We start from the raw sequence: 576,716 nt of genomic DNA, 5'->3' as shown, positions 1-576,716 counted from the left end.
TTTATTCTAGAGGCATTTTTTCATGCTGGTATGGAAGTACCAATTATACTTGCAGTTATTCAAGGGACTTAAACATAAAACTTTACCCTTTTTTAAAATTAATTTTAATCATTGTGCAGGCCAGTAAAAATAGCTCAGTGTCCATATATAGGTCTCACGCTCAGGTATGTTGTATTGGGCAAAGGGTAATGGAATATGGATGGTTGGATGGATGACGGATGGATGGGTGGGTGGATGGATTATTTGGTAACACTTAAAGCTGTCATCTATAAGGCATTATGGATACCTTCATAATGCATTATAATGGTTGGTATAAGAATAAGGTGTCACATTCTCTATGAACAGTCATAAGGCATTATAATGTTGATTATAATACTTCATAAGCATCAACTAACTACGTAATTTCATTTAAAGCTGCTGTTGTTTTAGAGTCCAGGATCTAGAAGGAAAGATGTAATTGTATGGCATTGGTATAGCAGAGATTGGAAAGGCCAAGCCAAAAATTGACCAGTCCAAGCAGTAACAAGCTATGGGAAAAAGAACAGAGTCTCATGGGATGCCATGTTTGAATTTACAGTTATTGATTGAGATACATACTGTCTGTCTGTGAGATTTAAGTGAAGCAAGAAAAGGGCAGTGGTAGAAATACCAATATGATCATTGTTACATTGGAGGGGTGACGCATGACCCAGAATAGAGGCTGATGCTGAGAAATCCTAAGATTGGGGCGTTTATTGAATACTTCAGGCGTGAACAAAACCGGGGACAGCAAGACAATGACTAGGTACTACACAACTACGAGAAACCTAAATAGTAAAGTATTAGTAACTAGGGCTAACAGGATACAGCTAGGAGCAAAACGCATGGGGACTGGAACAAGAGGCAAGGCTCACAAGCATTGGGCAGGGCATGTTTGAGGCCACGCGAGGGAAACGGGAGGGTGGGATAGGTGAAGCGGGTCAGGACGTGACAATCATTGAGGAGCGGAACAAATAGGGGACGTCCCATGGTGTCACTCAAAGCTGAGAGACTGAGGAGGTAATTATATAACTACGCAAGCGTAAAAAATAATAAAACTACATTCATTAATAAAAACCGCAGTGCTTCTCACAAAATGAATAGAGATTAATTTTCATATGAATACTATGAAAAATGGAGGAATAACGTAATTTTAATGCGCTATATATAATTATGCAGTATTTGGTTTTATGAGTGAAAGAGCTATCTACTATCATAATTAAGAAGCATGGCAGAAAATGTGGCCAGGTCCAATTAAGCCATAAACATGAAGAAACATATTAACAAGTTATACTAGCACTCTAATGTAAGTCGGTACTCTATTAAACTCACACAGCATTGTAAGGGAACTGAACCACTGGCCCAGTGACAGATACCAACTAAGCAGCTGAAGGTATGTTATGCATGTGAGTCTCTTCTTGTGTGTCTAGGCAAAAATTCACTTTAAACTTTAAGGCCTAAATTAAAATAATTCTGATTCCTGACTACCTTTCTAGACTTCGTTCTGAATACTGAAGACGGCCAGAACTTGCTTTAGCTGATTAAGCAATATCCGCGGACATGACATGAAAACAGCTTGATCTTGGCTCTATGACTGCCAGGTAACTACAAACTGGCACAGTGTCAGCATGTTTGGTCATTTCTGCTCTGCATTTGATATCCTTTCATAGTGTTTGATTGATTCAACTCAGCGGCTGCATGGATGTTTAAATTTCGAAGCGGCTAACCTCCAGTTTAATAAACCGATGTTATTATTCCCGAAAGCTAAAGTCATCACCTTGCAGTGCCTCTGTGCTGATGCTGGTGCTTGAGTTTTAGCAATTACGGATGGGCATTTCAGCAAAATCATTACCAAGAAATCCACCACAGATAGTCGTTTCAAAAAGAAATGAATAATCCAAACAATGCATTTGCTGAACCTTAATATCTCAAATAAATTGCAATTTGAAACAAAGCTCAGCGATCTCTCTAAAGTGGCTACTTGACTATATAACTCCATCAAACATAGGAAATAATACAAAGCATCAGAATAATAAATGGCCAGCAGAAGATACACGCAGCGAGGGTCAGAGAAATTTGATTTCAGATGCTAAACACTCAATACGACGTGGCAGCTCTGACTATCTTGTGGATCCTCTTTAAATAACATACTAAGAGAGAGAGAGAAAGATATTAAATAGAGCAATAACCTGATCATTGACCAGGTGTAAAAACTAATTTCCTGGGGAAATGGCAATAGAACATTAAATAACCATTCATCAATCCCCCAGCAAGGTAGCCAGTTGGAAAATGAATGCTAGGCAGCCAAGGCTCTTTGTACACTAAGGTGGCAGGGCCTTCCAACAACACGAGCAGCTGAAGTTTATTTATGTATATATCATTATGTTGTTTTACAACTGAGGCCATTGGACCAGTCACACAAGCATGTGTTCCACTTACATTCACATGAAATAATCTTATCACATATAAGCACTCTGCATAAACCTGGGTCTAGGAAAAAAGGTGGTGAGGTCGGGACACGATTGACGATCAGAAGGTCTCCGAGAAGGACCTCGTGAGCTAAACCCCACTCTTTGCTAGTGTTGTTGGGTCGGATAGATGTGCCAGAGTGAATTTGTGAGTCCAGTCTCGTTGGCATCAACCTCTGTCTAGGGGTGATGAGGGTGCCAGGGTCTTGTTGGCGCTAGGAGCATCATGCCAACACACCTTGGGCTCTCTAATTCTCTTCCTATACCTGCCAACCTGTAAGAAATTATTTTTAAGGGCTTGTCATGCATAGTGGTTTTTTGAGTTAATCATCTGCATAGACAGAATTTTTTTTTTTGTTTACACATGTCAAATGTAAACGTCCAGTGCATAATGATATCCCTAATCCAGAAGTCTAATTATGGACTTTAAAGCATGAAACCTTTTCCAAAATGTAGGAAAAATCAGTTTGAAATCTGCCTTTTGCCTCTACTGTACGTCTGACATTTCCGTGCTCTGGTTTCTCGAATGAGAGTTGACCTGCAAACCTATTTTGTATTCTCAACAATTTACTGTTCAAGTGAAAATGGTTTTCACTCAGTGGAGTATAACTGTCGCGCATCCAGCTCTTCAAAATTTCAAAAGTTTTCCAGAGATTTCAAAAAAGAAAAAAAAAAACAGTTTGGTATAGTTTTGCCAGATCAGCTAGAAAAATATGCAGTTTGAGAGAACTGTGAAACTTTGAGTTTTGATTACTTATATACACAGTATGATGCATGAGCCTGAGGCAGACAAAGAGATGATGTTTAAATGATCTTCATGTTGGTGTAAAACCTAAATGACTATGTCTGTCAAAGTGCGTCAGCTCAGCCATTCCAGAGCCTCTCTTAAACTCACCAGTGTTCGCAGTAACCATCCAATGTATCCATACATTTATTGACTCAATCAGTAGCCTAACGTGTTTGGTTAATCAATACCTCATCAGTCATTCAAGTAATTTAACAAACAAATAAATTGTTCAGCTGGTCAAATTTACTGAATGCATGGAATGCCCAAGGTGCCCCTGAGGAGAGGTTTGGGAACTGAAGTGAGAAATCAGTAACTTTTTGGGGCAAGTATGAAGTTCTCTTAAGTTTTTCTTGTATTACTGTTAATTTGTATATTTTCTAATGTTAAATAGTTTTTTTTCTAAATTAATACACACTTACTACCCAAATTAAAAGCTTTAAACAGTTTCTTTGACTGCCTTTTGCAAAGTACTGTAAATGTTGTGTTTAAAAATCACACATAACAGTTTGTTTAGATAAACTACATATTATAAAATGAATACTTATCATTAGAACTTTACAAATGGAAACTTACTATACAGCAACATAGATAAAGTAAAAAATATATATCAGTCAAAGGAGAAGTGTGTATGCAGAATTATGAGGCATAACAACGTACCCACATATCAAGTCACTACTACACCACTGTTTGACACTGTAAGATTGCTTTGCAATACCACCACTGCCACACTGCATCACTGCCCCCACAAAAAAAACTTTCATTGGAATTTTCAGCCATTCAGATGAATAGAGGAAATGGATTTTGAGTAAAAATAACAAAACTAAACTAACATAATGAACATATCCTCATATTCTCTCCATTATACTACAGTGCCTTTCCATCCATCCATCCATCCATCCATTGTTTTCCTTTTTTGACTGGCATATATTTAGGCCATCACAGCTAGCATACAATATAGTAAACCCTGCACAGGACATGACCTTAAAGTAATGCTATATACAAATGTCGAACCCATATACTGCTGAAACTGTTGATGCAACTTTGAATGTGACTATGCAGTGCTGACAGTGACCATGTAGTGCTGAAAGTGACCGTCCAGTGCTGAAAGAGCACATGCAGTGCAGAAAGTACCCATGCAGTGCTGTTATGCTGGTGAACTGTTGGTGGGATGTCCGGATTAAATCGTTTATACAGTTACAGGTTTTGCCAGAAGTGGCCAGAAAAGTCTGCCATCCAGCAAGGAAATGTAAGAACTGAAGAGTGAAAGGAGACGGTAGCCTCCTTTGGAAGAATATGTGAAAGTTTAATTTTATTTTTAAAAGTGAAGTACAACATCCATCCACCATCCAACTGCTGATCCAGCACAGGGGGCAGGAGCTTATTCTAGGCAAAAACCAGCAGAAGGCAGGGCTACAGCCTGAAGAGAATGCCAACCTGTCACAGGGCGCACACACAGTACACAGGCTGTAGGCAGTCCCCTTATCTTTGGATAGAATGAAAAAACTCCAGCAGTAAAAACACAACGCAGGTTGCACTCGAAATCTTAAATGCATTTTGTTCTTTCTGCCTAAATAGTGCAGTTCCTTTTTAGTGGCATTGTGTGTCCCAGCAGGTTAGGACTCTATGAGCCTGCGTCCGATTGGACAGTTGCTGGTTCAGATCCCAGTATCATTAGTGTGATGTAATGGTTGGGCCCGTACACCCCAGCTGCTCCAGGGACTGCCTGACCACGCTTTCCGAAATGTTTGCCACTTCAGAATAAAAGCATCTGCTAGATAAATAAATGTAAATGTGGGAAACATGCAAAGCACAGACACAGAAGGCAGGGATAGGATTCAAACTCCCAGCCTGGGAGGGATGAGGCTCAGCAATACTAAATGAGCAGTTGCTACAATGGACAAATACAGATTATTTCAATATTTTAAACCGTTTTACAATTCTGTGAATGAGTTTTTCCCCTCTGATTCTGCACATTCTGACAATAAGTCATAGGTAGAAGTAAACCTGAGTGAACAAATAACATATTTTTAATTCTTATGCCATTTACTTAGGATCCAGTAACATTGTCCTCCTGTGAAAAGCAACTGTCTCCTTGCATCCAGTTACTGGTTAAATCATATTTAGCAGAAATGAGTGTAATCTATCACTTTCTGTGTTTATTGATCAGTCTCACGGTGATATCCTTTGGGGAGTGAAATCCTGCACACAGTGAATTTTCAGATTTGTTGGTGGCTCAGTTACACAGCTGGGGGTTTGAATCATACTTCTGCTCTGTGTGTGTAAAATCTTCATGTTCTTCCTCTGTTCTGTAGGTTCCCTTTGGGTAATCCAGTGACATATTGTCTGTCTGGAAAACTGGTGTCTCTAAATTGCAGATAGTATATGGTTTTCTGAGTGGGAACCCTGTGACAGACTGCCAGCCATTATAATGCATTATGAAGTATGACTATAGTGCGTTATAGGGAAGAGCTTCATAGAGCATTTACAATGCATAATACACATGGCTATAATGTGTTACGCTTTTCTATAAATAGTAATAGCCTTATAGCCATGTTTATAACACTATTTGAATGCATTATAATGCATTATGGAGGTATCTACAATGCATTATACATGAGTGCTTTAAGTTGAATGTTACAAAATGCACTTTAGGTAAGTTTTAGTCAACAACTTTCGTACCATCTTTTATAACAGGATCCATACTTAAGGGTTATTTAAAATAAACTATTGTTATATATACATATTACATGAATAAAAGAGAATCTGTCTTCATTGTACTTGAAAAGTATTGTAAATCAATTCTTCTCCCTGAGATTGCCTTCTGTCTTTTTAATTGGTTAAGATTAATTGCACCAGATTTGTTTACCTTGTATTATACACATTGATGCAAAGATCCTTTATTATTACAGGGATATTTCACAATACGGCACAACTGCATTAACATATAAATATGACTCCAGTTCATCAATACTACTGGAGCAGAAACCAACAAAACTGGAAAGGGAGCAGTTTATTTTTATTGTTAGTGAGAACCTATCCATCTTCTAAGCACTTATCTAATACAGGAAGGTCTGCAATCTACCTCAGGCAGCACAGGGCACAAAGCAGGGCAGCATGCTGGGCAGCACAGGGCACAAAGCAGGGCCGCATGCTGGCCAGCACAGGGCACAAAGCAGGGCCGCATGCTGGCCAGCACAGGGCACAAAGCAGGGCCGCATGCTGGCCAGCACAGGGTACAAAGCAGGGCCGCATGCTGGCCAGCACAGGGCACAAAGCAGGGCCGCATGCTGGCCAGCACAGGGCACAAAGCAGGGCCGCATGCTGGCCAGCACAGGGTACAAAGCAGGGCAGCATGCTGGGCAGCACAGGGCACAAAGCAGGGCCGCATACTGGCCAGCACAGGGCACAAAGCAGGGCAGCATGCTGGCCAGCACAGGGCACAAATTATATAGTATTATGCTATTACTTATGTATTAATTAACCACAAACTAGGTCTTAGTTACATACTGAGTTACATTAATAAATCATGATACATTTTTTATCTCAAGCAGTCATGAGTAACACGAGTCAAATACTGATCATGCGTTTCTTCATCATTAATGAATTATGATGAATCATTAATGCCAAACAGTTACTATAATCTTACTATATCTGTTCTTTCTGTAAACCTTTGTGAACTACTGAAGGAACCAGTCATGAATAACACAAGTGAAATACTGATCTCATGTTTATTCATCATTGTAACGTGACATCTTTTTATCTCAAGTATATTTGTTCATGATTTGTACTTCAGTAGTAGCTGAGCTATAACTAAGTATTTGTGCCCTGTAAAGTAAAATGTTACCAGGCATGTTAGACATGAGGAAAATCACACAACGTGGCAATATAATGAAAACTCTATAAATCCAAGGTAAGGATTTGATTTTATGGGGATATGGAGGGACACTGCAGCACTGTGCCAAGGAGTCTAATAAGAATGTTGTAATACTTCCCATTATAAAGTCAATAAAGTGCATTAAATTCAAGGTTAAGGGTTAATAATCTGCATTTTACTCCTGAAATAATAAAAATAACACTCATGCTTCAGTTAAGCTCGATAATTAATTCATTATTCAAATAACTAACTTTGATTTTCCTTTGATTTCTTCCTCCTCAAAACGAAGGGAAGTGTTTCACAATTTTGAGTTAGTTATTTGCATATCCCATTAACCATTGTATTGTTTGATCTTGATTATAATCTGGTTAATTATTACATTTTTGAAAAATTATGTGCATATTTGCAATCCATCTACCATCTCAGAACGAGCACACTAACTAATCTGAGGTCGACACAAAAATAACCAAAGTGAAATTGGGTACTGGCTCCCCAACACCGAGCCATAATTGGTGAGTTCCCAGGATGATGATAGCATGTGTGCTTGCCTAGTTAGTGTGGCCAATGGTTGTCAACTATAGCTTAATAAGGTCCCCTGTGAGCCACGACAGTCTGAGAAACCGCTGGCTGATTACGCTTGGAATGGCTGCTTAGACCGTAGGGTCTCTTCGTTCTCAAACAAGCCGCTGCTCTGTTACACCTTCCCCATTTCCTTTCGTAGCACACAGAGCAATAACATAATAAGAAAATGTGAACAGAGGCTCGCTCAGGTAGCTGGTCCTGTCCCCTCTGCTAGCAGTTCTAGTCTGTACTGTAGCACAGGTCATTAGTAGACAGGAGACAGCTGCATAATGAGCAAAGGAGCTGACAGCTGTCTGGGCGATTCAGCACTGGACAGCTCCCGCCTGGTTCTGCGCATGGGAGATTGTGCCACACTGTCAGTTGCAGCTGTCTCATGGCTGTCCAGCATGGAGCTACCTCCTGTCACACCGGCCCCTTTAAAAAAATAATGCTGGTGACACAGAGTAGCTCATCCTCTATTGTTTATTGCTTGCTACTGTAACAAAGGCGTGCTACAATTTGCTTAGTCAGTAGCAAAGAAAAATGTTGTTTATATTTTTGTGGCTACAATAGTGAATTGTACATTGTAGATAAATAATGTTAAAATTTTATATTATAAGCTCATTTAGTCGCTTGACTGAAGCAAGATTTGGCCTGATTGCACTGAATGTATTACTAATGACTATAGGTTCCAAAGACATTAACTACTGACTGCAGCTAAGAAAATAAAGACATTCTGTGGAAGTAGTTAAAATCACGATTTAAATAGTGATGAAAAGTCTGAGCTGTAGCTCTCATATAGATAGTTTATTTGCATTTTAAATGGTTTATTATTTGGAAAAATGTGCAATTGTTTTGTTCGACAATATTTGGGTATGTCTAGCTTCAATCATGGACCCTAAACAGCCTTTTTATTTTTCTGTGTAAAAAACAAACATTGTCTATCAAGGAATTTCTAAATGACAGATAGGAAAAAGATTTAAACGTACTGCCATTTGACTGAGGAAATTAGAAAACTACACTTTAGGCAATTCTTTGATTGTGGCTACTTAGAGCAAACAAAACACACCCAAATTAAAGACACATTATATACTGTATAAACTGGTGTTTCTAAAAATATAACTTAATGCATGTCTGCCCTGTGAAACAATGCAATCCGGTCAGGGTGCACCATGGATGGACAGTTATATATAATATTTCATTACTGAAGGTGTGCCCAATTGTCAACAATCGAAGCACATGTCATTTATTTGGCAGTAAGTCCAATATGTAGCAGAAGTTCATCAATAGGATATCGCTATAGGCAATAAAAATGAAATGTCTGATCAATAATAAACAGCCCTGGAGCATGACGGCACTGGCTTCATGTTTGTGAACTTATTCAAGATTTTTCCATCCCACATTCTTTTACTTGCCTGTTATAACCTACGGGGAAGAGTGAAGCTTTTAAAATTTTACTCACATGGTATAAATCCACTTGACCAAAGATGTGTCATAGTGAAGGTGAGATTTATCAGCTGCGCTGATCAATATCACTCATCTATTTATAAGCATTTTTATGACGATCATTAGAATTGTGCTGCTGGTACTATGCTCTGGGAATTGTGGTGCTCATAAATGTTCATGTATTGGCACCGTCGGAAGGAGCTTGTTTTCATTAAAAAATCGATACAGTTTTATACTGACATTCTGTAACACTGAGAGCATTTATGAAGCTGTAGTTGTTTTTGATTGCATTTAAATTATAATTTACAGTATTAGCTGCTCATAGAATATATGGGACAATTCCAGTGGGAGGGTCTTAATCAAAAATGTAAGCACACCAGAATATGTAAGGATTATATGTTAAGCGCACGGCTGTGGAGGCGAAGATGCACCCTGCAAAGAAGATGCGAACCAATGTGCTGTGGAGGAGACTTGCCTCCACGGAGAACTTTAGAAGGATATTTCACAGCTCCATTATAATCCACGTCGTATATGCGGCCCACTGTTGACTGAAACGTCGTTATGCGCCACATCACTGTATATCAGTAATTGTTTCGTTGATTAGAGAAGAAAATAGCATTTAGCATTTATCATACACGTGAAAATCCTTTTCAGATAGTTTTGTGTTTTGCGAAAACAACTATTAATGTAGGTGTTTTGTAAAAGCAAAGTGGTGTTATGAAGATTGGTAGAAGTGGAGGGCACATGTAATGCATTGCTTGGAGTGCATCGACGCGCTTTTATCATGGTTATCACACATTTGTGCCTAAAGACATTTTCACGTTTACAAGCCAAAAATGCATTTATTAGCAGAAGTAGGCCTGCTTTCTTCCGCCAATGCACTTCAGGTGGTTCTTAGCATCCACAGCCGTGCATTTAGAAACATACAAATACACAGGTTGTCATGCATTAACACGCTGAGCACGGAAAATGGCCAATCCAACACAGTCGAAAGATGCACCTGATCAGATGCAGCCCGTCGCACTGAACTCTGTTTCAGCCGTTTTTTACCGGTCGCTGGGCAACAGCATATTCACCATTAGTGACTTCGTCTGTCTGAGAGCAGGCACTTACTAAGATGTACTACCTGATTTAATTAGATCATATTATTTTGTCTAATAGGAGAGCTGTGTGAGGTACGAGGTCTGGGGCCCCAGTTGTCTCCTGAACCACCAGTAATGGGGATATTGTTGTTTTTTTTTTTTTCTAGGTTTAGTAGATGAAAACCACGTGACGACAGCTGGTCTTGGAACCTGAGACTGACGACACCCGACTGAATCGTCTCCAGGCCCTGAATAATAAGCCTTGTCATCCCTGTTAATTTGCGATTTAATGCTTCTAGGCAATAAAATCCTATGGATTAATAAACCTCATGCTCACTGAAACTATTTTGTACTGACTAAAAACAATAAAATCCTTTAATATGCACAAGCGGAATCACAACAGGTAAGGCAAGAAAGAATCTGCATAGTTACAAGTAATAAAACTGGGAAAACAAGAAAGGCACTAAAAATGAAGGTATTTCATGAATTTTAGGAGCTGCTATTGGGTTCTTCTATAAACATTAAAGTGCTAAACTGCTCATACAGATCACTGCAACTATGGGCAAAAAATATATGATTAAATCGTATTTAAATCGTTTTCTAAAGTATTGTGAGTTGAAATGTATTTTGTAAGGTTAATGGATCCATAAAATTTTTGCAGGAATTTGGAACTAAATATTGATCTGGAGGAAACCTTTACTACTGTAAGTAAGAATGAGGCAGGATCATTTTGTCTCATGTTACAGGAAGGCAGTGAACTTGAAAATGCTGACAAAGTCTAGAGGAAAATACCCGACATGTCCTCTAGCATCTTTCTAAGAAAAGCAAATAGATGTTACAATTATCTGTTTACAATAATTAGGACAGATGGGGCTAACCTATCAGATGCTCATACTGTATGTCATGTTTCTATATTAGATCAGATGTTAAGTGAGAAATATCAGTCCAATTTCAAAATGGAATGGTATTTCATTAAGGTATAGGGATGACATCTTCACTTTGGGTTTAAGTGCAAGAGCAACCAAAACCTTTGTTGTGCCACAAAGGAAAAAAGGGAAAAGAATCAATCAAAGGCGTAACATTGCATGTGGGGGCTCGGGCCTCCGCAACAAAATATCACAGCAGGGATACAACGTGGCACAGTTTATAATGATTTTAGATGAATGTTTCACCAAGACTTCATCAGGAATAGTTCCAATTACATCCATCTGGTTGGAGGAGGAAACTGATCTAAATGTCTGTTTCTTGGCTTCGTGAAGTGTAAAATCATCGCATTGTAATTCAGAAGCTTGTAGGGTAAATATTTTAACAAAAATTGTTAAGTACAAACCCATGCCCGTTGCATTATCAAATTATGCACATGCAAATAAATTTGTACAATTATGTGATTTTATTGTACATACTGTAATCAAAAAAGATGACTTAGTGAGGGACAATCTGTAATGCCAGCTTGAAGCGGAGTGGTGTGTCTGTATGTAGCTATGCATTTCCTATACACACAGGTGCTTTAATAAGGCATATATTCATGTTTACTTTATTAAGAGGTATACATTAATATATAGATGAAGTGTAATATCAATACTAATATAATACAGTGCCTAATATTGTGTTAGTCCTCTGAAAGTGTCCTGTGGTATCTGGCACTAAGGGGATAGCAGCAACTCCTTTACGTCCTGTAGGTTGTCAGGTGGAGCATCCATACATAGGACTTGTTTGTTGAGCACATTCCACAGATGCTCCATCGGATTGGGATCTGGGGAATTCGGAGGCCAAGTCAACATCTTGAACTCTTCATTTTCCTTGAGCCATTCCTGAACTTTCGTGGTGTGGCAGGCCGCATAATCCTGTTGAAAGGGACCACTGCTATCAAGGCATACCATGAAGGTGTGTGCGTGTGAGTGTGTAAATCCATCATCCTACAGCCTTGAATAAGGTTTTTTGTCATTCTCACTGGTGTTTTCTTTAATCATTCCAATTTTTTATGAATTTGTCAATCAGTTTATTTCACATTATGTCACATCATTGTTTTCTATTTCTGCTTTGATTAGTGCTTTTTAAATAATACACATTTCCACGTATGCTGTTTTAATAAACGGAACTCTTTATTAAATTAATGTTTTCCATGGTCCTAATTTAAAGTATCGCACAGAATAAAAGACTCAATTTGAAGAAGACACAGATGCGGCAGCCGCAGGTTTCCACATGTGCTCTGTCAACAACTTGAGACACTGCTGTTCCTACGGTAAGATGATGTTCAAAGTCAGAAACGTGGACTGTCTGCGAGGGAGACGGCAAAAACATGGACTGGCTGTGGCATAGGGCACGCCAAGGCACACAGTCAAGGCAATTTGGAGACACAAATTTACCTAAATACACCTCTTTCAATCTTGGGAGCAAAACAGAGGATCCAGAGAAAATTCATATAATACTAGGAGAACATGCAAACCTCACACACAGAGCAAAAGTGATCTTTGACCCCCATCCCCCAAAGGTGTGATGTAACTTCTGCGTCCTGAGCCTCTGTGCCGTCTGTTTGTCCTGGGCAGAGTCAAGCAGGGATGAGCTTCAAAGCCCCAAACCCACTGGCAACAGACAACAGGGCCACCAGCTAAGCCTCCATGACACCCTACTTTCAAGTAAACACATATTTAAAAGTCTTGAAGTTTAAATGATATCATTTCAATTATAGTATATTGGGGTCAAAATGACCCCCATATTCGTTTCATCATATTAACACAATTAATGTTTATTGGAAGTTACTGAAAACTGTCAGAATTAAAGGATGTCAAACAAGCTTTTAAGTAATAATGTGGTTTGTATCGGTAGGATAAGGAATAACACACACACACAGGTATTTTTTGTTAAATGATGATTTAATGTTATTTTTTAAACCAATCAGCATACCCTATACTTGTATAAACAATGAAATGACAGATGCCTTATATGGAAGGCCTGCGATGTCAAAACAGAATAGAATTCCCGAACCGGTCAGTGATGTCATTGAAGGAAGATTTTGAGAGCAGCGCACTGGTCAAGGCTGGTTCAGACGTGGAAAAGACGCAGAATCATCAGAAGCAGACTGGCCAGGGGCACCCAGTCAAAGTCCGACAACATGCCCGCTGAGTGGCTGAGGTCTGACCTGGAATGGAGACAAAGCCAATCACAAAGTGATTTGGGGAAAGCCCCCAAGAAGCAGAAGAGAAGGCCTATGAGGAGATGAACCGTCCCAAACTGCACCAAGTCAGACACAGAACCGGTGAGACCGACCACAGTCCAGCCATGAAAGAATTGTAAAGTGGACTAGGAGAGGCACGTGGAGGACAGGGGCAACCAATACAGCAGCCTCATGTATGTTTAGAATATAAGATAAACAAAAAATTAAGTGTACAGTTGACTGTACAGTATGTGAAGAGCTTTATAGGCGATACTTATTACTTTGTGTTCTTTTGAAAGTAACTGGCAACCAATTTAAATTTACTGAAGAGTAGTAATATAGGTGGATTATTTAGTACAAGTTAGCGAAAAGGCAGCGGGATTTTGAAAATATAGTTCTGTAATCTGTGGAGGCCAATAAGTAAAGCATTACAATAAGCAAGGCAAGTAGATGAAAGCGTGAATTAATGTTTCAGTATCAGTAACACTGAGGAAAAGATGGAGGCAAGTGATGCTATAGAGATGGGAAAATTCTGTCTGAACCAGAGAGTTAATACGGGGCTGAAAGGTAAGAGATTGATCAAAGGTAACACCTAAATTATGGACCGTTGATAAGGGCTCTACCAGGACCCCATTCACATTGACTTCCAAGGTAGGCAGCACAGAAAGGAATGAATTTGAAATGGAGGGGTGGATGGATGGATGAATATTAAATGTAAAAAAGTTTCATTTTGTTGCATGTTCAGCTTTCTGGAAACTGCAATATTATGCTTAGCCATGTAGAGACGCTTGACTTCGTACAGTACTCCAGATCATGCAGAGAAAATGCAATTAAGAGCACTTAAGTCAACGGCAGAATGTACATAAGGATCGTTTACATGCAAAACACACATATTTTGGTGTGTCATTGCCCAAAGTACATATCTGTCTAAGAACATATTTTATAATTTTGACCAATGAGCAAAGAGCTGCGGTATGTGACTAGAGTAATACGCAGTATTGACAACAAAATAAATTATTAGGGCAAAAGCCAACTTTAACCATGAAAGCATGCGTGTGGATATGTCAGCCATGTACTTCATTTCTTATCTGTCATTTATTGTTATTTGCCATTTTAACATGTAGTCAGTAATTAAAACACAGCTCTGCTGATTTATTGATGATTGAGAAACGTTTTGACATTCCATCATGCCTTACACGATTTACACCTTACATCCACTGATCACTCTTTGGTTTTCGCTCTTATTTCAGGACAGCAACAAGTTGCTGGTTTCATTTACTTGATTTTTAATTTAACTAACAGGCAAGTACGAGTCATATTAAAAAGAGCTTCGAGGGAATTAACGTTCTTGTGGTTTGGGAAAACTGTCTCATACAAAAGCAGAGAAGGGTTTATATCAGGCAACGTGCTACAGCTCTTCTAGCTGTTCATACCTAGATATCAAAACTATCTATAGGCCACTTTATTTACAATAAAAGCATAAATATGTAGCTAACACTCACTACCCCAAAAAACAGGAAGGCATAACCTAATCACTAATAACCAGATGTTGGGCAAAGGGTTAACAATAAACTTTTTTTTCAGACTTACAAAAACTATGGAGAGACGGAGAGCTGGGAAATAGGAGGAGCTGCTGTTACGCTGGTCCACCAGGGAGCCATCCTAGTTCACTCCAACTTTGCTTAATATGGCGCTCGGCCAGAAGGGTCACTCAAAGTAGCGGCACGGCCCCATAATATGATGAAACGGTGAGAAACATTTCAGATGCTTTTTTTGCCCGTTATAATTTGCAAATATGAGCATGTACACTAGTTAAGAGCCTGAGTGCTTTCCTAGCCTCATTAGCCACTCAGCTTGCCAAACAGGTTTTGCAGATTTTTTTTATTATTATTAAAATTTCATTCCCATTTCAGTCCTGTTTCAGTAATACTTCATTTTTAAACCTAATCACTGTTATTGGAGAATTACTTTGAAACCTGCTGCTTTTTAATGATTTCAGTTATGCTTTTGACACTACAGGGGGGCAAAATAAGGAGAATTAAGTTCTTTGATCAGACTCCAACAACCTGGGAATGACACATAAGGACATAGTTACATGTGCCTCATCCTTCATTCACAATGCACTCAACTATACAAATAGGTTCTCTCAATTTAATTAACCAATGCAGGTTCAAACTACACATGACAACATAACACGTAACAACCTCAGACCATGCAATTAGCCTGTACTGAATGGAAAGGTGAAAGGAAAGTCCACCTGTGACTAAGGCACAGCTTAAAAAGAGCAGCATGTGCTTCACTAACATAACCGGGGAAATCACCCTATACCGAGCTCAGTATAGAAAACAATGAGCTGAGACCAATTAAAAGGAAAGTATGCAAAATTAACAGATTACTGAACAAATAACCCGAGCACAAGGCACTGAACTCTGCACAGCTGAAATGCCACTATATACTGTAAGTGCTAAGATATTATGTATTTGTATGCAACCCTCTCATACAAAAGACCACACACAAGGCAGGGACAATGGAGAAGGTGCGACTGTGAGTCTTTTACATTGCTCAGAATACAATAAATGCTGATTAATTACAAGGGAGGGGGAGGCAGTGACGTATGTTTTTTGGAAAACTGAGCAGGGAAAACCAGCGTGTCATTCATCTGGCAATGGATAACAACAAATATAGAGAAAAAATACATTTGTGACTGATGCTGTCATCAATTAATCCTTTGTGTTTACGTGTGCCATCTTTGTTTGAAGTCTCAGTAATTAAGTGTGGTAAGTATTACACATATGAAAACAATGCAAACCGAAGCACCTAATTTTGTACTTTTCTTGAGACGGACGGGTTGTCTTCTCTGGGACCTGCAGGCTGACACATCTGATCAGGATTTGTCTACCACCCTAACCTGATAGTATCCAAAGACTGTGCCGGTTCACTTCTAAAATGTACATAATGGACATGTTGCTATAATTTTAATGATCTTATTGTCTTAAATGCGTGAACGTAACTTCCAGTAAATCGGTCTTCATGGGGCCCCTAGTTCTCAGGGCCCATGGGCAGCACCCTTCACTTGCCTTATGGTAGGTCCATCTCTGCAGTATCTTAGACACACACACTGTATGTGAGCAAAACAAATACCGTTGAAAAAACAGCATCTCTATATTAAAAAATCTCCCAACGCAGTCTTAGGAATACATGCAGAACACCAACGTAAGTCCCTTAATAAATATATTTGTAAAGCAATGGTGAGAAAAGCCAAATCATGTTTATTTTCAAATTCAAATCACAATCCGAAAATTGCCGTCAAAACAGAGAAAACAAAGGGAAAAAAATGAATCCAACATATTAGAAAAAGACAAAAAACCCAATAGATTAAGTCATACACAAGAGCAGAACAGACAGACCTTAGTTACCTCACTAAGAAGTGACAGAGCTCAGACTTAATATATTCAGCCAGCTACACGAGCTCATGAGCTGCAGGTGAGCTTATAATCCAGGCAGAACGGGGCCTGGCTGGGCTTCATGCAAGAGAAACTTGGTCAGATGCAGGTGAGGCCAGGGACCAGTGTGGTACAAGTTATGGAGAATTAGTAATTAATTGCTAGTTACTTCATTGAAAAGTAATTCAATTTACCAATTACTGCACGTAAAGGAAATTAGTTACTAGAGAAAATAACTTGTGCATTACTTCAATTCCCTTATTAATGCATACTTACCCAGACCACACACATATGTTGCTGGGACGCTGGTTTAAGATCGGAACCTTGTTAAATGATCTTGTTCCATTTAGTCCTATTTACAATATTTAAATGACTGTATACGCTAATATGCCGAATGCTTTTTTTAAAAATTAATTTTGCTCTAAGCAGTGCAGCATAACTGTTAGGTCTATTGATACTGGTTCTGACATCTCAATATTTAAAATAATAAATTTAACTTTTATTCAGGGAAATTGTTTGGAATGTGGTTTTACACTGTATGCCTACATTCAGGGTAAAACCAATGAATCTACCCTATAGTTTCTAAATATTAGTATAACCCTGTTGTGCATTATATAGCCGAGCCAGAACAAATAACAGTAGGCTAAGCGTCGCACAGTCATCTTATTACGATTGTGTTGCTGTTGAAATACATCACGCAGACATCAGGAGGATGACAAATCAGTATTCGGTAGTGAAATTGCTGTGACATCGTGCTACTGAGCAAACGAGCTCATAGAGGTGCTTTGCCGATGGATGTTAAAGCATCACAGTGACATCGTACGTATGCATGTGTGCCGTCTGGCTAGTTATTTTATTTTAGCGTTGCTGACAATACATGGTCACTAATATATCTTAACGCCAGATGCAAGCAACGAGTAACGAGCCCATTGACATTTCAGAACCTTTAACTGCATTGTGTAATTTGATAAGGTAATTAGTTACATTACTCGTTACCACCGAAAGTAGTACCGACCCATTACTAGCAGGGACACAGCTGATATTCCGGACCTCCTATTAAAATGTCACCTTGGCAGTCCTTGTCACATTGTGCAATTTTACATATAATTTTATATTTTTAAGTGCCCCTCTCAAGTGCTGGGTTCCCTGAATCTGCCAGGGTGGCCATGCCCCTTCGATGCCCGTGGGTATGACAATCGTATATAGGTGTTTTTATTTCCCTGTATCCTTAATTTATGTACACAATAAAAAGCTGTGCTGTATGTCATTTGTAGTTCATTAAATTAATTGCTTGTTAATACGTTGCCACATATTATCTTATTTTATTTATAGCAAAATTAGATTTGACTTGCAGTTCCTTTTGCATAAACATGGCTTGAAAGAGTGGCACGGGTCTGCATTCATGTTCATTAATAAAGAAATACAATGGCAATAAACAGTTATTATGCTTTTTTTTAAACAAATTATGAACATCATAGGGAATTATATAGCTGTAATTCCTAAAAATCCAGTGAAAAGCAGCCTCCAGTAGAGAGGCAGACGAGGGTTTGATAAACCACTCTCCTCTATAAAATTTGGCAACATAATTATTGTGTCATTGTTCAGCATGGGTAAACATGCAAAAAAGAGTGGCACAGAAGAGAGGAGGTGAGGGATTGGGGGAGACTCAGGACAAAAAGAAGCCAGTATAAATGCGCAGGCTACCATCATTAACTACAGCTTCTCAGATAAGCTGTGAAGAAGAGGGACAGAAGTTTTCCACCCTACCTGGTCTCTGATGAACCTTACCTGCTCTCAGGCAGACGGTAACTCATCAGGTAGGATAGAAAACCTGCTGGATACCAGCACTCCAGGATCAGGGCTGCCTGCCTCTGGTCTACAAAAACCCTGACCATCTGTTAGATTCTTCCAAAAAAAATAATCTACATTTCTTTGTGAAATACAGGCAGGAAGTACATGTGTCTGGGGTGGGATGAGGCTGGGGGACAAACCCCTCAAGAGACCACTGTTGAGAGAGGGGTATAGCTCAGGTCCAGAAAGCAAAAATCCAGACCAAGATTTTGTTTCAACCGACCAGTAGAGCATAAAGAGTCAACAATCACAGAGTACTCAACCGGTTGGCTGAAACAAAACCATGGTCTGGATTTTTACTTTCTAGACCAGAACTACCTACCCCTGACTTTTTCATATGGAACAGATGGTTGCATGTTTAGATGGGGAGAGAGACTGGAACAATGCCCCATCCCTCATGGCTTAGCGTGTCATTTAAGTCAAAGAATGAAAACTGTTTTGTGAGCTCCTCAGTTCACTGTGCTGGAAGATCCTGAAGATACCAGTGGTGGTTTACACCCCCCAGTTTCTGTGTCCTGTCTGTCTGCTTTACAAAAAAAAAAAAAAAAAAAAAAGGTTTTTCATGGTTTCCTTCCCTTATTGTTCATAGTTATGATCCAAGAAAAATGCTTGAATAGATTATCCTTCGTTTCCAGGGGCCTTTCTTCATGCAGAATTCAGTTAATCTCTTAGCTTTTAGGAGCCTTAAGGAGACAGAAAGTCAATGACATTGCTATTTATTTCTATTGAAAAATATATGTGTAAAACGTTCATTTTGTGTTGAAATTTCTTGGATAAATTAACATTTAGAGCTGCACAATATTGCAACAGACCTTCACTAGGTTCTTGTTCACTTGTTGCAGTCCACACTGATTAACCTTCTATATATTACAAAAGCCTACAGTGCCTGCCTGTCATGGCTTTTAGACAGACATGTTCATCTCAGTCAGACTTCACTTGTATTTTTTGATATTATATCAATGGTTCAGCAAAAATGAACTGCTTGTCCTGACACACGTGAAAGTGAAATAGTACCATGAAATTGAAAATTTAATAAATATTCATTATAAAATATAATTTCTGACATGAACCATATTGGAGAATGGAGAGAAAATCATGGTTTCTAGGTCTATTAGCAAATTATACTAATTGATGTATCTAAATAACGAACAAATAAGATACATGTACCAGAATGCATTCCTTTACTATTCTATTTATTTACAAGCCAAATATCAGTTAATGTGGCCCTCCATTACAAGAGCAAAATTACAAAGAGCTTTGAGAAATTTGTACTTTTGTACATTAATTTTTAATTTCTCTTGGTGAATAGGGAAATGTTGTGATCTGTATTTGTTTATTAATACAATTATTTTATTTCTAAGAATGCTTATCCAATACTCTTTGATCCTTCATTATTAAAAATCAGACATTTCTGTCAGTAATTCAATGATACCACTGGGGGGAAAAACAGGAAATCCTTCAGTTATTTATCAGGAAAAGATGCATGGCACTGAATCAGTTCAGAAATGCGTCTTATCCCCATGTTTTTTCTATTCTGGAACTTGATAAGCATAAATAAAATATGTAACACAACGATCAATATGAATTTGTCACTCTCCCTGTCGGAAAACTGCTGCACACATACTGGGTGTCAAAATGCTCAGCAAGCATGACTCCTGTAATCTGTATGTGGCAGAACTAGTCCCTGCTGTCACCTTAAACTTCTACATTTCAATTGAATGCAAATGGAGCCTTTGTGAATATTACGGCTGATGTAACCAGGTATGGCAACAACAGCTGTTGGCATGAATACACTAAACGACCGAATGGCTCCAGTTTCAACACCATAGTAAAATATGGACATTTATGTCTTTCAATCAATCAACAAACATGAAGAAATCAAATAATTTGTATTCTTAACTAACATTTTACTCAGGGGGTTCTTGGACTAGCTGAAATACACTTTCGGCTGAACAGGACCTTATACTGGATGCATTACATGTACAATGGACAGTTTGTGTCTTTCTTGACATTGCACTTTACATCTTCCATATTTAATCAGATACATTTATTCAAATGGATAAAAACTGAGAAGTGGGTTCAGTCAATCAGAGATTGACATAAAACAATGATATTGTCCCCCTGAATTTTGAAACCCTCAGTTTTCTCATCACGAAGTGCAATAGACCGTACTGCGGTACAGCAGGACATGGCAAAAAGACAGACAATCTGTGGCGTGGCTCTCAGACAAAGGGGTTTTAATTTAGAAACTGAACTCAAAACGGAAACCAGAAATAAAGGGACACGAGGGTCGAAACAAAGTAGGTGGGCAACCAAAACAGTAACTTAATTGGGAAGGGGGTTTCACTGAGGAGCATAAACAACAAAAGGCAAACAAGACACACAGGACCCAGAAGTAAGGCACACATCGAAAACATTAACTAAGACAAACACAATGACCGAATGAACAACAGAGCAAGGGCAGGCACATAAATACACACATAGCAAGGATTAACAAGAGTGTGGGGCAATTAACACTAAGAATAAGGAAACTGAAGAACTGGTGTGGGCAATACAGGGGATACAGAAAGATCAGATTCCAGGGCATACTAGATAACAAGGGATACTGAACATTACTACAAAGAGGGAAACCTAAAGATGCAAAAAGGAGCCATACAGCAATACACAGCTAACCAGGGACAGAAAGAATTACAAATGTTAAATCACAAACATAGTTGAGGTGTGCCGCAAAGCCATAACACAGATAACAGATAGACAACAGAGTAACTCACTTAGCCCAGTTAACTCATGAGAACCTGGAGGGTGGGCCAAATGAAGAGCTGACATGGAACGGAGCAAGACAGGGCCACTACTGACAATTCTATATACAGATATATCAATATAGATACCTTAATATAGATGCATGATGCATTATAATGGTCAGTATAAGTCACTATAATGCATTTTGATGGTATTTATAGTACATTATAGATGAGAGCTTCATAGAGCATTCATAATGCATCATAAACATTGTTATGAATTCAGGGCATGGTGCAGGCGGGAAAAAGGTGACGACCCACAGCTCTAAGACAAAGGGGTTTATTAAGCAAAACAGAACAACTGAGGAAATCACAAACTGAGCAACACAGGAGGGAGAAGGATGAGGAAATTAAGCAGAACTACAAAACACAGTAACATGACACAATGGCCGACTGGGGAAATGAACAAAAGACAGGCACTTAAATACATGGGTAACAAAGGTGTGAATCATAACAACAACCAATCAACAAGGACACAGGGCAACAGGCGCCGGTGAAGTAACTTACACTAATGGACACAGAAGCAGGGAACTCTAACAATCAGAAAACCAACGGCACTAATCAATCCTAACAAATAGATGAGGTTAACACTGGAACGGGTGCAGGAACCAACACAGAAGCGGAATACGATAAAAAAAAGAAAGAAGTGGGGCGAACCAAAGAAGTAGAAAAGCAAAGACGCTGAGCCACATGACCTGGGAAGCAGAAACAACACACAAGGGGAACAGGGAGGCCAGCAGGAACTGCTGAGCATGATGGGGAAAAGGCACAGGGGGGCACTGACCCTGACAAACATGGCTATAAGGTGCTATGCCTTTTTACATATAGATATAGCCGTGTGTATAATGCTTTATGAATGAATTATCCTGCATTATGAAGGTATCTATAATGCATTATACAAGGGTGCTTTAAGTGTTACAGTACCTTTAATATATCTAAATTAAATAATATCACTTGTTTTACACAAAAAATAACTACCGTATTTCATTGTGACTTTTTCTTTTAAAAAATCAGAGATGTAAATAACAAAAATAAACAAACGTTACACAAAAGTTTATATCTTATCGTACAAATTGTTGGTTTACTGTGGGTGACATGCAATTAAGGTCAAAGTTTTAAATGTATTTTATCTTGTTTTGCGTTCTTTGATTGGCTACCTATCTAGGGAAAATGGTAAAAATTTCAGCAAATCAGAGTAGCCATAATAATTTTATATCTATTGAATAATGACATAATTTTAGTATACCTAAAATGTTTAAGTAATGTCAGTTACTGTACACACACAAAAAAAATAATTCTGTATTTCATTATAACTTCTTTTCCCCAGGAAATTCTCAAGATAAAAATGACTCGTATATCAATATCTGTTTAATGGTGTAACTTAAACCTGTGATGTACAGATTGTTTCTGTCCAACAAAAGTACAAGCCAAATTTCGATGTTTTCAAAGCGGCTAGATGCAGAGATGGCAATAAGTCGAGAGATATATATATATATATATATATATATATATATATATATATATATATATATATATATATATTGAATTATATATAGGGCTGTTAAACGATTATCATTCTTTAATTGCATACAGTACCTTGGATGGAGTGCTGGCTCTATTTCCATGCGTAACAGCATTCGTATACTATATAATTGTGTAACATAAAAAAATCTTATGACTTTAAGGCATAAGCATTCAATTAAAATAAAAGGAATGTTTCAAATTCAATATCTTTTATCCTATGTACGTCAAATTTTCTTAAAATAGATCTGGTAACATCAGCTTTACTGTTAGTCACTAATTGAATATTTCAGTGTTCACTTTGAATTCTGGAATTCTGTGCAATGTCATGACATGAACTCTTGCATTGTTTACCACCAGAAAGGAATATTGTTTTTATTAAAAATCTTTGCTCATACTATTTTCCCATTTGGGGTTCAAAATAATGCAAACACAACAGAATTAATAATAACACTACGAAATAAATAAAAACACATCATGACTTATGTCACGCGACGTGGGCGCGGGTAAGGCTCACGGACAGGCAGGCAGGCAGGCAAGGAAGCAGGCAAGACAGGCAAGGTACAGAAAAAACGGGGATTTAATAATAATACGGGGAGCAGGAAACATCAGACGCCAACTAACATCAATGACGGACAAGGGAAACCGGGGAGACCAGGACTTAAATACACAGGACTAATCAAAGTAACTAGACACAACTGGGTACAATCGGGAAAGAACACGTGGGTAATCAGGGGGGCGTGGCACACATGAGGAGCGGACGGGCCGGGCATCACAACTTAAATTGACTATAATACACCTTATGTGTTAATGTGCTAAATTTCCCAGCCCTAATTTATATATATTATATTGATTACATTGATGCTGAAGTTTAATGTGGTATTTTACCTACCATGTGTTTCAATTCTGTCAAAAATGGTGTGAATTTCCTTCTGTTCCCACACCAGTTTTATGTCCTTTTAAATATTTCCCATGAATTATTCTGCAGCTTAGCGGCTTTCTTCAGTTAATGTTTCCTTGTAAACAATTACAAGGAAACGCAAACATTTCTTATCCATATTTTTCAATTGCTTTATTTTTATTGCCTATATTGTTCAGTAGCGCTTGCTATCTCAATATCTTTCTTGCTTGCTCAGTGTTGTTCACTTTCTTTTTTTCAATGCCCATTTCTTTGATAGTGTTTCTCAACAATCTCACAAGACATAAGGTCAATGATGTCCGACACAACCAAGTGAGCCTTCAACTCTTGTTAAAGCAGCTTTGTATAGTGTAAGTGGATTTGTTTGTGTGTGGAGCAGTGTAAGAAAGAAGAAAGAGTGAGATGAAAAGCCAGGGCTACAGGAACAGGATGTACTTTATTGCAATTATATATATATATATATATATATATATATATATATATATATATATATAATAAAGAAAAAAAAGAAACAGGAAACCATTTCACAATCCCACTTTGGAAGGATGCACTTTCCTGATGTCTTATTGTTGACAAAGGACGAGAAGAAGAAAACCCTAGGGAAGAAAATGTATCGTACTCTCCAAGGGTGATAATGTCTAACAGGAATGCCGCAGGAGAAACAGCACTTCCTGTACCATCTTTTTCTTTCCAAGCTGCTGAACAGGAGAGAAGTTTCAATTGTCTCCTTAGAACTCATCCCATTTCTGATGGAGTCACGCCACACCCAGTTCTCTAGGGAGCTGCTTATCGATCAAGGTGCCGTCCTTGTGTTTGCCTTTGGCATTGTCCTGCATGTTCTGGACTTCCCTGTGGTGGTCAATAACGGCTGCAAATCCAAAAAATTCTGAAAACAAGTGCAAAAAACGCTGCAAATCGGGCTCACAACGCAGTCAAAGTGAGCTACATCACAACGGAAGATTCTGTGGGACAATGATTGATATATTCTCAAAACGAGATATAAGATAACACAACACTGTCTATATCAACATACAGTGTATGTGCAGACGACAGTGCAATCTCATGCCCTTCTATGGAGATTGGCAAGGTGTTTATCTATGTTAATTAGGAACAACTAGCACGCACTTTAAAGGACAGATTCATCATAAGAACACATTTGTGAATAATTTTGTGGTCCAACAACATGTCATAGAACTGTGTGACGTGTGATTTCTTAGGACCGTTCTCAAGAACAAATGAAGGAAAAACTTAGGATGTTATTAGTGAATGAGGCCCATTGTTACTAGGTTAATTACTTTTAAATCTTTGCCTGTCTCATATGTTAAAATCATCATAATTTGCTTAAAATGAGGATTGTTCCAGATATTAAAGGTATGATCATTTTCTTTCATTGTCCCCCGGTAATTTCCATTGTCTTCTGGCATGCGTTTTCTGAATTTGCAGCTCGTTCACACTTATTAGCCACCGAATATCCCTAATCTATATCAGGCTGTGTTTGCTCACTGCATACATATATTTTTAGATATTTCATGTTATAGGAAGACACCCTTTATTTCGCAAACGAAATAATGCATTCTGGATATATGAATATAAAGAATGGAGAATAAAATGCTACACATACACAGAATCGTTTTAAAAAATACAAAGTATACATAAGACAAATAAGGAAAAACATTGTCAGTGCACGGACGTATTTTCAAGGTAATGTGGCATGTATATTGCGTATAAAGCCATGCAGACAGCAACCTGGAAAGCATCACTGGCAATGTTATCTAGAGTAAGCCAGACTAAAATAGTCAGTCTAGATTTATATGCTGAGACCCTGGAATATCAATCACATTGACTGACAAAATATTGTATAATTTAAGAGCTGTATAAATAAAAGGTTTTTCACCTATAGTTGCCGTTTTATTTTCCTTGGAATTCAGCGACCTTGAAAAACCTGCATCTTGCCTCAAACTTTTGGTTTAACAGCATTGCCACGTCATTCGTCAAAAAGAAACAAAAAATAATAGCACTGCTAGCAGACATTTAAATGTCACCTAGGTTATATAGTAATGATAGTTAATACATTAACTCCATGGTTCTCAACTCGGCTTCTGACAGGCCAAAAAAATGAGTAGGTTTTTAGCCTACCAGATGACCTGCAGACTGGAATTCATTTATTATTATGCCAATTTAACAAATTTAACCTTCTCTCCCAGTACGAAAAGTGGACAGAGAAGAGCTGGAAAGCCCGCACGAATTATAGCTGGGCAAGGACAGGGTAGAGAAGCACTATATTAGTCAGATCGTCATCCGCTGCTTATGAGACTCCATCAACGGCTGTCATCTTATGCTAGTCTTAAGTTGACCATAGTGTATATAAGATGGAGACCGTCGCCTGCCCATCAATGTGCAGTATCTGAAGATTCGGGCTGCAGCACATCTTACACCATTGTTTGTACAAGGCCAAAAGATGAATAACAGCAAAAACAAAACAAAAGAGATGAACTGGCGAACGGAAATTAAACAAATAATGCAAAACAAAGTCAAGTGAGATTTTAGGGAAGTTAGGGCAAGTCCAGAATATTGTTTTTATCAAGGAAACATGATAAGTGTGTGAGCACATAACTGTAGATACAAGAATATGGATGCATGTATAAATCCATCATCCAGAAAACGCAGCGTCTCAAACAAAGGGACTGAAATATCCTGATCTTGTGCTCTTTTATCATATAAAACCTGTGAAATCTGACATCCTCGTTTCTGACTTTGTAGAATTTTTCTACAGAATCTGAATGGTGCTTAAGGGCTTTTAGATCACTGCCTAAAGCTGCTAATATATCATTTGTCATGCACATTTGCGGTTACATCAATTTTTACTTATTCTTGAGAAATAGCATAGACTGCTGAGCCTGCATCTCGGCAATGAGCTATTGAAAATATTAAAGAAGCAACTGCTTTCCTGATAAGAAGAGTTGCCATGCAAAACGACCAACCAGCCAATATGCGGGGAAAGGTTCACCTGAGCGCATTGTCTTAAACACTATCAGTGAGCATCTTGTAATGTATGCATGGAGGGACAAAAAAGAAATGAAACAAAGATATTCTTTATCTCTACAGGGCGGGTGATGACAAAAATGGGGAATTTTACTTAATGTATGACAAACCATTCAGTATAGGTGTCAGGCATAGCACAGATCTAGATATCAGTGTCATAACATTTTATTCATTTCCACATTTAAATGAGATTTTTGCTTATTTAGTGAATTTAAATTTCAATGTGCCAAAATTTGGCGCTCACAACTTGGATTATTTCAACAATCTGTTCAGGCACCATTGACTGTGATAAACTCCTGTGGGCTGTAACTTTTGTAGATACTGTATATGAACAAAAAAGAACCACCAACCTAATGTTACAGCATTTCTGTGACGCAGAACTACATGTAACTCAAATTTGGAAGGTAGCATGAAGCAGGATTCAACCGTTCAAAGAATCAAGATGAAGACAGAAATGCTATTAATCAGACTGTGATTGGTAGTAGCAGTATTACCAAGGTCATTGCCATCACAGAGGTTATCGTCACACAATCAATGTAATTAAGAACATTCAGTGCACCAAGGTTGTTGAAATTACGCTGCACGATGAACATTGTAGATGTTTCCTTCAGCAGTGCTTATAAGATTTGTATCTGTATATATATATATATATATATATATATATATATATATATATATATATATATATATATATATATATATATACAGACGCTCCTTTACTTACGAACGAGTCACGTTCCGAACAGCCGTTCATAACCTGAAATGTTATTTAACATCATTTTAAGATTATACGGAAGTACAGAGAACTAGGATGCTGTGAGTACGCACGCTACACTGCTGCTAGGCGGGAGTCGCGGGCAGAAGTTATATTAGGAGGAATTACCGCGCAGAAAAAAAAAATATGTTTCGGACGGGAAACAGGAGCCTAACAAAGACAATTAGGACTTACAGTCCCCTTCGTTCGTATGTCTGAAAGTTCGTAAGTTGAAAGTTCGTAAGTAGAGGAGCGTATATATATATATATGTTTTGGATCAAGGTGTCCTGTTTTGCAATAGGCTTTAGAGTATTTACAGACCTACATGACATCATATTGACGCCTCTCTCTAACATGTTAACACACATGAGTACTGGCTTAATATTAGGTTCAGCACTGACTTCAGAGTTCCCCATCTTACATAAAAGGCACCTGCCTACCTGGCAGAACTGATCCATATTTACCATATCGTACACTCTTATCAGAGAATGCAGGTTTCCTTGTCATCCGACATATAAATAAGGTAACAGCAGGCAGTAAAGCCTTCCAGTACAGGGTCCCTATTTTGTGGAACAGTCTGGCAGCTCATGTTCAGTATGCCAAATCGGTCTCTGTCTTTAAATCTCATCAAGACTTAATATTTCAATCTAGCTTATTAGCACCCCAACACGTAACACACCGTAACTATAGCTGTTGGTGCTGCTATACGCGTCCTTTTCGTCTACTATGCTTGTTGACCCCCAGTTGCCCCCGAGGGGTTTTTTTGTACCTACTTGAGAGTTTTTTTCGTTTCCCTCCCCCATTGTCATCTGGTTATCCTTCCTTCATTCATTTTTTCTGTTGCCCCCCTTTTCCCTATTTCATGTATTATTCTGAATAAATGGTGTAATAATATACCGTGACACACCCATGTGAAGTGTCTGGCGTCGACTCTGTTGTGAAAGCTGCTATATAAAAATAAATATAATTTAATATGAGACGACCCACTGCGAAGGCACTTTTTCAATTTATATGGAAGGATACGAACAATTCTCGCAGCATACAGGCTCGTCACCGGGAAATGAAACCCAGGCTACTGGAAATTCTGTGTAGTGTGCAGTTGGAAGTCAAATTTTATCTGTCAGGTCAACTGACACTGCCGCCATACAGCATGATGGAACAGCAGTCAACAAGCTAGATGCAGAAAGAGACGATGTATTGCAAGAAAAAGACAATCTTTTACAAACAAGGAGCATGTGTTCGATCTTGTTTGAATTGCATCCCGAGAAAAGAAAAATTGTGTCCCACACTGTACTAGCAGAAAAACATGCCAACTAGTCAGCAGAAAGTTGTTAGTTAGCTAACAAAGTTACGCAGACAAAAAATGAAGGATGAGAATAATTTCCAACATAACTGAAGTACAGTTGTGCAACAATGGATACTTTATTATTCATGACATATAGAAATTACTTTACTTGACAAGCTTGTAGGAATTCTATATTATTACTTGTCTTAGTAGTAGTGAATTTATTAATAACACTAAGACGAGAGATGTAATAAAGACAGTGTGGAGTAGTAGGAATAATATAGCAAAAAATATATAACCAGAAGCGGGCATATAAAATGAGAAATTCACATTTTGAAAAGTGCAGTTAATAGTAATAATAATCAGTGGAGTAGCTATTCTGGGCCCTCTGGAAAAATATAATTTCGCCCCCCCCTGCATATCTTATGTTACATAATTTTATGATTTTATTGAATTCAAGGGCCCCTGAAAAGTGTTGGGCCCCCTCAGTCTATCAGGGTATCCATGCCATGGATAATGACACTAAAAAAATAGACAGTCAGATTTCATCAAGCATGTAGATGAATTGTTGGTTCTGTCACATTCCAAGAACAAGGAGAGTAAGGGCAGGCATAAGTGTGAACAAAATAGGGTCCTTTGGAAGGAGCAGAGAAACAGGGTAAAACAGCAGATCAAGATGGGTCACATTGGCAGGGTACTTTATATTTCTGTTTCCTGCATGGATTACCTTACATTTGTCTGTTAACCAGTGTCAATCCAAGCTGCTACAGTTCCTAAAATCCCTGCTGCTTTGAGCTATAGCAGGAGCCATTTGTGTGGAACAACATCAAAGGCCTTCTGGAAATCTAAGTAGATCACATCGTAGGCCTTTTTGAGATTAATTTCTCTTGTAGCTTCCTCAAAGAACTCAAGTAAATTAGTTAAACAGGATCTACCTGTAGCACGGGACTAGAAAGCACTCTTATCTTAGATGGATGAGTGAGCAAAAGAGAGGCAGCTGGAGTGATCCACATGAGGACTGAAACGAGAGGTTACACAATTCAAACAATAGTTGTGGTAATTAACCATGTTTCCAGATATTGTATTTTCTGCATCTTGAGTTGTTAGGTTTCTTAAACATGAATCTGCTTACATTACTCAATTAAAATGCCACTTAATAGCACGCTACTGAAACATCAGGATGCAGGATGCACTTTGAGAAATGATATTCTCCATTTTTTGGCCCATTTAAACTGGAAGTTGGCCTCCCTTTATCCTGTTTCCTCGATGCACTGGGGCAGTATCTCTATGTTTACTGGAATGTTGTGTGCCATAACAATGCAAACTGGCAGCATAGACTGTGCCACAGCTAATAACAAGGATTTCAGTCCAGTTGGGACCAATCAACAAATAGAGAATTATAAATGGTCAACTTATGGGGAAACTTTATGGAGTGTAAACTGTGCCATGTGCATTTAAACAGTTTTATTTAATATAATTTTGTTTATTGTGAAACATACAGTATGTAGTATTTAAATACATTTATATTGATCTTTGCAACATCTATCATTGATGCAGACTGAAATTCCCTTACTGTAAATGACATTTAATCAAACTCTAACTGGGCAACGTTAACCTTTAAGGTCAATGCTGAGAGGCTACTGCCTTCGTATAGAAAACGCTATTTATGTTTCTCCCCAGGGTTATTTAAGATTACCATGCCATGCCTTCACTAACAAATGGAGTATTATGTCTAATGTGTCTTTAAAATGTTTTATGTTTGCTAATGGATTAATATCACCAATATGTTTGATCTATCTGAACCCTTGATTTTATGTATCAGTTCAGCGCATATTGTAAATTGAAACATTAATACTTGAATGTAAATTCAGCCTGGGCAACAGCCATTCTGCAGGTCATATTCAGCCTGTGGAGCTGCATTTACTGCCCCATGCAATAATTACAACAGAATTAAATGAAATACAACAGCATAGGTATAGCTTTCTGTTCAAGTGAGTGAAGATGAACATATTTTTGCTCACAAATTTTGCTTTAATAATTAATAATTAATACAGTGCTCACAGAAAGTCTTGAGACACATGCTTAATTTAGAAAGAAATATTGCAAATTTATTGGTTTTTATAACAAAAATCATTACTGATTACTTCTGAGTTCATTGAGTAGTTCATTGACAAGCAGACTCACTGGGAGCTTTTAACATCTTTGCAATAACAACATTTGTGACCCGTGCTGGCAAAATGAGTCGGAATGAGGAAAATTTCAAAATAATTTCAAAATTTATTATTAGTTTTAGATTCTCCTTTTTAAAACCTTCAAAATGATGTATGGTTTGTTGGAATCGGACAAAAAATGACCGAGTTACATCCGTTAGAAGTTGTTTATATCAACAGGGCTTCTATTGGCGAGTTCTATTGGTTCAGAGTGATGTCATTGGAAATTCTATGCAAACGTTTAGAAAGTAGGTTAGCTTCACTTCACCATGATACCAAACAAGCGGTGGGGGAGATTCCCAGTCATGCCGTGAGTGAGTGGAGAAAAACACGGATTTTCAAAGAAAATTTAAGATAAAGGACTAATTTCTGAAGACAAAGCCCATACAAAACATTCAAATTATGATGGTTCAAGGTATTTATTTGCTATTTTTATTATTGGGATCGATAGATGATGAATTAATGGACTCATTTTTGGGAAAATCTCAATTTCACCGAAAATTAACTTTCTTTGACATTTTTGACTCTAGCTCATAATTAGCCTGTGCACATTCTGACTCATTTTGCCAGCACGGGTTACATTTGTCAAAAAATATGAAACAATAAAAAGGAAATGTATGTGCAGAAGATGTGTGCAGATATGTTAAGTGTTACATTTCAATGGACTAACAAATCTATTATTGTAGCTTTAGTAGTACATGAAAATAATGGCCCCTGCTGTCATTGTGAAGCTCAGATTTGGCCATGCACAGAAAATAATTACATTTTTATTAATATTGTCACCATCGTTATCATCACCATAATCACCATCATCATCCTCTTCATTATTATTATCATTGTTATTGGTGACCCTTCCTCTTAGAGTCCCCTAATTGGTAAGTAATTACCCGCTAAATACATGGTAAATTATAGTTTATTATTGGTTAATTGCCACAGGTAGTAAGTAGGTATAGAAAAACTGCAGCTGAAATACTAAGAAAAAATTTCCACCATTACCCTTTTCCTTAACTGAGTACTGTGTAATTGTGACTGGTTTGTGTTGGTACTAAGTCAGATATAATTACGTACTTCCTAGGAAAGTAGGCAACCAATTCTTAGAAACACTTCCTCAGTTACTCATCAATTCCAATTACAATTGTAGATATCCAAGGTTTATGTTGGTCACAGCCCAGGTAGAACGTAATTCAATCTAGAATTGAAGAATACTTTCCAATGCATTACTTTTCCTTACATAGCAAGTGTTCATGGACACCAATTTATAAAGGGTTTATTAAATTTTACCTGGTAACAGCTTTTTGTATTTCAGCTGCAGTTCCTCTCTATTTACCTATATTCAGATGTGGTAGTTAACCAGTAATATACTACAATATAATGTGCTGTGTATTTACCAGGTAATTATTAAGTAATTAGGAGACTGTAAAAGGGAAGGATTATTATTATTATTATTATTATTGTTATTGTGATAGTAATTAATATTGTTATTATTGTTGTTGTGATAGTTATTGTGGGGACCCTGAGCAGAATAGGCTTTGAGGAGATGGATGGATTAGTACTATTATCCTTATTTGTAAGTATGTTTTCAAATGATGTTTCAAATCTCCAACTGTACCTGATGCTAAATAAGGATCTTAACCATATACTCTTCTTATTTGGCTCTCTTGTACATGTCAACCTTTGCGTTCCGGAGGGATGCAATTAAGAAGGGCTCTGAATTTAAGAAAAGGCAGCACTTGCAGGTCACTCTCAACTTGCAGTGTTTTGCCTGTGAGAATTACATGTAATAGCTACATTTTATATTAATTTGATTATGTAGTTCCATATTTGCTGTAAAATTTGAGGAGGCAAACAACCATTGTTTCTCATACAGTATTGCTACAAATGCAAAAGCTTTCTCTTTGTTCATAACATGGTAATCATAAATGAATCATAAAGGGATTAATTCATTTCATTCAATAAAATATTATTGAGCACTAAAAGTAAATTAGCACTAACGTAATGTTAAGTCTGTTTCACGTTTCTGAAGGGAAGGAACGACCTACAGTACTTATTTTTGGATAAAACATTTGCATAGTTTAAACAGAAGCATGTATCAAAATTTGGGCCCTGTCTTTTAGGAATTTACAGAGACTGTGGCTAGTCTTTTCCAATTGCAATTCATTCATTGTGATTGTTGTAAAATGTTTAGCTACAAAGAGATGCATACATTGTAGATAAGTAATCCAGGTGTCTTATTGGCTTATTAAAGGGTACTCTGAATTGGGATGCATATGATTTTGGGACCAGTCCACTGCTACTGCCCCAGACACTTTCCTGTTAGTACAATAAAGTATTAGAGTGTTTTTGAACATTAGTACATGCAGTACATCCCATTGGAGAAAATCTGGAATTATTCCAATTTTGAGACAAATCACACAAAAATTAAAACAGTGCCACACAGTGAAAGCAAAGAGAGGGACAGTTTCAGACACTTCATGTTATTACCAGTATAACTCAAAAAGTATTTGATAGACCTTTTTCAACCTTTACAAACACATTGTAAGGTGGGAGATCTTTAACTTTTTCAAATTTTGAGACAGATTGCACCAAAATTGAAGCAGCAGTCTAAGATACCATTTTGTGGATGGACAAGGAGGCTGCAGAAGACATCTTGTGAACACATGTAAAAGGATTTTGTAGATCCCCAACGCAAAGGCCTAGGTACAGTAAGTGGTTCTGAAACTGTAGGGTGCAAAATGATTTTTTGATTCGTAGCAGCCCAGTCTGATCGGTAGTATTCCAGTAGCCAGTCAATGGAAGTTATTGTGGGGAACTTTATGGCTAAGCAAATTTTATCAATAGCAGTGAAACGTATCATAGGGACCTCCCACATACACACACACACAATAGGACATTTAATTCATGCTTAATTTTGCTGTATGCAGTTACAGTTCATGCAGAAGATGACTAGCGCACATTTCATTTTAATGGGTGTCTGCACGGACTGCACGCATGCGGCGCAGATTTTGGGTCTGGTGGACTACTTATGCTTTGGTATGCAACAACTGCACATGTGCAAGGAAATTGACTGGGTATTTCCAGCAGGAGACAGGAGAATACTTTTGATAAGCCACTATATCAGGAGGTACCGATGCATATATATCACCCATCTCTGAAGGAGCACAAGAAGATATTCCAGTGCTTAAATTCCTACAAAGAAATCGCTCAAACACTGAACAAAGAAGAGAATTTCTGCAGGCAAAGATAGAAATATATTATTTGATATGGTCTGCACTGCAAGAACGTTACATTGTACTTTACACTTCTGTGTTTTATGTACAGTAAAGTTCATTTTATCACATTACTGTAGTTTGACTGCAGCAGTTTAAAAGTTGTTCAAGGTTTTACCTGTTTCGCTACACTGTTTGTAAATGTGTTGTGTAATACAACAGCCCTCTGCTTACCTAGTGAAATATCATCACTGTACAAGTACAGTATACTGTCTGCGAACAGTGTGTGGCTGGATCGGTATGCCTTATGTATGCAGACAAAATATGGTATGTATATAAGAGTCCACTCACAGAACTATGCATCGGCCATAACAATACGCAAAAATATGAATTAGGTATTAGCCCTATTGCATGGGACACACTGCTGTCCTTCTGTAGAGGTTGGGGGTGTGGGAGGAGTAGGGTTAAGGTGGGGGAGGCATCCAGGGGACACACTGCTGTCCTTCTGACAGCTTCTGTTCTGATTAATACTGTGTGCAATATTTGCATTTATTTACATAAAAATAAGGCACAGTGTAGTTTTGTACAGAAATATACTTATTACAATTATAAACTGTAGTTGCAGTATTCCCTGAGTAATATAAATTCCCTGTTTTTTTTTTCATTATGTAACATTTCACTTTTGCATATATCTTTGTGCTATGAGTGATGATTAAATACAGAGGAAGATAAAACTTTAGTACGCGTAGCATTAAATATATATTCTTTAAAGCACTATTACCAAGTGAACCGATAAAATCGGCAAACAAAAACATATTTGTGACCTGTGCTGGCAAAATGAGTTGGAATGAGAAAATTTTCAAAATGGAGTTATTACGGTTATTAGATTCTCCTTTTTAAAACCTTCAAAATAATGTATGGTTTGTTGGAATCGGACAAAAAATTATAGAGTTACATCCGTTATAAGTTGTTTACATCAACAGGGCTTCTTTTGGCGAGTTCTATTGGTTCAGAGTGATGTCATTGGAAATTCTATGCAAACTTTTAGAAAGTAGGTGAGCCACGCTTCACGGTGATACCAAACAAGCAGTGGGGGAGATTCCCATTCATGCCGCGAGTGAGTGGAGAAAACCACGGATTTTCTAAGAAAATTTAAGATAAAGGACTAATTTCTGAAGACAAAGCCCATACAAAACATTCAAATTATGATGGTTCAAGGTATTTATTTGCTATTTTGATTATTGGGAACGATAGATGACTTAATGGACTCATTTTTGGGAAAATCTCAATTTTGACAAAAATTTACTTTGACATTTTTGACTCTAGCTCATAATTAGCCTGTTCGATTCCAACTCATTTTGCCAGCACGGGTCACATTTATTTAATATATTTATTTTCAACTTCCCCTCTCCTTTTTTTTTTTTTAACTAACACTCACTGTATTTCATATTGTCAAGCTGCCGAGCCATTGCTTTTGTTTTGCAATTTAAATTTGCCTCATTAAAAACAGAAAGAAGATATACAATTCCACACATAAATCAAACTCGGTTTGCAGTTTGTATCTAATGGAGGGGTAATTGCTCCATGGTGAAACCTCTCAGCCGAAATCTCAGATGACTAACCCTAAGCCTATATTCTTTGATATACTGTATAAAAGTGTATAAACAAGATGAAAAACACAAGGATCGACATGCAGAACACAGCAGTACAGAAGAGTTAATGCAACATGCTGATGGCTGGTTATAATAGTAATACTGGTGAACAAAAAATAATAGTAAAAAGCTGGTGAATAATATTTAATACCAGTTAATGAATGCGGATGATGCTTAGCATTCAGTATAATTTTCAAGTGTTCTAAATAGAGGTTTCGATCAACTTCTGTCTGGGTTCCATCCCAGAAATGAGGACATAGACCATTCTGGAGGTATCTCAATCATTATCAGTAGAGGAGAGGTCAAATTTACAATATAACATAAGATACAGTATCAGATGCATCTAGCTAAATCTCTATAGTGCAAAATGGGTTTGTTTTGGTTTTTGCCACATGCCACACATGGTGAAATACATCTGCTAACATCCACTAAGTCTGCTGATAAATTTTATTAAGGCTGTTATTGGATGCAAGTACAATTAGACATCACTCAATACATAAGTCGATGGATGACTATAGTGTACAATTTAATCACTATGGATTACTGAGGGAGATAAACATATGAACTGGTTAATTCATTTTTAAATTCTAAATGTTTAGCTATTAATTAGTGACCTCACTCATAAACACTGATGTTTTAAAAAGAGTAGAGAGGTCTTGCTTGTATGTGTTAAGACCCCGTTGAGTTTAGGAAAAAGCAGACAGGAGACCACCATGGACTTGCACTGGGAACGGCAAGGCTGTTGTCCTCTTGGTAATCAGTCTCTTTCCTCAGCAGTGACTGCTGCTATAACCTCAGTTATGGATTCACAGGATAAGGCTGCGGTCTGATAGGAGCTTGGTTGGCGACATCTATGTCATGCTCCAAGACAGGGGTTCAAGAGGGGGTATCCCTGAATAGAACAGGGAATTTCTTTGTAAGGGAGCAAACATCTACTTGAGCAACTAGTGGTAAGTGACCAAGTTTAGTTTGGGAAGCAACAACAACGTAAGCAGTGTCTTCCGATACACAGGTTCTCAACTTTCAGGGAGTTTTCGCAGGCGGGGACACTAGCTACCCTGGCCGGTAGCAAGACTCGGGGTAACGAGGGGTCTGAGAGGGCCGAGGGCCGATCAAGGTACAGTTTTAATATATTTACATGATTTATATTTGTTTTGTTTTTTTTGCATATTTAAATGATTTACATTTGGGTTTTTTGCTTACAGTCAAGGGTGTTAAGGTAATCAGGGGGGCTCAACTTTTCCTGTATTTCATAGGGACCGAAGAACCTAAGATAGAGAAGCTCATGGCCCTAGAAACACTCATGTGCATCAACGCAGCACATGACAGTAATTGTATGAATTGCAAAAAATAACTCATCACTTCACATTAGGACTTCAGCCCTGGTCACATCTCCTTTAAACAGTTTCTGCACCCAGAATTAATTTTAGGTTGGTACTTTATGTTGGTAATTTCCAACAGTGGTAGCAATTACAAATATGTAAACAGGGAAAAAATATCCAGGAAAAAGCAATACAGAGGATATGGTATCACACACATCTGCTCCTAAATGATCTAATTTTGTCATTTACTGACAATGTATGTAATCAGTCTACAGCTGAGAGTTTTGAAATTCACAAAAGCACAGATGCTTCCTTTTATTTTTGAGCCAGATGGGTAAATGGCTATGGCAGTTGTCCTAATCTCAAGTAGAATAAGTCGCCATCTATCTATCTGAAATGGTATACATTTCCCATTGGGTGAACATTTTTGTTTAGTTTACTTGTTGCTAGGAAATGTTTTGATAAGTTGCTAGAATGGCTGGAACCCTGAAAGGGAATGCTTCTTCTCCATTGTCTCGGTATTGAAGGTCAGAGACTGTTTTAACCTCAAATCAAGGCCGGTCTTTGGAGGACTCCATTAGAGCTTTGCAAGTGCGCTTTACTTTGTGTGGGGACATTGTGGCTAAGGCATTATGCTTTCAGAAAATGTGCTGAAGCTCCCAATGAGTTTATCGCCAGCTTGGATGAAATGGTAAGGGACCAGTTAGCTGAGCAAGAGACCAATTAATTGAGCAAGGAAAAAGTATTGTGGGTGAGCGACTGGTACCTATACAGGCAGTGTCAGTGAAACCTGCAGCTGAACACCACTGCTGAAAGCCCCGCGGTCAAACAAGCACCAAGTAGCGCTGATCAGATACACCTTTAGTGCTCAAGTTGGCTCACCCTTGCACTCTGTGCAAGGTATTGTTGTTCCTATGTGACTTACTGAATCTGTTATCTGACTGTCTGTCCGACTTGCCCTGTACTTCCCTGCCTTCTTCGTTCCAGCCCTCTGAAGACCCTTGTGTTCTCATCTGCTATTTCTGATGTTCTCGTTGGACTAAGTCATGTGGCTTCTGGTTTCTGTGGACCAGTGACCCCAGCCACGAGCTAGCCTGCCAACTTCACTTCTGTTTACCTGATTGCTTAGCCTTGGTCTTCTGAACTTGGGTCCTTTTGGTTTCTACCTGTAACAACCAATGTGGATCTAACACACATCTTGCTAAAGTCGCTGTGCTGTTTTTGCTACTTACAAGAATTGTTGGGATTTTTTGCTCGGGTGAGCCGTTCACTTCAAACACATTCTGTGCCTTAAAATGACATGTCAAGTGCACACATAGTACTTTTATGCTTGGGCACGCATCAGCTGGTAAAATTCACTTCACTGTTACAGTTCACATCTGCTTTTGTGCCTATGGAGCTGACTGGACTTGGGTTCTCTGTGTCCATCCTACCAAAAAACGTGTAAGAGTCAGACTTCCATGGAGAATCTTTATGCTCTCCAGCTGTGCAGCAAGTACCATACTCCCGTGCCCTGTTTCAGTACTTAGCTGTTTACTTGTCATTGTATCTTGAAATGACGTTTCATATTCCACTGTGCTCTTCATTGTGGCACTGGGTACTGCTTTGCTTGGCACGGATTTTACAAAAGGGGTAATTCAGTGCGTCAATGGCACCACTGTCCAGCCAGATACTGCAGTGGCCTCCACTTTAGTGATGTCCACTTCCCCATCATCTCCAATGTCCCTAAGGGCTGCGTACATAAAGTCAAAATATCTTAGTTTGCATCAGAAACATTTACCTTTGTCCATTCAAAGTGGTTGAATTCTTGAAGCTGAAATAATTGCTTCAATCTGGGTCTCCCCTGGTCCTTCAAAAGAAGTCAGGTGGGATTCACTTATGTGCAGACTGACATGAGCCTACTGTAATACGGCTGTCATTGTAGACAACTGCCCGCCACCACACATTGACAAAATGCTGTCTCTGTTGCAAGGGCCGATTGTATTTTCCACCATTGACTTGGAGAGTGCTTACTTCCAGCTACTTCTCCATTAAGAAAGCCATGATCCTACAGCCTTCATTCCCTTTTAGAGGGTTTTCAGATTATCCCGGGTACATTGCGGGTTGGCATCGGCTCCATCCAGCTTTCAGAAAATGATGGCTACTGTCCTGAAAAATCTCCCGAATGTTGTTAAGTATCTGGGAAATATCATCCTTAAATGCATGCAAGACATATGGCCACCCAAATGCCATTTCTTTAGGTCTAGCTTGCATTTTGTCGGACACATAGATCTGCGATCACACGTGCTCCACGTCTGGTGCACCCAAGTAGTAAATTCATCCCAGATTTTGCCACAGTGGAGGAGGCACTGCACGGTGGTTTCATCTCAAAATCCAGTTCACTCCTGACCTTCAAACAGTGGACTCAAATGACGCATCTGTTTACAGTTTTGGTGCTGTTCTTGCTTTTGTGGCATTTGCACATAGGGCCGTAACCCCCACTGAACCCAGGTACTCTACAGTTGAGAAAGAGACCCTTAATTGTGTATGAGCTGTTGAAAAATGGAGGTCATACATGTGGGGAAGCTAATTTGTTCTTCGTACCAATCACTAGGCACTAACCATCCTCCTCACCCCTAAAAAGTTCTCGTCTAGGTATTGAGCACATGGTGGTGTGAGTGCACTGCATTAGTTATGAGGTAGTATCTTCTCCTGCCTTCTTCTGCCTGATGGTGCTGACCCCGAACCACAGTTTGTGGCTATGTTGTCAGCTAAATTGACCTTGTCCCTGGTTGAGTGTGCGTCTTCTTCTGCTTCCTGCCCTGCACTATGTGCAGTGCATTCACAGATCACTGATGACTGGTCTCTTTCTCCTGCCACTGTTAATGAAGTTATATGACCATACTTTAAAATTCAATATGAATTAGCAATGCAAGATGATTATGGGTTCAGAGGCTCGTGGCTCAGTGCTCCAGTTTCACTGTGAAGCACCTTGGTAGGACTTGCTCACGAAGACTATTAACGTCTTGTGAGTGCAAAGCAACACGTCAGGGAACTTTGCTGTGTGTCAGGTATGGAGGAAGGCCCAGTTTAGTGACTGCCTTTTGTGCTAATCATCTAAAAAAACTGCAAACCTTTCTGCTGCGTTACTAAAACCTGTGGCATTTCCTTCTGAATGATAGGAAAAGTTGGTGATATATGTAGTAGGTCTATTTGAAACAGTTGCACGGAACTGCCCCTGTACCCTGACAACCACTACGTTGACATGCACAGTTAAGTCGAGCTACATTCATAGCTCGACTACACCATTTAATTGGACTTCATGCATGGGAGATGAATTGATTTATTGACTGAAGTGTAGGTCAATAAGTACAAGTATAGCTACAATAGGTCCCTTTCAGCTTGTTAGTATTGGGCATTTTCTGGTTGACCTATTACCTCACAGATGTAAAAATAATAAAATGAATAATAATGGTGCATGTACAAATGAAATGACGCAAGATTTAATTGAAATCTGGTAGGAAGTAAAGATACAACAAGATCAGGGTAGCATAACAAGAAATAAAGATTTCTTATTTTGTACAGTATAATATACCATGACAACAAGGTATTGGGAATTTTTTAAATATTACAATGTGATTTTTTAATAAATGTTGGGATATTTATGTAACAAAACGGGAGTTCCAGCTTAAATTTGTCACACACCCGTCTAAGAGTGATTTAAACAGCAAGGATGAAAATGATTTCGATTGTCTCAGAGAATGCATCCAGCGCTCCTGCAAATGCAGCAGGTACACATTAAGCTGGTTTTTAGACATATACCATATAATTTTGGAAAAACAAAAAACATTAAAAGTGCAAAACATGCTAGGTTTCTTTTATTCCTATGACAGAGTAAAAATGTTTTAGCTAGACCTAAACTCCCTGAGGTACAAATTCTGTATGAAATTCAAGAAAAAAAAGCCTGATCTTAATCTCGCTGACTAGTGATGTAGGAAGTGGATGTCCATAATATGATGCTGGTATTAATATTGCACATTGTCTAGTCCTACTACAGCCAATTTTCAAACTCAGTACAAAATACCCCACCTCATGTTGTGATGTCATGTGGCACCGGCACCGGTTTTTATGCCAGAGGTGAACCAACACCTCGAAGTACCTTCTTGAAGTACCAAAAATATGGTACCTGGTGTGATGGAGAAGTGCCCTTTAGTTGAATGGAGAACTGGATAGCTTTACAGCACTGTACACCTCATAAATGCTGTGCGTCCCTTTGCTATGCTCCAAGCTTCCTCTGCAACTTCTGGGTGAAATTCCAGGGGGAAACTGTGGAGCATGCGGCGAGCACCTAGGCCCGTTTGAGTCCGATTGAACGTAAACATGCACATAGAAATCGGCTCCCAATAGCAGTATCTGGGTCTCTTATTCCGACTTCGAGATATTAAATTTAGTACAATTTCAGTCAGACTACTATACTGTTTACATGTATTTTAAAAGTCTGGTTTTAGTCGAACTAATACAATAATTGGATTTTCTTAGTGTGTATGTAAACGTACTGACCGAATGATTACTAGAGTAAGTGGCCAGAAGTGGCCCTCACACTCTCTGTCATTGCGGCAAACATCATCCATTTTTTCATTTCAATTTTCAGAAGATTTGGCAATCCACATATGATTGAATCAGATAAAGTGCCTCAGCTCATGTCTGCAGAATGTTCCACATTCCTGGACTCATGGGACAAAAAACACGTACATATCTCATTGTGCCGCCCAGCAGCCAATGGTGCCAGAGATTGTTTTCATTGTGCACTTACAGTAAGTCATGCATCCAGTCTGCTGACTTGCAAGGGACACCTTGGAAGAGCTCTGTCACAGACGTTCTCCAGGTGTATGTTAAGACTCTACATTCAACTACTGAATTAACAAAATTCGAGCTGTTCCATGGTATAAAAATGTGCACACGCCTGAATGTTCTCTCCCCACCATTGTCAACCATGGACTCTGAGGCACTTTGTCAGAGAATGTCCACCCAACAGGAGAAAATGAATAGGTGTACTGATTCCTGACATGGAGCTCAACAGCCTGGATTCAAAAACGGGGGCAGGGTACACTTTTTGAAGTCTATGTGTTCCAAATTCACATCCGCAGTTTTCACAACCACTGGAGATCAAGCAGAAAATTGGACCCTGCACTGACCTGTTAAGTGACGGCAAGAAATGGCACGCAAGTCAGCTAACCGAGTCCTATTCTCCAACTTCATCTGATGCTTCCAACAGTTCATCAATGGACTTATGTCTTCATCATCCTTGGTTCCTGAATGTGACAGCCGAAACAGCCAATTGTGTAGCTATAATCGAGATTAAACAGAAATTGTGAAAGGACTTCAATCAAAAAAACAATCAGTGTGCATCACTGTTTGTGTACTGGACACCAAGAATCTGTGATCAAGAACTGTTTGGCTTGCTTTCCTTAAAAGACATCACAGATGGAAAACTGAATTTTGCATTAGGCTGACATCATCATGGTGTAACACCACTGAAGTAGAATTTTATGAGCTGTGTTCACTGCTCTCTGTTCACATAAGGGTGCTGAATACCTTGATAATCTAGTGCACGCAATATAATTCCTTGTATACTCATGTATTGTGCACATAAATTATATTTATATCGTGCACATAAACTAATGTATTGTTTGCTCAAGATAATATCTTGTGTGCACAATATAAGATCTTGTGCGCACAAGGTAATTATATTTTGTACTCAAAATAATTAAATTGTGTGCACAAGTAAATTTATTGTGCACACAAGATAATATCTTATAATGCAATATCATCTTGTTATGGATAGTATCTTGTGCAATTATGGAATGAAAAACAATAGCATTCCTTTTGGTGATACTACTTGAGGGGATACAAATAATACAGTACTATGCTATTACTTATGTATAAATGAACCACAATCTAAGTCTTTGTTACGTACTGATCTCATGTTAATTCATCGTTAATGAATCGTGATGCATGTTTTATCTTGAGCAGTTACTATGTTTGTTACTATATCTCAGTGAACTACTGAAAGAACTATTTAAGAAGCAATAATGAGTAACACAAGTGAAATACTGATGTAACGTTTGTCCATCATTAACGAATCACGACTCATCTTTCATCTTAAGTAGCGACTACATTTGTCCGTGGATTTGTTCATGATTCATATTTCAGTACTAACTAAGTTACTTGGTATTTCTGTCCCCTCAAATAACGTGTTACCTTACTTTTTTTTTTTTGCTATTGAACAACCTAATGTTTTTATTTAACAACCTTAATTTTCCCTGAAACGGTACATTGTGTCTTGGCTTAATTTTAATCCTTTTTAAATTACCCACTACCCTCTGGTCCTCAGGGCCACAAATAGAGAGAAACAGCAGAAATCAAGGTATTGCTAATCACTGTAAAGCTCTGTCATCCCAGCTGCACCATTCACTCAACATAAGTGACATCCGGATATTGAGTGCATTACATCTGCTCTTTTTACTGTTGTACTTTGTAGAACCTAGGATGATTTTATGATTATAATTACCATGAATAAACAACAACAGCAGCAGCAACAATAATAATAATAATAATAATAATAAATAATAATAATAATAATAATAAGCTTTAAATTACTGTAATGATAGTTTTACCACTATATTACCTATCACATCACGCATGGTTAGTAAGTTAAGTAAGATTACTGTATGCACGCATATCGAAGGAATTAAAAAGGATTTGGGACCCTACTACTTTATCTACTGTAACCTTATGATATAACGCAAGGAATAAAATCCTCAAATGTGCACGTAGCTGCACCAATAATAATTGAATCTGTAGGGGATTCTAGATACAGTTATTGATTTTAACAACAACATCAATTAAGTGTCATGATAATATTATGTTCTTTTCTGCTGTAATGTGCTATTTTATTCCTTTCAAATTACAATATCAATGTCCACTTTTTTGAATTTGTCTACAAAATAAATTCTAGACAGAGGACCCAATTAACATTCTTAGTATGGTTGAATGAATGTTTTTAATAATGAAAACGCAAGTTCCAGATGTATTTCGGTAAAAGTGATGGCACAACCCCATGAAACAAGAATACACTGAGGACTTCTTGCCAGAACTGTAATGAAATTTCTGTTAAAAACCATTTTCCATTTTCATGAACATAAATACAGTAGTTCTAATTAGTGGCATAAGCTTTTACCACAAAGGCTTTTCTCAATAATGTTTCCCTCCTAGCCAGGTGAGGTACAGTATGTTGAACACTATTACAAGGACAAAATATCACTTAAAACAAATTAGTGTTGAACTGACAGATCCACCTTTGCAGTGATTCTTTTAAATAATTTAAAATTCTTGCCTGGGCTAATTTTATTTTTGATCCCTTTAACTTTCAGTGCTGATATGTGATAACTTTGGCCTGATCTATTGATGATCAGATATCGATTTAACCAGTCTCTCTGAAAGTCAGCTTACATGTGCATAGATAACAAGCATTTACGTATATCATAACATATGGCAGAATGAGCTTGCGTGATACTGTAAGATAGAAGCTAACAGGCATGGAGTACAACAACTTAGGTATGTGTTTGCTTTCTGATTTATTTTGGTTTTCAGTAAGTTAGCTTTTATATATTTGACTGTTTGACTCTGATCTTATAGAGTTTGTAATCAAACACAGATTTGTGGAATCAGTACTGTAAAGAAAAGGCATAGTAAGGTGACTAACCCATGTAGTCATCTGTGCTTAATTATTGTCATTTAAAATGAAATGAAACTTCTCTCTTACCTTACTACAGTACATCACATGCAGTTGGTTTGGCTGATTCCATTAGAACAATGGTGGCAATTGTAAGCACTGCATTTCCGACCATTCCCTTAGATTTCCAACAATGAATTTACAGCATGTTTTTTATTCTTTACAGTATATTCAGATTAACTACTCATGATGAAGTTCTATGAAACCTCCAACTTTGCACTAACGATGCAAATAAGTCCATTTAAAAGCAATATTAGTGTTTTCCCAATGTCAGCCTTCATGAGTTCATAGATGAAAAAAGCACAAGTATGAATACGTCAAAAGAAAGTTGCTTGGAAATGATCCAGTTTTACACTCTGATAAATGTTTTTGCCGTTCCTGTCAGAAGAGAGAAGGGGGATCCACAAGGGAGGAACCTTAAATGAGAATCCATCCATCCATCCATCCATCCATTTTCCAAACCGCTTATCCAACTGGGTCGCGGGGGGTCCGGAGCCTATCCTGGAAGCAATGGGCACGAGGCAGGGAACTACCCAGGACGGGGGTCCAGCCCATCACAGGGCACACTCACACACCATTCACTCACGCATGCACACCTACGGGAAATTTAGCAACTCCAATTAGCCTCAGCATGTTTTTTGACTGTGGGGGGAAACCGGAGTACCCGGAGGAAACCCCACGATGACATGGGGAGAACATGCAAACTCCGCACACATGTGACCCAGGCGGAGACTCAAACCCGGGACCCAGAGATGTTAGGCAACACTGCTTATCACTGCACCACCATGCCACCCCCTAATTCAGAATCTTGAGAATAAAATATACCAAAAGCAGTTCTCAAAGGTCTTATGTGGGACTAAAAAAAGAGCTCAATCATGAGACCCAACTTTAGTCTTGGAATCATTTAATACACTGGAAGGATAACATTGTCACCTTATTCAGAGCTTTTCCGCTCAGTCAATTATAACAATATATACAAGATCACCTGTATTTTCTTATTATTTTGTTGTAAAATAAAAATACTAACACTTTCTATGAATGCCATGTCTGTAACAATCTATGAACACATTCATACCACAACATAATACATTCATAAAGCATTATAAACATGACTATTAATAATTAATGTTTATTATGCACTATGAATGCTTTATGAAGCTGTCATCTATAATACACTATAGTTACCTTCATAATGCAGTGCAAAGGATGATAACACTTCAGGCCATGTTTTTAATAATTTACAAACACATTCATAACAAATAATAATGCATTAATAAAGTATTAGAAACATGACTATACCTTTTTATAAAAAGGCATAACACATTATAGACATGTTTATTATGCATTATGACTGTCTTATGAAGCTCTCATCTGTAATTCACAGTCCACATGCAATACAAAGCATTTTTACTGCTTATGATGACCACTATAATGCATTGTGGATGTATCTATAGTGCATTTTATATGAGAGCTAATGTGTTACGTTTTTTGATACATATTTATAGTATTTATATGTTTATGATGCTTTATGAATGCATTATTGTTTGTTATGAATGTTTTTATAAATTAGTAAAAATATGGCCTTAACTAAAGTGTTCCACAAAGCATCCTTAATTCTTATACCAAGCAATATAATGCATTATAAAGGTATCTATAGTTTATTATAAATGACAGCTTCACTGAAGCTTATGAAGTGTTATAATCAACACTACAATGCCTTAAGACTGTCAATAGAAGATGATGAAATCCATAACAAATGATACATTCATAAAGCATTATAAACATCGCTGTATAGCTATTTATGAAAATGCATAATGCATTATAGGCATTAATTCTCATACAGACCATTATAATGCATTATGAAAGTATTGGACATTAACATTTATCCATTACGATATGTATATTATATGACTTATTATGTGATTAGAATTTTGATTAATATTACGTGTTGTTATGTATATTGTATTTTGATTGTTTGATGCTATTTTCTTTTAAGCATTACTTTTTAGCCAAGTATCTTTTCTTTGATGACCTGGTAGACCTTCAAAATGATTTCGAGATTTGAAATCGTAGATGTGATGTATGTGTGATTGCACAATTGCATCTCCCATTTATGATTTCTATAACAGCGTATTGTCAAAGAATGTTAGGCGAAATTTTAGAATTGTAAGATAATTTTGAATACTTCTATAGTGTTTTTGCTTTCTATATATTCTTGCATATGTATTTTCCTGAACTGATAGGTTTTGGTTGAGTTTTAAGTCATTTTGTAAAGACTTTGTAGACAATGCTAATTAAATGCATTTTTCGAAAATGTCAGCTTGCTATTAGCAGTGCTATCGAAAGCGGCACAGTGGTGCTTTCTGCAGTGACTTTGCCTTCAGCAGGCCCCTGACAAGGTACTGTGAGCCTGCTGGCTGTGATGGCAGAGAAGCCCTTTGCTTCTGTGACAGCAAGGCAGCACATCATTATCTAAGGAGCTTAAAGGCAGCACCAGTGGACCCAAGTATGTATATTTATTTAAATATTACTGTCTGTGAAACGTTACCGAAGAGAAACATCAGATTATCAGTGCCACATTTGCTACTCTGTGAAACACTATTACAATTAAAATTAAATCAATGTGATAAAGGAAGTAATTTGCATTTTACTGCAAATGTACTTTTTCATAGTTCCTTTCATCTTTCAACCACTTTTTCTGGTTGGGGTCCCTAGGAGTCAAAACCTAACAACAAAGAATAGAACTCTGACAAGATGTCAGTGTTTTTCTGGCCACATACTGTACATATACCCACTCACACACTACAGGCAAGTTAGACATGCCAGTTCACCTAACTGCATGTCTTTGTTAGTTTGACCAATACACTTCTCTCTTAGTCTTCTGTGTAATAACTGTCTTGTATGACTTTATAACACAACATGAAAGCCAGGCTGTGGCCGGTACTTTGACCTAATGGTTGTCTACCAGGTGGCATGTGTTGGTAGGGAACCACCCACTTGGCCAATGATGGAATCCAATTGAGCAGCCAAAGACATGGACTGCGCTTCTGAACAGTTACTCGCACATCAAATCAGACCAAAATAAAGCTGACTCCATTTTAGTAATGGTGCTCTGTTGGCTGTAAATGTTCAGCAGTGAGAGTATTTTATAGGGGCACATTGGTAATAGGGCCTAGTTAATGCAGTGCTGACCTGGCTGTATATCACTGAGAGCTGCAGTATATTTCCATGGCCATACTGTAGATGTATTTTCACGAAACACTTTCATATAAAGGGGACAAATCTGTATGATTATAACATAATTTTGTGCGGTGGGTATTTCTTCTTATTATTATTATTGATAATAATAATAATGCATGCATGTAAATATCACTAACGTAAAACATTTTGTGCAATGTGAAAGTATAAAAGAGCTCAACAAGCAGGCTGCACACTATGTCATTATTAAAAGAAATTCTCAAAGAGATGGGAAAGAAAGTTATTGAAATATATCTGCCTGAAATGGGGTTATGGGGGCATTTGTAAGACCCCTTTAAGCTTAGGGGATGGACTGTGTGGGTGTAAATGATAGATATTTCACAAAAAGTGAAGTGGGAGATTTGAATTCGGTTGGGCCAATGTCAGAAAGGGAGAGTATGGTTATATGTGATTTTTTGAACACCCTAAGTTCATGTTGTATTGTTTTGACTGATCGTTTTGAAATTTTTGTTTTGTTGACAAAGATCGGTTACATAGCTTCATTCATGGTTTTGTTTAGAACAATAAAATAAGTTTTATATAAATGAAAAGGCCGATACAATATTCATCGGAGTGTTGCAAGGTGAAAACCACGGTAACCAAGAGGAACATAAAGACTCAAAAAATCACTCTAATGACCCTCAAGCCTTTTAGGATATTGGTCTGTGAACAGAGCTGAAAGTGGAAGACGTGGGGCATAAAGTTGACATAGCGTTTTAGAAAAGGAACATACCAACAGTCAAATATTGGCCTAGTGGGTGGTTTCATACCAACACATGCCACCTGGTAGACAATCATTAGGTCAAAGCACAGCCTGGCTTTCATGTTGTGTTCTGAAGTCATATAAGGTAGACAGTGGAGGGATATTGTAGTTGCTTCAGGGCCTGAGCAACATTCCATAACTGACAGACCCATGAATTCTACTCCCTACTAGGAAATCTACTAGGAGAATGTTTGATCTTTAATCTGTGATCTGAAACTCAAGCTCAGCTAGGTTATGCAGCAAGGCAACAATTCTAAGCACAAGAACATATCCATCTCTGAATGGCTCAAAAGAAACAACATTAGGGTTTTGGAGGAGATGCTGTGGCAGGGCCTTAAATGAGTAGTTAAATGCTTAAAAACCCTCCACTCTGTGATTTTGAAATGAGGAGTGGGCCACAATTTCTCCACAGCGTTGTGAAAGACTGACTCCAGTTATCGGAAGTATTTGGCTCCAGTTGTTGCTGCCGCTAAAGGTGGTATGAACGAGGCAGGGTACTTTTTTTTTTTTTTTTTACTGAAGCCATATATTTTCTTTATCATATTTTTTTTGCATTTGCTTTAGTCCCATAAGAGACAAACATTTCCAAATGAAATTTGTCCCATAGTAGAGTGATTGTCTTTTCTAATTTCCTGGCAATTTTCACAACGTCGTGTTGCATCCTGTACTGCCTTCACCGTGTAAAGGTCATCTTTCCGTTCCATCATAGCTAGATAATAAAGTTGACAGCCTATTACAAAGTTCTGCTCTCTTAGCCTGAGTACCTATAAATGATAACTTCCTTTGTGTGAAGCCCTGGTTCTTAAGGCATTTGGGTGCCTAAAATTACCAAATAGACCAGCTATCCTCGACGGATTTTAGTTTGCAGGGTAATTATTCCTTTTATAGAATTTGTACTGATGTTAACAGTAATGCAGAACTGTATTACTACATAAAATGCGAAACATTAAAACAATGCTAGAAACCAAATAACTGCAGGTGGTCACAAAAGAGGGAAAAAGTGATTTGAGAGAATGTAATGCTTGATACCGAGTATTAAACTCTATAATTTAAGTTTAAATTATTCTGCAATGATTAAGTTGGCAATTTGACGAGATAAATGGGGATTAAAGATTTAAGTAATCTTTTGCTTTTTGAACATGCTGTGGGCAAAGGAGCACGGTTTTCATTCAAGCGCGGACTTCATACAGAGATCCAATTCCTTAGCTGCTGACACCCTGGGTAGTTTATCATGCACTGTCTACTGTCTAGATATTATTATTATTACTTGTTTGTTTTTTTTATTTATGTATTTATTTGTGTAACCTTAACAGCGACCACTTCTCTCCCTTACTGATTGTCTCCTATCACTTTCATTATACTTTCATTATATGCACAAGTACAGTACCATACAAACCTACTGAAAATCACACCTACTGAAAATTCTTTGTTTTCAACAGAATAAGGAACCTAAGCACACCTTGAGGTTATGTACATATATAGTGCATCATCTTGTGAACAAGGAAAGAGATGGATTACTGCAACATATGACCTGGTCCCCACAATCTCCCAATGTAAACCAGACAGAGGTTGTTTGAGATGAGCTGAAGACCAGATCAAGGAAGCCAACTTGTGCCTAGAACCTCTGGAGGCTTCCTCTGGACTTCCAAGTGGCTACATCTGTAAGCTGGTTGAACAAATACATTCATTAAGTGTTCATAAGACTCTGTAATGCTGCCATAAAAACAAAAGCGGGATACTGTAAAGAGTCAAAAATGTTGAGAATGGTGAACACTTCTCTTGGTCATTACAATATTTGATAAGTAGTACTTTATTGTCTCAAGGCCTTTTATTATAAGGTGAAGAACAGGTAAAATAAAGACAAATGCATTAAAAGCAGGTGCATCTAAACTTTTGACTGGTACTGTACGTCCCCATCCCCATTTTAGTTGAAAATATTCTTTGTAGGGAATTATTTGTTTTGTTCCCATTCCACTTCTTGTTAGCCTGACCAGACCTCAGCATTCACCCTGTCCCTTACCCTCCCCACCCACGGCAATGCAAGAGTTTAGAGTTATATTTTGAGTTTTTTCCCCAATGAAATGTTTTCCTGCCCTGCTTTTTTAAACACCATGTTTGTCCCGTCCCCAAAACTGTCTAAAAATACAAGATGATAATAATGCAGAAATACATAGTATCACTGAAACCTTTGCAAGACATTTTAATCATATAGTCTAAGTTTGATGTTCACAAAGAACTGTTGAATGAAGTATGGAAATTAGTTTCTTTTCCATTTCTTGTTCTTATGTTACAGTGAAATGCAGCAGACATCAAAACAAGGGGGATATCAAGATTGGAAGCAACGCGATCAATCAGTGTACTGTTGTGATGTTATCAACCACAGGCTGTTTGTCAAACTGCCATAATACTGTGCAGGCTTACATCAGACAAGATTAGTTCACCAGTGAGTAATCAGCCATTCATTATGATGATTGACTTAAATTTCCATTATCTTTCTTTTTTAAACTGTTCCTGTTTTTGATAAATTTAGCCTGCCTTTTATTTAACTGACATGTTTACCAGAACTTCTCCTCAATTAATGTTTCTGCTTCAAGAATAAGAGCTGCACTTACTTGTATGTTTGTTTTTATTTCTTTGTTTATTTGTGCATTGAGTCATTCATTTACTGTTTGTTTGTTTCCTTATTTGGTAACCCTTTACATTAATTGCGCCTTCGTAATGCATTCATTGTGTATTCATAGCACGTTCAGTGCACCTTCATAATGCATTCATTGTGTTCATAAAACATTCATAAACATCATGTATGTATACCTTAATATCCTATGCTTAACAGCTGTAATATACATTAATAACAAACATGATTGTATAATCATGTAATGTTTGTTATTAATGTATGTTTAAGGTGTTAAGGGATGTTAGGATGTTAAGGTGTACAGTACTTACATGGTGCTTATGAATGTTCTATGAATGCAGTATGAATGCATTAAGAAGGTGCAGTTAATGTAAAGTGCTACCGCTTATTTTCTTATTACTACATGTCAGTCTTATATTATGTAATTTCCATACATTACAGAAAAGGATAAAGAAACAATCTGCAACTTGCACTATAGATACCGTCATAACGAATTATACTGTAATAGTCAGTATATGAATTAAAGATGCTTTGTGTTGCATTTTGAAGGTATCTATAGTGTATTATGGATGAGAGCTTCGTAAAGCATTTATAATGCATAATAAAATGGCTATTATGTGTTATGCCTTTTAATAAATATTTATATCCGTGTTTATAACGCTTTGTGAGTGCCTTTTAATGTGTTATGAATATGTACATTGATTCTTATACGCATGCCATTCATGGATAGTGTCATCAAAGATTAATTTGGAATGATATAAATTTGAAAATAATGAATACATACCTTTCATTTAATTTACAGTAAGAAAACAAAGTCAACAGGAGAATTGAATGTAGACTGAAGAGGATGGACTGCAGATTTCATAAATCTCTATGATAAGCTTCCTGTAATAGAAATCCACCAATGGACGCTTTGCACATTCAACTGAAACTGCATTTCCAAGCACAGAATTGAGAAAAATCCCAGCCAATCCACCTGGCACATGCCCTGTTTTTTAATTTGACAGAAAGAACCACTTGCCAAAGTCAATTAACATAACTGTGACATTGACCAATAGGGTGGGGGCAACAAACAATGGATTTAAATTTAGGGACTTGCTGGAACACAGTCAAAGTGCATGGTTGCGGTAGCATAAAAATATTAGTAACACTTTACATTAACTGCACCTTCATAATGCTTTTATATTTCATTCATAAAACGTTCAGTACACCTTCATAATGTATTCATTACGTATTCATATAACATTCATAAAAATCATGTATGTATACCTTAACATCCTAACATCACTTAACAGCTGTAATATACATTAATATCAATATTATATATAATAATAACAAACATTATAATTGTATAATCATGTAATTTTTGTTATTAATGTATAGTAAAGCTGTTAAGGGATGTTAGGATCTTAAGGTGTACTTGCATGCTGCTTATGAATGTTCTATGAATGTATTATGAATGCATTATGAAGGTGCACTGAATGTTCTATGAATGCATTATGAAGGTGCACTTAATGTAAAGTGCTACCCAATAATCTTCATAACCACTACCCAAATGCACTTTGAAGTTGAATATCTATTGAATTGTAACTGTAAAAAAAATTGAACTCATGTTCATTTGAGAATTATTCACCTCAGAATAACTACAGCCTGTTGTATGCATACATTGATGAAGAGTACTTGAACCTCGGCTCTCCTACGTTTCGATTTGCCTGAAGATTTGCAAACTCTTCCTCGATTTCTAAGAACTTAGCCAAGGAGTCCCTTACGAGGCATATTAATGCACTGGCTCTTTTAATTGATTCTTCTAAGTGGCTGTGACAATGGACACCTTCTAATAGACTCTAGAGTGCTTTTCAGACCTCACATAGGTTTTCTAAAGAGAGAAAGGCCTTGACGCAGATTCGCAATATTTTGCCATTACAAATTTATACCTTGGGCATTCATGGTGGGAATGAATGAGCGTTGCATTTATATAGCACTTTTCACTACACCCAAAGCACTTTACAGAAGCAATGGGGAGCCACTTCAACCACCTCCACTGTGTAGCCCCCACCTGGATGATGTGTCAGCAGCCATTCTGCACCAGTACACTCACCCCACAGTAGGGAAGGTGGTGAAGGGGCAGGAGAGAATTCATCAGGTAGACATAAAGGAGGGTTGGGAGACCAGATTTGATAGGGACACAATGGGAAATTTAGCCAGGGCATCAGAGTACCACCCCTGAAGGATACCCAGGGATCTTTTATGACCTCAGAGAGTCAAGACCTGGGTTTGACATCTCATGCAAAGGATGGCACCATTCTTACATCACTCTACTGGGTCATTGGGATCCACACAGAACACAGGATGGGCTAACCTGTTGGCCGTAGTGTCCCTGTCATTGAACTGGGTTATTGGGATCCAGACAGAACACAGGATGGGCTAACCTGTTGGCCATAGTGTCCCTGTCATTGAACTGGGTTATTGGGATCCAGACAGAACACAGGATGGGCTAACCTGTTGGCCATAGTGTCCCTGTCATTGCACTGGGTCATTGGGATCCACACAGAACACAGGATGGGCTAACCTGTTGGCCATAGTGTCCCTGTCATTGCACTGGGTTATTGGGAACCAGACAGAACACAGGATGGACTAACCTGTTGGCCATAGTGTCCCTGTCATTGAACTGGGTTATTGGGATCCAGACAGAACACAGGATGGGCTAACCTGTTGGCCATAGTGTCCCTGTCATTGCACTGGGTCATTGGGATCCACACAGAACACAGGATGGGCTAACCTGTTGGCCATAGTGTCCCTGTCATTGAACTGGGTTATTGGGATCCAGACAGAACACAGGATGGACTAACCTGTTGACTGTACCAGCACCTCTTCCAGCAGCAACCCAGCCTTCCAAGTTTGTCTCCCACCTCTTGGCCAGGCCCAAACCTGCTTATCTTCAGGTGGGTTATCTAGTCTGAACTGCAGGTTGTATGGCTGCTGACGATGTACTTTGCTTATTCAAATAATAAGAAATTGCACAATTTGTTTTTGAATTAAAACAAGAAATCAGGAAAATGATAAAAAAAAGTAACATACAGTAACTCCAATCTATAAACAATCCTACATCTACTTACATGAAGTCAGGGTCATGCAGAGGTCTAGAGGCTACAGGCAGTGTCCAGGTTACAAACAAGATCCGTTCTGTCTGACGTCAAGTTGCATTTCTAGGGAAGTCGGAACAATGATAATAAGTATGGAATGATAGTAGTAATAATAATACAGTAATAATAAGCTACAGACTTTTCACGAGTGCCACAGAATTGTGTAGACTCCAAATGGAAACACATAGACCGCACACGGGAGGGGAGATGGGTTTGAACCCCCAGCTCTGAAGATACATAGCAAAGGTGTTAAATGCTGAGAAACTGTACAGTCATGAAAATTCAGCTTGGGAATATTCTGTATTAAACTTTTTGCAAAAGATAAAAACATAAAACTTTCTCTAGTGCTTTATAGAAATCAAGCCAGGACATCCGGCTTGCAAAAAGATCTAGAAAAAGAATCTGTATGATGGTAAGATTGCATTGATCACTAAATTAGCCCTAATTCAGTCTCTGTCTCCATCAGGTAGGTCACCCATAATCAAGCCTTATTTTCTCCTCATGGTACTGATTTTACTTACACATCTTTGGAGCACTACTGGGTCACATTCATTGGTACAGACAGGAAGCAATTTCAATTTTTCAAAAAAAAATAAAAGATCTGGCCCATTTTGAGTTTTATCCTGTTATTGAATCCCAATAAAAATACTGTGTCACTTTAATGTTCCGCAACTTCTTCCAAAAAAACATGGTACACCAAATAAAATTTAATTGATTGATCATCATAGTGATCGATTTAAGGTTCCAGTGACAGTGGACACAGAGTTGGTTTCAGAGGAGATAAAAACGCCTCATAAAAGCATGACCAAAAGTGCTGATGTGTTCAGAACACACCTTAGTGCAATCAAATCAGGTTATAGACATGAGGTTTTTCAGTTTAATTAAAGTCAGCTAATTTCCATAATTAGAGTATTTCATTGGCAAGTCATTAAAATGGTCATAATCACTCTGTATTCTGATGAAGGTACATTGTCAAGGTTGGCGAAAGTCATCCCTTCTTATCTAACGCTGCTTTCTATTCTTGGAGCTCGTCTATTTTTACATTTTACATCCCACTATTTTACTTAATATTATGAAATGGTCACCTCAGTGTTTTAAATGGCTCAATTTAACACGAAACGGCATAAACTGGAAAGGAAATTTTTGGGGAAAATCTCTCTCTTCACTGTCGTTTTTAAGCTAACATTCCTCGAAAGTCTACATGAAAGTTGTACATTCCATGGAAAGCTAAATCCTGTCCTTTGCAGGCAAGGAGCCCAATGAGACATGAGAAGAATCAGTAGAATTAAAAATAATGTCCTTATTCCTAAGCAGGATGCCAGTGTCAGCAGCAAAACATTTCCTTGCCAGTGAAATATGAGACATGAAGGGCTGCTCTGGCAGTGGCACTGTTTACTCAAAGTAATGGCATATATATAAAAGAGATTGCATACCACAGACAGCGACAAATTAATATCTAAAATGTAACCTATTAGATGCCATGGAAATGCTTACCGGATCTTTGAAGTTCTGTATTGCTGTCTCTGAAGTAGTGCTAAAGAAATAAAAAGATGCTGTAAGATATGCTGGGAAAGCACTGGAACTTCACTATCTCAAGAAATGTAAAACTCAGCTGAGACGCATATTAACCCACATATTTTGTCAAATGTTTTGTGAAGTCATCTTCCCACTGTGGACAAGGTCAAAGGTCAAAAAACCCAGATGACTGAATTGCTTATCTACTGAGGCACCAAGCCCTCTACTTATTGTTCATTTATAATTCAAAGTCTTGCAGCTCAGCAAAATTTCATTTTCCAAAAAATGTTTGGCCCAATTTGAATGTTATCCCGTTGTTAAGTCCCAATAAAAATACTGCAAATCACTTTAACGTTCTCTAGGATCTTCCAGAGAAACATCGTACACCACATAAAACTTAATTGGTTCATCATCATAGTGATTGAATTATTACTAAAAGCTTGCGTTTTTAAAGCCAATAGAGTTAAGACCATGTCAGGTTTACAGTTTCACCGAATACCTAAACCCAAAGCTCTGTATAAGCTCTGCTCAGGGTCGCAGGCAGGCCAAGCTTATCAGCACAAGGCAGGGAACAACCCAGGACGGGGCGCCGTCCCATCACAGAGAACACTCACACCATTCACACCTACAGGCAGTTTGCTAACTCCAGTTAACCTCAGTATGTTTTTGGACTGTGGGGGGAAACCAGAGAAAATCCCACAATGACACGGGGAGAACATGCAAACTCCACACACACGGAGTCATGGGGGAGACTCGAACCCTGATCTCAGAATTGTGAGGCGGCAGTGCACCAAAATTAAAGTTAAATTAAAGCTTAAAGTTTTAGCATAGATTCCACTGATCATTTGAGATTAACCTGTTTGCCTACAGTAATTTAAGAAGAAGAAACAAAGCATAGGCTTGCAGGTATTCTTTGTGTGTGTGTGTGTGTGTGTGTGTGTGTGTGTGTGCGTGTGTGTGTGTGTGTGCGCGCGCGTGTGACTGGAAGCAAGTGACCTGAACTTTAAAGTGATGAATCTAGAGCCCAAAGGAATAAACTTCCCATAAAAGCAGTGTGACCCATTTTTGGCGCAAATACCATTTCCTTTCTTAGCAGGGAAAGTTTATTGGGCAGAGGATTCCATCCGTAATGCCTTTCTCAGTGCTACTCATAAGCATGGATTTAGACATTTCAATATGTAAAACTCTGCCGAAGTCTGCAGTAACATGCTAATTATCTACACTAATGCAATGCATAATTTACATAGAACATTTGAGATGTTTACTAAGTTTTAACAGAAATAAACATGTAGCAATATAACGCTTTTTTATTTTTTAAAATGTCACTTATTCATAAAATGAGATTTCCAATCATTAAAAAAAAACATATTCCAATCCTCAATATGTGATTTCAAGTATAAAATAATTTAAAAGAAAAATACTGTATTCCTTTATGTTATTCCCTTTTAGCATTCAATTGCTCAGCCCATAATAATTAACTGCATATCTCGTGCACCATATGTCGATACTGTAATATAACTAATAGCTGCCATCTCAGGAATTTTGACTATCCTGCTTTACATTTTAGATTCCTCATTCAGTGAGCTGTTTCTAATTAATTCTATTTTCTCAAGGAGCTCACTGCATATCCTCTGAGTTATTGTTATATTTACCATTTCTGACAATCGTCACCTGCTGAACACGCAGGATTGTGCAAAGGGTTTTCCTGTGGAGATATATATTTCAAGGCTATTCTGTCAAACCCGCCTTACGTAATTTTGATGCCCTGTGATTTATTTGTTATATATTTGGATGTCTACGATGTTTCAGTCTGACTCAAGTTATGTAGATGACGGGTTTTCTGGACATCTTAGAAAATTGAAAAAGTGGGACCGAAAAACTGATTCAAAATGTAAATCCGTGTCACAGATCTGAACGCTACTTCTTTTGTTCTTCCGTACTAGAATAATATTCAGATGTCAATCAATTTGCCGCGCCTTAAACAGGTTACTGTCAGTTAACACTCAGTTGCAGGCAGTGGCATCGGATGGAGCTGGGTCGAATATGCCCCAGTGGTGGGGGGGATGGGGGGGGGGGGGGGTGCAATGTATATTTTGACGAAGGTGAGCCCCAAATCCCTCACTCTCCTAAAGACACGATACTCCCACAGCATTGGTAATGACATGTCCCTACCATCCATTCCAAAATCTACACGCTTGATGTGATGCAAGAACAAATTTTAAATAATTTTAACACAATGAAGCTATTCAACACAATTCTTCATAATACACTGATAAGTAATGCACAAAGGAAGTCTATTGTCTATTGAAGGGTATTGTTTGTGTTACGGAATCTAAGTTAAAATGCTAATACAAGTACTTTAATGGAAAGATTCTGGAAATAAGATCCATATTAAAACTACTCTTTCTATGCAAATATATTAAGATTTAAAACAGTCTTCAGAAGCTCAGTTTGGTTTATTATATACAATCCCAACCCTTCCCAAATTGAAGTGTGGATCTGCATTATTGATCCAGGTCATTTTGGTTTGGATAATGCTGTAAACAAGCAAACAGACAGAGAAACAAACAAACAAAAAGAATTATGAATGGGGTCTTTTAAATCATTAAAACGATGTAATTGCCTATTGCGTCATCAAAAGATCGAAACTGGGAAGTGGCATTGCCAGAAGCACTACAGACAGATATCAACAAGTCAGATTTTACGCAACAAGCCTTGGATTTCTGAAAATCCGAGAAAATGATCATATCTGGTGTTGTTTTTTTACGAGGTTGTCAGACCCCATCAAAGGAGTAGCACATCAAAATAATCGACACTCTGTCCGTGCTTTGTACAAAACCATAGCTTTCGTCCCTGGCCATTTTATCACAATCACGGCGTGGACATGCTGCTGCCCATCTACCCTTTCATATTCCTTGAGATCACAAAAGCATAACTGCAGTGCTTATATTTGGCTGCTGCAGCTTCAGGAGTTACGACTCAGGCTTCCGACGGCCTGGCCTCCTCGACCCCATAAACTGCGCGTTGTTCTGCATGCGTGCCTGATAAGCGGCTAAGTCGGAAAGTGCAGCCATGGAGGACGAGCACTGCACAGTCGTGGCTGCAATGCTAATGAAGTGGTAAAAGACACATTACTCTTCAGATGTTTCATTAATAATTATAAATAAAATGTGAGCATATAGAAAATGTGTTAAATCAGCAACGTGTCTAATTGCAGCATTGCTGTTAATAAAATTGAAACAATAAAAATAACTGGCATGTTATGACCTTGCAGTCATATGTTTTAATGGTTTAAATGGGAATATAAAATTAAATTAATAAATTGAGGTACAAAGCATAATACTTCAGAGGGGCAGAGGTAATAATACAGATCATAAACTAGAACGACACTTAAACTCTCTCTCATTCTATCTCTTTACCTTTCTGTATCCCTGGCTCCTCTGTTTCCAAACTATAACAAAATTCTTTGCTGAAATATACATTGTGGAAATATTACTGAAAGGGAAATGTTTTGGTGCAAAACACGAAGAAGAGCAATGACAGAAAAACCGAGTCAGTTATACCCAATTTGTGCATAACGGTTTTGAAGAGCACCACTGTGAAGCCACATCCATTTACATGAAGATGGGTGTGTATATTATTTTCTTCCATAAACGCAGTGGAAGAGCAACAACGCGTCTTCGCTGCCATGTTATGCTCGGCAGACAAAAGGAAGGATGCGTTTATATTTATTTTTTGCTGAAATGAGTCTTCCAGGTTGCCTTTGCAGCTTGCATGAGGACGAGGAAACATGGATGGCGGTAATTGAAACTGACAGTGGGTTGAGCACAAAGACTATGTGGACAGCAACAATCATAACCCTATAATCATCTCAGCATGCCATACGTAACTTCCTAGGTAAACAAAATTACCCAGCTGACACCTCCCATCTCACTTCCTTCTTCCTCATTGATCATCTGATTGCACATGGCACCCCACAATCAGCCATAAGCTGTGACAGCAAGCGGGATCCGTGGTTAGTGTCATCTCAGAGGAATTATAGAAGGGAGTTTGTGTTTTTTGGCTGCACACATCTGCACACGCAGATGCCAGCTGCATTCAGCTTGACAGTTTTCCAGTTCGGCTTTTGTCTAAGGGATCTCATCAGCCTTGTATCTTCTGAGGAATGTCATCATACTCATTTCTGCTCATGTGCTATGAACTATTTTTAGACTGGACCCTGCGCTTGTTGCCTATTGGACGTGTTCAATTCCTTCATTTTAACTAGTAGAACTCAATGTTTTTCATCTCTCGGTCACTGCGTTTTAAAAATAAAATGGGTGATGAAATGTGCAGTGAATGAGTATTCTCAGCCTTTGCAAACAAAAGTCAACAACTGGAGAAAAATATTCACAATCACATGAAACACTGGCAATTGCAAAAAAAATAAAAAATAATAAAATAAAGAAATACCGGCCATGCAAAACATAGAACACCAATAATTACGGTACATTTATTGAGTTTTGGAGAGCATTTAAATTTTATCCAGCCTTATTAATATCAAAAAATCATTTTGCTGGCCAACCTCTCCTTTGAAATCATTACTATTATCCACCCATCTTGTAACTGCTTTCCCTGGTCAGGTCAAGAAGTCCTGGAGCCCGTCCCAGACAGCCTAAAGCACAGTGCTGGCCTACAAGCTGGGCAGGACTCCTATTAATCACAGGGCACATTCACACATATCCTGGGGGCCATTTAGAGATGCCAAGTAGCCTAACTGTCGGTGGACTGCTGGAGTAAACTGGAAGGACCTGGGGAGACCCACAAAGAAGGTATGCAAGCTTCACACAGAGAGTGCAGAGCTACCACCCCCCCCCCCCCCACACACACACACACAGTAGCTGGACAGCAGCACCATCTATCCATTCATCCCAGTATCCATCTATCCATCTTCCCAACTGTTGTCCTGGGACAGCTGAAGCCTTATACCCTTATACACATTGCTGATATTTTGCTTGGGGAGATTTGTGATTATGTGTTTGATAGAGATTCCTCTGACAGACTGGCTTCCCAGCCACAATGTCCACTGCACCATACCCTTCACTATCTTGTACAGTGTTCTGGTTCAGCATGACCCTGTGATAAAAAAATGTGCTTATGGAAGATAGATGGATGGTAATATAGCTATTCTTAGAGTTTAAGAAAACTGTTTTAGAAATAAGGCCTGATAGATGAAATGGCTGTGATTGCCTAGACAATCTTGTATTGATTAAGCAGACAGTTTCAGCAATGGGCAAGCAGTGTAATTAGTTAAGGGCTGATGCAGCTACCACAATGGGCTTCTAACCTCTTTCTTGATTGCAATCAATAATGATTGTTAGGATTAGCAAAAAGACTTGGTTCTACTGACCTTGGAAAATACAGATTAGCCATAATGTTCTGTTGTTTAAGTAAAGTATTATTAGAAATGCAATGTCAGAGAAACAAAATGCATGCCAAAGCAACACAGGACGAGAATTGCGCGGATTTGGATCAAGTACCCTTATGTGCTGGAAGAGAAGATAAAAAGGGGGTTTGGCATGAATTCAGTGCTGCCAGTTGTTCATGACTGCCAGGGATTCAGGGGCGACTTGCTGGCTGCTGTCATCCGCATCAGTTACTTTCTTACAGATCGCAGAAACGGCAAGCTGACCTTTCCCAGCATTCCCCAGACGACAGTGGGAGGTCACATGATTGTTGCCATTTTCTTCTCCGCTGGGGGAGCTCATGGGAGAACCTGGGGTGACCCTTCTTACCCTGCCAGAGCAGGGAGTACCCCCCCCCCCTCAGGAGCTTCTTATGACCCAGAACATGTCTATCCCTCTGGCTGTCAGTGTGACCCTCCATTATTTGAATGCAGGAGGACAAATATTTAGATATCTTCACAGTTAACTACAGCACCTGACCTTATGCAAAGAACAAAATTCACAGACTGAATTTGTGCACAACTGACTGATAAATTCAAGCATTTTCCTTTGTTATGTCTACCAGTTCAGCTACAAACGTTTACCTTACAATCAGTGTTTTGTTTAATATTCAGTACCAGCTGAGTTTTTAGGCAATTACAAAAAATGATAGCACTTCACTTGATGGGTTATAAATACTTAGTAATAACCCAGTTACTACTGAAATGCAAATCATGAAAAAAAACATAGTCACTACTTGAGATGCGTGATGATTCAATAATGATGAACAAACATTGCATCAGTATTTCACTTGTGTTCTTCATTACTCATTCCTTCAGTAGTTCCTACAGAAGTTCACAATGCTTTACAGAATTACCATAGAGTAACAAATATAGTGACTGCCTGGCATAAAGGATACATCATGATTCAATAATGATGAACAAACGTACGATCAGTATTTGACTCGTGTTACTCATGAGTTTTTCCTTCAGTAGTTCCTTCAGTAGTTCACAAAGGTTTATAGAATTAGCAGATATAGTAACTGCTTGAGAAAAAACATGCGTCACGATTAATTAATGATGAATTATATGATATGTATGAAACTTAGTTTGTGTTTAATTGATAAGTAATAACCTAATAGTATATTATTTGTGCACCTTCAAGTAAAGTGCTAGCAAAAAATACTAAGTGCTGACATTAAGCAGACCTGGTGTTGCGTAGCCGTATATCAACAGTCTTTGCTTTACTTTTAGAGTGAACTTTGGGATATTGAAAAGAACTGGAAACCTTCCTATTTTTCTGGATTTCTGCTCCTATTGTTTGCCTGTATTTTACAACTTAGTACAATAAAATAACATAAAAATTATAAGACTCTGACAGTGGTACACGAACATCTAGATTTGAACCTTTGCCCTCTTTGGAAAACAGGAATAGCTTGCAGACTTCGCCCAGTTTAATAAAATAATGGTGGTGTTTTTGTGCATAGGTTCACCAGCCATGTGTCAACAGTTTGCACCATCCTGTTTGACTTAATAATCACAGGACATTTTATAATGAGGCAAGAGTTCTACAGCTGCTCTATCACCCTGCTGGTCTTGGAGAGCTGATAACGGCTCACAAATCAGTGTAAAAAGACCCAGAGCATGAGAGGTCCTGATGAATCCCCTTCGTGAAAAACTACTGTTGACAAAATTAATATCTTACAGTGCTCTTCCGGGAATGGGCAGAAAACAAGCAAGAATCAGAAAACCATAAACTCAATAGTAAAACAAAACAGCTTTGTATGCAGTTCCACAGAGAGCAAGCTCAGTACCTCACAAAGAGTTCTTAAATACACATTGGATAATTGGGTTCAATTGGTTCAATATTCTGATGAGGTAGAGGATGGTATGGCAGGGAGTGAATGCAAGGAGTGCTGACTGGCAGAAGGTGTCGCACATAAAGATGTTTCAGCGTATACTCAGGATTTTCATCTCTAACAAACGATGCATTTTAAGGCCCTAAAAATGCTTGTTTGATATATTTCTAGTTCAGACTTGTTAAATACGATAATGTCGCAGTAATGTTTCTGTTATTAGATATGATTAGAATTTTTGCTGATTGAGTTAAAAATATATTCTGAGATTTCAAGATTCTGTATCAGTTTATGATCTGTTTGCACTTGGTATAATGAGAAAGTCAAAATAAGTTAAAAAACGATAAGGGGGAATAGGATTAGATAAGATATGTAATTGTGGTTTAATGTGTCAAAATCAATCAGTATATTACAGTTGACTTTATATCATGCAGTAAAATCTTAAGATAAAAATCGAATTAAGAAACTGGGCAAACCTGCACCTTATTCAAAGTAATTTAATTAAATTTGCTAACGTAGGTTAGACACTTCAGATTTCTGTTTATTTGTTCCATTAGCTGTCTATTTTTTTTAACACTTCGAGGCACAAATAATCATAAACTAACTCTTACTTAATATATTAATTGACCAAAAACTATATTTGTTCATGATATTTGCTTGAGTAGTAAATGAGTTACTACAAAGTTACTAAGGATTTGTAATGTACAGTTACCTATGTGCCCCCTTGAGTAAAGTGTTTCCATTTCTTTTTCTTCCACAATCCTCTACATAATGCATAAAAATGTAATTCAATAACCACTAATATACTAATATACTTTAATAAATCTTCAGGCTGAAGACGCATAAATGTTTGACATTTTTATGCATTTTTATGTAGAGGTTCGCAACTTCTGATCAGGCAGTTCTTGACAAATCAGTTATTAACCAATTGCAGCACACAGGATGTTGAATTAGTATTTAAATATATTGCATGCAAATGCAGTTTATAATTTACAGATTCCATTGGGCCATTTTATTAAGATGATATATGATGTTTTTGCCTTAGGACTAGAAAAAAAGACATTCAAATCTGAGTGGAGATCGCCATGATTTTACCTCAGAGAGTAAAAGATCATAGTTGCCATTAGACTGCTAATTTGAATATGTGTCCACGTCATGCCTCATTAAGCATCATTACAGACAATATACTGCATATTTACACATTAGAACAGACTTCATAGTAACTGGTAGCTGTTTAACTCTTAAATAAGTAGACCGTTGTCTGAATTATAACACAAATTAATTAATCTGACCATTTGCAAGCACATAAGTAACATTCAAGTTGCAAAATAACATGTTTGTGGTTTGTCAGAAGAGGAAAGGTGAACAAAGAAAATGGCACGAGCTGTACCGGTTATGGTCATGGACTAATGACTGGCTTTGGTTCTCACTCTCATCTATTAGTCAACAAAACAGCAGACGAGAAATGTAAATGTTTTTACCATCATCGCTAAAATGTGACCCATCACCACTAAATGAGTCTTATGGGTGCAGTTCTACCAGTGCGACTTAAGACTCATTTCGTGGCGACGGGTCACAAATTTGAAGCGCTTGCCTGGATTTGGTGCTGTCAGAAATGCTGCCATTATATTCCCTGTGCAACCCTGTCCTTTGGTCCAGCTATCTAAGCCATACTCGTTCCACAAGTGAAGTACAATTTCTAAAATGACTGGATGGATCACCTGCAAATATAAAAGTTAATAATTGTGTTTTTACTGTACGTGAAAGCTGTGATTTCTTGAAACGTAGGTCTGAAAGTACATATTCATTTACTGCACATTCCACTTATATGACAATTTGTCGGTTGCTTGTATTTCTTAATGTACGTTTTAATGTCCATATTCCATTTTTTTCTTTTATATTATTTATGTTTTTTGTATGTTTAAATACTTATATGCCATTGACATCTCTTTTGCAAGATGACCAAATTTTCTATGACATAAAAGTAAGAACTGTAAGATACAATGATGGTAGGGTGGATATTGGTGAACTGGGACAATTTTTGAAATTTGACTTTCTCTTTAAAAAATATCATCCTAATTTTAAATATTACATTAAAGTATTAGTGAAATCTCAAGCACTGAGTTCAAATTAAAAGACCCCACAGGTGTAAAGATATAGAGTATCAAACACAGTGTCCCACCTGATCTTCCATACATTTTCTGTAACCGCTTGTTCTATCCAGGGTTGTGGGGGGTCTGGAGCCTATGGGCACAAGGCAAGGAACAACCCAGGATGGGGTGCCGACCCATTGCAGGACATACACACACACACACACACACACACACGCCATTCACTCACACAGGCACACCTTTGATTTTTGTGCAGAGCAATTGACATTACCTGAACCTTTCAGGCATTATTTAAATTAGCCGTCTATAATTTACAACTATGATTTACAGTGATAATCATCTGACAGGTATCGGTGGGCCAGGCGGAATGCAGCTTTGGCCGTGGCTGAAGCAAGACCTCCCATGTGGGGGGACTTTGGAGAGGCCATGGAGAAGGTCTTTCGGTCGGCCTCAAAGATTCTGGCAAACGGTCATGCAACTCAGGAGGGGGAAGCAGAGCTTCACCCATGCTGTTTACAGCAGGGATGGAGAACTCTTGACCTCAAATACGGATATAGTCAGGCATGGGACGAAGTACTTCAAGGACCTTCTGAATTCCACTGAGCTGAGGATGTATTCCAACTTCAGGGGGATCACACTCCATACCCACACAGGGAAGGTCTATACCGGGGTACTGGGGAACAGGGTTAATCTGTTGGTCAGACCTCAGATCTAGGAGAACCAATGCCGGTTCCGTCTTGGTCACGGAACACTGGACCAGCTCTTCACCCTCACTAGGCTTCTGGAGGCTTCATGGCCCAACTGGTCTACATGTGTTTTGTGGACTTGGAAGAAGCATACGATCATGTCCCTCTGGGGGTCCAGCTGGGGGTTCTTCTGGAGTATGGGGTCCATTGTTATGGGCCATTAGGTCCCTGTATAATTGCGAGAGCGAGAGTTTGGTTTACATTGCCAGCAGTAAGTCAAACTTGGTGGGTTTTGGACTCTACTAGGGCTGTCCTTTGTCAGTGATTCTAGGCATAACCAAGTGGTGCAGGGGGTCCAGTTTGGTACTCTCAGGATTGTGTCTTGCTTTTTTACAGATGATGAGGCCTGCAGCATGCACTGGGTGTGAAGCGGGCAGGATCAGCACCTCCAAGTCTGTGGTTATAGTTCTTGAATAGAAAAGGGTATATTGCCCTGCCCAGGTATGGGATCAGTTACTACCTCAGGTGGAGGAATTTAAAGGGAGCAGGAGACAGACAGGTTGATCAGTGTAGTTTAGGCAGTAATGCGGAAGGTATACTGTTCTGTCGTGGTAATGCGAGAGCTGAGCTGAAACGCAAAGCTACCAATTTACTGGTCCCCACCCTCACTTATGGTCACAAGCTTTGGGTAGTGACCGAAAGGATGAGACGGTGGGTATAAGTGAAAGAAATGAACTACTTCCAGAAATGGACGTTCGGGAGGAATGCAATGTCACAGTGCCCCTACATCAAAAGGAGCCAGTTGAGGTGGTATGGGCATGTATCTCCTCCTGGACGCCTGTTCTGGACCCCAAGGCAGGCTCAGAACATGCTGGAGAGATTATATCTCTTAGCTGGTCTGGGAACGTCTTGGTATTCTCATGGTGGAGCTGGAGGAGGTGACTGGGGAGAGGGAGGTCTGGGCTTTCCTGCTTAGACTGCTGCCTCCGCAATCTGACCCCAAAAAGAGGCCAGATAATGGATGGATGGTTGGACGGATGGATGGAAATTTATATGTATATTCATATATTTATGTTATTGGTACATGTCGTAACTGTGTAATGTTTGCCATGGAACGCGTGTGTTAGCGTGTAACCATGGGTGTGATATAAATTGCTGGATTGTTTGGTTTCCTGTCCGGCTGTTAATACAGAGAGTAACTTTGAATTTTAAAAGCGTTGTCATCCCGTTTATTAAATTGACTCAACCACTTGCCACAGTGTTTTTTTCACCCTCTTTTTGTGGGTCTGCTGCATCAAAAACATTCTACCACCTATTTGATTGTGGACTTTGTAATATTGAATATCTGAGCTATTCCCCCATATAATACATTTGTTTATTGGAATATGTGCTGTTTATTGTAATGCCATTGCCTGTGGTTGCTCTTTAACAGTGATAAGGTTAACTTCTTATTTGACCATCAAAAACGATTTATTTTTATAAAGAACATTTGGTATTCAAAAACCTTTTTTCCAAAATTAGTTCCTGAAAAAGTGTGTGTGTGTGTGTGTGTGTGTGTGTGTGTGTGTGTGTGAGTGGGGGGGGGAGTCATCTTAATAATCGGGGTTTTCTCACATTCAGACCGACAACTGCAATAATGAATATCGTTTTCATAGAATATTCTGATCATCATGCACCCAACAGATTTAAAAAAAATCCACAGAATAAGGTTGATGGCACGTCTCTGTGTATAAGATGGTGACCACAGGCTCTGTTTTTGCTCAGCTTCATCTGTCCTCTGCTGCTTCCAGTTTTCTGCTCACTGTGTCACGACTTGGGACTTAAGCATTCAGGTTAAAAAAAAACATTTATTGGCCTTCATAACACTAGATCTATGACAGAACATCTCACCCCAGGGTGCCCATCCAACATGCCAGGTCTTCTGCCTCCTGGCCTCCGAGACTAACAGCCCCAGCACTGCTGGAAAACGGGGAACTAGGTGGACTTGGGCCGCTGACTAGCTGGACAGCCCCAGGATGAGTTGAAACAGAAGGCTGACTCACCTGCAGAGGACTCGAGAACCCAAACTAGGAATCTAAAAGCACAAGAATTCAAAACCCAAGACAAACCCCCCAGAGACAGGATTTCAGAAGCCCAGCACACCAGCTGTGGAATGTGGGCCACCAGGAATCATGGAACCTTAACACTGAAACTGGCTAACTTGAAACCTAGAGGCAAATGCCAACCAAGGACCATGAGCCCAAGTCTCCCCAAAACACCAAGGCAATATCTGCTGGCCACTGTAAGGCACGGAGAAAACAGACCTACCCAGATAAGCCCTGCAAACCAAAACACACAAAAAACTCCAACTACCAAGACTGCTACTGAGACCACTGCCCCAAGAGCAGTGCTCGCTGCTCTGCTTGGATAAGTTAGGGCCCTATTTCAGCCCAACCTGGAGCAGATTTAGTTTCCTGATTTATTAAGCAGAGGCAGGTACAACACTCTGCCCACCCAGTTACAATTTTGGACCTGGTCAATGATTATTTTTAGGTGTAGATCTTTATCCATATAATGCTTTTGTGAACTGGCAATAAAATCCATCAAAGATCAAAAAGGGTAAACAGAGGAAATAATGACCAATAGTCTGATTCTGTTCACAAGGATAAGCCTCTAATCACTTCATCTTTCTCCTTGCTACGATTAACTTCAATTTTGGTGTGATTTTTTTCCATCAGGTTCAAATATTCAACCATACAACATGTGTGCAAACCCCTGCAGTGTGCATGGAAAGTTTGAAAAAGATCTGTATAATGTTTTTAGATGTAGATGTTCATCCGTCTAATGTTTTTATGATGCAATAATAAGATGCATCCAAGCCTTTTTGACATCACATTCATAAGGTCAAATGTCATCCGCTTTCACTCTTCCCCTTGCTGCCATTAAGTGGGGTTGTTTCAATTGTGGGGTGATTTATTTCAAAATTTAAGCAGTTCCAGTTCAGCACCCGTACGGCACCTCTGCAAAGTTTGAAAAGGATCAATCAAAAACTTTTTTTTTTTTCAATTATTATCTTAACTGGATCGAGTGTCAGAACTGCCATTCTTTTTTACTATGTGGTGCTGCATCTATTCTGGGGTTATCTATCTCAGAATTTCAGCAGTTTTAGTTCTTCACTCTTTCAATGCCTGTGCAAAATTTGAAAAAGAATTTCAATTCCAGAGAATTTATATATAGCTTCATTCTAGGGCTGATGGCTGGATGGGCAGCAAAACAAATCTCCCGTGGATTTTTGGTTTATTCAGCAAGATGCTGGATTGTGGAAATAGCAAATACACCATGGTATGGTTGAATAAATAGCTGAGATCTGAACCCCGGCACTGTGGCAGTGTAACAAAGGCTCTAATGGAACACAGATGCTTATCAGCCACTCCTTTCAGCGTGTAAAGGAAACTTTTTTGCCAGATGATGATTTCATTTTCTTCAAGGGCCTCACATGGCAGATGGAACGTCATGGTGCAGAGTGAAGGCATAAAGCATGTTCTGCTAAGTCAGGAGGGAATCTACATAGTCATACAACTTCTGGCTGAAAGGCCAGAATATAACAATAGTTTATGTGACAGGCAAAGCAAAGCAAGACGTCGCGTTATAATATGAGAAAGATAGAACACCGAGGTTCTGCATAACTTTAGTAAATGCAAATTTGAGAATCAATAAATAATGTATTGGTATCGTACTTACTTTAAATATTAAACGGGTTTTAGTAATTCTAAATGGAAAAAAATACAATATAGTAGATTCTTAAAAACACACAATAAAATATATTCTCACACGCGGCTACGTTTCACAAAAATAGCTCCTCAATTATACAGAAACAGAATGAGATTAGAACAAGAATTTGTACAGTGCTTGTCTTTTGCCTGATATCCTTGGCGCAGAGAGCCTCTGATAGGAGACAGTGAGTCTGCAGAAGCGTATGAAGCAATACATTTAAGGCGTCACTTGCGTTTAAAAGCCATGTGCTGAGTTGTTGTCCACGACACGAATCCCTCTGCTCTTCCCTTCTGGGACACACTGTGTCTGCACTGCTCATATGCATTAAGCAAACTTTAAATCACAGAGCTGAATGCAGGAGACAGGCCTGCATGCTGTCTCTTCATGCTTCTATCCAATTATAATATTGAATACTCATCTATTTTTTAAAATGACCTTATTTTTAAAAGTAATATGTAAACTTTGGTTATTTATCTTTAAGGCCCTGTCGAATTAATCTAAATGTTTTACATGATTTAATATGCTTCATTGTATATAGCATTTTACTGTAACTAACAACAATTATTTTACAAAAATACAGAAAAAAGCATTGATATAAATCAAAAAGGTAGCAGACTCAAAAATTCCGTTCTACTTCAAGCAATCAAGACCCACAAGGTTTACTGGGTCATTTTTTAGGATCCTCTTATTAAATTCCTCTGAGGGGAACATATGCTTTCCCTCATCACATTCACTGTAGCTAAGAGACAGACCTGTACCATAAAGACTTGAAGAGTGCTTCTGAATCTCAGCTATGTCCTCTCTAAGTGCTCTCTCCTCAGGCACACAGGAGGCTATGAGGGCATCAGTGAGTTAAACTATCTGCAAAGTGATTGTTACAGAGTTCTGTTTGGAGGATTCAGTGGGAACTGCATGCCTTAAAAACAACAGCTGAACTGTAAGAGAAATTGTAGGGCAGACATGATCGTGGTTACAGCATCAGAAGGGTACAAGAGAATCCACTTTTTTTCCCTTTGGATTCCTGACAAACCAACATGCTGCATGTAATAACAATACCAACAACAACAATAATAATAATAATAATAATAATAATAATAATAATAATATATTTTGTTTCTGATGAGAGCATCAACTGAAAACATAACTTAATACTCTGGTAAGGAATGAAACTGGAAATCTGGATTGTGCGACTCTTCAGTGATGCATGTCCTGAACATACAATTGGTTTTGTCCAGTTATTACCTCATACAGTTTTTTGGTTACAAACTAAACGCTGCAATGTGCTTTGCAGAAAATACACAAGTACTTGATCAGTCTCGGAAAAGAGCAGAGGCGTTTATATTTGTATAAAACTTAAGTGAATATTTTGGTAGGAGCTTTCATGTTAGAAAGTAATCTTATTACCTCACTAAAATAATGTTCTTCAAGAAAATAATTATCAATGGCAATGATGAAATATACTATGAAAACTGTGAATTGAAAAACTAGCAAGAAAATCTTCATACAAGATGTACTTTGCTGTGAAGATATTGGCTATCTCCCTCGTGTCTTTGTTTTAATTAATATTTAATTAATCAGTAACTAATAAACATGCTGTTAAACAATCAGTCCAGCTGTTCAACATGGTTAACCTTTACACCGTCAGTCGCAATTATAATGAAAAAGTCAGATGTTTAACTACTTCAGCCTTGGGGGGTTGACTCCTCAGCTCTTCTGGAGCAGTCAGGTGACCAGTTAAATCCAACTCATCCCAATCTAGGGTTTAGGTACAGTAGGGAGATTGTGGGGGGCAGGTCATCCATCACAGCACTCCATCTCCTTGTCCACAAAATAATACTTACTATAAATAACCGTGAGGTGTGCTTGATGTCACTACTTTCCTGAAAAACAATCAGTAGGTGTGTCCAGACAAAATAATATACATCAATGTACAAACTGTGCGTTGAAATACTGAAATTAAGACAGAAAAGTTCAAATGAAAACGAAATACAATTTACAGAAGAGGTCACACAGGGATAAGAGTCAGATTGTCATAAATATTTAATTTATATTTTAAGATTACTAACGAACCTTGTATGTCATTCTCCCAATATTAGTAAATACCTCCTGGGGGAATAATTGTCTAAGCTTTATTAAATGTTTTGCTACCCGGGGTGATTCGGTTTCCATTTGGTTGTGAATCGATAGAGGCCATGGAGAGTGAATGGGAGTATCCAGCTGTCTGCCTGCTGACCCATACACCCCGTCTCCACAAGAACATTAATTGTCTTTTGATTGAGCCTTTGTTGCATGAATTACAAGAGAAGATTAAGGACCGTGATGTGCCATTTCTTCCCCCGATGGCTGCACTTACATACCTCTGCTAGCTTTTTTTTTTGTCGATAGTGCCTTCAAGCATCTTTTGTCATTGCAATTGTTTATCTTTTTCTGCCAAGTTAAATATATAATTGCTCAAAGCCGAATGTTACTTTTTAATTTTCTGATTCTGCTCTCGCATTATAAATTTAATTGCCAATTAATTTCCTGTTTCATGAAGTACACATTGACTGAAAAATCCAGTTCAAACATATATACTCACAATTTTCATTGGACTGTTTGACACATAATCAGGGACACAAAACCTTATGCTATCAGACTTTCAAACTCTCAATGCTGTTCCATCCTATATATGGTTGGTATCTCTATAGCTTAGCAGAATAGTTTATCAACAGCCATCCATGGATTAGTTTCCCTCTCTGCTATCTCCTTTTATTCTCCTCCACAGTCTCTCTGATTATCAAGAAGCAGATTCTCTGCAGGGAGCCTCTCTGTCAGATTTATATGACAAAATTAAAAAAAAAAAAAAAAACAGAGTGTAGAAAATTAAACAACTATTAATCTCAAAAGAAACGGCATGTTTGCCTTCATGCACATAAATAGCACCGCCTAGATGTGAAAGACCCTACAAATGAAACTAATTAACATTTCACCCTGACGAGTGTATTTTCAAAGAAGGGCTTATGCTGTCAAGAGGCTTCAATGCACACAGCTTGATCGCAACCCAATTTTCCTCAGGGACTCTGTAGCCATATCTGTGGTCATCAGTGCTTTTAGATGTTTGTGTCCTCTGATCCTGCCAGCTTCTCCTCACACTCCATCAGATTCACTCTGTCCACTTCCTGGGCCACCTAACGAGAGGAATAATTGAAAGGACACATGCCACAATTTGAATTAATGGGCTTTCAAGATTGCTAAGGATAGAGGTAACCGATGTCAACTTCACATTCACGAGACAACATTACAAGAAGGAATAGTTTACAAAACGAGGCATCAGAAAGTATAGTTCTGAAAACCCTAAATAAAAAGATGATTTTGCAAAATATAACAAAAATTCAATGCTGAAAAGATGTGTAATGATGCATAGAAGCATAAGTACAATGCTGATGTACACAATCAATGCTGACTTACGGCCACAGATATTAGCCCAGAGTATATTCTTCATACACTGTACTGTATATGTAGCACTGTAACTTTGATTACTCAAGGAAAATTTCGCTCTCCAACATGGGTACTTCACATGTAAAGTATACTGACTGATAACCTAAAAGAACAAGCAAACTTTGCAGCCTGGATCAACCGTACGTGTCAATTTGATTGCCTAATCCGGAACTTAATATACTTCGAACGAGAATTTGTGATGCTGCTGGATTGCATATGTAACTTGATAAATCAATTGAGACGTAAGTCGAAAAAGGAATCGTCTGCAGTTAATGAAAATTACTCAGCACAACGTTCACGCACTGCAACTTTTCATTTGTTGGAACAAAGAAGCAGCCTATTTCGAGTTTTCTAAGTAAAATCGAATGTTGCCTGTAACTTACTTATACACAAATAACTTTGTTACATGCTGTTATCCCTAATACTGATATGAGGGACTGCTAGAGTATGTTACAAGTTGCAAACATATGATATAGTTACTGATTTCAAACATGAGCTGTATCATTTGGCAAAGATGCATAAGGGGTACTTTGAAATCGGACATACTCTAGAATGATTAGTAATTGTGGACATCTTATGGATTGAGGAAAACTGGCGGAACACCAAGCTTGTGCACAGTATCAGTCGGGAGCTGGCCAACATGAGGTAAAATTATGAACGTTTAGATCAAGAGGACTTGATTGGCGAGCACATACAGTAGAACGCCTCTTGTCCAATCAGATTTTTTGGTCAGAACTAGCTGTTGTATAATAATATATGACACACTCATACCCCCTCCCCGTACCTCACAAAAATGTCCTCCCTCTCACAAAGAGCCTTAGTTGAGGCCGCTGGACCAGTCCATCCCAGTGTTATCCCACTCCAGCTCTAATAGCAGCTGGGCGGAAATTAACGGACTAATTTCAATCCCAAACCCAGAGATTTTCTGCTTGTCAGTTTAAAAACAGTGTCAGTGGTAAAGCAACTTGGCAGCTTTATGCCTGGTGGCTAACAGCTGTATATCCGAGAACCTGAATTGAGACAAGCCCTCCCATACGAAATGCCAGGCGTTTCTGTCAAACATTTATTATTGGGTGTTAAAAATGGGACTGAATAGCCAAGCATGACAGCAGCTTCGCAGGATCGGGATTGCAAACCCTCATGACCTCCCCTGGGTGCCTGCTGTTGATGCCTTGCATCTTGCAGGAGTACCGTCTGATATAATTTTGGAAGTAGAGCTTTTAAGTGGTTCAACACCACCTGTGTGCTATGTGAATTCCCTAGCAGCTGCTCGGTATTTGGGAGAGACAGCTATCAATGCCGTGGACAATAACTGGTTAAGTCGGTTGTTTGTATGGATGACATAATACACTAAGGATCAAGTGTAGACAGCATTAAACAGCTTTGCGAAAACTGCTTGGTATCAAGTCACTTGGCTTGTAATCATTGTTAACACTGGAACTGCTGTTTCCCACGTTGTTGGACGTCAAACTCCTTTAACTCCAAGCAAGACGTACTTCGTTGTATGCAGCCCTTTTGTTTGCGCTAATGTGCAAATATGGTTAATAACGGCAGTGAATCTAACCTCCTCAATCATAATGTTTCTTATAGGGTTACCGCTCTGCTGTAAAACTGTAAAGCTGAAGAGTTTTCAAGCGCCGTATGCGTTTTATTAAATGTTGATTAAATAGATGTAATTTACTGGTGATTTCGTGTTTGCTGAAGTTTCTACTTTTTAACAGTGTTTTTTTAAACACTTTTTATATCTTTTCAAAATAAAAATTAAGCTCGCGTATACACAACTGTAATGCCGAATAAAGTGGTCAGTTCTTTCGGTATTTACGTTAAAGCGAGACTTTAATTTTATTACTGGTGTGAGATTAAGATTCATTTCACAAGATTAATCTATTGAAACCAATACTTGAATCAATGACCAAAAAAACATCTGGGTTTTATGGATTTTTTTGGGGGACAACTGTGTTGTGAGGATTACTGACTGCCCCGTTGTTTTCCTGCCGGGTGAACGGTATGCTAACGCGATGATCCTTTAGTGAAAACAAAAGGCGTGATACGCTGAAGAACATTGCTGCTGGCAGTTAAAGGAGGTCAAAAAAACACCAGCGGTTCCAGTATTAATCAGAGCGAAATGATTCAATGCGCAAACATCACTTAATGCCACTACTGCATCCACGGTCCTCTGTGCATGAGTATTCATGGTCACAGCTGACGATGTTAAACCTCTTCTCGAGCAGCAACCTGGTGGCTTCCCTGTAACCGTACTCCTTGCTGATGACCTTCCCAGAGACGACATGCTGCTCAAATGAGCTAATGACGAGCATATGATTCATGAGGTTTACGAGTTGATAGGAGAAGCAATGATTGACCTCCCTCACTGATTATGACTTGCTGAGTTCTTACATGGAAGATCTCCTCCAAGAGCAGAGCAGATAGTTAACGGTGTAACATGCAGTCCTTTCGAATACTGGATTGAAGATTCGCGATGTGCTATGTTGATCTGGGTGTAAATGAGAATTACGTCAGATAAATGAATCCCACAAAGAGAGTTGCATCACCGCCACATGGTAGGTAAGAGCCAGAAATAAATGAATTTCGGAGAATAAGCAATTGTGAATATTGTTCTCTAACTAAATAAATAGAAACATTCAGTAGGTTTTCGCTGCTGCAAAACCCAAGTTTATAAATGACATCTAGTTATCATTTCTAACAAAGTGACAAAATTGAATATGGATTTCAGCTGCCCTAATGTAAAATGCCAATGGATACAGGAATTGAGATTCAGGAAAAAGGAATCCAGCTAAATACCAAACTGCAACCAAAACCAAGCCCTATGCAAAGCTTACTACACTAGTTATAAATTGCCAGGACCTGGAGTATGTTTCCCCAGTCTGGTCATTGTTGTCTATCCTTCATATTGCCTCGTGTTCTGTACTGTTCGGCCAATAAATCCCTCGTTGCCCAATTCTTCAGCTCCTTCTCCTGCTTTCCTGGTCCGTACTTCCCCTGTGTTCTAACAATTGAGTGTATTTTTAGTAAATGTTACTTGAGTGACATGCAAATGTAGAAAATGTCAGTGTGTGCAAAAACTTTTGACTGGTAGTATATGTCACTAAGCCTGCGGTGGAGGTATCAAATTATTAAATTATGACACCACAGGAAATTTACTTTTGCCATCAAACTGAAAAATTCTTAATCTGGACTCAAATGCCAACAGCTGGGGCTGATGCGTTGGAATAATCAGAGTCGTAAGATACATGGTCATGCTGGCAGATTTATTTAAGCGCCACGGTCATACATAAGTTTCAGGACAACGTACCGCAGTCAGCAGTCACTGCTGGTACAAATATTCATGCTGTCTTTTTTTTTAAGAGCTACTCACTACATCCCCAGTTACCTAGATAGACAAAAACACATATATTATACAGTTTGCTTTACTCCATTTAATGTTATATAGTCATAATTCAACATTATTCATATATTACATTAATCTATAATATATTAATATTATAAAGTATACAAAATGAATTAATATTATAAAGATTCGTAATTTTGCATATTATTTAAGCATACATGTCAAAAGGACACCATTCATTACTATGTTTTAAAGGCTATGAAAAGGAAAACTAAAATATATGCTCATTCTCTAAGAATTCATGATTATATATCTCATGAATTCTTAGAGAAATCCACGAAATGCCAACCCATCACTGGCACTTCGCAAGCATTTTTTCAGCATACCCAGCTAACATTTAACGTTGGCCCAACGTTGGTAGAACGTCGGACATAACGTTGGCCCAACGTCATTAGCAGATGTTGGCCGGACATGCATCTGCACACCGGGTTTACGTCAACTCAACGTCTGCAGCGAATGTCAAATGCACGTTGTCCCAGCGTGCAGTAAACCAAGTAGTGATAAGCAAATGTGTGCAATTCCCTGTGGCCAACATAAACCAACATCCCACGGACATTATGGGGACCATGTGCCAACCTACTTTCAATGTCTGGGTTACGTCAACTCAACATCTGCAGCTGACGTAAAATGCACGACGTTGTCAGGACATGAAGCCAACGAAGAAAAGGGATTGTTATGGAATCCTTTAAACTTTTTATGTGGAGGTATAGGTTGTACAGTTCATCTTGATCTGAAAAGAAATCTGTATAAATTCGATCTTGGACATAGAGTAAAGGTCTATGAGATGTCTGCCAGACGTTACGCCGACGAAAAATTTGGACGACATCAAGTGTATTTCATCGATTCAGAAAGAAAGGAAATTAGCCTATTAAAAGGCAGTTAGTGTATCTAACAAACAATAATATCCAAAAATCTTATTTTCATTATGTAGACCATTTTGTTGGCCAGACGTTGTGTCGACGTCCGCTTTTGACCATCGACATAACGACCAACAGCCGATGTCGGCCCAACGAACCAATGCTAGCTGGGTATATATACCTTGACAGGTATTTGTATATCCATCCATCCATACATTTTCTGTAATTGCTTATCCTATTTTGGGTGTGGGGAGTCCGGAGCCAGTCTTGGAGGCTATGGGTGCAGGGCGGAGAACAACCCAGGATGGGGCGTCAACCTATGGCAGGGTTCTGACCGTATATGTCAGCGATAATTCATTCCAACTGTCAAATGTTTGAGTGTATGAAGATCTGCCCAACTCATAACAATTATATGTTTGTCATTTAATTATTAGCAAGCAAGATAATCATATTGTGAATTTTATTTTGCAATTACATTTTAAACATCATTTAGTACTTAATTGCTTTATGTCCCAGTGGTGTGTACCTATGCTTGTATTAAGGATTAATTATATATGGGCGTGAGATTCCAGGCCTTCTACTTTGTTGTGTTTTGTGTTTATATATTTATTTGCTGTTTTATTACCTTAAAAATAAATATTTTTTTATCAGTTTTATATTGGCTTTTATGTTTGTCTTAGCCCTATAAAAATATGCCTGCAGTACAGCCAGCATTTGGGAGTGGTGTTTTGAAGAAGGGATTGTCCAAGTTGCATTTCGGAGCTGATAACTGCCCTTGCTGGCTCCAGCAGCAAGTTCTAAGGAAGAATAAGACTGATGGACTGTATCAGAGATGCACAAGAGGCTCACAGAATAAAGCAGGGGATGAACTGTGCCCTGGAAACAGAGGTGAGCCCTCCTTCCTATTTCTGAATGTGGGGGGGAGGTTGTTGACAAGGTCCCTCATGGCAAAGCAGATATAGAGGTGATGTGCGTCGTCTGTGGTCACAGAAACTGCACAGATTTGGGCCAGGAGGTATGCTGAAGGTGCCAATTCCGAATGTCTCCTGCTGGAGACACTGCGTGAAAAGTGGAAGAAAAAAAAATCATCCTTATCCAAAGGCTGGAGGCTGACATTGTCTAAAAGCACTGCACAGAGTATTTGGATATTTTGATGCCTACACATTTATGTGCTGAAAGGAAGGAAGAAAAGTCAAGGATCACAATTCTACCACCACATTTCCTGTTTCTTGCACTTTATTTATAGGAACCCAAGTCACGTGTTATTGCACTGGTTTAACCGGGACGCAGATTGTCTGTTTAATGCCATTCTATCAGTTACTTTGGAAACAGCAGTTAATCACATTCCTGCACCTACATTAAGGATTAAATGAATACAGGTGTGCTCATTTAATGTCAGTCAGGCGTATAAAAAGGGCTCCAGATGTATGACTTTTGTTTTTGTAACACTTACTAATGTAACAACTGAATGGCCAACTTCTTCACTGAGCCACATCTAAATTAAAAACTACTGATTCAGTACCGCCTGTTTGTAGAAGTTTAAAGGCGACTATGCACATATAGATTATGTGTCTCTCTCCAGCTTTATTGTACATTATAAGGAAATAGTTGACTGATTGCTTTAACGAGATGCTTTTGGTCATGGAGAAAGCACTGGTTTTATAGAGAGCAGTGATCGGGTTTAATCACATGGATAGACTACAGACTTTAATAAAAAGGCGTCTGAGGTGTTTCTTTCGGAAATGCTCCGATATCCCCTAGAGTCCCGCTTTTCTTTCCCTGTCAAGGCCAATAGGTTTTTCCCTTCCCTTTATTTGTATTGTCCTACATTAAAGTTTTTGAGTGCTTATTTAATAACAACCCCAGTGGGATCAGAGAGGTGAGTTTAAACTGTGGCCTGTGATTCAATTACACGGAGCAGCCACAGCACTGGTGGGGTGGCTCAGGTTGAGGATCTTTGTATTTTTTTTCATTGGGTTTTGATTGAATTTCTGCTTCGGTGCTTAAATAGAGGACACTAGGTCACCTGCTGGGAGTGCAGGAACTGATTTTTGATAAATTTATGTCCATTTTTATTCTGATTGTCTTGCTCCCCGTTTGTTAAACAGAACTCCTCGATTTATCAGTTTATAAGAACTATTGTTTTTGTTTTCATGTTCGGCCCCAACACTCAGGTTTAATAATTTTGGCTTCTGAGGTTGAATTGTCTGTGGAAGCACAGCATTGATCCACACCGACAGCAGACTGCACTTATCACATCACTGGAGTCATCTAGCACATTCATGCCTTCATGTTTGCTTCCTTTTATAGCATGTGAACCATATTTCTGCAGTGAAAACCCTCTCATTAGTGGCTAATGAGGGCATTTGTTAGAACATGATCTCAGAAACACTGCAGTTCGCAGAAATCGGTGTCGAACAACCCTGCAATATATGGTAAGTAATGTCAGCCAACGCAGACCAAGCATGGCGTGAGTTACCTTCTCTCCTTGCAGGAAAGACACTGCAACATCAGCAAAATAAAGAGATATGTTGCTCTCAATGTGATGATGGAACAAGGCCATGGTTCTCTCGAGCAGCAGAAAATATTTGTTCTTTTTCACCACAAGGACTGACAGTCAATAAATATCATGATTAATAATAAATTCCTACACACCTCCAACTGAGCCACTGCGGAAGAACAAAATTAATGTGAATTTAAAAATGTTATTAAAGTTATTAAATTATTAGCAATGATCTTCACTGTCGCCTGTAAAAATAGTTTTTGTTCATTATCAAGCCCAGGTATCTTGCAATTGCTCTTTGTGTGCGTGTGTGTGTATGTGTGTGTGGTGACAGACTCATCCAAAATAATATTTTATACATAATTTTATCTAGCAGATGCTTTTCCAAAGCAATGCACATTTTTTGTGAAAGCGGGGTTAAACAGTCCTTGGAGCAATTGGGGGTTAGGGGCCATGCGCAAGAGCCCAACAGCGCAATCACTCTGCCATCCTCGGATTTCAACCAGGAGCAACCTTCTGATTAGAGGCACAACCCCCTAACTCACTCAGCCACAGACCTCCCCCTTCGCAGAATCCCATCTTGTGTCCTGTATTGCCCAGCACAGCTTCCTGCTGCGACTGGATAACTGCTCGGAGAAAGGGTGGATGGATGGATGGATGGATGACAATATGTTGGTACATTAATTCTAAAAAAATGCTTTTTTAAAAATTAAAACCTGTAATAAGCTAGCAATTTTGTTTCCATTTACCAAATATTTCAGGCATAAAATGTCAATGACCAAATTCCCCAAGGAATATTTCCACAAAATTTCTCAGCCCATGCCTCAGTGAATTTAGGCCAGGGTTCCCCAGTTCCAGTTCCCCAGTTCTCCCCAGTCCTGGAGGGCCAGTTTGCAAATTTCCTTAGTCAAGCGCACTAAACCCAGTAACTGATTAATTGGTTACTGATTATGGTGCATTTGAGCAAGGAATTGTATTGAATTCTGGCTCTCCATGACCGCAATTGGCTGAGGAAAATCCCACCAAATACTAGCTAGGCAGGGCTGGTCAACCCACTAGGCGACAAAGGCAACTGCCTAGGTACCAGCCTCTAAGTTTGCTGGCTTAGAAACTTCCGAGGGGGGGGCAACTTAGCCAGCCGATTTCAATCTGTTTTGGACGATGAATGCCACACTGTTCCAAGTATTTGAGTTACGCAAAGCCAATCACTCATCTTTTTGGAATTCGTATGTACCAAGTTTAAACACATTATGTATTTTTACTTTATCTCTTCAGTACAGTCCGGCTGAAGGGTGTTTAATGCATCTTTAGGGCTTATCTTTGTGTTCTCTTATCAAAGTGACTTTCCTCACTGCAGAATTTGTTCTGTTTAACTTTGATAGACTTTAATATTTCAAAGAATAAATTAGCTCCATTGATAAAATTTTTGATCGACAAAGTGCTGCAAAGTCATTTTCTCGGACTATTTCATGACAGCTTATTCTATGCGTAGAGTGCCAAAGGAAAGAATGTCACTCAGCACATATGGCAGTTAAGTCCAAATGCACGTATTCCCCGAGAGCCTCGTCACGTCATTAATCCTGACTCCAAACACTCCACTCCCATCACATTCTCGATTAGTCAACTGATCTAACAACTCATTTGTTGAGTAATGTAATGAAAAAAAAATATTACTCCATTGAAAAATCTAACAATTAAATATAAAAACTAAGCATACAGTATACCATCATAATGCTGACGTTTTATTGTCTAAGGCATGCAAACTAAAAATATTTCCAAACAAATTAAGATGCTCAATTCCCGTTCAGTGATAAAAGGTGATAAATTTTAAATACAGCGCAATTTAACAAAAACAATGCCGTTCTCACAGCACTGGAGATAACCTAAATGTGTACAGCTACGGTTGAATGAATGAATGTTACATTTATACAGTGCTGCAGGATACCTACAGTACTTTACAGAACCAATGGGGAGCCATTTCAACCACAACTGCTGTGTAGGACCCATCTGGGAGATGCAACGGCGGCCATCCTCTGCCAGCATGCACACTGCAACAGTAGCTAAGGTGGTGAAGGGGCAGGAGTGTATTCATCAATTAGATATAGAGGATGATTAAGAGGGAAGATTTCACAGGGCCACAGTGGACAATTTTGTCCAGGACATCACAGTACCACTCTTATTCTTTAAAAATATGCTGATCTTTTATGACCTCAGAGAGTCAAGACCTCCAGTATACGTCTCATACAAAGGATGGTGCCATTTTTACCGCACAGTGTCCCCATCACTGCACTGGGGCATTGTGATCCACACAGAACAGTGTCTTGATGGGCTCCCCACTTGGCCACAACAGCACCTCGTCTAGCAGCAACCCAGCTTCCCTAGTCGGTATCCTAACCAAGTACTGGCCAGACCCAAACCTGCTTAGGTTCAGATGGATTACTGAGTCTGAACTGCTGGTGGTATGGCTGCTGATAATTGGATATCAGTACAGTCAGATCAGATTTCAAGTTTTAGTAACATTAGAGATATAACAGACTAGTGCAGTTTGAATTTGATATTAATAACACTCCGATTAGATCTGTTTAGTGGTCTGACATTAGTGCAAAGATCGGTTTAAGTAACACTTGAACTTACAATATATTGTTATTGGCCGATTTTTGTTTGAACGGTCCGATGTGTCAATCTTGGCTGATATTACCAGCCAATATGAAAGTTTTCAGCACCAGAAGATAATGCAGGATGAGGAATTTTTTCGACTCATTCACTACTTACTGTATAAGAAGTGTCAAAGTACCAGCCCGTCACGTATATAATTCAGTATTAAATCTGGACTGGGTACTGGATCGATCTTTTGTTTTCTACAGAATAAAAAAAGTGATGTAATGTTTTTCCACTAATCTGCAGCCCCCCAAGTGAGTCGGTTTTTTACTCAGTTACACTGGTTTGTTCGTTTTGTTTAATAATAACAATAAAAAGAAAAAAACAAAAAATTATAATTAAAAAAAAATTTTTTATTGTAAAAATTAAAATAACCATTAACTTTCCTTGCATGTGTAATAATGTGTAATAAAAGTACATGGTCATATTTGTGATTTTTTTTAAGTGAAGTTGAAAAAGTTTTGAATTTAGTTTATCAAATATAATGGCAAAATCGAATCGTGATAGAAAATTCGTATGCATTGAATTATTCCCTCAATAACTGCAATAGAATCGAATCGCAATAATTTACATCCATTGCACACTGTAAAAATAAATATATAAAATACATCGAAAATGACAAAAATTTATTAAATCACATGTTTTTTACTACCAAATATGGTTGCATATTTGCAGCAAAAAACACCCCTATAGCCGTAATATTTTTTAGCCTAGTCTGAACTTCCTGCCAATGGTGCCTTAGATGCCAAAAGCGTTTTGTGTATACGCAGTCAAACACACACTCAGATGTTGTCGTCTCAAATGAGTTAGCGCATTGGCTGTGTTTCAAGCAACACATTTGAGTTTGGTATAACAGAAAGACAGACAGTCTTGGTTTTATCAACTGCTCCCTCTTGGTGTATATTACGGGGAAACCAAAATATTCCCTAAATACTGATTTACATGATGTGGGCAGGTCTTTGGGCTTATATTGAGATTAGGGGCTACCTAGGGGCTATTTTGTTGTTTGAACTATATCCAACCATCTTTAATCCACTTATTCTGGACTGGGTCATGTGTGTTTGATGTAGATAGAAATTTGACTTGATATTTCATATTTAGTTGGGGAAAAAAAAATTTAACTGAAATAAAAAAAAATGCTATTAAATTAACTTGTTGACTTTTAACAAACATAATTCATTCATATCAATATTTGTTTCAATCTTTTGATATACCCAATATGTTGTTTTTGTGACCGAAGCTAATTAGCAACTGCATGCTGTAATAGATTTTTCACTTTCTAAAAGAATCTTCAGTATTCTATACACCCGGCTGAGTACTATATCTATAGATAATGGCGTGAGTGTTGTTGCACATGACAATCTATTATCGGTTAGCAGGAATCCTCTGACATGCTGACACCATTTCACTGCAAGCAGTAACATAGGTCCCTGTAAAAAAGATGCTCTAAACATAGAGCATATCATGTCTTAAACCCACTGCAGAATGTCCAATACAAAATGTACAGTCTTCTCTATGCAATGGTGGGAGAGCACAACAATCCCCGTGGAATTGCAACTGGGGATATCAATTCAGAAGCTGAATGTCATGCTTCCCTGAAAGGGTTGAAGACATACAATCAATCTTGCTGTTTGCAGATATAGCTCTTGTGTTCAGTGATTCTTAAAACAAAAGTGGAAAATCTGTTGAGAGGGCTCTGACTGATACTGTTCGATTTCTTCATTTTCCATTTTTTATAATACTTTAAAATAACCCTACAAAATGCAACATGCTTAGCTGTAGGAAGATTCGAAAAGCTGAAGAGAATAAAACAAAAAATGTCTGCATTACCTACCCTCATTGCTATATTAGGAAGCACCCTCTACTTATCTGATGCTTCCAAAACGTTTTGTAATCATATAATAATCAGACCAACACATAATTTATTTGATTGCACAATTTCACCAAAAACTTTTTTATATTCCCTAAACAATCTTACAGTATGAGCAAATCTGATCTATCACAAAATTCGGTCGTCCAAATGATAGATGCAATGCTCTTGGTTAAATTAATTCAATTCTGATGCAGTATCGTCCAGGGACAGTATTAATCAATCAACATTTTTCTGAGATTTAGACAGAATCACATAAAGGCCAATAGTGAGGATAAAAATGATTACAAGTCATATGCAGACATAAATCCTGACTCAGGATTATAATTAAATTCTTAGTTACTCCTACATTTAGACCGACTGTGCTGTATATCGCAGTTAGACGGGATCCTTCTCATCTATCACACCCTTCCAGTCTCTGTGTACACTCCCCCTTTTAGATGACGGCTCGCACACACCCACATTCTGAAACCCCGTAACATTTGTCTCCTTCGCACTGCAGCATCTCTTTCATTTTCCCCATGTGTCCTTGTGTTTCCTGCATCCACCCTTGTGTACACCAGTGCCTGCTTGTGGCCTTTCAGCATGTATCAGAGTGACATTTCCAAGCTGAAGAACAAGAGTCAAAAACGAGACAAAGGATTGGGCAGAACCCCCACCCCACCACACACACACACACACACACACCCCACCCCGGAGGTGCTCAAGTGTGAAGTGCCGACCTCTGGACTTAAAACTGACAACAGGGTTATCTGAAGAGGTCATTGTGCCTTGGAGTAAGAAAAGAGACTTTGCAAGAGTGTGACGGCATTCAGCATCCATCCACTTAGTGTCTGATGAAGGAACATGAAAGGCAATTAACAGAAATTTGGTTATCAAAGAATTCGGTCAAAAAGATCTCATCTAGGTCTCGGGTGGCGTGGAGACTCAGTGGGCAGCCTGTCACGGTTACTGCTTTTGTTGGATGATGTAAATAATTGTGATAAATGATATTATTGTCATTTTAAGACCATTTATGCTACTGGTATAATGATAATATAACAGCATAATAATGCAAATACACCATTTCAAAGAGCAATGAACTAAAATATTCAGGCACTGGAATTTGAATGTCAAGAAAAAATGTCGTAAATAAGTAAAACGTAATAAAATTATGCAACCAAAAACAGATCAAATTGGACTCTCGGGCTTTGTTAACACTAAATATTAAACATTTGGCAGAGGAGGATAAAGAATCAGTAATTCCATAACAGACAATATATTGTCAACCCATTTTACGGAGGTTCCACTCATGACAGAAACACACCTCAGTCATTCATTGTCCAGGTAGCAGGAAGTCAGAAAGTAGTCTGACTGGAGATTCTATATGGATAAATTTTATACCCTCTAGGATCAGAATGATAACAAAAAATGGATAGTGGTTTTGAAGAACGGTCACTTGAGAAAATCTAGAAACACCAGCATTTATGTGATTTCTTGCTAAAGGATTATAAAGGCTCCCAGATGGCTACAAACTAAAATAAAATACTTTTGGACTGCAGTGTCATAGCCTGTCTATGTTTTTGCATCAGTGTTATTATTGTTTTATAATTGTTTTTTATTTGGTTTATTTAGTTTATTTACGTATGTGTATATACATGCCCTACAGCGCCACCTTAAGCCTGATATCAAAGGTCAGCTGGCGCGTTGGCTCCAGAAGTATAAACATTCAGGATCCCAGAAGGTGTGACACTACATCACGTGCGGCCATGAAATGTACAAGCCAAATGGAAGCAGTAACTGCGACAGAGTGAGCAGGCAAGAGGGCAGAAGCAGTGTGATTGGATAAAACGTCGGTGGCATTCATTGTTATGTAAACACAATTTGCCAGTATTGACGTCAGAAAAAATTATTCAGGTTATTCCCATATATTGTGTCGATACTGCAAAAAATTTGATAATGTACTTATCATGACAGGCATATTCCTGATTTGAGTTTGAGTTTGCACCTGTAATGGATAAGCAGTTGCATGATAGATGGGTAGATGGATGACCCTGTGCGGGATAACCGGTTGGAAAATGGTTGGATGTCACTCTATGAGTCTTAAAAACACCGGACAAAAATATATAGCATGTGGAAGAAACGTACGGTACATGAACATCTATGTTGTGGTTATGGTGGCTTATGGTGGCCATTCTGCATAAATAAAGATTCAATATTAAACTTGACTTTCATGTTTCAAATTCTTTAATGTTGCAAAGCTTGGTTATTTCAATAGTCATTGTTTAAAGAAAAAACCTAAATTCAGAATATACTGCTGAAAGGTTAATTAAGCATTGGACAGAGGTGTCTTAATGGTTAGGGAAGCGCACTTTTAATTGAAAGATTGCTGGTTCGAATCCCCGACCAGCAAGGCACCACTGAGGTACCCTGAGTAAGGTCCCGCCCCCAAGCACTGCTCCCCGGGCGCTGAATTAGCTGCCCCCTGCTATGTCACGACGTCACATATGGGTTAAATGCAGAGGACACATTTCGTTCTGTGCTGTGTGCTGTAGTGTGTCAACAATGACCAATGATCACTAAAATATATACAAAATGTACAGAAAACCTTTGAAAGAATATATGTAAATCAATGCCTCTGTGAAATATTGACATTTGTTATGCTTGGCAAAACAGAGGCAGATTACTAGCGATTGGGTAAAATTATAAATAAGGTTTAGGAGGTTCAAGGAAAAAATTAAGTTTAAAGGAAAAAAAGAAGTCAGGAAAGAGAGGGATGGGAGCCCATACTGGCTTTCTCAGTGTCACAGAAATACCTACAGTACATGTCCAGCTCTTGTCCCAGATCTATGTAAAGATTCAGTGTTCCATTGCAGAACAGTGCATCTCAAATAAAGAATTCACAAAGTCAAAAATCATGCAACAAACCCAGTGAAGAGGTCAAAAACATTCAGACAGTACAAAATACATATATCATGCATAAAAATTAAATATTTAAACACATGTCCACTGTCATCTCTTTAATAAAACTAAACAATCGATTTACTCATTCTCAGAGGTCTATTGAGCAATCGGTTGAATTGAAATGAGAAAAAAACGATAACAATCATTGTCAAAAGCAATATTACTCTTAAATTTCTAACCATTGTTCATATACTGTACGGACGACTGTGTCAGTCTTCAGAACTCCACTGATGAAAGATCCCTGTATATTTTAATTTGTCTTTTATCGCACAATGATTCAGGTTAGTTAAAGGCAAAAAAGTGACTTAATAAATTACAAGCATTGTTAGGCTTGTATCCATGTAAATCATACGCAGAGGAAATATGATGATAGTCTTTGTTAATGAATCATATCAAGTGCAATGAGTAAAGACTTGCATATAATGCAATTTTAATTAAACTACACTAGATGCATAATTTAAAACTGCTTAAGATGTTTATAAAAGCCATTAATGTGCAAATGTAATCAACTGCAATCAAAGTGAAAATGCAAAGGGCTTCTAACTCTTATTTCTCTATCACAAGGAGACATTAGTCATTGTGTGTTCTCGTATGACATTGCAGTGATGACGTGTGCGTGCAGTGCAGTGGTGCTTACACTGGCATTGGCTGCAATTTGCCAACTTCTTTAATGACTAAGATTATTCATTTCTTCATTAGCAGACAATGTATTCCTTCTAGTCTTTTCTATGCTTTTATATTCAAAGATCAATTATTATTTTAGATGAAATTTTCATTTAGTCTCTCCAACATATAACAAGGGGTTATACCGCTTACATGATTCCCTGCACAAATTGAAAGATTATGCAAAGAAGACTGATTAATAAATTTGTCATGTGTGAGATGGGATCAAAATTTAAATAGCCAAATTAAGGCAGTTTGTAAACATCGTACAGTCTGTAATGTCAGTTCAATTACTCAGCTGAAAAACTAAAGAAAGGCAGTTATCAGTTGTAGGCCAGCTAATGATGCCATTTGTGTTCAGTTTACATACTATTTATAAAAACCAAGTTATTTATTTGTGTGTTTGTTTGTTTGGCTGACTGGAGCAGTAAGAATAATTTATGACACTGCTAATCATGCACAAACAGAAGGACAAAATAGCCCATTTACGAGACTTTACATGATCACAGAGAATAAAAGGGACACTCTTTTAGTGTGAGCATGATTTTTTTAAAGAGCTTCTTTTAAAATCCTCTGTACATTAAACTGAAATATAGAGGTATAATCACTTAAGGTATAGCCACTAAAAATAAACATGAGTGAAGAGGAGGACCAAGATGTAAACATTACTTGACATACAGTATGGTTTTCCAGGACTGTTGCTAAGAAGAATGCAACATGTCTGTTTTCGTGACAGGAACATGCTTGAGTGGGGGTGTCCTCTAATTAAGATGTACAGCTGAGAAGCTTCAACAAATCCTTTAATAATTGTATTCCTAGTCCTGAACTGTATTCCGGGTTCTTTACTGCTGAGACAAATCCATCATACGTATTTTTCAGACGTGTTATTTTTAGAACCGAGTGACTCATTGGGAGAGAAATACTGCTCTAACATCAGGAAGATCCACATGACAAACATTAAAATAAAATAAATGCTAAGTGAGAGACAAATGACCATGATTACTGTCCAGCATTAAGAAAACATTATTATGCACGTGGTTCCATGCGATTCCAAATTTTACAGTGTGTATATTTTTACATAACTAGGTTTGATGTTTTACTACTGGTAATTCCTTTAAATATTCACAAATAATTAATTCCCACGGAAACATTTTTTTTTGGCAGTCTACTTTTCACAATTCCAGTACAGTACAGCAATATCAGTTGACGGAAATCTGCAATAGTTAATGTGTTCATTTTGCTATATATAATTTTATTGGTAAAACAGCGACAGACACCAAGTACACCTACGGTCAATGATATTTTAAATAACTGAGTTTTGTTTGGATACTGGAATATTTTACCAGGCTATTTATTTATACCTTGAAAGCGTTTATATATTGTATTTATTATGCATGTACAGTAATTTTGTACAATCTGGGGCAAAAAAGGGGGCCAAGCCATAAATTGTAAGAAATACAGTTTATATAGTTTAACAACAAGTGAGTGGTTAGAAAATTTGCAAAAATAAACAAATTGGTAAAGTAACTTTGTATTTGAAGAGCTTTCCTTAGATTTCCTCAAACATTGAATCCTTATAGGTAAACTTGCTGATGCATTTTTTACAGAAAGCAGAATCAATATTGTTCCTAACAGTTCTGATGACTTCAAACCATTGATCAGTCGTGGAAAATCACTTTCCAGCTAGTTTGTGTTTTTGTGAGGTCAGACATGATGCCGATGGAGTTGCTCTCAGACTTCCTAGTGTGGGCAGGAACATTGTCTTGTTGAAAAATACCTTTTGATTTTCCCATTCCATCTCTCAAAACAGCTTCTCTACCGGGACGCCTTACTGCAATATTCTCCTGTAGATAGCAGTATTAATCGACTTTACACAGTGAACCAACTCACATGTGCTGTTACAACCCCTTTTAGAAACGGAAGGTAACATAAAAAGAGACACTATTTGTATATGTGTATTGCTGGAACGGGAGAAAAATAAAACAACAGGCACAGACAGATACTGTTTAGAAAGCAATATGCTATTTACCAACTACATAGAGAGATAACCGAAACAGAATAGCCCAACCAAGGCGGCAGCCTAAGCGAAATGATTTGGTCCGAAGTCAACATGCAAAAGTCCCCTCAGCATTGCAGGATGCCATCTCTCTCTATCTCTTTACCCCTGTCATTCTGGATCCGGGCGTCTTTAAATCTGTTGTGCCATTCTCCAGCTGGGGCAGGCACTAAGAGGCGGGGCCTTGAAGCGGTCCGGAGGTGTGAGGGCTAGTGGGTTGGAGGAAAATGGGAAGAGGCACATGTATGCAGTAGGCTGCCTCTAGCGGTTAACAAATACCAACAGCTGAAAAGGCTCCATACACCAGAATACATCTCCCTTCATGCCAAACGCTGGCTGAGATGTTATTCAACTCAAATCGTACGACAGCACTGCACACAGCTCAGCTAAAAGCACTGAGCATCATTCTCTCCTAGATGTTTTTTTCCCCTCAGATACTTTTTAACATCTCCTAGTCACAATACCAGCACAAGACAAATTTCTTCTGATTGTATTTCTAGGAGTCATGTTATCTTGTTTGCTTCTTCTGACACTTTTGCAGGTTTTGTCGGCCTTTTAGCACCATGAAATTCAGGTGGCTTTGAACCTTCTGCATATTTTCACCATCGCCTGTTGTTTCAAAATGTTTTTATCTTAAAATCCAGATTTTACTAGTGTGTGCAAGGAAAATAGAAACGTGTGTGCAGTGTTTTTTTTCAAAAACAAAATTCACTGTTCACCAGAATTACTGGCAAATGATGGTATAGGGATTTGGCTCTCAAAAATGTAGAAATTTTTACAAATAAATAACTAATGCTTATGTTTAAAATGGCGAATGGATTCCTAATACGGTCATGCATCGCTAAGCAACAGGGACACCATCTGAGAATTGTGTCTTTAGGTGATTTTATGGTTGTGTGAATGTGATAGACACTACTACACAAACATAGACTGACCAGCCTGCTACACACATGGTATATGTGCATAGCCTATAGAATAACCTATATAACGATAAGAAGTACAGTAGAGTAAATATGTAAATCAGTAACATAGTTGAATATTATCATTATCAAGTATCTACTGCACATAATTATATGTGCTATACTTTTATACGACTGGCAGCGTAGTGGGTTGGTTTACACTAGTAGCACCACAAACGTGAGAATGCGGTGCCCTACGATGTTACTATGCGCATGATTTCTCTACTGTAGTAATAATACTTTAGTTCGACATTGTTATAAGCTTATGAGGCCACCATTGTATGTAGCGCTTGACTGTAAACCAATTTATTAATTGCTGTACAGGCAACTGCATTTACCCACAGCACACAGAAAGTGACTATGGAAAGGTTTTATGATAAAATGAGACGGCATGCTTTGGACATAAACGGCGCTTTCACTGCAACTTATTTATAACAGTATGTAATGAGCAATTTAGACCCATCAAATTTACACAGAACTTATGAAGATATACAGTCTTCCACCAGTTCAGCAGTAATGTTGGTCTATTATGCAGTTAAGACGTCGCTTCCTGTTTTGACCTCCGCTGGTGCCATAGGGTTAGCTGCAGGGTGGTCAGCTGGGGACCGCTGTTCACAGATATTTCGCCCCCTATTCCAGTATATCTCCCAGAGGGGAGGCAGAGGCACATTGGGGTCGTCTCCCCCATTGGGAATGCCTCCCCCACTACCCCTCGTAGCTGCCCTTACAGTGTTGTTATTCCCTAAAGACTATCTCTCCTCTGAAGCTACAGTCAGTATCTGACCTTCTCTGCCTCTTCTTCTCTCATAGCTCTTTCACTGCTCTCCATAGGTTTGACCCCCATCATGCCAACGCCATGGAGAAGCTGAACTACTGCTTTACTGATAAAACCCCAGAACGCAACTGCTACGGGGTCGGCACTAGTTATCTAGCCAGTGTTTTGATACTCCGCTGCCAGCTTGGTATAGTTAAGATGTTTCCTCTCTTTGGCTGCAGTCATGCTGTCACGTTCTAAGCCGGACGGAACGGCGATCGTGCGGGCAGGCGTGTAAGGAGCAGGCAGACAGGTCGAGATCGTGGTAAACTCGGGGTTTAATAAGGGGATCGGGAACAGGGAACATCCAACTGGGAAACAGATCAAATGCACAACAGATCCACACAATGACGGACAGGGAAAACAGGTCAGACCAGGGCTTAAGTACAACACGATTAAGCAAAGCAATCAGACAAAGCGGGAGACAATCAGGGAAGCACACGTGGGTAATCAGGGGGCGTGGTACACACGAGGAACGTACGAGCCGGGCATGACACATGCCTTGTTCCCATGGGATGGTTAGTTGTATGATGAAGACCCTTATATCTCCTGCAGACCTGCAGGATGCCTGGTTGAAGAGGACTAACTACTATCTCTCTCAGAAAGATCAACTGCTTTCTGAGGTCCACTTGCATCTGCCACTCTTTACTTGTGGCAAATTGGTTCTCTTGTACTTGCCTGGTGCTGCTTTGCCTTGATGAACATTCCGTAGGTGGGTTTTGCTGTTTCTGAGTTGCTATTTAATGCTACCCTGCATCTCTATCATGCCTTGACCAACTTCGACAGAACTTGATCGCGGCGCCACCCAAAGTGTCCTTGAGATTAGGTTTGTCTTGATGTTACCTCTGAACCTGTGTCATTTTGGAACCACTGAGTGTGACTCTGGAGACATGGCAGAGTCTCGTAGGCAGCCCATATCAGTAAGCTCTTAGATAAATTTATTTGTTTGCAATGGTGTCAGATTAGCATCATCCAATGATATTTGTTCTTTCTTGTTGACAGTACTGTACCTTTAGTTAAGCCAGTGGTTCTCAAACTCGGTCCTCAGGACCTACTGCCCTGCTTGTTTTCCAGCTATCCCTGCCCTACACACTGCTGATTACCTGGATCAGGTGTGTTCAGTCAATCAGATGCTGAAAGACAGCTGGGACTTGTGTGTGCAGTGGGGACCGAGGACCGAGTTTGAGAACCACTGAGTTAAGCTAAGCTGTTTCTTTTCAGTAGGGATGGAAACGCAGTCATCTAGCAGTAGGTAAAAGTGTTGCTATTATACCATTAATAACAATGTGTCAGAACTTCTGAAAGAATTCTGTTCTTCAACCCATGTATAAAAGGAAGTAGGTGCAGAAGTAAGCATTTTACATCTGCATTTTAATTATTTGTTATACAAATTGTTGCAGAGTAATTATTCTCAATTTCAATATATTTTCATATAGCTCATTTACACAATATTACATTGTTTCAACGTACTTTACATTGTCCCTTCGAGGAAACTCCCTAGAAGGAAGAAACCTTGGGAGAAACCAAACCAAAGGGGGAGCCCAATCTCCAGGGGGCAGCAGAGGAAGCCCTAACCCTAACCAGACTCAAAGGGGGAGCCCATCCTCTAGGGGCTGGCAGAGGAAGTCCAAAAGAGATTAAACTCGTTTATAAAAATAGAAACTCCCATCATTGTTTAATGCACTTTAGCAGAGAATCCTCTAGATAGTTTTCTAAGTATGGAAAAATTTTGGGAATACGTAGCTTAAAAATATAATCATCTTTTTTTTTCCATTTGAGTGTGAAATACATTATGACGGTCTCTATGCATTTAATAATGCTGAGAAGTGACTCTAGAATATTGGGAGCTAAATAGACCAAGATGATTTGAATAATTCCTTATAAGACGTGAGATAAGAAAATAAGGTTTCAACACTTTTCAGGCTTCATTGGGTACTTTTATTTGAACTGATGATAGGTGATTAATTTTGGGGTTATGCGTGAAAAAGAAACACTAACTGTTGATTGCTATTATTGTTCACAAGCAAATATGAAGCCCTTAGGTTTTGATTTGTTGGATGTAAGGGGTTTGCAGTATTATTTGAACATCATCAAATCTGACAAACTCTCCTTGATTACAATTTACTGCTATAGTGGACTTGAAATAAATACTTTGGTATATATACTCTCCGAAAAAACAGTAAAAGTCTGTACCTTTGCTTGTCGCTGGAGCTCTCCATTTCTGTACAATAACAAGGGTGCAATTGGAGGAACATCCCAAAGGTACAAACAGCATTAACATACCATCAAAGGTACAGAAATAGATGTAGATGTTCCTTACAGGGGTTTTCATTTCTGTACCTTAAGGTCCAATTACCTACAACTAAGGGTACAACTGGCAGACCCCTGAGAGTACAGCTCCAGTGACAAGCAAAGGTACAAACTTTTACTGTTTTTTCTGATAGTGTATACAGTACTTGGTAGCTGAAAAGTAGGTTTAACCTTAGATAGGTATAAATATACAGTGTTTATGCAAGCATCATACGTTTGTGCTGTGCTCATATGCTTCCCATTTTAGTTAATTTTGTAAAGCACCAATATGGTGGGAAATATGAGCATTTTGGATGGATGGATGCATCAGATGCAGGACCCCCCCCAAAAGCAGGCACAAGTGCAGCCAGGACAGGGACAGAAACCCAATGGGGCTGTAATGTACAGGATTCACTAGGCCATGCAGGAGATGCAAGCCTTCCAGCAACCGGCCGAACCCGGCAGTATTACTTCATTGCAATGGAATGACTTCAGTTTGACTTCACCCCACAAGTCTTTATCTGTGTATTTTCTTCCATTGTGTTGGCAAAGAAATATCAGGAATTAACAGATATTCAAGAAAACAAGAAAAGTACACAGTTCCATAAATTAAAAAGTTATACAACCATTAAACCCATTGACACTTTCAAATAAGAAGAAAACTGCAGCAGTTCTCAGTTCAGTTCACTTGTACTCCATGCTGATAATTAGTGGCAGCAAACAAGCTGCATGTGCACTAAATTTGCGTCGCCATGACAACACTGAATACAAATGTACGGGGATGGAAATATGTTTATATAAGTATATGTGCTGGAAATTTAATTTACTAAAGGATGCACAACTCAAATACTAACCAAAGGCAAAGTGCATATGAATCTAATTGTCAATGCATTCTGTTGAAGGGTCATTAAATAGATATTTTTCAAATTATTAAGTAACATAAAGCATTTTAATACATTATTCCATATAAACACAAGACTTCCTGACTGTTTATTTGTGTTAATGCTATTTGTTGCCTAATGCATTCACCTGTATGTTCCTTCAGAGAAATCCCTCAGCCAAAAGAATACATGTAAGTGTCATTTTAAATGTTATATATTGTTTTACATGTCTATCATGTGACTCAGTACCTAAATAATTCTTTACTTCAAAATGCCTAAGAGGATTTAAAATTTTGCCCTAGAGTTTGTAGTATCTATACACACTTTTACAAATTACTTTTCAGGCAATTTCATCTGAATTTCTATTAGTGTCTAAGAATTTCAGGGGGATTTACTTCTAGATGTAGGATTGTCATTAAAAAAACAAAATCGCCTACACCAGAAAACATCAACAGACACCAACAGTTCACAAAATCCCTCTGGTTTTGATGTAATGCATCCTAGCAGTAATAAGGAATTTAGCCAGACAGTATTTGTGCCGTGAATTGCTATACAGGAACTACATCACAAAAAACAAGAAATATACCGTATATAATTTAGGCAATGATGCAATTTTGTTTGCCCGTGAGGTTTGGAATCACTTTGGAATCAAACTGCATAAGAACATAAAAAAATCATATTGCATATGAGTGAAATGTAATCTTTCAACATTCAATAGTAGACTATTTAATTATGCCATGTCTCATTTAACAGTCAATGACAATATATAAATACATGTGATTAATAATTAAACATTTATTATTCAGTGAAATGACTCCCCAGTGCCCATTTAGGTAATATAAAGTGGTCAAAAGCTACACTTGCTATGCAGGTTTCATGAAGAGCCTTCATAAAAAATTCCACTTAATATTTCCCAATCTCCAGGTGTCCTGCAGTCTCAGAAAAACATGCAGTGATTCAAAGACGTCTCAGCCCCACTAGCAGTTTATCTGGTAGTGCTCATATTACCTGATAAATGAATCAGAAACATATCGATAATTATTGTCTTCTTTTGCTATATTATGCTTTAATATTGCAAGGCAACTGTCAAAATAATGGAAACATGACAATACAGCATATTCAACTGGTTCTCAGCCAGCATGAGTCCACATAACAGTATCTGTTTATTAGTACAGATGTTACAAGCATCTAGGACATGTTAATGTTGCTGGTGTTCAGTTTGTGCTGATGGAAAACACTGTTTTGGACACCAGTTCAGAATCGTCCATGTGTGTTTAATCAGGATGTGAAGAGATAACTGGAAAGGCCGTGGACTGTGGTCTGCATTCTACGCTCATACAAACAGACTCATACATAGTGGATGAGGCCACGTGACGCTGGAAGATTGGACCGGCATTATTCACAATGGCTTTGCGTTTATTAGGACTCACTGTGCCCTGATGTACGCAGAGTTGGGCTAAACCAAGAAAATGCACCACACACCACGACCAAAGCAGCAAGCTTCACCTGGCAAAAAGCACTGAAGCACTCGCCGAAGGATGACTGCTGTACATGATTATATGGTTTTTTTTACACTGCTCTGTAAATCACTACCTGTGTTCTTTGCCCCATTTTCCCTGCATTTTTAGCTGCAGAGAGGATTTCTATGGGAAACCAGTTATTGGATCCCTGTCTGATCTTTTTTAGAAACTACTCTTGGTGAAAACACTCTGTCAGTCACATCCAGCCTGCTCAGCCTGTCTGATCCCTGTGTTTCTCTTCGGGTGTGGCTCCAAACTAGCCACGCCCACGGCATGGCAGCCTTCCCTATTGGTCCTGCCCTCCAATTACCCTCACACAGCTGTTACATCCCTGTTAGTGGAGTATATAAACTCATCTCAGTCCTGTGATCCCTGTCTGATCATTGTTCCCTGTCAACCTGAGCAATCCTGCCTGTTCCATTTAATAAACACCCCTGCGAGGGGTTTGCCCACCTGCAGCTTCCGTTTGCGTCGTCCTTCTCCCGCTGCTAAAAGTGACACTGTCATACATTTGACCTATAATAAGTAACTACATAAAAATACAGTTGCACTATACAAGTCTAAAATATGACACCATATATATTTTTCATATGGTAAATAAATATATATATATATTTTTTTAATTATATATTTAATTAACATTTTTTAAAAATGTTCAGATCCTCTGGTCATTGCACTCATTTCAGAGGCATTTGAGAGACCAAACCAAAAAAAATTAAAAATAAAAAAGATACACCCCCATGCCACGTTGAAGAGGGGAAAAAACTGTGGGATTCAAAGCCCCCCCAGTGCTGCCCACTGAGCCACCAACTATTTGGTGTAACCTTTTTTAAAAAATAAGCTATTAATTACCCGTAGCGAGTGATTCATTTTAATCATTATAATTGCATCTGACTAAGCTAAAACAGCTTGCATCCTAATCATATTTTATAAAACCATACAAAAGAATCACAAAAGAATAAAACAGGTTGCAGCCTTCTCCACCTCCCTGAAGAAGGTGGTGTGCATATTCTCATTAAAGTAAGGCTTTGTCTTCTTTAGGTCAGTCTGGGTATTTACAGTATAGAATTAGTTATTGCTTGTGACTCTGTAGTGATAATAGTGGGTGGTAGTACAGGCTCATTATGCTGTAGTACATTTTATTAAAAAGTCAATTTCATTGTTATTCAAAAGGAAATGAAGGCTTGTTCACTTTTATTCAATAGAATTGTAATATTCAATATAAATCTAACAGGGAACTACCTGAAAATGGTTTTGGTTGCAATACCTGCTTTTGACCACACACTGTAATTGAGCTCAAGCACAATGGGCGAGTTCTTTCTTTACTCACAGTTAATCACAATTTGAAATGTTTGACAAAGGAATTTGAAGTAGTTTTAAAGTAATGCTCTTCACTATAGATGAAGACCAAAAGGAGGCCCCCATAAAGACCCGACAATCCGGACCAAAAGGTGACTTTCCGGGGGGGGGATTTAATTAATCTTAAGGCAGACTTTGGTGTCAGAAATGGCACTGCACAACGGACTGCATCAGCGAAGCTAAGCAACGCATCCTCTGGTTGGCCATTATCTGCAAAACTTTTCGTCTTGCTTGTACCCTGGAAGGTTTTGTGAGAAGGCCTTCATTTTTTCATAATCCTCTTGGCCTTATCCATATTTCATGACATGAGCTAGAGGAATGAAAGCATCTGAGACTAATCCACTGCTGGATATTTAGTCCCAGATTAAAATCACTCGCTTCACTGCTTCCTAATTCTGTTCCTATTGAGCATGCAGGTACAAAGTGCACATAAAGGATGTAACATGTATACATGTCTTGTACTGTATTGCACCATTATTCCCACCGTTATTTACTCAACTTCCATAATCATAAGCAGCAATACAGCATCCTTTGCTCATGCATTGGACACTCAGCAGTGGATAACTAATGTCTCTTTGACACATCAGCACAAAATGTTTCATATAAACAGATGCAACAATAACATGCAAATTCATTTTAACTGAATCCTGAGTAAAGCACTGACTAATAATATGTAAAAAGAAATGCAGACTCCTCATAATTGGTGTCAATATGTATAATTTTGCTGGCAAATTATGGAAACTAAATGGCAAAAAGCAGATATTAAGCAAGCACAATATGTGAAATTAAAACAATAATTTCCGTTTGCATTGTAAGATTTACAAATTTCCTACGCTAATAAGCAACTTTTGTATTCAGTAAGCTTGCTTTCATTCCTCATTTGAAAAAAAAAAAAACACATATTTTTGGAAAGTTTGTTTCGTAAGATGTTCTTGCCTTGTAGAGAGTGACCTGAGATCAAAATCCACAGTTAGCAAGTCTAAGGAATCCAGGTTAACAGGTGCTCACTGAAATCTAAGAATTATAGGTAAAAATACAAAGAGAGTTTAGAAAGAACCCAGAGCACGACTCATACTAAACACAAATCATCCATAAGGTGGCTGAGAAGACAGGCAACATTCCACAATACAGTGGTAGTTAAAACAGAAGAAAAGCACTTTGACAAGTAGCAATCGAAATGATGCATAAAGGTTTTATATAGGCAGGGAGGCATGATCTCCTCTGGTGCGGCTGCCGGGAATGTGGACCGTAGGCTGCTGTGTCACAAAGCCACACCATCAAAAACTGAATTAAAAAGCTGGATTAAAATATACTATTTTAATACTGAAATATAATATACCTTATATTAAGGATCCCATTGGGGATCTTGACATCTTGATGTAAGCTGTGGATGACTTTAAAATTTCCTGGCATGAAATAAAAATTCTGAAGGCAAATATACTGGTAAGTTCCAGGTGCCTTCCAGCTAATCTCCTACTGACAGGTAAAAAGTATTCTGAATCCTATATGGGCAAGAGCTATGACATTTGGGGTCACCTGTTCAGCTGCTGTTCAGTTAAGTTATCGACATTATATTTATGACATATAAATGCATTGTATTTAATGACCCTTCACGTACATCGTCAGGGTGTGAATAACTTCGATCTGGCTGAGAGGGGGAGGCTGCCAGCCTCCGCATTAGACATTGCCCATTTAAAAATATTTTTAAATTTGGGGGGACCTTAGTGCTGTACATGGAACCAATAATAACAGGTGCTTTTTCTACCTTACACTGGGTACAAAGAGAAAAACAAACTTCATATACGTAAGTACAGTGATATCATTCATTCACAAAGACACCATATATACTTAGGATCAGATATCTACCTGGAACTGGCTTTATTTACATATTTAAATAATGAATTTTGTTATTTCCAAATGGGCTCTGATTCCTGTATTAATTATTTGATGTTGCCATAAAAATCCATTCTTAAATTTTGCATCATTTCCTTCGCATTCGAACAGTCCTGCAACTGCCAAGATAAGGCACGTTTGCAAAATAGAATTATTTATACGTTCTTGGAAATCAATAAAAAGAAAACAGCTTGGAATAATAATTTTTGCCCTCTTGCAGTACAAAATCAGACCTTTTATGTAATGTTACTATAAGAAGTAGGCATGCAATCATTTATTAATACATATATGTGCATAATTTTTAATAAGTTTATATATCTCAATAGTTTCTCAAACTTTACAGTCTTTTGCTTTGATGGAAGCATTGCAACCAGCTACAGTATGTAGCCATGCTTCATCAACAGTATGAAGTACAACAAGTTCTGGGTACTAGTTGGCTTGCTTGGTCTATTTCTTTGATCTAGCTCATCCCAAACGAGCTCTGTAGGGTTTAGGTGGGGAGATTGTGTGGGCCAGGTCAACTGTCACAGCACCTCATGTCTTTCTTTGTTCACAAGGTAATACATACTACATAACTTCAAGGTCCGCTTATGGTTGTTACCTTGTTGAAAAGCGAAGTGCTTTCAGTATGTGCCTTCAGACTTTTGCCTTTTAATGTATATAGATTCAATTTATACAGCAAACATGGGTGTACTTAAGTATGATAAAAGTAGAGTTTGAGTCATTCAGAGGTTTCTCACCAAACCTTCAAATAAACATTGATCCTTGGTTTCTCTAGTGGGCTTTAAGTTATGACGCTTATAATAATATGTTTTACCTCTCAGTAATGAACTGACATTTCTGACAGAAGCATATAGGGCTAAACCTTATTTATAGCTGTCTTGATATTCCCCCCATGGTTGAAAGAGCATGGTAAAAAAAATGCATTATTAACCTACTGAAAGTATGGAAATTCATCAGTTTCGTTTAATCTAGTCCTAATCCTGAGTCACATTGCTTTTAGTTCTTTTGGGCACTGTGTTCTTTTGTATGGCTTTCGACAGGAAATGTCTTCTGCGAGAAATATTTGTAGCCATTGTTACAAGTAGCAATTTTGAGGCTTACCCAACAGAACACAACAACTGAAATACAACTGACCATCTCATTGCCAATATTAAGCTTCATTTAGAAGGCAATGGCCAATTTGTGCAATTTAATATATGTGCTGCTGCAAATTGTATATAACTTATTAAAACATATGTTGTTCCGTACCCTTGCTTGCCATGGCTTTCTGCAAAGTCGGTGCATCAGATGAAAAGGCTGATGAAAAGAAGACGAAATGTTCTTCTAGAATAGAGTATTTTGTAGGCAATATCATAAAAAGGTTCCACTGCTGATTAAGGCAGGCTGATTCATGGAGTATCTTATGATTTTCATCATACTAATTTAGTTTTCATCATATGTTTCTGCAATTCTTTGAAATTTTATGTGCTCAGTGGATGTCATATAGCTTTGTTTTGATGACATTGCTAATGACCTGATATTGTGAATGCTGTCCTCACAGGCGATAAGTAGCTGAATGTAAAACAATTATAACTTGAATACCGGTTATAATCAAATTTAACCCATCAATCAGCAGGCGCAATTCCAGCATTGGTTCAGCAGTGGCCAATCATATACGCTCCTGCCTCAAGAGAAATAAAATATTTATATTGTGCACAGTATCCTTGAACATTAAAATATAAATATTAAATTAAAAAAATAAATGAACTCGTCACAGCTATAATTAACTTGATAACTGTCCATCTGTTTCTTAGGGCATTGATAATAATATTACATAAACTGATTTATTTTTTGTTTGCCAGGGTGCACCGATTACTGAACCCTAAAGGGATTAATGGCTGAATGTGACATTGACTGGAACATGTGACCCTTTCATAGATAACTGATTTACACACGTTGGAGTATCCATCCATCCATCCATCCATCCATCTATCCATCCATCCATCCATCCATCTTCATTCACGTTGAACAGGTTTGCAAAAGGGCCCGGAGTGGAGGAATGCCCTGGATTTGCTGCCAGTCCACCTCTGAGCACATGCACGCATATATGCCAAGGGAAATATACAGTAAAGCAAAGATGTTTTGAAAGGAATATGGACATGTTTGGAGGCTCAGTGTTTCCCTGGGTAGCAGTACCACCTTATAAGTCCTGGTCTTTCTCAGTATGTGTACTTGACTGTAGTGCTGTTCTTGCATACCTGTGTTACATCATCTACCATTGCTGAAGATCAGTTCCAGCATTAAGAGCAGAAGTACGAAGGATGGTAAAAATCCTTAGATGTCACTCTTGCCTCACCCCTAATATCAAGGATGCTTCGGTTGCATCCTGGCCAAATGAGATCAATGGCATGATTCATTGTGCCCCAAGTCCATTCTTTGGGGTCATATTAGCATGACCGGTCTTGCCAAGGCCACAAGGAAGATATTTGCATTGTTGTAATTGAGAATCACCCTCTGTTTTTGAGGGTTGGAACCCATCCCCACTCTGTATGTGGTAGTTCTCCTTTAGCTTTGTGGATTTTCTCTCTCTATATATATTCATTTGTAGTAAAAATTGGCATATCCAATTTGGGAGCAATGTGAGCATGTGCCCTGTGATGGACTGGCAACCAATTCAGAGTGTTAGCCTGCCCTGTGCCCTGGGATTCTAGCTACGAGATTACACACTATGACCCTGTACTGGATGTTTGCTGATGACAAAATTAAGATAAGATCCATATTAATCTTTGTGACTTGAAATAGGCTTAGCCAGCCCATTGAAAAGATCAGATCAATCATAAATAGACAGGCAAAGACATAGAAGAGCAGATGGATGAAAAAAAAATTAAGAAAACATCTTAATCTTGTCAATAAATTCTTGGTTGATGTTCTCCATGTGCATTCACCAAAAACAAAGGCGCTGTCTCCGACCTCCATGCAATGTTGAAGAGGCATATCAGCCAAGACATGTGAACAACAGCAAGAACTTCCAGGAACTCAGGTCAAATCCCATCTACCACCAGAGCCTTACCACGGAAGTTTTTTGAATACTTGTTTTTCTAATACAGTGACCTCTCTGATGTGTAAGTCCTCGTGTGAGTCTTCCAGCTCCTCCAAGGAAGGGGTATTAATGAGATTCAGGGGGTCCTTAGAATACTCCTCCTACCACCTGATTAAATCCCCGTTTGAGGTCAACAGTTCTCCATCTCTGCTGTAAGCATTATGGGTAATGCCTTGATTCCCACTCCAGAATCACCTGACGGTTTGCCAGAATGTTTTCAAGGCCAACTGAAAGACCTTCTCCATGGCTTCACCAAACTTCTCCCACACCTGAATTTTTGTCTCACCGAACCATATTGCTGAACCATTGCTAACCTTTTACCCCCAAGCAGGGGCGCCGCTAGCAATTTTGGGCCCTATGACAAAATATGAGGTTGGGCCCCCCTACCACACCCATTCAGATCTCTGGGGGCCCCTAAATGGCGTGGGCCCTTAGAATTGTCCCAACTTTCCCCCCCTTAGCGGCGCCCCTGCCCCGAAGTATCGTGCCTCCTGTATGTGTAACCAGATGACGGGCATAACGTTACAGGTCTGTGTCCCCTAGTCTTATATACATTCTTACCAACCTGAAGGGAGAGTATATTCTGTTTATAAAACTCCTTAGCAACGTCCAATAGTAACGTATCCTGATGGAGTTTTCCTCACTACAAAGATGTCATGGGAGAACATGAGGTCCCAGTTGCCCTTTTCTTTGTCCACCACCTGTCACACAGGTGTAAGGGGCTGCAGAAACGGAGGCAGAGATTCACAAGTTAGTGTGGACCAGAAAAGGGTTTTAATAAAAGCAGATTCGGAGCACAGCACACGATAACTGGGACACAGAGCAGCCAGACTAAAATAAAACTAAGGCAACAAGGAATATTGCATGGCAAACACGGAGAGCGAGGACTAGCGCAGGTAGAGAAGGCTGGTGGTTAAATGTTCTCCTGTCTCCCATACGGCAGAAAGCACATACAGAATTATGAGGTCCCAGTAATGCACATCCTCATTCACCACCTTCAAAAGCCTTTCCATCAAGGTCTGGTTGGCCTGCTCACCCAGCTCATCAGTTTGAATGCTGCACCAAGATCTGGGATTGCATTATAGAGCGTGGAATAAAGTGGTAGGCCATGAACCTGGAGACAAACGAGGTTTCCTGGTTATTATTTCTTTAGGGATGCACACCTTGGTACCCAAGAGGACGATTTCCTGGGCAAAAAAGGTGAGGTGACTTTATGGAGAGAGACAGTGCATTACATAGTTCACCAGCACCAGGACATACAGTATTTATGTCCCTTGGTGGATTCTGGCAGTAGCCCTAAGTGTCAAGGCCGGCATCTGTCCGATATGCTTCATTTTGACCAGCAGGTAGCTGGCCATATTATTCTCTCTTCCATCTTAGCCTAGCATGTATAGCCTAGCGTGTTTAGCCTAGCATGTTTAGCCTAGCGTGTTTAGCCTAGCATGTTTAGCCTAGCATGTTTAGCCTAGTGTGTTTAGCCTAGCATGTTTAGCCTAGCGTGTTTAGCGCAATGGGTTGAGCATGTGGCTCCCAAACCCTTAACTCAGTGGCCAAGGGCCAGTCTCACCTCTTTTTTCAAATTTATTGTTTTTGTTTCCCCAATGTTTGTTTTATTGTTTCCTGGTTATATGTTTGCCCTCCTTTAGTCCTGTTCACTTCTATGTCTGTTTTGGTTCCATGCTACTTATCCTACTGTAGTAATTCCCAGTGTGTGATTATTGTTTCTAGCTTTCAGTGTCTGTTGGAGTTTCCATAGTCTTGCGTTCAAGTTACTGTGTGTTGTTGCTGCTCTGTATGGTTTTATCTAGTTCTGCTCGCAGTGTTGCTCCTTTCCCCTAGTTGTTAGCTTTTGATATTTTTGTAGTTCTTGTTTTCCCCATTTGGTTTTGACCCCACGTGGTCCCATTGTTTTGTAGTTTACCCAGTGTGTTCAGCTTCCCCAATAAATCCCTTTGTCTTGGTGCTTTTAAGTGGATCGTCACCTTTTTTCCCGCCTATGCCAGGCCTCACTACAACACCTAAAATATTAACCCCAAGACATTCAAAGGGCATCTCAATGATGGGAACCAGGATTAATAGCCCAGGGGGAGGTAGTCAGGACCCCGTAGACAGAAGCATCCATGCCTAACCAATGGAACTGGTCTCTAATGTATTTCTTTCTCCTTGATGCCATCTCTGGGGGATGGATATGAGCAAGGTGCATAACCGCAGCCATTTTGGCCCTTGAAACCACCAGCATGTTGGTTGCCTCCTTCGATCAAGTGATCACAAACTACAGGAGTTTATTGTCGACAATAAAAGTCTTCTGCAGAAGCCTCCTGTGGGTTAACCCATCAATCACTGCTATCTGTTCCCAGCAGTGCCGGAGGTGGTTCTGCTCCTCAGCCTTCACAAAGGAGGACTCCTCTGTATTGTACCTGTTGATATTGATGAGCTCATTTGTTGATGGTGCTCCAAGAAACAAGTACCTCCACAGCATATTCTCTCTGGAGTTTGACCTTGAAGACTAAAGGGTTCCAGGTGGTCTTCTCAAGTACAATATACCCCACCATCCAGGCCATGGATCCAATACATCATGTTCTGTTCTCACAAAACAGTTGTGAACTCCAGTATGAAGGCTTATGAAGCTTGATGCTCCACATCTGGCTCCTGTATTTGATCCCTCTTCCCCAGAGAGGACCTGGTTTTCTCATGCCTGTCCCTTCATGGGATGTGGTGGGGGGCATTAGCCTGATGATTGTCAGTGGGGCATCTGGTATGGCCCAGACATAGCCATCCATAGGCACCAATTCCACAATCTGTGCAGCTGTATGTTTCCCTGGCTTCAATCATCAGCAGGTGTTGTGGAGGAGATGCTGATGGGACATCATTGAGGTATATTTATATTCATTGAACCTCTGTGCTGCCTGGACTGAGGCTAAGAATCCAGCACAGAATCTCCCACTTTAGTAGGAGATTCTAACCTGCTTCTAGATGTTGGAGCCTATAATAAGTTCGGTGAGCCTCTCCTGTAAAGAAGGGAGCAAAATTGTTGTATGGAGGTATGCCTCAGCTTTGTTAGAATACCCAGTGCACTCCATTGTCCCTCCGGGACAGGGATCCTCATGCCCACCAACTGCGGTTGCCAGGTAATGTGCTCTATCAGCACAATCACATGTCACATGCAAGGTAGCAGTCCTTCATCCAGTCAGGATCCTAGATTAGAGAGAGAAAAAAATCAAGCACAAGGGACAGAGAAGAAGAGATCACCAAAGAAGCTGAATGTGAGGTATGGCATATGCCGGTATCCTCCACCGGTGCAGAGATCCCCAGAAAACACAGGCACGTAAGCAGGTGGGTTCGGCATGCCCCCCCCAGAAATGCAGTATTTATTATTAACTGGGAGTACAAGGATGGAGGGAAAAGGGAGCGTGCTGAAGGATCGCATGGGTCCGGCAGACTCAGGCAAGCAGATGGATCCTGCTGGGGTTTGGCTTCATCCATGCCAGTGTGAGCGTTGCAAAGCTATGCCTGGGTATGAAGCAGTAACCAGACACTTGCCAACCAGCTTCTGAGGGAGCCTTGCTTTTAACTCCTGAGGAAGCCTTTCCAAATGTGAGCCAGGTGGGATCATTTAGGGGAGGAAGATTAGACTTGGGACGCCTTTTGACAGCTGGTCCAAAACAAAGGTGCTAAAGTTTACACAGGTGTCTGCTGTCCGTGGCAGTGACCAAGGTTGGCCGCCATTCCTACTGAGTCAGTTCCAGCTGTTGTGCCCATAAGTTTATTGTCAATAATTCTTTGTAGATGGATGCATTTGGATGGGTGGTTCAGTTACTTGTGGAATGTACAAAAAATAATACTGTATTAATGGAGTTACATGCTAAATCTTTTTGAATGTTATGAAATAGAGGGTAACAAATGAATAGTATTAAACTGATCACCATAAATATTATTTACATAAAATAATTTCTCAGCATTTCAGGAAAAAAAATGTATCGACTGAATTAGGCAGAAAATGAACGATTTTTGTGCTCAGACAGAATTGTGTAGAACTTGGCAAAGAATTGTAATTTATAATAGCAATGAATAATATTCACATAGCCTACAGTAACTGTTTCATTGCTGTAAATTAAGACTAACGATCATTTCTAGAACTGTGCTTGTGCTATCAGTTTTTTTTTTGTTTTTACATTATTATGGTCTGTATTATCACAGTAAACAATGAGAGCGATGACTGACAGAACAAACATGCATTTGTTTAGCATTGTAATCCAGCCACTGCATACTGACACCTTTTCGCAGTTGGGGGTAAAGTGCTGTACAGAGTTTAAACAAATGATTGGAGTAATAGCTAATTAGTATAGATACAGCTTGTCAAAATAAGTAAGAGGCATTTCATGGTTATATTGGAAGATATATATATATATATATATATATATATATATATATAATAGATTTTGCACTTACCTTCAGTAAATCTTTGGCTATTAGTCTTTTGCAAAAGTGCTATTTGGACTCAATGAAACCAAGAGAAATGTGAGAAACGTTTGGGGTCTGCTTGGGGCCGGCTGATATGGTAAGATATTTTATCATAATAATTTATTTTTTCACATCAGTCAATATTGTTATTTTGTTATTTCAAGGCTCCATTGTTGCTTAAAAGTCCCTTAGGATTCAGTGTTATTATATATTATTTTTTATTTAGCTTTAATTTTTCAATTTTCATTTGAATTTTCATTTGAAATCCAGTTCGGTTTTAGTTAGCTGTCAGAGTGGCCTCATAATCTTTTCAGATATATTCCTTTTAATTTTTAGTAATTTGAATTCCATGGATAGGTTGAAAATTATACAGCTATTTAACTTGAATGTATACAGCACATTATGTACTCAAAATGGGTAAAGCATGTTCTACTTATCATTAATAGATATCAAAGGATATTATACTGGGTTACATTTCCTTGAATAATTTCCATCAAGTTGGGAACATATTCAAATAATTATTTTAGCTTGCTCAATATCTCCAAAGATGCCACTAATACATTCGCTCTTATTAACTGTCAACTGACAACTGTGGCCTTCGGTCAGGAGCTCATGTTATCAGACGAGGCCCAACCTTCACTGGCTGTTTCGACCCCTAACTGCGGCTGGTGGGTCAGCAGTCGGTTCAGCCCATGAGCTCCAGGCCTCCAGCTTCTCTCCTCCCCTTTATGCCAGAGCAAGCAAAAGGCTCTTTCTACTGCCTCCCCAGTCCTGCACACAGGTGTTTTTCACTCATTCCCCTGCACCCAACTTCGACAGGAAACAGCCATGTCTGCTACTCTTTCTCTCTGCACTCCTGGACGAGAGCTTGGTACTTCAAGATCTTCCTCTCATGGGCCTTGTCACAGCCTTCTTGCCATGGGACAGTCGATTCCACAAGGATGACCTTCCTCGTCTGCTCTGAGATAGATAACGATATTAGGCCTCAGCGATGTTTGGACGATAGGGGGGAAATTCAACTTCCTTCCCAAGTCTATTCTCATCTCCCACCCTTGTGCCTTCTGGAGGAAGTTGGCTGTGATCCTCCTTGCAGTACATGGCCGGTCCCCTGCCCCCGGATAAACTACAAAGATGTTGCTTGCGGTCTGTGTGACTGTCGTGGTCTCTCCCTTGCCTGCTCCAAGATTTCTGCCAGAACCATGAGCACCTTATCGTGCTGCCACCTGTACCTGCCCTGGGTGAGAGCCATGTGGCACCCAGCCAGGGTATGGGCAAGTGTGTCTTTCTTCCCACACAGTTTGCAAATTGGGTCCTCCCTCTGTGCCCCCTATTGCCAAATTTGCGGGTGATGGCTGAGTGTCGTACACTGTCCTCAAGAGGAAGCATATACGGAATGGCTCCATTCTTGGCCCATGAGACTTTCCTTTCTGGAAGATCCCATTTAGTCCAGATTCCCTGGGTTGCTAATTCCATAGCCTTTGCCTTCTATGCTTCTCCCTCCTGATGCTGTACTTCAACCCAGACCATTTCCCTCCTCTCCTCTATGCTTGCCGTACGCCACTGATGGAAGTGAGTAGCTCCCAGTCACTGCCGGCCAGTGCATGGGTTCCCAATGACGTCCTTCAGCTTCAGAGAGCTTTTGTTCTGTCTTTGACCTGCGGCCTGTTCTCACTGTTACTCCAGCACCGCTGACCAGCTCGTCTCTGGAGTATCTGAGCATTGTTGTGGCTCTGCACTTTGTAACCTAGTAAATAGTATTCAAAAATGTTAATGGAAAATATTTCACATGTGTTTTTATTTTTGGTTAGTTTTGGAAGCAATACTTGTAGCTTTTGTTCAGTTGTACTTTTTCTATTTTATTTTCATATCTTTTCTTGGTTAATGTGATTTTATGAAATTGTTTAGGATGTAGGATGTAACACCAGAGAACACAGACAGTACAGATTATTGCTGGAATGCTGCATTTTGAACTACTTTCGTATCTTTGTGGAGACTCTGCACAAAAAACTTTCTGTGAGCAGCAGTTCTGTGGATGGAAATCCCTGTTTGATAAGGGGAGAATGGTCAGACTGGTTCGGGCTGATAAGAAGGCTATAGTACCTGAAATTACCATTCAGTACATCGGTGGTGAGCAGAAAAGCATCTCTAAAGGTACAAGACTTCGAACCCTGAGCAGAACAGACTACAACAGAACACACCAGGTTGCAATCCTGTCACCTAAAAACCAGAAACTAAAGCTACAGTGAGTTCAAGCTCACCGAAAAATGTATAGTTGAAGATTGAAAAAGCATCACTTGGTCTGATGAATCTAAATTTCTGCTGCTACGTGCAGAAGTTCGGCCTTGGAGTCCAATCTTGGAATTTGGCCTGAACAGCAAGAATCCATGGACCCAACCAGCCTTGTGCACTGATGCTAATCATGTGAGGGATATTTTCCTGACATACATTTTGCCCCCTAATACCAATCAAGCATCATTTAAATGTTACAGCATATTTGAGTATTACTGCTGACCAGACGCATCCTTTTATGATTAGAATTTGCCCATCTTCTTATGGATATTTCTAGCAGCATAATGCACCATGTCACAAAGTATCAATCATCTCAGACAGTTTCCATGAATGTGACATGAGTTCATTGCACTTCACAGGCCTCTCCAGTCACCAGATCTGAATCCAATAGAGTACCTTCATGATACCGTGGAACGGGAAATTTGCAGTATGGATGTGCTACTGACAAATATGCAGCATATAAGGGCTGTAAGCATGTCATCCTGGACCAGAATGCTTAAGGAGCTTTTCCAGAACCAGACTGAAGGGGGCGGGGGGTCCTAGCCAGTATGGGAGTGGTGTTCTTAGTAATGATGATTATACTGTATATCTACTATGCACAAATACACAAACGTGTGTGTGTGTGTGCTTCAGTTAAATCCACTACATATCCATACATTGTCCTTACCAAAATGGCATTATGAAGCTTATACACAAATTAACTATAGTCTAACAATAACAATAATGCAGTCATACAGTCTATCATATGGAGAGAATAATAATGAAGCACAACTGGAAAGGAACTGTTCAAATTTTAGATCTAATTTAAGTTTTCTGTGTGTGTTGTCAAGGCAACTGCAGCAGCATGGTACATGGTACTCAGTCCCAAATTTGACAATGTCTTTGTTTTCTAAATCAGTGCCCTGTCAAATATGGAAGCATCTGCCTTCATCCCATTGGCTAGTTTTTCTCTTTGCAATATTTTGCTGCAGATAATGTGTGAGTGCTGTGCAACAACGAAATGCAACAAGATAAGGCTTTGGCAGTCGCCTGCTTGGTCAGCTGATGGCTACTGTATGCTGTCAACAATCGTAATCTGGAGCAAGGCCGACTTCATAGGCTTAAATAACTCATCTTTCATGTGTTGAGAATAAGACAGTGCTCAGTATAGTGGATAAGGCAGAGAAAAGGATGGGACTTATAAAATATGTAGTATAGAGGTAAAGGTAACATGTACAGGTAAACATTCAAAAGACATCTTGTTACAGTGGGGCATGATGAAGGAGAGATGATTCGCGCAGCAACTCTGACAAAACAGGATTTTATTAACGTACAGAACACAAAGGGAGAATTATAAACCAATGGGACCATGAGGGGTCAAAACAAAACTGATAAAACAGAAACTAAAGAAGGGAGCAATGCTGGAACACAGCCATACCAAAGCTAGAGAGGAACACAAGAAACTGCAATAACTGACTACACTTAACAGTGACACAGCTAACACAGGCCAACAGCCACAATGACCGACTAGGGAACAGAACAAAAGCAGGCACTTAAATACACTAATAACATGACTAGACTAAGGACAGGTAAGAACCACGACCAATTAATCAATCACGAGGGACTCAGAGGAACAAGGAACAGGTGGAGGCAGTCAAATGCAAACAAAAAAGGGCAAACAAACACCTCGAGTAACTAAAACAAGGAAAACCACACAATAAATGTTAGATATCAAGTAGTTGAGGCCGCTGGCCAGCCTCAAACCCCAAGAAAAGGGGAAGGGTGATGGTAGACAACCACTTACCCCATTAAGCCACACAGGAGCCCTGGGAGTCGGTAAACATAGTAGGGTAATACTAAATGCGGCAGTGCCTGATGGGCACCAACCTCAACACATCAGTACAGTACTAACCTATATGGCAGGTCAACAGCATGGACAGAAAAGTAAGTCAAATTACTTGCCTACAGTAAAGTCTAAAATATTGAGACCAATGGGGCATCCCTCAACTTGCTCGTATTTTTGCCAATTCACAGTAAGTGCTACTATCAACAATTCTTCTTGTTTGGTTGTTAATAAATATTTATCAGCCTTCACTAAAAAGCTTTGCCCAAAGATGTGTCAGGTTTGGATACTGGAGCTGTGAATCCCAAGGGCTGATACCAGGGCTTGGGTCGAACTAAGCAGCAGATTGTGTGACCTGAAAAAGGCATACAGTACAATGCGACTTCTCTGGTGAATTGGGATGGCACTTCATAGAAAGAACATATTCTTCCACAGAAGAGTTCTTTTAAAGTAGTGAAAGCATAGGTAGACATTCACTTTGCCTTCAGAGAAATTCACATATTTACATATATGGTGCTCTTCCAACAATGCTAGAGTTGTATAATATACGGTCGGTGAATACTGTGGGCTGGTGATCTATGTTCTACACATGCTTCTTGTAAGGCAATATTGATTTTCTGTTGCATTTGATTCACAACTGGATGTGAAAGAAGAAGCATAAATTCAAAAGAAAATCAAGTTTGGTTTGCCTTCGATCAGATATGCCTTTCTTTAAATTATGCAAAATATGAACTACTAAAAAGAGAGAACTAAATCCACCCATCCATACTCCACCTTCCTGATCATGGCTGGGGTGAGGTGGGGTTGGGGGGGCGAGGGGTTTTCCCAAGCTGCTCTGACTGGGACACGCCATGGAAAAGAGGAAAAGAAATCTCTCCTTCCTAAAGATGAAAGTTGCAGGACTTGTAATATCAATAGTATCTTGCTTGCTCATCATTTAACGTTAACAGTATATTAGCTGAAGTATTAAGTCAGTTTTGTTAGCAGACCATCATGCTTTTACTGCCATAAAGGAATATATAACTGCTCTTGCATAGTTTGAATGAAGCAACAGCAGTTCTTGAAGTTTTCCATAAACTCCATCGTTTTGCAAGTCCTTTCTTTAAGTGATTTTTTTTTTTTTAAAAGACTCAGATGTAGCTGTGTGCCAATATGCAGAGTGTTGCGGATATAGTCTGTGGGATATGGGAAAGCCGGGAAAGCTGCACTCCTGAGATAAACGGAGTACTGTGGGGCTTCACTGCCAGCCAGTCTGATCCAGATCCCAGCACCGGCTCTTTCTTTGACCTGCTGCATACCCAGCAGGCCCAATCCCCTCACATACAAAGATGATGTTGAAGAAGAAAACATCGCATACTTCTCTTTGATTTTCCTTTAAACAATATTTATTTGTTTTAGAGCGGTACGATCTATTTGCTTTCTGTATACATAAAATTAATTCTTCTGCACAGTCCATTTGCTTCCCGATTACGTTCTCCAAGGTCACTGGAAATCACGCTAAAATGCAATGTTGATAAACTGAAATCATTGTCCAGAAAAAGAACAATAATTGGCAGCATTCCATAATTATGAGTCAAATATACATTAGTGTTTGTTTTTTTATTTGCTTCGTCTGCACATGAGGGTTCTGAAGCTCAAATAAATATCAAAGGTTCTGTCATGATTTATCTGTAGTGCTGCTGTCTAGCAGCCGCGTTTCTACAGAATTACAGCTAATGTATTTTTTTCCTTTTAGTATGGGGTGAGTAATGAGGGGAGGTGGGGGTAACAAAGAATAGGGCGATTCGATAGAGTGTTGGGATGGGGTAGGGATTAATAGGTAAGTACATAGTTCCTCCTACTCCATTTCGGACTTGACGATTTATTTTTTCATTTTATGTTATTAAGATTTTGTTTGTTTTGTCTGCGGCACAAACGTGTGTGTACCTATATAGGCAGGTATGCGTGTATATATTGATTTGTTGTATATGTTTGAAATTAAAGCTTGTCATCGTCAAAAATTAGTTTTACTGCCGCAAGGTCTTATATTTTTGTGGCAAATGTAAACTGTAAATTGAAAGTAAACACTCATGAAAAAAATCCCTTGAGTCATGTCTTATGCATAAAGGGAGATTTGGCTCAGGAACAGCTACACCCTGGTCCTAGTGGAGCTGCTCTTCAGCGGCACTGTGCTGTCTTGTGGTGTAAATCCCCAGGTGTTCCCTTCTCGCATCTCCTTGGCATATTAATTCTGACGTTAGTGTCATTATCTGTTTGACTGTTCTTCCTGCAGATCCATCATGGATAACAGGATGACCATGTGGGACAAATGCACTTATCATGGCAAAGACAATTTCCAAAGTTACTAAAGAAAACTGTTAAGTATTGCCTTTAAATTGCAGTTTATTTTATTTTATTTTCAAAATATTAACTTTGAAAGGTAAGCAAGTAAGGTCCCTGAAATGCCGTTCCAGTTTGAAGTTTAATTATAGTTTAAAAATGTGGTCGTATTTTTCATCGTAATGGGATATAAATGATAAGTTTATAAGTTTATCACTAGATTCTGGGTCATTGTTCGGTGTGTTGAGTTGCATTTCAGTTATTGATTTCAGTATAAATTTCCTTACGTTTTTTTTTCTTCTTCAAAACATAGGAAACAAATCGCATGCTTGACTGCCTACACAACCACAGGGCAGCATGCTGAGCAGTAAGACAGGCAATTTGTTCACAGTGCTTTGTGAAAAAAACTAATCATTCCCTTGTCTGTCCCTCTGACAAGAACCAAGCGTTTCCCAGAATTTTTTGCTCATGTAAGCTATGTTTTTGGAGGAATTTGACATCTCTAGGCGTCATTTCAGGCAGTAAAAACTAATATTGGGTCAAAGCACTCTGTGTCACATTAATAAATGAGGGAAATCAACATGCATTTTTTTCTTCTTATACTGTTGGTATGAAATATAATTAGCACCAGTGTGGACAAGCTTGGTGGGTAATTTGTTACTAGTGATGGTAGAAATAAGGCTTGAGAACCCTAAGGGGATGAGTGTTCATTGTCATTCATTGCTTGATTTAGCCCAGTGGGAGTCAAATGTAACCAATGGGAAGTAAGTTAAAGCATTTGGTGATTGACAGGGTAAAACATTTACAGCCACCATGATGGACTGCCTCATATTTTCTCCCATCACCATTAATTTCAGGCTTTCTTGGGATTGCTCTGCAGTGAGACAATTAGGAGATGTAAAATTCCTAGCTATCAAGTCAACAGTAACGGGGACCTTGTCAAAATCAAAAGATGTAATGTTGAAGGCTAAGAATCTATTGTGAAACAGTCTTGATGAGCGGCCTTATCTGACTACAACTCAGGAATCCCAATGCGAGGAAGTTTTGCTGGTGGAAAAAAGTTTGCTGGTGGAAGCCTATCACTGGGACAGTGGGACCAGAATGGCTTACAGCGAAATCAGAAATAGATAAATTATATAGTAAGCTGACCAGGTTGATCCAGTTTCTGGTCCAGTTACAATTTAGTAGAGTTAAAGTAGCAGGGTGTTTGATGTCGGATATAATCCTAACATGTCCCTCCAGGTTGAGAATCACATCCTTTGACTATAAATTAAGTAACCATTTGCCACACTTGACATATACTTCTCGGAATATCCGGAATATCCGTTTTCGACATGGACTCCTCCATAAAAATCCTTGTTTGGGGTTTAGGAGGCAGGGATGATAGACGTTTATACAGATTTTTTTTGTTTCCTCCCTCATTATAAACTGCCAGTTCAGCAACACGGTAACTGGTTGGCCTGAACTGACAGAGGCACCTGCTGATAGCTTACAGTGTTATACAAAAGTTTGGACACCCCTGATAATTTTCATGCTTTTCCTTTATGAATCACTGGTGGTTTGGATCAGCAATTTCAGCTCAATAGATGATATAGCAGACGGACACAGTGATATTTGAGAAGTGAAATTAAGTTGATAGGATTTATAAAGGAAAAGCATGAAAAATCAGGGGTGCCCAGACTTTTGCATAACACTGTATAGCTGTATACAGTGTTCTGCTGAAGATCAAAAATCTCTGCCTGCCACACATGTATAGATTTGTGTTTTTATCCATGCCATGCTGTCTGCATGCTGTTCTGTGATCTTCATTCAGATTTTACTCACATTTCACTCGTAGTGCTACATCTCAGATGCACCTATATGTTGTTCCCCACGGCAGTAATATGCCAGTTCAGATGAATAATGGCGTTCGAAAGCTGTTTGTATGGGCTGGTCGAAACATCTGCTGCCAAGTACTGTCTGCAACAAGAAAAAATAAGAACAATACTATATTTACTGAGATATAGTTTTTCAGTATTTTTTCAATACTTTTCAGAGGACTAAAGTTTAAATCATTCTTAAAAATCAGTCTGGCTGGATATTGATTTGTAATGCACACTGTGCTGGGATGTATCGGCTACACCTGAAATACCATCAGCTCTTCATAGGACCTGCAATGGTATAATAAATAATGCCTGCGAGTTTCGAAGGGGCATACAATCCCAGATGGATGGAAGTTTCTTTGAAAAATATGCTGATTCTGGGCAGACAGCTCATTTAAAATTCTTTAAAATATTAAGCGAATGTATTCATTGGCTTACAAGGTTTTAGTTTAGTTTATTACTTTTGGTGTGCCAGGCAGATTTTGTGATGCCACAAAATCACAGAATCACATAAATAACGTAACATAAATGTTGACGTCACATACGGTTTTTGAGACACGTCCTTTTTTTTAATAATTATTGTAAAAGGCTTAAAACGGGGCTATTTCACATAACACTGGTCGGCAAAGACTTTTTTCACAGAATGACTAAGAAATTGTTGACCAGGGTTATTTCATATGAATGTAACTGCTGATTTTAGACCAGGAAATTTATGTTTATGTACTTTTAATTTCATCTGTCATATCACGGACTAGATGACATAAATCACTGATACAGCTACTACAGCTGTTCAGTAATTTTTTTATTTTATTGATTAGAAAAATTCTTTGTTTGAAATTTTGCTTCCTAACATATTTGATTTGTAATTTGATATTTTGCATGACAAATATATACGTTTTTAAAAACATTTATAATATATATCCATTTACTGCTGCAGTGAGTATGTGGCATAATGGTTTACTCTGCCGAGCAACTGAAACATTGCATTGCATTCAGACACTAAGGGAAATTTCCATCCATCCATCCATTTTCCAAACCGCTTATCCTACTGGGTCGCGGGGGGTCCGGAGCCTATCCCGGAAGCAATGGGCACGAGGCAGGGAACAACCCAGGATGGGGGGCCAGCCCATCGCAGGGCACACTCACACACCATCCACTCACACATGCACACCTACGGACAATTAGCCTCAGCATGTTTTTGGACTGTGGGGGGAAACCGGAGTACCCGGAGGAAACCCCACGACGACATGGGGAGAACATGCAAACTCCGCACACATGTGACCCAGGCGGAGACTCAAACCCGGGACCCAGAGATGTGAGGCAACAGTGCTAACCACTGCACCACCATGCCGCCCCTACTAAGGGAAATTTAGATCCTGAAATTCTTTTGAACAGTACCATGTGAGCGAGGGAGAGCCAGGCCTTCTGTAAATCTCAGCAAGGTTTGGGTTTATTTATATTCATATGTTCCCTTTGCTCCTCTTCACAATGCATATGCGTTGGGATGTTCTCTTTTATTTTGGCCTCCATAATAGATCTCCCCAGGATTGATGCCAATCTCGAAACCAGTAATTGCCACATATGTGTTTGATTCCCTGTTTGGCCTCCAATAAGCTGCTTGTTGAATTATGAATTTTGTACTTATTAGTATCGCACTGGGCCCATTTCTGCTCATCCAGGGATTGTGCACTCTGTCCGCCACCCCGATCCACACACGCTCATGGACTGTGAGAGAAAACTCAACACAATAAGCAAATCATAGCTTTGCACATGCAGAGCTGGGCCAGATTCAATTTGCCACTGCAGAGCTGCAGGGACGCAATGCACAACACCAGTGCTGCATTTCTGTATCATGTAATATGAATGCTGTCTTTATCATTTGACTTAGACATTCTGTTCTGAGTGGTACTGCAATTTTAATGCAATTCCAGCAATTTCACTCTGCTCATGAAAATTAACAGGTCGTGTTTTATTTATATATTATGTATAATGCATGATGAATGCTGTTAATCAAGTGGATAAGATCCTGATCGCAAAATTCAGTTACTGCCCATTGTATTTTATATCTGGTTGACATTGAATGGTAATATTTCACATCTGTCATAAATACTATTATTCATAGCTGAATCATTATGGGGGCAGTGTGTGGCTCAGGGGGCGAAGGAAGATCGGAAGGTCATGGGTTTGAATACCACGGCTGGCAGACTGATGCTGCCTTTGGGTACTTGAGCATGGTCCTTAACCCCCTATTACTCTAGCGCTGCTGGATAAATAACTAACCCTGTGAACAGACCCCAAACTTCGCTCAAACGGAGAGCAAGATGGGGATATGGGGAATGAGAAGCATTCCAATGTATTTGTGCAAATGGCAAATACAGACGCTCCTCTACTTACAGTACGAACTTTCAACTTACGAACTTTCAACTTACGAACTTTGAGACATACGAACGAAGAGAACTGTAAGTCCAAATTGTGTTCCTTGGCCTCACGTTTCCTGTCGGCAACATCAATTTTTGTTTTCTGCACACCAATTCCGCCTAGTACGACTTCTGGCCGCTACTCCTGCCGCGTAGGAGCGTAGCATGCGTACTCTCAGCATCCTAGTTCTTTGTACTTGCGTATACCCTTAAAATGATGTTGAATGACGACTTACGAACATTTCAAGTTACGAATGACCGTTCGGAACATATCTCATTCGTAAGTAGAGGAACGTCTGTAAAGCTTTTTTTCCATTTGGTAGAAAAGCAATAAGTCATTAAGGAGTATTGTCAAGGTTTTATAGCAATGGCAAAAAATACAATATTGTCTGTGCATTTTCTTTGGCTTTTACTTGATAAGATTTATCTCACTGCACAAAAAATGAATTCTAACTTCTTTGGGATGCTTAGATCTTTTTATGCTGTCAAAAACTCACTTTGCAGTAACTTTAGTACCTTTATGATAGACTATGCACCTTGGAAAATTAATTAATTAACAACATAATTTAGAAGCTTATACAATGCATGGCCTTATGACCCTATTCAGGAGAAGTGCTTAGAAGATGTATTATACAAGGAATGAACCTGTGTCATGATACTTGCTAGCAGCTATAATATTTTAAGAAATGTGAAGAAAATACCATTCACTTAACACTCACTTACGTACTGCATTTTAATAGGGTTTTCAATTGAAATGAAGCAGAAAAGTAATGCAAATGAACAATCCTGCTTCACGGGAGTAATTGTTAAGGAAAATATTGCAAACCAGTTTATATACAATGAGATCGCACCATCACTGGTAGTCTGCCATATGCCCTCGGCAAAAACTTGGCTGGCGTTACTTAACTCAGTAGATGTTACCCTGTGTTTACAGTCTCTCTGGCCCACTTAATGCATCTTTTCTTATGCGAGAGCTGCTGACTCACTCGCTCATCTTTAACCGGCTACATTTTCTGTCTCATTATGGTTGCCTTGCAGAAGTAATCCATCCTATCTTAATTCTCACATGCTAAAAGTTCATTCTTGAAGGCACCAAGGCTTACTTCTGGTCTTGTGGAACCGTTAATGTTGCTGTGTAACAGGTTGTCACGTAATTATTCAAGTCTGATTGAGCTGTTAAGACAAAACATTTTTAATTTGATATTGCCCAGGAGTCACTGGGTGTTATGTGGAATGTCCTTTGTGATGCTTGACTACAAGGGTGAAAAATAAAGGATTTAGCTTATGTTGGTATTTCTAAGCAAAATGTCATCACCACAAATAATTAAAACCTTAGCCTACGTGAATTAATAATTTAAATAGACTTCCCATATTTGTCTATATTCCTCATTTTCCCTAGTCATCCCCCAGTATAGCCGATTGCCATTCCAACTCCAACAGTCTGCCGTGTCCTATGTAAATTCTAGGAATAGACCTGCAGTTGGCATATGGTGCTCCGATTCATACCCTCACTTGGTTGTTTGTGCGCTCCCACGCCGCAGGGCACATGGCACCGTGCAGGACAGCTAGTGCTGATTAGCGGAGTGGCGAATTTCGCACTGTGGGCAATCAGCAGCCTGCCGGCGCATAAAATAGCTTGCAGGAGATTCTTATACTGTACAGTGGTCAGGTGAGATACCCAGAGCGCCTTAAAACCCTCCAACCAGTGGTTGATCAATGCCAAATACATTCTGCCACTATGGAACTCTGGACCACTGGGTTTGAATGGAATAGTTCCGCTCCATTCTTTACGGGCTGTATAGCTTAACACTCAGGAAGATTGACTTACAGTAGCCTGCTGAGCTGCTCCCAGGCCAGTTTCCATCTTCTCAAAATTAACTTCATTACAGAACCACTTGTCTGTTTACAGTATTATACAGGTACCACAAAACTGCACTGGATAAGTGGGTGAGTCAGGTAAGTTAGAGAACATGGATAGATGGACGTCGTATAGAAAAATCATAAATATGTGGTTATTTTAATGAATATTTTACCATCCATCCATCTTCCATCCATCCATCTTCCATCCACTTATTCTTTGCAGGGTTACAAGGGTCCCAAGAGCCCACGGGGTGCAAGGCTGGAGATCATTCTGGATGGGATTCTGCTCCATTGCAGTCACTGCTGCCTTGTTGCTGTGACAGATAATTTATATCTTCAAATCTATAAGAAATCCATTTCTGCCTGTGCAGCATTATAACAAAGTACAATTTCATTTGTCATTTTTTAAAATTGAATATTATCAGACCTTCAGTTAACAAAAGAAAGTTATCAAACACCCTCTGCTCCCTTTCTGGTCACTTTTTACTAAAGAAAGTTATCTATCACTCTCCTTCAGTAGCAATGACTGCTAATCGATCCTTCCCGTGATTGATGATCAGTGTTGCATGGACAAAAATTATAAACATGAATGGCTCATTTCAGGTCTTGGCAGCTTATTTGTATGTGTGTTTCTTTGGTTTTTGTTTGTTTGTGTGTTTTTCTTAGACTGTGTAGATTTTGCTGTAACTGGAATCCTTTCAACACGTTTTTTAGAAAACAGTGTTCAAAGACCTTGGGGCACATATTACTAGTTTTACAGCAGTGCTCACTTTATTGTTGCAACCTGCAGTGATGTCTGCCTCGCTGCTGGGTAACCTGATTTAACTCATTTTTTTTCATTATAGTGGCATCATAAGCACTAAATGAAGTCAAAGCAAGAGCGACATGTGGCTTGCTGAATACTGTTCTGGGTGAAACGGGTATCCGGTATGAATAATGCGTTTGTTCTGAAGGCGATTTTCCGATAATTATTGACAAATATCCATGTCTGTCTTCAGCATTTCTTCCTGTTTTCTCATTGGATTTCAATAGCACTAATTGGCCTGCTACCCATGCTCTGCCTCCCACATAATGATATTCTCTTTGCCTAACACCAGTCACTCGTGTATTTGAGAAGGAGAGAGTGTTCTTTGTCGTTTCTAATGTGGTAACTGAAAAAGTATTTGACAGATGTTTTACGACCCTTGCAGACACATTGAATGGGTGAAGAACTGGACCGGTGCACATTGTGAGACGAATCACGGCAAATTTGCAGCAGCCCCACTTAGTGACTGCAAAAGCAAAGGCAACTACAGAAGAGGCTTGATCTAACAAACAGGATAACTCCATTTGATCTTTGACAGATCTTATTACTTATCACAAAGTCATTATATTGATGAAAATGTATTCCTAAGACAAATCACCCCCATATTCAGGCAGCAGCATATAGGTGGCAGCAGAGGGCAGAACGAGGGTCTGCAGCAGCCATCTTGTGACCACTAAATTCTGCGGATGATATTCAGACTTCTCAGAACATGGTTCTGAAAAAAGAACATTATGATGCTTATGCTATATAGCATGTACAGTTATGACCCCTTTCATAGAAGTTTCATACATTATGATATATGATTTTACAACACTGGCGGTCACATTTATATATGGCCATGCATAGATTATACATGTAACATATTAACTGTACATAAAAAAGAAAATTGAAAGGAGTACATGTATTCTTCCAAGTGTTTTTCGTAATGGAATAGCCACAAAATTGCACGCTGACACTGAGCCCCGCCCATTCCAGATACCGATAATTTTGTTGACTGAATGGATACAGACATTCGCTCACCCCAAGTTGTTACAAAATGGCCTTCGAGACACTTTGGCAGCATTACTGTTCTTGAGAGGAACCACACTTTCTTCATTTGGACAGCATATCTTCGCCTGTGAGACAATTTAGCCCCAAATAGCTAAATAACGGTCCATGTACAACGCCCTCCACAATTATTGGCACCCCTTGTAAAGATTTGTAAAAAGGGTTAGAAAAAAATCCACCTTTTGGTGAAGCAGCTTCACTGAAAACCCAACTGTAAAACTGACAAAAATCCAACCTTTCATTAACATAAATTTATTCCAAGAAAAAGCAAATCCTTCATCAAGAAATAATTATCTTTAGCAAAAATACGTGCCACGATTATTAGCACCCCTGAAAATTATAGTGCACACAATGTAACTGAAGCATGTCTCCCCAGTAAATTGTACATCTTTGAGTTGAGTGGAGTGAATAGGAACCTTCAAGCTGTAATCCATGACTTCCTGGTTAACAGGGATACGAACATGAGGTGACTCAGAGCCCAAATTCCCTTAGTCATCCATCAACATGGAAAAGATAAGAGAAAGAGAACATATGAACCAAATGAGGAAGAAGTGTGTTGACCTTCATAAGTCAGGGAATGGGTATTAAAAAATGGCTACTCACCTTAAAATAACCATTTCAACTGTTAGGGCAATAATAAAAAAGTGGACAACTGGAACTGTTACAAACCCACCTGGAAGAGGACCCAAGTTTATTTTTCCCCCCACATGCAGTGAGTAGGATCATAAGAGAGACAAAAAAAATCCCCAAAGATGACTGATGGTGAAGACGAAGTAAAGTCTTGGGGTTACCATGTCTCTGAAAAAAACTATCAGACGCCCCGTTCGTGCTAACAGATTATTTGGAAAGTAAAGCAGAAAAGGCCTTTTTTGTCGGTTAACCACAAACATAAGCACAAGGAGTTTGGAAACACTAAAACAAAAATTGAGCTTTTTGGCAATAAACACAAGGTGGGTTTGGCGTAAAAAGAAGGATGGCTATAATGAAATGAACCTCATCCCAAATGCAAAATATGGTGGAGGTTCTGTGGTGTTGTGGAGCTGTTTTTCCTCCAGAGGCCCTAGAAACCTTGTCAGGGCACATGGCGTTATGGACGCCATGAAATACCAGGACATTTTAAATTAAAATTTGGCTGCTGCTGCCAGGAAACAAAAACTGGTCCTCACTGGATCTTCCAGCCGGACAGTGATCCTGAGCACATGTCCAAATCAACAGAAAAACGGTTAGCTGACCGCATAATCAAGCTTCTGCCGTGGTCATCTCAGTCCCCTGACTGGAACCCCACTGAAAACCTGTGGAGTGAGAGTACACAAGAGATGGCCTAGAACCATGGATGATCTCAGGAATGGACTCAGATGTCCTGTTCTGTATTCTCCAACGTTATAAAATGTTATGCTGTAGGAGAAGACCCATTGCTGTTATACGGGGAAAGGGAGGGTTGTACAAAGTAATAAAAGCAGGGCTGCAAGTAATTGTAGCACATGTGTATTTGATAAAGATAATTATTTCTTGATGAAGGATTTGTTATTCTTTCAATAAATTTATTTTAAGGAAAGGTTGGATTTTTCTCAATGGATGGATTTTCTCAATGGATTTTTCTTCACCAAAAGGTGTATTTTTTTCTAACCCTTTTTTATAAATCTTTGCCAATAATTGTGGAGAGCACTGTATGTGATTCGCTTTCTGATTTTAGATGGAAAAAAATAATAACAAGAAATTGGTCATTTTACATAGACCAGAAACCCTTATTTGAAGCAATTAATTTTGATCGTAATATGACGTGTACTGAGAATTTCACTCTGATGGTAAAACTATGGCAAAGAAAAATGCATTCAAATAACTGAGTTTATTTCTCCTTTTATTAGTTTTCTGTTACATGGAGTTTGTTTAGAGAAATGGTATTTCTGTACCTGAAGATTGCAAGATTTGATTATCTTACTGTACAAATTAAACATACAACAAAAGCAGCAAATAATTTTTGGGTTTTAATTTATTACTACTTGAACTTTTTAATACTCACCACACAATAAGATCTGATCATATTAAATACCAAAATGTTGAAAATCAAATGAGCCACATATTTTTCATTGTACTGTGTGGATTATTTTCAGAAGATGTTTCACTTCAGATTTACCATAATTTTTTTTCCCCATCAGTGGCTGCCTCTAATAGGCAACTTCAAATACACGAAGATGAAGCCTCTTTACCTCCCAGCGAATCTGCGCTTCCATTCACAGTGTCTCTTAAGGCTGGGACGATTTCTTTTGTGCTGTTACTGCAACCCGTCTAGATATCCTCCTCAAATAATGCTCACATCAGAGTGACGGCAGCTTGTCACTGCGGGTCACCAGTGGGCAGTGAGGCCGATGAGATTCAAACAGTGATCTTAGCCATGGTCTTTAGTCTCAACATATCACGACAGGAATCTTTTACACTGATCCACTCAGTGACACCATTCTTCTTAAAAAGTCAATAGATGCATGATTTCGGAGACAAGTCATATTAAAAAGATAAATAAAACCTGAAGTGACGATCCTTTTAAGGAAATATCTGAATGTACAGCCAAATGCAATATGCATCCCCATTTCCAATATTATTAAGATATATACTTACCTTTCCTCCATCTGATATAAATGTACAGTTTTAACTTATTCAGTTAAGAGCAGCCCTGTGCAATTACTGCCTCAGTACCTCTGCATAAATTGGACATTTGCCTGACATATATACTGTGTATTTATACTGTTGATACTGGTCTAGTAGTGAACAGGAAAATAGATTACTATACAGATATATTCCCTTGTAGAGATTAGGGGAGCCAGTTGAGCTTTCAGGTTGTGTCCTCTCTTGGGTCATATCATATTTATGATACAGATATCAGTTTATAATAAAGACACATTTCGCCATTCTACCGTAGAACCATTTTACCTTTAAGTAGAAACTCCCCAAAGATTAAGTCTCAACCTGATTTTTCTTTATGTCTGCTGTCATTTAGGTATAATATCGATAAGAATGGGGTTAAATAATTTTGTTGTTGCTGCATTCATGATGCTCGCTATATGAGTCCATCCAACCAGCTTGGCCTTTATTATATCATTCAATACTATCACCAGACATGTCCGTGATAGTCCCTAGAATTACTGTCATTTATGACTTCTTCCATCCATCCATCCATCCATCCATCTTCTATTCACTTATGTTGGTCGGGGTCACAGGGACTTGTATCCAGACACATACAAAATTCTAATATGTTTTTTTTTTCACGAAAGACTAATGACAAAATACCAGTTACAAATAAATGCAAAAAAAATCCATGATTTTTTAAATGAATATCGCAGTTAGTTTTTTATAAAGCAATATATCCATCCATCCATCCATCCATCCATCCATCCTATCATCCGTCCATTTTCTATAACCGTTTATCCTCTTCAGAGTCACGGGGGGTCTGGAGCCTATCCTAGAGTCTACAGGGGCAAGCAAACAATGCAGGACGTGGCATAATGCAATGCAACTTTATTAAATATAAAAATATTCAATATGAAATCACATGAGAGAGTTTATTCTAAAAATATAAATGTGTACATTGTAATGCATAAATCTCAGGGATCGGGGATCCAGGTTCAGAGCAACTGAAGTTTGCTTGGTAAACACACACTGGAACAGTGGGTTGTGTGATTAGACTAGTTATATTGGCAAGATGATCCATAGGAATTGGTATGGAAATGAACTACAGCTAGTGGTATTCCTGGGAGTGAGCTCAGGAACAGGGATGCGGTATAATGAGCTTTACATATGGCACTCACGGGAAGCCCAGAGACGTTTGCGTAATTCTGTAAAAATGTTACAGATTCATTGATTTCATAACAAAAGTACACTGACAAGCCATGTTTAACATATCTGCACATATCTTCCACACATATTTTCTTTATATTAAGTGCCATAACTTTTTGATGACCTATTCAGTTTTGTTCTTGCCATTTTGCTATTAATCGCGATTGTAACCATTGGCTCCCAAAGGGATACTAAACACAAATGTTTGGTGTTTTATGTTACTGCAAAGATGTTACTAATTAAAATACCGCCCAATGAGACTCGGCAATGAACTTTATAACTCAGAACAGCACTTTTAGAACTATAATTTGGGTTTTAATTTATTACTACTTGAAATGAATGTTTTTCATAGAACTACTGTTTGTCTCTAATGTGGTGAATATTTTTTTGTAAACGAATGACAAATGTAATGAAATAATGCCCCAGCATACTGATTTTTGATCCCTTTTTTTAATGTCGAGATGAGAAATCCTCTTCATTGACTGTCTGCCTCTCACTCCTGTATTATGTTGGATGCACTTTATCCTTATTTACAGGGGAGTCAGAAGCATTTTGAATGTGGAGTGGGGGGACCACTGGCATAAAACTAATATTTTATGTTATATGTGGGGGAGGGATCTAAACCAATAATTATGAAATGTGAGGGGGACACGCCCCCCTCACATTTAATGACGGCAACGCCCATACTTATATACCTGATTCATAATGCACTCACTACCGGCCTGTGATGAATATATTCCAGCCTGTAATATTTCCGCCCTTCCCTTTCAACTACCGATTCCCACTTCTAGAGAAGCAAGCTTCTGACAAGGTGTGGAAGCCGAGGCATTTCTCAGACTGGCCGAGACCAGCAGGCGTTCCTGCTTCCAACCATCAGCAGATGGCCGGGCTCTATATACCACCACCTGAGAACACAAAGAGGAAATTCTAGTGACCGGCCTTCGTAAAACAATGTGACACCTGCAGTCATCCACTCCTGCTCATTTTCCTGCCTTGGATATAATATTTCATAAGAAACAATATTTTGGATTACCACCACTGCTTTGCTCCCACAGAGAGCCTCTTTTCAGAAGCGAAGAAATTGCAAATTAATTGTGTGACAAGTATGAAGAAGAGGGGATTATGCTAGTATGCAGGTGTAACAGGTGAATGCTCAATGCTGCAGTGTTTACCACAACAATAATCTACATCCTTTCTGACTGCTTCACATTTAGATTATATATGTCAATCTAGGCAAATGGATACTAGGGCATGGATACAAAATGAGAAAATCAACGACACTTTATTATATTTCACAGAATATAGACTAATCAATAATAAATGAATAAAGTGAATATTTACCTTATATACAGTATGATGCAGCATCAATGCTATTTGCTTACTAATTAAGCATTGTATGGCTTCTGCTGTGACTTGCCCCATGCACTTAATTCAGCAATGCCCTGCCAGCAGCTGTACTATGACAGACTTCATTTCCCATCCGTCTTGCCTGGCTTCCTTTGGTATGAATTCCATCTGCAGATGTTAAACTGCTTAAGTTGCATAAATTCTGTGAAAATACAGTTTTCCTGTGCACACAAAAACTGTACTATTAAATAGTTTTCTGATCTTTTCTCAAGAGCAGAGTAGAGAAAAAAAACAAGTTTCACTGTTTCATACTTCTAACAAAAATTATCAAACCAAATTATGATTTTGTACCATGAATGACTGGCATCCCTTCCAGGGAACACCCCTACCTAACGGCTTTTTCTGTGGGGGCTTGCCAGAGGCCTCCCTGACCAAGGGAAGGATGGACAGATGTAATCTTGTTAAAATGCATAGTATAAGCAGACACAGGTAATAATTTAAATCAGCGAAAAAAAGTACAATTTACAAAACAAAGTGTGCAAGTAGTTCAGCCCAGACGGTTTGACAGTAAGAGGTCAGGAGGAGATTTCCTCATTGCAGAGTCTGATGGCATCTGGCAAAATGACCTGAAGCAGTGCTCCCGGGATCACAGTCGCTGTGTGAGTCTACCGCTGAAGGCAGAATGTTAGGCAGCAGGTGTGAGGCATTGTCCAGGACGCCAACTATTTTGTTGAGTGTTCCTTCCTGTATGCCTGCTTCCAACGAGTCTAGGTCAGCTCAAAAGAAAAAAAAATAAAATAGAGAAGTGCCCATTTTATTGATTTTGTTGGCATCACTTGTAATAACGCTGTTACCCAGCAAACACCAGCAAAAAGAAAAAAACAATGTTGTAGAATCACCAAAACAGGAACCTGCATGTTTCTTATCCTTCAGTAATTTTCACTATGAAGAATCTTTCTAATAAAACCTTTACGGTAAACAATTATAATACAGTCACTCTGTAAAAAAGTCAAAACTGTTATTCATTATGTATGAAAATTAATCTTCAATATTTATTCGTTAAAAGAAACAGAATCACCTGTAATAATGCTGTTACCCAGCAAATATGGTATAAAAAAAATGGGGTAGAATCACTGTAACAGAGATTTGCATATTCCATAGGACCACAGCCTCCTCATGAAGACTTTCTTGTATTGGGTGTCTGGGTTAGCATCCCACTTCCTCTTATTGTCTCAAAAACTGTGGACTGCAAGTCAAGTGGTCAATAAAATCCAGGATACAATGTTCACCGGCATCAAAACAAAGCTTCTTCTCCAACAACACATGATGCATGTTTTTTACCAGCATAAAAATCATCCAACCATGCGTCCAGTACAGTGCCATCCAGGAAGCATAAGGCACAGATACTGGACGAGATGGCTACCCTGTAAGTCACCATTCTGCTTGTACAGGGGAATACAAATGCTTTTGAGATTAGTCTGCCACAGGCACATAATACGCGTAATAATTCAAAAGTATTTGATGGATAATCAAGTTTTGAGATTAATCACACCAAAAATGAAGCAACGCCGCTTAGTGACAGCAAAGGGAAGCATAACCGCAGAAGACACTTGACCTTGTGAATGCAGTAAGTCAAAAGATATTTGAAGGATGTTATTCCTACTTCACAGAAACATTATAAGGGTGAAGATCTAAAAATATTGCTTCAAAATTGAAGTAGCAGTGCTATATGGCAGCAAAGAAGGAAAAGGGCAGCTGCAGAAGATACATTTCAAACTTTGCAGACACATTGTATGGGTGCAGATAGGGAAATACAGTATTAAAATTCAAAACTCAAATTAAAGCAGTTTCCGCTAAAGCAAGGGCACCCTCAGACACACGATCCGGGGACCGTGATAACTCAAAAAGTATTTGTCGGATGTTTTCCAAGCTCTAATATTTATTACTGTAAGGGAGATACAGAGGTTAGGGGTGTGGGAAAAGAAGGAATTAGATGGGAGGGAGTTGACAGGGCCCGGGCCAATGGGGGGAATACATTGTTGTCATTCCAACAGTATCACCTAGTTTATTTAGTCACTTACAGATTTGTTTTTTCCCCTGGTTTTGATCTGCATTATTAATGTCTTGCAGGGGAGGTTATTTCATCAACACTGTCTTATTGTCACTATATGCAATAACAATTTAAATTATTAATTATGGCATTTTCTTGATTGCCTGTTTTTTGATTATCTTTTTGTATATTTGTTAAAGATGCTTTTCCATATACAACAAAGACTAATAGCTATCAATGATTTTTTTTAATTCTCTAGGTTTTGGAATAAATGGGGTTTAAAATGATTCAATTTACAGAAAAATGCACACAGTTGGTGAAAGGCCTGACATTTCTAAATTATTACAACCCAAGAGAGTCTGCATTGTGTCCACAGGGAAAAGTAGTATCCTGCACAGCATTGCATAATTTAATCTGTTTTACAAGATATCTGATGCACAATTCAAAGTGAATAAGGAGAGGTATCAACAATGTGCTTTATGTTTAAAAACACAACATGTTTGGAATAAAACCTCCGAAGTTTACAGTCACAATCGGTTCACAATCGGTAAAAGTCATAACTGCTATTCATTATATTTGAAACTTTATAAATTAATTTATTCACAAAACAAGCCAATCAAACTATTCACAGTAGTTGTAGGTATTTCAAAAAGTCAACATGGCACCTAAGGATTTGAAATAGTACTAAAAACATTTTGTATATTATTCTATGATTTATCATGCTGCTAAAATGAAAACCAGGTTTCTAATGTAAGTAAAGAGTGCAATTCATGCAATGGTACCTGAATGTCAGCTATCTGCTTATGTTTGATGGCATCTTTTGTTATCTTTATTAATGGCCACCCATTAGTGCTGGCCTCGTCTGCAGCCTGCTTCTCACCTCATCCACCTGGCCTCTCTCCAGTTCAGCAGCAGAGAGAGCAGCCGAAGCTTCCATCACACAGAGCTCCCATTCGAAAACACGAGCAAGGAAAGAGCAGGAGTCTTCGCAGCTGCTACTTTTCCACCTCATCAAGGCTGGGATGAAAGGCAGCCTCCCAGAGCTCTGCCAGGTCAGCCAGGTAATATCTCTGGCCCTGAGCATGGCTTCTTGCCTTCCAGGAGAATTCGGATGACCTGGATAGCTTCATGCCCTTGGACTGCACTAGTGCTTCTGGGGAAGCCCAAGCCGTCTTCCTCTCAACAGGGCTTTGACCCCCACCTGCTCGTCTCTGGTCATCCCTCTCTATTCTAGCACCCTGTAGCCAGTCCAGAGTCCCTTTCATCCCATTTAATTCATCCTGCTCCACCCTCCATTGTTTTGACAAAAAAATCTACAGGTAGTGTGTTTGTGTACACACATTGAAAATTCCTTTTTATAAATTATTTCTACTATTTCTCCTTTTAGAAGTTTTATACAGAGACACACACAAAATGTTTATATTATTACAAATCCATGTGTGCAGCCTCATGCAGTGTTCACTTATTCTGACACCTGCAAAAACTGTGATATATACGCTCATTCAGTGTAGTCACTATTGATAAAAATAATAATAAATAACAATAGTTTATAAGTAACAATAGTCTGAAAGAACCAACAAAACTGCACTCAAAAATAAAGGGAAAAGCCCTTTACGGTTAATGCAAAGCAAAAAGAATTGTGCCACTTCTAAACCGATTCATTCAACATATGTACATACTTGAAATGAAAAACATATACATGTTTTTCAGTGAAAAAAAAGATTATTTGTTCTGCATCTGAAACATTGATTCAATTCATCCCAGCAGCCTCTGTGGCTTGCATAATTCTGATTATTGTTCAGTTTTCTTCTTTGTCATGTTTATTTGTTAATAGGGCCCTCACTGCAGCCTTGCGGAGAAACTTTAGTGAGTGAAGCTCCACTGACAGTTCACCATTCCGTGCCCACAAGAAGGCAAAAGATTGGGCTCATTTGCAGCTGATCTGCTGTGCTATTCCCAGCATGGCTACCCACAGTTTGATATATCTATTCAGGAAGAGCTTTTCAGTAGCCCTGACAAAAGCGAAGACAGTAGAATGTGTGCTAGTGCTGAGGTATTTAGCAGCTCTGCCCCAGACCCCATGACACTGTGTTCATAAAGTGGACATGGGCAAAAGGACTGACGAGGGCCAGAGATGTAGAGGCAGAGGTCCTATGCTTCTGCTTTGAGGAAGCAGAGCACATAGCATGCAACTGCCCAGCTCCAGCACCACGATGCAGCGGTACGCAGTCCATGGGAAATGGGGTCCAGGCAGTGCAGACCATCAGTAATGATCTCTGTGAATGGCATATCTATAATAATCTATCTAATACATTCATAACACATTATAATGCATTCATAAAGAATTACGAACATGGCTATACATATTTTTACAAAGGCATAATACATTATAACCATGTTTATTATGCATTATGATTGCTTTATGAAGTTCTCTTCTAGACTATAGATACCTTCATAATGCAGTACAAAGCATCCTTTTGTCTTACACCAATAATTATAATGCATCTGTAGTGGGTCATAGATAAAAAATTATTTTAATTATAAAGTGTTACCAGAACATCTTCAGGGGAACGGTCTACCCCTCAAACATAACATATCCAGGTGGGTTACTTTGGGCACACCAGCTGATTAACTCCAATATAGGTTTAACGAATACAGAATATACCATCTCCCTCATCCAACCAGGCAAACCTTCTACTGTAGCACTGCTGGCTACCATCAACCCGACTGAACAGCCACCACAGTAGAGATGAGGACAGTGACTGATACAGGGGCAAAGGTAAATGTGGAAGTGGGTCTCGCAGGTGGATATCAGTGACAATGAGGTCACACAAGAATTCTAGCTAGACACTTGCACTGTGGATCTAGACTTGCTGGTGTGGATGTGTCCGTGGTCACAATCCCCCTTGACTCTCAAACAGTACATCTCCAGTGTGGTCTCCAGGGAGTACAAGGATGGCAAGGAGAGGTCATGAGTACACAGACTGTGCTTTTGACTGCTATTCCAGCCAACTACCATGACAGAAATTATTGCAGTGAACACCTTGGGGGGTAGGGCCACCCCTGGCTCTTCTGCAGAAACTGCACAGGCTGTCAAGCATCTGTGACAGCATAGCTCCCTGTTACTGCAAGCAGCTCCTTCATGACATATCCCTTGAACTTTTTGTGACACAGGACGAGCACTGCAGACACACTGGGCTGGGTCAGTCCACCTTTAACACTGGCAATGCACAGGCCATCCACAAGCAGCCTTCCTGGCTGGCTCTCATGAAATGTCACACAGCAGACCTGAAGTTACAAGAGGTGGCCAGGGTTGGTGTCACTGAATCTTCAAACAGACCAGGTCATGGTGGTTCTGAGTAGACGATTGACGTTTCAATGCAGTAAGCTGACACCCTTAGTTAGACTGCTGCAACAAGCTGGTTTAGCTCCCTTGATCCCTGCAGTGGGTATTAGCAGGTGGAATTGGCAGACAAAGCTTAGACAACCTTTTGGCGAGGGGCATTAGGAGTTTCAAATAATGCCATTTGGACTCTATAATTCACCTACAACATTCGAGCGCCTCATGGAGAGGGTGTGAGCCCCAGTTCCACAGACTTGCTGTGTAGCACCTCTTTCCTGCTATTAGCCAGCCCAGCATGTACCTCAACCCTTAAAAGTAAGCCTACAGTACCAGCCTACCAGTTTGTAGAATGATCTCTACATCTCTACGAGATCCGTGCATCAATATCATATCAACATTGTGTATAGATCAGTGTTAATTGTGTTGCCAAAATTTTTTTGTCATAGTTATTGTCAACGACCCGTATTTTCAGACTAAAACGAGACAATAACTAAATAAAAATTATTTTGCGAGGCCTAAGACTATGACGAAGTGTATTGACAATTTCGTCAACAAATAAAAACGAGACGAAAATGTTTGCCAGAGACGGGATACAATCAGACTTAATTTAATTAGCGTAAGTCAGGGAATTTCTTGATGCAAAGGTCTGGAAGATCATAATGTACAAATTTTTAGTGTGATATATATTTAAGTCCTATTAGTTGTATTAACATTGCGTGCAATCAATACCTAACTGTCAAATCAAATTACTTGACATGTTTTTCCTCATATTAGCTTTATATTTGTCGGAATAACAACACAAACGGAATGACAAGCCGTTTTAGCACATTTTACTTTTCATTTCTAATATAACGCGGGGTTACCAACTTCAGCCAGCTGGCTGGAGTGAGATTTTCAGTGCGGGTTGTCTGCACACAAATGTAACAGTTCTTACCTTGTAAAGAGTCTGCTTTTGTATTTAACCATTTAAATATACTTTTGATATAGCTAATAATGGAATAATATAGATTTGCCGTAAGATTTGTCCGTGGATGCTTATTTGTCCTTTTTTTTTAACCATTAGTGTCGTCTGTAAGCCATGACACATGGCTACTCAACAAATAAATAATTGTGACATGCTACAATAAATTAAAATGATATTGTTATTATTAATTACAAAGCTTATGCTGAAAAACAGTCCAGTTGCCGTTATAGCAACAAAAATGAATGAACACGAGGTGACCGGTCCATTATCAAGTCCAGCGGGCAAATAATAAGTCCTGTTGACTCAGAGATGCCCCTGTCAAAAAAAAAATTATCTTGTGTTTCAATGGTAAATAACACATCGCCTCCGGACTCACTGTTGAAAAGGTTAATTAATTAATGATTGAGCCCTTCTCTCTGATGATTTTACAGTACCTGCAGCGGATGCTCGCATTGAAAATACCTAAACGAAAAACTTCAGAGTGGTTCACATTAATTTCAAAGAACAGGAAAGACTAATTCCATGGCTTCTGCACCAGTGTGAAAAGATGTATAACAGCAATGGAAAGGGTTCAAATATCATTAGAAGGCATGAATGTGTGTTAATTACAGTATCTTATCTAGCTATATAATTTTCACCATAAAATGTTCTGTTTGGTAACTTCATTTTTTAAAATTTTTTGGTGCTGTGTATTATGGGATTGTCCCATATTGAAAAATATAAAGCTGTGTTTTGAACCAACATTGTTTCATACCCCCTCGAATTTCTAGGTTAGTGTTTCCCAGCCAAGTCCTCGGGGAACCCTGAACAGTCCACATTTTTGCTTCCTCTCAGCTCCCAGTGCACCTGTGCCAGGTATTCGATGATCTTGATTGACTGGGAGCTGGGAGGGAGAAAAAATGTTGACTGTCCCGGGTTCCCTGAGGACTCGGTTGAGAAACACTGGTCTAGGTTGATCTGGCTTAGACCCGGCCTAAAAAAGACTCCTAATCTGGCCCTACGTTCTTTTGGTAGCACAACACATTGTTTCTGGGCCATATGGTAAGCACCAAAAAAACATGGGGATTGACCCAGCAAAGATAGTCACTGTCTGAGATGTGGGGGAGACTTCTTCACTGTCTGGTGCAGAACTATCGTGGCACTGGTCTACCAGATGTGGTCCATGTCTGAAATCACTTCCATCCCTTCCTGGATGGCAGGCACTTCCTCCTGCTGACTATGCAACCTTTATATGGCTGTTCAGCCTCATGGGACTTGAATGACAGCTGGCTCAGTAGATTGAGATACTCCATAGCTATGATTCCATGCGGCACTGGACTGACCGGCTCCACTGAAACGCCTATGCATCGCCTCAGCACTCTTTTGCTGCTGTGGAACGCCGTCAATGTCACCATCAGAAGAACTGGATCTGAATGGCTGCCGCAGTGGCAGCACTGAAGGTGGAGGATGCTGGGGAAGATTTTCTGTCGACTCTCAACCCACAACAGCTGCAACAGGAGAAGGAAAAGGACCTCACCCCCTGATTCCATGAACAGTTATCTAAAACAGTTGTGTTGAGGAATTCAGTCTCAAAATTGAATCCCAAGTACCAGGACTAAAAAACAAGAATGTGGGAAACGTGAAAGACATTACCGTAACTGTGGATTTCTGTACAGCATTTCCCTACAAGTAAGGGGGTAATAAACCACAATTACCGTCCTGTTTCACCAATTGTTTAATACTTGCTGTTGTTGGTCATACGCCTTAGAAGAAACACTTGTAACTGCACCTTAATTGCTCCCACCAGACAGAGAGGTCAACGAGACAGAATTCCGCCAAACTCCCCCTTATATAGTTTCCCTCCCTAGGTAGCCCTAACCCCTAGCTGCAGGCTCTTATAGTCCCCCACAATCACACTCTACCCCCTAGGGAACCCCCTCCTACAAACAACAACAGGGGTTTATTTACAATAAAAGTAGAACATCTATCTGGGATTGGGACGCTATACTATTACGCGTATCATGGCACATAAAATGCAAAGTGAAATGAAGAGTATTGTGGACTTGATTTAAAGGGGAAACAATTGTTTTCTTTCTGTACTTGCACAAATGGTAAATGAAAGTATCTTGTCATAAAAGAAAGAAATATGCCTCCCCCTCAAGGGGGAGACATACACAGAGTATCTTTACAGTATATATTACTGTATATTTTCCAGCGGCAGGGGTAATGTAAGCCCCTCTATTGATTCCCGCTCCGTCTTTTGTGTTTGCGGTAGCTTAGAGTTGATAGGGAAGTGGAATAAATGGCGACACATTTCTACACCTGAGGGATTTCACCTTGCACAGCTGCAGATGTTTGGCATTTTTTTTCCACCTGAACGGAACGTGTCTGCATGGCATTGAACACTGCGGCTAAATGACAGCATCTGTTATACATCAGCAGAAGATGAACGTGTGACGTCCTTCACAATGGTATTAGCATACACAGCTACGACTACAAATGTGCTACAACTTCTGTTGTCTGAGGATGCAAAAAAGTACACAAAAGGTCGCTTCATGAAAAATAATTAGACCACAGTACAGCTACCCTTACAAAAAAGAACAATGTTATAAATAAATATCATGATAATCTTAATTAAATAATGCTACAGGAATTCCTATAAGAATCCTACGGTAAATTGGGTCAGTTATGGAATATTACACATAAATGTCAGACTCAGGCAGATCCCTGGATATGAATTAGATCTGTTCCCTAAGTCTTTCTTTAAGATGAATTTGTAGGTAAGTCGGAACAGGTACATACAGGTCTTATTTAGTATCAGTCAGTGAAATATTTGTCTTAGTATTTTGTATATATTTATTAAGTCAGAACAGGTACATGGTTATTTAATGTACCATACTTTAAGTCAACTAACAGCCAGAGTCGTGCATTGTTTTTATGCAAAGTAGTGAGTGTGTTCATTATTATGTACTCAATGTATTTAACTCAAATGTTTACTATAATAAGCTTCATGTTAGTCTGTTCATAAGGAAGCATTGTCTATAAGTCAGACATTTTTAACCCAGGGACTGTCTGTAAGAGACCTGTAATATTCTATTGTTTTCTGCAGTATAGTATAGTACACATTTTCTGTAGAATTCTTACAACATTCAGTGCAATCACAATTCCTATAAAGGCATTAAGTGTGCAATAGCCTAGTATAACTATCCATCCATCCATTTTCCAAAGAGCTTATCCTACTGGGTCGCGGGGGGTCCGGAGCCTATCCTGGAAGCAATGGGCATGAGGCAGGTGACATCCCAGGGTGGGGTGCCAGCCCATCACAGGGCACACTCACACACCATTCACTCACACACGCACACCTACAGGCAATTTAGTAACTCCAATTAGCCTCAGCATGTTTTTGGACTGTGCTGGGAAACCGGAGTACCCGGAGGGAACCCCACGACGACATGGGGAGAACATGCAAACTCCACACACATGTGACCCACGCGGAGACTCAAACCCGGGTCCCAGAGGTGTGAGGCAACAGTGCTAACCACTGCACCACCATGCCGCCCCTATCCGCCATTAATCGAATAGAGTAATTCTATTTTTTTAGGGATTGTCTCCGAATCAGAGTCAGTCGCACTGCCGCTGTCTGTCACGTGTATGCAAATTAGTAGCAGGATTCTGTTGACACCACAAGGAACAACAGATGCCAAGCTGTAGTTTATATAACAGGGACAGGAACATGTAAAAATCTTCAGTCACAAGGGTCTATCTTAGACTGAAGGGTGTACATTATATAAAAAATACATAAATAAAAAGTGAGTTTGGCTCCCCTTAACAGTGTAAACTGTGACATAACAAGGTACGAAAATCATAAGCAGAGCTCTACTTTTCAGCTGCACAACTACAAACCCCATAATGTTCTGAACAGCAAAACGCCACACTTGAAACAGCAGGAGCATCAGTTACTTCAACAAAAGCTCAGTTGCAGCCTGTTGTTCTGAAATATTTAGTGCGGCTGAAACTAACCATCATAAATGCTTTGTATTAACACTACAATAGTCTCTATGCCTCAGTACATACTTGTGTGCTTAGTGCAGGCAAAATTAATATTTTTTAATTTTTTTGATGCTCTTTGGTGTATTTTTGATTAAGAAAACTTCAGGGTAACATACTGATAATAAATGTTTGTCAGGGGAAAAAATGTCAGAAGGGTATATATATTTTTTTTTTTACTTTTTTGCCTGAGGCACAGTTTCTACAGCTATCTCGCTATTCGGAAATGTCAGTTGTCAAAATCTGCTAGGATACCAACATAGAACGTCTTGGAATATAGAGTCCAAAACTATGGTCTTGTTTCACCGATTCCCTGTATAGTTACGTATTTCCCCATATAACGATCCTTTCTCAAACCGCTCAAAACCTTAGGAAAATCAGTCTAAAAACTTTACTCCATCAATGAAAGTTTCTATGGAAGAGCTCATCCAGGTCCCTGTATTTCAAATATGTCGTTACATGTGTGGTTCATGTGAAAGAACACACTGAATACTACCAAAAAGAGTTAAAAGGACAGTACACATAAAACACGGAATGAGTATTGGCAGGCCCGTCTCTGATGGGCGGGCGGAGGCAGGCAGCCTGACTGATTCAGGACCCCACCTGAAACCAACCAAGTAATGAAAGTCATTGTGCTTGCTACAGGTTGGTCATTGTAATACGATATTGGCACATCATCCGCAGTAAAAGCTTAATCATTCATCAAAGGCATTGGCAGACATGAAAATTTCTGCCGATGAGCCAAGCCGATAAGGTGACATGTTAACATTTAACACTTCGAATTTAATGATACATCTTAAGAATCGTCATCCCGAACAATATGAATGCAGTCATCTTCGACAAAGCTAAGAACCCAAGAGTGTGTATTTATGTAGATACCTGTATCAGCATCGACCAAAAATAATTACTGTAAGTGTATTTCCATTGTATATTTTAATAGGGGAGTAAAAATACAGAAAATTCACAATTTGGTACAATCCTTGGGTTTGCGTTCACAGTTCGGTGCAAGTTTGGTACAGCAGGGAAAACAGAATTTATTTTGAAATTATTTATTATTAAAACTATAAAAACAATTAAGAACAGTTGCAAACCAAAGGCAATGTGTCCGTTGATGTGTCTGAATAACAAAACCTTAGAGACACAAAAAGAAAAAAGGAAAAATATAATATCATAATGAATTAAATACTGTATTACACTACGTCCAAGTGTGGCCAATTTTCTGCTGTAAAAACGCTCCTATTTTACATCAGGGCAGGCACAGTCCGCAATGTGGCTTACAGACAGAGGAAACTTTATTACAAACAAAACACCAAACACTCAGAATTAAAAATCTCCAGTGCTGGTGTGCTTTACTGGGAAATGAAAATAGTTCACACGCCGCTGAATATGACTGACTGTAACTGGCATCAGTTGTAACCAACTCACCCAATTAGCATAATGTTTTCTGTGTTATACAACTATTTGTGAATTTAGGTTATGCCCTTGTCGATTGTGCGTACCATACTGAAAATGATGTACCAAACGTATGCGATGAATATGTGTACTATTACAGCCCTTATCTTTAGCAAGAATGATGTACTGTATTCAGATGAATTGTGGCTGGATCCAGTGAATGAAAACAAAATTTAATAACATTGTTATTTAGCCTGTCATTATCTACTCAAGTTTCCCTTTTGAACGGCGCCACCTAAAGGGTGGACCTCTGTAGGGCCGTTATGGTTGCACTACCCTAAGAATGGCTCAGTTTACAGTATGGACAATTGTTATATTTTTTCATTTCCAAACCCAGCGGTATGCACCAGTATCACTGCACCTATGTTGAAACAATAGTACTTGTGCAATTATTTTCACAAAAATCTAAACTAAAAGTCTGTTAATAGAGACATGTTATAAAAAAAGAAACTCTAAGTTTGGATGTCATGACAAAAAAACTGTATGTAAGTGGAAGGATGGTTTCACTATCAAATAATTAACAAGTGTGAGTTTACACAAAAATATTGATAAACTGCCACAGTTTGCTCATCAAAAACTAGTCAGAACAATATACATTATAGTACAGTACATATAAGCTGTGTATACAGAAACAACAAACGGCAGCATAGTTTAGCCCAAGAGTGGCAAACCTGATCCCTGGAGAGCCGGTGCAGGTTTTTGGGATGACCTCTCAATCAGCCAATAATAAAGCAATAATTCTCAACTCCAGTCTTGGGGACCCACTATTATTGGCTGATTGAGAGGTCATCCCAAAAACCCGCACCGGCCTCCCAGGGATCAGGTATGCTTCCCTTAGTTTAGCCTATCGGGAAAGAACTATAGCTTGTGTTTACAAAAAAATTCAAAAATATAGCGCTACTTAAAACTGCTAAAATAGCCCCTTGTTATGAAATGTCATTAAAGGTCAGTGACTATGAAAACTGTGCCAAGATTAGCCAGATTTTCAACACTAGCCATGGACCCATCTCTTCATACAAGTGAATTCTATTATGTCTTTATTAAATTATGCCTGTGTCATTTGGTCTGTATTTTTCATCTAAGATGATTGTTGATATGTGATTTTACATTTGTGTAGTTTGTATAATTTTGAATGCAGGATCATACTATTGAATGCCATAAGGTATTAGAACTGCTATGTAGTATATAAACCTAAAATAAATATTGACACTAAATCTTATACTGTAATAGTACTATAACATATTATGGCTATTATACTGTACAAGTATTATAGGATACTGTAAGACAATACTACAAGAATATTAGATGGAAGTGAAAGAATATTGTCTTAGCATTCAACTTTTATACAGCACTACAGAAATCTTACAATTTCTTATAGTATTAATACATTTGATTTTGTGTGAAGTTATTAATGAAAGTGTTTTGATATAGATTATTTTCATGGGAAAATTTCATACATTGGGGTGGCATGGTGGTGCAGTGGTTAGCACTGTTGCCTCACACCTTTTGGACCCGGGTTTGAGTCTCCACCTGGGCCACATGTGTGTGGAGTTTGCAGGTTCTCCCCATGTCATCGTGGGGTTTCCTCCGGGTACTCCAGTTTCCCCCCACAGTCCAAGAACATGCTGAGGCTAATAGGAGTTGCTAAATGGCCTGTAGGAGTGCATGTGTGAGTGGATGGTGTGTGAGTGTGCCCTGCGATGGGCTGGCCCCCCATTCTGGGTTGTTCCCTGCCTTGTGCCCATAGCTTCTGGGATAGGCTCCAGGCGTCTCGCGACCCAGGAGGATAAGCAGTTTGCACAATGGATAGATGGAATTCCATACAGTGAAATTTATAATTGTGTCACACTAAATGTAGTACTGTAAAGGCAAGGTTATAAGTAACATTATTGACCTTGGTGACATCATGGTGTTTCAGTGGATAGCACTGGTATTGCTCACATTCTAGGTTAAAAGAAAAATCCTCTGTTGTGTGTGTGTGTGTGTGTGTGTGTGTGTGTGTGTGTGTGTGTGTGTGTGCATGTCTGTGAGAGACCATTTTTTTTAATTCCCACAAAGGGAAATTTAATTTTATAAAAATCTGTGCAATCAAAATACTAAACTTGTATTTTATTTGGTTATTTATACTTACGGTTAAGGCTGGGTAAGGGTTAAGGTCATCGTTGTTGAGAGTAGGGTTTTGCCAATAGAAATCATTGGACTGTCTCAACAAAGTATAAGTACAGATCTATGTGTGCGTGGGTGGGTTTGTGTCTGTGAGTTGTGTGGTGGCCTGGCATCCCATCCAGGGAACAGCCTTGCCTTCTGCCTTGTGCTGTCTGGGAAAGGCTTTGGGTTCCCCTACAGCGGTACAAGAGAATGCTAGATCCTATGTATCTCATTTTATTGATCGTAGATTCATTTAATAGATCATAATAATTGCTACATTCATTTTACACATGCACCACCCTTTTGCACTACGGTATGTTCTGTCTGTGTACTGTCCAGAGATGGAGATTTCAGGTCCAGAAAGTACAAATCCAGACCAGGATTTTGTTTCAACCAACCAGCTGAGCATAAAGAGTCTCAACTGGTTGTTTATTTTTTATAAATTTCTTATAAATTCTTTATTTTTTGTGCTATATGCTTATCTATACATTGCCCATGTACCTTGCTGTTTCTCCCTAAGATAAATATCATATATCTTATATCTCTGTATATCATGTGTATACAGAGCAGAAACACATTATAATGTCACATACATATTAGGCCAGTGTCTTCAGTCTGGTGACTCTCATTTGGTAATGAAAAGGCAAAGTCAGAGGTTCTAGCTCAAATCCAAGATCTATACATTGAGATGATTTAAGACCTTAACAGAGTGTAAGAGTAAGATAAGCATAGCAAAATGATGGTAGTTAGCAAAGAAAACAAACTGCAAGACATTTTCCTGTGAGAGTATGTGTAGCCATGCCAATCCAATGCCTCAGAGACAGCTCGCTAGGTAAATAAGACACGGGAGAGCCAATAGGGTAGATCTACAGAGAAATGCATTCTGTACAGGCCCAGAGAGTCATCTGACCTCTAAATGGAAATTTTACTGTTTTGTTCCTTGGCTGCAACAACAACTGCAGCATTTAATATACAACATCAACAGATAATGCTGAATTGTAGCACAGCTATGAGCTATTCATATATGTACACTTCCAACAAGTACTGTATGCTAAATCTCATATGGATAAGCAATGAATATTTTCAATTTTGTTGATGTATTTACTGACCCAAGATGCTGTACAAAAAAACCGCAATGTCAATTTTGGTCATGAACTACAGACCTTGTCAATAGGGGCTGTTTTTCTTTTTGGCGAATCCTCAAAATTCTGAGACTATTTGGTTAATTCCTATGCATTGGTTTGTTACGCTGTAATATCCAAAACTGAATTAGTACTACAATCTCTCACTTGTTGCACATCTTTACCCTCATTAAAATTATATTTTGAGCAAAATATCCTGTTGATAAAGTCGTGCTGTCCCTCAGTTACTGTAGGTCTTTGAAACGGTTAACCTCGACTGTGCTGTGTTTCCCAGCACCGGTGACTGACTCAGCATCTTCCCCGTGTCACTGATAACCTTCAAGTGCGACATGTCACTGGCTCCAAGACAGTGACAGCTGGTTACGCACCTGCTGCTCCGACAAGAGCAGGGTGAAGACGTCGGCACTGGTGATCTTCAGGTCATGCCACTGGCAAATGGATGTGGGTGGACAGCACACCGATTTTTACTGACCTCCATGCTCTTCAGTTCATACACATACGCAAATTCTCTTTTCATTCTGTCTACCCATGTTGAATTGAGTAGGATGCTTAATCAGGTAATACTGCTGTATGTCCTTTTAATAAATTATAGTCATTTGCTAATTAATTATTAGGCATTGTCAAATCGCTGTCAACTCCTGGCAACTATGCACACACAGACACACACACATATATACTGTAGGTGTGTGTGTGTGTGTGTGTGTGTGTGTGTGTGTGTGTGTGTGTGTGTGTGTGTGGCATTCCTCCCATCTTCTGTTTGGTTCATCCTCCACTCTGCCCGCATCCCAATGCCATATTCATTATTGGGATATGAATTAATTAAGGTAAAATAAATTATTCAAATGTTTCACAAGTGTACCAGCTCAGAGGTACATAATCATTTGTAATACATGAGACGTGCTATTTAAGATAATACTACTAAAACTAATACTACTAAAGCAAAACCACAATACTAACAATAAGAAAATTTTTTAGAAATGAATAGGAAAAATGCAACAATGTTTGCCTCATACTGGGAAGTTAGTGCGAAGTAAGAACGGACATAACAAAACTCTTATTTTATTACAAATAGTATTGTCACTGTTTCTTTTTATTACTGACATATCTGTATACAGTATACAGTAATGATACTGTTTATTATAGCACAGGACACAAGGCTGGGGTCCTCCCTACGGTATATAGCATGCCAGTCCATTGCAGGGCAAACACGATGGCAATTTGAAACACCAATTAGAGGATCCAGACGGAGAACACAAAATACAGTCAGAGTGCAGAGGCGGGATTGTGAGGCAGCAAAGCTACGCGCTGAGCCTCTGCCTTGCCAAATGATGCTGGTTAATGGCTGACTCTAACTCAGGACTCTAGTCATTCAAACACTGAGCACAACACTAAGTGTGGTACCAGAAGGGGAACTATAGTTTAATTTTAATACTTTTAACCTCCAATGCTACTGAAGTAAATACTCACTTTCTCTTTTCCTCATGTACTGTACGGGGAATTATTACGTTATTAAGGATTGTGTATAATCTGATCCCTCCAGGATATCACCTGGCTAGCACCCTATGCTAACTCGAACAGGCTTAAGGCTGATTGTGACCCTGTCCTGAAATAGCACGCATGGATGGATAACACACAGTGTAATTATTTCAAACATTTCTGTACAGTTGTGTGGATTGCATGAACAGAAGGCTGATATTAAAGTAATGGGGCACGTTGGTGCTTTCCAGTGCGTAACTGTTTGAACTGCGTTTCATGAACATCTGCCCCATGGCATCTCATTAAGGAAAACTGATAATCCGTTCTTTACGAGTGGGTTTTTAGCTTCTGTCAGTACAATAATGATTTAAGAAAGTGCTAAAAAGTGTATTTCTCATCCAGGCAAGACTCTCACTATTTAGCTGCTGATAACGCGTGACGCATGAGGAATGCAGGTGCACGTCCTGCTTTCGACCTGCCACATTCACGTTTCACCTCCTCTGATCTTTGTGCGCTGCCCATTGCTTAAGGGGTTGTGCTCAAGACCTTAATTCAAGATCTTGGTCCAGGCAGGGATGGCCGCCAAAGACAGAAAAGCATCTTACCTAATTTTAAACCCAGAACTCAATCTAGGTCATATTCACATCATCAGGCTGCCTGACAAGGCCTAGTCTAAATGGCCGGAAATAACAGGCTATATTCTCTATAGAATTAACCACATAGTGATAGACTGCACTTTCTAGAACTGCACTCTAGAACTTCTAATGTGTATTTAATGCTTATATAAGCAGCCCCAAACTATTCCTTTATATACTGAACAAAAATATAAACGCAACACTCTTGTTTCTGCTCCCATTTTTCATGAGATGGACTTAAAGACCTACAATTCATTCCAGATACACAATATTACCATTTCTCTCAAACATTTCTCACAAATCAGTCTAAATGTGTGATAGTGAGCACTTCTGCTTTGCTGAGATAATCCATCCCACCTCACAGGTGTGCCACATCAAGATGCTGATCTGACATCATGGGTAGTGCACAGGTGTACCTTATACTGCCCACAATAAAAGGCCACCCTGGAATGTGCAGTTTTTTGCTTTATTGGGGGTCTGGGGACTCAGAACCGGTCAGTATCTGGTGTGACCACCATTTGCCTCATGCAATGCAACACATCTTCTTCGCATAGAGTTTATCAGATTGTCAATTGTGGCCTGTGGAATGTTGGTCCACTCCTCTTCAATGGCTGTGCGAAGTTGTTGGATATTAGTGGGAACTGGTACACGCTGTCGTATACGCTGGTCAAGCACATCCCAAACATGCTCAACGGGTGACATGTCCGGTGAGTATGCTGGCCATACAAGAACTGGGACATTTTCAGCTTCCAAGAACTGTGTACAGATCCTTGCAACATGGGGCCGTGCATTATCTGTCTGAGTGGCTGGTCTCAGACGATCTTGGAGGTGAACCTGCTGGATGTGGAGGTCCTGGGCTGGTGTGGTTACACGTGGTCTGCGGTTGTGAGGCCGGTTGGATGTACTGCCATATTCTCTGAAACGCCTTTGGAGACGGCTTATGGTTGAGAAATGAACATTCAATGCACGAGCAACAGATCTGGTTGACATTCCTGCTGTCAGCATGCCAATTGCACGCTCCCTCAATGCTTGTGGCATCTGTGGCATTTTGCTGTGAGACAAAACTGCACATTCCAGGGTGGCCTTTTATTGTGGGCAGTATAAGGTACACCTGTGCACTACCCATGATGTCAGATCAGCATCTTGATGTGGCACACCTGTGAGGTGGGATGGATTATCTCAGCAAAGCAGAAGTGCTCACTATCACACATTTAGACTGATTTGTGAGAAATGTTTGAGAGAAATGGTAATATTGTGTATCTGGAATGAATTGTAGATCTTTAAGTCCATCTCATGAAAAATGGGAGCAAAAACAAAAGTGTTGCGTTTATATTTTTGTTCAGTGTAAGTACAAAGCATAGTGGTAATATGCACTGACTTATAAAACATCATGGATTAAATCTTATACCAAATAACTGATCAGATAAAAAGACGTCTATGTGAATTAATCAATATTTAATGCCCATGTGCACCTTTATTTTGGATTTTTGGAACGATCAAGGAATTACGATACTAAACTGCAAATGCGGGATGATTATTTACAAATTTTATCTACTTATTTAGCAGATGCTTTTACGTAAATCAATGTATGTTTGAGAATGAAGGGTCGGCCAGTTCCTGGAGCAGCTAGGGTTAGAGGGCTTACTCGAAGGCCCAATGGTAACATCACATCACATGGAATATGAACTGGCGACTTAACGATCAAGGGCACCGAGAGCCAGACACTGTCCCGAAACGACAGGACAACTCCAAGCTCGAGTCCATTGGCTGTTTCTTTCTGTTGAGAAATTTGATGTGTTTGATCTGACTCATAAATGTTTAATCATGACAAATTTTAAATCAACAATATACTCGTCTTAATTCAGAAGTGTAGTCAAATTAATCTGTCAAACCAGTTAGGGTTTGTGTTGTGTGCTTCGGCAGGATGACTTATTTTGCATATACTGTAGTTCATAAATGTACATGCACTGTATTGATATTTGAAGTGAACCAAACAAAGAATAATACAACTTAATGAGTTTTAACACTGTGCAGTTTACACTCATATAGCATTGTCTTCATATCAGTATGCTGATATACAGTATTTAATAGAATAATTCAGCACATGCCAGATCCTATGGCACAGTGTCTCAGTGGGAGGCAGGTTGGAGGTGCAAATAGCGCCTGGAGATGTTTTCCTGCCGTCATGACATTAGAATCTTTTTGTTTGAACAATATTTCAAATTTGTGCCGTATCAAACTACTTTATATGTTGAGCTCAACTTATTTACGCGTTCTTAAGTCTACAGTATGTAATTATTTCACTGTCAAAATACAGCTGTAACTGACACGTGCAACCGACTGATACGGCACTCAAAATTACTGAAACGGGATGGCTACACTATGTGAGATCCTAATAGATTAGCCAGTTTTAGAATTATTCTGTCTTCACATGCACTTTGTCTTTGCACTGTACTATATGCTTGTTTGTCTGTTTATGTAACTTGCTGCTGTATGCATGAGGATGACTCCATTGAGTTCCTTTTCATCTCATCTTCATCTTCATGACACATCTGAAATATAACTTTCCTGTTGGATCGTGTTCTAAATGTTTCTTTACAGGCAATATCTGCTAATTAGTCATAGAACCTGGATTAGTTAATGAACTTGGTACACTTTTTTACACTTGTTTTACGTGAAACTGCACGCCTCATTTAGAGAAAAGCTACAACATCTGGCTACTTCTGAAAACCTTGAACATGCCGTTGTTTATGTAAGTATCGTACAAATCATTGTATTTCTCACGTTCTTTTTCTTTTTTACTGGTATTGCTACTGTATGCATCTACTAGTTGGCAAATTCACTCAGCTTTCAATAGATATTAAGATTAAGATGGACTCTATTGATCCCAGGGGGAATTCTAGTGCATTCAGCAGCAAGAACGTAGTGCACAGACAAACACATGCAGTGCCGAACAAACAAGGTGGAAAAACAGTACACATAGTGTAAAGTAAAGGAAATGTCAGCAGATTTTAAAAGTGCATTCAGTACACAAATGAATTAAATATTCTGAAAAACCGAATGTGATAAAAATAAATATGTAAACATAAGAATAATAATTGCATGCAAATAATTTACATTCAGTTAGAGGATGAAGCACCAGATTGTTCTGTAACAAGACAGGATGCTTACTGACGTGTTATGGCTGTGGACGGGGAGTAGCATATCAGCAGGAGGCGCTGTGGTAACTGATGGCAGCAGGCAGGAATGTACTCCAGGATAGCGCCCCCTGATGACAATGTGCAGAATTGTTGATAATATCGAATTTTGCTCTTCTCTTCTCTGCTACTCCATGCAGTGGGTCCAGGGTCAGTCCTGTAATGGAGATGGCCTTCCGGATGAGTTTGTTCAGGGTCAGTCCTGTGGTGGAGTCGGCCTTCCGGATGAGTTTGTTCAGGGTCAGTTCTGTGACGGAGCCGGCCTTCCGGATGAGTTTGTTCAGGGTCAGTCCTGTGGTGGAGTCGGCCTTCCGGATGAGTTTGTTCAGGGTCAGTTCTGTGGTGGAGTCGGCCTTCCGGATGAGTTTGTTCAGGGTCAGTTCTGTGACGGAGCCGGCCTTCCGGATGAGTTTGTTCAGGGTCAGTCCTGTGGTGGAGCTGGCCTTCCTGATGAGTTTGTTCAGGGTCAGTCCTGTGGTGGAGCTGGCCTTCCTGATGAGTTTGTTCAGGGTCAGTCCTGTGACGGAGATGACCTTCCTGATGAGTTTGTTCAGGGTCAGTCCTGTGATGGAGATGACCTTCCTGATGAGTTTGTTCAGGGTCAGTCCTGTGATGGAGATGACCTTCCTGATGAGTTTGTTCAGGGTCAGTCCTGTGATGGAGATGACCTTCCTGATGAGTTTGTTCAGGGTCAGTCCTGTGATGGAGATGACCTTCCTGATGAGTTTGTTCAGGGTCAGTCCTGTGACGGAGATGACCTTCCTGATGAGTTTGATCAGGGTCAGTCCTGTGATGGAGCCGGCCTTCCTGATGAGTTTGATCAGGGTCAGTCCTGTGGTGGAGCTGGCCTTCCTGATGAGTTTGTTCAGGGTCAGTCCTGTGGTGGAGCTGGCCTTCCTGATGAGTTTGTTCAGGGTCAGTCCTGTGACGGAGATGACCTTCCTGATGAGTTTGTTCAGGGTCAGTCCTGTGATGGAGATGACCTTCCTGATGAGTTTGTTCAGGGTCAGTCCTGTGGTGGAGCTGGCCTTCCTGATGAGTTTGTTCAGGGTCAGTCCTGTGACGGAGATGACCTTCCTGATGAGTTTGTTCAGGGTCAGTTCTGTGACGGAGATGACCTTCCTGATGAGTTTGATCAGGGTCAGTCCTGTGACGGAGATGACCTTCCTGATGAGTTTGTTCAGGGTCAGTCTTATGACGGCGCCACCCTTCCTGATGAGTTTGATCAGGCGTTTGGCATTGCCTGAACTGATGGCACTTCCCCAGCAAGCATAGAAAAGCATGCTGACCACTAAAGACTAAACGTTACACGTTACAACTAGAGGAGACAGGACTAAGGCATTTGATTGGTTGATCTCACCTCCTCAAGTTGCTTGGACTCACCTCCTCTACAGTCTGATTGGTTATCTGAACCAATTACTTTTCCTTCTGGCCTCAGAACATTTTTGTGTAAGTCAAACTCCCATGAGGTAGGTAGGTAGGTAGGTAGATAGGTAGGTAGGTAGGTAGGTAGATAGATAGATAGATAGATAGATAGATAGATAGATAGATAGATAGATAGATAGATAGATAGATAGATAGATGTCAGAAGAATGGCAGAATTTACTAGGATAAGCACACCAGGAATTATGAACAGATGGAATGAATCAATGCAAACAACCATTGAGGACAATGGCTTTACTCCATGTATCTATGGCTTGATGATTATTGCTGTACATTTCTCCTGAAAGAGCAGAAACTCTCTAACCAAAACTTAAAAACAGGCTATCACTGTGTTATACAGTTCCAGTCAAAAGTCTGTACACACCTACTGAAAATCATTTGTTTTTCAACAATATGATGACCCTAAGTAAACTTCATGTTATGTAGTAAGTATTATCGTTTGAACAAGGAAAGAAATTGAGTGCTGTGACAGATGACCTGGCCCCCGCAATCCCTTGACCTAAACCCTAAAGAGCTGGTTTGGGATGAGTTGGATCAAAGAGAAAGAGCGAGGTAGCCAACTTGTGCCAGATCTTGTGGAAACTCCTTGGAGAAGCATTCCGGGTGACTACATCGGGAAGCCGGTTGAAAGAAAGCCAAGCATCTGCAATGCTGTCATTAAAGCAAAAGGAGGCTATTTAAAAAAATGTTAATATTTGGGAAAATTCTGAGAAGTTGAACCCTCTTGGTCATTGTCATATTTGATATGTACGATTACCTTGGGACCTTTTAACTATAACAGCTAAAATACAGACAAATACATTAAAAGCAGGTTTATGTATTTATATATGTTTTATGTGTAAAATTGCACCATTATGAAAATTTGTAATCATGCCAGTTTTAAGCATGTATATTGTTTAGTACACTAGTTAAACAGAATGATAAAATGTCACTGAAAATGAAAATACAGCAGAATGTTTTTGTACTGCTGGGTTTGTATAATTCCAGGCTCAGGCTGAATCATCCATCCACGCAAAATCAAATCAGCTGGACTAATGAAAAACAAGCAGAAACAACGTACATTTAATTTAAGACAAAGAAACCTTTACCTAATGGTGTGTTGTCTTATGTCCCAGCCGTGTTCTCACCAGGCAAAGGAAGCGTGCTATTTTCACTAAAACACTGTTTACGGCAGTTTTATTGTGTTCTAACATTAAGCTTCTTTTTCGTCTTCATTTCAGATCATTTTTCATGGGTGTTTCCACAGCATATAACACAGGCAATATAACACAGGCAATATTGTTCTTATAACTAACGAAGAATATCCCAAAAAAATACCTTCTTTCAAGTCATAAGAAAGGGTATATTACATCCCATATACAGTATGCTGTGTAGGTTTTAAACAGCCAAAGAATGTGATACGCATAATTCCCATTTCTCCCAGGCCTCAAAGCTGCAAACTGAATGACAGCAGGGATCGGAGGTTGCTCTTTGAAGAAACACTTCTCTTTACCAGCAGTCACTATATGCTTTCAGCACTGTGGGGCTGTATTACAGCAAACATCATCTGTCAATGACCCCAAATCAAACTAAACCAGTTCATTTTCAGAATTCCATTACCATGGATTCTCATGTGATGTCAAGCATAATTGTATTAACCCTATTAACCTTTAAATATCAAAATTAGCATCTAATGAAGGAGAGTTCCTTTTTGGTATAATCTGCAGTTCGATGTATTTGGTCCATGTATATTTACACATGGATAAGATATTTTACATGCATTTCTTTAAAGGAAAGGGGCATGTAGATAAGGGAAGTAATGGCAGTTGCTGTTGTGATAATGAGTGTACTGCTTAAATTTCCATCTTAATGTTATAGACAAATGATGTGATTTATGAGGGCTCAATCTAATGGTTGCGACATAAATGGATCACAGATGGGGTGTAAATTGGATGCTAAGTGGCACATATTGGTTGTAATAGACAGAGAACTGTCCTTAGCTACCAAGCAATAGATTTATTTTCTCGCTTTCTTTTTCATTCTCAGGTGTTCCCTTATTGGCTGACTGCAGCCATTGGTAGAAAAATAATAAAGGAAACATTAAATGCCTTTTTCCACTGGCAGTCATCTGCATATCGCACTCTGGCCATCACTGACTGCAGGTAAAGGGCAATGTGCTTTTGCAGCAACATTTTAATTCCACATCGCTACTGTATCTTTATTCTAGCTACTGCGTGGAATAATGTGCGAGGTGTTGGCGACGTAAGGACATACTTACAGTGTGCAAAGACGTCTCATTTATTTCAACATCTTTCAGTCAAAAGAAAATAAAGAATATTCTAAAAATGGGAATTGAGGTCATTCATCAGCAGATAAAGATAATATTTTATACAAGGCAATGAGCCTTGGGTTTTGAGGAGCTAGTCATGCTGGGAGACAAGTCCACCTTTCTGCTTCTCTTTGCCCTGTTAGAGAGTGCTACTGGAGGGAGCAGGGAGGAAGACAGGCCTGCACCACTGCCCCCTCGTGTAACCTCAGTCCCCTGTGCAAAGCTCCGAGTTAAATTTAGAGCTGGCCCCTGACTCACCCATGTTGTACGCTGGCAAAGCAGAGATGTCAGAGGATAAAACACTGAATTAGGATTAACTTGCCTAAAATCAAGTAAATGTGTAAAAGCTCGGGTCTCTTGAGGACAATTTCCTGTCTTCAAAAGTAAGCCCCAAAGCTGTGAGCCTTAGCCTTGAATTTAAGGCACATTTAACATATGCAGTCAGACGATGAAAATGTTACAAATCTTAGATTAGACCTGGAGAATTTAGTTGACTTTGGGGAATACTATCAAGTCTTTCCTCGAATGGACACCACAACACATTGAGAAATACATAGCCCTGTTGTATTTATCGATGTATTTACTTATTTGTTTGTTTGCTGATTTAGTCATTCATCTATTATAAGTTTTTAGATAAAATTTCAATAAACCATATGTATGTCTGGCTTTCAAGAACATCTTCCTTATAGCATCTGGCTGTAGGCATAACTAAGCTTCAAATTCGTTAGGACATTATTCTTGAAAACATTAGTACACAAAGGAGAAGAATCCACCACACTATGAAGATTTTTTTCTTTAATTTTTTTTCCAGTATGCAAGTCAGTAAGTATAGAGTTCCAAGTGTAACTCAGCAGTTTAAATGTCAGACAATTAGTTTCAGTAATTTATTGCATGCAACCAAATTCATTATGCAACTTATTGTACCCTATGTTCCTTCCCCAGAATGCGAAAACCACAAATAAATCAAAAAATATGGAACAGCTTTAGTATACATTACATTATGCCATATACAATACCACTTACACCCTTGTGTGTATTGCAGGCAATACAACAGACAGCTCCGCTAACATTTCTATCCGAATAAATTGTCTTTTAACCCACTTCTGCTACCCTGCTGTGACATCTTCAGTACTTCTTACCATGACAAACTGTTCCTACAAAATTAAAACCACTTGCGGTACTAGCATCCCAAAGGGGAAAAGTATTAGCCTACTTAGGATACATTAGAAAAAGGCTGAGCACTCACGACAGAATTTGTCCCTCAAACTATGGAAAGTTCAGTGCGTTATCCTGTTTCAGGCAATCATTTCTGCCTCCCAGGCTTCTTTTAAAATCAAGCACATTCATCACAAACCTGACATTAATAATTACTTTTCTGCATCCCCACTGACCTCTATAAATAACAGAATGTTATTTTTATGAAGGTAAGATAAAACCATACAGGCTCTGCTTTACGCGCATTTCCTGCTGAAACGTCAACACAGAGCATTAACAACAGGTCTTTTTCCCTCAGTCCTACCTGTAGCAAAGCATCACCTATACTTTGCTCCAGTCAGTTTGTCAAAGCAAATGGGATTTAATAATAAATCTCCAGCACTAATAACAACTTGATTTCCCTGCATCATTTGCTCTCGCTTGAAAATTTTAAATATCTTTATTGTCTGGAAATAAAACAAATATTGCTATGCTGAATCATTTCTTCTAGTCAGAGCAGGTCTGTGTGTTACCATCGCGGCCCATTTCCGTACATTTCCACGGAGTGCATTAACACTGCTTCTGCCAGCATTTTTCTTATTCACGGTGCTTGTCTGTCTTTTCCACAGGTGACAATTTCTTCTGCCTGTCCCTGACACATCAGGCACCAGCAAATGTTATGATTTGAAAATCAATGGGTCATCTGAATATTGCCTACACTGGAAAGGAAGGTTTCATTTACTCACTGAAACCTCAGCACATTTTCTCTTAGTTTGTTTATATTCGGGGTCTGTCTCAGCTAAAAGTCTTAAATGTTATGGAACTCTTCATTGATCTGAATAACAATAATGCAGAGTCTGTTTTCCATTATAGCCTTGAAAAGGGTTATTCTGAATGACTGGTATTGTTTTCCTACACAAATATCACCTGAAAAATATGCCAGTTCAGGTTATCTTTCGATTATTTAATATTTGCATGGCACCTGTCTCACACAGCTGTCCCATTGTGCTTAATATAAGATGCAATTAAAGTAAAAGCATTACTGATACATTCAAATGCAATTGATATGGTACAATAGTATTACTCACTGTGAAAACGCCTAGAGGTAGCATAAGAGGGAAAACAGAAACTCCCAAGGAGGACAGGGGGAAAACAAGAGAAAAACCTTGGAAATTTGAGGCCAGCTGGCTAAACTCCTCCATTGTCGAATGATCAGAAGGATGTGGTAGCTGAGTGAGCTTAATTCGGAGCGAGGTCCTTCGCTGGGTCAGCCAGGGACGTACAGCATAGCCCCATGGCTGCATTTCTGCACTGCACCTAATTACGGAGGCTTGCAGAAGACATTTGGACAGCAGCTTGATGTTTGCATCAGCAGCGCTGACTGCGATAGACTAAGCTGAACCTTCCAGTCTAAATTTAAATGCCGAGAACAGAGACAGACCCCATGTAACAGCTCGCCGGCTAATTTGTTAATCTGCTATGTTGTAACTGATGGCTTCACTGTGTTCATTCTTTTTTTCATTATTATTGGCAAATTACAACAAACTTCCTGCAAGTGGAATCCACTTCAACTTTTATGTGCTAATGAGACCCGGCTTTCAGTGCTACAGTATGTAAGTAAGAAAGACAAGTAACAATAAATCCATGCAAACCCTAAGCAGGAGCTCCAGGGGACGTGAGAACTGCTTTATGGTGATAATATTTTTGAAGTTCTAATTACAGTTTTTTTGCCAGAGCATTTAGAATTCACCATGGAGCAAAAAGAAATGAAAAACAATAAAACAAACTTTTCTAGTTGTTTAGTATGCTACAGAGAAGCATACAGCATATATTCATTATTCTGTAACTTAAATGGTAAACTGTTTCAGCACTGGTATATTTAATGTATAACAGGCTGCATAAAGTGTATCTGAATTTTCTGAACATTATACTAACTGAGTGTAGGAAGGATACTTAGCAATAAGAAAATGACAAATGACAATATCGTGCAATGGATGAACAGTTATCAGCTAATGATTTCATGAAACATCGGCATAATGTAAAATTTTATATCATAGTTGGTGCCTCTGTTATTCATTTTATTAACTAAAACAAGGAAACTGTGGTTTTAGGGAAGTGGAAGTGATGATATAAGCATTATAAAGCCCGGATTATAAATAATATGCATAAGAATTATTGAATTTGGAAAAGACAAGATGTCAGAATTGTGTCTTTGTTTTGTTTGGATTATATTTACGAATTTAAGGAATTCTTAGGGGCTTTTTTTTTAGTTCCTTATTTGCGCAAGAATATGCTGAATTCAGTGATGATTTAATACAAGCTATTCAGAAGAAAATTTAATAAATTAAAATGTTTTGAAACTAAAAATGATACAACTGGTGATGAACCAGTTTCTAAATCTGAAAGTGGTCTGTAGAACTAAATGAGTCTGCGGGAAATGAAGGGCTTATGGGAAATCCATCCATCCATTTTCCAAACCGCTTATCCTACTACTGGCTCGTGGAGGGTCTGGAGCCTATCCTGGAAGCAATGGGCACGAGGCAGGGAACAACCCTGCATGGTGGGCCAGCCCATCGCAGGTCACACTCAGACACCATTCACTCACACAGGCAATTTAGCAACTCCAATTAGCCTCAGCATGTTTTTGGACTGGGGGGGGAAACTGGAGTACCCGGAGGAAACCCCACAATGACATGGGGAGAACATGCAAACTCCACACACATGTGACCATGGCGGAGACTTTGAACCAGGGTCCCAGAGGTGTGAGGCAACAGTGCTAACCACTGCACCACCACGCCGCCCCCTTATAGGAAATGAAAAATGATAATGCCGATATATACACTATATTACCGATATATACAATATAATACCGATATGTGTATTTTAATGCATATTTATCTATGTTTATGGGAGTGGTGTAGTGGTTAGCTTAGGGTCTGGTTCTCCAGCCCAGCTCCACATATGTTCTACCCGTGTCACTGTCGACTTCCTTCCTGGATGTGCAATCCCAAACCCCCCCCCCCCCCCCCCCCCAGTCCAAAAACATGCTAAGATGAATTGCGAGTCGCCCAATTGCCCATGGATGTGAACAGTCGCCCTCAACCAGTGCAGTGTGTGTGTCTGTGTGTCTCTGTGTGTAGAAAATGTGTTGTTGATATGTGTATTTCATTTATTATCTATTGTTTTGTCATCTTTTGTTTTTCTGTTTTGTATTATTTGGAGTGAACAAAATGAGAGTTTCATTGTGTACCGCACATTTAACAATAAATTGCTTGAATCTTAAATACATTTCAACGAAACATAAATCATTTTCTAGTTTGTGAACATCTTCTAAATGATGGTCAAGGAACTTGCAAAAATATTCAGCAGAAATGTTTAGGTTGGGGAGGGAATGTTAGAGGTTTTTACAAGTAAATAATGCTTCATTACTGCTGGATGTCTGTGGCCCATATTGATTACTGTGAACCACAAGCACAAAACATCCCCACATTTTAGCAAATAAGGAGTCTGTTAGCCCTGGATGACCAAATGCTGTCCTTCTATACATAGACATAGTTTGAAAATTCAGTCTTTTTCCTCCCTTTATGCATAACTAGTCCAGTACCCATAAAATGCATTAAGAAGGCCTGCATTTTACACCGGGATGTCTCACAGATGGCAGCCTCAAAAAATTATGATGCAACCAACCATGTAAAAATATCGAAATTTACTTTCATGATGGAGTTCATGACTCCTCATCTACAACAGAAGGGATGAGTTAGCTGTCAGCTCAATTTAATTAAAACAATTTGTTGCACTTATGTGTAACTATGCATACGTAACATAATTACCACTCCACAGGATCTGATGAATCTCGGAAAAGGGAAACGGAACTGGAGAGGAACTAGTCAGAGGAATAGTGAATGGTGATCCTGCCGTCCCGCATGGGGCATCAAGGAAAATGCTGGAACAGAATACTGTAATGTCTGGCAGACTGAGGTGTCACGGCAGCGGTGAGAGACAAGGAGATTTGCTTTAGGGGGAAAAGAATGGCATTTTATTCAGTCCTTTAAAGCACTAAACAAGCCAAATAAGGACTGGAACCAGACATACGGAAAAACAGGGAGGTCTGATGCCGGATTGTAAGGTACACACACAGTGGGTAATTTATACAACGGCTAAAGAGTGCAAGGATCAAATAGGGTTCGTAATCGCCGAGGACTGGTGGCAGCTGCCAGTGCTCCCTCTCCAGGGACAGCTTACACGTGGAGTAGCTGGAGACCACTGGCAATGCTGGGCTACTATTGGGCTCTGGGCAGCCAGCGGGCTCTGGCAGTGCATGCCCCCTCAGGCCTCGGCCCTTCATCCTCCATGGCTTTGTGGGGACCTGTTGCTGACCGTCAGTCTGGTTTCTCAGCCGGCCTGCTCTGTGCCTAGGACGGCCTCGCCCAACTGCTCCAATTCCCCCGGCCACTCCTGCAGCTTCTCTAAGCTCCGCCATCCCTGCTTCAGGGACTCGTACAGCCACTGCTGGTCCTGCTCACCCTGCTCCCTTTGCTCTGCCAGCGTGCTGCGCTCCTGGGAAAGCTGGGTCTCCAAAGTGCCCCCCCCCATTTCGGCCAAGCAGCACCGTCTGCCAGCTGAGTAATGCCACCTCTGCTGCCTTAGCCAGGTGCTTCTGACGGTAAGACTTGCAACCCCAGCTGGCCAGCTTCTCTCACAGCACCACTGCGAATCGACCTGGTGCTGCTCCTTAGCTAGCCGAGCCTCAAACATGCGGCATGCCTCCTCATGGCTGGTTGGTAAGTTACGAGCCTCCCGGAGCTCCCTCCTTCCCTGGACGCTTACACTGACTCAGACGGGGTGTTGGCAGCACAGCAGGTGTGGCTTCAGGGCACGCTGCATGGGTCCGGGGTTTCTCACATGGACGGGACAGTGCCACCCTCCCTCTCTCTGTCTTCCCCTGCTTGTCTGCCAGCAGTTATAGTGCCGGCCTCCGGGCAGTAGCACGCCTCGTGTCCTTTCTTCCCGCAGCACCAGCAGACCCACATCCTGTCCCTCCTCGACAGAGAATCGCTGCCGCTTCTCTGGTGCCACCGTGTTAGTGCTGCTTGTAGGTCTGCAAAGCTGGAACGGGCTGCCTGAAGTAGAGTGCAGAGAGCCCTCTTCTGTGCCACTAGTGAGGTCGCTTCTGGTAACGCACTTCTGACACCAGCGTAACACCTGGCAGACTGAGACATTACGGTGGCAGTAAAAAATGAAGAGACTCACTTTAAGGGGAAACGAATGCCCCTTCATTCAACCCTTAGAAGCACTAACTCAAGCAGCAAACATGCACTAGAACCACACCAGACCAGGGAGAAGCAGGGAGGTCTGATGCCAGACTGTAGGGTACACACGGTGGGTCATTTATACAACGGCTAAAGACAGGGTTCATACAAGACTCAGACAAAGGCACAGACTACGACTGTGAACACAATAATTATTAACAGTAACAAATAAAAGGGCTATGTACGATGCTTGGCATGCTTGCTGGGCTCTGCCATGCAGCACCATCTCGCCGGTGCTACGGTATGCATGTATGTTATGGAATGTATTAATAGCTAAACCAAAATAAAAAAGCAGATGCATTTTCTAAATTTAATTTTCCACTACAAATCCCATGATGCTTATACTGTACCAAAGTACCAAAGTCATTGTCATAATCAAAACACACCAGCACACCTACTGGGCAAAGATGCAGTGATTGTAAGACCTAAAAATGCACATTTGCCAAAAAAAATCTGCATTTTTTTAAAAGAATATACTAACAGTGGATAGTGTTTTTATACACTTGCTTTAAGATATTATGGTGGTGTGTTTATATCTATAATCTAATTATGTGATGTTATTCTTAATGTGAATATCTCTAACCATTTCTTAGGGTCCTTTCATTAAATTCACTTGGAATGAAAATTACATCTCTGCTAGTTTAATTACTTCTTTTTAGTGAATTTGAATTCTTCAGTCAGTTTCTAAACTGCCTGCAGCTGAATTGCAGCCACACTTCAGCAAGATCTAGATGGAAAGCCAGTCCATTTTAGCATTTGTAGTATTACTGGCTTAATGACTGCAGTGATTAATCCTCATCTGCAAATGATTATTTTAATGCCACAGATTAGTGTGTTTTATTTCTCTGTTTTCCATATCAGCATATATGACGATGATCATGTGAAGGACGTCGTACAAAAAACATACACCTGCGACATTTTCCAAGGTGTCACTGGTTTATTTAACTTAAAGTTTAAAGTCTCTTTATTCATCATATGCTTTTATGCAAAGCAGTTTACAGATGGGAAAGCAGGGTCAGTCAGTCCCTGGACCAACTGTTGACCATGGGATTTGAGCCAGTGACCTTCCAATCACAGATACAGCATCCTAATATGAGGTATATACTATGTTGAACTTGTGAACATGAAAACTCAAAATCCATTTTATGAATCTTTTTCAAACTTTGCAGATGCAATGTTCTGTGTGAAAATCTGGAACTGATCGAATTTGATACAAATCGCAGCAAAATTGAAGTGGTGCGACTTAGTGGCAGCAAAGGAGAGGGTGACTGCACAAGACATTTAACTTTGTGAATGTGATAACTCAAAAAGTATCTGATGGACCATATGATCGGTTCACATAAACAATATATGGATGAAGATCTATATGGTGTTATTTCCCTACCTGTCAAGAGTGCCACTTTTTAATCTGAGGGCAGGATTTTACATTCACTCATACAAAATGTGTCTCACTCAAATTTGCTTCGCTTCAGCATAAATCTGTCAAAGCATTCATTCAAATATGCTGCTTATGTACAAAATTGATGCTTCTCTTGCTTGTGAAAGGTGCATGTGCTCAACTTGTGCTCTCGCAAATCTAGCAGTGTTGTTTGCTTTCAGGCTTTCATCTGCTCGTTCTCAAAAGGTACATACCCCACATTTACTACCATATGTCTGTAAACACGGCTGATTGGTCAAAAGCAGCAAAGATTTGTACACTGAATTACTTTGCTTTTGCGAAAAACTAGATGCGTCACAAATTACACACGTTTGTGAATGCTGTTGATCTCTTGTGCTTGGATTTCTCCTTTTTGCTCTCAGATTTTGTCTTTTTTGATCGCAGACGTCAGACATGTTTTGTGCAAGTGAATGTGAAATCCTGCTCTCAGATTTAACAGTGGCGCTCTTGAAATTAGGCAGGAAAATAACGTCATAGATCTACAACTGATTTCACTGTAGACAAATCACACCAAAACTGAAACAGCAGTGCTTGGTAGCAGTAAACAATGGAAATAGTGGCTGCAGGGACACTTGAGCTTGTGAACACAGTAACTATAAAAGTATTTTATGTTTTTTTTTTTCAAACCTCCCAAGAATATTATGTATCTGGGGCCTATTTTATTTTGAGAAAATCACATCAAAATTGAAGTAGTGGTGGTACTGTAGCACATGAAAAGACAGACAGCGATATACATTTCATCCATTTTTTCATCTAGTTATACTATGCAAAAGCAGGAGTACACTTCTGCTAGTCCATAATTTGGCATGCATAATTAAAGGCGCCAGTTATCAACACTATGTCTTTGTACTGCAAAAGGAGACCAAAGTACCCACACAAAATCCACATCGTACACAAAAACACGGGAAAACATGCAGAATCCCCAAACAAAATTGGAGATGTTTGGCAACCCTACTACGTACAATCAAGCTTATTTATTTGAGGGAGAAAAAAATAGAACTGTAAGCTGGGACCAGAATGAGCATCTGGAAGATTATACATATCTAGCTAGTACCAGGTAGGACCCATTTTTTTCTCCATAATGTCAGAAAGTAGTAATTTGTACCTTTGACGATACAATTATTTGTCACTGGGGCTGTACCTTCAAAGATCTGCCAATTGCACCCCAGCCGTAGGTACAGAAATGGATTTTTTATACCATTGGGGGTGCATTAGGGGTATATTATTATTGCTTGTACCTTGGGAAACCAAATTGCAGTAGGGCTGTATGCTGTTTTCTGACAGTGCAATTCTTCAGTGCTAGACAAGGTTAGTCAGAGAAGCCTTGCTGTAGATGTCTGCTGTATGTCTCTCATGTCTGGCCATTCTCCGCTGCCGTCTCTCATTAACGAGGTGTTCGCATCAACACAGCTGCATCTGGCTGAATGTTTTTCTTTTGTTTATCGTACCATCATCTGTAAACGTTAGACACTGTACACTGTCAGAAAAGGGGTACAGTCCTGGTACAGCTTTGTTCCCCAATGTACAAACGAAATGTATGTACCCCCAATGGTACAAAAATGTTCCTTCATTTCTGTACCTTAAGAGGCACATTTACCTACAGCTAGGGTATAATTAGCATACTCTTGAGGGTACAACTGCAGTGACAATTGTAGCCTCAAAGGTACAAATTGGTCATTTTCCTGACAGTGAAGTGCTTCCAAATCGTAGGAAGGTAGCTGCTTCTGAAATGCTGAAACCACCAAGTCCTTCACCAACAATCACACCACCCTCTAAATTGCCTTGACTGTGCATTCCTCTTGACCCTCTCTCTATGTTGCATATATTCAGTTGCAGCCACGTGATCCACTGTTTATAGGACCAGACTTTGCATTAAAATGCTAAAGCCTCATAAGTGAATATCTTTCTATTAGCCTCCGAAACACATCTGAAATTTGTTCCGAATGTATATACTGTACAGAAGAAAATCTGATTAAAAAAATTCTATGTTAAAGCAACTACACTTAGTGTCCAGTTTATTGAGTATACCTGCTTCTTAAGGTGACAATTGTCTGTATACAGTCCATCAACTTGATCGTGAAGATCATGCCATGTCAAAGATAGAGAATATAGCAAAGCGCATCCCTCCACATGAAAGGCTTTGAACTGAATTTGGCCTTTACTAATAAAATTCTGGGCTCATTTGCATGCTTTATTTTTTTCCCATTTTGTCAATAGCAGGTGTACATGAATTGAACACTGATGCCCACAAAATGATTGCAGATACACTGGCGAAGCTGATTTTATTTTCTTTAACTAGCCGTGCAGCTTAGTTAAATTGAGCTGAATTTAGTGCAGGAATTTGCGTTATATTGCCATTTGTTTACCAGGGGAAAATTGATGTCTTCCATTTGGCTTCAGCCATGATTTCTTCCATTTGGCTTCAGCCATGATTTCTTCCATTTGGCTTCAGCCATGATTTCTTCCATGGTGACTTTCATCTATCAGTGTATCAGAATGCAGGAAATAAAAATGAACTCCTCCAGGAAGCTAGATAAAATTTCTATCTGACACACATCCTACTGCTACAGTGAGTGTATCTATGTCTACTGCTGACATGTGATCCCCTAAATCTATTTGGGGGATCTCGTCTCAGCAAACTTCAGTCACGTCCTTTCAAGACATGTCGTTCATCAATTTCCGCTCGGTTTGCTGGTAACTGATAATGCCCGTTGCTCTCTCACTGAAGCATAGCTCTACACGCAGTCCAGAATACTTCACTACAGCACAGACTTATAGAAAAGATGACAATCCACAAAATATTCGCTTACAGCTAAGATTAGATAGAAATCTGCTATCATGTGAATACTATGATTTCTGTTATGATCTGCCAAGGTAACTACGTGGTGACTGCTACATTCATAAGATTGATAATAATGATAACATTACATTACATCCCCATAATGGACAATAGCAATAATGTTACACTCTAAAGTAACTCAATTGCTCCCTAGTGTTTAGTTAGGATAATGAATAGATGAATATTCGTGTGCATTGTCCATAAACATCCTTCCTTTACATCTTGGTGCAATCACAGTTGTTTAGCATGTAATTATAGGTGAATTTTCTCCTTTTTATAAAAGATCAGGGTAGCTTTTGAATACACCCAGTACTTATCTAGAAGTGCTATTTATATTGACTTAAATTGCTATCATTCCCAAGCTTTAATTGCTTTCTGTCACTGACATTATGACAGCATAATTCTTTTAACTTTTGTAAAAAATTTAATTTGATTTTTATGTTAGGATCATATTATGATAGAAGACAAATTTGTTTTACTAGGTAAGATACTGAATTATTTCTGTGAAATTGACAATTAATTACCTATCAGTAGTAACAAAACCTGCAGAACTGAACAAATTCAGGTATGACAGAAATAACCACAATTTGACCAGTGATTCTTCATACATACATTCTGTGGCATTAAATGCTGTCAGCTTTACACAATATCCGTACTTGCCTATTGATTGTCATATTTCATGGGATTCTGTGTGTAAAACAATTTGCTTAATGTAGAACATAACTTGCAGCTCAGGGTGTGTCAGCAGCATCTACATTTTATTAATCTCTTTTTAATATTTAGTCTAATCAAGTGATAAACTGATACAATTTGTTAATACATTTTGAATTCTCATAAAAAAAAACATGAAATTAGTGACAATATTTTGTCAGTCTGAAATGGATGCCTTTCAGTATGTGAGAACATCACACATTTGGGCAGATTTTAAATAATTTGTTAAGTGCCATGAGAAAGTACAGTCTTGGAAAAACGTCTTTTTCAACATACCTGGACAGAAAAATGTTTTTTCAACAATACTGATACTATAAAATTGAAAAACACTTGAGCATAACATTAATACCATTTAAATAAACACACATTCCAAATTCCTGTGCGGAAAAAGTAATATAATAAATATACATTTATCACTAGTTATGTTAAAACTAGAAATTCTAATGAAATGTACCAAGTCAAGTATAAATGATTAGGCCATTACTGGACAGTATCTGTGACAGTCACAGCTTTAATAAACAGCTGGTCGAGTTTGGTAATAACCATTAAGGTACATGGTACCATCATGTCAGGACCCAAAGCAGCCCACAGAAAGGTTGTTGATGCTTATACTGCAAGTCTGAGAAGGCATTATAGGAATGAATTATCTTCAGGCTATAGGAAAACATCCTCTCCACTGTTCCTAAAACAATCTTCAAATGGAGAAGTAGTCAGAGCAATGGCAATCTGTCTGGGCCAGGTCATCCCACCAAATTCAGGAGGAGCCAAAGGACGAGTGAAAGAGGACTCAGGAGGAGTCAAAGGACGAGTGAAAGAGGACTCAGGAGGAGTCAAAGAACCCCTGGGTGTCATCAAGGCAGCTCTTGCCGTAGTATATGTGAAAATGCCTGAATCAAACATAAGAAAGAGGCTGCACACATTTAAACTACATGGGAGGTCAGCAGGAAAGAAGCATCTGCTCTCAGAAAAGAACATCAACTGAAGATTGGAGTTTGACATTAAACAGCAGCATGAGGAACGACGCTGTTGGAACAATGTGATGAGTCAAAGGTGGAGTTGTTCAGGCACAGTTCCAGATACCATGTTTGAAAAAGAAAAACAAAAGAAAACCGCTTACCAGCTGTGAAGCTTAGTTGTGGCTTTGCAAGCTTCAGTGCCCAGCCAACTTGCCTTCATAGCAACTACAATGAATTCAGTATTCAATATTCATCGTTCAACATCTTTTAACATAAGAACAACCAGAAAGATACAAACCAAGGAAATCTACGTCTTAATACAACTGAAAAAGAGAATTAAGCCAGAATGCAAGAATTCTCCCCAAAATCGCAGAGTTAAATGAATTCTGCATGGAGAAATTGCAAAAAAAAAATTCTCTCAGTTTAAATAAGAAAGTAGGGGGCGGCATGGTGGTGCAGTGGTTAGCACTGTCGCCTCACACTTCTGGGACCCGGGTTCGAGTCTCCGCCTGGGTCACATGTGTGTGGAGTTTGCATGTTCTCCCCGTGTCGTCGTGGGGTTTCCTCCGGGTACTCCGGTTTCCCCCCACAGTCCAAAAACATGCTGAGGCTAATTGGAGTTGCTGAATTGCCCATAGGTGTGCATGTGTGAGTGAATAGTGTGTGAGTGTGCCCTGCGATGGGCTGGCCCCCCATCCTGGGTTGTTCCCTGCCTCGTGCCCATTGATTCCGGGATAGGCTCCAGACCCCCCGCGACCCAATAGGATAAGCGGTTTGGAAAATGGATGGATGGATGGATAAATAAGAAAGTGATATTTACAGGAAACCCCTTCAAGGGCCTGTTTCTAGCAAAGGGGGGAATACCAGGCCCGACTGTTCATATATGTTCAAAAAGACATAGTGTTGTATACAGATTTATAGTGACAAATCAATAATACAACATAAATTTACATATTTATACATCACTTTGTATCTGTCCACACAAGTCATTTAGTTCAGTGTTTCCCAACCTTTTTTGAATTGTGTACCCCCTGAGAGATTTTCTCATACCACAAGTACCCCCTTTGTCAAATGTGTTGATGATTCAATAGTTTATGTCTTTTTTTGCTCTTTTCATTGATAAAAGCTGGGTTTGTTATTCATTAAGCAACACATCCCAGATAGATTTTCTTTCTATACCAGGGCACAGCTAATGGAATGGCTGATAATATTTACCCATCATCAGGGAAATTAAATATAAAATTTTTTTCCACGTACCCCCTGTAATGTGCTCGCGTACCACTAGGGGTACGCGTACCCCCGGTTGGGAATCACTGATTTAGTTCATCAGTGGTTATGCATGTTGACATTGAACATGTTATAGATCCTGAACTTCTCCAAAACTTTTCCATCCATCCATCCATCCATCCATCCATCCATCCATCCTTCTGGTAACTGCCTATCTTGGTCTGACCTACAGTGTAGCCTGAAACCTGTTCCACAAGGTTGGGGTACACCTTGGACAGGATGCCAGTGCACGCATGCACACACACACATACACACGCACACACAATACACACACACGCAAATACACAGACACAATAATACTCTATGGGAAATTTATAGACAAACATTTTTCAGTTCAATCACAATAAGTAATTGAGTATACAGCAGTACAAATCTGGTAAAACATTAAAAATAATAAGTGATTTATGAAAACAAGTGAGTTAATTTATTCCTGTTAGAACATACGGAAAGATTCATGAGAGTCATACGTTGACATTTTGTGGTGGTGCTGTACAGTATGGTCTCCAGTGGCCAGCTGAGTTATTTGCAGTAAATGTGGCTTAGCAGCCTGTTTCCTGGAAAGAAAAGCTGGATGTACACTTAACTCTGCATTTGCATCCTTTGCCGCTTTACCTCCCTGCTTCATAAATCCATCACGGAAAATGTGTAGATGGATGGACTTTACCTAAGGCAAATTTAGGAGTAATTCTGTATTTTAGGCAACCAAACAAATAGCAAACAAAGAAATATCTGTAAGAATGAAAAGTACTGCCCAGCTCCATAAAAAAAAAACATACATCTGTAACACTCACCCCCAGCCCAGCCCAGCCCCCTACCGTAATTCTTGTCTTTGTGTTCTGTTCTTTAATACTGTGAATGTCAGAGGGAAATGGAAATAAAACAAATTACCCTTCTGACTTACTCAGCTGACCAAATTGTTTCACACATTTCCGTCTGCCAGCAAACTCCTGCCAAACCTTTGAATGAATGAATGAATGAATGAATGAATGAATGAATGAATGAATGAATGCCTTTATTGTCACTGCAGAAGGTACAGTGAAACTGGAAGACTATTCTTGTTGGAAATACAGGAAGGATACAAAATACAAAAAAAAATAAGGTGAATGGGACATAAAATAAACAGAATATAAAACATAAATAAAATACAGTGTGAAACTAAATATGACATAAAGTTGGTGTTTAAATAAATGAGCTGCTACTTTACAGCTATTCCTCTCCCTACCATTCAGTTTCGAAATAAATATGAAAATATTGCACGTTTCAGCAATATAATTAAGAAAATATTACACACGCTAAGAGGTGCAGTAGCGATAGAAAAAAAGCGATGCTTTATGAACCGTCCGCTGTACATGCGAGTCCTTTGCAGGCCACACGCAGCACAGCAAGAGCATGTGAACTCCGCCAGAGATAACAACAAAGCCCCCTGTCTTGGATGCGGGCGGGTCACAGCATCACCCACTGAACCACCACGTCACCTGAAACACACTACGGCAAACTGCAACATAATTGCAAAGGTGCAATGGTGAAAGGAAAGCACAAGGGGTATCGACACAGTTTGTTTCTAGCCAGCAACCATCTACAGAGGGAGGCACTGGGAATAGGGTGCCGGGGCTTTGATGAATAATCAAACACCTGTCAATCAAACTGATGCCCACAAATCTCAAGAGAAAATGCATAAGGAATAGAAAAGAGTTTTACTTCCCTGGGCAAAATATATCTGAGCTGAACTTCAGATCTTCTGAACGTAGAAATATAACAAACTAATGTAGAATTACCTAATGTTATCCTTGAAACAGTTTTGTAACAAGTACGAGTGTAATTGATTTTCTCCTAAAATCAGTCTCTTTGAAAATCTGTCATGACCGAACATTATAAATATTTTGAAAGGGCAGCATATGTTTCATTATGAGACTTTAGTTCCAGTTTCACTTCTTGACAAACATCTGAAACTCTTTTCTCGTTGTACACGTTTCTAACGTATGTCTCCATATTCGTACCAGCACCAGTCTCACACTGTTTGCATACTTTTAAGATGCACCAAAATCTCAGTTGCATATTTGAAGCACTTGCTGATTTTCATTGACACCACCATAAACGAACAGTTATAATATTGTCTCTGACAAGAGCGTATACCATGTCAATTTTTCTTCATAATATATCGGCTACTCTACAGGATACTTTTAAAATGTATTAATTGAAAAAAAAAAATAAAGTGAGATTTTCTGCTTTTATTGTATCGGACTTCTAAGCATCGTTAAATACTTTTCTGTATAGACAGCTGATTCTTCAAGTAAGTATATTTATTCTTAGCCTGCTTTTTGTTTTGAAATCAGTGCAGAGCAGCAGAGTGAACTTCTGCTTAACTGGCTCAGAGCATGAATTGAACAAAGGGTAACACAGAACCACAGTCATAAAACATTCAGCGCACTGCAAGCTCTGCCCCTACTTTTACACAAATTGACAGTCGCACAACAAAGACGTCTCTAAGAACAGGAAGCCTGCTTTTTTACGACAATCGCTGCTGCTGGTAGTCCACAGTTTTTTTCTTATTCCTTAGTCACATTCCATTGACTTCCAGTACAGTTTCAACTACAATATTAAATATATACAGTACTGTGTACATTTGTGCATATTGTGCACGGGCAGGCAAGCGGGCAGGAAGCAGGCAAGGAGGCAAAAGTTGGGGTAAACGGGGATTTAATCAAGGGAAGAAGGCTAGAGGGAGACCGGGACATCGACTGACAATACCTAACATCAATGACGGACAAGAAACCAGGGCAAGACACGGACTGAAATAGACAAGACTGGGCAAAAATAATCAGACACAGCTGGGTACGATCAGGGAAGCACACGTGGATAATCAGGGGGCGTGGCACACACGAGGATCGGAAAAGACGGGCGTGACACACACACACAGTATGGTATCTATACCGTGTTCATCAGGTCATACTTTCACTGGCAAATGGATGTGGGTGGACAGCACACCGATTTTTACTGACCTCCATGCTCTTCAGTTCATACACATACACAAATTCTCTTTCATCCTGTCTACCCATGTTGAATTGAGAATGATGCCTAATCGGGTAATACTGTTCAATAAGAGTCACTTACGTATTAATTATTAGGCACCGTCAGTTGGAGGTCAACTCCTGGCAAATAAACAGTTTTTTTTCATATACTTCTTCTGTTTCATTGTTCTCCAATATGTCTGTAAAGGTTTTTGGTCTTCTTACAAAATCTGCTCCACAAGCACAGTCAGCCTGTATAAAATATGTATAATGTACCCGGTCCCAAACTTGTGTAAACTAAAGATAGCAAAAAAAACACAAAGTTTAAATATTTGCAAAAATATGAGTACTTTCTTTTAAAATAGGAATAAACCGTACAGCTAGAAAAGATATGCAGTTAACATACAGTATGGTGACTGAAGAAAGCAGAAGATATATAGTTAACATACAGTATGGTGACTGAAGAAAGCAGAAGATATGTAGTTAACTTACAGTATGGTGACTGAAGAAAGCAGAAGATATGTAGTTAACTTACAGTATGGTGACTGAAGAAAGCAGAAGATATGTAGTTAACATACAGTATGGTGACTGAAGAAAGCAGAAGATATGTAGTTAACATACAGTATGGTGACTGAAGAAAGCCTTTGGTTGCTGATTCTTACTTCCGCAATAAGAAACACATCATGGAGGCACATATGATTTAATCATCTATGTCTTAAAAGAACCTCAAGCAAACAACCAAGGAAAACAATTAATCAGCTATAAACTTCTGAACAACAGCTCTGACATGCAACAAATTGTTTGCAAAAACTTGCCTCGTGTGCAACTTTGTACTTAAACTGTAAGACGGATGGAATGTTCCTTAGATGAATGCATTGGATCAATGTGCAGAGAGATGAACTGTTAGACATGAAAATGACTCCTGTGGAGGAGCATGAAAGAAACAGGTATGGGTTTTTGAAATATCAATTTTTGTGCAAATCTGAAGTTTAAAGGGATTGGCATTTTTGGTATTAATGCAAATTTATGGACGCGACACAGACTCATTAAAGGGATTGATATATACCAACCTCAATAGAAACACAAAACAGAAAAATTTATTCTGAGCATCTCTGTTTAAATTAGAGAATAATAAAGAGATACAAGATAAATAGTTCATTTGCACAATTACAAGATGCAATGTAATGCTTTGATTACATTTCAGCATTGCATCTGTTCCGTCTTGCAGGACCCCATCCATCTTTCAAGTGATTCGATTTTCTGCTGTGGTATATAATGTCATGAGAATTAAGAAGAATTAAAACATCTGACTTTAGAGAGGTGCAAAGTAATAAGCAGTGCTCTCTTCGGAGACTTTAAAAAACGAACTTGTTAAAGTGGAATTACTACAAGGACACCCGACTGCACATCCACAGTGTTACAGCAGAACAACCAGCTTGTACACACATACACACAGACACAGAGAGAGATTTGTAATTATATCTTTGTGGGGACTCTCCATTAATTTATAAGGGGAAAACTCAGATTCCACCATGATGACCTTAACCCCTACCCAGGGACGGATTATGGGTTGTGTGGGCCCCTGGGCAAAACGTTCGCGAGGGCCCCCCCCCCCACCACCACCAGCACCACCACCACAACCACCACAATTCAAGGACCCTTGGCAGCCAAACGCCCTCCCTATAGGGTCAGGGGCCCTTGTAGGCAGAGGATCAAAGAATGTAGGCCCTCTAAAATAGACAAACGAAAATACATTGTTGATAAGTGTTGCAAATTGTTTTGTGCTAGGGGCCCCACGGGCCCCTTGCACCTCAAGGGCCCCTGGGCAGCGGCCCCGCTGGCCCGGTCCGTAATCTGTCCCTGCCCCTACCCAGCCTTAACCATAACCGTAAGTAACCAAAGAGATTATGTGACTTTTGGCATTTCTAGTTTTTTTTATAGCATTTACAGATTTTTAGAAAATTGATGTTAACCAAATGGGGACCTGAAAAATGTCTCAAAAAGGAAGGAAGTTTCAGCTTTTACCGTACTTTTGGGACATGTTGGTACCCAAATGTGATTTATGCATTGATTTATCAGATTGATGTTTATTTTATTAGATGCTTTTATCCAAAGCAACATTAATCTTTTTTGTGAAAGCGGGTTCAGACAGTCCTTGGAGCAATTGCGGGGTTAGGGCCCACGCTCAGGGCCACAACAGTGATTTCATTCAGCCAACTACAGAATTTGAACCCTTAATCTTCCACTCATGGGCACAAGAGCCATACATACATAGACGTAAAGGAACCATAAAAAGTGAGTCACTAAAAAGTGAGTGATTGTGACATCAACTAAGGAATACTTAATTACTCATTGTGTGGGATAAACTGTTATTGGTGACAGAATCAAAGAGACCCATATTGTTTGTTGCTTGACTATTACATCATCAATTAATGTGCTGATTTTATGGAGGGAGGGCTCTGGTGTCAAAGATAAGGACAATTAGGCCCCAATCTCCCCTCATTCTTTACACCTCTCCAATGTTTGGTGTTTGTTGGATAATAACTGCAGGAACAAAAGTGATGGAATTTGCAAAAATAAGCCAACAAAGTGACTGATGGAGCAGCTGTTATGATGGCATTATGATACGGCTTTAATAGGACCTTTTTTTTCGCTAAAATCAAGCGAACCAGGGAAGCCATTTGCAGCTTTTCTGAAATATGGGGTGCTTGCTATTAAAGTCGGAGTCCTGCCCAGCTGGGCGTCCTGTTTGGAGTGCCCACAATCACTTTCTAAATGAGTTCACGTTTCATTATGCTCAGGCATTCTGCTAATTTTGCCTCTATGTACAATTGCGTGGATTCTTTACATTGGAGCAATGCATCAAAAAGCCTTTATTTTAGCAGCCTGTGTGATTCAATTCAGCTTCTTAAAGATAATAACAGACAGAGAGCCCAGACTCGTAAAGTTGTAACGTTCTCACTTCTCTTTCTTCTTTCTAATAGACTCAGACAACATTGGTATTTGAATAATAACACCAACAAAAACAATCCATTTAGGTAATGGGTTTCTATCTCAAAACAAATTTCTTCAATCTTAAAGGCTGTGGGAGTGTTTTAAAATATATGCTGATTTAATTTTATCCAAGTATAAAGTATCAAAAATATATATGCATGGGTGCCAGTGGAATAGACTATTGGTTGAATAATTTTCCAGCTTGCACAAGAACTGGTTCAACACAAGGTTAAAGCGTCAGGGGGTATATCGCTGTTCCCAGTATTTTTTCTCATTCAAAACCATATAGCAATGCTTGGAAAAGCAGACATTAAAGGTGGCAAGTGCATTACGTTAAATGGGAGACAAAATCAAGCAGGTGCACAGCTTATATCAAATCATATCCTTCTCAGCGTGTGCTGAATTTGCACCCTCCTACGGGAGATTTATTTTGAAAAGTTGAGATATGTGGTGCTCTCAGCCTGAAATTTATACTCTATTCAAGAATATAAGTATTAATACAACATGTCCTTTCTATATATTTCAAATCCACCCATCTCCTGGCCACTTATCCAGGACTGGGTCAAACGGTGGCCTGGAGTCTATGCCAGGCAGCACAGAGAGTAAGGAACGGGTAAATCCCGAACAGGATGCCAGTCTGTCACAGAATACACAGTCACACACAATCACACGCTAACAGAACCTTCCTGCATGAGAAGCTTTTCAGCTTTTTTTTCGAGGCTTCTCATTAGGAGGAAAAAGGATGTGCCTCAGATCCCTTTGGGCCTAATGTTCTGTGTTCAGTAAACATTATTTCTGCTTCCTCTGTTGATAGATCATTTAAATAACTGACAAAGTTTCTATTGTTAAAAACACACCAAAATATTTTTTCTTTTCCTTATTATTCAGCTATTTCATATGTATGCGGAAATAGGAAGCATGCCAATGTCTACCAAAGAATGAAAACCAAAAATAGGATCACTATACTACACACTACAGAGTGCTTTACGTCGTGCGATAAAACACCAATGAACCATTTGTTTTCAACCTGACTTTTAAGAAAGAATATGTCACCTTGGAGTTCAATTTGGAAAATAATTTCCACTTTATGACGCAAGCCTGCCATGCTTCTGTGAGTGAATATTATTATGGTAATGTCAACCAATTCGCTGGCTGGGGGCAGCATACTCACTTTCACTACGTGACCCTGAGGTTTAAGAAGAACTGTGATAATCCATTCTAACAGCATAATTCAGCAGCACGATGGCCCTGCTGTAGTATATATTAACACAGTAAACTGTGTGGAAAAGCAGCACCAGCAGTACTAATCCGCTTAAGTCATAGTGAATTTTACACACCTTGCATACTTGCTCTGAAAGTTTGTTGACTTTACAAAAAAATGTCTTTGCATCCACATAAGACTCAGTAAAATAAACCTTTCTGCAATTTTACTGACGCACATTCATGAGAAATATAATGTGTATTTTCAATGATTTTAATGAGTATATTCCTTTAAACTAAGAAGTGCCAAACGTGTAAAACGTCTAGTAAAATGACAAGGAAAACAGCGAGCTTATGGTGAAAATAAAGTGTGACAGGCTGATACTATTACGAGTGCCATTACACAGCCATTGAGAATGAAGATCAGTCTTCTCTACCCCCTTCATCATCGTCGTTTGGTACATTCCATACATTACATTAAGAACAGGTCCCATTCGAACTACTTATCAAATTCACTGAGATGAATCTTACAATGGTCTGCCTGCAAAAACTACTTTTTTTGTGATGGATCCAATTTAACAATGAAGAAGCGCCACTGAGCTACATTTCATCTACTTCAGCCAAAACTATGGTTCATAAACGAAATATTTGCCTCTCTTTATATAAACCACATAAATCATTATTGTGGTCATGTATACCCAGTCAGGCAGTACTTTTTGCTACTTTAACTATTATTATTATTATTATTATTATTATTATTATTATTATTATACTCATGCCCCCCTGCATAGATGGATGGATGGATGCTTTTGCTATTTACTTTAAAGATTTAAGGTAATTAAAAGGATGTCCCAAAAAGGCTCATTCTTTCACCGCCAAAAGACTAACTCAAACCTAAACACTCACTCATGCTTCTGTTTCCAGAGAAATCTCTCATCCTTGGCCTCTTGATCTCCAGAAGTTCCGTCCATAAAAAACAGTTACGTCAAATTACATAAAGGATTGTTTTTCGGGTTGGTTGTAGGTTCACTGGCTTGTCAGCCCATCAAATCCAGGGGTTACCAACATTCTTCTTTAATCACATTTGCATTTATATAGATTTGAAAATGACAATATTTTTTTAAAAAAGCATTTAAAACATGTTTATTATACATGAAGTTTCATAAAATCATAAACATAAACATCAGTGTCTTCACATAGATGAATATCATTAATCATTAATAATAATATATAACTAAAGGTAAAGTGAGCAAATTTGTTATTTAAGAAAAGTGTATCAAACTGGTAGCCTTTTGTATGGCTCAGTACCCATGAAGTAGCTCTCAGTTTCAAAAAGGGTGGTGACCCCTGATCTAATAGAACCTTGCGGTTCCACTTTCATTTAACTTCCTCCCTTTCTCCAAAATTATAAATATAATATAAATATTATGCACTGTTCATTATGAAAGATGGAACATGTCAACCTTCAAAATAAGTCAATACAATATGATTATACTTACTAATACATTACTTTAGATGTTAAAGGCCGCATTGTATTTTAAAAAGTGTGAAATTTGTGTAGCACATATTTGTCAATGCCAATTATAGCACAAGAGACGTCTTCATGCAGTGACCTTCTGAACCATATTTTTTTTTGATGAAAAAGAAATTATTTGAAAAGCAGTCGGACATGAGGTACAATGTAGTTCTTGTTCTTTGAAAGCGAAATTCTTTTTTTCTGCCTATCCTTGTTGATTAGTGAAAATAATACAACAGAGAGAGAGAGAGAGAGAGAGAGAGAGAGAGAGAGAGAGAGATTTGTAATCTTTGTGGGGACTCTCCATTCATTTCTATGGAATAACTCTAATCCCAACACGCCGACCTTAACCCCTTCCCAGCCCTAACCTTAACCATAAGTCACCAAACAAAACCATTTCAGATTGCATTCGCAGTTTTCTTTAGTGGGGAATGAAAAAATATGTCCGAATAATAGTTTTTGTCACATCATTTAGACACACACAAGAGTGTAAATTAAGTATGTTTCTGATAAACCAGTAAGGTTTATTTTTATCCAAGCAAAACCTATTTACATTTCTCCTCATCAGTTACATAGTACAACTGTTACACTTCTGCAACGTATATATTTTATTCTCTTCAGTTCTAATTTTGTCTAGATTTACAAGATAAAACATAATTTATATTTGCATTGGAAAAAATCTCTAGAAACATTTATATTTTCAACTAAAATGAGCCATTCGGTCATCCCCAAACCCTTCTTCAGTGCCTGCGATCTTGAGAACAGTCCACTCCGCTGCTAGGCGCACAATCCACGCCGGGTTTTACTCCTCCGCTAGCTTCACCTCTCCTCCTAGGTCTCCAGTCCTGCATTGCTGTGCAAGCAGATGTTCCTTTACTACAATTTGTTCGCAAGAAATTTGTATCGGGGAAGGTGGTGTATCACAACCAGGACGATACTGAAGACATCGGGAGAATCAGACTACTATCCTTCCTCCGTGGGCGAAGAGGAAAACCAGTCTAAATAAATATAAATAGATCGAATAAATAAATATATATGTATAGAGAGAGAGAGAGAATCAAGCAGTTAGGGCAGCAACCATTATTTACCACACCTGTGATGCGCTGTTTCTGAGCAACGAAGACGCACAGCGGGGATACCGATGGGCAAAGTACCGGACGGGGGTGTTTATTGAAAGATCACATTGACGGGGAGGCGCTGGCAGGAGAAGCCAGAGCTGCGCTTCGGACATACGAAACAAACAGGCTAGTTTAAAATTTGTTGACCTCCTCCTTTGTTGAAACTTCAGCTTGATGATTACCATGCTGTTACATCTGGCCCCCTTTGTCGTCGTGAGGTCCGGAGTAATGCTGGTGGGCAGCCTGCTTCTTTTCGCAAGATTTACCTGCATTGGTAAGTTATTCGTTTTCTTTATGTCAGCGGATCAGATTCGTAGTAGGCGGCGGATTCCTGTTTTATTGAATGTATATGTTTCAATAATATACGGCAAGGTGTCTGAGATGCTGGTGTTTACCCCCCCTTATGTTTCCCAGGCACTGAGAGTCGCGTTTATGAAAGTGGCGTTAGTTTTATAAATGATTTGATGAGAATAATTTCATTGATGCAGCCGAGCACCACCTGATATTGACAGTCTCAGTTAAATGTGCAATATTCTCTATTTGTTTTGCATACAGTCTTTATATAAAAATAAGATTTAAGTAGAGACGACAAGAGCTGTTGAGTCTTTAATGCTAAGCGGTGGTTGACTGCATTTTTTACAGAAAATCCTTGTGCATTTGCTTGCATGGATTAAAAGAGGATTTTCCCAGCGTGCATGTTTAATATATACAGCCGTGTCGCTAAAGTTCTCACAAGAAAACAAAATACTTGTTATGCCTTAGAAGAAAATACCTGATAAGTGTAGGAAATAAAACTCACATATTTAAAGACAATGTCTTTGAGACTGTGGTGTCACGTCTAACTCACCCTGTAGATGCAAATTGTTTACGCGAGGGGGTGAAAACGTGCGAAACGTCCGCGTCTATTGCGCACCAGTGAGTTGATGCGCCTTTGGAGAAATTGGCTGTTTGTGAAGGACGGAAAGCGAAGGCATGTAACGTCAAGCCGCCCTGCTGCATTTGCAGTATTTTTGACAGGTGCACCAGGCGTTTTCTGAAGTAGCAGCAGAGCTTCTTTCCAGGGCATAAGATTACAAGCTCGTGTGCGCAGAAGTGATTCCATGCATAAGCAATCAAAGTGTCTAAAACGAGTTAAAAGGACCGTGGCTGTATGGCAAGCCCCTGTGTTTGATTGTATGATTGTTTTCCTCGCTAAACTATAACTGATTGCTCGCGTATTTTCCGTACACAGGTCAGCTATAAGACACATGCGTCGCATGTGTAAAACGCATGTGTAAAAAAGAAATGTAATTGAGACAGTGCTATTCCTACCATACTTAATGTGTGGTGAATAACCAGTCACACAGCTAAATAAACATCAAAACGGCTGGACTTTCTCGTTTGCTTCTGTATTTGTAATTAAGAGCGAAAAGCAGAGCGTAAAGTAAACTTTTTAAATGAAGGAAATATCGGGTGTTTTCTATTTGTTAAACAAGCCTCTTTTGGAAACCGTTTTAATTAATTACTCCCGGCAATGACGGCTTTATCAGCTAAATTCAACACTGTGCTAAAATGTTGCAGAACTACCATTCCCTTTGTTTTGAAGCTTACATTACCTCTGCAGAAATGCCGGAGAATGGACCATTTGTATGTCTTTATAACAAAAAAAAAAGCACAGAAACGGTAATGTACAAAGTAGCGCTAGTTTCCTCAACAAAAATCACCTCCTAGAAGTATATTTTCACAAAAGCTTTTGTTATTATTAGTATAATAAAATAATAATAAATATATAATAATAGGAATAATAGTTATTATTGTTGTTATTATTTAGACCTTATCTTGTGCGATAGCTTGGATTTGCAAGTGTTTTTATAAGGGAACAAAAAAACAGCTTTTGTTCTGTTAATTTGAAATCACACAGATAAGTCCATTCACAATGAGAGGCTGTGAATCTATAAAGAGGAAGTGATGTGTGAATGGTATCATAGCCTTCATATAGAGTATTTCTACATACATTCCAGTCCTTTTCTGATCTTGTTAATATACCACAGACAGCACATTATTGTGATGAGCTTATCAATGTTATGCCTTGTAAAAATGATTATTTACTATTTTAGCATTCAGTGTTATTTTCACATCAATACCATAAAGACATCAGCTAGAACCCTGCCATGGACTTCAGACTGTCAAATGGTTATATATATTGCTGGGAATTCTGCTGTGGACAGTCCCAGCCTGTGTTTTTGTCAAGCAAAGAAACCGAATGTTGCTCCTATCTTGCTAAACCGAGCTGAACAAAACAGGCAGAATTATTCTTAAAATGTGAGTGAGTTGCCTGATGGAATACTGAAAAGTGTAGAGGGGAAACCACACTGGGAGCCTGCTGGCCAATAGCCAGTCAGATTTATTATTGCATAAAGGCTGCATTGCTCTGCATTATGTTAGTGTATATGCATGTCTTTTATATTTTTAAACTGTTTGTTATTATGGACACACTAACTAGGTAAGGTAATTGATAATTACGAGTGCTACAGGACTTGAAGCAGGTACTGCTGGGGGTACAAAGGCTTTTGTGATTATTTATTAATGAATATTACATTGTTATGATAAAGTAAACAGCCTTGCTCCAGGAATGCTGTCTTTCAATGAATTCCTGTTACTTTTATATGGCATGTTGCAGTGTTTCACAAAAGGTGAATCTCAACTGTAAGATGAGGAACTTAAAAAAACCTTTCAGTGCAACAATCCGCCTCTGAAAACATTGGAAGTACAAGCAAACAGCAGTAATTAATCTATTAAATATGGGTTGGTTTTAGTTTTTCATAAAATCGATTGATTTTACCATTCCCCCTCGGCGATAAATGAAGCCGTATCCATTGATTAAATATAAATATATAGCAGTTTTGTTTTTGCAGTCATATCCTTGTTTTGTTTTTTTATAATTTTTTTTGGAATTACAAATGTCAGATTAACAGTAGTTGGTATAATGGCCAGTGTCAGTATATTCACTGTGAGATATAATGCAAGAAATTAGTTCCACTCCCTGAATACATAGGGTCTAAATGTATATTAGGATAAGATTTAAGAAGTATTTCCTTTCTGTATGAGGATGGGACCAACTAAACTGGAAGCATAATCCTTATCCCACGCATAAGGAAAATTGCTGACAAAGCATCCATAAACATCAAAGCCTCTGCACATGATGCTGGATAGCAACTCGGTAGAAAAATGAAGACTTAAGATAATCCTGTCATTGTACATTACAGCATATGGCAGCTGTGTCGAAACATTGGGAAATTTTCCTTTCCTCCATATTTTGGGAATTACCGAGGACTGAACATGAAGAGGCTTTTTCCTTCAGACGGAAATAAAGACCGTAGAGTGTTTCTATATCTGTGCCTGCGTGTGTGCGTCTCAAGAATGCACCTTTTTTTATCTGTGTAAAATAATTAATATCATGGACCGAAAGGACAGCCTCGAATCATCTGGGTGCTAGATAATTATAGCGCCTGTAAATGCTGCTTTTGTTTTTAAACAATTTTTGGGGATTGATTAAGAGTTTGGAGATGAAAAACACTGGAAAGCAGATGGGGTAGAAGCGGATCGGCAAGAGTAAACTCTCTACATGCAACCTCAGTGTGAGCTGCAAATGGGGGAAAAGAGGTTTAGTTATGTTCAGAAAAGAAGGTATATAGAAGAATGGTACATTGTGCCTGGAGCTTTGGCACACGATTTTTCTGAGATTTACTTCTGATTATTACACCCTGGGACCAAACTGATTTTTTTTGTCTTTTTTTTTGCACCAGTGAATCGTGAAAGATTAGTATAGGCAAAAGAGAAGTCTGAATTAGCATAAATTATTGGTATGAAACGAAACTGAAATTTGTCTCCCAGGTGAAAGAATTTGCTGTAGATGTTTTATAACTAACGTACACAAGAGAGACAGAAGCAACATGGTGGCTCGCTGCCTCACACCTCCAGGGCTGGGATTTGCATGCTGTCGCTCTGTGTGTGTGCGGAGTTTGTATGTTCTCCCCGTGTCACACAGATTTCCTTGGGGTAACTGTGTGTGAATGTATGTGCCCTGTGATGCAGCCAGATGTCTGTCCTGCGTGCACCCCAACGCTGTGCCCTGTGTTCCCTGCGTGCACCCCAACCCTGTGCCCTGTGTTCCCTGCGTGCACCCCCCCCCACACATCCCTGACCAGGATAAGTGGTTGGAAGATGGGTCACTGGATTTGCAAATCAAGTAAACCCCCCCCCCCCCCAACATAAAAGAAATGAATTTAGTTCCTCCTGTTGTAAGCAATGGCTTCATATGCTGCATGCAGGGAGAAGATTTCTGTGTTACAGGAATCAAATTTTACATAAAATTATTTCCTTTTCTTACCATCAGTCACAACTTAGTGAATTTGCATGATATATAAAGCAGGAAAAACCAGTAAGTGATGGGGAATTGCATATCAGGGTAAAGATGGGAAAAATGGCATATTTCTCTGGCGATCAAGCTGTGATTTTGGGTTTTGTTGTGCATTTTGAATCGGAATGGCAGACTGATGGAGATCGGTGATTACCACTTTCAGGCATGTAATTTACCATTTTCGTGCATTAGGGTCTTATTGTCTTTGCGTGAATTACTTACAAATATACATTCTTTCCAAAGAAGTTTTTTTCACCTGCATGAAATACTACATAATGAATTAGGAAAGGGTAACTCATGGTGCAGGTCAGGTTATAAACAATGCAAAAATGCATTCCTCAGTACTTCCTATGCCTGTTTGCTTCCTTGTCAGAGTAATGGTACTGGGCAAGAGGGGGCAGAGAAGTGGCTGAGAGGATCAGCTGGCTGTCTGGTTTTCCTCAGCAGGCCAAAAAGAGCTTTGCTACACGCAGAGTCTGTTACAAAGTCCACCTTCTTTCCCCCGCATGTCTGCCTTGAGAGCGCTGAACGCCTCTAGTATTAATTTTTCCTATTCGGAGGAAAACGCTGCCGATTATTGGGGCAGCGTGCCTAAAGGCGGCATAGTGGGACCTGCACTGAAGTCCTGCGGCTTGCCGCCATGGAGAAGCTGCACTTTTTTTAATAGCTGCCCCTACTTTGACGCTATATTCATGACATTCCTTGCGGCAATGGGTCTGTCAACTTGAGGCGCAAAATAGGATTTTTTTGGATTCCAAAAGTATGAGAGACTAGAATTTCCTTGAAATGGGATGATGGGACATGGATGGGTATTTATGGGTTATGTGTTTTCTGCGTCTCCTACTACAGCAGCTGCCACTGATCTGGATGTATATTTAACTACCACTAGGGGGAACTATTCTGTATCTAACTACAAGGTCTTGATTCCTGATTAGAATTTTGGACAGACGAAAATATCTGGAATTACACTGAGAAAACAGATCATGTACAAAACATTTTTAATTTCGTGGAATCAAGAAATATAGCCACATGGTGAACCGATTCACAGGATTATTTGTCCAAGCTTTGTGTGTGTATGTGTGTGTGTGTGTGTGACAGCCTGGCACAACAAATGACTACTAATTACTAAGAATAGTTTGCATTTCATCTGGGTATATAAAAAAACCCATCCCACAGCAGACTAAATGGCACAAGTTAAGTCAGGTGCTGATAAGGCTGAATGTGTAATGTTGAAACAAAGGTTGTAATGGTCCTCTTCAAGGGATGTTGTTGACAGGAAGAGGGTGAGGCACGCTGACCTTCACTCATTATGTTTGTGCACCCGATCCCTAAAGCTCAAGGCAAGCAATTCAATCAAGTCAACATGCTTTGGCATTTAGTGACTACCCACCCCAGACAATGGCAAGCAGATGAGAGGAATGCAAAACGGACTCTCAGCTTTGGGAAAGAAAAAAAAATCCTCTTGCTACTATTTAAGGCTTCATCAGTTGGCACTCAGATATTGGGGAGACTGAACACAAAACAGTTCTTTTGTGTTGATCTTCATTGCAGCGTGATTTACATAAAGACACTGAATGTGGTACAACCTCTGCAAAATCTGTCACTGATAGGCAGAATCCCATCTTATATTTTCAGTCATGATTACTATAGAAGAATTACTTTGTACCACTCTTTGTTATTTTTATAAAGGCCTGAGATGGGATCGTCTGCATGTTGAGCAGTGCATATACACATTATTTAATAGTTTCAATCAGAGGAAAAGCAGATTTTTTAATTAAAGGCTATTTTAATGAAATGTCAAACAATTCAACTTTTGTTTAAAAAAGTTCAGTGGTAATTTGTTTGGCCAATTTGTTGCTTCAGCAGCGCTTATTTGGAAGTCAAGGCCATTGTGCATTTCTGGTACTGGCATGGAATAAGAATCTGAGAAAATTCATTGTAAGAAGCTGTTTCCGCTTGGGCATGTGCCCGTGGCATGCAGTGCATGGCACTGCTATGCCTGGGTGTCTGTATGAATATTAATGCCAATAGCAGCCCTAAATGGTTTTAGGTTGATGAAATTGTGTTATGTAACACTTGTATTCACTTTGCTTTATATACTTTTTTTCAAATATGAGTTTATAGTGCTTCATTATATAAAAAAGTTATAAAAAAAACAATAAAATGTAATACTTATATGTAATCATACTTAAAAAGTGTAAAATATGTAATCATACATGTACAATTATTTTTTAAAAATTGCATTATGTCTTACATATAGGATCCTTTTTTGACTTTGTTGGCATTTATGATTTTATAATAAACATCATTTTAAGCGATGTAATTCAATCCACTTCATTTTTCCAAATATAATTTCCCCGATGTCTAACAAATATTTGACAAGAAACACATCACAGGATGACTTAATGGAAATGAAAGATACTGGGAAATTAAGGGAAACAGCCTTGAGGCAAAAAAGGGGGAAAACAACTCCTGTGTTTCTCTGTGTGTGCGTGTGTGTGTGTGTTTAGGACAAAAGTTTAGATGCTAATGATGGTCTTTGGTTCTGCCCTCTGTGAGCCAGTGATGGATGGCAGGTTGGCTGCAGTGCTGCTGTGTATCTGATTTGACTTGGGCCTTGCAGCTTGAAATCAAATTTTGCATGGAAGTGAAGAAAGCAGCAAAGCGGCCTTGTGCTGCTACTGAGCTACTTGGGTAATATGTAAAGGGATATAGCAAGAAGCAACTCATTATCCAAGGTAGGACAGATTAAAATAATAGTTCTTCAGTCTAAGTGCAAATACTGAGAGAGCGGCCTTCCTACAGTATATTGCCATCCAGTCTTTTATTTATTCCAGAATTGCATGGAAGATGGCATCCTGAGATCTCGGAGTGTGAACAAGATTCTACTCATTAATCATCTCAGTTGTATAAGCAGGAGTCATGACCTTTTATTCCCTTACAAGTTTGGAGAATTTTGAATTCTGTCCTGGACTTAACTGGAAGCAAATGAAGAGACATGAGAACAGCGTAATGTGGCGACATTTCCTGCTTATTTCAGCATTTTTTAATTTGCAGTGCGTATGATTCATGCTCCCTGAAAGACACTGCAGTCTAAAGTCCAGTAGACTAATGCGTGCATTAATTTTTCTGCATCTTGAACAGTCAGAAATCACCAGAGTTTTGTAATATTACAGGGCTGTCGGAAGCCTGAACTTGAACAAAGAGCTAACATGACAACCAGGGAATCTTTAAGTAATAAATTAAATTTTTTCCAGTTTTATTCCAGCTATAAAAAATTATCTGTGGCGTTTTTAATAACTCTAGAATGTCAATACTGTTATTATTACTGCTGCTGCAGCTTATAAATTAAGTGTCATGTTCGTTGGGTTAGCGATAGTTTTTTACTTGTTTAGAAAATAAGGCATGGTGAACAATATAAAGGGTAGGGGCGTAACGTAGCAGGATAAAATTCACTGGCCCAACACAAACTTCAGTTTTGGGCTGAAAACCCGTTGATCTGTGAGATTCTCAATAGGGTCACATGATGCATTAACCAATCATTGTGTCCGTTATTCATTATGCAAAGTAAATGCGCAAGAAGGCAGATTTGGAAACAAATAAAAAAATGCATGCATTTTTTCATAGATATGCTTCCTCAATATGTTTCAAGTTTGACCATATAAAAGTAACTAGGGCCTCAGCTCCACTGGCCCTACCGGGTTCTGTGGCATATGGTCCCATCTGTGTAGAGATAACCACCCTTATAGACATCAGAATTTCCTAGCCAAAGTCCCTTAGCTGTCCAGGGGAGATACTTGCAGAGACAGTAGTACACACAGTCAGATGATGTCATCTTAAATGAGCTAATATGTTGGATGCATTTTCAGCAACATATCCAAGTTCCATGTACTGAGTTAACTCCTTTCTCTTCATTCAGACTACTTTCTCTTCATTCATTTTGAAACTAAAATGTTACTAAATACTAGTCGTATTTACCATAATATTTTCAGTCAATTTGTCAGTTTCACTCATGTCAAGAAATGTATTCATTCATTTCATTGTGAGTACCGAATGGACAAAGATGTACAAATGATTAATACGTGTAACGTTATAGCTGTAATAAAGAGATTCATTTCTATGACAGTGTCCTTCCCGATCGACTGGATGACCTAAAGTTTACTTTTGTTTTTTGCACTCAAGTGTGTTGCACTGCAGCGTAAAAATGTTTGAGTGTATGACCATTTAATCCAGGTCCCATCTGACCACCTTGTTTTGGTTTTGTGGGATTGCAAGGTTGCCAACTTTGGTCAGATTGCTGGGGTGATATTTTCAATTTTAAACAAGTCTGCACACAAATGCACATGATCGTCATGGCTGTAACAGTTGTATTATACTTGTAATACGTACATTGTACTTGTAAACAGTCTGTAGGGTTTGTAAATGCTTTTAATGTAGCTAATTTTAGATTTATAATGGAATAATTTAGATGTGCCGTAAGATTGCTTGCATGAGTCTGAAAGCGTGAGTGTCATGCCAGATGCGTGAGCTGGTAGCCCTGGGATTGCATCAGTATGACTACCGTAGGTGAAATATACATTGTTCCAGCTATTGATGATTTCAAATGCCACCATTGCTACAATGAGTGTGTTGGGCCAGTAACATGGGGGAACGGAAATATTTGCCGAGTGTCCTTCTTAATATCAGTAAATGTAATTAAAATGATCTGTTATTACAGCTTTGTCTAAATTATCAGGTACGTCGGAAAAGTAGGTCACTAAATTCAGCTAGATGATGACTATGGCCCTAGGGATGGATAAACTAAAAGGCGGGATATGGGCAATTCAGATTCTGTATTACATAGTTGTGATGTGTAAGGTTTCAATAAGGATGGCTGCTCAGATCCCTTCATGCCCTGAGCCGCAACTTTCTGTTAAAAAAAAAAGTAAATCCATTGCTAGACACACTGTTTTCGTGGCTTTAAGCCAAGTTTCTTTGAGCAGACAAAGGTCAGAATCTTTAGTCAATGCTATATTATTAAGCAGAACAGCTTTGTTTTCTAATGGATAGACATTCAGTAGTTTGCATTTTACAGTAACCTAAGAAGCAGGTATTTAATTTGGTCTTGAAGGTCTAATGGAAATCAAATGATACAGGGGGCATCTGAGTTTTAGTCTAGAAACAGCTTAGTTGCTATTTTGTAATGCAATTCAGAAGTGCTGAAATCTTGGCAATTATGGATTTTATGGAGTATCACAGAGACAATAGGTTGATGCCAGAAATTAACCTGAAGTGAGAAGATATTTAGGATGGATGAGCAAGTTTGTGGACTGTGTTGTGTGATTAAACTGGTTCCTCTGCTTAAGATTTAGACTTATTATCATGAAAGTTCACTTCTTTTACTGCGACTTTATCATTAGGGCCAGCATGGACAAAATAGGTGGATATTTCATTGAGGTGAAGGAATCTAATATTCAATAGTGACTCTGTCAGTAAGGTTCCATAATTTATGTAGAATTTCAGAGAATCAGCTGTGTTAGGACCGTCTGGAACTGTAACGTTGCTAAATATCAAGTTTTCCATGATGAGCATCACATGAGCCGTTCCGGTCAAAGCAGGAGACCTTTTTGTAGTTTTAATTGGAGAACGGTGTGCAGGGGATGTAATCTTTGAGCTCTTAAACCCCCATCTGACTGTGACCCGGGACTCACGGCTGAGTGCTGCTGCTGCTGGCGCCGAACTGGAGACAGTCAGGCCTAGAGGGCTTATAGCCAAGTCAGAAATAGCTGCATAATCTGAATGGACTAAGAATGGACTAGTCCTCAGCTAAGTCTTAATGCATCCTACCAGCACAGAAATACCATCCCCCAAGACAACGACCATAAAACATTTTCGGAACCTAATATTTTATATGATGCTATGACAGGTGTAGGATGCTCATAATGCAGGACTTGCAGCTGTGTAGTCGTGTGTAGGTTTGTGTGTCCAGTGCTTGACCTGTTCATGTTTATTTGAGTTTGACTCAGGGTGTAGCTTGTGTAGGATATGTGCTGTTTTTGGTGGTGTGTCATGATCAGAGGTGGAGATTTCCATCCATCCATCCATCCATTTTCCAAACCGCTTATCCTACTGGGTCGCGGGGGGTCCGGAGCCTATCCTGGATGCAATGGGCACGAGGCAGGGCACAACCCAGGATGGGGGACCAGCCCATCGCAGGGCACACTCACACACCATTCACTCACGCATGCACACCTACAGCCAATTTAGCAACTCCAATTAGCCTCAGCATGTCTTTGGACTGTGGGGGGAAACCGGAGTACCTGGAGGAAACCCCACGACGACATGGGGAGAACATGCAAACTCCACACACATGTGAGAGGCGGAGACTCGAACCTGGGTCCCAGAGGTGTGAGGCAACAGTACTAACCACTGCACCACCATGCCACCCCAGGTGGAGATTTCAGGTCCAGAAAGTACAAATCCAGACTAGGATTTTGTTTCAACCAATCAGTTGAGCATAAAGAGTCACAAGTCACAGAGTCCTCAACTGGTTGGTTGAAACAAAATCCTGGTCTGGATTTGTACTTTCTGGACCTGAAATCTCCACCTCTGGTCATGATTATACCTCTATTATAACACTGGAAAACATGGAAAACCAGAGAGAAGACAGGACATTCTTGAGAAATGTGGTTGATATGGTCGCCAGGAGTTAACCTTGACTCTAAATTGATGGGTATATTTCATAGAAGAGGGAAGGATACAGCATTTCAATTTGGGTGGCACTTTGTTGTCTAATCAGTTGTTATGTCAGGGTTGTAACGGTGCATGTATGCTTGCCATTCAGTTACATCATTTTTGGTTGGGAATGCACAATGAAATGAATAAATACATTTCTTGACACAGTTGGAACATTAATTCACAAGTAGAAAACATTTTGCTAATTGTGGCTGTGAGTTGATTACAGCTACTTAAAGTTAGTCATAATTGGCAGCTTGAGAACATTTTGGTGTCTTAATAAACTACACGAACACTGGGGAGAGAGTAGTTGATAATACTGACTGTCTGTCAGGTCTGTTATATAGCGATCTTGGATATCTTGCTGGAACATGCTAACTCATCTGAGTGACATCATTTGAGTTTGTGTACAGAAACAGTCCCTGCAAGTTATTGGTCTGCTCTGTGTGGCAATTAAGGTGTTTTGCCAGGAAATTCAGACTACGCTAAAAATAACTGTGCTTATAGGGGTGTAACTCGCTACCGATATACAGCCATACCTGGCAGTAGAGAACATATGATTTACTTAATTATTATTGTCATGACGTAGTCTTATTTCTTAACTTTTATTTATTTTACGTATTTATTTTCACATTGTGAATATAAGCGTCCCTTAGAGTTTGTTATTCAGAAACATTTACAAACACATTGCTTTTGGTTTACAGTTGTTCATACTGTAATTATCTTTTTAATTTTAATACTAAATAATTTAGAAAAAGGTGTTCGCTGCTGTGTTAAAATTGCATTATACAGTGAATCCAAAACCAAGATCTGTACTGAACTCTGAATTTTTCGTACCATCACACTCAGAAGATGCAAATAATGCATGCAGTTATTAAAGGAAGAATAGAGTAATAGAGCTTTCTTTCTAAATATTCACCAATAAATGATATTTTGGCTTTTATTACTTAAATGTGCTGTTCTGAACTTCTCACACATATGGGTGAAATCTTCCAGGTATTGTAATTTCTAAAGTCATGTGAAGATACAAAGTATATAGTTCTACTAAAGATTTTAAACATATTATTACAGAAATTAGGCTGATCAAAATGTGCATATATACGTAAGTGTTGTCCTTATGCAGCAGATTTAATACCAGCTTGTACAGTTAGCTGTACATGAATGAAGATGAAGGCCGTCTGGTCTGCAGAGGGCAGAATTCTGGACAGGCTTGCACAGAATCAGCATGCAGAGGTGTGCTTGACTGTTTATCCCATAACAGCATGCAAAGAAAACAGTGAGAATTGCATTATTGTAGGAACTAAGTGATACAACTTAAAAGACCTCTAAAATAGGGAAGGCCGACATAGTATCAACTCTTTGGAATTAGCGTTTTAGACAAATCCCCTTCTTGTCAGATGTGCAAATATTATACTTTAACAAGATTTCTTCCTATTTAGCACAAATGTATCGCTAGCATAGAATTAAAAAATGTTACTGATATCAGATTTTTATACTGATTAAATTTTAACGACACGACCTATACAAAAAATCTGTGTTAAAAATTGATTTAGCTAGTCTTACGATGGGGGCTGAAATATACATTTTCTTCAGTACTTCTGACTGTCGGATTCTAATGACAGTTCTGGATACTTATTAAATAAGAATTATTACATGAGAACAATGGAGTTTTGGATCCTCCTAATCGTTCAGTGTGGATTTTGAATATCTTCATATTGACATTCCCATAATTTAAAAACGCAAAGTTAGGCTAAATGGTGTCTTTTCCTGTAGTGTATGATTGCATGTGTGCATGAATGCATATATGCGTCTTACGATGGACGGAATCCAGCCATCCATCACGGATAAGCGGTTAGATGATGGATAGATAATGTTGACTAATTACAACTTTGTACACATAAGCCATGATCTGTTGTTTTTTTCAGATGCGTTTTGCATTGTATGAGTGCTATATGAGCTTTTTTTCTATGGTACATAAATGTATCATAGTAGAAATTACAGTAATTTACCGAACGCTAAAACTGGATTAGCATGTCCTTGGGTAGCCATTTAACAAGTATAACTCCTGTGTCTGTTTTGTAAAAGTATAATCCCAGGTTTTATTTCCAGTCCATATCAAATTCCGGCTCATTTATTCTTTCGTAACTGCATCACTGTTTTGTTGATTGACTCCCATGTTAGCATGATAGTCTCAAAACTGATAGAGAGAAAACGTTAACTGTTTTTGCAGAAACCTGATATGAAACTGTCGCAAATATATGTACTAATGGGCACAATGCTTGTATTTTAATCTGCATTTATTCCCTCGACTCTATGTCGAAACAGCAGTCTTTATGCACATATTTGGCCAGTTGATTTGACCTATTTGACAACCTAATACATCATGCTTTATGATCGTGACCCAGAAGTAGACGACCCTTGCTCTGCATAACAAATATACACCCAGTGCTAGTGAATGGTGAGAATTCATGGAAAACTGGGCTACAAAGGACAGACGCTGGACTACTACAGATTCTGAAGCTAGTGTTATATAGCAAATGATATGTTTGACTTACAAATAAACCTGAATCGGCTGGAAAAATTTTGTTCTGTAAGGAAATGTCTGTGTGGTCTTTCTGTGTCTTCAGCTTGACAGACAATGTGTCAAGTCTGCTGTTCCAGAAATAGCAAAGTAACATTAAAACTCACTAGTGACATGACCCATAAAGGATACCATCTGGGGTTAACTGAACTCTTCAGTGGATGTTGTTGCAAGCACATACAAACAAGCCCACCTTCACTTTGTAAGGAATCCAGTTTTAGGAAGCAATTTTTTTGTGAAGTTGTACTTTATATGAGATGAACAATGCAGTTAGAAGGGTTGGTATGTTGTTTGAACAGTTCCTGATGCAAGGCGGGAACAGTGTGTACAAAAACATTCACCCATTGTACAGCTTTGTCACCTTAATTTACATTCATTAAACTGGGGGTGGAGCTAATCTAAGACAGCATGGGGGAAAAGGCAGGCAGGGGTGACCTTTGGACAGGAACCAAACACCAGAGAATCACACAGTACTCACACAATTTAAAGGTGCCACTTAACTGAACTGTATTTCTTTGGACTGTGGGAGGAAACCTGTGAAAAACAGGGAGTTGTCCGCGGTACAAAAAGAAAGAAAATGAAGAACTCAAGCAAATGTACAGACAGACAACAATTTTCTGTTGCGTTTTTAGAACCAAAGAAAAGTACATTTGCGCATACTGTTGTGTAGCAGATGATTCCTTAGTCTAAACAGGGGATTGCAGATCTGATAACGGCCAAAAACCAAGAAAAAGCAATGCAGTACTACAGTATTAGAGCTAAGAGAGAATTTTCATTCTATACAGTGAGAATATATAACATGATAGCTTAGTTAGCAGATAATCCAATATTAATGTGTCACTTGCTGTAGGTTCCTTTTACACGGCCTGTCGATTTATCAATGTCCTCAGCTTGCATGATGTGTAGGCTAAAGGTCATCCTTTTGCAGCCCCACTGTTTATACTGGTGTGAAAAGATCGTGGCGTTTGTGTGCAAAAAAAAGTCGTGCATACAAGGCCTAGGCGGGTTTGATATGTCAGGGCCGGGCAATTTTAGAAGATCATTTGTAACGTCGCTTTGTCCCTCATTGATCTTCAAAGCGAAAAATTCAGTCTCCAGATTTATAGAAATTTATGGGGATTTGTTCCGCTCTTTCATTTCAAGAATTTCACAGAAAGATGAAGATATAAACCAGTCACATGCAACAAGGAAACAGTTCCCGCATTCACTGGGTGACTGTTCCTTGATCCCCCAAAGGCCCTGATCTTGCCTCTGCCAGCATTAGAGTTCTTTGAACAAGCAGGCCTTAACATCAAAATCCTATTACTTTAATCAATAGCACACATTAAAGGTAACCAGCAGGCATTAGGTGAAAATGTCTCAGGAAAAAAATAACATAAAAATTTTGAAAAACACGGGTATGTCTCCGTTTTTATGTATGTGCCTCTTAAGCAAATGTTTCAGAATCACAGATGAAGAGAACACTGCAACATTATTGCAAATAATCAAAAATAACCCTGTTTGTCACTGCTTTTAAAAATTGATTTTTATCTACAAAGTCAGAAGAACCATCAGTCTCACTCTGATTGATGGTCCATCTTGTTTTACATGGGAAAGGGGTTTTTGAAATCTGATTTTGTGAGCTGAATGTTTGAGCACCATTAAGCCGACGGTGATGCCTGTCAATGATTGTGTTACCTTTCCAGGTCAATTTTCAGGACAGGCATTTGGAAATTTGAGAAGAAACAGGGGATTATTTATATATATATATATATATATATATATATATATATATATATATATATATATATATATATATATATATATATATATATACATACTGCGTTTAAAGTATTTAAAAATTATTGCGCTGTAATGTATGCAATCAACAGTTTCAAAAGGCACATGAATGACACCAGGTCCTTATTTGTGTACAGTTTGTATTTATTACTAACCAAATGTATTTATTAATCAACATTAATATTATTGAAACATGCTAGGCTTCAGTCCAGAGCAGGAGGTGAAGACAATAATAAATGTTGATTTATAAGATGTAAAAGGACTTCAATTAGTTTGTGACTTTTATTCAAAATGGATTTTCCATTGACTTTCCCATAGTGTTTTGTGATTTATCCTGTGGTGATTTTTATCAGCAGTTGTGATTCCTGTTGTTTTGCAGAGGTTAGTTATATTGCCGCTCCCTGCTCTCCACCAGAGAAACCCTTTTTTGGCTTACATAAAAGATACAATTGAAATTTGAATCACATCCAGTTGTTTTGAGTGAATTTTTATTATAACTGCTTCAGTGGCTCTAAAATAATGTTTTAAAATATAATTATGTAATTAACGTGTCAAGTAGCTATCATGCTGGATACAAAGATTTCATATTTTTCATCAGGGAATTCAGATCCCCATGAAAGATGGTTGACAATTTCTTTAATTACTTTGTGACTCATTGTTCATCTAGTAGTATGATACATGATGTGCTGAAAGAACAAAAGACAGCGAAGACTTCTATCTTTCTTACACGGCCCTATTGTTGTACCATCCTCCCATGATTACTTACTGGTATGTCTCCTGCCTAACATCAATTTCTGTGACAATAGCACAAAACCTGCGGCTGTCAGCAGAAGAGGAAGCGACTGGCTAATATAGGTCACGTTCTGCAGTGTCTTTGATACGTGAAGCTGGCATTATGGACGCAGGATTGCACAGTCGACTCAGACCTCTCTTAGGCCTCAACATGTCCATTTCCCCTCAACTCGGCCCATTATCTGTTCCCTGCTTTCAGATGATTGAACAAAGGTGAGGCCTTGGAGCACGGAGCCACGTCCAGTGACATTCATACGGCTGAAGGCGGTTTTATCTTGACCAATGTCGCCATAGCCTGTCACAACCCATCAGCGCTGATAACTTGACTAATGGCAAATCCAAGTTGTGCAAAGTGGTAGAAAGGTTGATTAAAGAGGAGGATAAATCCCTCACTACCCCCAGCTCCATTAGGCTTAGGGCAGGCTTAGTATTTTATTTTGGTTTTTGGGTGGAGGCGTGAATTCAGGCATATTGAAGGTCAGATCAAGGACACAGGCAGGGCAGTACAGCTCTTGTGGCTGTTGTCCCCCATTTAATTCTTCTCAACAAGATAAAACAAAAGTATAATCTGAAGATGGCTCAAATAAAACTCGGTTAATAAAAGGGATATCATTAGTAATGAGTCCATTATCGCTAAAATATGACACCTATTGGTGACTTTAATAACGTGACATAGACCGACAGAGATGTTTTAACTGGAGTATTTGCAGCTATTGTTGCAGTTCAGATTGTAAATCTATTGTTTTATGTTCAGTCATGCCTCGCTTAATGATGGGGATACATTTTGAGAAATGCATCAGTAGGCGATTTTCATCGTTTTGCCGACATCTTGGAGTGTATGTACACAAATCACGATGGTACACTATATTACACACCTAGGCTACAATGTAACTAGGGGATAGGAGTTTTTCAGCTCCATTGTACTATAATCTTACAGGACCACCATCATATATGTGCTCCATCACTGCCCGAAATGTCGTTATGTGGCGTGTAACAATAATTGACCTAGATAATGTTATACAACAACAAATATAACATGAAACATCGCTCAACATAAAATGAACCACTGTGAATCTTTATAAAGTATTTGCCATTTATGCTAGCTCCAACTAATGATATATTTGTAGCTTAATTTGCAGTAGGCCTATATTTGGCACTCCAAGCATATCGGAGGAAATGACCTCAGTGTCCAAAGTTATGCTTTATTTCCAGTGTCAGTCATTAGCATGTCTGTATATTTGAGATTGTTGTGGAAATTGAAATGGCTTAATTGTTTTAAAGACCATTACACATTTTTTTTTAGAAATGTAAAGGAGGAAGAGGAAACATCCCGTGAACGGTCTGATTTCCTTGAAGAGTAGTTTGCATGGCGTTCAGCAAAGTTGTTGTGATAATCTATTTAGGGGAAGCTTTCAGCGCCCAGGAGGCCGGCTCAAGGGACTGTTGGCTCCGGGGCAGCGTCCTAAGTGCAGTTGTGCAAAGATTTGTGAGTCTGCTGTGTGCCAGGGGTGTCAAATTACATCTGTTTAAGTGTGACAGGACTGTGTTGCGACATTGGTGCCTGGAAGGGCACAAAAACTAGAGAGGCAAGGGTAGGCAATGTCAGCTTGGATATGCCTTGTCCTCTTTTTCTTAGGCTCACTGGGTTTTGTGTGGATGTTTGGGCCCCGTGTCTTGCTTCATAAGGCATAGACCTGAGAGAGAGAATGGATCACGCTGTTCCCCAGAGGTCATAAGACACATTCGGCTGCACAGGATCTTGCTTTTTTTTTTTTCCTGCTGGTTTCAGTCCATTGCAACGTTTTCCGAAACAGGGACGCCATCTACATTTTCTTCTCTCCCATCTGTCTTCAGATGTAGCTGGTCATTTGCATTACATATTTGTTTTTACTGTAGCAAAGAGAACATACTGTGTGGCAAGTGTTGGTTGTCTGTTAAAAGATTTTCGCCTGCATTAATACTTCGTGTGAACTCGATATGTAAATCAGAAAATTGCCCAGGCTCCTACTCATGCAAATCCTAAGCTTTTTATAAACAGCGTCTTATTCTTGGTCGTGGATTTGAACATAATGTACAACAGCTCTGCATCTCCCACTCAGCTTCAATATTCTAGTTAGCGATGAATGGGCAGATTGGAATATATTACTGTGGGATATTGAACAAGCTAAGATAACACTCCTGTTCACATACTGCTATTAAACGATGTGTGAAATCTGTAATTTGATATAATTGCATCAAAATTGTATCTAAGTATTTCTGCAATTCTCAGGTCCTCCCTATTACTTGAGTTAATTGTTCAAGTACATTAACTTCATTAGGTAACAGTACATTATGTACGCATTTTAAGAGAAATTTTGTGTGTCAAGAATAAGATTTCTGTTTCATATAAAGATCTCAGATGACTAATTTGTTGTTGCTGTACTCTTCTGCACGTAGGCATTTAAAAAGAAAAAAGTAGCTTTTCCCTTTTGCGTTATACCTTTGACTCTCTTATATAGGCTTCTTATGTCATTAATTGACTGGTAAGATGGAGGTGGAAAGGCATAAAATGCATGCAAAGTGAGCTCTGATGCAAATTATTCTCCTGACGATAAACAAAAATACCTTTTACAGCTGACACATTAAGTGTTCCCAGTAGAACCTTTACATCCTCTTAGATCACGGTAAGAGTTCCTGGGACTTCTCCTGTTGTCTCCTAAGTTAAATTTAGAGTATTTAACCTTAATTATTGACAAAAAAATAATAAATAGTGACTTTTTAAAGTCCTTTGAGGATCCGATTTGTATTGTGAGATTTATTTTTCTTATTTCTGATTTATTTTTCATTTTTTTGAAAAATAAAAATGAGAACAAATCCATGGAGGATTCTTCTCCCCTAAAGCTATGTCTTTTTTTTATATGAGACGTATAAGTTGTGCTTTTTATATGAGACGTGTAAGCTGTGCTTTTTATATGAGACGTGTAAGCTGTGCTTTTTATATGAGACGTATAAGCTGTACTTTTTATATGAGACGTGTAAGCTGTGCTTTTTATATGAGACGTGTAAGCTGTGCTTTTTATATGAGACGTGTAAGCTGTGCTTTTTATATGAGACGTATAAGCTGTGCTTTTTACATGAGACGTGTAAGCTGTGCTTTTTACATGAGACGTGTAAGCTGTGCTTTTTACATGAGACGTGTAAGCTGTGCTTTTTACATGAGACGTGTAAGCTGTGCTTTTTATATGAGACGTGTCAGCTGTGCTTTTTACATGAGACGTGTAAGCTGTGCTTTTTATATGAGACGTGTAAGCTGTGCTTTTTATATGAGACGTGTAAGCTGTGCTTCTCCCTCCTCAACGCGTCCACTGCTCTAGGATGGCAATTTTAATCGTAACCTTTATCACGGCCAACCCTGCATCACCTAAAAAAGCTGCAAACTAAAAAAATATGAAGTTGTAGTTTGTGAAGCGAAATACAAGATAAAATCAGATAAGGACAAGGAATATCTATTTCCAGCTTGTTGTTGTGGAGCACCTTTCACATAAAAACATTGTGCCGAGTGCTGTCTTCAAAATGAAAATGCGGAGGAGCTGCTGATAATTAAAATACGGTGGGAAAATAACCCCTGACCCCCCTGAGGCAACGCTGAATGATTGGATGATAAATTTCCCCTAATTCCCATTACTCAGCTGTAGCGGCAGATTCCTCTCACTCCATCTGTAATTAAAAAGAAAAAAGACTATGGTGACTTCTGTTGTCTCAAAGATGTTGCTATTGTTTCAAGATGTTGATCCTTTGATAAGGACATAAAGTATTGTCTCGAATCTGGCACAAAGACATTTATCAGTCTTTGTTTTTTTTTTTTGTATAGACATGTTGGTCTCTTTCTTCTCATGGCCTTTCAACAGATTGCATTATACCTCTTTAATCTCCCGAACACACTGTTGTGTTTTTTTCCCCCCTTTGATGGGAAGGTTTCGCAATATGAAGCACAACATCATAAATACTTCGGACTGTTTGCTTTCATTTCATAGAGAAGGACGTAATGAGGCATCCTTATTAACAGCATCAATAAATATCAATAGGCTACAGATTTGAAACTATAAAATTGTTTATTCTGGGGATATATAAGTCTTGGTGTAATGGATTATTCTAAGATTAGAATATAAATTCTTACTAAGGACCTACAATGCTTCTAGTTAAATAAGATGGGGGAAAAGGATGGCAGTCATGTTTTTTTACAGTAGTTATGGCGATTATATCAGTATTTAAGGGACATAAATCAGTACCCGTTGCCTCTCAATAGTACTATTTAATGGCCTGTTGAGGATTCCTCACAGTCCCAAATAATGGTAGCTAGTTACTGTTTCACTGTCTTAACTGAACTGAAGTGTTTTCCTAAGGAAAGAAGAATGTCATATTTTTTAAAAGGAAGTGATGGCGATCAATAGGATTTTCATCACAGTTACTTTTTCATATTTCAGATGGAGGAGATCATGGGCAGGGCAGCGAATAAATGATACATTAGCATGCCTGTCCTTTCCCCTTATGTCAGTCCCTGACTTGAGAGTTGTTATTCTGGAGATTGAGAACAAGATGAGCAGTGTGCAGGCCAAGTGGAAACCTTTCTCTGTGACTCAAATTAGCTAGCTGTCATTTACCATATAGTTCATTGTAGCCACCCCCTCATTCTGTACATCAAAACACATCAATATGCACAATTTGATACATTTATTTCTGTCCTATAGAATAACGAATGCTATCTGTTCCGATTCATCCAAAGTCAGGAGATTTTTCCTCCCATACTCAAATAATCACTTTGTGTTTCATTTTCCCTGTTTTCGTATTATTGTGTCTTAATGACGTTGTAATGTATCACAACACACATGTAAAGCAACTTTGTTGTGGATATAAAAATAAACTGAATTGAATATAATTGAATGTGTAACATATTCATTTGAAATTCTATAAACGTATGGAATGGTCGGTAAGGATTTGGTAGGCATGATAGCAGCCTGTTAAATTTGAGTGTCATTCTGTGATATATTGTAATAGATGCACAACAACAATAGATATCATGGTATAATGCACCTCAGTATGTTACTCTGAACAGTAACAGATCAACCAGACACAACTACCCACAACTAACACGGAAGGTTTTCTTTTTATTTTTTCATGCAACCCTGTGTAGTTGATTTTATCAAATATACACTCTTTTCAGATACAGTAAGTGTCTTTTAAATGGGAAATGAGTTTTTAAATACTTCAAATATTTTAAACAGGAACATTTTAAATTATAAATGACTGAATGCGACAAAGTGAATGAATTCTGCTTGTCTAGAGAAATGAAATGTGCAAAACAAAGTTTCACCATAGAATGACTTATCGTTTTAATTAATTCAGCAAGGTCAAAAGTCACGTATTTGTCTATGTGTTTCAAAGAGAAAAATGAGCTTTGGCTTTAATGATTCCACAGGACCACAGTAATTACTGAGAAATATCTTAAAAAATATCAGCAGAAAAACAAGGAGAATTATCTATCCGTCCATTCATCCATGCAGCCATGCATCCATCCACATATACATAATATTTGCAAAATATTTATATAACCCATGCATAATATTTTCTTAATAGCTCCCAATTCTCAGTTTTGAAACTGTTTGCAATCATTTATGACTGTTCAGCCTTATAAACCAAAAGTATGTTTTTTTCACATATTTGGGTACATTAAATGCTATTCCAACTGTTGTATTTCTCTATTCACTTTGAATACATGTTCAGTCATGGGCAAGATTTAAGGTCGTGCTTATTCTATGGTTTGTCACAGAATTCCCTTAAAGTGATGGCTGTTAGTAGGTTGTTTTTTTGCCCTACATAGTATTAAGCTGCCTGTCTCGTGTTAAATTATCATAATGATTAAATTTGCATCTTATCCACTTGTGAGGGAAGGCAAATTGATTACATCTCCGCACATGCGATGTGTGTGACTGGGTGACTTTGTCTACAGAAAGAGAATGCATCTAATATGAGTAAATTAAGCAATGAATGATATCAAATTAGATTTACCTGAGAGATTACATGCATATGCACACAACAGGTTTAATCCTTTTCTTGTAAGGGTGTTTTTTTTTGTTCATAAAAACAACAGCTGCATCCTTGTATTAAAAATCTGGAATGTATTCATATATTCATATATTCCTCTTTTGAAAAAGAGCATCGCATGCAAACTTTACAGCACTAGCTGGTCCATCTGCAGCACAGTTAGTGCTAAAGGTTCCATGTGCTCCTGTTTGTCTGTCGCTGATGTTTTTATGGCCTCAGCTACTGGGACAAAATAAAAGGCAACACGTTTCCTAGGATTTCATTAAGACACATTAGCAAGAAGACCTGGTGCTTGGGACTTTAGCATCGCAAAATGCTGTAAGCGTTATACGCACCCAAATTTTCATGACATGGTTTCAAACATTTAATAATGTTTATCAGAGATTACAGCAAGAGAGGCTGCTTTGGATCTTACTTAATGCTCCTGATAAAGGGACGTACTTTGTATATGTTGGTTTTCATCCATTGCTACTGCTTTTCGTGAGCAGGATCTAATGCATTTATATTTTTGTTAAAAATTAACCATGATTGTTGGTTAAATATGGAGCCTTACCTTTCTCCAGTGCTACTAGATGATCCAGTGTAAATAACAGTGCAGTGGTTCTCTGTGATTTTTGACATGCCAATTCAGGAAGGACAGAAATGCAGCTATGACTGAGAAGGAAGGTTCAGATAGAGTTCAGTTGCAGTTTAGGCAAATGGCATATCGGTTATCATCTGATATGCAAAGAAACTAGGCTATCCGTGACCAGACACGATTTGAATTAATTGAACATTTTAAGAAGCTAGTGTTGAAATTATGCTGCAGACATGTCTTGCCTGAGGGGATCTTACAGACTCCTGTTTATGTCCGGACTAATCCATTCTGCTTACTAGTACGGTTCATAGTTAAACATATGACAATCATTTGCTCTCAGGGATTAAAAATGGCCATTTTAAATATCTGTTTTGTTCTTTAGGACTCCTGTATATACATAACAGCCCCCCCCCCCCCCCCCCCCCCCCGATGCCATTTTCCCTTCTTACTATAGGGTAACACTGTAACGATGTCTTGGTAATATCAGAGGAGAAGGCAAAGAAAGGCTTAATTCTGAACACATTCTCCCTCCGAGATGTAATTCCTGGGTGTGAGTCGGCTATTTTGAAAATAACTTCTACACCTTGCACAGCTGCCACGATCCCTATTAAAGACACATGGCATGGTACAGGAGTGACTTTTAGTCACGCTGTCGATGGAATGGACCGTAACCTGCTATGATTAACATGATTAACAGTGGCAAGTACCAAATATGGTTCCCAATTAAAGGCACACACTGCCTGAGTACAAAAGCAGTATATTATCGACAGCCTGCAGAAAATCAATGCGGTCGCTGGATTTCCTTTGGTCTTCTCTTGTGTCTGTATGAGGCACAGAGGAGCCGTAACTGCCGGCCCTCCAGGGGCCCCCGATAGACCCAATGTGTCTTCAGTTGCCCAGCAGGTCACTTACCTTACACTGCGAAATCATTATATTGCTCCTTTATCCCCGGGGGCTCATGGTCTCACAGACTGTTCAGTCATTTTCTCTGTACGCCTCAATTATAATTGACAAGATGGTTTGTTTATTTATTTATTTATTTAAATATGCACTATTGATTTTGGAATTTACAGGAAGTCTCATCATTTGATATGTGCCATTGAATAGGACCTTAGAACACCGAAATTACATTTTTATGAAAATATCCTCACGTTTTTGATGAGGGAAAATCAGCATGCAAAGAAGATAAATGGAAAGAGAGGAACATTTTGATGGCATTAACAGTTAAATTCATAATTATTGTTCATTTATTTTCACTCAGGTCATCCTTTTCCCAGAAGCTTTCCTTATCATCAAACCTAGCATAAACTCATTCTCTTCTGTGTCGGATAAGTTAAGTCTGACATTTTCTCTTTTTATTTCTGTTTTAGTTATGCATTATTGTGTAGTAATTTATTCCATCTATGTTGTAACTTAATAGCATTGATATTATGAAGTAAATCTTGAATCATATTACAGATATTCTGAGGTTTTTTTTTTTGGGGGGGGGTGGGGGTAACTTTGTTGTTTTTCTTGTTTGCCCCTTATCAATGAACTGCAAGACACATTTCTCTTTTGACCTTATTTGAATTCAAAGATAAGCCTCCCCAGGAAAAATGGTAGCAAATTGCTCCTTTATCTGGTGGAAAGGGCCACTCTGTCATTGTGTCTGTATGTTGAATCGAAACCATATTAAATACACAAAGTGCTTGGGTACAGGAGACACAGCCATGTTTTATATGTATCTATTACAGGTATACATTGAATATTTTGTTAAGATACATAAGATTCTTCTGTTTTTCTTTAAGATGTCCTACCATCAAACCAAATGCTTCTCAAGGAGAACCAGAGAAACTTCCTTCCAGAACAGAGAGCCTCTGTCTTTTCACTATTTCCCCCAAACCATTTCCTGTTAAAATCGTTCAGTTCATTTGCTAGAAGCACTTTTCTTTCGGACATGCGAATAACCTATTAATTCACCGTTTTAAAACTAAATAATGCCAGACATATCGTCTGTTTAAGCACTACTGTATTTCTCAAAGGTCTTCATGAGGTTTTCATATGTTACTTTAAAAGTTTACTTTTTATTTTTTTTGATACATTTTTCTTTATTTTTCACCTTGTCAAGCCTGTACCTCTTGAATGATGAGGAAGCCAAATTAGTGTCTAATATTATAAGAGTTTCACCTTTAAAAAGTTTTAAAGTAAAGCACAAGTATCAAAAAACATGAAGTTAATTGGATGAAGATATTTGAATAGAAGCAGATCGGGAGCATAAAGGCTGATAAGCTATTTTTCAATAAAGAGTGAATCTGCATCTGATGGGAGTTAGCATCTGTGTTTGACATTCTGACAGATGACTTTAATAAACATTTCTTTTCATAAGATTTCTTTTTTTGTGTGAAATAGAAATATTACTAATTTATATAAAATATTCCATGACCCAATGTGACATCATTTGCGGGGGGGGGGGGGGGGGAGTAAAGACTGAAAACTAAAAAGACGGATGATTCTGAATCAGGTTTATTAACATTTCTCATCGTTAAAAGGTGAACGTGTTCTGAAGCTGTGCATTTCAGTTGGACTGTTTAAGGCTCCATTGTGTAGTGTGGGCACAGCCTTGTCTCTGCAAAGCACCATTAACTGTCTGAGCCCCTCTGTGCATGCTGCTTATTTATGTTTGAGGCACTGCAACTCAGGTAGGAGGGTCTGCTTGGGGGCCGATTTATTAGGTACACATGCTCGTTAACAGAAATTGTCTGCTTCTACTAATAGTGAGTCGTGTGGCTGCAACTGGTTATGCAGATGATGTAAACAAGGTATGAAGGTTGAGTTATTGTGTGGCTAACTATTTTAATAGCTAAGGTGCATGATCGAAGAGATTTTAAATGTCGCATCATTGTTGGCGTCAGACATGGTGGTTCTAGCATCTGAGAAACAGCCCCCCTCCTGGGATCTCCACGTATTTCACTGTCTAGTGTTTACAAAGAATGGTAAAGCAAAAAACATTCAGCCAGCAGCAATTCTGTGGCTCAAAACACCTTGTTAATGAAAGAGGTCAGAGAAGAAACACCAGACTTGTTAAAGCTAACAGGAAGGCCACAAGTGCAGTGCAAAAATAACAGCTCCGCGGAACAATGGTGAGCAGAAAGGCATCCTCCAATGTAGGCCTACAACTCATCAGCCCTTGAAGTGGTTCAGGAGAAAAAAGACGCTACCTGCTTCTTAATAAAGTGGCTGCTGAGCATAGTTCCCTCCTTGTCAGGGTCACAGGCCTGAAATCTGCCCCAGGCAGCAGGGCACAAGGTTGGGGTTCGCGTTGGGCAGGAAACTGCTCTTTTGCAGATAACACACATATATTGGCCAATTTAGAGATACCAGTTTGCTTAACTGCATGTTTTTACCGTGTGAGGAAACCTACTCAGAGAACAAGCAAACTCCACATACACAGAGCAAAGGTGGGATTCGAACCCACGAACCTAGAGGTGTCAGAAAACAGTGCAACACTGTGGGTAGTTTCCCATTCAAATATAAAAATGTTATTGGGGTGCCTATTCAATGGTAGTGTCGTGTATATATATAGTATAGTAACTACCCACATAGTTTTTATACATATATATAACATAGTATATATATGTATAGTAACAATATTTTCACTTTCCTAAATAAAGAGACTAGTTTTGTGAAAGATAAAGAACTCCATCATGACATCTGAACCTCTTGTGTGAAGGTGGCCAACAGTCGTGACCCTATGACTGTTCAGCCTTGGTCTATTTCTCCATTGAAGTGAAGTTATTAACTGTCAGCATTGACACTCCGTAGCACACAACAATGAAATGTGTTCTCTGCACTTAACCTATACGTCACATAGCAGCGGGCTGCTATTATTTAGTGCCTGGGGATGGTATCTTGCTCAGGGAACCTCAGTGGTATCTTCTTGGTTGGGGATTTGAACCAACAACCTTCTAATCACAACAACGCCTCCATAATCATTAGGCCATTGCTGCACTGCTGGATATGATTGCTTGGGGCTGTTGCATGTTTTCCAGTATTCCAGTACTTAAGTACTAACACGAATAGCTTTAGAATATAAGAGATAGCATTTTATGGAATTAACCAGGGGTATCATGAGACATGGCTTCAAATGTCACCCCTGCTCTCTGAGTATAGATTGTGTATGTTACCCCTATTCTGTGGGTTTGTTTTTGGAGCTGTTTTCCTGAACTAGACTGATATAAGATCCATCACAGACCACACATCACAAAACACAGAATGTTACTGACTCAGACATGCGCATGTGCTGCATTCCGAACATCATTACCAGCGACTTCCATGCTTTCAGGACATGGTTTCCACGTTACCAGCCTTAACTTGATGTCACCAGTAAGCCATTACATCTTTTGGGGTTCAGCATTTCAGCATCTCCATCTTTGGGCTCACTAGGAGACACATCAGTAATACTATAGATTATTTAACTTTAATTATTGCCAAGAAAAATTACCTGGAAAACCAGAGAACATCTCTCTGTCACATAAAGGCTGAAAATGCAAAGAAAAAATACTCGGTCTCACTATATAATCACAATAAACTCTTTTTTGAAACCTTGCCATCCCTAAAATCCAAATGATCATTATACAGGTAATAGTAGCATTATGTGATGTGTACAAACCCTCATCGGGAAATGGCCTTTCTGGCCATATTATCAATTTATAGCGGAAAAGGCAGTCTAATGAAGTAAATAAAGATATCTGCTGCCTTCACTGTAAAAAATGTCACATTGCCTACTAGAACATGGTACAAATTGTCAACAATGCATGTCGGGTAGATTAGGAGCAGTCACCAGGCTGTATCAATTTTGGCATCCCTATAGTAAATATTGTTTGTGTATGAAAGCATGAGGAGTTATACCATAAAATTATCTAGCATTGCATATGGAGAGTTTTAAGGGGTTTCCTATTAACTAAAACACCGCCTTGAATTTTCGACTTTTGATCCAATTTGTTATATAAATGTATAACACAAATTGGCTAACTTGTTCAGTTCTATTGACAATTAAAAAAATCCATAGTGCTTAAAATGCAAAATTAGCGGTATGCTAAATACAATATATTGCATTCTAGCTCTGCTTTCTGTTGTTTAAAGCAATAGCAAAAGCTCAAATCAACTGAATATGAATATTTTTAACATTTACATAATAAGTACCCTTACATTCCAATGGGCTAATTTTCTCTGACCTGTGCATGCATATGAAACTGGTGTCTTGCACAATGAAGTCTGAATTCTGATTTACTAACAAGGTTGGGTGGGATGTATGCTCTCAAGCCAAAGTGGAGTGGGGAACGTGGGCACTTATGCACTTGCAAAGCTTACTGAACAAGGGGCATTCCAGGGAGAACTGATAAAATTCAAAGACAATAAGTAAATGCATAGCACATATAACAGTGAATTATCAGTGTAGTTAATGTCAGGGTGTGGAACATGTGGTGAAAGACAATTTGTGGCCAGATTTGGAGAATGCGGTCAAACAATTCATGGTGTCTAAATGTAAGCATTGCTCACTGAAAATGTAAGGTTTTTAAACATTTGAACAAATACTCATTCAAATACTCCAAACATCCATCTTCTAATCACTTAATTCTAGTCAGGGCAGTAAGCTGGAGTACTCTCAGGTGCCGGTTCATCACAGGGAATATTTACCTTTCATCTGAATCCTTTAACTGTGTCTGCCCCCATAAAAATGCAGAATCCTTTGTGGCCACTCAACAGAATATTGCTGATATAATCATCATGTCCTACATGTGTTGTAAACTAGCTCTTGATTATGGATTACTGGATGAGACAGAGGTGGAGATGTAGATCTATATAAAACTAGACTGTAGCAGTCCGACACTTGATATTGTCCATGCTCACACAATTACACAAAATTGATCTTTATAACCAAGTTCATGTCATTAGCAGTTTGTGATCTTTACATAATCACCTTCAGTAAATCCCTCGCTTAACAGAGCACATCCGTTGGGGTATGTTTGTGCGTGTGTGTGCGTTTTTAATCACACAAGCACATTTGTCGCCCTTCTGTTCTTATTAAATATAACCCCCTTCGTGGATAATCTGCCATAAGCTGTTCTGTGTTTGAAGCTAAACTATTTGTTTATGCTCTGTTTTCTGACACAAAAATTAGCTTCAAAGTAAAGTTGACTTTTGTGCTTTAGACTTTAAGCTTTCATTTAATAGAATCGCATGTACTAATCAAAAGAGTGAAATATATTGGCAAGGTATGATGACATGGCATGAAGCATGACACCACTCATATAGCCTGTGTCATCTTTAATCTAAAGCTGCAACTTTTAAGATTGTGCATGCATTTCAGAACGAAATGGGGAAAATAGGCAGAATCATATTAAGCGAGATTAAGGCACCTGAAAAACAATAATTGTGAGAATTAAATATGAGCAGTAATTAATAGAATACATTACAAAAAGACCCACAAATACACTCAGACATAAATATATATTTTATAAGACAGGGGGAGTGGGTCTCTTCTCCAGAGGTCACATACCTGACATAAATCTCACCTCTCTGTTTATTTTATAGTAATGCGTTTGACCTCCTGAAACCTTCAGTCACATTGTACTTCTTCGTCTTCTTAAACTATCTCTTCTGTCCACTATGGACCTGCAGGAGGCAGACTAATGGTCTAAGGTGGACTTTGAGTGATCTTATATATTGCTGCGGCAAGTGATCAGTAGCCCGAGGTCTGCAGGTAATGAAAGTCAGCTAACCCTCGTTAGCCTCAATGTCTCGTTAGAGTTATATGAGGGGGTCAGTTAGGCAGAGGGAGGAGGGATGGCCGTGTTAAAAAAGAAAAATGAGCAAGGACAAGAAGAAGGATTCTCTAAGGATTTAATGTGTATGTTTAGCTGTTGTTACTTGTTGAACTTGCTGTTCTTAAACAGCTGTGCCCCTATTTTGTTTTCTCATTGTAATCTGTTTAATTCCTTTGTCCTGCAGCAGGGGGATTAGTACTGTAGGTAGATGCCAACAGTCCTCTACACTACGAATGAATCATAAAATATTGCAATATATTGTATAGGTTAAAAAATAAGCTGTGAAATTTTGAATGTGAAACAAAATATTTAGTACAGTTCGGACAAGTCAGGGGTTCGTTTTCCAAAAGCTCCCATTGGGACTTACATAGTTGGAACCCTTTAATTGTATGGTTTATTAACATTGGTACAACTGTGCTTTTGGGAACGTCGCCCTGGTGGATAAAACGTGTCAATTTTCAAAGACACCACTTTGCAGATCTGTTTGAATTGATAAAAAGATGCTAAACACCCTGTTCATGTAACAGCGATTGAATTCTGCCCAATCTCTATAGTCGTCTGAGTGATAGTGCATTCTATATGATTATCTGGAACTGAAAATACATAAAATAAGTAATTTTTTATAATGAGGCATGAATAAAGGGTGTGAGCACGATAGTAAGTAACACTGGCATCTTCAGTGTTGTTTCTAATCAAACACAGCTCATAATTGTTCTCTCAGGCACTTGTAATCAGCAGAGAAAAACAGTTTCCTGTTTAATTTGCAGAAAACAAACAGAACACCGTTGTCAAAGTAATGTTAGATGTTTGTGAGACCTACTAGTCGAATGGAGGAATGAATGAAGAAATAAAATTAAGATAGTTAAGTAATGTTAAATGCAAATTTGCTTTAGCACTGTTGGAATTGTTTTGACTGCATAAGAGACTGATGCCATTTGTGTTGTGACATCATTGTTTTTGACACCATTTCAGCTGGGTTACATAGAGTTTGTCGTCAAGTGATTCATTGTTCTCCATTCATACCCAGGCGGAAATATACACCTTTTAATATACTAACATTTAAAAGTAATGTTAGGATTTATTCATTTAGCAGCTTCAAATTATCAAATTTAATGATTTGTTGTTTCTGTGTGGTATCATCCTTGTTAGATTTACAGCATGAATGCAAAATGCAGAAGTATGGATGGTAACGTGTGCAGCAAACTGTACAGCCTGATCTGCTGGAATGTGTTTATGCAGCATATATTTACGCATATGCCATAGGTAAATAGGGGAATAATGTCTTGTCGGCTGACATGCGGTTTTGCTTTGCTCCGCTGTACAGGGCAATTATGTCTATAGAATGAAATTCATGCTTTGGCTCATATGCAATTTCATTCCCGCCGCCTTTACATTTTTCTTTATGGAATAACAGGCCCGAGTAGAGAATTTCACAGGGGGAAACAACTGATACTCAGATCGGTTCGTTTTTGTGCTTTGTTTTCTGAGCGCTAATTGTTTACAAAATGGACTCATTGCTGTATGAGTAAAAAATGGCTACAGGAAAGTGTCTAAGCAGCATACTGGTGAAATTTCAGAGAAAACATAAAAGTATTTTAAGTGTAATAAATCATTAATGGTTTGACTGGACTTTGAGTACTGCCCCAGCCCTATTTTCTTGATAAGCTCTGTAATTTTCATGTGTCACATTATAGCAGAAATTGCTGCACTTTAATCTGGTCTTATTCTCGAAACACTCCAGTACTGGACATTGGCAGTTAAGCAGAAAATGTTGATTTGATGTTCTCTGGCAAACTGCTCAGTAATTAAACCTTAGAGCATTCACCCTCTTGCTTTGTTTATTAGTTCTGGGTCTCATTTTCAGGATGAAATTAGATTTGAGGCACTGGAGGTAATGCATTTTCCTCCTGTTTTTCCATTTGCACAGATCCCACTCTTGTCTAAAACAGGACTGTTCGGAAGGCTTGTTTGCATGTCCTCCAGCACTGTATAATTTCACTCCATACGTAGTTGATGCCACGTCATAAATCAAGGCCCAGCCTCTGAAAACCATGGAAACAAACATTTGCCAGTTCCTGCCTGTAGTGCATCTGTCACAGTGAGCAAAGCTAAGTGTCCAGACTCATGCTGAGGGAGCCACAAGCTCCTGGACCTGCTTCTGCAAATTGACACAATCTGCAGGCTCGTTGCCCTGTAATAATCGTCCCTTGGCCCCAAATTAACCATAAAATTGGTTATTAGCTAGCAATAACCTGTCAGTGAGAGACCAGAACTTTCTCTAATTATCTGCTTGCCATTTTACTTTCTCTAGATGTGAACGATTGACCGAATATTTGTTAATGATATTGATTGTAGACTCATTTTTACTGACTGTCATCATCAGTTTCTGAACCTTCATATTTATGGGTTTCACAACAGGTATAATACTCCAGGCGTTTTAAAGTATTTTTCGTTCATCTCAGTCCTGATTGGTTGACTTACCCGCTGCTTATTTCTGCGAAACACAGCAGTTGCTGGGTTTTTAAACAATTCTCCAACAATACACAGTTACCCCAGGCTTTTCTAAATTCCATTAGGATTAAATTTACATTTTTTTCCCATAGTTTTCCTCAACATTCAGAACACTGGCATAGAAAGTGAATTTACATGTAAATGAAGACACGCGTAGACTAACTTTCTCAGAAAGGTCTAGTTTCTGACATAAAACTTGTACGCACAATTGTGCATAGTTAGTAAATAACCGAGTTCCTTCAGAAAGTATTCAGACCCTTCTAGTTTCATAATGACAAAGAGAAAACGTATTTTTAGATATTTTTTCTGTAAATTTAGTTTGTCTTTATTTGATATTGTATATGAACCTTAAAATGCATCATCCCATCACAGGGCGCAGAGTCACTCACACATGCGGTCGATTTATATCATATCACGTATGTCGCATGTTTTTGGTTGGTAAGAGAAAACCAAAGGATCTGGCAAAACCATGCACACATGGGGGGGGGGGGAGAGGGCAGTGGTGCGGAGTGACATCAGTGGTGCATGGCGAGAGCGATACCCACTGTGGAACCATGCTGAATGTGTGATGTGCGATGTTAATATCAACAGTGCATGTAATGCACGTGTTATTGCCAAATCATAAGAACCACGACAGTCAGCTATAGGCTGAAAACATCAATATATTGATATAATATTGAGCAAAAGCAAGTGATTTGTCAGAGCTGCCTTGTGTCTATTGACACAATTTGTAGCCAGCAACGTATTTGACAGACTGTATTTGTAGATAAGACCAACTTCTATGTTACTATATTTTTAGTTTCTAAATATCATAATATCACAAAAATTTCACAATGTGAAAATCTCTCTAATCCTTCATTTTAGCTGTCATTATCATGAGATCCAAAACTGGCAGAAGTTCCAAGAGGCCAAATGCGCGTAGCTTATTGTCATCTATGACTAACCTTGTATTACTGGGCGGCTTCATCAAGTCTGCCTTCTTTTAAGATGTTGCCTTGCAGTCATGCCATTGTGATGCGTAAATTCTGCTTTGCTGTACTGGCAGATGACTGCATTTTCATTCACCTTTAAAGTGAAGTGTTTCAGCTCAGCTGACGCTTTCTCCGGCTTTTTATCCGGACCCTCCTCCGCTCCGCCATCTCTTTCTTCTGCCATATTGCCAAACAGTGGAGAAGGGAAATTTTAATAAATGCTTTTTAAAAATTGAGTACTCTGGTTCAGTCAGTTCATCGCGACGGTGCTGCATGGCACAGGCAGCAGACAGACTACCCAAGCACTGGGTGTGGGGACTTCCCCACCTCCAGCCCTAGAGGAGTGAAGCAACTACGTTGCCCTTTGAGCCCCCACTGCTCATTATGGCGTTATGAATTTATGTAATCAGGTGTGGACAGGCTAATTTTTATTATCTCCCCAGGCCCTCTCGAATTAAAACATTAATTTAGATAAAGCGATGGTTATGTGATCATCTGATGTTATATTTTATATCATTCTCCCAAACACAATCCAAGCCTATCTCTAAATGCCCTTGCTCTCTCCATTTTGCTGGTCTTCATTTATTTTGTGAAGTAGGCATTCCTTCCGTTGGGAAGCAGGGCTTCATTCAGGTGGAGAAATTATTTAAAAAAAAATTAAAAAGATGTGAATCTGTTCAAGCTATGCCTTCCTTTTCCATCTGACTGTCACAACGGAGATGGGAACCACACAGATTTCTGGTACTAATGGTTTCTGACTTTGACTTATTTTCCTTGCCATATGTTCACTGTTTCCAAGCTGGTATTTCAACATCTGCAAAAGCGTAACTACAGTGTAAATTAAAATCTGTACTATAAAATTCCAAAACAAGATAATTACAAGACAATAAAACAATATATTTGCATAACAAAACAATATTTCTCTTCAGACAATCAGCATAATTTGTTTTACTTTTTTAACTGTTATTTTGCTGTTTCATAGATACAATAATGTAAATCAATTAATTCATTGATTAACGATTAATTCATTGATTAACGATTAAAACTATAGTTGATACCAGGTTTATATCGTACATTATATTTTGTATCTTGTTACAATATAATAATTCCTAGTTTGCATTTGTGTCACATATGTATACATATATTTACCAGTAAATATTTGAAAGGTTAAGTATTCAGTCCATCGAATTACATAAACTGTAAACTGAACGGTGCTCTCGCATCTGCTAATGAAACATTCGCGGATGTAATGGTATGATTCTCGGGGTACGGCTTTGTCAAAGCAAAGTGCAAATGAAACGGCACTGATGCACACTGTGATCTCCCTGTCTGCAGGGCCTCATTTGCGGTCTCTGCCGGAGTTTATGAAGGGCAGTTGTATTTTCTCAAGGAATGTATCACTTTAGTCATTCATAAAATACCCATCCATTTTACAATACGTACAACAGCAGTTCTTTCCAGCTCCTTTGGTTTAGGGATTACAGCTATGCCTTTGTCATTTTAATCCGCCAGCTGGAATGAATTTAACCTTTTCAAAGCTCTCAGAACTTCTTTTCTGAACTAATGGCCTGTAATTCATAATGAAGAACAAAAGTAACCAATTGAGAGTTTCTGTGTGACCCCTTAATTAAAGCATTGCCTGCATGTGCTCTTTTCATTGCTTGCTGATGTAAAGTTATTATGGCTGAATAATATTATATTAAGTCGTTAGACACTGGCAGATCTAATTGCTTCCTCGATAAACATTCCAGACTAGAAAGAGAAGAAAGAGGTTGTCTGACTGCATCAAAATCTCTCTGCTGCCCTTAAGTAATGCTAGCATTTTTTTCCATTTTTATTGATGGAGAATAACTGTACGGTTACATTAGGTTGGATGTTGAATGGCTCTGAAAATTGGCTTTCAGTAATAAACCTTATTAAGAGACCAGCATAATTTTAGATATACATTTATGCAGGCTAATTATTATTTAAATGAAGTTGAACGTTAATAAACAATATACATTGCACGTTAAAACAAATGAACATTCATTCATTTAGTCACAGAGGTTTGTTTGTTGTCAGAGTAATTAGTTTGCGCCGAAGGCAGCTGGGAGCTGCCCGTGTTCAGGTGGAAATGCCTGCTGGCCTTATTCTTAATAGCAAAATATCAGATGGGTGGGGCTGGTATGGTTTCATTTTGTTATTCCACAAAATGCGTTGAATGAAATGATACATCTACTATTTATCCACGTAACCGTTCTGCAGTTGTGGATATCGAGATCCCAGTACGTATATCCAGGCAGCCCCAGAATGTTCTGTCTCCAGATTTCTTTTCCCAGGTCCAGTTTGAAGTAACTGCAGCTCTCTTTTTCAACGTGTACGACGGTACGCCTCCTTGCGAGATTTCATACAGTTCTCTTTGGATGATTGCCCACCATCTGTAAATCTTCCGCCCACCATCTGTAAATCTTCTGCCAGACATGTTTTATCACTTGTTGGTGTCCTTTTCTGGTCACCATTTTAGTGGGAACCAGTCCAGAAAGCCATTGCATTCCTAACTGACGAGTTTCTCTTCGTGTCAGCCAATACCATGGTAACTGTCCTACGAAGGCACCTGCCAAGCTTTCTGAATGATTCCAATCCTCCAGTACAATATGTCCTCAAAATCCCTCAATTTCCGTAGCAGTGAGTAACAAAGATAATTTGGTTGCTTACCTTTGTTGCTGTTAACTTAGAGTGTTTGTGTGTGTGGCTTTGTATATATTAAATTGTGGAGACCAAATGTCCCCACGATGTAATACTGTATGGTCCCAACAAAGGAAAACTTAATTTTATAAAAAATCTGTCATTGCATTGTTTGGTTACTTATGGTTAAGATTAGGACTGGATAGGGCTGTCATTCTTGTGATTAGGGTTATTCCCTTAGAAATGAATGGACTGTCCCCACATACTGTAGATATAGGTACCTAATCATAAGTACCTGTGCATGTGGGTTCATGCTTTTTCTCTCTGTTCCTGTATTTGTTCTCAGTAAAATCCTCTCCTTTTTGTTTGCATTAGCTGCTATGTTGTTACTCCCGTTCCTGTCCACTAAGAATGAAAAACCTGTCCATCCAAAGCAGGCATCATCCACCTAATGCTTGCGTCACATAACTTGCTTCCTTGTCCATGATGTTCTCGTGATGTTCATTCTTTTCCAAATCGAAGTGAACCGATTTGCATGCTTATTTTTTTAAGTATGCTTTTTGTAATAGTATTTAAAGTATTCTTAAAAGTGTGCCAATAATGTAGTTATGTTTTATTTTGTATTACTTTCATCAGCTGTCTGTTTCTTCACCTTTGTTTACATTTAAAAACAGTAATAGCCTGCTTTCAAGGACCTGAGGCCTTGCCTGATATGTAGCTCCAGAATACCCTTCCCCTGTGTTTCCCCAAAGAATAATACATATAACCTTTGTCTTTACTTTGAATCACCCACTTGAATACTGCTCCTTACATTCAAAAGCAAGAATAATCCTGCAGACAGGCAGTGTTCTTTAAAATGACCGTCTGCTTCCTTGAATTGCATTACTGAAACTGCGAATAATGGAAAGCAATCTTTTTGTGAAACTGTCAGGGAAATCTGCCCCCATACACCCGGCTCCTCTGGTTCCCAGATCTGCGATGTCTCTCCCCAAACCTGTGTATCGATCCCAGCCCATGTCTTGTGGGGATAAAAGGTCAGTGGTTGTTTGTTATTTCTTAAAGGAACAAATCTTGGCTTTCTTGGCCTTTTCTAGAAGCGGGGAAGATGGCGGATGACACCTGGGTAAATTGAACACACAGTATAAGAGAAAGGGTCTGTTCTGGGTCAGTTACTTTCTGTGTGACAAATCTTTTGATAAGGCTGCAGATACTGTAGAAACATTTTTGTTCCTCTTGGCCAAGCTTTGTAATAATAATAATTATTATTATTATTACCATATTTTTTTTACTCCTACATTCCTTTCCTGTTTCACTTCCTTCTCAGATGGTAATGATGTAGTGCAATACGGTATAAATAGCTACATTAAGCTGATGCAGCATATTTTTAATTCTCACTGCATGCTTACCATGAACTAAATAGCCCAAATGTAGCATTTTTAAAATTTTTTAAATGTTCATGTTATGGGAGCAGCCAGTACCTGGAATGCAATATTAGAAATCCACCCATAAACCTTTGCACTACTTATCTTGCTAATGGGAGAACTTGGACCCTCCTTGAGTATGTGTCCAGTTTCACACACTTTGTGATTAATTTAGAGATGCCAGAAGTGGATAGTTTAGGTCCAGAAAGTACAAATCCAGACCAAGATTTTGTTGCAGTACTCTGTGACTATGGCTCTTAACACTTAACTGGTTGGTTGAACCAAAATTTTGGTCTGGAATGTTACTTTCCTGACCTAAACTATCCATCTCGTAGAGATGCTAATTAGTATAATTGCACGTCTTCCGAGAAAACATATGCACTGCTCAGAGTGGAGGACCTTGGAGGTGTGAGGTAAAAATTCTAATTTTATTAATTGCATTCTCTAGATAGGGAATACATATGGTTTTGAGACCAGTAGCACAATAACTCCAAAAGTTTTTGATGGATTTTTTTTCTAACTCTGCAGATCCATTACATGGGGAAAGATCTGAAACATGATAAATAAAAAGCATTTGATGGCTGTATGGTCTATATGGATCTACACCTGGATAGATCTATACTTGATTTGATTTTGAGACAAATCTCCACAAAATTGGAGCAGCAGTGGTAGGTGGCAGCAAAGAAAGAAATGGTGACTGCAAGAGACACTTGATCTTGTGAACACAGTAAATCTAAAAGTATCCCATGGATCTTTTCAAACTTCACAGGAATATATCGCAGGTCAGTGGCTCTCAAACTATGGGGTACCAAATAATTGGGAGGGGTGGTGAGATGATTTCCTGAATATGCTTTAAAAAAAGTTTGCACCCATAACCATGTAGTGTGGAATCATATAAATGCTGATACTTCCAGATTTTCAGACAACCTTTATTCTAAACTGCTGTACACATCATTTTCAGCCGGATCATAGGGTTTAGTAAAGGTGTTTTAAATACAATATTTGATTTGATCGCTGATCCGACTACCTGCTGCATTTATCCTGGCCAATAAATGAACGAGACACATTGTCTCAGATAACAGATCAACATTGTTTAAATTTTCAAGTGGTATGCACGCTCACGCGTTGCCCTCAAACGCAGTCTCCATGGCTGACCTCTGTGATGGTAAGGTAAGACTCTGCTGAAATTCATCGTGGGCAACTCGGTGAAATCCCCCTCCCCCAATCACATACAGCAAATTTTATTGTGCTGGAAGTTAATCATGTCTTATCTCTACTCAGTGATGGCACCTATAAGAACGGCTGCAGGCGCATATCTGGTGAGTCAAAGTTGAGCTTTTAATAAGGATATTTTGAAGAGGTGGGCAGAGTGTGTAGGGCAGTATTACAATCGTATTTTCTGTGTACTGTGGTATTTTCTTTCGGCGAACTCCCCCCTCACCGAGATTTCAAAATACGGGAAAATACTGTTGAAATACCGTATACCGTGGTATAAAGTATGGACAGAAAACCCAAACCTAGGGTAGAGGCGGGCTAGAGATGGAGGTTAGGGGCGTGGGAGGAGTAGGGATTAGACGGGGGGATAGAGTGATGAGGCTGTCCGTGGAAGACGTTGTTCCAACAGTATCTAGTTTTTTGTGGTGACTTGGCAGTCTTTAGGAAATTAGACTGGATATGAATTCAGCTGAAAGGAAAAAAAATACTGTGAGGGAATATTGTCTTTTTTGCAACCCTGATCTTGCTAATTATTTCTTTCTTGATCAGAGATGACCTCCGAGGATAAAAAACAATCTGTCGCACAAGAGCATTGTTCTGTTGGGAATTTTCATTTCTCACCTCACAGGAGTGTCCCATTGAGCCCTGCTACAGCGTGGGATAAATCTTGCCTCATCTGTGCTAAATGCTGTGAATAGGGCATGCAGTGCCATTTCTGGAGTCTGTTTTTTATGCAGAACAAAAAAAATGGGAATATGTGCTGAGCTGTCGAATGCCAGCAGAAGAGCAATAACGTGTTTAAGTGTGGAAATAGGAAGAAGACTGAATTCTGTCCATTGCAGATAGATCTTGTCAATAGAAGCAATCTGTTTCCTTCCAGATGGTCTGTATTGGTATGGTACTGAAGAATGTACTGTAGAAGGCATAATTAATCGATGCAGTGCAGGAAATGGAAGCAAACACACATAATATCCAGGGCACGCTCAGGCACCCTGTACATGTGCTCTCTGAAATAATCTCTGATTTTGTAAGTGCCTCATGTGAAGTGAAGCACACAATGTGCACCATCCGAAAGGCAAGAAACGGAGAGCAGAAGAGATAACATGGATGCATTCATTAGGAAGACAGACCGCACTGTACTAATGAAGTAGCTTTTCCTGCTTATTGCCTTCACAGCTTCGGGTTATCCCAAATGATAATTCTGGTTTGTGGCGAGCAGTAATCGGAAAGAACAATCCAGACAATGGAAGTTTACATTCATGTGGCTGCGGTTGTGGTGAAACTGGAAATCACTTAATGGCTCATAATTGTGAACGATAGAAACAGTAACCTGGCCAGACAGGGAGGACGTGTGATTGATGAAGAGCATCTGGTGTTAATAGCAATAAAACTGCATCGTTTTCAGGTAATGGATTTTCAGAATGTCAGTAATAATCCGTAATTGAGTCTGAGCACATTTGGACTGTGGTTTGTATCACATGACAAGTAAGAATTTTAGGATGGGCCTACACATTTGATTTTTGTAAAGATAGAGAATTGCATATTAATGTGATGGGGGGAAAATCTGACCACACAGGTGGATCTCAGCTGTTGTAAGCACTGATAAATTGGCAGAAGTGACCTGCTTCCAACCACAGGAACTCTGATTAACTGAATTGCAATTTATCCTATTTATTTATGTATGGGGCACGCGAAAACATAGCAGTAAAATAGTAGTTTGTAACTCGGGGCCTTCCTCTCTCAGTATACCTTCACCAGAAAGGCAAAAGAAAGGCAGCTGTTCAATTCCATTCCCCAGCAGCTCAGCTGATTTTTGTTTATCCATTTGCCGATTTTCAGATATTCCACCATTTTACTTTTCATCAAATTTTCTTTTCTTTTACAGTCCTACTAGTGCTGATGAAATTTGGTGAAAGCATAAATTAAAATTGTTGCCATCAGTTTTTTACATCGATTTATTTATTTTATTCTTCATCAAATGAAAATTTAAACAGAAAAAAAAACTGAAAGTACAATAACGAAGTGCAGATAATTAAGCATGATTATTTTAATAGCAAGTTCAAAAAGAAAACTAAACTGTTTAAATGATTCAGTCATTGATCTGTCCACTCCACCTATTCATCTTGGAACCACTTATCTTGGTCGGGGTTGGGGAGTGAATTCAATCAGAATGTTAAAAGGGAATAATTACAGCAAATCATAGTTTCTCTGTGTCGCGTGTCAGCTGGTTCTCACTGGCAGAAATTTTGGGACGTGAGCAAGAAAATAAAGGAATTCAAGAACATTCCAGCTTCTAAGAAGCAATGTTTCTTGTAAGTACAGACTGGCTGGTCAGGTGGTTCTAAATGGTTAATTGATAATGATGCATATTTTCCAAAAATATGATCTGTATTGTGGATCGTAATTATAGCCAAAAGTATCGTGATATAGGCCCTCGGTAATATCGCCCACCCCTACTTCCAACTCAGATTCCATCTACAGTCGTGCCCCCCACCCCTCACCTTCCCTCCTCCCAATAATGTTGCATGATATAGGATAAAATAATTATGGGAAATATCTGTTATTTGGAGATTCTTTACGTTGTGGTATGAAGACACTGAATTTGCAGTGTGCAAGACGTGAAGGAAAAAAAAATTGCCTGTGGAGAGGCAACCGCAGTGACATTTGGCACAACCGATTTAATTTGGTGCTTGTGGAGCCATTTTTATTTGAAAAGGTTATTATAGATATTTCACTTGCAGAAGGTTAACTTAATTAAAGTGTTAATAATTTAGTCTGATAATTATTATTAAAAAGAAAATTGTATTGGCCGGGATCAATATGGGCAGTTTGGGCAGTTAAAAATAAATCAGTAATTGCGAGCAGGCAAGGGAAATTCAACCAGTGCATTGCTAATTGTTGGTGTTATAAATGTAAGCTAGGACAAATAAACAGAATAGCGAAAGGAAGAAATAGCACAACAGCAGGAGATTTTCTTGCGGAGCAGCAGAATGCAGGAACAGGCAAAGGACTGGGTGAAAAATCACTAGCAGGAAAACTGTCACGAACAAGACAAGCTCTCGGTACTCGAGAGAAGTTTAGCCACACAAACTGGTTTGACGGTGACAACCTTGTCAGAAAGATGCTGGGAAATATCTCCACTGCTTTACCAATGTGACATCTCAAAGAGATTTTTAAGATGATTTGTGCTTTTTATCACCACCTAGTAGTGAAGACTCTTTGTGCTTATTGAACTGCTCTTTTGATAAATGGGATGCATCTTTTCTTTGCTAAAAGCTACTTTTCTGATATCGTTAGCACTGCAGTACTGTCCTCTCCTTCTTTATTGAAGTGGCTGGTTTTCCACTGTCATAATTCACTACATTTCATCGTCAGCTTACACCAATCAGCCATAACATTAAAACCGCTGGCATTGTATGTAAGATAACTGAACAGTAAGCTCTTGAAGCTGATGTTTCGGGAGCAGGAGAAATGGGCAAGTGTAAGGATCTGAGTGAGTTTTTCATGGGCCACACTATGATGGCTGGATGACTGGGTCAGTGCCTCTCCAAAACGCCAGGGTTTGTAATATGTTTCCCAGTATGCAGCACCTATCAAAAGTGGTGCAAGGAAGGCCAAAGAGTGAACCAACCATGGGAGCATAAGGCTGATTGATGTATGTGGGGAGCGAAGGCAAGCCGGTCTGGTACAGTCTCACAGGATAGCTACTGTACTGTAGCACAAATTGCTGAAAAAGCTAATACTGGCTATGATGGGAAGGAGTCCGAACACAGCTTGTGGTGCATGGGGCTGCGTAGCCGCAGACTGGTCAGAGTGGTCATGCTGATTCCTGTCCACTGCTGAATGGGTATGTGAGCATCAGAACTGGGCCATGCAGCAATGGAAGGAGGTGGCCTGGTCTGATGAGTCACATTTTCTGTTACTGTACATCATGTGGACGGCTGGGTGCGTGTGCATCGTTTACCTGGGGAAGAGATGACACCAGGATGCACTTTGGGAGGAAGGCAAGCTGGTGGAGGAAGTGTGATACTCTGAGCAATGTTCTGCTGGGGGCATTCATGTGGATGTTACCACTTAAACATCACTGCAGACCAAGCACACCCCTTCATGGCAATGATATTCCCAGATAGCGGTGGTCTCTTTCAGCAGGATAAAGTACCCTGCCATATTGCAGAAATTGTTCAGGAGTGGTTTCAGGAACATGGAAAAAAGTTCAAGGTGTTGACTTGCCCTACAAATTCCCCAGATCTCAATCCGATTAAGCATCTGTGGGATGTGCTGGACAAACAAGTCCAATCCATGGAGGCCTCACCTTGCAACTTACAGGACTAAAAGGATCTGCTGCTGATGTCTTGGTGCGAGACGGGTCAGACCTATTTTGATGGCATGAGGGGGCCAGACACAATATTAGGCTGGTGGTTTTAATGTTATGGCTGATCAGTGATGTATGTCTGTGTATGTGGGTCATGTATATATTACACTGTGGAATACAAGCGTTTATGAGGTATTTGCAGTTCAATTTGAATATCTTCCAAAAGACTACATGCAAGTGGCGGACGCTTAAAATGTCCCACAGTGTTTCTCCCACTGGCAACAGCGTCACTTACACTGCGCTGTGACAGCCGCCCCTCCTGCATCACAAGCTGCGCAAACAGCCCCAGCCAGTGACTCCCAAATCATCCACTGCTCTTTTCATATTACTCACGTTGTCTTGCACAATCGCCGGCACTTTGTTTAGCGGGATTTTTCACTAGGCACGACTCCAACCAATCAAAACTTTGTTTTTACAAAGACTGCAAATCGCTGTGCTACTAGTTGCTGTTAATGATGTCACAGCAGGCATAAGTCGCTGCGCCTACAGCCATCGAGTGGCAGTGTTAGCATTCAGTTCGAATGCCGCAAAAAACACATCTACAATGGGAAAGACCTGTCATGCAATTGATTGTACAAATAGATTTAACAAGAAATAGAAGCTATCATTTTAGAGACTGCCAAAACATAAATGAGTAAGTATCGGATGTGAATTAGTCACGTATGACCGATAGCCAATCCGACAAATAGGTCTGGATTGGTGCTGATACCCATCTGAATATCAGATCAGTACATCTCTGACCTCAGTTTTTTGGATTCATTGTTTGTAAAATTTTAGCACAGCAAGGAAAATATAATCTGTTATTGAAATTGCAAACAAACTTAGGAACAGCTGTAATCCAAAGGTAATGTGTCTGAATAACTTAACGTAAGAGACAATTACAGTATTTGTATATTGTAAACATAAGTACTTATAATAGTACTTAAAAATTTTAAAAATAAGAAACAACATCATAACAATTCCATAACTAAATCCAGTTTAAATTCTGTGTTCTCTTGTTAGGAATGGGCATGGAAAGGCATGATCCATGGCGTAGCTTTGTAGCGAAGGGGATTTTATTATAAACTGGACTCAGCAGAACCAGGAACAAAAAGGGATTACAAAATAGAATAGAATAGCTACTTTTATTGTCATTCAGAACATACACCAGTTAGTGCACATCAGAACAAAATTACATTTCATTGACTTACCATCGGCCTAGCAGAGTATATTAATATTAAAAATCTTAAACTTAAAAATATGAATTTAAATGGGAAATAAATAGAAAATACAATATGAAGTGGAATTAGCATAGAATATACATTAAAATGTATTAACCGCAGTTAATTAACCGCAGGGGGAGAAAACCAGGGTACATCACTGTTTCGGATATACCAGGGCTCAAAACAAAAGTCAGGAAGGCTAAACAAGAATTAACAAAAACTAAACTAAGCAAAGGGAAAAGCCAAGGGGAACTGAAACAAGAACCACAAACAAGAACCACAAACAAGAACCACAAACAAGAACCACAAACAAGAACCACAAACAAGAACCACAAACAACACCTACACATTCACCTACATGCAGAAAACAAACACAATGACCGACAGAGGGACACGGCATGGGCAGGCACATATATACAGAGATGATGAGGTATAAACAAGGGACAGGTGTTAGCTGTAACAATTAACCAAACACTGAGGACTAGGGGCAACAAGGAACAGGTGACGGTCATCAACAATCATAAGGCACTAAAGACACAAATACCAGGAGATGGTAACACAGGACGAGCAGGGGCATAGCTACAAGAACAGGCAGGGAATACCAGGAACTAAAAATCAAGACAAGGACCAACTCTGAAAGACATGAACAGAAGATACATGCGGTGAGCCAGGGAATAGGAGAAACCATAAGGACCAAGAAGGATTGTAAATCTTCGAGAACCATCAAGGAAAGAATGAGATGGACAGCGCCACCTGCTGGCCAAATTGGGAAATGACAGATTGAACTGGGCAAGACAGGAATCAATGCTGACATCTCTACTGCCGAGCATGGTCACTGTAGCAATAAACGCCCCTATATTTATTTTTTTAGCCCTTTCTGAATTTCCTGGTAGTAGCATCACGCCACAGGGAGGCTAACTTCATTCTGCATTGCTCTGGTCGTACACACACTCAGACGATGATGTCTCAAATGAGTTACCGCATTGGATGTGTTTCCAGTAACGTAGCCAAGTTCAGCATAACAGAGGCGACAGACAGTCTTGGTCGTAACCATTCTCTTTCTAGTGCTGGTGTTCTTTATTGGGAAATGAAAATGTTCTCAAACATGACTGACTGTAACCAGCAACAATCATAACCAACTCACAGCCACAATTAGCATAATATTTTCCATCTTGAACGTCTAATTATGAATTTAGGTTCTGCCCATGGCAGTAAATGTATTCATTTGTTTCGTAGCACATGCCAAATGAAAAATGATGTACGGAATGATACATGATAAATACATTTAACGTTACTGCTTTAAGCTGTTTAAGCAGTTCTTATAACCCATCCTTGTAAAGCTGCCCTGGATGGCTGTGGTTGGTGAGGATTGAAGCATACCCATGGCAGCATAGTACAGCTGAAGTACACCAGAGATGGGATGCTCGAGTTTATTTCCAAAAATCAAATTACTTTTCCAATATCAGACTCAAGGCAGAGGAAGTTCAAGTGCTACCAGGATGTTTGGGGATTCCAGACTACTAGAATGAGGAAATAAGTATAACGTTATATGCAGCAGCATCCAAAATGAAAACAAACACCATAACTCAAGGGAGAAAGATACGACAATGAGGTGAGAGTCTCACTGCTTTAAATATCATAAGTCCAGTCAGAATTCAGGTGAGGGAGACTGTTGGCAATTTTGCGTGGGTGAAACCACAGCCTACAAGAGCATGACACACACACACACAATCATACTCTATGAGCAATTTTTAGAGCCACCAGTTAGCTTAACTACATCTCCGCACACAGTGCAGTGGTGAAATAATAATAATTTAGCCAAATAATTGCATGGTATTTAATTTAAAAGCAAAGGCAGTAGCTATGTAATATGATGTAGCTGGGTATTGTTATAAAACAAGGTTAATTTTAAATTATCATTCGTGGTGTTTTATTATTACTTTGGGTTTGGGTCGCATCGTAAATACAATAGTGCTCAATATTAATATGTTAAAACAGCCTGAACCTGTGATCTTTCTCTAGTCTAATTATTAGTCGGTTACAATCCCAAGCTAAGTTTAGCAGGCAGCAAATTATCCCACTTTTACATCCCTGATCTGGTTAACAATTCTATAATCACCGTGTTCCTAGTCCTCTCAGATCAATTAAATAATTTTTGAGTCTTTTTGTACTATACACCATTGTTCATGTTATTTTTAAGGTTATTTCAGTCAATACAATTCATGAGAGAGGACCGAGAATTTTGTGCCAAGCATTGGTTTGGTTTTGGAGACTCATTCACTGAAGATATATGTAATTTGCAATATTCTTCCCCAACCATTAAACATTTTGGAGTGGAAAAAGGTTAGAAATATACTGCAACAGGTACAATGGATGCCAACTCTTGCAGTACTCGCAATGTCTTACTTGATCCAATTAAAGTTAACGATATAATTGCCTACCAGGGATTTCAGTATCTAAGACAGAATGACAGATTTTAAAGAGATGTTCCCTCAAATTCTGTTCTCAGTATATCTGTTATTAATATTCTATCTGTTCCTTTAAGGGGGAATATATTCCTTGGCTGATGTTTGCTGCTCGACTCTTTGTCGTATGTATAGCTCCGCCGTCACGTATCCTAGCATCATTGTTTTGATGGGTGTTGAGCTTTATGCATATCAGAGATTGTTTTTTTAGAAATAATTACAGGGTGAACGTTTCCAGTGCGGCCGAGGTGTGGCACATGATTTGTTCTTTTCACTTGTTCCTGGCATGAGTGGTGCGTATGGCTAAAGGTCAGACGCGATTGTATGTGGTTCATCAGGCTGCGTAATGAGTGGAATGGGAAGTGGCACTGAGAAGAGTTACACGGCGTCCATGCTGCGGGGGGACAAAGAGACCTGCGAGAGGGGGGGCAGCTGTGGGTTTGAAGTTTTTGTTTTGTTTTAAACTGGTGACCCATTCTCACTTGAACGAGAAAAAACACATTGGATTTATTTTACACTCCGAATTGTCAGCTGTTTGTAATTAAATAATGCAATTTATCGTAATCTTGGTTTGTTCAGTGAGTGCTACTTGTGTGCTAATCTACCCAAAAGAATAATCGCTTTTACTATAGAAAGGAAATAAAAGTCACAAAACGCTGGAACTTACTCTAAGTTATGCAATTTGAAACATCGCAGACCTTTGTGCTGTATAAGGAAGGGCTGTTGTTTTGTGCCTTTTGGATCTTAATATTAATGTAGCAATGTATTTCTTTAAAATGTCACCGTATGTTTGATAGTATGTATCGCCTGCTCTTGGGTGTTATATATGTGGGAGGAGACCTGTGGGTGGGTGGAGGTTAGGTGTCAAGGAAATCAGTCTGCTGGTGTGTGTAATGTTAGCACCCACCATTAGAGTCAGCAGAGCGTCATTTTGTCATTATCAGACAGAAGTTTGTTTTTTTCAAATTTAAACAAATTAAATTACTTAGTGACCTTTCTCTCCATTTTTTTCTTGCCCAAATCCTTAGAAATTCCAGCCTTTATTTTCTTACTCTGAGGACTTTAGTTACCATTTAACTAGACAATTTTTACCTAGTGTTGTTATCTAATTGCCAAACATTTATTCATTCATTCATTTTCCATACCCGCTTGTCTTGTGCAGAGTTGTATGGGTGCAGATCCTACACCAGAAGCAATCGCAGGGAATAGTCCAAGACGGGGTGCTACCTCATCACAGGTCTAGCTATTTAGGCATAAGTTGTTAATGCGTTTTACAATATAGCTAGCTATATTAGATACTGGATATCCATTATACGATATTGGTACATATTCAACTACCACAATGTGATTTTGCAGAACAAATATAATCTGCTATTTGCAATAAATATTGTAAAATATTCAACCAAAATGAATTATAGCCAAATAGTATTTATTACCTACAGTACCAAGACAGGTCAGATAAATCAGTGGTGTTCCCACGAACAGACACAAAGCAGAGCCGACAAATCAGTTGTAGTAGTATATAGTATTTAGTACTACTAAAATATAGTATTTAATACTATATTTTACAGTATAGTATTTATGGAATCTAAGGTTTTTCTATACAGATACAGAAGTAGACTTCTATACAAATACCTTTTGGTAACCAGTTCTTGTTTACTTTTCTCTTCCTTTTTGTTGAATTTCTCACAAATGAGCCACACTGTCTATGAGTGAATCCAACTGCAAAGAAGAAAATTATTATGACTGGCTCACAGAGTATATCAGGACTCATGCAGAGCAATGGCCAACTTTTCACTTTTTTTTTGTTTAATATATCAGGGGTTTTTAACAGGTCAGGGGTCCTGCTATTCGGTAGGTTTTCTGTCCCACTTGGCTTCTGATGAGTCACACCTGTACCTGGTATTTACCTGAGAGCAGATGTGGCTCATCAGAAGCCGGGTAGGATAGAAAACCTACTGGACGGTAGCTCTCCAGGACTGGAGTTGGAGACCCCTGTACTTGGTAATCTTCAAAATGGAACAATCAATAAAATTGCAGAGCTTGCTGTGTTTTGTTTCATATGACAGAGTAAAATTGTTTTGGCGAAATTCATTAATAAACACCAACTGATGAATCTTATCGTGCCTCTCTGAATTTTATCACTGCGATTTCTAAGATAATGTCAAAATACCATATACCATGGTATGATGTCCGGGCAGTAAGAAAAATTTGATGCCGCCCAAGCCTGATCTCAACCTAACTGACTAACATAGTAGTTACGATGTAACAATTGCATGTACATAGCATAAAATGACAATATTCACATCAGACATCGTCCAGGCCTACTAGCTATCCATTATTTAATCTGTTGGCTTTTTTCTGTATTTTCATAAACTTGTACAATGTGCCCCAGAGTAGGATGGCAGTTGCTTAATGTTGATGAAATGTTGGACAACTATACAGAATGGATGCAGATCTGTACAGCACAAAAGCATGACTGAGTTTGTCAGATTAGACTTCACATGAAGTGACACCATTTTTTTTTTCAGAAAATACGTAATTTGTTTTTCGTCTAAGGTTGGGGAGCTAGGTGATGAAATTACTGATGACAGACTGTAACTCTCTTCGCTCAGAACTCTTTATTGCCAGTATGTACAAGTATATCAGAATTGGATGTTGTTTGTTACCAAACATGAGATACAAGACAATGTTACAAGACACTTAGAAGAAACACTTCACAGGGCATGCACACACACATTCACCACTACAGATAATGTGGCGACTCCAATGCAACTTAACGTATTTTTGGACTGTGGGGGGGGGGGAAACCGGAGAATCAAAGAAAACTCCACTACGACACGGGGAGAACATGCAAACTCCACTAACATGGAGTATGGCGGAGACTCGTACCTTGATCTTTGTAGATGTGAGGTAACAGTGCTAACCACTTCATGGTACAATATACGCAAAAATAAAGATTGTATTAGAAATTACAAACTTACAGAAAACACCTGGTATGTTTACTGGCTATTTTTTATGAATTTCTATATAACGTTACCTCACTTCTATTTGCTGTGCTATATAGCAACAGGACCTGCAATTTTTTCTGCTTGAAATTCATTTCTTGCCCATTTCAACCTGCTTATTTCTAAGCTCATCCCTCTAGCGACCGGTCCCTGTGGGTTTAACGTCTGTCCTGTCCCAAAGGAGGAGGTCAATTTTCTTTCCTTCTCCTACAGGAACCCGTGGGACTGGTGAGTCACATGCATTTCCTGGCTACATATGGCACCCCCACTTTCATACTCAAACCATGAAATCCTATAAAGGATCCCTCTACAGACTTTTCATTTAATTATTCTTTTGAGAAATTCATTATTTATAATATATGTTAAATATAATGATATTAATATGAACGTGTGATTGGATGCATAAAAGGTGAACAGAACAGGCAACCAAAGAATTAATTGAAATATAGTCAAGTGGTATTGGAGGGGCGCAATGATTGAAACATCTGGGATAAATGTAATGAAACTACCCCCCAAGCCTTTTTAAATGATTTGATAAGCACTGAATAATAAATGTTGCACCTTTATTTCTTTTTTCAAATGTTTTTTTTCAAAGTCCTCTTTGTGTTCTTGTTAATTAACAAGGATAGAAGTTAAACTGATACATACACACACACACACACACACACACACAAAGATAAACTATGGTATTAGTTTTTTTTTTGGTTATCGTTGGTTCTTTATTGAAATTAATTTCTTCATGAAGCAAAGTATAAAGGCCGAACATTACTTTTATTATGATGCATTGTGAGATCATAAAATGGCTTCCAAACCTTTTGTGAAGGACATTTCTGCATAATCCATCTAATCACATGCATTCTAATGCATTTAGAAGATAATGCTTCATACGCAACAAAGTGCTCGAGCACATGAACAGGTCCTTGAACACTGAGTGAAAGCTGCTATTCTTTATGAGGTAATGAGTGAGTGCGAACGAGGAAGTGATCTTATGTGGTAGGTGGGCTTTGCAGATGAAAGGAAAACAGAATGCTGAATTACCTCCGTTTCAGGTACAGTATGCCAGTTCCTAATGAGCTATATGGAAAACTAAATGCTGTGCGAAAGCTCCAGGAGTACAGGAAAGCTGTGGCTGGCCTGTTACTGTAATGAGGTGACGTTCTCTGCCTCCTAATTGCCTCCCGGGTACCTCTATAGGTTGTGAGGGAGGTCTAATTGGCAATCACGGTCCAGGCCAGCATGGGGCTTCACGAGAACGCCTTTCCCGTACCTACTGGAAAAAAAACATTAAAAAAACAAGCCACTAGACCAATCAGTGTATTTATTGGAACTAGTAATGAACCCAGACCCATGAAATATGACATAAATCCAGTGCTATGAAACCCTTGTTTGAGGTGGCCTATTGTCACGTTTCCAGTGTTCCTACTTTTGTTGCTACAGGTTACTTTAGTACTGTACATCTGCATTAATTACTATTAAATTACTTCCACCTGACAGACTTCTTTATCAATATAATATTCCTGAGATACTCATTGTTTATTGTATTTCCAGTTAAACTCCCCAGAATTTTTGCCAACACAAAACTCTTGTCACATCCTGGATTGCAAATAAATGAACTCTTTCCTTTGGCAAACCAGGAAAGTTCAGTCGAGCATGTTCCATATGGGGATGCATGCAGAGCAGAAAAAGGCTGAAGGTTTAGCAGCTGTGTTCCTACCCAGTTTATCGTAAAGCAACAGAACACCAACCTCAGATGTAAGTTTGTCTTTTATGTTTCATGCCTCTTTTAAGATGCCTTAGCGGTGCACACTCTCATTTAATTATACTTCCTGTTATGACTTTTGTGGTATGTGTGAAATTACAGGGTGAACGGGGGGTTTAACCCCCCCCCCAATAAATCCAAACCATCTAATACAACGCCCTTCCCCCCTCCAATAACCATGTTTCATCAGTTGGGTGAAGACCTCCCCCTCCCCAATGTTCAAACCAAAATTATGCCATTGTGTTGTGGGCATGGTTCCAGGGATTTAAACATCTTGCTCAGTTCTGCCATGTCTAGTCACTTTCTTGGTTCTCACCTTCTCACTACTATACATCAGAATGAAAGAGGGCAGATGTCATGTGGCATTCTCGATTAAAACAGTATCTCAATCCCAGGAACCCACATGATGCAATACAGACTGGTACTTACAGTGGTGTTATACTGGCCTTGTCTGATAAGCCCCTTTAACAATCAGATTAGAGCTTTTAGCATGATCGACAGAAAGAGGTTTCAAAGCCTCAAAGTAGCATCTGCACATAAAGAAGTATCACTCCTTGCATGTACGCAACAGCACAGTACAATATACAAAATCAGCTTTTAACACAGTCCGTCTTTCACTGAGTTGCCTAAAAGTAACAGTTGTCATGACACAGTTGTGTAAGAGAATGACTGATATAGATGATCCATTTTGCAAAGATCATCTTGGTTTCTTGTTATTCACTTCTTTAGTTTTGTTTTACTTTCCAAACCGTTGTATCTGTACTAGTAGACCTCCAGAAAATCTTATTCCATGATCGTGTTTTTTTCTGTTTTCTGAGAGTCAAAGAACCTTGCTTTCACAATTTTACGCAAATTATAGTAAAAGTGATGGTAAAGGCTTAATATCCATGATACAGATGTCTTGTGCATTTTTATAAATGTAGAGGAAAGACTAAAAAATTGTGGGAACTGCTGTAAAAAGTTTGGCCTGTAGCAAGAATAAATTGAAGCAGGGGAATAAATGGCACTGTCAGCTTCTTGCCTAAGAAGCAGTAATATGTAAAACTTGGAGATAAGAGAAAACGAACAGCATGAAAATAGCTTTTGCTTGTCACATCTGTAACCATGAGGTGGCAGTGGGGGTGGTACAGCCGCATTTATTTCTGTACTGTCTCCTCGTCGTGTCCAGCAGTTACAGGTCATGACTGGTCTCTGTGGTGCGCATGACCTTGCCTCAAAGTCCATTCACACGGCACCATTCATAGCCAACGGAGGAGCACTCTTAGTAAAAGGCATTTCACCGTACACCTTAGTTTATATGACGGAGTTTTTCCATTTTCTATTTGTGGATAGAAGGAACCTCAGGGTTAATTATTGAGTTTTACAAAAGGTTATTCTCATTCTGTTACTATGGAATCTGGTGCAACAAATCATGACACACAAAGAATGAAGCAGAAAGATTTTGAAATAGGGTTCTGGCCCAGGCACCGAAGACGTGAGCAGGGCAAAGAGAGATAAGCTAAGCTTTTCTTTGAGGCTCAGAGAGCATTTTGGTGACCTACACCTGAGAGAGCTGCTCACAGATTATCCCCAATGGTCTTCTCCAAGAGCATTGCCATAGCTCTTGGCTCTTCTCCCCAAGCGGCCCTCATCTTCCTGGACGCCACTTTCCGCACCATCATTCTCTCAGTACCAGCAAGCTCTCACCTCACCCATCCTGTCTCATGAGGGAAGTGCTCCCACAATCCTCTGCTTCCTCAGAGCTGGTGACCTTTTCTGAAGCGCAGGGTCCTTTCTGCGTTGACTGTTTTGACAATAATTTGCTTTATTGAGCAGCCTAGGTTGAGGATGACTGCAATTACTTATGCGATATTTTAATATTTCTCTTTTCTGGGAGAAGATTTTGCATTTCAATTGCTTTGTGTTCAGACAAATATTTGAAATTGAGAATAAATTGCATGTTTTAATAAAACATTATATTAGTCTTTGAGAGAATGTTTAAATGTTACATTATGTATGAAGTATACAGCATGCCTGTTTTCTGATTCTGCCAAGCAGAAATGCAAACACGATGTCAGTCTGTCCTTCAAGCTCATTCATGAATATTAATTAAATTAATGAATGCTATAGGAAGCTTGAATGAAAGGACATCGATTCACCTTGAAAAAACAGCAGTAGGTGTCACAAACACTTACTGCATTATGATATTGGGACTGGTCCATATATCTCTTTTAAAATGAGTGTCAGTGTATGACTGTCATAAAAATCAGGAGGAAACAATTCAAAATTATGATAAGAATTTTTATAACATGACTACAGCCTTCTTTACCAGACATCTACTTGACAAACTCGGTTTCTCTGTTTATATATCTTATAAACCTACGGTTGGAAATGAATGTTTTTTGGAGGAAAGTGTCTTCAGATGGATTCATTTAATGATGAGTATTCTTATCATCAAAAATACATTGAAACCAGTCCTTTATCCTCCAGTGTATATTGTCATCTCTTAAGAGGAGTTGAGCAAAAAATGGCCATTATAGAAATGATCTGTGTCTTCCTTTAGCAAAATAACAGACAGTCTGGATAGTAACACTCCACTGGCATATTTCTTAAATTATTTTTGTCTTCTTTTTTCTTCACAAAAGATATGAAATAATAAAAATCAAACTTCTATATTTAAGGGATGATGATCTCTGTGTTTTTTCAGAATGTGTCAGAATTAAAGCATCAGAGAGATTGGAAGGCAGGATTTAAAGAGAATTTAATTCAGCTTTTTCCAGCATTGTGGGATGGAACTGAGCCATAATAATACAGCCTCTGTCAAATGGGCCTAATTATACAAATACAGGAAAAATATAACTGTTTGCAGAATGACTATAATTATATTCATTATGACTAACTCTGCCAGATCTGTTATTGTGGTTTCTCTTATGAGAATAAACGAATGAAATACCCTCTAGTCTGTGGAAGCTATGTGAGACGGCGACACATGCCAGCACGGATTTCAAGGGAGATCTCTTTGCTCAGCCATGAGTGATAGGAGAGTGGGATGCTGGTGACAGCCACGCGGAGGCAGAATATCCAGCGGAGGGTGACATTTTAGGGTTGTCCATGGGTGATGCAATTATTACTGATTTTACATCGGTGCCCAGACATGCCCAGTGTCAGAAATAGCGTGCAGTAGAGTGAAACACATCACAGCCTTACCGTGTTCCTGCTCGTTTAACTTTCACTTTAACAAGAAGAAAACAACAGCAATGGTGGCGATATGTATGTATTTTTTGGTTCTCCGAGGAAAAATGGAACGTCTCGACGGAATTATTACTGGAAGTGCTGGCAACTTAAACACAACAGGCCATTGTCATAGGAAGAATCTAAGTAAATAAATGGGAGGAAGGGACTGTTTAGTAGGCAGTGATGTTAGCCATTAAAAATGAATAATGACAACTGGTAATGAAAAATGTCCCAAAGGGCATATTAGGGCCAGACATTTTGCTGGAGAAGTATCTTGGGTAAATACGCACACTGCACTCGTGCTTCAGACACTATCAGTTGTTACGTTGTTTCTTTTATCATTTGCATAAATATGGCCCCCAACACATGTCAAACCATGAACACATCTGTAACTGAGGTGTAAGAATTTCTGGCTTATAACTGACACTGACCCAATGGAGCGAAGGCAAAAGGTTCAGGAGCAGCAACGGCTCTCGGTTTATGTAGGACCGAGAATTGACAGAGAACAACCAAATCAGTATTAAGCAAAGTAGATGCAGAATATATAAATCATGATGGTAATTGTAGCTTTGAGTTGGTTATGTCGAACACGGACCACCGTGACAAACTCATGCATGTGAGTCTCTTAAAATCAGGCTGTGTGAAACTGGGCAGCTATTTTAGAAGCAACAAATGTAGCTAACAAAATTACAGTGACCTATGGTAAAATTGATATTTAAAAATGAGATTCTTCACTCTATTTGCGATATATGAATCGGCGCTTCAAAGAATCGTCATTTGTAACTGAATCAATCCCCCCCCCACCCCAGAATCATGCATTATTCTTTTGACAACTGTCACACGTTATAAAACATGAACTCTTGCCTCTCTTCACAGTTATTAAATCATTCTCATCAGTCTATACGATTAATGAAGGTTTAGTTAAGGTAAGTCCCTTTCTCGTTTATGTGTTTAACCAATCACTGGTTGGTTAGGGGACCCAAATCAGGGGACCCAAAATATTGAGAGTATTCTCCAAGTGTCTGCAGGTGGTATTGCAAAAACCATTAAGCTGTTCGATGGAACCAGCTTTGCTGAGATCCAACAAAGGACTTACCTCTGCTTCAGAGTTACCTCTGCTTCAGATGACAAGTTCATCAGAGTCACCAGCATCAGTGTCCAAATAAATGTCTCCCAAAGCTTAACCAGAAAGCACATCTCAACATCTACTGTGCAGAGAAGACTTCATGTGTATTTTATGGTAAAATTGCTGGCAAGAATCTACTCCTCAAGGCCATGCAATGGACGCCAGACCAGGGTGATATCTGTACTTTGGTCAGATGAGTCCAAATTGTAGATCTATGGTTCCAACTGCCGTGTTTCAGAGACGAAAGCAGGAGAATGACTGACCTCTATTGATGTTGTTCCCACTATTAAGCATGAGGGAGGTAGTGAAATGATGTGGGGTTGTTTTGCAAGTGACAAAGTTAGAGATTTGTTTAAAACTGAAGGCACATTTAACCAGTATGACTACCACAGTATCATACAGTGGTACACCATCCCATCAGGTTTGCTCTTACACTACATGGACAAAATAGACTATATGGACAAAAGTATTGGGACATCTGGCCATCCACAGGCATCAATATGGAGTTGGTCCCCCAGTGTGTATGCATACCAAAACATTTTGGACACCTCTATAGTTGCAACTTTGTGGGAACAGTTTAGGGACGTTCCTTATCTGACCCAGCAGGACTATGCTACAGTGCTCAAAGCAAGGTCCACAAAGACATGGTTGGGCAAGTTTGGTGTGGAAGACCTTGAGTAGCCCCTACAGAGCCCTGACCTCAACCCCACTGAATACCCTTGGGATGAACTAGAACGGAGATTGCGAGCCAGACCTTCACCTCCAACATCGGTGTCCCAATACTTTTGACCATTTAGTGTATGTATTTGGGTGTTTGTTATGACCCTAAGCACACCTCCAGGCTGTGTAAAAGCTACTCATCAAGACGCAGAGTGACTGTGTGTTACAGAAAATGACATCGTCATTTTCCTCAACACATGCATACCGTAACATGTGTAAATCAGTGAAGTCTTTTAGGAAAAGCAAACTAAAAAAAAAAAACAAAAAATAAAATTGTTATTGAGAGCATTATGGGTAAAATTTGGGGTGTGGGATTTGTACAGCTCTTTGATTGGTTATATAACAAAGTGTGATGTGAAAATTGGCAAAACAAATTCCCGCGTTTTCTCTGCACTCACACATCAGTGAGAAGCTAATTTCATGGCCAGACGACTCCCTGAAGTTAGGCAACTGTTCAGGCTATGTAATACATATCATACAGAAGACATCCCATTGATCAGAAAGATGAATTTTTTGACAAACTGGTATACTGATGATATTCAGTTTTGAAATGCTGTACCAGAAGCATTCCCATACTGCATTATTTTTGAAAAATTCTGTTTTCATATGGCTTCAAGCAGTATTTGTATGCTTAAAGCTGGCAAATCTCTCAAGTCAAGTTATGAAAGAAAATTTAGTAACGTATGTAATCAAACTCCAAATCATTTGGAATGGCTTATTCGGCGAACTCATCATCCAGACCGTGATCCGGGGCAGGGGTGGAGACCCTGTTCCATGGAGGGCCGTTGTGGGTTTTTGGGATGACCTCTCAATCAGCCAATAATACAGTGGCCTCCATGGAACAGCTTCCCCACCCCTGATCTAGAGGAAGCAAGGCATACTGTATAAGGTACATTTAGAAACTGGATGGCATGCTAATCTGGTCCAACATATTCCATTTACAATGCTTGGAAGTGCCTCCACAAAGTAGAGAAAAATCAGTTCTCAGCACAGATGGGGCTGTGGCCAGTCCTGCTGCCAAGCTGGCCATATACATCTGGTACCACCAATTTGCTGACCTTCATACATTTGTGTAAATAAAAAAAAATACAGTAGATAAGCCAAAGGAATTAACACAACAAAATGTTGGTCCCATAAAGTCATGTAGTGAAGGAATCGGTGCGGCGCTGTCGTTAAGGGAGTGTGACTTTCTTTGAGCTGCTCACCCCTGGGAGTGAGGCAGGGTTATTACGAGTGTCTTCCTGAGTGATTACAGCTGGGGTTGGAGCTCTAGACTGAATCGCCTGCTGCGCAAAAAGATTAATCCAAATGGACCCATAAGGGTTCCAACAGGAAAAGGGTGCCATATTTGCCCTCGGAGAATAGCAGTTTTATTACATGAAAGAGGAGGGAAAATGCAATGGATGCACACCTCATGCTTCACAGTTTTAAGTGGGATTCAGGTCTATTTATGTTTGCCCCAGAGGTTTTTTAATGCTTAGACCCCATTTAATCCTAAATAAGTACATAGCCAGTGGACGATACTTACTGAGTTGTTCCAATTTATTTTCGATAAAATAACAACGTAGCCTTGTGTTTTGATTCACTGCTGCGAACACTCTTAGCCGCGGCCCCAGCCATCTTATTTTTGCGAACGCAAGGTTTCCTGAAATGACTGAGTCTTTAATATCAAATAACACACCTGGTGTAGCTTCAATTGTCTTAGAAAGTGGAAGAATGGCTTTTCTCTGCGTAGTCAAAGTGAACATTTGCACTGTCTAAAGCAAATCCTATTGTGTCTTCGACTTAGAGCAAATGTCCTAAAATTTTTATCATTATAGAACGGCAAAAAAAATAATTAACGTTAAAATGTATGTTTCAACAGCAACATGTTAGCTTGTGCAATTTTCTCAAAAATGAGTGAAACGAATAATGATGTATTGATGTGTACACAATCGGCTATAATTTTGCTTAGCAAAAGTTTCTAACAGCTGTAATTTTTTGAAGGCGCCATAATTGACAAATAATTGCATGCAGACACAAATAATATAATTATGGATTAAAAGAAACATTTTTCTTTTTATCTCCCTAACTGAGGGTTTAGCATATAAAGTACCAGAAGAAAACCTTAAAACTCTCCCTCACCTGAAAAAAGTGCAGCGATAAATACAATATTAATATTAGAGAACTTTGATGAACAGTGACTATTAGATTATATGTCTATTGTCTGTGGAAGCAGCACCCCCTGCTCTCAAGATGATGTTTGCGTCACTCAATAGACACAATGCATAGAGAGCTAATAAGACGTTACACCATTAGGACTCAAGCATCTTCTTGGTTTGATTTCCGCTTTTCCCCTGTCTAAATATGACAACTCTATTCTTATTCCAAGCAGCGTGTCTACAAATGATTGGTTTTATCAAACCATTCCTCTCCTGTCAATGCTTCTTGTTTTTCCTTTATACTATTTGTCAGATGGCACTAGCATTTAGTTTTTTCTTCCTCAATTTTTGCATTTTAATCAGATATTTGCAATTAATGCTTAGCTGGAAAAGCGAGATAGGTTGGATGGATGGATAGTTCGGGCTTTGAGAATGTAGTCTTAGAACGCATTATTATCGGGAGTTGCAAGCAGTAAGATGTATGCATGAATGATGAATAATACATGCACAGTGATAATTACCTCAAACCCATAGTTTTCATATTTAGTATGATAGGAAGGAGCCATAGCATGACATTCGGAGTATTTTAACCTGTGGTTCAACTGTGAAAAATATTCAGTAGTTGTTGTAGGTATTAAGCGTGCACGGCCAGTCTGCGATGCACAGAGAACAAAGTACATTCATCAAATGATCGTCATCAAAAGATGTGCTGTTTTGTTTCACTCTTTAATTCATTTCATATTCGTACGTGTGAAAACACGGTTTGATTGACTCTTTGGATATTAATTGGTCGTGAAAATTCCTAACCGGGGTTCCTAACTTACAGGTTCTGTTGACGCTGAAGATGTAGGCATGTACCCCGTTACCGTCACAACAGTTACAGCTTCTGAGTGAAGCTAATCCAGCAGTTAGCCGTACAGGCAGTCACATGCTGGAAAGATTGTTTTCGCTGTTCCTTTTCCTTGTCCTTTTGTTTAAATTGCTCGGCGCATTACTTACCTAAGCCTTTTTCCTTCTGTCACCATCTGGACTCTACCATATGGATTCCTATGATTCTGCAAGTAGGCAAGCAGATATTGGTGTAACACAGGGTAATAATGAAGCAGTTAGCGAAACATCCATCGAATTCTCTATAAGACCAATGCAGGTTTTTGCTTCTAGAACACTCTGTTGTGTGTATGATATAGGTAAAATGCGTTGATGCTTATAAACAAGACATGCATTCATATTTTATATAGGAAATGGGTAATATTTCTGTTTCAAGTTTAAGAATATTTATTTGGTTAATATTTTTGCAGTACAATGTGAATCATTTGTAAATTTATATTCATACCATATTCCTAGACCTATTTTATAATTCTGCATATGTTTTGTTGTACAGCTAAAGGACGTGACAGTAGTAGGACATAATATTAAGATTCATTTAATAGGTCCTCTGAAGTCTCTGAGCCACATGGGCCAGATGTCATTGGTTGAGTCTGGGCTACATTATTAGCCAAGTGTGACCCAGAGTGTGGTACTTGTGGTCCATGATTTGCATCGTGGACTGGGGTACTAGCACCTCCTAGAGGGCTTTTGGGTGTCAGCTGGTTCCCAACTGCAGTTTTGTCAGAGGTGTGTCATCCTTGTACTTAGTGCTGTAGAACACCCTTTGAGCCTCAGAAATCAATATTATTTCTCTTTCATTGTAAGTCTTCATGAAACTATTTATCCTCACCGTAATCTAAAGTATAGTTAGGTATTTAAACACCCAAAGTCAACCATATACATGACAATTTGTTGTAATTGTGTCAGCCTTCACTGTTCAGTCACAGCTTTCCCTCATCTATTAAGAAATAACAGGGTCAACATGATATTGTGCATCTTTTTGTTTTCATTTGGTTTTAAATTGGCACAAAACATTCTGTGACATTTGTGACAAAAAGTTCTAATATCCAACAATCAGGTTCTGTGACAGTGTGGCAGCATGTACAACCCAGCAGGCCAATATTTCAGTTACCTTTGTTTTACTTTACATACATAAGCAATGAATATTTAATTTCAATGTCATCAAAAATAGTTGTGGTGACTTTCAATTCAGCTAAAATCACTTTATGCCCGGTACTATTTATCAATCTTCACAACTGCTTGTGCAGTACTTGGTGTCAGTGCAGTAATATTAGTTTTAAGAACTCATATTTTCTGTATAAGTGTGACAGAAATTTCAGTGATGTTTTATTCATTATATGAAGCCATTTGGTTGATAAACATGAAAGGATAGAAGAAGAATGTTTAGTTGGAATTAGTGGCATGTAACTAGGTAGAAATGATGTGGAAATCATAGAAATACATTATTCATAATGTTAATTTTGTGGATATCTTACTCATTTAAAACTTCACGTTCTTTGGATTACTATGCTATAAACCTGTATAAGACTCTTTTTTATTTATCAAGCAGAAATTAACTGCGCTATTATGTAAATATGGGGTGTGCCGTGGTGGGTGTAGCTTTGTTACCTCACTGTTTGCTCGTACCTCCAGGGACGTGTGCTCGGTGGGAATCTCGCCTCTGCTCAGTCCGTGTGAAGTTCTGCCCTTGTCGTGTGCATTTCCCTCCAGTTTCCTTCAGCAGTCAGTTTGTGACAGACTGATATCCCATCCAGGGTTTATCAGCCTTGTGGCCTGTATTGCTGGGACTCTCAGCCCCACTACAGCCATGCAGCAGATAAGCAGGTATAAGGTAGATGAAAGGGTTAAAATGGCGGCATCTCATCTTTTGTCTGAAATATAAAAAAATGCAATTATAATCGGCCAAAGTACAAGATAACATTTTTTTTTACACAATTCTTACCTAAACATGAATATTTGCCAATATTAGCTGAATTTCAGTTGATAGATTTAATAACCATGGTGAAATCATTCTTAAATGCAGTGTGCCTCCCATTCTGTTTATCTTGTATTGAGTAGCATTCGCAGTATCAGAATTGGTCATCGTTTTCATTTTCTCAACCTTTCAAATACAAGTACTAACTGGTACACTGTTATTTTTAACTGGTTACCTCCACAGTTAACATAACTCATCCAGTGATGCTTAATTACAGACACCTACTGAAATACTTTCAGAACTAGACAAACAGAGGAAGCTGGTAGAAATGTGAATTTCTAAGTTTTATTTTGTCCTGAGAGAAATACACGTCAGTTGCACATATTTACAGATGCCGACTTTAATTAGTATAGCTGATTTTTGCTCTAGTCTTGATTAAATTTAGAGGTTCTGGCTGCTCACTATTCATTTATTCCTAATCCCTTCCCCTAAAATGGCATGTTATGTGACTATAAGAGTTATTAATTGGGAATATAAGTCAACAATCTCTGATTACTGAAATAGTGCAGAAAATCCTGTGTATAAGCTTCAAATGGCCACCAACACAAAGACAATTTTGTATGTATTGACTGTAAATAATCCTTTGGAAAAGGACACTGCATTGTTTCTTCATGGTCATATAATGTGTTTGTTCATTTTAGGGCCGATCTGACACCCATCGTGACATCAGAGCTAAATTGCTTCACTTGACATTTTTTCTGCTCCACATCCCTGGAAATATAGCCGTACTGTGCCTGGCTATCTGAACATGTGGTCACACTGCCCTCAGCTAAAAAGTCCGCCTTTATCTTTAATCATTACAACACTTTTCCCCAATGCACCTGGATTACTTTCCAATCTAGTAAGACTTCCAGCGGTGCTTGGGGACTGAATTCCGATATGGTTTATTTCAATCTAAATAGAAAATCTCTGCCTTGACATAAACCACAGAACTGCTCAGGTATTTATTTTATATTTGGTAGCTTCAGCTCTCGGGTAAAATGCTGCACTAGTGGAGGTGATTTTGGGCAATCTCTTTCTTTTGAGCCAATAGGAAAATGAAGGAATACGTACATAAAACAATCTGTTTATATTATGCTGTAAAGTGTGATGTTATAAAAATATGATTGATCTAGGTTTTGGGGCTATAATGTAGTCTATGTCTTGAGACACCATCAAAGCGATTGTGCTTGAATAGCAAATGTTTTCTTTGTCTTGTTCAGGCCCACAGCCTTATGTAGGTGAAGACAATAGAAGCATTGAAATACACGGTTTCTGAAATATAATCATAAGACTTATGTAAGATTCAGAGTGTCATGCATGTTTCTGGGCGCAGCATTAAAGGCCCTGAATATGTGTGATAAGTGTAGCCCTGAGTGACCATTCATGGATGCGTTTACAATTGCTGCTATTGTTCCGCCAGGCATACATCATCCTGTGCATCAGAACAGGGCATTAACACAGCCAAGCAGTGATTTAGCATTCACAGCGCGGACTCATTTCCCAGCTGCAGCCCCCACTGGAACTTTAAACCCGCTCTTTTTTTTTAATCAAATCCCCCGTGCTTTTACATTTAGAATCAAAAATAAAATGTGATGTGGACTCCCAAAATCAAGTCTGCAGAATACTACACTAAAAAGCAATATATCTTTAATTTTGCTGTGATTAAATGAATAGCGAATGGCAAAAAATGGTTATAAAACATGTGCTTTTGGCAGATGTAACACTTCTTACGCTTTTTACGCATTTGTCTTGATATTTTTAGTGTAAAATACATTAATAGCAACCTTGTCATCCAACTATAGCTGTATATATAGTGTAGGGACCATTTTGCCGCCTCTGCAGATGCTTGAGGCGTCTCAGGTACATGATCCCGTGAGTGAGATATCTCAGAAAGTGTTTGAAAAATCTTTTCCAGCTTTGCAGATACTATTTATTGGTGCAAATTGCACCAAAATTGAAGCCATGCCACTTAGTTGCAGCATTGAGAAGAATGAATACAGAAGACGCTGCACACAAAAATTATATGAATTAAGATCTGCACCTTAGTTTATTTCAAGCCTAATTGTACCAGAATTGAAGCAGCAGCACTGGGTGGCAGCAAAGGAAGGAAATGGCAGTTGCAGAAGACATTTGATCTTGTGAACACAGTAACTTTGAAAGCATTTGATGGATCTTTTTCAAATTTCCCATGCATGATGTATACAGTAGGTGACTATTTGGGATATGTTACATTTTGGGACAAATTGCACCAAAACTGATGCAGCACCGCACAGTTACACCAAAAGAGAAAAGCAATCTCAGACATAAAATCTCATTAGTGCATCAACTCAAAAAGTAATTGATGGATCTTTTTTTAAACTTTACTGACACATTGTATAGGTGATGTTCTGGCACTGTTATCTTATTCATTTTGAATCCTGCAAAAATCAACAGCTAAGGGAAGAGTCACTGCTGGGGAGAGTGTATAGGAGACCTACAGGAGAGCAAGATGGGATAGATGAAGAAAAGCATTCCAACGTATCTGTACTTATACTTGTGCAAATAGCAAATAAAAGAATTTGAAAGATTTACAGGTTGTAGAGGTTGGGGGTGTGAGTGGAGTAGGGATTAGATAACTATTTCATTTTCATGGAGAGAATTTCTAGCATGTGTTTATTGTATTGAAAAGAAATCAGACTATGTTGTTCCCCACCAACATGCCATCCTCATTAAAACTTTCTTGATAAATAGTGTGTAAAGCCATATGAAAACGTGGACATAATTTATGATATTGAGGTAATATAGTTTTCTTTCATCGTAAAATTGTATTTTGCTTATGAAGAATTGTATTGCATAACTATACACATTCACTTGTTGAGTATGTCTAGGTCAGCTGAAGAATAGTGAATCAGGCATAAAGCTTAAAATACTTTTAGTCCATGCATGCATGTCAGTGGACACATTTTTTTGATGTTCTCTGGAACATTACTGTTAATCACCATAAAGGGCTAAAATGCTGGAGTAACTGATTCTACAGTGTATAATTTTATGAACATACATATGAACATAGTGAATATATAGTGTACATGCAGCGTAGCGTGTGAATACAAATCCGCAAACAGTTTACTTAAATATCAGTGCTTTCCAAAAAAAGCTATTTGCTATGGGGAGAACGTCAGATATACCCACTGTCAGTAAAACTGCAAAGTAATATAATCTATAGTTATTGTGTGTGTTTTTGAATATGGAACATTGCACTAATTTAATGTGCAGCCCGACAAAGAAACCTACCACATTCTTCCCGAGTTTTGAGTCCATGGAAGTTTAGAAGATGACACAGATTTACTTCTGTATTTATTTATTTGTTAGATTACTTGTTGGACAAAGTATAGCTTTCATGCTAATTAAGTAATTTACCCTTGACCTCCCTGAAACTGAGCTGCCCCGTAGATGCCAGGAAGTGTTCAGGGCCATGACAATGGGGTGAGCAAGGCATCCAGGCCTGTTAGCTAATGGTTGTTTGTCACAGTACGTTACACTACACAGAACAGCTAGTGCCAGGCTCGCACATTTCTCGCAAATCAACCATCAATTCATAAGCTTCTTACTGTACACATACAGTAAGAGCTGCATTTGTTGCCATCACTTAGGCCTAACATATCCTGGCCCATTTACCTACAGTAACCCACGGGGGAACTTGACAGTTACATTCCACTGTTGTGACACCACCCAGACTGAAACTGTGGTTTTAATGTGCTTTTAGTACCAGCCATCCAACTCAGAGGCCACTTTTTTTAAACGCTGACCTTTAATCAAAATGCAGCGATGGCAGATACTCTTTGCTGTCGATATGATTGTGTTGTGGAAATGTCTGAAAGAGTCCTGCACGCGGACGGCCAGACTGCAGTTATTCATGTTTCTTGTCCCCCAGCACCTGGCACTTTCCGGGCATGGTGACTAACGCCTTGTGTTCCTCCTTATTGCTGAAGATTACTTATCTATTGATTTAGGCCAACACTACACAGATGGATGCATTTGTGCTGTGACACAAGCTATAACGACCCCGAAACTCAGAGCTCCTTAATGTCACTCTGAACCTGTGTTAAATAATGTCCTATCTCTATGTCACCTGGCTTCCCCAGTGGTCAATCTCAAGGGAGTAAAAAAGATCCATCTTGATTTGTTGACTGCAAACCAAGATCAATGGCCGCAATTACACATAGCCACCCCGGCCTCTGCTTGGTAAATGTAATAAATAGCATTAAGGCTTCTGGAATCCTTTAAATACACTTTCGTTTTCTCTTCCTCTCTGACAGCTAGAAGAGCTATGTATTCCCTCATGGCTAGTGAAGGCACTCTTCTCATCACTTTCATTTGAGCTTTACTTAAGAAAGAGCTATTTAGACCTTATAGATAAAATCAAGCAAATTTCTGGAATTGTCTCTGCCAGCCCAATACTGTATATGGAGAACTTGAGCATAAACTTTAAAGGAATGTAGACTTGGTAGTTAAATGTGGGAACAAGTACTTATCATAATTACAGTTAAGCACCAGTTCAGCACCACTTATTAAATATATCACATAAAACAATGAAATTTGTCCAGGGGCAGATTGCCGTACCTAAGGGCCTTAGGCTCTCACATCAGCATGGTCACTCTTGTGTTGCTGATTTAACTAACCGTTTGATTTCTCCCCAAGCAGACTGGGGCCCATGGTGCGTCCTGCGGCCTTAGCCTAGGATAGACGGTGCATTAATCCACCAATGCTTTTGTCAAAAGCAACGTACATGTAATGATCAGACAGTAGGGTGAGAAAGCATCCCTTGGGCAATTGGGGTAAAAAGCCTCGCCCAAGGGTGGTATGATTACTCTGCTGGATTTGAACCCGTGACCTTCGGGACACGAGCACAAATCCCAGACTAGCTGACCTTGCTACTACCCCAGCACTGGCCTTTTCGGTGCTGTAGCCGGATCTGATAAATAACTTCTCTTTTCAGGATATTTTTGTTAATTACCCGTATTTATAAATTTATCATTGCAAAATGTTACAATTTTAGTTGATTGACTATTTTAGAGGGGTGTCATGGTGGTGCAGTGATTAGCACTGTTGCCTCACACCTCTGGGACCCAGGTTCGAATCTCCACCTGGGTCACATGTGTGTGGAGTTTGCATGTTCTCCCCATGTCATCGTGGGGTTTCCTCCGGGTACTCCGGTTTCCCCCCACAGTCCAAAAGCATGCTGAGGCTAATTGGTGTTGCTAAATTGCTCATAGGTGTGTGAGTGAATGGTGTGTGAATGTGCCCTGCGATGGGCTGGCCCCCCATCCTAGGTTGTTCCCTGCCTCATGCCCGTTGCTTCCGGGATAGGTTCCGGACACCCTGCGACCCAGTAGGATAAGCGGTTTGGAAAATGGATGGATGGATGACTATTTAAAATTTTTGGTAACACTTTACATTAACTGCACCTTCATTACGCATTAATAGAACATTCATGTTTGTTTTTAGTGTGTATTATGACTGTAAAGGTATGTTAAGTTATACTTACATGCTTCTTATGAATGCTCTATAAATGCATTATGTAGGGGCACTGAATGTTCTGTGAATGCATTATAAAGGCATCACGAAGGTGCAGTTAATGTAAAGCGTTACCAGATTTTTAATGCTCTGTTTGCCATTTGCACAAATACAGGTACGTTGGGACGCTTCTTTTCACCAACCCTATCTTGTTCTCCATAGCTTGGGGGGTCACAGCACAGGGTCAGTCAATGTGCAGCACCCCTGGAGCTGGGGGTTAAGGGTCTTGCTCAAGGGCCCACAGACATATGACTATTCTGCTGATGCCAGGGCTCAAGCGGGTGATCTTCTGATCACAGATACAGAGGCTTAGCCCACTAAGCTACAGCCTCTCAACACAATCGTAAAGTCTTTCGGAGAATTCAAAACTTAGAGCAGTGTGCTTCATTTTCATATCAAAAACACATATAAAGTTATGCTTTTTCCAGTGCTTGTTGGGCTCTACATTAATAGCATACTTTTGGGTAAATACGAACATTTGTTGATTCAGCTTAAATGATTTTTCACTGAAAACCGATCTCTCAGAAAAATGTATTGAATTTTATTGATTTTAGTTTTTAACTAGCAGGTAGTGAACAGCAGAGCATGTAATAACAATGTGTGTTCCCATTGAAAGGATTGCAAACAGTCCTTTCTTTCATTTCTTGTTCTGTGCAAATTAGCTCGTAATATAAGCATTACTAAATGAATGTCAGAGAATTTGGCCAAGCAAGACAGCTGTAATGGCACTATCACAAGGACAATGGACGAGGGAAAAAAAAAAACTAAATTAATATCTGTTCTTCAAATATTAAGTGAATATGAATTTAGGATTCCTGCATAGAGAAGGTGTAATTATTCCTCAAGCAATTACTCTGTTCACAGTTGATGAGATTACATACAAAAAATTAATTCAGGTATTGGTATGCAAGGAAGACATTCTTGCACTTTTAAATGATTTTCCCACAGAAATGTGGTGTTTGGGAAAATGGAAAACATTTTGGTGTTCCATGTAATGTGGCCAATACACGATATACTCGCTTTGCAAATACTGTAACATTACATGACAAATTTTATATATGGGTGTGTATGTGTGTGTTTGGTGGTGGGGGGGGGGGGTTGTAATTTACCTGGGCCTAATATAAAATTATGCAATGTTGTTCTTTTTCCAAAGTAAAATACATATTTTCATTAAAAATGGATATATCATCGGTTTGTTACAACATGAGTTGTATTCCTTACCTGACTGTAAAATTTTTTTATTTTATAATAGCTGGTATGCTGACCCATATGGCTTTTAAACTGTGCATTATATATCTACTTTTCATAACTATTTGTCCTGTACAGTCTGATGTCTATCTCCATGCACACAGGGAACAAGTTAGACACCATACAAAGTCTACACAGTCAGTCCAGTAACTGCTTTAAAGTGTGAGGCCACTATGTTACCCACTGGACCACCAAACCACTCTGTGTTACATCAGCCAGTATCGGTTCAGATCGCCAGGGTTTTGTACTGTATATCTGCCATTCATAAAAAGAGTTATGTGTTAATATCAACATTGTATGTTACAGTATGCACATGCATCTGTCATATCGCATAGTCAGCAGGGTTGAGATCAGAAATGAGTTACACTAAATGTTTTATACTCTGTCATAGGAGATTTAGCAAGCCGGGCGATTTTAATGACTTTTCCTTTTCAAATTTAACTAGTATTTGTTAAAAAAAAAAAACAGCGTAAAGATGGCCGCTGCTCTTGCATGAGTCTTGAATATACTCCGTGAGCCAATCATAATAATTTTCTTCTTTGCGCTTGGATTCACTTGTAGACTTACTGTATAATGTGGCTCGTTTGTGAGAAATTTAACAAAAAATGGTGAGGAGAAGAAAAGTAAACAAGAACTGACTGACTGAACCTTTACAAAATTTTTTAGTCTATGTTTAAAAAAATCGAATCTAAAGTTTACTGCTGCAGCTTTTATAGGAGCTCCGCCTACACCGTCTCAGACATAATCATAATCACTTCTGTTCTTGCTGTTGGAGTCATTCATAGACAGTGTGGTGTGTTTGTGAGAAATTTTTTTTTAAAATGATCGAGGGTGAGAAAAGCAAACAAGAATTGATCACCCAAAGACATTTGTCTTTTGCTGTAAGGAAACATCCTGGATCCCATAGAGTTTATGTTCAGTAAAAGCAAGTAATTTGTTGTCACGTATTTGTGTCTGTTGGCACAAGTCGCAGCAACACAAGAAACTTACAGACTGTGTTGGTTCCAATAGCCAACAAACTCTATTGGTTTTCAACTCCTTTTTGTTTCATAAATACCACAATATTCCTCACAATTTTTTTTCAAAATCGCAATATGGTTATTTGTTTTCCAATACTGTTCAGCCCTAGAATGTACCAAGATTAAAAGGCATAAGTGATATGCTTTTAATAAAGTTCTCCTGAATTGTTTCTATGGCTGTTTTAATCCATGGAATTATTTATCATGTGTAATGTTACTCTAGACTGCTGACTCTGATACATTACAGTTAAGCAAGTACTACAAATGTTATGGTTTTCTTTCATTAGTATCTATACATTAAATCATACATGTAGCGTCAAAGCAGACTGTCGATGCCATAGATACTTTTAAAAAGACGCAAAAGAGAACAGTAATCCTGTCAGTGAAATAACTAAAGGGCTGTTCTGCAGTCTGTGGTAGGGACAGTGTGATTTGTTATTCTTGTCTTTCTTTATAATAACATATGTGGGTTTGGATATACGAGTGGCTTGATGTAAACATTTCTCCTCTATTACTACAAACTAACACATTACATCGTATTTAGTTGGTCTTTATGTTAGGGGCGGCATATGGCTCAGTGGATTAGGATCTCGGTTCAAATCCCGATGTTGGCAGAGTGATGTCACAGTCGGGCCCCTAAGCGAGGCCCTTAACCCCCACAAAGTGATGTCACTGTCGGGCCCCTAAACAAGGCCCTTAACCCCCACAGAGTGATGTCACCGTCGGGCCCCTAAGCGAGGCCCTTAACCCCCACAAAGTGATGTCACTGTCGGGCCCCTAAACAAGGCCCTTAACCCCCACAGAGTGATGTCACCGCCGGGCCCCTAAGCGAGGCCCTTAACCCCCACAGAGTGATGTCACTGTCGGGTCGCTAAGAGAGGCCCTTAACCCCCACAGAGTAATGTCACCGCCGGGCCCCTAAGCGAGGCCCTTAACCTCTACAGAGTGATGCCACTGTCTGGCCCCTAACCGAGGCCCTTAAGGTCTACAGAGTGATGTCACCGCCAGGCCCCTAAGCGAGGCCTTTAACCTCTACAGAGTGATGTCACCGTCGGGCCCCTAAGCGAGGCCCTTAACCTCTACAGAGTGATGTCACCGTCGGGCCCCTAAGCGAGGCCCTTAACCTCTACAGAATGATGTCACTATCTGGCCCCTAAACGAGGCCCTTAACCCCCACAGAGTGATGTCACCGTCGGGCCCCTAAGCGATGCTCTTAACCCCAAGTTGCTGGCCCTGCTTCCTATAAAAATGAACATCACTTTTGATAAAACTGTCCACTGAATGGTATGTATGTGAGTTTATATTAGTTGAGAATGCACGGTGGGAAGGTTTTGGTTTTTGCCACATTTGGCTCAAAAATGCTTAGTGTCTGATGTTATAGCCCACAGAAATTCCCTTTTACTTTCTCTCTGTTGCTGTGGGTTTGCCTTATTAAATCTCTTTTTTTTCCTGGTATTTTCTACTGTTTCTTGCCACTGTTTCCCTGCCTGTATTACCCTCTTCACATATGTTTGTTGAAAATGTGTATTACTGCTAACAGTAACTCAGAATGACCACCATTCTCTTTGTCTGCTTCCAGTAATTGGTTTGCTTTGAATTTCCCCAACATATACCTTTGAGTATTTCAGTTTACCACAGTGATTTATATGCTACATCAGTCTTTGAGGACGCTACGTCTAACTGTAATGTACGTCCCCTGCAAAATATCTTTGGGTTATTTACACCCACAGGCTCCAGCCAACCTGCTAAAATATGGGCTCATTGTTATTTTTCCTGTTTTAATTTGTACAAATTAAGGTTAGTGCTTCTAAATAGAATATTTACCAAAACTTGGTTGGAAGATTTGGATTTATTTAATCCCTTCAATCCCTAGCCTCTGACAGAGAGGTACTTGCAATCGGAGCCATTTAGCTAGTTATTACCATACAGACTGCTTTCATAAAGATACTGCAGAAACAGAGCCTATTGTGATTGAGAAGCACTGGCCACACAGCACCAGTCCACTGCAGTACATCACTCCTTTGCACATTTCCATTCAGTTGTCTAGCCGATGCTTTTATCCAAGTGGCTTTTACTTATACACATTGTGCTTATTTAACCTATTAGGGTCAGTGTATGTCCACGATGTACAATGGAAACCACTTAGAGTGATCACAGTTATAGTGATCGACTGCTTGTATGGACCTAAAACCTTGGGACAGAATCGTTCCTCTACAGATACTGTTTAAATATTTTGCTTATAGCAATAAAGTAGTCAGTTTACAGTGTTCATTTTAGGGATTTTATACATGGTCTCAATGAGAAATATAGACTCAACAAAGCTTATATTAAACTGCCAAAAAAGAGCCACTGAGATGCAGCAGCGAAACCACAATAAGCTTTATTGCATACAATGTGCAATATTATAGCGTATTTGAGTTATACAGTTCAGTGATTTAATTTGTACAGTACTGTACTGTAATTTGAAAGTCGTTTTAAACAGCTGTACTTTATTTTGAAAGAGTCAATAAAGTTAAGTAAATAGCAACGCTGTCTGTTTTATTACCTTATATTCATGTAATAAATATCCAAATGTCATTTCAATGGAAATCTGCTCGAGGCAATGAAAAAAAATCAGCTATAATGATCACCCACGTATAGTGATCAATTTCATGCAGACAAACCTGATCACTATAACTGATATCACTATATCACTTTCCACTGTATTTACAAATTTACAAGAAACCTTCAGAGTGTTAAGTGGGAGTTTCTCCCCATGGCGTATACTGACCCCAGCATGAAGGCGGAGACGAGACAATGCAGTAAGGGTGCTTCCCTAAGTCCTGCTTAGGTTGTTTGTTTAATTGGTTGAGGATGAAAACCTCACAAAAAGCTGATAAAAGTGCTAAAGTTGGACCGAAAACTTTTCCAGTAACAAGAAAAGCTACATCCACTTCGTACGCGTCAGGCTCCACAATAAATGAAAGGGCTGAATTGGGACTCGTCTGTATGGGAGCTGAGGAGGAGTGTTTCTTCAGTTGCTGCAATGCTGACTGTGCTGCCGTCGTCTACTAGATGCCAGTAGGGCAACACTTTGTGAATGAGGCACAGAAATAGTACTGAAGTTATGAATAATGCATCTATCGGAATTAGCAAACTCAAGAAATCTTTGGCTGTTTGAGAATATTAGGCTGGGGCCAATTAATAAATGCTTTGACATCCCAAGGGTCCTTCTCCACCGTTTCGGGAGAAATTACATAACCAAAGAAGGAGACTGGAGAAGAATGAAATTCACGTTTGACAAAGAGCTGCTTCAGCTTGTAGAAGAACTGCAGGAATTGCTGGATGTGCTTCTGCAAAGTTTTGGTGAAGATGAGAATACCGTCCAAATAGAAAAGAAACACAGTAGTTCAGCATCACAAGAAAAACATGGAAAAACCTGAAAAAATGCAGGGCCATTTACAAGCAAAAAAGGCATCACCTAGTACTTGTGATAATTTGTGGTATTAAAAATCTACATTTCACTCATATTCTTCTCTTACATGTGTCAAGTTGCAGACATTTCAGTGCAAACTTTGCAAAGATGGTGGCACTGTGTAAGTTTTCAAATAGAGTTTTTATCAAGACCACAGTAACTGCTGGAGACCCACATCTTTCTTACCTACAAAGGAAAATCCAGCAGTAAGGTAGTGAGCTTTACCACTTCAGAGACACCATGATTCATGATAGTGAGAAATGTCTCCATACTCCATCTACTCTCAGCTGCCAAAGTTCAGAATTTTATAGCATACTCCACAACCACTCTGGAGCCCTGGCACAAAACCAATCTGTGCTCACAGGAGACTGCTGATTTCAAACCTCTGTGTCCCAGTCCAGAGCACAGAGAGCAAAGCAATTGTATAAGCAATTCTGGACATTTCTGATAGAAAAACTGCAGTTTAAAAAAGATCAGGAATCTACCTTCCTACCTTCCACGAACATAAATGTAAGTTATTTATATATTTTATTATTACTTTCTTTTTGAAATATATTGTCATTATATGATGACAAAGGAATATCTAATTACAGAACACTTAAGTAACAAACTACAGATGGTTAGGCTCAAGTTACAATGGAAGAAGGCAAGCAATCTGTTACAGTGGGGAAATAAGGGCGTTTTTTTATATATATATGTAACCTGTGGTGACTGGATGTTAGCATACAAGGATTCAAGTTGTGCTGAGCAATAAACATTAAAAAAAAACAGATTTCAGGTAATTCACGAGGTGGTCGATCCTTACAAAATGAAATAAAAACAGAGTAACATTTAAAGCAGACAACAGTTAGGACGTCTGCCCCATTTGTTTTGCTCCTGACATAAGCTTTGATGCCTATAAATGCGAAAACTCTTACGGCATGTGCCCATTTCCACCTTTGTAAGTATAATGCATTTTCCGTGTTCAGAGAGATCGATTGGCCTTGAGAAATGAACCCTGTTTAAAGGCTCACTCATCATTTTAATCCAATAGTTTGCCTTGAGCCATTTCTCCATTGTTTGGAATGCAGCAGAGTGATGCCTCACATTGATTCCTTGTCATTTTCATCGTATGAGATGATTATGCTCTCTCAAGATCGTATTGCTAATGTTTTCTTTTATTCTTGCCATTCTCCATCTTCCTAAGAGTAACAAACAGCGAATAATATATACAAATAATTTTCATGTCTCACTATTTGTTAAACTTCAAAGCACACGTTTTATTTTAATAGAAGGCAAACTATTTATGAATAAAAACGATTTAAAATTTTAGAATTAATTAAGTCAGGTACGAATTGGACGGTGGTGCACAGTAACTCAGGTAGGGATTTTTGTTTTCTCCAGGTCTGTCTTGATTTTTTAAATAATTTTTAAATGATACGGAAATTTACTGTGGAAATGAAATGCGCTGTGTCGGCCTTTTGAAATGACAGGAGGCTTGTTTACTTACACGAGCTTACATCCACACTAATGTGGTTGCGGATAGGGACAGGCAATGCCATTCAGTTGTGCCAGGGGGTGAATCAGGTCAGGTTGAACTCCGTCAGAGACTTCAGTCACTGTGCACGCAGTTGGCCATGTCAGCAAACAGGAACACTAAGCCAGACAAGGCAGCGGGTGTCAGGCCCAAGCACCCTCGAAAACAAATGGGCAATTAGTTTGAGCGCCTCAGCCTCTGTGGTATGTAGAGAGGGTCAAAGGTTCAGTGGCGATGGTCTCCCATCTGTGAAAGAGGAATCATCGTCTTTGCATCATGAAGGCTCTATCATGTATATAAATAGTGTGTGTGTGTGCGCGTGTGTGTGTGTGTGTGTGTGCCTAGGTTACAAAACAGTTTGCTTTTACAGTATTTAAATAATGTGTAATATGAGTCACACACACAGTACTCACAGAAAGTTTCGGGACACATGCTTAATTCTGTAAAATCGTAAATTTGTTAGTGTCATAACATAAGTTCATTGACGAGCAATATTTAGTATATCTGCGCGTATCTTTCATTTTCTTTTTATTAAGTGTCATAATTTTTTTGACTGATTCATTCACTTCTGTTCTTGCCATTTTGCTATTAATTGCAAGTCATGGGCTCCCAAAGGGATAGTAAACACAAATATTTGGTGTTTTATGTTATTGCAAATTGTTACTAATGAGAAAGCACCCAATGAAACTGCTTGACACTGAACTTTATAACTCAGAACAGGTTTTTTAGAACTATAATTTGGGTTTCAGTTTATTGCTACTTGAAATGAATGTTTTACTTATAAACTACTGCATGTTTCTAATGTGCTACATATTTTTATAAACATATGAATGAAATAATTATAGTAATGATTTTTGTTATAAAACAGATACATTTGCAATAGTTTTATTGAATGAAGCATCGAGACTTTCTGTGATCGCTGTGTATGACTCATTTAATGTTCAGACAAGTTCATCCGTACACCTTTATTCTAACCATGAAATGAAATGACTGCATGGATGAAAGAGTGGAAAACTCAACCCGCATGATGTTAATGCTGCTATGCTGCAGTGCTGCAGTGCTGCGTTGAAATGTCATGCAATAAATGACTTTTCTTGAGCACAGCCTAGCAGCTTGTGCCCAGCTGAGAAGAGGAGCATGGACCACTGAGAATTATACAGCTGACAGACAAGATGACAAGTTTCCTGGTGGCAGAGCCAGTTTAACGCATCAAAAGCCTGATCCTCTTTTCCCTGTATTTTTTGTAGGGTACCAGAATTGGGCTGAAATAGTGGCATTTGGAACATTTACAAAGTAACTACTTACAGTATTGACACTAATCACTACTTGTTATCAAAACTTCTTTTAGCGATTTGTGTGGCATTTGTTACCTGTGACTTATTTTCTGTAGACATTGCTATGACAAGCAGATCAACCAATGATAACATAGCTGAGAAAATCAAGCAATATGAATTTATGAGGGGCATGTATACTGAAGTGAAGTGAACAAGTTTTAAAGAGCACGTATTGACAGTTTATTTTAGAACATTCCTGGAGAATTGTTTTATTCACTTGTATTATTGTTTTTATGTTTGTACAATTTTCTTTTTTTTTTTTTTCATTATTGATCAGACTGCGGGGGCGGCATGGTGGTGCAGTGGTTAGCACTGTTGCCTCACACCTCTGGGACCCGGGTTCGAGTCTCCGCCTGGGTTACATGTGTGTGGAGTTTGCATGTTCTCCCCATGTCGTCGTGGGGTTTCCTTCGGGTTCTCCGGTTTCCCCCCACAGTCCAAAAACATGCTGAGGCTGATTGGACTTGCTAAATTGGCCGTTGGTGTGCATGTGTGAGTGAATGGTGTGTGAGTGTGCCCTGCGATGGGCTGGCCCCCCATCCTGGGTTGTTCCCTGCCTCGTGCCCATTGATTCCGGGATAGGCTCCGGACCCCCCGCGACCCAATAGGATAAGCGGTTTGGAAAATGGATGGATGGATGGATGTTTGTACAATTTTCTTTTTTTTTTTTTTCATTATTGATCAGACTGCGGGGGCGGCATGGTGGTGCAGTGGTTAGCACTGTTGCCTCACACCTCTGGGACCCGGGTTCGAGTCTCCGCCTGGGTTACATGTGTGTGGAGTTTGCATGTTCTCCCCATGTCGTCGTGGGGTTTCCTTCGGGTTCTCCGGTTTCCCCCCACAGTCCAAAAACATGCTGAGGCTGATTGGACTTGCTAAATTGGCCGTTGGTGTGCATGTGTAAGTGAATGGTGTGTGAGTGTGCCCTGTGATGGGCTGGCCCCCCATCCTGGGTAGTTCCCTGCCCCGTGCCCATTGCTTCCGGGATAGGCTCCGGACCCCCCGCGACCCAGTAGGATAAGCGGTTTGGAAAATGGATGGATGGATGATCAGATTGCTGGGTGGTGTGGTGGTTAGCACTCTTGCCTCCCACCTCTGGGATCGGGGTTCCATATGTGGAGTTTGCATGTTCTCCCTGTGTCACTGTGGGGTTTCTTCTGCTCCAGTTCATGCCCCTCACAGTCCCAAAACATGTTGAGGTTCACTGGAATTACCAACTTGCCCATAGGTATGTGTGTGAGTGAGCCTTGCGATGGGATGCTGCCCCATCCTGGGTTGTTGCCCACCTTGTGCATGTATCCAGGATAGGCTCTGGATTCCCTGCAGCCCTGAATAGGATAGGCCATGTTAGAAAATGGATGGATCAGAATGATTTGGTTGTTAGTTATTGCAGCTGATGTGCAGTATATATACACAGAGTGTTTGGGTGCATGGTCGTCACAGTATTATCTATGCAGGATTCTCATCGGCTTGAAAGTTACTGATTGGGGATGCATTGGGGTTTGTTGGGATCTGAAGGTTGGATTTCTCAGGATGCTAGACTGTATCATGTAAATAGTTCGCCTTTGTCAGTGAATGAAAACGAATTGCAGGAAAGTATAAATCAATAATCTGGCTTTAATAACAAGCCCCCTCTCTATGTTGCAACCCCAATATCTATCCTGCAGACAGAGTTCCTTAAACTTGAGGTTGGCTTTCAGTGCTTGGGAAAGCTGTCATATTGTTTTTGCTCAAACATAAGAAACGACGCGGGTGCTGTTCCCGAGTGTCCCGTCATTGCCAGATTCTCTGAGTGAGGAATCTGTCAGCAGCCGCAATCACAACTCTGAATCTGCCACAGTGACACATTTCACTAAGCCCATGATTTGGGGCAAAGGTGTTTGAAAAGCAAATCTGCATTAGCTAAAGGATCACAATACAGTCTTTCTTTTTCATGGCTATTTCAATGGAAAGCTCTACTCTTGAATTTGTGCTTATTGTGGTAGCCAAGAACCGTAACTTGCTAGGGTGGGAAGCAACCCTCTGTGCTGAAAAGTGATCAAAAAACTGTACAATATTAGTGAGTGACAACCCTTGAATCCTGTGCTATTAGGGTACTATCTTTTATTATTATTATTATTATTATTATTATTATTATTTATTATTATTATTATTATTATTGTGGGAGCATATTTATAAGGTGGGGGTGGCATGGTGGTGCAGTGGTTAGCACTGTTGCCTCACACCTCTGGGACCCGGGTTCGAGTCTCCACCTGGGTCACATGTGTGTGGAGTTTGCATGGTCTCCCCATGTTGTCGTGGGGTTTCCTCCAGGTACTCCGGTTTCCCCCCACAGTCCAAAAACATGCTGAGGCTAATTGGAGTTACTAAATGGCCCATAGGTGTGTATGTGTGAGTGAATGATGTGGGAGTGTGCCCTGCGATGGGCTGGCCCTCCATCCTGGGTTGTTCCCTGCCTCGTGCCCATTGCTTCCGGGATAGGCTCTGGACCCCCCACGACCCAGTAGGATAAGCGGTTTGGAAAATGGATGGATATTTATAAGGTTAAAATTTCAATCTGCAAAATTATGATAATGAAAATAAATACATATTTTTTTTCCAAATACTACAACTGTATCACTTTAGTTACCGAAAAAACAAAACATTTCTGCAGTACAACGTGATGCGTGGATTTGTCACTTTGCATCGTAGGAGACACTGAAAGTCATACCTTATTATTTTCTCCATCGTTTGGGCAGCTGTGATTTCAGAAATACTGCCACATGTCTCTCTGGGTTGTGTGTTATTTACTGGCAAAATGACTGACATTTTAATTGTCTATTGCTTGGAAGGTGCTGATTAAACTTCCTCCCACATCTTTGCATACATGATGCATAAAACTAGTGTCTCTATAATTTTTAACCTTGTCACATACTGAGTAAAGTTAAGTATAATATTACTGTTTGTGTAATAAAACAAGCTCATTGTGGTTGGATGAACCTACATGCTGTTGTCAGGTGTTAAGTGACTATTTTCTGTTACTGTGTTATATATCCTTTATTTATATAAAATCCAGTAACGTCTGGAGATGTAATATTGTTTGTTGAGGTTATTTCCAGTGTTTTGTTTGCTTTGAAATGTAAAAATGAACATTATAGAAATGATCTGAAAAGCAAAAAGTCACAGCATGGTATTCAAATCACTAATAATTATTATTCAACTGCAGGATTGCAAAACACGCCGTGTACAGTTGGCCAAGCCTGATTAAAAATACCAGTGTTTGTGTGAAGCCAGGGTGTAGCGCTGTCTTGAGCCCTGTGCTATTTTAGATAGGCTACAGGCCCCTTGCGACTCTGACCTGGATTAGTGTGTGTAACATGGATGGATAGAAGACCTTAAAACAGCACTTGGCTTTCTTTCCGCTGTGTGAATGCTGCTGAATGGTCTCAGCACTTTATTTTGGGTTTTGTCTATTCTGCTGTTGTATTCTTAGCCCATACCTTCTATTCCTGGATCACTCCTTGCAAAATAATTTCTATTCATTTAAGCAAAGTGCATAGCATGAAACAAACGTGAACATCCCAGGTACTCTGGGAAATAAGCAGAATGCAAATTAATTAAAGGTGAACTTATAATTGATGAAATAAGATTAGATGAATGCTTTACTGTTACACTAGAGAATTTTGCTATGGGCTTTTGGCACAGGAGTGCTGCTGAAGGAAATCTGCCAATAATTGAACCAGCAACTTTCAGGATACAAGTCAAGGGAACCTGCTCATCACATGAGTTTTCAGATAAAATTTGTGAAATGTCAATTTTACATGTAACATTCTAATCCATAATGTTCATTCCAGAAGGGCAAGATATATAAATCTTATTTTCATCAATTTTATTGATACACTCTACAATTGAACTGCTCATTTTAATGGGACAAAAAGACTATAAAACTGAACTGATGTAGTTTAGCTAATGCACACAATATATATATATATATATATATATATATATATATATATATATATATATATATATATATATATATCTTTTTTGGCCTGATTTAGAGTTTGCATTATGAACAGTTTAACGCTCAATCTTTACTTTTGATCTCAGAATACTACAGGAGAGTATTTAATTCTCCATTATTTTTCTAAACTATTTTAGTGAACATTCATTTCCCAAAATTTCTTCTCCAAAATATACTGGCTGAGTTTAGCTACTGCGGCTGCCATAAATTACCTGTCATTGATGTGGCAGCTAAGTGGGAAAAAAAATAAATTGAGTTCCGGTACCAAAAGCATCTCTGTCTGTGAAGAGTGCCAAGATAAACATGTTACTGGGGATTTGAAGGATACAAAAAGGGCGTATAGAGAGAAACAGATCTGAAGGAAATGAAGTTGCAGCCGTCCTCCACAAAGCAGCTTTAGCGTCTGTCTTATCAGCTGGACATGTCTCCAGCCCTGCATTATTGTGACATTGATTTAGGCAGCATGACTTATCTGCCGCACCTTGTCTTGTCTTCTGTCAGTATATGATCAGACCCAGTACTGATAAACCAGTGTACCAGTTTGGAGTCCATGACCATCCTGTCCAGGCACCTGTCTGTCCTGGACAGTCTGGCTCTTTGCTTTTACAAATTTTCTTTCCATAAATTTGTCAGTGCAAACATTGATTAAAATTTATGGCATCTTGGATATGTTGCACTGTAAAGTTAAACATTTTATTGTTTTTATTCATCAGAAGTACTTATTGTACTTATTCCTTGTAATTACTGAAACTTCTTTTTAATAAAAGAAATAGTACAAGCTAACACAAATTAGAATACTTTGTGTCTAGTGATTTTTTTTTTTTTTAAGGTAACCGTATGAAAAGACTCCATTGTGTAGATTTACAGGACATTACTGACTGCAATGTACCTATACTGGTTACTTTATTCTGCATATTTACAGTATGTTCCTGTAACTGAAAATAGTGTTATACTGTACATTTTCTAATTTGCTGTATTGTAGCGAGAGCATACTCACCAGCATTTTTCTGTATAACTATATTAAGATTCACAGTATTATCTATCATGTTTTATTTTTGTTTCAATTATGTATTGTGAGGAAATGTGAACTGTAAATGCAGATTATCCTTCCTTAACACACATTTTCTTGTAAATAAAGACATAATAACAGAGGTTCAACTGAATTTCTAGTTTTCATTAACGTTGTGCAGCAGGGTGATAATTATCAATGTAGTCTGTGCACAGCTTTAGTATCTGTTGGTGTCAGTTCACTATTGTCACTTATTGAACAAAAAATAAATAGCCTTAAGTGACACATTTCCGAAGTGGATAAAGAAAACTTCTGTAAACATTTAATAGACAGATTCTTTGTATACCCTAAACTTTCTGAAAGTCGTGCTATAATTTGTGCGATGACTGCAAAATCCGGAAAGGAAACACAACACAGCATATTCAACATAATTATATACTAAACAAATTAGATTTGCAACTGAATGTAGAGAAGCATTTTTTTTTTTAAAGTAACAGAAAGCGCCTCCTAAGTGTGTAAGTTTTCAGCTGACGCACGCGGATGCAATAGTACCACTTTCTTATAGACTGATGTCCCACGCTTCTTGCTTGGTATTTTCCGGAAACTTGTTTTTGATCCTCCTTTTGTAGATTCTGTAACGTGAATCTCAGTTCGGAAGCCAACTGATCATCAATTTAAATACTTACTGTAAATACTGAGACTTTCTAACAAAGGAAAAAAAGAAAATAATCAATTCAAGAATCAGTTGTGAACGTTGCAGGACATATACTCATATATAATGAGCTTTAAATTACTTTTTCTGTTGGTGGGAGCACTAAGCAGGCCCATAATGTCAGCTCCTAATGGAACACAGTGCCCATTGAGATTGAAAAGTATAAAATGTTACGGTTTCAGGAATCGACTCAGCTCAGGTATGCTAACCCTCTCCGAAGCCTGTTATATAAAAGCAGAAACACAGCTCCACACCCTGCTGCGTCTCTAAGTAGCCAGTAGAAGCTTTTCCCCTAAGAGAGCTCGTAGTGACCAGCAGTAAAGATCAGTATGGATTCCAAAGACATTGATATGTCCTCTCTGTCACCGTTGAGTTGGGGTCTGTGCACTGTGCTCTCACTTATAAGAGTATCTCCATTTGCCGAGGTACATGCCAGCGTAAATAAATACAGCGTACTGTATGCATGCAAATGGTTAAACTAATTAATTAACTAATTAATATACCCATCCATCCATCTTCCAAACCGCTTATCCTACTGGGTCGAGGGGGGTCCGGAGCCTGTCCTGGAAGCAATGGGCACGAGGCAGGGAACAACCCAGGATGGGGGGCCAGCCCATCGCAGGGCGCACTCACACACCATTCACTCACGCATGCACACATACGGGCAATTTAGTAACTCCAATTATCCTCAGCATGTTTTTGGACTGTAGGGGGAAACTGGAGTACCCGGAGGAAACCCCACGACGACATGGGGAGAACATGCAAACTCCGCACACATGTGACCCAGGCGGAGACTCGAACCCGGGTCCCAGAGGTGTGAGGCAACAGTGCTAACCACTGCACCACCATGCCACCCCCACCTTATAAATATGCTCCCACAATAATAATAATAATAATAATAATAATAATAATAATAATAATAATAATAATAATAATAATAAAAGATAGTACCCTAATAGCACAGGATTCAAGGGTTGTCACTCACTAATATTGTACAGTTTTTTGATCACTTTTCAGCACAGAGGGTTGCTTCCCACCCTAGCAAGTTACGGTTCTTGGCTACCACAATAAGCACAAATTCAAGAGTAGAGCTTTCCATTGAAATAGCCATGAAAAAGAAAGACTGTATTGTGATATGTATGGTTTATATATGTATTTATAAATGGTTTCATTTAAAGACTTTCTTCCAAAAAGAATTGGAATATGTCATCGTCTTGAATTCTTGATTTCGAGTTTATCATACTATGCCTGTATCGTGAAAGTGACACAAGTCATATATGGTAAAATTTATTTCAAAGAAGGCATCGTGAAAATGACCAAAAGCATAAAATCAAGTTGGAGGTTCATCAACTCTGTATACTCAACATTCCACCCATCCATCCATCCATCCATCCATCCAGTAACATTGAACAAATTTAAAAACACTGAATACATAACATAAATAGTTTTTATAGCTTTTATTCAGAATTGCAGGTAAAATACCTCCACATAGATCAACTGGGTCAACTGGCCAATAAACCCCCAATGTTACAAGTAATGTGAACATAATGCATAAATGTAATATGATGAGACAAATGTTTTGATGAAAATGATTCTTTGAAAGATTAGTGTCACGATCGCTGGTTAAGCGGGTGAGTGTACAGGCAGGCAGGCGAGCGAACAGGAAGCAGGCAAGGAGCTGCAAGTCGGGGGAAACTGGGGATCTATTAAGGTATGGGCAGGGCAGGGCAGAACGGAACACTAGCACTAAGACTCAGCAACATCACACGGGTACTGACATCGACTAACATCAATGACGGACAAAGAACTTATGCAAGACATGGACTGAAATAGACAAGACAGAGCAAAATAACTAGACACAGCTGGGCACGATCGGGGAAGCACACGTGGATAATCAGGGGGGCGTGGCACACACGAGGATCTGACAAGCCGGGCGTGACAATTAGAAGTTCTGAAAACATTTTAGTGCAGTATAGCCATGACAGACAGTCATTTTTAAAATATAACTTTGTTAAAACCATCTTGGGACAGTGATTAAAGTCAAATCCGTATTTTCAGTGAATATTTTATTGTTTGCACTTCATTTGTTAATAAATAAATAGACAAAACAAATCATAGTTTATTATTTAAATTGTTCAAGCATCATGAGTATACAACACATGCAGTAATTGCCATCTAAACTCGATTAATAGTAAATAAGCAAGAAATCAAGAAGTGTGTAATTCAGTGATTCGCATAATTTACATATTGCTGTGTAATTCGCAATAATAAATGTCATTTATATTAAATGAATAGGTATTAAATTATAAAATCTCATCAGGTTGGAAAAATTAAATAAACATTTCCCTTTTACTAAGGCTTAGCTGGTATTAATATTTGATTCTGAAACCAACTATGTATGTTGCAATTTGCAATATTACTTTTACTTACTTGATTTATTTTCCAAATTACAAATAATTATACTGCTAAGTCATGGCAGAGTACTTTATAACAAATGGCAATATGCATGTTTATTTTCTAATGTTAATACAAATGTGCATATATATTCGACATTATAATGGTACCAACTCTGGGTCTTTCGAAAAGTGGCATTTTTCAGGATGTTTGGGGCAATCACCATAAATTCAGGGCTGAATTATTCTTTTCAGACGGATGCGTTAAAATAATAAAAAATACTTTATTTGTTTTGAGAGCCAAAATTAATTCAAACAGAAGTGTACTGAAAACACAAACCTGGCACACAACCTGGGTCAAAAATTTTAAAGTAAATAACATAAAGTTCCCCGAATTCATGTAATCCTTAACCAGTGTCATAGGCAAGTCTGAGTCCGAGCCGTTATGTACAAAACTAAATATACAAACACAAAGACAAATCGTATTAATTTACTGCAGTAGTGTGTGATGTATGGTTGTATTGAACAAATGTAATTATTCTTGACCTGTGCTGAATTGTTCTTTGAATAGGTAGAAACAAAGTTGCTAAATGACATATTGTGGTTGTTATAATGGTTTTTGCCATGTGCTGTAGCTCTTGAAATGAATAAGCATATTGAAACTTTCACAGAAATGCTTTTCCATCCATCTTCAAACCATGTCTTGGTTAGGGTTGTAGGAGGGCTTGAAGTTTATGCCTGGCAGTGTAGGGCAGAAGGCTGGGGTACACCTTGGACTGCAAACCAAAATGCAAAATAAAACACATTTTGAACATTCTGACTCGGGAAGCAATTACCCTTGGGCAGGGACGTTGCTAGAGATTTTGGGCCTCATGAAGGCATATATTGGGCCCCCCAGTCCAGACCAATCCAGCTATTTCCCAAATCATGTAAGCCCCCTGTCACTCAGGGACCCTTGGAGTCATCCTAACTTTCCCTGACCTTGGGCAATATCATATTATTATTACAATACTTACAGCCTTAACACACAATTTTGTTTGTAGTTTAATTGCACATCATCAAAAATCCAACCATGTGTGCTTGAGAATTGTAGCCTCCCAGCCCAGACAAGCACAGTTTCACTTCACTAAGTAGTTCCACAACTAGTCTAACAATTTTTACAGCAAAGGCGATTGACCTGGTTTGGAAGAAGGCTGCTGCATTTAAGTGCCAGTTTTTTGGTTTCAAGCCAAACGAAAAAGGGCGGCCAGCAAATTTAAATGAAGTCACTTACTGCATCTGTTAAAAATGACATAACTTAAGACAGCAAATCCACAAATCTTTACTGTCATCCCAGTTCATCCGCCCGCTGAATAAGCTGGGCCACCATCGTGTTTAACTGCAGACGTTTCAAGTGAGTGGTCCAAGTCGCATTCATATACATCTGACCCTTATTGCAGCTTTTGAGCGTTACAAGTGGAACAGTTGCACAAATGCAACCACTAGATATATTGCAAACACAGGTTTGTTTACACACAGTACAGAAAGTTTCACTAACTGTAAATATATGCTGAACATTTTCGAATCAATATCAGGTTCCAAGCTACAAATACTCTGTAAAGACTTCCATCTCATGTTAGTACCACAAAATTAGCTTAGAGATAGAAGCAGCTACACTAAGAAATCTCTGTCATGACTTTAAATCAGATCAATTCATGAACCCCAGTTGGACACATCATGCCTTTTTCAATAAGAATCACACGGAGGGGAATTTGGCTCATGTATTACTGTTTGTTTAGTCGAATGGGGTTAATTTAATTTAGTTTTACCTATTTTAATGTTATTGCTAATTGTGCTTTTAGGATGTTAATATTACAACCTTGATACATGTTTTTTGATACGTCTTTGAACATTAAATTGTGTTGTACTTTCTACCTGTACATCCATCCATCCATTCATCCATCCATTTTCCAAACCGCTTATCCTACGGGGTCGCGGGGGGTCCAGAGCCTATCCCAGAAGCAATGGGCACGAGGCAGGGAACAACCCAAGATGGGGGGTCAGCCCATCACAGGGCACACTCACACACCATTCACTCACACATGCACACCTACGGGCAATTTAGCAACTCCAATTAGCCTCAGCATGTTTTTGGACTGTGGGGAAACTGGAGTACCCGGAGTTCCTCATTCAAAACAAGTTTAATCAGTCAATCACTAACCTTAATAAATTAAGCAATAATGCAACTTGACAGTGGACTGTGTACCAGACTAAGTGGAATAAAGTCTACCTACTTCTAATTCAGTAAATATGAGAACTGCAAGCCTTTATGATGTAGATAACGCTTTACTCAGATTGCCTTAAAGGAGTGGTGAAGATTCTTTTGAACCACTTTCAGTGAAATTTTATTTTATAAAAGGGTACGATGCGCATGAGGAGCATAGCAATGGCTATTTAAAAAGAATGCTTTAAGGTTTGCATTATGAAAAAATGCGTGAGGATCCGAATGCAGCATTGTTTTTATCACAACATACAACTAAATAAGCAGTATGTAATAATATGTAATTTTCCCATCTTCCAACACTGTGCAATAATTATATGTTACTCTCTTCACATGAAACTGCTCTGCCTTTTAATTGACTAGAATTGGCTGTTTGGTGCAAGACTTTTCACTCTACTGAATTTGAGGCACAGTTTTGTTGGATGCTAAACTGAATTTTGTATTATATATTGCACTTGCATTTTCCAATAGATATAAATTCAACACAGCAGTAACGGGTGTGCAGAACTGGAAAGGGCACCACAGATTTCTGGTCACCATGTGATTGGTTGGCCATTCCCCATTGCGATCTCAATTGGCTGGGGAGGGTTAAGTTTGTATTTAACTACTCCTGCGCATAATTACTCAAGAATACCCAAGACTTATTGTTGTTGCCCAATTGTTCCCTGTTCGAACACGACCTCAATAAGTACTTCAAAGGCATACTTTAAGCTATGAAAATCAAGCTACCTTCTGCATGTTATGTGAGAAAGAAGATGAATTAGAACATTATGCTGGTAGAGCTGATCTCCATTGTATGTTGCTGCCTGTTATGTACATAATTCTCACAGGTTACTGGGAGGAGTGGTTGTCATATTCCACAGCGGAAGGAATGACCCAGAATGCAGGCTGTGTGGGGAAATCCCACATGGGGGGTTATTGGGACAACAATGACCAGACAAGGATTCTAATATACCCGGCTAATGGGGAGTAAACACAAGGCAGCTGTAAATGATCGACAGGAGGGAAGGAGCCATAAGTAAGACTGACAGGCCATAGGTGTGGTTGGTTTGGAGCCACACCCAAGGGGAACAGGGGGCTCGGACAGGTGGAGCAGGCTGGACGTGACAGGGCTAGACAGTAGTGATCATCTTAACTGGGGACTGTAGTCACTGCAGATGTTAAATAACACTGCAGATATTAAATAATTTTTAATTATTGGACATAACTTTAGAGTTTTTTAATTTATCATTTTCTTTCTTACAGTTGTAATTTACAAGTGACTGTAAATCATTAAGTAACGCTATTCAGACGAGTAAAATTTCATGCACATGAAGCAAATTAACAATTTTCCCATATACACACACACACACACACACACACACACAATTATATATATATATATATATATATATATATATATCTGTTCATTATAGTATATAATGATCTACTTATCTTTTAGAATTCACAGTCTAAATTATCTTTGACACAGCATGGATTAAGCATAGATTAGGCTTAGAGATTGGGAGCTGGTATCTGTCAGATGATTAGCAACAAAAGTAAAGTGCAGCGGCAACTTTTAATCTGTAGGAAGACGGACAAGATGGTTACAAGTATTGACTGAGATAAAAACCATTTCTGTGTATGTCTGAGACATAGGGGCAGATAAAGAAAAGGAGAGAAAGGAACAGAAAAGACCAAAGGCACCAAGATGGGAATAACCTCTATCAAGGAAGAAAGACCTCTTTTTATGTCTCTTACTCTTCGATGCACTCTGCGGACCCCTCCGGCAAGGGGGACACACATCTATGTTGGCTAATTACATTTTCAATTTACTGCTCTAGCCAAGTGTAAGGGAAGAGCATGACAATAAAGTCAGAGCGGGGTCAGGAGGTCGCACGACAACATCTGTGCTTTCACGATTTTTTTTAAGGACACCAGCTTCGTAATAAAGTCTTATCCTTCTCAGTATTCTGATTTGCGGAATATTTCATCTGACAGGTCTGCGCTAGGTCATTTCAGGGATACCTAATAATTAGATAAATGATTAGCATGTTAATCTAAATAGCTTCTGTTCCCTCTAATATTTTTCTCCTTACCATATCAGTTGCATTCGTTTTTACTTTTCTGCTGTTCTCTTGCTAGTTCCAGTCATTCCTGTTATGAGTGTATGTACCCATATATGTGTGACGGATATTCTTTAACCACATACTGCATATTTCAGCAGTCGATGAGCATATTTCCAAAACTCAATTCACGGGATGCATTTTTAAGAAAATCTCTGTGGACTTAATGAGTTTTTTCGAGCAAAATTTCTTTGTTGGAGTACATGAGGACAGGAGTTCAGGTGCCCTGTACTACAACATATGATGAGGAAGCCTGAATTTAGTCGTTGGTGGTCTTATCTCAGAAACAACCAAAACAGTTTTGGAAATTAGTTGTTTAATTCTGATATATGTATATCATTGAAAGAAGGAGGAGATATGATTCATCCTCGATTCTGTATTTTTATGGTAGTTTTCAATACTTGACACTTAACTAGTAGCTGCTAAAGCTGTGTGTTATAGATCTTATTATGTTTTATTGTTAACTAACCAATTTTAACCATTATTTAACTAGGAAGTCCCCCTGTACTGTAAAAATCTATCTTGAAAGACCTGATTAAAAACTTCATGTCAGAAGGAATGGAGGTCATTATGGATGCAGCTGAGCTGGTTGAAGGATGTATCATGCAAAATCGACATGAGCGCTATATCCCACGAGTTCCATGTTATACGAAATTAAATCAGAAAGGACTGCATGACTTGAGAGTTCTTTAAACTAATTTGAAGCACTTCTGCCTCTAATTAAAATTTTATTTTACTCCTCTTGTGAGTTGGGGACCTTTTTCCGACACGCACTGTGATCTTGTAATATTTGGTACTTTATTTTCTTTTTTTCTTATAGTCATTGCCACCAGAATGGTTTGAAAATACACCTGCACGTGTTTGCTATGTTCTGTCATTTTCTAAGCTTGCCACATAATATTGAAAATAAAATATGTATCATAAAGGAAAGCGGTCAAAAGATTTAAAAAAAAAAATAGAACTCAATGTATTTTCATTTTTAGCCATTTGTTTTTCCCAAGTAAAATGTTTTATCCTTCTAATTTATACAATTGGATTTTGTTCAGTCAGTTATATTTTATACAGCTTTCTTGGCGTCTTCTTTGGGCAAAACATTTTGGAGACCTTTGCTTTCATGGTTACTGCTGCTGCGTCAGTGGTGTAAAAATGCAAATGAAATGTGATACTCTGCTTGACTTCTTACTTATAGCCTTTATTTACCATTTAGAATAGTAGATGCTCAGACGTTGCTAACATCAATATGTTTTTTTCCATCAGTGAACAATAGTAAATCATAATAGAACAATGGCAGGTCTCGTATATAAACATTTATGCAAGGATTTGTTTCACATCTCGGCATTTACTTTGGCACCACTTACTGTGAAGCAAGATCACAGAATGTGATGATAAAAGAGCAGATGAAATAAAATGCTAATAAAATATGTAGACATCTGTTGAACAGCAGTGAGATCCTCATTTAACTTTCACACCTTTCATGCTCCTTGCTCAGCCTACCAACAGAGGCAAAAATAGTTTGACATCAGCTTGATTTTAAGCCGTTTGTTCCCGTCTTTATTTGAAAAGGGTCATATCTACTGCTGTGACCTGTTCATACTGTATGTCACCCCTGTGCGTTTGGCTATATGGGGTTTGGCTGAATAAGGATTTAATTAAAATCACAGTGGAGACAAAGGTGGATCCACATACAAATACTGGCAGTTTAGGAAGTTTCGCTAAGTATTGAATATTATTCTTATATTGTATTATTTATGTTTTTACCTAGTTAAAGATGCTATTTTTGTCTTGTTTTTGGTCAGAAAGGAAAATAAATCAAGTTCTTCAATTCTGAACTGCAAACGTTTGCAAATACTTTTCTGCTTGTTAACAGTTAATCATATATAATGAGGCTCAGTTGGGGAGTTCTACACTACAAGAAACGGAATACTTCTTATTTTCTTTGGAAGGTTTACAGACTGCATGCAGAATTGAAATAACGACATGGATACAACTGCGGAATTCCAGTCTTTAATCGATTAATGAAATGTTAGAATCTCCCAAAATCCAGTTTAATTTAATTGGTTTTAATTAAAAATTACCAAACCGTCTACTGTATTTGTCTTAACAAATCCTATAACCTGTCAGCATATTTACATAACAAACGTCCATGATTGTTTTAATATTGGTTTTCATTGGTTCTTTGAAGTTTCTTCCTTTTCCTGTTTAGAATTCATGCTGCGTCTGTTTCGCCCTGAGAGGTGTTGTCAGAGTATAATTTGGAGTCGTTTCGACCTGCTCGGTTATTTACACCTTTGATAGCTGCAGTCATCCTGTGATTGTTTACTGTACCATGACTATTTAGAGAAAGCACTTGTCGGTCTGCTAGTTGTTGATTATTAAAACATGCCAACCTTTGAAACTTGAAAATATCTTGTAATATATGTGATGGTGAAATGCAAAGTGTCAAACAGGCTCTGCTCTTTGTGCAAAATGGCAAGTTCATTAAAAAGAAAAAAAGTACCTTGAATTATAATTTGAGACTAAAATTGCCCTGGTCAGGTTTCGCTAATTAGTTTTTGGTGGCAAAAGCTTAAGACATATTTATAAAGCTCATTCTTAGCTTAATCATGTGAGAGATTCAGTTGCTTTAAATTCCTGCATTTTCATGGTGAGAGATTAAGAGCTAAATTCAAGATGACAATAGATTGCTTAAGGTACTGAAATTTCACCACCTAATAATTCAAGTAAAATTCAATAAAAAAAACACTTACTGAAAATGTGTTTCACATTAACCCACAATTAAGATTAATGGTGGGAAATGCGGGCAGGGGGTCTTGGGTATTAATCATTAATATTTTTCTTCACACATATTTTGAGGCATCTACTTTTTGAAAATTAACTGTTTTGAGCTACCTTAATACTATCTCTCTTTGTTATATAAATCAAAGATATTTGTTGACATACTGAAATAAATATATACATATTTTTTGAAGTGGGGGCTGAAATAATTTGGGGAAAAAAATCACACTTAATCTGATTATTATAAAGAGAATGCTGTGATGCAGGAGGCAGCAGGAAAAAGAATGAGAGGAAGTGAAAGTGAATCATTATTTCTGCCAACCTGCCTTGTCTTGTGGGTGTTTTATGAATGGGAGAGAAGAATGGATGAGAGAAGCGTCGCTGTAATTTATCATGTTTATTAAATGCTGGAGAAAATGTTGCACGCAATGATTTTTGGTGCATGAAGAATTGTAAACACCTTTCTTGTTCCTGGTTAAACGTGGATTGTGGGAGTTGTGTAACCTGTAAGATGTCACGGCGGGGCATGGTGTAGGAGGGAAAACCGCCGACAAGCCACTTATGGTTCCAAGACAGAAAGGGGATTAATAAGGAAACAATACACTGGGTAAAAGTACAAACAAAAGGACCATGAGGGGTCCAACAAAAGCAAAACGGGGAAAACAACGACTAACTACAGTACAAGAAACCACTAGGAAACAAGGTCCAGGAACAAGGCAACTCTGGAGGCAAGAGAACAGGCAAACCCATCCCACAGGAACAAAGCACAAACTCAACGACTCACCAAGGAAGTGAATACAGGCAGACACTTAAATACTGAGGAACACCAGGGCAAACAGGAAACAGGTGCAAAGTATCATAAAATTAACAAATCAAAAAGTACTCGGGACAACAAGGAACAGGTGGGGCAGATTACAGTTAAACGAGCATGAAACTAAGGACCCTTAACACACAGCAAAACCAGAATCCAGGAGGCATAACACAGAGGGCTGAATACACTAGACAAAAACCTAAATAACACAGGACACAAACAGGGCAAACCAAACAGAGAAGCAAAATAACTACAACAGACACTAAGAACAAAAATCAATTATTTAACAGGCTGGTTTTATACCCATGACTGTCAGGCTATAGCCTCTGTGCTGCACACTCAACCCCCTGAGCCTTGCAGCAGTCCAAGGAGCAGGGGAACACACAGGGGTTAGACAGGGAGTGAAAAAGCGGGATGGCCAGTGACACCTGCTGGCCAAACAGGGTAGAGTCACCAAGGGTAGGGTGAGACAGGTGCTGACCCTGACAGTAAGATTCTGCTCTTTAATGTTCAGATGTTGTCTGTTGTGATGTTTGATAAAAGACTGTATTTGGACCGAGACTGTGTTTGGACAGAGACTGCCTTAAACAATCCCTCCCATTATTTAATAGAATATTATCTGCCTGCTGAACTTATACAAAAGGGAATATTAAACACTCATAAACTGTAACACTCCCATATGAAATAGACAAATTGGGAGGTAGATCATTTAAAGCTGGAGAGGAAATACATTAATTCCGTATTCTCCGAAGCTGCAAAAATAAAATTGAGTATTATTTTAACTTTAGAAACATGCCGTGACACAGTGGTACAATAGATATCACTGTTGCCTCTTACCTCTGGGACTAGGAATCGAGTCTCCGCCAGGCTCTGTGTGTGTGTGTGGAGTTTGCATGTTCACCCTGTGTTCTTAGGGGGTTTCTTCACAGTTAGGTTTTCCTCTACAGTCCAAAAACATTCTAAGATGAATTGCAGTTACCAAGTTGCCTGTAGGGGTTTGCGTGTACGTACGTGTGCCCACAACGGGTTGCCGCCCCCATCTTAAGTTGTTCCTCACCTTGTGCCCATAGCTTCTGGGCTAGGCTCTGGACCCCCTGTGACTCTGCATAAGACAAGCAAGTATAGAAAATGGATGGATGGTTTTGAAAGCTAATCAAATTCTAACTTTAGGCCAGTCAAACCTCATATAGATTATGTTCTAGCAGGCAAATTTGTGTTGTTCTCTGGTGTTTCTGAAAGCCAAAATATATGACATGCCCCGAGCTCCACCTTATTTTTCACGTTCTGTGCAAAACTATACAATTCCACCCTCTTCATAACCGGGAGAGTTGCAGAAAACAATAGGATGATATAGATTCTCTTAAAGTAAAATTGATGAGTGCGTTTTTTTTTCTAATAGTGGTCTGGTAATGTAGTTAATTCTCTGGAACATGAAATGATTTAATATTCTGGACAGGCTTTTTAATTAAATTAATTGCTGAAGACATTGTAAAATGCTGATGGTATAATAAAACACATGTTATAACCATCATTTATCATTGTGATGCAAATTATATCCAATGATTGCTCAATGACTCCTTCCTTCAGGGACAGAACAAAAATAAAGATAAAAAAAATAAATTGGCTCAAAAAGGGCAAGGCATTAGGTAAGGCCATTTATGAATTATGATGTCCATTGTCTTTGTTCCTTCTTCTTGCATCCATATTCTACCTGAATAATGGCTCTACAGTACAAACCTTCCTATTTTTGAATAGCGTTCTAACTCAATAGTCTTTGGTGTATTAGCTCATCTGCTGAGATGGTTGGATATTACGGTGTTGCACAAACCCTGCTTTCAGTATTTCGTAAGATTGGAAGACCTGCACTGCAGTGTGGACTGGAATGATCAGTGGAAATTAGCACCAATTAGCCCAAACTCTCAAATGAGAGATGGAAACCGAGCATGATTCTGAAAAATGGCCTTAAGTTTCAACATATTCTGAATACTAATAATTATGGAAGGAATTTTAGCTCAGACTGTGGCTGTTTAAAATTATCCAGCTATTTCAGTGATGGGGATGTCAGGAAAAGTTAAGCAGAAAACGGGATAATTAGCCAAAGCAAACTCACTACTCTGAGACACCTAAAGGAAAGGTAACCTTTTGATCTGGAACATAAATACATTTTACAAATTAAGTCTCAGAAATCGATGAGCAGCTTCTTTGGTGGTTTAGTCACTTTCATTCTATATGAATTTAGGGATGTTAAGGAGGGACTAAGACTCCTGAGGCTCCTGTTTACTGCATTTATATCAATAGTACATTGCATGCACATTTTTAGAGATTTAATCCATTCATGCATCTTCCGGGTGAGGCTGGACGGGGGTGTTGGGGGAGGGTATTAACTAATTAATATTATAGTTTGTTGCAGGAATGTGACTTTACTGTACATCTTTACTCTGTGACTGAATATTGCAGGGCACAATGGTAGACATTCATAAGATTTTTAGTGCTACAGCAAAAATCTCCTTAAACACCTTCTTACTTATGATAGTCGTGCCTTTGGGATGAATATATTGAATGTAAATTGAATTAGATGTAAAATAGTTCAGATAAAGGAAAAATAAATGGATTTTGATCATAATAATTTTAAAGCAGAAAAGGAAGGTTATAATGTACAAGAATCTAGAACACTGAGTATAAATTTAACTTCATGTTCTATAAGAAAAAAATAAAATGTAATTTGATTCAAGTATGGAAAAGAAGGCTTTCGACTGACTGGCCATTTGATTTTGGGTCTGTTTCAGCTGTAGTCAGATGCTCTGGGCATTTGCCTGAAGCCCTGAGTGAATCCAAACAAGCCCTGAATGATTTGTTTTGTTCGGATGTGTTAACAACCATGCTCTCGGTTTGAGAATTCCATACGTGACAGCAGTCCTAGCCCAGGGCTGCATTTCCCAAACCCCTTTTAGTGCTGTGACCATCGTAACTTCAGAGGGGTTGGGGCAGTGTAGGAGAACCCTCGGACAGATGAAACCACCAAGCCCCTGCTGTCTTAAGGTCCCAGGAATGCCGCTGGCTATAGGCATGATGTGGGGCCTTCAATTATTCATACTTTTGCATTTCGTTCAACATTCAGATGTGTGAAACATATTTGGAGCGTATAACACAGATTCACCAAATGTTATGACAGATTGACATGTCACCAAGTGTTCAGCAGGCTGATGAGGTGCACGTCACCAGTGTTTCTTAACCTGGTATTCGGGCACTCTCAGACAGGCCACGTTTTTGCTCCCTCCCAGCTGCTGGTAGGACACAGCAAAGACGAGGCCCATTTAGCCTTCCCCGGGGAGCGGGTTGGGAAACATCGCTCTACGCTGCTGGTGAATGGCTGAAGGCTGAAATGGCTTTATGTATCTATCCAGATTAAAAAATTGTAAATAATAACAAAATGTGCCCAAAAGCGTGAAAAGGAGAGCAAGCTGTCTGAAAAAATATAGATGATATTTTTGTTTTCGTTACTGTTTTTCCAGTTTTTAAATCTCTGCGGTGTTAGTCCCCCATGCTGTGAAAAGTGAACTTGTGGGGGCGTGGGGTTGTTTTCATCTGCTATTTTTTGAGAGCTAATTCACTACATGTTTAAACAAGGCCAAAGTTCACCGCGCAATTCTGGTGCAGGATGATCTGAAAACCATAACGACGCTGTTTAAATAATCATTTTAATAGCCATTCAACCGTAACTTTCACACTTCAGCTTTTGTTTGCTTTTGCCTGCCACAAAGCAAACAACACATTAAGCCCGGGCATGTCATTTCGGTTGAACAAGCATGTCTTCTCTGTGTGATGTGTTGTGTCCCCAGATTTTACTCTAGCGTCGGACCCGTGGTAATTGGTGTAATTATATGACAGGTCAGTGATACGTGATAGATTTCCTTTACTGGGGTCAGAATATTTCATTTTCATTAAGAGTTAAACATGATACAGGGCTTCAGTGCCCACCAGGGAGGTCTGCTGTATTTCACTCTGATGAATTACTGACCCCGCATGCTGGCGAGGAGACGAGAGAGTGAGCCGGAAGGCTGACATGGATGTGACATGCATTGTGGCAGTCGGGTAATGTCTTTGTGACGACAGTGTTTTAGAGGCGGTTAATATCGTCCCTGACCCAGGCTATGCTCCCAGAATGAGCATTGGGGAACAGAAAAGGTCAGCGCCAGCGTCACCAATTCATTATGAGGGCATATGGCCTCGCTTTCCATGGCGTCATGGTACTGGGAGTGATGGAGGACCCCATAAATGTAAAGTCTGTCAGCAGTATTGGATTCCTCGGCAGTAAATTAATATTTTTTGCCACCGAAAGGGGATTATATTTTCAGCTTTGGCCCTTTCATGTCTGACTAATGGAGATTTTCGTTTTGTCGTCTCTCACAAACAGGCCCTTCTTCATTCAGCGCTCTTGTTGATTTTCCTCATTTTACTCTCAATCATTTTCCCTCATTTATATCTGTATTGCGTCTGTTGTTGGTGCTATTTTTGGTAACATTTGAAAGAAATTACAGATTTTGAGTTAGTCAAACCGCCTTTACTGCATACATCTTAATGGGAGTTCAAGGGAAAGTTGCACTTTATGAATTTATACTATTAGAAAACATCATACGATATGATGTCATAAAATATGATATGATAATATGATAAAACATGCTCACACACATCAAATTCATATTCATATAAAAAAATACATTAAGATACATTACATACAGTATATCTAAGAGCAACATAGGTTTGCTTTTAGTTAAAATCCTTTCCTTGATTGGCTTTTATCATTTCCTCTTTCCAGCAATGTTGTGTTGTCATGCCAACATAAAAATATATATAAACTAAACTCTTAGAATTTCTACATTGTCTGCTGCTGTTGCTGCAAGGAGTTCCGTTAAACGGTGCTTGACCTCATACGCCTGGAACAAAATTATGTAGAACAAATGAGAGCACACAGTGACCCACACTGACCAGAGGACTGATTGCAATGCCCTTTTGGGTCAAAGAAAGCCTGACATATCCAGACTGTAGAACCTCCAAAACACACAGAGCGGCGGCCATATGGCATCTGTAGTGGAGAATAACTGACAATAAAAGCCCATGGAAATCAAAGTCGCCGTGTATGAGAGGCTGTGAGGGTTCGGTCCTTGCTGGAGCTTTTACTTTGAGCCGGATAGCTGCAAAAGTGGGCAGGACAGACAGAGTAAAAGGTAAATAGGAATCCACTCAACCTGGGTCCTCAAAGTATAGCAAATATCAATGTGCTTCACGGGGAGCAGTACAGGTAGGCATGCCCCCCCCCATAGGTAGCCGTCGCCTCAACTGGGAGAAAAGCGAAACTGAGATTGCTGCCCAGGAGTGAGGCCCTTGTGGACTGTCACTGCTTGCTATACTCAGGTCACTCTCCGGTGTGGTTCTCAGTGCTTCTCTGTCATTCACCCTGTGGTCATTATCAGGTGATGTCCCTCAGCCTCTAATCCATACAGTTCAGACCTCCGTGTTTCCTGTGAGCTGCACGGGATGCTATTCTGCATCCCTGGGGACATAGTGGGTGGGTGGGATCAGTGCTGCCTTGACAACAGCCATCTGAATCACCCCTAACTGCTGCTCCTGACATGGCACTCAGGGAAGATGATAAGTGGAAATTGTTGAACAAATTGCGCGCTAAAGTATGATCTGCAGGGATGACGTCCGGTGGAGCTTAAGGCTGGCCTCTCTCCAGCTTTGAAATATACAGAAAAGCTTTCCCAGCCTGAACAGAAATGAACGCAATTTACTTTTGTGTATAGGGTTCTAGGGAAAAATATCATCACAATCATGTTTTCTGAAGATATCTTTACCGTTAAGTCATTTTGTCTTCTTAAGAACACAATGCAGAAACGTTACATGACGGTGGTATTTCTATTCATTAGTATTCATTAGTAATTTAATTTTAGTGGAATTGTATAATTCCGTTTGATCTTTTTCTAATTAGGTTTCATTGTCTTAATTGAAAGCATGTGGGCAGATATAAAACCCCCAACACAACTTTAGTGTGGTCTGTCATATTCTTGGTTTCATCTTCATTAGCAAAGTAAATCCCCAAAGCTAAGACTAATTGCCAGGGATAACTTCAGACTTTATCTTCAAATACTCGGATTCTTTATTTTTGTCTCACCTATTAAATATTTTTATTTTTTTGTGATTTTCTTGTAACAAGAAGAATAACATAGGTCTCAGATCTGTTCTTCTTCATCAGATGTCTTGAAAACATTCTTTTCTGTCTTTTAATCTGCACGTAGATTAAGAAACATTTATCAAATTGTCAAGTTTATTATTTTCTCTTTTTCATGCAATGTTTTTGATTTGTGCTTTATGAAGAGAAGGTCGGCCACAAACTAGGGGACCAGTTTCCCCTTGATGAGTTAGCTAATAATAAATGAAAACAAGAGGAATCCGTGCCATTAGATTGAGTGGAGCCATTCCTCAAAGCCTCTGACTTGATGATAAGCGCTCCACCACATGCCTCTTTCGAGCTTCTCATTTAATGAGAGCAGAGTTAAAGTCCTGGAAACGAGACTCGTATAACATTTTGTGAAGTACTGCAGCCATTCAAGGCTAAGAATTTATGGTCTCTAGTGACACAGCTCTGATCTTTAAATAGTGTGATTAACAGTATTGAGAAGACTGGGTTTGCAGGGTCTACAGACTGAGCCAGATAAGGTCCGAGGCTTTGTCTTCTGGGGGGGGGGGGGACTGAACTTTCCATGAAAACAGTCTATTAGCTTGGAGACTACAGGGTTTCGTATTTATAATACTACCAAGCATTACAAAAACCACAACACAACATTCTGTAAACTGTAAAACTGTAGTGGACATAAAAGCTAAAATGTTAATTTCTGAGGCTACCTCTCTGTCGCGTAGCTGACAGACCTTGGGTGCCCGTGGCACAATCACACATTTATCACATGTTATCTTTCATTTTTGTCAGCATTCTGCTAGCACAGTGCAGATATTCCCTTCACTACACATGGTTCAACGCACAAAATGAAATTCTAACAATCTGCATTCACTTTATCATTTATCCATCTTTTACAAAAGAGAGATGATCACATAGCCATTAAAAAAACTGCAGAAGTCATTCTCATACTATCATACTTCCTAACATACTAAGTTATGAAGATCCTCTTCTTTTACTTGTCCTTTTCATTGACGTCTCCTGTCAGCATCCATTTCTGAGCACCATCTGCTTTTCCTTCCTTGGCAGGTTCACAGCATGTCGCCACGGTGACAAACCCCCTCCCCGCGGCATTCTCGGACCTCTTGCCTCACTTCCTGGTCGAGCCGGATGATGTATACATAGTGAAGAACAAGCCTGTCACTCTCACCTGCCGCTCTACTCCAGCCACACAGATATACTTCAAGTGCAACGGGGAGTGGGTGCATCAAGACGACCATCTGATTGAGCGCACAGTGGACCCTGCCACAGGTACTCCACCTTGCGTTTGTGCTGTGTCCTCTGGGAGTTGTTTTTTGTCTATGTCATCTATGCCGTACATTATTTTCAATATATTCGATTCAATATTTCATCTCCACTCACACATTTTACTGTTCTGCTTATATACTGGAATGCAACTTTTGTAAGGGCGTGATTGTGCGATTTATCCCAAGGGTCAGCCACTCTGGGAGGGGGGGGCAAGGGATACTGACCTAAAATAAATACGTGTTTGCTGAACTTTTTGTGCACTGGGAAACAGATGGAACACAAAATTAAACCCATTATCTAATCAGACTCTTTAGGTGGGTATATGAGTCACTTCGGTTGGTAAAAAGCAAAGTTACATCAGAAAAACAGCAAGGAACACCGAAGCGTGATGGCCAAAAAAAGAATTACAGCTGGGTGAATTTTTAATACTACCGTCTTTATTACTTTACTTTTATAGCTCATTTTAATGAGTTTCTTGTTATTTAGAGCGTTTTCTCTCCAAAGCTAGTTAGATGGCTAATGCTGTAATAGTAGAATGCAATTCATGTAACAAACAGAAAATGCTATAAAATATATATTAATAAACATCTTAAGTGCCTTATTGAGTTGAGGGCAAAATCATTGTATATAAATAATATGGTGGTGGATAATATGGTTTACAGAATAAAAAGTTAAACTTTTTTAAATCTAACTGAAAATGTAACTGAAATAAACATAGCAAAATATTCATTGGTTTTCAAGATTGTCTTTTGCATGACACTCAAGCATAATGTGCAATGTCCTTGAAATCTGGAAATTCAGCAGAGATGCCCCCGCAGAGTTGACAAGTAATTCATTTTGTAGTCGGTCCCTAAGGTTAAATTCATCTGGCCCCCATAGCAGAACAACTGCCCCCACTTCGGTCCCCACTTGAAACAGTCTAGAACCGCCAATGATGTGCTGGATCTCATTGGAAATAAGTGCAGAATTAATTTAACTTGATTGCAATGTAATAAATTATTCCCGTTTAATATTCAAGCTCATTATATATGAACTGATGTTATTATTAAAGTGGAAAATAGAAAAACTTTAAAACATTCAATTCCCTGACATTTACCAAAAATATAGCATCTCATCAAAATGAAGTGCTGCATGAATTGCATGAATGCAATTAAACTTCTTAAATATAACTAACTGACAACTCAGTTGAAATGTTCAGCTTTGCGTTACACAAAGGCAGGAGTTATACAATCCTACTTGCACTGACCAGCATAATAATGCTTGTAGATCTATACAGTATGAAGCATGTACATCTATATGAAATTACACTGAAAATAAGGCTGTAAAGACAAATAGAAATCTTGTGCCAAAGAGAAACATGAAACTTGACTGATGGGACAGACGTGCTGCAAATCCTCAGCCAAAGAGCCCATCCCCTGTTAAGTTTCTGGGAGATTCATTCCCAAACAGAACCCTCTTTGGTAGCTTTCAGTCTCAAAGAAACCACCAGGTCAAAGATAAAGTCCAGCTGACAGTCCTACACTAATCTACTGTGCCTGATGGAAATGCAGTAAAGCATTCCTGTTCAGTCTCATGTCTCAAAACACATGGACAAATTCCAAAGGATATTTGGCCTGTCAACCTCCATCTTGCCAAGGAAGAGCCTGACAGAGGTCTAATGGCACTTTTCACATGTAGGAACAGAGCTGTACCCAAGCCGTACCGTGAAGAGAGACTAGTTACAGTGCGGTAACATCTCGCTTCATTTTTCCACTGCAGAAGGGTCAGCTCAGTGAAGGCGTTGCCAGTTTGTGAGAGCGATAGTGACATGGAAACTAAAGAGACGCTTATTTATTGTTCACAGGATGTATATCGTGATTTACTGCGTGCTAATTTGCTAATTTTCTAACACATCTGTGAGAATTACTGTGTTTTATTAGTATCACATGCTAGCAGAAATAGTATATGCATTACGATGGTGGTGGCATCACCAGCTCTGTTTGGTCACGCTTTTAGCCCTGCTGGTACGCAGGGCCAGGTCAGCACAGTTACAGCTCAGGTCTGTCTGGGGTTCGGCTCACATTTGCAGTGGAAAACTGCCAGTTTGCGCTGCGGCTCTGGCATGGCTTGGTTCTTGGTGGCAGTGGAAAAGGTCCATAAGAGGGCTGCCAGATGGACGATGCTCGGTGTCAGAAAACCAGCAGTCTTCGACCAGAAATATATGAAAGACGTCATGCGATGTGATGTGATATGACGTGATGTGACATGATGTGATGTGATGTGACATGATGTGACGTGATTTGACGTGACGTGATGTGACGTGATGTGACATGATGTGATGTGATTTGACGTGATGTGACATGATGTGACGTGATGTGATGTGACGTGATACAAACAAAAGTTGTGGTCATGTGAGTTCCGCTCCACACATCATGTATCTAAATAATGCGATTGACCTTAATACAGGTGAAAATAAATCCATGTAGCATTCCACGGAAAAACAGAACACGTAAATAGTCATGGAATACACAAAAAATTCAGCTCTGTCAAAAATATTGAATAGGAAGTTGATGCAGGAAGAATTGAAGACTAAGCCTCTGCATTATATATCCGAATAACTCTTGGGCACAGAACTTCCCAGCTAGTGTGGCAACAGTGAAAATAAGGGGACGCCATTTCTCAAATGGTAGTAATTGATTCACTCAAGCAAGGAAGGTAGAACACCCAGGGAAAACAGCCATAAATGTGACCACAGAGCTACTCAAAATTGTGGAAAAACTGCAATCTATGCACAGCAAGAAGCTTAGGTAGGCTGCCATAGTTCAACTCAGCAAACTGTGCTCTATGGAGGGTAGCAATGATTAAGTGCATGCAATTGTGGCTCACAGAAATAACTTCACATATGTGGCTGCAGAATCAACTTTATATCCATGGGCTATCAATCCTTTGAGTGCATTGCCGCTTTTCAAGAAGAAGTAAACAGCTTTAGATCGTGGAGTAGAATGAAATTAAGTAATTCCCAAAAACAGATAGGAATGGAAAAGCTAACCAGAACACATATTGAATGAAAAGCAAAGAAACATGAAACAAAATTAAGCCTCTCAGAAACAGATATCACTAGAAAAGTTAGCTGCACTGTAAGGACGGGCCCAAAGCCGGAGGCACAACTGGAGATTTTCGGGTCCCATGAAAGCATGTCATGTTTGGCCCCCAAACCAGCTCAATCCAGTTATGTTCCTAATTTTTTAAGGTCTCTGTTACTCAGGGGTCCTTGGAGTCTTCCTAACCCTTCTCCCTTTACAGCACCCCTGCCAGATGCAACCATGTCAATTAAGAAGACATTGGTCTGCCGAGCTCCATCTCGTCCCTCACAGGGCAAATGTTCACAGCTGTAACAACGGCGCACCTCTCCTGGGTTATTATCGACGCAAGTCGCAGAGGGGAACGGAAGCAAGCGCCGCAGACACGTTCATTTACAAAACCACACTTAGCAAAGTAAACACAGAGTCATTTTCCACACCGAAGAAACTGATCAGTTGCCTCCAGAAAATTGCTTGTTAATTAAGCTGCTCTGTCGCTGAATTGGTCTTACAGGTATTGCATGTTCTCCCGTGTTGTTGGGGGAGATTCCTCCTGCAGTAAGTATGCTGAGCTCAATTGGAGTCGCCACATTGTCCGTAGGTGCGAATAACATGTGTATCTGATAGTTATTCCCTGGGATTCTGCATTGGACAAGCAGGTATGAATTGTCATTGTTATTATTATTATTATTACTACTACTATTATGCAGCTCTGGCATACAAGAATGAATTTAACCCCTAATACTTTTCAGACTTGCATAATTATGCTTCATAATAAAAGGGATTTGCCCAGAATTTGTCTAAAATGAGAACAGTCTATATAACGATGTAATAACACATCATTGCTATATGTACCATTGTATGGCTATAGGATTGCCTGCTGTCCTTAAGGAGACTCTCTGATGTGTTGAGAGTACATCAAGATGGGAATTGTAGCTTAGTGCTCTGGAATCGAACAAAATAAAACTCAAAACCTTGCCGTTCTTAGTGTATTTCAGACCGTTTATCATTGACGATAATGGTTTTATCATGACACAAAGAAAAATGGTTTTGTTCCCATATCGGGTCTGTTATGTTTATGTTTGTTATTTGCTTCAGGCAGGATTTCCTGCTTTTAAAGGCTCTATATTATGTAATTGAAACAGCTGGTGATGAACAAATCGCTTTGCTTGTGGATGGTGATTGATTGGTCTGACAAGCCCTCATCTTGGCAACTTGCTGCTGATGGTTGCTGTCATTATAATAAGGTGCTTTTACTTTCTTCCAGGGACGCATGTCTTCAGAATCCACCTCTGCATTGTTTGTGTAACAATTCGCTATGGGAGTCTTCTGTTGCACTTTTCTTTAAGCGCATGTCACAAGTCATCTATATCTTTCGGTTGATCTTGCAACCCTCTATTCAAGATCTCTGTCATCTAATTTGATTGTGAAAATAACTAGCTGACTGCTTATACAGACGGCTCAGCTAAAAAGCACGTTTCATCCCCCCTGTCAATAGAAGGGAAAACAAACTTTAAAGCAAGCAATGTATAAAATGTCTTAATTCTGGATAACATTTCAGTAGATTTATTCTTTGTAATTTTTTTGTGTACAGACTTTTTTGTTTGGGGAAAATAGTAAATTCTTAATGGCTAAAATTGACGTGCTATAATTTAAATTCATTCCCTCACTTTTTTCTGAAATAACTATTCACTTAAATGAGACTGTATGCTATTATATAATCAAAAAATATATTAATTTAGTTTTCAGTCAAAGTATGTGACAGGAAACTGATTATCTTAAAACATATATTTTTTAATTGATTTCATTTTTTTTTCTAGAAAATTCTGTACACATGATGCTACAACATTGTCACAAATTATTTTAAATTTCTGTATGCGGTATATATATCTCACCAAGATGGATGAACATGTACTTCGAGTGGGTGGTATTCCCAAATGCTTTTGCATCTTAAGTGTGCCACTGAAAGTCTGCCCATAGTACATGTATCACATGAGGACCTTGGAGAAACCGAGCTGTGAGAAATGCTGAGCAGTGCTGCTCTGATGGTTTCTGAGCTACTCCCATCCATCTCCCATGGCTCTTAAACTGAATTCTTTCATCACTGCCTGGAGATGTTCACTTCCAGTAATCCACTTTCTTTTTTGTCAAAAACTAGGCATGTCTGCTTAAAATATCTCTTTTGTTCCCAAATTAGACTCTCCAATGTCACCTACTGACCGTGTGAACAGTAGGTATTCATAGTCACTTAAGAGTAAATATTTAAACATTGTTAATAAAATAACAGATGTATCTATAGCCTTACTGTGTTTCTAAGATTTTTCACAACACATGATTGAATATGCCCTTAATTCAGATGATTACATTGATTACATGTGCTTTTGCTGTAATGGATTTACTATGCACTTCAGTAGTAATGATATGGAGATTTTGTCTAAACTAATTCTGATTGAACCTAAATATTTTCGGTATGTCAAAGTGACACAGAATTACCATAACAGACATACCGTAGTATTTTTCCATATATGCAAGTGACATAATCCCTGTCGGAAGTTCAAACAATCAGAGCCACGAATACAGATCTAGATGTTTTTAATAGTGGTGAGCTCAGTGCAGGCACAGTTCAACCTGTTTGCAATTGTGCGGATATTCCATGTTCAAAGGTATTTAGAAAAACTATTTCTAAGCTGGGACAGGGTTTGTAAACTACCATTTCAATTAAAAGGACCTGGATTTCATTTTAGCACCGAGTTCTTGCTGTGTGCTGATTGGTCAGTCTCTGAGTTCTTGCTGTGTGCTGATTGGTCAGTCTCTGAGTTCTTGCTGTGTGCTGATTGGTCAGTCTCCTATAATCATGCATGTGTCACTAAGATTAATGTGAAACAGCTGGATGAGTCTTTTAATCAAGGAAAAAAAAACTGTAAAAGTACAAGATGAAAAGAAATATTATAGTAGTTTGTAAAACCTGGAGTAGCTCATAGTGTCCCCCCTGACATGGAGTATGTGGTCATCCTAACCATATACCACGTAATAATATCTGGGTGGTATGACAAATTAGATAGCATCGCTGTCTGCTTAGACAGCTCCTTTACATCGTGCTGTTCACATTGCATTTCCTCGTTTTCCCTGTGTGTGCATTTTAAATGCTAAATCATGGCGTCCCCGTGGTAGATATCGCTGCCCCAAAAATATACAAATAATATCACCCAAACCTGCAACTAAGCACAAACGATAAACTGTAAAATGCGTACAATACAGCATGCAACAGAACCGAGTTTACGCAAGTAATGCAGCGTTTCTGCATGTACAGTAATGGAGGTCAGACACTCAGGGACGCCTGGAGACTTTTACTGCACCTTCTCACACACAAGTGACTGAAACTGAAACCTCTTTCAATGTGAATGTTTCATTTTGACAATCAGTTCTAATGTTACAATATCATTTTTTTCTGTACCTAAGAGGGGAAGACACTAGTGCCCCCCTCCCCCCCCCAAGCCCTAGCTTGGCAAACTTTACCATTACGGTTGGACAAGCCCCGAATATCAGTATCAGAATCGATATCAGGGATTCCAACCTTGGTATTGGATTGAATCGAATCACAAAGAATATCAGTGGTTTCGCCCATCCCTGGTGACCGGTGTCGACCCAGGAGCATATTGTGTAGTTAATGGTAATCTGGGAGAGACAATATGTGTAGCAAACCAAAGAGCATCATTGCTTCCAATGAGTCCAATGAGAAAACAGAATAACACGGAAGACAGACATGGATTTTTGTCAGTAATGATTGGATGACAGTTGGCTTCAGAAAGAACACATTATTCATACCAGACATTCATTTTAACCAGATATTCACACCTAGTCTTTAATATAGTGGTTTCACAGATTTCAAATTTAAATTCAAATTCAAAACACTTTATTTGTCCCCGAGGGGTAATTTAAAAGACATAGAGGAGCAGCGCACATACATTACAGTTGTAAGATTTGACACAACAGATGACACACAATAGACACATAATGAACTATGAACAATAATAAATGACTTTAAATACAGAGGCAATAAGGTGGATGATGTTGAAAGTGAAAAAATGAGAAGTGAGAAGTGAGAGAGACTCAGATCTGTGGAGGTCTGGATTGTAGGGGGAGGGGGAGGTGGGAGTGTGAGAGGTGATAATGGTTCAAAGATTTAATCAAAAATTAAAGACAATGAAGAAGATGAAAGGATCTCAGTTCATAATTGTAGGTAACATTGCAGATGCATCTAAAATACACGTCTGAGCAGCTCCTGCTTTTCAGTAACGCTTTATTGTTTGCAGCAAATCATGTACTGTACTAAAAATGTCAAAGACCATCATATGCTGGGTTGGTAGAAAGGGAAATAAATCAGTTGTGAGCGCCCTCGTAAAAATAATCTAATTGAACAAAGTAAGAAAGTCACTAGTTTTGTCTTCAAAATGCGGTTGAGATGTTTGCTATTTTAGATTCTGCATTCATAAATATACAGTATACTTAATGTATACTTCTTATGCAATATTTCTGGGTGGGATCATAGCACACATTTTTAGGTATTTTTATCATTTTATACTGCTAAAATAATCATTTTAGTCCAGTATATTTTTAGTCTAGTCCGGTTTTACACATACATTTAAGATACTGCTACGTACAGTATGCTACTGAAGAATATATATATATATATATATATATATATATATTTTTTTTTTTTTTAAATAAGGTGAGGGAGACAAGATCAGACAAAGTTTGGCTTATATAAGGGACCCCACGCTGTTTTACTACCACAGCCAAACTGTTGATGATGGACAAACTGCTCACGACACAGAGCTAATGAATGACACATAAAAAGGGGCCCACAAGGTAAGTGAATGGCTCATTGGGCTAGATAGTTAAATAGAACCCTTCAGCTGCGAAAACTGATAAAACTAGGCTGTGTAAAGTTTGCAAGATGACAGTCCACACTAAGATTTATTTGCTTTGGCCTGGATCAAATCAAACGAAGGCAACGGAAAACAGAAGGATTTCTTACCCACCAAAAGGCATTAGCTGCTATTACTAAAGCAGTGATGGATTCCATTAGTTCTAAAGGTAGTTAGGGATAGTTGTTATGCACTTATATTATCTAGGACAGTCTGTCAAAAGGCCCGTGACAGGCAGCGGATCCCCACTTTAAATTACTCAGATAATTGGTGGAATTGCCATCAGGCCTCATTCGCCCAAAAAAGAATGGATACATGATTCAGTATCAACCCTTGATATTTACTTGACATTGACCCCCCCCCCCCCCAAGACTTAATTGAAAATGACTACCATACTGTACATATCAAGACATGCCCTGAAAAGGCTTCATATAATAATGAGGAAAAAATGCAAAATGGGGCAAATATCTAAATTGCTCTCAAATTAAAAAATGTTACAACGGTGTAGCCATGAGTCACACTACAATGTGAGCTGCTGTGCAATACGGAGAGACAGTGATGAGCCTGATGTCCTCGAGAGCCCTGTGTCTTCACCGCGTGGCCCATTACAGTAATGGCAAAGTTCTGAAATTTAGCCTGGAGACACATCATCTCATCAGCCCAAAAGGCAACTAACCTTTGTGGGGGCGGGGGGGGGGGGGGGTAGGTCTGTGTTGTTCCAGGATACTCATCGGAAAATGGCTTGTGACCTTAAAATAAACAAGAAACGTTATGCAATTATGAGAAAGGGTATGACGACTAGGGTTTGCACATTAAATAAAAATGTCTGTGCATAAACAGTCCTGCTCAGATCGGTGCTGATGTGGCAATACGAGGGTGTACATTAAAGTAAGAGTTCACAGTGCCATTGATACTCCCTGTAATTCTGATCAAAACTGTCGCATCATTGAGTCGCCGTCATCAACCCTATGAGCACCTGTAAAAGTGAAGAAGAATTCAAAGAAAAATAAATTGGCGCCGGCATTAGCTGCTTGAAATGACTAAGGCGATGATTCACACCCCCTGTCCCCAGTGAAAGCAGACAGGAAGAGGCAGGCTGAGGTACGCATTTCACATACAGCTACTATGCAAATAGCATCCACATTAGCAGCAACACTGCTTGTTTGACTCACTTGCCGTAGGGATTCTCACACTGACATGCAAACAGCTTTAAGCAAACAGAATGTTGAGCGTGGAAGCATTTGCTGTACGGCGGAACTTTGTGTTTATTGAGCGCGATGCTGGTGGCTGTGAGAGGAAGCTGCATCTGCTTAAGATGGGAAAAGTGCTACTTTTTCACCAGTGGAAACTCACTAATTACAGATTTATTGGCGCCTGATGTGTGCCACACAAAGGCCAAGCTCACTTCACTCCAGAGGGAGAAAAACATGGATAATGTATGGAAGTGAGGCGGTCATGGATTACGAAAGGTTAAGTAACAGCTGTGCTGACATTGTAACCTTTAGACTGGACAGACTGCTTGCCACTGAAAAACAACATGAACTTTATAGTGCAGTATATATGTTTGTCTGTAATGAGCTCTTTACATAGGCAATTTCTTTTGTCTGTGTGTGTGGGGTATGTATAAGAACTCAGTTTTATAAAAATCCGTGACTACAATCAAAAACTAAAAATGTCCAAAGTCTTGCATTCCATTTGGTTACTTATGGTAAAGGTTAGGGCTGGGTAGGGGTTATGGTTGTCAGTGTTGGGATTAGGGTATTTCCCATAGAGATGAATGGACACTCCCTACCAAGATATGAGTACGGGTCTGTGTGTGTGTGTGTGTGTGTGTGTGTGTGTGTGTGTGTGTGTGTGAGCGGGTATACCTACCTTTATGGGGACACAATGTCCCCATAATGTGATAAATATATATTTTTTTTCCCTCATGGGGACTGGTTTCCTGGTCCCCATAAGGGAAAACTTTATTTTATAAAAATCAGTGACTGCTATGAAAAAACTAAAAATGCAAAAACTCTTGTGTTTTGCTTGGTTACTTATGGTTATGGTTAGGGCAGGGTGGGGGTTAAGGTTGTCATAGTTAGTGTTAGCATTTTTCCCATAGAAGTGAATGAGCGGGCCCCATAAGGATAGGTATACCCTATGTGTGTGTGTGTGTGTGTCTGCGTGTATGTGTGTGTGTTTGATCTTTAAGGAAATATGTTTTACTGGCAGAAGACTCGAAATCATATCTAGATTCAGTTCACCTAGTTCAGGATGGAAGATGTTATAATATCCTGCAAGTCTGACACAATATCCTGTAAGTTTAAAGGTGTTAGCAGTTTCACTGATGCCCTCCAACGCCTTATCACAAAATATTACTTCAACAGTACTATACATTCTCAAGAATCTTATGACATTCCCAAATTTATCATTTACTTTGAAGTCTAATATGTAATTTCCCCTTAATTGTAAATATAGACATGAACAGAACATATGGCATTGTGTCTGCTGCCCTGTTCATTGCTACCTGGGTAAAACGGGTATATAATATGTAGCATAATCTAACCTAAAACATAGTATTCTTGTGTAAGTAAAAATCAGTTCAGGTCCATTACTACCATATTCACTAATAACTTGATATTTTGGCTTTTATACAGATGATGATGTCACTGAACTCATACCTTCCAAAAACATAAAGCGAATATTTTACCCAGGTTTCCTCGTCAGTCCTCACCTTGCCTACACAGACCTATTGCTTTTGGTTTTCACCAAACTAAAAAGAGAATTTTCCTTTTTTAATACACAAAACTGATATGTTACGAAGCCTCATATAAAGAGCCGTCTTGTTGGAAATCCACACTCTCCTTGGCAACATTTGTGATCTTAAGCATTGTTAAAATTTATTTAAATATTAAGAATCAAATCAGCAATATATCCTTAATAAATCCATATGCCAAAATGATAAACCAGGAAAGTACAGTAGGTCAGTTGTGTGTGTGTGTTTTTTTATTTATCATTAGGCGCCATCATGTTGGTGTCGGCGTATGGTAACCATGCAGACAGCATTCCTCCAGAATATTCTATGCATTTTCTTCATTCTTCAGTCTACTCGGTGGCATAGTCATTCCTGTGTAGGCTCATATATCTTGCTTCTTGTCTTCCTCTTTGTCTTTTACCTTCAACTTATCTAAGAACCACGGTCATCTCTAATGCACTGGATTTTCTAATAATCTTCTCAGAAGACGATAGCTTTGATCCGGTTACTTCTGCTTCAAGGGGAAATTCGGCTTGACTTGATAGAGATTTCAGTCACTCGTTTTCCTTGCAGTCCATGGTTTTACTCTTCCTCACCTGCTTCTTCATTGTCAGATATCCATATTGAAAAAGAGTCACTGGAAATATCACATTCTCAGCAATATCTCAGTTCTTAACGTCACATGGGTACATTTAAAGATCTCCTCTAGGTCATTCATCACAGAGGTGCCAAGTACCAGCCAGTCTTACCAGCATAAGCTTTCATTGTTGATAAAGTTCTGTTTTAACAGTCCTGTTATGTAATGTATGGTAAATGAACAAACAGTAAAGTTTTAGAATTGACTCAGAGATATGGTAAATGGCTGTTTAAATGCAAATAGGTCAGCTTTGTTATTTTACTGTTTCTGATAATTCTTACACAATGTCATAGAGGTTAAACAAAGAAATGTGGTATTACAATAGTAGGCATAAATCAACTTGTTTTTATAATGCAGCAAACAAAATTATTTGCTGTATCATTTAAAAGCAAGTATATATTTGAATCTGTTAAATTTGTTGTTTAAAATCACATGAAGGTATCAATTTTTTTTAAACAATACTGAATTTCTTCTTAATAAAGTCAATATTATTGATTATCACAGAAGTCTACATGCCGTAACTTTAAGATTGGTGCACTTATTTAAATTTAACGTCTGTTAAATTTAATATCTCCACACTGTGATCTAAATGAAAGCTACTAAACATATAAATGAACCACCTATTTCCAAGTAAATTTAATTTGCTAACCAAGGCCCGAAACAGAGTGAGCGGTGACAGAGGACAAATGTAATTCATTTACGTAAAAGCTTTCTTGAAAGCACCTGAGACAGACTGTGACAAAACAAACACAGTATCTATATGTGCAACATCAAATGCCAAAATGAGCCAGCGAATAAGATATAATATAATATAATATAATATAATATAATATAATATAATATAATATAATATATAGATGTGAATGTTTGTGTGAATGGTGTGGTAACCCTAACCCTAACCCTCCTAGGTTATTCCTTGCATTGCACCCATAGCTTGTAGAATAGGCTCTGGAGCCCTATGACTCTGTATTGGACAAGCAAGTATAAAAAATGGATGGATGGGTGGGTGGGTGGATGGATGGATGGATGGATGAATGCATGGATGGATGCATGGATGGATGCATGGATGGATAATATAATGGCTATCACGTTATCTTATGTTACGTTACGTTACTTCGCATCATGTTACGTTATAATCCAGGAGGGTCATTTGGAACTTCGCTACAAAACATGCACTCAAAAAAATTGATTATCGTTATCTTGGTAATATAAAGCTGTCAAAAATGTCAGCCTGTCAACCTTATCATAGTATATGAGAAGTAATAATAGTATATTAACCTTATAATGTCATTGGTAAACTCTTATTAAATATTAATTTAATACTGTAAATGATGCACCACCTTTAATAGCAGACTGCTTTCTAAGCTTTACAGAAGGGAAAACCTGATATATGTATAGCCATTGACATTGACAGTGCTGTACTGTTATCTTAAGAATTTTGCTTTTTAACTATTGAAATTGAATAAGAAAGGAAGAGGTTCAGTAGTGATTAAAGATGATCTTTACTAGATATTGAAGAACAATCAAGCTACAATTTAAGTAAAAGCCAATACGTCTATGAACTGGAGTTTAATGAACAAGTGGAAACAGGAGAACAGGAAGGACAATAGAGTTCTAAATGACGGTAATGGGCTGGTACTACCTGCTATGCATTGATCAATAACAAAGGGGCTAATTGATAATGCATTATTAGCTAGATCCCTATAATGGGAATTGTATTTCACCCTGTCCGTGCAGTTAATGGGGAAAAGATCAGGCAATAAAACCCTGAAACAGATGGTAAGGTCAATTGTTTTAGCAACACATCTGCCTCTGTGCTCCATTCAGTAGCTTTCACAGGTCAAAAAGAATTCATGATTTTCCCCGGCACTGCATCAGTGCGGATGGCAACAGGCACAAACTATTGCTCACGCTCCAGTTTCCTGGTGAACAAAAGGAATCTGATCGAAATCACTCACAATTCTTCATGTTAAAAGTGATTTTTTTTTTCTGACAAGTTTGACAGCTTCTGATTTAATTAATTCACAACAATTAAAAAAAAGCATTAAATATGCCGCTCAGGTTTAACTGTTCAGTGGTTTCTGGTGGCATGTGGAATGCTGACATCGCATCTGCAAAAACAGACTCATACTATTTAAAGAAAATGAATACGAACCCGTCTATTACATAAATTATGGGTGAGGGATTTGTAGCTTTCATTTCTGTAATTGCTATCATGGAAATGAAAAGCTATCCTAACACTGTGACAAAGGATGGCTAATGCTTCATCGGCACGTTACGGTTACAGGTATACGAGGATATTGTTTTACAATAACAACATTTTAAATTCTTGTCCCTGCTCCAGAGAAAAATGTGTCTGGTAATTGGGGCGGCTTATATTAAAAAGCATTCGTACTAATAGTAGATATTGTCTAAAGCATGAAGTACATTTTTCACTTAGACGTAATAAATCATGCATGCCCAATGGCAGATATATATTTTGTCAAGAATATGCCTCGGCAGAGCAACTCCACTGATGCAAAATACTTACTGAGTGTCAGGAAAATATGAAAATAGCTGCTTAGGTAAGGGAGGGGCACTGAGGAAGCTGTCAGCCGATGGTTTGCGGGGCACAGGATGGCGAATGTGGGGGCAGAAAGCTTGCTTCTTAGCAAACGGCGTGCCTCTAGTTGACAGTGAAATGCTCTGTGATTTGATATTTGTTTGAACACTGTGTGAACGCGTCTCCTCAAAATGCACCATGGGGCCAAAACACAAAGCATCAGCTGTCACCCACTGAGTGCTTCTGCCTGTCCAAAATCTCCATAGACTATTTAATAGTCACACAGCCTCCCCTCCCAGCTTGACTATTTTAAAATCAGTTAGAGCAGGTGTTGAGGGGTAGGTATTATCAACAGAGAGCAAAGCGTCAGGCACATTGCATATGCAAAGGAAACACATTTCAATGCAAAGGTTGAAATAACCTGGCACTGCTTTGCTTGAGGCGTGCCAAGCGGCATGCATCTGGACATTTACACCTGCACTACCATGCATTTACTTACATCGACTCATTAAAAAAAAGCCATTCCATGGACGATATACGGCCCTTAACAAGAATCATGAGAATAACTTGGCTTTGTCTGTATATTGTCTGAAATTAATACACACGTTAATTCGGTTTTTAATTTACTACAGCTTCACATAAACATACTTAACTGCTGAAAGGGATTTGATCATTTGCTAAGATAAGAAATAGTACACTTGATTTGATCTCATCTAGACATATTTCACATGATTTGTAACCATTGATTAAATGGTTTTATAGAACTTTTATAGGTTTGAATGAAACTATTCAAAATAGAAGATAGATACATGGATGGGTGGGTGGATGGATAGATGGATGGATACATATAAGCATTTCACTTCATATCGTACTGTGTACGACTGTGTATGTGACAAATAAAATTTGAATTTGAATTTGAATTTTGAATTTGATATACCACCCAACTCACAATCATTATCCAAAAAACATTTGACAGAGACATATTGTGGTTTTCTGACTGATGTGAAAGAAATTGTCCGTATAGTTATACAGAATTATACAGTATGCACTGGCAGGTTTACATGCTAAGGTTTACAAAGACTAAACAGCATAGGGCAGGCAATAGCAAGACTTACTTAAGGGCATTGAGCATTTTGCAGATTAGCGATGTATTCCATGTTGCTTCAACAGATTATCCTGGTCTAGGTCATGGGTTAATAAGTTATTTGGCTTAAGTATTTAAGACCGTGTATGTGCCAGTTTTAGGAAAAAGCTATCTACAGTTTGGTGTGCATATCATTATTATATTCCTAGATTATATAGGTATATAATAGAAAAGGCAGGGTATTGTAGGACATGAATAGGAGATTCACAAGATTCTACAATATGAAAGATCAAATCTGTCCCTTTCTTTCCAACAGACATGTCTTATATTAGCACTTTCATCTAAATGTGTAGCCAGAGGGCTGGAATGGAAAAGTTAGCTGTTTTCATCAATTATTTTGGTTTCCACCCTTTATTGGCACCTTGAAGAGTGTGGTTGCACTCGATGATGAAATACTGCAGCTTTGTTATTTACCTGAACTCGCAGACAGGTACACAGCAGTGGTGGGACTCAGGAACAGATACTCTGCCGTTCACAAGTTTTAATTGAGTGGTAATTGATTCATACACCTTTAGAAATAACTGTACAAATAAGCAGCACAAAGATGAAAAATCCTGATGAAAATTTCATTGTTTGTTGAGTGAGAAAGTAAGTGTTGCCTTGGTACTGTAGTACACCATTTCAGTTCAAGTATCTCTTACTAAAAATTTCCTCTATGTGGTGTTTTACAGATAATATTCTTGGGAATTTAAATGTAAAATTGAATCTGAATTTTAATATTAAACATCCTGATGTCCATAGGAATTTTCCATAGGATAGAATCATGTGATATAAAATATATCTGGGAGGAGCTGAAGTGTAAGAATGAATGTGGTGGGTGAATGACCAAGCACATTTTCAGCTGCTGGAGCCTGATTGACATGCAGCACTTATTAGGCCATGTGCCGATACCCCAAGATTAACCTTTATTAGTAGAAGCACCTCATGTAGTTTAAAGAACCAGGTAGCCACGAGATGAGAAAATTACTTTGAGAGAGGGAGCCCTCCACCACTATACATGGATACTATTCTGTTCCATATCCTGTTTTGTTCTGTTATACCATGTGTCTATGCATGGACAGCTGACCCTTCTGCATTGCCACTTTTCCCATTGTGGTTTTGATATATATAGCGGAGTCGGCATGAGAAGTTATATGGGAGTTTTTTGGGAGATTTTGCAAATGCTGCAGACAGCAGAAAAAGTCCACAAAAAATGAATAAAATTAAGTACAGTGCTGGTTTGAGGGACAGCCAATGTGTTTATGGAAGCCCCCTCACATGGTAGTTCTCAGAGATCTTGCAGGGATCTTTAAATCTTGTGTTTCTTATATCTTTCCACTTTGCTCCACGCAAAAGCTAGTTTTGCTCGCCAAGGGGACTAAAAGATTTTACGTGGTTTTTCCAGTGACCCCAGCCCTGCAATGTGGATAATGTGGACCAACTATATAACTTGTTTAACTGCATTTTTTTCTGTTACCGTGCACATTAACGTACTGCATGCTGTCTTTCTTTAGGTTTATTGTTTTTAAGGGCCGTATCTATTTCTGTTCCTGCTTAATATCAGTAAAATGGCTTTTGTTTAAATCCAGGGGTATTGTGCCCCCACTGCAAAGGCTACCTTGAAAAATGGCCAGTTTCCCCTGTTTTTATATTCCCACTATTGTTAGGCTCAATTTAAAGATGTCCCTTTGGACAAATTAAAAAGCAGAACAGTGTTTATTCTTAGTGTGCATGTCTGGGAAAACACCGTGTTAAAAATGTAAGAAGCCAAAGTCATGAGAACCGTGAACCTGACGGAGGCGCTCTGGGCCGCGGCCCCCACTGCCCCACTCCACCCGCCCCCCCCCCCCTCGCCCCCCGAGCCCCGAGGCCCAAAAGGAAAGACTCACAAAGTCGTGAAGTTTTGTCATTGACTTAGGCCATGAAATTATAGCTTTGTGGTTTAAAAAAATCTCACAAGTGTATTTTGATTTGAATCAAGTAAAATGGCTAAAATTCATGTCTGTATGACAAGTAACGTAATATATAATTTTTTTACTATTCACCAATTGTTAAAACTGGACTTGAGTACCATGCCATTTAGACAGGTTACTCAGATTGGTAAAGTATGACTGGACTACAGGTGCATGACAGCTGTAAATCATTTTGCTATTTAATCACTGACCACAATAGTCTGCTTTCTCACCCTGCAGCACTGTCGTTGTCTAAAGGAGCTGTAGCAATTACTTAGCTTTTATAATATCCATATATATAATTGTGCATTGATTTGATTTAATTGTTATATGCCTGTCTGGCACTATGTGTGCAGGTAGAGAAAATTCATCAAAACCCTTCGGATCAATCTGATTCAAGAATTCAACAGTGCCATCGCCTAAATATGAATGATTGCAGAGGTTACCAAACACTATCTGTTTTCTCCTAGTTGCACATGTAATGTACTCAGATGTATCAAGTTCTGCCAAAGGAGTTTATTGTATTGTTCTGTATCGGGTATAGAGTTAGTCTCAATCAAGAAATGTACTGTTTCTCACCTTGATTTTGCACACAATTTTAAGTTAAAATGAAATCATGCACCAAACACGGGAAGTGAATCTACTGTACATGGCATATACCAAACAGATCTTAAAGTATCGTTATAATAATAAAAATACTTACTTTACATATCTGACCTCATCTGAAAGACTAGTCTGCTTTTAGCATTTATTGATCATTGTAATTAATTACATTTATGAAATGTTTTCTTGGCCCGAACAGTAATTCTTTTTTTAAAGGAGTTTTCTTAATGAGATGCCAAATCCCCAAACAAGTTGGAATGTTAACTTCCCTTTTTTCTTCATCTCCATCGCATACTCAGAGAATGTCTGTCATCTCCATTATAATCACTAGATAAAGGACTACATAGAATTTAGCAAATATCAGAGTATCAGTACCCTGCAGCTTTTTGTCCTACAAACTCCATTCCTTGAATTATATATAACCCACAAATATTGGCTTACAGTGGAATATTATCAATCCATCCATCCATCCATCCATCCATCCATCCATCTATCCATCCATTTTCCATACCCGCCTGTCCTCATGGAAGCAGAAGTTTCATTGTGCATTTCGGCCTAATTGCAAAATTCGGCAGAAGTAGCATAATATTCATTCATTCCTCAACTGACTAACCATTACACACTCCATATATGGCAGTTGACATTTTCTTTTATACTGATTACTTATTGAAAGATTTTATACAGTCTCTTTATGGCCCTACATAATGTATCCTCACACGATTTCATAACAGCTTGTTACAAAGGGGAACGAGCTAGACAAAGAACAAGTAGACGAATGAGAGAGATCAGCTATATCACAATGGCTAATTTGGCAGTTTCTGTGATGTCAGTCATTCGAAATCTGGACTGACGTTCGTCTTGCGGCGTCTTTGGATTCATGTGTGCATGCCTGTGTGGGGGAGGTGGGGGGATGGATTGTTCCATCACTGAAGCAGTCAGTCATAACCGAAGGTGAATTGTGACCCAAAAAGAAATCCCACGGACTGAGCTTGACCCGGTAGAGTTAGGCGGCGTCATGGCAGCTCCTCTGAAGTGACTGTCTTCACTGCAGCTTTTCGAGTCTAACAGGACAGTGCTGCTGTGAGTGGGCTTAGGTACGCTGATTTAAAACAAAAAACAAAAAGGAAAAACAATTCTCAGTTGGCAGTCTGTCTCTGTTTATTGCCAGGCCAAGTAACAAGGTTGTCATATATTATTTGCAAAACCACTTCTGACTTTTATCCTCTTCTCCTAAGTGGCATACAGAGCACCTCTGGCTATCCTGCACATAATATTTCCCTGTTCTGACCATGAAATATTTGACATAATGTTTATTTATTATTATGAGTCTTAGTCATTCATTCATTCGTTCGTCCCTTTATTTATTTATTTGTTTGTGAAATGTGAACAGTATCAGTCTATAACTCCTTTATGTTAGTAATTGAAATGTATTAATTAATAATTATTCATATTAAGGAGTATGAAGCACTAAATAATTATTTTTATCATTGATTTGAAGGACTTCTGCCTTTGGATCTACTTACTATAGTTATTTTTGAGTGGAAAGGTTAAATCGCACACCTTTTCACAAGACGGTTCTAGACTGGCACTTGAATGCTTTGTGTCTCCCGAGATTAAGTCACATGATCTTCATCACAGGAACCAATGGAGCCCCCCCCCCCCCCCCCCATTGGACCTAGTCTAATTGAATCTGCCCAGACACAATGAAAACGTATCCAAAGCTGCTATTTCCAGCCCCCACCTATGATAAGCAAATGACCCCATGGAATTGAGGTCACAATGTGTGAAAACAAGAGTGAGAGAGCAAAATAAAGTATCTTCTAGACAAAACTGATATATACTCCCACAGAAGAATGCTTCAATGCTGATTCCCCTCTACCTGAAAAGATTCACTCTTCAATCCTTTTTTGAGCAGATTAACAAAAAAAAAAGGTTACCAGAACACATTCTTGTAAAACGTGTTCTGGGATATGGGTGAACAAGACTAGAGAAATATAAATACAGTCCAATAAATGCAAACGTTCCCATAACAAAAGAAGTATTTCTAGTTTCCTGGGAGGTTCCTGGCTCTATTACTCCAGAAAAACAGTAGGGGTCAGACGAGTTCCCTCAGCGAAGGTTCTTTCACATGTAGGTGTAGGTTCCTTATGGTGATTCAAAGTTGTAAAAAAAGTTGAAAAAAATGTTTCTACTTTATTATTTTTTTGCCTTAAAATGTAAGTATGCGAGTGTATTTGTTCATTTGCTGTGAGGATGATTTCACTTTTGTTTGAGCATGCTCAACAGGGTTGTTCACACTCATGCATCTGCCATCAGAAGGGAAGTTTGATGAAGATATAAATGCAATCACAGATGGCCATCCGATTGTATGCAAGAGGAGTTTTGTAAGGCTGTGGTACTTTGGTTGGCATGGTAACACTTCTTACCATTATTTAAGTATTGTTCAGGAATGCTGAAAAGACCTGGGCGTTTTCTGCAGTTCCTGCTGAAGCCTGCTTGAATAGACAATAGCTGTGCAACTGACAAGGGTCTGGATGCTGGGAGGAATTGCTGGGAAGCCCCTGTTAATTGCCATTTTAGTACATGGAGTAGAAGAGGGCTCTGATGAGGTCATCTCAGTTATTTCTGCAATGAATTATTGAACATCCCAGTGTGCCATTTGAAACGTGGGCTGCATTTGAAGTTCTACTGACCTGTGGGAATCACAAAAAAGGGAAATGCGACCGCGATTGAAAAATGTAATTTAGGAATTTATGGAAATACCTTTGCATTTTCCCTACTATACCAGCACATTCTTTGGTTTATGTACTAGATGCAGTCTATGTTCTCCTTCAATATCATTTCCACCCTACAGTACATGATTATGTATGGGTTAGCTGTAAAATATACGTGTGACGTCTTCAAAAGGTGTTAAAACGTAATCATTCTTTAGCATCTCTGAACTCTGGATGCTGTCACACCCCTGTCCGTCCTTCTCATGGCCCTTAGAAACCGATCCAGTCCCTCATGTCTTGCCTCTCGTTCCTAACCCCTTGTATGGAAATCACTCCAAGCTGTCTCTTGTTAGTTCCCTCGTTATTCCCATATATTTAGATATTAATTTGTTAAAATTTTAAAATACTTCTTTTTTATCATCTATTTATTACTAACTATCATTGTACACTTTGTAACTCCAATAACTTACTTCATACACTTTTCTGTATCTCATTCAGAATTTTCTCAGAATTAATTTCACCCCAGAATGCTACTATGTACTGTTCTCTTTATCAAAAACCCTTTTTAGCATAAGGTCTTTGGCAAATAACCCCAACTTCAATATCCATACTATTACAGCCTCAGAATGCCCTTGTTGGTTTTTGGTTCAACCTCAAAAAATATCCACATGACTCCTACCATATGGTGCTCCAGTATATTGCTGCTTAAGGGTGACCAATTCAAAGGATTTTTTGTGAATACAACCTCATTACTTTGCATTTATTGCATTTTGCATTCCATGTTTTTGCGTATTGAAGATTAGATAGATAGATAGATAGATAGATAGATAGATAGATAGATAGATAGATAGATAGATAGATAGATAGATTAACTGCACTCCTCACTGTACGACGTACAGGCATTTCACTTGATGGCAAACAGCATTTAACAATATATCCAAGCATATCTGGTGTTCTGTCAGCCCCTGAGATCGTTTGCTTATAATCTGGTTCTTTGGATTATATCTGACCAGCTCTCTGGCATTTCACTAGCACTGATCACCTGCCCATTGGCCCTTACACGTGACCCTGCCACCAGAACTGTGGTTGCATATGAGGCACCCACTCTCTTCCATGCGTATAACCTTGAATCTCCAGTCAGGCCAGTAAACCGGAATCTTACAAGCTGTTTATCTGAGTCCTGCTGCTCCAAATCGGCACTGGTAGCAGATGACCTAAAAGAGATGCACTAAAACCCAACAGAATCGAAGATTGCTGCTTTTTACAGCCCCCAACTGACTGTTCCTTGCGAGTTTGTCTTCTCAGCCGTGTAAGAGCTGTTTTCTTCATGTCCTCTTGAGCTTAGCAAATACACTATGAGTGGGGCGAGCACCAGATGCCTGACCACCTGCTGCAAGACCTTCCTACGCACCTCCACAAAGGCAGTTGGATAGAGTGGCAAGCTACGCCGAAAGGGCACAGGGGTGGAGGAAGACAGCTGACAGCTGAACTAAGCAGGAAATTAGGAACAGAATGAATAGCTAATGTGAAGGTGAAGAGCGTTCCTATTATCAAAGTACAAGAAGTGCGAGAAGACAAAGCCTGCACACGTTCAAATGAATGTCACTGTATGCTAAGGTAATAGTAGATTTCAGTGTTTCATATATATATATATATATATATATATATATATATATATATATATATATATATATATATATATATATATAGTGACAGAGGAGCATCAACTGTTTTTAAACTCTATTTAGATTATCGAAGACACCATAACCACAGAAACAATTTGAATTGATTTGCATAGGATGATGAACTTCCGTCTCCATTTTAAGATCCTCAATGTTCCAAAGAACATTAATGTCTGAATAAATGGACAAATCGTTGATAAAGTGCAGACGGATTACATGGGTAGAGCATAAAAGGTCCAGTTTAAATTACACGCTACTTTTTTAGCATTTGCCCTTCATCTGTGTGCATATGGTGTTAGTAGAATAAATAATTAGCATGATAATTCATCGTTATTCTTAAGTGGACTGCATGGCATAACTGTAATAATCACTTAATTGGATATAATTCAAATGAGTAAACATCAGAAAACATGCTTCTATATTTAAATGACAAGCTCTAAAATGTCATCTGTAATGTTCCACAAGATGTTGAGAGGATTTGGGTGAATTTATCAAATTATTGTGGCTAAGTAGTATGAATAATTAGCTCCAAGTGTCATTGAAGAAGAAGAAAATGCATATTTATACTAAGAATATTTCAATACTTGACAAAACATCACAAAAAGTAAATACAAAGTATATATTATAACTAAACTTTACATTTTTAGCTATAGCAAATTATTTGTGAGAACAATACATAAAGATATTAATTAGGACTCTATAATGTTACCTGTGGTAAATTGTCCCTTTCACAAATTGAACCACTAGATTCCATCTCTCTAGAGTTGCATATCTGAACGTTCAGACTGGAATGTATACTTCAGTCATTATTTACAGCAGTTTATATTGGAAATCGCAGTTTAACACTGAATAAGAGTGAAAGTCCATTTCTAACAGTAAACCAAACTGATACTTAGATCAACATTTTACTTCAGTGGGTCAGTAAGTCTCAGACTTGTGACTTTTCACTCCCCTGGATAAGGGGTCTTGTAATGTATATATTTATAAAATTTTGCCTCTGTACTCTGCAACTATAGCAGTATATTGCTGTTGTTTTTTTCTCACTGCCTTCCTTTTTAAAGATCAAATGCTTTTCCAGTCTTTGCCAATGGTAATTTGCAATCAATGTTCCTTTGCAGACAATCACTTCTGTCTGTTCTAATTAGAATAGAAGGCTGTCACAGCAAATTATAACCTTGGAACAAACAACAAAAAATGACAGATAGCACTTAATAATAGGGTATGTCTGATGGAAGAACTGAAGTAGCAGATAAATAGAGATGCAATAATTTCCATACACATCTATCCATACAGGGAGACAATTGCATGTGTCAAGGCATATTGTCACAGAGGACCATGGATTTTTCTGTACTTTTAATTCCTCCATGTAGGAATCAATTTTGTTTATTACTATGATTATTAATATATTGCTGTTGCTTTGTTGTGTTATGGAATTAATTGTAATCATACAATCATATAAAATATATAATTTTATAACAATCCACAATACCATCTATGCTATTGGCAGTTTTATGATACCTGATTATTTTGCCTAAAGAAAAAAAAAAGACAATAAATACTGAGCAAATGTTATTTTTGCTCATCCTAGTATATATTTAGAGTGATTTATTCTGTACTGTAGTAGTCTGGATGTGCTGCATGTATACACCCTGTACATATAGTTCAATGGATTAAAAACGCGAAAAAAAACAAACAAAATAAAACCTTAGAATCTGACTGGTACGACTGACAGGTGTGAAGCTGAAGACAGCAACTTGATCTTCTAAGCCCTGAGTATGAAAGGAGCAGGCAGTTACAGTTCGAACTGCGTATATATATTCCTCCTGGATAATTAGCTCCCTTCACACATAATATGGACTTCTGCTACATTCCTGCCAACAGCTCAGCAAGGGCACTTCCTTTAAGATAGCAAGAATCTGTTTTCAGACAGAGGGAAGGAAACTAATTCAGGAACCAGTTATCCATTTTCTTACAGAAATGAATTTCGCAACATCCTTCTCTACCTGGCATATTTTTATGATTGGCAGTGCGTCGTGAATGCTATACCTTGAATTCAAAAGTAGTAGGCCAGCTGGAGATAGAGGCAACGGAAGTGGAAGGATTATTGTCAATTGTTTGCAACTTTACCGAAGTTAAGAGGGCTGGTGTTTTTGGTTTTGATTGTTGTAATGTTGAAATGTTGTTAAAAAGGCACAAGCAGTTGATGAAAAAACCTTGTCAAATCAAATCTGGGTCTGTTACTGATTCTGTGCAGCCTGCTAATCTTTGTACACTATTGAGTTGTTGATTACATTGACTGTTGATTGAAATCTATCCCAGATTTTCACTAACCAACATATCTTTTTGTCTTTAGATGTATTTGTGATTTCTAGCCTGTTCACACAAGGTTTTTTAAATTGTGATTTAGAATTAAAAAGAAACCATTGGTGTCTGCTCTACAAAAAACTGATTTCCAACTTACATCCCAATTTAAAGAAGTTAATTTGACTTTTGGCATTTTTACTTTTCATTGCATTCACAGATTTTTATAAAATTGAGGTTATCCAAATGACATTATGATTCCTAATTGTGATCTATGCAACACACCCCACCCACACTCACACACACACACACACATGTGTCTGTGACCAGCGCCTCCATGACAACAGGACCGGATGGCTGTCTGTCTATGCTGGACTACCTCCACATCCCCATTTCCCTCACCTGTTGCAAGTCGTGCCTTTTTATGTTGTGTGTATATGTATGGTCGGGTTGATGGCCAGTTTTTTTCGCTGGTACTTGTGACTAGTGATTGCAACAGCATCATCATCATCATCATCATCATCATCATCATCATCACATACGTAGGGTATACCTATCCTTATGGGGCCCACTCATTTACTTCTATGGGAAAAATGCTAACGCTAACTATGACAACCTTAACCCCCACCCTGTCCTAACCATAACCACAAGTAACCAAGCAAAATACAAGTGTTTTTGCATTTTTAGTTTTTTCATAGCAGTCACTGATTTTTATCAAATAGAGTTTTCCCTTATGGGGACCAGGAAACCGGTCCCCATAAGGGAAAAAAACGGATATTTATCACGTTATGGGTGCATTGTGTCCCCATAAGGATAGTATACCCGCTCACACACACACACACACATTTGTACTCAAATGTCTGTGGGGACCTTCCATTCATTTTTATGCACAAAATCCTAACACTAACAATGACAAACTTAACCCCTACCTTTTTATGAAAAGATTTATTCCCCTTGTGGTGACCGAAATTTGGTCTCTGTACCACCCAGTACAGTATAGCCAACACTCAGCAAGCTAATATTATGAGGCGTTAGAAAGAGCTTGGAAATACAGATGCTGTTGGAATACTGTAGGTGCCACCTTCCGATAAAATGATATTCAGAAGATTACATGGGTATTGAGGAATATTTTAAGAACTCTGAGGGTAGCTGGTGGCTGAAAGACTAGGATGAGAGTTGTGATGGGCGGGGGTGCATGGCCAGGTGGGGGCAGGGAAGGTGAGTTCGGTATGTGATGGGGTGGACATGTGAGCAGTGTAGGATGGCTGCCCCCCCCCCCCCACAAGGGAATTACAGCAGTCAAGTCTAGACAAAATCAGTGCTTGGAGCAGCAGTAGAGAGGCTCTAAAGGTGATGAAGGGCTTGACATTGTGGATGATGCTGTGAAAGTTCGCAGCAGCAAGAGCAGGTAACAGAGGAAATGTTGGGGGGGGGAGGGGACAGGGAGGGGTCAGAGACACATCTGGGAGATTATCATACTGTCTACAGTGAGGTGAACGCAGAGGTAAGTGGTAAAAAGGAATAAAAATGCAGCATTTATGTCCATGCCAAAACACCCAGCTCCCTGACTGTTTGTCTTCTGTTTGTTACCATAATTACCACATTGGGGGGGGGGGGGGGGGGGGGAGTGGAAAAGTCAGTTCTTAGCCTTCATTTTAAGCCAGGGTTGCTAAGCAAGCAGCACTATAAGCATATTACAGTAAGTCATGCTTTCTCCAATGCCCCCATCTCATGTTTAACAACCTTGCTTAGCTGTTTTGTCGATGTACCAGGATGCTGAATTGATGATGAGTCTCTGGGAAACCTTTAGCTGGCTTATCATAGTAACTGTCTGAATGTTAAGGCCCTGCTTGTCATGTTATCTTCCCTTCCGCAAAAGAACCACACATAAGCACATCACTTTGCCCTCTGTCTCCCTAAATCTGCCAGTCTGTCAACAATTTTGTTGGAGCAGATTTGCCCAAAGGGATTGCCGGGTGAGAGAACCTCATCTAAAGTTGATCCAGCCTGTTTCAAATAACAGAGATTTATAGAGAGAAACTTGGAACAGTGGTTTTTGTCCAAAGTACATGTAATGGCTTTCAATACTGAGGCCGAGCTTTTCAAAACAGGGATGACGTTAGATAAGCAAATGAATCAGACAGTTATCCACATGGATGAATGAGTCCAGAAAATCCAGTGGTTTGTGATAAACAACATATCCTAACCAGCTACAAAACAGAGACAAAACATATCTTCAAGTGACTTTAAGCCAAGTAAATTTATTAGTTAGTAAGTTGTAGCCTGGACTATGCACGGTAGTTTCCATCATGTATACTGTTCAGAAAACATATATTGTCAATTGTTATTATTTCAGACACACTTCACTCTTTCTGTACAGATTTCGCTTCAGTGAGCCAAACCTGCAGCAAATAGAGCATGATCTGAATGTCCAATGGATGCTTAAGTCCACTGGGCTGTTAATACTTTTGTGCAATAGGGATGACATGTTTGTTTGAGTTTCCCTTGGTTTCCTTCCTATCTGGGATGGCTGCCTCAAAGTTTTTAAAGGTGCACATTTGCTGAAATGCCAAACGCATGGTACTTCATGCACGATGGCCCTCAGCGCTAACATACCTAAATCGGTTGCTCAGCAGTGGCAGAAACTGAAATGCGTTCAGAACAAGAACCCAGTTCCTTAGAAATATCAAAACATAAATGATTAGTCTGGGTAAAAAAAAATACTCAATGTGACATTGTTATGTTCCACAGCTGCTGTGATATTTAAGACAATGTTTTAAAAATCTTTATGTTCTATATACCTAACTTTACCCATCTCATTTTGGTCTAGGTCTGCCAGTGATGCAGGTGAAGATTGATATCTCTAGGCAACAAGTGGAGAAAATCTTTGGTCTGGAGGACTACTGGTGCCAGTGTGTTGCTTGGAGCACTACAGGAACTCAGAAGAGCCAAAAGGCATATGTGCGGATCGCCTGTGAGTCTCACTGTCCAACACAACTGTATGTCGAGCTGCATAAATTGATCAGTTCTATACTTTGTAGGTCACTTTGGATGAAAGCATCTGACAGCAAAAATACCAAAACATACATACCCTTTTCAATATAATAAATAAAATATTGAAAAATATACAGAGATACATTTTTCTGATTTGAAATGATATTACTGAATCCATCTCGCAATTACTTTGCACCAGTATGTTTTTAACCCAGGGACTCTGTAATCTCTGCATTAATATAGTTGAATATCCACCTCGGCAAGTTTAAAATGTATTTTAAATTAATTGAGAGGTGATACAAGTAAGAAAAATGTATTGATGCCTAATAATCTGGTATATTATACTGGATTAAGAACATCTGACCTATGGAGCACTCATAATTACGAACAGAAAGCCATAAAGCCTATTAAATTAACAATATGGGTTAAATGGAGTTGTTTGTAATAAGAAACACATGCAGTACTTTTTGATGCTCATTAAAATATTATGCAACCTCAGTGGTCTGTTGGCTTACAGTACCATACGTGGCTACGTTTATTATCGCTGTATTATTATCATCCATCCATCCATCCATTTTCCAAACCGCTTATCCTACTGGGTCGCGGGGGGTCCAGAGCCTATCCTGGAAGCAATGGGCATGAGGCAGGGAACAACCCAGAATGGGAACAGACCTTGATCGTAACTGGTAAACTGCCTGTATTCTACTAGAATTGTAATTGTGATTCAGGTTTACTTAAGACAATGCAAAAGGAGGTAAAGTAGGCAGAGTAAAGGAGACATAGTAAAGAAGGCAGAGAAAGCAGGCACTTAGATTTTTTTCCAGCAAAATTGATGTCCCCCTCAAAGGTTGTTACTTGACAAGTTGACAAAACGTTTTTTGTTTTGCATAGAATGTAATATTTTTTAGTGGATGACAGTGATTAAATTGTGCATCTAAGTAAATTGCTTGTACACCAGAATGACAAAAAATACAGCACAGGTTTCCTTAGGACGCCAGTCTCCATACACAGCAGGCAGGACAGTGATTAAAGATTTGCACTCTGCCCTTCACCAAGGTACTGAACCTTAATTGCTTTCAGTAAATATGTTCAGCTGTTTAAATGGGTAAATTGGGTTAGAAGGTTTAGATAAAAGCATATGCCAAGCAAACAGCAACAGAAGGTAGTATAATGCTTAAGGACATGGAGTTACAATCTAAAGTTGCTGGTTTAGCTCTCAGGAGGGACCTTGCTCCAATACCCTTTAGTAAAATGGGTAAAATTACAAGTCCGTGTTGATAAAAGATTCTGCCAAGCAGATAAACTAGTAATAGTTGTAAAATAACCTAAGCTGGCCTGCTTTTTTCCATTTCTCTCAAAAACCTGTCTCTGACTGTAGCTTGGACTAGGAGCCTGTGTAATTCATAGAGGCACACCAATATTATGCAACACCAAAGGGCATATTAATCATAATCTTTCATTTTTCGCTTTATCTATTCCTTTCATTTTTCATTATATGTGAGAAAATCTGAGATTTTAGGGGTCTTTTTCAATTTACGCTAAATGCATAAGTAACCATGACCTTATCAATATATGTCCCCAAAGCATATGGCAGGATTATGAATATTAATGCATGGAAAATATGTAATTCTACTGATCAAAGATGACAGCAACTGTGGAAGGTATCATCGTGCAATCATTTATGATTACCACAAGCAATGCATTAACTGCTGTCTTTTGCCACTATATATTTGATGATAATATAATTTAATAATGCATCCAGCCTTCACCGACTTGCAGTAATGGGTTAAGGGTGGAGCGTTTAGCCTGTGCCAGGTGTCAGAGTTAAGATCCATCTGAAACAGGGCATATACCCACGCTGTCGGTAATTTAGATACATCAGTTACCCCAATGACACATAACACAGGGAGATAATGGAAACACATTTTAGACACACAGAACACTGTTTGGATTTGGACCCACAACCCCACTGAGCCACCGTATTGCCCTTTTGTAATGCTCTTATATTAATTAATTTCCACTTTATTATCAAGTAGCTTTTGGAAGTAACTGAATACTGAATTTTTTTAGTTGCGACCTGCAGCTTGTTAAATTGCTGCACTTGATTTATATGTAAATTGGAATAAACTGGAAGTAGGATGTGAGAGATATTACCCAAAGGTTTATGGCTTTCACCATATGCTTCTGCTAAGCAGAAAATTTTCATCTTCCAGTGACTGATTACTTAGACTTTGTTGTTAGGAAAATTACGCAACTTTTTTTTTGGAGAAATCAATGAAAAGATCAGTCGCTTCCGAAAGGCTGAACCTGTGTATATTAAATATATAATTATGACTGTTATTCCAAGAGTAATGCGTAGTGCACAGAGAGGCACTAAGCGGCTCTCCGAGGGTAGTGGCTGTGCTGGGAATGGTGGTAAAAATGAAAAGAAATAAAAACAGATTGAAAATTTATGACGGTGTAAGCCTCATAAATCGGCCATGCGAACGTGAAAGATATCCTCAGCCTTTACCCCTAATGCATTATTATGGGCTGCTGTTTATTACCTGACTTTATATTTTACACTGTCTTACAGTTAAACTGTACATAAATTTACATTGTGTTATGGAGAGTGAATGTCTAGTGTTGTATTAAATATTCGGAGAAACTCTCCAGAGTCTCTGCACCCTTTGACTGCCCATGATCTAGTCTTGTGCCTGTTCTCCAACGTCAGTAGGAACTGACATGAGGACAGATCCATAAAAAAGATTCATAATTTCTTCAGGGTCCTCAGTCAGCACCTCTTACTCTTTGTATAAACAGCTCTCTCAAGGATGGGATTGCAAGCGGCATTAGTGCATTAAGTGCTTGGCATGTAGCAGCAACATTGCAGTTTGCTTGAAGACCAAATCTGAAATTTGGCTACAGCATGTAACAATTTGTGGAAGGAGATTCAGCTACAGTGAAACAACTTCACAACATACGCTGTGATCAATTAGTTCAGGTTCTGAGCAGCTCCGTGATCCACCTGCTGAGAAATGCGATTCATAATTTGAAAAGACTGGCTGTCATTCTAACAGGAAAATCACTAACCAGTAACCATTGGAAAAGTAATTTGTTCTACAGCATTAAGCTTAAGAACATTGTCAGCTGTACACCAATAACTGCTATACTACATACAGTGTGTACGACACACGGCCATGACAATTATTGTCTGTTCAGAGCTGAGGAACAATGTAAACAAAGACCAGATTTACACACACTCCGGCTAAGACAAGCACCTGATGCTACACCTCAGGGCTTCTTTAATATCAGGACCTCTGCTAAGCCATAATGTGGGGGAAATTAACACAGTCACCTTGTAGTGGAACATAGCCCCCTGGCTGCAGATAACCAGCTGTAAACGAGATGAGTTACAGGTAAGCAGTAGTACTCTGGTCAGCGATATGGATTCTTCTACCCCAAAAATGTCAAAAACAGCAGACTGAGCAAAAAGCAATGTTGTGACAGCAAAAGAGTGAAGCCGCATGACTTCATATGAGGAAGCCACTTACTAGACACACACACACACACACATGTAGGGTATACTGTACCCCTTATGGAGCCCGCTCATTCACTTCTATGGGAAAAATGCTAACACTAACTGTGACAACCTTTACCCCCACCCTGCCATAACCATAACCATATGTAACCAAGCAAAATAATATTTTTTGCATTTTTAGTTTTCTCATAGCAGTCACTGATTTTTATCAAATAGAGTTTTCCCTTATGGGGACCAGGAAACCGGTCCTCAGGGGGGGAAAAAAATTGATATTTACCACGTTATGGGGACATTGTGTCCCCATAAGGATAGGTATACCCGCTCACACATACACACACACACACACACGCACACACACCAAAAAGGTGCTCCCCACAAGGTCAAAAAAACAGGTTTTTTTATTACATTGTGGGGACATTTGGTTACATGACACGCATACATACAATTGCACACTTAAAAGAAAGGACTCACTGCTAGACAGTGCAGGAATTTTTATGTTTAATCTGTCATTATTAGATTCCACCCAAAAGAGTTGCCTGAAGGTAACAGTAGTCAGCAAGAGCTTCTCTTATTTTTATTCTAGACACTTCTAACACATCCCCATTCCTAAGCAGGGCTCATTGTGTCTCTGTGTACAGATCTGAGGAAGAATTTTGAGGAGGAGCCACTGGGTAAAGAGGTAGCGCTGGACCAGGAGGTGCTGTTACGCTGCCAGCCCCCAGAGGGCGTGCCCACCGCTGAGGTGAAGAAAGGGCAACAGACCCGTTCCGAATTACTCCACACCCAGTCTTATATCAGTTGTTGAGTTACCCATTGGTTTTGCTTGTGGCGACATCTCGTGAGAATTTCTATTACATCTTAACACATCGAGCAGAATCAGATCTGGAGTTCAAATCTGTCTGCATACAGATGTTAAGGACATCAGCCATTTATTATTGCTGTTTGCACTGACTATTCTAAGCTGTTTGGCTTCCTTTTAGGTTTAAAGATTAATGACGAGCAGTATTAACAGACACACTATCTGTGTTTTATTTATCTGCCTTTAAAATATTTTATCTTGCAAATGATGTTGCGTATTCCAATGTCTGATGTCAAACTGGACTCAGGCTATTAATATACAAACATATTTACTGTACTCTAACTACAGAAGTGCTCAAATAATACAGTTATGCAATACAGAATAATGATGTCACATTTCAAATAAAAAAATCATGGTAAATCCAGCAGTCTTTAGGTGTGTTTTTAATTATCTTAATGACATGTAATCTCCAAAAGTATTGCTGTAATATCTATTGTTTTAACTTGCACTGTAAAAAATGATTTTCTTAATTCTCCTACTTCATCATTATAATTACTATTTTTGACATTATTGTTGCCAGATATACATCTTTCCCTGCAGATTGTCTTAATAATCTCCTGTAATCCATTTCCAGGTGGAGTGGCTAAGGAATGAGGAATTGATTGAACCCACAAATGACCCCAATTACTTCATCACCGTGGACCACAACCTGATCATCAAACAAGCTCGGCTAGCAGATACAGGGAACTATACCTGCGTGGCCAAAAACATCGTGGCCAGACGCAAGAGCTCCTCAGCCACCATCACTGTTTATGGTAAGTGCTTCTGAAGCTCGGATTTCCACAAGAGTTCGTCATAAAGTGTTTGCGTTAAGTACAACGTGATGGCACATAATCACATGTGAAGCGAGCTTTCAAGACAGAAATATTACACTGACACACTTCACATAAGTAATACTGCTTACTGGCCCAATTCCAAATCCAATCCCAAATGCAATGAGTTCTTAATGACACCCATTTGTTATTATGTAATCTTCTCCATGGTGACAAATAAATGTTACAAAATAAAGGCTCGATGGATAAGAAGCTAAGAATCCTACTCAACAGCTGGTACAGAAAAAGAATAATTAATTAATTGAATTGATAGAAGACTGACCTTTATCAAAATGCGCAGAAAAAGCACATGGCGTATTAGTGACAGTCCCAGGGAACAGAATATATTGTGTACATATCGGGAGTATGCAAATTAGAGACGGTAATTACAAACAACAGAGTCGTGAAAGCACCTTTTCCACAACAGGTGAGAGGCAACAACTGGTGTTTTTGTTGTCAAGACTTACATTTGTTTGAAAACAAGCTAATACCTTTTCAGAAATGTTTAATTAAAGAATTTAATATAACAGCACCAGGAGGTTTATATCTTTAGCTAAATTTTAGGTACATATTCACTGGGGTGGTGACATGCAAGCTGGTGCCCGTGGCCATGAATTCAGTGCTATGTATAGTAGCAACACACATAACGCTCAGCTTAGTTTGAAAGCTACGTTAGTCAAATGCAAATATGACACATCACATTGTTTTAAGCTGCTGCATCGCACCTCAGGGGTTTGGGGTTTGAGTCTTTGCCCCGGCTCTACGTGTTTGAATCTTGCATGTTCTTCTCGGGTTAACCTGGGATTTCCTCCTGTGTCCCCCGCCCACCCCCCCAAGTTCAAAACCATGCTAAAATAAATTATAATGGCCAAAGTGTGAGTGTCTGTAGCTTGCTATAGGTTAGCACCCTCTGTTGGGTTATTCCTTGCCTCGTACCTGTAGGTTCTGCACCCCAGCGACTCTGCATCAGGCAAGTGGAATTGAATGGATGGATGGATGGATGGATGGATGGATGGATGGATGGATGGATGGATGGATGGATGGGTGTGTGTGTGAGTTCATTATTTTGTGTTATTTATTTTAAACATATTCAGTCCATGAAGTTGCCTCCAGAACTCGATAATATTGCCTGTGAGTTGCCCATTACTGTATTCTCTCTGCAGGCATTGGCTGAGCTGTCTCGATTTAGTAACTCAGATTTAGTTTTAAAAACCATAAAATGTATGAAATTATGTCTAATTTATGACTATTGTAAAAATGAATTGTAGCCAGATTGTTCCGAATAAAAAGAATTGCTGTTACTCTTCCCTGAAGAATAATTAGCCCTTTTTGTAATAGCACTGCTGTTGAAATTGTGATTTGTTAATGAAACCTTTGCAAAGTCCTGTGCTACCTGACTGTCCTGTGTGAGGTTTGTTTTGATTGCTTTGCTTTTTAGGGTCGATCGAAAGTGCCCAGATATGAATTTTAACGAGACCCAATTGATGTGGCCCTCTGTGGTGGTAAGGAGTAATCAGGGGCAAAGGAGCAGAGCGATTTAACTCGCAAAGGTGGGCAATCAGTTACAAAAGGGACAAGGAAATGATTGAGGGAGACCATAGGGAGATCTCGGAGGAAATTAGCAAAGCACTTCGCAAAAATACAGAGTAAACCAGACTAGTGATCAGGGCTCCGTGGCTACTAATCTACTTGCTGATGAGTGGAGTCTTGTTACAGGGTGCTGCTTAACGGGGAGGGTTTAATTGTTCTATGCAATTTTCTAATGATTGCTTCCCAGTAATTAAGCACTATGTGTCTGATTTCAAGTCCTGCACAAAATAATTTGGGTGGAAAAAGAAAAGAGAGCTTCTGCAGAGTTTACAAATGTCAGCCTCGAATGTGAGAGAAATTCCGCATGGATTCTAAACCAAGATTCTGCTGATTTTGGGTCTTGGCCTAAAAACAAGTAGATTAATTGGATCTTTTTTGCAACCAGCATTTTCCTTCTGTAAGTACTAGCAAGCATCATGACAATGAACACGTGTGTGTATGTGTGTCCAAAGAGGTGACTATAGGCCCATCAGTAATGTTCAGAAAACCTATCCTTTTCCCTCCTCATCTTAATCACCCCCATTTCTTCACTGTGTACCTTATTTGCTATGACTTATATTATCACTATGCAGATATAAAATAATGATGTACACAGTAGTAACTATTTTATGACAATATTTTTTTCATATTTGTCTAAATCAGTAATTATCACGACATACTTTAAGCCATTATTTTACTTAAACATTTAATGGCTAATTTTTTGCTTAATAAACCCATATAATCACCTTTAAATAAATTCAGAACATTAAAAATACAAGCTGGGCTGCAAACTGAAATCTAATCTGACGTCTAAATGAACAAATCATGCAATAATACAACAATAAAACATCATAGCGTATGTTAGTTGCAATGTTGTTTTCTCTGCCTCGCTGCACCCTTCCAGGGAACGGGTTTGACGTTTGTGGTAGAGCTGTCACCCATCCCGTTGTGAAACATAAAATGCTGTGTCCCATTTTTAACCAATATGGGATGTTGTTTGTCCTGCTGTTTGTCCTGTGTTTCTTCAGCTTGAAATTGGGAACCTTAATTGCTGGTGTTCATGATTGTAAAAACTCACATTCTGTATGTTCTACTGGATGCCAGTGCTTCAAGTAGTGAAATAAGTTTGCAGTCTTTCCAATTTTAGTTTTTGGTGTAGTTCACAGTAGAGGTCTGTATTCCCACAGGGTCAGTGGCAGCGGAGTACAGCACGGGACAAATTTTCATTTTTGAATGCAAGACGGGGGCGGGAAGTGACTGATATGCCTGAGAGAGCGGGAGAATAGAAGTGACTTGCAGGGTCCTGCAACAAGAATTCAAATGTATTTTTTGTTATCATATGAAACTGTTATTCATATTCGTGAGTGAACAGAAAAAATGTCTCAGAACAAAGGAGAAATACGCTGCCTTGCCTAATTTGGTTTTTGCACAGCCTGTCTATCCTGGAACGTTCTGAAGGACGATAGCATTTAGCAAGTTCCACATCACTCTGATGCTAATGGTGGCAGAGCAGTACGGAAATATTTAACGCCTGAAGACGTAAGTGTCTGCTTAAGGAAAGGTGAATACAAAACTGTCAAACTAAGTAAGGGGAAATTAGATATTTGGCAGTCCTTTTCCATTGTAACCACAATGGGATCTTCATGCTTTTTTCCCCTTGAGTGAAATACAACAAAGTGTGATCAGACACTGGGCACAAATTTGGCAATTTAGCACTAAAATGCAATGTAATTTTGAAGGGCCAGACTGCACTGACATTCACTGCAAGTACGAGTGTAAAGGGTGTGTACGCCAGCCAGTATGCCTGTGTCTGCTGTCGACTGCTGTCACTGCATTTGCATTTGACACCTGCACCAATTTATTCTGCGTCGTCTTTTTTTCCTTCTTCTCTTCGCTGGCGACTGATGAATAAGGATGAGGTAGCACTGTAGCTGGTTGCCGGAGTTTATTTCTGTTTTCTCAATAACAAAAAAACTGAAATTAATATACCTTTTTTTTTTCTTTGCGCAACACCATATGGACAAAAGTCTTGGGACACACCACTTAATCATTGAATTCAGGTGGTATAAAATCAAGCACCTAGGTATGCAGTCAGATTTGCAAACATTTGTGAAGGAATGGGTCGCTCTGAAGAGGTCAGTGAATTCAGGCGTGATATTGCACGCCACCGTTGTAATAAATCAGTTCGTGATGTTTCCTCCCTTCTAGATGTTCCGCAGTCAGCTGTTAGTGATATTATTGCGAAGTCGAAGCTTCTAGGAACAACAGAAACTCAGCCACAATGTGGCCGACCACAGAAAGTAACTGAGAGGGGTCGCCAAGAGCTGAGGCATAAAGTGCATACAAGTCGCCAGTGCTCTGTTGACTCAATAACTGCAGAGTTCCAGATGTCCTCTGGCATTAACTCCAGCACAAAAACTGCTTCATGGAATGGACTTCCGTGGCTGAGCAGCTGTATGGCAAGCGTCCGATAGAGCGATGTAAAGCACGCCACCACTGGGCTCTGGGGCAGTGGAAACATGTTCTGTGGAGCGACGAATCACACTTCTCTGTCTGGCAGTCTGATGGATGAGTCTGGGTTTGTTGGATACCAGGAGAATGTTACCTGCCTGAAAGCATTGTGTCATTAGTGCTAAGTTTGGTAGAGGAGGGATAATGGTATGGGGTTGTTTCTCAGGGGTTGTGCTGGGCACTTTGTTGCACTGAAGGGAGCTCTTAACACTTCAGCATACCAAGACATTTTGGACAAGTGTACGCTTCCAACATTGTGGGAACAGTTTGGGGAAGGGCCTTTATGTTCCAGTATGACTGTGCCACGGAGCCCAAAGCAAGGATCCATAGAAACATGGTTTTGTGAGTTTGGTGTGGAAGAACTTGACTGGTCCACAAAGAGCCCTGACCTCAACCCCATCAGAGACCTTTGGGATGAACGGTAATTGCAAGCCAGGCCTTCAAGTCCAACATCAGTGCTTTACCTCACAAATGCTCTTCTGGATGAATCAGCAAAAATTCCCACAGACACACTCCAAAATCTTGCGGAATGTTTTCCCAGAGTGGCAGCTGTTATAGCTGCAATGAGGGGACCAGCTCCATATTGATGAATATGGATTTAGAATGTGATGTCATGAAAGTTACTGTAGATGTTATGAGCAGGGTGTCCCAGTATTTCTGTCTATATAGTGTATATAGTCTGCCCGCTCCCTGTCAATGGCTCTCTGTCAGCTGAGAAAAGCACATATACAACATAAAACCCACAGAAAAACCTTAACCAGAAGCACATATTAACTCACAGTCACATGATCACACACTCAGAATAATAATTTATTAATAATAATTTACACTATACAAATTTTACATACTTTGTAAGAACAAAAAATACATTTTCGACTCAACTGCCAAAACATTACTTACCAGCTCTTAAGCTGCGCCACGTCACTGACAGTCTTGCTGCCATGACGATATCTAACAAAACCATATTAACCTTAATAACATTCACAGGTTTACAAGAAATTTTCTTCTGTACCAATCAGGATTCGGTGAAGTTATGAGAACCATTTCACAATGGTCACGTGTGCAAATCAAAAGTAAGAACTGCGTTAAAAATGGATTTTGTTTGTGCAGACCTACAGCCTGTTGTTGGAAACATTGTTGCAGGTGAAATATGCCTATATGTATTCCTAGCCTACTATTATGTGAAAAAACGTAGCCTGTTTTATCTGTTAAACATTGAATGTAGCCTGTTTGTTGAGGCTTCATGTTTGTCTTTATTATTAATGTAAAAATAAGCATAAAGCAAAAAATATTTTTCCTTTGTGGGTGGTAGCGAGACATTAAAGGTAAGAGTGGGACAAACTATGACAAGCTTTAGCGGGAGCTACACAGAATCTTGCAGGAGTGGGACTTAAAATTCTGTCCTGCGCAGACCTCTAGTTTACAGTACACAGCATCTGCCTGTTGCTTGAACGTAAACTGCAAAAAAGTACTGCAATTCCACCAAACATCTTTTTACCTTATCCACAATAACAATTTTTTTTATCATGATCTTACCAAAACAGTAACATATGAACACTGCTGTGTTTTGTTGAGTTATAGATTGTTTGGTCTTGAAAGACTACCATATGATTGGTTGGAACTGCATTCATTTCAGTGATGTGCTATCATGCCAAGTTCCTTAATGACAGTTTATCAAAGTTTCAGTTTTTTTTGTCGTTTATATTACGATAAGTCGATATATCATTTATATGGGCCAGCCCTAGTATACAGTTCATCTTTACTAGCGATTATACTAGTATTATAATTAAAGAATAGTATGCTTTTACAGCACAGGACTTACATAGTTACAATGTACTGGCATCCTGAATAAGGTGTATATTTTTCAATGTTGCCGTTGTCCTCACCTTGACGCAGGATATTTATCTGTTTCTGTATGATTCTGCATGGGTGTTTTTTTGTGGTTCAAATGACTGCGATACTGTTCTGCTAAAACTGAGGAAGGTTAATCTCCAGAAAAGCCGATGAAAGTCTGAGTTGAAAACCAGGTATTTCGTCAAAGGTAGCCTTCTTCAAATAATAGTTTAAAATGAATCCATGTCGTTGATATGTCTTATGTATGCAAAAATAATGAAATCCTTCTGATGTTACTGATCCCAGCAACACGCTTGAGGAATTATTTCCTTATTAAAAGTTTTGTGATCATAGCCCATTCTTCCAAAGGTAAAAGCAGACTGACGTTTTGAAAAGTTTGCATTTATTGAACAGAAAATAAATAAATAAATAGATATTTTAAGAAGAATTTTGCATTCAAATTTCTATTCTATTAAAAAACAGTTACAAAATAAAACTGCCCAAAATAACATCCCAGCTTTCAGTCCAGGCTTTCCATGCTGCTGGTGAATGCAGCTTAGGAATATGTACACGGTGTAACTTCTACATGCTGTATGGATATCTACAGCCAATGTTTATAAGAACTGGACTGCAAATTTGTGCTCCTTGTGTATTATACAGCATCCCCAGTAATTATTTCAATGGTAAGACCAAAATTAGACCAGAATTCTATAGGCGGTAAAATAAAACATAAAATGAAAAATGAATTCACCAAATCAACCCACAGAAGAGTAATGTTAACCCGTAACTCTGTTTAGCACAATTAGTCATGTGTTTGCTGACCCTATTGTGTCTATAATAGGCTTGGGCGGTAATCTTTTTCTTTTTTGTCTTACCTTCTAGACATTCCACCCTAGTACATGGTCTGTGACAGTATTATGATTTCTTTTTTTTTTTATAGAAGGAATGAACGTAAATTATGTAGGCTACTGTAAACTCCGGAATCAGAGATAGTCTAAACGGGCTCGTCAGTGAGGAAGCTGGGAGTTAGAGTTAGGGTTAGGGAAAGGTGGGTTAGGGTTAGGGTTAGGGAAAGGAGGAGACACCTCCTTGTTAAACAGTTAAACGATCAGATTTACTTATTAACACCACAGTCACTGCCCAATCCGTGGCCACATGCACACTAGGTTTCACGCATGTTGCGCATGCTGCAACAGTTCACAGCGCATTCACTGCCCGTTTTGTTTTTGTGGCAATACCCTACACATGCTGGATAATCTTTAATATATTTGTTTCAGTTCCAGTCATTGCTAACACTGTGCAGTATAATACACTGCATCAATCCAGCATCTTAGCATATCAGCTTCTTAGAAAGAGGAGCGTCTGTATTTCTTACGGCATTAAAAATAATACCTTCATCATACTGCCCAAGCCTAATCACTAACCCTTCTGGATAGAGGCTCCTGCAGGATTCAGTGCATATTTTGCAGAACATTTCTGCCCTTTTGTTTTTTAGACACTAGTGTTGCTTTTACCTGAAAACAGCTGGTAGATATTCCAGGGTTGCTGTTGCAAAGTTTTCTGGAAGGGACACAGGAGAAGCCTCCCCCGTCCTCCAGTGACCGTCAGGTAATCCTGGCCGCTCTGTTCATTTCCCTCCCCCGCATACTTATGGACAGTCAACGGCGGCTGGTCCACGTGGACAGGGTGGTCGGCTTGCAGCGCTACCTGTGGCCGAGGTTGGCAGAAGAGGAGCCGAAGCTGCACCAACCCTACCCCCCTGAACGGAGGGACCTCCTGCGAGGGGCAGAATGTCCAGAAAACCAGCTGCACTGCACTATGCCCAGGTAACCAGCAGGCATGCAGTCATGCCCCTAATGGCGCCGTTAGTCTGAATAACTGCGGGGGCAAAGGCATTCTTATTCTGTACCAAAGACAAAATACAAGGGAGGAGAAATTTGCTGTGGAGACCATATGCGCAGAAGAGAAACAAACCGTTAACTTTAAACTCATTTCCCTTGATTTTGAAACGATCCTCTCCTACAGAAATGATTACATTTTTAATAAATAAAAGCCTTGGGCAACGCTAATGACATGTTGAGCTAAGTCAGGGCTCTCCATCAAAAACAATTAACACAGGAGTCTCCAACGCCTGTCCTGGAGAGCTACTATACATTTGATTTTCTTTCCTACCTAGCTTCTGATTAACCGCATACAGGTGTGGCTTATCAAAAGACAAGTAGGACAGAAAACCTACTGGACAATAGCTCTCCAGGACAGGAGTTGGAGACCAGGCCCTGTTTGAAGGAGAAGACAAATGTCACTTCTTGATGTGATAATTTAAATCTGCACTGAATCTGCATCCCCTAAACATCGTAAATTGTGAAGTGACTGATATTAGCTTTTCTGCTGTAGGATGGACATAACTGGAACTTGCTGAAAAACATGGAGTTGAAAATGTTTAGTCATACAAAAGCTTTGCTGACCAGTAGGTAAGAATGTTCAGTAAACAGGCAAGGAAATTGAAACCTTTGTTGGTCTTAGTCCCAAGTGAGAAGATTTATCCACTTAAGCCCATCTCGGCTTTCATTACAGAAGTGATGGAGCACATCTAAGACAGGTTCAGCCTGTGTAATTTAATAAGAACCTGACCTAACATCACTCTTTAAGTAAAAAGACTCAAAATTACAATGCTTGGTGAATAAAAATAACAGAATTTGAAGAGAGCTTGACATGCTACCACTGGGATTTCTTGCATGGATAGATTTTGGAGGATTAGGGCAAGATTTTCACACATTGAGGTGACTATTAGGGGTAAATTTAGTGGTACATGTGGAGAATAGAAGGTCTGGGATGCTGGCCGTACCATGCTGTACTGGGAGCAGACTGGCCGTACTGTTCCATGCTGTACTGGGAGCAGACTGGCCGTATCATGCTGTATTGGCCGCAGACTGGCCGTACCATGCTATACTGAAAGCAGACTGGCCGTACCATGCTGTATTGGGAGCAGACTGGCCGTACCATGCTGTACTGGGAGCAGACTGGCCGTACTGTACCATGCTGTACTGGGAGCAGACTGGCCGCACCATGCTGTACTGGGAGCAGACTGGCCGCACCATGCTGTACTGGGAGCAGACTGGCCGCACCATGCTGTACTGCGAGCAGATTGGCCGTACCATGCTGTACTGGGAGCAGACTGGCCGTACCATGCTGTACTGGGAGCAGACTGGCCGCACCATGCTGTACTGCGAGCAGATTGGCCGTACCATGCTGTACTGGGAGCAGACTGGCCGCACCATGCTGTACTGGGAGCAGACTGGCCGCACCATGCTGTACTGCGAGCAGATTGGCCGTACCATGCTGTACTGGGAGCAGATTGGCCGTACCATGCTGTACTGGGAGCAGACATTCTTATAAGTTTGCACTTTGTGACACATCTCCCCAAATTTGTTTGAGGAAGGGAATCCCTGTAATAAGATTCTACCATAGAGGTCTCAGCCTTGGCCGCAGCGCTGAATCCGGCTCTTTCTGTGGAACTGGCCAGGTTGTGCACCTAATAAGAAAGCACCTTACTGCTGCTGCTGGGATACTGTACCCCCCCAGGAATCTGACCCTCCCCTCATTTGTCATTGCCCAGAGACATGGTCCGACAGCTGCAGCACCTAAAAATTACCTCCGAGAGTTCTTCCCAATTTATCAAAACACACTTCCTGCCCTGTGTTGATATAAATCATTATTTACAGACTAGAGGCGGGTTAGTGGGCAGGAATCAGGCTCACAGAATGAATAGGTAGGTGGGGAGGAATGCTCTTCCCCGAGACAGAAAAGCTGTCCTTTGAGAAATTGCTTAACTTTACTTAGATATTGCTTCCATTAGAAATAAATATAAATGCTGACTGTCATGTGAAAGGTGCTGAATGTAAGAAAGATCATCCACCTTGAAGCATTAAATAAACAATTGTTCATAAATATCGCAGGAATCATGCAGTGCAGTTAAGAACCCTATATTTTGTGATTTCTGTAAATGAATCAAACATACATGCATTACTGTTCAGGGTTCCTTTGTATAATAGCAGCTTTGTGGACTTGCTTATCCATTGTTCCTGTGTCTCCTTTTCTTCATCACTATTGCAGTTTAAACATAAACACAGAAGCCGCCCTTGTTCATTGAAATTGGCCCTAGACTGAAATGGGGTTGCATTCTTTGGAAAGTGGTAGATTGTTATCAGCATTTTGATTCTGTGTCTTGTTAAATATGCAGTGCTTTTCCATATCGTCAGCACTGCAGTGATACTCCTCCACTTTTATTTATGTTTGTAAAAATGGTTTCAGCAATTTTGACTGGAAAAAAAGCATTGGAGAAATTCCAGCTTTTATGTAGTGTTTTCCCTAATTTACACTCTTAGATGCCTGTTACAGTGTGCAATGATCCGTAACAGTTTTCTTCTATACTGTTGTCTGAATAACGATAAACTATCATATTTTTGACACATGATTTAATTGGATGAAAAGGCCATGTTTTGAAATAAATAGCTGGTTGTGGACTCTGAACGTGATTTATAGACAAATATTGAATTAAAGTTTACATATGTGTGTTTGTATTTGTGTGTATGTACGCTCATATACATGCACATCTATCAAAGGAAGAAAGGGATTGCTGCATTGCCGATTAAAGGTTTCATTCAAACATATTTTTCTTCCTTGCAGAGCCTGATTGTATATTTTTAAGTTGGTACATTGTTATCTTACCTAGAGCTGTATGTTTAAGAAACCTTTGAACGTGTATTATTTTTAAATTAGATCCTATTAAAATTCATTATATCAGATAATTCATAAAGAATCTGAACCAGCAGAGATTTAACATTTACTTGATTGATTATGATGAATCACGTTGATTTGGCATCTTGTCCAGAGTGTACCTCAGCATTGTGGCCTATGTTACCTGAGATAAGTTTTAAGAATTGTTTATTTAATATTTCTAATACTTTGAATAATGATAATATTTTATTTCAAGGGTGCCACATTTCAATAAGGCTACTCATATAAGGAGTTTATGAACGGTTTATAAACTGGTTATTAATTAGGTTGTAACACTTTGTAAATTATTAATAGACAGTTTTAAACAAGTTGTAGCACAATTTCCTTTTTATTAATGAGTTACTACCATTTACAAGTGGCAGAAGGGAGCCCTGTTGTAAAGTGGTACCATTTTAAATATTGGCCAACAATATTTTCATTATATGCCAATATGGCCAAGACTGACACATTGGGCTGATGCCAGTATTTAGATTATTTACATTAGATTTTTAATGTATATCAGTTGTTAACTGTATCACATATCTCTACATAATGTTTTTTCCATCTACATAATGACAACATCAACAAGCACAACAAATACAACAATAATAATAATAATAATAATAATAATAAGGAGAAGAATTGTGAGAGAAAATTTATAAATCTATATTCTGAGTGGAAAATAGTCGGGATTCATATTTCACCCCAAAATCGTGCAGCCCCAGTCAATATTGTATTGTGGTGAGAAAAGATCAATTTATTGTTCATAAAAATGCATTGATGAAGCTGACTAGGTAGCTAATTACCAGTCTGGTCCTGCCACCTCACGTACATGCCAGCCAGTCTTTTCAGGTCATGCTGAGGATAAAATGGTGAATCGGATGCCAATGCACTTTGCAAGACCCACTAAAGCACAATTAGCTTCGTGTTAAACTTAGCAAGACGGACTCAAGGACACTGTGTGTCTTTATGCAGATGTACAAATTTGTCCTGCATACATGTGAATGTTTGCAGGCAGTACATGTCCTCTTATATTGTTTATGTCGCAGATTTTGCCAGATTTTTCTGCAGAAAACTGAGTACTGTGTCATGTCACTGTCTATCCTGTAGCGTAAAATTTAAAGATCATGGGGCACCAGCTCATTTAGAGGACAGTTGTTTCCCAGTTCCTGAAAAAGATGTATTGCTGTTATAATGGGACCCAGCTGGGGAAAAGAAGGGAGTGGAGCCTACGACAACCAACAGAGGTTCAGGCCTGGATTTAGAGTTTGTTAGTCCTGCCATGGAGGTAATTATGCTCCTGTAGCCCATCTGTTTCCTAGACTTTGCCTTGATGGATGTAGGAGTTTATCATGCCTGTTTCATCCCGCCTGTCCTGAGCAGGTGGGGGGTACACAACTATTCATCTATTTGCCTGAGCTGATCAAAGGCATGTTCTCGCTGCAATCTTGTGGCGCACGATACATAAGGTGCTGTCCTGGTGGGCTAACTAGTGAGACTAAAGCGGTAGCCATTATCTGGGAGAATGATGACCTTGGGCTATGTTAGAATGCGAATGGCTGGAATATAGGTATGTGGGGGGTCTGTATAAGGTGTCAAAGGTTTAACACTAATATACAATGGGAGATGGGAGACTTTAAATCTGCAGCTTTGGCACTTTTACAATGTTCCATGTCCTAAGTCATGGACCATGATAGAACTCGTTCTACTCCATAAAGTATGCACAATTAAGGAACCTTTTTTTCCAACAGTCCTCATTCACTTGGCTCCTAGTTAATAGCTTTTATGGGACCCCTGTTGATTGTATGTTGAAATTAATTGCTGAAAGCTAGAGGTTAGTCTCTGCTGAGCTTTTAAACTCCATGTGGATGGAGACGCATCCGGCATGTTGAGAGAAATGGGAATGCAATGTAGTAATGGGGGGCGGCATGGTGGTGCAGTGGTTAGCACTGTTGCCTCACACCTCTAGGACCCGGGTTCGAATCTCCGCCTGGGTCACATGTGTGTGGAGTTTGCATGTTCTCCCCATGTCGTCATGGGGTTTCTTCCGGGTAATCCGGTTTCCCCCCACAGTCCAAAAACATGCTGAGGCTAATTGGACTTGCTAAATTGCCCGTAGGAATGCATGTGTGAGTGAATGGTGTGTGAGTGTGCCCTGCGATGGGCTGGCCCCCCATCCTGGGTTGTTCCCTGCCTCGTGCCCATTGCTTCCGGGATAGGCTCCGGACCCCCCGCGACCCAGTAGGATAAGCGGTTTGGAAAATGGATGGATGTAGTAATGGTACTGCGCATGGAAGAAGCAATTGTAGGGTGTCACGGAATATAAACCAGCACCAAAAATACAGGAAGCTTTCTTAAAAATGACATCAAGTGAAAGTGAGGTTATGTATGTATATAATTATAAGGAAGTGTCCATCAAAGGGATTTACAGGACAGCTTCCCGAGACTTGATTCTCTGCTTATAGATTCCCTCTTCTTGGCGATCACCACATGCAGCCATTCTGGATTAGAAACTATAGCTCAGAATATCATAACCCCAGCAGCTGGATTTCCTTCAATCTTTCCTCCTTAGGAGAGACTCCACATATACAATAATACAGCCTTAAGTAAATATCATCAAAACAGATGAACTGGATTCAGACAGTGCCCACAGCCGCACAGCATTGCTCCCGCACCTTAGGCACGTCGAGGTAGGCATTCGCAGCTCTGTCACTGGCCTCGGGAGGTATTCATCAGCACCGGGGCAGATTTGGGAGAACAATATACAGTTAGCAAATTGCCGTTCATCCTTACGTATGCAAAAAAAAGGGAAGAAAATAAGATTTGCTGTGCTGCACAGAAATCAGTGAAGTGGAAGCTTTTTTTTCCCGGCAAACCGCATGTCATATAAGATAAATCTGGGTTGCAAAGGGTTGGCAAACATCTGAAGACTGCTGTTATATTCAAATTACTGGAATCATTCATTGTATTAAAAATGCTGCCAGTTACATGAAGTATTGCAGTGCTTTAACAAGATGCAATGGAAATATGACAGACTAGTCAATACTGACATCTTGGTAGAATCTTATTTATGAAGAGACTGATAATTCTTCTGTAGGGTGGCATTTAAGACTACTCTGCTCCAGCATCTTATGTGGTCAGCTGTTTCCACAACCCACCGTGATACTCCAAACCTTCATACGTTCTAAACCCTTACATACGTATATAAAATGACCTCTTTACTTTGCATATACAGCAATGTCTAACCTGTCCTATATTTTAAGTCGTGCTTAGATTACAGAACTGTGCCTAAACAATGCAAATTGTATGTAAAACAATAGAGTTGTTGTTATAATGCATTGTTTAGGGGGGAAAAAATCACAAAAGGCATTGTACATGCACAGTACAGTACATTTTTTTATATTTTCGAACTGTGATCGTGATCGTCACTGCTTCATGTCCATGGCAGATGGAGGGGATTATTTTTCCTTATGGACTGTTTGAATAAATCATCCTTACATCCATCCATCTTCCGACGTCTTATCCTGAGCCGTAGAAAAGACTTGAAGCATGTCCCAGGCGACATAGTGCGCAAGACTGAGGTACATCCCAGATGGGATGCTGGAATAAATATTATCACATCGATAATATCATATAGAGTGTGTAGAGTTTTTTTGTTTCTTTGATTTTTGTGTGCTTCTTTTCCTTTTGAAATATAATGCGAGATTGTTATTCTTTTCCATGTTGTTGATTTCAAGATATAAAGGGATGTGATTGCGAATGAGCCTTTTAGGCAGGGGGCTTGCATTCTGACGCTGGTAGTAATCACTCCCTCCCTTCATCTTCCAGCAAACAACTTGAAGCAGTGCTTACAGGCCCCGTGATTGGAAGCACATGGGAATCAAATAGTTCTCCCTGCCAGTCAATGAAAAACAGCTGGGTGCCCTTTAGTTTTGCCCTTGACAACATGTCAAAAAGGAATTGCTTCTTTGTTATTGTATTACAGTACAGTTTCATAGGAATGTCTCTCCCCCAGAATACCTGTTGTGCTGCATAATTGAAAATCAGCAATGAGCCAAACTTTTTATCCAAGGGTAAATTACCCAAAATGAATTCAGATATTGTAAGTGTTTATTACATTTATGTAATGTGCTGCCTGTTGATGTGGCTGGAGCCCCTGTGTACACGCGCAAATTCTGACTCTGGCCCAGTGAGAAGGAGGTTGTTGAAGATGGAGGGGTTAGGGTGGCTGCTGATTTGTGATCTGTTCTAGAATCTGTGTGGAATTGGGGCAGGCACTTGCCTAATTTGTAAGCAGAGATAGGGGCAATCCAGCAGTAGATGAATTTGTTCTAGTAATTAAACTCAGCAGTGTAAAGAATTATTAACAGCAAACAATTGAGGATGCATACATCGAGCTGATAATTCTCAGCGATTGAAGTAGGATTCCCATCTCTGACTCTGTGTGTTGGTGTGTATGGCCTCCATATCTTTATGTGAGTAACGTGAATTGGTGCCTCTCAATTGTCCATAGCGTGTGAATGAATGCATGTGAATGTAACTGCCTTGTGGTGGACTGGCAGCCTGTCTAGGGTGCCCCCTGTCACATACCCCATGATTCGTAACATGGGCTCTTATCTTATCGTGACCCTGTATGCCCACTGGATAACTGCACCTATCTGCACTTAAGTCACTGTAAACTGGTCTGAGATTGCAGTCTGCTGGCTTGCTGATGGATGTGATTTTCGCTTGAAGAACCACAGTGTGAAACTATGCCCTCTGTATGTGTTTTGTATAGGCAAACCTCTGATGGGTAAATATGTAAAAATTCCTAACTGTTGGACAGCAGTTTGGGAGCAACTAGTTTGTAAGAAACAGGGTTAATGAGTTATATGTATATTTACACACACCCATCTCACCCACCTCACCCACCTTACCCACCTCACCCATCTCACCCACCTCACCCACCTTACCCATCTCACCCACCTCACCCACCTTACCCATCTCATTCATCTTACCCACCTCACCCATCTCACCCACCTTACCCACCTCACCCACCTTACCCATCTCATCCACCTCACCCACCTTACCCATCTCACCCACCTCACCCACCTTACCCATCTCATTCATCTCACCCACCTCACCCATCTCACCCACCTCACCCATCTCACCCACCTTACCCATCTCATTCATCTCACCCACCTCACCCATCTCACCCACCTCACCCATCTCACCCACCTTACCCACCTCACCCACCTCACCCACCTCACCCATCTCACCCACCTCACCCATCTCACCCACCTTACCCACCTTACCCACCTCACCCACCTCACCCATCTCACCCACCTCACCCACCTCACCCATCTCATTTATCTTACCCACCTCACCCATCTCACCCACCTTACCCATCTCACCCACCTCACCCATCTCACCCACCTCACCCATCTCACCCACCTCACCCATCTCACCCATCTCATTCATCTTACCCACCTCACCCATCTCACCCATCTCACCCACCTTACCCATCTCACCCACCTCACCCACCTCACCCATCTCACCCACCTCACCCACCTCACCCACCTCACCCATCTCACCCACCTCACCCATCTCACCCACCTCACCCACCTCACCCATCTCACCCACCTCACCCATCTCACCCATCTCATGCTCATCCACCCCAACTATTTTTTTTGTTCTTCTCCTGTTACATGCTAGTTGCATCACAATCTCAGTGTGTCTTGACCCTCAGTCTCCAATATATGAATCTATATTCATTTTGTTTTGTATTGAAATCAGGGTGTTGTCAGTAAATCAGTTTTCTAGCTTCCTGCTTTACGAAGAGGAATTCCTAATCCTTAATGTGAGGTGCATCAAAATGTGTAGATAATTTAAAAAAAATGAACTCCTGTACCTTTTCAGACAGAAATATTCGGTAACGCTTTACACTAACTGCACCTTCATAATGCATTCATTGAACATTCATAGAACATTCATTGCACATTCATATTGCATCAATAGAACATTCATAAGCAGAACAGAAGTATACTTTAACATCCCAATATACTTTAACAGCTTCAATACACATTAATAACAAACATTATATGTTGTTATAACAATATAATTATATAAGCCTAATGATATAATGTTTGTGATAAATGTACATTAAAGCTGTTAAGGTACACCCCCCCCCCCATGTTGCTTATGAATGTTCTACGAATGCATTATAAAGGCATTTTGAAAGTGCAGTTAATGTAAATTGTATCCAAATATTCTTTCCCAAAGTCAGACATTCCACATCCCCCGGATGCTTCCGGAAGTCTCCTGCAAAGTGACAGTAGCTGTGATACTTTATGTCCCAATTATTTTTTCTTTCTTTCTTTCTTTCTTTCTTTCTTTCTTTCTTTCTTTCTTTCTTTCTTTCTTTCTTTCTTTCTCTTCCGCATAACCTACACACATTACCTCTTTCCATTCATTACCTGGATGGGCTGTCCTTTCTTGTCCACCTCCCTGAACTCAATTTGTCTAAGGTGGGATGTGTGCAATATTTTTTTTCCCAGAAGGATGATGTTAGTGATTTGAAAGACTACAGCAGTGTGCATTATGATGTATTCATTAAAAACGTATTTTTAACTCATTTCGCTTCATGTCCTGGGCAGCTGGCTGAAGAACAGCACCTTCCCACCCATGTGTTTGTGCATCAAACAAGCATAATAACATGATTAGCAAAGGTCCTTCAACCAGTGCTAATCATTAAGATAAAGCTCATGGTCAGATCGTCATCATGACCCAATCTATGTGTATGACTAGGTATGCTCACTGATCGTATAATTATAAAATTCCCTTTCATGATTCAAAGAGCATGACTAGATCACTGTATTATTCATTACAACCTTGGTTAATAGACTGCATTTCCACATCGCTATTTATTTACCAAAGATAGGTTATTAGAGAACTAAGGCAGAGAGTTTCCATTAGAGCCCTGCTTTTTGCCCTGTAAATTAGTCACAACGACCGCTAAGTTAATGATAAGCAAAGCACTATACTCACTTCTGATTGGTAGTGGTCTTCTGTAACTCTGCTTTTGCTCTATTTTCAATTCATGGAAGACCAATTGCCCCCAAGAGAGCTCATTACTGACTGTGTTCACATTAGCCCACCAGTAACCTCCCAGGAACTGGAGTGACATCAGTCTGAATATCACTCCCTATATGACCTCCAGTGGAGCTTCCAAATAACTCTCATTGTGAAAATGACTTCTCTTTGTTAGTCGGGATCAATGTAACCCTCTGAGCTTCATGGCGTTGCCTTCTCCTGGTCAGGTGCTTACATTCTTCCCTCCCTGTCTGGTCCGCCATTTTGAGTGTGCCTCATTTGCTGGTTTTTCCCTTCTTCTAGAACAGGGGTGTCAAAATGATCAGTCCCGGGGGGCCGGAGCCCTGCACATTTTTTGGTTTCCCCTCATTTAACACACCTGATTCACCTCCTTGCACCTCCTTGTGCTAATTACCACACAGCTCTTGAGTAGAATCATTTGTGGTGGAACAGGGAAAGAACTAAGTTACACAGTGCTCCAGCCCCCCAGGAATGGAGTCTAACACTCCTGCTCTAGAAGATATGCTCACTTCATATTTTTTACTGTTCTATGTACAATTTCCAGAGGAGGGGCATTTCAGCTGTAGCGCTGTAGTTTTCCTGACCAAGGTTCATTGGTGAGGCCATTGATATAAATTCACACGCTAATGATCCGCGCCTGTGCTAATTGCCCAGGGAAAGCTTAAATTTTGGGGGGCGGTAGCATTTGTTCCACACTTTAATGCAATGTGAAGATACAGCAGGGCGATGCAGAAGTTGCATTTTGACAAAATTGTCATTATCCGTTGTGTCGTTTTCACATAACAGCGGCAAATAGCATGGTTTTTGAAAGATTGTCTTTGCACATCAGTCACAGCCTCAGAATTGGCCAAGAGGGGTTATTAGTACATAGTGATTCTGCCCAAAAAAAAGAACAACTTCTCAACACATAGATTCGATGCCATATCACTACAGCCACATGACAGATCTTGTGAGTGCAGTGTCAGTGATTGGCCAATAATGTCAGGACGATGTTATGATGTGATGTATTTACCAATGGCAGAAGAAGCGTTTGTTTGACCCTGGAGTCTATGTCTGTGACCAGTAGATGGAGGCTGGAGCGAGTGGAGCAAGTGGTCGGCCTGCGGAGCAGACTGCACGATGTGGAGGAGCCGTGAGTGCAGCCAGCCCACACCCGGGACCGGCGGCAAGGACTGCCAGGGCGTAGACCTCCAGTCGCAGAACTGCACCAGTGAGCTCTGTCCACAGAGTGAGTAAGGCCGCTGCCGGGCACCCCCCTTTATGAGAACAAAGGAACACGACAGTCTTAAATAAACTATATACCCAAACAGGAAATTCACAAAGAAACATTAGTACTGTTCATAGCAATATAGCCTTCTGTAGCCCTTGAATGTTTCATTTTGCCGCACCATTAATACTCCCAGAATGAAATTTTAAGGCTGAAAATGTCAATCAACATACAACATCCTGCCAATGCTCTGCCAATGAGGTTCTCTGTATAGACACTAATTGCCAAATGTGTGAAACTTTTGGTAAATGTATAAACAGGGATGTAGCTTTCTTTGCATTTCATTTATATACATGTCTGTGTGTAGACACACACACACATACACGCACGGAATAGGCATCGAAATCTTTGTGAGGACTCTCCATTCATGTCTATGGGAATTAGCCCAGCCCCACCTAAAACAAGCTTAACCCTAACCCAGCCTTCACCTTAACCACAAGTAACCAAACAAAACGCAAGAACTGTGGCATTTTTAGTTCTTTAATGGCTTTCTCATATTTTTTCATAAAATTGAGTTTCCCCTTGTGTGGACCAAAAAAAATGTCCCCACAAGGTCAAAATGACAGGTTTATAATCACATGGTGGGAATATTTGATAATGAGAGTCTGCAGAAAATGGTTTGCAGATTCATTGTTATATGTGAAATACCTGCTCTAGGGGGCTAGACTGTTGCCAAATATTCTCTGCATGGTCAGCTTTGGATATTAAATAAGAAGTCAGTGGGTATTGTGGCTTAAAGTGTATTCAGGGTAATATATGCCAAATCGAGGAAATCCAATCCAAAACTGATAGGTAAAGTCAGATAAAAAGGCTGACATGCATGAATTTTCATTTCATAATTTTCTTTTACTATTCCTCATTTTCACTTTAGTTCAAGATTCTTGCATATTTGTGTTGTTATCTGTCAATCAAATTCCTGTTCCCATCGTACTCTGTTTGACGTACGACACCAAACCTTTCATTAAAAATGCCATTGTTTACTTTGGTATAACATGCAGTCTCCCCATAGAATAAATAGGACTTTTAAAACCACATCCATTATGCTACTATTTTAGAGAGTTACAATTTTCAAATTCCAACTGCATATCCAGTGAAGGGTCATACATGATCTTTAAAGTTTTCAGTGTATCATTGTCCTTATGAACTGTAAAATAATGCTGTTATTGAAAAGAAATTGAAACTTTTCAAGTTTTTTTTGTATTTTATTAATCTCAAAGCAGATTATCTTGAATAAAAACGTGTAAAATATCTGAAGTATATATTTAAATGAAAGTGTATGGGAGCCATGAAAACGCTGGATTATGGGATGTCCCGTTAATGCTTCCTGTTGCCAGAGACCTGTCGTAGGATTAAGCCTTAACAAAACAGACAATCACATTTCCACAACAAAACAAAGAAGATATCCTCAAAATATTCAAAGAGATTATTCTGGATTGTTTTTCAATCTTAAGTATATATGGATGGGAGATAATTAAAAAGAAAACATTTCATTCATTTCTGTCTATACATGAATAACACATTTCTTTCTTTAGTTTTTCAGATTTTCTATTTCATGTACTAATGATTCTAAACTGAGATACATTTAGCATTTTTATTTGGTATAAATTTGACAAAACATATTTCAATGTTTTAAATAAAATAGTGTTCATGTGTAAAATTATCTTTGAAATAAAAAACAAAAGTATTTTAATAATTGTTTTTTTAATTGTTTAAGGCTATTAATTTTTGATGCTATATAAGATACTTATCTTCTTCCAGTTAAGATATAATTTTATTATTCTCATAAGTACTTTTACTTTACATTTTTAAATAATTAACCCCACATTTAAAAGCAGTTTTATGTTTACATTACACAGTAAATTCATTAAGGATGTTTATGGATTTACAATTTCTGCTTCTTGTTGTTTTAGACGGCTGTAAATCTTACCACATAACTCTCTCTTCCAGAAATTTCAATATTTACACTCAGCATTTAAGGCATTTTTAGCTTTCTTTCAGTTTCAGTATAAATGGCTTTTCATCCTACATCGATAGAGATTCAGGATCAACTCCCCAAAAAATAAAGGTATCCTGAAAAAGTAAGAGAATCACATAGGTAACTTCAGATTATCCTTTCCTGACAATATGTGAAACTAATCTGTAATTATTCTGTGAGCCTTTCGTAAATCTCTGTCTAGAGAACTGGGAGCCCTTTGTAAGTGAAGCTCAGAGACATTCCTGCTTTCAGTCATTAAGCTGAGAAGTTCACGTCACATTTAATAATTGCTGGCTTTCTGATCTCTTAAACAGAGAGATGGGGTCAGAGAAGGGAGCATTTGTTCCTAGCATATCCAGCACTAGACCTAACAGATTCGAGTGATGGGATTTTTCATAGCAGTGAGTTCGCACGATGAGATGCCACCATCCCTGGGCAGTCTGGAGAAATAATGAAAAATCCTGGCTTATAGCCAATATGCAAATTTCAACCAGGTGTTAGAGGGCAAAAAAGGGATAAGATAAGCAGCATTTATGTTTTACTCCAAGAAACATTAATTTGGAAAACTGAGCCAGGGGAAATTAGGACGGCATGAAATGATTATTGCTTTAATTTGTATAATGAACTTTGAAATATTTAAGAGCTTAGAGTTGCATCAACTATGCACATTATGAATGATTCTAAACTGTCGAGCACAAATCTATTCTTCAGGTGTTTATGCATTATATCTTCAAAAACTCTCCTGTGATGATATAAATATGCATATATCAGCAAGAGTTTGCGACATCAGTTATTATATCTTAATTAATGGTGGTGTTCGCAACTTCAATTGCCGTGCTTCTCTGAACATGAGCACTGTTCTATTAAAGATCACCGCATTCCAAGCAGGTGTGAAGTGTTTTTGAATCATCTTGATTGACAGTCATAAAATCACAAAATGACGACGTGAGACTTTGATTCCTCTTTCCGGTAGCTTCTGTCGCTGTGGGTTGTTAACTCATGCACATCCACTGACCCACGAGTGTTAAAAAAGACATACTTGTGAGTTCCTGAGAAGCACGCCCCCCCCACCCCCCCGACCCCCCCACGCTGGCAGTAGGCAGGGTGGGTGACTGTGAGTGAGGATTTTTCTTGTAACATGCATCATTTCCTTTGCCTGCGGCTTCTAGTAGCAGTTTGAAGTGTCAGTCACCTCTCCAAGAAAAAGTCTCCATCGTCATTTCCACTTCAGACACAGCGGTGCAGCCAGTGTACGACCCTCACCCAAGGCAACTCAGTGGCTCTACGTAGAGACTCGGGCTAGATAAATATAATCAATTATAACTCCCAAGGAGTTCAAAGACACAGACGAGGATGTGTCAAGGCTAGGTCTTAGCTATAGCTGCAAGAATAATATTCCCAAGTTTATCTACTCTCATTCGGACTTCATCCAAATATCAAAGCAATATAAAAACGTCTGAAGTTGTGTCCTTTAGGGATGGTCCCTTAACTTTTAGGTAGGTGGTAAATATCCATCCATCCATTTTCCAAGCCGCTTATCCTACTGGGTCGCGGGGGGTCCGGAGCCTATCCCGGAAGCAATGGGCACGAGGCTGGGAACAACCCAGGATGGGGGGCCAGCCCATCGCAGGGCACACTCACACACCATTCACTCACCCATGCACTCCTAGGGGCAATTTAGCAACTCCAATTAGCCTCAGCATGTTTTTGGACTGTGGGGGGAAACCAGAGAACCCGGAGGAAACCCCACGACGACATGGGGAGAACATGCAAACTCCACACACATGTGACCCAGGCAGAGACTCGATCCCGGGACACAGAGGTGTGAGGCAACAGTGCTAACCACTGCACCACCATGCCGCCCCTGTTTTATTATTATTATTATTGACGTTATAATAATAATAATAATAGTTATAATAATAATAATTATTATTATTATTATTATTATTATTATAGGGGGAAATGTCTGCCACTTTTCACCTAGGAACAGAAGATCACCTTGCCCCGAGCAGTTTAGTCAGTGCCTCCATTAATCCAAGCTTAAGATACAACATATAACTACACACAGAGGACTGTCGCATCTGCTGTGTCAAAAAGGATTGTATCACGGAAATGACAAACAGAATGAATTCTTTGAAAGCCAGGAGTCCGCTGTTCATACGATTGCTGTCCTAATTGGCCAATGACATAAACGGTTTGTGAGGATCTTCTTAGGAAGATGAAAGTCAGCAAGCGCTGGGAGTCCTGGCTCTTAGCTGCTTGAACTTTACTGTTGGCTTTTTATTCTATAAACAAACTAGACAAATAGCACAGGGCATGTCCAGCAGCTTTTCAGGAATGCTTTGTAGCACTGTTCCATGTGTAGTAATGATGGCAATACGCAGCAGCCTCTCTAAAACTGCCAGTCAAATTCAATAGCGCGTCCCATTAAATTTAGTGTTTAGTTTGATACAACGCAATATGCTACCATTTCGTTTTAGTGTAGAATGGCTGGCACAGGCCATAATTTAACATTAATAACATCATTTGATAATATAACATAATATACATTTAATGGTTTTGTACCGCATATGTGTGTTAGGTAGTGAAAATGTCAAAAAGTTCAAATTTAAGCATTTCCCCAATTGGAGTGAATTTCGAAATAAATGTGATTATATTTATATATTTTCTATTTATAAAAGGGGTATAAAACGAATTAATGCTTTGCATTTCTGTGTGTGTGGGTATGAATCGTGTAGTATTTTGTTGAAAACACTGAACATATCACCTGATTTTTATATACAAAGAATTTCCTAATAATGGCCCTTCCCTTGAACAGTTAGTTTTATCAGTACATCCATCCATAAAATGACACATAGATGGAAAACTTCACATCATATGAAATGCTGAATTTTCTTTGATTTGTAAGAGCATTACTGAACATTAATACTTTATAATTCATGTCTAAATATACAGTGAATACAGTAATGCATTCGATTAATTTAATTTAATATTTATTAATTAATTTCATGAATATGTTGTGACCCTCATTCATGGTATTATACCTGATATTATATGTTACGCATTGTACAATTCAGTCATATTACATACTATAAATGTAACTAGTGTGTACAATACAGCAGTACTATTGTAATTGCAGTCAATTAGTTTCCTCTGAATATTACGATCAGGTACCCTGACACCCCGGTTTATGCCATTTAGAAGATGCATTTTCACTTTCACGAGTGTAACCTGTTCCTGCTGTGTTGTGCCTTCAGACTGTCAAAAAGGGCTCAAGGTGGGCTTCACACATCTTTAAAATATTAACACATTTATTCTGAGATTCAAACGGCTGCTTACGTAGAATGCTAATTCCAGTGGTGCAGTGCTCTTTTGCAGAATTTTAGTATTTGAAGGGGCTCCTGTGAAGCTCTGGAACAGTACAATTCCTTTGCAAAACAGAGTTTTATTGAGTGTGGTATTCTGAGCAGAAATGTCATAAGAAATGTATTATATTGATTATTCTGTGTTCATTGTGTTTATCTGTCTTTTCCGGCTGGGCAGCTGTGTCAGGCCCGGAGGACGTGGCCTTGTATGTGGGCATCGTGGCCGTGGCTCTCTGTCTGACGCTGCTCCTCATCGTGGTGGTCCTGGTTTACCGGCGTAAGAAAGAGGGCCTGGATGCCGATGTGGCCGACTCCTCCATACTCACCACTGGCTTCCAGCCGGTGGGCATCAAACCGACCAAGCCAGGTGTGTGGGTCTCAGAGGGGCTTAACACGCTGGAGCAGGAAGTGGTTTTCAGTTCAGCTAACAGGGTCAGCTAGCTTGTGTGGTGCGTGTCACTGTCCCATTGTCTCATAATTAGATTTAAGTTTCAAAGCTACATATATTTGCCGGTTGTCTGACGCTTTGTTTCGGAATAAAGGACACTTCCTGGCCGATCATAGTTTTCCGTTTTGGGAGTTTTGAAACTGACAGGCACTTACATTTAAACACTTGCTGCAAACTTTGCATAAATGCTTCTTTCAAGTAAATATCCAGCGATTTACTTGATGGGGTACTATTAATATAGTATTATACTATTACTTATGTATTAATTAACCACAAAGTCTTAGTTACATACTGATCGCATGTTAATTCATCATTAATGAATCCTGATGCATCTTTTATCCAGACCAGTTACTATATTTATTTGTACTTTAGCAGTATAGAATAGAATAGAATAACCTTTATTATCCCACGAATGAGAAATTTAGGTGTTACAGAGCTCTTGCACAAAAACGTAATAAAGAACAATAGGAGTAGGTAGATACACAAAGATATAAATACAAATGTACAAAAGTTTTGGAAATAAATAAAGATGTACAGAGATATGTACAAAATGTACAGAGATATGTACACAAGTGCGGGGGTGGGGTGGGGTGTGAATGATCCTGGTTACAGCATGTGATATGTCAGTTAAACATATATGAGTAAAAAATACTCACGCTAAACTGTTATAATGTCTGACAGCCGCTGGTAAGAACCTGAGTTATTACTAAGTATTTGTGCCCTGTCAAGTAAAGTGTTACCAAATATCCTTTTTCATAATAATACATAAAGATGACATTGCTAAATTTCGCAGTTCCAGATGTAGATGTAAATCGACAGAAGTTCACGCATTGCCTCACACATTTACAAACTGGAAACCCAGATGACAAGTTATGAGGTTCAGTGGTTTACTGAATGTCATATCTAGCTGGGAAACTGCCAGAAAAGAGACAAAAGCAATTTGTTGAAAATGAAATGGTCATAAAAATTTGGCTCACACCCTTGAATGATTGGGAATTACGGCTAGAGAGACCGTTTTTCATAATGTGGCATGCCGTGTATCAGGCGGAAGGGAATATTTTATGGGTATATGCTCTGCCTTGCCCAATTGTATGAAGAGTTTGCACGCATGCTATGTGTCTGGTAACTGCCTCCCTCAAGGAACAGGATCCACAGTAGAATCATTTACAGAGGGTTAGTTTGCTATTTTTTTCCAGCAGGATCAAGGAATCTGAAAATTAAAGATTTAACCATGAAGGTAATGCACTGTACCCTTTTCGCTGCCAGCACAAGGGTAAAGCAAGCCACCCGTGCCATGCTGAATGCCAGAAAGGTGCCCCAGAAAGGCTCGAGGGAGTGGTTAATGGCATCTGCCATCCATTCCATAAAGCTGCCAGGTTTACTGGGCAATCAAGAGTGTTTCAGAGTCAAAGAGACAAAAACTAAGCAAGTGTGCACCTTCTCATAAGCGCCACTCGGGGGGGGGGGGGGGGGGAGGAATAGTGCCCAGTAGTAGCTGATACCCACCCCACAAGATTTTCCAGTTTAATAGCCTCTCCCAGGTGCCTCCATCTGATGCACTGCCAACAGGAAGAGCACTGTCGGCCTGCTGTATACCGTAGCTAGGGCACACCTGGAAGGAAGGTAGACCCCCTGGGGACCTCAAATACACCCCCACCTGTCACTGCCAGCTCAAAGGTGACAAGTAGAGTGCTTGATAATTTCACAGAATGCGCTGTTCCAGAGTGCTGTACCAGATGATAGCAGTCATGATGTTTGGGGAATATCTCACATTGTTACAGAATTCTCCAATGGATTTACAAGGCATGTCTTTTAAGTCTCATAATCTCATTACATTCATATGTATATGCGCACACACACACAGACACACACACACACACACACACACACACACACACAATGAGAAACAGCATGTCACTGTATCTAGTAAATTTCAATAAGTGAAGGACGCTTATAACATTCCTCAAATATCCAGTATAGGAAGTGATGTCCAGTGCGATGACAAAAACACTTTCCCCATCATGTAATCTTAGGAAAGTATTTTTTCCAAACTTTTCTTGAAATGCTCCAGGTTTTCCAAAGGGTAGCTGATCGTTCTTCCCTCAAATTCCAGTTCCCAGTGCTGAAGTAGGTCACCCAGATACTCCCGATACACAAACTCTCCAAATTAGGCAGACCGAAATGAAACAGTGGATTATATAGGATTCAGTGAAAGGCTTCTCACGTTGTTCTTCTGTAACCAGTAACTATAACATGTCCCATAATTTGAAAGGGCTCCCTTTTAATGTGATATTGTTCTGTGACAAAAAATTAATTGTGAAGCCTGACTTTTCTGTTGTAAAATGCTGAAAAAATGTACAAACAATTCAACTGCGCTTACATGTCCGATACTTTGATTTGCAGGAAGTACATACTGAAATCCTTGACTGCGACTTACTTAAATCATTAGAAATATCTTTAAAGACAGAGATATGTAACTTCATAATCATTGTTCTGTTTAACAGCATAATGAAAGCTGTCGGTGTTGTGAATGCTAAGGTTCCTCTATATGTAATTTTGAATGAATTCTTAAGACTGCATTCAATAGAGGAGAAGGGAAAATTCATGAGTTTAAGAATAAATCATAAGCTTTACATGCATGTGTGTGGGAGAGCAAACTAGTTTTTTTGCGTTTCGGTGGGCTTTCTTGTCAACGGAGCTGTTTAATGTATTTTACCCTCTGTGGCCCTTGGAGATTTTCACTGGAGTCTGTCTGTTTTTGTTCTAATAGAGAACTCCCATTTGCTTACCATCCAGCCTGATCTCACCACAACCACAAGCAGCTATCAAGGTAGCCTCCGATCGCGACACGAGGCAGCCAGCAAGTTCTCGGTGACCAACGGCCCTCTTCTAGACCCCCTGCCTAACAGCTCCCACACTCTTCACAATGGCAAACTGCCATCGGATCCTGCGGACTTTATGAATCGCCTCTCCACTCAGACCTACTTCAAAACCCTGCCCCGTGACACTGCCAGCACCTCTTACGGCACTTTCAACTTCCTTGGAGGACGGCTAACTTTACCAAACACAGGTAAATCTACAGTCTAGGCCTGTTTCGCCTACAGACATGCAGGTATGCACAAAAAAATCACATGGAGTGGCCAAGAGGAAAACGTTTGGTCACTGTATGGAGCATCGTATGCTTTCCAGTCGAATAATACAATATTTAAATAACTATAACATCATGTTAAATCTATGGAAAAATGTTAATCTCAATACTTTGGCTCACCATAGTATTACATGGTTTTTGCAGTAATTTTACAATAAAATATTCATCATGCACCCTTTGTATAAAATGTAAAATTATTTAGAGCAACATACTTACGGAAGAGTAAGTAATACAGTGGCAGTATGAGAACAGAAACAGAGGTTGTAACTTTTTTTTTCCTTGCATACATAAGTCCTACCCATTATGTAAAGTTAACAGATGATAACGATTCACCTGACCTCATTTAAGCAATACATTTTTTATGTAAATGACATTGTTTATATTAGCATTTTTGTATCTTTAAGAAATCTCTGTATTCACACTGTAATTATCACCGAATCTTCCTTTAATGATGTAATAATGTGACAGCTATAATAAGGAAGACGATCACTGTATTGTAGATGATCGAAACACAATCCGTTTTAAGAAGAGTTACATTATGTTTGGACTCTGATGTTTCTAAGAATTAATTTGTTGTTTTAGATTATGTTTTTGTGACACGATATTATAGCTATGTGAAAATTATTTATGTCGACAAAATCAAACTTAAAAAAAGAAAATGTAGTACTGCTTATAAAATGTGTGGATTCTTATAAGTTTGGAGATCAATCAATGTCAGTTTTATTTATAAAACACTTTTGAACAACACCTGACTGTAGACTAAAGTATTGAACAAACACAGTTACCGTATTTACAGTTAAATAAAGGTAATGAAATTTCCGTAATGAGAAATCTAAGGGCTATTACAAATATACCCTTCAGACACTACAGTAAACCTCTGATGGCCCCAGTCATCTGACGCTGATTTGCAAAAGTGAAAGATATAATCAAGACATAAGATGTTGACCTCTAACTACTGCCCAGTGATTTGGCGAACCAATACTAAAATGGTTATTCCTTTATCACCTCTGGGACCCCACGGCACATTACCCCTGTGAAAGCCCACAGCTCTGCTGGTCATGATGGCTACTTATCCCTCTCACATTACATGTCAGTCTCTGGGCAAAAGCCATTACAGTATGTTTCTCAGCCTCTTCTTCAGTCAGTTTTCAATGCAATTCAGTGGGCAGGTTTATATGGTAAGGTCTAATTTTAAAGACATGTGTTGTCTAGTTGTGAAAATGCGAAAGATGTCATTGTGGGAAACCAATATCATGACATGTAATGTCTGTAGAGCAAGAGGCAGTGTAAGGATATCAGATTTAATCATTTGATTTAGTGATCACACATTGTTAAAGCATGCGGGTCCATTTTTTGACCTGCCTGATTGCTAGAGAGACGTTCATTAGCCTACACTGTATATGTCAACGAACATGCAGTTTAACAAATGTACCATATTTTTGCACATTTGATAAACTGTTATTAATCTGGCATGTATGTAAATAAGTAATTTTCAGTTATACAACATTGAAGTTAAACACAGCAACGTAGACTTCTAATTCATTCAGACACTATTTGGTCTTAACAGATTAAGCAGATTATTTGGTGAAGCGGTGAATGTTGACAAGTGGAATATTGGATCTTTGAAGTGGCCTTTTATCTTCAGCCGAATGGCCTAAAGTTCATCCTACTGAGAGAAACCATTTCACATGTGTAAATTGCCTTTGCAGTTTTCCCCTTACTTTGACCGCATCTCACCATTTTCTTTGCTTTGAACTGCATATTCTGCAATCTCAGGGAAGCAGACATACCTTTCAAGCACTATTGCTGTAAAGTATTTCCTTGCCCAAACCTATGCTTTAATTTGAACTTTTTGTGAGAAAATTGCAACAGTTCTACAGTTTTGCTAGAACATTCCCATTTGCTCTATTCAAATCCATTTTGAGGCTGAATCCCGGTCTGAACTGTATGTATCAAGGTGTTTTTAAATTCGTCTGCTATGTGTGCCTCTCTATTTTAAAGGCTGAATGGTAGGAGGGTATGTGGAGTCTTAGCAGTTGTATCAACATGCGTGGAACAGGGTACCTCTGACCTTTATTTTGGTTAGCTGAATTTGGTTTTGTCAGCACCAGCAGTCCCTTAAAATGCCCAGGTAGCGCCCTCCCACAGAAAATCAAGCGTAACCTCGTGTTTCCATTCCCTCCTTTGTTTGCTTTCAGGAATCAGCCTGCTTATTCCCCCTGAGGCAATTCCCAGAGGGAAGATATATGAGATTTATCTGACTGTTCAGCGGAAGGAAGATGTACGGTAGGTCCATTCCTCTTTCGTACTGATTATTCCCTGTTATAAACAAACAATGCTAGGCAGCTTTCATTGCATTTTATCGACCGAACATAGTCCAGTTCTGCTCTCTAAATATTCAACATACAACTGCCACCACACCAAAATATGCGGTACCACAGAGTTGGACTTCATAGCAAAAATCCTGTAGCAGTGGCATTTGAGTATCATTAAAATACACTTGTTTGTTCGATGTTGAAATCTCTGTTAATTCGTTACCTTCAAATGCATTTGTAGGTAGGAAATAGAGTTGATTGAGTTTGTCCTGTGTCTGTTTACCCTTGTAAGACCTTCTATTGCATCTTCCGATCCAGATTACCTTTGGCTGGCTGCCAGACACTGCTGAGCCCCATTGTGAGCTGCGGACCGCCGGGTGTGGTGCTGACCCGGCCCGTCATCCTTAGCATGAACCACTGCTCGGATGCTAACCCCGAAAACTGGGCCATGAGGTTGAAGAAGCAGTCATACGAGGGGACTTGGGAGGTGAGGCACCCTGAAGTTTAGTGGTGGACATAATGAACAGGCAATGTGTATAAAGTACGATAAATCAAAATAATTTATCAGTCATTTTTATTGATAATCACTACGACTATTTATAGTAGTAGGCAATATTAAAGTAATTGAAGTACTGGCATGTTAAGAACGTTCGACGGACAACCTGTACGTCCAAATGGACTGCCACAAAAGCCTATTCAAAATCTGCAAATAATGGTTCGTAATAACGAACGCACTCGTGAAAACGTCGTGTGGCTTCAGCTGTTCGTCAACTCAAGGTCCAGTTCAGTGCCCTGAGTTTTTATTATTGCAAACATCACATGTATAATAACTGTGGATTTATCATCATTTATGCTGTAGGTTTTTTAAGACAACGTGTAGTATCTCCTTTTAGCAAAGGAAATGCCTTGGAGGAGCTTAGCAAATAAGGCCTTGTGAAGGCTGCAGAGCCCAAACGTAGATCTGCTCAGAATGCGGCGCTGGAGGCGGAGAGGAGAGGGGGTCTTCTTTCATGTTCAATATTGTGCATAAATTATTCAGGCCCTTGGTGTGTTAGCAGCAGGGTGTCTGCACGATGAATTGGCCTGTCTGAGGCTGGGGTTAGAGGACCACTTTTAATCATCCCGGGCCCAAATATAGCCACTGGGCCACAGGTTTGGTGGGAGCTGGAGGGACAAATCAAAGTTTGTCCTGCTGAAGATAGAACCTGGTCTGCTAGCTAGAGTCATCTATTCTGTGCTGAAATGTGTGTTTTTGAATAGAAGAGAGTGAAACGAAAATAGGCGAATGGCAGTGTGTTTGTTATATTAAATAAGCTAATCGATCCATTGTTTAATAAGCAATAGTAAAAATAAAGAACACCTCACCGGGAATGGATTTGCAGCAGTACTAGTTTTTCTCTTTGAGAGAGAATCACATTTATCGGTCACAGGAGTGAACATTTTTAAGGCCGAGGGATACTGTACTACATCATGCAGTAGAGCACTCCTCAGTGGCTGCAGAGGAGGTGGAACGGACATGTGAGAAGGCAGACCTCTGTGGAAAGATCCCAGTGGTCCCTTAAAGCACCACTTATCTCCAGTCTTCGCTTGTGCTAGGCGTCAGCAAACCACGTGCTCTCTGCCAGGGCCCTCGTGTAATCACTCCCCAGTGCGGCAGATATTATGACTGCAGTGTTCTTCTTTAGTTTCACTTCACAAAGAGCTTTGCATAAGATCCTCACAGATCTGTATGTAATATACATTTTTCTTTCTTATTTATGGAAGCACATTTCTCTAATGGCTGAAGAGAAGCTCGGACGCCAGCTCATCATATTTTACTGCCAGTGCTGCTTAATCTAAATCAGTTACAAAACTGAAATTATGCCAGTTTTTAATATTTAATTTCACCAAAATCCCTCTTCACACATGATGCACGGGCTTGGCTTTTTTTGACAGCCACCTTGAGATTAATTCCAAATGTAGGCCTATATAATTATTTCTTTCAGGTGTAAAACGAATTGAAGTCATTGTAATATTAATCAAGTATATTGAATTGTTAGTTCTTGGCAATTCAAGTCGTATTAGTAGTGTTGTAGGAAGCCTTTTTAATACCATTATTTAAGGACTTTTTTGTATCGTAATTCTTATTACTTTGCATTGCATCACACTTGGTACCTAAGTAAGTGCATGTGTACTGTAATAAAGCTTTTATATCGAAATCACACCAGCTGTCAACCTAAGATTGAGACAAAATATCAGTTTTAATTTGGATGCCGCACGTTGAATCATGGTTTCTGTAGATTGTCCAGGTGATTTTTTCTGTCACCGTCAAGTAACAAATTTGATGGGGGACAATAAGCAACAAAGACTCTAAGCATGAACGAACATACCGGTATCTACATTACCAGCCGTTCATCTGCAAAACACGATTGACTGACCTTGGATAATTTAGGAAAAATAGAGAAGTAAGTAGCACTAATTAACCCTAGTACATTTATTAAATAGTGACGCGATTGAATTTTGTTTTACATGCAGTGGTGCTCACTAAAATTGATGAATAAAGCATGACATTCAATAAAAGGTCAGCATGGCTACGATGTAAACATCAATTATTTTTTTCCGATCTAAAGGACAAGGTGGCAGTTTCTTGCCATCCACTTGACAGGTGGGTCTTGCTTCTACATCTCATCTGCCTCTTTTAAAGAGGTATTGTTATGAAGCCCCACTTGCCACAAAGCATGGAAATCGCATACCTTTGTCTCACAGCTGCTGATCATTTAAGATTAGTAACTACAGCACCATTGCAGTTTATCTTATAATTTACTATCGTGTCAATAGTAGGATGCTCATTCATACACAGAAACTGAAAGGAAAAGAGGAAATAGCTATATTTTTTATATATTTATATAATTTTTTTAATAGCGTGGTTTCAGCAAACCTGTCATTTTTGAAGTCAGTTTATACTAACCCTAAATATCATCATTCAGCAAGTTGCACTGCTAGACTGTGCAGTTTACTGGCAGGAAGCGAAAACCAGCTTTGTAATGTTTTATACATGAGGGATTAAACTCACATTCCCTGTTAAGACACAGGGAATGTGAGTGTGGCTGAAACTGATGGAACATTATAAAAGTTTGCAAAAGATAATTCAAAAATATTACAATAATCAGAGGAATGCCTATGTTCTTGCAGATGGTGCGGAGGGAAGATATGGAAGACTTTTGAAATGTTATTCAAATTCATATTCATACTTGGAAATGAGATTCAGAAATCCAGATTTGGAATAAAGTGGTGATACAATACATTTCACAAATATAGCACTTTCATCAGATGGCATTTATATGAGAGTCTGAAGTGTGAATCACTGTGTCCCTCACAGCATTTTAGAGGGAAAACTTGATGTAAAAAGATTTTAGATTTGATTTTGGTCTCATCATGCGGGTTATGAAAACATTGTTGGATTACAGTGAGCTTATCATTTCAAACTAAGCTCTAAATTGAAGATTATGAATAGAGACGGAATGGAGCTAAAAAGGTTAATGTTGGAACAAGAGATCTCCCACCTTTCTAAAAGCATTTTCTATAAACCGCTGTAGAGGGGACTGTTTAACTTGACCTTGATAACTCTTGTTGGAATAAGTTTTGGGCTACATTATTTAAAAATAAGAGCAAGATATATAATAGCTAACAATAGCTTAGCTGGGGAAAAAATCCTGCAGGTTTCGCAATTGAACTTAACATGCATCACATTAAAAGAAGTAAATGCGTTTCTTAAAAATGTTTTTATATATATATATATATATATATATATATATATATATATATATATATATATATATATATATATATATATATATATATATATATATATACACACACACACGCATGTAGTAGCATGACAAAACATTGCTTTTTATTTTGTATTTGAACTTTCTCACTATTGCATAAGACAAGATATCTTTAAGGTAAATTCTTACAGCAGCAAGGTACATATAGTGCACAGATACAAATATAAAGAGCAGAACAAGAGGAAGTGCCAAGACAAACACAGTTAAGAAGTACACAGTGCAAACAGAATGTCTTTGAACATTGTTCAGAAAATAAATTGAAATATAAAGAAACGGATGGTATATGGACGTAAAATTAGAGAGCACTGGACGTGATTAGGGTATTTTTCTATTATTGCTATATAACCTGGCCTCTCAGGAAGAGATACTATAGAGCCTGGTGGCATCAGGCAGGAAGGATCCCCCCCCCTTTTTAGCAGTTGTTGCAGAAAAAATCTAAACGAATATTTTTGTTATAATTTCAGAATTACATGCTATTAATATATTTACTTTAAGTTATAAAAAGAATTACATGTTAATAAGGTGAATTTCATTATACTGAAGTATCACTTTATTCACAATGATGATTTATTTGCAGCATTTGTGAACTAAATGCTGGCAGCACTACAAGGACAAAGGAAAAGGATGATTGCCTGGCAGTTGTGGCTTTTTTCTCTTCCCTTTTACTTTATTCTAAAGTCTTCCAACTACATCCGTGATGCAAAGCAGTAAAACAGTCTAGTATAATTGACTTCTCATCTTTGTTTTCAGATATTCTCTGCCAGAAAATTAAAGACTGCAATCAAAGAAATCTGGCAACAATGGCAGAGGGAGTAATAGCGTTAACGATAAATCTGTCAACAGGGGCTTTGCCAAGTAGCACTTCATTCCCACAAAGAAATGTTACCATTGACATGCAAATCACTGTGCCTAAACCTGTACAATCAACAGCATTTCCATGCAGATACAGCAATCCTTTGCATGCAAAGTGCATCATTGTATGTAATGTGTAAATGTGCTGCGGCATAATCTAGTTGAGCAGTTTTAAACAATATAACGTTAAGCTGCATAGAGGTGAAATTAACCAAACATTCTGAGTAGTGATTGTAATTTGCCACTGTCACTGTCATTTTACAGTAGTGCAAATTGATTTTAAGAGAGAGTGCCACTGAAAATCTATGATTTATTATGTCGTAAAGGTGCACATTTTCATCAGTAATGAACATATAATTTTAATTTTCTTTTCACTGTCAGTCTTCATCATTTAGACAATCTGTACTATTTTCCTAACACCAAGGCATAAAGGGACTAGATATTAAAGAAAGAGTGGGACATTTAATGGGAATTTCACCACTATGAGCAGGATAGTCAAGCAATGATTTGTTGCCTGTAACGGAGTTTTGACATAATTAGGTTAATATTAAATGTATGTCCTTAGAGCAAATTACAGCTATATATGTATTGTCCAAATGTCAATAAGGGGTATATCTGTAACTGCCATCAGAAAGACTGCATTAGGTTCAGCGATTTTATTCTATTAAAAAGAAAGTCAGATTTCACTTGGAATGGAATTTCTGTGTATGCCAGTGATACCAGTAAAGCTGACTTATTATTTCATCTAGGTCTGCTTATGCTCATATACATTTTATTCATTTAGAAGATGTTTTTTTTTTCAAAGAAACATGCAATTTAGATATCAGTCCCTAGAGCAATTGGGGGTTAAGGTAATCACTCAAATGTCTAACAATAACATGACTCTGCTAAGCAGGGGATTTGAATCAGCAACCTTCTGATCAGAGGCACAGTCCAAGCCTGCTGAGCCAGGCACAGCCCCTAGGAACACGCCTCTCTGAGTGAATTACTCGTCCATGGCCATGTGCTTTATTTTGGATTTACAGAACAATCAAGGAATTAAGATGCTACAACTGCCAACGCCAAGTAACTTACATATTAGGCCTACATTTACTTAGCAGATGCTTTCATCTTAAGCTACATTACAGCTGGAGAAAGAGGGTCATCCAATCCTTGGAGCAACTGGGATTAAGGCCTTGCTCCGGGGGCTGATGGTAAAACCACCCTGCCAAGCATGGGATTTGAACTGGTGACCTTCACATCAGAGGCACAACATCCCAACCCACTGAGTCACACACCATTTAAACTTAAATTGTTACAAACTTTTGCAGAGCCACGTGAAAATTACTTTCATTCCACGTCCATGTACCACTGCCTTCTTCCCTCTCTCGCTTGGTGGCTTAATATACTTCTCCAGATCACATCAATAGCCTCATACCTGGTCGTTGGCGTAGTGTCACAGACACACACTAAGAGGATGTGATTTTCAGGGGTTATAGAGTAATTATCCCAGAAAGTGAGATATTACATGCGAACACCCAGCAGATAATCAAAAACTAAGAGCTGTGAAACTTAATCTGCAATTTATTTTGGTTTATTGCCACTGATGTACTGCTGAAAATAGCCTTCGGTACGGTAGCCTTGACAGCCCAGAACACGTCAGTATTACCACAATGCAAAAACATTAACACAACACACAAATAAAAAGACTCAAAGACATCAAGATGACACAAAAACATCAAGACAAAAAAATTAAGCAAATTTTATTTTCAAATGTTGTGCTCTCAAAACTTTGGCATATGTCCACATCTTTGTGTTCACATAGATGTGTTTCCAATGGCAGAATAATTCCAGAAAGACGTCTTGTTGATACAAAGCCATAGTTTGAGTTAGGCATTTATAATATCCATAAAGCTAATTAATATATATTTATATATAACATTCTTGAATTTTGAGCTGCTACCACATAGAGAAGTACATTTTACAGACAACTTTGTTAGAAGCTGTAGAAGATCGATGCAGTTGTCGCAGAGTTAAGTTGTTGCATTGTTGCTATAATTACAATACTGTAATTATACAGGAGTTTTTAAATAACTATATATTATCATTGCTGTTCTCACATTAAGAGTAGAATAAGCCATAATTATATTAGTTGTAACAGAAATAGACGAACTTCATGCACAGTGTGGAGGAACTGGAAAAGTTGGTAAGAGTGTACTGGATGTCAGCATTGATACGCAGTACACTCAGTAGTCTTAGGAAGACCTGCTTGTTAATGCAAGCAGCCTGTTCAGCCAATCAGAGAGTCATGTGCTTGCAAATGACTGCAACATACAGCATGCAGGCAGAGCCAAAGGGTTCAGTTGGCATCTCAGGAACTGCAGACCTCCTTGGATTTTTACATACTACAGTATCTCGAGTTTATAGAGGATGTGAGAAACAGGAAACATTCAGACAGCGGCAGTTTAGTTGTTGAAAGCACCTTGTTAATGAGAACAAGGAGAATGACTAGACTTATTAAATCAAACAAGGAGGACACAAGCGGAATGTACAATCCAAAATGGCACTAAATAAACAACTTCTCAATCACTAAGGTAGTTCTGGAGACAAAGTGGGGTGCTGCCTGGCACGATGTGACCACTGAGTCTACATGCAGTGTAAATGTCCAGGAGACGTCAGAGGTGGAAAGTTCAGGTCCAGAAAGTACAAATCCAGACCAAGACTTTGTTTCAACCAACCAGTTGAACATGAAGTGTCCCTGTGAGTACACAACTGGTTGGTTGAAACAAAATCTTGGTCTGGAGTTGTACTTCCTGGACCTGAACTTTCTACCTCTGGGAGACATTTTGATGCGCTAGCAGTTCATACCTATGGGAGCGTATATCTTATCACCTTCTTAGCATGGGTGCCGGGGCCCCTATCGCCCAGAGCAGCAGGTAACCCCTTACCTCTGCCACTTTGACAGGACGTGCTACAGGTGGGGGAGGAGCTGCCGTCTGACCCTTACTACTGCCAGCTGGAAGCGGAGACGTGCCGCGTTTTCACAGAGCATCTGGGCCGCTTTGCCCTTGTGGGGGAGTCGCTCAGCATGGTCGCTGCCAAACGGCTCAAGCTGGTTTTGTTCGCACCTGTCTACTGCAGCACACTGGAGTACAGCATCCGCGTCTACTGCATGGATGACACCCAGGACGCGCTGAAGGTGAGGGGCCGTTTTTACTTGAGTTAAGCATATATGTTATAATTGTGGCTGTTCCTTTTGATGCTCTTAGGCCTGTTTGTCTTTTCTCATATAAGGAACGCCCATCGCTCCTACAAGTCTAAATTCGCCTCCCCTTGAATTGCATTTTCTTCCCAAGGATAGTTATACGCTAACGCCAAATGCATGCCCTCAAGAAGTGCTAAGCAGACTGTCAAGATCTCATTTGCATGGCTAATTAGTAGATTAAAAAGGGGACCTCATTGAGCACCCTCTCCCAGCGACCCCCTCAGCACTTCACCTCATTCTTCTCCAGTACCAGTGTCACAGAGGCACCCAAAAGTGCTGCTGTCTGGAGAGGCTGAATGAGCCCACTTCACGATGGTCTACTTGAGTGGCCGATCTCATTTGCCAGTTGAGACATTTATCATTGCTGGTTCACAGTGTGGGGGAAGGGGGTCAGTACCAGTTGATATGTAAAACACTGTTAATATAAATCTGGAAACCGTCCCAAAATAAGAGTCATCAATGTGTACCATTTATCACCATAAATGGAAAAACTTATATTTTCCATATATTCAAATTCAATTCAAATTCAATTCAAATTCATTTCAAATTCAATTCAAATTCAATTCAAATTCAATTCAAATTCAATTCAAATTCAAATAACTTTATTTGTCCCCAAGGGGCAATTAAAGACACACACCGTTGAACAAGGATAGGACACAATGGCATAAACCTATAGAGTTTCACAAGTTTCAGGACATATTTGTTGTTGACATTTTGACCACACACTGAACATAAAAAATATACCATGATTAGTTACAATTTATAGTACAAACATATATACTCTCCAAACACAATTAAGCAAATCACTATAAAAAAACATGTTTATATATACTGTAGATGCACCTTTAAGTCAAGTAATTCTGTCAAATTCCAAGTCTTTTTTTGGATTTCATAATTACAAAATTATACCAAATAATTTAGGCCAAGAATTTAAACAGATACTTTAAGCACAACTGATCACAAATAACTAATATTTAATTTTTAATGTGTGAATAAGAAATCAGTCACAAATGGGGCATCAATGAAGATATCTGAAGAATTTTGCAAAGTGTTCAGAGAAACCATGAAAACAAATAATCCGTATCTCTTCTCTAAATCTACCTAGCTGACCCTTTTTAAACAATAGTGAGGACTGGGTTCTAATCGCAGTCAGCTAGGTTCCATACCCTGCAGTACTTCTTGACCAAAGGTTATCAGTTAACCAGTTGCCATGGAGCTCAACCATTTTTTTAGAGAATTACCCATCGATTAATTTATGGATAAACATACCAGCCTCTCATGGATTTTCTCGCAGGCAAATGAATATCCTGAAATCTACTTAAACTGATCATTCAATCGATCAGTCAGCTAGTTATAACACCGCTTGACGGGTTGATTAATTATAATTGGTATATTACATTCATAGTAAATTATTGAATCCATATTATGTAGATTTAATATAATGGAATTAATATAATGAAAAAAAAATGTTGCTTAACTTTACTTTGCCCTATATAGAGTGGATTTTAAAGACATTTAAGTTTTGCTGATGTACTCAAAACACAACGGCACATTTTAAATTGGTTTTGTGATGCACCATTTTTCCAGTTCAGTCCTTCCCTTCAGGGGACCTTTCTGCATTTCCCAATCCACAAAAATCTCTTTTCACCCAGCAATAAAGCGTTGAGGAGGATATTAATGCTATTTTGTAGGCAACCAGGTACAGTAGCATTGGGGGATTAACTAAGTGCTATGAGGCGATAATTGAACAAATGTGCTAATGTATTACTGTCATTATTAACTGCAGCAGATTTTTATATGGCGGAAATTCCAAACTGAAATATGAACCCAAGATCAGAATAAATGCTTTAATGGATTTCACCTGAAATAAACAAGATACCCAAAAAGCTGGATGGGAGGTAATTCAGCTCACGTTCGTACCCAGAGGTCGTAGGCAAATCGTCCACCATGATAACAAAACAAACAAACATACAAAAAAACAACCCTAATTTGAATGGGGGTGCGCTTCCGAAAAACATAGTTGCTACCTATATTAGCAACATACTGTACATAGTCAGAAACATGCAACTGAATGGGTCCAGCTAGCATGTAAGCTGCTAAGGGAAGCGTTTGGGAAACCCACCCCAGCAGGGCTGTCAGCAAACCAACAAAGCGTTTCTGGTATCTTCAGTTACTCTGTATGCGCTTAAGCAAGAAGAAATGAAAGAAACCCACCAATCTGCATTAGTTCTGCACGGAGTTTACACACTTTTCTTGTGTTGTTTGGATTTCCTCCTGTAGTAGGAAGACAATGTAGTCAGGCTAGCTGATAAGTCTAAATTGCTCGTATTTGTGTATGTGTGTCCTGTGGTGGACTAGCATCCCCTCTGGGATTTTAATGTGGCTGCAGGTTCCCTGCAACCCTGTTCTGGATAAGCATTTGGAGATAGATAGATAGATAGATAGATAGATAGATAGATAGATAGATAGATAGATAGATAGATAGATAGATAGATAGACAGACAGACAGACAGACAGACAGACAGACAGACAGACAGACAGACAGACAGACAGACAGATAGATAGATAGATAGATAGATAGATGGATTGATGATGGATTGATAGATGGATAGATGGATGAATGGATGATATATATATATATATATATATATATATATATATATATATATATATATATATATATATATATAAATGGGGCGGCATGGTGGTGCAGTGGTTAGCACTGTTGCCTCACACCTCTGGGACCCGGGTTCGAGTCACATGTGTGTGGAGTTTGCATGTTCTCCCCATGTCGTTGTGGGGTTTCCTCCGGGTACTCCGGTTTCCCCCCACAGTCCAAAAACATGCTGAGGCTAATTGGAGTCGCTAAATTGCCCATAGGTGTGCGTGTGTGAGTGAATGGTGTGTGAGTGTGCCCTGCGATGGGCTGGCCCCCCATCCTGGGTTGTTCCCTGCCTCGTGCCCATTGCTTCCGGGATAGGCTCCGGACCCCCCGCGACCCAATAGGATAAGTGGTTTGGAAAATGGATGGATGGATGGATGGATATATATAAATACCAAAATATACATAGATATATTATCAGATTAAACTTTACATTTTATTCTTCAACACCCACCTTTTTAGCGTTTTGGTCAAACTTCATGTAATGTGCTCAGCGTATGCTGTATATAGCCCATCAGAACTACAGTACCGGTCAAACGTTTGGACGTGTCAAGCTGCCTACACATTGGGGTTAATGGCCTTGCTCAAGAGCCCAATGGAGGGATCACTCTGACCCAGGCATATGAACCGGCAACCTTCTGAGTCCCAACCCAGTAAAAAGTGTAAAAAAGAGACGATTTTATAAATCTAAGCTTTACCCTGTTTTATTACATCGGTGTTTTTTTGTAGTTTAGTAGTTTTTACTTAATTGTCATTCTTCACTTGTTTCTTTTGTATATAGCTCCGAGTGCAAAAACTATAATGAAACAAAGTGGTATCCGTATACTTGGCCGTAATAAAACTATATGAAATATAGTCTTCTAAACAATTTTTACAAACTAATGATTGCATGTATCGTTCTCATAAAAACAGAATTAAATTCTGTTCCTGTTCTCAGCATATCAGAATGGCTATGAACTCATATTTGTAAAATATTCCTTGTATCTTCTATAAATTAATTTTTCATGATCGCTTAGGCAGGATGTGGCAGGTGTGCGGCAGAGAGCAATCTAAATGGGGTGTCAGTCAATCACGCCCATGCCCCCACTCACCTTAGCGGCATGCCTGTGTCACCGTGGGGGGGGGGGACCAGGAGCACACCCATAATACTTACCTGTCATTGGGTAATTTCGGGAAATAAAAAGTGACTATCATTTCATTTAAACAGTTATTTCAGAACAAAATTATTTAACTTCTTCAATTAGTTTTCTTCGCAATTTTGACACTTGAATCCCCATTTTCACAAATCTGTTTTTTGTGACATTTTAATATTCACTGGTCATTCAATTCTTTTCCAAATGATATCTACAAAATGTAAAAATGACTTCCAATTTAGATGCCATTTAACTTGGTTATGGAAATTATCCAGTTATCAAAGTAATTTCCAACACTGTAGGGCAGAGTTGAATTTTGATTTTATTTTTTTTTCTGGACTTGCGGGAAAACTTAGAGGAGCTCATAATGACTACAATGAAGAAGAATTATGACCTTTCATGCAGAAATGGTAGAGATTAGTTCGCAAAGCATTATTTTCTTGTTATTTTATTGTACCTACAGTGTATAATTACTGATTAAATGGGCATGCAAATTACCCACCTGCTTTGCAAACAATTCACTTTTGCACACTCGTAACAAATAAACTAGAGTGCCTGATAGACCTATTATATATTTTTGGCATAACTACGCATTTGGTGGAATTGTTTATTTTATTTGTTTTAATTGTCAAATTATTTACTTCTGTGTTTATTTGTAAGCATATTAGATTTCAATGGTAAAAATATCCAGGTATACAAGTTTTCTCTCAGTGTAGGTTGGCAGTCTTGAAAAATGTTCAAGCTTTATAAAAGTTAGTATCTGATTATATTACTAATGATTCTATTTGACAAACTCACGGCACCCCTCCCTGGGAAAACTTGAACCAGGGCACCTTTAGGTCTTCCAGCTGTCATGGTGAGATCTGCACCATACCAAAAGTGGGATTTGTCCATGCTTCATCCAGCCAACCATCCATCCATCAATCCATCCATTTTCTGCCACTGATCCATGTCCAGGTTCTAGGGGCAGCAGTATAAACAGAGGTCCTCAGTCCTCCCTCTCCTCAGCTACCTCCTCTGGTTCCTCTGAAAGGATACCAAGGCATTTCCAGGCCAAGCAAGAGAGGTAATTTCTCCTGCATGTCTTAGATCTGCTCCAGGGTCTCCTCCCAGTTGGACATGCCCAAAGTATCTGGGGAGGCTTCCAGGAGGCATCATATACAGGTGCTGGAATCACCTCAGCTGATTCCTTTCCATGTGGAGGAGCAGCGGCTGTACTGTAAGCCCCATTCTGATTCACTCAGATCCTCACCCTAGCTCTAAGGCTGAGCCCAGACACCCTGCGGAGCAAGCGCATTTCTGCCACTCATTCTTTTGGTCACTACCTAGAGCTCATGACCATAAGTGGGGGTAGGGGCCTCCATGGCCTCCAACTTAGAGGCGCTGATTCTCATTCCAGTTGCTTCACGCTTGGCTGCAAACCTTCCCAGTGCATGTTCCAAGTCACAGCTCGATGAAGCCAGCAGGACCACATCATCTGCAAAATGCAGAGATAAGATCCCGAGGTCACTGAACTGGACACCTTCCACCCCTTGACTGTGCCTAGAAATTTTATCCATAAAAATTATGAACAGAAGCAGTGACAAAGAGCAGTGCTGGCAGAATCCAACACTCACCAGGAACAGGTATGATTTTCTGCTCGCATCGTGAGCCAAACTCCTGTTCCAGTTATACAGGAACCTGACTTAACAGTGGGTCCAGCTGCCCATATTCCAGAAGCAAGTCCACTAAACACATATAGACTGGTTGGGCAAATTCCCACAAACACTTCAGTATCCTTGTGAGGGTAAAGAGCTGGTCCAGTTTTTCACAACCAGAACAAATTCTGCATTGTTCCTCCTGCATCCAAGGTCTGACTAATTGACGGGTCCTCCTCTCCAGAATCCTGTCATATGCCTTCCTCAGGGAGGAAATGTGATACCCTGAAGTTGGAGCAAACTCTCCAGTCTCCTTTCTTATACATTAGGACCATCACTCCAGTTTTTCAACCCGGAGGCCTGTCCCTGACCTCCATGGAGTGTTGAGAAGGCATGTCAGCCCAACAATATTCAGAGCCTGCAGACACTCAGGGTGAATCTCATCTACCTATATAGCACTTTACCACTGAAGAATTTCAGCAACCTCAGCCATAGTGATGGATGGGTCCTCCTCCAAGTTCTCCACTTATATGACCTCCAAGGAAGGCTTCTCAGTGGGATTCCAGAGGTCTTTGAAGTACTCTTTTAACTGTCCTACTATATCCCCAGTTGAGGTTAATAGCACTCTATTCCTGCTGTAAGCAGTATGGATAAAGTCCTGCATCCCCCTCCAGAGTAGCCTGTCAGCTTTCCAGAATCCCTTTGAGGCTGACCGAAAATCATTTTCCGTAGCCTCACCAAATGCCTCCCACACTTGAGTTTTTGCTCCCACAACTGCTAAAGCTGCACTCAGCTTGGCCTGTCGGTACCTATCAGCTGCCCCCAGAATCCCACATGCTTGCCAAGCTCGGAAGGCCTTCTTCATCTTGACAGCTCCCTTTACTGCCGGCATCCACCACCAGGTTTGGGGGTTGACGCCATAACAGACACCCATAACTTTACAGCCACAGTTCTGAACAGCTGCCTCAGCAATTCAGCCCACTCTGAATCAACGTCTTCAAGCTCCCTTGGAATGTAAAAGAAATTCTACCAGAGGTGCAAGTTGTAGATATTTTGGACAGGGGCCTCTGCCAGACGCTCCCAACAGACCCCAAAAAACATTTGGGTCTACCAGGTCTGTCAGTATTTTCCTTCGCCATCTGATCCAACTACCCACCATGTTGTATGTTTTGTGAGCAGGTGACAGCTCAGGTCCTTTTTTCACCTGACATGTCCATGACATGTGGTCACAGATCTGATGATGTGACTACAATATAGATCATCAAGTTATGATCTAATCTATTCTGGTGCCAGGTGCTCACATGAACACTCTTACGCTCGAACAAGTCCAATAACAAAGAACTATTTGGGTTCCGATCAGGCCCTTTCACCCAGTCTTCCAGTTTTCATTGTTGTTACCCGTGGGAGCATTACATTTCCCCCTGTAAAACATTAGAGACCCCAAAGGGATTACCTTCCAGCACCCTACTCAAGGTCTCCAAGAAGGCCAAGTATTCTGAGCTGATGTTCAGTGGATAGGCATGACAGCAGTCAGAGCCCATGCTATGACTCGAGGTCGAAGGGAGAAGTCCCTCTTAGTCACGGAGATGAACTCCAACGTACTTACACCAAGGGCACATCCAGAATGGAATAGGATCTAGCTGCTTTCCAGGAGTTTGGTACCATAGCCCTTGTTGTACATTCAGGTGAGCCAAACTATATTTATACAGTATCTCTATACCCCTCACACTGCTTCAGGCTCCTTACATTCCTTGTTGCTTGAATGCCCCTTCCTTGTTTACTTGAGAGGTGGTTCTGAACCTGACTTTGACTTGGCTACTAATGGCAGCAGGACAGTAGAGGCCTTCTACATAAGCACATAGTAAGATTATTTTGCATCCCAGCTGGAAGCAAGATGCAATTAAAGCAGAACCAAAAACTAAAAATGTCTCAAAGATGAGCATACTTGTTATAATAAAATATGAATGATTTCTGAGTTATTCTCATATTTACTTTTTGCACTGTGTTGTGCTTCCGCCATCATCACTTGATGTAATCTCTTAAAAGGATGTTTGCACATTGTTTTAAGAAATTAAAAGTAGCAGAAATATGTAGAAATAGTGTATAAGTTGTGTAAATTTTGTATTTTAAAAAAATGTATCTAAATAATGCTGCTTATTAGAAGTGGTTTTGTTTTTCCTTTTAATTTTTTCATTTATGCCTTCGACATATCTAATGACTTGAAACATGTCTGGCACTTGTTTTTGGTGAACTAAAATCCATTAGTGTCAAATAGACACCATATTAATTAGTAAACATATTTATACGGGATTTGATTTTCATGTACCTGCTTTAGAATATTCATTAAAAGTGCATTGGCTTTATTTGCTTTGGCTCAGACCTGGCCAGGTACGTTGGTCGGTTGCACAGATGAAATGGAAGATGCTGTATCACATTCTCAGCCATTTTCAGATCTAAGCTACAGATGACAGTTCTGCATCAACCCAAGAGTCGTTAATTGACTGTGGCTTTCATATCCCAATTCAGACAGGGTCACGAATCCGTGTAATTGTCATTGATTGTGGGAATCTGTGGAAAATACTGCTTGTTGTTTTATTTAAATATGCAAACCTCTTTCAGGTCAAATAATAAGCAAGTTAAAAATGAAATTTGCTCCTAACAAGAATTCATTTTCAGACCGGAAATTTTGAATTTATTGTTAGAGTCTAATAATACTAAAATCTTCCATCATAATTTGTAATTGATATTATCATAAATAAATGTTTTAATGTAGCTACTGCCCTTTTACAATTGATGTCAATACCAATGTGTACGCTGTTGTGAGTGTTTTTGGTGGCGACTTCTCATTTATATGGCTGATAATTACTAATATGTAATAGTAATGTTATAATGCTATATAATAACCATTTGTTTATCATGACTGAAGTACATTTTACATTTATTTTTGGGTCTTAATCGGTAATAATACATATTTAATATGCTGATACACAGAATCACATCAGTCTTTCTTCATACTGAAATTATTCAAAAATTTCAATTATAACCCACAGGACAATTTTCTGGTTTATATGTATGTATTACAGTTCTTCCTCTGCCTGTTTCCAAAATGATTACTCTAACAAACATATTCTCGGAAAGAAACACAAAACGAACATTTTAAGCCCATGTGATTGTTGCAGGAAATATCTTCTGCAATACCTGTAAGGATTCCTCTTAAAATAAATGATCAATTTGACTTTCACCACTTGTTTACAAGTAAAGAAAGAAGTGTTTTCTTGCACTGGGAAAACTGACCGGTTAAATGGATGGGTTATGACCTCAGCCAGGAAAATAAAAGGATCCAGTAAAACACTGCAGGATTGAATAAAATGTCATATTGTGATCAGTGACATTCGAGAGCCAGTCACATGTGACTGCCGTCTTTACTTTTTAGTTAAATGTGGAGATGCAGTTTTACCATTTCACGCTAGTTTATGCAGAAATTTCTAGCACTCTTCTCAATTAAATGGCACTCACAAGGATTGATTTTGCACAAATTTGTAACTGTTATGTAAGATTGGATTTGGACATGCATGGCTGTATTCTTTGAGTACAGATGACTGTAACTGAACCCTCTATTTCCTCATTCTAGCAGTACATAATAGAATTTATGGTCAAAATCTAACTGATGGGGAAAAATGAATTTAAATTAAAATGGCTGTACATCACCTTCAAGTAATTTGAGATGTTGTGCAGAGGTAATATGGTGTATCTTCCTATTTGCTTTTGGGTGCCGATATTTGTATACTGATGTCTCTAGTTAATGGAGTAACTGGAAAGCAGTTAATGTTTATCTCTCGTGTCCAAGATTTCTGAAGAATTTTGGAGCTCAAAGGAAGGAAATTTCAATTTGAATGCTTTACACTGGTAATGGCTATCATAGACTTAAATCTTGAAGTAAAAAAAAAAGGCACACATTTGAATATTAGCTTATTTGGTTTTTTTACCCCCATATTAATTGTGTGAGGACTTAGTTTATCAGCTTTTAAAAGCTGCTTGGCCCATTCCGGAAGCAGTCGCAGAGGTTAAGTGCATGAGGTATACAAATTTCTGTCATTTAGGATGCATAATGGAGTCCGTCAGGACCCCAGCTGTGCGTGCCGCGGACATGTAGCTGTGCCGGCGCTAATCCCGTTATCTGTGTCTCTGAAGCGGGCCCCCTTGTGACTTGGACATGGGAATTTTAATCCGCTTCTGCCGCCCCCCTATTTCTTCCTTTCCGCTTGCTCCAGCCAGCCCAGGGACTTAAAGGGTGGTCCTGGCATAGCCTAACACAGAATCTGGCACTGCATTCCCAGTGAATCTTTCATTTTTTAAATTAAATCAAAACACTTTGTGCACCTCAGTGCGACCTGGCCGGGGTGGCATAACATCTTAATGTAACCGGCATTATTATTATTATTATTGGTATCATTATTATTATTTGAATGGCCATTCATTGAATGACATTGATGAGAGTGGCGTATAGAATAGGGGTATATTGTAGATTTATGTGAACATCAGTGTCAGGCGATTTGTATTTCAAGGTTACTGACATTATCTAGGGGGAGAAAATACTCCTTTGAACTTTGATTGTGCACCTTATCATTCCATAAAGTTGTAAATGAAAAAGGATAATGGAGCATATATAGAGGGATTATTCATAGAATATATGTTGAAATGTTAAATCAGTTAAATATTGGTATTCGGTCTAAGAGGAGCTACTTTTCCCAACCTTGTTAGCTGGTCCCCTTTTGTTAATGTGGAAAGTGAGTGACTAACAGCCGATTGGTCCGTACTCGGTGTATTTTAACTTGAATAATTGACATCCTGCTTTGGCCTCTCCCCTACCCTAATCCCTATTATCAGCAGCCAGCCAGATCTGCAGCTAGGTCAGGAATAAGTCTTAAGTCCATCGGCATCAATTTGCAATGCTAATGATATCATCGCTACAGAAGAATAATTGGCCCCTAAGAACTGTGTTAAATGAACCACTTTGTAGCATCCATAAAATACCCTTTTTGTCTCTGCAAAAGACACTTTAGAGAAGCTTGTAAAGCTCTTCAAAGTTTACCACCCTTCAGGCATAGCTGACACATTCTAGCCATGTTGAATCATCGCCTATTCAACTTTCAATGTTATACCTAGACAAAGGGCACATGGACACCCAGACCCTGACCCTTCCACTAATCAAAAATTACATAGGTGGTAGTTAGGTAGCTTTTCCTTTGTCGAAGAGCACTTGACTCTTTCAGAAAAGGCCTATTATCCGTCCATCTTCATTCATTATACGTTAGCAAAGCAGGTCAAGGGTTCTATGCTGTCAAGAAAAAAGAGGTTAAACTGAGTAGCTGCTAAACCAGCACACTTAGGAAAAACAAAATGTACAGATATATTAAGTACTACTGAGGTGAGCAAATTCATTTTCAGATTCAGTGATGAAGAAAAAGGGATGTTTAAGGTTGCAATCATCGGATAATTTTAATAGCAAAGTTTCAGATCGTTTGTTCGCAAATTCATTATTTCTTATCTGAAAACAGCAAATAGCTTGTAAAGTTCTGCTTAAAGGCTGTAAATATTCAAACACAAAAACCATATTTTGTGGATTTTTAAAATGCATTTTAAAAACAAATGACAGAGAAATTCCTGCTGTATATTTACTATTTCATGTTAACTGTCCTTCAGCATCAGTTAGAATTTACTATAGTGTCTGCATCACGATATGCCAAAGGCAAAATCAGTAATAGAATTATTATGTGATGTAAAAGATGTAGACACACCTAATGGCTAATTAACGGGTGTGTCACCATATTAATTGAAATCAGCCTACCCAAATAAGGTACAGATTGCATAAAATTGAATCTCTGCTATGTAGGTAGGAACCACTGAGATTCTGTGTCTTAATTTGTTCTCTTTGAAAAGTACTTCAAGTGCATCCATATTCACATAAAGAAGAAAACATGTGAATTATTCATGCACAGGTCTTCAATGGAGATTCTTAAAGTTCCTTTTTTTTTTATTTTTCTTCCGTTGGTATAGATTCAGCGAGGCAACCAAACCTGCTGCAGTTTTCTTCAGTTTGGTTTCATGCATCATAAAAGCCTTGTGTTCTTTGATATTATCAAAAAGTCCTTCCCAATAACTGCTTTAATAAATCATTGTTTTTTTCCTGAATAAATCCATTTTTTTTCTTCCTTTGGACCAGAAGACTAGGTCGTGCAAGGTGACTTTTAAGTTTTTAAAGACCATTTTTCCTTCTGCACAAATGTATCAGAAAATGTGATATTTTTTTTAAATTTGAAAAATAGTTTGTGTATCGCTCTGGGCAAACTGGTTCCAGTGCTCGTGCCACAGAACGAGATGAGACGCCTGTCGCTGAACCCTGATGCCTTCTCATCCTGCAGGAGGTGATGCAAATGGAGAAGCAGTTGGGCGGCCGGCTGATTGATGAGCCCCAGGTCCTCCTCTTCAAAGACAGCTACCACAACCTACGCCTGTCCATTCACGATATGCCCCGAGCCCACTGGAGGAGCAAACTGATGGCTGGATATCAGGTGACTTATTCCGGCAGAAGTGTTTACACTGCATCTCCGTTTCTTCACTATTCTCACCACATATTGACTTTCTAAGCATTGGTGCAGATACACAGTGATCCACACTGAGCATCCCTACTCCTTCAATGACTGTATCTAATACATTGGAATGACAAAGTGGAATAGGAGTGAAAAAAACGGAGAATACAAACCACACTTTAATATTACCAGTCGTCATATTTTTCATGCCTCCTGGTGGGAGTCGCAGTGGCAGTCCCTGATAGCTGGAACAAACCCTCTGGTCCCTCTCTGTAAAATTGGGATCACCACCCCATTTTACCTTTCAGAAGTACTTTACCTGCCTTCCATGCAACATTGAAGATGCACATCAGCCAAGTCACCCCAGCAACATTCAGTGCTTTCATCTAGACAGATTTCATATACCCCTGCAGCCTTCCAGCTATAGAGGCCTGCAACCACGATAGCAACTTCAGCTGCAGTGGTCAACTTTCATCCAATAGAAGTTTCCAAAGCTGCTCCTTGGTGAGAGGCATATCCACAAGGTTAAGGAGTTCTTCAAAGTGTTCTTTCTATTGCTCACCAGCATCTCCAGAGTTGGTCAGCACTTCACCACCCGAGCTGAGCACAGGCTAAGTAAGATCCAGCTCCCCCCTCCCCAGGAGCTATCTCCGCATGGCTTCTCCAAACTCTTCCCATGCAGCAGCTTTTGCCTCCGTGACTGCATTTGCTCAGTCTTTCTGGCCTGTTGATATTCTTCAGCTGTCTCAAGAGACCCCTATGCAAGGATTGCACTGACAGCTTCCTTCTTCAGCTTGACAGCTTCCCTCACCAAAGGTGTCCATCGGTGGGTCCTAGGGTAACAGCCATGACAGATACCCACTGCCTGCTTACCAGCTTAGACTCTTTGCAGTCACTGCAACAACTGAGGTCTTGAACATGGTCCATTCATACTTCATGTCACTGACTTCACTTGACACACAGATGAAGTTTTTCCAGAGATGTGAGGTGAATTGGTCTTGCATGGAAGTCTGAGTCAGAGCAATCCCCTTCCTAGAAATCCCTGACTTGGGTGGGGTGTCTCTATGCATCAACCTCCTCCCCATTCACCACAACTACAAAGTCAGTCATTAACCTTTAGCCTGGTACCATGCACACTGATGAACATTCTTGTTCAATCATAGTGCTTGTAATGAACAACCAAACACTTGCACAGAAAGCAATTAACAACTCACCAGTCAAGGTTTGGTCTAGGAGGACACCCTTCCAGAAATTTCCATTTTTCCTCACTTAATGATTGAAGTCTCCCAGTGGGACCACACAGTCCATAGATGGTACCCTTTCAAGCACCTTACCTATGTTCTCAAGAAGAATCTGTACTCAAAACTGCTGTTTGGTGCATATGTGCACCTAGAAGTCACATAGAAGAAACCTTCTTATCCACTGGCAAAAACTCTAACTGCACAACCCCTCAGCCTGGAACTTGTAAAGAGACCCACAGGGACCACCACTCGAAGGTCAAGATCCTTGGAGAAATCCACTTAACATGTTACCCAGTGACTTAAAACTCTTGCCATAAGTAAATGCAAGCAAGTGCAATCAAATCAAACACTATGTGCAATTCCATTCCCCATGAAAATATACAATATTAAAAAGCAAACCAGTACTCTACGCAATCAGATGCAATAAACAGGGAAAGATTCAAACAGGGAAAGATACAAACCATTCCAAGTTCCCAACATGCTTTGCCCTACTTCACATACTGAGAGCAAACGAGCGAAGGCAGAACAACTTCCTGTTTCCATTATCCACAGTAACTACAAAAGAAGAGTTCACATGTAAAGACATGCAAATAACAAAATAATATAGCTTATAGTTTTAGGTGTTTTTTTAACCAGTTCTATTCTCTGTATAACAGTACCAGTTCATTAATGAAGGCAGAACCCAGTTAGAGCATTAGAATTTTTCAGTGACATTGAGTTTTTTTTTTTACAGACCAAGCTTATGGGTATATATTAGGAGTTTTCTTCAACCTGAAGGTTACCTTAAAAAGATGTTGTAACCAGGCATCTGATTAGGTGCAGGCAGAAAATGTTGCCTGTGAAGCACCTGGCTGTACTTCCTTCGTATTGGTAATACGATAATGTGTGGTGCAGCAAAATTTTCTCTTTAGCTTAAATGAATGTTTCAGTCCTGCAATACTCCACAGAGTAACACTCCAGAAATAAAGATGAAGAAAAATGACCCCCAAAGCAAACACAGAGCTGGCAGTTTTTTTTTTTTTCTCCCGACCCCCCCCCCCCCCCCCCCCATTTTTGGACGCCCTAGTAAAATCACACAAATTGAAATGGCCAGGTGGGCTGGAGGACACAGATAGGAGACCTTTGGGACCCACGAGAAGCTCTGTAATCCCGCTGGAGCAAACGAGCAGCAGGACCAATGAGGCGGCAGCACAATGCTCACAGCACGCTAGCGGCCGCCCTGGGATGCCTAGCGTCCCTCTGGAAGTGTTATTTCCCTGCTAGAAGAGCAAACAAACAGGGTTTTCTCGTATCCCTGCAGCTAGGAGACTGTTCCCCTTCTAACACGCTGCTGTCTTTAGACCTGTGCAACAGCTCCCCCTTTTGGCCACAGAGTCTGCACGTCGACTCGGCTGGCTGTAGTCCCTCACTCTTTCTGCAGCTCCCTGGTGGATTCTCTCAGAGATCTTCACAACAAAGGCACACATTATCACACCGCCTCGTTAATGAAAGTAACGGTACTGTAATTGAAAACCCAGTTGGCCACTCAAGGTGTCAGCTTGTCTCAGTTGGAGGGAAAAATTACCTGCTATAGCCCTCCAATAACAAGTGTGTCAGCGACAGTTCTGTGGAGCCCACTTACACTGTACCCGCTTAACCCCCACTGCATTCTTATGTTGCTTTTATAATTAACACCGGAATAAATGAAGAAATACCACATCACTGTCCTTTTTAATATAACGACAAGATTGTACCCATCCGTATTCCGCTGTCTCTGAGCAACAAGCTCACTGACACAACCGTTAGTGCTGTTTGCTAATTCAGAAAAGAAAAACTGTGTTATCCTCTCTTTTTACGATTTAACAAAAGCAGATACCGTTACTGCCGTTATCATGGTACTTCTAATCTGGGTCATCCATACCTAGACATAAATATAGACCCGAATGTGTTCAAAATTATTTTCAAAAGCTCAACGAAATTCAGTGGCAGAGAATTTCATAGTTACATGAGTTATAATAAAAGCAATAACATTCTGCGTACACAAAGTACATATTAGGCACACTGCAGTTGTTGTCTGATTTGTATTCATATTTGATGCTTTGTATGTCAAATCCTTTAGAGATTTTTAATGGTCAGACACGTACAAAATTCACATTATTCAGTGACTCACTGGAGTATTATTAAAAACGTTTAGGGCAAGAAAAATAGACGTGTGTTTGTGTTCTCACAGCAAAACATGATTAAGGACCATTATTGGTCTCAAACAGGTTCCTTCCTGATCAAACCAGGCTGGCATAACCAGTTACTATGTGAAGCCTGATCCATGAAAGATTAGTTTATTAGAAACTTAACTAACATTAATAATGAATAGTTTTGGGGGTGGGGGGGGGCATGGTGGTGCAGTTCGACCAGTGTTCGAGTCTCCCCCATGTGTGCAGTTTGCATGTTCTCCCCATGTCACTGTGGGGTTTCCTCCAGGAACTCCAATTTGGAGTCAAAGTGCCCAGAGGTCTGCATGTGTGACTGAATGGTGTGTGAGTGTGCCCTGTCATGGGTTGGCACTCCACCCTGCTTTGTTCCCTGCCTTGTGCCTGTAGCCTCCAGGATAGCCTCCTTGAGACCCTTCATAGGACAAGCAGTTTCAGAAGATGGATGGATGGATGGATGGATGGATGTTTTCCCAGTGCAGGATACCTTTTTGCTTTAGTGCTAATGGTGCGAAACCTTCCAGATAGTTTGGACAGACTATCTTCAGTTGGAAATTTCTACACAATTTCTGTGCATCTTCTAAATACCATCTATCTATTAACCATGGTCATGTTCTATGCATAGTGACTGGGATTCAGAGTCTACAGCTGGAATGACCCAGGATGGGACACCAACCCATAACAGGGCGGGTACATGCACACACACACACACACACACACACACACACACACACACACACACACACACACACACACGCACACACACACACACACACACACACACACACACACACACACGCACACGCACACACAGACAATTGGACTCCAGTTCATGTCTTTGGATTGTGGGGGGAAACCAGAGGAAACCACACAACAACTTGGTGAGAACATGCAAACTCCACACATGTACATCTAAAGCAGAGAACCAAACCCCTGTCCCAAAGGGGTGAGGCAACAGTGCAGTGCCACCATGCTGCCGACGTAAAGCCGCGCATTTGGCAGATTCCTCCAGTAATTCCTCTCTAGCCGAACCTTCATTCTGAAACAAAGACAGGAAAGTATCGAATAACCACAGCGCTATAGTATTGTTTTACGCAGAACCTGGAGGAAACTCCGCAAACACAGAGCCGTTCAGAGATTAAAGTCTTGGTTCCAGTGCACCATCATGCCACCCCCTTCTTAAGCACCAGAGTGCCAGTAACATAGTGGATGCTTTTAGACATGGGAGAATGCCCCTATGCAGAAACAGAAGATTTCACTTTGTCTTTATGTCCCTTCGCCTTTATTAAATCCCAGGCACTCAGTGAGTATGTCCACGAATTCTGAAATGCTTCTTTTCTGGCCTGGTGTTATAGGTGTCATGATGCTGCAGGGAGTGTTTATGAGCTTAATCCCTGATCTCCCCCCCCCTCCCCCAGGAGATCCCCTTCTACCACATCTGGAGTGGCTGCCAGCACAGCCTTCACTGCACCTTCACCCTGGAGCGCCTCAGCCTGAACACGTGTGAGCTCACCTGCCAGCTCTGCGTGTGGCAGGTCGAGGGGGAGGGCCAGAGCTTCAGCATCGACTTGAACATCGCCAAGGTAACAAGAATCCCCCAAAGCACTGGGCTCATTCTATTCTCTCAGCTGCAGATCACTCATTGTTCGTTTTTTCTCTTCAAATCCCCATTTGAATGCACTGAGGATGCAGTTCTCTCTTCTTCTTCTGAAGGGGTAGCAAAATTCTGAAAGGCACTGAATTTTATTTGTTAGAAACTATTTATTATCAAATAAATGCAGAGGCAGCTTGCTCGGTCATGACAGCATAGAGCAGTACTATGGATCATTTGCTTGCGTTGATCAAAAACGAAGAAGTATAAATATGACCTGATGATAATCTGTCATTCAGAGATCTTGGTCTTCGCCAAATAGAAGGTTAGTATGCTCATTTCCACAGCCTTACTGCTATAGTGCTGTTTCTATTAAAACAGAGACAAGTTTGCCATCCTGGAAGGCTGCAAAGTACCAGCATTTCATTAAATCATCAGTTCTGGGAATATAAAGCATGGCGTAGTTCTTAATTTTTCAATTCAACGACAAAAAGACTTGTCAGTAAAATCAAACCATTGCAGAGTCAAGGAGCCTTATCAGAGGTGTGGAGTGAGAGAAATAAAACTCATTAATTCTGTTGGCATGGTTACAAGACTGACGTTTGCTTTTTGGAGGCCCTAAGCGAGATGTTGTTTTGGAGGCCTCTGTCCCGGTGGAATTATCTTCTTATTATTTTTAGTTTTCCAACTCTCTGGCCACTTTAATCTGCAGGTTTTATATACCTAAGCTTGGCCGAGGGTTTCATACCTTTCGTTGTTATTACTATCATACTGGAGCTTCCTTGGAGTGACTAGGACTGATGAAAAATGTGCCCCCGCTGATGAGCATCTACTCGAAGATTTTATGATCTCGCTATATTATAAGATCCCTTACATAGACCACTGACTTGAAGCTGGGGAGATCATATTTAACTAGCCGATACTTTAGTATTCTATATGGCATGATGTCTGCAATACTGACATAGTGTATAACTGAGTTTTGGCAGTGGTTCAGACATATTGAGTCCATGGTTCTGATTCGACGGTGAGCATTAGTGATATATAGCATGAACGATTTCTGTAATACTGTAGTTAGCACCAGTACTAAAGTAATGTAATACCAAACAGCTTTCGAAAGTGCAGGGCTGCAGTACCTTTTCAGTACCAGTATTCATTGCAACAGTGATATGCACAAACTCTGAGATATTTGGTAAAGCATGGGACTATCTTCTTATACCTGCAGCACGAATAAATAAAAACTGTTGTGTTGCATACCTGATGAATCCATGTCTGTCATCGTGCCCAAAAGGACTCCAAATAAGCCACAAAATCAGGACATTTATCATGAGTTACATTCTGCACTATGCTTCCTATGTTTTCTTCAACACAAAAAAGTCGCATGATGATGATGAAAGCATGCTCGCGTCAGGAGTGTTAGGTGCAATGTGAGCGCAGACCAGCGTGGGAGTGGGGAGGGGGGCAATCGTGCTCGGGCACAGTGCAGTGCGTCTGGGCCGAGTGTGATTACACCCTTAAGCCTGACTTGGCCAGACATTAGCATTTCTTTACTCTGTTTGCATGCCAGCAACACGGTTTTAAGACAGAAATATGGGTAAAACTTTACTTGACAGGGCACAAGTATTATAGTAACTAAGTCTTAGTTACATACTGATCTCTTGTTAATTCATCATTAATGAATCGTGGCACATTTTATATCCGTTAATTTTGTAAACCTTTGAACTACTTGAGGAACTACTGAAGGAACAAGTCATGAATAACAAGTTAAAAACTGATCTTATGTTTGTTCATTGTTAATGAATCATGATGCATCCTTGATCCCAAGCAGTCACTATATTTGTTACTATAGCTGTTAATTATGTAAGTCTTTGTGAATTACTGAAGGAACAAGTAATGAAGAACGCAAGTGAAATACCTCTCACATTTGTTCATTAATGAATTGACAGATCTTTTCCCAAGTAGCAACTACATTTGTTCATGATTTTTACTTCAGTAGTAACTGTATTTTGCCCCATCAAGCAAAGTGTTACCAAGATATGTCATGTCTCATGTGAGTACATATGTCTATCGAAAGGAAATCGCTCCTGATAAGTCATTGGAAATGATTAGTCCATTAATTTTAGTGACTTTCCCGCCCTGCGCTGCAGGACAGCCGACCCCTGGACAGTGATTTCTTGGTTTTGGACAACAGTGCCCCAGCTCTAGCAGGCCCCAGTGCATTTCAGATTCCATACCTGATCCGGCAGAAGATCTGCGGCAGTCTGGATGCCCCCTGCCCCCACGGAGCTGACTGGAGGCTGTTAGCACAGAGACTCAAACTGGAGAGGTTGGTCTCAGCTCTGTGTCACTGCCAGATAGGCACTGCTTACAGCCAGCTGCAGTAATCGAACTGTCACTCAAGAAGCCAATGAAAACTGATATGTTCCATTTGCCAAAAAGCACAGGAGTAAGCTTCACTTACATAGCATTGTATAGTTTGGCAGTTTTATTCCTTGAATGTTGCTTTGCATGTTAAAATTGCAGATATTTTAACAGGCAGCTGAAAATAGAAAAAGAGTCAAAAATCATTATGAAGCTGAACCAGCAATTGCCAATTTTCATGCACATACACCCAACAAACAAAAACACATACAGGCAATATAGCTGTGTGCAAAGTCACACTCAAAGAAATTATGCATTGATCTATTCCCATTACATAGTGAATCACATGGCGAGTCTTGATAGCAGATTTAGGTATCATGTACTGGGGATTTGAACTATTCTAAATGCATCCTTTCCTGTAAATGAAGAGGCAAGCGATTAAATACAGGCTATAAATAACAAATACAAGTGAAGTCTTACGTTAAGTAAAATGGCAATATACCAACAGGGAGGCGATATTAACGTTAAGCTTTACTTAAAATCATATTCAGATACAATTCAAAGCCTGCAGACAAGGATATATCTACTTAAGCACAGAGGCTGAGAAATTAAGTCTGTTGTGGAACGGGATGCGGTTTGAGAATTATCTGCAGACCCATGATGCCCTAAACAGAGGAAAAAATGTATGAGACAATTTTAGTGTCATAGCTGTCAGTGGGATTCAACAGATTCAATTTTCAAGTTGAATACTAAAGTAAATTGTTACCCACAAATTTTCCATTATCCATTTTCTGAGAGCTGACTATTAAAGTGATAGTGCAAGGCTGTATAGCCACACTTCTGAGGGAGCATATCATACAGTGATTATGGTAATAGACTTAAAGGCCTGTTGACTGAAAGATTTCAAGTTGAAATTTCATATTTGAAAACTACTGGTAACACTTTTCTTAAGGCCATGTTTTTAGTTATTTATAAACACACTGATGATGCATTATAATGCATCCATAAAGCATTATAAACATGCTATAAATATTTATAAAAAGGCATAACATGTTATTGCCATATTTATAATGCATTATGAATGCATTATTATTTGTTATGTTTATAAAATACTAAAAACACAGCCTTAAGTAAAGTGTTACTGAACTGCTTTTGAACCAGTGAGAAAATAGGAACTGCCAGTAACCCAGAGACGACATACAAGTAGAGGATATACATTGTCTTTGCATGACGTCGACATTCCTCTGCATGAACGCATCCTTAGTGAGTCAGTAATCTGCTATATTTTCCATTTAAGGCATATTTAAATCATGTAAACAGAATCACTACTTGTAACACTACATGTAATACCTTGTCTTGTACTTTACTGAGGCCAGTAAACACTGACTGGGCTGTTGGCAGTCTGTCATCCAGTTTACATTCTGTTAATGTACCAGCTAAGCAAGTTGCTTAGAAAACTGTGACTAAGATGTAACAATATGATTCTTTTCATTTTCCCAGCATCAGTCACCCTGCTAACCAGCTATGAAACAATGTAGCCCCTTCTCCTTACACTCCGAGGACAAAGTGAAATGGCTTTCCAGCCTGTCTATGGAATATTAAATCCTCAGACTCCAGCACTTAGCAGTGCCACAGTGGTGTCTCCCTCCTCTATGGGTGCTTCTTCTTAGGTCTGTTTGTCAGGACTCTGGCAAGAATGTATCGACCCAGCTGTGTACCCATTTTGCCAATGCATTTCATGTATTATTAGACCTAAAGAAATCCAAACCTAGTTTTGACGCCGACTCCCCATCTTCCCGGTTGTCAAGTGCTATTTCCCCTGCAGGTAATAAGATAATCTTTACATGCAGGAACAGTAAAAGCTTCAGACTTTTGGAGAACAGAGAAAAAAATACCGTTAGATTGACCGAGCCTTTGCCGAAGTGAGTCAGGTGGCCGCTTCAGGTACCTCAGAGAAGAGAACATCAAATGCGCTGCCAGCAGGAGGTTACTGCCTTATTGCGATTGATCAGTTTTGATCCGCAAGGTTCTGGTACACAGAAAAGGTCACATCCTGTATGATCATTTAGAGAGAGATAAAGGTTTTAAGCCAGTTGGTATGCTGTGCAAGGCTTCCTGACTTACTTGCTTCTTATGTGTCCTTATAAACAATGGATATCCCAATAATATTCATAAAGGTTGAAAAACTGGCACCGATACATATACAACATAAGTATTAAGATATATGTTAATACTGACTGCAGTGCTTTTATGTAAACGTGGCTGGTTTTCCGATACTTCAGTTGACAAGTATCTGGATATTAAGAGAAAATTAACAGAATCAGTTGTTACGTTTCTATGTACATTAGTTTAGTTTAGCATTAGTAAGAACTACATTATTACATTTAAAACTGAATACAGGGCTTTGTATTCCTGGGACCTACAGCAACCTAGAAAATACCCCGAAATTGACAGGGTTACCAGGCTTGCCTGCTCACCTACATCTGACGTTACAGTCACGATTTCACACTTTCACACATGCAAGAAATCTTACGGCAAATCTAAATTATACCGTCAAAAACGTAGAATTTAGTTACATCAAAAGCATTAGGGTATTTTGGAAAAACATACAGACTATTTACAAGGTAATAAAACAGTTACATGTAAATATGTGTGCATGTGCTTGTAGACTTGCCTCAAATTGAAAATCTCACTTCAGCCAGCTGACCAGCCTTGGCAGCCCAACGTCACATACATTGAAGCCATTCTGTATCTTCCAGGCACCTCAGCTTCTTTGCATCTAAAGCCAGCCCCACCTCAGTGATCCTGGACTTGTGGGAGGCCCAGCACTTCCACAGCGGCACCCTCAACCAGTTGGCTGCTGTCATGGCTGAGATTGGGAAACAGGAAGCCATGATCTTCCTGGTGACAGACGGAGAGTGCTAGTACAGGAAGAGGTGTGACCAACCCAGCCAGGACAACGAGGGGGTGGAGGATGAGAGAGTTAAAAAAGAGCACCTGTGTAAATGAAGGATATATATACAAAGGGATCATCACTCCAGTGTGCCCCTGTGTCCTGTTCACAAATGAACTAAAACCCAAGTTCCATGCAATGCCATCTGGGGTAATTATTTTAATGTGTTGTTATCAAAGCGAACCATTTTTTCCATGACTCAGACATTTGAAAGTGATAAAAAAATTCAGCAGTCCTTTTTTAAAGGAGGTTAATAAGTTCGTTGTATATCCGTTCTGCTTTTGACACAAGACTTAGGTAATGACACATTGGGGATGTTTCACAGATTATGCATGTAAAACATGATTCAGAGAAGCCGTAAAAGATTACACTAATAAGATGTCCCCTGGTTAACTGAAAATCTTGAATAAATATTATGTAAGCTTTAATATATCATTTATTTTCATTTAATGACAACAGTCTTCACAGGTATTCCAAGGTATTGTTAAATTCAGAAGGTTCTGTTTTTGTCAGAATATACTGATAATATTTTAAATTATCGATATATTTAAATGTGTTTTTTTTACCATAATGTCAATTACATTTATAATGACCATTTACAAAAACATTTTAAATTACAAAATATCTACCCGGGACGGCATGGTGGTGCAGTGGTTAGCACTGTTCCCTCACATCTCTGGGTCCCGGGTTCGAGTCTCCGCCTGGGTCACATGTGTGTGGAGTTTGCATGTTCTCCCCATGTCGTCGTGGGGTTTCCTCCGGGTACTCCGGTTTCCCCCCCACAGTCCAAAGACATGCAGAAGCTAATTGGAGTTACTAAATTGCCCATTGCAGAGGCTAATTGGAGTTACTAAATTGCCCATAGGAGTGCATGCGTGAGTGAATGGTGTGTGAGTGTGCCCTGCGATGGGCTGGCCCCCCATCCTAGGTTGTTCCCTGCCTCGTACCCATTGCTTCCGGGATAGGCTCCGGACCCCCCCGGCGACCCAGTAGGATAAGCGGTTTGGAAAATGGATGGATGGATGGATGAATGGATGGATGAAAATATCTACCTGCATCAGATACTGTGTTTTCAATCATATTCTTTTCATTACCATAAGTTTAATCATTTAAAATCGAGAAAGTGTTCCGTACCAACACATCAAAGTAAATTTCAACAAACAATGCACACTTCAGGTATCCTGTAAGCTAAGTGTGAATGCATAAAAGCAGCTCTCTCGAAATTTTGTATATTAGACTTCCATGTGAAGTATACCTTAACGCTTAGCAGTGCACTACTTTGTGCACCAAAGGGAAATACCTAATGTTCGTATTCATAAATATTACCATGACATTTATATTATAGCGCGTATTAAAATGATCAGTGAAGCAAATAAGCAAATAAGAAGATATGAAGCATCTGTCAATTATAATGAATCGGTTTATTAATATCAGTAGTAACAAAAATAAAGGTCAACTGTCTGTTTTGCAGAAGGATTTTTTTGTATATTTTTGGTATATATAGTGAACAAATTATGTGCAGTGATAAAAGAAAATAATGTACAATATACAGAATTTGACAGTAAACGGTGGTTTGATGCTGTGTTTGATGTTTTTCCGTCATACATCAAAAGCTACGTGCATTGATCCTTAGACACAAAATAAATTGCACCTTTGGGCTTCAAAAAGGTCTGTGAAACACCCCCACTCTGAACAGAAAAGCTTTACCCAATGGCATTTCGCATGTCAGTACTGTTTTTTTTTTTCTTATATCATATGAAGGTTTCCTTATGTTAATGGTTAAAATGGTTAAATGTGCACTTCGGACAATGATTGGAATTTTGTATTATTTCAAAAACATTTTTTTTATTACTTCTTGGGCACATCAGTTGTAAAACTCATTAAGGCCTATTATACTTTTAGGTCCACTCTTTTTATGAGGACATTTGTACCAAAATGAATTTATACAATTTTAATTATTTATTGAGTGTGGTTGCTTTCGGAATTCTAATACTAGCCCTTTTGTTTTCTTGCAGTATATTATAAAAGACGCAAATTCTGAAACAAAAATATTCTGCGCCTTTCAATCCGCTGTAGCAACCCATTTTAACATTGAAACGCTATCTTATCAAATGCTTTTGTTTGCTTTTCTATATATTTTGTTTATTTTCTAAACGTAGCTTTTGGACTTTAAGGTATCTAGTACACTTTTTCAAGTGCAAATATAAATTTATGAATATAAATTTCTTTTTTGATTGCATAATTCCTGCAGGGACAAGATGTATTACACAAGAAAATGGCCAAAAGGAAAGGGGGGGGGGGGGGGGTTCAGATTCTTGCTTTATCCTTCTTTATCAATACTTCATAGTGAGACCCAGGCTGAAATAAATGAAAGAAAACAAGATAATTTCTGTGAAGAATCACTGGTGCATTATATTTCTTTGATTTCATCACCTAACTAAATATATATCTCAAATTAGTAGCAGAATATATTCTGAATACAAGGCCAGACTGTTTTATTTTGGATGTGGAGCCTTTATGAACAGACCTGCTAATGGGAAACGGAGACGAAAAGAAAAAGCAGGCAGTCTTTATGACACTGATGACACGTCAGTGGCAGGTAGAACGGCCGATCAATCGCCATGGGAGGGGCCATTTCATGCTGGGGTGGAGCTTGACATTTACAGCTGCTCGAGAGGCGCTTATTCCGCCACAGGAGAGAATGAAGCGCTTTTCCGCACACGTCTTATTTACTCCTGTATGTCGACAGCACTTACGTCACGCCCCTACGCTTAACCAAGGAGTGTGCAAAGAATGTTCTGTCCACATAGTTTACACACAACATAGCTTTGGTTATTAAGACCAAATTATGATTCATAGATGAAAACATTATTGATACTGCTTCATGTATCATTGATCACGCCCAACCCACCTGCTCTATTCAACATCAATTGACAGAAGGATCTTTATCAGTGGCCATTTCTATGTCTATGTTTCAAAAGCAGTAGTATGTTTTGCTTCAGACCCATAGGCTATAGTATGGTTTAACAACGTCAATTGTTTGGTTTAGTGTACAAGTCCAGAAAATGGGTAAATGTGTCGATATGCACTATATGTACTTTTAAACATTAAAATACATCAGGACATCATAAAATAAAGAGGAAAATATATTTCAACAATCACTATATTAAACATCTGTTATTAAGTTTTATGTATCAGGTCCTTATGTAACTTGTATGGTCATGTCAGTGTTTCAGCAGTTTCTGTGTTGTTTCTGTATGTGAACTTGGAGAAGAATTCAGGTGAAAAATTTCATATACATGACAAACTTTTTTTTGCTACGTTTCCAAGTCTTTTGTTATCATTAACAGAGAAACTCACTGTATATTGCAACTTTTGGGTTTTGTGCTAAGCATGGGTGTTGATTTGGGTTTGGATGGCAGGCACAAGTCCTTACCAATATTGGAGGTCCGTGTGTGTTTGGGGGGAGGGGGAGGGGCTAATTTGGTCCCTACCATTGCTGAAACCAAACCTATGCCTGCGGAGAAAAACCTCTTTTAAAAAGCCCCAGTTGCAGGGGCAGTATGACCTGAAATAATTTTTAAAATGATATTTCATAGAAATTATAAACATGTTTAGTCCAAGGCTCAGATGTTGCGTCACTAAAGGGAATATATTGACTACTATTTGGGAAATGTACAGCAATGGCACTGGTGCCCATTGGAAGTCTTTGCATTTTTTTGCCACTCTGGGATTGAAAGGACTCCTTTCTGAAGTTCCTATGCTTATCGCACTTTAGATAAAATTGCATTGGAAAACAGCCAGAAGACACAGCAAGCGAAATGTTCCCTTTGTGCAGATTTTATTATCCACTTGGTTTTTTTTTCCCATAGACAAATGACATTTTGTTTCACTGTTCTGTATATATAATTATTTAAAATCAGAACATTTCTATACAAAGTTGGGAACCAAAGTTTTATTAGATGACATTCGTTTAGTGTCAGTGTCAGAGATAATTACCCACAAGCTTTATTCATTCATAAGCAGATGTAAGAAATTGGAAATCTACCTATATAACGCTCTGACCAGATTTTATTTGCATACCATTGCATCAGCAGACAGCTCACACACAATTGTTTTCAGTTTATCCATGTGATTTTAAAGTCAAATGTCATGACAACACTTTCATATCAGTCTTTATACCAGTAACGTACCGTAATAAAGTTCTTTGTAAAAGACATGTAAAATGCTATTTTATTATAGAAAGTTATAACCAAAAGGAAAAAAAAGAAACTGGTACAGTGTTTGTCAAAGCATAACCTGTGAAGTATTTGCATACTGTTCATTGGAGATATTCTGCTTTATCAATGATTTCTGCCATGTTGAGGGTTTACACTGTCCTGAAAAAATCTTGTGTATGTTTTTTTGTTTGGTATTATGTTGAATTGCATATCTGTTAGCGTGACGCAGGATTTTGACTATTATACTAACAGAAATAGGACAGTAGACCAGAATACTGCTTCTACCTGGAGAATCGCTTAAGCCATAAAGGGAAGATTTTTTGTATTCCATACATCTAGTAATACATGCATATATACACAGAAATACATATCATGCAAAACAGAGTAATATCAGCAAAAAAAAAAAAAAAACTCATTTTTTGGCTTTCCAGTAAAAACACAAAATAAGTTCTCAGATATGTACACTCCCCATACTGTAGGATATCATTAAACATACATGGCAAATTCGGCTAAGCTAAGCATTAGAACACTCTTAGTACCTGCTGGTAGCATTCTTGACATTCAGTATAGCTAAACACCTTAAGAGAAACTTTCAAGAAATTAGGAATCATACATTTTAGCCAGTGAAACTAAAAGCTGACTGACTATACATTTCACAACTGCATTCAAAGGTTTTATGTAAAGAATGTGCATTCCCCCCAATTGATTTTTATTTCAAACTGATAACTGTATTAGCGAATGTTTCTTAAATCAAAAATTTCCTTGCCTTTCTGTAAGTCAAAAATGCTGTACTTATTACATGCCACAGCTTATGCAATTGTACTATTTTTTTCTACGTTTACCTTCCTTCTTCTGACAATGTAAATTACATGTCGTAAAAAAAAGTTTTGTGGAAGTGGAAAATCTGTCGAAGGAGATTTTCTGTACTTTTCAGACAATATTATGGATTTGTGGGTAGAATTTTGAAAATTCGTTTCTAAGTGCATTCAAGATTTTACTTGGCCTTATGTATATATATATATAAATATATGAAATTTCAGAAAGGTATGTATAGTAATTCAACCTGAAATGGATGTAAATAAATTATATATTGTTAAAAATATGGACTAAATTTTTGGTCTTAAAAGCAGATCTATGCCTTTAAAAAAGGTCACACAGAAATGCAATTTGTAAGACAAATTCCTAAATGCCAAATACATTCATGGTAATACAAGTCACTTCTTATACCTTGATTCATACCAACCAACAATTAAGGTAAACTATGCTGAATGTAGTCATATTTCTGTTACAATCAGGATGTCAGATGAGAAATTTAACCGCAAAATGATTTAAATAAAAGCAACAGTTCCAGGGAAAATTACAACAATATCCGTCTTTCAGTACAGCATCAAAATATCACTGGGATGTAGAGGATGGTGACAATCATTAATTCAAAAATCCTGCTTACGAAATTAGTCTCAGTAACCAATTTATTTCATCATTATTACGCAGCTTCTAGCAATAGAACTGGACAAGCTATCATAGAAAGTTTACGGAGACGCTATCTTAGAAGATCTTGCATACAAACACTATGTTGATATAATCTACATTATATAGGTAAAAATATGGAGGGGGCAGCTTGTATGAAACCTCATTTTGAAACCAAGGATGTTAATATGAAGTTCACCCTTTGCTGATATAATTGGCTCGACTCTTTTGGGAACATTACTGGTGGGAACACAGCTGCCATGCTGGTTTGGTATTAACGTTACAGGATCAGATGCCTTCCTGTGAGTTTGTCTGATCTACCGCTTGGCTAATGAACTGGTTTCTACCTCACAATCCCTTGCTGGAACAAACGTGTTGGAAAGAGGAAATCCTACGATGGTGTGAAGTTGGTAAAAAGGTTTTTTTTTTTTTTAAATAACATACCAATCTTGTTTACTCAGATCATATATGGTCTATATATGACACTCAAAGGAAATATACAATGCATATTAACTTAATGTGTCATGAGCCAAACAGTATGACCTAATGAGCCAGGGAACAGTTATAATTTTAACCATCAGGTGCCTTTATTGTACCCCTACCACGCATACTCAATGCATACGCACTGTGCACCGTGCTAGTCTCATCAACTACTAATACAGACACACCACTATTTACAAGTAGTGACATTAAACAGCATAATACACAGAGTAACGGAACAACAGACACTAACTGTACAAGACTATTTACATTACGTGCACGGCCGGCTACGGTCCCACACACCACGGCACCTGATGGATCCCACCAGCGCTACAACATGAAATTAATGTACTGTCAAACATAGAAGTCCTACATTCATGTACAACGCATATTAAATGAATGTTTTGCCGGCGCTGGTTTGCAGGCATTTTTTGAAAGAACTCAAATGATCATAGGCAGTGTATAAACTCTTGGGCATGACCCTGTGGTTCTTCTCTGAGCGTATTTATAATCGTAACTAAGATCACAGCAGCCGCCAAATCCAACCTTGGTATTGTGGTCCCTTTAGCTTTAGGAAAAGGCCACCAACTATGCCTGCTAATGTAGTAGTAGTCTGTAGTAGTAATATAATTCTGCTCTGATAACATCAGTTGGCAAATAAACAGCAATACTGATTAAGGGATTTCCTCCAACTCTCCCACTGTGGCTTTAGATTCTCAGGCAACAGATTTACCTCTAGCAATACTTAGGAAACAAATCATCTGTATTCTTTTTCAACCGAGGGCAACAAAACCAAAAGGATCATATACTGAGTTGCCTATTGACAGTATGTCATGGTGCTACATGATCCTCTAGTGAGAACCTGAAACTATTCCTTTGTGTTCCAATGGATTTCCAGAGCTCCTTTTTAGCGGTACGTCGTTAAAGGTAAGGTTCTCGCCTTGCCCTTTGTTGTATGCTCTGAGGGTATACCCTGTAGAAGACCACTGTTGTTTGATAGAAGCTGCTAAAGATGGTGGCCACCTTTCATACTTAGTTTACTTTTCTCTTGTTCCAGATGAATAACCATTTCTGCTCTCTGTATGCTTGTGACTTCATCACTAACACAGAAATCTCTTGCAAAATACTGGAATCGTAATAGACATCTGACTATTCTCTTTGACTGGTTCATCAATTGCACAAACTGGGGAAGAAACCGCACTTTCTTCCAGAATTCTTGGGGTTATGCTATTCCATGACAAGTAATATACCAATGGATGCTGTTCAGCCAAATGGCTACTTCAATATTAGTTTAAATACTAGAACTCATAGCCATAAGTGGAAATTAGCGGGAGAACATTTTAAAAAGAGTTTGAGAAAGCACTTCATGATACAGCGTGTAGTTATAGTATGGAATAGTCTTGTTACCTGTTAGCGCAAGCTAAAACCTTGGGTTCCTTTGAATTAGATTTAGATACGATTTTAACAACTCTGAGCTATTAGTTAAGTTCTCCCCAAACGAGCTTGATGAGCTGAATGGCCTCCTCTCGTTTGTACATTTCTTATGTTCTTATGTTCATTTTCAATAATGTTGTTCATGTATGTTACAAAGTCTTCCTTGTATTTTGAAAGACTGGAGAAATTTAATTTTAGGTAACTGAACCTAACTAAAGAAGCCGGCTGTTAGTAGGTAAGTATGGTTGTTACTTGAACAACTCATTTTATAATGTCTCCTGCGATATGTTCCTTGGCTTGTCTATGAAAATGAGATCCTCTCCAGAAATTCTCGTCACCTCTCCTCATGCCTTTCATTCACAAATCTGGGAAAGGGATCGGTTTGCAAAAACACATGACACAAAGGAACCTGCACTATTCCTCGCTCTGTAATCTGCAGGAGTACGTCACTCCCATAGTGTGAGTCACAGAAGAATGGAACACCTGCAGGAGCCGTGTTCTCCTCAGGCAATACCTTATCCAGAATAAGTTTAGCATGCAGCTCAACTACGAGAAACTGAAATGTCAAAAAGGTTAGTAATTTAAAGGTTTTTGTCTCTGTGGCAGCTAGTGAACTGCTGTAGTGTAGGACAAAGTAAGAAGCTGAAGAGAAGTGAGTCATTCCTTACACTGCAATAAGAAGAAACCAACTGTATATAAACAACTGGTGAGCCACGTCTCTCAGATTTCCACAGATTGTTTGTCCTCAGAATTACTGGAGATACACACGTCCAAAGAGATGAACAGGAAACACAAAAGGAATGCAAGTGGGTGGATTAGCAGGTACACCAGCAACATCATTTAGTGAAGAGGGAAAACGATCTGCACGTCCTTCCCCAAAGCTTTGTGGGTGTTTTTGCACTGCAGCCCAGGACGAATGGCAAACAGACGAGTTAGCTCATGGCAACAGGAGCACTTGTTTTAGGTAAGACCGTCACCCGTTCAGGGACATTTTCAATTTGCCTAGGACCACCCTTACAACTTCATATACCTCAAGGTGGTGCAGGGGAGGAAATTGTCTGCACAGGTGGTAGCATTAGAAAAAGTAACCACTTCTACTTAAATACATAAATGCACCACAATGCAATTTTTAAATGCGTCCAGTGGTATATCGACTGTTCAAATTCTGAACGACCCTGACTTCCTAATTTTCCTGCTTTTTAGTTTCCCGTTACAGCTCATTTAATGCCATTTTCAGTCTAGGATCTGATGGGGTAGGAAAAACCTTCCTGGGATCCAAGCCCAACCCGGACCCTTTCCCCGATGCCAGCCGTCACTACATCAGGACAGCCCAGGTCACACAACACCCACAGGAGCCATACTCTCCCTAGGCAATATTTAGTCCATGACAAGTTCAACATATAGCTCAACAGCAAGTCACTCACCTGGTTTACCTGCAAAGTGACTTTAAAACCCCGATCCAAGCATGAAGGGTACAGGGGCAATCCTGCAAGAAGTCCCCAATTCGGTCACAACACATTTAGGGCAGAAAGCCATAATAATGAAGAAGGTGAACAGAAAGATGAGAACCGAATAGAAGGGATAGGAAACAGGAAATTGGAATTAAAATCGGAAAACTCAAAACTCAACTACACATTAATAATTTCTATGGTAAGCTTTAAGTAAACAAAAGACATCGCACAAGAATACACTTTAAAATCTTCAGTTTTAGTTTTTGAAAGACACATCACATCTGAAATATCTCCCTTGCAAAAATGTCATCACTGATAAGAATACATGGAAGGCAGGTATTCACCACTAAGATGCTACATGTATAACGCTAACACACTAAAATGAGTGAGAGCCGCTGGGGGAGACACTGACCAGGGAATATAATTATGGCAGTAATTAAAAGCTAAATGTGTTCCTACCAACCATAACTACATGCACTGTGTAATTTCTTTACGATGTTCGATAATTATTTGCTTAAATCAGACGCACTTGACAAAAGAGGAGACATGGGAAAACAGCTTGAGCTTCTCAAATGAAGAAATGTATGAATATAATTTTAACTAAATAGGTCAATCAGAACTAGAGTTTAGCCTTGATTCATCCCTTTAAAATACCCAGGTAAAAAAGGTTCATTGAGTAATTATCACTCAGCTACAATGGCATCAATTCTTATATCAAAACACAACGGGTTCAATTTCTCACAGTAGACGATAACAAAGGGAACATCCTACTGGCATATTTGTCAGGATAGATGCACTTCTTTAAAGGTTGCAATCACTTGCAAATATCTTGCAGTGTGGTTTTAACCCAGCTACAGTGAAAATACTAGGGCTGTCAATGTCAGTCATATATATACCGATTAATTTTACAATTCATCAAGTAATCGTTATAATATAATACAATTTTTGCGAGGTAGGAACCCATCAGCCACTGCAGGGTGCACACTCAGTCACACCTACTGCTAGTTTAGTTTACCACTCCAGTTCACTTAAGTTGCATGTTTTTGGACAGTGGAAGGAAACTTGAGAATCCGGGGAAATGCCACACACACACACAGAGGGTGAACCTCCGAGCTCCACACACACACACACACAGAGGGTGAACCTCCGAGCTCCACACACACACACACACAGAGGGTGAACCTCCGAGCTCCACACACACACAGAGGGTGAACCTCCGAGCTCCACACACACACACACACACACACACACACACACGGTGAACCTCCGAGCTCCACACACACACAAAGCAGTGGTGTGTACCAACAGTGACACCCACCACGTCAGGCTCGCACGATGTGTGACGTTAATACTGACATGGCATTTCATGCCCACGCAACTGTCAGATCACAAGCACCGCGACATCAATAATTTGCGCTAAAACATTTTTTGTAAAGCGCTTTGAAATGCCTTGCATCTGAATTGTGCTAGACATTCACCTTGCTTTGCCTAATCCTGAGAGCTCTAGAAAATACAAACCCATTGTTCAGAACTGCAAATTAGTTTATTTCCCAAATGATATGACAAATGATCTCCTCTATAACAAATGATTCCGATATTCCTTTGCTAAGACATTTTAAACCAGCAACACATGAATACAGTAGTTCCGTATCTAGCTATATAATAGTAAAGTATACAAAAGGCACTTATTACTGGACAGATACATACATAAAGTAAACAAGACCAAATCTATGACAGAAGGGACAAGGGGCTTAACGGCTGTGAGAGACAATGGATGCACATTTCAGGTAAAAATAAAAAGTTTGGAGTGACATGAAACAAAGCACATAGGTACATGTGTTACATCTCAGCAAATATGTAGTGTCTGTAGATCCTGATTCTTATTTACTTATTTTTAAATATTCTGGCTTTATGACACCAAAACAAAATCATCCATCAAATTCTCTGAGCAAGACCATCGCCATTATTTCTTGAAAAAAGACACTGCAATTTGTCAAGTTACATTTCATAAAGCATGCAGGGGGGGGGGGGGTGTGGAAATCCATCAGCAAAATGGCTGTTAAGGTTACCGCTCATTCGTATTTTTAGTCACTTAAAAGTACATTTAAAAATAATCCCAGATTAATCTGGGCACAGCGGACCACTGCTCGATACATTTTACTGCAAGTCAGTGTCTGAGGACTGTCAGTAGAACCGCGGTGTGAGGCTTATATCACCGAGGAGACATGCTGAACATTCAGAGTTATCTCCTCATTTGATGGCACGAGATGGAATCACTCCCCTGCGTATAATGGTAGACTAGCACCCCAGGAAAGACGCAAGACGGCTGGCATAAGGCACAGATAGAGGCGTAGGCAAGTTCATAAGCCGAGCTGCATTTCTGCATCATGGGTGAGGAGCAGCTGCTGTACAGCAACTATATCAAATTTAAGCCAAAACGTTTAATTTGTTAAGCAAAAACAAATGTATTTAGCAGTAGCTATTACAAAATACACATAATCTGGGTGGGCTACAGATAACCGATCACGAACATTACAAATATGGTAGTGCTTTCTAGGAAATCTAATGTGACATTAAAACACAGCCATCATCTCAAGATATCAAGTTCTTCATTAACTTAAGGAATCAAGGGACCCTTGAAATCCATTTCACATACACCAGTGCTTACCCAATTTTCACTTGTCCCCCTGGTTAGCATGATACTTGTTAAATATTCAGCATCTAAGATGAGTTCACATTCGTGCATTGGTTCGATGTAAAACATACAATGCTAATGTGCTTGGTTTCCTAGTATCTTTGGATGATCTTTGGATTTACCAAAACTACATTGGTAAAGGTGTTTGGCACACAAAATAGTGTTAGCAATGCATAAAAAACGTGTGATAATAATTAAAACACTTTAGGCATCCAAAATGTGATTCTATATACAGTGCAATGGTATTTCTGGAAAAGTGCAGAAAGTCTATTTCAGCTACACTAGAAAGCTCGAGAGAGAAAGGGTGACAGCTGTCATGCAAACATTCCTAAATGAAAACGCCACAACAAACTACTTTTGAAAACACACTGTGCAAGTACAGATGTCACACAGTAAAATAACAAAAAAACAATAAGTATCAGTTTGAATTGGAATGAATGCTTTGCTCATTGCAGGAAATCATAGTGTGAATTTGACTACATGCCTGCCAACTACCGACAAGCACTGTGAAGGCTTGTGAAGACTTCATACATTCCAAATTGGGCATGTTGCCAAGTGGATGGAGTATCCATGCCAACAATTACTGTTACACTCCTGATTGTCAAAGTCTTAAGTTAGAAAGTACAAGAGATTACGACAATAACGTTGGTTAGTAAAGGAAAACTGGCAATAAGTGGGATAGTTCCTGTCTTTGCTCCACAAATACTGGTGGCATGTGTCAAAAAAAAAGGTGGGAGTGAGGTGCTTAGAAGCAATGATATACTGGGTGGATGAACAGGACAGCAACCTGTTAATTCCTATTGTTCCCTATGACTACTTCGTATGCACAGTCTCACACGGGAGAGAATGCATGACCTTTACATAGGGGCTTGTCTTTCTTGGAGTAAAACGTCTTCCCTTCCAAGTTCATCTGGCAAATCTGCAAAACAAACAAACAAATAAATAAATAAATAAATAGATGGGAGGATGAGCTGGAAAAGTGAAAAACTACACAATAAACGACAAAAGGCAAGCTGCAGAAAATGGTACGATTGCGGTCAGCTTGGGTCATTCGATTTCATTTCGTTTTTTAGACATGCTTCTCAGAGCAGAGTATGTCCAAGGGCAAAAGTCAGTGGTAATATTTTTGACCGTTTGTATGGGCCAGGCGGCTCCAGACAGGGAGACAGGGCCTCTATGAATCAAAATGACTTACAGCGCAGACAAAGCAAGTGTCATGCCAGCTGTAGCCAAGTGCTTCTAGGAACCGGTCACCAGTATCAATCTTGAAGTCACAGCCATGGCACTTAGTACCAAACATCTTCTCGTAGTCTGCAGAAAGAAGGACACCCTCATTAAAATGGAAAGGAATGTCGAATGTGGGATAGGTTCTGAAAAGGACATAACGATTAATAGTAAAAAAAAAAAAAAAAAAAAATGGAGGAACAACGCGGGCCAGACGGATGAGGTATGGACCGTGGGAACAGAAATCACACCTAATACAAACAGCAAAGATTAAATGGGTAGCACGGGCTTTCAGTACTGGAGCTTGGAAGTGACAGGTCTTCGCTGGTGCACTTAAGGCGAGTGATTTAGGGCGCAATTCTGAATAAAATGCCTTTTAAAGGTGCTGACGCTGCAGCATTTTCATCAAAATGGAATCATTACTTATAATAAAAATCAGTCACAGACTCTGTGTGCTCTTACTAAAAGACCAATACATCCTGGAGAGAAGGGGGGGGAAGTAAAACCCACTGAAGCACAAAAATCTAGCACTCTGTTTATCTGAAGCAATTGGAAAAACATAAAGAAAAATATTCAAAATTAGGGGGGAAAACCTACAATGACATTATGAATGATTTTTTTTTGGGAGTGCATGATTGTTCACGGATCTTTCACCTCTTTCACAGTAAGGCTCTCCCTCCTCCATGTAAAAGGCCTGGTTCCTAATGGGGGTTTTGCAGGCAGCACACATAAAACACTGAACATGGTAGGTCATCTTCAGGGCGTGCATGATCTCCTGCAGAGAACAGGAAACAAATCGAACTCAGCCCACTTGTTTCAGGATATCAAATTGTTGGGTAGAATGGATGCATGCAAAGCCTGTGCAGATGATGATACCTCACAGGTTAACTTCTAAAGCAATGTTGCTGGGCGATCGCCAACCAGGTGAGACAAAGGGCAACTGGTCTGCAGCTGGTTGACTGAGAGAAGTTTCCCACCGTCGAAAATCAGAGATTTTCATATAGAAATTTGTTGTCCAACATCAAAGGGAAAGAGCCTCAGCAATACTGGACAGTAACACTGCCCTGTGTATCATCAGCCGGCCAGTAGGTGATACATGACAAGTTTGGGCTACAAAACTGGGCCTTTATTTTGCCAATCTTTCATTCCCCATTTCTTTAGTAGAGTTACTTGCCAAAGCACTCAAAATGGCAGGTAGGCATTTCTGTTCAAACTATTTTCCAAGATTTCAAAGAGTTACCATCTTGGGGTACGTTTCACAAAGTACAGGTGCCAAACTGAAGGGTTCCAGCTGAACGGTTCCAACTGTATAAGCTGCCAATAGGAGCCTTTGAGAAACATACCCCTGCAAGTGATTTTGAAACCCAGAGCAATGGAAATGAGTGATTATAAAGCTTCTCACCCCAGTGATGATCTTCTTGCACTTGGCACAGTTAGGTGCATAACGGTTGTCATAGCACTTGGTACAGAAGATGGAGCCCCTCTCCTCAAAGAAGCCTCCCTCCTCCAGAATCACCTTACACTGGGAGCAGGTGAACTCCTCTGGGTGCCAGGAGCGCCCCAGGGCAACGAGATAGCGTCCCCTGAGTCCCCCCACACACACACAAACACACACACACAATAAACAAAGATTAACACCAAGGTCAGTTGTTACCGAAGGATTAGCAAAGATGCGGAAAAGAAAATGCTACATCAAAGCAGCTAATCCATCACTAAAGCGTATTGGCACCACTTAATGTTAAAGCATCCGTCCAGCATACTGAAAGGCTGCCATATACTGGCAGGTTTTTTTCCCTTGATAGAATGCCACACACATCCCTGGGGGGGGGGGGGGGGGGGGGGGGTAAAACTGAATCATTTCCCTTTACTCAATTCCTATATATGAAACAAATTCCCAAATGGAAATTACCTGAGGTTTTATTTGCCTTAGTCATCAAGGCCAATCCTTACATTACAGAATCTACTAATACCACCTAAATATCACTAGATAAATCATCTCAGGAGATTTGAAACAAGGCTGTTGGTCTGCAGTGCCCTGTACAATAGTCACGTGTTCATTGTTGAAGGAAAAACAGAGGTGAAGCCCCGTGGCCCCCTTTGCTGGCTGGTGAAGGCTCACCTGATGATCTTGTTGCAGGCAGCACACAGTGGGGTTCTCCCACTGTCAGACGGAGCCTGCTGGGCGGCCTGTAGGATGGAGTTGCGGTTCTGCATGGGCGTTGGCTGGGCCGGCTTGCTATGTTGGGTCAGCACCGTACTGGTCTTATCTGGATGGTAACGGCTGGCGAAATTGGGGTCTGTAACCCAGGGCGGGCGGCAGGACGGGCCTGTAGAAGGGGCTGGGGCCTTAGGAGCCGATTTAGCTGAGGAAAGAGTTTACAGGGGCACCTTTACATTTCACTGAGCATTTTCACCACTGATACATGTTAAGAAAATCTGCTTATGCTCCGTTAGTGTTTTTACTAAAAGCCACACTGGACACGATTTGATTTTTTCAAGTGTGGAATTCAGAAGAACAAGGTTTAGTATTACAAGGCCATGTCCAAACAGATAACCAATCAGATTGCAGAGGTGGTGGGTCCAAGCAATTAACCAATCATTTTTAATTCTGCCCTCAGAACATTTTGTGCAAACTCGCACAAGCCACCGCAGTGCTACAGAGTAGTTTCTTACCCAGACTTTCATTGGGTTTGTCTGCTGAGGGTGCCACAGGTTTAGACTCTGGGGTCTCTGCTTCATGACTGTAGAAATAAAATAATAATAATAAAAAAAAAAAACAGCTCTCGTGAGACCAAAAGACCCCATTAAAAGGCAATGAAATGGAATAGATATTTGAGCAAGACATCTACTTACAATATAATGTAGGTTTAATATCAGAATGACAGGATTGTGTGCAACTGAATTAAAAATACAGCAGAATTTTTAATCAGACATACTGAATTCCCCAGAGATGTCTTCCAAGTGTGAAATCTTAATGTAGTTTTGACAATGCTGACAATCATGTTTCAGTTCATTACTCTTCCTCCAGAAAGCAGTTATAAAGGACAAAGTGTCAGACAAAGTACATATATCACTGGCTGTCACCTTGCATGCAACTGCACTGCTATTGAGGACAGAAGATCATCTTATTTTATAATTACTGGAATAAACTCAAACTTTTAAAGGACTTACTTGTGAATAATCATTTCCACTTTTAATGAATCATCTTAAAATATGACTTCTTCAAAACACTACAAATACACTTGTACGTCAACATAATATTTCATACCATTACAATGCAACCTACGCTAAAATCATCTTTCACAGCAATTCCCTGCAGGAGGTAAAATTGTGAATGTTTCCAATGGATAGTAACTACTCACAGAAATTGAATATACAGTAGTAAGCGAGAATATACTCCATTTATGCATGTCTTTCAATCCAAGGAATTTCAACTCATTTCCATTAATTTCCGTCACTGCACTCTCTCTACATCTTCACTCCAGGCAGGCAAACAAAAATTAATGGAGATCTTATGCAATCATTTCAGGCTTACCTTACACCATAATATAACATTTAAATAACATCCATCATCGCATTTTCTGTACCTGCTTGTCCAATGCAGGGTTGTGGGGGTCCAAAGCCTATCCTGAAAGCTATGGGTGTGAATAAGGGAATAATTCAGGGCGGGGTGCCATCCCATCGCAGGGCAATTTAAATAACAGCAAGAATAAATCTTGTTTTGGGATGCCACCATATTATATAACAACTTGACTAATCATTAAGTCAAGTGGGGCACCAATCATTCAGTACACTTCATACTGAGAGGCGAAATAATGCACCACTGAACACAGTGCTACATATAGGTCTATACATAAAGTGCAAGGATAGACAAGACAAGTGTGGGGTGAGTGGGACACTGACACACGATGTATAAATAAGCAATGATGAGACAAATGGAATGCAATAATGGAAGCAGCAGAGTGGTTTATAGCATAAATAGATACCAAAGATTAATAAGTACTTGTAATAGTGTAGTAACACTGGTGGACAGCAGAGCTCGTGTAAAGTCCAAATATGTGGGGGAGGGGGGGGGCAGCAAAGGGGTCAGAGTGTGGACAGCTGTGGGAAAGAAGGTGAAGGGGATTAAGGCGATGATGATAAATATGGAGTTGTCAGTGGGTGAGACATTACTTTACACCTGCTAATAATTTAAACTGCATTATTTAACGCAGTTTTAGATGGCACTGGCAAATGGAACAATACTAGCAATAAATACCAGTATCCATCATACAAACTGAACCCAGGACGCTTTTACAAAGACGCAACAAACACTAAACTGGAAAAACAGTGAATGAATAAAACCAGATACTTCCACTACCGATACTGACAAACAAAACCGGAAAACGTCACTGCAGAAAGCGTAATTACATATGGTACATGCCCTAATACCAAAGAATCTTAGTTCTCTAGAATAACTAACTGTGGGTATAAAGGGATGTAAGTCTATTGAGAAACATGTGATATTTCCCATTACCCTTGACGGCATGTCGAACTGCAGAAGGCAAGAGGAGAACCTCCTGACCACGTTCTGACATGACGCAGTGGTGTTGACAGTGTAAAAGCTGAACTGACAAGCTATAGGCTAAAGGCTGTTTACTCCTTAGCAACATCAAGCTCCATCACCAGACAGTCACCACTAATGCATTGGTGATGTGCATGGAGGCGACACTGAAAGAACACTTAACATGCAGCACAAGACAACCAGTGTCCACAGACAGGTCATGTATTGGTAAGGGGATGAAACGCATTATTTGCTCCCGTAAGTCACCGGTCACCCATGATTGACGTGTAAAGCTGGAGCATGTGCTGCAAATAATGAATTAATGGATGAAGGAAGAGTTCTGCCTGTAAGAGGCTGTTCATGTGATCATTAGAGTCCACGCTGTGTGCGCATGGCCAAGCTCAGGAAGGTCAGGTCAGAACTCGGTGCTTGCATAAACATTATTGACTGGGCAGATATATGGTGTAGTGAGGAAACTCCATAACAATGCTATTTCAAGCATATGTGGAAATCACACAGTAATTAAGCCATTCTATAGACTATTTTTTGTTTTACTCAGGGGTACAATTTTGAGAAGGGTAACACTCTGCTGACAGATTCCTGGCAAAAATATTGATAAAACTAAAAAGCATAGAAAATATTAACAGATCTACTTTCCCCAGATTAACAGTGCAAAATCACTAGAGTTCTAGACCGAGCATTCAGCATCACCAGTTTGTGTAATTCCCTAAATATAATGCTTCGACCATTTATTTAATTAGAATTACTATGGTAAATCGAGACTGACTGCATAAGTTCATTAAGCAGAATCTAAGTGAATGGAGTGAATTAGAAGAAAAGTGTAGCCAAAACTTTCAAAGCAGCCAAGAAGCACCATAATGTGTGGTGTAACCTGTCAAGTTGTGTGCGCCGTTGCCGCAGGGATGAACAACAAAATGTCAAATCGCATTAAAATAGAAGGCACTTCCGGGAATGGAACCGCATTAAAATGACACCCGTTGAGAAACTGGCACAGCGGGATCATTGCACTAACTGCTCATTAATATCGACAATTTGTTACCAGTGTTTGTGATCACAAAGCAAGCATTAGTGGATATTTGTGTTGGTAGATTATGCACGAGCCCTCAAACTTCAACAAAACCATTTATCCATTTTGTTTTTAGTTAACAACAAATGAGACAAAACACCAAAAAAATAGCCTTGTTAAAATCTGATAACCACTTTAGAGGCTTTTATGCTTCTATTCATACCAATTCTAAGGGCTTCCAAAGTCTATTCTCAGATCGTGTTGAAAGAGGAAACAACAAATCACCAAGAGACTACTTACAACCCATATTTCATAGGTTAAAAATACTTCAATACCTTTGAGATAAGCCCTTGACTTGGGTGAAATATGACAGTGTATATAGAGAGGAGGACACAAAACAGAGGAAGAAACGCAATCTTTTTCAAATGTTTTATGTATTGATGAAAGCAAAAAAACAAACAATTTGCCAATTTTTCCCTGTTTTTCTCCCCCCCCCAGAGGGAGAATCCAAACGAGAATCCAAGGGATTATCAATATGATACACAGTTTCAGAAGACAGAGCAAAAAGGGGGAGGGACCAACGTGTCTGCACAATAAAATCACAAAAGGAAATCAGCAAAGGGGGTGGGCGAGTTATTCCTATTGCTGAACACTGAAAGACATTTGGCAATAAGGAAAAAGATCTATTACACAAGGTCACCAGCACTTTTAACACTCATGCATTCCTGTGTGGGGGGATATCTGTTGGTAGGCTCAGTATGCAAGTTCTGTGATCTATGCTTCCTGCAATTTTTCTATTTTTACTTATTTTTCTGTTTTCAGATTCCTCAAACTCCCTCCCGAAGCCACTCAAGTCAGTTGAATTGACGCGTTCCGAGCTTCTCATCGTATGGGTGGACAGACAGGTCCTGTCACGGGCCCATCCTGCGGTGCCCCAGAGGGCACTCAGGTCTTGACATTGAGGGAACGGGCAGACCTGTTGTGGTGCCAGTCCCGAAGCCTAGCATAGCGGGGACTCTGAATTTCTGTGAGGAACTTTTCCCTAACCAAGAAAGAAGAGAGAGACAACACAGCGGACAAGAAAAAGGGGGATGAGAGGAGAAGTGTAATGAGAGAAAGAAAAGAGATACAAAGTGACAGTCCTGCGGTGCCAGATGACAAAGTATGCATGAGACAAAGAAAGCCTTGGTTTTACATTTTTGGCAAGTCATGTCTCAAGAGCTCACACAATGGTGATCTGTATAAAAACAACGAGATCTGGAGGGGTTTCCCTTAGAAGTAACTACGCTTTTGGCACCTTGCAGACCAAAGCTCAGCTTATACTCATGGATCACAGCCTACACCAGAACACAACCATGCTTTACCTGGACTTCTTCAGGTTCTCATCATCTGGGTCCTGCACTGATGAGTCAGAATAAACAAACATCAGATCATTTCATGGGTGTTTGCAACTCTACTAACTAACAAATACTAAAATACTGAAGTCCACATGTGTGTGATAATTGGGGAACACGCGTCATCTTCGCTTATAGGACACAGTGGTGCCTTGATGGACTTGGACCTGCCACCATCTGCTCACAAATCTAGTTAACCCGTATAGCAGAATCCCATGCCAATAAACACTTAATCAAACCCTTTGTGAGCTAAATCTCACAATGTGAATGGCAAATTCTTGATGCTATGCACTGGCCACCCAACAGCAACGTGGGGGTCCCTCAGAGGGGGAAGGCCCCGCCTCCCTGACTTACTGAAGTCAGTGCCTGTGAGCTGGGCCAAGATGCGGAAGGAGCGCGACTGGGTGGTGCCCGTGCGAGGCTGCCAGTCCTGCGTGTCTTCGATCAGACGTTTCTTGCCACGGTCATTGGGGATGAAGCAAGGCGCGCCCTCTGCCCGGAGACCGTGCCTGGAACTAGGTGCCGGCGAAGGCGCGGCGGGGAGCGGGGGGGGGGGGTTAGGGGGCTAGTCTTTGTTTTTGGCCCACAGATATTCTTCATGGAAACTGAAGTCAAACTTGAAAGATTTTGGACGTGCCAAAGTAAATCACAGCATTTCATGCATTGAGGGATGGCATGGTAACACCTTTTATAACCTGCAGTACAGTAAGCGTGCAGGAGATTGGGCAGCACTGCCAGTCATATGACGACCCACTGTCCATGTCTATCCTGGCGTTGTGGTTATGTGCAATAAATTCTCCCTTATAAATGACAGTTGTGTTTCTTATACAAGCACCACCATTAGGGGTATAGGCAAAATATTTTGTCATTTATGCATGTGGCTAATACCTATAGACAGCATGAGGCGGAAACAGTTCAATATATAGGCTGCCAAAAAGTGGAGGTGATAAACAGTAAAAAAAAATTATGAAACTGATTTTCTGTAAAATGTTTTAATGCAAATTACTTCTAAAGAGTGAATACAGCATCTTATTTAATTTCCTCTCGGTGTGCAGCAGTGAAACAGAAATCCGCACTTAATCTGTACTGTACAAGAGCACTAAACGATAGGCTACACTATGTTTGCCTAAATTTTACACATTTGTTCAGCAGAATGGGTTATCTATGTGACTTTGTGATTCACGGCCACATCAAGGTCTTATAACCATATAAAAGCAACATCGCGAGTTTTAACCAGTCTGGAAACATGGCAGTGAAAGAAGGAGACTCTTTGGGAGGAATGACATTTTTTTCTTATGATGAAAGAGCCGATATATATTTAAGATGATTATGCAACCATTACTCGCGTTATATTTCATAGTGTCAAGCCTGTTACCTGATCATCACCAACAAACAGCAATATCCTATGCACACATTAATTTCTTTTAACAATGTACGTACACACACACACACACACACACACACACACACACACACACACACACACACACACACACACACACACACACACACACACGCGAGTAATTCAGGAAGACGATGTGAAACACAACAATGACCAATATTATGCTACATGCAGGGATCAAAGTTGCATACTGTGAGGCAAACCAATCCCTGACAACATGGGAGATCTCAGTGCCAACCACTCATGCTGGATTAGGAGCCTGTACTGCCAGAGAACCGAAGCAGACAAAGCATGCAGCCAAAACCATGTCGGCAAAACCAAAGAAAAGTTCAACAGAATATATGAGCCAGGGCAGAGGATAACGGGAGTGGTTCAATTCTCAAGATTTAATGCAATGAAACGTTTTTAACCTGCCGCGGTGTACAAAGAAAAGCTGGAAGGTGTTGACATATTTCACAGCATCCAAAATTTGCCAGCCTGTCACCGCCAATTCAGAATTTTAAGTCGGAACAGATAAGTCTTACTAAGTACGGTTGTGAAGTTTCATTTCAAGGCTGCGAAATTCTCAGCATACCGAGTTTGTGTCCCTGGTTTATACAACAGACAGCAACCCAAATGAGACTGACACAAAAATTAAACAATGTTAGCAGGGTGCTCCAGCAAGAGCAAACACGCGAATACAGAGCAGAGCCGAGTGCAGCGTGCCCCTACTTGGTCTCAGGGAGCATCTCAATGTAAGCGTCCCCCCTGAGAAACAGGGACAGCAGGAAATAAAGACACAGGACACAGCAGAAGCAAAAACACAAGAGAATTATACGCATAATTATTAATCTGACTATGTATTTCTCAACAACCAGTGGCAATGAATTCCATATCACGACATCTGTGGGGTTTCTTTGCAGAGATTGAATAATGATCCTTTCTTTTTAGAAAGCAAACTTTAAAGAATGGCAGGTTTTGGGCAAAAAAATAAAAAAAACGAAGAGTTAATTCATTAAATCTCATCACTAACTTGTTCCAAGCAGTAGCAACACTGTACAATCAAATTTAGATGATGGCGATAACAGCTCATTAAAGATTTTGCAAATTTATTAAAGAAAAGGTCACTGACTTGTCAAGGACATCCAGCTGTAGTATATAGGGATAGAGAGAGAGAGAAAGAGAGAGAGAGTGAGCGAGAGAGGGGAAAAGGATGAAAAGATCAGTCTGGAGAAATAATGCATTTAAAAATCAAAGAGTAGGAGGCAGGAATCAAATACAATGGGATGCAGAAAAAAGGCAGATTACGAGGAGCACGTCTTGACAAAGGTGACAGGCTCCCCCACATCATTCTCAATCATAAGCTACTGAAGTGCCCTAAATGAAACCCCCAGCCCCACCCAGGCTTCACACATGCATTTCAGAAATTATCTGAATCCTCTGATTTAGAGTTTGCACAACCCAGTCCACAAAACTACTGTCATTATAGAAAATCTAGTTAAACTGGGTACATTTCTGCCCCTTCTATTTAAACAAGTGCCAGGCCTGTTTTCTGCACAATACTTCAACTTGCATGCATTTCACATCAAAAGCAATATCATCTTAGTTTTCCCCCACACAAAGCTGATCCATAATATTTTCGGAATTCCAATCGGCATGAGACAGGAACAGCGCAAGCTGGCCAGTCCACGACGTAAAGCAGCACTGACCTTCTGGCTACCTGCAACTTCTGAAGACATTCTCCTTTCCTTCTGTTTGTTTGATTTGATTCAATGTCCAAAAAAATTCCCTATGGTTCCCTAATCTGGTACTTAACAGAGCAAATCAGGGTTCTCCTTTTCTGTCCTTAAATAAGAACAGAGCTCTTCTGCCACGAAAGTTAAATAAAAAATGAAAAACTTCTAAACTACACGTACAAAGACAAAAAAAAAAACTATGACAACTTATGAAACAAACAGGTACTTGGATTAAAACTTCGGCTAATACCCTGGGCTGGACAAACAGATTTAGCTACATACAAGATGCACTCTCCAAGTAAGGCTGTTACGTGATCAAGCGCCCCTCCAGTAAAAGCACATTCAGGGCTCAGCACATTTTCGGGGCGGGGAGCACAGTGCACTAAAAACAGAAATGAGAAAACTCTGCCAAACGCCAAGCCCACTTAACCCTTTCCCGCACCAATGCCTGACCAGAAGCACAGGCCCTCTGTTACCATTTCCCTGTTTGGGTCCCTGTTCATTCACTTCACAACAGAAACAAGACATGTTACACAAATGTTTCCAGCCCTGCATGAGAATAATAATAAAGGAAAAATATATAAGAGGGGGAAAAAAATTAATCAAAGATGCTCACAGTTCATACAAAAGTTCTTAAGATTGTGCTCAGAAGATAATTGGTCAGACCTTAGGTCATCAAATGTAAATGCATGACAGACTACTGATGCTTAAACACAAATCCATTAACACTAGAGCAACAGTGTGAAGAGAGAAAACCACACAATTTAAAAACATTTAGAGTTAATAATAAGCATTATACAGTTCAAAAAACAACATAGCTATTATTTGTTCTATTTAATTAGGTGGAAACCACAATCCAATCTTATCTGCTTTGTGTTAACACAAAGGGGAGAGGGGGAAGGATACCAGCACATTCTGCAGGGTACCCAGACTCTGCTGAAAGTTGGGCTTGTCATGGCCTTTTAGTGGTCCAAAACCTTTGCTGACATAAAATTTTACTACCTCCAGGTGGAACAGTTTTCTCCTTCACCATTTTCACATAAGCAATGGAACCAGCGCACAGCCACACCTGTATACCTGCAAGCGTCCCCTGATTTCAGTCAGGCTTGAGTTACCTACCCGTTATGTGGCTGAAGCACCCTGACCGAGGCCCTGGAGCCCAGGTCAAACTTTGGGGCGCAAGCAATGGGTTTGACCACCGCTTGTGTGCTGGTGTTGCCGCCCCCAACACCAAATGGCCGAGCCATCTTGTTTAGGGCTGTGCTGGGTGCAAAGGAGTACTTTGGCTGATTGGAGGCGGAAGGAGGTGCGGCCTGAGTAAGGGAGAGGGGCAACAAGGGGCACACGAGCAACACCATGCGGTTAGACATGGCACACAGACAAACCAAGGCTGAGCAGGCCAGCAACATTTCAGTCACTTTATTCCTTTAACAAAAGTGAAGATGACATGTTGTGGGGTTCTGTTCTTTAAAAAAATTTAAAAATCCATGAAAATTCAACTGTACGGACTGGTAAAGTAACAAACCTAATATGTGTGATTAAATTTCACACACTTGTCATCTTTCAAATTTGTTCACACTAAGGACACACAAAGGGTGCTCGCTGGATGCCTGCATGCCAGATGTTCAGGTTGGGGGCCTACCAAGTCAACTAGCTCCCCAAAACATCTGGTCCAGTTAAGGAGACCTGTGGCTGCCTGGGTATTCAAAACCTAAGTGAGGAAATGGGGACTAAATTTGTCTTCTAAAAATAGTTTATAATATAGTGTTTGGAAAGAAGACGGATGGCGGAACTGGTGATTACATCTTGAATGCTCCAGGTAGCTACATGTCATAAATTAAAATGTCCTTCCACCATTTGTATTTCTGGCACTTTAATAAGTCCTTGCAGCAAACAGAATGCACATTTCTCAGGCAGATTTTTTCTCCCCCGATTTCCAAATTATTTGTGCACAAACCCCCAGTGCGGATAATGTTGGACCATGTAGCTCTCCAGATCTTTTTTGTCTGGTACAAACTGGCCTTAATTATTGGGAACAGTCAGCTCGCAATAAGGGACGAGCGCCTAATCAAGTTGAGTGGATTCTGAGAAATACGCAAAAGATTCCATTCAAAATATTCCGCCGCAGCTGTTTGCAGAAGCACTCATTCCACAAATGGTACAGAAAATGGTGAATAATGCTTTGACAAAGTATGGTTAAGGATGCTGTATTACTCAACTGACAAAGATGTCGGGTAAATAAAATGTGCTTTTTATTATTCAAAATTTCCAAAATTATATAAAGATCTGGAACCAATATGGAGACATTTGCATTCAGATGATGGTGTGTGAAGCCATCGTTGCATGTAGGTTCTCTGCTGCTTACTTTGTGAAAGCATTAATCAACCTTCACGAGGCGAGATGTAGTTAGCGGTCTTACCTTCTGTTCTGTTCCTGAAGCGAAAGATCTGCAAGAGAAAGGTTGGGATTGAAATGAGAGGCTGATCAGACTCCCTTCCCCTAACATCAGCCTAACATTTCAGTCATAAGGACAGCACACCACATTGTGAAAGGAAAATGAGGGAAAAAAGTACAGGTCAGATAGAACTGCAATTATGTGTCACATTTCCATATCAGTTCATATTAAAATATCAGTACAACACAAAAGAAAAATGTGTGTATATAATGGACATTTAACTAGGGACATATATCAGGTATAATGTTTCATTTGAAAAAACAGGCAGTAGGTTTTATGGAGCAAATAAATAACCTGAAGAAAGCAGACCCATCGTGGTGGATACTGTCATTAAAGTAAGGAACACATAGGGAGAATAGGAAAGATTCGGTGACTGGGTGACTGTACATGATATTCCAGCCTCGTGTTATATATAGCAGCTCCCACTGCCGTTGCATAAACAGCATTTTGAAAGGTGACACCAGGCCAGTGAAGGTGTTCATGGTCGTTTTACAAATTGCAGTTCAGGTGATTGAGGTGTGCCATTTAACCACTACTGCCAGTTCTTCTAGCCAACACTCAAAATGAGAATTGGCTCCAGCTTTTTGCCTCTGAATTATTCTGACAGATCTTTTAAAAAAAAAAAAAAAAAACCTCTCTTGCATGCACCAGTTCGCTCATGCATGGAGACAGGTGATTCCAGAGAGAATTAATATATGGGACGTGCGACATTAACTCATCTGAATCCAGTTAGAGGCAGAAAGTGATGGAACTGCCATAAAGGCAAATTCAGACAAAATGACTTGGGGAAGTTGAGGAGCTGAATCACTACAGATATCTGACAGGATTAAACAGCAGCCCCTGAGTGAACATTACCCAGAATCTTCAAACACAAAAACCGGCCTGCAAGTTGCAGGTGCTCGAGAGTCACATCCATGCTTTCGCTTCCTATTGGCCCATCAGTAAGATGTACATTTATTTTTTTAAACAAATGGGCAAGGAAGTTTTTGAGATGCACACTTCGAAGTAAAGCTCTCTTAACCGTTAGTGATCTGATTGTTGTGCAAAACCCACAGCTTTATGTTCCAGAGAAAGAGCTGGAATGCTGAGCGTGCTCATATAACTCCCACTGACATACAGCACTGATACCAACAACTACGAAATGGCTGCCAGGATGTTATGGATTGCAAGCCCTACTGGCACTATAATTTTATACGCTAGAACAAGAACCACAGTACATTTATTTTCTCTAACAGATACATCACTTTTCCAAATCATTAGTCCAGGACATGAGTCATGGCACATCATTTGGAAATGAAGTTAGCCAGCTCAGATTGATATATGCTGAAAATGATAATAAACAAGCCTAAAGAAAACCACAGTCTTGTGCTCTTGGGGGGGAAAAAAAGCAGAGAAGCCACATCTGTGTTCCTAAAGCCCTTAAAATGACTAAAGCAAAAACATCTGCTTACCTCAATTCTTTCCAAAAACGTAAGCACCAAACAATATCCTTGCATCACACACAGCCCCCGTTACATCACAGCGTAAGAATGCTGTGAACGGCTAGTGTTCATACCCACTGCTCAAACGCTACGTCAGCCTTCTGAGATCTGGTGACCAATAAACTGTTAAAATCGGTGCCTTCATGCTACGTTTTTGAGGGTTTTTTTTACTCCCCCGTCGCCCCCATCTGAAAACAGCATTCTGCTTTCTGCACTTCATCTTATGCAGATGCATTGACAGTAGGTTTCACACGCTGATGCTGTTTGTTCTGTGCAGCAGCAGAAGGAAAAAAAACTAATTCAGATAACGTTACTGTCACCAGGATGCATCTTGGTTCCTCCTCAAACGCTAATACTATTTTATAGCCGACCTCTTTGTTGTGTGCCACAGATCGTGTTGCCTGTCTGGAGAAGAGACAGACTTGGATGATCAAGTGCAAGATCATAGGTTTGTGGTGACAGTCGGCATGCTGTAAACAGGATGCTGAACACGGCTTATTTTTCCTTGTGGCAAGCTGGACGCGTCAGCCTTATCTCACGTACCCCAGCAGAAAGCGAGTTCTTCATGCATGCCGCAGATGACGCACGAGAAGGCCCCGTTCGATAAAGGAGAGAAGGGAAGAAGCATATCTGTTTCCTGGGGGCTCTGGCTTGCTCAAACTGCTGAGCACAGTAAGCACAAGAAACGTCTGCGATATGTCCTGGTCCTCACACTGATATTCAGGTTTGTATATAAAAGTGATGTTGACTTTAAAAAGGTATTGTGAGCGCAGGACTAACTTGAGGAAACATATGAAGAATCCTTATATATTCAGTAGAACTGGGATATACTCTGTGCTTACGGATGGTGTTACACATGCTGCCTTTATGTGGCTGATGTTCTCATAAAGACACCCCGTCCGCATAAACTATAAACACTTCTGCAGAAACGTCCATTTTCCAGATTAACATTTCAAATGGAAGTACCGTTTTTCAGCCAATGAATACTACCACAGACACCCAGAAAAAGGGACACGCATTTCCATAAAGAAACAGGAAATCTATCAGGGATTCAAGGTCTCTCAAGTAGAAGTGGAAAAAGGACCAATTTTTACTACACATTCAGAAGAAAAAGAATCTTCCTCTTTTTTAGTCTTTCCACATATCATGCCTTGCATGGCTCTCACACACCTTCAGTTTCAATGTGAATATTAAGTTCTCATCCAGAGTTTACTTGTTGTACAAGTAAGTCAGTACAAGATTATACTTGGTTTTACTTAAATGTTGTATTATTTTAATGTTTTAGGTGCATATTAAAATATGAATCCATTAACCATTTCAATCAAGTCACCAATTCACTACTTAAAGTTAGGAATAACTTTTCTGGATACTGGTAGAATATTGTGCAAAGAAAAGTACAGTGACATTACATCTGGCGTGTATATATATGTATGCATTAATAAGCACACACATTTTGCAATGGAATCAGTTTAGGATAATGTTGGGGGTCCAATGGAACCAAAGAATTAATTCTGCTTGGAACAACCCCAGTTTTAAATTCAAATTTCTGCACTCTGTTCCACTCGGTTTTTTACGAGTGGCCAAGTGCATCTTCAAATTACTAGTGATGCTGCAGAGCACTGAACTTAACAGTTTAAACAACACAACATGCATGTTCACTAATAACGCTTTTTCACGAAGAAGCTTTTTGTACTTTGTGTCAACGTGAGATGATGGATTGACCCTCGCAAATGACTGCTCTCAGGTTATACTATTTTTATAGCAGGTACCAAAAAGTTACCACATTCCAGTGTCAAAATAACCATGACTGTCAGTCTCAGACACAACTCAGAACTCCGGAGCAAAATGACTTTACAACCTGTTTTCAGCTACAACTGACAACTTCTGCTGATCTGCCATTTTATTCAGCAAAAATTTAACTAAAGAAAAAGAAAATCATAATCTTCCACTTTCAGGTGGAAGTTTTAAATTAGCAAGTCAAACACAGGATCTTAAAATGCAATTTATAAACAGCACTTAGGCAACACAAACTGCACTGAACTTGGTAATGTATTAATTAGCATGGGAAATGTGTGGTATCTAAAATGACCATTTTAATTAACCTGTTCCCATTGCCAATAAACGAGGAAAGAAAAAAAATTACGAATGAAGAACCAAAATATAAAACGGGCGATTTATCCTTTTTTCCCCACTTTATTGCAGATTTTAAATGCCTGCTAGTTAAAGGTACAAAAATCAACCGGATTACTGACGACAAACTGCTAAACTGGATTCTGATGTGAAGGAAAAATAAGTATATTCCTACTAGTCAATACATCAGAGGTTGCATGAGATTTTCTTTTGTGATTTCATTACATTTAAGTCACGATGGCAAAGGAGTGAGTCTTCAATGCTTTGTTTGATTAAGCAAGGATGGAAGGTGCCAGCAGAGCCAGAGGACAACACTGAGCCTGTAGTGGCCATATTCATTAAAATAAAGAGGGCAGTAGCCTATTACCCACAGTTTCAGTGTCATTATATTTCAGAGACTGATAGACTGCAGAGATAAAGAATCCCACTAGTTTCAATCACGAAATGTAAAATTTCGTTTTCAGCAACTTATGACCTATAGCTCAGTCCTTCCTATTATCATGCTGCTCATATTTGACTTCATTCTAGCAGCAGCTGAAGCACAAACACCAACATGCAATGACACTTGTTATTTCATTACAGAAAGACACACATTCCCTGTCATTTCTTTACATTGCTTTGTCGGAGGGTTGCGGTGAGTAAATCACCTTTGACATGCAATAACCAAATTGAGTTCTTGGCAGTCTGTGTTGGCTCCCTTTAAGGAAAATTCAGCGGCCAAGGCAGAGTCTTATGAAAGGATGAATGTAAAACGGTCACATGAAAATTGGACAAATTAAAAAGCATCCAAACATTCACTGAAACACTAATCTGATGTAGGAATGGGACAAATTTTGTTCATATGGATTTTGGGAATCTATCATCATTATTTTGTAATACTGCCAGAAGGAACCTTTAAGCCAAGAAATTTTAATAATGCTTTTGTCGTGAGTTCATAGCAGAGGGTGACAATACTATAATGCTGAAAGGGTACCAATTTATATCTTTCAGGGTACAACTACTGGTCACCGGGGTTGTACCCTTAAATATTAATAAATACATGAATATGGATTATATATTTTTTCAAGTTAAAATTGAGGGAAAAAAAATTACCACAAGACCAAGGATAAGCCAGCAACCATCAGCATCATTTCCTTATAGGGGAGCTTCAGGTATGTTGTATAATGAGCCCCTTGGAAACCCCCCCCCCCCCCCCCCAAAATCGCTGAGCATTGGCTCTGCATTGCTTTATTTGTAGATGGAAACAAAAGTGAAAAAAGTGTGTATTCTGTTGCTACTGATTTTCTAAATTCAGCACAAATGGAATTGTTTATGTTTTTGTTCGTGACGAAATGACAAACTAAAACGAAACAGGCCCGCTGATCTGAAATTAAACAGCATGCTCTGAATCTTCACCCCTGAAAACAAAATAACAGGGAAGCGGATACAACTGACACAATAGTCGCTCTTAGACCAGTATAATCACTGGACCTGCAGTTATGCCATACCTTGGTTAATCAGAGCATATTTACTGCATGAGCAAACAAAGACATCAGGTAATTGACCATATAAGATTATTCCTCCCCAAAAGGTAGAGTATTGTGTGCTGCTCTCTTCCAATCCTGCTAAGGGCCTCTAAGTGTAGAAGCGAATGTACAGAATCCTTAGTACAAGACGACAAACACCACTCTACAGGTTCCCTTCCAGTCATTAGAAAATAATGATAAATATGTAATCTGGGGCCGGTGCCCTGTGTTTTTAGTCTTAAGGTAGCAAAGTGAAAAGATTTGTTGATTTATGCAAACGAGTCATTATTAAATATCCTGTGTAAAATGACCTTTGAATTAGTAATATAATTAATGCATATTTTAAGCTTCCCTACGTTGGTAGTTTAAGGTCGCATGACCGATGCTGTCACTGCTTATATTTCTCGATTTCACTCAACAGATCAAAGATTTATGAAGTGCTGTTCATGCATCTTTGCAGCGACTGCTACAGCTGTCCCCATCACGTGACTTTTATTCATATAATTAGCTATGGTGAGCTAGCGCCATAGCCTTTAAACAATGCCTCGTATGCCAATTACAATGCACTGAAAGCTATGGAGCGTTGAGCTGTTAAGCAGCATAATGTCTACATAAAGGGTACGCACTCCTGCAGAGAGGCAGGCAGTGCACTGTTGAAATATTTTTAGGTGGTCATCCAATGTTCAATCAGCACTACAAAGAGCAATATTGTTAAAAAAAATGTTCATATTCAATATTACTGTGGACACTGAAATATCTCTTTATAAACAATGAAATATCCCCAAGGCCTAACACTGAGGGTAAGAGTGATGTCGACGAGCCGGCTTATTTTATCACCATAGTTCCACAAATTCATCCCTCCACTAATTCTCTATAATGCTAACCAGATTGTATGGCGCTACAATACATTTAGCTATAAATGCAACACACACAATTCCTCGTCCATAAAGGAGAGAGCGTGGAGTCTGCCTGACAAAATACTGCGTAAAGTGGGAGATATTGTCCTAGTTTTGAATTTCAAAAGATTCCCATTCTGTATCTCAGTTACGTTCCAGTTAATCTACTGGCCATTGCTCAATGGGTAGTCGCAAAACTTCCAAGAGACATTACTATGTATTTTTTTCCTTCCTTTCTTTCTCTATCCTTCCATATAGTGAAAGGACAGAAGGAGGGTAACAAGCTTAGAATCTGCCTAAAGTACAGCTGAAAAACACAGGAGCATAGAAACAAGTACACTGTCCTCCCTGGGAGAAACTATGAAGCTGAGGCAGTTCATGTAGAAAGGAACAAGAAACAGATAAATGAGAATCACAAAGAATATCTCGATCATTCTGAATATCATGCTTTCAGATGGGGGTTGGTCAAAATACTCAAAACAGTAACAAAGTCTAATAGTGACAAGATAATCATAAAGGTATTTTCACAAGTTATTTTCCCTTATTGAGATTTTATATGATTGACAAAGTTTTTCATAACTGCCTTTTCAACCAATTATTTCTGCCATAGTATTTTGCTTGGAAAGCTGCTATGAGGACATATGAGAGATCCAAATGTAAATACAACTCTCACACAAAATATCAGGGTAGTGTCTGTAAACGATGAAGATTTTCCATACTGATGTTTTAAGTAAATACATAAAATAAAATATAGCAGGTAACACGCAGTGTACGGACAGAGATTCATGCAAGAGCTCGAGCAGCGTTGGGGGCCTGAAGAGGCCAATTGGAAGAATTCCTGGTGGCCTTCTTAGCTGTTGTGCCAGTCATAAAAAAAATGACAGGTTTAAAATTGAGCTGGTCAGAAACAACGTCATTTTCAGTGTTGGGCATTTCAGGTTCAGAAACTACAGATCCAGATCAAGATCTTGTTTCTACCAACCAGTTGAGCATAAAGAGTCAGAGTACTTAGTACTCACCCGGTTGGTAGAAACAAAATCTTGCTCTGGATTTGTCATTTTTGGACCTGAAATACCCAACACTGGTAATTTTACATTATATAACGCTTCAGAATGCTAACCAGCGAGTTCTCTCACACACGTATACACATACAATAGACCGTAATTGCTCTGCACAGAGAAACACGAAAATACGCAGCACATGCATCAGTGTGGCCGCTTGTCATTTAGCACTGAGTGCACTCAGGGCGAGGTTGCAGAGGAGCCACAACTAATTGCTTGCTATTGCCAATCACTGGAAGTTTCTTCAACGATGAATGTTAGAGACCAGTGTACTACAGTGTACTAGACAGTGTTTTTGTACTACAAAGCGGGGTAACTGGCTTATCGGGGTAATTGGAATTTGTTGAATTTAAGGTACCACAGTTTAAATGGATTCGTTCACTTACATTTTGCCAAAACCTACCTTAAATTCAACAATTTACCCCGATAAGCCAGTAACACCGTTTCATAGTACAGGCCCCAGGTGGGGTGGAAAAAGTAAGTCTGACTGAACAGTTCAATACACTAGTTATTATTTATTTCCTTCTTGAAATAAATGTGCACTAAATTTAACTCGGGATAATAAGACAAGAAGAGGCATCGTTTATCAAAGTTCCCCAGAATGAAGAGAAAATGAGCTGGTCTTGGGCACAAAACTCCCAGGCTGAAAATGAGCCCCATTCTGTGTCTGCTCACCTCCATGATTTTCACAAGAGAAAATGTAGGTGTGATATGGCATAAGGTGTCTCACCTGCTGAGGGACAGAGCTAGAGCATCCGTCGCTGCTCTGATCTTGTTCTGTGCCTCCACATGAGTCATCTCCTCAGCATTGGCGTCCCCGATAGACACCACGTAGTCCCCAACTCCCACGCCCGCCTGGACTGCCTTCCCCCCCGGGGTGAGCTGTGGGTGAGATAAGGCAGTCGGCCTTTCCGTTACCCATATAAACTGAACCATCACTATTCCCATTTCAACTGTAACACCAGAATAACAGATTCCAATAGCAAAAGCCTGGATTTTATAATAGCACTTAACATTCACCACATCAATTTCAATACTGACCCATTCATCATCTGAACATCAAAATCATGTTACATTATTTATTACATGTCAAGTTTAAATTTAAAAGTATTCCTCTGTATATAACTGAAATGAGTTTCGCCTTCTCAGCCCCACTAAGTCACCATGCTGTCAGGGGGCTAACAGACATATTGGACCCGGTCTTATCTTTGATTTATCCCACATGAAGACAGACCTAGGCATGCATTCTTTTATGCTGAAGTCATCTTCTGCCATGGAACTTCAAGCTAACACCTTTACACATCAAATCAATACCAGAAGACCAAGTCCTAATTAATTTCCAGTCCTCATCTTTAAATCCAGCTGCCTCTATAGATTGCATAGCGATGCGAAATGACGATTACTCAAGTTACACATCACCTGGGATTCACTTTCTTATTCAGGGAAAATTCACTTACTTCAGGTTTATCTACTGCAGTTACTAGATTTCAGACCTATTACTGTTTAGCATCTTGTCAGCTGAGAAAAGAGTTTTACAATCTCAATGTGGCTTAATTGTGACAAATGGGGTCAATAAATTGGGTTACAGTGTGAGACTCCAATCTATCCAGTTCCATGCAGCCAAAATGTATAATATCTTGTGGTCAAAAGGAAACTGTCATAAGCTCCTCAAACTTCAGGAAGCCCCAGAGGACTCAGACCAAACCAACAGGCGTCAGCTGTGTTCTCCTTAATTACTTGCTTCACTTTATTGATTCTCTTTGAATACCAACTCTGTCTACTTGCTTGATAATGATTTTACAGATGGAAGAGATTACAGTTTGTAGACCCTGCTGTTTTGTAGGCTTCATACGTTTATATCACAAAAATCAGACCCCAGAATTTAGAATTCAGAATAAAATGCCCTGGCATACTGGATCTGACTTTGAATAAATAATTAAAAGCTTCCAATATATATTCCAAGACTTTAAGCAGCAGATTAATAACAGCAACACATATCCCCACTTCACTTCAAATGTTCCATTTTCTTACTTCACCATCTGTCTTATCAAATAAATCAAGTATTACCATTTTCCCCAGCAAGATCAAGAGAAATCAACCATCATTTTAGCATCTCAGAACAAGACCACTTGTACCTGTCAGGCTATACATGTACTAAAGTTGGAAGCAAAGAATTAAAGCACATTCATTAAAAAGGAGATAAGAACATAACCATATCAGAAAGATTAACACACAACATTTAATTCCCAGATTGGAATGCTACACCTCACAGGGGAAGATTCACATAAAAACGTTAAAATTAATCTTTATTCTGCCTTTGCACGCCAACTTAAATTCATATAAAGCTGAACTGCAGTTACAGTAGCATCATGACCTCTTCCAGTATCCTGATCAAAAATTTCTAACCTCGTCAGTGTTTTGGTTAGACGTCATTTAATTAAGTGCCGCAGCAGAAACAAACAGGCACACAGGCTGGTAAATCCCCAGGGTACTACCACTGCAGGTGAACAGTAAGAGATATTGCGTGAACAGTATAGTATTTTGGCATTGTGGGCAGTAGGGCAAAAGCCTTTGAGAAGCTGTGGGGTATTTGGGGGGTGGTGGGAGGGGGGACCTCGGGTGCTGGAGGTATAGCATGGCAGGAAAGGTGACAGGCTGATGAAGGACAGGAGCATCTGCGACCCTGGCTTGAGTTTTTAGCGCACAGCTGTTCCTCCATTTTGGTCGGTAGCACCAAAGTGCTGAGGTCAGGGCTTCTAAAAGGATAGAATTATCCTCCTGCAGGCAGTTTGACAATAAATAAGTTATAGTGGAAAACATTTTGGATTACAGAGAATACCAAGGGAAGGGGTCACGAGCAGCAATGAGCATTTGGATCCAAATCTAAATCTTTTAAAATAATATACAGTACAGTCAGCTATCAACTTGCGGAAAAACACCTTAAGTGAAACTATATAAAAAAAATTATCGAAGATACGAGATATCCAAGTTACGGAACGCTAATGAAAAAAGGTGACATGTGCCTGTAAGTAAATTTACCCTTCATCTTTTTATTCATTTAAATTTGTGTACTAGTATATTTTTGACTTGTGTATTTTTTTTTAAATGTAGGGATCCTCAAATCCAGTCGTGCAGGGCCAGAATCCAACCTAGTTTGCAGATTTCCCCGTTCAAACACACCTGTTAAACCTGGTAATTAGCTCATGCAAGATGCATTTAAGTAGGGAAATCTGGAATCTGTGTTGGACTCTGGCCCCCCAAGACCGGATTTGGAGAATCCTGCTATTGGTCTTCAATGGTATGGGAATGTAAATCTCATGATGTATATTTTGACTTATGAAAGGGTTTGTGGAATGAATTTCTTACATCAGTCGTGATCTGTGTATAATGAACAAAGCCACAACATGGGTTTAATGCTCAAATATACCAAATACATATGCATTGAGGCTGAGCATTATGAAAATATCAGTAATAAATATCAGACAAGTGACCCAGTATTGACATCTGACAGTGACTGACAATTATCGAATCTGCAGTTTAAAAAAAACTTTCAAATTCCAACTCCCATTGAAATGAATAAGAAATGTTTTGAATCTCACTAGCTAAAAACAAACATGTCTGATATCACTGAATTCATGATATCAGGAATTGGCACTCCAACTACTTAGAGCTGAATTTGTGATATCCCTTGAAATAGATTTAAGCTAAAATGACTTGCCATACACATCAACTTCTACCTTGCAGTCAGCAGCCAGAACTCCAGCCATTCAAAGGAAACTTCCCAGATGGAATTCTGAGCTCCCCAACTTATATGGATTGTCAAACAATACAAGCACTTGCCACTGTTGATTCCCTGTCAAGACAAGGAAACTGCAGACAACGTTGACAGCTTAGCCATGAATACCCTCTTTGAAAAGATCTTCATATATTGGAGGGAATGATCTTCACAAGATATAGCTAAAACTTGATAATAAAAAAAAAATCCTTTTTAGAAGTTTCTGTTGTGGTGTGCAGACAGTAGCATGCAGACAATTAAAATGCTGCGTCCTGTACAAATCTGCGGAAAAAACGTGATGTCCCCAATTTTTTATATCCCACTCCATCCTTCCCCCAAGATTGAAAAATTTTATCTTGGGGGACCCTTCAAGCTCTGCTTGTCAAATTTTATTATTGGGGCACTGATGTGACAACCCATCATCAGGGTTATAGCCATGGCCAGTCAATGGGCAATTAGACTGAACAAAAAACAAGAACTTAAAACATCACAGATAATTATAAATTAATACAAACAGGCAAAATAATGCCTTAAAAAAAAAAAAAAAAATCTAAACTAAACTTAAGTCTCTGGTTTGACTTTTCTAAAAACCTCAGACAGCCAGGAAAATGATAAATAAGCAAAAAGTTAAAAAGGAGGACAAATCAACAAAATGTATTTAACATTCAAAGGAGCGTTACATGCAGGACACACAAGTGGATCTTCACCTGTAAGAAGATTTAGGTCGTATCTCATATAAATGACATGGTCTCTATAGCTGACTGTGTGTGCTTCAATAACATTGTTTCTCTCATTGTTTTAAATTAAAAACACTGCATATTTTAGATATTGTCCAGCCCTATTGCTCACACAAATTTACATTGTCTGTTAAGCTAATAATCTAATGGTCATGGCTAAACCACACAATATTAGCATACTAGATTGATTGCATAATGCTCTATATAAACGTGTTATTTTCTTCAATATTTTTTGTTTTGCTAAAAGAACATTACTAATTAAGTTACTAAGGTAGACGTACAAGGTTTATTTTTCCATTCCCTCATCCAGCAGATATTTCTCAGTCGGCCCTGTGCACAGGGTCCCTTTAACCCTTCTCCCAAATGACATGCTTCCTGGGAAATGCACTTAAGTTGCGTCATTTCAGGTGCTTGCAAATCCCATCTTGGAACAACAAAACTTACCTGCTGTTCCATAATGAAGTGCTAGTACTTACCCAATAGCTGACACACTACAGAAGAAATGTGCAAAGAGTATGGTGAGAAGAGAGATCAGAGTGACAAGTACAGACAAGCCCCTGGGTGAGAACCCCAACACCAGTTATGAGGGAATTCCTTTACAATGATTATATGGTTAGATTTGTTAATCAACACACACACACACACACACACACACACACACACACACACACGGAAAATTGCAAAAGGTACATTTTAAAACCGAATACTGCAGGTGTTTGCCTTTTAAAATCAACAAAATTTTACGGAACACCAGCAGCACATGTGTGTCCAAATGACTTCTCAACTTTTAAAAGACAATGTTAGGTATCTTGGTTGATCAAAAGATGGGTTCCCTCTTTTGCACATTGTTCAAACTATCTGCAGAACTCCACACAACAGATTTCAAGAAGGGGTCTTTAATTGAAGCAATGGTCTCCATATGCAGTCATTTTTCATGCGCAAGTGTAAACCAGAGCGTTTTTGAAACCCATAAAGGATATTATGGCAGGAATTATCATCCATCTTTTATCTATAAAAGGTCTCAAGTACCGACTCCAGGGTTTCTATATTGGTAGTGTGCCTTTGCTTTTTGATGTTTTTATTGAGTAAAGAATTCCTTACAGGAGCTTGATTCTTTAGCTTAGAAGGTTGTGGTTGGTTGTAGGACAAAACAGGATAGTTCCAGGCTCAGAGCAGACACACGGGACTTCTGCACCCCAAACAGGATGCCACTATCAATAAGTCCAGAAATGGAAGAATCATTGTGATATCCACTAACCAAAGTAGTAGGGGTTCCGTATCAGAACTAAACACACAGACACGGCTTCTCAGTTTCTACCCAAGGAGTTAAAAATTTGAAACCAGAACAACACTATACCCTATAATGGATAAATAAAACACCTATTGATGGAAATACCCATATTTACTGGTGCCGGCTGTCTCGACAGAGTATATAAAAGCGAGTGTACGCCACTGATTCATGTCCTATTCATTCAGTGCTAACTCACATGAGAACACAGAGGCTGTAAAAATCAAAACCACCTACTCATGCGGTTGTATTACTAAAGCACGATTCAAACAATGATGCAAGATTTAAGCCTAAGGAGAAAAAAACAACCTATTTTGAATGACTAAGCCAGACGGTCTACACATTTTGCTGTACAGCAGTTTTTGTGTCAAAACAGAGGGGACAATATTGACTCAGATGATGTACAGATGGCCCATCTCTGCTATGCAAGTCGGCAGTTGCCTCAGGGTCAATGGGAGCACTCCGTTTTCAAAGGATTGTGTGGTCTACTGCTCTTGAGGAACAGGCAGTTTAGTGCTCATCAAAAATATCTCCTCTGGCTACCAACATTTTATAGGTTACAGAAAGAAGCAGGAAGCAGTAGCAAAGGGCCTGAATTTGCCAAAAACGGTCCTGTATCTGCTTTGAACTGTTTTGAATTATCACCCATCCATCCTCCACTACGTATCTGGGTGGCCCTGAATCATCTGCTAAGCAAAAACATACAAGACACATATACACAGTAACATTAACTGTGCACATACAAAAGGATTAACTTCAAATGCAGATTACTTGTCACAGCATTCTGTGAGAACACATCCCAAGGCCTAAACTAGTACTTGTGACAATAAACCATGTTTTTAGTTAATTTCTCTTTACATATTTAACTAAGTGTTATCTTTGACAGGCTCTGGAAGAAACCCAGATGCTATCAGATGTTTGGAAGACAAAGACCACTGCCAAAAGGAAAACCAGACACTGGCTCCATACAGGACGACCATATATACATTATTAGAGAAAGGCTGAGAATCACTTTCACGTCACGTCGACATTGCTTTTTCATTCTTGAAAGATCTGAAGCAGGCTAAAGGAGCTAAACTGCACAGTGAGCGTGCAAATTTGTTTGTTTATCCAGGCTGCATTTCACATTTTCCAGAAGCTTTAAAAAAAAACACCATGTCTCCCATCTGTGTTTTTCCACAACTGCAGCAGCATACAGTTTTCAATCATCACTTTCTTTCAGCTCAGATACGTCACCCCTATGCTTTTAACAATAGGGATTGTCCACAAGCCTGTTCAGGACCCGGATAATCAATAGATTCGAAACAATGATATCAAGACCGTTCATTCCTTTTCTTTTTAAGCACATGTAAAAAATAGATATCTAGCATCTGTTTGCCATTCCTCTGCCATTCTGATGTGATGCCAACCACTTGAACTGTTCTGTTTTGTTTCCGCCCCCCCCCCCCCCCTTTTAAATTCCCAAAGAGAAACAGATTGGCTTGTTGTTCCCTTGTAATAAACCCAGGAGGAACTGCATGCTGCCACTTCCCTTGCACAGAAAGACTGGTGAGTCAGACTGATACCTGGAGCATTTTAACAAACACGCACAGACTTGCGATGTGCCCACTGTTTGCACAAGCCTTGGCAGGGACCTTTCTAGAGAAGCCCACCGTCTATGTGCGACAGTGCTAAATTCATGCATGTCCAAGAGAGGAGTGATACCACCCCCTTGAGTCGGACCAGCACCACAGTCAGAGAACACTTACAGGTCCATGCAACAGCCTAAAATTACCCTCCAAAGAAAGCAGTCAGTCAGTCACACAAGCGGTTATACAGGAATACCATACCAGGCTGGAAAACTGTATGCTCAATGATATATAGCTCTCGTGTGTGTGTGCGCGTGTGTGTGTAAAATATGAGCTATTCAGCTTTTCCCTGTATTACATTTAATTACCACCTGTCTTGTACAGAACCTTTAAACATATACATTTCCTCCAACAGAAGGAAAGGCAGACTAGCACCAACAACCTCATAGGTAATACTTTAAATGAGATGAACACCGTACCTTCCCTCGACTGAAAAATGGTCCCTTGTGTTGTGCCACCTTGACCATGAAATATTGAATATAGGAAAAGACCAATTAATGGAAAGTTGGGAGATATTGTGTCCACCTGCCACATTCTGACAGGACAGCCCCTGAAACTAGTAGTTGGGCAGTTGAGATACTCATCCCATCTCTCTCCAGTTATTCTTAAAAAATACAAGTTCTCAAGCTTCAAAGATTTCAGGAGGTGACTAAAACTCCGGCATTAAACTGTGTCATGGAAGAGTCCACATACACGGCAATAATCCCCAGCGGCGCAGTTCCAGCTCCTCAGTGACCGCACCACCAACCCGGCTCCCGGGCTGTTGAGACGTCAGATCCCTTCTGGGAGTGTTCGCCTCCTTAAGCCTTTGCCTCGCCATCCCACAGACTGCACATCTGTTTCCAATCCCGTCCAGCTTCAGCAAACACAGTGTTCAGCAATAAGGCTCAAAAGGGCTTCCACGGGACCCCTGACACAAAAGTCTCTGACGCAGCAAGAAAGCCCAACAGCGCGACAGATGTGTTCTGTCGACACCACTGCACGCGATTATGCTGGGACTGTGAGGCCCAGATGTCTTGCGCATCCAGAAAATGTATTTATTTATGTGTTTAAAAGTCATCCTTGGAGAGCATACTTTTGTGCTCTGAAGACAGCATACTGTTTTATCATCTCAGTATTAATGACATTTGCATTCCCGTAATCCCTTGTGAAGAATTTTTTCACATATTCCCCATTTCGAAACTAAAATGAGGAATGCGTGAAATATGTCTCAAATTTTTGTTGGATTCAGCATCTGGTCAATGAAATTGGTAAAAAATTACATTTCATTTTACATACATACACACAAACACACAGCTTCCTTTGCAGGGGGTCTGGGCGGAGTTTGAAGATCTGGGAGGGGCCCCAGGCCAGATAAGCGGCAGACAATGGACGGACAGGATTCTGTTAGTTTCGTTTTCCTTTCTCCGCTGATACATACTGCCCAGCATACACGCGGTGAGAATGTCAGAACTTGGCCGAGTTGTGCATGAGTAACCTTTGTATGCTCGACAATGCTCAGACGCTGCTTAGCAGCGACAAACATTCCAGCATTTGTGACCTTCATTGCACTTGGTTCTCCATTAAGATTAGACTGACCTGGTTTGTTTTTCAGGTTTCTCTTGAAGAACATAGACACCTAGGCTATTGTTCGTGTAAAAAAACAAAAAAACAAAAAACAAAACACCAATCAGTATCATTTCAAGTAGAGAGTAGGTTGGTCGGTAGCACTGTGACGAGCTGATCCCCCACCCGCCAGATGTGGAGTTTGCATTTACTCCCTGGATTTGCAAGGGTTTCTTCCCACAGTCCGACATTTATGTGAAATGGGGTTTTTAAATCGTCCTCAGAGTGTGTGTGTGTTGTGCGTGTGTTCCCCGTGATACCTTACAGCACGGGTGTCAAACTCCAGTCCTGGGTGGCCAGAGAATTGCTGATTTTGGATTTCCCTTCATTTAACACAGCGGATTCAACTCCTTGTGCTAATTACCACACAGCTCTTGACCTGAATCATTTGTGGTGAAACTGGAAAAAAACTACACTACACAGGGCTCCGGCCTCCCAGGACTGGAGTTTGACACCCCTGCCTTACAAGGTGTCCCCTGCCCTGTACTTTATTCTTCCTTGGACATGCTCCAGGCCCAGTGACCCATGAGTTACTGAACATGGATGTCATTTTCATTCATCTGTAAGTCATACTTTTAAAGATTCTAAAATGTATATTTTTTTTGTAATCTTCAGGCTGGCATCTTCATTCTTGCATTGGTACTGAGAACCTCCCTGGTTTCAGCGTCAGTACCGCAAAGTTCACAACCTCAAAAAGCAATGCCTCCATCAAAAATAAAGCCAAAATAAAAAGTTCACCTTTTGCAGAATATAGGCTCAGGTGACAGCTGGAGAATTGTGCTGCAAAATATGCTACATCACCTAGCATACTGTACAGGAACACTTGTCAGTTTATATGAGAAAGTGTATGTTTGTGCTTTTACATTCTGAAAAAGCTGGAGGGAAAATAAACCGACTGGTTAAACTGCAGTTCTCTGTGGTGCGCAAAATGCAAATGTGTTAACACAAAACAAAAACAAAACGGATGATAAGCAGTGCTGCGAAAGGAATAAGAGAACGCAATCCTTTTAAGATTCAGATCTCTATTTTAAGTAAAAAAAAAAAAAACAACAACCCTTTGACCTCTGCTAGATCTGTCATCCACAAAAACAAAAAAAAAAATCTGGGAAGAATGCAAACATGTTTAACCCAAACTGCAAAAACAGGAACCCAACTACTATGAAACAAGTAGTTCATTAAGGACATGATAAAATAATAAATACCAGCACTGGACATCTGGTTGAAGTCAGCAGCAAGCTTGCATTATGAACATCGTCATTTACCTATCAATGCAGTACATATAAGGGCTGGAAATGCTGGGTTCAGCACTCATTCAGTTCCAGTGTATGGAACACTGAGGAGACTGTCTCCAGGGTTAGTACACAGAAAGCAAAGCACTTGGAAACTAAATTACAACATGTCCTTTTGGGGAAGAAGACTGCCTTCGTCTCTGGTTCATAAACTGAATGAAAATGAATGCTTTGGACCCACTTATTAAGCTTTTATTGTCTTTAAAGGTGTATTTTCCCGATTTTTACTTTAAGGCTTTTAAAAAAAAAAATTAAAAATTAAAAATCAGCCCTTCGGTTTAACAGCTATCAAAATGCCACTGGTAAGCCTTGTCATCAGATGCCGTGCAGTACCTCAAAATTTAGGAATTCTCTCTAAGGGCATCCTCACTGGCCAGGTAACAAAACTCGCAGTAATATTCACAACGTGACCCTCTGAACCTGACCTAGGCAAGAAGGAGCTTAGATCAGAGCCCTGTCAATGAGTCGCAGTCCAACATTTCCAAGTACGAAATTCTGTCTATTCTGTTCAAAACACATGAGGTTCGTGTCCATCGCAACTCTGAATTTGGTTTTTCATGACAATAAAACCACATTATACATTATAGATATAACAAACAAAACACTTGTTATAACAAGATTCAGGGCTTTGCTACAAACATTCGGAGTGCAAGCCTCACTAGCCCAACCCTGGATCCGCCACTGGATCAAAGCCTAGAAAGGCTAAGCAAGCCAGCATATTGCTCAACTAGGAACAGTTCACAAGTGAGAAGACCTTTGCATGGTTATTATCACTGATATAACAGTGCAATCCAACGACCTTTCGGTTCTGGATTGCTATTTGACTGCCAAGTAAACATTCAAGATATTTACATATCACAAGGCTTTGAATGAAGAGCAGATTACGGTTAGTCTGGTCAGCAAGGCTATATTATCTCATACACGTTATGCATCCATCCATCTATCTTCAAACAGCTTGTACTGGTCAGGGTCACGGGGATGCTGGAGCCCCCTCCCCCTCATGCAGCATAGTGCACAAGGCCAGGATATACCCTGGATGGGAGGCCAGTTCATATAACAAGGAAAATTCATACACATTCACACACTATGAGCAATTCAGAGACACCGATTTGCCTAACTGCATGCAACTGTCTTTGAACTGCAAGAGGCATGACGAGGACAGAACATGCAAAGTACACACAGAGCAGAGATGGGGCACCAACTCAACCGCTGTGTATCTACACATACACATTATATTAGATGTATGTTTATATACACGATGCATACGTGAAGATGTGTATTTATTTACAAGCACTATATATGTTTTTATACATACACACATACAAATGTACAGACATGTGTGCACTGTGTACACACACACACACACACACACACGGGCTTTGAATCAATTAAACTCAGTTTTGTGATTAATCGCATTAAATTGCACCTAATATTAAAACTGAGTCAAAGATTTTGTTATCTGTGACTCAGTTTAAAAAATCTGACTCAGTTTGCTCAAATTTAAAAAATTAGTTTGAAGAGAGCTTAAAATTAAACGACTTATTGTCTAAAATATTGATTTTGGAGCTGAGAAAAAACAAAAACTGAGCAAAAATATAAATCTTGTACACTGACTGCTTTCTGTTAGTTACCTGCAATAAAAGTTCAAAGATGTAAAATCACTGTATGTCATTTTGTGTTACTGACTGGCTATTTGGGTAAAATGGTTGAAAGAAATCAAATTAGAGCAACAAATGACAATTTTAATACACCTTACTTTAACTTTATGTCAGTTGCTCTAAACAAAACACTATTTCACATAACTGTTTTTTCTCTAAAAATTCTTAAGTACATGAGAATGACCCATATTTTAGTTTTTGTTAAATGGTTTAGCTTGTGATGTACGGATTTTAGCTTTGCATTCTGGGATTCTGTGCAATGCCATGACCTAAACTCCCACGTTGTTTATGATCATTAGGGGATAATTACAGGCCTCTATTGAAATCTATGATTAAACTATTCTCCATTTTTGGGGGTAAAATATAGCATGTGTTAGCACAAATCAAAAAATAATAACGGGTTAAAACTTTAAAATTAACGCAGAACATTAACATGATAAACAACCCACCACCCCAAACATTTTATATATCATATGTAATAAGTAATCTATAAAACGTGAATACAAATACACACAGGCAGATGGATGGCAGCCAGTCCCTTCCCATGTCTACTTCATGCTAATGTGGTTTAGTATAATTATTTCACTATCAATATTTGCTAATGGTTGGGAAAGACATTTGGGAAAGGATAACTCCCCCTCATGGATCAGCGTGTTCTGTCAAGTAATAATCAGCAAACATTTACATGAGGCTCATCCCTGATGTTAGCACAATCAGATTTCAGGCACAATATTTTCACTGAATATTAATAGTTTCTCAGCATTTCTGCAATGTACTTCAGTTTGTTCAGCCATGAAAATTCCTAGCCACATACAGAAGAAAAAAAAAATAAAAATCACAGTACAGAACCATACTTTTTCCCACTGTAGTAGTCTGGAATTCCCAATTACACTACAGATATTTAGACAAACAAACAGAATCATGTCTACACTTTGACCTTTAAAATAAAATTTGTGTGTGTGTAATAAATGCTATACCTAAGCTAGCTTTTCACTGATGTGCCATTCAACATCATCGGTCAGCATCAATGTAAACTGGTATTAGTTGTTAGCACTACGGAATACATCTCCCTACAATAATACTACATATTATTCACGAATAATTCACAAAACCATCACCAAATCCTACTACCAATAAGTTGTTTCAGTGTTGAATTCTTTTTCCATTGATATGGCAACTATAGACCCTTTGTCCCAGCTTACCATTTTAAAAGAAGAGAGTTTTGGAATGCAAGTTAAGGAAATGGTGTCCATCACTTAAGATGTCATACATACTGAAGATGTACTTAGGGTGAAGCATTCATTAAACTTAAAACCATAAAGCAACAAAAATGAATAGCTGTGACTTACCCGGGACACCGTGAGTGGCATATTGAAGTCCTTTCCTCCCTGGAGCCGAAATCCCCAAGGTGCTGGGCCGTTCAGCGTTACACAGTATATACTCATTGTCTGGAAGGAACAGGGGGAAGGAAATGCTTTAAACCGATACTCTCACTTAAAAAATTATGCAGAACATCGACAGTCTCATTCATGGATGCTCTATTTACTTATTTGAGTGTCATTAATCACCTCTGTAAGACATCAACTTCAGAATATGATGCCCCACAAACCCAAAGCTGCTGGGCAGCAGAGTGAATGGCAGAGGTTTCCAATATTCAAGAGTCCTAAAAAGACCAGTGGAAACACTGCAGTGAACCAGAACAGGAAAATAATTATGCTTCTGTGGAATTATCAGTGAACAATGCACTAAGTTCGTTACACACAACAGCTCTATCCCACCCATCAATAAGCAACAGTTGGGATTAGGGGGTCTAACAAACATGGCCTAATCCCTTACTGTTCAATCTCCATTTCTGGTTTGCTTGGAAGAATAAACGTGACATAGCATGGCAATACAAACATTCCACAACTCAAAGCAATTTATACAGTCATTTGACTATTACCACATGCATAGACGCACACACACTGTTTTACAGTGTGAAGGAATACAGATGATGGATCTCAATGACAACATACAGTAAGCCTTGCCCTAAGACAAGTACATTACTAAACATAGCATATACCTTTCACAATATTTTATATAAATTACTGAACACATAAAAGCTGATCTTGTAACCTTGTAATGACGCACAGTAAGATGAATATGTGCTGCTCATTACGCAATTGTTTTCTGCTCTTTTTACATTTTCAGCCGACTGCTACAGATTCTTTAAAGATTAAATCCAGTCTCTTTATATGCATTTGGTGCGTTATCGAAACAGAAATTTCAAATCACATAATACTTTGAAAGTAACTACACGTTGGAAACTCTAAAGTCTCTCATTAAGACTCCCTAACTGAACAAGACATAAGGAACAAATGTTTGGTTAAGATTAAATACTGACACTCCCCCACCTCTCTGGCCGAGCACATGGCGAACATACCTCTTTTTCCTGAGGGGTAACTCTGAAACCAAGCCAGAAACCTTCTAAAATTGACTGGAAAGCCGGTGAACTGTGAGCCTAGATTTCTCCACACAGGCTGACTCCCTCTTTGTGACAGCAGAACAAGCCCTTTGCTGCTCTACAGAGGCTATATAAGGAATGTAAAACTACACCAAGTTATTTAGGCCCAACACCCTTATGAGTCACAGGGAGGAGGGAGACTGCGTCACCCACCTTGATTCTCTGGGTGCAGCTCATACATTCTAACCAACAAATATTATCCCATGGAGACAATGGCGGAGCTGCGGCACTAGGGCAAGGAGGGGGAAAGTCCGTTTTTTCAGCTGTCACCAAATAAAATTCAGAATAATATCATGACATGTTTAAGGCATGCAAACTAGTCTGCATTTTTGTTCACAATTCAAGGACGCCGGCTACAATGCTAATATTCATCATCATCATCATCGTCATCCAAGACCTACACCAGAGCACAAATCCATCCTTTGACCCTGCCTTCTGTAAACCGATTTCTCTCAGCTCTTTGCTAGTCTGAGCATGAGCACTAAAGTCTGCCTTTGCCAAGCTTGAAAGAAGCAAAAGGATTTGAGAAATGACATGAAATTAAACCTTAGATGAGCGCCGCGAAAAACAGGAAAATGTAAGGACATAGACATCATAAATGCAGTGAAACAGATATTGACCGGTTCAAATTAGGTGGAAAACAAAATATCAGTTATCATTCGGGTGAAGGGAAGCTCACAATAAATGAAGAGGTTTAACATTACTGAGAGGGAAATCAGAGTGGAGAGTGCAAAACTAGAAAAAATTAATCAGTAAATAAACAACTTAATGTGCCCAGAGCAGTAAAACGTTAGAAATCAAATGGTTGACATGCAAAAGTGGAATTGGTCACAGAGAACACAAAGTTCTACATAGGTTAAAATTTTAGATTTTTAAGGAAACTTATTTCATGTACTTTTAGTCAGAGAAGCAACAATGTGGAAATTTTTACCGATATTTTTTTTTGAACATCACCAATACTGATACAGATACCGGCTAACCTTTGAGTAATTTGCCAAGTGGGTGGTTGGTTGCCAGTAGTGAAGCTTATCAAGGTTACTGACGCAGACCGGCAGAATGATGTCACATCATTTTTTATTCTGTGGAAAACAAATGACCAATCTGTGGGTCAGAATTAATAATGAAATAAAAGCATATTACAGGTGTTAATACTTTCCCTAATGAATGGTTGTGTATTTTGCCCTTAAACACAAACTACAGCGTGTCTTGTCACGTGACTCTGCCCCATCCAGCCGGTGGCATAGAAACAGCATGGAGGAGAACTCAAACACCGAGCCAACTGAGCAACTCAAAGTAGCATGTACCAAAGAAAACTGGCGTGTCCATTACGGCTTTAGTAAAGATGACACCAAACAGAGGTCAGATGTAGATAGTGTGGAAAAACCGTTTCAGTAATACCATCAATCGGTTTCAGCACCAGCAGTGGAAAAATACAATGGAAACCACTTATAGTGATCCCAATTATAGTGACCAACCGCTTACATGGATCAAAAAGTTTAGGACAGAAACATTCCTGTACAAATGCTGTTTAAACAAATCCCTTTAAGTAATCAAGTAGTCTGCTTACAGTATTCATTTCGGGTCTTGTTATAAAAATTACCATAATTTTAATATGCTATTTACTTGCCTACTTTGCCTTGTGGTGACCCGTCTGCATCTGGCGAGCTAACCTGAGGTTAATGCTGCGTGCACAGGATGACAGGAAAAAGAAAGTCATTTTCTCTGAATTATCAATGTAGACTCAAAATTTATGACAAACTGAAAAACGAGCCACCGAGATGTATCAATACTACAATATGCTATAATTTATGTACATCACTGTATTATAAAGTATTTGAATTATACAGTAATTTAATTTGTGCAGTACTGTAATTTGAATAGCTTTTGAAACAGCTGTAAACAGTAAAGCTGTCCATTTTTTTACCTTATATTCGTATAATAAATATACAAATGTCAATTAAATGGTAATCTGCCGGAGACGTAAAGAAAAATAAAATGGTTATAATAATCAGCTTATAGCCATCAGTTTCACCCAGACAGACGTGATTACTATAAAGTGTTAATTTTGTTTGGAAGAAATGCAAGCTACTTATTTTCTACGTTTTCTACGTTTTTAGGGAACTTGCTTGTTACGCTAAAACTAAAATGTAACCTTTTTCATAAGACGTTTTCATTTCAAGCGATTTGTGCTTTGGTTTCAGTTGTCCAAAATATTCAATGAATAACCATAAATGGTTCATCTGTGTGTAATTACTTCAGTTATTTTAAAATCATAAAGATAGTCTTTCATACAAAAATATCCCAGCCTTAATAGTTGAGCATATTTACAGTACAAATCATGTCAATGAAATATGAGGGCAAAAAAATAAAATAAAACAATCGTTCATTAATTGTAATCGAAGTAAAATGTTCAGTTAATCATGATACTGATTTGAGGTCATATCGCCCAACTCTACTCTGAATATTGATGAAGTTTAAAAATCGACCCGCAAGACTGACATGGGGCTATTGCCAATACCTTGATTTTTAACAAATATTGGCCAATTGCAATATGCAAAGCAATTGCCTACATTGTGTGTCGTTACATCTAGTGGATCAAATTATCCAGTAGAACAGCTGCAATTCTCTCTCTCTGTCTCAAAAAAAAAAAAAAAAGAAATAAAATAAAATCTAAATCTTTAGTTGCTTGTTGTAACCACACAATACCCACTACCACCAAGCCTGGTGAATTAGAATACTCTTTTAGAGAGAGTTCAAATAAAACTTCACAAAAATTACCTAAATCATGACCACAATATTAGCTTTAGCTTCATGATTTTGAAGCTCTAGTTAAACTACAGTGAAAATATTCACATTTTATACAGCAAAACACACGATGGCAAAAGTAATTGTAATTAAGACATAATTCGGGTGTTATATCACAACAGAGGTTTAGCCAAGTTGAAATGTAACATGTCACCATCCCTAACCAGCCTGGGCGGATCGAATGATCTTGCAGATTGACTGGTATAAAATACATCTTGATAGGTAGAGAAACCTCACAGGGAAATTCACAGCTTCCAGCAACTTATATTTTCCTCATGGTTATATTTTCAGCTCTGCTTGAAATTCACTATCTGACCAGGTTCTCTCACATACAAGCATTTTTATGAAGTGGCAACCATAAAGACTGTTCGGTTATGTGGCTCGAAGGTAATTTTATTCATATAGATTAGTTTTACGTTTTCCCATCCAAAATTATATGAACATAGACAGCTAGTACTGAAAACATACATCTCAGCGAGCTAAGACCATGATCGAAAGTTTATGCCTGTGATCGGAAGGTCATCAGTTCAAGCCCCAGCCTTAGCACAACAGTCACATGTCCGTAGACTCTTGGGTGAGGCCCTTTAGCCCTCAGCTCCCAGGGCACCGCAAGCTTGCCCTCTCCTGCATGGAGAGCAAGATGGGCAAAGTGAAAAAGAATTTCCAATAGGATTAAAGTATCTCTATTCTATATCACCCATTTTTTGGTCAGATGCACTCAAAAGCATTAATGCATTTGTCATATCTGCCGTTCAATTTAGAAATTAAACCAGATTACGTCAAAGTAACTAGAGTACTTAAATAGCAGCGATCAAAAGGGCAGGTATGAACTATATTCACCCCCCGCCAGAAGAAGTTAAGGCGAAAACAGTAACACGCATTCAACAGGGCAATTATAATATGAAAGGAAAGCCACACAAGGGAAAAAGGTACATAGAATAAACCAGAGAATGTATCACCTTGTTTTTTTCCTCCTCAGAAAAATACCAGACAATAGATTTCGTTTTCAACATTTATTTAAAAAGGAGAACGTAACAAGTAACTTCCACACTTAACTGCACCAAATACTTGAATAAAATAAGTGTAAGGATCTTTATTATCTACTCCTCCCAAATTTGTCAGATTTACGGTAATCTTTCCACCTTCCACAATTCTTACATTGCTGGACAGCTATATTAAAATAAGGCTTTTTCTTACTTTCAATTCTGTACAGATAACGCAGGGGGTTAAAATTTCACAAAAATATTTTCACTCGTACCGTCACAAAAAAAAAAAACAGCCATTTAAAAATCACTCGAAGACAGGTTTATGAGAAGTAATAAAACAAAAAAAGAAGTTTATACAATACCCCAATATTTATTACAAGAAAATCACATCGATAGGACAGCACACTATATGTGTGCTATATCATATTCAACAAAACACTTAAATCTTGTCATGCCATCTGGATCTTTTTGTTATATACGTTCTAACTAAACTGCGGTCTTTAACTTGGTGTCTCATTATTTTCCCAGTTCGCAATTGTTTTCTAGACGACTCCAACTGGTTCAGCATTATCGGCACTGGAACTTTTGGTACTGGTCCTCGGCTGGAAGCCAATGGAAAAGCAAAAGTATCAAATGTGCGGTACTTGGTGTGGTGGAAAAGCACCCCTACATATAAACGAAGAACATTATAAAAGCAATCAAAATATATCCTTGGAGATTTCATGTAATGAAGTACTGAATAAAAAGGTACTGAACAGTCATGAACTGAATATTAAAAAGTAAAAAGAGAAAAATCAGAAAGGTTTATTTTGGTCACTCTCCATTTGGAATGAGAAACCTCGTCACAGAGGCTGCAGGACTTCAAAACATGTTTAAAATATTAGGCATGACTCCAAGTCAACCTGTCATTCATAAATAACACATTCCCTTCATGATTTGTTTGATCTGATTCAATGTGTCATAGTTACTCTACACCTGTAAACAAGCTTGTTAGACAACCAAATTCCCACGACTGAGAAACCATTTTGAATAAGACATATAAAATTGTTTAAAAGTTAATATTATACTACCCATGTCATTAAAAAATATATTTCTCACAGAAATTTTGGTCATCGGTCTTATTGAGACTCCTTCCTTGGGTGAAGGGATATCATTGAAAAAGCATCTCAAGGAATGAAAAAGCGAGTCCCCACTTTGACATTGTATTTAAAAACATTTGTTGATAATTTTGGTTCTCAAACAGCATAAAGCTTCTACATGTCACTGGTGCTGTGCACTGTAAGGGCGATGTGATCGAAATTTTGTCAAAAGAATCCCATGCATCTTTTATATTATTTGTTTTAAATAGTTGCACAAGGTCACCTTACCTCCCATGAAACGGCCATTTAAAAAAAAATCATTAATTTTAATCAAAAAGTCTTGGGCGTTACAAAATATTTGACACCAGTGAGTGATGTTAATATCAAGAATGATCAGAACACTGAAAAAGTTAATTAATATGGAAAGTAGACCTTTGTTAAAGTTTTGCTTGTTAATTTTGCCATTTAAAAATAAAAGTAAAATAAAATCATTTGTTCTGTTAATGTTACATGGTCTCACTGATGATATATAATTTGTGTTCTTTTTGATGAAATATTGTCTTTATTAAGAGTGTTATATGAACTGTTTAAATAATCCGTTTTGTTTTATTTGTCTCAGTTATTCAAAAAGCATCTTTGTTCTACGACAACATATACATTTTTGCAATGTGGAAAATTAAGATTTTTACAGTGTGTTCACAAAAGATCATTGGTAACATGACTATTTGCAAATAATTCCTTTGATAAACACTGAAAGATAAATTCACAGTAAACAAATTTAAGACAAAATGCCCGAGGATGTGACAACACCAGTGACAAACTCACCAGAACTTTGTATTTTATATTAAAATACATAAAAAATATATTTGGAATTAAACTCAATTAAGCATGTTGAACATGTTACAGATCTTCTAAGGTGGTTTACTTTTGGGATTAATGAAACTGATTTAAAAAAAATGTATCCACTTCAATTCTCACTCTAAATGCAGAATAATCCGTTTTATCAACAATCTCTTTTTTTTTTGGTTTGTAGTATTGTGTTTATCCAAAAGTTTATCAAATGTTAAAATGAAGCATTACATTTTTCCTTAACATAATTAAGAAGCAGACTGTGATGATAAATTTACATATTTGTATTAAACCCATCAGTTAAAACATCCATCTATGCAGTACAGGCCACAGGCTGGTTGAATATGCATTGCCGTTCCCATTCAGTATCGGAATTTAATTCTGATTCTGTATTTCAAACCTTTATGGTTTACATAAAACTGATAGAACACTGGTAACCTAGGTTATAATTATGTGTGTTTCTCAATTTTATAGAAATCTGTGACTGCAGTCAAAAAAACTAAATATGTCAAAAGTCTTGTATTTTGTTAGGTTACTTATGGTTTAATGTTAGGGCTAGGTAGTGGTTAAAGTTGTCACTGTTGTGATTAGTGTTTTCCCCACAGAAATAAATGGACGGTCCCCACAAAGATGAATACAAATACATATACAATCGTGCGAGTCCTTATGGGTGTGTTGCAAATGATGCTAGGATACTGTGCTTACAAATTAGTTACAAGAAATTCAGGTAAAATGGCTTAAGCGGAGGTGACAGAATATATAATATATAAACGTCAAAACTATACAAGACTTCAAAAAAAAAAACTACTGTTACGCTAATCACTGTATTTAATATTGATGTTTTTTTTCTTTTGAATTTTGACAACATTCATATTCAGTCCCCTTTGCTGTTATTTGTTAAATTAACTACATACATGGGAAACAACGTTAACTTCAAACGTTCTTCAAAGATACATAACTAACTCCGTTTTTATTTTAATGTCTTTTTACAGTTCATAAGAAACAACGTTGTACAAAGTCCGAAAAAAATGTTCCTGCAACAGCAAACTTATAATGTGAGGTGGTTTTGTCATCTGATAAATGAGATCCCTCGCACTTTTCTTTCACACACGAAAAAGTCGATTTAAAAGTTGATTCCTTTTACACCGTTTTATTCGAGTGCAAACATTGCTTCATTTCCTTCGCCTCTGAACTGCCACCGCCTATAATAACTCCTTAGAATATTTAACTTTGTTCAAACCGTGACTTGAATGAAGTTTTCAGAAAACCACAAGCCTCTACATTTGTGACTATGAAAAAAATCGAATGATTTTTACCTTATTTTGTTTGTTCGTCGTCGTCGGCTGCCAGCGGATTCGGATGGAAGGGGACACACGTTTGCTCCTTGTATGGTATTCAAACTAACCCCGACTAGCTCCCAACTTTTTCTCTTCTTTTGGGTTCATGGCACTTAAAAAACGGACTTACTCACTACCGCCACCAACTGTACTGGAGTACGTGTCGCAAAAAAGCGAAATACGTGCGGGATAGCATACACCGTTCAGTGTCTGAGTGGCATTTTATGGTCTATTTAACCGTTTTTTCCCCGTATGAAAATTCAACAAAACTCCAACTTGTATTACCAATATATTTTTACTGAGCTATTTCTGATTTTATATTTTCAAACTTTCCACATAAATCAGACCTAACTTTTGTGATATAGCCTATTGACTTCATTCCTCCCATAATATATTGAGATAGAGATCATTCGTAACATTCGTAAGTATTGATACCCGTTCTTCCCATTATACGGATCCTTATATGGAGATATTGATTGCTATACTCTCTTTCTTCGCATAAACTATATGCATGCCAATGATTAACATTCCGGGTTCTTTTGACCATGTTTCCAGAAACGAATGTCCTCGAATAACGATGCACAAAACCTTACAGTAATTTATTATAGTTGTTGTTGGTATTATGACATATAGATGGAATTCCTCCAATTTCTATCTTCAGGCTTCAAAAAGTAATGTTCATTGTTTGGTTCGTGCTGGTTTCCATTTTTAAATTTAAACTTTTCCGAAGACATTGCCGTACTTCCTGTGCATTCACTGTACAGCTTGTATATCCAATAAAGAGTTTTAAAATAAAAGATTCTGGAGAACTTTAATCATTGTTTTTAGAAATATATGGGTACTTTCAAATATTATAATTTTTTCACTGCTGCTCAGTAAGTTGCTAATGATGACTGTTTCACTGAGGCAAAAGATGCCTGCAACCTCTTTGTCTTCATTTACACTAAGGTTAGTTGCCAATAACATAAAAATGTAACATGTCTAAACCCTTAATGTTCACCTACACCCAACCATTTTTAAACTGCTTTCAGACTCTTGGAAAGAGCTTGGAGTTTTCTCTGACAGCATGAGGCACAAGGTAGGGGTACAACCGGAACTAGATGCCAGTCCATCAGAAAGAACACTACAGAAGTGTATGTGAGATTTAACCCCGCTCCCCCCTAAGCTACCTTGCACACCCTTTAATAAAATAATAATAATAATAATGCTTTATGGATCCCCATGAGGAAATTATCTGTTCCCTTACCCCATCTTGCTCTCTGTGACACACAGACATATACAGGTGAGAGCGAGCTCGGCAGTGAGAGGCAGCCATCCATAATGACACCCATGGAGCTGGGGGTTAAGGGCCTTGCTCAATGGCCCACAAACAGGACTACTCTGCGAAGGCCGGGCTCAAACCAGCGACCTTCCGATCACAGGCAGAGAAGATTCGCCCACTATGCTGCCCTCTAAACCACTAAAGGGAAACAATTTCTGCCCTAAAGTCCCACTCTGTGCACATTCAATATTCAATTTATTACTCCCCCTGCCCTCTGTAATGCACCAGAGAACCCTGTTGAGCTTGCTGACAATTACGTTTTACTTTGTCTTGTGAGTTTTCCAGTATTAAAAATACGATGACTCTCTTTCATCCAGCTCTGAACAGTACGGTATGAATAGATGAGATCCGTCATATCGGAATAGCTTTTGCTGTCATATTGTGTTTCTTCCCAATTTTTAAGTCACATTATAGATGGACTTTGGTTGATATTCTTCATGACACGAGGTAAGTTCATTAAACAAATGGCATTAGCGTCTCAGATATAAGCCAAATTGATTGCTCCCCTCCGAAGTCAGACAGCTGAAGAACAAGAAATTTCAAAAGCATCAGGGGCATCGCTAGGGCTGTTTAAGGGGGGCTTTAGGTCCCTAAAATCTTCTTTGGCCCCTCCAAATAAACGTTCACTAAGTTTAAATAATGCATCATCATTCATTGTGATTAAAATCAGATAATAAATAAATAAATGAATCCCCCTAGGATAGGCTTTGCCCCCCTTTTCATAAATCTCTAGTGGTGATCCTGACAAGAATAAGATGAAACTATCATTACTTTTCTTACTTCTCTTTCCATCCATTCATCCATCCATCCATCCATCTGCCTCCTGAGCTAAAAACAAATCTTCAAGGATAGGATATCTTATATAATGATTCACATTCATTATACACAATGTGATAAAATGAAAACTTAAAGGCAAACACTTGTGCTAAGATATATAAACAAACTTTTGGCAAAAATGTCTTATAAAATATAAATAATTATACATTATAAATATTCATAATGAAAGTTTCATACTGTGCATTAACATCCATTTTACCATATTCATGCTGAATTCGGCAAATTTTAAAGTTTTATCAGTAAACGTTTCAAACACACCCTGCAGTTAACCAAGAGACAAGTGAAGAAAGCTGTAGCTGATAACTATGAAACCTGTGAATGCTTTTCATTTTACAGCAACTGATCATTACAGCTCTCATTCATCCCTGCACTCCCACTGAGACAGATTTATAAAAGAAAAATTGTCCAGCTTCCTCACTTAGCAACCTCAACACTGCAACTGGGGAAAACATGCAAGCATTTTAGGGAGACATGTGGATAAAGGATTTACAGGATAAATGTCTGTCACAGACTTTATTATCAGTATGACAAATTCATATAGTCACCCTAGGCAGACGTGTTTTGAAATGCTTAAGTTGCTTCTCAGTTAAGAGGAAAGGACAGCAAACATAACACATTTATAAAACATACTGAATATAAAATTCATGTAGCTGCTTTAACTGAAAACCACAGGAAACATGCAAAATGCTAATTATTAGCAACCCTAAGTTGAGTTATACAAAACCTATCATTATTGCACTATGCTAGGAACCATGCCCACAAATAATACTACCACCCTCCTGACCACATTTAAAACCATAAAAAGTCAATTAGTCCAGTTATAGACAGCTGTGTTTCAGAAATTGTGGATTCTGTGAGCATGGTGCTGTTGATCAATTGCCATGGAAACACCCAACCCCTGGCAGTTGCTTTGTTTATTTATAGAGATACTAGCCAAATTAAAAGAACCTTGAATCTAGGCTAGTGGTTGCTTCACAAATAACAGAAACGGTAATTAATGTAGCTACGAACTCTGAGGCAAGGTTACTTGTCATGAGTGGACAGCATGTAATAACATGATCTTGGAATTCATTGTGTTAAGAATAAATATATTGAACTCCAACTGAAAACATTACAATTTTGTTACAAAGAAAATACTGTTAGACAAATAAAAACATGACTGGTTGGTTCAAAATACCAAGTTTATTTTAAAAAATTGTTTCTATAAGCCATCTACCAAAAAGGTGCAGCCTTCTAAATCTTCTCAGTGTCCCAAATCCCTCAAATCTAGAAAATATATTTGTATAGTCGGCTTGAATCAAACTTACCGTTCATTTTTTAAATTTGACAGGATCATCTTATGAGGTATGACAAAAAACACTGCATGCAGAATTGAATGTACCAATGTAATAATTTCTGAAATTCTCTAAGAAACTGTCATGGTTAACAGTGGTCTGTCCGCAATTTGATATCAGCCAATGTTAAACTTTCCGTTACACAGCGGACTAATGATAAATAGGCAATAATTCATGAACTTTGTGGCACTGAGTTACAACTGGCCTGGGCAATTATTTTCTGTGGAGGGTCAAATCCGTGCTTCAGCTGGGGCTATTTTACTAGAATTATTTTCATGTCCAATAACACACTTGTTAGATTTTACTATATATCCATCCATTTTCCAAACTACTTATCCTACTGGGTCGCGTACAGTCTGGAGCCTATCCAGGAAGCAATGGGCATGAGGCAGGGAACAACCCAGGATGGGGGGCCAGCCCATCGCAGGGCACACTCACACACCATTCACTCACACATGCACACCTATGGGCAATTTAGCAAGTCCAATTAGCCTCAGCATGTTTTTGGACTATGGGGGGAAACCGGAGTACCCGGATGAAACCCCACGACGACATGGGGAGAACATGCAAACTCCGCACACATGTGACCCAGACATATATATAAGATCAACAGAATTTTGCCCATATATACTGAACAAAAATATAAACGCAACACTCTTGTTTCTGCTCCCATTTTTCATGAGATGGACTTAAAGACCTACAATTCATTCCAGATACACAATATTACCATTTCTCTCAAACATTTCTCACAAATCAGTCTAAATGTGTGATAGTGAGCACTTCTGCTTTGCTGAGATAATCCATCCCACCTCACAGGTGTGCCACATCAAGATGCTGATCTGACATCATGGGTAGTGCACAGGTGTACCTTATACTGCCCACAATAAAAGGCCACCCTGGAATGTGCAGTTTTTTGCTTTATTGGGGGTCTGGGGACTCAGAACCGGTCAGTATCTGGTGTGACCACCATTTGCCTCATGCAATGCAACACATCTTCTTCGCATAGAGTTTATCAGATTGTCAATTGTGGCCTGTGGAATGTTGGTCCACTCCTCTTCAATGGCTGTGCGAAGTTGTTGGATATTAGTGGGAACTGGTACACGCTGTCGTATACGCCGGTCAAGCACATCCCAAACATGCTCAACGGGTGACATGTCCGGTGAGTATGCTGGCCATGCAAGAACTGGGACATTTTCAGCTTCCAAGAACTGTGTACAGATCCTTGCAACATGGGGCCGTGCATTATCTGTCTGAGTGGCTGGTCTCAGACGATCTTGGAGGTGAACCTGCTGGATGTGGAGGTCCTGGGCTGGTGTGGTTACACGTGGTCTGCGGTTGTGAGGCCGGTTGGATGTACTGCCATATTCTCTGAAACGCCTTTGGAGACGGCTTATGGTTGAGAAATGAACATTCAATGCACGAGCAACAGATCTGGTTGACATTCCTGCTGTCAGCATGCCAATTGCACGCTCCCTCAATGCTTGTGGCATCTGTGGCATTTTGCTGTGAGACAAAACTGCACATTCCAGGGTGGCCTTTTATTGTGGGCAGTATAAGGTACACCTGTGCACTACCCATGATGTCAGATCAGCATCTTGATGTGGCACACCTGTGAGGTGGGATGGATTATCTCAGCAAAGCAGAAGTGCTCACTATCACACATTTAGACTGATTTGTGAGAAATGTTTGAGAGAAATTGTAATATTGTGTATCTGGAATGAATTGTAGATCTTTAAGTCCATCTCATGAAAAATGGGAGCAAAAACAAAAGTGTTGCGTTTATATTTTTGTTCAGTGTACTATTCCTTCAATATATGTTATAGAAAGAAATATTTCTGTTTCTAATATTGAAGAAATAAAATGTTCCCTGTTTGTTTGCATAACCGTGCAGGGTTATATTAATAATCTGTTCCAGAAAAACAAGTTATTATTATTACATTGAAATTGGGTGGCATAGTGGGCTGCATTCACTGTTGCTGAACCTCTGCTCTTTGTATTGCACTTGTGTGTTCATCCTGTGTCATGTGGGTTTCCTCCCATGGTACAAAGAAATGCTATTAGTGTAACTGGCATCTCTAAAAGTACAAAGTACCATAGCCATGGGCATAGGAGCGGGTTAAATATGGAGGGGGGGGCAACTTCATAATTTAAATGAACATGAATGAATGAATGTTACATTTATATAGCGCTTTTTCAAAACAGTCATAGTCCTGTAAGGAACCAATGGGGAGCCACTTCATCCACCATCATTGTGTAGCCCCCACCCGGATGATGCAACGGCAGCCATTTCGCCCCAGGATGCTCACGACACTATAAAGTCTGCATTTCACATTTGGAGACATTTTTTTTGTCCCTTTTGTTTGTGAATCCAATGTCTCTGAAGTGGCGTTGCAAATGTAGAATGTGCTTGTTTATATACGTGTCTCGTTTGCATTGTCAGTGTAGGGAAATTAGTGGGAGGGAATGTGGCAGTCTCCTAAGCACACACACGTGCTAATGCTTCTACGATATGTGAGCTTTCTAACTTGTACGATGCGTATTGCAGTTCACGCAAGATTACATACATCTGACTTTTCGTTTCCTCTCCCACAAGATTTTACGATCACTATAAATGAAGCCCCAGGATACCACCCTTACTCTTTCAAAGGATGTTCAGGGACTTTTTATGACCTCAGAGAGCCAGGGCTTCAATCTTATGTCTCATCCGACAGAGTCATGTCACTGCACTGGGGCATTGGGATCCACACAGGACGGGCTCTCCTGTTGGCCACAGTGACCCTATCACTGCACTGGGGCATTGGGATCCACACAGACCACAGGACGGACTCTCCTGTTGGCTGTGGTGACCCTGTCACTGCACTGGGGCATTGGGATCCACACAGACCACAGGACGGACTCTCCTGTTGGCCATAGTGACCCTGTCACTGCACTGGGGCATTAGGATCCACACTGACCACAGGAAGGGCTCTCCTGTTGGACACACCAACACCTCTTCCAGCAGCAACCCAGCTTTCCTAGTCGACCTCCATACCAAGTAATGGCCAAGCCCAAACCCGCATTGCTTCAGATGGACTACCAACTCTGAATTGCAGGTGGTATGGCTGTTGACCTAAAGGTTAATGTAATGCTCTGGAATGAAATGCCATCTCATCTAGGTTGACCTCTTGCCTTGTGCCCTGTTCTGCCTGGGGAAGGCTCCAACCCACAACCCGGAGAAGCATAGTTGGTTAGAAGACGGATATTATTATTTTATCTTTCAAATGTTGGTGTTTGAAGCAATGTGGACATACAAAATCATGCCATGTTACCTGTTGTATCTAATGACTGACATTACTCGCATGTTGTATGCAATACTGTGTGGAGCAGCATATACCTGAATGAATTATTTATGATGTATTCATTGCCTAACTTGTATTAGATGCTTAATATTACAAAGTAAAATGAGGGACAAAGCACAGCTGGAGTTGAATGCACCCACAATCCGGTATCTGCGATGGTACCTTGGGATATTTTAATGAAGATCTAGAGATACATCTTGTTCATACAACAAATTGAATTTAAATATTAGACTTTCTTAATTGGCAAACAACCAAATAGTTTTCAGAAATTAATGGCATGTTTCCAAAAAAAGCAATGCAATTACCAGACCTGACTAGAAAAGAATGCCAAATTGATGTAATTTTTTGTATAAAATGAACTATTAACACAAATATGGTTTGTCACTGTACCATTCCATTTGACTCAATTGTATCAGATTGCAAACATTCACTGTGATCGACATGGTTGATTTTCTGCAAGGTATCTCCCACATGCTGCTCAGTCTGAATTTCCCTTAGTGTGACTTGTGTGTGAGTGGTCAACAATGGGCTTGTTCCATCTAGGTTAAGGGCTCTCAGTTATTTTTTTTGCGTAGTCCAATTTTCAAGATTCAATTGACACCGCAGGAGGGCAGCGGTCACACAGCTACCCTGTCTTCAGCTATTTCTGTTTCTGGATAACTCCCAGACCATGATATTTCCTGATCCGCACAACATTTGCTGTTCATTAATGCATATGTTCTGAGAACATCCCCATTGGTGTAAAGTATGTCATCGTGTAGTCTTCCTAGGACGTTCCCACAACATTGTGATATGGAGTTCTTCAAAACTTCGGGTCACATTATTTGGAAACTTTCATGGAAAATTCAAGACATGCTGGGAACGTTTAGAGGACCGACTTTAATGTTAATTTTTGGTCTTATTTAGGTCCTTCCATCACATCCCCAGGATGTTTAGGGCATCAGCCTGTTTTTTGGTCTTCTTTTGGTCCTCACTTCACGTTCCCAGCACGTTTGTATATCCTTGGTGATAATTACAGTCATGTTTAGGGGATCAACCTAAAGCATTTCTCATTTGTCTTCCAAAGAAGTTCGTATTAATTTGTGATAAGAAATCGTTTTGTTATATAACTTTGTCTCCATCTAGTGGTAAATTTATACAGAGCACACAATTCTCCATGATATCATTTAAACTCGGACATTTATCAAGCTCACGATTATTATACATGCTTTCCCCATTGTTTAATTGTTTTCCACCTGTGCCGCGCCTTTAATCTGCAATTCAGATATCTACAATATTTACATTGCAATTTCATTTGCGAAATATTAAAAAATCCAGTGACTGCATCAGCTTTCCGAACTTGTCCAATAAACGTGTTTGTGCAACTCACGTGACTCGAAGATCACTTCCACCTACAGCAGCGACAAAATGGCCGCCACAACAACCCCCGTAGGACAAGATCAAGGGCCAAAGCAAACATCTTCAGCTGTACTTTTTGATTTGTCTAATCCTCCTGTTATAGAAGGATTTTCCCCTGCTTCGCGGATGAAAGATGAAGGGTTCAAGGAGAAATTCATTAGAAAGACGAAGGAGAATCCCTTTGTACCTTTAGGTAAGTCAAATAAATGTCATCCGTTGACTACCTTCGCTCAAAACAAATATATGGCCAAATACGAGTAATTTGTGTGTGTATGCATAAAAGTAGTTTTTTTTTGTGATTGATTACCCGCTTCACGCTGCATTTGTAAACGTAGAAGGGCAAAACATGAAAGTGTGTATCTGAATTTCTCCACTTCCGGCGGGGGGAGAAGTAACACAGTTCCGAAAGTGACATATGTAAAGGTTCTTTTAAGTATCATCTCCTAGTCTATGCTAGTCTGAGATCGACAGTAGTGAGATATACTATATGTGAATTTACTATTGCTGGGGCTGGACCTAACGATAATTTAATAAAGATTTTTTTTCATTGTATTTTCTATATATAAGATTTATATTGCTTATTATATTGTATTGTTCATTTACACACTTATGTGTGTGTGTATATGTATATATATAAATAGTATAAACATATGTACAAATAACACATACATTTTCTCTTAACATTTACCTTTATGTTTATGAATATAAATCCATATTACATTTTCATATTGTAGATTGTTGTTGTTTTTATATTTGAGACACCATCGACCGGAATCAAATTCCTTGTATGTGTTCGCTCACATACTTGGCCAATAAATGCGATTCTGATTCTGATTAGTCGAATAATCTAGCGTCTAATTTGTTGAAGAACCTAATAAATAAATACATCAATTGATTATTCCATTAAAAAATAAGACAGATACCAAAAAGTAAACATTAAACACTCCAGACATTCTGCATTTTAGGTGTGCTCCCATTTCAGGTGGTTAAAACGATTGCTTGTGTTGCCACCTGTCGTATAGACAAAGTTTGCAAATTACAGTACTTTGCGTCATCAGCTGTTTCTCTGCCATACTCTATCATCATGAAGCGTTTGCTCCTATCACATAGCCAAGGACACACCCACTTTATCTCCATGCAGTGAATCTTGGGATAGGTTGGGCCACGAAGGATCCATTAGGTGCATCCTTTGTGGTGTGGGAAAAGACCGAAACATCGCTAGGCCGCTTTTGAAGGAGCCTTCAAAATGGGACGGCCTGAACACGCCGCTGTAATGCATTCGGCCTTCTAACATAGCCTTTGAAGAATGCAGCCCATGAATTGAGACACAGCCATTGTGTGATAGGAGATTTTGAGTTTCTTTTGCTTTCATAATAATAGTATTAGCTACTGCACTTGTAGCTGGGCATTTATCTGAAGGTCAGTTTAGCTGCACTTATGCCTAGTTAACTACACGACAGCTTGTGTATTTGTAATTTGGTATTTGCCTTACTTCTTTGTTCGTAAAATACATATGTTTCAGAATCATTGATGATTATGTAACTTATTCAGCTGGCAACTCAGTCGAGCCTACTTTGGTGCCTGAATAAGTTATTTAATAATCACCTCATGATGTCCTGTGACCAAACTGTATTAGTTAGTGTTCATCTGTAAGTGTACAAGGTCTTCTCTTCTTGAATGTACTGTACACAAGCAGGTAGAGTAATTGTGAATGACATGGAATCATGAAAGTTGTCCACTCAAATCCTAAGAGGATCAGTTACTTTGAGAAAGTTCAGGAACTAAAATCCAGCCAAGTTTCTGAAAAAGGTTCCTGCAGTCAGAAAGCGCCTAATGTTGGCCTATTTTTGTGAAATAACTATATCAACATAGTCTTCAGACCCCCTGAGATCCGGCTCAGGATATGTGGATGGATATATGGTTAAATATATTGTCACGAAAACCCACACAACTGAACTTTTTAGTCAGGCAAACAATGTCTCCACCACCTTGGAGGTCTGTAGTAGTACAATATAGTTAACCTTATGTTAGCAATGTACTTCTCCAGTAATCAGAATTTCCTTGAAATTATCATGAGCCAATAATAATGTTATGTATGTTGTCTATGTCAAGATCCACTGTTTTACAGAGTTTCGTTAACATTCCTACAGGTTGTTTGGGGACCACGGGAGCATTGACATATGGCCTCATTGCTTTCAAGCAAGGAAAAACTCGGCAGTCACAGTTGCTGATGCGGGCTCGAATCTTCGCACAAGGATTTACTGTAGTTGCTATTATTGTAGGAGTTGCAGCTACAGCCTTGAAACACAAGTAGTGACCTCAGCAGTAAGAGAGGACAACTACCTTTGCCAACATCTGGCTGAAGATCTTCTTGTAAAGTTCTCAAACTGAAAACACTTCTGTACTGCTTTATGAAAGCGATTGCATTTTTTTTCTGTCAGTAGTGCTTTAAGAAAACTCTGTGGTCATAAGATGTAAATAAATGAAGACCGTAAATTTGGTCTTTTTCCCTCCTTTAAAGTACCTAGATGAAGGTAAAAGGTGAAAACTGATCCTAATAAAGCCAAATGAATAATAGCAATGTATACTATAGTTATCTCCGAAAAAGATTTTGAAAATACAAACTTGGAAGATGTTTTTGACAATGCTGCTCAGGTTTTTGGTGTTAGGTTTGAATCCAGTCATGCTTTTGCCTTACCTCGTCATTATTTGCCTTATGTCTCTGCAAGGATGCATTCCTTCAAGTGTAAAACAAAAGTACTGAGAGAGTTGGTTTTCCCTTGTGTTTAATTTATTGTACATGATATAGTTAATGTTAATCTGTCTTAAATGACCTAATTGGTAGCTGATTTTCTATGCAAGATCAACATGTGCAATTTATGGAATGTGACACACTGATACATAGTAATTGCTTTATATTGTTACATTTATCTACTACTATTAGCATCAAAGAACAAAGATATACAGGCGAACTCAGTGTAGCTGGGATTATGAAGCTGAATTTACATATTAAAAACAAAATGGATTAATATAACTTTTTTCCCCTCGGTAGAGTGACAGTTTTCCATGAAATGTCTGCTTATATAAAACTGTTGCATTATTTCTACTACACCACATATACACATGCAGATACACAGGTATGCAAGGAATACAGAACTGATTTAGTGACCGTCACATTCATGGTGCACGTCATGGTGAAAATTAAAAGTGGTGTGACTGTACAATGGTCCTACTATAACAAATCCTTTTAAATGATAACCACATCCGTATACATATTATGTCATGAATCAGAGAGTTCCCAAGTGTTCGGCGTTTCTCAGTCCTTGGTTCCAGGGTGCTGGACTGTAGGACTCCTTAAGGAGGAACATTGTCTAATGTACTCTAAAGGCCAAAATATTGGAAACACTTTCCATTTTTAGAGATTGCAGAACTTTATTCAACTGTTGCTCCAGTTACCTATTTAATCGTCCAATGTATGATATCTGTAAACATTCTATGATTGTTTAGAAACATTACCGCCAATAATTGTGTGGTAATTTTTAAAGCGTAATGCAAAATTTGCTAGGTGTTGCCACAATTTTGGCCAATAGTGTAAATAGTGACTAGGCACTAACAGTACAGCTACAGAGAAGTGAGGTGTTTTTCTTTTTGGAAATGTTGAAGGCCACGAGAAAAAGTTCTGACCTACCCTGGCCAGCATATAGCACTTCACTCATCATGACATGATAAACTAACAATAACTCTTAGCATTTTTTTGGCCTCATATGGATAATGTACATCCCCCAACTCTACATTTTTTAAACCAAATGATTCCTTTGGTTAACCATTATAGACATTTTTTTCTGGGGTTGCCCTTCTTGTCAAACCAGTATTTCTAATCCACATTTAAGGACATATATATTCTGAATGGGAAACGTATTTCTTACACCTATAAAAAAATGTTATGGTCATTTTTGCAATTTTAAGTTCAGATTTCAGACTAAAGTTTTTTCAACCCAACCCATATGGTTACAACTGAACACAAGTCACTGCAGTATATAATATGCCTCGTTTTACACACAGGGCTTTCAAAAAGCACTCAGTCATATTCTAATGACATGATGCCAGCAGTGAGTTTTAATCATCTAGAAGAAACTGGGTTAAGTGACAGGTAGGCTATGGCATTCAAGCAGCAAGAAAATGCACTGATTTCATTTTGGAAAAAGAAGAATACATTTAATTCACAAATACATTTGAAGGCAATCTAGGAAAGGCAGATGATTTGAGGGTATACAAGAGACACCCCTTTGAAAGTTTTAAAAAAGTCACTTCTGTCTTAGGTCTTGAGCTGGCCAACATGACACCATAAGCAGCTAGGAAGAAACTCGTTCAGTTTGTGAGTTATAAAGCACATATATCATACTGGTACATTGGGCTGAGGGAGAGTAAAATGTGAATATTTACAAAAATGGGTGGCACCAGCCAAACTGGATTAAAAATTCTCACACAGCAGTGCTAAGACTGATTTAAAAGATGTAAAATCACTTTTCAAACATTGTCAGAAATCTGAAGGACAGAGAGGGGATTCCCATTCAAAACGCATTTTGATCATCACACAACACGTGTTTCTTCAGGTCAAAAGGGGACTTCTGATTTACATTTTTGTAGTGGGATACTTTAAAATGTCAAACTATTTTCATAAGGTCCAAAAGAGAACATTGGTGGCACTCACCTTGGCATACTTCTGCTCAAAATACACTTACAAGACCAGCCAACAGAAATGTGATAGCAACATAAAATCTGTCAAGGGAAGGGACAGAACGGTGTAACCCAAGCTATAATGTGGAAAAGGGGATGTGGATGAATCTCGCATCCTTATGTCAATGTAACAAAATTGAAAAGGTGCCAGAAAATAGACTAATTAGCAAAATAGTTTACTTTCCTTCATTGTGGAGTAGACAGAGCACTACACAATCTTAAAAGAGCAGAACAGAAAGAAGTGGCCTAGCGAAGCAGGGGTGTCTGTTTTAAGGATATGAGCACAGAGCGCATACGAGACACGTCTTTGGACTGCTTGTTGGTTTTGGGATTGAAGTCGCAGAGCCGCGCCACTCTTTCCCACTCAGAGCCTGGGGCGTCCTCATCGCTCTCCTTCACGAAGGCCTCCTCTGAAGCCCTTGAGGAACCAAAAGCAACATTTTAAAAATGGCACTTAAGAGAAACAGTCTTACATTAACTGCTAATTACATATCTGTCTTGCTTGGTTGCAGTGCTGTCAGTATTAATCTCAGTGTACACAAACTTAGAAGAATGTTCTGTTTTAATTCTAGTGCAAATCAAGATATAGTACTTTTGTGGATATTTGACATTCTTTAACAGTGTGCCTTTGTGTACTATTTCATCCCTCCAAAATTGTTTAACAGGTTCACGTTCTTAACACGCATGTTAACTGCATTTGTCATCCAAAACAGGTAAATTATTGGCTTTACAGCCACTATTTTGACAGGATTTCCTGTGAAATAACTGTTATTCTGCAATTTCAATGTTAATACTGCAGTACTCTACCAGAGTCAAAGTTAATAAATAGCAGTGCACAGGGCCAATACAAAACCAGGTGTTTGGCAAGGGTACTGTATCAATGTAGCTGTCCCAGTACATTTGATCAACTAAAATTCCTAATTAAGCAGAATGCAATGCAGTCTAATAAACAACATACACTGCTGGGCAATGAGGCAAACAATTTATTAAGATTATTTTTCCCGTTTAACAAATACAGGTGAAATAAGTAACGGTGTTTCACAAAATTGCATGCATTGTCTGTAGCCAGTGTATAATCTAGAATGGGGTGGCTTTTCCTTGTTTTCTTTAGAAAACACAGCCATTTGGGCAAGCTGTCTTACAGCCTTTCACAGTGCGCTGCGTCATTGCTGTTCCATTCATGTCTGCTGAAGTCTAAGGATATCCAGATTCCACTGCCTACAATTCAGAGAACTGGTCACACATTCCAAGTGACAGGGTCTGTTGCACAGAAGGCAAGTTCTGAATGTCAAGATGACAGAAGCCTCTCATAAAATTAGCACAGGAATTCAGAAATAATGAGACTGTTTCACAAATAACAATTGCAAGACAGCTCAAGGAAGATGATTTTCATTAGAGGTATGTAAGGAAACCACAAGGAATTTTCCACTCAGATTTTCAACACTTCATAGTCTTCATAGGTCAAGTGAGAAATTCAACCAAGAATTCCTGTCCACCACTGTGGAACACGGTAGAGGTGGGATAGTGGTATGGGGCAGTTCGCTCCATCTGGTATTGGTGAGCTGGTACGATGTGAAAAATCTATTAATACAAAGGAGTACCAAAAGATATTACAGAAAGGGTTGCTACCAAGTTTGAACAAGTTATGTCGTGGGAATGACAGACAATTGGCCATTTTCCAACAAGACAATGCACCAGCACCCACAGCAAAAACAGCAAAGTCATGGTTGGAGTGGAATTCACTGACGGTCATGATTTGGCCTGGTGAGTCACCAGATCTTAACCCCATAGGGAATATATGTAGGTGCATATCAAGGCCAAACTTGTTGGAAAAAAATTTAGGAGTAATGACCAGCTGTGGGGAGCAGTCAAACATGAATGGAACAGGACTGATGCAGCACAATGCAAAACGGTATGAGATAGTTTACCCAAAAGGCCGAGTTTTCTTAAGAAAAACAAGGAAAAGCCATTCTGCACTAAAGTGTACCCTAGATATATTTAATATTGTGTTATACCGTGTGATTCCTACTTACTTTTTATTTGAACAAATACAAGTACAACAGTGTAAGTATAGAAAGTGTGATAAACTCTATCAGCAGTGTATCAATGACTGCAGTTTCCAAAGTTAAAGTTAAATAGGCCCCTCCAGGCTTATTCATGCTGCATTAAGTTTGGGTAAAGCATGACAAAAGTAAAGTGCATATACAGCATACAATACACTTTTTTCAATAACCAATGTAGATAAAAAAATTTAAAGTGGAAGATTAACACTTATCAGGTGTAACATAGCTTTACAGAGCTACCAAATTAAGCACTTTGTTATAGTTATACCTGACCGAATTACAGTAACAGACTGACATTGGGTGGTCAACTACTACCCAACCTTCCACCTACGTGACTGAATGATTCATGATAGCAATGCAGCATTTTAGGGATAGCAAGTGACCTCACAAAAATGGAATATGACATTCACGTATCAAGAGATCAATAGCGTGTAAGTGATCCATAAAATAAATTATATATATATATATATATATATATATATATATATATATATAGAGAGAGAGAGAGAGAGAGAGAACAAATCCAACAAAAATGACTATTAATCTGTTAAAGCAGGGTGATGTGGTAGAGTAGGTGAAAAGTGGAAAGCAGTTGAGAGAGCCAAAAGATGCAGGATAAGCAAACCACCAATGCAAACCAGTCACTGCCATGCACCTAATTTTCTTGCAAGGTGAGATAAGAGGGGAACTGGAGGCACTGTTATAGTCAAATTTTATCTGAAATGGCTTGAAAATATATACAGGATTTACAGAAAGCTCACAGATCTCAGGCATACCACAGATACACAAAGTGCTCTCACCACACGCAGACCAAACTGTCCACAGTGCATATGGCACAACTACATTCTTAATGAAAAGCCACATGACCAAAATGGGGCACAGGACTATTTTTGTAATGCTGTGTTATTTTTCATGAGATGGCAACACTTGCCAAGGTCATATATGCTCTCATTTAAAAAGATTATTCTATATACAAGCCATCAGTACAGGACAGCGACAAGGGTGTAGAAAAGTAGCAACAGGAAACGACCCTGAACCGGACAATGTACACTGAAATGAGTCTTTTAATTTATGCTGACAATCTGAAAAATGACTAGTGTGTGGTGTGATGTGGTGGCAGAGTTTAGGTTACCTATTGCGGTCAATAAGAGAGGGCCCAAAGCCGCAAGAATAATTTAAAATATCAATATAAATGTATCAAATTTTGCTCAGACAGAATAATAATAATAATAATAATAATAATAATAATAGTACCATTAATATAAAACAGCTTTACAAATGATAAATTTCAGTTAATAATAATTTAACTAAGAATAGGGAATGCTTTAATAGTCTAACCAACTAATTTCTAGAATGGGTCTAGCATACACATTCAAGGGGAATTTTTGTTATTGGAGATTTTCTGAAATTGCGAAACAGGTTGAAGAGGAACAGACGTACACAAAACCTATTGTATCTGCGTTGGGCTGATCGTAGAAAGCTTTATCCACAATCCTAGTGTGCATGCAAATTAGTCCAGAAACAAAGAGGGAGGGAGGAAGAGAGGAGGAAGAGAGGAGGAAAAGACAGAGAAAAATGGGTCAGTTTCAAACAACAAGCAGACAGAACACTTGCAACTTATCAAGACAGCAGACATGGAAAGGAGCGTTACAGCAAAGGGAAAAAGCAGCGAAGTTTATAGTTACAAGATACCGTGCAAAACTTGGAGAGAGTCTGCTGAAAGATATAAAAGAAGGCTTGTATTAGTACAGTTAAGCTACATCCCCCTTTGTTGTCAAAACTGGGATAGTCAAAACAGGCTGCACACAAATGTCTATTTTCATAGGTGTTAATGCTCAACATGACAAAGAGCACATATATTTAGCTTAGATATCTGCAGTGACACTTAACATGAATGCATTACTGTTCTGTAAGGAACGATCAATGTCATTATAGTGGAAAGTGTGTGGAGAAAGTATAGAATGCCTTCCATATAGCAGGGATACACTCAAAACTGACTGCTACTAGATACTCTTGTATACTAAGCTATAATAATTATGTCCATGTAATGTTTTATCAGTTTATTTCAACCAATGGACAATTTTACACTCAAATTACTTACTAAATGAATTAAATAAAAATTAGCTTCCCGAACTTCATGAAAAAAGAAAAGATAATGGTTGACTTCTGCGAGATCCCGCAAAACCTTTGCAAGATCTTGCGATTCTTTCCTATTAATAATTAACTGCATTGTGTGTTTAAAGTACAAAATGTAGAATTAAGTAATATGTATAATTAATACAGCCATGTTCAGTAAAGTGTGCTTTAAGCATTGAACTATGGGGTACAATGGACACCAAATAACTGAGTATATGCTTTTATACACATTTATTAATATTTGCACTGCGTCCATTCACTCACTGCAAGCAAGACAGCTGGGCTGTTGAACTTGAAGTGCACTCACAAACATTGAAACATTAAAATTTGCCTGTACAGAAATCTCGAAAGCAAGGGGTGTTGCTTGCTTTTGTCGAAAGATATTACAGTTGGAGGACTGCATATAAAGCTAACCTTACTGCGGTGTTGGAGCTAAGGTTTAAACTCGAACCTGCTTTCTGGAATATTTCAGTACAGATCTGCAAATCCATCATCAAGCGAGAATACCTAGGAAAGTGGGATCCGGGTTTAAACCTAAACTATGACACAACAAAAGAAAGCAACACCCCTTGTTTTCCAGATTTCTTTATGTGCTTAATGCTTAAATAACACTTTATTAGACATGCCTGTATCACTTGTTTTATACTTATCAGTCCATTAATCGATCTTTTGTAGTTTAAATGGACACAGTTAGAAATAGTAATGCAAAGTGCTGAGAGGCCTCACAACAGTCTGTCTTTTTCCTCCGACCTCCATGTCACTTCCTGGGCTCCATAATTTTTATATTTGGATTTGCCATAACAAAGCTACTTCTCCAAAGTAATTACATAGCACTACAGGTAGTCTTAAGAACTATATAATTAACTCAGTTAGACAAGATAAGCCCACCCCCCCAACCCCCAAATTACAAACTAAACAGACGTGTCCTATTTTATTGAAGAAAATGTACAGGAACAAAAACCGGATATATTTCCTCATACTTAAATACAACACTGACTTTCTGCATATATTTTCTGTATTTCTCCACTGCATGGAACGTTCCTCACACAGATGTCGAGAGATACATACTACAAGTGTTACATGCTAAATGTATAACATATTTAAGTAGTTGCCATTTCTTTGGGATAGAAATACTGGAATGTGTTTTTCCCTAAGAAAGCAGAAAAGCGCAATAAGCAGCAACAGCTTCCTGAAATCATTTGTACCCATATTTGGAGACGAGACCATTAAAAGGCCATGGAATCACACAGTACCTGTTGTTGGTTTTGTTCTTCTCCATCTGCTCAGACTGATGCACGTGCCAATCTTCCAACTCCTTCTTGGCCTTCTCCTTCCACTCAGCCTCTGCAGCCTTGGAGGCGGAGTCTGTGTGACCCCATGGAACACAGACAGAACGTCACCTGCTGCCATTGCTTCAATCAAAACTTACTGCTAACCTGTATGACATCCCTGTTTTAAGATGCACCTTGACTAAATAACTATATAACTAATCAAAACAAAAAAAATGGCATGCTTCTGGATGAAATTCTGCTCTCTCAAGTACAATGAAAACATTTCTACCGTAAAACTGAAAGAAAAAAATAAGTTGGGTTATCTGTCGCACATTCATTGCCAGAGTCTATTTTTGAATTCACAAATGGTAAGCATCTAAGTTCTAATAAAAAAAAAATCTTCCAGCATTTTCTGCTAAATGCAGCGATGGCTGTTGCTGCTATTTGACATAAACTGAGTTGGCTCCATAATTTCATCCAAAAATCCTACCATGCATTAGTTCATGGGGGGAAACTAGCCAAAGATATTTAACCGATTACATGATTGGATAGAATATTATGATTGTGGGCTTCAGTTTTACTGACGGCTGTTCCAAACTGAAAGAAAAAAGCACTCTCAGCTATGAAAGAAAAACACAAATCAAACAAAGCAAAGAAACACACTGCCAGCCGTTCACACACTCAACTTAGTATACAGTCAACCCCAAAGCTTTTCAGTCCAAGTATTTGATCTGTGTTGATAAAATCCTGACAGGTAACAAGCAGGTTTTCTTCAATGAAATCAGTGACTAGCAGCTGTAAGGTTACCAGCCGCAGTTAAATTTCTTCAAAATCACCAACTGTAAGCATGGATAAAACAAAGTCACTTTGGATGAGAGCCAGCGAGGCATACATACGTACCAAGTTCTTCAAGCCTGGCTCTCTGCTCCTCTCTCCACCTGCGCAGGCTTTCTGGTTCTTGTCTCTGCTGGTCAACTCGAGCGATAGCAGCATAACTGTCGGTGGGACCATTAGACTCCTGAAGGAAGTGCAATTTCATACCACTGGTAAGCAAGACAACTGTACCAATTTACAAAATGGCTACATTTAATAGCAAAATGACCACAGTGACTACTGAGAAAATCAAAATTGATGAAATGTATTTAGAGATAATCAGGCAGGACAAAGTACTGATTAATGTTTTCAGTGGATTCTGGATACTATTTAATCAACAGGGATTACAAAATAATCCCATTGCTGAACAATAGCTGCCCAAATATGACTCATTTTGCCTCGGCTGGGGCTAGAAAGACAGAGCATTTCGACATTATGAGGTGTTCCCAAGTTCCCAAGGGACACAAACAGGCCTTACAGCTGCTTTCTCATTTTAGAGAGCTGGCTTCAGTATATTTAAGCTCTGTGTCATGGACAAAGATTGTGTCAAACTGGTCACATAGAATACGGCTTCAGTTCGCGCTGCCAAAAACTGAACACTGACCCAACAATATCCCTGACCAACGGAAAACTCCCCTTTCTACTGCAAACCAACATACATACAGGTAAAAAAAAAGCTAGTCAGTTGATGTGATGAGCTTTAGAAAGCATTTCTTATTCCCGGACTTGACAGCAAACAAAGACTCAACACACAGTGCAAATACTCTATTATAACACAAGCTACTCAAAGGCAGCCTTACAGTAACTTACCGAAAACATGTCGCCATTCACCGTGGCAGCTCCTTCCCCAAAAACATCTATCATTCAACAAGAAAAATAAAAACATATCTTCAATTTGTTCAGTGTATATCAATGGTCAACACCTAAATATATACTTACACACAAATGCCAATACTACATCGCCTTGTATTTCTAAATTACAACTAATAAATGAGAGATGGGGCTTGTTTAACTGGCAATAACGTCATCCACTCATAATTTAAGAATGTAGCAATACCTGCCCTTTCCAACTCAATCGTACCAATTTTAATACTCGAGTGTTTCACAGTCCGTCTACAATTTAACTGATCTATAAAATTTCGCTGTTTATATTGTACGGGCTGAAAACTGGAAGGACACATCCGCGCAAGAATTGCGAGATACCTAAACTGAACTAAAAATGACAATAAACTGCGCTGCTGCGATGTTTTAAAGACATTCGATATAGGAGCTGGTCACTATTTAGCAGCGTTTGTCAGTGCGAGCTGACTGCCACTTTCCGCGCATTTCAATTTCGGACACAGGACCGAAACACGTCGAAACCAGCGATCGCTTCTTACTTCCTTTTATTTGTTGTGGTTATTTGTTAAAATGCGAGTTAACTGTAAGTGAAAAGCGGGGAAAAAAACTCTATGCTTGGCTGGCTCGGGAGCAGCTACTGAGTTAGCAAGCGGCTAACGAAAGCTTGCTGCCTGACAAAGCGGCCCGGGCGCCGGTCGGCGGCGGATAGACCTACTGTAATTTGTCTGAGATGGAGGGTAGTGAGGCTGCTCGGCCTCTTCCAGCGTCCCGAACGCTTCGTCATTTTCGATGCCCGCAATCTCGCTTTCCTGTTGGGCCAGAAACGCAGCGGCGGGGTCGTCTTCTGCTGCCGGGGCTCCGTTACCGGAGGAAGAGAAAAAGCCGAAATCGTCCGCCATCTTCTACGGCTACGCGTTTATATTTTTGCGGCGAGACTGGAAATGGCAGTTAATGAAAGCGTGTTCTCGGATTCTAGAAACCGGTAAGCTCAGACGACCGACTCGGAGGGCGTCGCCAGATAAACTGGTTTCCTATCTGACTGCGGTTCTGCGTTCCGGCTAACAGCAGCCTCCAAGTTATATCCGTCACCGTAAACTGCGCGCAGTAAAAGTCTCACTCTGTAAGTAAACTTTCAGCTGTCAGGCTTTTCTAAAGTTTTCAAACGCGGCGTCTCTTTCATATCATTGACTTGATAGGTATGACTCTGTCTGTGGAGAAAAGGCGTTTCTCCCACAATGCTCTCGCTCGCCGACAACCAAACACCTGGTCACGTTGGGGGTGTTGTCATCGGCGACCAACGGTGCAGCAAGCTTACTGCTTCCTTAAGTAGGACAGACTGTGTGTATATACATGAAATGTAATGTGTGTGTTCTACCTCTTATAATTTAATATTATATATGCCTACCTATAGTATATGTGCTCATATATAGTAAAATAAGTTAAAACAGAAATAATAAATCTTAAAATCACAGCTGTTGAGACTAATAATACCAGTTGGAGAAAGGACATGAACAGGACATGAAAGTCAGTAATGTTTACCAGCAGACATAGCCAGTCTGAAGACAACAAACAACTCATTATATCTTTTTTACATATTAATCCGGATAATCCAGAATTACGAGATTGGATTGTATTTAGAAAGCAAACTGACTGATGTGATGAATCGTGAGGGAAACACTTGCCCTTTCTGAAAATGAATCGTCATGCTTTTATCAGATTAATCGATTTAATATTTCACCATGCTGTGGGTTTTATAGGAAAATTGAAAAAAAAAATACATTTGCGTATTGTTATGCATAACGCTGTTATAGTTTTACCTGAACGAATATATTTTTATAATCTTTCGTATCGCCACACATTGTAATATCAGTTCTTACAAACTATTCTTTAGATACCCACGCTGCTTGCATTCGATTTACGGAGCTTTTATGATATAGGCGTCTTTTCCCATAGTGCCGTGCGGCGAAGCGGGCATCACTTCCGGTGCGTTCCGTCAGAAGATTTGTCGAAGCAAGATGGCGGCGTCAGAGGAGCAGGAATTATCTCAAACGCAAACTGAGAAACTCTTGCAGTTTCAGGTAACCAATAACTATAGCCGATATGGCGCTCGGTAGTGTTACCAGCGATATTAATATGTGCCAAAATGCAGATGTTCTGTCAAGGACTAAATGCGCTTGAATTAAACTGTGATGCTGCCATTTCAAGTTAGCGGCTAGCTACAGAGCGTATGCTAGATTTTTCGAACAGGAGGCTGGGGTGAAACTTCTTAGTTAACCATACTTTCTGATCCATTTTCCCGAACAATCTAATTAGTATATCCTGTTCAAAAGTCGTAACTTTATTTCACTAGTCAGACAGTACAAGTGACGTTGTATGTGGAGCCTTTTGACAAATGTAGTGTCTTTCTCGGGTAACTCTGCGTTCCGTGTGACTCAGTAATTCAACGTATATATCAATCCGCCAACAGCTCCGCTAGCATTTTCAATTTTACTGCCTCTGATAAGAGTTCATATGGAATTAAGCAAAACGTCTTTAGTTCTGTGTTAACTTACTATATATTTTTTACATTTTGTGTTTTTTTTTCTTTTGATAATTAAATCGAGTATAAAATCATTCGCACATTATTGATACATTGTAAATTCTAACTTGTGGCTAGCTATGTTTTTGGGGAAATTGCAAAAAAGGGAAGGAATCAGTTTATGGAAACAGCAGCAGGTAAAAGTGAAAACATATTTACCAACCGGTGCAGTATTTTATTTGACCTATAAGTAATTACATTAGTTTCATAAAGTTAAGGAAACCGGACAGACTGTGCGCTGTAGCTAGGCAAATCTTTGCAAACTGTAATGAGAATTCTTCAGTTTATGCCTGCCAGCTGAGGAGATGTTGCAGGGGTCAGCATAACTTAGAGTGTGTTATGAAGAATGGCGTTTAACCATCTTTAATCTAAAATAGTAATAGAACAGTGTTATTTATACCTGGATGGTTGTGGTCTAGCAGTATTATAAAAACAATTAATGCATCCCAGCACAAGAAAGTGTACACTAAAGTGCACACGTGACAGAGCTAGTTTTCCCAAATAGTTTTCAATCTACCAGTCTCCTTCATTGTGGTATTACCCTCCCCCCAAAAACTGTAAGTAACTTGACACTAGCTGTGATGGGTAAAATATGTGTAGAAATGTCTGGTCACACCCAAACACTTTATTCTACTTAAACACAAAACCCATTGGTTTTATGACAATCCAACCAACTGTTGTTATAATTTCCAAAGTACTTATAGCACAGCAACTTTTCTAGACACTTACATCAACCAGCAAAACTCATAAACAAATATATAATCATGTACTATTCTTTATTCACCAATATCCACAATTTTAGAATCATCTGTGACCTTGGAATCATCAGAAAAATCAGTGTTGGGCAGCCCCCATCTCTGTGGCCTGTAGTACTGAAAGTCCTGTAGTGGCCAGTATGTGAAGTTACTTGAGGAACAGAACATCCTAAGTCACACATAACCACATAGAGTACATGTGTGCCCCCTTTTTAGTTATGTGACCTTCCTCTGTAATTTAGAGCAGTTTGCTTGGTTTTTGTTTGAAGTGGCCTTTGACAGCTAAACCATCTGTTTTGCCAAGTAGCTTATTTAAGTTTTAAAGTTTGATTCGGTATGTTCTATGTAACATAATGCACACAGGTATGAGTAATTCATTTTGAATTAATAGTATCTGGGTTGTGATAAACACCCCTAAGCCTTAGTTACTTTTTTAGCCCGGTGTGAAAATCCTGGCAAAAGCGTCTTAAGTGCAATGGGAAGATTAACTGTTTCTGCTGATTCCGTCTTGCTCCGGATGATGTCTCAGATGAGTTCTCTCTCAATGAGTTTCCAGAGATATATCTGAGTTCAATATAATAGTCAACAGTCAATCTTGGTCTTGTCAAGTACTCTCTCTACTGTGCTGGTGAAATTTTTTTGGGAAGCCAAAATGTTCCCAAACTTCCTTTAAGCGATGTGGGGGAGGGTCTCGGACCTCTTTTGTTTCCCGTTGTGAATTTAGGTGCCATCCGTGTCAAGGAATGTGTTCATTTGTTTCATTGCTCTTTCATTGTGTGCTCTGAACCAAAAATGATGTAACTGAATGATGACGTTGAAGCCCTACTAGTAACCTGTTTGATTAAAAACATTTTAGAATCGTGCTTTGCATCTGAGCTGTTTCATTCACCAGCTGAGAATACAGCTAGGAATGAATTATGTGGCAGTGTTCCACAGATTGATGGAGGGCCTAAATCAGCGTTAGTCTATTGGTATACTGCTGTACAAGCAACTTCATAGATTTGTCACGCCTGCAGTGGGGGTTATGTTGCCACTGCATTTGGCACTTAGCGCTCCTGGACAGCATCATATGGTTCACAGCGTGAAGTGCTAAGCAAATTCATGAATCATCAACTACCTTCATTTTCTGACAGACAAGCAGACAAATTTGAGAAAGATTTTTTGAATTTACTATGTCTGTGCATCCATTGGCATGCTTGGTGCCTGTCCCAAGCACAGGATACAACACTTGGTGCATCCTGGACAAGAACACACAGAATGCACTAACAATAAGGGCAGTAGACACACCAAATACATTTAATTTCTAGGAATCTTTTTTTACACTGACCTCTAAATACTGTTAAGTTCTCTATTGGGGGTCTCTAGTAATGACCAGGTAAACCATTTACAATGCAGAGATAAGGTGAAATGTGTGGTTTAGTCTTGCTGATCATGATGTATATAAAAGATATGTCTGTATTTTATAGGATTTAACAGGCCTAGAATCAATGGACCAGTGTCGCCGTACACTAGAACAGCATAACTGGAACATTGAGGTAAGAGCCACCTATACATAATAATTCTCAGAGCCGATAACCAATAAGGCCAAATTAAGAAAAATTAAATGAATGCACACGCATGTTGAACATAAATACTATTATAGTACTACTACTATGCTAATAAGTTAGATCTATAGTTATATTTATGGTCAAAACACGCCAAGACTAATTCATCAGTTTCAATATTTAATTGAAAGTGGAATGTTTCCATCAGGATTGATAAGAAGCATTGATTTTTATTTCATGTGTTTGTTTCGATAGGCAGCTGTACAGGACCGATTAAATGAACAAGAGGGAGTTCCTAGTGTGTTCAATCCACCATCTACCAGACCATTACAGGTGAACACAGCAGACCATAGAGTGTATAGCTACATTGTGTCAAGGCCACAGCCCAGAGTAAGTGATGAAGTTTCCCATTGCTGAAAATGTTTCCCTTACTTTCTTCTCTCGGGCAGGAACATATACCAAAATGTATTCCTCTTTAATAATAAGTTTATAATACCCATTTTTGTAGGTCTGGAAATATAATACTTTTGTGCAGTTCCCACTATATGTTGGTAAAATAATCTTATTAAACACAATGCATTTAGGTTAAAATGATTTATTTTACATGCAATGAAATGATAGAATATCATAGAATGCCTTTGTCATTGCACACAATCGGTACAGTGAAATGCAATAAATTTCTTAGGGATGGGTGATCCATATTTTTTTCAGTTCTGATCTGATTCTGATACACAACTACTGATACCGATTCCAATACAAGAACTCTTTTTACTCTAATATTTTAATATAATAAATATGTATTAAACTAGTAAATACAGATGAAAAATTTATGCCAAAAATCTTTAATTAGGCTACTAGAAATATAATATACTGTTCCACCTCATTTGTACATCAAGTGTTTGAGGCATTTACAGTTGTATCTTCCAAGAGAGTATACACAAATGGTGAATGCTTAAGATGCCCCCGATTTTTCAAACCATCAATAAGTTGCACAAAAACATTTTTACTCAAAGGAAACAAATTTTACCAAGTTTAGCAGTTTTAATGATGGTACCTTTTCAACATTTAATATGTTAAAAAAATAAAGAAAAACAGCCTAAAGTTTACTGCTATTGCTTTTTCATGGTGTCTGCATGTACTCACTGAGCCAATCATAATCATTTCCATTCTTGCTGTTAGACTGATAGACCTTGTGATGAAAGGAAGAGGAGAAAAGCAAACAATTGGTCACGAAAAGATTTGTCTTCCGTTGTATGGAAATATTTTGTATTCCACAGAGATGCCATTTAGCAAAAATAAAAAAAAATAATTTAATTTAAAGTAATTTGTCAGCACTGCTTTACGCCTGCTAGTGTAACTCAAGTTTACACCTCCAAGTTATTGGACAGACTGTGCTGGTAGAAAAGTTCTACTTGGCTACAGTTAATTTTCAACTCTTATAAATATCGTGAAAACGTCAGTTATCGCACTGTGAACTTTTTCCAGAATCATTCAGCCCTACACAATATGTTCACAAAAAATAGCTATGGTTACCATGTAGTGTATTTATGTAATGGCACATTTCTACTGGCATACAGAAACCGAGCCATACCTGAGCCGTTCCGCCAAGAGTGTCTAGGTACAGCGCAGTTCCAGCTCGCTTCAATTTTCCTTGAATATTAGGTAATAAAACGGATGGCGTTACTACAGAATTTACTGATGATTTAAAAAAACAGTATAGCTGTTTCAAACACTTTTCAAATTACAGTACTGCACAAATTAAATAATTGATCTGTGAATAATTCAGATATGATATAATGCAGTACTGTACAGAAGTATTCAATTTATTTATATGGGGCATTTTCACAATGTTGCATTGTATCAAAGCGTTAATTGTAGTTTTGTTGCTGCATCCTGGTGGCTAGTTTTGGCAGTGTATCATAAACTTTGATGAGTCCATATTCGTAATTGAGAGAAAGTGATTTCTTTTTCCTGTCGTTTTCTGTGCACACAGCATTAGCCCCAGGTAGCTATCCAGAAGCATACAGGTTAAAAAAAGTAAAAAAAAAAAAAAATCCACATCTTGTCATGTTCAAAAAGACCCAAAATGAACACTGTATGCAGACTGTTTGATTACTATAAGCGACTAACAGTATTTACTATAAGCGCTTTCCACTGTGTCTTGAATGCATTAATACATTGCAATGTGTGATACTACTAATCATGAATATTATATAGAATATGCCCTTTTTTCCTTCCGATAATCCATGCATATTGAGACAGAACACCAGTATCCCCCTCCATTTCGACCAATCAGATAGTGGTGATACAACCAGCTCGGTTTGGTCACACTTTTGACCCTGCTGGTCCACGTTAGTGTGGGTATGGCTTGGGTTATATACAATGAAAAACGGTCAGTTCGATTCTTGGTGGCAGTTGACGTGCCATAAGATACTCTGGCTAGGCAGTGAGGCTAACCCTCATTTTAGCAGCCATCATTTTGACATGCGTGAATCAGCGAAGGTAAATTAAGCAAAATAATTTAAGTCAAAGTGATGACAAAAACAGGCTAGGCTACTTCGAGAAGCTAAATGGCACTTAGGCATATCGCCAGCTAACCTCGCATTATTGTCTGTCAAACCTGAATGTCTTCTTTTAAGATGTATTTGCGTTAGTCATGCTGTGGTGATATTAAGTTTTGCTTTGTAATATGGACGGAAAACGATGACATTCACTTTTAAGCACTTGAAGTGTTTCCACACAACTGATTTTCACTCTTTATTTGAACCTTCATCCACTATGTGCTGTTTTCCTTCCACCATATTGCCAAGTAATCGGGAAGGAAGATTTTAGTCGATGCTTTTAAGTGGTTGAGTAATCTACATCTACTTTAATTGAATAATTGTTACAGCTCTAGTTAAGGATTTATAAAATAAGACTGGCCTCTTAAAAATGGGAAAAATGAATAAATAATGTGGAATACATATGAATGATGCTGTTATGTGCTTTGGAGCTGATGCCAATCCTAGTCTGGCCAGTACAGATTGTTTTCATGCTTAGCATAAAATGTCCCCCTTTTCAATTGTGAAAACTGAAACAGCAATGAAAAAAGTGCATAATTTTCAGGGTTGGTTGTATCTTTTTTATTTTTTGTTTTGAAGATGACATCCCTTTTCATCTTTTTCAGGGCTTGCTAGGATGGAGTTACTATTTAATAATGCTCCCATTCAGAATTACATATTACACACTACTGGATATATTCAGGTAATTGTGTGAGTACTATGTCTAAAAGGTTCTGCTTAGTAATTCTTATGTAAGTATTATAAGACATATTAAGACTCACGGCGGTCACAAAATACTAAGCTAGATGCTATGATAAATATACTGATATTTATATTTATAATTAATATTTTAATATTTCAGATGTCTTATTTTATGCTGGTTAATCATTCCATTTGCATCTATCATTATAGCCCTAGTTTGGATTTAATCATCTGCTTTATTTTTCAGTAAGCTGCTGGTTTAAAGCCCATGTTTTAGGTTATTGCTCTCTGATAATCAGTATTTGCTGTGAGTAATATCCGCAAACACAAAAAGTTTTTAGGCAGTTTTTAGGTATCCTACAGTTGTCATGCTGTGTAAAACATAAAATATGAAGAAAAGATTTTTGCTCCTTCTCTTTTTTTTTGGTGTATTTGCATTTATTTACTGTGGTAAACTAGGGTGACTTACCCAGCGTATACAATTCTGTCAGCTGCCCCCAAAGTAAAAACACAATGTATTGTCCTAATGTGTTGTGTTGAAAAATAATGAGAATACAAAGTTAAATCCCACAAAAAACAATGGAAAAAAACAGTTGCTTTTGTGTATTCTTAAGTATTTGAGATTTTCTTAATGTGCACTTCAATACCACCATATTACCCACTAAGAAACCAAAAAGAGACAACGTTTCCATTTGGTTCATTGGGATCGAAAAAATAGTCGAAATGGAAGTAAAGTTACGTGAGATCTAGGTGTTTGAGAGAGACTTCCGTTAGCATGTGCCTGGTGGTTTACGTAGGGTTAGGTGAAACAATGAGCCTTTTCAGTATCGGAAACCCCGTTAGCGAACGGCTCACAAATCTAGATACTGACCCAGCTGATTGTTGACATTCCTGACAAACTGTAAAGTTACCTGGGTTGCAGCTGGCTGCATCACATTTCTCTTTGACACGTCTTCGAAGCACACTAGTAAAAGTCTAAGTAAATTATAATTTATACATAAGTAGCCATCGCTGGTTAATTCTAATCTGGTAAATTTTTTAAAGATGAATTCTTATTTGTATATATTTGTGTCTCCTAACCTCTTTGAAAATATTTAACAATACAGGTCTACTTAAGTTCAATTTACAAACTTGACCAGTGACTTTTTTTTAATTGTTATTAAAAGGTTCGCACTGAGATTCATAAGGCCAGACCCCCGTGGACGTGTCACAGATCCTGTTGGAGATGTTATGTCCTTCATTCATACCTTTGAAGAGAGATATAGCCGGTCACATCCAGTTTTCTACCAGGGAACTTACAGCCAGGTTGGTTCCTTTATCCCAATGTTTGTATATAACTTGCTTCAGCGATAGCTACAGGAAGCATGAAAGAAGTCTGTCTTTGCTTGTGATTAAACAGCACTACCACTGCTCGCTATTTTCGTTACCATTAGGCGCCATCAATTTGATGTTGACTCCCAGCCACAATCGTCTTCGGTCTAGACCAGTGTTTCCCCACCCGTCCCTTTGGGGACCCACAGACTGTCCATGTTTTTCCTCCCTCCCAGCTCACAGTAGCAAAAATGTGGACTGTCGGGCAGGGTGCTGGGTGGGAGCAAAAACGTGGACTAGCAGTGGGTCCCCGAGGTTTTGAGACACTGGTCTAGGCTGTTTGTCTTAGTCGTGTGCAAAGTATAGGACCAGTGGGCAGCACAATAACCCCCCCCAGGAAGGATTTAAAGCTGATGCCTTCCACCCCACCTGTCCTACAGGCACTGAATGATGCAAAACGTGAACTGCGGTTTTTGTTAGTCTACCTTCATGGGGACGATCATCAGGACACTGATGAATTTTGCCGGTAGGTCAAAGGTGACGGTGCAGTGTCTTGGCTGCCCATTATTTTGTGTATAAGGCCATTTTGTCATTTGTGATGGTTTTTCCATCCTCACAGCAATACTTTGTGCGCAGAAGAGGTTGTGAACTTCATCAATGCTAGAATGCTCCTATGGGCTTGTTCTACAAATAAGCCAGAAGGATACAGAGGTAAGTTCCCATTTGAATTTGGTTTTTACTAGACGAGAAACTAAATTGAAACAAAACGAGAAAGCTGTTTAAGGCTATGCTGTTTGAAAATTGGACTTTCTATTAATGTTGAAGAAATTGGATTCTTCCTTAAGTGATTGCTTGTTTATTGTTCAGTGTCCCAGGCTCTGCGAGAGAATACCTATCCCTTCCTTGCTATGATAATGCTGAAGGACAGAAAAATGACAGTGGTAGGGAGGTTAGAGGGTGTCATCCAGTCAGAGGACCTCATCAACCAGCTGACGTTCATCATGGACGCCAACCAAACTTACTTGATGTCTGAAAGAATGGAAAGGTTGGTGATGGTGACAGTCCAAGGCCCTTTGTAATACTAATAAATAGACATTTAACAAATGTACACCTGCATATTTTATAAAAAAAAAAAAAAAAAATCCATCGTTTACCCTGTTAATTTACAGCATAACAGGTGGAAAGTTCTGGTTCAGAAAGTACAAATCCAAACCACGATTTTGTTTCAACCAAGCAAGTATTCTGTGAATCCTTTGACTGTTTATAAACTCATCTGGTTGAAACAAACTTTTGGTCTGCATTTATACTTTCTGCATCTAAACTTCCCACCTCTGCAGCATAACCCCGATGAGCGATTTGAGGAATCATTCATCTCAGTCCACCATTTCATATATAGACGTGGACGAAGCAGAAGTGTAAATGGCAATTGCCTGAGTCTGTCCTGCACTTGACTATTGACGGGGAGCCATTTTTTGCCCGGCAGGGAGGAGAGGAACCAGACACAGGTGCTCCGGCAGCAGCAGGACGAAGCTTACATGGCATCCCTTCGTGCCGACCAGGAGAAAGAACGGAAGAAACGTGAGGAGCAAGAGCAGAAGATGCACGAGGAGGAGATGGCCAGGCAAAACGTCCTGGCAGAGGAGAGGAGACGAAGGGTGAGCTGCATGAACTGGTACAGGGGATGTCCCAGTCTCTGTGGAGGCTCAGATTTCCGTAGGTGGTGTTTCACAGCTTCTTTGCATACCTGATGAAAAACGTACAAATGAAATGTTCTTTGGTTTGTGGCAAAGATCAGAATATTCATACTGCAAACAAATCTGACTGTCAGAAACACACCAGTTTAAATATATGACGACATTCAGAATTTTTGTTGTTTGGAATTTGTTGGGGAACTTCCTTCCATGCTATACAACTGATTATTCATTAGTATTAATGATTATTCTTTGCATCATGTTTTGAAATACGCATGATATGCATCTTTTCTGTCAAATTCCTCTGTATTTATGCATTATATACGAAGCATGACTACGTATGACAAATAATGGTTGCTTCTGTATACTTTCAGACACTAGAGGTCGAAAAGGAGCGCAAGTCTGAATGTCTTCCCCAGGAACCAGCTCTGGATGACCCAGACAGTGTCAAAATAGTGTTCAGACTTCCCAATGATTCCAGAGTAGAGAGGCGTTTTCTTTTCACACAGTCGTTAACGGTAAACTTCGCTTTTCTCAACATTCATTTTGCATGGATCTCAAGATCTAACCGAAGCCATACTGAACACATCTCTTCCACTCTTTCTCCTATTCCTTCCAGGTGATACATGACTTCTTGTTCTCCCTAAAAGAAACTCCAGAAAAGTTCCAGATAGTGACAAATTTCCCCCGCCGGGTGCTACCTTGCCTCCCAAGCGGGGAGCATCCCAACCCCCCAACTCTACAGGAAGCAGGCCTCAGCCGCACTGAGGTCTTGTTTGTGCAAGACCTTACGGACGATTAATGACCTTTGCCATGGAACGCATCCTTTCTTTTTCTGTGTTTTGTCAGACTTTGCACAAGGGATCACAGAAATTAACCTTTACTGTATAGTCTGTCCCAGCCCCACGTCACTGTCCTCTCTGCTCCAAACAGGATAAATAACGCCACTGAGAAAACCAACGTGAACTGCCCAGTGTGTATGTGTGTGTGCGTGTATATTATATAAAACCTAGATATTTAAGAATTGAACATTTAAATCTACCCTTAAATCCACCAAGCCTAAAATTTACCATATCCTCTTTTTTAATGCAGTCACAATTGACTATAAATGTATTTATGTTATCAAAAGACCAAAGGAGGGTTTGTGGTAAAGTAAGAGATCGGACTGCTTGCAGTTCTTAAGTCGATGTTTTTAAAGAAGGCTATAGCTTTTACATGTGGCTTTAGCCTGTATAGCATAGTTAAGTGTGCCTATAGTGTGCCTGTGGTAATTCATAGATGCCTATTTTGCCCTTCTAATATCTGAATGGGCTGGTCATGTTAAGGTGTATTTTTTTTTTCCAACTATAAATTAATTTTTTTTTTTAAATAACATAACTCTGGCTGTTTACATTTGTTTCCAGAGGTCAAAGAAGCACCCTCAGTTTTAATATTTTTGTAGTTTGTGGAAACGGACACAATGGTTATGCAAGTGTTAAAACTACTACGAGGATTAGCATGTTATTGACTGAATGAAGCAGCTGAACATAACTTATACGTATTCCAGTTGTAATTTCTTCAAAGAATTAACTGGTTTCAACATGGAGCTTCGATGTTTGAAACTGTTCCCACCGACCTTTGTAGTGTTTTACACAGGGTGAAATGTTACACAAAGTTCAAGTGAAAACCTGACTCTGGTAAAAGCGTATTTATTTGACGAGGAATGAAGTTAATTGCTGAGGCTCAACAAGATATATACATCAAATAGTCTATTTAGTACAACAAAATACAATGGTAGTAGGAAATAGCGTATTGTTTCAGTTGGTTTGTCCCATAAGTGACAGCTGAAGGGCCTTGTATACTTGCAGTCTAAGGGTGTAGTATCATCGGCCTGAAAGTCACAGTTAGGCCAGCAGGGGGCCATGGTGGTGCATGGATGCGATCGTCTCTGGCCTCAAAACATTTTCAAATCTGCCAGATTGTTAAAATAAAAACTGATTTTTAAACTTGATTAAAATGAATTCAAATGTTTGTTCTCAAAGTGTTTCTTCCAAGAGAGGAGTGAATCTCACTACACATTTTCAGTTCGATCTTATGGAAAAACAATCTTGAAGCTTTATGTAAGACCACTGCATGGGTGGTCCGGCTTGAGGTGGGGGCTGCGTGCTGCTTTTCACTAACATCAGTAGGTGCCGGAATTGCTGCAGTAACTCCATTACTAGTGTAACACACATGTAAAACAATACAAGGAAAAACATTAAAAGGCAAGTACTTAATGTGAAATGTAGGTCTTCAAATGAGAATCACAAGATTTTTTTTTCGTTATACTGGTATACATCATACATTTATTAGTGAACAACCCTCTCAAATCAGCCACAACAATTAAAAAAAATATGATTGCACTACTCGGTAAAGCAGAACTAGCAACTTTCATTTAAAAAAAGTACAAATCTTAAAAATTTCAATCAGTATACAGATGTATATATAATACACTATAGCTAGTTGTGTTAAATGCTACAAACAATATGATTCCAATGGAATGAAAAAATTATAGCATTAAGAACCATTTCCTATATAATATATATATTAGCTTTTCTTTTTTTCTTCCAAATACAAACATGGCGAAAATGAGGTAACTGTAAATGTGCAAGTACCAAAGCAAAAAATCTTTCTAACACAGAACACGTGCCCCTGATCCTGTTAGAGGGTGGGTAGCCTGAAACTCAGACAGGGACCCCTAGGGACCAGGGGGAGTATTAGAACAGTAAACAATCCACTATCCCACCACAGCAAAAAATCATTGGTAAACAATCAGTGGCATCTACGGAGCAATCAACAAATCACAAATCCTAAAGAATTTTAGCTGCTTATTGGAATACAATTTTGCACCACACAAGCTGTGAAATTACTTATTAATTGGATCCCGAAAGACTACAAGATTCTGTGTGTGTATTTTGTGATATAGATCCCCCCCTCATTTTATATATATATATATATATACACATATATATATATATGTGTATATATAAAAAGAAAAACACACATTTTTTTAGTCTCTGGACTTTGGGTATTGTGAAATGCTTCTAAATACTTTAAAAAGCCAAACAATTGCATATTATAAATAAATAACCAGTGATTTACATGCTGATTATATTTTGGCAATGCTGTTCAAAAGCTTTTAGATAAAGCGATCAACACCACTGAATACACTGATTAACTACTATATTGGTGGCAGTATGACTACATATGTAACAATGTCCCAGACAATAAAAATCCATCTAATTTAAGGCAGACTTTCACAAGTAGTTAATTTTGAACTACTTGTATAGGAAGTAGACTACAAAAGTAGAATAGTATAGATTATTGTTTTGGTGATGAGCTGGACTGAAAAATGTTTTTTTTTGTAATGGGAAAATAATACCCTCCCTTTTGGATGCATGTAAATGACCACTGGGGGCTTTAACACAGCACACGGCTTGGTGGGAACCTGCTGCATGCCTCTATGTTAAAACAGCAGCTCACCTAAGATCTAGCACCTTTTCACTATATGGCTTTCAAATATCTACCATCCAGGTTTCACACCTTCAGTCAAAAAAACAGTAATTCCAATGTGGTGTGCCACCCCTTAAAAAAAAGAAAGGAATCTGAATTTAACGTATTTCACAGTTCCAAGAAGTCAATGTGGACCTACTACTACCAAAATAAAATCTTGTAGTCCTTCAGGTGTTACAAATGTGTGCAGTACAATGCATGGCAGTTATCAGCTGAGCAGAAAGTCCCCGACCCCAGAAACCCAAAGCCAACTAGAGCTTAGCTAAAAACCAGTTGGTAGCTGGTCAGACATGCATGCATATTGTGCACAATTAAATATTTTCCCTACCCCCCTCTATAGATATCTTTCACTCAAAAACACACTTTTTTTTCTTTTTTTTATCATGCAAACACCTTTAGGATACGTTTGGAAGTGGTTTAGGTAGGATAGTGTGTGCAGACACACACATTTAAAATAGGATCACAACTTGTGTGTTTGTGTGTTTCATTCAAATACAAGAACACAGAAACAGAACGTTAACAGGTTAATATATGCTCTGATGGATTGCAGTGACACATTGCTTCTTTTTTCTTTCTACATTTATAACATTGTTAAGTTTTCTTTTAAATATACTTTTGCTTGCATGCCTGTCTTTAAAAGATATCAATTACTTTTGGCAAAATTGAGAGTATTCTGAATCGGTTACGTAAACTACGAACGGCCTGAGGAAAGCAACCAAAGAAAATGAAATACCCCACCCCCCACCCCCCCTCGTATCATTTTAAATTTCAAATTGACTTTATTTTATTCTTCTTTAATAAATGAAAGGCCCTGAGTGAAACTCACAATAATATATATGCCAGTGAACAGATATGTGTATATATAGGTTTGTTACCTAAACTCTGGGCTAAATTCATTAAAATGGCTTTTTTCAAGTGGGTACACTAGAGGCACTGGAGACATTCTCAATAAAACATGGCAAGGTCCCTTTACGGGGAAGGAAAGTCTCCATCTTTAGTGTTAAGACTGCCAATAAGTGCTAGGTGGGCCAGTTCCTTGATGGGGTCCTCTCACTTACAGCACTATTGAGAACACCTTAGAATGCAAATGAGTTTTGCGAACCATCAAATTGGGTTTTTGGATGCCTGAGCAATACCAACTGAGGACAGAGGAGTCAGTGCACTGCTCAGCCAAACCATAAAGCTCTATCTTTTGTCACTTTAATCCCTTTCTAATCATTGTGTAACTATGGCCAACATGCTCACCGTGAAACTCACAAATTACATACACAGGATTCTTTATGCAATGCTATTGATGTTTAAACATTCTTTTGTCTTAAAAACAAGACCATTTAAGCTGTTCACTTCATTGCAATGCTTAAAATGTTTCTTTTACACACCACCTAATACAAGGATTGAGACCTGACAAAATTGCCTATACATCACACAATTATATATCACGTTAGTACTTTCACCTCATCCTTCAGTTTGTTTTCTCTCAAGGATAAAACCAATAAATAAGACAATTTAAAAACCCTATACTATTAAAACAAGTGAACATAACAGAAAGATTGTTTTTTTTTTTTTTTAAGATGAGTAGTTAATACATTTGTGCTTGTCAAGGTCTTGGAAAGGCAGAGCTGAAATCTTGAAGAATATATTGAGTATTTGGTTCACAAACGAGGAAAAACCTGGCCTTCCTAAAACATGAAGTGTTCGGCTTAACACCGGCACTAATTGCACATATTGCTTTCTGCAAAGGACTCCAACATCTCCAAAGTCAACTTTGATGTAGCAGGATGACGACCGTCTTCCCGTGGCCGATGCAGAAGTGTAAATAATGGTAAGACAAAGGCCATCCATCAAACCTGGTTCCTCCTGGTTTAACCAAGTATTCTTTTTTTTTGTTTGTTTTCCTGACAGTTTAAATGGTGGTGATTCTTGATTTAAATATTGCTAATCTAAATCAACAGCCCATGCAATTTTGCCCAGCAAATCCCCTGGATCCAGTAGCCACACAAAGCAACAGCTCCAAGAGAGGGAGAGAGGGTTAGTGTTTGGCAGAGGGACAAGGCTGGCTTGAAGGATGTGGTGCTGGGGCAGCACGGCCAGGCAGACCTGGCGTGAGGCAGTCTCCACGTCCCACTGTCTCCCCTGGTACCAGACGTCTGAAACAATGCCCTCTACAAGAGCGATGATGGCGACTCCACTGCAACACGCCCCCCCCCCTTCTTTCCAGGAGAGCTTCCTTTTAAATGTTTTAGTTTTGTGAGCGATAAAGCATAAAGGAGGTTTCAAACCAGCACATCTTTATCAGTCCCAATCCTATTTTTCTTTTATCTCAGGCCTGAAAGAGATACTGCACCTGTTACCACAGCAAGTCAAGACTTTCACAATAGCATTCGCTGATTAAAATAAAAAAAGAATCAAACAAAATAAACTGGGAAAGAAATATCAAAATCATCAATACATTATTGCGTAACATACGTTATTAACAATTCACGTTGCCCATCACCTATACAAACATGCATCTCTGGTGGTTAAGCTTTTATCCAAAGCCAGTGGAATGGTCCAGTTTGCTACTAACCATAAAAAAGAAATTCTTGTTATTGTTTGTCTGCTGTTTGCACAACACGTAGCTCCATACTCTCCCAGCCACAATCCAAAACTCATTTAAATCACTGATGTAGTACTTGGAATGAGTCTAAGCTACAAAATACAACAAAAAAAATCAAACTAGTATCATGAAAAAAATGCCTACTTTTCTTCCATAGAGTTGCAACACAACAAAAGATTATACACGTTAAATCTTTGGAATATTGGCAACACAAGGGCAAAACAAGTACACAGGACAACTCCAGAATTTATGGCTATGTGGCTATACTATGCAGTAGCTTTCATCAATCTCACACAATGCTCAGCAGAGGTAACGACAGAGCTCCAGATATGTTGCTAGACTGTTTATTGTTCAAGGCGCGGGGAGTGGGTGGGACATTTTTGTTTTCATTTACTTGGGGGACATGGGGTGGGTGCCATATGCCCCGTGTCTCCACGTGAAACAGACTCCTTTATATTGTGCTGTTTTTTCCCCCCCATTGGATAAACCGTATCTGGACTCACTCCACATCCCGGTGGACCTCGGATGCATCGGCTCGACAGATTGGACAAGTGCGATTAGTCTGTAATACAAAGAAAAGGGTGTTAAGCTTTATGCGAATTCAAGGGCCAATCTGCATCTCCGTTACTACAGCTCCCAGTGACAAAAACCAAACTGCACCAATGTGTATCATAGTTCCCCTTCCCCCACCCTGAACTGTCAGGGGGAGGGATAAAATGTTCGATAATTTAACTTCAATAGTTGTAAATGAAAATTTATTCTCTGAACACAATTATTTTGCACAACTGAACTATAAAGTCAAGGAGCTGCCACTGAACACTAGAGTTTGAGAGACATGGGTTATGACTACGAAAAATCAAGTTAAGTCTCAATAATACACCAATGTGCATCAAAACACACATGCAGAAAGACCAGACTGTTTTACATCTCTACTTTTTCTTTTCACCATTGACTAGAGTAGTTCTACTGGATACAATTATAAGAAGTGATGTATAGATTAACATAAGGACAGCATGTTATTTATCATGAATCTACTCCACACAAACATACAAAAATATGCAAATTACAGTAATATATAGCAATTTTCCCTCCAAATTATTCAACACAAGATATTTGTGTGGATCATTATTTAATCATTATTTAAAATGAACGTGTAGTATCCCCTTCACATTTCTGAAGGTTACGTTCCGAGATACCCGGAAATTTGAAAATTTGCAAATTATACTTGGACATCCCTAACCCGAACCCTTAACAGTCTGATAGCCTAAATGAACATGAACTACGATTTGGATGTATTATTAAAAATGCTAAATTAACGGCACTGAAAAGTTTAAAAATTACTGCGAGAAATGCGAGATTCACAAAGACTGCTAATACAGGAGTCAGGCTGGCTGCTATGACAAAGATGCATGGAGCACGCAAAACAAGATTTTTAATATTAGATACAGTATGCAGTTACATTACATGATTTTATGCAATCTAAATCATTACACATCGTGCTCAAGTTACTGCAATTTTTCAGCAAGCTGCAAAAATTGTTTACAGTCAACTTCTGAATGACCGAAAATGCAAATGTTAAGTCCGGGGATGTAAAGGGGCTACTGTATTCTGCAGTATTTATCTTACAATTTGCTTCCTAAAGTATTCTTCAAATATTTTTGAGTAAAGAGGAAGGAATTGGAGTTGCCTGCACCAACAAAGGATGCAAGATAAAGGAAACTGATATCTTACCTTTAACCATTTGTCGACACATTTAGCGTGAAACTCATGGTTACATGGTAATACTCGAAGTAGCTGCCTAGACTCAAAATCACTAAAGCATACAACACACCTAGGAGGAAACAAGAACAGCATTAAAACCCTTAACACACGACATATGGAATTTTCAGTTGGCAAAAGTCAACTTAATAAGGACTCAGAAGCAGCTCTTACAGGGTTTGTTCAGATTGGTGATTTTCTGGATTGAACCTATAGGACGGAAGGTGCTCAATATCGGCTTTGGTGAGTCCACGAGGTTTGGCCTCTCCTAGCCTCTCAGCAAGGTTTAGTAATGCCTAGAAAACCATTGAGTCAGCAAGTCAGTGAGTCGGCTCAAGAATGACCAGTCAAAACAGAGACTGGGGAAACAGTTCAGACCCAGTAGCACAAAAACCGACACACACGGTTGGGTGGAAACCAAAAAACAAAGGATTCTGTATTAAACAAAGTTATAAATGTAACTTTGATTTCAATAAAAAGAAAAAAAGAAAAGGATGGGTGGAGTTTTTTGTCCAGGATTCCAGAAGACTGGATAGCTCACCTCGTAATTCTCCATTTCCACATCATCCACATCCAGGTCCAAACTGATCGCTGGCCCCACGGCAGCTGGAGGCACGGGAAGCATAGAGCTGCATAGAAAGAATGTTCATACGTGAATAAGCACCATCCCACCAAACAGGGACACTACTTTTCACAAGAAGATACAGACTATTCTGAACTATGGGCATGCATGAGTTATGTTTACACACGCAAAGGATTTCAATGATGTACAGTACATGTGTATAGAAGTGACATCTATAATCTATACGAACAACCAGAAACATTTCCACATTATTCATTTTCAAACCGTTTTTAAATTAAAAGACTGAAATCAAAGTGAAAATAGGAACTAATGGAATCCTTAAAATATAGCCTGCGCAAAGTGTGAAGAGTTACACGAATATGATCCTAAGTGATAAAAATGTATAGATTTGTGGTTTCCTTAAACTACTACATTATGCTTTGTGAACACGAGTCGCATATACTTTGTCACAAAAAGTAAATTCTCTGATATGATGGCTACATCCCAATTGACAGAAGCTGCACTGTCATGGGAACATAACTCATTGTCTTATGGATTTTCATGTATTCACGTTAATATCCCGGCCATTTTTTGGGCCCAAGTACAGTCATGCTCTGCTTCACGACAGGGATACGTTCTGAGAAATGTGCTGTTAGGCGATTTTATCACTGAGAGTACTAACATAAGGGTGACCATATTTTACTTTGTTAAAAAATACAAATAAAAAAAGAGGACATCAGGGGCAGGATGCAAAGAGAGGAGTCAAAGCAACACAAATATTCTCACAGAAAGTATTCTGACAGAAAAACCAAATGTCAACATGAAACATAGCAAAATTCCGCTTTTGGGCATTTTTAGGTCCGAAAAAAGAGGACAAATCCAGGGAAACACAAAGTAACTTAAACAAACCTAGATGCTATAGTTTACTGTTCTACAATAGAAAAAGTACAAAGTACAGTATAGAAAATACATGTCATAATTATCAAGAATTAGATATTGCACATAATTGTATGTGCAACTATATGACTTGCAGTAGGCCTGTTTACACCTGCAGCACCACAAACACGTGAGTAATGCACTGCACCATATTACTAGGCGATAGGAATTTTTCAGCTCCATTGTAATGTTACGGGACCACCGTCATACATGCGGTCTCTCGTTGACCAAAATATTGTTATGCGGCTCATGGCTGTACAAAGGACCAATTTAAGGGATTAAAAAATCTGCAGTAAAAAAGGCTTCGACTGCTACTCACAGGAAGTATGGCAGGAAACTTGGATAGTAGGGAGGTGGAGGAGGAGGGGGAGGCAAGGGCTGCTGTAACCTGTATCTCTGCCCATTAACACGTCGTGGCAGAACATGAGGGTATGGCTAAAATGAAGGGCAAGACCATTAATACAACCAAATTCCACCAAAACCAAAAGTCTAATAAAAAAAATGAAAGGTTCATTTATTACACTAAAAATTTACATATACAGTACAGGCCAAAGGTTTGGACACACCTTCTCGTTCAATGTGTTGTCTTTATTTTCATGACCATTGGTAGATTCTCACTGAAGACATCAAAACTATGAATGAACACATGTGGAGTTATGTACTTAACAAAAAAAGGTGACATAACTGAAAACATGTTTTATATTCTAGTTACTTCAAAATAGCCACCATTTGCTCTGATTACTGCTTTGCACACTCTTGGCATTCTCTCGATGAGCTTCAAGAGGTAGTCACCTAAAATGGTTTTCCAACCGTCTTGAAGGAGTTCCCAGAGGTGTTTAGCAAGTGTGCAAAGCAGTAATCAGAGCAAAGGGTGGCTATTTTGAAGAAACTAGAATATAAAACATGTTTTCAGTTATGTCACCTTTTTTTAAGTACAAAACTCCACATGTGTTCATTCATAGTTTTGATGCCTTCAGTGAGAATCTACCAATGTAAATGGTCATGAAAATAAATACAACACATTGAACGAGAAGGTGTGTCCAAACTTTTGGCCTGTACTGTATATCATGAGACTGTGATCATCTGATACAAGATCAAATTATTTGGAACTTATTTATAGTAGATGCATCTGTGTAGTTACCACTTTATCGAAAACACAGATGCATAAAAATTCTAACAAAAATCAATCTTGACTGTCACTGTTCATGAAAAACTGGTGTCATCTCCAAACCACTTCCTGTAAAATACCTACCACTCCGAAGGGCAGGTCCTGGTGCAGAGGGTCTTGAGGGAGATACTGAAGGGGGACAGAGGGGGCCATTGCTGGTGGGTGATGGGTCGGAGGGTAAGCAAATCCACCCACAGGGTGTTGCTCGCCTCTCATTTCCACTTCATTTTCTACTCTCTGCAGAGGCTGAAAGTGGAAGTTGTCATTACAAATGATGCATTGCATCACCGTTTTGGTCATATTCGTAATTTCAGGACACCCTATAGCAACAGTCTGTTCTAGGTAATGTAGCCAGAGTGAAACTGTCAATGACTGAAAACTCATTTCTTTTAACATGTTCATAAAATTTTGTTTCTATAAACATGTGAGTGGCACTTGTAAACTACGTTAAGAGAAGTAATTCACTCACAATTGTGTAATTAAGATTAATAAGCAATGCATCAAATATTATTTAATAGATGAATCAGCCAGGGTTTTATAAGTGTAACAAGTATGTTATAACATTAAGACTATAAAAAGTAAATATATGCTCAGTAAAACATGCTGAAAGTAAATGTTCTCAAAGTATCTGGAAATGTACTTAAGGCATTTTTAGAGCCCATTATGTCATGAATACATGTTGATTCAAGGGGCAAGAGAACAACACAGTGACGGTACATTCTGAGTCAAAAGCAGAAAGTCATGAGGGGATTTTAAATTTCCCGTGTTTGTGCCATTTGCCGCCATAAAATTCCATAAATAAATGCCAGTTCCCAGGTTGGGAACACCTGATTTACAGACAAATCGTACTTACAAATCAACTGCCATAAAGCTTATTATATTAAAAAAATTAGGCTAAATGCAGTTGTACGTAATAATAAATGCACACACAAAACTTTGCTACGCTTGTGAAAACATTACGCGGCTTCAGCAGTCTGTCGGCTCGAGGTACAGTACAGCACCATATGTACAGTAAAACCTTGGATTGCAAGTAACTTGGTCTGCGAGTGTTTTGCAAGACGAGCAAAATTTAATAAATTTAAACTTGATAAACAAGTGAGGTCTTGCAATACGATGATTACGTATACGCGTTGTCTGCCAAGCATCGCGTGATCACAACTGAGCCGATGGTTCTTCTTTCTATCTTTCTTGCTGCAGGATTGTGGGTGATCGTTTGCCATGCTCGGTCTCAGTCGGCATGCCTCACTCGTATACTCAAAGTTTAGTAGAAAAGCATCACCCAAATAAGGGTGTAGCAGTGCGAGCTATGAATCTGTTTAACGGTAATGCAATGTTCCCACATTTCCGCAAAATTTAAAAGAAGGCAAAAGCAACTGTCATGGGATAGGTTCCTTGGTACAGTCGCACAAAAAGAAAAAGATTCCAGTGAGCCAACAGACAGATAAGGTAAAGTGAAGGTTAATTTGTTTTATGTATTTTTACTTTATATTTTGTATTAATCATTTATTATCTATGAATATTTTTGGGTTGTGGAACGAATCATTTGAGTTTCCAAATTATGCTCACAAACCAAGGTATCACTGTAGTTACTCTTCTTATTACTATTTAATTATTATTAGGTACTGTATTATTTTTCCGAATTACTTACAAATTCGACTTAGAGGTAAACTTAGGGAATGGATCTCATTCATAACCTGGGGGATTGCTTGTATTTTAAATTTTTTTTTGGTTGGAATTTTATCACGGCAGGTATAACATGTCTTTGCAGGACAGCAGATGGAGTACTCACCATGCGGGGGTGCTGGGGCTGCAGAGGGACGAACTGGCTTATGGGAGTAAGGTGAGGTGGTTGATGGGGGGGCACTGGTGGTGGGGGGTGCAATATAAAATGCTCACTGGAGATCAGAGGCGGGAAGGCTTGGTAAGACACTGGCAAGTGCTGCATTGTACAGGCTTGAATCAGCTGCGGACACAAAATGACACAGACGTGAACAAAGACATATTTAAACTCTTTGATGTCCCTCCTAATTGCCGCCTACACTGGACGGGCCATCTCCACATTCTCTAAAAATATATCTATTCACACATTCATCACAAAGCACAGATAAAAGCACATTTACATATGTGCATTTGAGACCGTCTGTGAAAGACAGCTGGAAGGACAAACAACTACAAATCAGTGATAAGAGAAAACAGGGTTACTGCCCATAATGGCCTCCATTAAACACAATTCTATTCAAGCCACTTTTAAATGAATATCTTACTTTTGTAAACAATTTCACAGCAAAGCTACAAATGTTAAAATTCTTTAACAGAACATCCCCACCAGTCAATTACCCTGAAAGCCAATTCTGGTGGGGTGGGGGTTGCGGTAAGAATTGCCTTGAAAATAAATCTATGGCCAAGTTGTTCTGGTGTTTAGAAGGGTGCAGATACACTGAAATGCACAGGCAGATTAATCTGGGGCAGCTGGATGAAGGAAGTAACATCTAGAGGCAAGACACTACTGGCATTTTACAATCACAGCAGAATTTCAACATTTCACAAAATCAATGGTAGAAATTGCAATACAAAACATTTTTAAAACAGGCAGAAAGTTTGGAATGATGATTTTGAAATTTGGCTATAGACTATTTGCTGATTTTTTAGAATGGAAACTCAATTTATAGAATGGAAAACGAAGAAGTAAAAAGAAGTGAAAATTTGTGAAATTGGAAGTCATTAAACAGATGTCTTTCCTTGCCCTTATCAGATATTTGTTAATTTGACCTTTGTTTTAAGTCCTCATTCCCCCTAAGAAAATGTTTTTTTTTCTGGTCAGAAGAAGTATGTAAACAAGTTAGTTAAGTATGTCACCATTACTGTTTTATCAAAAAAATAAGCTATCAGCAAAATATGAAGTTAAGTCAACATTTTTGCTGCATTTGTAGTAAATATGATTTCCAACAGCGTGCCACCTATATTACAACTCAGTCCGCAGCCTAGTTGGATTTCATATTATTTATGTCATGTTTACTGTATTAGTAGCTTATTGCCTTTTGTTTTTCAACTTGACAAGCAGCTGGAAGACTTGTGTTCTTACTACAGATTATCACGTGTCAAGTTTTCTACCCTGTATGATTATTTCTTGTTATTCACTGAAAACCTCCACTAGACATTCATTAACAAATTCCTAATGGAATCGTTTTTACACATGATGGAGCTGCTTGATGCATTACAGAGGACTTCATTAATTCTCAAACCTGGCTAGGATCCTGGACAGTTGATGGGAAGGAGCTGTTGGTGGGGGAGTGGTGGTAATGTATTAACTACAAGAACTTCACTGACATACTAGCACTTCCTTGTCAAACTCACAGGAGGAAGAAGGCGGCAGAGCAGAGAGTGCTGTCCGCTGAACATTACCGAGCATGCTGGGAGCTGCTGTGTGTTGCACCCTGGGATAGGCTGGCCGGTATGCAGGGGGAAACCATGTGTTGTCACCGTGGTAACTGTGTAAGATATCGGGACCGGTCCCTGGTGCATCTGGAAAAGAGGTGCACAAAAACACAACTCCAACCGAATTTCTGAAACCACTGCAGTCACACAGCATTCCCTTATTGTTTAACAATATCTTTAATATTGCTGACCGCAGCTGAAGCAAAATGTATTATTGACTAACCAGGCTCTAGAAATGGCTTATAAAGTAGTTTACCAGTGTTACCAATGTAACCAAATAGTTACATGGTCAAACTCAACTTCAAAATCCAATGTTATTGTTCCCCACAGAATAACCAAAAACCTACATAAACTATAATATGAATAGTTTGCCAAGCTTCACTACTTGGATTATCATGAAAAGATGAACCAAAAATTTTTTTTCTTTTCTTTTTTTTGTTATTAAAAATAAGCTTATTCTCATTTGCTACATTGGACATTTAACAAACAAATTTCAGTAAATTAAACCCACCTCTCCATTTGTCAAACTCCACATATATATTTTCCTGTCTTTCTGGGAAGTAAGATATAAACTTCCCATAATCTTCTGAAAAACTACAGATTAAAAACAACAATCTGACGGGGGTGTCAATCTCTCCCGGCCTCCCGCGACCCCAGATAACCAGCTGGATGAGGATCGTCGACAGTCTTTGAGGGCCATTAAAAATGGACACCTGCAGTATCTTGTTAATCTACTCTAAATCTCAGAAATACAAATATAAAAAACTCACTCTGATAAAAAAGGGGCAACAACAAGAACTATATTTTATAATGTTAATCAAATATTAACAATTATTCTCATTCCCTACCTAAGGAAAAACCCAACATCTCAGAAATGAACACATTTTCATTTATAAAACCAGCTGAATATCTACCCACAGGCAGCAATTTTAGTGACAAGCAATTATCACAAGATTCAGCCTTTTCTAAAATAGCTTTTTTTGGTAACTGACCACATCAGACAAGTAACCCACTATCAATATCTGACAGTGATTAACCAGTGATTACCGTAGGCTTAGGCTACACACAAAGCAAGATAACAGACACTTCAATGTAGTTTTAAAAATTCATGGCTATTATAAGTGCGGTGTTTCACAAGTGTTGCCCGTTGCAGTAATAGTGTGCTCCCTGTTCATGCAAGTCAGGAAGCTGGACGTTGCCACATCACCACCTTCCATCTTCCAGTTAACAGCAGACTGTCAGCTGTTCAAGTGCAACCTCCTGCCTGAAATGTTGAGCTTCCTAACTCATGTGCATGGTTGAACAAAACATGCGGTTACCATTGTTAATTCCTTTTCAAGATAAAGGAAATTGCAGACAGCCTTGATAGTCCAGCTAAGAATTGCTTTTGATAAATTCAAAATACAAGATGCAAATGAAAGTTCTGAAACACAAAGAGCGAGTCCATACACTGCATCATATTAAACCTGGTGGATGACTACAAGACAATGCCTGCAGAACATCAAAAGTCACCATAGAATTATAAACCAAATACTCGTAAATAGCACTCTCATTCATATTCACGTTTTCCTCCAAGCTCTTAGATGCCATGCAAGTTTTCTTGAGCTTTCTTACTTGAGGGGTTCTGAACAGGAGTTGTTTATTCACAACTGATTTTACATTATTGGTTGAACATATAACTATGAATTCTATTTTCCACTCAAGTATTTGCCCTATATTATAATCATATGGGTACAGCCTCATTCTTGACAATGCTCTCCGAGTAAGGAAACCCAAGGTTTTTCAGTAGGGGAGGGAAACTTAAACCACAGATAATTCTCATTACTGGAACCTACCAGTTTGGAAATCACTGTAGGAAAACAATAAATAAGCTGGCCACCGCCTTGGAAAGCCTTACCTGCTCGTGAAGATCCACCATGATGGGATTCTGTTGAGGCGGGTGTGGGGCAGGGTGGAGCATTCGTGGCGGTACGCTGGTGTGACTGTACAGTCGGGACTCATCTACAGAAATCTGCTGCTGATGCTGTGACAGGAGAGGATAGTGGAAGTTCTCACCCTGGTGCAGGAAGTTGTGCAGTACAGGTCTGTCTCTGCGTCCCCACTGCCGTCTCACGGGAGGACTAGAGGGTCCAGAAATGGACAAAAGGTGTTTGAATGGTCAGCAAAGTGCAACGCATTTGATTATCTAACACGCTGTATAGGTTTTGTTATCAAAAATGATAAAACCAAGATGATAAACATACAGCCATATATGAAATGAAAATGTTCTACAAATATTTCAAAACTCTTCATCCAAATGCAAAAGCACAGAAGGAAAGGAACAATAAATGGTGACATTCATCACTGTTGTAAGGACTTATTTCCGCAAGACAGGAAATTACACTTGGTTACAGTGCCATGGAAAAACATAAAGAATAAAATGAGCGGTTTTCAAGACTAAATATTTGAACTACATGCTGTTAGACAAATAATGAATTCAGAGGACAGCCCCATCACTTCTCCCACACCCGCCAAACCTCCACAATTTTAGAATGACTAAAAGAGGGTACAGCTGGTCTTGAGACTTAAAAAAATATATATCATACATGTAATCATATGTTAAGATGTCTTATCTGCGATTTACACCAACATAAAATCTCAGTTTGTGAGATATTTCATTTAAATTGTTGGTCAAAGTTGTATTGTATTATATGACTCTATCTATGAACTATAAAAATTAATTTAGATCAGGACCTTAAGAAAGAGCACAGCTTCAAGTATGCTAGAAACTTATTTTAAAATACTGTTTTGTAACTACAAAAATATTAGCCATGGTCACCTTGACAGTCTTAATTTTAGATGAAATGCCTATGCCATGCAAATCACAGTGGATAAGTATTTCAGATTATTTTACTTAAGTGATAGATAAATTTGTTGGTTTTAAACAGTAGCCAGTGATGAGTTACTAAAGTAATTGCTATTGCATTACATTTTTTCAGTACAGTTTGAAAACTTCACAGGCTGGGTCAGCCACAAAGCCAGGCCCGAAAACAAAGGGTGTGACCCCTCCCCCTCAATTTTTTTCCTGATCAGACACACAGCTAGGCAGTAAAATTAGGTCAGCAAAATCTACCAAGAGAGGGATGTATTGGTAGGGTTGCCAGACCCCTCATGAAATTTGTTTCTGGCCTGGGCTGGGTGGATTAAAAAATAATAATCAATATAATGACAAATTTTTCTCATCTAAGTCTATGAGGGAACACTTAGAAATGCTTTGGCTTTTAACGGAAAACAAAATTTAAAAATACAAATGAGCTAACGGCATTCTAAATTCTAATTTCCCTCATTCATTTTGCAATAGCAACAGAAAAATAAAATCTTAGTAAGGCTTGCCGTCCCTAAGGCGGAATACAGTGGGACACTATGCTAAAAATAAATGTACTTGCCAATTTCCACTCAGAGGCACGTTTTCAAGGAGGGTCATACTCTCACTGAACTCAATCATAATGTGGGCACAATTCAGGGGTGTAAGCACAAAAAAGGGTGTGAATTGCAGAATGCTTCGTGTGCGTCCCGGTTTCAAATCAAACCAGTTGCTAAACAGTAGAAATAGTGGACGTGCATCTTGAGTACCACTATACGTGGGTCTTCCTTTATACTTTGAGTCAGCTGACATTATGTCAGAAAGCCTCCATAGATCTATAACCCAGAGCTATACAACTGGTCTCACAAAAGGATCAAAAAACAATCGCTGGAAATATATATTACCTACAAAGGTCAACACTGATAATGTAAAGATCTGCAATCCTCAATGTATAAAGCTGTCTGCTGTTTTTGCTCTGATTCTATTTCACAAACATTTACACATACCTGATCCATATAATTTCTCATCATAGGGTGACTGAACAGGTACCTCGGTCACTTAACAGCTCGAAAGCTGTGGCGTTTTTCTGGTCCTACCTTGGTCTAGTATTCATATTTAGCCAGGTTTCCCAAGTTAACGTCTTTATGGGAAAGAGTCAGGCATGTCAATGAAATGGGGTGGGTGAGTTTTCACATGGAGGATTCAATATGATACACTCAATGTTTTATTTTAAAATTGTCTGCTCCTTCATATTACACACTGAAATATCCCAAATAACCCAAACAGGCAATTCACAGTTGCACAGAAATAATTTTATATCCTGTAAATTAGGAATGTGGTTCATTGCCTCCAAGGCAATTCAATTACGATTATTGTGGGAGTGATTTGATGCATCCGAAGTCTTTGAATCAAATCGTGATAGAAATTAATTATTCAATTATCTCAATAACCTAAATTTAAACCTTTTCTAACTTCGCTAAAAAAAATCACAAACATGGAAAACTACACACTATTAATAGAATAGAAAGAAAAATATGGACTGCCTGGGGTCCCTGAGGACTGGGTTGGGAAACACTGGTCTAAACCATTAGCCGTGCTGGGGCAGGGTTGAGGTTCCCAGCGGTGAAACCTGTCGGCACAGGTTAGGTGAATGACGTTACATCACTTTTTTATTCTATGGGGAAGATCAATCTGCAGGCCAGATTTCATAACGAATTATAAACATGTCACAGGCTGGTACTTTGAGACCTCATAAGTGGTGAATGAGCCGATGAAATCCCTCGTCCTCCAGTGCAGAAAATGGATGATCGTCCCATGCAATTATCTCCATTATTTTAGTAGTTGTGTCTTTAGCTCAGGTGCTGCCATCAAGTTTAAATACTGGCCACAACTGACACCTTTTGTCATGCATCTCTAAGGCTTACATTACTTTTTACTTACCTAGCTAGCTACCTCAGAGTCTTAACCATAGTTACAGCAGGTAGCAAAAAAATATTACTTTTTTGCGTTACAAAAGAGGGGCATGTCCCAAAAGCATCAAAGCAGAAAGAATTTAACTGTTAGAGTATAGTTTGCCTCCAAAAGTGCTGTAGCTCAAAGATCAGGCAGTGCTTACTTTACTAATCAGCATTCCTGTGGCAAGGGAAAGGGGTGTATTGCACTCTCGATATCTGTCTTGCTGAATGGCTGTGAGATATGGATGCTACCCAGTGACCAAAGATAAAGACTGCACTCTTTTGGGACTGTCGCTTAAGAGAATCCTTAGGTACCACTGGTTTGACTTTGTGTGGAATGAGTGGTTGCTAGAGGAATCCCGAATGAGGCACATTACCTGTATCATGATCAAGCATCAGTTACAGTACTATTGCCGTGTGGCATGTTTCGCTGAGAGTGATCCGGCTCACAGGATCCTCATTGCTGAGGATCCAAGCAGCTGGACCAGGCCAAGGGGACACCCATGTAACACCTGGCTGTGACAGATAGATGGTCACTTCCAGAGGGTGGGAATGGACCATGTATCAGCCTGGGGAGGGATGCCAATCTGGATCCCGGCTAGTTTCATCATGAGGTGGGTGTGGCAATGCACTATACCAGTGCATGCTCCTCAGCCAGACCTGATTATCTCACGTCATCCTTCTTTAAAGCACTGTACTATACATGTCTTCCTTTAGCATGTGAACATGAGTAAACACAGCCACAAAGCAGGAGTATCTTTAAGGAGGATTCTGCCCCCTGAAATCAATAAGAGATTCTGACATTACAGATAAATGCAGTTGAATCGCCATCTTAATAATCAATTGATCACAATGCATCAGTGCATCTTAACACCCTTACAATAAATTATCGCAAAAACTTCTTTAAAAAGGAATCAGTTTCTAACATTGTTATTTTTTCTCTAACTAAAGCATTTTTGTTCCCCCTTAACGTGCTCATTTCTAAGCAAATTCCATCCTTTTAGCAAACCATGAATGATATCATTACACATGATTAAGGCCTGCATGCATGTTAGGGATGGAGCAAAGGTTACTTGTGCCTTGTTACCAGTCACACAACAGGTCAGATTTTGTTCATCCCCCTGGTCTCACAAGCATAACCTCCCAGGATCAACATCACACCCTGTTGTTGCCCTTCCCAAAACTTGCAGCTTATGTGTATTGTGTGAGTAAGATCTGCATTTATATACATTTTCCACAAAGAGATATTACACATTATATTTAGGCTAGATACATGCACAAACATAATGTATCATAATAAAACCTATATAAGCATAAGATGTACAATCCTTCTCAGCATCCTTTACTAATAGGATCCTCACAATGATGTTTAGGAAGTTTATTACCGGATGAATTCCATGTACCCATTTAATTGCAGCTTCCCCTTAGGTTTACAGTAGACTGGAGCCTATGACCCCATGCAGGATACACCTTGGCTGTAATACTTGTACGTTGCAGGGCCTTCATTTACTAACACACTAAAGGCAATTTAGAGTTGCCAAATCAACTGCAATGTATGCTGTTGAACTGTAAAAGGAGTGTCACCATGTGACAAGCAACATGACAGCCAAAATACTATGTGAATAAGCTAACGGCGCAGAAGGGAAATAAGTAAATAAATGATCAGTGCCAAGCATCAAAGGCCGCGATGACTCCAAATATGAATTCCTCATAAATACCTCCCGAATATCCCACAAATTAGATACATGTTTTGAAATATTGGCTAAAGCTGATTTATGCATTTACACAGAAATATGAGCATGGATTTGAATTATACTGCAAAAAATTATCCTATAAAAGTATAAATGGCTTGCCGATAAAAAAAAAAAAGGATTACGGACGCACAAAAAGAATCCTTTCCCTATTAAGTGCTACATCCGTTCGTCTTATGGTATTTTAAAGATTACGGAAAGACATCTCCTGTTTCTAAGCTAGACCACTTTAAAATACTTAAACGTTTTTTTAATAATCATATTTGTATTACCATGACAAATTACTGCCTGTAAAAAATGCTATGCACGTTGTAAAGAATGGGATTTTCAATTTTATTTACCAGATTTTTTTTTTTTTTATGCACAGTATCTACAATTAGTAATGTAGGGGCAACCAGTTTCTGGGGCAATTGGGGTTAAGGGCCTTGCTCAATGGCCCAACAGTGAAACCAGAGATAGCACCAATCCCACTAATAGCGGGTCAATACCAGCAAAAAATGCTGAATTGGATATAGGTGGACAGGGGAGAAAGACGACAAACAAATTTTCCATCAGAGATAGGTCTACCCTGAAAAACCACAAAAATGTTCAACACTGTACTTACTAATATGATCCTCACAATGATGCCTAGGAAGTTTATTACTGTCTGTTTCCCATCCATCCATTTTATCATCTCTACTGTAAACAGAAGTCACGTGGTGGCCAGTTCAGCAAATCATGAGCATCAAAGATGTCAGCCGTGTGGAAACAGAATAATCCCTTCAACACTTGCACGTTTGACATTCGCGGTTTTGGCTGTAAGCAAATTGGCTGTGAACAATGGGAATATTTTTGGAGTTTGCCAAAAGGTAGAAGAAACTCACAAACAGCATGCAAGCCAAAAACAATACTGAAAATGATCTGGAACACATGAAATCATCTAATACGGAAATATTAGTAATACTTAATATCTATTAGAATAAGTGCATACCATGTCTTTAATATTTAAAGTCTTGGCTTCAACACAAGTCTTAGTCTTGGAAACCAGCCTCACAAGGAGCTGTCTTTGTGACGGTGGAATCTTGCATTTCTCACGGTAACTTTTAAACTTTAAAGTGCCATTAATCTTGCATATTGAATAAGGAGTCTAAAAGGTAGTACTTTCAGTGCATGCAATTGTAACTTTGCATATACAAGGGCATATTTTAGATTGTGTATTACACGAAAAGATCTTGATAGGAAATAAAGTAATTTGACATGCAAAATGAAAAGCACAGCGCAGTTTTAAAATTGGTATTAGATATTTTGTGTTATTTTTCTGCCTAGAGTGGTATTGGTTAAGGTTGGGGGACCCTAGTATTATTTGTGGGTATCTTCTGCCTCTAACCCTTGTGAATATGAAAGGATTACGTTACTTTATGCTGAAGGAAGAAAAAAGCAAAACCCCATAGAAGAGGTCAGCCGAGTGGTCGGCCAAAAAAAAAAACAGACCAATGTTTAAGCGTTTGATGGCAATCAGCATAAGCCAATTAATGAGACAACAAGGTCAATGTAGTGATGGCTGGGCAGAACGCTCACTGTAATGTGGTTTATCAGCACGTTCAGTGATGAAGCTGTGTGACAGCCAGAAGTAAGTTCTAAATTCCTCCAGTTTACATCCGTCTCACTTTATGAATGACATCACCAAAGCTGAAACGATCTCAATTATGAAACGTTTTGTTACTTTTGTCAGAAATTGAGGCACAAAATGCCAGTCGAGTTTTTGTTTTTTTGTGTTGCTTTTAAAATGCTGCATGCCCTTGTTTAAATTGTGACTAATATTTAAATTATTGTTTTTGTATAACAAAAATCTGCATTTGCCACTGAAAAACCCATATTGCCCTGCCTCTGCTGATTTTTCTGAAGCCTGAAAACTGTAATACACACACACACATACAAACTACATGTTTTCAGACTTATATTCCATATAAAGTTTGGTTAATTGCTAATTAAAGGTTTTATCTGTGCTCCTGTGTATATTTTATACCAGAGGCTTAAGTGCACTTGAATACAAATGGTTATACAGTGACATTTTTATGACTGATTTCAGACTGCACAATTTGCACTTATTTATTAATTTTTGTGAAAGTTGTTGACAAAGAGGGAAAAATATCAGACTGGGATCAGTATCGGCAGACAAAATTTTAATATTGATATCGGGATCAGACTAGAAAAAAATATCATGCTCTCTCTATACTATACTACAAAACAATATTACTTTTGACTTTCATATTGTTAGTAGAATGGCAAAACAATAACAGTGACCACACAAAAGATGCGGTAAAATTCTCTTGAAAGAAGGATGAAAGATTCAAATTTATTCTTGAAATCATCATTTTTTGAGAAATGTGCTCACTTTTCACACAGTTCTTCTGCATATACATTTACCTTTGCATAGAAACTTTAAAAAAGAATGTTCACAGTTGAGGATTTAAATAAAACAAAAATACAGACAGAAGCTTAAACAGTCAGCACAATGTTCTTGCGACAATGTCGTAATCTTCAAACAGCATTACACAGAATTGCAGAAACAACTTAGCAGCTTAGCTGGAATTTTTATTAATATTTGCTATTTAAAAGATATAATACAGGAACACACCAAGAATTTTTTTTATATGCAGTTGCTTCACATTGGCCATGAAACAAAACAGGACACTGACCTTCTCCTGAGATGCACTGGGGTGTTACAAGGCTCCCCCTGGAACCTCCTCTGATTTAAGGGGGCTATTGGTGGCCGCCTATTGACTGCGATTTCCCATGGTCGCATTGGTGACGTCGTGGGGACGAGTCACACTCAGGAGCAGCAGAACAACGGTGCTTGAGGCACTTGAGTCGCGGAGCCTCAGATTGTCTTCACTCTGGGTTCAGAATAAAACACTCACTTCAGGCGACATTGTTACAAAGCATATTTTTCACAGGTATACCTCACCAATACATTTCTAGGGTAACTACGAACCACTTGGCTTTAATAGAAATGCCAATATACATCTGAAGAATACATCACTTACACAAAATTACAGCTAGCAAGCATTTTAAATTCAAACGTTTTATTCCATGAAGCATGTCTCCAAATTTTGATCATTTTCAGTCTAATTGAAAGAAGGAACAGACCATCGTGATTAAACATTGCTTATTAATCTGGAAAAAACTCTTGCTGTTCTTTTATTTCTAAGAGAATCCAACTGTAGGAAAAAAAAACTGCTAACCAAGTGCGCCAACAACATTTATAATTGAGCATCACTAATTGTGTCACATAGTATTTTAACTATTTAAATAGTTGCAGATATTCCAGATCATGTAGCATTTTTAAAAGGAAAGCTTTTTATGAGTTTGGGTGAAACTAACACACTGAAGCAGTTTAATTTCAAGAAGCAATAATCTCTGGACTTTTAAAGAATGAAGAAGACCTCGTGTGGTCACCTGACAGCATCTAGTACGTTTTAGTAATGTGCAAACAGTTGAACCGTGTCATAACCTTGCCCCTAGCAGATGGCTAGAATATAAAATCTCTCTTAGTTGCTCTCATTATATCTATTTGACCTCAAAATACATCTATATATGAACCTTATGTTCCAGGGAGAAAAGCACCTTGTAAAGGAAGCTTGTTCAGATTTGCTCTCAATAAGAGCACCAGCAAATTAATACATGAAAAATACAAGTAAAAAATGCAAATGTACATGTACGAAACCCTATCATTCCATCTAAATTACTTAAAAATGAAACGAGACGAAGCGAGACAAACCTACCACAAAATGCCCTCAAAAGTTTAAGCATTATTATTTCAAAATCAGAGTAATAACAAATAGTCACATGCTACTATGTCGAATTCAGCACAAACATGCTCCGCATGGGTTGATCATCTATTTTTATGGACAAGCTACTGACGGCTAACCAGTGAAATAATGAATTTTGGCTCATAAGCACCTGTAGCTCTGCTATGTATTTCAAATTGAAAAACCATCTGGAACTGTAAGACTGGTGTACAATAGGCAGTCACATGTTGACCAGCACATATGGCACAACTGGGCAAAAACTAGCCCGGGGGCCATATATTTTTACTGATCTGCAGGATGATTAAAATGGAAAAAAAGGGGAGGGGGTTAGGTTTTTTATACAAGTTAAACATGAAAAATGCAGTGGTTCTACTGATTGCTTTACTTTTTCCTAGTTAGGGAATACATAAACTCTAACAAGTCTTCAATTGTAACTTCCATGGGACATAAAAATAGTTATGTTGACATGGGGAAGCTTGGAATTGGCCGTCCACAGAAAACCATTGCCCAGCCCTGACATATGTGAAAGGGAACATTCAAAGAAATCCCCCCAAAATGCAATTTATGTCAGACACATTCTCTTTAAAAGTGTACTTGCTTTTTTGGTATTTAAAAGCTGTTTCAAGCTGCCGGATGCAAGTATAGAAACCCAGCATGTTACCATTTAAGACGCTGTAATGACAAACGTATTTGTTTTTGCCAACTTATTTTAAATCAGCACCAATTACATCATGCTGTGAGGTTTTTAAATATAGTTTCCGTCAGGCCAAAAAACCTCAGAGAATTCATCACAATAGTTATCAGATAATCATAATTCCTAGGGCTCACGAGACAACAAAATCACATTAACATCACATTAAATAAAAAGAATACTGATATTTCTCAAAACTTGCCTATTGATTTCTAATTTTTGTTAACAAAAAGGCCTACAATGGGTAAATGCACCATTCCATCCTCTTCCATAGCCCAGGTAACCTTCAGTGTTAGTGTGCATCAGGTCACCAAGTGGAATATCCATATTTAAAAAGGGGCCGCATTGACTCGCAAAGGCTGTATTATAAATGACCACTCCACATATTTATACAACGTTATTCTGAAATAAAGACAGGGTGACTATATTATCAATATATATCATGTTCATATGTCCATATACACTGCTTACATCAGCCATGGCAATTTATCGATCAAAAAGTTAAAACTATCTATATACAATCAATGAGACGAATTCCCACTGTCGAATCAAACAAGGGACTGTTTACCACTAACCACTGTGGTAATATTCTGACAATTCCTAGCTGTCCTAAATAGCTAAAGACCTCAATCTCTCTTTGCTCCACTTACATTAATGCACAAGTAAAAATATACAGCAATAATATAAAAAACAGCAGTAATATCTACAGTTTTCAGTTGAGAGTAAGATGCATAAAATAGGCACAGGAGTTGGGTGTATAACTGGGGAGGGTACTGGAAGGCACATGTCAGTCATGGGTCAAGCTGGAGGGAAAGGGGCACTGCAGCTTTAAGCAGTAGCAGCAGCGGCTGGCCAGGCCACGTGCGTCTCCCACAGAAACAAAGCAATAACAAAGGAAGCAGCCGCGGAAAGAAATTTCTTCACGCGTTCCGAAAGTTTACGGGTAAAATGTATTTTTCCAGAAAAAAAAACTTTACCCTAGCCTCTACCCGTGCAAAATTACTATAGGTGCACTGTTAATTAACGAAGTAAACACAAAATTCAAGGCGATACCCCCCCCTTCCCATTAGCAAGCTTTAAACAAAAGGCAGTCAAACCAGCGCACGTGCCGTGCCAACAAAACCATGTTCCACTTCTTAATTGTGCCCAACTAATTTCCGTATTAATTACGTCGGTATCAAAGCAGCTGAAATCGATCGGATCACAATAAATGCATTTATCTAACATCCAAGACGACTGCTAATTTCATTATTCACATTTTATCAAACTGAGTAACATAAACACTCACCCTTGGATTAGCTCCGGATAATACGTCATATATTTACAACAATATGTCCTTTGTAGCGTTTCTTATATGGTTATTATTTCATTACAGTCTCTCTAATGCTTGCTCGTTATGTAGCATTTCGGCTTTAGCCGTTTGTGCCATTAGCTTTCAAACTAGCAGATTATCTGAGAGGACGCATCACTCTAGACAGTAAACGAGTAAAGCAAACGTATTGGCGTGTTCTTTTTGTCTTAGAAAAGTTGGACGAACACGTACCGATTCCCCAGTTTCTTTGTTTGCGTTGTTTTGCATTAGCGAGATAAAAACCCCCACAGTTGCCGAGCCAGGCACTTCCCTATCGCTTGCTTCTCGGAAGATGCTCTAAAATCCTATATTCATACACGAGATTAACGGAAGATGGGGAGTTCCACGGTTTCAAACGGTTTGCTAAATGATTATCTTTCAATATTCAAATTTGTATCCCAAAAACAGTTTAATTCACAGCATTCTTTTGCGCGTGGAGTGAGAGATCGCGGGTACACCCCCACTGCGGACGCTGGGGGCCCGTGACGTCACGCTGGCGCTGCGTAAGCAGCGACAACTTCGCGGCCTCATAGAAATTACAGAGGAACTAGAAGTCAAGACAGAAACGGACATCTGATCCACATTAATATATTACTGAGTTAGTATGACCGCAACAAATTTATCCATTTTTTTCTCATATGACTAGCTTTATTTTAAGGCTAGAATAACATTCTGCTGTCGACAAAAAAAGGAAAATACTGAATAAAGCCTACACTTCTATTAAGTTAAACAACAAGTCACACTTGCTGGGTGGCTAAGCGGATCACACTCTTGCCTTAAACGGCTGAACTCTAGCTCCGGGGTTCTGAATATCACTTCTGCTCTGTCTATGTGGAGTTAGCATGTTCTCCACATGTTGCATGTGTATACTGTCCAGGGTACCCCAGCCCTGTGCCCTATGCCATCTGCTATAGGCTCCAGCCCCTTCTGCAACCCTGACCAATATATGTGGTTAGAAGACAGATTAATGCAGTGGTTCTCAAACTCGGTCCTCAGGCCCCACTGCCCTGCTCGTTTTCCAGCTATCCCTGCCCTACACACTGCTGATTACCTGGATCAGGTGTGTTCAGTCAATCAGAAGCTGAAAGTCATCTTGGACTTGTGTGTGGGGCAGGGATAGCAGGAAAACAAGCAGGGCAGTGGGGCCAGAGGACTGACTTTGACAACCACTGGATTAATGGGATATCGGATTGAGCAGTAAACTAAGAGAGTAGATGGATTTTTAGCATACAATGAAAAGTGCAATTAATATTTTTCCCATCTAGTGTGGTTACATTATACTATCCAAAAATGTTTGAGAACAATGTCATTTCCTGTTGATAAGCCAAGAAGCCAACGTCTCTACTAGAGCTGCAAGCCACACCTGTTTCTTAACCACAAAAAACGCAAACATTGCAATAAAACTAGAGTAGCGCTTCTGTATTCTTAAAAACATAAGATTGAATCTTTGTCCATGCTTCCATTCCCTCTCTGTGCAGGAGCAAGAGAATATATTCTTAATTTGTTGTTGATTGCCCATCACTGAATAGCACTAAGGGGTGGAACAGCATCTAGCGCTGCTGCTTCAGCCCTCTGGGCTTTGGGATTTGAACCCCACCTCTGTGTGTGGAGTTTGCATGTTCTCATGTCACACAATATCCTTTGGCCATTCTGGTTTGCTCCTGCAATACAAACACAGTTGGGTAACCGGCAACTCTATATTTCTCATGGTGTGTGCTTTTGTGTGGGTGTACGCATGTGTCCTGCAATAGACCGGCATTCCCACCAGGGTCTATCCCAGACCTGTGCACTGACCCTGACTAGGATAACCAGTTAGAAGATGGATGATGATGATTATTATTATTGTTGTTATCTAGCAAATACCTTTAACCACTACAACTTACATGAATTAGTTTCAGATTCCCATTTACAGTCAAAGTTTGGGTTGACCAATTTGGTGAGAAGCACAACTGCACAAGTAATACCAATATTGGTTACATATGCCTACTAGCAACCGCTCCACCACCATTTTATCTTCTTTTCAAAAGTAGATTATGTATCATTACTAGTACTAAGTGGACCTTATTTAATGGTGACAATTTATGAAGTCCTCGAAATAAGCCCCAGATACATAATGTATTTGAAACCTGTACCTGAACAAACTTTTTTCCAAATCTTAAAAGCCCATAAGATATCAGTTGCACAGGAATGTATACAAATAATTATACTTTTCAGTGTACATCAGTCCTCAATGAATTAACATGATATACAAAGACAAGAAATTGGCGTGATGACTTTTTTCTACCATGCAACAGCCAAAAATCCAGTCCTACTTGTCCCCTACTACTCTTAGTCTGACACTTATTTTCAGTCCTCATTCAAAACCAAGTAGCCTTAAGATAATAAAATTGTCTGCTTCTGCAAACAATACCAGCATTGTCTGCAGAACAATTGCACTGAGAGGACTACACTAGTCATGTTGCCAACTACCTCTTGATGTGCCACAAATTTAACTATAAATCTCTAGAATACCCTACAAGTAGTTACGCAATAATTTTGTATGTTTGCATTTAAAACAGGCAGCAAGATGACTATAAGTAGGTCCCACTGCTTACCTAACCCTAACCCCTCCAGGACTGAGGGGTTCGAATCCTACTGTGTGTGTGTGTGTGTGTATGTGTGTGTATGTGTGTGGCGTTTTCATGTTCTCGCTGTGCTGAACAGGTTTCCTCCCAGAGTTAAAGGACATGCTGTTAGGCTAACTGGTGTCTGTAAATTGCCCAAAGAATGTGACTGTGTATTCAAGTTCATGCATGTATGTGCCTATGATGAACTTGCATCCCATCCAGCGTGTTCCCAAGTCTTGGGCCCTGAGTCACCTGGGAGAAGCTCCAGGCCCAACTGTGAGCCTGAGCAGCATAAAATGCTTAGGAGATGGATGTACATGAAATAGTCATTTAGATTATCAACCTACGGTTTATAAAATTCAGAATGGTTGTAATCATTGTGATGATAAACTTTTTTTTGTATTCGCTATTTAGCTTACCGATTTTCTCTTTTAAAAAAGTGACTACGGCTACCCAGTGCAGTCATGCATTTTACATATATTCACCATAACCAACTACTTTCACACCCAATGTTTAATTTTGGTCATTCTATTATGGTTCTTAACGTATGAACCATTCTCCTCATTAAATATTAAAAAATGATTATTGCTTAATGAGGAAGGAGACTGACAGTTCATATTGACACTCTATACTCAATACACATTTCGAGTGACTACAAAAGTATTATTTTCTTTTGATGCCAACCAATTTAGGGGCTATTGGGAAGAATCTCTAGAGGTGCCATTTGAAGAAAAAGACAACATCAGTCCTTTATATAAGAATGACAAAGCAACTTTGGTGCAATACGTACTGCAGATTTCACAATTGGAATAAATAACTACACTAATAAATAACAGTGAATTTAAGATGAAAGGCCACAGTCAGTCCTGTTTTGTAAAAAGGTCAGTAGAATGCTGTCCTCGATATCCTTAATTGCATTGTCTTTCAGCTACAGTGAACGGGGTGTGGGAATAGCTTCCTGTTTTCTGTCATCACTCTCACCAGTAATATTAAACTGGTTGTCTTTAACACATTGTTAAACAACATGGAAATTTCCATGTTTGTGTAATATAATTTTACTAAATAGTAGTAAACAAAACACTTCTGTCACCTGAATACACTACATTTCTGTTTCTAAAAAAATAATACGTTTTAACGTTTTGCTTCCACAAAAAATTAATGGAGGCCATTTGATGTCTCCCCACATGTTGGCAAAAGAGAAACTGTTTCAAGAAAAGGAAAAGCATTTTATGAGGACATTTACAGAGCTCTGGAGCTATGAAAAGGTTCTCTCTAAGTAAATGTAACTTTTTATTCATTAATGGTATTAAATCATTACTTGTTAGAGGACAGACTGTAGCTAAAACTAAAGGTTGACTTAAAAATGTAAGCAACAACCATATATATAACGCAAACAATTACTTCTTGTAGAGCAGGTCTGAACAAAATACCAAGGGGATTATATAGCTTGTATAGTATAGTAAGCAAAAATGGAATGCAATTCCACACCCCAAGCTCCAATCTGTAGATGATATGATATATACATCAAGAAAAAACAGTACTGCACGATGTAACCAAGCTTGTGTGTTTTTCCCCAAAACTGAATGTACCTACACTGCTGGGTTGTAATTGTTCTCTCCTTTTTTGGGAAGTTAAATAGTTAAAATTCAATGCCAACATTCACACCTAAGACATGGTCTTCATTGTCTTCTACCATATGGCTAGGTAACTATATCTACAGCTAGGTAAATATATCACCATGCTACGAAAGCTACTTTAAAACAGGACCCTTGCTCTCTTCAACTTAATAATATTTACTTCCAAATCGTATAGAGTAAATAGAGTTACCTTAAATCTTGTTGAAAAGAAGCTGTAGAAGCCACGATTTCCGTTGCCTTACTCAGTCAATAAGTATACTACACACAGACAGTGAAATGTATCTTTCAAAAACAAAAATTATTTGCATTTTGTTTTTTTTCTATTTTATGCTACTGGCTCTAAATTGGTGCCAAAGATTATATCTGTTCATGTAAAACTTTGTTAATTCTAGACCTGTGTAAGTAACTTCTGAGTGACGTAGCATTCCAGTATGTCTATATACAATTTAAGTGGAAGTGACCATCACGTATGATCATACTTCTTAACAGAATCAGAATAACTTTTTATAGCAAAACTATTCAGCATGAATTATTTGTACTGTTTGGTTCTACTTCCAATCATTCCCAACTACTGCAAAGTTGTAAACTCTGAACGTCTGATCTACCACAATACAGAGCATGAAATTGAAACCCAACAAATGCAAGTAAAAAAAAAAAAAAAATGCAACATTGGTTATACAGGCAAACAAAAATTACAAAAACATATATGTTAGCTTCTGCTTTTTTGTTTCCAACAATAGAAATGTGTATAATTAGCAATTAGATATTTAACAATACTATATTAATATAAAATGAACCTACGACACTAAATTGCAACTAAGTTATGAAAAAAATAGTTTGTTCTTCTAATACATATACAGTAATTTGAAGAATCCACAAAATTAGAAAGTACACATCATTGTTTGTTATAGATATTCGGAATAATGATTGGGAAAGAAAAACCAACTAAAAGCAGTGTGTAATTATTCGTTTATACGTTGTGCTTATTCACTCGTATAGGTATCTTTAAAAATTTAATTACAACTTCAAGAAATGAAGGCAATGTAGCGGTAAGTGAGAGAGAGCGAATCATATCATTCGATCAGATAGCGACACATACATCAGTGTTAATGAAGTGCTTGGCCCACTGAGCAATTTAATTCAAATAAAAATAGTTTCAACCCATATATGCTAGCCTAACAAGTAACACGTAGGGTAGGAATTTTAAGTCCGTTTTTTAATATAGATGTCCTTCTCTCCTATGAGATATCACAATAACCTAGATAGGATATTCTGTAGCAGTTTATGAATAAATTTCCATGCAATGTCAGCTATGCACTAGGCTCTCTCTCTCTCATATATATATATATATATATATATATATATATATATATATATATATATATAAATTGCTATACATATACACAGACATGTATATATGTAATTGGAGACTAGGCGACATGTAAATTATAAGACTGAAGTAAAGCACGTGATATCGGCGCCTTATTTTTTTCATATTATCACGCCTTAATGTTGCTATAGCTGAATATATAAAAGGCCTCCACTGTCTGCCCTGTATTTCAAAGCACAGCAATGTTGCCGGTCGTAACACTGTCAGGGAGGAGACACTGCATCCTGAAGCGCTTATTGTCCCTCGGTTGAAAATGACAAATTATAAGAGGACCGGCTACAGCGGAGGACCCTTAGTAATTCGGTACTAACACAGTGTCCGGTTCGTTTTAACAAAGAGCAAAAAGGTAAACATGACAGCACAGCCTAGAGAACAAGGAGGGGCTCAAGGCAAGGGGGAGAAGACAAGCACAGAAGCAAAATGCAACCCTCAGAAAATCCGATAAGTACCTTGAAACCAGGCGTAAAAACCCCCCCCGGGGAAAACTGCAAATGTCGACACGACACAAGAATGTAGCTCAGAGTCGATTACCTGATTGTTAATTTGCAAGCATTTTTCATTGACTGCCCCCCTTCTAATTCTTCACATCTCTTTTACATTTTCAGTGCATCGCTATTATCTTGAGCTGCTCCTGTAAATGGAACATTCCGTGGGTTTCACCACTGCTCTTGTGAAAAGGTACAAACGTTTACACCAGTATTCAAAAATAGTCGCCGCCTATATTACACAAGATAATTATATTACAGAATAAATCTAAAAACTTGAATATTACTGTCCGATGACTGGCGAAGAGTCTGTGCACAGCCGTATATATATTTCCTGTGTCGACAGTTTCTCAGTTTCACCTTCTTCGATGAGATTTGGAGGGAGCGCACTATTATTGCACGGTTACCGTAAAGATTGTATTAATGCGTTCAACTTGTCATGTTTTTGTTATCAAGAACAAATTCTTGCTAGTTGCTCAGGTATTAAAACATTTATGTAAAAATTTCAGAATACACAGTTTATCATGCAGGTTTCTCCCCTTTAGGCAATGCAGTTCGTGTGAAATATAGATGGGAACAGCATAGCCTAAGTTATTAATTTGCCGTTCAGTATAGTGCGTACAATAGCACTTCTATGCACACCGCACTGAGAATCACTGAGGTCATTCCTTTTCAGTTTTATTACGCAAGCACCCCTAGAACCGCAGTATTTATGTGGCTGCTGGCATTTTAATTAAATTGCTAATAAAATATCTCCTGGTCGAATATGCATTGTTTCAGAATTATTAACATGCCTTTTAAAATCATATAAATATTTCCATTTGTGCAAATTGTTTTGTGTGAATATCATATCTAAATACAAAAAGACAACATACCTCGGTCCACACCCGTCATAAAAAAGTGCATACTTCCGACATAGAACTTATATACAGACTGCTAGTGCGTATGCACCTTCATATGCACACAGACATGCTTGCTGTCCAACATTGGACATGATGATATGATGGGGGCAAGGGGCCTAGGAACTGGGGGGAAGTGAACTCCCCAGAATTTAATTTGACTTCATTCATCCTTCCAAAAAAAAACCCAATATCAAACGCTCTTTTTACACAACAATAATTTAATGTTCTGTTTATTTTGCAGTGAATGAAGCTGACATCACTGGTGTGATGTCACAGATAACACCCATACAAAATCAGAGAGTAAATGCCACACAAGGCCAATGGCAGAATCAAAACCTATGACCCAAGAGGATGGAGGGCATAGTTTAATTCCTGAGCCATCACACCTCCCTCGTTCCTTTTATGTACATGGTTTGATGTACATGGTTGATCACTTGATGAGTCCCCATGAGGTGACACTCTTCTGGTCATGGGTGACTTCAGTGTGACCACTGGCACTGACAGGGCTGGCTATGAGGACTGTGTCGGTCCCCATGACTCTGGAGCCCGGGGTGAAAGTGGCTCCATGTTCCTTGACTTTGCAAAAGGCCAGGGGCTGCAGGTTGCTGGATCCTGGTTCCAGCACCCTGAGCTGCATCGTTGGACTCAGTGCTCCAGCACTGGTGGTGTGACAAATGAGGTCACATCTTCACAGGCAGTCTCTTTAGCTTTGGTCCACTGAGCTACCACCTGCTAGTAGAATGAAGCTTGTCCTCGCACTCGAACTCAGAACAGGTGATGGAACAGTCCTTACAAATGACACTGCAGTTGTGACCCGCTGGGCTACTTTGAGCAGCTATTTAAAGCTGACTCTCTGGCTAGAACGTTGGACATCTCTGGGTCCACAGTTCTTGAGGCTGATCTTCCAGTTGGCTGTGAACCACCCAATTTCACTATGGTTGCAAGAGTGGTGAGCCAGTTAGGGATAAGGAAGGCCACAGGGATCGGTGGTATTCAGGGTGAACTTCTCCAGGTTGTCTTAAGTAAGGCTGTCCTCCTGGAATTTACTTCCATGGGTGTCATCCCAACTGACTGGAAAAAACGACTTGTCGCAATCTGAAAAGGGAAGGGTGATCACCTGGATTGCAGCAACTACAGGGAGATATTACTGCTCTCTGGATGTCATGGCCGGCCTGTACACTGGTACTGTGATTGCTGTGCAGAGTGGAGGCAGATCCTCTGCGTTCATCCCAGTTGATTGTGGGGTTTGCCAGGGGTGTGTTCTTGCTCCTACTCTGTTCAGTGCTTGCATGGGTTGGGTGTTGGGCAGAGTCATGGAGTCCAGCAGCTGTGGGGCATCTATTATTGAGGAAAGATTGACCGATCTATACTTTGCCGTGATTTTCACTGAATCAATGGAGGCTCTGATGAGGGCTCTCAAGAGACTGAGCGAGGAGTCGGAGTGTCTAAGCTTGCGAATATCCTGGATAAAAACCAAGATCCAGGCCATAGATGACCTCTTAGGCACAGCCATCAGCAGTGTGTCTGTTTAGAATCCTGGTGTTCCCTGTCTGGCTTTCTGGCTGTAAGACATGGATGCTACCCGGCAGAAGTGGAAATTTCAGGTCCAGAAAGTACAAATCCAGACCGTGATTTAGCTTCAACCAATCAGTGGAACATAAAGAGTCACAGTTACAGAGTACTCTACTGGTAGGTTGAAACAAAATCCTGGTCTGGAGTTGTACTTTCTGGACCTGAAATTTCCACCTCTGCTACCCAGTGACCTGAGATGAAAACTGGACTCCTTCAGTACTGTGTCTCTTTGGAGAATCCTTGGGTACCACTGGTTTGACTTTTTGCTGAAGAAGCAGTTGCTCAGGGAATCCCGAATGTGTCACATTACCTGCATTGTGAGGGAGCGTCAGTTACGGCACTATGGCCATGTGGAGTGTTTCCCTGAGGGTGATCCGGCTCACAGGATCCTCATTGTTGAGAACCCTTGATCAAGCCAAGGGGACACCCACATAACACCTGGCTGTGGCAGATAGACAGCCATTTCCGGAGGGTGGGACTGAGCCGTGTGTCTGTCTGGGGGGTCACCAGCCGGGATCCCAAGCCGTTTCGTCGTGTGGTGGGTGTGGTAACATGAGGTATCAGCACATGCTCCTCAACCTGACCTGACCTGACATGACACTTTTGTGAGATTTATATGTTAGATTAAGAAAAATGGAGCACAGCAAGATATGGTACTTGGAATTGTTTTGTAATGTGCTAATATATGTTTGTTATTCACATCTTTATAAGGAATATGTAACAGATAAATGCAGCTATTTATGTCCTATTTGTTAATTTATATCCTACACAATAACCTTTTTGTCTTATTCTTGTTAAAATGCAAGACTTTGTCTGCTACAAATGAATACATTGCAAATATGTTTCTATGCCATTTTCATTCTTTAAATTATCAGTAATCCATTTATGCTTCATAACTTAACATTGTTAAAACCTTTAAAATATTTAACGTTTATAATATGTACTGCTTCTAATATTCTGACTTGTTGGTTTTAGGTAAGTTAGAGTGAACGAAACAAGCAAAGATGCAGATTTTCAGGATATGGGTTTTGTCGTACACATGGAAAAGCTAGTCTGACAGATTTACATTAGTGCAGGCAATGAAAGGTTGAGACAGTTAAATATTCATATAACAAATTTATCAACTTCACCCTGACAGCAGTGTGTTGAATAACAGACCTGATAAGTTAATTCCAGACCTCAAACTCAAAGAAGGGCCAAATATTTACATAAATACAGCATTTTCTTGTTATCCTGCAATCCTGGGCTCAGATTGGATGGATCGATGGAGTGTCTGGCATGTAGCCTTGAAGGTTAGAGCCGTTTAAGCCTTCTGATGAAAGTGTCAATGTATTCTGTATGTCCTGTAACATGTACAATGTCTGCTCGCAACTAAGAGTTTTGGCAATCCTGTGTCATTTAGTACCTAATAGACATACCACGTAACATTATTTATTTATAAAATAATTTGTTATTTATCAAGAAGTTAATGTGAGGTACAGAAAACCAACATATTCTGTGGTTCACTAAGAACAGGTTGGGTACCCATGTCCTAGACTTTCCTGACAGAATTACTGGATGGCTGTGTTTATGTCATTTAGTGTTGCAGGAGATGGTATGTGAGCAGAAGGTATGTGTTAAGTGTGAGAGCAGAAGAACTGAACTAAACATTAAACAAATTAAATAATGAATAATTTTGGATGTATGTGATTTTGCTTTCCTGGTTATAGTTATTGGTGGATCTAAGAACTCGCACGCCATTAGTCATGAATTAGAATTTGTTAATGTATTCAGCTTTATTCAACAGCATTTTGGTTGCTGCTAATTAAGCTTCGATTACTTGTGACTCAATAGGTAACAGTATTGGAATTCTTATGTCAGTATTGATCCCTACCCTCTCCACCTTGTCATTTCTCTGTTTGGCCAGCAGGTGTCACTGACCATCCTAAGTTCAGAGTGCTTGTCAATTGTTTATGACCCTCACTTGTTACTTGTAGTTCCTAGTCTCTAGTGTATGGTTCATACCTGCCCCTTGTATACATGTACCTGCTCTTGCTCTTTTCTTCAGTCACTATGGATTTGTGTGTGCTGTAGATGGTTCTTGCATAGATGTTGCTTGCTTGTGTTCACTCTGCTTTTCCTTGCATGTAGTTCCAGCCCTTGTTAGTTTCCTTCTTACCAACCTGCCTTTGTTTTGACCCCTTGTGGTCTGTTTCTGGTTTGTTTTGTCTGTTGGCAGTGTGAGCCCTTGTTGTTCCATGTGTCTGTGATGGATATGATGACATGGGTTCGGGAATACTTCAGAAAGCCTTCAGAAAGTCAGCACCATTCACTGCTGCATCCGCAGATGGAAGTTAAGGCTTTACTATGCAAAGCAGAAGCCATACATCAATGTTCTCCAGAAGCGCTGCCAACCTCTCTGGGCTCAGATTCATCTAAAACAGAAGTAGTCTAGTGAAATTGTGTTTTGTGGTCCGATGAGCCAACATTTCAAATAGTTCTTGGAAAAAACAGCCGAGGAAAATCCAACAACAAGTCAACAAGTGCTTGTTGCCATCATCAGATTTGACGAATGTATATAAAAACAATACAAATTCACAAAGTAAAACATCAAAACATGTCGTGTTGCAGTGTTTTCAATATAGTACAGGTCGAAAAGAATATCCTCCTCTTTTTTTATTTGCATTTTTCCTACTGTCCCAACTTTGAAATCGGGGGTTTGTAATCTCAGCAGGGACTGATTACGGACCGGGCCAGTGGGGCCGCTGCCCAGGGGCCCTTGGGGTGCAGGGGGCCCGTGGGGCCCCTAGCCCAAAACAATTTGCAACGCTTATCAACAATGTATTTTCATTTGTCTATTTTAGAGGGCCTACATTCTTTGATCCTCTGCCTACAAGGGCCCCTGACCCTATAGGGAGGGCGTTTGGCTGCCAAAGGCCCTTGAATTGTGGTGGTTGTGGTGGTGGTGCTGGTGGTGGTGGTGGTGTTGGTGGTGGTGGTGGGGGGCCTCGCGAACGTTTTGCCCAGGGGCCACACAACCCATAATCCGTCCCTGAATCTCAGTGCTTGTGGTATCTGATACGGTGACCTGATACGAGTCTCAGTCTTATGCTACTGATCTTGGATTCTAAGAAAAATGATAAACCAGAATTTATTGTGTCTTCCCCTTTATCAATGTAATGTGCTGGATATAACTTCTCAACTGCTCATTAGCGTCAGGTCTTCAGCCAAAATAATCATGATAACACTTTGATTATTACGCCATGACACGCGGACACATCTTTAAATGAAAGCCAGCATGGCAGGGAAGGACAGACACCTGCAGTGAAACCCAGGACCTCTGTGCTCCTGATGACACTAACAGTGCTCCTATGAACCAGGAAGCAAGCTGTAGTACAAGCGCTGGAAAATATAATCAAATTAGAACAGCTGCCATGTAATCATATTAGTTTTTTTAACCTGAACTAAAGTGATTATTTCCATTTATAAAGCATTAAGTTCTGACTTCCATTTATCTAATTGAACTTGGTATTGTAGTGTCTCTAGCAGGGACAACTGTGGTGAGACCCAAACCCTGGAGTCCAGTGCTAAAGGGATTTCAGATCATCCTGTTTCTCTGAACGCAGCTCAGACGGCTAAGCTACTGGAAGCTTGAATCAGGGGTTGTTAAACATTTTGATTAAAGGTCCCCATCAGATTTTTGTCAAAGGTCAGAAGTCTGGAAGTCAGAGGTCTGGAACATTCACAAAAGAAAAACAACATTTTATGAACTTTAATAAATTAAGCATAACTCTCTCCATTAGCCATCAATATAAAACAATAATAAGAACTTAACATAAAGACTGATTTGATGTTCGCTGTTCTTTTGACTGTCTGTCATTAGGGAGTGGAGGGATTATATTGAGTTATGTGTTTATATAAATTTGGTAGTTATACATTGTATTTTTGTACTTTGTACATTAATTTTTGTACATTAAGCCTTTTTTCATTAATCATATCGATTCACGAGATTCATTATCGGCTGGGTCCAGATTAACTTGGTAACTTGGTGTTTTGATCCGCATCCAAATTATGGTCCATAACCCCTGACTTATGGTACTGTTCATAAGTTTGTTTACATAAGGGATGTCTTTCCTACAAGTAACCCTACCCTGGTTATTGATTTAGGTGAAGGTAAAGGTGATTAGTTGTCATGGTTGACACATCACAGCACACAGTGCACAACAATGAAATGTGTCCTCTGCATTTAACCCAAATGTCACATGGTGACACTGCAGGGGGCAGCTAATTCAGCGCCCGGGGAGCAGTGCTTGGGGGCGGTACCTTGCTCAGGGTACCTCAGTGGTTCTTTGCTGGTCAGCAATCTTTTAGTAACTTAGGTAACTTTGCTTGGAAGGGTACTAGATAAAACTGAACTGAACATAATTATTTAAATTCATCTGAAATATGTAATACAATTTATGTGATAAAAGTGTGAAAGCAGGAATCTGGTGATTTTGCCTGCTTACCTCCGGCATAACGGAAGCATAAATAAACATGTAGCAGGTTAGCTCTGTACTGCTGTTAGCAGGATGTTACAGCTGCCGGTTGCTTGCGAACCCCAGCAAAGAATGCAGTTGGTAGAAAAGTGAGGTAAATTTCCTTTAATTTGCTTAACTGACATTTTCATAGCCTACAGCTGGATATTTCATGCCCTTTGAAGTCTCTGTCCAATGTGACCTTCACTAGGAAACGTCTGCGTCTTTCCTTCAGTTTTATTTAAGAATTGGCTATGGTTTTGGATAACATATTTTTAATGTGATAGAGTTCATCCATTCATTTTTTTCTACCTGATTGTCTGAGTGCAGGGTGAAGCCATTCATCTATCACCTCAGGAGCATTTCAGGGGGGTGTTACTTTTCTGCCAAGGTTGGTGTTCGAGGAAACCAGGCAACCTTCTGATTATAGGCGAAGAGGCCAAATACCACACCCTTATGATAGGACACAGACACATTGAGTTTGTGCCATAGAATTTAAAGCGTTATGCTTTAGCGTATATCTGACTGTTATCTGGTTCCACGTGTCAATGGAGGAGCGCCCTCTGCTGGCTGTCTTTCACAGGACACCTATTCAATTTAAGAGCTGCAGTCTTTGGCACTAAAAGCGTATCCATCATGAGATATTCCCTTTATTAGTATTTTGTTATTAAATACAATTTTTAAGTTTTATTTTTTCTTAATAAATATATATTTTGATCACATTTGCAGTTCCTGGTTGTCAGTGCCAGCCAAAGCCCACGCAGCAGCCTAGGCGAGCACAATTTCACTTTGTCTTGGACAGTGTCCCACCCTGGGGTTGGGATAGGGATGTGGCACCCAATGAGATGCTGGCACCCTGGGCGGCACCTGATTGGCTGACTAGCCCCGTTGGTTGTGTTCCCTTAAATAGACAATAGGTTTAAGGTCCAAACTGTGAGCTATGCTCCTATGTATAAAAGCAAAGAATTATAGGTATTACAAAACAGCTGTTGATAAAGTTATGATAGAAAATGGCATATACATTACATGTAGACATATTCATTTAGGCAAAAATGACAATTCTCCGATGAATACATAATTTTTTATATTCATCTCCCCGGAGCCAGAAAGAGTAAGGTGTGTGGTAGGCCAAAACTCAGCACGCCGTGCTGTTATCTGTTTTCCCCTCTATGTATATGGATATTGTTACTGTGAAGGAGGGCGAGTACCTGTTGCATGACCAGTACACCTGTCACAGCTGACAGGCAGTATGCTCCGTTGCCTTGATGTGTTTATAGTAAAAGCGTACGACATCCTGAACTCTTCAGCTGGTTGGAATCATTGCCCTATGAACAATAGCAGTTATGTTCTCTTGTGACAAATCTACCAGTCCTGATCAGCAGGCAACATAACTGGAATTCACACCACAGTCTGAGCTGTACAACTCACACACTGTCATCTGACACGAATGAATCTTAATTGAAAGTACATAATCTCTGTCATTCCTTCTCAGTTGGTTTCAAGGTTGCAAAGTCAGAATAAGCATGTTTATAAAAAAGCAAACGTCAGAAATGAAACTGCGTTCTTTTATTGACTTCTGTTGTGTTTCTGAACTGTTAAATGTACGCTAACTGTCTGTATTACCTGCTCCATATAAAAGTATATTTAAAAATTATTCTAATTTAGCATTCTATTAATTGCATTAATCAAAGCAATCATTTTGTTTATTCGCATTTTATACTCTGATTACTTTTCAATAGTACCCCAGTTGTTGTTCAAACTTCCTAACTAATTAAGACTGACAGACTTATAGCGTCTTTGTTGCTATACATAGGACATAGTGGCAAATTAGGATAATTTCCATTCAGCGATATAAAGCTTCACAGTTTCGGTTCAGTTTCATTTTTTTTATATGAAAAAAACATTTATCCATTATTTTTAACTGTTCATTGAATAATTTTATCCGATTCAGGGTCACAGTTAGCCTGGAATCTATTGCAGAATGCACAGAGAAAGATACTCAGATACTCAAGTAGATAAATCGTTTGATTTAAAGTTTAAGGATTTCATATATCTGCTTAGGAGGAGTTGTACTTCGTACCTATGTATACGTCATGTATACTTTGTTAAGTGTTTAACAATCCACATAATGGATCTTGAACCCATAACATTCCGACACGATGTAATGACTTGTATTGTATGGTGTTTTCTTTACATACCATTTTATGTGGCAAATTTTTCCATGTAGTTTGGTTTCCTAGTGATGGTCTAAAGGGACCCTTATCTGCGAAAAGGCAGAAGAAATGTGGGCGTGGCTACGGCTGGAAACAACAACAAAAACACAGAATAAGCTTGAATACTGCATGCATATGACAGTTCTATTTTTAATGCAGTAAGTCAAGTAAAACCATTACATGCAATGATGATTTCAATTTCACCATCCCGCTTAAAAGGTTTCCTCATTTATTTGAGTATAATAAAAATTTACATTGTTAAGTTATGTTCCATATCATTTTGGACCCTTGAGCTTAAAGAACTCATGTTGGACGAAAAAAAGTAATATCATAACAACATTTTAATGATATCGAATGTTTGATGTCATGATTCAATGAACTTTGAAAACTTGAATGTTTTTAGTGTAGTTTTAAGGTAATCAGCAAATTAAGAAATCCTGAGCAGGTTAAGTGCTTGGAAGATGGATGGATGGATGGATGGATGGATGGACGGACAGATAAAACTGAAGCAATGGACTTCACCCCATCATTACCTTCACACTTCCAGGGTAGGAGTATTGTTAGATTTAGCTTAAATCCATTTTAACATTACTCTATGTGTCTCCTCCATGATCTCATATTTTATAAGAGGTTGGAAAATGGATACAGTTGCTACAGTCTGATTCCAAAGGTAGAGTATCGACAAAAAGTCTCATATACGTTTCATACTTGGTCTGGGTCGTTCCCAACAGGTCATAGAATGAGATTAACTGCATAACATGATCTTGGGTGAACTTTAGCCCGTGTCCTATCTCATTTTAATTGCACTGCTGTAAATTTATACTATAAGTTTTGTAATCATAGCTTGCTTTTCCTCTCTGTATTCCTCGCTGAGTGTTAATCATTTATGTTTATAGCCTGGATATTCTCATCATCATAGTGAATAATAGCTGTCGCAGAGGCAAAGTTCTCATCCTGCTCATTTCCTCATAACTAGGAATGCCTACTTACTACAAACACACAGGGAACACAGATTGTTAAGGTAAGGATGCATATTTCAGATATTTTCATATTAACAAGACATTTGATTCATTCAATACTACAATAATATTCTAAAAAAATATTTTGTGGTTTCACTGAAGTACGCCAAGTAGAAATGTAATTTTAGAAAAACACAGAGATCTACATAGATAATGAATCAGAAAACAATTTTTTGACATTGGATACTACAGGCTGGTTAGTGTCTGATCATGTTATTAATGAAACAATATGGCAACTATGATTTACATATCTAAATATTCCAGTGTAACTTATTTTAATCCGTTAAAGGTAACGTTAAGGGATTTCTTTCCAATATTTTGCGTACAAGACTGAAAATCTAATGTTATTTAATAGATGAAATATTATTGAAAATTAAAATAAATAAATGTTGAATACTTTGAAATGAATGATTGTAAAATAAATTCAGGGTTAAATAAAATTATGCTAATAAATATTATCAGTTAATAAATATTTTGCTTTAATAAGATGCTATGAAGCTCATCCTTTAGTAAGTCTAATAATTAAAGACTTTATTAAACAACATTAAGTTAAAACATTTGGTTCAGATGTGAGTACTTTTAATGAGATACAGGACTCTTATCTTAAATGAAGTATATGAAGCTTGGCATCTGTAAATAGCAATAGATGAGCTGCTGAAATATAACAATCTCACATTAAATGCAAAACAACTGAGCTCACAAGTTGTTTTTTAGCCTTTTACGATGCCAAGTGCGCTTCTGCTCCTGTTGGCATCGGTGCCTCTGGCCGGTGAGTAGCATCACCTTCACCTGATTCATTTCCTTCTAAGGCAGCACACTTCACAATTTGACAAGCTCATAGAATAGCCACAATTTATACAATGTAATATGTTTAAGTAGATACATTTTATACTAATCCATAAAAAATATTCCCAGACTTTTGCCATGCCTTTTTAAACATTCGTTATGCATGAGAAAAACTGCTCTATACATGAATTTTTCCTCTAATGTTTTATTTGCTTAACAGTTACAGTACTTTACAATAATGGAATTGAAATAGATACAACAGTAGTTGTATTAATGGAAGATCTTCCACTTGGTATGTTATAATTTTTTTCCACTAATCTTTGATTATATGTATATGCATATTAACAAATAGTTTCATGATATTATAAATGAAACAATAATTTAATATCCAATCATCTTTGTTCCTATTTTGGTGAATTAATTGTGCTTTTTATTGACCACAGTTTAACTAAATACTTTTTAAGTATTTAAGTCATTGGTGCATGCCATTAAAAACTATTACAGCAGTTGCATTAACCATCCATCCATTCTCCAAACCACTTATCCTACTGGGTCGCGGGGGGTCCGGAGCCTATCCCAGAAGCAATGGACACGAGGCAGGGAACAACCCAGGATGGGGGGCCAGCCCATCGCAGGGCACACTCACACACCAGTCACTCACACACGCACACCTATGGGCAATTTAGCAACTCCAATTAGCCTCAGCATGTTTTTGGACTGTGGGGGAAAACCGGAGTACCCGGAGGAAACCCCACGACGACATGGGGAGAACATGCAAACTCCACACACATGTGACCCAGGCGGAGACTTGAACCCGGGTCCCAGAGGCATGAGGCAACAGTGCTAACCACTGCACCACCATGCCACCCGTTGCATTAGCCATTAAATAATAATCATAACTTTTCTTTGAATCCTGGAAAAAAATATATTCAACTCTGACAACATATTTCATTCACAGCAGATTCAAATGACTTGATTCACATCGCTCATGTAAATTCCTGAAGCAATTAACTGCATCTTCACAATACTTTTATATTGCATTCATACAACGTTCAGTACACCTTCATAATATATTCATTAAACATTCAGAAAACATTCAAACATCATGTATGTATACCTTTACATCCTAACATCCCTTAACAGCTGTAATATACATTAATAATAAACATTATATAATAATAACAAACATTATAATTATATAATCATGTAATGTTTGATATTAATGTATATTAAAGCTGTTAAAGGATGTGTACTTGCATGCAGCTTATGAATGTTCTATGAACGCATTATGAAGGTGTACTGAATGTTCTATGAATGCATTATGAATGCATTATGAAGGTGTACTGAATGTTCTATGAATGCATTATGAATGCATTATGAAGGTGTACTGAATGTTGTATGAACGCATTATGAATGCATTATGAAAGTGTACTGAATGTTCTATGAATGCATTATGAAGGTGTACTGAATGTAAAGCGTTACCTAAAGATCTATTATACATTTCTCCCCATTTAGGTGCATATGCTTTTACAATTCAAGCGAGAGGCCCACCTGGTCTGCCATTAACTTACGCAATTTCAGGAGACGATGCATTTCACTTCAGTGTTGCCCGAGACACAGGAATAGTAACCATAAAGTCTTACTTGGACAGAGAAGTAAGTTCTTTATGGCTTGTTTAACAACCTTTGCATATCAGTAAATACCACTAACAGACAGGTGTATTTATTATTTTCAGCAAAAGCCCATACTTGCGGTATGGCTTATGGTTTCTGATGGTCAAAGTGAGGTAAGCACAATATATCTCTCCCTATTTGTGTGTGTGTACAATGATGTTTATCTAACTGATATTTAACATTTTTTTTTGGATTAGGCGAAGAAACTACAAGGCATAGTTTTAAACGACACAAATGATAATCCGCCTATATTTGATCGCCCATTTTATAACATAGATGTGCCAGAAGTAAGTGAAAAAAAATAAAAATAAATAAATAATAATAAAAAAATTATATATATATATATATATATATATATATATATATATATATATATATTCATTTTAATACATCACATGAAACAAAATATACATTATATTTAAGTACAGGACTCAACAATGTAGCTAATGCACTTTCACATTACATTCTTCTTTTGTTAAACATTTTTTCCCCAGAATACTCCACCAGGAATTCTGTTTCAAGTGACGGCCACTGATCTTGATGAAGGGGATGCAAAAACGATTGTGTACAGAATTGACGATGTAAATTGCTTTAATTTAATTATTAGCAATTACTTAATTGAAGTACGTTAAGGTGGCTGATTATATTGTTTTGTGTAGGTTATTCCAAGTACTGGCATGGACCTTTTTTCAATTAATGAAATCACTGGTAATGTCAGTCTTATAGGAACTTTAAATTACACAAGCAAAAGCACTTTCTACCAGTTAAAAGTCAACGCATCGGTAAGTGTAACATTTTTTGTTTCTCATTGTTTTCTGTTTATTGTGTGACTGATCGTCAAACTATGTACACAATGTAATAAATATACAAATTAAAAAAATTCAATACTATTAAAGTTATTTTTACTACTTGAAGGACAAAGGTGGCCCACTTAACGGACAAATCGTCTTCCAGTCCAGTACAGTTTTTGCCTCCATCAATGTCATTGATGTTCCTGATCTTGATCCGCAATTTATAAACCTTCCATATGTAGCCACTGTCGATGAAAACACACCTGTGGTAAGTGTCAATGATTAATAATTTAGCTCATAATATATGGAAAGATGTTTTTGATATGTGTACATTTGTAGTCATGTTATTACAGCTGTGCAGTTTCTCTTGAACTTTTAGGGATACTCTGTAATTAAGGTCATGGCTATAGATCCTGACTTGGGAATCAATGCCAACATTATCTATACAATTCAAAGTAAGAATAATCTCTATTCTTTTAATTTAAAAAAAAAAACTTGCATGTTACTTTTGTATTACTCAGCATCATTATTTTTTTGATTGAAACAATACAATAATTTAAAATAGCCAACTTGTTATTCCATCGTAGGTACCAACGTGCCTGACTTATTTGAGATTAATGAAATTACTGGACTAATATCAGTCAAAACGGTTTTTGATAGAGAGGAACTATTGGACATTGATGACATTGTTACATTAAAAGTTATGGTAAGTGGCAAGTTACATACTTTTGGTCTACTGGAATAAGTACACGTTCAAGGACATAAAAAGGTAAAGAAATGAATAAAAACATCATATTAGGTATACTATTTATGTGATAAGGAAAGATTGCTTTCTTATGCTAAATTTTGAGCTTCTGTATTCTAGGCTAGTGAAACGGAAGAAAATATTCATGGAATTTTTGCCAACACCATGACAGATGTGAAGATCACTATTGGTGATGTTAATGACAACAAGCCTATGTTTTTTTATTGCAATGCTACGCCATGTGATTTAAGTACACAAGCAACCGATTTCAGTGGTGACATCGATGAACACTCATTTGTGGGTGCCTCTGTAAAAGGTTTAAATATTTTAGTAGTGGATTTGGACAAGGTAAGGTTTTGATTGTTTTTCTCTTATTATAAAAAAAGTTGTTTTCTTGTTAAACATTTAATGCATAGATGCACAAAAACAACTGTAGTCTTGCTGTTTTAAACCATCTGAAGTTGATTTTGTTTTGTATACATTACCATGCACCAATGTTAAAACTTACAGTAATGAGATGTAATGCAATGAAGCGCTCAAGTAACAAAAGGAAGACTTTTGAATCCAGTGTTTTTTTTTTATTTTTTTATTCAGGGACAAAATGCCATGTTCACCTTGCGCTTAGAAGGTCCAGACAAAGACGCCTTCCAGGTGTTCCCTTCTGCTGGCATCTCAGAAGCTGAAGTACAAATTCAGGTCAAAAGGCAAGAAGATGTTGACTACGAAGAAAAGGAATTTATGATAATCGAGGTACAGATGTAGAGCTGCATGGGATGTTTTATAAAGCAATCTGACTGATTTCTTTGATTTATAATTTTAGCTGTTAAAATGTTAAGTATAAATAAGGCCATACAAACAACATATCACCTATACTGTTTGGATCAGGGACATGAATGGAACTTAATTCCTAATTATACATATAGAAATATTTTGCAGCAAATTTCTCACAAAATACTTCTTGTTAGCAGGTTTTCGCTTAAATAAGCACATGAGTTTTCTTAAGAAAATAGATGGAGAAATATATCTGTTGACTTTACAGGTTGTTGCCACTGAAGATTCCACAAGTGACTGCTGTTCCACAGCCACCGTCACCATCCAGATCAAAGACATTAATGACAACTTTCCGACTTTCAAGCAGGACACCTATGAAATAGAAGTCAAGGAACACAGTCCAATAGGCACAATCATAGCCACCATCACAGTACGGCTTTTTCATTGAAATGTACTTTCCTTTTTGTTTAAGACTTGCTCATTTGGAAACTAGTTTGGGGGTAACAATTAATGTTGAAGTTCACAAAAAACAGTGTGGTTCATCAGCCAGACACTGACGTCAACAAAGACATTTGAATTCTAATTTCAGGCTACAGACCCAGACACAGAAGATGTGGACAGCATCAGTTACACCCTTCTACCTGCTAGCATGTAAGTCCCCACCCAGGTATTACTGTAAATGGAACATGAAGCTGCTATGATATAATATTGTAGGACTGAAAAACATAAGTTAAGTAGGCATTCTGATGTACATACTTTTTGCATATTTCAGTATTTTTGGATGATATGGTCCAGTTTTAAAACACTATTTAGGATTAGACATGTTATTTTCTTCTTTGCACAGATATAAACTATGTAAGGTATGTTTAATTGACTCCAGGGGGAATTTTGTTTGCAAACACCACTAAGGAATATATGCATACACAAAAAAAAAATTAATAAATATAAAAGGAAAATACGGTTTAGATATGCTGGATAAATAATGACTGAACTATATGAAGAAACATTTCTCTTTACTCAATTAATAAAATTTAAAATGTTCATTTGATTATATTAATTCATTTCAAAGGACAAATAAATACTTATACTTATAAATACTATATATAATGCAATATGCAAACTAATATAAAATTGTATTTAATACAAATTAAATGTTTAAATTTTAAATTAAATTAAATGTTTTTGTATATTAATTTATCATTTAAAAAAAAAATATTGTGGGACAACAGAATTTGTATAATTATACTGTTTTCTATTTTTCCAGACTGAATTATTTTGATGTTTACTCAAGTAATGGGAGCATTAAAGTGGTTGATGATAAAAAAATTGACCGTGAGGTTAGTTCCTTTTTTTATGCCACTTTAAAAGCGACTGACACTTCAGACAAGGTTGGGACGACAACGCTGGAGATAACTCTCTTAGACATAAATGACAATACACCAAGTATACCCAATACATATTACGGGTCTGTGAAGGAAGGACCGAATCAGGAACTGAGATTCACAATCCAGGTGAGTTCATGTAGGAAGAGGACAGAGTTCTGCTTCGATCCAGTGTCTGCGTGGCTGGTGCTTCAGTGTAATCTGTTTATGGGGGGCAGCTTGTGACCCAGTGGGTTAGGACTCTGCACTTCTAGTAAGAAGCTCACCGGTTCAAAATCTCATAACTGGCGGACTGGTGCCAGTGGGTTTCATGTACAGCACGCATAACATTAATGGCTTCGGGGGTGACCCCCAAAACTGCCTGTACATGTGTCGGGTGGGTCTCATGGAGAGGAAGATGAGGCAAATTATGTAAATGCTAACAACAGAATACTTTCCACAAACCTTCATGTCCTAGTACTAAATTGCTACTATTGAAAGATATTAAATCTATGAATTCAGAATTCCGTCCAATGACTTTGTACCATATCGTTTGCTTTTGCAGGCCATTGATCAAGATGAACAAGGAACAGATAACAGCAAGATCCAATACAGAATTGAAGAAAGCATGTTCAGCGACAATTTTACCATAAACATAGAAACAGGAGAGTTACAAAAGAAAGGCCAGTTAGACAGAGAAGCCATAAACGCTTCACTCAATGGAGATATTGTGTTAAACGTAACAGCTACTGACATGGGAGTGCCCCCTAGAGGCACATGGGTGAAAGTCACAGTCAATGTGCAGGTCAGGCATTTTTAAATAACATTGCAGAATACTTTAACTTTTTTTTCCTTTCTTTAAAATTTTTTTGGCTCAAAATGGCGAAAAACTGAGCAATATATTGGTTGACTATAACATACCATTAGTATACAATATTCTCATATGTCCACTGTACTTAATATTTTTCAATATAAATTTGTTTTGGCCAGTGATTAACTGGTAACAAAAATTAACCAGGGAAATTATGTCCCACTCGAATGATATTAGTTTTATCAGAATTATCTAGGGAGGAATATCTTTCTTCTCTCCCCTCACGGGTAGGGCGGCCCCCCAGGAATTCTCCCGGTAGTCTCGCTAGCCAGTCCATCCCAATTCGTGTGTGTGCCCAGATCATGTAATGATGTCAATGAAATAATGAAAGAATACCTAAGTAACAGCAGAAGAATCTTCTTTATAATAAGTAAATACCTGATATACAGTTTCTTATTTCTTACAGGACATCAATGACAATACACCTCATTTTAGGGATCCTTCTTATGAATTCTTTGTAAAAGAAAGTAACAAGGGTAAGTAATCATGTTCTATTTGAACTAAATAATGGAAAGGCTACATACAGTCTAAATTGTGTTTTAGCTATATTAGTATTAGTATACCGTGGTAACAAAAGGTGGTAACAAGGATTTTCAACATAGTGTGCATTATCACATAGTGAGGGGTGACACAAATTACCTTGTCATTATGTTTTTTATTATTATTTGTCTCCAGGGTCATTTGTGGGCTTGGTGTTTGCTGATGATGCAGATCAAACAGAGATTAACAATCGCATCTCGTTCCATATCACTGATGGCAGCTTTGGGAACTTCATTATCATCTCCTCAGCAGAAGACAATGGGGGCTTTTTCGGTAACATATCTGTGGACCCAGATGTTGAGCTGGATTATGAGCGGGGGCAAAGGCTATACACTCTAACAATTGAGGCCACAGATCTGGGGCAGAGAAAGGATACAGTAAAAGTCAAGGTGAATGTGCTGGATGTAAATGACGAGCGACCAACGTTGCCTAAAGATTTGACGTGGCATGTAGCTGAGAATACCACTGGTCTGGGGGTGGTGGGTACAATAGTCGGCGGGGATCTGGACAATAACCACTCCCTGATTTATGAGCTCATCTCCATGTACTGTTACTGCAATGCAACCATGGGTCCATGTGATAAGGAATGGTTCATAGTGGAGGCCACAGGTGATGTCATGGTCAACGAAAAATTCCTGATTGACTATGAGAAGTGTACTCAAGTTCTGCTGGAAGTTCAGGTGGTGGATATTTTCACAGAGAAAGGAGCGAATACCAGTCTTCCAGGTTAGCAATGCTCTTCCGGGGAAAGGTTAATCACTCATTTTAAATGGATGAATGAATGAATGAATGAATGAATGAATAATAACTAGTTAAATCTTCTGTGATATTACTGAAAAATAATATCACCCTCACATTCACAAATAAGTTTAATTGGATTATATTATTATAGAAATTCATTTACATATGCTATAATTTAAACTTTTTTTTATTGGTTAAATGGGAAAATACTGTTACTATTATATAGTAATTTTAATATATAGTAGCTATTATATGTAATATTATTGCTTACTTATTGCTAACATTTTTTATCGCTAACCTTTTTAAAGAAAACGTGACAATCAATATTGATGACATCAATGACAATATTCCCATATTCATGACCCCCGATGGAGTATTTGGTAAACTCTCATTTATTTCATACTGTTATTTTGAAACAATATTTTTTCTAGATTAGTAAATATTTTCATGCTAGCCGTATCCTGATCATTTTCATCTGAAAGTAGTAATTACTTTTCGGTAAATTTTATATACTACTTATACATAATTTTCTTTCATTTAAGTTGTTGTTTCTGAAGATACCGGGAAGGATAAAAGTGTTGCTTTTGTCTCTGTAAGTAATTAGCTTTTTTATTATTTAGAAGGTGCACATTTAAACTCTGATTACACCAGAGACTGCTGCAAATGCAGCCTAGTGCAATAATTCTTGTTTAATTAGGAAAATCGTTTTCAAACACAATTAGCTATATAATTGTTGATAATTTCCATATATGGGTACCTTTCTCTTATTGATAGGCAAATCAGGTATTCCATAAAAGATAAAAAATTCTAATTGTGTTCTAATATGGACACAAAGTGAAAACCATTCTTTTGAATCAGTAAATGGTATTCAGTTAATAAAATAGTCAAAAGCTCCATTTGTTCTGAATAGATTTCCAAGTAGATCTTAGTCTATGTAGTTATAATGGTGTCCCTGCTAACTGTTCCAGTATTTGTTGCTGAGAGAAATCTTTAACTAGTTTGATTATTCTTGAATTAACGTGATACACTTCTTGGTTTTTTCACACACCTACTGACTGCTAACATTGTTTCCTTTGTATAAAAAGTGGTGAGAACACATTTGATACTATATTTAATCATTTTAATAACTAACATCGATACTGAGAATCTACTCAATTTGTCTCCCCACTCAACAAAGGCTTTTGACCTGGATTCTGGAGACAATAAGGTCATCACATTTGACATATCATCAGTGGAGTTTGTTGATGCTAATAATAATGAGATTCCTATGGATGTATTTTATGCTGAAACTACTGCAAAACAAGACTACTATGAAGGAACCATCAGGTAAAAATGAATGATAATTCACTTGAATTTATGTTTTTTTGAATAATGACATGTTGCCGTATTTCTTCGGTTTTGTAGTCTTGTATTATAGTTCACATGCCTCAATTGTATGATCAGAAATTTATGTTTAACAGAATTCCTAATGTAAATGTATACAATTAATTTTCAGGTGCCTTGGCAGTCTTGACAGTAACTTAAAAGGAAAATACTTAGTAACAGTAGAAGCAAGTAACAAAGGAGATGTATCAGCAACAATTCAGATAGCGGTATGTGTTTCAGTTTCACAAACCTTTGATGTTAATCAACACTTACTTTGCTTTTCATACACTTACCAAAGAATAACAATATATGTACTGTATATGAAGTACTAAATACTATTTATATGAGCCATGGTTGTACATTTGTTACTAAATATATTTTCCATATATAAAATAATACACACATGAACACAAATACAAATTCTTCCTACAAAATCCCATAAAAGAGCTATTTAGGTTTTCCATAAATATAGATTTCTCCATTTCTACACTCACATTGTTGAAATGCAGTACTGTTTTTTGTATTGAAATACAAGTACAATAAAGCAGGAATGGCCTAATGATTTTTAACATGTTCAATGTATGCTCCATTTGGCAGATTTACACAATCGACAAATCTTATCGCGTCGGCCTCCGTTTTGACAGTTCTGTTGCAGAGGTCAATGCAAACTTGGACCAAATTAAAGGGTACGATTTATACGGTTTATACGATGCTTGAATGTGTGTCACAGAAAGGGTTTACATCAAACTATGTGCTTCAGAGAAATGACAATTATTCTCTCAAAGAAGGTTTCAACGTGAAAGGGATGCTGTAGAAAATGTAATCATGTACTGCCCTCTGCTGGATAAAGGAAAAAGCACCGGCACATTTATTGAGCCAATGCTGTTGAAGGCAGGGTGGCTAGAGTCAATGGCGTGAGAGAGGTTTAGAGGGGAATAGAACATAATTTAAATACAAAGGTTCTTACGGCCCCGGCTATAGTAACCAATTATGCTGATAAGTCCTCCTTAGACTGAACATTATATTCATTTGCTGAGCAGTAACTCTTAGTGATATTTATTGTGATTTTATATATCATGATATAAGACTAACATGTCATGTCATGCTTCAGAGCTCTTGCAGCAGCGACTGGAGCAACGGTTCGTATATTGGAGGTTGCAGCAGAAAACACAGAGCAAAGGTAAAATATATAATATGTATATTGATTTGTATATATCATTTTATTATATTACAGTAAATTCTAAATACATTAAATAATAAATATAGCATTGATTTGAGGGCTTTTCTTTAAAATTTCTGCCCTCTGTAATTCCATTATTTCCAAAAACAACTGAGATAACTGCATAGTAAGAGTTGCCAAAAAAACACAGGAGGAAGGTATCTGGACAATTGTCTAGATAAATTTAGAAAGACAATATGAATTATTGCAATGCCCAGTAAATTAAAATGGATTATTTTTCAGAGCCTCAGAAATTACTGTTTTGGAAGCATACTTTATATATACCAACGGAAGCGCCATGGATTCTAACAGTGTTGAAAGGAGATTGCAAGAAGACCTATACCATGCTAATATACTGCGGAAATATGGCCTCACATACATTGTAAGTACATTCAAATATATTTCAATCTATCTTATTTATTGGCTTTTAAATAATAGACTTAAAAGTACATATACTATATCATGTAGGGAAATGTAGCCATCCAATCACAAGGCAGGGAGCTGGACAGATGCACACAAACATTGACATTGTACAGCTAATTTAGACACCAATTCATTTAACTGTCTTTGAACTTTGGGAAGGCACGAGTGTGTCTAGAGGAAATCTAACCCTGCAGGAGTGAAGAACCAACCTGCAGTCCAGCCATGGTTGTGTTCTTTAAAAAAAAAATATTAAAAAGGTTAATAACCAACTCAAATTAAATTTTAGTTTTCTGTTTTGAAACTCAAATTAAACCATTTAAAAACGTATCATCAGATAATATGATGCATGATAGATACAATATGACTGAAAACAAAAATATTTTCATTATCCAAATATTTTATTATTCAGTCATGGTAAAAGAATACTGTACATAAATTTAATCCTATTTAAAAAATCACCATCCTTCTCATCCTCTGTTCCAGGTGTCTGGATTACCCCAAGAGAAAGAAATTGATCCTGTGTTTGTTATACTTCTGGGTTTAGTGGCGGTTCTTGTAATAAGTCTGGTTATCATGATAACATCACTTGTCTGCACCCGGAAGAGGTTAGTGGTTTACAGATACTTCTGTTTTGAACCTAGCTTTGATAAAGACTTCCTGGGAAGCATCATAATCCTTACATCTTGAAATATCCATCCATCCATCCTTTTTCCAAACCGCTTATCCTTCTGGTTGAAGAATTGCTGGTTGAAAAGGTTTTGATGACAGTAATGTCAGAATATAGCGGTATGGTGTTATTTTTTTATTGATTGGTAATGTCCATGAATGAATGGATTCCAATCCATCCGTCCATTATCCGGCGTCGTTCCAGGGTCGGGTTGTGGGGGCAGCAGTCTAAGCAGGGATGCCCAGACATCCCACTCCCCAGTCACCTCCTCCAGCTCCTCCGGGGGAATACCAAGGCATTCCCAGGCCACCCAAGAGATATAATCTCTCCAGCATGTTCTGGGTCTGCCCCGGGGCCCCCCTCCCAGTTTAACCTGCCTGAAACACCCCCCGAATCACCCTAGTTGGTTTGCAGAGGTCCGGTGGGTCTACTTTGAGCCCGTCCCGAGGAGCCCTCACTTTGGCTACTTGTATCCGCGATCCCATTCTTTCGCTCAAAACCTAAAGCTCGTTTCTATAGGTGAGGGCAGGAACATAGATGGATCAGTAAATCGAAAGCCTTGCCTTCTGGCTCATCAAGCCTTGCCTTCATGTACTTATGAACACCCTTAATTTCAAACATGGTGTCCATTATGGACAAACTGTGGTTAGCACAGAAGTCCAATAACTGATGACTGCTCACATTCTGATCGGGCAGGCCATTCCTCCCAGTCACACCCTTCTAGGATTCACTGTCATTACCCATGTGAGCAGAAAAGTCCCCTAGCAGAACAATGGAATCCCTAGATGTGGTGCCTTCCAGCACCCTATCCAAGTTATTTAAGAAGGCTAGACACTCTGAAGTGGTGTTCGGCTCATATGCACAGACAAGAGTCAGAACCCGTCCCCCGACTCAAAGTCGAAGGGATGCAACCCTCTCATTCACCGGGGTGGACTGCAACATGCTGGTAACGTACCAAGGGTATAAGTAGACCTACTCGTGCCCGCCGCCTCTCACCATGGGCAACTCCAGAGTGGAATACAGTCCAGCCCCTCTTCAGGAGCTTGGTTCCAGAGCCTGAGTTGCACTCAGGTTCTCATCCCTGAAGTGGTTTGTCGTGGGGTGGGTCATGCTCCTGACCTCTCCTCTACAAAAATGGAACAATGAAAACATGGAAGACAAATTAGCGACCAAGTAGCAAAGGTATTTGTATTAATGAGTTTGAACTGAAAGCTTGTACTGATGTAAAGAAAACAAGCCAGAACACAAAAAAGTCACAAGAAAACATGGGAAAGTGTAGTGACACTATCTATGGAGTTCATTGTTTACCAGCTTAATGAAAGCCAGTTAACGGTATCAAAGTTATAATATGAAAAATACATTGATTCTGTTTAGAGTATGTTCAGATCAGTTTGCTTTAAAATGAATTTTTATAGGTTGTTAAATACTGGTGAATGTAGCAGCGATATTTAATTGAACATGATAACTGTGTTACTACAGTTTCCAGCGGAAGCTAAAGGCATCCAAGGCCATGAACACAGCCACAATGCTGGCGACAGAGAGTCACAAAACTGGTGCAGTGGTTCCGGGTACAAACAAATATACAATGGAGAGGTGAGTCCCAAAACATTCAGTTTCCAGCCTTCATTCAGGCGTGTTCAGTTGAATTTCCCTGATGGGATTCATTTAGACTGAAGATTTATATAGTACTCGGAGTTTAGACTCACAGGCTTGTGTTCTAACTCATTCAATTTCAGGGCCAACCCTGTGCTCAATCTGAATATTGACACAGCCACAGACTTGGGCTTTGATGAGGACAGTTCCAGTGATGACAAAGTTAGGTAAGACAGTACAAGACAGTGCTATTTACAACATTACTGGCACTGTTCTCTCATGAAATGATTGAAACTGTATTCCCCTTCTGGAGAGATGTTTCGTGCTTGTTTGTAGTTTTATGTATTCTGTTCAAGAATATTATATAATTTTATTCTTTAGATTTTTAAAAGCCAAATATCAAACGGGAAGTTGTCAGCGTGCTGAAGAAATTGTACAGATTTGTGCTGTGCGGTTTAATTTTTTGACTTCTCTATGGGTAACAGGTTGCTTGGTTTACAGTAGGTGAATCATCAATCTGTTAGTTTACAGACGTTTTTCAACAATATTCTGCTGTTTATTGTGATTATGTCTGTATGGAATTTAAACATGATGTTGCATTTTCTGTTTTAGCATTAATTCCTTGGACTATAACCAGTCAGATAATGGACCAATGACGGTAAATATTTCTTGAAACGAGTTCTGATAAATGCATTCTTTTCTCCTGCACTCTTGTCTAATATATATGGCAAAGGATGATATTATTTCACTGCTTTCTGCAAGCAGTTACAATAATATAAAGCAATAAGGTATGAAGATGAATGTCTGCGGATGTCCTTCCAAATATGTAGGTTTTAGCTATGCTTTGCTTTTTAGTTAAGACCCTGAGAATGTCTTGCATTGATCCCAAATACTATGATACATTTTCTTTGTATTTTTATTTAGCTTTTTTTAGCAAACCAAGTGCACATAAGCGCAAACGTCTTCATAATAGAATTTAATTACCACGCCCTTGTAATTGTTCAGCTGATATGTAACTTTGAGCTCATTTACATGACATTTCTAATTTGATTTATGAATTCCAGGCCGATATTTAATCTTTTCCTGAGCTTTGAAAATGTGATAAGACTTTGAAAAGTAACTACAGGTTTTCAACTAATTCACAGCCGTAAAACATAAGCTACTATAGAGCACAGAGGAATTTCAGACTTTTATGTGCTTTTGTATTTTGTTAGATAATCGAGGAAGAGGAGGAGGAAGGTGAGACTAAAAGTGACATACACCTGAATGACATGTTCATTGAGCCACTTGGGGTTGCACTGACACAACGGGACAAAAAAAAGGATTCAGGAATGCAGTGGGGCTACGACAACCCATCGCTGAACACCACGGACCTATAAGTATCGCATAAGGAATACAATGCAGGCCCCTCCTGAAAAATGCATTAAGATAAATGGCTGCAATTCATGTATGATATATGTGTAAAGTTACTTTGTAATATGAAAATTCAAGAAAAACAAACTGTTGTATAAAAATACAAATGTCATTGTCAAATGCCAGAATGTTGCAGTTTTAAGAACTGGAAACTGAAGTGAAATGTTCCCCTCTTCCATAGCAGTAAATTAGTATCAATAAATCATTTGCCGCTTACAAATTTGTTAAGGTTGTTAAGATGTCATTTGCTTACAAATTTAACTGTTAGATTCTGCAAGCCTCTTAAAAATCCACCATAGTCCATTCTTCTTCTCCTTATTATTATTCTTATTATTATTATCGTTATTATTATTATTTAATTTTAGAAAAAATACAATTGTTGACAAATTGTTGGGGTATGAATGTTGATATATGTTGACATGTGTGCACAGCAAGAACTCATGGGGTTGGATCCAAGAAATGGTATGGGGGGGGGTCCTTAATGCTTGTCTTTCTATAAAGCAAAGGTTTATCCACAATTCAAATCAGCATAACTCACCAAATTTTCAACCAATTTACGAATGTCAGACATGTATTCATGATACAAAACATTTGGTCAAATTAACAATGAAGGTTTTCATATTTACATCTTCTAATGTAAATTGTAAGTAGTACTTCATTTCCAAATGAACTTACTATTTTTTTCTAAGGATATTCTATTTACTTACTGCGTATAAAATGACTACCATGGTGAAACTTTATGATTTTTGAAATAAATGTTAATTCATTTTCAATATATACAGTGTATTATGTAGTAAAAATAAAGTGAATTGTTAATCCCTGTTGTTTTTTTTTTATTATTTCTTTCATTAGAACACCCATAAGTAGCATAAAATCCGGCATCTTTTTTTAAGCAGTATACTAGTACAGCAAACGACCAAATTTATTTTTGTATAGTGCGGTATCACAACATTACATTGTCTCAAAGCGCTTTACAGCATCCGCCCCCAAAGCCCCCAGAGAGTAAGCCATAGGCGACAGTGGCAAGGAAAAACTCCCTAGAAGGAAGAAACCTTGGGAGGGACCAGACTCAAAGGGGGAGCCCATCCTCCAGGGGCCGGCAGGGAGAGTCAAATAGTACCAGTCAGAACCCCCATCACAAGATGGAGGTGGAATCTATGCAGGCTGAGAAGCCCAATGTGGCATGTATGGGTAAGATATCTATGGGCAAAGACTAATTTGAGAGATTATTCAGGGATACTTTGGGCACCACAATCAGATGTAGTCAACCCATTTAGTTTTGAACATCTGGCTGTATGAGAATTACTTTATATAGCAGTTTAACTTCTACCAGTCCCAATGAAAAACAGAACAAAGACACTCTTGTGGCAATCTGAGCTTTGTGAGCAGAGAGTTTTTTTTTTTCGTTACAAAGTCTGAAACAGATTTGCTCTTTGGTTGAGTTGTAGAGATCTTCAGTTTCACATGTTTTCGTGCATCATTTTCTCCCTCAACCTTATCCATAACTGTCATAATTTTGTCTTTGACTTCACAACTATTTTACTCTGCTATTCCTATTTTACTATATATATTTTTTAACCAATAGGGGTCACTAGCCTTTTGTGTTCTGCAAAGCTTCAAATAATCCCAACACATTTGGATTTAAAGCTTAATTTTCCCATCACTAACTATAGTAGTACAACAACCAACACAGAGCAACAGCTACATACACACACAATGACCAAATGGGGAAGAGACTAAGGGCAGACACTTAAATACACTTAGCAGGGGCTTCAACAAGAGACAGGTGTGAGCAGGAACAAATACTAGGAACAGTATTTGGTAGGCACAGGTGAAGGTAATTAACAGATGAAGGATCAAAACAGCAAGGGAGACTAGAAAACAAGGGTAATTGAATATTAAAAACAGGGAACAAGGAACCACAACATAAATGAAGGAAAAAAGAAATACATACAATCAAAATTACAAACATAGTTGAGGCTAGCCTCTGGCCAGTACTGAATCCACAGCACAAGGGAAGCTTGACGTAGCCGCCAATTCAGCCCATTAAGCCATGTGGTGGCTCAGGGCGATGGGAAATAAATTAGGGTGCTAACTACAGGAAGCACAGAATGGGATGAACAGCAATACCAGCTGGCAAAAAAGGGAATCATCGCTACCAACTGCATGGCAGGAGCGGGACAGGCAAAGTCAGGACATGCAACAATCCCTTCCCCAGGGCCAGACTCTGATATAGCGCCATCCTTACCTGGGCCTGGTGGTGTGAACGCTGTGGGTCCCGCTTTCCCCCATTGCTTCTCTTTTGCTTTCTTAGTTTTGGGAAGTGGGCAGACATCAGAACGAGGCATTTGGATGGCAGGAGGCGCAGGCAGGTTCTCCGGTAATGGCAAGCAGTCCCGATGGGCTTGCATCAGGCTTCATATCATCCCCAGCTTCTCCTGAACACCCCCCATTACCTGAGCATCCGAGGTAGGTGAGATGGTTAGCAGTACCTCACCTATCTAGTCGAGCAAGGTGATGATCTCAGGAAATTACTGCATAAAGGGATCCAAAAGCAGATCCCAGTGGTCAAAATACTCGGAAGTGGGGATACGGTGAGCCAATGAGCATTCAGACAATAAGCAGGTGCTGATTGCTGCAGCTCTGTGCTGAGGGGAAGCGGCGATCGCGTCAGCGACAGTGTGGACAAACAAGGATCTCTTCATCCGACTCAGTTGCGTGGAGGAAGAGCCACTCTGACTCTGGGAACAATAGGTCTCATCACCAGATCTGGATCTGAGATACCACCTCGTTGACCTTGCTCACTTACAATGCTACAAAAAGGATTTCATGGAATGACTTTCATGGAATGAATTGCCACCTTTGCACCTATTCTCACACAACCGGATCCAACTTTTCCCTTTCTCTCATTCACATAATCACAATATAATTGATACCATGCTGCCACCGTCATGTGTTGAGAAATCCACTCGATGGGGGTTTGTAGATTCCCCTGAAGAAGCTCTCCACACATACTGAAGTCCTTGTAAAACATCACCTAATAAAACCAAAAATAGACAGGGTTCAGTGGGTCAATGCAGTACTGTGATTGGGTGTAAAACTTTAGAGTTGAAAGGCAACCAATAAGGTCTCTTATTAAAAAAAAAACACATTACATTTGTACAGAAGCATTTATATTGAAATTTTAAGAAAAACCATCCATGGTTTAAATTATACTGTGACACAAATTTTAGGCCATACTACCTAGCTAGTCTTGTCTCGATACATTCTGGTCTTGGTAATGACTTGGTCTCTGTTTACAGTAGGTGATCTTGACTTCATCACTAATCTGAATTGTGGAGACCATTTGGTGACCAGCATGAATCAATTTGAGATGTATCATTTTCATATTAATAGCCAGACTGGATTAAGACGTTGTTTCCTAAGTATTGCTCCTCAAACCACAGATACGAGCTGGTATTTGTAATGGGCAGAATATCCTCAGAAATCACTGGTTCACATGTGTGAATGCCTAACTCCTTTGTGTTTTGAACCACCAGGCCCCTCTATTCTCATGAGAATTGTTGATGTTCCAGTTTTTGATGAATAGTTGTACCACAGTGGCCAAGTTTTGGAATTGGTCCACATGCGACTCTGAAAAGCTATTGGAACACGGAAACACATAACCACTCAGTCTCCCCTGAATACTAGGCACACTGTCTAATGTTTTGGAATTGATTATTTGCCCTCATTCCCTGTTTGGACTGCAAGTATGGAATTAAACTTTCAGTTCCTGCACTTGGATTCTCTCTCTCTCTCTCTCTCTCTCTCTCTCTCTCTGTCCTGTCATTACACTTACATTAGCAATCTGATAAGAAGTGCTTTGGGTATAAACTCGGCAAAGGGTCTTCTTGATGAGAAGAGACCGATTTAAAAATCAACAATTAATAATTATTGGAGAAACAAAATAGTGCTAAATCCAGTGCACAGTAAAAAACCCTAATTAATAGGACAGAGAACTGGGTTAGAATTGTGACTAGAATTATTTACATCAGTGCCAACAGACAATGAATGGCACTGAGTGATGTCTGAGGTCGAATGATGAACACTGTCTGCGTACCAGTTTGTACTGCGTGAACTTCAACTGAGAAAAATAAAATAGGGACTCCCTGACAATAAGTAACAGTAATTATGAAATACTATTTCCCACTGTGTAGTTTTAAAAAATGTTATTAGTTTAAGAACAATGAGAAACATCCCATTAGAATGGGACACCCGGGAAGTTGCTCAGTCAGTCATCCATGAGATAATTTTGAAAAAATGTTGACTCTGATATACAAAGAAGATAATTACTGTTGCGATGCTCTTGTTCAGTTCAGCTGTCCTACTTCGCAAACTGAACTTCTACATCAGAACGAGCCACAATTTGCTAATGCAGGTAAGCATTTTAGCATATTTGAATTCTAGGAACACACTAGTCTTTACAATTAAAAAAAAGTATTGGTAAAAAAAAAATCTGTAAAAAAAGAATATAGTTATTGTTTACAGGGGGATTTTGACAGAAAATTCCTTTATAAATAAGAAAAACTGATTCCAAAACATTTTCTGTCAATATAGTTATTTTTTGTATCTACAGTATAATCATGTGCTGTGATCTAAATAACTAGACATGCTACAACTATTTAACAACTATTTATTTTTGATAACTGTACTGTTTTATGTGTCAACTAAATTGCAATGTGAATATGATTTTTTTTTGTATAAAACAAGCATAACTGAAGATTATGATTATGTATTTTTCCATTACCAATATTTGTTATTACAAAACTTGTCTCTTGAAAACTTGATACACTGAAGACATTATAATCTCAGCAAGTTCACTTTGTTTAGACTCAATTATGAATACACTGACATATAAAATGTATTGTTTTAGTATAAAAACTGTTAAAATATAGAGAAATAAACTGTTTATACATTTCAAATAAATAGATTTCATTAAAGTGTTTATAAATAATTTTAAGGATTGCAGTATTTTAACATAATAAATAATTGTAGTTGGGCTTTTCGCAGATTTAATTACGATTATAATATATAGGAAGCAGGACTAATCTATGTGCTCTTTCTGTAAGCAAACATGTACATTTTCTGTGCTGCTAATCTATACTATAATACTGGTGTCGTAAAACAAAGCTCACAAAGTCACTTCATGTGTAAGAAGCTTTCAAGATGTCGGACATTCTTGTGCTTCTCTGGGCATCCTTGTTCATAACTGGTAAGTAGCAATATATCCCACGATTCCGGATTTAGTTATTCATTTATTATTCATTAGGATACTGATGATATATGAAAATGTTAAAATTTTTGCATAAAATAGATCTGAAACACTTGTATTTCGATATATCAAAAAATAGCCTATTACTTGGACTAAAAAGTGTTAGGGAGTAAGTTAAATACCACCAATAATCATGTGAGAAACATAATATTCGTTATTGAATTAAAGTACAAATCTTGGCAACATTGTACTTCAGCGACTTATGTTTGTAAAAATGCAAACATGACAGCTAATCAGATACTCAGCTAATGAGCTAATAAGGGTAAAGAATGTTTAGTACTCTGTGTTTAGTACTCTATGTTTAGTACTCAATGTTTACTACTCTTTCTCTTCAATGATCCTTGGTTAAAATAATTTTAAATCATAAAAATGTTGCATGTCTAAAATCCAGTTGCAGCTCATGGGAAGTCACTCGACATGCAGACTATATACTGCACCAGTAGATGGTGTAACTAATTCATTCACTCCTTCAGAACAAGAACAATAGACATGATTGAGGGGCCAAGAGACTCTCTAATTCACCCACTCACTCACCAACTCATTCAATCCAAGAAACTTTCTCACTCACTCACTGAAGTCATCAACAGAGGGTGTCTCTCGTTCATGGTACTCGCTTGCCCTTCAGCAGCATATACTGTATGTTCAATCCCAGGTTTAGTTTCCAGTTAATTATATGCTCTTACATGCCTCACTGGCTCTTGTTGGCCATAATCAAGGAGGGAAACAGCTTTCATGTCACATTTCACAAGGGAAGGAAGCCCCTGTATCTGCATTTCATTTTCACCACACATAGTCTTAATAAAAGTATTTGTGATATCTCACATTTAGCAGACTTCATGGAAGATATGATTTTTGGGGCATATCACTCCCAGCCCTATTTGAAATAACAATGTCACAAAAAACAATATAATGTAATATTTTTGCCTTACTGCTGATTGCTTGTTTTTTTTTTCTTTCTTTCTTTTTAAGCTTGCAGTGAAACAATTCCGGAAATTTCAATGAATCTTGTTAGATTACGTGAAGATCTCCGAGTTGGTATGTGCTTTAAGTTACTGTGAAAATGTTTAGGTAGATGCTATGTGCACCCAACAATGCACTAAAAATTCCACGGCTATTAAATTGAAAATTAAAAAGTTAAAAATTAAAAAAATCTAAAATTTCTTCCCATATGCTACACAAAAGAGGGGAATTTCCCCCCCCTGTGAGAAATTCATTTCATGCCCTGTAGCTAGTGCTTATGCTAGTTACCAAGATTACTGTGTGCCTTCAGCTAGCTAACAATTACTAGAACAAGGGTACTTTTTTGTTTAATGTTTTATATTCGTATCCGACTTTGGATTGGAAAAATCCAATCACTTTCACATTAAAATAACGCTCTTCCATACATGCAACACAGTGTTTACGTTTTTGTGGACCCAAGGAGCAGGGACTGAGGAGACTGGGTCACCTTCGTCCAAAGACCCACTCAGACATAGTTATGTCTCATATGTGTGTATGAATACATAATTTTAATAATAATTCTAATAAGTAATACATATTAGCATGTTATTGTGCTTTTTTGTAGGAATTTTTAAAAAATGTTACTCAATATATTTAAATGATAAGAAACCCAGTTCAAAGCAACTTGCACCAAAATGGCAGCATATTTAAGAGTTTAAGATTATCCACCTGCTTTTAACTATTGTTCTCCATTAGGTGAATTTGCGTTTAACATTATAGCAACTGATGCAGATGATGACCCATTAAGTTACTCACTCACAGGAGAAAATTCTTTTTACTTTACTGTAAATCGAACCACAGGAAATGTAACAATACGTTCTCTTATGGACAGAGAGGTAAGTTCCTTCTCATGACTATAAGAAAAACAAATTAATAATGTAACACGCATGATTATCTGTTTGCAGCCCCTCTGTAGCACTGTATTCATTTTATCTTCCTGATTTTTTTTAATTCATACCTGTGTTTGTTACTTAATGATTCTTAAACAACATGTATAAAGTAAACATTATTTTCGAGTGCAACTAAGTAGTATTTCTTGTGGGAAAACAATTACGGTAAATATACCATTCAATAAAAAACATACTATTTGGAAAACTTTTCAAGGCAACTATTATTATTATTATTATTACTACTACACCTATTCCTACTATGTATTATCACAGCATAACTTTGCAAGGACAGTTTAATTAAGCCTTTCATATTTTTCCTTAGCAAACGGACACCTTTTTTGTAACAGTTGGTGTTTCGGATGGTGTCTACCATGAGGTGAGTACTCTTTCTCTTTTTTTATGTGTGTATGTGTACATATCTCACAAAAATATATAATTGACTGCATTTTAATAGGTTTCAAAAGAAGTTCGCATAATTTTGGATGATGCAAATGACAACAGACCGATGTTTGATCCTCCTTCATATGATATACACATCCCAGAAGTAAGTGATACTCGTGTACTTGTTGAAAATGTTCCCGCTTTTTATGTTTCTTCTTAACTTGTGGTCTTGGTTCGCATGTGAGCCTCTGTTACTCTATTGTTTTCTCAATAACGATAAATTCTCATTTCATACCAACATCATTTTAAACAAACTGCAAATATGTTTTTGCTGTGTTCCTCATATTATACTGAATTGTCTTTAAGTTGCATTAATAGTTGAAATAACAGTCATCTTTTTCCCCAGAATACTTCTGAAAACACAGTTCTGCTTCAGGTTACAGCCAATGATCCTGATGACGGTTTAGCAAAAATTGTAATTTACAAAATTGATAATGTAAGGAGACTTTTAGTAGCACTTTACTATATATCTTTAAAATCAATCCATAGCTTTAGCAAAGTCATGAAAATATATTTATTTTGATTGTTTTCTCTTATGTTGTCTAGGTTGTACCAAGTGATGGAATTGACCTGTTTTCAATCTCTAATCGAAATGGTGAAGTTAAGCTTGCAGGAAGTTTAAATTATACAAGTAAAAGCTCTTTTTATCAGTTAAAAATCAATGCATCGGTAAGTGTAGAAGGTAATAAGGTAACATATAAATCATGATAAATATACTTTCTTTTTATGGTTTTACTTGAATAAACTGTACATTATCTATTTTGCTGAATACTCACTTTGATTAAAATCCTACCTTTAATAGGACTGTGGTGGACTTTATCATGGAAAGAATATCATTCAGTCCAGTACAGCATTTGCATCCATCACTGTAATTGATGTTCCTGACCTTGATCCACAGTTTATTAATGTTCCATATGCAGTTACTGTCACTGAGAACACACCTGTAGTAAGTACTCACTGCATAAGACTTTTTCATAACAGACATGGTGATATACAGTATGTTAAAATGCAACCAGTCATAATATCACTATACAATATTTCTTTCAATTTTAGGGTCACTCTGTCTTTAAAGTGAGAGCTATAGATCCGGACAAGGGAGTCAATGCCTCCATGCTTTACCGCATTCAAAGTAAGAGTAATTTTGTTTTTCATTTAAATGTATTACACAGATATAGTGTATATGCTTTTCAGGGATGTCTCTTAACATTTGCAAGCTTACATAAATAAATGTAGAACATATGCTGAATGTCAAAATATTTTCTTGATTTCTGATACCGAAAATAAAACCTTTTTAGAACATCTTTTGCAGTAGTAAAATGCATTGCTCTGAAGTCTGTCCTGCTCTATGCTCCTGATCTGCAGGAGTTGGACAATGAAACTGAAACACTAGCTAATACAGTGTTTGAGGTTTCAAGTCTATGATTGCACTTTCCATCAGTAAGAGCAGAGCGTGAAGGTTGAATTAGCAAAGCAATAGCACAGCTGTAAATAAAATATTGCAAACCACACAACATAATAGGAGACATATCAGAGTTCAAAAGAGGACAATTTGCTGGTGTGTGTCTTGCTGGCACATCTGTGACCAGGACAGCAGGTCTTTGTGGTGTATCGAGAGCCACAGTATCCAGGGTAATGTTGGCATACCACCACAAAGGATGGACCACAGCCAAACCTTTGCTCACTTGTGCCAATGCCAGATGTCTGTTTATGTGGTGCCAACAGTGGAAATCTTGGTCTGTGGACAATGTGAAACATGTATTGTTCTCCTATGAGTCCACCTGCACTACACATACAGGAGAGTTACTGTGGAGAAGCCTCAAAGAGGCTTACTACCTGGACTGTTGTGTACCCAGAGTGCAGCATGGGGGTGGAACAGTGATGGTTTGGACTGCAATATCATGGTAATCTCTAGGCCCACTTTCTGTTCTAGATGGGCACATCACTGCCAAGGACTACTGAACCATTCTGGAGGGCCATGTTCATCCAGTGGTTCAAACATTACCTTACGGTGGTGCATACATACCCTGAAGGTGGTGCCATGTATCAGGATGATAATGCACCAATACGCACAGCAAGACTGGTGACATTGATTAAGTTGATCATCTCCCATGTCCAGCATAGTCACTGGATCTGAATATTATTGAGCCACTTTGGGGTGTTTTGGAGGAACCGCCAGGAAACATTGTCCTCCACCAGCATCACATAGTGACCTGGCCACTGTTATGCAAGAGGAATGGCTCAAAATCCACCTGGCCACTGTGCAGGACCATTGCATTGTCCTTGCATCTGTCATTCCCAAGATGAGCCGATGCTGTATTGGCCGCAGAAGGAGGCCCTACACCATACTAACAAATTATTGTGGTCTAACAACAGATGTTTCAGTTTCATGGTCGAACCCCTGTGTATACATCAATGAGCCAAAACATTATGACCACCCGCATGTGTCAATAATTTCCACTATATCGTAAAAATGATGTTTGATAAAGGCCAAATTGTTACGGCCAGATGCCTAGGTTAGAGCACCAGCGAAATGGGAAGGCTTGCAGGCTGATGACGGTCAGCTGGGGAGAGTATCTGCCGAGAGTGTCTGAGGCAGGAAAAACCGGGAGATAGGCTAGAGCTGTATTGTTAGTTGGAGTTCGTTTTAAGCCACAGGATTGTTGCTCTAGCAGTGTGCTTTGGTTCATTGTCCTATTTAAAGACAAACTTCTTCCCCAGACTTTTGGCAGAGGTAGCAGGTTTTCCTCTATATCATCTGTCCATATTATTCAACGTACATCTTCCCATCAAGCCCACAGATTGTTAGGCTCGGAAGGGTATAAAGCAATCTCAACGACATGAGGCTGCCACCCGACACCGCATAGTGTTCAAAGTTCCACTTTAGATTCATCAGACCAAACGACTTTCCACCAGAGGTAGATAGTTCAGGTTCAGAAAGTAAAAATCTTGGTCTGAATTTTTGCTTTACGGTGCAGACCTACCTACCTTTGCCTTCCACCATATTTTTTGCTTTAAAGACAAGGACAGGCCAGGATTTCTTCATTTCTACTTTTCCATAAAGGCTGTTTTTGTGTAATGCCTTGGAGATTGTCCAGATGTAGTCACTTACTCCTGCAACTTAGTCAGAGTACTTCTGTTGGTGATTGTAATTTTAGAATTTGAAACAATACAATATGAAAATAGTGTTGGGGCCAGAATACTTATTCATGGCACAATAATTTCACATTATGTTTAAATATATTGTGTTTCAATTCATTGCTACTGATGGTAGGCGGGACAGTTGGTGATGATATAATTTCCTGAAGACTGAAGCAAAGCAAAGCAAGATATAAAATGGTAACGAAAAGGAATAGTCTGCTTAACATGGACAAATTTTACCTTTACATTTTACATATTTCTCAGACAGTTTTGACCAAAGTGGTGTACAAATAAGGTAAATAGAACATTGCAAACATACATGTTGCCAAGGAGTCAACTAGGCATGAGGGTAGCTAGGTTGAGGAATGAATGTTTAGGTACAAGTGTGAAGAGTATTGGAGGAGTCACTCAACAACTTCAAACTAAGCAATAACATAGTAAGACTATTCAAGTACCAGAAGGGTGACACAAGAACATTCAATGAACATCATGTTACTCTCCAGTCTAACAAAAAATTAAGAAAACTGAAATGGTAAATCAGATTTTTTTTTGGAAAAATGATCATATTAGAAAAAAGGATCAGCCTAGTTAATGTAGAGAACATCTCACAACAACAAAATAAATTGCTTACTCCTGGAAGATACTAATTGTTGTAAGAGATGTTGCACTTTGAAATGTCAATTTACTCATAATCTTTGTCATCATAGGTAGCAAAGGACCTGATTTATTTGAGATCAGTGAAAGTACTGGTGACATATCTGTCAAAAAGCTTTTTGATAGAGAAGAATTGTTGGACATTGATACCACAGTTATACTCACCCTTATGGTAAGTGCCAGTCGTCCGGTCATTTAGAGGCAGGGACTATAGTATGGATATTTAAATGTTTTCTAATCATATTTATGTAGTTCTAGGTATTTTTGATCAAATTGTCAGGTGTCTTCTCCCTCTTGCATTCCAGGCCAGTGAAACCACAGAAAATGTTCATGGAACTTTTTCCAACACTTTGACAGATATGAAGATCACCATTGGTGATATCAATGACAACAAACCTAAGTTTTATTACTGCACTGTTAAGCTGTGCCCCTTAAACACAGAAGCAACCAGCTTCAGCGGTGATATCAATGAACATTCTTCTGTAGGTGTTTCTGTAACAGGCTTGAACATTTTTGCACGAGATCCGGACCAGGTGAGACTTACCTTTTCTTTTTCAATTTAGATTCTAGATAACTTGCAACAGGTGTACATATAAAAAATGGTGCAAGTCTTAGGAATTTATGTTTAAAGAGAATGCTTAAAGCAGGTTTTCTAGGCAGTACATGTACATTTAGTAGAGTATAGTATAGTAGTATAGTAGAGTATATTTAGTAGAGTATATAGATAGTAGAGTATATAGATAGTAGATGTATATTTATTACAAACAATTAAACATAGAATATATGCAAATGAACAACAACACACAAAAAACAAGAATTTATTCTGTTCTCCAAAACATTATTATGTTGGATGGCTTGAAGAACTTCTGCTCCTTGGAGACATCCCAGCAACTAACAGATATTTTATGTATCTGTAAAATTTCACCACCAACTTGCCTAATTGATTAACTTAATAACTTGATGAGGTATTGATCCTGTAAGGGGTAATCCTGGCCATCCAGGGCAGCTGAGTGGCTTGCTGGGGGCGTGGCTGACATTTACAAAGAAAATAAATTAATAAAGTGGGGAAAGTGATTAGTCATCATCGCCGACACACCGTAGCAACAAAAAAATGTGTCATCTGCGTTTAACTCATGTGTGACATAGCAGGGGGCAGCTAATTCAGCACCCAGGGAGCACTGCTTGGGGGGGTACCTTGCCTAAGATAGTACAGTGGTACTTTTTTGCTGGTTTGGGATTCAAACCAGCAATGTTTTGATTACAAGTGCACGTCCCTAAACATTAGGCCACCACTGCCACCCAGTACTAAGGTAACTAAGTTGGGAAAATAGATAAATCAACATTATTCCACAAAAAGAAATGGAAAAAGAAAAAGGAGAAGAAAGTAGCTGCACAACTGCAGATTCGGGCTCCTGCCTGTGAGTCATCAAAAAAAGAAAAGAAAAAAAATGTGTTCATCCTCTTCCATAGCCCCCCCCTCTTCTGGGTCCAAACTCAATTAATATGCTCTAACTTGGTATTTCTCCCCTGACCTGAGGCACATGCTTATGAGCCATTATGCAGATTTAGGAAACCCTGGGGAAGCACTGAGTCTCTTCTCCTCAGATAAGCTAAACATGTTATGCTAGCGGTTGAGCCAACAAATGCAGGAATATATTGGGCGGTTACTGCAAATACTGGGAAGGCTTTTAAATTGCTATCATATGCATAATATCACTGTACAATATATCTTATTTTTATGTGCATGTGTGTGTGTGCATATATGTATGTATGTATTATGTCCATGCTTAATTTTATGTTTGTTTCGTCATCTGAAAGAAAAATGAAAACCCAAAGCCACTGTTTGCTATTGCTCCCACTTAAAAAACATACATTCAACTTTGGTTTTGCTCAGGGTATGTGAGCAGAGTGGAGCGGGAGTGAGCACGGAAGGATTTTGGCCGGAGCGTGAGTGAGCGCGGAAGGATTTTGGCCCAAACGTGAGTGAGCATGGAAGGATTTTGGCCGGAAAGTGAGTGAGCACGGAAGGATTTTGCCCCAAATGTGAGCGAGCGCGGAAGGATTTTGGCCCAAATGTGAGCGAGCGCGGAAGGATTTTGGCCGGAGCGTGAGCGAGCGCGGAAGGATTTTGCCGGAGCGTGAGCGAGCGCGGAAGGATTTTGGTCCGAGCGTGAGCGAGCGCATAAGGATTTTGGGCGGAGCGTGAGCGAGCGCGGAAGGATTTTGGGCGGAGCGTGAGCGATCGCGGAAGTATTTTGGCCGGCGCGTGAGCGAGTGTGGAAGGATTTTGGTCGGAGCGTGAGCGAGCGCTGAAGGATTTTGGCTAGAGCGTGAGCGAGCACAGAGCAGCATATTGGAGCATCTCCTTATTTCTTATTCCATCTCACTCCACTTTCACAAGGTCACCAACTGCCACGCTTCTGGCATGACACACAGCAAATCATATGGTAAATCTATATTATTCCATAATAAACCTCAAATAAGCTACATCAAAAGCAGTGGGGTAGCTTGCAAACTCTACAGTCTATTAACAAGATAATAAAACTATTATATACAAGTAAACTTGTGTGCAGACTTGTCTCTAATTGAAAATCACACACCAACCAACTGACTGTTGGCAACCTGCTCACATCTTGAAATAAATAATTTCTCTTTAATGTGGATTTGACTGCTCAGTTATTTGATGCCAGAATACAGTTTAAGCTAAAATTAAAACACAATGCTGATTGTTTTCTTTTTTTGGAGCGATAATGAGCGGAGCAGTCTGCAGTGGCTGTGAGTGGGGGGAGGCGTATCGCTCTGTGTGCGATGTGCGGAAACTCTCGTTGCTTCACTCCACTCACATGCTCTGGTTCCGCTACACATTTTAACGCACTCTCAACTTGGGATTTGTTGTGCCTTGCACCCCTCCCACAGTGCCACTGCATCCCCCCCAGGGGGGGCGTGTCCCACACTGTGAAAGTCACTGGTCTAAACACATCTACCCTTGAAGTCATTCTGCTTATAACTAGCTAGGTGTACTCATCATGAAGTTGGGTAAAGTGAGAATGATTCCAAGGGACCCTGAATATCAGGGGCTCTAAAAAAATTTGGATTGGTCTTGGTGGGGGACCCAGTATGTCTAGCACCAGCACTGGGTGTACCTAATAAAATGACTTTACTTTTAATGCACCATCATTAAGACCTGCAGTCTCTTGAGCGGGTTATGGGAGCATAACATAAAAATCAGTCAAAAGTGAGCAAACATGCAACAAAACTAACCAAACAAAACAGACAGCTCCATCTTTTGAAGGCTGAGTTCCTCCAATCAGGAAGAGGCCACTCAGGATTGAATGAGAGTCTTCCATTGGAACATCAGAGCAATAATGACGTCTTGTCATCTATTAAAGGGATACGGTTGAGCAGCAAGAAGCACCAATCATGCGTTCTTTGTAGATCTTGTGAAAGGGACAACAACCTCATATTATTTTGATGTCTCACTGTTTTGTTCATTAACTCAGGGGCCAAATGCTACATTCAGCTTACACTTGGAAGGGCAAGACAAAGACACCTTCTATGCGTCACCTTCATCTGCCACTTCAGAGGCTCAGGTCCAAATTCATGTTAACAATCCACAAGATATTGACTATGAAGAAAAGAAAATTATGATAATTGAGGTAAGTTTGGATTATGATCTTACTGGCTGTCAAGGTTTGGGATTTGCTTACTAGAGCTATCAATTTAATGTAGTTGACAAAATGCTAGGTATGAATAAGGCAGGCCCAGCTGAAGAAGGCTGGGATCTTAACACATTCATAGCACATGGAAGCATATACCAGGGATTAATTCATATATATATATATATATATATATATATTTATGCGTGTTTTCTGTGTAGCTTTTAGAAATTTGTTAAACATGGCCAAGTAGTTGGTAGGTTTTTTTTTTATTTAAATAAGCACTTTCTGCGATGATGGAGGAGGAATATACATTTCTTGTCCCTGCAGGTTGTAGCTACTGACATCTCCAGCATGGACTGCTGTTCCACAGCAACTGTCACCATTCAGGTCAATGACATTAATGACAACACGCCAACTTTCCAGCATGAAACCTATGATATAGAAGTCAAGGAACACAGTCCAAAGGGCACAGTTATAGCCACCATTACAGTACGGCTATCTTTATTCAGATTTTTTGATGCATGGATGGGATGGATGGATTTATGATAAGTTCTATTAACTCTCTGAGTTACAGTTTAATCTTTAAATAGTCATAAAAGCAATACTGCAAGTTCAAGATCAATAGTTAAATTGCCAGTCAAATGACAGACAATGGTCAGACAATGAAAAGGTGTTCTTAAAGTTGCAAAAACATAAAGCAAGATGCTCATCTAAATAAAAACAACAGAAGGAGACAAAGAAGCCAATTTTGCAGGATTTGTAGATTATTGGACTGTTTCAAAAGATACTATGTTCGCAATTTAGTGTCACCTTTTGCATTTGGTTTTGCAGGCAGCAGATCCAGACACAGAAGATATAAACTATATCACCTACAGACTTTTACCAGACAGCATGTAAGTTTGCCACTCAAGCAGCACTAACTATATAGACACTAAAAGTTACATGTACATGTTGGAATCAGTGGTTTGAATCTTTAAATCTCTTATCCTGGTGTGATTGGAGATTTCCTTGTATGATTAGGTATTACAATATAGTTATGTGGTACTCAACTGGTTGGCTGAAACATTATCTTGGTCTAGATTTCTGCTTTCTGGACCTAAATGATCCACCTCCAGATTCTTTACCTTGCTCCCATAGCTTCTAGGAAAGGCTCTAGACGATGGATGTCGTTGGGTCCGATCACTCGGGGCCATAGCCCCGAATATTTTAAGTCTAGCCCCTTTATCCTGATGCCAGTCTCCCTTCAAAAGAAAAGTCAAGCCCCAGATAAACTTGACTTAGCCCTGGATCTTTTCAATAGCTAGATATTGCCCTGTGTTGGACCCCCACAACCCTGCAAAGAACACGTGGGTATAGAAAATAGATGGATGGATGTAACGATAGACTTATGCTGTCAGCCATGAGGTGGTTAACCCTATGAGAATACCAGGCAGTGACTGACACATCCTTTATGACTGTTTAATATTGTATGAACTGCATAATGTTTATTTTTCAGATTGAAGTACTTTAATGTCAGTCCAAGGACTGGTACCATTAAAGTGGTTGATGGCAAACTGATTGACCGTGAGGTCAGTGCATCTTTCTATGCTACTTTACAAGCAACAGACAGCAACAAACATGTAGGGAGAACTAACCTGGAGATCAGCCTCCTAGACATAAATGACATGACCCCGAACATACCCAGGGAGTCATATGTCGAGTTTGTGAAGGAAGGACTAAGTCAGCCATTATCGCTGCAAATCCATGTGAGTACTTAACGTAATTTGCCTTGGACAATGGAGCCTTTTATTATAACAAAAATGTAAATTAACATTCTGGCTGTGCTACTAATTTCACGTTAAAAGACGTCATGTCTAACCAATGAATTTATGCTGTATTTGGTATTTTCTGCAGGCCACTGATGGCGATCAAACGGCAACAAACAACAGCAAGATCCAATACAGAATCGAGAGTAGTGAGTTCAGTCATAACTTCACCATCAATATAGACACTGGAGAGTTACAAAATAAATATCAGTTAGATCGAGAAGCAATTAATCCCTTACTTAATGGGGCGATTGTGTTAAATGTAACAGCTACTGACATGGGAATACCGCCTAGAGCCACGTGTGTGAAAGTTACAGTCAATGTGGAGGTGAGGCTTTTACGGAAAAATAACATTCAGCTGCTTAACTAAATTGTTGCTAGAAAAGGATTCACTAGAAACACAATTTTTAAGTACAAATATATGAGAAATGGTGATGAAAATTTATGATTAACAGTAAACAACAGCGACAATAATAATGAAAAAATTACCTGTATATTTTCCAGGATATTAATGACAACACACCACTTTTAAAAGAAAGTAAAAATGAATTTTTCATCAAGGAACGGGAAAAAGGTAATTAAACATTTGCTGTTCATTGTCACGTCTGGTCCAGGATCGAATAAGGTCACACCCGTATCCAGATTTCTCCAGTATATAATTATAATTACCCAAATGGCAAAGCAATTATTTAAGCCCAATCGGGTAAATATTTCTTTGCTCAGTTTTGAGGTTTTGAAGTTATACTCAATATATACAGGATACATTAACAAATATTGAAGCAGAATGCAGCAGTGAAGTCGTCTATATTACAGCTTTCCCTTTCCAGGGTCATTTGTGGGCTCAGTGTTTGCTGATGATGCCGACCAAACAGAGATTAACAATCGCATCTCTTTTCGTATCACTGATGGCAGCTTTGGGAACTTCATTATCATCTCCTCAGCAGAAGACAATGGGGGCTTTTTCGGTAACATATCTGTGGACCCAGATGTTGAGCTGGATTATGAGCGGGGGCAAAGGCTATACACTCTAACAATTGAGGCCACAGATCTGGGGCAGAGAAAGGATACAGTAAAAGTGAAGGTGAATGTGCTGGATGTAAATGACGAGCGACCAACGTTGCCTAAAGATTTGACGTGGCATGTAGCTGAGAATACCACTGGTCTGGGGGTGGTGGGTACAATAGTCGGCGGGGATCTGGACAGTAACCACTCCCTGATTTATGAGCTCATCTCCATGCACTGTTACTGCAATGCAACCATGGGTCCATGTGATAAGGAATGGTTCATAGTGGAGCCTACAGGTGCTGTCATGGTCAACGAGGAATTCATGATTGACTATGAGAAGTGTACTCAAGTTCTGCTGGAAGTCCAAGTGGTGGATATTTTCACAGAGAAAGGGGTGAATACCAGTCTTCCAGGTTAGTGGGGGAAAGGTTCATCACTCATAATTTAAAATAAATAAATAAGTGGGAAAAAAAGGTTTTCAGTGCTCTTTAAAGTAAAATATCTCCTTAACATGTTGAGTAGCTCTTAAAAAATAGGATAAATGAAAATTTACTTACATTTATATTTTTTCCAAATAGTATAATATTTATATTCTGAATTTTTTGACAACTGCCCATAATTTACAGTTTATTTAATTCTGTTTATTTTTTAGCTAAACTGGCAATTAGTATTGATGACCTGAATGACAATATTCCTGTCTTCATGATCCCTGATGGACTGTTTGGTAAGATTTTTTACTTATGGGAATTTACATAACCTTACGCAAATTTGATGGGTTATATACTGGAATTTGCTTACTAATTTGCTTAGGAAAACAATGTTTCATGTTATTGCCTTTTTAATTAAATTGGAAACCATCTCTTTTATTTTCAAATTTTAAGTATGTCTGCACAAGTACAAATGGTTTTAGTTTTCAGCTTGATGTATAAGTTCTAAATAAGTAAATAACTTTTCTCTTAAGTTGTTCTTACTGAAAGTACTGAACAGGGGACGATCGCTGCTTCTGTCTCTGTAAGTGGATTTTGTGTGTGTGTGTGTGTGTTCTTTTTTTTGTACATTCAAAGTTTTGAATGTATAAATGCCTGATTTAAAACTTGTTCATTGCTGCTTGTTTCTCAACACAAGTAAGATCGGGAGTTACAATAGAGAATTCAATCTAATATTTAGCAATTTAACCCCAAATTTCCGTGTTACAGTAAATATATATATGTGGTGTTTTTGTTAAGATTTTTGTTAAAAATATAGTTACCATCTCTTGGTCTTAATATCATAGCTTGGTTGCCATTTTTAAGTTTAAAATTTTCTTATATATTTTATGTTTAATATTCCAAAGGCCTTTGATCGGGATTCTGGAAAAAACAAGGTGATCCAGTTCAGTGTATTATCAGTAGAATTTATTGACACTAATAATGTGCAATGGCCAATGGATAAAATCTTCAGTGCTGAGACAACGGCAGAACAAAATCACTACAAAGGGAGTATCAGGTACATTTTCAAAAGTTCATATTATATATATATATATATACACACACACACCTTAACCATAAGTAACCAAACAAAACACGCGACTTTTGGAATTTTTAGGTTTTTAATTGTATTCTTGTGGGGACATGAGAAATGCCTCCCACAACATCAAAATAACAGGTTTTATTACATTGTGGGGAACATTTTGTCCCCACAATGTAATATAAACATAATCCACACACACAAACACACACACACACACACAGAGCGATCAGCCATAACATTGAAACCACCTGTCTAACACTGTGACCAGAAAGGGACTGGATTTTGCTTCCCACACACATCAATGAACCTTGGGTACCCATGACCCTGTCTCCAGGTTGTGTGTGTGTGTGTGGATTAGGTTTGTCTGTCTGTCTCTGTGTGTGTGTGTGTGTGTGGATTAGATTTGTCTGTCTGTGTGTGTGTGTGTGTGTGTGTGTGGATTAGGTTTGTGTGTGTTTGTTAATTTTGCATTGACTGTGTTTAGGTGCCTTGCCAGTCTCGACAGTAACTTAAAAGGAAAATATCTGATTACTATTGAAGCAAAAGACACTGGAAACCTAGGAGTGACAACTCAGATTGAGGTAAAGTCTTAAGATTTGTTCTATTATTTTGTATTTTGTTTTAAATTACATCAGCAGCATTTATGGTGATAATAATTTCATAAACAATTAAATCTTATGGCATTATGCATTTGAAAAAAGATATAAATGTACCATGTAATATTCTTTCTGCCTGCAGATTTATACTATTGACAGATCCTATCGTGTCGGCCTTCGTTTTGAATCATCAGTGGCAGAAATCAACAGAAATCTGAACCACATTAAAGGGTATCCCTGTGTTTTAGTTGCACAGCATAAATATGTACTCATGTTATATATTATATGAACAAGCAGACTGAATGCTTCACAGGATGACTGAATGCTTCACAGGATGACTGAATCCTTCACAGGATGACTGAATGCTTCACAGGGTCTGATATTTTCAGCTGAGGAGTTGGGCATGATGCCTAATAACTGTTATTGTCGCTTCCTTTTATTGTATATTAACAATAGACATAAATCCAGAGAAGGGGCGGCATGGTTGTGCAGTGGTTAGCACTGTTGCCTCACACCTCTGGGACCTGGGTTCGAATCTCCGCCTGGGTCACATGTGTGTGGAGTTTGCATGTTCTCCCCATGTCGTCATAGGGTTTCCTCCGGGTACTCCGGTTTCCCCCCACAGACCAAAAACATGCTGAGGCTAATTGGACTTGCTAAATTGCCCATAGGAATGCATGTGAGAGTGAATGGTGTGTGAGTGTGCCCTGTGATGGGCTGCCCCCCCCATCCTGGGTTGTTCCCAGCCTCGTGCCCATTGCTTCCGGGATAGGCTCCGGACCCCCCGCGACCCAGTAGGATAAGCGGTTTGGAAAATGGATGGATGGATAAATCCAGAGATGTTAAATTATATTCGAATACATAATTTAGATGGTCAAACTTATTTGCTACTTACTCCTTGAAAGAAACGTATAGAGAATGTATGGTGATTGTCATACTGCAAGATATGGGAACAAAAATGTGGGAAGAAGAAGAAAAATGTGAGAATTATGAAATATTTAGATATTTAACAAAGCAGAGAATTCTACTAGAGCAAAACAAAATAGATCCTGTTGCCTTCTACATTTTTCAATTAAATGTAAAATATATGACCATGAGGTGTTTGACTGAACAAATAATGTGTCTAGTCTAGACTGTCTGCAGATATCGTTTAAGTAAACATTTGTTGTATATTAATATAACAGTGAGAAATGCAAATCTCTAACTACAGGGTTCTTTCAGCGACAACTAAATCATTTGTTCAAATTTTGGAAGTTGCAGCTGAAAGTACAGATCAAAGGTACAAATTTAAATATATTTTTAACTAAGTCATGTCTTCTAACTCATTGATAAATTATCATGAATTTAACAAAAATCCCCCATCTAGAAGTAAAATATTGCATACATACTTCATATAGTGACTTATTGGTAAAGAGCAGAAAACTAATAAAAATTGTTGTTAGTGTACAAATTTATTACAAGTACTGACATGTACATATGCTCTGAATGTGTAATTCCTCTGGACAGTCAAACAAAAAGCATGTTATATTAAATTAAAACCAAAGTGAAGATGTTGACACTGGTATAGCTGCAGTCATCGGAAATTAATTCATATTGTCATAGAAGTGGCAGTAATTCATTGTCATAGAAGTAGCAATGATTAATAACAGGAAAATTCACAAATTAATATGTTCAATTTCCTGCCATGAAATGCAGATGTTTGAACTGTAGAATTGTAAATTCTTTGATACAGTACTACTAATCCTTATTTGCCTTCTAATTACAGGGATCTTTCCCTAAAAACTAAAGCTAGCATTAATAATTCAGAAAAGGTGATAGAAAGCACATAGCAGATGTAAGAATTTGCATATTCCTGTACTAAATTCAGAAACTATATTAATTTATTAAATGGATCAATTTTCAGAACCTCAGAGATTACTGTTTTGGGAGTATATTTCATATACCCCAATGGAAGTGCCATCAGTTCTGACACAGTTGAAAGAATACTGCAAGAAGACCTATATCATGCAAACATTTTGCGGAAATATGGCCTCACATACATCGTAAGTATATTATAACCTATTTAAATCTGTCACCTTCAGTTTCACGGGCTTGTAAACAGGCTTAAGGGGTTATGTATATTATATATATGAGTACACACACACACACACACACACACACACACACACACACACACACACACAAAAGATGCCAGGCTTCTTTAAAGGTGGAAACTCCTTCACATCAGCATGACTCACTTTAATTAAAACCTTGTAGATTTAGACCAATCAGCACCAACTGAGTTTCATTAGTTGACCAACCAAAGCTTCTGTGGGTTTGTGGTTTTAGTGATCCAAAGACATACAGGGTAGTATTCAGTTTCAATTTAATTTTATCAGACAAAAAGACTTTCTACTAGAGGTGGATAGTTTAGGTCCAGAAGATAAAAAAAAAAAAAAAAAAACTGATTTTGTTTCAACAAACCAATTGAGTGACTGACACTTTTTTCTTAGTGGGTTGGTTAAACAAAATCTTAGTCTGGATTTTTACTTTCGGGACCTGAACTATCCACCTCTGACTATTGAAATTCAAATCCATTCCAAGTCAGTCCTCTTATATCACTGTACTTTCTGCTGTCTTGCAGATATTAACTTCTAACTTCATTCATGTTTTTGGAATATTTATCTGAATACATGTTCACAAGTTTCTATGTTTTTTAACTATTAGGAGATTAAACCCTCACAATGTCTTTCTCTGCTTCAGGTGTCGGGTGGAGTAGAAATAAAGGAGGTTGATCTTGTGTTTCTCGCACTGATTGGCTTGGTAGCAGGCCTTGGGATAATTTTGGCTATTATGATCACATCGCTTGTCTGTACACAGAAAACGTGAGTAGAAAATATACTCGCAGGGATCTCTTGTAGAATGGCAGGACCCCACTGTGATTATTGAATAGTCATAACACTCACATGTTGAAAGGTGCTGGAGATATTCTCACAGACATGATGGAGCCTGATGGTCTAGTGACATTACTGACAATGAGGACCAGTTACGTAATGAAGCACAATGCAAAACACCTGTGCGTGGAAATATGACTCTGGATTGATTCTTTGATATTTACAAATGTAACGATGATACTGATTTACATTGTTGCTCTTCTGTTTCCATTTGTAATGATACTTTTACCTATTAATTATTACTTTGAATATGTTGGGGAGGGTGTTAAATAAAAATAGGCTATATTGAAATAGGAAATGAGATAAATTATATGTGTGAAGGCAAACATTCACTATACTGCATACACTAAATATATAATCTTATATTCAATGCTGATGTGTGATAAACGGCACAATGTTGCTTTATGTCCATGGAACTAAGCCTTTTTCATCACTATGGTAACAGCAGCTCTATAAACTATGTGGCATTTTTTTTCTTTTGAAAGGAAGCCTTGCTGGCATTGATTCAGCATGGGGGATGAGTATGACTGATAAATGCATATTGTCAATTTTTGTGCTTGAAAAATGAAAAGACAAAAGCTGAAGCCAAAAGATTTACAAAGCATTTAAAATGGAAAATTCAAAATACAAAAAAACCCATAAAAGATCGTCAATGTTTCTAGTTACTGATTGCCCAGTATTTTAGTTTCCTCTTAATCCATTATCAGATTGATATCAGCAGTGTTACAAAAATGCTTAATTAAATTAATATAGTAATACAGTAAAATACCAGATAACTGCAAAATATATCAGTAGAACAATACTGCCAGGCATACAGATTGGGTAATGCATATAACACTATAATAGTTATTAAAAATGTATTGAAATATCAAATGGAATATGAAAGGGCATTTCATTGAGGATAAATGGACAGTGTTACATGTATTTTTTTTTTCGGTAGTGGATATTGGCATAAAATAATGGCTGTTATCTTATAAGTGTTTTCTGTCTTATAGTTTAAAACCAGTATCTAGCATCTGTATACATTTCCCAATAAATGCCAAGTATCAAAGACAAGTAAATAATAAATATTAAAAATTATTATTTTAAGTTGAATGGAAAATGGGTTCGTTTTCCACTACTGTTTATTTTTGAATATATTGTCATCCTTTGCAAATAATAAGTTTTGATGGCTGTTTCATGGAGTAGAAAAGATGTCTTGCCACAGTTTTAGACATTATCAGCTGTTTAACAAAACATGTTGGTTTTTAGTTTAAATTACACTAATATCTTTTTTTAGAGTGTATTTATAAAGGCACCTGTTTGGGTGGGACATTGGCGGCTTGAATCTCACCAGGGATTCACACTTACAGCCTTGTGCGTGTGGATTTGCACGTTCTACATGCATGTGTCTCCCATTTCCTCCCACAGTCCAGCTACACGTAGTTTAGATGAATTCGTGTCCACAGTAGCTCATAGTTTGTCAGTGTGTGGCCTACCTTACAGAAAACGAAACGACAGATAATGTTTCTAGGCGAATATGTGAATTCTGCATGCCATGTTTTGAAATATGTGGCATGGCGGTAATTGTAATATACATACAAAAGGGCTATTAGCTTATCGACAGCGTCTGTTGTTTTAGCTACAGAAGGAAGCTGAAAGCAGCCAAGGCCATGAACACAGCAGCAATGATGCAAACAGAGAGTCACAAGAGCTGTGCAGTAGTGCCTGGTACCAATAAGTACACAACAGAGGGGTAAGTCCAAAATAATACATCCTTGTTGAACATATTTGATGGGACATATTCGAATGGAGAAGTAACTGTAGCTCAGATTCAAAGGCTTGTGTGTACTTATATGTTCTATTTGAGGGCCAACCCTGTGCTGAATCTGAAAATTGATGAAGCCACAGACCTTCTGAGCTTTGATCAAGAAGGTTGCTGTGCTGACAGACTTGGGTAAGATGGTAGAAACTCCACCATTTTCTCCATTGACATTGGCTATCACTTATATACTGTTTAAATGTTATAATAACTGGTGTACATATTTTCATGCAGGGTTGGCTTGGTGGTGCAGTGGTTAGCACTGTTGCCTCATACCTCTGGGACCCGGGTTCAAGTCTCCGCCTGGGTCACATGTGTGTGGAGTTTGCATGTTCTCCCCATGTCGTCGTGGGGTTCCCTCCGGTACTCCGGTTTCCCCCCACAGTCCAAAAACATGCTGAGGCTAATTGGAGTTACTAAATTGCCCATAGGTGTGAATGGTGTGTGAATGGTGTCTGAGTGTGCCCTGCGATGGGCTGGCCCCCTATCCTGGGTTGTTCCCTGCCTCGTGCCCATTGCTTCCGGGATAGGCTCCGGACCCCCCGCGACCCAGTAGGATAAGCGGTTTGGAAAATGGATGGATGGATGGATATTTTCATGCAAAAATGACATTCAGTTCCATCCTAATAACAGTGTCTGTGGACTTTTACTTGGTATGGCAGTAACAATATCAAATCAATGGCTAAATAACTGTCCAGTTAGCTAAAATAGAGAGGCCCAGATGTTGAAGTGGTGCCATGGTTAGTGCTGTGGCCTCAGATCCCTGGGACCCGGGTTCTAGTCTCCACCTGGGTCACATGCGTGTGGACTTTGCATGTTCGCCCTGTGTTGTTGTGGGGTTTCCTCCTGGTTGTCTGGTTTCCCCCCACAGTCCAGAAACATGCTAAGGTATTTCCTGCCTTGTGGTTGTAGCTTTGATGGGCTCCAGACCCCTATTACCTCGAATAAGACAAGTAGGTATAGAAAACGGATGGATAAGTGAACATAAACATAAAGCCTCTGTCCCATATACCCCACTTGAGTGCAAGCGCACTGAGATACTATGCAATTTGTTGATGTAAGATGCAAAATGTGCAAGTGTACCGTACGCAAAGAGCTCGGGTGCCCGGCATTTCTTGAAAACAATGGGATACACCTGATATCTGAAGAGGTGAACAAAAAACATGCTACAGCTATATCATCATTTGTGTTAGTTGTGTCTGGGGGTTGTTCTCCACTGTAGCTTAAACTATATAAACATTTGTTGTACACCTTTGTGCAGCTGACACTCAGCAAAGCCGGTGCCCTAATTTGCTGACAGACTTCCTTGTGTTTGATGTAAACATTAGTTATCACTGATGCAGTGCATTGTGGTCTATATACTTAGCTTCCGTGCTGTAAGTGTGAATAAAATGCACATTAAGTGCTCTGCATTTGGTTTATTTGAGGGATGCTTGCGCTAGATCAGTGCTCAAAATACTTAACTGGTTTAGCCTATTTATCAAAATGTGATGATCAAGAGTATTTAGTGCTGCACAGACATCAAAACAAAGCATTCTCCTACATCAGCAGAGTGCAGTCGACAGAAGCCAGTTTGAAACTTATCATAAACCTAATGTGCCTCCAAAAGTCTTGCAAATTGACCAGTTGCAACCTATTCTTAGATTTCAGGTAAAACAGGCAACATAGCTATAGGCATGTAATTTACAGTTAGGGTTGGATCAAGATTTGCTTTTCAAAGCAAAGGAAAACAATAGGATACTTACAAAAGGAAGGAAAGTGATCTGATAAAAGGGAAAGATTAATGACTAAGATTATAGAAGGGCCAAAAGACTCAAACATTTTTTAAAATAGAGAATAACGTTAAATTGCATCCAGCCCTGCATGCGGTCCTGCAACTTGCAGGGAAAATTTGGGAGTTGGTGGCAGGATTGGTACTCCAGTCACAGTAAAATCTTCACATAGCTCTGGAAAAGCAGACAGGACTCTATTTTGCTCTCTGCGGGAGGAGCTCTGCAGCAGCCACCCACAGGAAGGCTGCATACATGATGAAGGGGATGAGAGAAAGCCCCCGGAGGAAAAGTCGAATCTGCTAGAGAGCCAATTGGGGCAGGTCTGCTGGGGAGCGGGACTGGTGTGGTGCTGGGGAGTCACCTCCTGCTTGGCAGCACCCAGGTCCTAATCTCAGGTGGCCTGTCAAGGTAGGCATGTGGAACACCTTGTCACTCTGGTATGATGACCATCTTCCTCTGCTTTCGGAGGAACTTTTGTAAACTCCAGATTTCAGTGCTGGCACTCTCCGAGGAGTGCAAACCGGGGAGTGGCCAGACCTCTGTAGGTTGATGCACCTATTATTAGTCTGGTCACCCTGATGGCTGCCATACTCAGGGAGTAGGTGTTGCTGTGGCAGATCTGCAGGATCCATACAGTATGAGTGCCCAGTTTGTGAATTCTGTCCACTTATTGTTGCTACTCTGACGATTCAGCTTAGGTTCAGTAGGATGCTCCATATGAAGAAAATGAGGCTGGACCTGGTCAGAATCAAAGATCAAGCTGCTTCTAATGTGTTTGTGCGAGGAGCTTGTAGACGTGGATGTAAAGAAGTACTGATTTATATAGGGAAGCTAATTCTCACCCGGTGGCATCCGTTGTAGGGTGCCTGATCAGAAAACTTATATTATAGTTATAATACACCTATAAAATTATAGCACACCTCTGATGGGGCTATTTTATAGCTGGTTAATAGCACGTTAATATACCACTCCAGTCCAGATGCACGTTGGGTGATTATGTAATTGTGCTTTATCTGCATGCATGCACAACTACACCATAAACCCAAAAATACTTTCGGGAGAACAATAGCATTTTAACTTAAGCTTCTGCTGCAGCCGAAAAAGGAAAAAAAAAACTAACGTGGGGACCTGTGTGACGACTCCAATGGCCAAGGCGCATAGTGCCTGCTCAAAATGCGGTAGGACTAACAAATAGGACCCTTAACAGCCTTTTGTAGTGGGTGTGACTGTCGATTCTAATGTGATGTGGGAGTCTTGTCTCTGTGACGGAACCTCTGCATACTTCCCAGTTGATTCTGGGGTTCGTCAGGGGTATGTTCTTGCTTCTATGCCATGCAATGCTTGCATGTACTGGGTGTTTGGCAGGGTCATGGGGTCCAACGGATGCTGTGATTTTCGCGGAGTCAATGGAGACTCTGATCAGGGCTCTTGAAGGAGTCTGAGTGTCTGGGCTTGAAAATGTCCTTGATAAAATCCAGGCCTTTAATTACCTCTTGGGCACAGCTGTAAGCAGTGTTCCTGTCTGTCAACCACATCAAGAGGTTCGCTTACCTTGGCAGTGACATCCATGTCTCTGGTGACTCTTACTATGAAGACAATAGACGGATTGGAAGAGCAGGGGGGTCATGAGGTTGTTTCAGAGGGGTGTGTGGTGCTCCTGATATGTTTGTAAGATGATGTTAGAGTCCTGGTGCTCCCTGTTTTGATGTATGGTTGCAAGATATGGATGCTATCTAGTGACCTGAGACTGGACTCCTATGGTACTGTGTCCCTTCAGAGAATCCTTGGGTACCACTGGTTAGACTTTGTGTCGAACGAGTGGTTGCTCAGGGAGTTCCAAATGAGACACATTACCTGCATTATTAGGGAATGTCAGTTATCGGCACTATGGCCACTATTTCCCTGAGGGTGATCCAGCTCACAGGATCCTCAATGCTGAGGACCCAAGCGGCAGGACCAGGCCAAGGGTACGCCCACGTAACACCTGGCTGTGGTAGATAGACAGCCATTTCCTGGACTGCGTGTTTGCCAGGGGCAGCTCAGCAACTGGGAACCCGAGGTGTTTCATCGTGTAGTGGGTGCAGTAACACGCAGTACCAGTGCATGCTACCCAAACTGGCTTGATTTTGAGTTGGCAGAAAATCAACAAGGCTGGATGAAGGTTTCAATTTACCTACTAAGTCATTGATATCATCTAAAATAACGGAATGAGATGACTTACTGCTGTAACTGAATTAATCCATATTAGGGTAATAATTTCTGAAGCTGTTTGAATACATTCAAAATACACAGTTTTTGATGGCAATTTTACATTTAACCTTAGTCATCAGTATATCAAAAGTTCCTAATGCCTCTTTTGTCCATCTTAACTCCACATTTGATTTCTTTCTGTCCTACTTTTCTCATTATACATTGTATGTACACGTTACATAGTCATAGTGATAGTATTGACCCTTACAAAACACCTTCGCCAGTCTGAAACCAGGGTCTTCATATTTTCTCCTGTCTAGTGCTGAGATTCTTCATATTGCTGAGGTACACCTGTTATCCTAAGAACATTCCATAATTTAAATGGTCAGCTTAATAAAAAATATTGTTGTAATCAAGCTGCCCTATTAATTTCCAGAAAGAGATCAAATAAAAACGATTCTAGTTCTAGTACTAACCTGTAAATCTCTGATGTCTGTTTGATTCATGACTTGTGCTTTAGTTTTCTGTGTTACGTTTTAGCCTCGATTCCTTGGGCTGCAACGCTGACCTGAACTTGACTGAAAAAGATATCATGCCAATGATGGTAAAAATAATACTGTAATACATCTTCTCTCCCTAAACTGCTTTTACATACCCCAACATTTAGTTATTATTAAAGAAGTCTATGAAAAAGATTCATATTAATAGTCAAAAGTCACATCAAATCAGATTTTGTTTTGCCACATGTCTGAATTTGCAGACCACTAGAAAGGACATTGATGTATATGTCTTTGCATCTTGTTAGGTAATTGCGGAAGAGGATGAGGAGGATGGTAGTGACATACAGTTGGACAACAGGAACACTGAGCTGTTTGAAGCTGCTTTGGCACAACAGGACGAAAATAAAGCCTCAAATATTGGGGAAAGCTATGACAATCCCACCTTCAGCATCACTGACCTTTAAGCATTGTCTTGGGAATACAGGGATGTTTGTCCAGTTCTGAAAAACCCACTAAGATGAGAAGAAACCGTTATTGTTCATTTACATACTTTAGCACTATTGCCTCACACCTCTGGGACCAGGGTTCGAGTCTTGCTAAATTCCCCATAGGTGTGAATGGTGTGTGTGTCCTTTGATGGGTTGGTATCCCGTTCTGGGTTGTTCCCTGTCTTGTAGACCCCTTGCAATCCTGAGTAGGACAACGTTACAGGAGATAGATAGATGGATGTCTACTGAAACAAGATATTAATGTGGAATTAGGTTCACTTTATGTTTTAAAAAAAATCCATTCTATAGATCTGGTGCTTAAACGTTGATTAGACTCTATACGATTTACATTATATTTTATTAATATATTTTAATGCACATTACAAAAACAGTGTGTAACATTTTATGAGTAGTTTGAATTTGAATTGTCTTGTAGCGGCAGTCATTTAGTAGAGCTGACAAAATGTAGTGTATTAATTACTTGCTTAAAATTTATGTGCAATGATTTATTTATATATATATATATATATTAACGTAAAAAACATTTTTCTTAGTACTGTAATTCAGCCTCTAAATAATGTTGAGGTATTTTCTGCATCTTTTTGACCATGATACTACCAGGAAAAATAAAATAAAAGATTCAAATAATCAGATTTACATTGTACTTACACATTCGTAAAACTTTTTAACTTTTGTAATTCAATGTAAAAATGCTAAATGGAGCATATTTCTGTCAGCTGAAACCTCTGAAATGTGTTTGAATATTTTTTACAGCTATTCAACTATTCTTGGGTAACATAATTGTAATTTAGTTGCATTAGTCTAGTTTTAATATTGTAAAGAAAGCTGGGGCACAGGAACATGCTAAATGTAACATTTCCATTTAAAAGTCATTTTCTTTATTTAAGAGTATTTTAGAATTTATACAAACAGTGTTCAGCACTTCATTTCACTTTTAAAGCATACGATACATTATTCAGAATTTAAGTACATAACAATGGTGGTACTAGGTAAATCTGGTAAGAAAATGTAATTTACCCTTACAGCAAAGGAAAATATATATATATACATATTTAACTAGGAAATTTCAACCATGTAAAATTTAGATCACAGAAAAGCATGTTAGAATGTCAAGAACGAAAAGTCTAGACTTTATTTGTCTTAACATAATTGCTTCAAATACAATTGAAGTTTCGATGGTCTGCGGCCAACTTGTGTGCTTGTTTACAACAACAAAAAAAAAGTTCAATTTTTATGACTGTCATAGTAGATTATTTTTGTATATAAATAAGAGGAACAATCAAGTAAAAGTTTATTACATTCCACTTATGAATGCTTTTGTTTGTAAAGGCTTAACACACGTGTAACAACTGTGAACAATACTCTCATCATGTAAAGACCGTGACTGAGAAATAAACACAACACTACACAACTGTAAATTAAAGAGAAATAAACACAGCACGTCGGTAATTTGAAACAGAAGAACATTACACTGTTATATGCAGCTGATAAGACCTATGGCGTTTTACAAAACGAGTTATTCACTTCTTTCAAAGTGCATCAGACATTCTGACTTCATAAGCATATCTAAAAGATACATTTTAGCCAGCAAAAGAAAACCGAAACAGTCCACAGTCAAAACACAGTATATAAATAAATATATAAAGCAAAGCAGAAACAAAGCAAATGCCCCATGATTTTCTTTAGTTTTTTTTTTATTTCCAATAGGAATTCTAGAATTTTTTTCTCTACATGTGTGAGATTACAGGTTAGAATTTTGTGGTATAACCACTAACCATCAATTTCTGTATTTCTATATTTCACATTGTAAAGACATACTCTTTGGACTGTATAGTACGTATAAAGTGATGGTTAATTCTAAACAACAACAAACAAGATGAATCAATAATATATGCACAACTATGACAGAAAAAGTATAGGATTTGTATATATTCCCAGCATAGTTGACATGAGCATCCCACATATTTATATACTAACACATGTAATACTGTATGTACAAAATCTTAATTCTGCAAAATGTGTAAATAAGATTTTCATAAATGGACGGGAATCAAGAAATTTAATTCACAAACATACCAATATGAAAAGAAAATAATGTGCACTAAATAAGGCACACTTTATGATTGTTATATCTTATTTTCGTAGTTAAAATAACATATAATGTATAGTGGTGTTGATTAAGCAATACAACATCATCCCCCAAATTTAAAAAACAGAATTAAACAATACTACAAAGGCAAATACAGCTGTCATTAAATCATTGTCATGACAACACAATGCTGCAATTTTTGGATTACATAAACGAAATCCAGAAATTCTTTTAAAAATAATTCGTATGTGTTCACACAATCGTCTGTCGCACAAACTGGCATTCCTTAAGACCGAAGAACTGCGATATGACAGGAGAGGCTGTTTTCAGTTTCACTCGATTGTGTTCGTGCGGAAGCAGCAACGTGGTCGTCGCATACATCGGAATCCAACGCGAAGTGGATTGCGTTGCCGCCTTTTTTTCTTTCCCTCCGGTTTCTCTTCAGCTTTGCTTGGTTCTTTTACTGAGACATTGGTGCATGGCACTGTGATTGGAGGAGGTGACAGGGGAGGCGAAGGACCTTTGTCAGCTGGGCTTGTGGAATTAGCTGTGGACACTAAGAGTGGAGGAAGCTTTCCATGATCCTTGATCTGCTTCTCAAGGTGCTTCTGGATGGCTATGCCCAGGACTTCCACCTCCACGGCTGCTCCATACACCTCCCACGTCATGCCCTTCTCATCCCAGCGTACCTCCTGGACAGGTTCTGGTTGATCTTCCTGTGTAACCGCCTTCACTTGTGTCGCTGGACAGTCCTCTGGAGCATTGGGAGTAATTGGGCTCATAGGTGCTGTGGCGACAGATCGATAGTTCACCATCTCTCCCACTTGGAGTTCTGCATCCTTCTTCGACACTAGGGACAACTCTTTACAGCTATTTTCAAATTTCCCAGACAGGTATGGAAAGAAGGCAGCAGCAAAACCTTCTGGTGGAGTCATGGGGCTTGTTGCAGCTGATCGGCACATGACCTCCAGACTCACTTGAGTCTCCATGTGTTGCTTCTGACTTAATGAGAGATTGGGTGGAATTGAGTATGATGGAAAAACCTTTGTCTCTTTGGATACTTGAGACTGTCCATTAAACTCACAAGTAGAAGTGGTCTTTGTTTCCTTTCCTTTGGATTCTTCTGGAAGTTTTTGCCCAACAGGACACAAAGGCTTTGAGACTTGTTGTCCAGTGTCTCCCTGAATGACCTTAGAATGCATGCTTTCAGTTTCAAGTAGAATATCTTCATTGCCAATTTTCTTGGGAGAAAGTTCCTTCAAGTTTATATTTGGCCGCTTGATTCCATCACACTGACTGAAGGTATTCTCCTTTTCAGCCTTTTCCATTTTGCTTTTTATCTCAGACTCAGAATGTTTGGAGGTGACTAAGTCACTGAACCCTATGTTGTTGCCTTTGCCTTTTTGAAGGTTTGTGATTTCCATGTTTTCACTGAAAGATGAATCATTAAATGGCAGTCTAGCATCAACATTGTATTGATCACCATAATGATTTGACATATTAGTCTCACATCCATTGGAGCCCGATGGTACAGAATTATCGCTGACATCTTTCCCATCAAATGGGGAGTCATGGTTAGAACCTTGACTGATTAAATCAGCACACTGACTAACCTGTCGATCACAATCTATTGTGTCACTGCCCTTCACATTATCCATTTCACATAAAGTCGTGGCGCTATCTTCGGTGTATTCATTGATTTCTATTGATGGTAAATTAAAATTAACCTCCTTTGCTCTTTGATTAATATGTATGTGATCCTGGGAGGCTTCTGATGCTTCTGTTTGTTCCAGTTGAGCCATTACTGATGAAGAGGTTATTTCAGCATCTTTTGAAGACCTATCCATCTCATTAATTGTACACTGGGGGTTCCCAGTGCTGCATTTGTTGTCAGTTTCATCAAAGTTAGGTAATTTTGAGACCGGGTTCATATTACAGCTCACAATTCCTTCGCATATGTGGGAACTGATGTCTGACGTCGTTTCTGCTACAAGAGGACCCTCCATCAGAACCTGGATTTGACTTCTTTTAGACGGCCAATCAAGTCTTGGTAGCTTCCTATTTGCATATCATCAGCCACTCTGATATGGTTTCTACATGGGAAAACCATTTTTCCTGGAAAAAGAAAACATTCATATGGAGAAACTGATACTCTCTGTGTAGCTTAATTGAAGGATTCTAGTATATTTAAACTGACAAATGTACCTTTAACCCCCAACATATAACGGTGAAAACATATTTACTTGAAACCGTAAATAGTTGAAAAAAAATCCATTGCAATTCACAGCTGCCACTACAATATAGATTAAGGCTAATTTATTAATTATTAGGCAGTAGAATAAGTTGTATTTATACCATATCATAAATACTAAATTATGTTTTTTTATTCTAATAAAATTCATATTAATTTAAAATATTTAATTATACTTGTAGCTTTTCATCCTTGGATACAGCAACGGAAAACGGCATCAGGTTATTTAACAAAATAACCTGTCAGTCTAACACATACCTCTACAATGGCATGAAACACATCAGCTTTTCTAAAGGAAATTATGAGGACATAACCAGTTAGTTCAAATAAGTTGATTAGTGAGACTGAAAAAAATACCTAGGAAATATCTCTTATTTGCAGCTTATATGTTGCTGCTATCCAAAGAAGTGCTGCACTTTCTATTTTAAAAATACCATGGAAACTGAAGGTAGCACGCCTTCCATCCAAAGAATTGTTCTGTTTTCGATAAAATCAATATATACAGATTATTTCTATTAAATGATTGAACCAGGATTTTCCAACAAGCACAAAGACAATATTAGGTTAAATATAATTAGCATTTTAATTTGACTTGGCAGCATTTGAGGTACTGCATGGATAACTGATACATACCTCAGCAAATAGATGAGCTGAGAAAGACGCCTCTCCATTTTTGCAGAACTCCTCTTATTCTTCCTTATTCTTCTTATGTTGCCTTTTGTTGCTTCTGAGTAAACAGCAGCAGTTTGCCAAGGTAAGATCGGTGTGCTAGAAAGATCTTTCGGAAAATCCTTAGATGTTGCTGTGGAAGAGAGAATTTAAAGCTTCTGGTTGCTGTCTCCCTGGAAACCAGCTTCAACCTGGCAGTGAATGGTAATCGAAGAATGGTCTCTTTAAGCTGCCAGTTCATTTGCATGCATGATTGTTTTTAATCTTATTTATACTGATCAATAGCTTGTCATATATAAGGTTTAACCACAAAATCATTTAGAATGGTGTTTATTTTAAAAAAGATTCGATTGGCTTAATATAGCAGAATATATATTATTTTAACTGGTACTGTATACAGCACATAATCAAAATGTTTTTTTTTTTATTTTAAACTTACATAGTTTTAAATTTTTGATGTATCATTCCCTTTAATGAGTAAAATGACCCTACAAAACCACAACCACTGGAAGTTTGCATCTGCAAGATTTCTTAAAAAAAAATTATACAGCTATGGAAAGTATATAAGTTAGTGTGACAGTGAAAGATTCTTTGGAAGTACTTTTTGTGTTTATTTAAATTGACAGCATTCAAATTCTATGTAACTTGATAAAAAATATTTAACTCACCACTTTGCCATTCCTGTCTTGATTCCAGCTGTTGAAGGTAACAAAAGCAAAGAAATAGAAATAACCTTGTATCCTGTTTATGTGCCTCAATGTATTTTAGTTGCCAGACTCCTCTAGAGTTGCTGAATAGAGTTGTCCACAGCATTTGTCCAGCAGCATACTGGAAGTCAGAGAGCAGGAAAAGGGCACATTTATTGGGCTTATGGAAGGGAATTCTAGTTACCCTTTGGATAAGCTGTAACCTCATTTGGATATAACCAGTACATTAAACTGCCATGTGTTTATTGTTTCGTGGCTCGGCTTACACCTCCGAAGGCACCTACAATTACACTAATTTTTTAGATCTGGGCATTTGAATGTAAATAACAGTCAGAGAATCAATAGCAGAAAAAGGAAATCTGATTGCCAGTATCTAAAAACCATAAAGAGTAAGGTGCAAATTACTATGCCATGAAGAACCAAATCCACCTCCCAGCTGTGGCAAGTCGGACTAATTATGCACCATGTCCATACATGTGTACTGTCCCTTTCACTGTGATTGGAAAGGTAAGACACACCCATTTAAAATGTTAACACACTCAGCAGGACTCATCCCAGCATTTTCACATTTTGTACTTAAGGGATACATTCAGACTCAGTCGATTTGAATAGCTCATTGTTCTGCTTCACTCATTGAAACAGAGAATGCATAAACAAAATGGCTAACTGCCAGAGGCAGACATTTCAGGTTTAGAAAGTAAAAATCCAAACCAGGATTTTGTTTCAACCAACTAGTTCAGCATAAAGAGTCACAGTCACAGAGGACTGAACTGGTTGGTTGAAACAAAATCCTGGTTTGGATTTTTACTTTCTGGACCTGAAATGTCCGCCTCTGTTGCATGGCCTTATTTAAATGCTGCATTTCATAAATCAGCTAAAATGGCAATTAAAAAACAATTTGACCACTCAGTAAATATCTAATTTTGAATCGCTGCAGTGAAAACATTTGCTTATATAAAGGGATTGAGTGTGTAGCTATAAGATACTTTACATAAATGCTATGTCATTTAAATCAGATTCTTTGAAAAATATAGAATAGCTGATGCCGAGTTTATTTAAGTTTATTTTTGATGAAAAAGAAGTTGAGTAAGTCTTGTTTTTCCATAACAGTTTTTGTGAGCCATAGTCTGACCTAAATGTGCTGTTTCTGTCAGTCGTGGTCTCACCATCAACTCCTCGATCTCCTCCAATCCTAGTTCTCACAGAGAATCCTGTTTCCTAGCAACCAGCAGTGTGGATGAGTGGACGTCATCATGTGAGAGTCTAGTGGGTAAACAGCTGAGAAAAAAGCGCCTACCAAGGACCAGGCTTTTTTCCATTGTGATTATGCTTGTGATTATTTCTCGGTCCGTTGCTTCTTTGTGACTATTAATCTATAAATCAATATTTCAAATATTTGTAATCTGACAGCATAACAACATGTACCACCACACTGGCACAGTTAAAATGTTATGGCATGACTGATAAATCATGAATAATAGTCAATATCCAAGTGCTCATCCATTTCTTTTACTTACAATTCAGACATTTTGAAAGTTCTGTGTCATAGAATCAAACCCATTTTAATCATATTGCTGTAATATTTCATTACTTATAATTATAGTGTGAAATTTTTACAAGAATAGGTGCAGAATAGGGTAAGGTAGGGGCGCATGCACGGGTACTGCATGTTGCCGCATCTACCACACGATGAAACTGGGGATCCCAGCTCATGACCCTCCCAGGCAGACATGCGGTCCAGTCCCACGCTCCGGAAATGGCCATGTATCTGCCACAGCCAGGTATTACATGGGCATCCCTTTGGCCTGGTGCAGCCACTCGGCAGTAAGGATCCTGCAAGCCAGATCCCCTTCAGGGAATCACGCCAAGTGGTTCCATAAGTCATGTTCCCCTTCAATGTAAGTAATATACCTCAGTCGAGACTCCCTGAGCGACTGCTCTTTCAGCACAAAGTCATCAGTGGTACCCAAAGTTTCTCCAAAGAGACACAGTACCAAAAGAATCCAGTCTTCATTTCAGGTCACTGGATAGCATCTATGTCTCGCAGCGATACAACAAATATAGGGAGCACCAGGACTCTAAAAATGTAGACCTTCGTCCTCCTACAAAGATCGGGAGTGGCAAACAGCCCTTTTAAGCGACCTCATGACTTCCCATGCTCTCCCAGTCCATCTACTCTGCTCAAGAGGGCATTAAAGGCCTGGATTTTGGTCTCTATCCAAGACATTTGCAAGTTTTGCTATTGCCGATCAATCTCCATTGAGTCTGTGAAGATCATAGCATCTTTGGCTAAGTCAAGATCAGTGAATCTTTCTTCACCAACAAATGCCTCACAGCTGTAGGACCCCACGACTCTGCCCAACACCGAACCCATGCAAGCACTGAACAGAGTAGGAGTAAGAACACACTGCTGGCGAAGCCCAGAATCTACTGGGAAGAATGCAGAGGTTCTGTCTCCACACTGCACTGCACTCACAGTACCAGTGCACAGTCCGGCCACGACGTCTAGCAACTTCAGGGGGATCCGGCGAAGACTTAGGATGTCCCACAGGGTAGCTTGATCAACTCAGTCGAACGTTTAATAAAAATCCATAAAGACTGCAAAGAAACTTTGGCGATATTTGCGTTTCAACTTGATGAGAACCCTCAGTATCAGGATGTGGTCGATGGTAGACTTCTTAGGAGTGAAACCAGACTGCTCCGGTCACTGGTAGGCAAACGAGTAATCATGGATCCTGTTGAGAATGACCCTAGCGAGGACTTTACCCAGCACTGAGAGCAGTGATATCTTCCTGTAGTTACCGCAATCTAGGTGATCACCCTTCCCTTTCCAGATAAGGACTACAAATCCTATTTTTCAGTCAGTAGGGGCAGAAGAAAATTAATCTTTTTTTAAACCTCATTAGACTTTGGCTTTTTTTCCCTGAATTTCATTTTGCAAACTAATTTCCTATGCACAAATAGGTAGAAGTACTGCAAGAACATTTGAAAAAACCGTGATGACATAAAATAACTGAAACCATTAACATCTACAGTACCTGGATTATTTTTTGTGACGATCATGACCACATACAGTATGTGCATGCACACATTTGTATTCACATCTATGTGGGGACCATCCATTTATTTCTATGACAAAAACCCTAATCTTAACAATGAAAACCTTAACCTCTAGCCAGGCCTAACTTTAATGTTTAGAGGAGTTTTATGTGCTCTTTGCTCTCTGAAGATCTGTGGTTATCAACCAAATAATTCATAAGGGAAAGGAAGATAGATGGATACTTTTGATTACATCCTGATCTTTTTCTTTCCTACCTGTGAATTGGAACCCGCTGGAATACTCACTGAAGAAAGTAACAGTTACAGTCAACAATAAGATAGTAAAGTTTATTTGTCAACTATGCAAATTGAAAACACAAAATTTTCTATGGATATTAACTTGACAACAGGTGGTCATTCTTTTATAAAGCAGTTGGGACTTGTTGAGCGTTGTTGGATAATTTGATGCATTAACTATCAGGGTTTTTATCAGATCAAACTATTTATTTCTGAATTCAAAGGTTTATTGTTAAGATTTTTGAGGAAAAACAACAATGTTTTATTGAAATGAACAGGTATCCATATTATCGATGACCTTAAACTACCAACCTTCATGAGGGAGAGAGAATCATTCATTTGAACAGGAGAATATTCGGGCTGATTTCTTTCTTGAATAGACTAAAGATCACGTGGAATTCTGCGATTGACAGTGCTTCAAAAACCGGGCTCATTTTGGATCCAGTTTCTGTTTAAAATCCTCGATAGCATCACTTGCTGTTCCTGCTGCTGTATCTATGGCAGTCTGCAACTGTTTGGAAGCCTCATCTGCAACTGTAGGAGGTGAGACGGCAGGGGAGGAACTGATTATGACATGAGACACCACAGTAACCCTTCACATTTATGACTTTCACATGAGTATAAACGTACCGCCAAAGGCCTTTGGGAGCATTACCGCTGATTTGCTGAACAGGCAGTGCATATGGGGTATGATTATGTGGTTTGAATGATATAGTCAGAGACCACAAGTTTAACATTTGTGCCCTTGAGAGGTAAAGTGGTCTATCCCACATTTTTGACCCCTACCCCCTTTTTTATTGAATATTTTCAATTGGATAAGTTATTATCTACGTCATACCTCTGTGCTACCTATGATATATATCAATTGTAGGGTATAGGCACACTTATTTTTTTGAAAAAATTTCAACTTTGGAGCTAATTTTCTCAAAACTTTGTTTTTGCGGCATAGCCCACTTAACCTCTCAAGGGCACATTTCTGAACAGTATGTAACTATGATGAGGTGTAACAGAAATAAAGCGTATGGACCATCCTCAATGTTGAGGAGAACAGAATTAGAGGTAATATGAGAAGTCATTCCAACCTGGATCTACCAGCAAAAAGCTTACTGTCAGTATCTATCGTTTTTCCTGCAGAATAACATGTTTGCAGTGGTGTAATAGCTAAGGAAACACTCACCCCCATCTCTCCCTCAACACAAGGATTAGAAGATAAATATACAAGATAGAATACCAGTTTCCAATAAGAATACCCTTATAAAGTGTTTATGAATGGTTTATAATCAGCTTATTAATTTGGTTGTAACACCCTGTAAATCATTAATAGACAATGATAAAGAAGTTATAGCAGTTAATGAGTTACTACCATTTATTAGTGGCAATAGGGAGCCTTATTGTAAAGTGGCGCTGAAGCTAGATAGCTAACTAGAGCAATTGATGTTCTGTTGACATGGATATTCAGCCAGTGTCGCCCTGGAAGTGTATAACTGTTCAGCAAGTGACGTGGTCAGTACCAATGCTGGTCGTTTCTTTGGCAGATTCTGCCACCTGCTGCACAGCATCCTGTACCACTTGAACTTAAAAGAGAAGGAAAGAGACCTTTTACTTCTGTTTCAGCTACAGGGGTGATACGAATATACAAAGAATACCTGAATAATTATTTTACATATTAGTATTATCACTTTTTCCAGTAAATTTATATTAAATGCATTTTATTGGATTTAAAACTGTGATGTTTAAAATCAGTAATTTTTCTAATGAACCATATTAACATATTTTTATTCACAGGAACTAGTCCTTCACATTTACACAAAAATAAAAATACTTACAAAGCACTGTTATGTTATGCTAGTAGTCTACCACCATGTTCTGTGTTTTAATTAATTATAAATAAAATTTATATAAATTTAATATATATAATATATATAAATATAAATTAAAATAATAAGATATGTGCTTATTCTGTTATGCAGAAAAAAACTGCGTGTTTCCTCTATATTAGGATGAATTTTTGAGTTTGACAGAAACATACAAGTAAAGAACCTACCAACAGAGCCTGCACTGCCTTTCTGGTATGTCGGGCTGGTGTTTTTGAGTCCTTCCAAAGGTTTCCTGACAGAAGCCATCCTGCTCAGTTGTATGGCAGCTCTTCTGACTGGGCAGCAGGAATTTTTGAGGTGGAATTGCCGATTTAATACCCCCAAACACTGAGCAGCTGTGCCAGACTTACACACGTCAAACTGATTATGCGTGTGAAACTTTTCATTGCTGCGGATTAAAGTGCCATTCTTTATTCTTTATCCCCTCTATTGAAGTAGTGCCGTATGTCAGCATTTTAGGCATAGCCAAGCATCCTGTAAACAATAAAAACCACGTTTTCTAGTGAGTTTCTCGTGAAGCTACTTTGGAAATCTGCAGGTTGAGAAAATCAAAACACAGAACGAACTTAAAACACAAATTGTTTTCAATCTTTATTATTTACATTTGATACCTCTGTCTTGCCTGACATATAGACCATAATGCTGACAGTTCTTGCATTGTAAATCACATTTTACTAACACTCAGTATTACTTTAAAACACATTTAGCTACATCAACTTTAACCTGTATTAAAATCACACATGTACACACACACACACACACACACACACACACACACACACACATACATTTATATACATATATAGTTTTTCATCCATGTGTAACAGATGCTTCAATGGAATGATTTCACAAGAAACTGTAAAGATACAATGTATAAAATTCTAGCATGTGCAACATCAAATGAACAACTTGTATAATTATTAAATGAAAATGAACCCACTTACAGGCATTTTACACAGCTATAGAGGATTACTCTTCTCATATACTTATAAATGGAGTTTTGCTGTCCACTGGGGTTTTTATTGGAAGATAAGAAACATCGATATCACAGATATAAACACAAGTACACAAAGGAGCACAAACCAACCTCAGGTCTCATTTCATTGGGAGGGAAGCAAGGAAATGAGACCTGGCTGAATACGTCTTCAGTGAAGAACTAGACCAAACACATTACAGAAAAAACGTGACATTTACAATATATCATTACAATATATTATCATTTAAAAGATCTTTTTTCTTTCAGGAAGAACATAATCCTTGGGAAACATTTTTTGCAACAGGGGTTATGGTGACGGTTTTGTTATTTGTCCTTTTATTATTATAATGTTTACTGTGCTGCTGGCCAACCAAAAGCTGGACTGTGCCGTTTATGCTTCTGGTTCATAGTCCTGGTACTGCTCCTGGAAAAAAAACACAGCAAAACAACGTAGTTAAAATCAATCTGTACTGATTACTTTGAACATCTCTCATACACGCATCCAAAAAAAATTTTTCAATCAATCAATTAGCCAACATTTTTCATTCATGTCTTTCTGTGTTATGTCCCACTGTAAATATTATTTTCATCAGGTCAATACATGTAATAGTTAAGACAGAAATTAGTTGATTAGGTGGAGACTACATAAATGCAATACCTATAATTTGGCAGAAGAGGGCACCACTTACTACAAGAAAATAAATACGTGCTGAGCAATGACCCTGAATAGTCAGGATCACTCTAAACCCTATCATGATTTTCCCTTAAATCCTTTTCCTTTATATTTCATTCATGCATTCAGGTTACAACAATGGGAATAGAAAGGATAAGCAGTTACAGCCCTTCAACGTGCAGAAGGGAGTCATGTGACAGTGACAAATATCCGTAAGCCTGTGAGCACGAGATGCAGTGGGAGTGTCTATTTATAGAAACACGAGGCGGGCTCTGCTGGTACCCACAATGCACCACAACTCATCGCATCACCACCACACCCACGCAGTCAGTAAAATGTTCATGCGTGTGAAAGAGAATTGGGGGAGGGAGAGAGAACGAGTCAGGGTGAAGGATAGAGAAGAGACACAGGGGAAGGGAAGACAATCTCTGCTTCTCATTTTCAAGTATCCTAGTACACTGAGACTGCTTTACGCCTGAGGCCAGGGGTCACTTGACAGCAGTCCAATCTTTGTGTTGCTGTTTTTTTCTCATTACCATGGGTTAGCTCATGCAATAAATCTATTCATTCATAGGTTTTAAAAAGGTTTCAAAAAGACAACAAAAAACAGAAAATGTATTAGTTAGCCACAAAAAACAGCACAGAATATAGCTTCTGACATTTAATGCCCTTGACAGAGAGAACAGTAAATCAAATAAAGATTTTATTGAAATGCACTTCTTTATATGTAGCATAGAAATTATAAGCCAGTGTCTTATATTAACTTAGAACATGTGAAATCTGTCTGTAGCTCACCTGAATAACAGGCACAAATAATATTGTTTTTCAGTACTTCCCAAAGGAGTTTCCATGTAAGAAAAATGCCATTATTATCAGTGAACAATATATTCCAGGATGCATAGCCTTTCGTAGTCTTCGCTATAACCAGGCATTAATTAAAATTACTAATAATAAGAACTAACTTAGTTCTTCTTGCTTGTTGAACTATTTCACCTGCTCCAGCTAATATTGATTTAGTGTTCCTGATTCCGTTATTTGGTCGATTTTATGTCGATAAGTCATGTTACAGTATCCATCTTTGACAAAATCTAAATTTAAAACTTCAATTCATTCTCTGGGATATTTATTCATGATAGTAAAGTGCAGTTGGCAACATAATTAACTCATGATATATAACTATGGACAATATCTCCAGCCAGCAAACTAACAAAAATTGCCGTTCCTGTCAGTTAGCTAAAGAGAAAAGGTAGAGTGAGGTAATTTTACATTTCCCCTCTACGCAAATTTTGTACTATATCTGTAATTGAGAGGAATCTGCAAAATTAAGCATCTGTTCCTGTTTCTCCCTGTAAGTACATTGGCTACTCAGCATGTGCTATATTATATGAACATGCGTTGCAAGGAAAGCCTGAAGGTTCCTGGTCATGGGATTCATTAATAATCATTATTGTAATTATGAAAAATATATATTTTGAAAAAATAATTTTGAAGCAGAGCCATGCATAACCATGGCAAAGTACCACAGTTTTAGATTTTCTTTAAGTGTGGAGTATTATTTTGGTAGCACTTTATTTGGATAGTCACTTACAGAGGGTTAACGGAGTGTTTCTAACATCTGAAAAACGTAGCAGAGATTCAACAATTCAGCTGTTCTGCTGGGTCAGTAGATATATACCAGAATACACAGTATATAGAGACCATATGATGGTTATATAATGACCATTTCCATGAGGAACCAAAAAAGTGTGCCTTGTCTAAAAATATCTAACAAAGCAGAACTATCCTGTTGTTGTTTTATGGCAAATACGCTCAATTTGAATTTGATGCCAGCAGCACATTTCAGAAAAGCTGGGACAAGGGCAATAAAAGACTGGAAAAGTGGTCAGTAAGATGAGTGGGTATAAAGAGAGCCTCCCAGAGAGACAAAGTCCCTGTGCAGTGAAGATGGGGAGAAGTTCACCACTCTGTGACAGACTGCGTGGACAAACAACAGTTTAAGAATAATGTTCCTTAACGTAATATTGCAAAGAATTTGGGAATTTCATCATCCGCAGTACATAATATCGTTAAAAGATTCAGAGAATCCATAGAAATCTATGTACACAAGGGACAAGGCAGAAAACAAATATTGGATAGCCGTGATGTTTGTGTCCTCAGGTGGCACTGCGTTAAAAACAGACACGATTCCATAGCGGAAATCAGTGAATGGGCTCAGGAACACTTCCGAAAACCATTCTCTGTAAACGCAGCTCGTCGCTTCATCCACAATTGCAGGATGAAACTCTACCATGCAAAGAAGAAACCACATCTAAACATGGTGCCAGCTTCTCTGGGCCTGAGCTCATTTCAGATGGACTGAAGCAAAATTGGAAACCGTCCTGTGGTCTGATGAATCAAACTTTCAAATTCTTTCTGGAAATCATGGACACCACGTCCTCCAGGCTAAAGAGAAGAGGGACCATCCAGCCTTTTATCAGTGGACAGTTCGAAAGCCAGCATCCGTGACGGTATTGGGGTGCATTGTTTGCCCATGGCTTGGGTAGTGTTGTTTGTTCACCATGGTGATTAACAAAACAAGTCGCCTAACCTTGAAATATAGTTGTATTAACTGGGAGAGACACATAACATAACAAAGTGCTTCCTGCATATAATATTTTTACACGTGCCACCACGCTCACTCTAGTGTGCATGTGTGTAGACCGCTCCACCAAAGTACGGTACACACATTAGGACAACAATCACCAACACGAGAACGCTGAATTGTCTACAAGTAGCTTGCACATCTGGGAAGGCGCCATTAATTCTGAACAATATATACAGGTTTTGGAGCAACACATGCTGCCGTCCAGATAACAGAGAAGACCTTGCATATTTCAGCAAGACAATGCCAGACAGCATTCTGCTCATATTACAACAGCATGGCCCCGTAGTAGCAGAGTCCGGGTGCTAGACTGGCCTGCCTGCAGTCCAGACCTGTCACCCACTGAAGACATTTGCTGCATCATGAAATTAAAAATATGACAAAGGAGACCGTGAACTGCTCAGTAGTTGAAATCCTACATCAGGCAAGAATGGGACAACATTTGACTTTCAAAACTCCAGCAACTGGTTTCCTCTGTTCCCAAACGTTTACAGAGTGTTGTTAGAAGAAGAGGTGATGCAGCACACTGGTCAGCATGTTCCTGTCCTAACTTTTTTGAAACATGTTGCAGGCATCAGATTTAACTGGGCACATATTTGTCGTAAAACAATAACTCTTCTGTTTCCACATCTCATATGTTGTCTTTATTCTATGTTCAAATATGGATTTATATGCTTTGTAAATCATTGCAATCTGTTTTTATTTACCTTTTACACAGTAACCCAATGTTTTTTGGAAACGGGGTTGTATACAGTACTGAACTCATTTCATACAACATCAACCGAGTTGTGTGACTGCAGCAAGACAGAAACTTCTTGCACAAGTTAGTGGCATTTGTTTGTCAGGAAACTCCCAAAGGGCTAAAAAAAATACCTATGGCTACAGAAAAATTGTGCTGCAGGCTGGATGTGGCCCTCGGGTCTTGAGTTTGACATATGTGTTCTAAGTGAAAGAGCCAAATGTTAAAGATACTATTTTTTTTATCTATAGCTTTCATCCATCCATCATTCTAACCATACATCGTCTTGTCCGATTCAGGTTTCAGGCGACTCTGGAGTTTATGGACCCAGGATGGGGCACCAACCCATCACAGGGCGTCAACCTGCTGGTAGGCTACTGGTAACATACATAATGTACTGTTCCACGTTGCTTGTACATCATGTTTTAATCGTTTTTGAGGCATTTGCAGTTCAATTTGCATATCTTCCAAGCGAAGGATATGCAAGTGGCGGACGCTTAAAATGTCCCACAGTGTTTCTCCCACTGGCAACAGCGTCACTTACACTGCGCTGTGACAGCCGCCCCTCCTGCATCACAAGCTGCGCAAACAGCCCCAGCCAGTGACTCCCAAATCATCCACTGCTCTTTTCATATTACTCACGTTGTCTTGCACAATTGCGTGCACTTTGTTTAGCGGGATTTTCCATTAAACACGACTCCCTCCTCTTAAAACTTTGTTTTTACATAGATTGCAAAACGCTGCTGTACTAGTTGATGTTAAAAGCATAAAATACTTCCAGATTGTCGCCCTCTTATTGTTTTCTTATGCTTCTCCTAGTATCGAGTGTATGCACATGATGTCACAGCAGGCAGAAGTCACTGTGCTCACACCCACTGAGTGGCGAAAAGACTGAGAAGCAGCATTAGCGTTCAGCTCGAATGCCACAAAAACGTATCTAATATAGAAAAGAGCCGTCATGCAACTGATTGTACACATTGATTTAACAAGAAATTGGAACCATCTTTTTATAGACTTCTGAAAACTAAATAAGTATCGGACATGGAATGAGTCACATATGACCGATACCTGATCCGTCTAATAGGACTGGATCAGTGCTCATACCGATCTGAATATCGGATTTGTGCATCTGTAGTATTTATTATTATCATTACCCCTGCTAATATTTAAGTGCAAAACAGTACTCAATACCGTACCACTGCTAACCTGATCTATTTTCATGTGAGCTGTAAGTAAGCATTCTAGTTAAAAATAAGTCTATGTAACCTTTCAGTGGCTATACTGTGCGAAAAAGCAAGCCCTGCCAGAACAAAAGAGAAACTGACATTCTGTCTGTTCTGAAAGGATTTCCAAAATATCAGGATAAATGATGATATTAAATCAACTGAACTACATAAGACCTTCAGCAGGGTGATGCTGTGGTGATGATATAAAATACTTTCTCTTGTCGTTTTTCTGAGCTATAACCAGACCACATTGTACACATGATTCACAAATGAATTCAATTCTGAGCTAAAAAAAAATAAGACAATGGCTGGTAGTTCATAACACTATTTGCAACAATGAATAATATATATAAGGTGACATTACTCACATTTCTTTAATCAGAGATTAACTTATATTCAAAAAGGGAAAAAAATGGCAAAAAAGGTCAGGCAGTGCTAAAGTATGTTTCATACTTTGTTCTCATATAAAGTTGCAGATGTGTTTTTTTACAGAACTTGTTGAGCTTATTGGGATAAATGGGGTATCTAGCCATTTTCAAGGTTACGACACTGACACTTGAGTATATTGATATTGAGTAACAGTGAGGCTGATGCAGTGTGACGCATAAGGAAGGTTACCTGTGGAGTTTCAGCATACGACTCCCCCTCCATCATGGGATCTCCCATGCTCTCCTCCATGGCCTCCTGACCCAGCTCCTCCGGCTGTGGGACAAACAGGGTTTTAAGCATTAAGCCTTTGTAAGAGTACTTCTGACTCTCATAAACTCCCTTAAACTTGCATTATCTCAAGATACTAATAGAACATCAGTATGCATCCGCAACATAAAGGTCTGCATGATTAACTTAAGGTTCGGTATGACCGCAAGCTCAGAATGTAATTTGAAAAGTTGTTCTGTTTTAGACAGATAATAATATAGTGAATTTAATGGGAAATGATAACATATTAGATTCCGTAAAGACGTGACTGAACCTTCAAGCTGAAATGAGAATTAATTTACGCAGACGTCAATGGAACTGCACTGTTCAGACGCCACCATTTCACATGTCCTGACATGTTAGATTATCAGAGCAACAGAGCAGCACCCTGAGTGGGATGGGGTTGCTTGAGACCCAGTGTAAGTGGGAATAAAAATGAAAACACTGGAACAAGAGAAACAATTTTATATTGTTTGTGGGATTTGTTCTTTAAAATGAATATGATCTTCAAGTAGAAAATATTCACTGGACAGGGTGAACTCACAGAGTTGAGCAGAGCAGAGGTTATGCCCAAACTAAAATTATCATGTATATTTTTTTTATATATTATTATATATATGATTATATTATATATATTATGTAAAGATGCTCACTATATTGCCATCGATATCGCATCTAAAAACCAACAATTTTAAATGACAGGATTATATCATTTAGCAAATTTTTTATATTTCATTATAATGTGCTGTATATTTCTATTGCACACATCAAAAAACACTGTCAAGTCGTGAAGGTGGAATTGCGGAGTCTGTGTTTTGGGGAAAGACACAGTCACACTAATTTCAGATACATAGATGTAAAAGGGAAACAGCTGCCTGCGTCTAGTTGAAAAGCAGGGCGGCAGAAGTGAGATATGGCATTATTTTGGTTTTAATCCAAATGGTGAAGCCGTATGTATACCAGACTGCCCCAGTATGTAAACTCTGTTACAAGGGCAAAAGACACCTGACCTCATGAAGCATGATGTCTGTGGGGAAATTGTCTTTTCGCCCACCCCATCTTCTGCACCAAGACACACATGTAGGTGAAAGCAAGTTGGAGGATAAGGGCCTTGATCAAAGGCCAACAGACATCTGCCTGTTCTACCAAAGCCAGGGCTCAAATCAGTGACTTTCTGATCAGGCACAGAGGCCTAGACCACTAAGCCACATGTTGCTCTGTTCGGCAAGACCAACCTTGACTTAAACACTGCTTTCCTAACTTTGTAAAATAAAATGTAACAATTGTGATTGGTTAATAAAATAAATAATCATGCATACAATAAACAACGACTTTGTAAAAAAAAAAAAAAGAAAGAAAAATCTTTAAAAAAATACAGAAATTGCGTAAACCTTCTAATTCAGCAACAAATTGGTCAGAAATTAAAATTCATGTATAAAACAATACAACTGTGACAGATGAGAACAGTACATTAAATCACAACTGAGGCACAAACTAGTGCATACAATAGATAAATGAAATCACAATTCACACAAGCAGTATAAGCATGCATCTTGGTGAGCAGTGTTCTGTTGAACTGGACAATGGGCACATGTCAGAGCTGCAGATATCTTCATTGGCATATCTTCTAACTTTTCTGATATATTTTTACACACGTCTTTGTACAGTTCAGGTAGAGTGGTCTCAGAAAAATATTTACATGACTGTCATGGGGTATCTCCATATTTCCATAATGGCAAGCTGTACCATGGTTCCAATCAGGCAGTCGGAAGCTCTCGTTTTGAAAAACTGTCAGGGGTTTCTCATCCGGAATAATGAATTTGAGAACCTTTTCTGTTATTTTTGTCACTTTCACACTATTACTGGGAAGTTTCTCGCGTCACCTTTTTGTGTTTGGTTGAAGCTGTCGTGTTCTTTGGCATGGTCCTTCTGGGGGTGGTTGATTAAGTTAACTGTGTTACAAGTTGCAGTGGTACCACCACCCCTCGAAACACTGGCTTTGCAAATATTGCAAGTAGCCGTGGAACTTGTTGGCATAGCAACTGGCTAAGTGTGAAAAACGTCCAAACTGCGATGTTATCCCTCCTTCTAGCAAATGTACGGGTCTACCAGAGCACTGCTGACACATGAGGTAGTATTTACACGTGGATGTAAACATACAACAACATAGAATTGAACTGAATAGATCTATCCCGTAGATCGGCCATTGATACCCGATCCAGATATTTCAGCGAATATCAAACGATATCTCATATCAGTATCGGATCAGTGCACTCCGATATAAGACACACAAATAAGTAATTCAGTCATTACGTTTAGTGTGTCTGTTTAAAGTCTTGTTTATCCTACACGCCAGTTCATTCTTATCCCTTTCCGTAAACGAATAGCAGGCTAGGCCAAATGACAAACAACACACAAATATATATCTAACGTTAGCATATTATTGATGAGAGCACAGATAACTGTGGTAGGCTAAATAAATAAACATCGCTTACTATATAAAAAGCTGTCATAGTACAGTTTGAAATACACACGTATTGTCCAGAAGAAGACAAGTTTAGGCTTATTGGGCTCTTTGAGAAGACAGAATTAGAAGAATAATTAGTGCTGAGAGGTATAGCGGTTCATTCACTGTACTGGTTTTAATTTACCGTATTAATTTTTCATATACCGCCATACCATTGCATAGCTTAAACAACAGCTGTAATGCCTCAATAGGCAGCAAATTATATAATATTGATGGCAGCTAGAAGTGCTATGGGTCTCTGTACAGAGTCTATTGGGAGGGGACCCCTGTTAACTGTGCGTACCCTTCTTATTAACAGTTGTGACTTTACAACTCAACAATTCTCCACATATAACTGTTCAGCATTATAGGGTTTATAGCAACTGTTTCAGTCTGAGACTAAATTTGGATTATGTGTCTGCAATTAAATGCATTTAAAGCAAAATCCAAATGCATTTAAAGCACAATTTATCATGGTAATAATTATCAAAATGATGCTGGTTAAGCAAATATGTTGTTACTAAGCAAAATATACATTAATAATCAATAAAATGTGTCTTTATGGAGCTAAATATATGGTTATAATCAATAAAACATGTCACTAGTTAACTAAATACACATTATTGATCTAACAAATCATGTCAGTGAAACAAATCTTATCGAGCTAACCTTTTTTTTTTTTTTAAACAAAATGCAAATTAATGTTATTGATGTAAATGCTTGCTGCTGTGGTAAGGATGATTGTGGGAAAAAAATAAAAAATACAAAATGTGAAACTGCCCAGCACTAATAAGAATGGATATACTTTCTCTAATGTGTAACTGCGGTAAACTGAATTTATCTTTCAAGCAATTATACATTACTCTGCATGTGTCTACACAAGAAAAAAAAATGTACCAATATGAACCTCCACATTGAAGTCTGTGTATTTCCAATCTTGTTACTTATTATTCATTTTATCTATTATTTTAAGGTATATGTTGAGCACTTTGAGATTTTTTTTTGTTTTAATGAAAAGTGTTTTATAAATTAAATGTATAATAATAATAATAATAATAGTAATAATAATAATTATTATTATTATTATATGGCGGCTTAACATTAAATTTCCTTGGTAAATGGAAAAATACTGCTATACTCTGGCATCTGTATATAATACCATAGACTTTATTGCTGTCCTTGCAGAATTTTCCACCCGACAGAGACTCCCTATTTGTAAGGTGTCATATTGACCTAAAAGGTTATGGTGTTATTTTACTGAAATAATATAGTGGGGTTGGCCTGGAAAGTCTTCCATCCATCAGCTGGATATATACCACTGCCACAACAAAGCACAGATATCATGGGACCCAAACCACCCTGCATTGTACAGTAGTAGGTGGTTTGCAATATCAGAACACTGACTACCGGATTCAGTTTTATCTCAGATCTGCTTGCAGTCTTAATGCTGTAATGTTAAATGTCACTTGCTTTCATGGTACTATTGAACATCTATTCTCTATTTATTATCTAATATTATTATCTTGAAACTCTTAAATCTCTTAAACCATGGAGAGAAATTTTATGACCGATTTCCCCACAAATATGTATAATGTACCGCTGTTTATGGAATGTAGCTAAACTTTAAATGCTATGCTTAAGACGATGGATCAGGATCTAAACAACAACACATCATAAAGCAAACAATGCTTGCTGCATTCTGTATACCGTCTTTACATTAGAACGTTTAACAAATATTTCATAACCAGTGGGTTTCCTAGACGCCTCTATGACAGTTAGAAGAGGATGTAAGTCTGGACTGTTGGCTGTTGAGCTTGGACTCATAACTGTACATCTGACAGTGTCACTGCAGCTCCTTCTACTGCGTTGCCAGTGCAGCACAAGCATAAATGGGAGGCACAACCCAAGAAACTCACAGCAGGTTTATTTCCATTTAAAAGGAGATAATGATCAGCCTGCATCTCATTACCTGCTATTCTCAGCTTTGGGAGTAAAGACATGTGCAGGGACACTGCAGATCTATTTTTAACTATCTAATCAAGTCAATTAGGTCACCTTGTAATGGTTGGTAATCCTCAGTGTGAAACAAACACCTTCGCAGAGCCTCCCAGTCTGGGCAGATCCGTTTAATAACCACAAACAAAGCATTCTTGTCTGTAAATAATTCATTGTTGGTAAAGGGCATCCTTTAATACTAATGCAATCTTCCTGGGTAGTAAAATGGGTGGTTTATACTTCTCATAATACAATTTGCTTAATATCCAATATAAAAATACTTCAAACTTAACAACAATGAAGAGGAAAAGAACTGAAATGATTTATTCTGAGAAGACTTCTGAAACTAATTTGTTTTTACACTTCATGACTATTTTAACTCGAAAACTGCACTTAAATGCAGCATTTTCAAACTGACTTAACATGTGGTGAAAACTACAAAGCTACTTTTTCTTTAGCAGATAGAAATGTAAGTCTCAGAGAGCATAGAAGTTTAAACCTGTCATCTCTTCTGTCAAAAACCAAGCCTTATAAACAAAAAAAAGAAGTTTCATATATTTCCTAGTAGTTTACTTGGCTGCATTCATCCATCTAACCATCCATCTAATTGGGCTCCAAGTGGGGGGTTGGTCTGGAGCCTACCCCAGGAAGCACAGGGCACAAGGCTAGGGCACACCCTAAATGCAATGCCAGATGTTACAAAGCAGTACTTTTAATTATAAGACGCATTACCTTCATGTCAGCTGGGAAATCCTCTTTCTTCACCAGTCCAGTGGCTGCTGCTATGTTTCCAGCACCAGAGATGACAGCACCACCTAACTGTGAGGCCTGTTCTTTTGTCTTTTCAGCCACTGCATGGCAAACAAAATACAGTATAAGTAAGCTACACTTTAAGTACATTTATATTTAAATGCACTTACTGAATCATGCGTGAATGACCACCCACACACACATGTGTACAAAGAGCTAATTATTCAACAACGGCGTTAATAATACAGTATAAACTAAATATATTAAAAAGCTATTTCTTTTCCGATTACTGTTCCCAAACATCTGAGTGTATCATCATTAGATGACATAGGGTCACTTTACTTAGTGTAAAGAGACGGCATCAGAAATAGCTCCATGTATGTGGGCCAGGACACGTCACATCCCATGTCATTGCTGGGTACTAATTATTGTGCGATAATATGGGTTTCTAATGTTTCTATTGGCAAACGGATGTGTGCACAAGGGTTTTACTCAGCTTGACTGTTAACTTACCAGTTGCAACACCGTCTTTGGTCATGCTACCTAGAGAGACAAAAAAAAATCACAAATGAGACATAATTTGATCGACAAATACTGGGACGAATGCTGATTTAACGTATCGCAGCGTGACGACAGATTCCAGTTTTGCAGTTGCAAAAAGAATAATAATGTATTCTCTGTAAGCCAAAGATTTTAGGTAGCCATCTTTTGACAACACGCACCTTTTTCACTTATAATCAAAATGTAAAAATGAATTATTAACTGCTCGTTGTCACACATTTGACACAAACTGATGGGTGCTAGGTTGTAATGGAAACCACGCAGGCAATACATAATTTAACTCCACATTAAAAGGTAACTTAAAACACAACTGTACGTGCATACAGCACTTCATAAATAAAACCAAGGTGAATTTTTTCGATATAGTATAATATAAGAAACAGATAAAATGTATATGAATAGCTTTTGAAAGAGTTCAGTATTTTCAGACATCTTGTACATCCATAATTATATTCCATACACAGAACAGTAATATCACATACATTTTTTCCATCACCTTAAACATAAAACATTTAAATATAATGCTTCAGTAAATGAGCTTCCTGCTACGGTTGCAATCCTTACATGCTCTCATTATTTTATTTTACGCCCAACACACTGAGAAATTACAGCTCACTTATTTGGAGTCAGAGTAATGCTATCATCCACATTCTAACTGCTTATCCAGGTCAAAGTCACAGGAAAGTAATGTTATATTGTAAAATAAAGAAGAAAATATCTTTATCAAATTCACAAAATGACCTACATACACAATATTTGACTGCGTTAAATGTACGACCTTAAGAGCCTTTTAAGATATAGCAACCAAGTTAATTGTTTTGGGCTTAAGCAGACGTTTGACTGCATACAAGACTGTGTGCCCACAAGCCAAAACCTTCGGAGTATTGATTTATATGCTATTGCTCTAGAAATGTTCTCTTTTCTTTGGCCTGTCATCAGGCTAGACGAGTTCCTTCCACTGTGTCTGACCTGATGGCAGGGTGAGTCTCTCTATACTCAGTATCTCTATGTTCTGAAAAATTAAGGAAGCCGAAGCTACATGGCACATTCTGATGTGGCAGGGTAGTAGGCATATTTCTTAGAACCCTGATTCTAAGCATAGCCATTGTTGTACTTTCATGGAACTTCTAAGATTTTCTAAGGTGTGATTGTAGCTGCATTTGTAATGCTATCCTGATCATTACATCACAGATCATTACATTATGGAAATTCTGAATACAATACGGACATCTTCAAATGTGAGTACACAATATTAAAGGCAGTACACAATATTATTCTGTGGTTTTAGAGCAAGAAGGCTAAACAAGCTTAAAATGCCTGACAAGGCTGACATTACTTTATTACAGAAGTAAAGCATGACAGCCACATATACAGGTGAAGACCCACCGACCCCCCTGCCCACTGTTACTAACAGCTCCCCTGTGACTTTATCTCACACTAGCGGGATCCACAGCAGCCAGGCCGCCATATTTTCAAAGTAATACCAAATGAAATTTTCAATGACCGCAATGATATTCAGCTCAATTTCTCCATCATAACACACACATTTGCATTCATATATTTGTGGGGACCATCCATTCATTGCTATGGGAAATCCCACATCCCTACTATGGCAACCGTAACCCCCACCAAACCCTAACCTTAACCATAAGTAACCAAACAAAATACAAGAGTTTTGGCATTTTCCGTTTTTTTGGTATATACATAACCCATGCGCACACACACACACACACACACACACACACACATTTTTATAACATTATTTTTGTAGAACATTCATTTCCGACTCAGAGTTTTTTAGATCCCTACAAATTCACTGATGTATTAAGACAGACAGTGATATCAGCAAAACAAGAACAGATATATGTTTCAATTACTTGACGCGATCCCAAGGATGGTAAATAGGTCATAATGTTAATAAGATAAAGATGTGAATCGTCACTTACAAACTCCTTTAAATTCAACAAGTACACAAAAAGTGTTGATATCCAATGAAGGCGCTAACAAGCTCTCGGCAGTGAATAATATTATATAGTTCTGCAGGCTGAGATGAGATTTACATGGAACTCCACTTCGCTTTAAAACATGACACGGTAATAATAGTGAATAGAGAAACTCGATGGACTGCAATTTAAGTGGATTTAAAGAGAGTATCACAGTCCAATGTATAGGAAGAAGAAAAGACTGGGGAGTGTGTAAAACAAAATCACTGCACATTCCTCTCACACACACACCCTCTTACACTCATACAATGAAGAGGCCATCAGATCCAGAAGAAAAGAGGTAGAAACAACAGTGGAATCGCTTAACTACTCATATTCAGCTTCCCTCTCCAGAAAGGCAAAAACATTACTTCCTTTGACTTAAATCTCTAGCAGCAAATTCTCTAACAAACACTCATCGCAACACTGCTTTGTTCAGTTACACAATATTCAGGCTACAAACTGTAAGACATAAAAACAACCAGGTACTGGATTCTAGAAAAAAAAAGGGAAACCTAAAATCAAGGAATTTCATCTGTCATTATTTTTACAAGCTGCCAAAACATCTATACTGGTGTATATTTTTCACCATAAATGAAACGCCAGGACCAAACTGCATTTCATTGCTGCTTACACAAGAGAGAAACGTAACACTAAAAGGCAATGAATATTGCATTTGGAGAACAAACCGCAGCCACACACAAAGCCAAACAGAATTATATAAATCTTTAACCCTTCCTCCACGTACTTCACCCATGACAGGACTCCTGCCAAAAACTCCGCACCATATTGACCGTTCGTAGCTAACATTGCCTCTTTAGCATGTCCCTTTGCTTCACCACGCCTTCTGTCACTCAACAGTGACTAGGATTCAGTAGCAGAAACCAAGACGTTATGAAACTGCTTTTCTCCTACCAACTGCGAAAGCATTTCATACCTCCTAGGCCAAGAAAACTTCCAGGAAATGCAAAGGGCAGTCAAAGAAAAATGTTAAAGCTATTTATCTGGTAGGAAGTGTGTGTTTGCGTACGTGAAACACGATTTATCATTAGATCATACATAACACAATAAAAATCATAAAAACAAGTATATCTTCTATTCTCCAACAAGTCACTGATATGCTCCTGGATGACTAGAAGACCAATTTGGTTCCCCAACCTCTCCTCAGGGGCATGCTAGTCATTCCAGTAGTTTTTCGCCAACATGAACATCATTTAAAAATAATTTTCTCTAATTGCCTAAGACTTTCAAACAGTACTGAGTGTATATACCTTCACACACACACACACACACACACACACTAAAATATACTATACAGGTTATTTTCATATTCCACATTAAGCAAAGTAACCTTTCGATTAACCTATTGCAATCTGTACCTGTTGTAATAATCCATATGCAAAACTGGCAAGTTACATCAAAATTTGTATTCTCTCACTAAGGGCATTGAAATTAAATTCTGTCTGCAATGACTTGTCTCCCCAGGTCTCTTGGCAAATTGTGTCACTGGCCATCTGCTCTATTTCATTAATTGTGAAACAAAATATATAAAATATTAAAAAAAAAAAAAGCAGGATAACAGTAAAAGGTAAGTCAAAGTCAAAGAAAAATATCAGGCACGATCACATTATACAGTACCAATAACAAATATCAATAACCTACATCACTTTCAATTATTTCAATTTAATGCAAAACTGAAGTCTTACATTTCTACCAGAATTATAGTTTTACAATATATATTTAAGTATATAATATATTTAAGAAATAGCCATAGTCATTGACGCCTCCTGTGAATGCGTTTCCATATGTGCATTCTGCACGCCTTGGTCCATTGTCCATCGACTTTAGGTGAAGTCAGCCGCAAACGGTCAATATTTTGTGACTATTGTCAGTGTTGCTTGGTAACTGGTGCAGCAGAAATACCTCCCAAAAAGTGCTACATCAATTATTCCATTAATATGTATTGATTTTGTAACATTATAGGATGACACTGTACTGTAACTATTAAAAATGTCAGTTTTCTTTTACTCCTCCAGGAGTTTAGAATAGATTACACTGATACCGGAAGGCAATCGTTCAACTGAAAGACACTTTCATCTAAAACAAACTAGTTGCCATAAGCTGCAGTACTGATCCCTTACTAGAATCTCAAAATCTCAAAAAAATCCTGTATTTGTTGTCTTGTCATGTAATGTGACAGCTTGAAATATCTAAATTGCTTTTTTGTAACTTTCCTAACCTAATTAACGGCCAGCTTCTTCTGACCTTCAAGATTACATTTAAATATCCACTTGAAATCATTCCTAGTCCTTGAAAATATATCTAATAATTATAATTATAAACAATGTTACCTAAATGACAAAATGTCTGAAGCATTCTTCTGCATTAATGAAATGTTCATAATAACGTTGTGAATTACCATGGATTCTAACCACAGATCACTGCATGCCGAGCAATGGCAGAAATGAAGGCATGACTCATACCATGCAGACATGGCTGACTTGCTTTGATTAGGCCATTGGTGGTCCTCAGACCCCACACTACCCCCTGCTGGGTGGGCTTGTCCTAGCAGCTGTGCTTGAGAAGGGGACGAGAAATGCATCCACGCACTCTCATCCTCCACGTTAAGCACGTTAGCTGCAGCTTTTTCAGCACCATGCCTGACATGTGAAAGCATGGAGGTGCTATAGTATGACATCATTTTTTTAGGCCTCAGGAAACAATTGTGTTTTACGAAATACTGTAGCGGGACAGAGGGAAAAAAAAGAAGAAAACCTGCTTGCTTCTCAGTGACATTATTAATGTCTCATGCGTTGTTATGCACCAAAGAATCAAGCTTATAATACAGAAGATGTTTATAGCCGCTATACAGAGGATAAATTAAAAATATGCGATAAAATCACATGTCGCGCTACGCTGCTAGGAATATGATCCAAACCTAGCAAATTAACCATACTTAGGTAACTAAACCCATAGCTATCAGCATATGCAGTAGGCGATGTGCAGCTCGGCAAGTCAGGAGGCTATGCTTGTGACTGGAAAGTCACTGGTTTGAATCCAGGGGTCAGCAGATGTCAGCACGAGGCCCTGAGCAAGGCCCTTAACCCACAACAGACTGTCTAACCCTGACTTCTGAACTGTACACCACTTTGGATAAAACAGTCCCTTAAGCAAATAAAATGTAATTCTGTGTTGGGGGAGGGGGAATATCCTACACTTACACAATAAGATATATTACATGCAACCCAAACATAGAACTATACATTTTCTGAAAACCATTTCATTTTTCCGCAGTTGAGATTCCTTGCAAAAGATTCTCCTCGCCTATTTTCATGTTCTCTGCCTGGTTTCTGAGTTGTCCTCTGTCAACTTATGCATGTTCTACTTGACAAAAAAGCATAACCTTACTGAGGTACTTGTTTCAAAACAGACAACGTCTCTGGGCATTTCCGACTGCTACTGAGTTGTCCATAATGCCTTGAATACAAGTAACATGAAAAGGCAAAAGTCATGATGTCAATCATTATAACAAATAACCGAAAGAGCAGGAAATGAAACATAAACCAATCATTATACTACTTATGTAAACTGAATAAACATTATTTTGCATACATTAATTCCTCAGTAAAGTGATTAACAAGAAAACGGTAATTATGCTGATTAACACAAATGCATTCCATCTACTTATTTTCAGGTAATACTTTTTTATAAGCAAATTTCGTAATATAAATACTGTAACCAAAACTGGACAGAACTAAAGGTATTACCAATAAAAAAGGCAGAAATACTGAATTACGTATATATATTAAATATAACATCGTGGAATGACAATCCTTTGACTGCATAGCCGAAACCAGATGGGCAATGTATGATACTAAGACATGCGAATGAGTTGAGTTTAATCTTTTTTTTTTTTTTTTTAAACTTTAGCGAGCAGGCACATCTTTACGAAATGTTTGTGATAATTTGGCTTTATAACTGGGAAATCGGCTTTATTTTTATATTTTATTGGTCAATTAAAGTGCATGAGCTCCATTTAATGAACACACCTGTAACGTCTACTCAACAAACAAAATAATGTTTTTAAAATAACACCAATACAATGCACTAATCTGAATACATTATCTAAATATAATCGGTATACGGACACAATTGTTGCTCAAAGTCTGTACCATTAAAAATTATGTGCATGTATCAAAGATAATGAGTGTTTTGATTTACATAAGTATAGGTCATAAACGTAACAGTTTTCTAGTTGAAAAACCAGGTACTATTGTCACAAATTAACAGCGACGTACACCTCTTACCTACAAACATCACCCCCTCCTTAGTCTTCTCTGCCGCCACCGCCACCCCTTCCTTCGTCTTCTCCGCGGCGGCTGCCATCCCCTCTTTAGCCTTGGAAAACCCCTTCATTAAAACATCCATCTTGCCTCTTCTGCTGCCAAGAGAGCAATAAGGATTAGCACAATTGATACTGCATCAAATGCCAATCTCCAGGCACATTAAGGTGTGTATAAAACGGTATAGTCTGACAAACGCCGGCAATCCCCACCGCTATACACCGCTACACTCGCAGTGAAAATATACTAGGACGCTCCGTGCTTCGTCAGCTGGGCGTTATTTCATAAAAGGATAATCACAAATAATTTCAAAGCAGAATCAACTAACAAAAGCTGGAGCAGAATCTATTACATATCTGTCAGAAGCGAACGTCCTTAAATGGGTTAACAGTGCACGCGCTCATTAATTATTACTACTAACGCCATAGTCACGAATTAAGGCGGAGCCATAATCCAGCAATATTTCCGTTAATCGACACATTCCGATTTCGAGACGAATGCATGTGACAGATGCTTGTTTACCATTTAACCGTTTTTTATAATTTTTTATTTATTTTTTAATAAATGTTAATGTTTCCCATGAAAACGCCCTTAAACAGGTGAATTAATCCAACAAATTGAATCACTCGCCACGTAAATCACTGATCCATGTACAGAACACCATTGCACGTCTTTTTTTCTGTAGCTACATAACATTATATTCCACTTGTACATTCGTGCCATTTTCTATTAAGTCACTTAAATGCGCCATTATCCTGTCGAGGACACCACGTAAGACAATTTCCCAACCCCCTCCTAAAATAAAAATAAATTAATAAATAATAAAATTTAATTGTCGATCGGAAGACACAAACAATTTTCTTTATCGAGCGCTTATTTATATAAGAAACAACAATCTATAAATAAGCAACACGTATCCTGGAAGTGGTCAACATACCACCAAGAAAATGTCCAATGTCAGTATATACCAGCATGCATACAAAATTACCAGCCTGTTAAATTTTAGTCAGTAGGCAATGATTCGTTTATATTCAAAATGAAATTTGTCTTTAATTTCTAGCAGGATTTTCACAAATAAGACTTACGTTTAAAAATCGCACGACCTTGCTTTCTTCTTGTTTAACTAGACTCCCGGAGATTCAAATATCGTTTTAGGATGTAAAATCAGAATACGATCACTAGGTGGGTCTTCCTCTTTATGTTCTCAACCAATAGCGACAGACCGTCCTGTGGAACAGCTGAGAGTATCACGCCGCTCCTGCCATTGATCCACCAAAGATGTCAGCTCATATACGACCCTATGTGGCTGTAACCGGTTTTTATTGCAACGTGTCTCCTATAAAGGAACGCCCTTTATGCGAGGAGTTTCGCGTTGGGAACACCGACGTCATGTAGGGAAGGTGTGTAGGATATTCCAGTATACCTCTTCTTGATATATTCATGACATGGTTTAGGTGGAAAAAAGCAAAAATGTCACTGTCAGATATGGGGAAAACGACCCCCTGAACTGTAATACGATTGTTCATATATTTGCAATAATATTCCCCAATATTCTGTTTTCCTCTGTACACTTGATGATATTTGGGAGTCCATCACAGGTGTAAGGTAATGATGGCTGTTATCATGATTGTTGTTGTTGGACTATACAATTCATACTATAAAAAGTCTATATTTATTGAATGGGGTATGGTTCGATTCACAGCATTCCACAACTGGGAAATCCCAAGGCAAACTGAGTTTTAAAGCCGGAATTTTACAGAATAGAAGTAGGGAACACCTTGCCTGAGAAATAAATGTTGACCTTGTTCACCTTTTGAATGAATGAACTTAACCACAACAATACTCAATGTACCAGCGCGGTGTCTTGCTTTCAGTGCAAGAACTAGCCTAATGAAATGATACGTATACTCCATTGTAACAATGGGGCCCTTTCAGAATGATCTTATTATACTCATATTCTGCGTGTACTGCACACAGCCCCTGTGGTAAAAATACACAAATGTCAGGCATGATTCATATAACAAACATATGAACATATGAAAACAGAACTATGGATACTGCTATGACTAATGTTATGAAGATCAGCGTTTAAACTCCATCTTCACATTACTTTTCCATGTACATTTGCTCTTTCTATTCTTTGTACATCTGTTTCTAACTAAATTACCATTGCTGTTGGTCCAATGATGGTGTTTTGCTGTTCCAGTGTTGGCGATATTAACAACAAAGGCTACTGGGGCACAATATACAACCCTGGGAAAAACAAAAACATCAGAATAGCTAAATTGTGGTTGCCAATGCCAGGTTCACCTTTACCTGACACAATGAAGGTTGTTGTTGTCTGTACTGCTGCCTTTTGTAATGTTACAGGAACAACAGGGGTTGCAGCCACCTTTTTAGCACACTCATCTTCTTTTGTGAGGTTTTCAGTTTCACTGAACAGCTCCTGCAGCCCAGGAAGCTTACCAGAAGGTTTTGGTGCTGAAAGACAGCTCCCTGTGTCTTTTGACTGGATATTCCAAGGTTCCTAGCAAGATGATGAAACACCTCCCACACATCCTTTACTACCTCGCAGTTTACACAGCACTGGCTTTTTCTGCATTACCTTTTGGTTAATTCTAAAGTCATGTACTTCCTATAAAGCAGAAATGTAACGTTCAATGCAAATACATTTTTCACAAAATATGTTGCATACAATGAAGTTCAAACCTTTTCAATCAAAAGATTCTCACTAATTATATTAAGTAGCATAGAAATTAATACTAGGTAAATTTCTCAAGAGAGAATTTTATTTATTAACTGGGCCAAAGAACTGACTTTTGGCACTTTTCCACTGGCATACAGGAACTGAACTGTACTACAAAGAGAGACCAGTTTCAGTGCGGCTCCAGCTGTCTTCGGTTCACCACCGCAGAAGAGTCAGCTCTGTAAAAGTGTCGCCGGGTTTGGAGAGTGACAGTAATGTAAAACCAAAGCGATATATACTTATATATACTTATTGTTCACACAATTCGCATCGCAATTTACTATGTGCTAATATATGCTAGCACATCTGTGAGAATCCCTGTCTTATGTTAGCATGAACCGCTAGCACAATTAGCAGTCACTTGCTAACTTGCAGCAGCGGGTATGGCTAGGGTACGGCTCGGGTACAGCTCACACTACTTACAATGAAACACCGTCAGTTCACGGTATGGCCTATAGAAAAATTGGCCTTACTGTCAGAGTATACACCAATCAGCCATAACGTTAAAACCGCTGACAAGTGACGTGAATAACATTTATTATGTCATTAAAATGGCATCTCTCAAGGCAAAGCAAGAAATCACTCAGTTCTCAAGTGATGTGTTGGAAGCCGGAAAAATGGGGCAAGTGTTAGGATATGAGCGGTTTTGTCACGGGCCAAATTGTGACGGCTAGACGACTGGGTCAGAGCATCTCCAAAACGGCAGGTGTTGTAATGTGTTTCTCAGTGAGCAGTACCTACCAAAAGTGGTCCAAGGAAGGCCAAATCGTGAACCAGCAATAGCGTCACGAATTCCCTGATGCGCGTTAGGGACAAAGGTTAGCTTGTCTGGTCCAGTCCTACAGGAGAGCTACTGCACTACAAATTTCTGGAAAAGTAAATGCTGGCAATGTTAGAGATGTGTGAGAACAGAAAGTGCATTGCAGCTTGCTACCTATGGGGCTGTTCAGTGTGCCCATGCTGACTGCTGTCCACTGCGAAAAGTGCCTACAATACGCATGTGAGCGTCAGAACTGGACCATGGAACAATGGAAGAAGGTGGCCTGGTCTGATGAGTCACATTTTCTGTTACATCATGTGGACGGCTGGGTGCGTGTGCATCATTTACCTGGGGAAGAGATGGCACCAGGATGCACTATGGGAGGAAGGCAAGCTGGTGGAGGCAGTGTCATGGTCTAGGGAATGTTCTGCTGGGAAACCTTGGGGCCTGGCATTCATGTGGATGTTAATCTGACACATTCCACCTACCTAAAAACTATTGCAGAGCACGTACATCCATTCATGGCAACAGCATTCCCCAACCGCAGTGACCTATTTCAACTGGATAATGCACCCAGCCACACTGCAAGCAATGGTCCAGAAATGGTTTGAGGAACATGACTAAGAGTTCGAGGTGCTGACTTGGCCTCCAATTTCCCCTGATCAGACTGAGCATCTGTGGGATTTGCTGAACAAATGAATCTGATCCATAGAGGTCCCACCATGTAACGTATAGGTCCTTAAGGTGCTGCTAACATCATGGTGCCAGATACCACAGGACACCTTCAGAGGTCATATCCAGTCCATTCCTCAATGGGTTAGAGCTGTTTTTGGCAGCATGAGGCTTCCTTATAATAGGCAGGTGGTGTTAATGTTATGGCTGATCGGTGTATGACTAATGTGAATGGTGCACTAACGTGTTTCAAATCCTGAAGTATGCTGATTGTGCTCTCATAATATACTAACGCAAGTCTAAGGAGACAGTGCTGTATAAAATCTGCAAACAATGTTTTGTCTACAATTGCCAAAGGCACTATGTTCAGATCCAGTGTCTGTAAAAAACACTGGTCATCTGCAACAACATGTTTGCATGTGTCAAATAGAGACCTCATTTTTATAGCATCTCTATTACAATGTCTTTGCTAAAAATGTAGTTTATTGCATAATATATGAGAAACTATGGAAGTTGTTTATTTATTTTATTGTGGAGTTATTGTATAGGGGAAAAAAAGCACCGTAAAAAAATACGAGATGATGGACTGTTCAGGGTGGTTATCCTCCGCCATTCCGTCTCCTTCTCAGCCTACCTTCTCTTGCAGGTAGGGGGCGGTGGTCCCTTCAGGGCGGTTGTCCTCCCACAGAAATGCACATGCATGACTGGCTCCACTTTTCCTTTTCCCTTGGCTTCTTTCCAGCAGGAGCTTTAAGATGTGTTTCACTATCACGCAGCACAGTGAGGGCTGTTTCTCGCAGGCTTCCTTTGCCACTTAAAGCAGGCTCTGGGATCATTGCACAAAGAGAAGTTCAGATAGAGTGAATCCTGTGTAAGCTTGCGGAATTTCATGTTCTGCAAAGAGGACATAGGGAATCCATACATCCATCCATTTTCCAACCCGCTTATTCTTCTGGGTCACAGGGGGTCCGGAGCTTATCCCGGAAGCTACGGGCACGAGACAGACATAGGGAATCATCACGTGCAAGTTTCAGCCGTTCTTGTCAGTGATGCATTAGAGCATCTGTTTAAGCATCTTATTAAAACTCTTGATATGGTTATCCATCTGGAGGTGGTAAACTAAGGTGCAGAGTGTTCTTTGGCCGTGTAGATGTCTTTAGGGATGCCCATGTGGCTGGATGGTTAGAGTGTTCTTTGAGATGGTCCTGGAGCAGAACATCCTTTGTAGCAAACTCTACGATTATGAGGATATATTCATCACCTTGTGCTAAATGTGGCAGGGGCCTCAACAGATCCCAGGAAAGGCAGCTCAGTAATGGGGAGTGGCACCAAGGGGCTGGGTAGTGGCGGACAGGTAGTTCTCTGCTGTTGCATGGGGTATAGTCAGCTAAAATTTTTGATGGTAGCACTTGTTGTACAACTGTGCTGGTGAGAGGGCAAACCAGCTTGGCCTGATGGATCTCACAGCCGGCCAGCCAGGCTTTGTAGCTTATTTACACGCTGGGGTTTGTAGGCCCAGGCTCATCCCATGGATATGGGCTGTTTTGGGTTTCTCAAGTCTTGGATAAAAGCATCAGATAAATAAATGCAAATAAATCTAAACATATAGCAATGGGGCTGACTGGCCAGGGGAGCTCCAGGTATGAAGAGGTGGAGCTCACTAGGGCCAAGGTCTCAGTGTTCAAGGCTTTGGTAGAGACGGACGGGAGGAGCTGTGAGATCACTTGCCCCGCTGCTGCTGACCTGCTATGGCAGCCGTTTCCATTTCACAGAAAGTCAGTTTCTGTAAAATCAAACAAAGAGGGGTCTGTTTTAAAGCAATGGTCTGTTCAGGATGGTCATCCTCCAGTATCCACCAGCAGAAGCACTCAAGTTCCAAGATATTAGGAATGCATCGATAAATTGCGATGTGCAATACTACAAATAATGCATAACATATAGAATATGCCCTTTTTTCCCTTCAGTTAATCGACATAGGACACCAGTATCTCAGTGCATATCGACCATTTAGATGGTGGTGACACAACCAGCTCGGTTTGCCTCACACCAGTTCCTTCTCGCTCTCTCTTGGCTTCTTTCCATCATTGGCTTTAAGTCCTGCCACGAAAGACTTGCCCCGCCCTCCCCCCTGGTTGGGACAGTCATTGGTTACCAGCCATGCTCCACTGGCCTTTCTTGAAGCGATGGTTTTCATCAGCCTGCTTTGGATTTCCAACAAGCTATAGCATTAAAATTTCCATATCCAAATGCTTCTCTAGTCCAGAATCTATTTCAGGTAGTATAGGGCAAACGACAAGAGAACATGCCAGTCTATTGAAGGGCATGCACGTGCATTGTGAATGAGAGAAGCTAATTTTCCTAACTGGATGTCTTTG

At 38.9% G+C, this 576,716-nt stretch overlaps 10 protein-coding genes and 3 long non-coding RNA genes across 28 annotated transcripts; 7 read left to right on the top strand and 6 right to left on the bottom strand.

The window, feature by feature from the left end:
- Window positions 1–175,075: 175,075 nt before the first annotated feature.
- Window positions 175,076–176,866, bottom strand: LOC125750840 (uncharacterized). Its single transcript, XR_007400436.1, has 4 exons — window positions 176,178–176,866; window positions 175,513–175,596; window positions 175,306–175,433; window positions 175,076–175,210 (listed from the first exon to the last, which is right to left on the bottom strand). It is a non-coding gene; the product is annotated as an uncharacterized LOC125750840 (long non-coding RNA).
- unc5a (unc-5 netrin receptor A) lies at window positions 175,203–372,618 on the top strand. Of its 3 annotated transcripts, none has more exons than XM_049029098.1 (16): window positions 175,203–175,604; window positions 274,146–274,367; window positions 301,473–301,616; window positions 305,795–305,898; window positions 306,590–306,770; window positions 314,399–314,566; window positions 325,675–325,836; window positions 331,394–331,582; window positions 334,434–334,733; window positions 337,010–337,097; window positions 337,445–337,613; window positions 344,750–344,983; window positions 356,904–357,053; window positions 361,917–362,081; window positions 364,234–364,412; window positions 367,207–372,618. In XM_049029098.1, the coding sequence occupies exons 1-16, from the start codon at window positions 175,505–175,507 to the stop codon at window positions 367,370–367,372; spliced, it is 2,721 nt and encodes a 906-aa protein (XP_048885055.1). In that variant the 5' UTR covers window positions 175,203–175,504; the 3' UTR covers window positions 367,373–372,618. The 3 variants fall into 3 exon arrangements, with proteins under 3 accessions (XP_048885055.1, XP_048885054.1, XP_048885056.1); XM_049029097.1 differs by having other exon boundaries at window positions 325,672–325,836; XM_049029099.1 differs by lacking the exon at window positions 314,399–314,566 and having other exon boundaries at window positions 325,672–325,836.
- A 5,355-nt stretch (window positions 372,619–377,973) lies between these two features.
- pdlim7 (PDZ and LIM domain 7) lies at window positions 377,974–421,647 on the bottom strand. Its single transcript, XM_049027566.1, has 17 exons — window positions 421,499–421,647; window positions 413,310–413,408; window positions 400,711–400,862; window positions 392,872–392,899; window positions 391,572–391,765; window positions 390,986–391,001; window positions 389,849–389,865; window positions 389,449–389,484; window positions 387,690–387,850; window positions 387,306–387,342; window positions 384,121–384,124; window positions 383,051–383,099; window positions 382,491–382,734; window positions 381,774–381,954; window positions 381,026–381,146; window positions 380,343–380,458; window positions 377,974–380,066 (listed from the first exon to the last, which is right to left on the bottom strand). The coding sequence occupies exons 2-17, from the start codon at window positions 413,403–413,405 to the stop codon at window positions 379,980–379,982; spliced, it is 1,539 nt and encodes a 512-aa protein (XP_048883523.1). The 5' UTR covers window positions 413,406–413,408; window positions 421,499–421,647; the 3' UTR covers window positions 377,974–379,979.
- Window positions 402,400–412,339, top strand: LOC125750839 (uncharacterized). The gene is made up of 2 exons (XR_007400435.1): window positions 402,400–403,005; window positions 406,667–412,339. It is a non-coding gene; the product is annotated as an uncharacterized LOC125750839 (long non-coding RNA).
- An 8,083-nt stretch (window positions 421,648–429,730) lies between the features above and the next one.
- On the top strand, window positions 429,731–432,781 carry higd2a (HIG1 hypoxia inducible domain family, member 2A). Its single transcript, XM_049029141.1, has 2 exons — window positions 429,731–429,940; window positions 431,898–432,781. Exons 1-2 carry the CDS (start codon window positions 429,757–429,759, stop codon window positions 432,059–432,061), a joined length of 348 nt encoding a protein of 115 aa, XP_048885098.1. The 5' UTR covers window positions 429,731–429,756; the 3' UTR covers window positions 432,062–432,781.
- cltb (clathrin, light chain B) lies at window positions 432,517–442,952 on the bottom strand. 4 transcript variants are annotated; one of them, XM_049029131.1, is made up of 7 exons: window positions 442,383–442,952; window positions 441,638–441,684; window positions 440,855–440,972; window positions 439,937–440,048; window positions 438,240–438,260; window positions 437,988–438,041; window positions 432,517–434,902 (listed from the first exon to the last, which is right to left on the bottom strand). In XM_049029131.1, the coding sequence occupies exons 1-7, from the start codon at window positions 442,564–442,566 to the stop codon at window positions 434,731–434,733; spliced, it is 708 nt and encodes a 235-aa protein (XP_048885088.1). In that variant the 5' UTR covers window positions 442,567–442,952; the 3' UTR covers window positions 432,517–434,730. The 4 variants fall into 4 exon arrangements, with proteins under 4 accessions (XP_048885088.1, XP_048885089.1, XP_048885090.1 ...); XM_049029132.1 differs by lacking the exon at window positions 438,240–438,260 and having other exon boundaries at window positions 442,383–442,951; XM_049029133.1 differs by lacking the exon at window positions 437,988–438,041 and having other exon boundaries at window positions 442,383–442,949.
- A 650-nt stretch (window positions 442,953–443,602) lies between these two features.
- On the top strand, window positions 443,603–454,798 carry faf2 (Fas associated factor family member 2). Of its 3 annotated transcripts, none has more exons than XM_049029120.1 (11): window positions 443,603–443,745; window positions 446,467–446,535; window positions 446,800–446,934; window positions 449,711–449,787; window positions 450,953–451,091; window positions 451,538–451,623; window positions 451,717–451,808; window positions 451,965–452,142; window positions 452,581–452,752; window positions 453,163–453,306; window positions 453,408–454,798. In XM_049029120.1, the coding sequence occupies exons 1-11, from the start codon at window positions 443,683–443,685 to the stop codon at window positions 453,588–453,590; spliced, it is 1,338 nt and encodes a 445-aa protein (XP_048885077.1). In that variant the 5' UTR covers window positions 443,603–443,682; the 3' UTR covers window positions 453,591–454,798. The 3 variants fall into 3 exon arrangements, 2 of the variants coding, with proteins under 2 accessions (XP_048885077.1, XP_048885076.1); XR_007400434.1 differs by having other exon boundaries at window positions 443,621–443,745; window positions 452,581–452,810; window positions 453,408–453,547; XM_049029119.1 differs by having other exon boundaries at window positions 443,621–443,745; window positions 446,800–446,877.
- On the bottom strand, window positions 454,461–485,648 carry rnf44 (ring finger protein 44). 5 transcript variants are annotated; one of them, XM_049029123.1, is made up of 12 exons: window positions 485,561–485,617; window positions 485,320–485,419; window positions 476,001–476,198; window positions 468,672–468,894; window positions 466,694–466,861; window positions 465,129–465,302; window positions 463,424–463,585; window positions 462,491–462,606; window positions 461,215–461,302; window positions 460,848–460,969; window positions 460,647–460,746; window positions 454,461–459,477 (listed from the first exon to the last, which is right to left on the bottom strand). In XM_049029123.1, exons 3-12 carry the CDS (start codon window positions 476,105–476,107, stop codon window positions 459,415–459,417), a joined length of 1,323 nt encoding a protein of 440 aa, XP_048885080.1. In that variant the 5' UTR covers window positions 476,108–476,198; window positions 485,320–485,419; window positions 485,561–485,617; the 3' UTR covers window positions 454,461–459,414. The 5 variants fall into 5 exon arrangements, with proteins under 5 accessions (XP_048885080.1, XP_048885078.1, XP_048885083.1 ...); XM_049029121.1 differs by having other exon boundaries at window positions 485,320–485,648; XM_049029126.1 differs by having other exon boundaries at window positions 466,742–466,861; window positions 485,320–485,648.
- Window positions 485,649–498,023: 12,375 nt separating this feature from the next.
- Window positions 498,024–510,728, top strand: LOC125750154 (cadherin-related family member 2-like). Its single transcript, XM_049027565.1, has 20 exons — window positions 498,024–498,047; window positions 498,594–498,716; window positions 498,850–498,993; window positions 499,105–499,180; window positions 499,313–499,431; window positions 499,591–499,818; window positions 500,065–500,220; window positions 500,510–500,671; window positions 500,831–500,892; window positions 501,506–501,752; window positions 502,168–502,407; window positions 502,880–502,949; window positions 503,149–503,739; window positions 506,231–506,258; window positions 506,582–506,720; window positions 507,245–507,366; window positions 508,908–509,021; window positions 509,165–509,248; window positions 509,634–509,679; window positions 510,236–510,728. The coding sequence occupies exons 1-20, from the start codon at window positions 498,024–498,026 to the stop codon at window positions 510,398–510,400; spliced, it is 2,940 nt and encodes a 979-aa protein (XP_048883522.1). The 3' UTR covers window positions 510,401–510,728.
- Window positions 504,970–505,804, top strand: LOC125750841 (uncharacterized). Its single transcript, XR_007400437.1, has 3 exons — window positions 504,970–505,080; window positions 505,250–505,346; window positions 505,717–505,804. It is a non-coding gene; the product is annotated as an uncharacterized LOC125750841 (long non-coding RNA).
- A 4,911-nt stretch (window positions 510,729–515,639) lies between the features above and the next one.
- On the top strand, window positions 515,640–540,101 carry LOC125750153 (cadherin-related family member 2-like). The gene is made up of 25 exons (XM_049027564.1): window positions 515,640–515,685; window positions 516,715–516,780; window positions 517,441–517,580; window positions 518,089–518,178; window positions 518,422–518,511; window positions 518,622–518,744; window positions 518,878–519,021; window positions 519,129–519,204; window positions 521,921–522,039; window positions 522,173–522,400; window positions 525,368–525,523; window positions 525,854–526,015; window positions 526,358–526,419; window positions 527,022–527,271; window positions 527,420–527,659; window positions 527,836–527,905; window positions 528,159–528,740; window positions 528,989–529,055; window positions 530,330–530,426; window positions 530,584–530,706; window positions 533,184–533,305; window positions 534,996–535,109; window positions 535,224–535,310; window positions 539,678–539,741; window positions 539,943–540,101. Exons 1-25 carry the CDS (start codon window positions 515,640–515,642, stop codon window positions 540,099–540,101), a joined length of 3,477 nt encoding a protein of 1,158 aa, XP_048883521.1.
- Window positions 540,102–541,413: 1,312 nt separating this feature from the next.
- Window positions 541,414–545,955, bottom strand: LOC125750826 (G protein-regulated inducer of neurite outgrowth 1). Of its 2 annotated transcripts, XM_049029114.1 has the most exons (3): window positions 545,824–545,955; window positions 545,120–545,288; window positions 541,414–544,350 (listed from the first exon to the last, which is right to left on the bottom strand). In XM_049029114.1, exon 3 carries the CDS (start codon window positions 544,239–544,241, stop codon window positions 542,568–542,570), a length of 1,674 nt encoding a protein of 557 aa, XP_048885071.1. In that variant the 5' UTR covers window positions 544,242–544,350; window positions 545,120–545,288; window positions 545,824–545,955; the 3' UTR covers window positions 541,414–542,567. The 2 variants fall into 2 exon arrangements, with proteins under 2 accessions (XP_048885071.1, XP_048885070.1); XM_049029113.1 differs by lacking the exon at window positions 545,824–545,955 and having other exon boundaries at window positions 545,120–545,366.
- Window positions 545,956–551,641: 5,686 nt separating this feature from the next.
- Window positions 551,642–571,470, bottom strand: sncb (synuclein, beta). 4 transcript variants are annotated; one of them, XM_049029138.1, is made up of 6 exons: window positions 571,249–571,470; window positions 570,128–570,261; window positions 563,791–563,820; window positions 563,260–563,378; window positions 557,949–558,032; window positions 551,642–552,475 (listed from the first exon to the last, which is right to left on the bottom strand). In XM_049029138.1, the coding sequence occupies exons 2-6, from the start codon at window positions 570,246–570,248 to the stop codon at window positions 552,443–552,445; spliced, it is 387 nt and encodes a 128-aa protein (XP_048885095.1). In that variant the 5' UTR covers window positions 570,249–570,261; window positions 571,249–571,470; the 3' UTR covers window positions 551,642–552,442. The 4 variants fall into 4 exon arrangements, with proteins under 4 accessions (XP_048885095.1, XP_048885094.1, XP_048885096.1 ...); XM_049029137.1 differs by having other exon boundaries at window positions 570,128–570,258; window positions 571,249–571,469; XM_049029139.1 differs by lacking the exon at window positions 571,249–571,470 and adding an exon at window positions 570,376–570,535 and having other exon boundaries at window positions 570,128–570,258.
- Window positions 571,471–576,716: the final 5,246 nt, after the last annotated feature.

The sequence above is a fragment of the Brienomyrus brachyistius genome, chromosome 10 (assembly GCF_023856365.1).
Source record: "Brienomyrus brachyistius isolate T26 chromosome 10, BBRACH_0.4, whole genome shotgun sequence".
Taxonomy (NCBI): domain Eukaryota; kingdom Metazoa; phylum Chordata; class Actinopteri; order Osteoglossiformes; family Mormyridae; genus Brienomyrus; species Brienomyrus brachyistius.
The sequence above is the reverse complement of the archived record's forward strand: the minus strand, read 5'-3'. Positions and strand labels throughout refer to the sequence as shown.

What these genes read in the sequence shown, in the direction of transcription:
- LOC125750826 (XM_049029114.1), bottom strand. Translation starts at nt 544,241, where the DNA reads ATGGAGGGTCCTCTTGTAGCAGAAACGACGTCAGACATCAGTTCCCAC.
- higd2a (XM_049029141.1), top strand. Translation starts at nt 429,757, where the DNA reads ATGGCCGCCACAACAACCCCCGTAGGACAAGATCAAGGGCCAAAGCAA. An exon ending in GAATCCCTTTGTACCTTTAG is followed by an intron (nt 429,941 to 431,897) that starts GTAAGTCAAATA and finishes ACATTCCTACAG; the next exon opens with GTTGTTTGGGGACCACGGGA.
- sncb (XM_049029138.1), bottom strand. Translation starts at nt 570,248, where the DNA reads ATGGATGTTTTAATGAAGGGGTTTTCCAAGGCTAAAGAGGGGATGGCA. An exon ending in CAAAGACGGTGTTGCAACTG is followed by an intron (nt 563,379 to 563,790) that starts GTAAGTTAACAG and finishes TTTGCCATGCAG; the next exon opens with TGGCTGAAAAGACAAAAGAA. An exon ending in CGTATGCTGAAACTCCACAG is followed by an intron (nt 552,476 to 557,948) that starts GTAACCTTCCTT and finishes TTTTTTTTCCAG; the next exon opens with GAGCAGTACCAGGACTATGA.
- unc5a (XM_049029097.1), top strand. Translation starts at nt 175,505, where the DNA reads ATGATTACCATGCTGTTACATCTGGCCCCCTTTGTCGTCGTGAGGTCC. An exon ending in GCTAACTTTACCAAACACAG is followed by an intron (nt 334,734 to 337,009) that starts GTAAATCTACAG and finishes GTTTGCTTTCAG; the next exon opens with GAATCAGCCTGCTTATTCCC. An exon ending in ACACCCAGGACGCGCTGAAG is followed by an intron (nt 344,984 to 356,903) that starts GTGAGGGGCCGT and finishes CTCATCCTGCAG; the next exon opens with GAGGTGATGCAAATGGAGAA.
- LOC125750154 (XM_049027565.1), top strand. Translation starts at nt 498,024, where the DNA reads ATGGTTTCTGATGGTCAAAGTGAG. An exon ending in AACTGAGATTCACAATCCAG is followed by an intron (nt 501,753 to 502,167) that starts GTGAGTTCATGT and finishes TTGCTTTTGCAG; the next exon opens with GCCATTGATCAAGATGAACA. An exon ending in TCCAGTGATGACAAAGTTAG is followed by an intron (nt 509,249 to 509,633) that starts GTAAGACAGTAC and finishes TTTCTGTTTTAG; the next exon opens with CATTAATTCCTTGGACTATA.
- cltb (XM_049029131.1), bottom strand. Translation starts at nt 442,566, where the DNA reads ATGGCGGACGATTTCGGCTTTTTCTCTTCCTCCGGTAACGGAGCCCCG. An exon ending in AAGAACAAAACCAACAACAG is followed by an intron (nt 438,261 to 439,936) that starts GTACTGTGTGAT and finishes ATCTTTCAGCAG; the next exon opens with ACTCTCTCCAAGTTTTGCAC. An exon ending in CTCTCTCCAAGTTTTGCACG is followed by an intron (nt 438,042 to 438,239) that starts GTATCTTGTAAC and finishes CATGCACACTAG; the next exon opens with GATTGTGGATAAAGCTTTCT.
- rnf44 (XM_049029121.1), bottom strand. Translation starts at nt 476,107, where the DNA reads ATGCGACCATGGGAAATCGCAGTCAATAGGCGGCCACCAATAGCCCCC. An exon ending in TGGTGGATCTTCACGAGCAG is followed by an intron (nt 466,862 to 468,671) that starts GTAAGGCTTTCC and finishes CCTCTTTTCCAG; the next exon opens with ATGCACCAGGGACCGGTCCC. An exon ending in AGCCCCAGCACCCCCGCATG is followed by an intron (nt 463,586 to 465,128) that starts GTGAGTACTCCA and finishes TTCCACTTTCAG; the next exon opens with CCTCTGCAGAGAGTAGAAAA.
- faf2 (XM_049029120.1), top strand. Translation starts at nt 443,683, where the DNA reads ATGGCGGCGTCAGAGGAGCAGGAATTATCTCAAACGCAAACTGAGAAA. An exon ending in GACACTGATGAATTTTGCCG is followed by an intron (nt 451,624 to 451,716) that starts GTAGGTCAAAGG and finishes CCATCCTCACAG; the next exon opens with CAATACTTTGTGCGCAGAAG. An exon ending in CAGAGGAGAGGAGACGAAGG is followed by an intron (nt 452,753 to 453,162) that starts GTGAGCTGCATG and finishes GTATACTTTCAG; the next exon opens with ACACTAGAGGTCGAAAAGGA.
- pdlim7 (XM_049027566.1), bottom strand. Translation starts at nt 413,405, where the DNA reads ATGAGTATATACTGTGTAACGCTGAACGGCCCAGCACCTTGGGGATTT. An exon ending in CTTCAGGAACAGAACAGAAG is followed by an intron (nt 391,766 to 392,871) that starts GTAAGACCGCTA and finishes TCCCTTACTCAG; the next exon opens with GCCGCACCTCCTTCCGCCTC. An exon ending in AGCAGACAAACCCAATGAAA is followed by an intron (nt 382,735 to 383,050) that starts GTCTGGGTAAGA and finishes CTCTTTCCTCAG; the next exon opens with CTAAATCGGCTCCTAAGGCC.
- LOC125750153 (XM_049027564.1), top strand. Translation starts at nt 515,640, where the DNA reads ATGTCGGACATTCTTGTGCTTCTCTGGGCATCCTTGTTCATAACTG. An exon ending in AGAAAATTATGATAATTGAG is followed by an intron (nt 525,524 to 525,853) that starts GTAAGTTTGGAT and finishes TTGTCCCTGCAG; the next exon opens with GTTGTAGCTACTGACATCTC. An exon ending in CAGTTATAGCCACCATTACA is followed by an intron (nt 526,016 to 526,357) that starts GTACGGCTATCT and finishes TTGGTTTTGCAG; the next exon opens with GCAGCAGATCCAGACACAGA.